General features: G+C 43.5%; 1 protein-coding gene and 1 pseudogene across 2 annotated transcripts; one reads left to right on the forward strand and one right to left on the reverse strand.

The window, feature by feature from the left end:
• Positions 1 to 34,518: 34,518 nt before the first annotated feature.
• On the forward strand, positions 34,519 to 415,943 carry LOC124555606 (liprin-alpha-2-like). Of its 2 annotated transcripts, none has more exons than XM_047129575.1 (2): positions 34,519 to 35,053; positions 415,654 to 415,943. In XM_047129575.1, exons 1-2 carry the CDS (start codon positions 34,805 to 34,807, stop codon positions 415,738 to 415,740), a joined length of 336 nt encoding a protein of 111 aa, XP_046985531.1. In that variant the 5' UTR covers positions 34,519 to 34,804; the 3' UTR covers positions 415,741 to 415,943. The 2 variants fall into 2 exon arrangements, with proteins under 2 accessions (XP_046985531.1, XP_046985532.1); XM_047129576.1 differs by lacking the exon at positions 415,654 to 415,943 and adding an exon at positions 176,879 to 177,279.
• A 138,762-nt stretch (positions 415,944 to 554,705) lies between these two features.
• LOC124557566 lies at positions 554,706 to 554,823 on the reverse strand (annotated as a pseudogene).
• Between the last annotated feature and the right edge of the window lie 21,893 nt (positions 554,824 to 576,716).

Raw genomic sequence — 576,716 nt, forward strand, 5'->3', positions numbered from 1 at the left:
GGGCCCAACAACAAGCCAAATGGACCACTCAGGATTGGCATCACGTTCACTTCACTGATGAGTGTCGCATATGCCTTCAGCCAGACAATCGCCGGAGACGTGTTTGGAGGCAACCCAATCAGGCTGAACGCCTTAGACACACTGTCCAGTGAGTGAAGCAAGGTGGAAGCTCCCTGCTGTTTTAGGCTGGCATTATGTGGGGGGAACGTATGCTGCTGGTGGTCATGGAAGGCGCTGTAATGGCTGTACGATACGTGAATGCCATCCTCCAACTGATAGTACAACCATATAAGCAGCAAATTGGTGAGGCATACATCTTCATGGATGACATTTCGAACCCCCATCGTGCACACCTCGTGATAATGGCATCGCTCGACTAGAGTGGCCAGCATCTTCTACAGACATTAACCCTATCAAACATGCCTGGGATAGATTGAAAAAGGCTATTTATGGACAACATGACCCACCAACCACACTGAGGGATCTACGCTGAATCATCACTGCAGAGTGGGACAATCTGGATCAACAGTGCCTTGATAAACTTGTGGATAGTATGCCATGACGAATACAGATATGCATCAATGCAAGAGGACATGCTACTGGGTATTAGAGGTACTGGTGTGTACAGCAATCTGGACCACCACCTCTGAAGGTCTCGCTGTATGGTGGTACAACATGCAATGTGTGGTTTTCATGAGCAATGAAAAGGGCGTAAATGATGTTTATGTTGATCTCTATTCCAATTTTCTGTACAGGTTCCAGAACTCTCGAAACCAAGGTGATGAAAAACTTTTTTTGATGTGTGTATATTGACAACTTTAGAACAAACTATTTTTTTAAACGTGAAAGAGATTGTAAAGTTTTGGATAAATGAGAAATTATGACATGATTTGGCAATTTTATCTTTGATAGGTGTAAAGAAAGGACAACATGCAAATGTAAAAGAACTTCAGGAGTCAGATGGTACAGGTATGTATATCCTGAGGACCACAAAGAACTATAAGAGATCTTTATTTGTCAAGCGTTGTAAGAGGGTTGATGAGGTATTAGGCAAAATGAAAGGAGAAAACTTAGCAAGTTAGCTGCTGTCAGAGAGCTTTTACATTGCTTTACAGTTGACCTGAAACGATCCTATAATCCTATTGAACATGTGACAATCAATAAAATGTTGAAGGGATTTAGAGGCCGCTGCTCCTGGATCCAATATATACCAACCAAACTTGATAAATACATGATAAAAATATTTTCCATGTGTGGTGCAAAGAGTTTTTACACCAGTAATATTGAAGCATGTGTGGGAAAGCAGCCAGATAGACCACTTCAAGTATCAAACAGCCCAGCAGAAATTGTAAAAAGTCTTGTCAGCGACATCGAAGGTACGCACAGAAATGTTACCATTGACAAATGGTACACAAGCTGCTTGTTAGCAGAAGACATGTTAGAGAAAAAAAATTTACCTTTTTTTTCTAGTAGGCACTCTTCACAAGAACAAAAGGGAGATCCCACCAGAATTTTTGGCTCTAAAAACCAGCCAATGGAGTTTTGAAATTGGGCTTTCAAGGTAACAAAATTCTTCGTTTCATACTCAACAAAAAGAAATCGTTCAGTGATACTCCTCTCCACAATGCATAATATGGACAATATCAACCCTAAAACACGAAAGCCAATCACCATCATTGATTACAATCACACTATAAGAATGAGTGGATACTGTGGACAAAATGACAGCAGGATATCCTGCTGGAGATAGTCTATGGTGTTATTTTATACTACGCTAAATATAGCTGGGATGAATTGTCATATTTTGCATTCACTTTCAAAACCAGAAGGAACCGTCAAAATTTGACAAATTTTTTTGAAGAATTTAGCATTTGCATTGATTAATGAACACTTCAAAAATAGATCGAAAATTGTATCACTGCCGAACGATGTTTCTGAATTTATAACAAGGAAATTCCCTTTAGAAAAAGTCATTGACATACTATAGTTCAATTCTTTTACCGTGGCGGCTCGCGCATGCCCGCCCAGACGCTGGAGATTGCTGCGTTGCCAGTTGCACACGACGCACGCGCCAATAGAAGCAGCGCCATAGTATAGCATAGTTCGCAAGCTTACGTTTAGGGGGGAGCGCGCAGTTCATGAAGTAAAGCCGCCACGGCCGCATTAACCCTTTCGCTGTTACAAAGACGTGCTCCCTGCATTCCGCGCTGTGGGCGATTTTGTCACTGCACTGCTCGCCTGTGCAGACACATTGTGTTCCGACTGCTTTGACACTCTTTATCATTCGATTCCACAAAAACTATTTGGCTCAAAAATTAGATTTTTACCTATCTTCTTGACTGATACCTTCCCCCCATAAATGACTTAATTTTGTTTCGATGTTCAACCCAGTTATTGTGCAGCATTAAATATAGTAAACCATTGCACGAAATTTTGAAGAGTTTGCAGAGGTTGCAGAGGTAAAAGTCCATAGAGTATACTTTCCGTATGGTCGATTTTAGTTGCCACAATGTTGAGAATGAAATGTGGACAAGATACCTATATATTTCATTTAATTTAAGTACCACATAAGTGTCGTATGTAATATTGAGAAATATTCCACCTTTCGCGACTGTAACAAAAGTTTTACTTACACTGGGCACGTTTGGCTTTATTTTAAAGCACTTCAATCAATCAATCAAAAGGAAGTAGACAAAATACATTAAACAAAACTGTGGACTTACAAAAACATTAGGACTTGAATATACCGTCTGTCAGTGAAGTGCTCAGAGCTATCTCAAATATAATTTTGTGTGTGGCACACACAAACAGCATTTATTTGCTAAAACACTGATGAGCCAACACAAACGTTGAATATTGTGCCACCGCAGCACAAAACTACGCAAGGTGACTTGACAATGGAGGACACAAAATACAGTCCTCTTATGATGCTTCAAAAGAGAGAAACGCGTCTGGTCTAAATAAGTCGCTTATTACAGTTGCAGAAGAGGGATATATTTCAATACCATTGGTAAAACTGCGACTGTGGAACAAAAACAAGAAACAGAACATGAATACCATTGTGTATGTGCCATACCTTTCATCGATGGAAGTGCTTTAAAATAAAGCCAAACGCGCCGTGTGTATATAAAACTTTTATTACAGTCGCGAAAGATGGAATATTTCTCTATATTACATACGACAGCTATGTGGTACTTAAATTAAATGAGATATTGTTATACAGTAAATATTATATGAAATTTAGGTATCTTGTCCACATTTCATTCACAACATTGTGGCAACTAAAGTCGACCATACGGAAAGTATACGCTATGGACTTTTACCTCTGCAAACTCTTCAAAATTTCGTGCAGTGGTTTACTACATTTAATGCTGCACATCAAAACAAAATTAAGTCGTTTATGGGGGGAAGGTATCAGGCAAAAAGACGTGTAAAAATCAAATTTTTTGGCCAAATAGTTTTTGTGAAATCGAATGATAAGTGTGTCAAAGCAGTGGGAACACCATGTGTCTGCACAGGCGAGAAGTGCAGTGATGACAAAATCGCGCACAGCGCGGAATGAGGGGAGCACGTGTCTGCAGCAGCGAAAAAGTTAATGAAGAGGCAAAGCACTAGAAATTTCCTTCAAACGAATAAAATTCGTGAAGTAAGGCACTCCAATATTGTTTTTAAATAAAGGAAATATTACGCACCGCACAAGGTTTGAACTCATAACCTTTCACTTGGTAGCCCAACACCTTAACCGATCCGCTACCTCAGCTCATCGAACAGTGTAACTCCATAAGCACTCCATAAGCATAACACCTCACACAACTACTTATAAACACTGTTGGTATGACTATGAATTACTCACGCTTCGTCGAAGTACAATAGGAAATAAACAATTACCGCTGTTCTTTATTGCGAAAAAGCAATTCGTGAGATTGAAACAAACACCTTTCCTTGCTATCGCCTGAATTAGGAGTCTTATTGCTTGTTTGGTTTAATTAATTAATAGAATATGAAGCAATTGGTATAAAGAATGCTTTTTCCAAACTTTCTGTAAAAGAAAGTCTGCTATCAAGACATTGCTTTTGTTTTATTACTTTATTTATGACTGAACGTCTCTAAAACTGAAGACACTCGTCCGTGCTCTGCACTGCTGTCGAGATCTGGCAACGTCGTTCTCTGTTCATTGGCTGACTGTGTTTTGTAACGTCAGATGTGCAGAATGAACCTTAACTCGGCCGCCAAGATATATGACGCGCACTTTAGGGCTATCAGAGAAGAGGAAGAAAGGGCCCTGCAATGTGTTTTGGAAAAAAAAGGACAATTCCACGAGGAAAGTTTGTGTGAAGTGCAATAAGATTGCTTGTCAAGCACATTTGATTACAGAGCCTACGTGTGTTACATGTCACCAAGAGGAGACTAATTGATACATAATTTATTATTTTTATGCAATCAATTTATTTTAGGTACAACCCAGATATCACAGTAAGCCGGTTTCAAACTTGTTTCCAGATGTAAAGTTCAAGTATATTAGCTTGATCAAAGCTGGAATATTCAGGCCTGTTAGTTGTATTGTATTACATTGTATTGTATTTTTATTGATCCAGGCAATCATAGTATTGTACAGCTGTACATATGATATTGGATAGGTCAAGAGAGCTATTTACAGTAATTTTTACAAATTGATGTTTACATTATTTTGTAGCAAGGAAATTATCTATCTTCAACAAAACAGTTAATACAAATCAAAGAGATGTAAGGTTTTACATACGATATTGGATAGGTCAAGGGAACATATTTGCAGGTAATATTTAATAAATTGATTTTACATTATTTTACAATGAGGAAGTTAGCTATCTTTAACAAAACAGTAAATGCAAATATTGTATGGTAAAATACAAACAGCCAATACAAATGAAATAGTAAAGTAGTCCAGTGTATTTCATAGACCTGCACAGTACATAATTTTCAGACCTACTTGAACGTTTATCATATTTTTTACATTTTTAACCCCTTTAAAAAAATTGATCAACTGCATAAAAGCAATGGTCCAAGAGATATTTTTTAACTTATGTGTGAAGGCTCTTGGGTTCTTTGTTGCTTTGATTTCATTGGGTAAATTATTAGACATTTTTATCCCAACATTTAAAAACACTTTTTTGGTAGCAGGTAGTTCTGGACTGAATCATATGTAGGTCAGATTGCTGCCTTGTTGCATAGTTATGAATATCTCCATTGAGTTTTAGTGTGCAGTCATTGTTTAACAGGTATGACTTGACAAATGAGACGATATTATAAATGTAAGCAGAGGGCAGTGTCATAATGCCATTTGTTTTGAAATGTTGTCTGCATGATTCGTTATGTCTTAGGTTACATATTATGCGGATTGCCATTTTTTGCATTTTGAAAATGGAAGTAAGCATAATATACATGTATGAGAACAGATTTTGTGACTGATTTTTTGAGTATCCTTAAAATGTAACACACAGTTGAGAGCTTTTTTGAGATGTAATTTGTGTGTGTCTCCCACTTAAGATTTTCTGCAAGCCATATGCCAAGAAACTTGACAGAGTCCACACACATAAGCTCTTGGTTATTTAGAATCACATCAGGCATTTCTTGTTTTTGGGATGAGAGTCTGAAGTTGATGTACGTTGTTTTCTGTATGTTTATAATCAGTTTGTTCTCGTTCAACCATTTGCTGAGTGACGACATAAGCGGTTTAATTTTTTGGTTGTGGTCCTCTGTATCAGTACCCGTTATTAGAATACTTGTGTCATCGGCAAATAGTGTGGTATGTCCTGTAGCAAGCTATGTGCTTATATCATCAATGTATAGCAGAAACAGTATGGGTCCCAGGATTGAGCCTTGTGGCACACCATATCTAATAGGCATTGTGTCAGAGGAGTGGACAGTAGATTGATGGGTGGTTGTATTCTTTTTTTCAAAATTAATTTCAACTTTTTGAAATCTGTTTCACAGGTAAGATTCTAACCATTTGTTTGCAATTCCTCTTATACCTTTATTTGCTAACTTCTTAAGGAGTATGGTATGGTCAATTACATCAAACGCTTTGGATAAATCTAAAAAGATACCAGTAGTGATTTCCTTATTATCCAGTGCATTTAAGATTTCGATGAGATACTCATAAATAGCTGTGGTAGTTGTCTTTTGCTTTCTAAAACCATGCTGGTGTTTTGTCAATAAGGATAGTTTACTAGTAAAGTCTTCCAATCTGGTGTAAAATAATTTTTCAAATATTTTTGAGAATGAGCTGAGTTGTGCTATGGGCCGGTAATTGGCTACATCATTTTTAGAGCCCTTTTTGTGAAGTGGGGTAATTTTAGAAGTCTTTAGTAGGTCAGGGAAAACTCCATTTGTAAAGGATGCATTTATTATGTGGGTTAGGGGTTCTACAATGGATTCTCCACATTTCTTTACAATTAAATCAGGAATATTGTCACTACCACTGGAGTACTTATTCTTTAGTCCTTTTATAACTGTAAGTACTTCAGGATTGGAAACTTTGTGAAGAAACATTGATGCCTGTACCGGTACGGTTTCTATTAGTGTTTGATGTTGAGTATTTGGCCTGTGGCAGTTGTTCTTTATCAGGTTTTCTGCTATTTTGCTAAAATAGTCATTAAAACCATTTACTATTTTTTGGGGATCTGATGTGAGTTCATCATTTAGGTTAATTTTTAATGTTTTGTTTGTAACATGCTGCTTACTGTTTGTTTCATTTTTTACAACTGTCCACTATCCTTTCATTTTATTGTTAGATTCCTTTATAAATTTATCATTGTATAATTTTTTTGCTTGTTGGATAACTTTCCTATAGATTGCAAAATAGGTCTTACAATATGACCTAAACTGATCATCGACGTCATGGTGTTTCAGGTGATTTTTTAAGTCACGCTTTTTTTGGTGGAAATCCTTATCCCTTTTGTTACCCATGAGTTTGTGTGTTTGTTTCCGATTTTCCTGGATTTCAGTGGAAATGCAGTATTGAAGTGGTGGAGAAATGTTTCATGGAAGGAATTAAATATGTAGTTTACATCATTTTCTTTATAGACCTCTGCCCAGTTTTCAGCCCTTAACAGATAGTTAAAAAGCCTTATATTATCATCATTAAATTGCCTTTGCATTTTAGTTATTGTGGGATATTGTCCTATGTAATTTAAAATCGCTGTTAGTATTTGGGCTTCATGGTCACTGTAACCTGTGCTGATGACTTCGATTGAGTGGTGCAGTTTGTCTGTGTTTATGAAAATCTGATCTAGAGCTGTTTTTGAATTTTTTATGATCCTGGTTGGTGTGTTTACAGTTGGGGATAGGTTGAATGAATTTGTAATATTCAACAATTCGTCTTTGTTTTTTCCAGGTGTGAGGAAGTCAATATTAAAGTATCCACCTATTAATAGATTTTTGTTTAGTGAGTGAATTTTTGTGAGTAGTGCTTTGAGGGAGTGTTTGAAGGTTTGTATGTTCCCATCAGGGGCTCTATATACATTCAGTATCAATAGGTTATAGTCTGTTAAGATAATTAAGGAGAATTCAAAGTCTGTTTCTATTTGCATATTATTGTACTTTGTGAGGCTTTTGTATCTTAAATATTTTTTGACATAGATTGCTGTACCACCTCCCTTACTTTTGTTCCGACAAGAATAACCAGCTAGAGTAAATTCGCCAAGTGGGTTTTTTTAAATTTTGTCTTCTGTTAACCAGTGTTCAGTAATACAGAGAACATCTAAGTGTGGCTTTGTTTTTAGGAAGAGATCTATTTCTAGTAACTTATTAAACATTGACTGCACATTATGGTGTAATATTTTAAAGGATAATAGTGACTGTTTTCCAATGGAATGATTTTTGACACCACTCACTGGGTTTTCATGTAGTTTTGGTTCATGAAAATTTTGCTCTGCACCTGTTTTCCTTTGGTTTGCTGCTAGCAGGGAGCTACTGGTGTTCTTGCCCATAAAAAATACTAGCTGTGGGCTGGAGGTCCGCGTTTTCGTGTTGAAGATCTTGTCACAGTTTCCAGTGGTACTGATTTGGAGTGTGGCTGCACATTTTTTGCTGTTTACACTTGGATGTCGTGGGCTGACTGATTTGTGGCACTTGACGAGATATTTGCATAGGATGTTGTTGGTGACTTAGTGCTGACTGTGGATACCTTCTTCTTTTCTAAAACTGTTTCTGTTGTTTTCCTTGATGACCCTGACTGCATGTTCACTTTTGTTGTTGTTACTGATGGCTCTTCAGCTCCTGGTGTTGCTGTTGGTTCAGCTGCAGTATTTCTCATTCTTCTGAGATTGTCCACCAAATTAGCTTCATTGGACCACGAATATGTTTGATGTCCTGGTGTAACACGTTTTATGGCACTTCTTGTTACCAGTGGACTTTTGATGGCATTCAGCAGATTAACACACAGTTTCTTTTTCCCATTTTTATGTAAGTGAAGCCCATACCTGGTGAAGTCTTTCCGTTGGAGGAAGCTATTTGCATCTAAAACTCTGATGTGTTCACTGTAAGATGCCTTCTGCATCAAGTAACTGTTCATTTGGTAGATTTTGCAGTTTTCATTTGGCATGTCATATCTATACGGTATTGTGCATAGAATTAGTTGTGTGTGCCTAGTTTTTTCGATCGTTTCATCTAGTGATGTCATAAAACCACGTTTTGATCCATTAATATCGTTTGCACCAGCTAAGACGACAACATAATCATTTTGTCCTAGACTAGACGTTTTGTTTTGTATATTGCATGTTGTTTCTTTGAATATAGCATTTGGCTTTATCAAAGATGTAAATTTATAGCTGGTTGTTGAAATTTCGTTGAGTACTTCTGCACAGTTCCTACCGTGACTATCCGAAAGTGACAGTACCCGTTTTTTGTTATTTGTAAGATGACTCATGTTCGTGTTTGCTTTCAACTTACTGCAGTCATTTTTCTTAACCATTTTTAAATTACACGAGAAGTGTTCAGAAGCACTTTGTAGGTTACCTTTATTTACTGTTTCACATTTTTCATCTTCACTCTTACCTTTGTTTACTGTTTCACATTTTTCATTTTCACTCTTCTTCAATGGAGCGTCATTTCTTTTGTTAGTACAAGTATTTAAAACGACATCACTGTACAAATTTCGAACTTTTTCCTTATGTGGCGGTTCAGAAAGGTTTTTGATCATGCTTTCCAGTAGCAGAGCATGTTGTCTTGTGGCTTGAAGTTCTTTCTGCAGTGTTTCTCATACATTGGTTTCGCGATTTTCACGATACATTCCAGTGGCATTTAGATAACCGTTGCACTTTGTTCCACAGGCACACGATATGTTTTCGAGATTTACTTTCGCAAAGCAGTGTGGATGATACCACATATGCATCACTGGGCAAGTTCTAATACCGCTTTTTACTATTTTATCACACGATATGCACTTTGTAGACGCTAAATACTCATAGTTTACCGAGCGATTTATTACTACATCAACGCGCGCCGCCATCTTTATTAGATTCAAGCTTGAAACAAACATCAAAGTTGGCAGATTTCAAGCTATATTTCAAGCTTGACTTATCAAGTTTGTCTCTAGCTGTATCTACACACGTGGAATACAGCCTGGTATTTACAGCTTGTTTTAAGCTACGTAATTATTAATCTGAATTTATTGAACCTAATTAATTAAATAAATATCATAATGGAAATGGTGTGAAAAAAATTATCAAGACATGTATGTTCAAAAAATTTTATTTTCAAAGTGTTTAAAATTGTTTTATTTTAAAATTTAATTATTCTGAAGCCCCTCCAGCCCCAGTACACAGACCAGAGCAGGATCAAATATCGCTGACTTCTGCTGGTATAATGATCCTGCAACAGGTAAAAGAAAATGTTAGCCATACCTAAACATAAAAAATGTAAAAAGTTGAAACTGATCAACCAAAATATAAGTTATGCCCCAGATTAGCAAAATAACTTCAAATTTGATGTAGTAAGAATCATTAACTAGTATAAACGTCACTGAGTAAGCAGCTGCTTCTGGTGACTTCATTCCAAAGAGTTTTTAAAGTAATTTGAAACAACTTTTTGTTTGAAATTTTGAAAGTAAAGATGACATTTGGGTAATTTTGCGATGACTTCATGAAGAAGCCACACATCACTATTTCTAACAGTTTCAGGGCCATTTAATCTGAATTATAAAGAAACAATTACTTGAAATCATATACACCTCATACCGTAAGCTTATAAGGAAACTACCGTTTAGAAAAATGTAGACGTTTTATTCTATCCACAATTATATTTTAGTGAGTAAAACTGAATCAAAATGAAATAAAAGATGAAATTGAAATGAATTTAAGAAATTACCAGTTCAGTGGAACTGTAATGTAAAAGAACAAAAAATGTTCTCCTTGTCATATTTTAATATTGCCTTTTATTAGATTTCAGCCACATTACAAATAACAATAAAAGTAAGATGTACCAGTAGGCCTTGCAGTATTATTTCCCCTAGGGAACAATAAAATTAAGAGCAATTGAAGACCAGTCAAAGCTACGTAAATAAAAAAGACTGACACCTATGTAGTGACTGGTTCTTGATGCACTTTTCACGTTCACCATGTCATCACTATTTGTATTAGCAAAGAAACTTTTCACACTTCACGATTATTCATTCATGGTGTGACACATGCGAGTATTTACAAGTAAACAGATGTAATAGGGCGATATATATAAAAAGACGAGATTTTAAAAAGGTAAAATAACATTAAGTTTTAATTTATTGGTGCCACGTACTAGAGAGCTAGTTTAAAATGACCTCTTTTTGCTGAACAACTTGTAATATGTTTTCTTAGCTGCTAATCCATTTCACTTTCATCCAGGTTCAATTTTTCTACGTAAAAGAATATGATATTTCTTTACGTTACGTAATAATATTTAACGTTTGTAATATTAACGTACCACTAGAGAAAAAATGCACCAGCGTACCTGTAATACACTATATATCTTCTTCAGGCCCGGTGTAGCAGTAAGGCAGGGGACGCCACACACTTTCCGAACTATTTTCCAGTATAAAACAAACTTCACAACAGTCAACAATCATTAACGCACGTCACAAAAATAAAATGGCCGTAAACCTAGCACAGTCAATGCAACTGCAAGGCTTATAAACGCTTGTGGCACTTCCCGTGGACGTCTATGAAAGCTATGCTGCGCGCGCATCTGCTGTACAGCCTTCCAGGGAAATTACAGTTTATTTCAAGCTTGGGAAAATTATTGTAATTAAAGCTAAATTTTTACAGCTTGATGTAAACTGTGTAACAGGTTGATTTTTCAGTCTTGAATTTTCAACTGAACCTAAACTCAATATCCACCTTGAAATAAGCTGTGTAACAGGTTGATTTTTCAATCTTGAATTTTCAACTGAACCTAAACTATCCACCTTGAAATAAGCTTGAGTGCTAGCTGGGAATATATTTGTATAGAGTTAACATAAAATAATTAAAATATATAGTCATCTTTATGTTACTTACAAGTTAATTGTCTCTCATATAAATTAAATGATGTATTTCTTCCCTTTGTTACATTTATTTATTTAGATTCCATAAATCCAATACATTGATAAATTCGCATGGTTGTAGGATGTGTTGGATTTTTGTAAATTATACAGAGCAAACACACAAAAATCCCTCTTGCAAGAGGAGGTATAGGTATAAGACAAAATACACATTAATAGGTACAGACCAAATTACACTTAAAAAAGTTAAAATAAAGGTAGATCTTAATAGCTACATAAAAAACATAGTAATGTTAACAATGATTCCAACTATTGTAATGCATAAGAGTAAATCAGATTTAATTAAAAGAAAAAATCAATTACAGTTAACACAATTGAAATATTCTTCAGCCAAATAAAATGAATTATCTATTAGATAGTGTTTGAACTGGTGTTTAAATTTGGAAAGCTCGTGGACAAGTGATTTCAGTGATAGTGGGAGAGCACTGAGCACCTTGTAGCTCATGTAATGGACTCCTTTTTGAACAATACTAAGGTTTTTTTGTTTTTTAATTCATAAGGGAGGTTGCCTTCCTCCTGGTATTGTGGATATGGTATGAATCACTGGTTTTTTATGGTTGCTCATTTTTACCAATGAAATGTAACAGGGAATAGATATATTGACATGCAACTGTCAGTATCCCTAGTTTTCTAAAAAGGTTTCTATGAGAATGTCTAGGCTGGACTCCGCTCATTATCCTAATAACTCTCTTTTGGGGAATTAACTTTTTTTTTGAAAGTGGTTGATTATCCTAGGAAACTATGCCATACAACAATAGTGCATGGAAGTAACTAAATGTTATGGCATAAAGTCAGCACTGGCATGCCAGTCGGGAACGACAGAGAAGAGATGGCTGTGAGAAGAGGTCAGCCAATCACACACTGACCGAACTCCCTCCAGGATGACAATGTGATAGCTGTGGCCCCTAGGTGTAGAGGACATAAGCGCAGTGCCCAGCTGGCGGCAGCCCACTTCGATAGCAGCTTCAACGTTAGTCACTTCATTAGCTGATGCATCGTAGCCTCTACCATTAGTACTCTCTACATTGTACAGACTTGTGTTTGTCTGTTCTGAAGAAGATTGTTATTTTGCATATCACCCTTTGCTTGCAACACATCCATCGAAGTTAAATATTTGTAATTGCCTTGTTATAATAAAACTTATTGACATGAGTTGTTTTATTGTTTGTCTAGCAAACTGAGTATGCAGGATTCCTAGACACAACACTAAGAGAAGCAGTTTTTGTGATGTCTTGGTCACAGACGGTGGAAATAATATGAATAGAGAATGTTGCTGAGCTGAGTTTTTTGAGAAGTTGTAAAATATGTTCAGACCATTTTAGGTTGCTGTCAACATGTACACCCAGGAATTTTGATGACTCAACCTGTAGTAACTCAATACCATTACATTTAATACTTAACTGTTTCTCCACTGTTTTACTTACTTGAAAATGAATAAACTGGGTCTTATCAACATTTAGTGGTAACCTATTATTTTCAAACCAGTTAAGTACTTCATTAAACAAAATATTGGCTGATACCTCAAGATTGTGGTTGGGAGCTTTGTCGATGAGGATGGAGGTGTTATCAGCGAAAAGAGTAAAATGAATTTTGAAACTAGTACACAAGGGAAGGTCACTGATAAAGATGAAGAAGATAATGGGGCCAAGTAGAGAGCCCTGAGGAACACAACAGCCAATAGAGCCCCGGCTGGATGACATATAATGCCCCTCAGAGTCCTTCAACATGACCTTCTGCTTTCTTTCAGTTAGGTAAGATTTAATCCATGAGCCAGGTGATCCACTTATGCCATACTATTTAACCTTTGCTAAGGGGATTTCATGGTTGACAATATCAAAGGCCTTAAAAAGGTCACAGAAGATACCAACAAGAGATAATTTATTATTAAAAGACACTAAGATTTGATGGGTGACGGAAAAATAGCTTGTTCTGATGATACACCCCATTGAAATCCAAACAGCTAGTGTTTAATACCTTATAATGAATGAGGTAGTCAAAAGTCTTTGTGAATCAATTTCTCGAGAATTTTAGATAAGGTTGTTAAAAAGGGAGATAGGTTGATAGCTGGTACCCATGAATTCCTTCATTCAGGTGCTGATTAAAGCTTTTGAATCAAATACATAAAAATGTCACTGAAAACTATAAATACTTAACTGATTCCTAAATAAATTACAGCTTATCAATAAGGTGTGGTGCTGAATATCCACAGTGATCACTCATGGAGAAAAAATGTCGAAGGTTGAGTTGTTCAAATCCACATGCCTTATTCATGATAAATGACATACTTCTTTGTGTTACCCACTAATCCTAACTTAACCACATGCAAATGTATGTTGTTTGAGCGATTACCGATACTAGCAGCAGCTACCAATTGTCAATAAATGCTGACATATCCTCAGCTGACTAATCTAAAGAAATAAGTCACTAGACTAGGTGCAATAGGATCCACAGAAAAAACCAGGTATACTGACTGAAACTTTTGCCTCCACCATTATAGCTTGTGCACACTCACTATCTGCCTTTAAAGTATCTACCTGCTTTTGTAATGCAGTATTCTCCTACAATAGTTCGACCATCTGTTTTGTCAAAATTTCAACTGCTTCTGTATAGTCATTGCTCATGTTTCTGGCATTTGTGCTACCTCCATCTAAAAAGACAATATAGTGAAAGTACACTAGAAGGCAAAAACATATAGCACAAATATTTGGATAAAGGTACAATGAAATGACACAAATTCTTGCAATGGATCATAGCCCATTGAGACTCTAAGCAGTGATATGCTTCATGCCCATAACATCAGCACATCCCATGTGTAGCTGCCAGGGCCTGCATACATGGTATTTCATGATTCATTAAATTACAATATAGACTCCTTACTGGCCACAAATAGTACTCTCCAAAGTTCCCCTACATTGTGAGAGGTCTGCAGGTCCCTCTGATTTCTCAAACCACACAATAAATTCCTGTGCACATCAGTCCTATCCACCAAGGCTGTTCACAAGAACAACACAATGGAGGCCACTAAAATATAAAGCCCACTCGCCAAACTGACACCACTGAGACCACAGTATAGAGCTGGTGATGATGTAACAGATGGAGTGTCCTCTCAATGAATGGCAGCAGCTGACGCAGTAAATACTTCTAACACCAGGTGTACAGGCTGAGGCTGTGACCTCTACTGTGACAGAGGAAACAGCTATGCAAAAGTCAGGAAGCAACGCCATCACCATCGCCAGGATGTGGGCTGATAGCAGTTGTGGTGACTGGATGTGAGTGGCAGATGGCTAGTAAGACATCCATGACTGAATTAGACTTTTATTCACGTTAGGTGTAAAGGTGCGGTTGGCACTGGCGGGACGATGTAGTGAGCCACAGAGCTCTGTGAGCTATTCTCAGTAGGTACACCTGGCCAGCTGCCTGCATAAGTAGTAGCACCAGCTGGAGCCAGCAGTTGACAGAGACTATGCACTGCAGCAAAGGTATGACAACCTAGTGGAGGTTGCTGGCCCCATCTCTGGCCGCAGAACACAGCACAGGTTATAACTGTACCCAAACCACAACCCTCAGCACAATCACTGCTGAAAGTGTGTGCATCTCCTGGGCAATGATCAGCCTCAATGATGGCCTTCAGAACCAGTGAACAGCAATAGAGTGAGTGGACCACCCAGCCCAGACTCAAACATTCATCGCGGTAGAAAGCTGGCTGCCAGCAAGAGATAGTCACCCAGAGGGAGACCCAGTGGTGTGAAGGCACTAAGTCATCTGCATATATACTGATCAACCAGAACATTATGACAACTGACCTACTATCAATATAACCCATCCAGGCAATAGCAGCATTACATGGTAAGGAATGACTGGTAGTCAGACACACGCACGGTGCATGTAGTATGAGTGAGTGTGCTGTCCGTGTGTATAATGGGGAAGGTGCGCAACCTGTCCGAGTTTCATTGGGGGCAGATTGTGATGGTCTGGGGGCTCAGCACAAGCATTTTGGATATTACATGACTAGTTGTGTGTTCAAGGAATGCTGTGGTGAGTGTCTTCAACATGTGGTGAAAACACGTCCAGATGTCACGGGGTTGGGCGGCTATCCCTCATTACAGATGTCGGACATCGTAGACTTGGCAGAATGGTAAAACAGGACAGCCAGCAAACTGTAATGGAACATCAGACTTCAATGCTGGGCAGAGGACAAGTGTGCCTGAACACACAGTCGACCAAACACTCCTAATGATAGGCCTCCGCAGCTAACGGCTCATGCATGTGCCGTTAACACTACGACATCGGCAACTATAACTGAAATGGGCACATGACCATCAGCACTGGATGTTCGCACAGTGGCAGAGCACTGCATGGTCTCATGAATCCAGATACCATCTTTATCATGCTGATGGGAGGGTGCGAATCCATTGCCTTCAGGGGAGCAGCTCCATGATAGCTGCACTGTGGGACAGAGACAAGCTGGTGGCGGCTCCATTATACTCTGGGGAACATTCATGTGACCATCGATGGGTCAACTGGGGCTATGCAAGGCACCATGATGGCTAAGGAGTATCACACACTAGTTGCAGATAATGTACATCCCTTCATGACGAGTCCGCAGCTCGTGGTCTCGCAATCACATTCTTGCTTCCCGAGCACGAGTTCGATCCCCGCCAGGGATTGTCACCTGCCTCGAGATGACTGGGTGTTTGTGTTGTTCTCACCATTTCATCATCATTATGAAAGTGGCAAGACTGGACTGAGCAAAGTTTGGGAATTTGTATGGGCGCTGATAACTGCACAGTTGAGTGCCCCACAAACCAAACATCATCACCACCTTCACGACGATAATGTTTCCCAATTGCAGTGGCATTTTTTGGCAAGATAATGCACTGTATCACAAGGCCAGGAGTGTGATGGAGTGGTTCAAGGAACACAGTGGTGAGTTCCAGTTGATGTGTTGGCCCCCAACTTACCAATCTGAATCTCATTGTACACATCTGGGATGTGATTGAGCATGGCATCAGAGCTCATTGGCCCCCTCCCCACAATTTACAGGAAGTAGGTGACTTGTGTGTGCAGATGTGGTGCCAATTTCCTCCAGCAACCTACTAAGACCTCGTTGATTCCCGGCCACGGTGTGTCGCCACTGATATCCATTCCAAAGGTGGACATACCAGTTATTAGGTAGATAGTCATAACGTTCTGGCTGAGCATTGTATGGTCCCCAGCACAGGTGGCTGTCTGCTGCCACTGGATATTCCCGTTCCTGTTCACTGTATTGTACTGAGTCTCTTTCTATGAGAAACAACTCCCACACTGATATAGTTCCTTGCTTTCCCCACTATAACAAGATGTGTACCACATCCTGAAACTAAGATGATTTTCAAAGGAGTGCTATTACCTTTGGCTGCACTGAAGAAATGGCACTGAGGAAAAGTATCTCACTGGAAATGGCTAAAGGTGGAACCAACACCAGCTTGTGCAAATTCACATGCAGGGCTCCCATGAGAAAATATTCACTATGACTTGGATTCAGTATGTAGTATGCATCTTGTTACAATGAGGAAAGCAAGGAACTATATCAATGTGGGAGTTGCTTCTCCAAGGCAGAGACCCAGAATGGCAGTTTGATGATGACTTAACAGTAGTCACTGAAAGTAAACAGTAACTGGAGGGCTCAATGAAACTGAATGTGTGCTAGCTGATAGCTGTAATATGAGTACAAACAAAGAGAGACCTAATGTAATGGTGAGTGTGCAGCAGATGGATATGCTGGATAGCTAAATGTTCAATCTGTACAAGTCTCTTGAAGAGGTGGGTAAATTACCTCAGAAGTAGCACAGACAAACATGAAAGATGCAAGAAAGACACAGAAGTAAGAATTTCACATGATGAGAGCTTACTACAAAAACAAACTGCTAACATAAAAAAATATTGACCTTCAGATCAGTAAAAGATGAACAAAAAGCTATGTTTGCAGCACAGTTGTATAAGGGTATAAAACATGCACAATGAGGAAGACAGAAATGAAACAGTTAGAAGCCGCTGAATGTGATATTACCCAAGACTGTTAAAGATTGTATGGATTATTGGATTAACAGAGTAAGGAATGAAGATGCCCTGCAGCAAACCAACAACAAAAAATTTCTAGTAAAGTACAGAATGCTTCAAAGAGGTGGAATGGTTTGGTGCTGTACATATTACCACATGAATTATTGATGAAAACTGTCGTTGAATGGATGGTGGAAGGAAAGAATCACTGAGTCAGGCCTAGATAGAGGTGTATAAGGCAGATCACCGATGATGCAGGGTGGATGAATTATGCTGGACTGATGAGGATAGCTGGCAAGTGAGATGAAAGAAGAACTGCATCAAATTTACCTTAGGATTGTTGAACAAAACTATTGCATGAGGTACTTCAGTTTCTCTCTTCAGTAAGCTTGGTGTCTTGAAATTGTAAGCAAGATGGTTAATTAAGGAATTAAGGTGTGATAGCAAGGACAAACAGGCTGTCTTTGAATCACTGGTCTCCTTATGAGATCTTCTGAAAGTTACAGATCTAGAACAAAGGAGCTCGTGAAACCACACTGCACAGTCATATATTCTGAGTGCAGTGAATGCTTCTGCACAACATGTGGTGGAGTAGAACCCCATATGCAACAGTTCTGTGCATTCATAGCACTGCACTGAGTAAAATGTGCCTTTTCTGTCCAAAGATTATTTCCCAGCCACATGTCACCGATTTCCATGCACACCAACAAACGATGTGCAAAGTCACAGCATTGTAGCCTATCTTGGGGCTTTGTTTGGTGCACATTCTGAGTCTTGTACGGATTCCAGAGCAAAATTTGGCACAACATCTTTTGTATTGTTGACCAGGGGAGACAAAATTCCTGCGGCACATCTCAAACACCGGCTGTAGAATTTGAGGCACATGCTGCACTGTCGGCTACAGCTACAGTAACTTCAACAACTGCCATGGGAAGGGGTTGCCTCCTTCTCCCTGCTGCAACACCTACTTCAATTTTTTCTGCAGATTTATTGATCATAGTCTTTGGCCCATTTATTGACATGGGCCCTCTTTTTACAGCTGTTTCTGTCAGTGATAGTCCGGCAGTGCAGTCCTGGTGCTGGTGCTGCTGTTCTGACAAAAGAGATTTAACAGCAGTGCACAGTCTTTCTTCTCAATAGTCATTGCATTTTGTACAGATAACTTCAACTTTCTTGATCCTTAACACCAGCAGTCACTTCACAAAAGAAATCAACATGCATTGCCAACCGACAAACAGCATACTGATGTCAAAACAGGAAACATTTCACATTCTGACTGCTTACAGGACCATATTTTCACCTGGTGGCAGAAGCTGGAACTATTATTTTTTTCAGCATGCTCCACAAGTGCGCAGATTAAAGAACATACCCACGATGTTTCAGAATCCTGCAATATATACAACCTGCACTAATGCATTCGGAACTCTGTCAATTAATTATAACCACTCAGTACTTCATGACTAGATTTGACCATTAGCTATTTTCAAGCAGTACATATACTGAAAGCACATTTCATGGCATTATATTTTGTACTTCTAGGTCTAATCCTTTCTGAAGGTCTACTGCTTTTACATGGCAATTCACAACAACTTTACTGAAATTAGGTGTTGCATCAGTTCAACTTTGACCAGATACTCCTCAAGCCTCTTGCTCTCTCTCTTTCTGACACTATACATTCCACTGTAAGGGCCAACCACAATCTCTGAAGTATGCATGGAGCTTACAGTAATAAAGAACTGACACTACTAACCACTGACACTATTAACCAAGCTGGAAGATGAAGCTTCCCACAGCCATAGTAATTCATGAATCGTACACATGAACACTATGTGATTCTAAATTGAGATTTCAGGAACCCCAGGTTTGCCATATTCAGTCTACATCTACATCTACATCTACATTTATAGTCCGCAAGCCACCCAACGGTGTGTGGCGGAGGGCACTTTACGTGCCACTGTCATTACCTCCCTTTTCTGTTTCAGTCGCGTATGGTTTGCGGGAAGAACGACTATCTGAAAGCCTCCGTGCATGCTCGAATCTCTCTAATTTTACATTTGTGATCTCCTTGGGAGGTATAAGTAGGGGAAGCAATATATTTGATACCTCATCCAGAAACGCACCCTCTCGAAACCTGGCGAGCAAGCTACACCGCGATGCAGAGCGCCTCTCTTGCAGAGTCTGCCACTTGAGTTTGCTAAATATCTCCATAACGCTATCACGGTTACCAAATAACCCTGTGACAAAATGCGCCACTCTTCTTTGGATCTTCTCTATCTCCTCCGTCAACCCTATCTGGTACGGATCCCACACTGATGAGAAATACTCGAGTATAGGTCGAACGAGTGTTTTGTAAGCCACCTCCTTTGTTGATGGACTACATTTTCTAAGGACTCTCCCAATGAATCTCAACCTGGTACCCGCCTTACCAACAATTAATTTTATGTGATCATTCCACTTCAAATCGTTCCGCAATCACAGCCAGGTAGGGCACATCATAAGGATTGAGATCTGCAAAGCAACCCATGGCCCCAAACATCAGGCGTAAATGGCAGCAGAGGTTGAACATTAGAAAGGAAACAAGATAGTGAGTCACTTGAAACATTTATTGGACATAATGAGTACACATGGTGTACAACATGAATACAGCTCTAGTGTTACAGGAGATACTCGACGTTTGCATCATCACATGCAAAACATGGCTCACTCCAATCAACCATTGACTGCCAGACACACTTGAACACGGCTGCACAGACAATTCTTGCAATGAGATCCACATGAGACTCCACAGGATCGTAATACATGAGAGATTTCATGGCTCTCCATAGAGAGATCTCAAAGCTCAATAAATTTGGTGAGTGTGGGAGCCAGTCCACAACACTAAAAATCACTGATGTGGAAATGACTTGTTCAAATGCCTGCCAACAGCCAATCCAAAATGAGCAGGTGGAACCACATGCTCCACCTCACACTTGATGGAACATCTTCAAGCAAGCCAGGAAAAACCTGTTCCAGAAAGGTCTGACAATTTGCAGTGACCACGCAGGATGATAAAAGGTAAGACTCAACTAAGCAGTCACCAACCAAACCTGCCCACACATTAACTGTGAAATGGTGTTATGCCACACACCATGCATGTCTTCTGGTTGCACAAATGCTCATTGTGGTGCATGAATACGACAACCCTAGTAAATGTGGCCTCCCAAGCCAGGAAACGCACATCTCAGCCACTTTGTTGGAGAAACCACTGTGTAAAATGCACTCATACAGGATGGACATCGTGGTGCAATAATGGCACCCTTCGAAGATGTGAGGCATGTAAGGACTCGATGTTCAAAACATGCTGGACACTGCTATGAGACATTCTTAGGTCAGAATTGACAGCATCTACAGTGGTGCCTGGATTAGTCTCCATGGCACCCAACACACTATCTTCCCTAATGACCAAATGCACCCGACTAAGCAGTAGTTGACAAAACATGTCCACACATTAACTGTGAACCGATGTTGTGCAGCATTGTGCCACATGCTGTGGGGGTTTCCTGGGGCCCGTAAATGCTCACTGTGGTGACTGAATATGCCATCTTTAGTGAATTTGACTTCATCAGTGAACAATACATAAGCTGGGAAATGTCAGTGAACACCACAGAAGTGCACGTCTTACTCACTCAGTGTAGGAACCATTGCGCAAAACACACTAGTGCAGGATGATCATTGGCTTGCAATAACTGCATCCTTTGAAGATGAAAGGCATGTATGGACTTGATGTTCAAAACACACTAGACACTGGTACAAGACATTCTTAAGACCGAGGTAATAGCACATATGCTGGTGCTTTGATAAGTCTCTACAGCATCCAACACACTTTCTTCCCTAATAACTGAACCCACCGATCATAGCCTGCCCTTACTAGCCCTGCCACTTCTTAATGATCCATACTAAGACAAATTTTGATGAGGGCATGCGAACAAACTGCAGTGTGGTTGATGTTTGTCTGGGAACTGTTCTTGATAAATGGATCCAGCGGCTCATTCACTGCACTCAGCGATTCCAAACATGAAGTGCATACCTGCAAGCTCACCATTTGTATACCATTCCAGGGTCCTTGTAGGCTGGCCTGGCTAGCAATCGAATGAGGAAATTGTCACATTCCTCCTACAGTAATCTCATGTACAGCACCATCTAGAAGTGTTCCCCTCCAATACTCTCATGTACAGCCCCACTTAGCAGCGTATGACGACATTTGCAGCCGTGGGTTGCTATGAAATTCTCAATTCTTTTGATGTGCCCCACCTCCCCTAGAAGTTTGCTGCAACATTTCTGGGACACCCTGTATATAAATTCATTTTTCTTTCGATCATGTCTCTACCACCATTTTACATTTACTTTCACATAATTCTCCTATGTCATATGGTAAATTGTTGAAAAATATTTTGCCAATAAGTGAAAATTTATTTTTGTCTTTACTAAATTGAGTCCATGGAAAGTTCAGTAAGTTCCTGTTTCTGGTTCCATATGAGTGCACATCTGATCTACTTTCATATATCTGGACATTCTTTTTGGCATGCATAAATATTTTGAGTATTTATAGGCTGGGGATTTGAGTACCTTGTGCACAACAAGGTATTGTCTCTGCTATATCCTACGTACTGTCTCTGCTATATCCTAGGTCTTAAGCTCTTCCATGGTACGGCTAGGTTGGCCAGATTGCATACCTTGTAGAGAACAACAGTACGATGACATCATGTTTGTGGTCAGTTTCGCAGAAGGCGGAACTCGCATAGGCAGCGCCAAAATCACTGCAATGTTTGTTTACACTGCTCACATACACAAGAATAGAGTGGGACGAGAATTCATCCGCTCAGCTGCCATTTAGGAGGCCACACACCCCCAAGCCAGCTGCTCTGTTTGCAGAGCCAGTTGAACTGTGACTCCAGTGAAGTTAAGTGATCAGCTGTTACCTCCTAGTTCTACAAGCAGTTGTCCATGAGTTGTCTAGAAATGGTCATCAAGTAAAGTTTGAGTAAGCCAGGTTTCTACTCTGGCTTATTAATATGTACACACTGGACTACAACCAACAGCCAGCTAGTCTGGATTAGACTTTGAATTAGGAAAGTATAACTTATCCACTTTGGACTTTTCTTCTAAGTGACCCTTAATGAACTTATGTATTTTATCCAGTCTCCTCATATGATTCCAACCGTATATATTGCACATAAAATAAATGTTGTGACTTTTATTAATACTGACATTTCTAGTTACATAGCCACCTTGAAAAAACTGACATCATTTTGGCGTGAAACACAAGACTCAATGACTGAGTGGTTACAGACACCAAACAATGAATGTCATCATTCACTCAATGACTGCCATCACAAAAGTCTGCAAGGAGGAGAGGTAAGTTAAGTTAATTCAGCAAAAAAATTTTAACTGAAAAAAAATCTCTCTCAGTACTGGTATCCTTTTGACCACCCAAAATTGCTACCTATAGCCACCTATAGCCATATGGTGGCAAAAGCAAACTTTCATTCTCTGTGTAGTTCAGTAGAGCACAATGTGTCCCTTATCATAAACGGGACTTCTATAAAGGCAATATGCCCTCAAAACTAGTGGAGATCACCCCAGGTTGTTCAACAGATTGAGATCTGTTACAGATGGGACAAAATGGCTTATGTACACTGTTTAGTCAGTCAAGATGCATCACATAATCATTTCAAGCTTATGCCATGTGTGCTATGTCACTTCACATAAAGAAGGGTTGTTGGCAAGAAGTTTCCCAGTGGATTGGTGTACATCACAGTGGCATTATTTGAACATTGAGCCGATACAGTGACACACAAAACAATGAACATCTACCTCATTGTGGTTGCCTGCAGTCAATAATATGTGTTGACGAATGCTACCTAGAAATTATGGCTCTTATTTACTCCAAGAAGAATGTAAAATAACTTCATGCTGTCTTTTTGGAGGTAACTGGGCGAGCTGTATCGGTCCCAGACAGTATACAACTATCTCCACACAATCAATTTAGCCTCTAGCTGTCCATTATGAACAACAGTACAATTCCCCCCCCCCCCTCCTCCTTCTGCACTATAGTACTCAAAGAAGGTGGGTAAAGGAACACATAGAATGGAACCTCAATCTGTGGTATGAAGTTCCCTTCATAGACGAAAAAAGGATCTGCCTTGTGCATGACAATTATAATAAAAGTATCTGAAATTGTGCTAGTGCCAGTGCAGTTCTCAGGCATGCAGTTTCATGGGTTCAATAAGATACTGGATCAATAATGTTACGGTTAGTATCATATACAGATTTTGGGCACCTCGAATTACTACCGACTGTAATTTGACAGCTACAGAGAACCGAGTCAGGATCCTCTAAACTACTGTCCAGTCCTAGTAAATATTTCAGCAGTGGACTTGTATTTGAAATCACTAATAATTAACACACTGCATTCATCTTGTGCTCATCTTCCCCTAGGAGACAGGAATCAACTGAACAGAATTGTCTATAGTATCTGCTGACAAACCAATTTCAGCATGCTCTGGACCTGTTGAAAACTGCTGTGTGCCATTGTATGAACTAACCTCACAGAACAAATGACCTCAGGATTGCTGTCATCCAAGGGTGGAGGCAAGTTAAAGCAGCAACATCTCAACCATTTAGTTAACAGTATGACAAGGATTCAAGCATGTTATAGGGTGGAGGAACATGGTACTGAAAGCAGCAGGTAATTGATTTCACGGATGTCCATTTTCAGACAGACTACATTTATTTTAGTTATTATGTATCCAAATTGAGACACATTTATATAAATGCAAGTGGTGCAAGACTCTTTTCGAGCACCTTATATGTAAGAAAACAACTGCACCTCATCAACCTTTTTGTTGACTCTCACATACAATATTACTACAACCAAGTACAAATTAAAATATATGGGGAACCCAACAAGTAAGTTTCCCTATTTTACAAAAAAAATTACACACAATTTATCATGTTGAAATAATTTAATTCACATTGTACAATGCTTCTGTTACTTTTCTATATGACCACCATGTTTTTCCAAGCATTTTTGTTAATCTGACACAAGGTGTTCCAAACCAGCATTGTACCAGGTTCGATCCTTTGCTCAAAACAAGCTGGTCATTATTGATGTGACTTCATCATTGGTGTTGAAGTGCTTACCTCCAAGGTGACCTTTGAGTTGAGGAAATATGTGAAAATCACATGGGGGGGGGGGGGGGGTCATCTGGTGAAAATGGAGGAGGCAGGAACACTTCTAGTTGAATCTTCCAAGCTCCACCTGGGCCATTTGAACTGTGTGGGGCTGAGCATTGTCATGAAGGAAGAGATATTTGTGAGACAAAAGTTCAGGACATTTTCTTTTGATGGTAGCTCGCAGATTCCTCAAAACATCACACTATCCCTCTGGATTCACTATGGTGTTGTAAGGCAGGTAGGGAAGAAGCAAAACCCCTGGACAGTCCCAAAAGATGGTTGCCATAACTTTCCTGCTGAACATGTGACTTTGCATTTTTTAAGGCACTTTTGCTGGGTTTCTTCCTCCCTGACGTCTGCACTCAGGAGTTGAATCATGGACCCAGGTCTCACCCCAGTGACAAGCCATTTGAAGAGCAGGTCTCCCACTCTCTCATGGATTTCCAGAAACATTCTGGCTGAGTCCATCCATTGCTGATTTTGGTGATCACTCACCAAATGTGGCACCAATCTTCACTTTGCAGTAGTGTAGATGGCCAGTCAGTATCTTTGCATCCAATTGCAGACCCAGAGGGTAGGCGCACGACGATTATGTCAATGGTAACTTGATGATCTTCAACCACCACAGTGTGAACTGCAATAATGGCATCATCAAAAGTCACTGCAGTGGGCTTTCCTGTGCGCTATTCATCACACACATCTTCAAGCCCTTCCACAAAGCATACACACCAACACTGAACCATTTGAATGCACATACAGCCTTTCCCATAGACAGAAGCTCACTCCAGCAGATAGTTGTTTTGTTGTGAGAAAATGAATGACAGCACAGCTGGTAGTGTGCTGGCAAGATGCTACGGTATGCATCATAAGTTAGTGTGAGCATTGTCAACACATACTAAGTGAACTCGACAGCCCTCACAAGTCACAGGCGCAGGTTATTTCTCAAATTCTCATTTTCAACAGCAATTTTAACACAACCCAGTTAACAAGCTGGGAAAAAGACAGTTCTTCCTCACTGTGAGCACAGAAACTATGTCATTGCACAAGCATGTATACCTACAATGCTTTATCTTTATACATGTGAAAGGATTAGAACATAAGATTTTAGGTGCTTTCAAAAATAATTAAGGTAAAGATACTTATGGAATATTCTGTTGGTACTTGGAGGAATACCAACCTATTAAACATTGCAGCATGTAGCGCTGCTCGTCCGCAATAATATTTATTTCCTTTTGGCTTCCTAGACCATGCTCAGACAACTTAAGACTATATGATGGATAATTGAGGTATGTTAGAACATCTGATAACATCTATGGAATATTCTGTCAGTACTTCAAAGAACACTGATATTCTGCTTTTAATATTTCAATATCTCTTCAAGTACCAGCAGAAAATTCCATAATGTTTATCAAATGTGCTAATGAAGCTCAGATATCTATCATATAGTCTTAAGTTGTCTGAGAAAGGCATACAAAACAGAAAGAAAATAAATATTATTGTGAAACACCAAAACAGTGCATTTCAGTTTTCAACAAAGATATTTGTTTCCATATGATATCTCAGTTCTGTGCACCAGATTGCACAAATCTTTAAAAGAGTATCTGTCTGCAATATTGTACAAAATGATCAAAGGATGAGGAAATATTGTTAAACAAATGGAGAGGTGAAACCACATTCCATGGTACTTAAGAAGAAGGTGCAAATACAGTGTTTTCAAGGCATCTTTAATATCCTACTGATCAAGAGTTCTTTAATGGTGTTATACTTCTTGTTTACTAAATGTATGTCTATGAGTTTTCCTAACAAAGTCTGTTTAGCATGTAATCTCTTTCAGAAGTACCAGCTGAGTGTCTTTTTTTCACTCCGAAGATGTTCATGGTGATTTACTGCAGAGGTATCATCAGAGAATTTAGTGAAGTAAGCATCTTTAGAGCTTCCAGTTTTATTTATATAGCTCTTCCTGATCACAGCTTCTACATTCGGTGTGAATGACTAGACTGAAGAATGTAATGAACAGCAACTGAGTGAAATTGATTTATTGTCTATGAGCAACACAATATCTGTATAGAACCAGTGCAACAGAATGAAACTAGTGAGAAATGCAACTGAGGGTAGAGCATGCAGATGTTGAGAAATACAGAATGAATGTACAAGCTAGGACCCTGCAGGTGAGAGAAGGCATCAAAAACCGGGGAGTCAGATGCGTAATATATCACCATCAGTGACAATGAACTCTTGGACAAGGTTCATTGTGTCTCATCTAAGTGAGTCACATTATTAGTAAACATTGAAGTTCCAAGGGAAACAATATCCAAGGATGATGACACAACATATCAGAAAGTATGGGGCACTGTGCCATGCTATAAATGAAAATGACTGAGAAGGGCATGAAATCTGGCAGTAAACTGTAACATATGATGAAACAAGATGGCACGCATCTCTGCTGCAAGGCACTGACTAGAAGCCATTCTCTCAAACCACTTGCTGAACACAATATGATGTGATGTCTTTATAAGGTTCTTCAAGTGTGATCGCTTTATAAGTTTGTTCAAGAACACTTCACAGACACAGCACTTCTGGGGACATAATACAGAACTCTCAGATTTTTTTTCTTTCACTTTCAGGAAAAGAAAAGAATTGCATGGAGTCAGATCTGGCCAGTATGGTATATGTGGAGTTGTCTAGATTTCAAATTACTGAGAGAAAGCTTTGTGCTTTTATTGCCCAGTGAGCAGATGTGTCATTGTGATGGAATAAATTCCATTCAGGCTTGCCTTTCGCTGCTTCTGTTAAAAGTTTTCAAAAAATTTAGAAAGCTGTACTCCAGCAAACCAACATTCAATATGTGTCCCGCATTATTCAAATGTTAGTAATTTTACAGAAAAAAAATAAAGAAAGGAAGAAAAAATAGGACACCTGGAAAGATGACATTGCTTTTCATCCAATGATGGCACATTCCACCTGGGGGATAATAGATGTACTGATAATAGTTTTAATGTTGTCCACCAACAGAGAGCATAGTGGCATGGCTACCAGAAAGCCATCTGCGTCTACCCTTTAACAGTGAATGCTCAAGTCAGAAGGCTCAGTGTGGTGCAAATGTGTGAAGGAAACATGCAGCCGTGTCATGGAGACACACTAGTGCTTCCTACAGCAACTGAGCGAATTTGAAAGACGTCAAATCATGTGGCCTTCCAATTGGCAGGATGCTCCTTTTGGAGAATAGAAACACAAGTTGGATGTGCTGTGTCAGTTGCGCAGTTATACTGGTATGAGTGATCACATGAACATTCTCACACCAGTAGACAAGGTTCTAGATGTCCACACAGCACACATGCCTCACAGGATCACCATATTTTAAGAGCAGCAGTGGCAGAGCGTACAGCTAACACAGCACAGATAAGAGGGCTTGGGAGACCAGAAGTGTCAACAAGAACTGTTGCAAACTGGTTAATAGCAGTGAGACTATGGGCACAAACACCTCCAGCCTGTATTCCACTCAGGCTACCAGGATAAACATGCACAGCTTGACTGGTCCCATCAGAGGTATACTTGGAAGATGGAATGGTGTGCCATGGTCTCCAGTGATGAAAGCAGATTCGGCCTGCACGTAAGTGACGGTCGTTTGCAGGTACGTCGTAGACCTGGTGAGCAGTCTCGTAGAATGCATTCATCCAAAACACACTGGCCCCACCCTAGGCCTTATGGTCTGGAGTGCGATAAGCTGCAACTCTCGTTCACCTTTGTTGTTGGACCCATTTTTAAATCAACAGGAAGGCAATGTGTTGTTCCAACAGGATAATGTTCACCCACACTCTGCCTGTGAGACTTAATGTACTGTGCAAGGCATGTAGCAGCTTCCCTGGTGATCACGATATCCGGACCTGTCTCCAATCAAGCACGTGTGGTATGTGATGGGACGAGAAGTGACTTGCGTGACTCGTCAGCCAACAACTCTTACGGAACTTCATGAACAGGTCAAGCAGGTGTGGAGTAATGTATCCCAGGACAGTAGTCACCTTCTGTACAATTGATCAGATGTAAGAATCACCACCTGCATTGCTGCCTGTGGAGGCAACACCACATACTAATATGGGTGTTATAGCACGAGTCAATACCTGGTACCTTAGAACTGCTTGTGCTATTGATCTGTAAATGTAATCATTTCATTTACTCCATTTGCACTGTAGGAACAATAAATCTTGTGTGAATTGGAAACCTCTAAAAGGCTGTACTAATTTTTTTTTTTTTTTTTTTTTTCAGTGTATAATGAAGAAAGAGCATCCACACATATAGCAGTTTAGAAAGGTATATCCCAGTACACAAATCTGCAGTTGTTATTGTATCTTTTTCAAGTGTGAGTTTGACGATATATAGACTTATAATGAAGAGTGGGAACCATCATGCACAACTGTTACTTCAGCTTCATATCAAATTTTTACAGTAAGATGCTGCAAACAGTTACTCCATTGGCCACTGGTTTTGACCTTCCAGAATTAAAACCATCAAACATCTGTTGTCTGCATTTGAATCAATGAAACGCTGATACTGGGTTAGATATTGTGATAGCTGCTGTCTCCCTCGCATGAAGACTGCTATGTAAAATCTTAGGGACAGTTTCAATTAAATTCCAAAGGAAGAATTGATGTTGTTGTGTGTGCAATTATTACATGAACACTAAACATGTTTCATTTTGTGGTGGCACCTGCACACACTTTCATCTCAGAGCTCACACAGAAAAATTTAGGTGCTCATTTTTATTCCACGTGTTACTCAAGAGTGGAACGTTTAAGAAATAGTCTGAAAGTGGTTCTATGAACCCTCTTCCAAGCACTTAAGTATGAATTACAGAGCAGTCATGTAGATGTACATGAAAATGGATTTATCGCATGTTTGAATTACTTGAACCAACAAAAAGCATGGCCATGGATGGAGATTATGCCCAAATGGTAAATGCCGTTGCTCATTGTGTGAATGTCTACTATATGCACCCTGAAATCACAACTACAGTTGCAGGAACAACAAAGTCACAACAGAGGTTTCACACTGTGACTGTTATGGAATATTGTGGGGCACTCCAATGATGGTATCTCCAAAACTTCAAAGATTTTACCTCTAACTCTAATGATGATGTCATCAACAGAATATTAAACCCTAAACTTTCTTATGCAGTATGCCACACACTCAGAATGCAAGCTGTGAACACGTCTTTCTAAGGTATGATACACAACTCTTGCAATTTCACTTTTTCACAACATAGAGAAAAATGTGCCGTTTTACTTGATGTTGCAGCTATGAGACTATACTTGATTTAAACACACTAAGATGCATGATTCCAGTCTCTTTACAAATAACTAAAAATACTTGTTGCTTTCTAATTGTCTACTGCCACCCTTTCTTCTTTATAATCAATCAACCTACCTGGCCAATGCACATGTTCAATTGCTTGAGAATCTTGTGTCAACCACAACCACCGATTCATGATGTCTGCTTTGTCCTGTGACTTAAAGACGTAGCATGTTACAGCACACGTGTACAAACAGGAAGAGAACAGAATGCAGACTACATTCTTCACTTTTTTTTTTTTTTTTTTTTTTTTTTTTTTTTTTTTTTTTTTTTTTTTTTTTTTTTTTTTTTTGTGATGTATGTTGTGGTTAACAACTGTAGTGTAGCTCATGGTACAGGTTTTGCTTTGTATCCCCAGAAATGCCGTTCTATGAAGTGTTCTTAAACAACATGATAAAGCCATCACACTACAGTTTGTTCAGCAAGTGGTTTGAAAGAATGAATTCTAGTCAATCCCTTGCAGCAGAGATATGAATCATCTTGCAGTGTCATCATAGGTTATATTTTACTGCTAGACTTCATATTCTTCTTAGTCATTTTCTTTTGTAACATACCACAGTGTCCCATATGTTCTGATATGCTGTTTTGTCATCTACCTTCAAGATTGCTTCCATTGTTTGGTTGAGAGTTGGCAAAGGCAATGAATGTAAATATGAAATCTTAGTTGTGGTGACCTACTGATCTACAGGGCAGACCAAAGTTTAGGTTAGGTTGAAATGTGACAGTTTGGTTGAGAGCTGGCCATTGAAGGTGTCAGGTAAACCAAAATATTTAATCCTTTAAGATCTGAGGGGACTTTTGAGTCCCACTTTAAAAAGAAAATGAGCACAAAATATTCTCTTTTGCTAGCAACCTGACAGGACTGCTGCACATTGTTTAATTTTAGTTTGGTACATTGTTAACTTATAGCAGAACTTTCACAGATGTTTTATCTGTGGTTCCAAATCGGTTTGAATACCAGCACGTGCAGTCCTCGGACTATTCAGTTAAGTGGAGCCGGATATGGCCTAATTTGTGCTCGGTTTTGACTGCTTGCAGTGGTAATCTGGTATTCAAATTTTTCCCCAATTTTGTGGTTAAAATATTTATACTAATAACTGTTTAGAACCCCACAATATTGAAGATTTTTAGAAAACTTTCGTTTTCTGCATTTGTAAGTCCTGTCAGGAGCTTCATATTTTTGTATGACAGTCCAAGCAAAAGTTACTCAAACAGCCAAAGAAATTAAAAACTGGAGAAAAATAATAAAGTGATGCATGAAAATTGAAAGATAAGCAAAAAATGGAGTTACACTAGAAGTTTTCATCATCTGATATTGATACACCAATTTGGCAAAGTAGTCATTCTGAAACAAAACACATTATTGAATAATGTGAACTCACCAATTTACAGACCGCACAAACAATAAATGACACCACGCAAATTGTCATCATTAGCAGAATGTCTCCACCTATTCTCCAGAAGCTGAAGAAATTCAATTTGAAGACTGCAGTGATACCAGGAAATATCTCCCAATTACTTTCAGCTTTATTTTTGCATAATTTAAGAATTAAGACTCACTCTATCTTATTAGTTTGTGGCAGCTGTGTATCATGTTACTGTCCTCATAAATTTGTGTGAAATTTGTGTGTACTTACAGGCACAAACAAAGTTTTGAATATCTAGCTTGTTATGAAACAACAGTTTATAAAGATTACACACAACCTCAACATGCCGCTAACACTCAATAAAGGTCAGTGAGACTGCAAACTGCTGATGAGTTGACAATGAGACTGACAGAGACCACTAGCAGATCATCTACAGCATCTGAAAGTGAAGGTGTCAGTTGGTAGGAGCTTAATTCCTTGAAACAGGAGATTAAGCATGTTTTTGTACTCAGCTGGAAGAATACTACCTGCATAGGTAAGTGATGAGGTAAGTGTTTTACCTAGGCTATAAGTTAAAATGTTCAAAAATTCAAAATTTGATTTTAATAACTAGCTCTTCTTTGGGAAAAAGGGTGTAAGTCCAATTTCTACAGTAAACAGGAGACACTTACATCCTTCTGCCTGTACATATTTCTATTTGTGCATGTTGCCTCTAAATGGAAAAAAAAGAAAATTTCAGGGTTAAAGTATTCAAAATACTTATCCCCTACTGCTCAAATAATGTTGTCACTATTTCCTGTAAGAGTCATGTCATCTCTGTTTTGTTCCTATTGCCTGAAGAAGAAGCAAATTTTCCTCAACACTTATCTTTTCAAATCGTAAACTATAAATATGCATTTTAATAACAGTCATCATAGCAAATATCACAGATTTTGTCATTCAGTACAATGGAGAACCGAAATTATTTGTTATGTTGTTTTACAGCTTGCTCTTACTAATCTTTAATTGGGTCAGCCTAAGCTGTCACATACATACAGCCCTTAGTGACATTTAACAGAACCTGCTGCTTTCATTGAATGAATGAATGAAATTTTATTGTCGTTTAGCTATTACAGCAATTGACAAAGTCAAGTTACATATATACAAGTTATACAGCATATATACATGGGTTAAAGATCAATATGTGACATAGGTTTTACATAAAATACAATATTTAAAATGAAATAATATGAAAGCATTGCATCATAACTGATTCAGTTGAAGAAATTACGCTGCACTCTCCAAATCGGTACCACTATGATATTTTACAGTCGTAAAATTCCTGAAGTGAGTAGTATGGATTTGCAGCTAACCAACTGAACAATTTGTCTTTAAATAAATCAACTGGAGCTTCTACTCATTCTAGTGGCAAATTATTAAACATCTTCATACCCACCACTTCGTAGCTCTTCAATGACTTGGATAATCTGTAGTAAGGTATGTCAAGATTGTTACTATTTCTGGTTCCATGAGAGTGTACATCTCTTCTACGCTGGTATTCTGATAAAGTTGCTCTTTATATGCAGTAGGGCAGTGTAAATATACACGTTTATCACAGTTAATATTTTTAAGTTGATACACAGTGGTTTGCAGTGGGCCAGTTTATCACTGTTTGTGATAATTCGAATTACTTTCTTCTGAAGTACCAAAATGTCCTGAAGGTGTGAGCTATTGCCCCATATTAAAAGCCCATAAGATATAATACTTTGAAAAAAAAGCAAAGTAGGCTGATCTTACATAGGCCGCAGGTACATGGTTTATTAAATTCTTTAACAAATACACCACTCTAGACAGCCTTGCACTAATGTGTTTAATATGTGGCCCCCAAGTCAGTTTAGTATCTATAACAATACCTAAGAACTTAACACTATTCCATTGCTGATGTATACTATGCAGAGGCAGAAACTTGGTTCATCCAACTTTTTTTAATGAGACTTGGAAAGAAAGTCTCTTAGTTTGTGGTAACTCCTATGTAAAGATTGCTGCATACTCATTGCACAAGGTGCGACTGAAAATATGTCCTGATAGCTCGGTGGTGGTGGAATTTTGGGTACCTCATGTTCCTGGGTTACTGTACGACAGGTGTAGTACAATATGGAGGGATAAGACTGTGAAATTCACTGAATGATTTCACCCTAGGTAAGAAAACACAAAACTAATGTGATTTTTTAAGTTACATTCCAGGCTCCATATGAAGTTCCACACAATATTTTTTGAGCAGCAACGCAGAGACGAAGTAACCTTAATCATTAGTACGATTTGTATCACATATCTTCAAGCACGAGTCAGTAGCTGACACATTGATACACAAGAAGTGAAGAAAACAGCTCCAATGTTGAGATGTGTGTGCAATGTGGATACTGGCAATCTTCATGTGTACAGTATATCAATAAATTATGAAAGAAGTGCCTGTTCGTGCGCTAACAAGTTTTGAAATGTGTTATATGCGAGATAACCCTTGTTCAAATTCGCCTTAAATAAGCACATTGAAATACCGTATGCTATTATAACCTTAATGCACTAGGGCCTGTTTCAATTTCACGCCAATGCATCTAAAAGTAACATTAATATTTCAAATGTTAATATAATGTTACTATCCACGTCTATTACAAGACACATCATGGCTATTTTCTTGCGTATTATAACGATTAACATTTATTGGCTGTCCTGGTGTGTTTGTTTTTGCTGTACTACTATTAAACTTGTAAAGGTTTATGCAATTGACTTATCCGTCGCAAACGAGTTTATTTAGATCTTTAATTGTAAAAAAAAAAAAAAAAAACCACAAAACGCCTGAATTTTATGACAATACTAGCCACACATCACACTTCTTATGGCGCGATACCAAGCAAAGACTATTCGCATTGCGTCGACTTCTTTCAGTCATGATGCTCGAGTCCCGTGACCTCTCGGCGTCTGTCATTTGTGACGTCATGTTTCAATATGGCCGCGTGGGTTAAGAAGTGTAGTTGTAGTAATGGGGTGGTAGGAGACTGAACGTAGGTGTGTCACGCTAGTGGTTCGGCAATAATGCCGATGAAGTACTGCCGCTTCGATTGTTGTGTGTATGATCGTATCTGCAATGAAGCGTTAACAGCCCCGTGTGTCAGTTCTAGATAATATAAATAGCTGCATGTTCTGTAAAATATAGATATTCATTCCCTTAGTGTTGTAGTCCGAAACTGCTCAGTTTCTTGTTTTCCGCTAATATTTACCACTCTTTGCCGGTGCTTCCGAATAAGCAACCATGTGGAATATGATGTGTGATGTGATGCCGACAATTTCGGAGGACAGTATCAGTCAGAGAAGTTCGCAATTCTCTGGAGAAGATGCGAACTTCGAACAGCTTATGGTTTCAATGTTGGATGAACGGGACAAGCTTATGGACAGTCTACGAGAAGCTCAAGAAAGGCTGTGTGAAACAGAAGCAAAACTTCAAGAAGTAGAAAAAGAGCGGGACTCTCTTCAGCGACAGATCTCAGCAAACCTTCCTCAGGTGAGTGCCATCCTAGTGCATGGGGCTATGGAACATGATATGTGAGTCTATTGATTGTCCGTTCAAAAGTCGTGACCGCCATTGTCAATGGCCATACAGGGAAATACAAACTGCAGCTTATATTAGTGAACGAGTTTCATGAAATCATACTTTTCATCAGCTGTTGGCTTGTCGGTAAAGTGGTGTAGTTGCTGCCTCTTTGTGGTGCACAATCGCTGAATTTTTATAACGAGCAAAACATAGTGTGATGGGTTGCAATTAAAGTGCCATTGGCGGTTGCAAATATGTATTTTCGTTTGTATTGGCTGCATGGGAGTTCACGGAATTTGAGGTTAGGATCGAACAGTTATTGTGAGTACAGTATCGCCCTAGTTTGCTGCTGCTGTCTACTGAGAGAAATTGTTATTGCTTCAACAACCTAGATTATTTCCAACATCATTTACGCATCACTCATTGATATTAGAGTTTATAATTTTTGTGTTTTGCAATATCAACACCATCTTCGCGCCTTTCCGATATATTGCTTTCTATCCTTTAATGTATGTGAGAAATTGCAATGTTTTAAGTTCATTTGTAGAGCATTTCATTTGGCACATGATGTAGCTCAGATTCTAATGTGTAGTTGACAAATTCGTAATGCGTCTTTACTATTTGTCAGCCATATGAATTTAAATGTTTTAGTCATGTGGCTGCTATTTCAAGACAGGATCTGTAAATATAATAAATGCACTAGTTTTGAAAGCGAGGCCTATTAATGAAAATGTATTATGGAATGGCCTGGCTGTCATGGCTTCTTCATTGGACAGATTGTATTTACCGCGGAAACTTCGTGCGCATGAGGATGCTTACGCCTGAACCTACAGCTCTCTCTCTCTCTCTCTCTCTCTCTCTCTCTCTCTTTTACGTGCCACTGGGAGATTTGTTCTTCTGAACTGGCGAGCGAGAGCGACAAGTGTTCTTTTCATGTCCAACAGTGAATATAATCATGTAGTATTCTTTTCCTGTGTGTATCAACAAGATTCCCAGTGAAATATGCTGTTCTTTGTAACACAGGAATAATTATATGCTCCATCTTTTTTTCGAAGTAGTTTGTTTATGTAGTCTTTAAATCATCGGTACCTTTTTATGTCTTCCTGTAAATATTTTGTTTTGTGGCGCTGACAACTGAAATTTTTAACCTTATTGTTCTAAAAAGTATATATTACTCGCTGGACTTTCATGCACAGCGTGAAAAGATTTTCATTTTGTAGTTATCGTATTTTAGTACCGTATGTATGTATGTATGTGTGTATGTGTGTGATTCGCTGCTGAGCATTTTGCTGATAATTCATGTAGCTAGACAAACTGAACATTGCCGAAACTGGTTTGTTTTGCTTGTTCGAGTTACTAAAAAATATTCCTCAGAAAGATGAAACTTTCGTGGGAGTACTCAAATTTCTGTCACGCTGGACCGAGTAATTTCTCTTGTACGATGTATACTTTCGTATGCCCTCGTCTGAGCTCTTCCTTCAGTTGGCGTCGGCAGTGTTAACAACCATCCATCCGCATATGTATTTCTAAATTTCTGGTCATCTGTATGCAAGTGACAGCATGGGTACCTAATACATTCCAAAACGCCGCCCATTAAAACGCGATTTTCGGTATTCACAACTCGGGTGACTTTGATAGAAGGGTAGTTCCAAGTGTTTTGGATAGCCCATGGACTAGGGACTGCTTGTATATGCAACAGATGAATGGTGTCACTAGCCTACAGTACAGGGCCAGAGTATGAATATTATACACTTCCTCCTGCTTAGGCAGATGGAGCAAATAGTTTGGTTCTTTTTTGCATTTTGATGTGGTGTACAGTGGGCTTGATGGGACTTACGGAGGCACCATTAATTCACGGGCGTTCCTCGGATTTTTTCACCATATTTTGATGTCACCAAAACCGAGCAAAAGATTCGAAGACTGCCATGCACAGCAGATGGCTGAAATTTATACGATATTTTCCGAAGATCCAATCTAAAACAACCTTGCAAATTTTCTTCGTATCTTTATCCGTTTCCTAGATACAAGGGTCATAGTTACCCGACTTGTTCATGCAAAATGTGCTCGTAAAATCCGTTGTGAGGAAAAAACGTAGTTTATAAAGGGACGTAGCACGGAGAAATATGCTGTAAAGTGTCTCCGTTGTCTGGAAACCCCATGCTGTAGCACTGAAGCGCATGCTAAATCCAATCTCTGGTGTAACGTTAGTTTTGCGTTATTTCAATTTCACATAAGTAAACTATCTAAATTTTACTTACCAATTATTTCTTTTTATATGAGTTACATGCCTTGCTGCAACAGGGAAAAAGGAGGAAACCAGCAGAAAAATGCTCCTATTGGAGCACAAAATTTGCGAATATGCTCCTGTTCATTTAAAATATTCTGACTGTAAAGCGGGAACCACCTGCGTCATTCTACATTCCTCAGATTATTTTTAAAAAAATCCAAAAATTTTGACATATGATCATAGTCACGCTTTTTTATGCTGAGAGAGAAGACAGTGGAAGTGGCAGAAATACAGGAAAGTAATAATTACTGGGAGATAGTGGTTATGTTACAGATAGTGAGAGAGACAATAGTAGTGCGAGAGGGGGGGGGGGGGGCACGGTGACACTGGAACGTAGTTGACAGTGACAGAACAGCACTAGGAAGAGTGTAGAGGAGACAGTGCCAGGGGGAGAGGAGAAGGGAGGATAAAGACAGTGGAAGTGGGTGAGAGCTAATGACAGTGAGAGAGAATATGTGACAATGAGGAAGAGAGAGAGGTGGGAGGTGGGAAGAGACAGCAGCAGTGGAAAAGGAAGGAACGAGATTTTAGCAGTAAAAGAGAGCAAGGAGGAAGTAGTGGCAATGAAATGTGACTTTATTGTAGGACAGAGCAGAGAGGACTGTGGCCGTGACACAGGAGACAATGACGGAGAGAGACACTGACAGTATGTTGGAATGAATGAGTGAGAAAGGGCAACTGGGAGTGGTGGGTATGAGTAATTTACATTGATGGACCAGTGGATTTGAGTTAGGGAAGCTTATAGGAGTTTGAGGAGAACCCTCTGCCAGGCACTGAAATGTGGTTTGCAGAGTATCGATGTAAATGTAGAGTTCATGTTACAAATAAGTGTGAATATGTTCACATGCCAAAATGTTTAAAGATGCTGAGGAAGGGAGAATGAGGCAGCTGGTACCCCAATTTTCAGTCAGACTTTTAAATAAACAGAAACATATTCGTCCTATTTTGTGCTTCTAAGGAGCATTTTTCCACTGGTTTACACACACTTTTACCGTCAACGTTTGAAATTAATGTACGGCGCGACTGATGATTTTTGGGGTCGACAGAAGCGTCCGATCCCACGGGTCGGCTTTGACCCGTGACGTAAGGGTGTTGTGTGTGACGTCATGACGGCGCGGAGTTTGGTTTGAGTGTGGCTGTCTCCAGTTCTGTTTTATCTTATCTTATTTTATTTACTTTTCTGATCTGTTCGTTCTATCTCGTGAGATTTTTTTAAATTTAAAGACACTTATTACTTATTTTAATTATCTGTTTCCTCGAATTTCTGTTTTAGTTTATTATATTTATCTTTCTGATCTGTTCGTTCTATCCCGTGAGATTTTTTTTAAAAAGACAAAAAACACTAATCAGCTACTGAAGCATCTTTATCTTCTATGGGTTGCAGGGGTTACGACCCCTGGGGAGGTGGGTGGGTATTCATTCATGGCTGTCTTCACTTACACGTTGTAGCTACGCAAGCCGTCTAAATTTGTTTATATTTAGTTTGCCCCACCCAAAACACCCCATTTCCTGCGCTTGTCCCGTTAGTGTCCTTAGGCTTCTTGTGGAAAGTGTGTGTGTTTGTTTTGGTTCCGCCAAATTTGTGACGTCATGGGTCAAAGCAGACGGGTGGTATCGGACGCTTCCGTATTTCCGATTTTTGAAATCTTAGTGTTAATGTTGAGTTTCTTTTTTTTGTTCCCGAGACGGCGCAACAGAAGTTGCAGTGCTGGGTAGCGATTCCAAGTTATTCCGGCTGTATCTCCCATTACAGTATCAACTCTTCCAGTAAGAATTTCTGATTTCCTTACAAACCAATGTTTATCAACAGGCATGTGATTAAAAAACTAGTGCAGTAAATTAAGTGCAGGCATCGCTGTTACCATCTATCAGTCGTAGGCAATAAAGTGCTCCGTATCCCGTGCTGAGTAAGGTGTGTTTTGACATCGTACGAATGAGGCCGAAGGTAATACTTGAATATGGCCCGAAAAAAATTGTTAAAATTTTGCATTTGTTTGTGATTATTAGTGGTAATGTTTTAGTTTTGACGTTTTATTTTATTTTATTTTATTTTATTTTTTTTGAGACTGTGAAGCGGCTCTCATTAAATAGGTTAGTTTTTAACACCACAGAGATCAACTAGGCACGGTGCTATGGAACATGACGTGCACTGTTTTTTTCTTATATGAGAGCTGGTTTACGTCGTCAGTTTTAAGGACATAATTCAGTCCTACCATGCCATAAAATGCCAACTGTAAAGTTATGTTTCGTGTAAACACATTAGGATGAACTCAACTCGAGAATCTGTTAAATAATTTATGTGGGTGACTACGAAATACTGGCAAAGATTCTAGGAAGGAGTACGGGCTCTTCGGGCTAGCGGATTTGACCAGAGTTGCGGAACTGCTAACGATCGATTGCGCTGTAACGACCACCTTTGATAGCGAAAGCATTTAGCTTGTAATTTGACGGCAAACCACTTCGCGATGTGCAGTGTGTTCTATCTTCGAGAGACCAGTACAGTAATACCGTGAGGCATCTGAATGCTGATATCCGACTGAGCGCCACTAAATATCAGTGTACAAACAATGTTTTAGGTAGAGTTCAGCTGCGCCATTTTTTTTCCTAAAAATGTTAATGCTATGGATATAACGATTTGTGGCCTTTCGGATGGAGATCTCAGTAGATGCGCACAACGAGAAAGGAGAAAACTATTAAGTTGCTGGACATTAGGCGCGATTTCTCTTACGTCGGATGGAAATTAGTTGTCAGTTCGATAATTTTGTCTTGGAACTCTTCCATTGGTCCGCGTTCGCATATAAAAAAAACAATATGGGAATTGTAGGTCCGCCTTCATGCAAAATACTTTATTTATTTATTCATTCAATCATTCTCGAAATTAGTTTTAGCGACAAATGTCGCCATCATCAGTGGGTTCTTTAACTCCAAAACATTGCATAGTTATAAAACATCGTAAACCTTATTATTACATATGTGCTGTTGTTTTTTAAATATTGTTTTCTGTGAATATTTTTATAATACCTTATTTACTATGTCACAGCATGGTTTTAAGATTGTCACTGTGTGCGGCGTATTTTCTGTGTTTTTCGGTTGCCGTTTTCCTCGGCATTCACCATGTCATCTGCAGCTGTATGAGCGGCTGTTAGTAAACAAATACAAAAACGTGAGCTCGTGTGTGTGTGTGTGTGTGTGTGTGTGTGTGTGTGTGTGTGTGTCAGCGTTATACAGTTGCGATTGTTTTATAACGACACCATTTCTGAATGTTGTAGAATTGGAACAACACACTGATGTAGGTGATATTTGTCCCTAAACTGGTATGGTAAATGAATGAATGAATAAATAAATAAATGTTTTGCATCAAGGCGGACCCAAAATTCCCATATTATTGTTGTTGCACGATGATATCTGCGAATATGTAAAAATAACGAAAGATTACTAGCTTCGTCTCTGAGTCTAGTGATACTGGTGTGCTCAACGGGGTCCACTGTTAACTGTCGACAGCGTGCGCCAACTCCTCCCGGGAAATGACACGACGGGCTATTGTCGCTATGAAAACCGCTGTTTGAGCGTAAGCTATGGTCGCGTGTAAGGCGCTTGATAGCCACATCGATAAAATGCTTCCTTTATGACGGCTCGACAGCTGTTGCATCTGTAGAGGCGACAAACATTGGTATAGGACGCAATTTTAGTCTGCATGTTCGTACTTCAATTGGTAGCTAATACATACATCAGCTTGGTGTCGTTTCTTATGCATACTTTGTAACCACTTTTGGCACACACACGAGAGCGTGCTGAAAACTAACGCCTCCGAACTTTTTATGTAAAAACTCATGAAGATTTTAAAATAAAACAAACTTTATTAACATTCTACATCTGTTCTTCGTGTTTACCTATTTGCAGCCCTCTGCCTCTAGAGGGCACCGAATTGTAGCGTGTAACATGGCGATGTTAACGTAACTACGTCGGCTTGAGAAAGGGCGTGCTCTATTCGGGTTCTGAGTCAGAACAGTTCGTCCACACATGGAGCACCCTCTCCATCAGCGTGACAATGCCAGACCACACATGAGCGCTGTGACACCTGCAACAATCCGACACCCTGGGTTCACTGTCTTCGATCATACTCCATACACTCCCAACTTGACCGCATCTGATTTTCATCTGTTTCCAAAACATAAAGAACACCTTCGAGGACTTCACTTGGATAGTGATGTAGCGGTGCAACCAGAGGTGAGGTTGTGGCTCCGTCGGCAAAGTCAAACATTCTACAGTGTAGGTATCAGCAAGCTGATCTCTCTTCACGAGAAATGTTCGTCGTCAGGGTGACTGCGTCGGGAAATAAATATGTAGACGTGAAGAATAAAGATTTAGAATGTTAAACCGTTTGTTTATTTAAAAAGCTGGTAAGAGTGTTCACATATAAAATTTGGTGGCATTACTTTTCAGCACGCCCGCATATATTATGCGTTATCACTTTTCCGATGAAAACAGAAGGAAAGGCGATTAGATGTGTCGCAGAGCTGACACATGAAGCTACAATCGCTAGATAACTGTTCTTGACTGAGACTAGAGGAGGGGTAGCAATTACTTGGTGATCAAAGCGAGTAGTTGCGATTAATATTAGACTGAGAAGCTGATTTTTCACAAGAATCTTGAAGCTTGTTTCGTATGAATTTTCAGTACAAATTTAAATATAATGTGTAAGGTATCCATACAAAAGCCGTCTCGGTATCAGTAAGATAACCGATGTTCTGACGAAACTACCTCAGTCTTTAAGAGAACTTTCCGCAAAAGGCAAGTCTCCGGGTTCCGGTCCGGTACACAGTTCCAAGCTGTCAGGAAGTTTCGAAAGTTGCTTGCTCCCTTCTTTAAAATATGGAAAACAATGCTGTTGATTGCGTCAGGTCAGCTCAGCTCATAATGATAGCGTACTTTCGCAATTGCTATGTTATTAACTTTATTCGCTCTTAATTCTTGGTGTGATCAGATTTTTCAGTTAGCTAGTTACTTTCGGAAAATGATGGATTATTTATCAGTGAACATTAGGTAGTGAACAATAAATAAGTATATAAAGATGATTTAAAAGCACTCGTAAAAACCACGTATGACAATTCTAAGATTACAATGTACTTTGTATGATTTTGTCGTATACTTTAGTGTTCAGTCGCAACATGCGTATTCTCGGCATTACATCATATTTTTTGTTTGTACTGTCAGAGGTTTGGTACTGGAAACGTTGAGGTTTCTTAGCCAGCTGGAAATTATCAAAATGTACCTTTGCTGCAAGAGTGGGGGAGCAATCAGGTAGTCTGGTGTTACTACCCAGAAAGGGGTGCCATCTAGCAGTCGTCCAACACAATCATTCGTCAGTTGCTGAGAAACCCCTCTCGATTTAGTGGTGTGAAACTTGTTGCTAACACGAAAGTTATTGCTCTTGATAAGTACCAAGGAAAGATGATTAGGATTTAACGTCATGCCGACGACGAGGACCGTAGAGCTGGAGCGCGAGCAAGAGCAAGGGATGGATGGAATCCGATATGGGCCGCCTCAAGTAAATTAGGGAAATGACGGAAACCTAAACCTGATTGGCCGGAAGGAGAATTGAACAGCAGTCCTTCCTAATGCGAATCCATTGCCTTAACCGTTGCACTACGGCCCTCGGTAAGTGCGAAAGATAATTGGCGCTTCATGATTTTTCCACAAAGAAGTCAACATCAACAATGTCGTATAACACTGAGCATCCTATTGAGGTTTAATCTGTTAAATAGCCACATAAGTAATTAGAAACTACCGGCAGATATAGCGCAGTTTTTACTACACTAGACTCCATTTTGTCGGAGTTCAGTGATATTTCTCGTTTACTACTCATTCCGTGATTTCTCTCAACCACTTAGTCAGCGCGAGTTGCCTTTTTAACAATGCCACACCTCTTTCTTATCTCATCCTGTTAAAAGAATGAATAACTAGTTTTTTTATGCAGAGAGACATAAAATTGTGCACGTGACGAAAAAACACTGTTGACAACAACTTTAACAAGGTGCAGCAGGGGTCAGTCATGTCAAATACCGACTACAACAAGAATTGCCCAGGATTCTGAGATAATGCAATGAGTCCACAGAAGATATAATTTTGAAAACACTTACACAGCTTCTCAGATGTGCTAGACCCAGATGAAATCGGATTAACTAGCGATACCGCGAGAGATTACAACGACAGGCAGCGCAGTCTCAGACTGGAATGGCAGAAATGTATAAAAGGAACGCTGCAAAATTAGAATTCACAGGCACTTACGAACAACAGTTTTGCGACACTTGGAAAATAGTAGGAAATTGTCTTTGGAGCATAATCTACTTAATTTTCCAACACACTGCTTTCATAGGGACCGTGAAGGTGAATAGTCGATATAGAGCGCACAAACAACAGACACTTCTCACGCTTCATCCGTTAATTGAAGTGGAGAAAACCGAAATATAGGGTGTGACACGAAGTCGCCTTCGCTACGCACTTGTGCGATTTGCAGAGTATAGATAGAAATCTAGTGTTTGGCAGCTAATGATGCCACTAGTCATCACGTGCAAATACTTCAAAACCCCAAATTACAAACATTTGTGCACCATCGAGGATGGTTCACTACGGAGCAAATAGAGTCCGCTACCGAAATGTAAAGAAGTCGACCACGGAGTGAGAGCTCTGCAGGCGAAAGTAAATGAGAGCACCCTCTAGACAGTGAATGTCACTGCTCAATATTTCCTAGTGTTCAGTAATATTGAACGTTCTGTCTCGGAATTTCAACAGTAAACTTCTCCTTGGTACGCTACTACTCTCGTGTAGCGTATGCCGCTAGATTTTATAGAGCATCTCCGTTACGCTCTCGCGCCCCCTAAACACTCCCTTGACGAACCGCGTCGCTCATCGTTGGTTCTTCTTTCTCTCCCTCTCCTGTTAATCAGTCTGGTAAGGTAAGGTTCCCAGACTGATGAGCAATACTCAACAATCGATCGACCAAGTGGCTTATAAGCCACTTCTATCGCGGATGAGTTACATTGCCGGCCGAAGTGGCCGTGCGGTTAAAGGCGCTGCAGTGTGGAACCACAAGACCGCTACGGTCGCAGGTTCGAATCCTGCCTCGGGCATGGATGTTTGTGATGTCCTTAGGTTAGTTAGGTTTAACTAGTTCTAAGTTCTAGGGGACTAATGACCTCAGCAGTTGAGTCCCATAGTGCTCAGAGCCATTTTGAGTTACATTTCCTTAACATTCTGCCAGTGGCTCTCAGCCTAGCATCTGCTTTTCTAACAGTTTGTTTCATGTAGTCATTCGACTTAAGGTCGACCCGGATGGTTACTGCCAGATATTTTACAGTAGTTACTGTTTCTAACATTTTGTCACCTAGTGGAATTGAACATTAGTGGATTTGTTCTCCTATGTATGCGAAATATATTACATTCGTTTACGTTCAGGGTCAGCTGTCAAGGCCCTGCACCGGTTATGAGTCTCTGCAGATCTTCCTGCAAGTCGCTACAGTCATCTTGCATTGCTATCTTCTTATAGACAGCTGCATCACCCGCGAACAGTTTCATGGGGCTTCCGACGTTATCCACGAGCTGCATATATAGTAAACAGGAAATGCCTTATATCATTTTCTTGGGGTACTCCGGAAGTTACCATTACATGTCGATTTTGCTCCGTTAGGAACGACGTGTTCAATTTTGTCTGCACACACACACACACACACACACACACACACACACACACACACACACACACACACACACACACACACACACACACACACACGCGCGCGCGCGCGCGCGCGCGCGCGCGCGCGCGCGCGCGCGCCCGAGGGAGAACTCGAACCTCCGTCGGGAGGGGCCGCGCAGTCCGTGACGTGACGCCTCAAACCGCGCGGCCACTCATTATGTATTTCAGCGGAAATGGTTACCTGGCGATCAGGCACCATATCGCACCTCGACTGGCCCGCAAGTCACTCGTCTTAACCCCACAAAAATTGCCTGGAAATGTTTGCAAAAGCGGACGAAACGTAGCACTAAACATCCCTGCAGATAGGTAGCTCTACGAGATGTAATCAGCCTTGAGTGGCTTCAGCTTGATGTGACCCACGTGAAGTAACTAGTATTCTTTCATCATCATCGAATTGAGGCCATTATTAAGGCTAAAGGTGATGCTAAGCGGTATTATCCTAATTTTTCCTTGGGGACGACTAATTTTTTTGTCCTATGTGCTTACATTGGAGGAGATACTTTCTAACACAGCTGTATGCACTGGATTATGTTCATGTAGGTGCTTTGAAATTGTTGCCAACACGACACAAAACATTACAAAACAAGTTGTGTCCCGGTTGAGTTGCTCAAACAGCTGTTTCTTCAATGAAATTATTGAACAGTACCTGCTCGACAGTGTAGCGCTCCTCAGGAAGAGTAGACTCAATCTCAGTGGCAGTCGTCGATCCCAGTATGTCGTTTAAGCAAACAGACCTCGGGTACAAATTGACAGGCAGTGGAATAACGACTTCGTAGTGGAACATATCCTTCACGATGCGAGTTCAACGGAGAATAGTCAAGCCGTCTAATAGGAAGGAGCCACTACTAACGCCAGAATCCATCGTATAGAACAAACTACTTCAAAATTTTGCCCCCGATGCTGTGAGCTGTCAGAGAACAGGAAGAAGATCAGGTCTTTGTGGCTCATCGACGATGATGTCATTAGAGACGGAGTTCCAAAGTTATTGGGAAGCGAATCAAATGGCTCTGAGCACTATGGGGCTTAACATCTGTGGTCATCAGTCCCCTAGAACTTAGAACTACTTAAACCTAACTAACCTAAGGACATCACATACATCCATGCCCGAGGCAGGATTCGAACCTGCGACCGTAGCAGTCGCGCGGTTCCGGACTGAGCGCCTAGAACCGCTAGACCACCGCGGCCGGCGAGGCGAATCGGCCGTGTCCTCTCCAGAGGAAACATCGGATCATTTGGCTTAATCGATTTAGGGCAGCCACGGGAAAACTATGTGTGGATAGCCGGACAGGGATTTGAAATGTCGTCCTCCCGAATGGGAGCTATCAAAGAACAGCTTTATATAACGGGCTGCTTCTTTCCATTAATTTCTTTCCATTAATGCTGATTATTGTGTACACCCCCTGTTCGCCGCTATTGTGCCTGTATGTTTCACATTCTAATGTGTTGTCTTCAACACACTCGCGGGGAGTGAATTCGCCGCTTTTCATCTTGATACTAAATCGCGACTCTTTATAGGACATAATCGGCACAGGTGATTGTATCCCCATTTAGGGCTTTAGGGTCGCATTAAAGGGCCCATGTGCGCAACAGCTATCTTAACGCAGACCACTGTGAACTGTATGGATTAGTATTGTGTGGTCTGATGGGTGATTGCAAGTCTCGCTGTTGCCGAGATGTAAACTGAGAGCAAGAGATTTTTTGGCTTTAACAAAAAATGGTTCAAATGACTCTGAGCACTATGGGACTTAACATCTGAGGTCATCAGTCCCCTAGAACTTAGAACTACTTAAACCTAACTAACCTAAGGACATCACACACATCCATGCCCGAGGCAGGATTCGAACCTGCGACCGTATCGGTCGCGCGGTTCCAGACTGAAGCGCCTAGAACCTCTCGGCCACACTGGCCGGCTGGTTTTAACAGCTCATATGTCCGTGGCCAATAACGCAGCGAAGTTTTCATCCTGAACTCTTACGTTATTGAATGAATGTTATCCGAAACTAAGAGCATAGTCTTCACATGCTTCGAATGTGTTTTTTCTCGCACACAGTGAAGAAGACTAGACAATCCACAGTTACACTCAAAGGTTTAGGGGACAGACTGTGATACTGATGTTAATATTGTTTACTATTGTATGATAGCACTCTTTGCCGACATTTGACCTGTTGAAGTTAATTGATCATTAAAGGAGTCGCCGTTGGTGCGCTGTATCTGTAATAAGAAAGATTGCAATTTTCGAGCGGCGTTTTCGTTGCAAACAAGCAAACAGACTGTCGTAAGAAAAGTAAGGGCGGTAAAGGTGGTGTTACATACTGTAACTTACAGATAGATCTTGCGTCCACCTGTGGCAGAACAGCACTCTTGGTTACCACGTGACACAGTGGAACAGGTCGTCAAGTAAGATAGCGAACTCTAGCGCAAGGGACCTCCTTGAGCTTATAGTCTAAGGTGCCCACTTATATAGATCTTCACTCATCGATTTTCCTAATAAAATCTCTATTTACTATAATCTGTAAATAAACAAAGCATTTTAGGGTTGTCACCCCATATCCGTGCACAGCCATTTTTAATCAAAATTGTTTGATTAAAGTTTTTTCGGTAGTTAGTTTTATGAAGTTTCTTAGAGTTAACATAAATCAAGAGTAAAATGTGTCAATAAAAGGCCGAACTAAGTTTACCTTTTTCCAGACAACGATGAAAGGTTGCCAGGTGCAAACAGATAAGCCTGTAGGAGTAAATTGCCTCATCGAATTTTCATATACAATCATATAGAAAATGTAGATAACTTTATTGCGAACACGTTGGTATAGGGTTGCTTTAGCAAAAGTAGGCCTATCTGAGTGTTGTCGCGATTTTACGTTTCAGTAACTGCGAACGAGTACATGGCTCGGCGGAGGAAGACTGGCTGTAAAAACCTATGCGGTAGAGAAAGACGTAGAATAACAGCTGCAACTGAAACAGTTGCTAAGTAAAAGAGTGGGGCGTGCTCATTTCTTCGTGTAATAAAGACAAATGAACGTTTCCGAAACTGCTGCTATCTCACAAGCGCAGTGCGAGCGAAACTTCATTGTTCGCGTGACTTCCGCGCAGTAGGGCCTATTTAGTGTTTGCTAAGCTTTACTTGTGTATTTTGCTGAAAATTAGCAATAAAAGATTTATTTCTTCTGTGATGTAAGTGATAACGAAATACTTGATTTCGACATTGAAACATTTAAGTCATTTTTTAAACTTATTATTCCGAAAAGAAAATGTGTTTTACGTATCACGATATTCAGTTAACCAAAGAGTCAGTTAAATCCTTAGGTTAGTCAGACCTACCGATTTGTCGGGAAGTTGTAAGGATTATAGTGTTACGGAGGTTTTGGTGAAGTTCTTAGCCGGTTATTGGGAGAATGACCACCCTGGTTTCAAAAATGCAAACTAAGAAAGTCTTCATAATCTTTGGAAGTCAGTGTTACTCATACAAGTAAAGGGAAGTCCTGTCTTAAAAACTGAAAATTGTTTATGGATGTCAACATGAAGACATAAAGTAAAATAAATAAATAAAAAGGGACAAGCGAATTAAGTTTCATGGTATTAAAGTGCCACCAACTTCAAAAATTCTGGTAAAATCCTCATATTAATTTTCTGGCCAATGTCCATAAAGTTTCTGGATATGTAATTTGGCTGACTGGTTCAGCAACTAAGATAAGAAATAATAGTCTTTAACTGCATCAGTTGTACAGAATTAGCATTGAAGTTGGTATCCTCATTGTCTACCAGCATTCCACACATTTGCATGCGGCGATTATACCGCTGTTTTTTTACAATAAAGTAAAAAATCAGATCGTTTCAAATTTTTACAAAAAAAACGGAACGTACAAAAAAAACCTTTTACATCATTAACAGGTGACCCCAAAGTTTTCATTAACGAAAAACTTAGGTGGTTCATTAGTTTACTGTTCTTATGTATGGCATAAAGCATGACAAAAACGGCAGTTACACAAGATTCCGTATTTTCCAAACGAATTATTAAGCCAAAAAGGATTATGAGCAATTAATGGAAAAATTAAAAGCTTCATTCTGTATATGAGTCCTCCATGCTGGAAATCGTTAAAACAAATAATTCCACGCACAATATATGTGAATTTTATGTGGCTTAATGTTACCGACCCTTGTGTAAAATTTGAGCCTGAATCTTGCGAGTGGTACATGGCAGGCTGTTCAAAGCTAATGAGGTTAGTGGGACAGCAACCCTAGCACGTTTTTTAAATTTATACATTGTGTAGTACAAAATGTACGGTATATAGTATAAATATACATTATATTAGGAAACTCAATCAGGAACGATCGATGTAAGTCGTGATCTTTTACTACTACGTTCTGCATGCAAATTGTTTTATTTCTCAAACCGCTTCTCCCTAGTGGCACGAATGCAACGCCGATTAATATTTGGAATTGTAGGGGTACGTTTACAGACCCCGATGAAAATTAAAGTCAAGAATGTTTTCCTGTTATAGTTTAATATAGCGTACTTTACTTTGTGCCTCGTTTGACTGGCACACGAACCTTACGATCTTTACTATTTGCCTTGTAAGATTTTTGTCTTTATACTAGGAGTGATTGCACAGTATTTACGACACTGGAGCCGTATCATATCAGCTTCGTGCTAACGAAGTTTTAAGTGGTTTCGCTAATTTTGTTTAGTCGAATTCGCGAATTAGCCCAAGAAACTCAGTCGAAATTCGGGAGAGAATGCTTCAAATCAACGTACGGTCATCCAGATTTAAGTATTCCGTAGTTACCTTAAATAGATTAAGCTGAAATCGGGTTTGCTTCCTTTGGAAAGTACAAGGTAGATTTCATTAATCTCTCTTACAACCTCGTTTAGGTTGTGCCTATATTTTAGTTTTCAAATTTAATACCACTACGCTCTTGAAGCTTTCATGGATAAAAATCAAAGCTCCTGAACTATATTTTACCATCCGAGGAGACGGTTTTAAGTAGACGATTTTAACGTATTACTGTTGTATACCTTATTGTATTAGTCTGCTCAGAACTCAACTTATCGGCGTTTTCACCGCAATAGCAGATTCCGGCCGCGTTACCTTTCAACGCCAGCATTAACGATCATTGTATCGCTGTATTAGTCTTTTGGAGCTTTAGAGTGCTTTTAAAAAGTGTATCGTTCTATTTAAAAAAAATTGTTCGTATCAATCACGTGAGTTCTACCTAGTGTCATTTGCCGAAAATCCCGTTACGTTATTTCGAACCGGCCACAAAATAAACTGGGGTAACTTTATTGTGTGGGTTCGCTGATGGAAATTTTTCTCTTCCACAACCCTCATGTACTCGTATTAGCTGCAGAGAGGATGCCCTATGCGTTACAGGTTATTTTTGAGTACTTTGCAGTCCTGAACGGTCTCTTGCTTCATTAATAGTTGAAATATGAAGGTCTATGAGAAAATCTCGCTTGAGCCACTTCCATACTTTTGCACTCTATTTCATACCTTTATTTACGATTACAGTATACTGTGTGCATGGCTACAGATGGAGAAGTTGCTTATACCTAACACACAAAATGTATGAACAATTGGTCTACGGCACAGCTTTCGCTGATTCTTTAATGGCTTTCATTGGACATGTGAAAGGTCATAATACTTCTAATTTGCGTGCAAATTTCCCACGGATAGAGATAGAGAAGTGACTGGGCTCACCTGTAGGAGGAGCTAACTCGAAACCACCATGTGGTCATCCAAATGTTGTTTTCCGGTGTTTCACTAATTTAAGGTGAATGCCGGGCTAGTTACATCTAAAGGTCACAGCCGATTACCTCCCCCCTCCTTGTCCGTTAGCAGCTTGCACGAGATCATTGTCCCATCATCACAGAGACATTGAATTGTAATCTTCTTTCGAAATATTCCCGGTGTCTCCTTTTCGCTGCAAATCTGATGCTCTAAAGCGTAGATAAGGCTTGAAAGCTACTGTGTTGCAGAAATCAACAAAAGGTGCATAAAAATTATTTATTCACAAATAACCTGCTCTGGTGTTGGGCCAGATACCCATCTCCATCAGAAAATAGCTGTCTTCTGTAATACGAAATTGCAGTCGCTGTGTTTTTCAGAATTACGATGCAGTGAATCACAGTGCTTCGTGATTCTGAACAACACAGGCACTGCAATATAGTATTTATTCGCCGACACCGAACATGCGACTTTCAATGTCCCCTGTGCGGAAATATGCATAGAAATGTATGAGTGCAGGTTGTTGACACGTGTTTAACATGTGGAAGTTTGGGTCTGGCCGCGGAGCGTGCTCGGATGCCTAATGGAAAGCGACCGCCCGCGATAAGCGGGAAATCCGGATCCCAGTCCCGGTCCGACACAAATTTTCATTGTCAGCTGACGGTTGTTCATATTCGCAATTGCGAATACATTTCATGTATATTCTGTAACCTTTTACATTTTATGGTAACCACACGGCCAAAGCATTAGTTACCCAACTACTATCAGGTGGTCGTGTTACCCGCCTGAATAGCCGTACATGTTCGAACGCCCGCTTCTGCGTAGGGGTCGGGGTACTGGACCCGGTTCGAATTCGCTCGGCGGATTAACGACGAATACCGGTGTGCTGGCCAGCCTGGATGTGGTTTTTTAGGCGGTTTCCCACATCCCACTAGGTGAATACCGAACTGGCATCCACCTCCTGCCTCAGACACAGGTTACGCAAACATTTAGAAAACTTCCTCAGACGTGCACATAGAACTTTTTCTGGACCAGGGATTCCCAGACGTACCGTCTGGCGGAATACTTCGAGAAACCTGATACTTTCATGGAACACCTTGTTTATTTTAAAGGTTAATAAAAATCAACAAAATTTAAAAAAAATAAGATACTTATTTTATTCAGTGATTACTTATATTTCAAATTATAACTGGTAACATAGAACATCATATTTCAGACGTATTTAGTAATTAAGTTTTTTCGTTAACACATAACAACAAAGTGGAATAAAGTTTTCAGTGGCTTCGGTAATTTTGGGCCATTAAACTACAAATATTCTTGGCATACAATAGTAGAAAGTTGAATTAAAGTATCTGGTGCGGTGTCAAGCCTGTTCCTGAACTTCGCCGACGTTGCAGCATAAAAAAATCTACTTCACATACATATGCAGTGATAAACAAAAGTAAAACAGTTGTAGCTTGTTATCGTAAATTCAGATATTATTCCTTAAAATTGGTCAGAAATTACATAATGGCTGCTATTTGTGCATTTGCTTTAAATCAGTTACTTATTAAGTCCAGTAGTTTTACATAGTGTCTTGCATTTAAGCCTGCTGGCTGAGCTGTTACAAAAAATGGATTTCGAACCCAGGAATTACCTTCACTAATCTTAGGAAAATATTGTAAAAGATTTTTTTCTAAGTCATGTAAGTTCTTCATAAATAGCTTCAAAACTGATTTTTGAACTGACGAAATCCAAATTTTTAATGTTCTCTAAAATGGTGCAATTTTATCTCTTGTATTAAAAATTCTAACATTATTTCCTTCCAATGATTACTTAACTCCGATGCACTGTTTAAAATGTCTGCCAGCTTTGGGAGTTTCAACGACCGTAAAGACTTCTTAAAACTTCAGTAAAATTTTGTACTGAATGATTTTGCGCATTAAAATCAATAAGTCATTAGTAGTTCCTAAAGCCTCAGTAGTAATTTTCCTCTGGACAGCCCTCTTACTTCTGTATGTAGTAAAAGGGTGTTGTGTTCAGTACCCATCCTGTCGCACAAAATTTGAAACAATCTGGACTGCAGTGGTCGAGATTTTACACAGTGTATCATTTTGACTGCTTCATTCATAAGACATTTGAAATCAGTAGGCGTTTGTTATTAGAGCTTGCCTGTGCAAAATACAATGACTGCTGTTGGCTGTTGTAACTTCCTGCTGTATATGTGTTGTGCAGGTCCCTTGGTTTTTCCTATCATGGCTGTATGTAGCACCATCTGCGCTCGAAACGCGTTATGGGATGAAACAAAAAGAGTGACTGGACTTTTATTAATATTTGGGGTCTGTTGTAACTGAATTACTCCGTAGTTAGAAGAGGGATATGTTTTGAATATCTATTTAACATGCAGGCAGGCAGGCAACGTGTAACAAACATCGTTATAATGTGAGATAGCATAGTTTCTCAGTTGTTCCAACAACTACTTTCAACTCCTTCTCAGCATTATTAGTAAGAGAAAGCGACCACGTTAATGGCGGCAGCCAATATAGGCTAGTTTCATAAAGAATTTAAACTGGAAGAAATGCGTAATGTTACTGGTAAACAGACGCACGCGACGTTCTGTGGCGTCAGTGGCGGTCAGTTATGAAATTTGCATCCGTTAAATTAGTATCATCAAAATGTCGGAAAAAAGGCAGTGGTATTAATATAATGGACTACCAAAAGTTTGCGTTCTAAGACCGTACAGTGCGCAATCGGTCTGTCAATCAGGCAAAATCGCCGTGACCATTTAGGCTATCATCCCACCGACGCGCCAGGTTGAAGATTTCCGTTTGGTAAATCACAGTACCCTGCTGCGTGAAGAAGTCTGTAACAGGAATATTTTACACTTCAAGGACTTCTTTTTTTTTTTAAAAAAAAAGGGGGGGAGAACTAAAGGCATTATAAGCGCATGGGGAGAGACCAGGACTATAGGGCGGGTGCTTGAGTGTCTCCCACTTGAGCTGGCGTAACTTGGGCGTTACATTTGCGATATGAGGGACATGCATTACCATGAAACAGCAGCACCCAGCACGCAACAGTGGTGGTTTCGACTGACATGTGTTCCATACAGTTCTCCATTCTTCGATGGATGTCTACCGGTGTTTGGCCTTCGGCAGCCAAGGAAAGAATAGCTGCACAGTGGTCCTTTCTGAGCGCAATTTTAATATCGTCGCCAGAGCTCATGTTCAAAACAAATGGCTCTGAGCACTATGAGACTTAAGATCTGAGGTTATCAATCCCCTAGAACGTAGAACTACTTAAACCTAACTAACCTAAGGACATCACACACATTCATGCCAGAGGCAGGATACGAACCTGCGACCGTAGCGGTCGCGCGGTTCCAGACTGAAGCGCCTAGAACCGCTCGGCCACACCGGCCGGCAGAGCTCACGTAGCCGTATATAACGCATGTCGAAAGGACACGAAAGCCACGTTATCCCCCCCCCCCCCCCTCCCCCTGGGTATCTGGGGGTTAAGAATAGGCCCGAGACATTCCTGCCTGTCGTAAGAGGCGACTAAAAGGAGGAGTCTCACGTTTCGGCCTTTATTTGATGGTCCCCTGTAGGGTTTGACCTCAATTTTTCAAAATTTTCCCGAAGAGCGAGCCAATTGGGGAAGAGCGCCTTACGTGTTGCATCGTGTCCATCATGCATTGAAATCTTTAGCCCACTTTCTCGTCGTCGCTTTGCAGTCCCACCTATTCTCCATCTCTTGGGCGAGGACACCTTCCTCTGTGCGTTTTCCGCCATGAACTATGCAGTGTCGCTTTCTGTGCCAACGATGACAATGGAATTCTTTGCACTTTATATCCAGCACGGTAGCCAGTCCGTTGTGGTGGGGCTGCCATGTACCCTGTTGGCTGTACCCCCTGACAACACAGGGATCACTCTGCTGATGCCTGCGCCGTTAACTCCCCACGTATGCCAAGGAGTAGATGCCCGTCACCCTGCCAGGTGGCCTTTGCTGCGACTGGGTGGCGCCCGTGGGGAGGTCCCCTGGTCGGAGTGGGTGGCATCAGGGCAGATGACACGCCATGAAGCGTAGTACGTCATCTCTTGCTGGTGGTCCGCGGCCAGCAGTCTCTAAGCGGGCAAAGTCTAACTTTAATGCTAAGAAATATGACCCCCAAGTCGTTCCCCTCCCTGGCCTCACCATGGGAGGAACGCCAGACTAAGGATGGCAGTGAAGCTTATGCGCATCGGTACCTCGTACGTACGAGTGTTAATGAATCTTTCGTGTCCATGAAGCCTCAGTTTTTTTGTGGAGCATGTGGAGGACAAGTTTGGGCAGGTGGAGCGCTTGTCCAAAATGCACTCTGGGTCAGTTTTGATAAAAACGGCATCCTCTTCCCAGTCACGGGCATTACTCGCTTGTGGCAAGTTGGGGGATGTTTCTGTTACCATCACGCCTCATAAGAGCTTAAATATGATCCAGCGTATTATATTTCACAGTGACCTTCTTTTCAGTCTGACTACGAGCTGCGCGCCAATGTAGATTGGCGAGGTGTTAGTTTTGTCCGTCGCGTCCATCGGGGTCCGAAGGATAACTAGGTTGCCACCGGTGCCTTCATCTTGGCCATTGAGGGTGACACATTGCCCGAGAAGGCGAAGGTGATAGTCTACCGCTGTGACCTCAAGCCATATATCCCTCCCCCGATGCGGTGATTTAAGTGCTGGAAGTTCGGCCTTATGTCTTCCCACTGTACCTCCAGCCCCACCTGTCGAGATTGTGGACGCCCATCGCATCCCAATTTTACAGAAAGAGAGGAAAGTCGTGGAATATAAGACTCTGGAGCGACTGACCTACACTGAAGCTAAGAGGAAAATTGAACGCCTACATCCTGTGGCTATGACCACCTCATACACTGCCGCTACGAGAACAGTTCTCGTCCCATCAGTTCTTAGAATTCCTGTCTTCTCTCAGAACTGGGAGACTACACCTGCCCCCTTGATGGTGGGGGAGCACTTCCCCTCCTTGTTGCTCCCGCACCACATACTTTGGAATCAACACCCCCCCCCCCCCCAACCATCGGGGATTTCAGTCCCCACTTCTGAGCCAGAGAAGAGTAAGGCTTCTTTGGCTCCTCTCACTAGGATGGGATCCCTTGGGTCACTCCCTTCCCAGGCTTCTGCTAGTGGGAAAGATAACACCCGCCAGCGGCTGAAGAGCCCAAAAGCAGCTAGTCGTAGGGCTTCACGCTAATCCTCAGTCCTGGAGACTGATTCAGTGAAGTCCTCCCAGCCAGGGAAACCCAAGGAATAGTGCGAGAAATCGAAAAAGAAGACCCCTAAGAACAAGGAACTTGCGGTGGCACCCACACCACCGCTACCTACAAGTTCTGTGTCTGAGGATGCGGTGTAGATTCTGGCGTCCGCTGAGGACCTAGATCTCGCCGGACTCCCAGACACAATGGATATAGACTGCTCAGGCCAAAAGTCGGTGGCAGCAGGTGACCTTGAGGTGTAAACTGCCTCATGCCTTCCCAGTCTCACGATGACGTCATCCTCCAGTGAAATTGCGGCTGTTTTTTCCACCTCCTGGCTGAGCTACAGCAACTGTTAAGCTTTTTACCTGGCTTTCTGCATTGCCCTCCAGAAAACCTGGTTCCTGGCAATGTGGACCCCTACCCTCTGCAGCTATAAGGGATATTACAGGAACCGTAGCGACTATAATCGAGTGTCAGCTGGAGTTTGTGTCTATGTCCTAAACTCAGTCTGTAGTGAAACTGTGCCCCTTCAAACCCCTCCTGAAGCTGTGGCTGTCAGAATACGGACGACACAGGAAATAACTGTCTGCAATGTATATCTTCCTCCAGACGGTGCAGTACCCCTGAATGTATAAGCTGCACTGATTGATCAACTCCCTAAACCTTTCCTCCTTTTGGGAGATTTTAACGCCCACAACCCGTTGTAGGGTGACACCATGCTTACTGGCCAAGGCAAAGATGTCAAAATTTTACTGTCTCAGTTCGACCTCTGCCTCTTAAATACTGGGGCCACCACACATTTCATTGTGGCTCGAGGTAGTTACTCTGTCATTGATTTATCTATTTGCGGCGCAGGACTTCTCCCATCTATCAAACGGAGAGCACATGACGGCATGTGTGGTAGTGACCGCTTCCCCATCTTCCTGTCACTGCCCAGGCGTCAGGCCCACGGATACCTGCCCAGATTGGCTTTAAACAAGGTGGACTGGGAAAATTTCGCTTCTGATATCACCGAGCGAGGTGGCGCAGTGGTTAGACACTGGACTCGCATTCGAGAGGACGACGGTTCAATCCCGCGTCCGGCCATCCTGATTTAGGTTTTCCGTGATTTCCCTAAATCACTCCAGGCAAATGCCGGGATGGTTCCTCTGAAAGGGCACGGCCGACTTCCTTCCCCATCCTTCCCTAATCCGATGAGACCGATGACCACGCTGTCTGGTCTCCTTCCCCAAACAACCAACCAACCAACCAACCAACTTCTGATGTCACCATTGACTCTGCCCCACAAGGTAACATGGATGTGATGGTTGAGCAGGTGACTACTACAATCGTTTCTTCAGCAGAAAACGCGATCCCTCGCTCTTTAGGGTGCTCCTGGCGAAAGAAAGTCCCTTGGTGGTCGCTGGAAGTCGCTGAGGCAATCGTCGTCGAGCTCTACAGCGACATAAGCGACACCCTTCCCTAGAGCATCTGATAGCCTTAACTGGGTCCGTGCCCATGTACATCAGCTTATAAAACGACGGAACAGGAGTGTTGGGAGAGGTACGTGTCGACCATTGGGTGCCATACGTCCCCTTCCCAAGTCTGGATGAATATCAGACGTCTTTTTGGGTACCAGACCCCAGCAGGTGTCCCTGGCGTTACCATCAGTGGCGCGCTATGTACCGACGCAAACGCGATTGATGACCTCTTTGCTTAGCACTACGCTAGAGCCCCTGCGTCGGAGAACTACTCCCCAGCCTTTCGCACCCACAAACGGCGGATGGAAAGAAAAGTTCTCTCGTTCACTACACGCCACAGTGAACCCTACAACGTCCCATTTACGAAGTGGGAGGGAGCTCCTCGGCGCACTTCCACATTGCCCCAACACAGCTCCTGGGCTGGATCGTATCCACAGTCACATGATTAAACATCTCTCGTCTGACTACAAGCGCCATCTCCTCGTCATCTTCAACCGGAAATGGTGCGATGGCGTCTTTCCATCGCAGTGGCGGGAGAGCACCATCGTCCCGGTGCTCAAACCCGGCAAAAACCCGCTTGATGTGGATAGCTATCGGCCCATCAGCCTCACAAACGCTGTTTGTAAGCTGCTGGAACGTATGGTGTGTCGGCGGTTGGGTTGGGTCCTGCAGTCACGTGGCATACTGACTCCATGTCAGGGTGGCTTCCGCCAGGGTCGCTCTATCACTGATAATCTTGTGTCCCTCGAGTCTGCCATCCGAACAGCCTTTTCCAGACGCCACATGGCGACATCACATCCTTGCCATATACGAATGGGGTCTCCGAGGCCTGCTCCCAATTTTTATCCAGAATTTCCTGTCGGCCATGTTCAAGTGCCTCCCATAGTTCACCCCATATGCAGGAGAATGGGGTTCCACAGGGCTCTGTATTGAGTGTATCTCTTTTTATTGGCCATTAACGGTCTAGCAGCAGCTGTAGGGCCGTCCGTCTCACCCCCTCCGTATGCAGACGACTTCTGCATTTCGTACTGCTCCACCAGCACTGGTGTTGCTGAGAGGCGCCTTCACGGACCCATCCACAAGACACAGTCATGGGCTCTCGCCCACGGCTTCCAGTTTTCGGCCTTTAAGTCGTGTGTCATACACTTCTGTCGGCGTCGTACCGTTCATCCGGAACCAGAACTTCACCTTCATGACGATCCACTCACTGTAGTGGAGACATATCGATTCTTAGGAAATGTTTTCGACGCACGATTGACTTGGCTACGTCACCTTCGTCAGCTTAAGCGGATGTGCTGGCAGCACCTCAGTGCCCTCGGCTGCCTGAGCAACACCAACTCGGGTGCACATCGCTCTACTCTGCTGCAGCTCTACAAAGCCCTTGTTCAATCCCGCCTTGACTATGGGAGTCTGAGTTATGGTTCGGCGGCGCCCTCAGCGGTGCGTGTACTCGACCCAGTGCATGACTTTGGCGTTCGCCTAGCGACAGGAGCTTTTAGGACGAGTCCAGCGGCGAGAGCCCTTGTGGAGGCCGGAGTCCTTCCATTGCAGATCCGACGTGCACAACTGCTCGCAAGTTACGTTGCACACATTTGTAGTTCTCCTGGGCATCCGAATTACAGCCTCCTTTTTTCCACCCGCGGCAGTTCATCTCCCGCATCGACGGCCCAGTTCAGGGCTAACGACTGCGGTTCGCGTGCGATCCCTTCTATCTGAACTGGAGTCCTTCCCTTTACCACCTCCCATCCAGGTCCGTCCGCATACACCTCCATGGTGTACACCAGGGCCGCAGATTCGTCTGGACCTTTCGCATGACCCTAAGGACTCAGTTACTCCTCCCGCTCTCCACTGTCACTTCCTCTCGTTTCTTGACGAGTTCCGGGGCTCTGAAGCGGTTTACACCGATGGCTCGATGCCTGATGGTCATGTTGCCTTCGCCTACGTCCACAGAGGCCATTTTGAAAGCATTCCTTGCCCAATGGGTGCAGTGTATTCACTGCAGAGCTGGTGGCCATCTCTCGTGCACTTCAGTATATCCGTTCATGCCCCGGGGAATCGTTTCTTCTGTGTACTGACTCCTTGATCAGCCTACAAGCTATCGACCAGTGCTACCCTCGCCATCGTCTGGTAGAGTCCATCCAGGAGTCCATCTATGCCGTGGACCGGTCCCGTCGTTCAGTGGTGTTTGTGTGGACCCCAGGAAACGTCGGCATCCCAGGCAACTAACTTGCCGACAGGCTGGCCAAACAGGCTACGCGGAAACCGCTTCTGGAGATGGCCATCTCTGAACCTGACCTGCGTTCTGACTTACGCCGTAGGGATTTTTGGCTTAGGGAGACGGAATGGCATAACAGCACACACAACAAATTGCGTGTCATTAACGAGACTACGAATGTGTGGAAGTCTTCCATGCGGGCCTCTCGCAGGGAATCAGTTGTCCTCTGCCGGCTCCGCATGGGTCACACGCTTGGGCGATCCACGGCTACCTCCTGCGCCGTGAAGACGCGCCTCAGTGTCGGTGTAGCGCCCGGTTGACAGTGGCCCATATATCTTTGATACGTTTTATTCGTGAGGGTGGGTTTTATCATGTGATCTAAGTTTTAGCGCATGTCCGTTGTCCTTCTGTGTCCTTCCACCCCAGTGCTTCTGGGGTGGAGGTTTTAATGTGTTGCAAAGTGGCTGGCTTCTCCTTTTTCATTCTCATGGTCAGCCAGCCATGGTAATCTGCCTTGTTGTTTTAATCTCTTCATCCCGTTTCTTGCATTTCTGTGGTTTTCTTGTCTTTTGTTCATTTACATGTTTGTTGCTCTTCATCGTTCTTGTCATTTTTCCTTTCATTCCGTCTTGAGCTGTCAGTCTCGTTTGTTTTATTCTCACACTTGTGGCATTGTTTTATTCGGATCAAAGGACTGATGACATGGTAGTTTGGTCCCTTTCTCCCTCTTCTAATCCAATCAACCATATTAATCCCTTGCCTACATGTCGGTGCTTGTACACCCACATCGGAACCTAGCTACGTAGTACATACGCCGCAGCAGCGCCCTCAAATAAAACTGTTTGGTCGCCCCGTAGGCTGTGCTCACTCGACGGAAATTTGACGCTCGTTTTCAAGTCGCGCGTTTAAACATCTAACGTTAACTTATAACCAATCATACAATCGCGCGGTAAAACGCCGATGCGCGTTTATTGCAAAAGCTCTCCAGACGCGGACAAATGCGCGTTTCCATCGTAACTAGACGTACTTTCTGTGTCTTTCCGTTACTGTTATTTGTATGACGTCGTGAAAAATGAGTGAAACGCAAGGTGAGAATATTGACGTAGAGGTACTAATCGACGAAGTAGAAAAAGGCCAGCAATTTGGAATATAACGTCAGAGTGGTATAAAAATAATTTTTTTGATGTGGGCTTGGGAAGAATTGGTTTTGATTACTGTAAGGGAAATGACTGTCAAAAAGAAGAATATAGGTAAGAAAAACGTAACTGTTGTCCAGTACGCTTTCGTTCATATGACATGATCTGTACGTTCAAATTTACCTTCACTGACAATACTAACTAAATATAGCCGGAATGTTATCCGCTGACGAAGTGGGACCTCCATTGTGCGTAGCGTCTATATACTTACAAAATTTCCCCCTAAGATGTCTTAGTGTTTTAATAGCTCTCACATTCGAACATAGTTATGAAACACTGTAGTATCTTTTACGTTGTGTTCTGCGCAATGCGCCCTGACATCTATTGGGCATTGTAGTATTCTCCACTTATTCCACATTATAGGCCTACCAAAAATACACTAAACATACCTACGTGGTAAAGTTAGTCTATGGTTAAGTATCATTTTTACATAAGCCAGGTGCTTGCCACCGCCGGGTGTCATTAAATTTTCTATTAGCCCAAATGGTTCATCGCCTACGATCGCGTAAGGAAGTGTCATGTGTTTTTCTGATAAAGGTGGTCTTGGCTTCCAAATATGCAAACATTTTAGTGTGTCGCTATTTTGTCAAAGGCGACATGTTGAGAAACGTGGCTGTTGTACTTAAGGTTTATAATTTATATAAAAAACAGCTACCAGCCACATGTATGGTTTAAAAAGGTTTATTCTCTTCAGACCATGACCGGTTTCGGATTTTTCTTTACAAATCCATCTTCAGATGGCAGATTACAAGCATTCTTGGTTGGACCTAGTTTTGTTTGTGTTATTCGTTTGCTGCACTAGGAAAGAAAAGAAATATTTTTGTTGTCATATCGGTATTGGTATTACTACGAAAGATTTACCTCTTTTACAAAATCTAATTGCTCATGAGATGGTTTTTGTAAACATTAGTAAACTTGCAGGGTTAGTGTACTTACGAGCTGTGTAGTTCTGTCTGACGAAATATTCGTGCATTAATGTTTTCGATCGCCAGCTTAATACACTTTTCAATATGCACTATGTAAGTGCTATTCCAGTCAATGGACGTCACTTTAAACCTCATCATCTTAATTACACACGCAGCACACATGAATAACGTTTACAAAACGTGGCCCAGCTTCACATTACAAACGAAAACAATATTTGCAAAGAGCTTACAGTCATAACGATGTTAACTTACAGATGCTGCATAGTCGATATGGGCACAGTAAAATATCTCTTTGCAATTATATGAAATTAATCTAAAACGGAATAAATAAAATTACATACAGATAAGATTACAAAAATTATATGTAGTACAGAATTACTGTGTTACTAATTAGTTGTTACAATAGTAAGAGATAAATTCTAATATATGACATAATATGCAATGCATATGTTTTCATTATGCAATTTTTCAGTGACATATAAGCAGTTTTTGGGGCCTGTATACTGAATGTTTTTGATGGAATATTGGACTTAAGTTAATTTAAAAAAAGTAAAAACATCTTCAAAGTTATTTAAGAAGGGGGTGTTAACTGACTCTGTCTGTTCATTCAAAATGAGATCAGGGAACCTGTTTTTATGTGTATGAATCTCAATCTCCTCTAGGAGATTCAATGTGAAACCTTTGTCTTTGAGGTGTAATATCTGCAGGTTGTTTTCCATATTCTCAACTGTATGATTGTTTTCTGCAAGATGGGTGGCAAAAGCAGATTTGCTTAGGTTTTCCAGACGTAGGGCATCAAGGTGTTCCTTGAATCTTGTTTCAAAAGCTCTACCTGTTTGGCCAATGTAGAATTTAGGACAGTTGTTACACTTGAGTTTATAAATTCCAGATCTTTTATGGGGTATGCTATTGTGTGGGAGTGAGTGTATGACTCTTTGTTGGAGTTTGTTATTGGTAGAGAAACTGATTTTGACATTCTTCTTCTTGAATAAGTTGGAAATTTTATATGAAAGTGGGCCTATATATGGTAGGGCTACATATTTTACTGATTTTTTTGTCTTTCATAGTTATTGTGGCTGTTGCTTGGTGCAAAGACTTATTGTTAGCAATTTTTACTTTTGTTTTTTGAGAGAGTGTGTCTATGATTGAAGCATCATAGCCATTATTTTGGGCAATTGATTTGATTATGCTGATTTCTTTGTGCTGTTCAGTGGGGGTGAGGGGGACTTCATGCATACGATGTAGCATTGACCGGAAATTAGCCATCTTATGTTGGTTCGGGTGGCAGGATGTGTTACTGATGGTAACATCTGTGGTTGTTGGTTTTCGAAAGATACCAGAATGGTGTTTGTTATTTATGTTTGATATTTTGAGATCCAGAAAATTGATGCTATTATTTATTTCATGCTCCACTGTAAATTTGATGTTGTTGTGTAATTTGCTCAGATCTTCAGCTAAGGCATCAATTTCGCTGCTGTTACCATCAAAAAGTAATAGCGTGTCATCTACGTATCTCTTGTAGTAAATTATTTTATTGTTCATTTGGTTATTGGATGAGAAGAACTTTTGCTCAAGATGGTTAATGTAAATATCGGCTAATAATCCAGCAAGACTGCTACCCATTGCAAGGCCTTCATTTTGTTTATAGACTTTATTATTGAAGGTGAAGTAATTATTAGACAAAATGAGTGAGAGGATCTCTATTAACTCATATTTCTGGTAGATTGATCTTTTTGTGTTTTAAAAGGTTACTTTTTATTATGTTAATTGTTTCCTCTACTGGGATGTTAGTGTATAGGTTTACAATATCTAGTGAGGCAAATCTAGCTGTTGGTGGTATGTGGATGTCTTTGATATGTTCTATAAGGTCCACTGTGTTTTTAACTGTATAACTACACTCCTGGAAATTGAAATAAGAACACCGTGAATTCATTGTCCCAGGAAGGGGAAACTTTATTGACACATTCCTGGGGTCAGATACATCACATGATCACACTGACAGAACCACAGGCACATAGACACAGGCAACAGAGCATGCACAATGTCGGCACTAGTACAGTGTATATCCACCTTTCGCAGCAATGCAGGCTGCTATTCTCCCATGGAGACGATCGTAGAGATGCTGGATGTAGTCCTGTGGAACGGCTTGCCATGCCATTTCCACCTGGCGCCTCAGTTGGACCAGCGTTCGTGCTGGATGTGCAGACCGCGTGAGACGACGCTTCATCCAGTCCCAAACATGCTCAATGGGGGACAGATCCGGAGATCTTGCTGGCCAGGGTAGTTGACTTACACCTTCTAGAGCACGTTGGGTGGCACGGGATACATGCGAACGTGCATTGTCCTGTTGGAACTGCAAGTCCCCTTGCCGGTCTAGGAATGGTAGAACGATGGGTTCGATGACGGTTTGGATGTACCGTGCACTATTCAGTGTCCCCTCGACGATCACCAGTGGTGTACGGCCAGTGTAAGAGATCGCTCCCCACACCATGATGCCGGGTGTTGGCCCTGTGTGCCTCGGTCGTATGCAGTCCTGATTGTGGCGCTCACCTGCACGGCGCCAAACACGCATACGACCATCATTGGCACCAAGGCAGAAGCGACTCTCATCGCTGAAGACGACACGTCTCCATTCGTCCCTCCATTCACGCCTGTCGCGACACCACTGGAGGCGGGCTGCACGAAGTTGGGGCGTGAGCGGAAGACGGCCTAACGGTGTGCGGGACCGTAGCCCAGCTTCATGGAGACGGTTGCGAATGGTCCTCGCCGATACCCCAGGAGCAACAGTGTCCCTAATTTGCTGGGAAGTGGCGGTGCGGTCCCCTACGGCACTGCGTAGGATCCTACGGTCTTTGCGTGCATCCGTGCGTCGCTGCGGTCCGGTCCCAGGTCGACGGGCACGTGCACCTTCCGCCGACCACTGGCGACAACATCGATGTACTGTGGAGACCTCACGCCCCACGTGTTGAGCAATTCGGCGGTACGTCCACCCGGCCTCCCGCATGCCCACTATACGCCCTCGCTCAAAGTCCGTCAACTGCACATACGGTTCACGTCCACGCTGTCGCGGCATGCTACCAGTGTTAAAGACTGCGATGGAGCTCCGTATGCCACGGCAAACTGGCTGACACTGACGGCGGCGGTGCACAAATGCTGCGCAGCTAGCGCCATTCGACGGCCAACGCCGCGGTTCCTGGTGTGTCCGCTGTGCCGTGCGTGTGATCATTGCTTGTACAGCCCTCTCGCAGTGTCCGGAGCAAGTATGGTGGGTCTGACACACCGGTGTCAATGTGTTCTTTTTTCCATTTCCAGGAGTGTATGTTCGAACATGTAGTAAGTGGTAAGGAGATCCTTCAGTTTTCTGCTTATGTAGTATGCTGGGCTGTTTCTTGAGTTCACAACAGGGCGTATGGGGGAATTTTCTTTGTGGATCTTAGGCTGTGACCGAAGTTTCGGTGCAGTTGGATTCATGATAATGCAGTCCCGAATTTCATATTTATTTAAAAGGGAGTCAAAACTATTGAGTAATTTACGAAGTTTGGCTTGAAATTTTGCTGTGGGGTCTGATTCTAGTTCTGCGAAATTATTGGACTGAAAAAATTCAAAAGTTTTTTCAATGTATTCTGATTCATACAAAACAACAACTGAATTTCCTTTATCAGCCTTTACCATGAGAGCTTTGTTAGCAGTAAGTTTATCATTGATATCAGACCCCACACCAATAACAAACTCCAACAAAGAGTCATACACTCACTCCCACACAATAGCATACCCCATAAAAGATCTGGAATTTATAAACTCAAGTGTAACAACTGTCCTAAATTCTACATTGGCCAAACAGGTAGAGCTTTTGAAACAAGATTCAAGGAACACCTTGATGCCCTACGTCTGGAAAACCTAAGCAAATCTGCTTTTGCCACCCATCTTGCAGAAAACAATCATACAGTTGAGAATATGGAAAACAACCTGCAGATATTACACCTCAAAGACAAAGGTTTCACATTGAATCTCCTAGAGGAGATTGAGATTCATACACATAAAAACAGGTTCCCTGATCTCATTTTGAATGAACAGACAGAGTCAGTTAACACCCCCTTCTTAAATAACTTTGAAGATGTTTTTACTTTTTTTAAATTAACTTAAGTCCAATATTCCATCAAAAACATTCAGTATACAGGCCCCAAAAACTGCTTATATGTCACTGAAAAATTGCATAATGAAAACATATGCATTGCATATTATGTCATATATTAGAATTTATCTCTTACTATTGTAACAACTAATTAGTAACACAGTAATTCTGTACTACATATAATTTTTGTAATCTTATCTGTATGTAATTTTATTTATTCCGTTTTAGATTAATTTCATATAATTGCAAAGAGATATTTTACTGTGCCCATATCGACTATGCAGCATCTGTAAGTTAACATCGTTATGACTGTAAGCTCTTTGCAAATATTGTTTTCGTTTGTAATGTGAAGCTGGGCCACGTTTTGTAAACGTTATTCATGTGTGCTGCGTGTGTAATTAAGATGATGAGGTTTAAAGTGACGTCCATTGACTGGAATAGCACTTACATAGTGCATATTGAAAAGTGTATTAAGCTGGCGATCGAAAACATTAATGCACGAATATTTCGTCAGACAGAACTACACAGCTCGTAAGTACACTAACCCTGCAAGTTTACTAATGTTTATAAAAACCATCTCATGAGCAATTAGATTTTGTAAGAGAAGTAAATCTTTCGTAGTAATACCATTACCGATATGACAACAAAAATATTTCTTTTCTTTCCTAGTGCAGCAAACGAATAACACAAACAAAACTAGGTCCAACCAAGAATGCTTGTAATCTGCCATCTGAAGATGGATTTGTAAAGAAAAATCCGAAACCGGTCATGGTCTGAAGAGAATAAACCTTTTTAAACCATACATGTGGCTGGTAGCTGTTTTTTATATAAATTATAAACCTTAATTTTAGTGTGTGTCTTCGATATACCACGTAAGATCTGAAAGTTTCTGAGTCGCTGTCTTTCTCATAATCGCCTGTGTGTACCCAGATAAAGCGATAGTGAGAATCACATAACGTCAACAGCACTAGAAAAAAATGTTTATAATTGAAGTATAAGGAACCTGAACGTTCTGGATTCTGATATGTTTATCGTCGAGAGCTCCGATTCAATGCGGAAACTTCGCGTAGTGTTTAAATCCTTGAGATATTTCAATCCGTTTTTATTCATTTAATTTCATTCAGATAACTTTGCATAGTTAATGAGTTATCCCATATGCAGTTTATTTCCCAGTTTTATATGTATAGTGCAGCTCTGCCACTGAACAACCGCTTCCAAGATATCTTTAATGAATAATATCGTTTAGTATTTACTCTTTACAGCTGCCCGCTGCTTTGACACAAAAGAAATGGAAAACACGAAGGACAGTTTCATTAAAGTGACGAAGAAAGGAAAATCTGGACCTGGTGCGTGCAAGAACTGTCACATTTTCAACAGTTTTACTGTTCCTAAAATCTGCCGTACTAACTAAAGAAATACAAGTAATAGTGCGAAGACTAATGATGATCCACCTTCGTAGCTGACAAAAGAAATTCAACCCATTTTGAGTTCACCAAGTTAACAAAGGTGATTTGATAGACTTTCTGAAGTAATTAAAACATTTAAGTTCATTGTCCCTCAGTTGCAGATACAATTTGGTAAATAAACTGGCTGATCCCAGTGTGCGCGTTTTCATTGTTTCTTACAATACAGCTACAAAATTACACCTTATTCAGCATCTATTTTCTGGGCTCCATCGAACACACAGCGAGAGTGAGATCCGGAGAGAGTAACTGCAGCGACTAGCGCGCTCTGCCACTCCACGTAAACTCTCCGGGAATTCGATCGCGCGTCAACGCGCTTTACATCTGAAATTAATAGTTTTCCGCGGAGTAGTTATTCACTTGCCACGGAGCACCAGCGTTCCGCCGAACACAGTTTGGGAAACCCTTGTCTAGGAGACAGATTGGTGTACACTGATTCCGTCCTGGGGAGACTGATGACCTTGGATGTTTAGTCTTCTTAAAACCCATAGCCGTCAGCAATAGCGGTTATCACCCTCTGCCGCTAACGTAAGTCGTGACATGGAAGTGATGGGTATGTGCCGGCCGGTTGTATAGAACACGAATTGGTCGGCGTAGAAACGTAACAGAGTGGCAGGAAGAACCTGTCACCTTTGGACGTGCATATGATTAAAATGTAAAGGAAGTCCCGTGATTTGTTTTATGTATCATCGCGGGCTGTCGAACGTGTATAAGAGAAATGGTGTACCTCTAGCAGCCACGTAACATTTCCTAAGAACAGTGGTTCTAAAAAGATCCTAACCGACTTGGAGGGGATGTGGGTGTACAGCCTCGTCAGTGATAATATGTTTAAAATCCGACAAGAATTTCACATGTCAATAAATAAGTGAATGAAAGCCCATCTCAACCAGTTTCCGAACGAACATTGCGAAGTAAGCTCTAGAAAGTGTCTGGGACTACTGGAACAGCAGGTGAAATGTAGCCATCAGCACCCCCACAGAGTGGTAGCTCAATGGGATCTAATCATCAATAAGCAGTTTCAGCTTGATAAGGCGTATCCGGAGAAGCTTGTGCACTCTCTTCCTCTACTAATTGAGCCCATTATCAAGGCTACAGGTTGTGTTACAGTGTATTAGCGTCATGCCACTGAGATTGACTAATTTTTTGTTCGGTGTGGTTAACGTACACTATCTCAATTTGATCAGGTGGCCAGAATTACAGCATCGTGAACGGTGTCACAGCTTCACCTGTATATGCAGTCACGGGCCTAAACGCATGTTATCGCTGTAGTCACATAAAAAAGGTAAAGCTGTCGTCAACGTGAAAGTTATGTGCATACCTAAAGTTCCCCAGTGTATTAATTCAGTATACTCTTCTCTAGTATGCAGCCAGGTGTCCGGCTGCAGATCCGAGAGTGCTTTATGAGGCGTGGTTCTATTGGAGGTGCTGTGCCCTTGCTACCATCCGACCTTCGAACTCACGTATCCAGAGTCATGGGGAAATCTGTACTACACTCATGCTCATAAATTACGGGTAATGCTGATACATGGTGAAATAACGCTCTGGTGGTCGGTTTTGCGGGTTTAAATCACCTCGGGGTATGACCATGCGGTACATTTGACCTGCGGTCGTCACACGGTGGCGCTGGCAGCAGTTCACACACGCAGAGGTGTGGCTCAAATGGTTCAAATGGCTCTGAGCACTATGGGACTTACAGCTATGGTCATCAGTCCCCCGCAGAGGTGTGTTGGTGCATGTCAGAGTATGGTGCAGCGAGTAAATGTGCAGACGTTTTCAAACGTGCTGATGGTGACTGTGTGTTGAAAATAGCTCAAAGACGACGTATTGGTGACGTTATGAGGGGTAGAATACTGGGGCGACTGGAGAATGGTCAAACACAGCAGGTCGTAGCACGGGCCCTCCGTGTGCCACAAAGTGTGATCTCAAGATTATGGCAATGATTTCAGCAGACAGGAAACGTGTCCAGGCGCTACATTACGGGACGTCCACAGCGAACACAACAACACCACACCACACCATCAGTCCCCCCTGGTGCACACTGCGCAGTACGCTGACGATACAGCCTTCTACACGAGAAATGCGAACAAGGACCTGGTCTTCCGTAGGCTACAAAAGGTTTTAGATGACAAAGAAACTTGGGCCCGTCGCTGGCGCATCACGATCAACTCCGAGAAGACGCAGGCAATGCTGATTACCCGCAGGCTCGGAAGACGCGAACCTCCTCAACGTCCCCCCCTCCACCTTCTCCTAAATGGAATCCAACTCCCCTGGCGCAGAACCGCCAAGTACCTTGGCGTAACCTTGGACTCTCGTCTTACGTGGAAACCCCACATAGACGAGGTCCACAGGAAGGTCTGCGCCAGAATGTCCATCCTATACCCTATCCTGAACACAAACAGCTCCCTTCCCTGCCCAGTAGCAGTAAATGTTTACCAGGCCCTGATCCGGCCAGTAATGGAGTATGCGTGCCCCGTCTGGGGATACGCGGCAAAGCAGCACCTGGACAAACTCTAGAGGCTGCAGAACCGCGCCCTCAGAAGGCCACTGCACCCACCTCTTGGATTCCCCACAGACGACTTGCACGCCGCAGCCGAAATCCCACTCCTGAGAGAGCGTTTCCAGGATCTGGCAAGGGCCTTCTTTGAGGGTTCTTCCAGATCCGGAAACGCGCTCATCCACTCCCTAGGTCGGTACGACATGTCCCGCGATGAGCATAAGCGCCCTATGACGATCTTCGACGATTAAGTCGAAGAGAAAATCCCAATACCCAATCCCTAATCCAGTTCCTTCCCATATAACACCAATCTTTTCGCCTACCTCAGGCAAGTACTAGACTCACTCACAACAAACATCACAAATCACAGACACCAAAAAACTATAGAAAAATCACACACACACGTTCACAGGGGAGTAAAAGCCGAAAGGCTACAAACTCCCCCACACACACTTCCCCAAAGAGGGGAAAGTAACAGATGTGAGCAGCAACACCATCAGTGCCCGCAGACGGCCACGGAGTACTGCAGGTAGCCTTGCTCGGTACCTTACCGCAGCCACTGGAACAGTTGTCTCCAGACACACAGTCTTCGACTGAACACACATGGTTTATTCGCCCGGAGACCTGCAAGGTGCGTTACACTGACCCCTGGTCACAGGAGAGCCCGTAAAGCCTGGTGTCAAGAAGACAGTACATGGTCATTGGAACAGTGGTCCCAGATTAAGTTCACAGACGAGTCCAAGTATAGTCTGAACAGTGATTCTCGCCGGGTTTTCATCTGGAGTGACCCAGGAAACAGATACCAGCCTCTTAATATCCTTGAAAGGAACCTGTGTGGCGGTCGTGGTTTGATGGTATGGGGTGGGATTATGATTGGTGCACGTACACCCCTGCATGTCTTTGACAGAAGAACTGCAAGAGGTCAGGTGTATCGGGACGTCATTTTGCACCAGTATGTCCGCCTTTTCAGGGGTGCAGTGGGTCCACCTTCCTCCTGATGGATGATAACGCTCGGCCCCACCGAGCTGCCATCGTAGAGGAGTACCTTGAAACAGAAGATATCAGGCAAATGGAGTGGCCTGCCTGTTCTCCAGACCTAAAACCCATCGAACACGTCTGGGATGCTCTCGGTCGACGTATCGCTGCACGTCTTCAAACCCCTACGACACTTCAGGAGCTCTGAAAGGCACTGGTGCAAGAATGGGAGGCTATACCCCAGCAGCTGCTCGACCACCTGATCCAGAGTATGCCAACCCGTTGTGCAGCCTGCGTACGTGTGCACGGTGATCATATCCCATATTGATGCCGTCGTACATGCACAGGAAACAGTGGCGTTTTGTAGCACATGTGTTTCGGGACGGTTTTCTCAGCTTATCACCAATACCGAGGACTAACAGATCTATTTCGTGTGTGTTCCCTATGTGCCTATGCTATTAGCGCCAGTTTTTTGTAGTGCCACGTTGTGTGGCACTACATTCTTCTATTATCCTTAATTTATGAGCATCAGCGTATACTGTATAACGTGAACCACGGTGCAACTCTACATTTTTTATATTAGCATTACCAAATGCGAAAGAAGCGATAAGTGACACAAAAAAATCCTTGGACTGACTAAGGTTGACTAAGGTAGTCTAGCACTTTACCACGGAGCTACCTATAAAGTTATATTACATATGCCACGTAATAGCCGAACGAGATAGATGACGGTAGCAACAATTTCAGCTATATTAAGAACTTAACAGTTGTTAATTAATGTGTTGCAGTGTTTCTCTAAGTGTAAATTTCTGTCACTATAGTACTTTATATTCGGCATTTTGGAATTCGTTTCGGTACCACATGACGATTATAAATTGACATTGTGCTGGATACGTAAAAGTTGCAAATTTTTCACCTACGTGAACAACTTCATTGTAAAGAGATTTCGGCGCTACGTAACAGATTCCAACAGCGGAAATGCATCAAATCAAGAGAAACTTATAAAAGTCGAAAATGTATTTTTATAGCTAATGCCAGTACCTCCTCACCCCCTTCCCCTCCCCAAACCTCGTACCTTCTACACTCTTAATTGATCCGCGAATGAAAGGCGTAGAGCCTCATCTGTAGCGCTCAGTACACTGTTCTGTGTATTTCTACATAATATTTGATACCATGGGGTCATCACAGAATCGAGAAACTCCACGTAAAATAGTCTGATTGTTAAGAATAGCATGACACCAACGAGCGAGAAGTAATTCTTAAGCAACTGAAGAATCAACGTCTTTTCACCAAATATAGAGAGATAAATGCAGAATTACTGAAAGCATTTCTAAAGAGAATTGAAGTTAACTTCCAAGGAAACGATGAGGTACGCAGCCGCTGACAAAATACATTGTTTCCAGTACTTAGGCCCAATTAAACAAAATATCTTAGCCGTTCAGTCCTGTAACCAAAACAAATTATGGGAAACGTCTCCATCACTTTTCAGGCTCAGAAACAGAAGAGAGTTCATTTATTATGACGAGAAGCAAACACATCATTAGTTACGTTATTAAATTCTGGCAACTTTGTCGTGCGGCTCTCATTATCTTGACTTGGAGTGTACACATTTGCATTAAGGTGTCATCTGCGACTGGTGTTGACATTTATTTGTGTAGCAAACTCTGAGTTCAAGCTCAGAGATTCAGGCGACAAGCAGACCAAATACTGACTTTAAATATTATGTGGAATGAAAGAAAAGGAACGAGACGCTGGTTCCTCATGAAAAACATCCAAGGATTTATCGCATGGTCCTGGAACAAAGTGTGACCGAAATTACTGGAAGTCTGTGTCAGTGCACGCGTGAGGCACCTATGAAGAATTACGGTGCAGACGTCCAAAGCTACGAGCATGACAGTTATTTGGTTGGGTCATCAAACAACCTGTGGTTGAATGTGGTTGCGTTCCTAGAGTATAAATTGTATCTGTATTACAACTATTATAAAAATGTAGCACTCTACCGACATTAAGTTCTAACTTTTTTCCTCTCTCTTTTGCCACCGTATCTGCCTATGAAATGTGACTGTCGAGAACGTAAGGCACCATACTGTATGCTAAAAAAGCGCAACATAATAGTCGCGGCGAAGCTGTCGCTATGGCCGCTATGGAATCCACTAATGAACTTTGCCGGCAGTCGTGTCAGAGGCGACTAGCGAAGGCAGGCAGTGCGGTGTCTGCATGCCGACCGCGTAGGCAGACGGCGGTGGTGCGTGCCAGGAAAGACGGGAACGTGCCCATCTGCACACCTGCTGTCGCGTCCACCTCTAACACCTCACTGCATTGTGTTCGCAGTTAAACTAGACAATCATCCGGGTGTTCTGTAGAGAAACTAGACATTTCTTTCACCGCTCTGCTCCCGGTTTGTAATCCACTGGTCAACGTCAGCGACTCTTCGCTCGATCAACTGCATTTTACCTATGAGCTTGAAAGTGCACTGTTGTCAGACTTTATTTCAGAAACGAATCTGCGTGATTTGAGAAACTGCAAGGAACCTTTTCCGCTCCGTCTTTCTGTCGGTCTCTTCCGCTCTTTTGTAGACCAGATCTTCAAAACTCAGATCTTGTTTGAATCGCTTAGATGATGTTTCTTATCCTAACCAAAAAGTGCAGTACCGTTTATCGGCCAGGAATTGTACCAAAAGTCATATAGTAATCACGAAATTTTTGTGGGAGTGAGGCTAGCGCCTATCCTTGGGCATTTGTTAACTAGTAATTGATATCGAATTAATTTGTGAGAGGAAATGGATTTCTAGTTAACGATCTGAAATCTGAACCACGAAACGTCTCATCCCTACCTTCCCTTCCTTTCCCTCGCAACGCGAGTAGAAACACGTTTGGTTAGCCAATACTCTTTCCAAGGTTGTGGACGTGAAACCGAACCAACACCTTTAAAAGCAAAAATGCAGTCGTTTGAAAAGATTTTGTTTTGAGTAAGCCCAATATTTTGCCTCTGTTTTCACAGATGTGATAAAGTATCTGTTTATTGTAGTGGACTTGCTTCCTCGCTCTACGACTTTTTTACCTGGTATGTTAAAATGATTAACAGCGCTACGAATGATTGTGTGTTGTTGCCTTTTTCGGTTTAAAATAGATTGTAACCAAAAAACGCAATTAATCATTTTTCCCGTCTAAATAAGCAGCATACAGTTTTCTACGCATCTGTCGCAAACTGGTATACTTTGTCAGAACGCTTACTGAAGAAAAATTGTAGAATTTCGGATTTATTGATGAAAAACAGTAGCAGGATCCTCCTCGTCTTGGATATTTAGAGAGAAAGCACTTACATGGACAGGACTTTGGGTTGGAGAGATTATTGTCTCTATTTTTACACTAATTATTCGGGTTTTCCTTCAGCTGTCAAGTGGATTGGTCGGAGAGTCACCTAGTTTTTAAAAGTAAAATCCCTAGTAGGTACTCCGATGCACAGCTGCTTGGGTGGCAGACTGTGATGTATAGTACACATCTGACACATTTATGGGAACTCTAGATTTGACATCCTGATGGCAAAAGTCTAGAAAGTCGAAGCCTAGCTTTTAGCAGAACCTTCGAAGTCTCTGATTCAGGTCTTCTACTTGACTCAAAACCTTAGTTTTAGGGGGAACGATCAGTTCTGGGGATAATGCGGAAGCTTCAGTTTCGTCGCAGTTCCACATGCAATGCTGAAGCTACTTGAAATTTTTTTTCGAAGTTACGATCACCAGCAAACTCGGGTAATAAACTCGGATACGGTGGGAATGTTTGACAAATTCGAACTACAGACACTCTTGTTGAAAGGGAAAGCTAAAATTACATGATATGATAGAATATACGTTATAGTAAATAAATTACAAACGACGATTTACTACAAATATGCTATACATGACACAACTTCCGTAACACGTAGCTTCTGAAAATTCTCAAAAAAATGTTTATTCTGTTAGAAATACACTAAAATTTGGGACGGACAGTTTTTAAAAGAGGACGACAGCTAAAATTGTGTGAAGCACACTTGCACGAGTTTCGTTATAGTCAACACGAAAAGAACGTTTAAATTTTATGTGAAGTGTTACGATCTAGAATTCGAAGTGAATTCATATCACACACGTCATTTTAGTCGGACACAAAAGAAATACCGAAAACCGATTTATGTACGTAAATATATGTACATAAAAGTGCTAAAAGATTGTTTCGTGGCACCATCTACACTAGCGTGCAAAAGGCATAAGCTACATGTCTATCGGTACATCTAAGTAAACGTGAATCAGCTATGAGGAGAAGTGCCTTAGCCCAAACGGACACATGTAACACTGCATCTGTTAGAAAAATCCACAGCCAATTCGAAATCTATTGTCAGCTAAAGAGATCCATTACTCACTGACAAAGATGGTATCTCCACAGTTGCAGGTAGAGGTAAACCAAAGCCTAAGTAAATAGAGCGAAATATATCTGATCAAAACACTCCAAAATATCCAGTATAGGCGAGGAGGTATGGACGTAGATACTATAGTAACAGACCCATGTATTCCTCCTCCTGTTTGAGTCGTCACTACGACGAATGGAGAAGATAAAGAAAAAACCTCTCTGGAAGTTGTCATCAATACTTGAGTGGAATTTGAATTGTTGTAAGACGCACATACAGGAGGCAAAACCTGTCTGCATTTATTTACAAGCCACACACTTTACGCCCCTTGATTCCTTTATTCTGTGAGAATACGAACGTTATAAGTAGACGACCTCAGTAGTGAAGGGGGTAAATTAGACTTGGCTCTGTTTGTCAGTGAATTTTACCAGTGCTCAGATCAGCACTCCGTCTGCAAGGCGAAGTCGAGTGGGGCCCTTCGTTTCCCATAACTCTTTATCCTCGCAACTTGGCCTCAAGCGTGTCCAGCCTGCGCATACAGCAAATTCGCCGCCTGTGCCCAAACGAGTGAGATTCCAGTGGCCATTAAGCAATGTAGTATAATCGGTCATCTTCCTCAATTTCCCACAAGCTAAGTTTATTCTCTCTCTCTCTCTCTCTCTCTCTCTCTCTCTCTCTCTCTCTCTCTCTCTCTCTCTCTCTCTCTCACACACACACACACACACCGCAGCCGAGGGAAGACATTCGAATTGGCCACGCATGTGCACTGCTTTGCTCCTCTCCCATCTCCTTTAGCACTCGAGTAAAAGCTGTTCATTTTACATATATAATAAATACGCCTTCACGGAAACGCCTTGGCAGTCAAGTACTCACAGACCTCTTTCAAGAACTTTCCCCGTAGTTGTTCTCCTTGGAAACGTCAGTGCACACAATGTCCTGAGGGGTTCCTTCAACGCCACCTCCACACAGAATCAAGTTTTAGAGGATCTGCTTGTATTAGAAAACTTCTCTCCTGAATAACACGTCTCGGGATCACACCGGGCTCATTCTCCGCTATAAATTTCATGATTTGATTTGCTCACCTGTCAGTTGGTTGATGTGGGGGAGGGGACCAAACAGCGAGGTAAAGGGTGAAGGAAGTTGGTCGTGCCCTTTCAAAGGAACCATTCTCGCATTTAGGGAAATCAACGAAAACCTTAATCAGGATGGGCGGACGCGCGTTTGAGCCGTCGTCCTTCCGAATGCGAGTCCAGTGTGCTGACCACTGCACCACGTCTCTCGGTGCGTACCTGTCCTTACAGATAATCTTGAATGGGAATAGAGTTTTAGAGGATCTGCTCCTATTAAAAGACTTCTCTCCTAAATAACAACGCGCTTGGACAGCCGGTAGGTACCGACTCCTGCAGTATTACAAGGCATGTGTTCGGTCCCTACTTGTAAACAATTCCACTTCGCATGGATCTGCAAGTTCTCAAATTATGTCCAAATGAAGAGATTAGGCTAAGGACCATGGCGTAGTAAGTCACCTCGAACTCCAGCATATGTGACGAGGCTGGGTACCCACCACTCTCAACATGGTGACAGCTTCTCCTTGGGAAAATCTACTGAAAGTCCTATTGTTAACATGCTATAAAGTTTGATGATCCTTCTTTTGAGCGGCCCGTTGCAAACCTAAATCATAGTACAAAATAAATTGGGATACGAGAACGATAATGCCTTGGGAAATTTGAAGTGACAGATGGTATGAACATGGGCTGGAACAGATAATCACCCTGGTTAATTAAAAGACTCCTATGAAATTTCAGAAACGACACAACGCTAAAAGCCGCGTACTTGTAATAATGTTTTAACCGTAGTTTTAAGTAAGGGTTATGATTGAATGTTTTATACATTGGTCCTGCTCTGTTATTCTTTCACATAAGACCTTAAAGTTCCGTGTCCCTAATATGTGTAGCGGATATGGTGCGGAAGTTTACGCTATCCAAAAGGCTTTTGACAGGATAAAAAATCATCCTAGCAGGAAGTTTTTTTTTTATCTGCTCTGGTTCTCAGTACCCCCAGATATAGTGGAAATGTGCCAAACGGGCAAAATGATTCAGTACATTCAAGATATTGTCCTGAACATTCCGAACAGAGAGAGAGAGAGAGAGAAGTACATTTTTGTTGGGCGCCAGGATATGTGGAAATTAGGGGCAACGACATAGCGGACGCGCCTGTAAGAATAGTTCCGTGCAAGATGATCCTCTTCCCCAACATACCCTTTCCTCGGCAACGAAAACAGAAATTACTAGTCACGTCAGGAAGAATGCTCGAAGGGAATGAACAATAAATAGTAATCAACAAAGACTGCGGTTTACGTCGTCCTAGCCACAAGGATACAAGGATGGAAGTACTGCGCAGCAGACACAAAATAGGGAATCTCTCCCCCCCCCCCCCCCCCCCCCCCCCTGCGGGTCCGGGGGTAAGAATTGGCCCGCGGTATTCCTGCCTGTCGTAAGAGGCGACTAAAAGGAGTCTCAAACGTTTCGGCCTTCTGTGATGCTCACCTCTTGGGTCTGACCTTTTTTTTCCAAATTTCCGTTGTTAGTGCGTGCCATTTGGGGAAGGACGCCTTACGTGGTGTTTTTCTATTGGTCCATCACGCACCACCATCTTGCATGCTACCTATTGTCGTGTGGCGGGATTTACACCCAATGTCTTCTGGGTTGCCTCCTTCTCGTCTTGTGCGCAATCTCCTTCTTAGCGCCCCCGACAACTGTGGACCCTTTCAACACCTAAAATCCAGCACGGTAGCCAGTCCGTTGTGGTGGGGTCGTCATGTACCCTCTTGGTGGTAGCCCCCTGACCACGCAGGGATCGCACTACAGATGCCAGAGCTGTTTCCTCCCCATGCATGCCAAGGAGTATGTGCCCATCTTGTCTGGGGCACGGGGACTCCGGGCAACGGGATATCGGCCAGGTACCTGTTGCTTTGGCTGGGTGGCGCCCTTGGGGAGAGCCCTCGTTCGGAGTAGGTGGCATCTGCGCGGATGTGGCGCAATGAAGCGCAATAAATCACACCAAGCTGGTGGTCGCACGGCCACCAGCGTCTCTAAGCGAGGCAGAGTAGACTTTGATGCTGCGCAATATGACCCTCAGTCGTTCCCCTCGTTGGCTGCGCCATGGGAGGGACGTAGATCTAGTACCAAGCGGGAGCCTTACATACCACAATACCTTGTCTGCAGCAGGACTGATGGTGACTCCTTTCTTACGACGAAGCCTCTGTTTTTTGTGGAACACCTGGAGGATAAGTTTGGGGAAGTGGCGGGGTTGTCTAAAATGAGGAATGGGTCCATCCTCCTCAAGACGTCCTCCCCAGCCCAGTCACGAGCGTTGCTCTTGTGTGATAAGCTGGGTGACGTCCCTGTTACCGTCATTCCCCACAGTAGCTTAAATATGGTCCAAAGGATTATTTACCATCGTGACCTCTTGTTACAATCCGATGACGAGCTGAGAGCCGACTTGGAACGACGTGGTGTCCATTTTGTCCGTCGTGTACATAGAGGACCCAAGACTAACAGGGTGGCCACCGGTGCCTTTATCTTGGCATTCGAGGGTGATGTCTTGCCCGAGAAGGTCAAGGTAATGGTTTACCGTTGTGATGTCAAGCCCTACGTCCCTCCCCCGATGCGGTGCTTCCAGTGCTGGAAGTTTGGCCACATGTCCTCCCGTTGCTCATCCAGCGCTACATCCGTTACGCTCCCGTCTACAGCTATCGCCTGATCTATCGTCGATTTTAGCAGATGACACGCGCTCAGCCGACCGCGTTCTCAAGTTTATTAGTGGCAGTGAAATGACGTCAGTCATTTGAAGTTTTTTTGGGGACAACCAACCCCTTTCTGTAGTGGATTTTTAAGCCTTCCTTCTGCTTTTAGTTTCTCCAATTTTATGACTTTCGTTCCCATTGCTGCTGGTTTTCAATTTCGGCTTTTTACTGTTTCCTAAGTCACGGACCGGGCGCTAATGACCATAGAAGTTTTGCGCCCTAAAACCAAAACAAAACAAAAAAGGGCCCTTGTGCAGTCCCGGCTTGATTATGGGAGCCTGGCCTATGGGTCTGCATCACCCTCAGTGTTGACGTTGTTAGACCCCATACACCACTGTGGGGTTCGGCTTGCAACTGGCGCTTTTCGTACGAGCCCCGTGGATAGTCTACTGGTGGAGGCCGGGGTTCCCCCGCTGCGGATTCGCCGCCATCGACTACTCGCCGACTGTGCTGTCCACGTGCATTGCTCGCCGGGCCATCCCAATCGTCGCCTGCTTTTTCCTGCAATGGTCCTCCATCTGCCCGAAAGGCGACCTCAGTCTGGGCTTTCCATAGCTGTACGCGTCCAGTCCCTGCTGTCGGAGCTAGGGTCATTCCCTCTTCTGCCTCCCTTCCGGGTCCGTGCACCTACGCCTCCCTGGTGTTTGCCCCAGCCGTCCGTCCGTCTGGACTTGGCACAGGGACCCAAGGACTCGGTTCCGCCTGTGGCCCTCCGTCGCCGTTTTCTTGCGCTCCTCGCCTCATTTTCGGGCTGTGAGACTGTCTACACTGATGGTTCCCTGGTTGATGGTCGCACTGCCTACGCTTTTGCTCACGCTGCCCATGTTGAGCAGCGCTCCTTGCCGGCTGGCTGCAGTATTTTTACTGCAGAGCTGGTGGCCATATTGCGCGCTCTTGAGCATATGCGTTCCTGCTTAGGTACGTCTATCGTCATCTGCAGTGACTCCCTGAGCAACCTCCAGGCCATCGACTGCTGCTATACCTCCTCTCCTCTGGTGTCCTCTATCCAGGAGTCTGTTTCCGTCATTACCCGTTCTGGTCGTTCGGTGGTCTTTGTTTGGACGCCAGGTCACGTTGGCATCCCGGGGAACGAACGTGTTGACAGGCTGGCCAAAGGGGCGATCGATGCCCCAGCTTTGGAGACCGGCCTCACGGCCCGCGATCAGCAGCTGGTGTTGCGCCGTAAGGTGCTTGGGATGTGGACTGCTGAGTGGCGTGGCATGACATCCCCGAATAAACTGCGGGCTGTCAAGGAGACGACCGATGTGTGGCGCTCCTCCCTGCGGGCTTCTCGCAGGGACTCTGTCATCCTGTGTCGGCTCCGCATCGGCCATACCTACCTGACGCACGGCCATCTTTTGCGTTAGGAGGACCCCCCCCCCCCCCCCCCCCCTGTGTCTGTGTGGGTCCCGGCTGACGGTCGCCCACATTTTGTTGGAGTGTCCCCGACTGCGCACCCTCCGGCAGTCTTTTAATCTCAGGGGCACTTTGCCTTTGGTTTTATGCGACGATGCCTCCATGGCTGACAACGTTTTAAATTTTATCCATGGTAGTCCTTTTTATGGTTCTATTTAGGGAGGTCCAGCACGTTTCCCTTTCTGTGTCTTTTGTCCTCGCGTCTCTCAATATTTGTTGCTGTTTTGGTGTGTCGTCAGATGGTTGACTCTTTCCATTTTTTGTGTTCTCATGGTCAGTCAACCAGTCTCCGGCCATCTTCTTTTCTTCTGTTTCTTTCTGTCTGGTGTTCATCTGTACTCTTCTTGTCTGTAGTGTTTGTTGCTGCTTTTGTGTTCTTTTAGTGCCTGGGGGGGAGTCTCCTCCCCCCTTTGGTTTTTACCTGCTCCGCCGATTTTCGGCTCGCCTATTTTTGGAATGGGTGACTGATGACCTTAGCTGTTTAGTCCCCCTTAAACATCCCAACAACCACCACCACCACCACCACCTCTCCACAACCCACAAAGAGCGAGGTATCGCAGTGGTAAGACACTGGACTCGCATTCGGGAGGACTTGTGTTCAAATTCCCCCTGCGATCATCCACCTCTTCGTCGTCGGAACACTGGATCCCAATCTTCCTTACTTCAATGATTCACAGCTACCTTTTCGGACAGAGAACCCACCAGTATGTAGTAGCTGCAAGATAACCTATTCTATATACCATGTTTTAGCTGCATGCGTTTTATTTGCTAACAAGGAGGAAACTCTCGAATTTCTTAAGGTTTTACTGACTGTTTTGTCTGGCAACCCCACAGTGTTGGAGAAGTATTAAATTTTGGGTAGAGTCGAGGCGCCTCCTAAAATGTTAGGTCGATTTTAATGTGTAACAGTATGACTAACCCATACGTTTCTCCCAAGCGGTTAACCAGTCACATTCTGCTGTTCTGCTTTATCTTTCATGTCGTGTTAACATCAATTTCTTTTAGTGTGGATTTTATTTTTTGCTTATGCGTGAAACCAAAATTTTTAATAATAGCTTTTAATTTTTTGTGAGCAGCAAAACCACACAATCTGGTTATAATTTTAATCACTTTGGTAAAGACTTGATCTTTTATGCTGGTTTAATGGAGAAGACGTGTTTATTCATCCATCAGTAATACACACGGTTTCGTTATTTTCCCTTCTTGTGGCATCGTACCCTGTTAGAATGATCCTAATTCATAACAGCATTCTTCCTTTGAGGCTAGATTCCTAACGTTAAAAGGGAATGCTGTGGAGCGATTCCAAGCTGTTACAGTAATAGAAAACTCCGGGACGGCATTGGCAAAGGAAGGAAAAAGGGGGGGGGGGAGGAGGGAGGCAGACGGCTCTCTGCAGCTTTGCCAGACTTTTGAAGAAGATGGAAAGAAAATAAAAGGTCGCTAATTTGAGAGACATATCACAGTAATACTACTTGTGAATTACGACGGTTCGTGTTACAAAATTGATATATATTACTCGACAAGGCGAATTGTTACATTTCCAGGATGGTAGCACTATCGTGTGTAGGTTCGAGAAGCAGGGAGGGGAGGCAGTGAGAGCGTACTGTGTAAGTGGTGAGCTACCACACGCTACCCGTCTGTGCGGACCACTAAATGAAGTGCCATTTAGGACAAGCACAGGAGCAAGACGTACAGTATATCTCACCTTGCCCGCTCTCGATGCTTTGTTGGCCAAATCCGTAAACCTATCTTCCCCGCTGATGTCGCTATTTTCCTCAGTTGTGCATGTTGATTAATCGTCCGCTGTTTCAGTCGCGAGTCTTGATTCAAATCCACGCTGAATGATTTATGCTGTCGTCCGTCAGAGTATCTTCTCCAATATTCATCACACACTTTTTTGGCGATACCCACGACCTTTCTAGTTTTCTAATGTTACAACATCAAAAGGAAACTATTTGCATCGTCTTGTGGTTAGCGGTTTCAGCTAGTAATGCATAGGCCCTGGGTTCTATTTCTAGTGACCACCTTCAGTTTTTCTCTTGTAGAAAGTTGTGAAAGGAGGTCTCCTCAGCCTAGTGAGACCATATGAAAAGTTACTCAAATACAAAAGACGCGAACTTGACGCGCTGTTCGCCGAAGAAGGGTTTTACATGGAAAGGCTTAACCCAGGCTAGATGACACACGATGTGTAGTTATTAGCAGCAAAAGTTCCAGCTGTTATTTTTTAGGGTTAGAGAGCGAGGTGTATGACGTATTACAGATGCAGATCTTATTCATTGCAAGTTTCCAGACCTATTATACAGGTTTTAGGTGTAGATTGTATGGAGGAAGTAGGAAGGGAACCATTTTCTTGCAAAATTTTGCCAGTGGGATAAACCGGAGAGGGTTGGCGTTCGTTAATTAATGCTAAAAGTTTGACTTTCCTTGCTTCTACGTATTTTTAGTTTTTCTCTCCATTTTTACATAGGTCTCACGTATTCCTGTTCGTCGTAGAGTTGAAAACGAAACAAAACTCTGCATTCACAACAATGAAACGTTGATCGACACTGTCGATTGACTTAGTACACTGTCAATCTGCGATATTTTTGCAGTGTAATATGTGTTAATCAACGGTTCATCTACGAGGGCATGCTAAAAGTGATGCTTCCTAATTTTTTATGCGAAAGCTCTTAAAGCTTATCGAATAAAACAAACATTATTAACATTCGACATTTATATTCTTTATATCTACATATTTGCAGCCCTCTGCCGCCAGAGGGCTCCGAACTGTAGCGTGTAACATGGCAGTGTGTAACGTAACTATGTCGGTGCGTGAGAAACAGCGTGCTGTAACCGAGTTCCGAATTCGAAGAGTTCAGCAGGACAGTGCCAGACCACACACGAGCGCTGCAACAATCCGACAACGCCTTGGGTTCACTGTCATCGATCATCTTCCATACAATCCCAACTTGGCCCCATGTGATTTTCGTCTGTTTCCGAAATGTAAAGAACACTTTCGAGGACTTCGTTGATAGTGATGAAGCGGTGCGAGCACAGGTGAGTTTGTGGCTCCGTCAACGAATTCGAACATTTTATAGTGGCGATATCAACAAATTGGTGTCTCGTTGGTAGAAATGTTTGTCACCAAGGTGTGTATGTTGAGACGTAAATATGTAGACATGAAGAATAAAGATGTAGAATGCTAATAACATGTGTTTATTTAAAAAGTTGTAAGAGTTTGCACATAAAAAAATTTGGAGGCGTTACTTCTCATGACACCGTCCTAAATAAACTACTGGCCACTTTAATTCCGGTGCTTCATTTTTCGTAAGTATATTCTTTCGTGTGAACATAATGAATGGTTCACTCTGGGATTCCAGTTCTGTGCAACAAAAGCTGTGATTTTTTTTTTAAAGATGGTATTTTCCTGTATTGTTCATAACATGGCGGAAATTTGTCTAGTAATATATCATCAATAAAATATTCATTGTGTGCATGTTATTTATTCTGCTTTGGGGCAATATTTGAAGCCTGCTCCACTCGGCATCTTCTAAAACACACAGTTGTTAAGTTAAAAGCTCTGTTCCATTTAATAGTGCGGTGGTGGTAAAGGCTGTGCCCGAGTGGCCGCTGACAGACGGAAATGTTGATAGCGAACCCAGCAAAAGTTTGGCTAGAAGTAACTTGTGTGTCTCAGGAGTACTCCTCTGTATGCTAGTGACGGTGGCATCATATGCCCGAATTATCTTACAGGCGATATTGCCTTCGACATACAATGCAAATTTTAACTAAAACTTCAAACAAAGAGAAGTAGAACCTACGGCTCTACAAGGGTAGTTTGTGTGGCTCATAGTAATAAAATGGATGTAGATACACTTAAGCAAGGTAAATATCTGCCTCGCACCGCAGTTTTTCCTTGTCAGTAATAAATCGGGTTTTATCTATACTGTTACGGTAAAAGATTACCGTAACAACGCTTCCTGAAGCGTCCGACAGGACTCCGACAAAGAAGCCGATTGTGGCGTACTTCCATCTAGTCAGGCGAAACGAGGTATTTTAGCTCAGTTCGTATAAGGCACTGTTCTTCAACTCAGGGCTTTTTCCTGCGACATGAAGAGCGTCCAAAATGCGACGCATGTGGCATCCTTATAACTCTGCGCCATATTGTAACTGAATGTTCTTTGTATGCCCATCAGAGAGCATTAAACTGATTGGCTGGATGTGCTCTCTATTTTGAGTTTCTTCGATTTTAAAATTTTGTGAGGAATCAGGACTCATGTTCAATTCTATAGGGAGCAGATCTTAACAATTGATTGGCTGGCTGGCTCCCTCTTGGATTTTATATACATTAAAAAATAATCTGTGGTCAACCAGCCGCATGTATTTGGGAAAGTTTGCGTCCAGCAAATCTTTGTATCACGAAGTAATGTTGTATGTAAGACTACTACAATTTTATTTAACTGCGAGGACAATAGCTTGAGCGCGTTTGTTGACATGTACACAATCATTCATATTTTTGTACTTCCTTTTAATATGCTTAGTTTAAATTATAAATAATTTTAATAAAAAATTAACCTTTTACGCGTTTTAAAATCACTCGTACAATACTGTTTTCAAGCGTAGACAGTATGGAACGGAAATGTTGTCATTGGTGGGTATCTTCTCTCCCCCGTGATCTTAAATGAACGGGGAGTCATTCACAATGTCCCAAACACTGACATTATACATATTGTCAAAAAACTAGTAATATATTTAAACTTTTCTGAGGAAAGACTTCTTTGCGACATTCACAAATTGCATACATTCATATTCAGCAACGCCCCTAAAACAAGTAAACAGCAGCAGCATACTTATAATCTTGGTCAAATAATTCCACGTTAACTGGGTGATTATAGCTAATGACCATTGAGGAAAATAGAGGTAGGACGAAATAATATGAATATCCACCTAATGATACTGTAAGGCCAATTTTAACATATAAAACGATCTTATGTTTTTGGATACCGACGCTCAGTGAATCCTGAATGGTTTATTTTCACTGGTCGGGTCAGGAGAAGATGTACGATTTGTAAAAATGAAACTGTCAAAATGTGCGCACATGTAACGTGAATTTACACGACAAAAGCTTTACAAAGTCTCATGCATAATGATATATTTTATGTTCCTTGCCTACCTAATATCATTACTTAATATTTCACAACTTGCGATAATAAAGACTAATTATCAAATTTCTGATAATAGACAATGATCAACGTAAATATGTTTTCTTTTGATTATTCCTGTTCCACGGTAGAGTAGGAGCTTACGTGCCCATGGGATCGTTGTCGATCCGCCGAGAAAACCTTTCAGAACTTAGAGCGACAAACTACTATTACAGCTGTTGCATGTGGTCAAATGACTAGTGTGAAAGTCAGAAAACTCCGTGTAAAAAAAAAAAGTGGATATATATATTACACACAGGGTGAGTCACCTGACATTACCGCTGGATATATTTCGTAAACCACATCAAATACTGACGAATCGATTCCACAGACCGAACGTGAGGAGAGGGGCTAGTGTAATTGGTTAATACAAACCACAAAAAAATGCACGGAAGTAGGTTTTTTAACACAAACCTGCGTTTTTTTAAATGGAACCCCGTTAGTTTTGTTAGCACATCTGAACATATAAACAAATACGTAATCAGTGCCGTTTGTTGCATTGTAAAATGTTAATTACATCCGGAGATATTGTAACCTAAAGTTGACGCTTGAAACCTCCGACGTTCAGTTGAGTGTTGTAACAAACACGGCCCACGGTCGGAGTGGAATAGTGTGTGTCCCGACATGTCAGGCCAATAGATGTTCAATGTGGTGGCCATCATTTGCTGCACACAATTGCAATCTCTGGCGTAATGAATGTCGTACACGCCGCAGTACATCTGGTGTAATGTCGCCGCGCCGGCCGAAGTGGCCGTGCGGTTAAAGGCGCTGCAGTCTGGAACCGCAAGACCGCTACGGTCGCAGGTTCGAATCCTGCCTCGGGCATGGATGTTTGTGATGTCCTTAGGTTAGTTAGGTTTAACTAGTTCTAAGTTCTAGGGGACTAATGACCTCAGCAGTTGAGTCCCATAGTGGTCAGAGCCATTTGAACCATTTTTTTAATGTCGCCGCAGGCTGCCGCAATGCGTTGTTTCATATCCTCTGGGGCTGTAGGCACATCACGGTACACATTCTCCTTTAACGTACCCCACAGAAAGAAGTCCAGAGGTGTAAGATCAGGAGAACGGGCTGGCCAATTTATGCGTCCTCCACGTCCTATGAAATGCCCGTCGAACATCCTGTCGAGGGTCAGACTAGTGTTAATTGCGGAATTTGCAGGTGCACCATCATGCTAATACCATATACGTCGACGCGTTTCCAGTGGGACATTTTCGAGCAACGTTGGCAGATCATTCTGTAGAAACGCGATGTATGGTGCAGCTATTTGGGCCCCTGCAATGAAGTGAGGACCAATGACGTGGTCGCCAATGATTCCGCACCATACATTTACAGTCCACGGTCGCTGTCGCTCTACCTGTCTGAGCCAGCGAGGATTCTCCACGAACCAGTAATGCATGTTCCGTAGATTCACTGCCCCGTGGTTTGTGAAACCCACTTCATCGGTAAACAGGTAGAACTGCAACGCATCCTCTGTTAATGCCCATTGACAGAATTGCACTCGATGATTAAAGTCATCACCATGTAATTGCTGATGTAGCGACACATGAAACGGGTGAAAGCGGTGACGATGCAGTATGCGCATGACACTACTTTGACGCAGTCCACCGGCTCTCGCAATGTCCCGTGTACTCATGTGTGGATTCATGGCAACAGCAGCTAACACACCAACTGCACCCGCTTCTCCTGTGACGGGCCTGTTACGGACCCGTCTGCGTGCTACGACCATACCTGTTGCATACAGTTGGCGGTAGATGTTTTGCAATGTGCGGCACGTTGGATGCTCTCTGTCCGGGTACCGTTCTGCATACACCCTGCAGGCTTCAGCTGCATTTCGTCGACACTCGCAGTAGATGAGTATCATCTCCGCCTTTTCAGAGTTCGAATACACCATGGTCACAGTTTCTACAACACTACACTATCACAGACGTCTGGTAACACGGTGTACTACAGTTGGCCTGCGTGCGGAGACGAATGCAGAATAACAATAGCAGCAAGGGCTACATGCGGACACTGCGACAGCTAGACTAAACCACAACAGTGCACTACAGCCACACTCGTAAACAAGGTCGTCATCGTAAACATGTCCCTGCAATGCTGCTCGCCGACCGTGGCCCGTGTTTGTTACAACACGCAACTGAACGTCGGAGGTTTCAAGCGTCAACTTTAGGTTACAATATCTCCGGATGTAATTAACATTTTACAATGCAACAAACGGCACTGGTTACGTATTTGTCTATATGTTCAGATGTGCTAACAAAACTAACGTGGTTCCATTTTAAAAAAAACGTAGGTTTGTGTTAAAAAACATACTTCCGTGCATTTTTGTATGGTTTGTATTAAACAATTACACTAGCCCCTCTCCTCACGTTCGGTCTGTGGAATCGGTTCGTCAGTATTTGATGTGGTTTACGAAATATATCCAGCGGTAACGTTAGGTGACTCACCCTGTATATGGCTTAAAGTGCTGGAAGAGGGTGGCGTCTCCTTACTTGTATTTCCAATTCGGATATCCAAATCTGTACGTTGCAGAGAGCCATGTGAAGTGAGTTTTCTTCTTTGAGCTCAAACCAATCTCGGAAATTTCCTCTGCTGTTGACAGTGACAAGGTCGTCTTGGAATATGATATCCCTTGCTAATAACACCATCTCCACCATTTAATGATCATCATCGCCTAGAATGGTTTCTTACTTTTCAGTAATCGTCTCAATTCAAGTTTTATTTCCCTCAAACCTTTAGTAATAGGCCTTATATGAACTTCAAGTAGATCATAGCACTTTATTCCAAAAATATGGTTGTACTTCAGAATATATTTCTTCTCACGGTTCTCACACACTGATGTTACAGAAGAACTTAACAATGTTTGTCTAACTTCATCAAAGTCATTGACATTTTTCAAGTTTTCTGAAACTGAACCGTAAACGGTTTTGTGACACACTTCACTTGCTACCTGCCCAACAGAGCACTGTACATCTGTTATTGCATTCCAGTTAATATCTTAAAATTAATTACAAATTACACACAGAACAAGGCACAAAACACATTATACACTCTCAAAGTATGTACATCCACTCTAACAGAGGTTTCAGAACAGACTGACAGCAAAAATGCCACACCCAGCAATAATGTACTTCTTTATTGGCAATAAACCTAAATGTAAATGGGCATTTTTTTTTACTACCATAGAACAAAAGCGAAAGCTCCTATTGTTTAATATTGCATTATTAAAAACAAATAAACTAAATGAATATTGGGTGACAGTGTTAACTAAATGTATGTCACAAATTTCATTACAATGAAACAATAAACCATTTTAATAGGCCCACAAAATCAATTGTAGAGCGATGTGAATTATTTCCTCATTTTCAATCATTCATATCTTTGTTCACAGTCCGATATCGATGTTGAAATTTTTTCAATACGTTGCTATCATATAGGTATACAAACTGTGCAAAAATTGTATTTTTATATTCAGTCCCACCTGAGATAATTAACCCCAAACTTTACAAAAAATCAAAATTTTCAAATTTCAAAAATTCATAAAAAATTAAGGAAACATTTGTGGTGTTGCTCTATATGAGGGTAGTAGTGTATGGTATCTAACTATAGGAAAAAATACTCTCATAAATCACTCCTTGTTTGTTATTATTGGGCCTAAAAAGTGGATTTTTGAAAATTCTGATACCAAACTTTGGAGGTCATTTTGACTGATTATTTTTGGATTTAGGGTATTTTGTGTAATAGACAATGTTGTAGAGGATACTTTTCTAAAAACAATCATGTCAGTTGCAATGTTGTAACTTAACCCAGTGCAGAGATATTCATATTTTTGTTAACGTCTCTAACCTGAAACATCGTCGCGCGCCTACAAACTAAGATGGCCGCCATTCAGTATAATGGAAAGCTAAAATTTTTTAAAAACTGTTTTGATCTTCTCAATTATAGGGTAATCACATAAAAAATTAAAATATTTAAAAATGGTCAGGCAACCAATTTAATTTTTATTGGACCACTTTATTTGAATTGACCCAAAATTACTTGCGAAAGGCAGAAAACCCGTCACATTTTCCACTGTAACTCGACACATACCGCATATCAATATATTAACTGGTTCTAGGTATAAGGGAAACTGGGGGAGTAGTGTGCACTTGCGCAAAACTTGACACACTCATAAGTAACCTAAAACCAACTGTAAGAAAGATTGCTATATTTACTCTACTTTTACTATAATAAATCAATTTAAACGTAAAAAATGCTTAAATGAAGTTTAATTGCAATATAACAAATATGCGATTGCGTGCGATTCTCCATCCTACGGGATAATTATCTACAGGGGGTTGGGAATAACGCGCTTGGGAAAGCAAACTTATATTAAGTATACGTCCAGCCAGAGGGATAAATACAGAGTGAACATAAAGTCCGGGACACTTTCAATTATTTATTGCACAAGAACCAAACATTGTACAGATATCATACATGTCATTTTCAAGAGAAACCCTGAAAGTTTTTTTCCAGTATACCGCCACAGCGTGGTTTGGTAATTTGCCGATAGAGCGAGCTTTCTCTGTGTTGGAGTTCGACAAAAACAAGTATGCTACAGCTGTTCAGCGAATGTTTAGAACGAAGTACGGTAAGAAGCCACCAACAAGGAAGGCCATTTACCACTAACACAACAAATTAGTTACGACAGGTTGTTTGTTCCCGGCAAAGAGAAGCGGACGTCCCAGTGTGAGTGAAGTGAATCTGGAGCGCGTAGCTCGAAATGGCTCCATTGACAGTGTGGAAAGTCCTGCGACAGAAGCTGTGTATGAAACCACTCAAATTGGACCTAGTGCAGAAACTCAATGACGACAAAGTCAAGCGTTTTGAGCCCTGTTGGCTGTAGCAACAATTGAAAACAATTGAATGAGGATGGGGATGGCATTGTTGATCGCTTATTTTTTTGCGACGAAGCCACTTTTCACACTAATGGGAATGTGAACAGGCATAATTGTTGAATCTGGGGTACAAAGCATCCACACGAATGCATTGAATTTCAGCGTGATTCCCTAAAGGTAATTTTTTTTTCACGTCTTAAACTGTACAGGTCATTCTTCTTCGATGAGAGCACTGTCACTGGATTTTCCTACTTGGACAGCAACGAATGATGCCTCAAATGCAATCGGGCTCTCCGTTTATGTTTCAGCAGGATGGGACTCAGCTCCATTTTCATCGTGAAGTTCGTGGATATCTGAACATAGAGCTGCCGCATCGATGGAACGGTCGTGCTACAGAAGGGGACAGCTGTTTCATGAAATGGCCTCCCCGATCACCAGATAGCACTCTGTGTGACTTCTATCTGTGGGGACACATTGAAGATCTGGTGTGTGTACTGCCTCTACCGCCCGATGTAGCAGAGCTCCGGGAGAGAATACGGGAAGTGACTGTCACAGTCGACGATGTCACGCTGGGACGGGTATGGCAAGAATTCGATTACCGTATTGACGTATGCCAGGTCGCTCGTGGTTCGCGTGTCGAATGTTTGTAAAAAAATATATATATAAAAAAAATTAAAAAAACTTTGAGAGTTTCTCTTCAAAATGCAATATTTATAACATCTGTACAGTGTTCAATTCTTGTACAATAAATAATTGAAAGTGTTCCCGGACTTTATGTACACCATGTATAAGCTTCACAATGCATGGTAAGTCTCTTGACATATGTGACACTGCAGTCCTTCTACACAAGAGTCGTTAATTATTGTGAATAGGATCTCGAAATTTCTCGACATTACCTGACGTACTGGTAGTTCTTGGAAGGAACCTGTGTGTAGTGATAGAGACGAATTCCTGCTAGTGACAACAAAACTTAGGTCTCCATATAACTATGATATAGTATCGCTGCTGAACTATCTACCCATTACCTTCAGTATCTACCGGTAGCACTTTAATATCCGATTACATCCCGTAATAATTCATTATGCAACAAACAGTTATAGACTTCCTTGCCCCTGATGACAGTAACTAAACGTGTTTAAAGAATTAACCGGCTTGAAGAGAGACGCCAGTTACGAAATTCGTTTTTGTGTTTGGTCGAACATTATGATTAGTATAATTCATTTTTTCATCTGACTTCATATTCTCTGTTGTTTATTTCTAAAGTAATGAAAAATAAATCGTAAATTATGGTACGAGGGTTTCAGAATGCACTTGGTTAGCTTTGCAGCGACGTGTTTAGTTAAAAAAAGGAAACAAAAGCTTAGCTTACAGCTGCTGCTGCAGGCTTGGGGTGACGTATTAGGTGATGGAACGCAGCTTGTCAGATGAATGGAACGTGGTTTCCATTAAACTAATAGCGCTTTTAGTCCTGATATGTGCGAAATGCGCCCTGTAAAGTTTTTGTGTACCAGGATTATGGGGGAAGCTGTAAAAGCGTTCAAATGAGCACCGTTGTTAATGTGTCCAGGATAAAAGTTTGTACGATCAGCGAGGAAAGTATGCAACAGCTAGTTTCGTATGAGTTACTTAACTTTCAAATCGCGTTTAGAGAAACTTGCTTTATAATTAATACCCGATTATAACCGTAGACTGTTAAAATTATAAAGGTGATTTTTTAATTTGCGTGTATGCCTCGAAGGCTACATGGGTGTCAGGTTATAAATCCGTAAGTTCAGGATTCTGTTCCTCGTCGGACCTAGATCTCTTCCTCTGATCTCTTCCTTCACCTCTGTCGATGATTTGTCTGTAAAGTGAAGTAAAGCCAAGTTGTTCTGTCGTTCGGGATATTAGGGCAGCCCTCGGTCTCACTGGAGAGCTGCCCACCATCCTCGCAGATACCGATACCAGTGTTAACAGAGTGATGAAATTTTGTGAACTGTCAGGCCTCATCCCTAAACTGGTAGGGAAGGGCGACAGAATTTAGTACGATGTAAACTGCTCTGCATGTGTGAATAGACTTCGTCCCCACCCATGAGATTTCATGTTAACTTTTCGTCAGGGCGCTGATGACCATGATGTCGAGTGCCCCCCCCCCCCTCAACTAAATCATCATCATCATCATCTGTCATTCGGAGGCCACGTTAAACTGGTTATGTATTGTAGTTTGATGTGGGGTATAGAGAAACCTGTTAAGCCACAGAAACAACCGCCACAGACCGAACAGCCGTGTACTAGAAGAGAAAACAACACTTTGTGGAGCGTCGGTGAGAGAGATCATAACTTCTTTCAACACTCCGCTTTCTCTAGGGGTCATTGTAGATGTGGGAGTACTCTGTCATTCCCACGGCTCCTTGGACGATGTTGGAAGCCGTTGACCTCAACTGAAAGGCCCATTCCTCTTTCTCGCTGTTTTGTTGCCACTGCTGATGTTGCTGTCGAAAGGTGACATCGCTTTGTCCATAATATTCTTGTCAAGAAGTGCCTGCTATTTGACTTCTTGTAGTGTACGTTTTAGCCAATTACGACATTGATTTCCATACCTTACAACGATGAATTGTGATTTTGCACTTTCAGAAATTTCTGAAGGCTTTCTGTGTAGCTGGATGGTTGGGGGCAGAAAACATACGTCTCTGAAGCAACGTAATGTGATACCTGTCGTCCACTATCATTTTTCAACGTTAGATAGCGCTCAGTCCTACATGTGCCATAAAAAAAGTTAGAAACAGACATCGAAATAAGCAACCCATATAAGCTAGAGTAGGTCACCTGGGTGTATCTGCAGTCATGATTTAAACAACTGATGATGTAGCTGATTGTTATAAACTTTTTTTCTACAAACGACGCTGGAATGCATGTAAAGAACGGCGACGGAAGCTGGTTTCCTGTGAATAAATACACACTACAGCAGCTCTTCCCGGTCTCATAATGTCGTTCTTTACATAATATAATACTCTTAATATAGAACTGTTAATGGCTGCGGGAATATTGGACGTCAGTGCAGTCATCTTGTGTATGTACCACCTAAACGGGAGAAGCGCAGTTAAACAGCAAACAAGACTGTGCAGTGTAGTAGTATGAAAGGAATGGTCCTGTCAAAGAAATTGATAAAATATTTACCATTTCTGTTTTACAGTTTTCAATGTTGTGAAGTTCACCAACAGCCGTATACTTGAAGATATTTTATTTTGAAAGCAACCAGTTTCGGCATTTCATTTTGCCACCTTTAGGCCCCATACCCTTTTATCCAAATAAACGAACTTGTCGTACAGCGCCATAAATCACTGTCTATCGTAAATTCCAATCGTTATACAATTGCAATTGTATGAAGAAATTGTATAATGGCCATGATGGACCAACAGAGATTTCTATTTTAGTCCAATCGGTGTTTTTTTTTTGTGCACTGTGTGAACTATTCGAACTAATAAGTTTCCAGTCGTAACGGACTGTCATGAAGTAAGTCGGCGAATATATCAAACGATTTTCACAATATAATATGTAGAACTAATATAATATGTAGAACTTTATTTTCAGCCTCGCTGTACACACTATTGTGAGCAGTAACGGCTGAGGTCGCTGAAAGGTATTTTCCGTGGCTATCGTATACCTGTAGGGCTTTTTCACGTCCATCGTGCGAAATCGGCGCACCTACCCCGAGAGCGGAATTTCAAAGCGGCTGCACGGGTGCAGGTAGTACACGAGAAGTGAGCTAGACCAATTAGTTTTGTTAGCGGAGTCGCAAGTTAACGGCCTCCACGCATGCAACAGTTAGTTCGTAGACGGTCATTTCACGTCCACTCTCGGCAGCGCGAAAACATAAAGGATGATCTGAATTGGTACAAAGATGCACCACGCCTGGTACTTAAATCTTAAAAGCTAACAGCGGCTGTAAAGGGTGCCGATGAATATCCATGAAAATGAGTTCGTTCCGAGTCGGAGCCTCAACATAGCGCATGTGGGAGGGGGAGGGAGAGGGGGAGTTAGGCTGGCCAAACTTGATCCCGCTAGGCACACCGTATTAAAAATTGTTTAGTTCCTATAATCAGGGTGTTACATTGTGTAGAGATATCTCGTAGATGGCAATTAAAACCCTTTAAGTGAATTTTCCATCACTGATTAGTGAACACAATAAAGTTAAATAGGAAACCCTTCTTAATATTCAGCAAAATTATGTTCATTTGGTCACTAACGGGCTTTTAGCTTGTTAAGCCACCGTCAGGTGAAAACCCAATTTCCTTGCCTACATTTTTTGGTAATGCCAAAGTAAGATAGCATACGAAATTGTCGGATCGACTGACGACGAGGGCAAGGGTTGCAAGATTTTTTTTTCCTGTTGTTTTGAGTAATTAGAAATATTTGTTTCTTGTTTAGAGCAAGCAAAAGGCGTGATTCGAAGTCGGAAGAACACGGATTTTGTGTGTGCATTTACACTAGTTCGACTGAGTAGAATGTCTCCAAACTGTTTCTGCCCTGTTCCAATACTTGTAAGTGATCATGTCAAGTAAATTACACCTGCTTTTTGTATAAACTGTCCGGCAATTTATGACGGAAGTTCTGGTTCTTTAAGTAATTTATTAATTTTGTAAGCAAAGTCGACTTCGAGAATATTGTGTGGTGTCCAAGTTGATGTAAATTGTGTCTTACTACGATCGAAAGAAGAAACTACGATTATGCTTCCAAGGGCACGTTAATTGAATGCTTGATAGAACACGATACTAACAATTTTCTAATTTTCTGCAACAGTTTTTAAAATTATTGCGGAACACCAAATTTTTTTTTCTTTTTGTGCTTTATGCAAAAGGAGAACGCCAATGGTCGTTGCATTATGACAGATATCTTCTTGTTAAAGAATAAACATGAACAGTCACAACCGAAAGAAACGTCTTTTATATGAGTTTACCAGTGTTGGTCTGTTTTAGACCATCTTCAGACCTACCACTGAAATATGTACATAAAATAGAATTAGAGGGATACAGTAATATGTAACATACATCTTACATAACAAATAATAAAAGAAGAAATTATATCGTGATGGTAGACGGTGGCGGTGAAAGGAGCAGGCGCTGTCTCCACCAACGCCAACTGCTAAGGAGAGCAATGCAGCTGTTGCTTAAATACACGATGCTCCGCCCACTGCATACCGAATTACATCAGCGGTAGCCAGTCAGGCATTCAGGACGTAAAATAGTTGTTACAATAAAGTATATCCAGAATAGGTACACGAAAACTAATAACAGATAAAGAAACTGGTGCTTTGTATTACATAAAATAACTGCTAGAAACAGCATTAGGTCAGACAGTGATAAAAATATATATAACAGAGATAACCAATCATAATCTGTTGTGAAAACAACAGTAGCCATCTATGGGGATTTATTGCAAACTTTTAGATTGTATGGCAGTAAACATGGCGGTTAAGCGACGCTAATGGTTCCCGTGAAGATGACGTCGTCATATCCATATGCGCCATTCAGCAGAAGAGGATCTGAGAGGTTCAGCATCGGCTGGATGTCGAATACGTACCGGCATGCAAGTCGACATGTAGAAATGCATGCAAGTGATTGCGTAATGCTTTTAGACAGTAGTGCCAGTGAAAGTACAGCTTGACTGGCGCCGTTATTTATCATGTGAGCGGCGTGGAGGTGACGATGTACAAGTTGCGGCAGCGACTAGTTTTTATCAGCTATTGGCATGCAAGTAAGGCGACTGTAGTAGTATATGTCGGATTCCCCAGATGACATTAACCACGGAACTAACAAACATAACTAGTAGAGTATAATACCTAGAGCATAGAATGGAAAAAAAGTGGGTTACGTCAAACGCAGTATGGCCCAAAATCTCATTGTCCCATCGAGGTAGAAAAAGACATAAAACAATGAGCATAAGAAAACTGAAGTTATAGAACTGTGAACGTAGTAGGAATTACCGTAAACAACTACGTTCACGGTTTTGTTTTTTATGTTCATTGTTTTATGTCTTTGTCTACCTCGAGGGGTCAATGAGATTTTGGGCCATATTTCATTTAATGTAACTTGCGTATTTTTTTCCTTTCTATGCTCTAGATATCGTACTATACTAATTATCTTCGTTAGTTACTTGGTTAGTGTCATCTGGGGGATCCTACACACATTACGACAGTCGCCTGTCTTGCATGCCAATAGTTGATAACAACTAATCGCTGTCGCAACTTCGAAATCGGCTCCTGTGAAACGTGTACATCGTAACCTCCACGCCGCTTCCATGATAACAGCGTCGGTCAAGCTGTATTTTCACTGGCGCTACGATATGAGAGCAATATTCAATCACTTGCATACATTTCTACATGTCGACTTGCATGCCAGTACATATTCGACATCCAGCCAATGTTGCAGCTCTCAGATCCTCTTCTTTTGGATGCCGCATGTCGATATGACCACGCTGTCTCCATGGGAACCATTAACGTCGTAATACAAAGCACCTATTTGTTTGTGTTGTTTTCGTGTAACCATTCTGGATATACTTTATTGTCCAGAATGCCTGATTGGCTATCGCTAATGTAACTCGGTGTGCAGTGGGCGGAGCGTCGCATATTTTAGCAACAGCTGCATTGCTCTCCTTAGTAGTTAGCGTTGGTGGAGACATAGCGCCTGCTCCTTTCACCGCCACCGTCTACCATCACGGGTGTAATTTCTTCTTTTATTATTTATTAATGAAGATGTATGTTATATATTACTATATCCCTCTCATACTATTGTATGTACATATTTCAGTGGTAGTTCTGAAGATGGTCTAAAACAGACCAAAACCGGTAACCTCATAAAAGTAGTAGTTTCTTGCAGTTGTGACTGTTCACGGTCATTCTTAAGTAAAGAAAACCGCTTTAACCAAGAGACATGTTCCCAAAAATTACTGATTCTTGTTAAAGGATTGATTGCTTGCTTGCTCACTCGCTCTTCTCGCGAGGTTCGAACAGGACGTAGGGAATGAAATAACGATATAACCTATGCGCAAATTAGTGCTGAAATTGGAGTGAGTTTATAATAAAAGACGCAGATAGTTGTAAAAATCGCCTCTAAAGGTGCTATAGTCGAGGGTTTGTAAGTACAGTAAACCAATAGTATTCGGCAACCATTCTATTAACGAGTTTCCTCTACCATTGATTGCAAAGTTGTAGTTGCAGACGAATATGTAACCATGAAGCGTGATAGAGTGTAGGCTGGGCAAGTGCGCCTGGAGGTGTGGGGTACGGATATCCGGTTCTGTATAAGGCAAGCACTTGTGCCACGCTTGCTGCCGGCGCATTCAGTGTCGCTGCACGAGCCCACACTTCCGTACAATAGTTTTTAGATAGCTAATGTGCGATCCATACTAAAATTTGACCACAGGGTTGGGCAGTTCGCTTGGCACGCACAGTAATTTTAAGGGATCGTGGACTTCGCTCCAGACCCCAGCTACCAACATCACTACCTTCTCTGGTTACTGTTATTAAGGAAGAATGGGCTGCCATTCCTTTAAACATTCGGACACTTCATTGAAAAGTCTCCAAAAGAGTTCAAGCCGTTACAAAAGCGAAGGGTGAACACACCGCATATTAATGTCCGCTAATAGGTGTCCGAATACTTTTTTATAAGAGTGTAAGTGGTCATCAGCTCAGTTGGAATTTTTAAAGTAGGTATACGATGTGTGACTATAAAAAATTATGAATAAATTGTTCAAAGTATTCATTTGCAGTTAAGTTACTCCATGAAATCGTTTTGTTGGGAAACCACACAGATCGTTCCAGTCAACGAAGAGGTCATTATAACTAAGCCGAAATTGCTTTCATCCGGTCGGTTGCACTTTTTGTGTGTTGTAGATACTTATTGGAGAATTCTTTTTCTTAATTTTCAGAAAAAAACGTTCAGGTTACGTAGCTCTATGTTAGTATAGCAGAGTTAAGAGTCACTTTATTGACACAGGAAACTGGTTCTTCGCTGAGAGAATGCGCCGGGGTTTTCCTGTGATGGATTTCTACGATATAAATGTCAGTTATCATCGAAAATGTGTCAGTAGTCACCATTGTATTTGTCGTACAGACCTTCTCGAAGAGAGGTTTTCAGATTTTTTCCGACGATATCGCTTGTCTATTCATAATGCTTTCGTTACAGAGATAGTGTTATTTGTGTGTATTTCTGTGGCCGGGTACCCCTCCCAGCGTGATCGTCACAGTCACATTGACATGGGGGAAAAAGTACTGTACGAGAATTTTCTGTCTTGAAAACTGTGCTAACTTCTGTAAGCTATATTTGACTCCGAAGTATTTATTTATTTATTTACACGTCAAGTTCCATAGGACCAAATTGAGGAGCAAATCTCCAAGGTCATGGAACGTTTCGGTACATGAAATTAAAACATATATATGTTGTAACAGATTAAAATATGTTTATGAACCCGAAAAAAGTCAAGCCATAAGTTTAAGTAAACGGAGTCAACAATACAACAAGAATCAGTTTAATTTTTCAAGGAACTCCTCGACAGAATAGAAGGAGTAAGTAGCCCATGAGGGAACTTTCCAGTTTCGATTTGAAAGCGCATGGATTACTGCTAAGATTTTTGAATTCTTGTGGTAGCTTATTGAAAATGGATGCAGCAGTATACTGCACACCTTTCTGCACAAGAGTTAAGGAAGTTCGATCCAAATGCAGGTTTGATTTCTGCCGAGTATTACCTGAGTGAAACCTGCTTATTCTTAGGACTAAACTAATATTGTTAACAAGAAATGACAGTAAGGAATATAGTGAGAGGCCAATGTCAAAATACCCAGACACGTGAACAGAGATCGACAAAAGGTTCGCGAACTTACACCACTTACTGCTCGAACCGTGCGTTTCTGAGCCAAAAATATCTTTTTAGAATGGGAAGAGTCACCCCAAAATATAATACCATACGAAATAAGCGAATGAAAATAAGCAATGTAGACTAATTTTCGCATCTAACGTTCACTTACTTCAGATACCGTTCGAACAGTAAAAATGGCAGCATTAAGTCTTTGAACAAGATCCTGAACGTGGGCTTTCCATGACAGTTTAGTATCTACCTGAACACACAGAAATTTGAGCTGTTCAGTTTCACTAATCATATACCCATTCTGTGAAATCAAAACTTCGGGTTTTGTTGTTTGTGTGTTAGAAATTGTAAAAACTGAGCCTTACTGTGATTTAGCGTAAGTTTATTTTCTATAAGCCATGAACTTATGTCATGAACTGCACTATTTGAAACCACACAACATCCCTTACTAATAAGCTAGTGTCATCAGCAGACGGAAATATTTTATAGTTACCCGAATACTAGAGGGGCCCCAACACTGATCCCTGGGGCAACCCCCCCCCCCCCCCCCATTTGTGTGTACCCGACTCAGACCCCACTTCACAGCCATTCTCAACACTGTGAATAATGACCTTTTGCTGTCTGTTGCTAAAGTAGAGGTGGACCAATTGTGAGCTACTCCCCGTATTCCGTAATGGTCCAACTTCTGGAGCAATGTTTTGTGTTCAACACAATCAGACGCCTTAGTTAAATCAAAAAATATGCCTAGCGTTGGAAACCTTTTGTTTAACACATCCAGTATCTCACAGAGAAAAGATAATATAGCATTTTCAGTTGTTAAACGACTTCTAAAGCCGAACTGTACATTTGATATAAAATGATCAATTAACCTTACATACACAGTCTTTTCAATAACTTTAGCAAACACTGATGGCGTAGAGATAGGGAATAATGTAGCCAATTTTAGGCCTTTCTCCCTTTTTTATAACGCGCCTTTACTACTGAGTACTTTACGTATATCTTTATCAGTAACAGAAATATTTTTACTACGAACTGACTTTATATCGTCGACCTTGTGCTGCTGCCCAGACACTTCCTTCACAACTGACCATATGGTTTTTATTTTATCCTGTGAATTAGCTATTCTACTTGCGTACCACATACTTTTTGCCTTCCTAATAACATTTTTGAGCACTTTACAATACTGTTTGTAATGGGCTACTGTAGCTTAATTGTGACCTCTTCTAACATTTTGATATAATTCCCGCTTTGTTCTATTTGATATCCTCATCCCACTAGTGAGCCACCCAGGCTGCCTTTGGCTGCTAGTACCCTGTTTAAAACGTACTAATGGAAGGTAACTCTCAAAGAGCATGAGAAACATGTTAAGGAAAGCATTATATTTGTCATCTATGTTATCGGCACTGTAAGCATCCTGCCACTCTTTTTCCTTGATGAGGTTTAAAAACACACTATTGTTGTTGGATTAACTTTCCTACGTAGTTTGTAATTATATGTGACATTTGTTTGTATGGAGTGGGAATCCCCACAAATTTATACTTCTGATACAGATGCACAACTGACTAGAAATAGTAAATAAGCGTTAACGGAATCCGGGTCTCGTTCAGTCCTTTCCTAAGGCATCGCTTCAGACGTCTCTACCCCCAAGACATGCTGACATGCTATATCACACAGCCTGTAGATTCAGACATTTCAGTTTTGTGAGCTTGCTTCCGTATTCTGAATGTTACTTTTCAGGCTTCCAAATGTTTGCATGACAATGTTTATTCATTATTGATGTGATACAGCATTCAAACTTGCAGGATAGTGCTGAAACCAACAAGTAAGATTAACACTGTCAATCGTCGAAGCTGGCTTTCGAAACAATAGCACTTTCTTTCTACTTCTTTGACGTAATCCACACGGGCGTAGAGCTAAGTTTTTTGTATATTAAGCCTCTTAGATAACTGAGTCAAGGAGACTGACGATCAATCCTTTGAGTCCCAACAATATAAAAAAATAATTGGAAAATTCGTCACAAAATAAACTATTATTATCATAGTAAACAATGAATAGAAGAAGAAATTGGCAAGAAGTAAACAACCATTTGTTTTAAAGTTTTGGTTTCACTTTGGAAAGTTCGGGACGTACAGTTTTCAACCACCCACCATTTCTTGAAATATTTAAAGCAGTTTCGCATTTTCCCAAGACACAATCCCACATCTTGAAACTTCCATGAACTCATAATGCTGAAACAAACTATAATACTAAACAACAAACAAAATGAACCTAAAATTTAATAAATTTACCTGAAAAGTGCATTCTGCTCGAGTGGTGTCATTTTGAATCCACTCAACAGCAGTAGTACAAACTTAGATTTACATTACAGTAACTTTAGATATGATTGCTTTCACTGTCAATGAACTCTTCACTGTGATAACAAAAAAATGACAATCTCAGAATCTCCGCGCCGACTGTTGCTTTGAACGGCGTGTCTGCTACGATGCACTCACTACATTTGTAGAATACCTCAGTGTACCACTACATATCTGTACCTTACAATAGCGAAGTTCGTTCCACGCGAAAGGCAATGGCACTTAAAAAAAATAATAATAAAATAGTAGTATCAGGTAGAAGCCACTGGTACTTAAAGGGTTTCACAATCTCTTCAAAGGCCGTCTTAAGATGCTTTGGGCGGCATTCATAACGCATGAAAACTTGTTCATAAAATGCCACCCATAGCGTCTGAAGATGACCTTTGGAGGCTGAAACCGGTTATGATTGTGTCAAAAATAGAAAAATTCGATTTCGGAATGTGTTTCCTGCTCCTCAAATTCTGAAAGTCTTGAATAATACTTCGCTTACGCGCAGCATAAGAAGTTATAAACGCCATTACTTACGCTGTGCAAATAATTACGATCATATTAAATGATGGATCGTGAGTATGTTTCTTACTTCCACTTCGATGGTATTTTTGCCGATGTAATACTTACAGTTTGACTTTAATTTCAGGATGATCCAAGTGTGTTCGTTTTCGAACAGACATTGAAGGCATCTTGCTAGCACTCTATTGTACTTTCAATATGAAAACAACAAGAGCCACAGTAATTTGGTTTAGATCTCCTACTTTCAACTAGAGCATGTTTTTCACTAACGCTCGTACTCATAACAGTACTGTAATTTTCCGCCTCAGACTGTCACTTTCTTTTGAGTGGAAACTCAACCTGTTGCTATACTTCAGATATCATTTTCTCTAGCAACCTTGTTCTCAATAACCGGCTGATTGTTCCGCCGGCTCGTTGCAACAAGTATTGCGGTGCAAATTTTAAGTCGTTTGAAAGTAACACATCCACAACTACAAGGTTTGTGAATTCTTAAATTTTGCAGTACGGTTCTTAACACCTTTCGCGTAGATAAAGCGGTAATTCACTAAACAGCAACAAGCAATTTCGAAACACGCCGTAAGCGGAAACTCGCACACGTAAAAGGGACGAAATAACAGAGGCGCAAACACCAGATCATAATATAATAAATTCACGCAACGGGATTAAGACTCTACAATGTTAAATGCTTCAGCTCAGTTGCCCGCTGGTAAAAAGTGAACCAGACGAATTAAGTACGTCAACAGGCGATGAGAAGACAATGCAAGCCAGGGAGCGGCACCAAGCAGCTTTCGCTCTCCGTTTAAGCAGCTTAAAACTAGCACTCCATTTCTCTGCGCCTGTTTGAGTATGTGCTTCTTGTTGATTACGTTTCTTCAGTTATGACTTCTCTTTAATCCCTAATTTATAGCGTCCGAGATAGCATAACATTCTTCGTAAGAAACGAGGAAAACACACGTTTATAAGTACAAGCTAGCCAGCGTCACAATACAATGCTCAGATGCTGATAAACCACCCAACAAGGGAATTCGATGGAGACAAAAGCTCTTCCTAGAAAGGCTTTTGGCAGATGACCGTGTCCTTTTGGTGATTAACTGTAGAGAAGGCTTAATCTACAGTTACGAAATTGAGAAACAAATCGTTGCAAATGACCACAGTTTCATCACCAAGCCGATTTATGTACCATGACAAGTTTCTGCCTGAATCCCATCTTCGGGCAGTAGCAGACATTTCTTGCGTTTATTACATGTTTGTGACAGAGAGAAATATACCCATTGATCTGTTAACGGGTTTGGGGGTGAAACTTGTTATACTCGCAGATAATCAAAATATTGAAGTCAGTGTTATTGTGGTAGGGTGCTATTGTTATGATCGTTGCGAGTATACATTATTGACGGAAATTGTAGCACGACTGAAACGAACTGCATATGGTATCTGACGAGGATTGGTTAATAGTCAGGAATATGACAGGAACCATCATTCAAAGCAAGAAGTCTAGTAAACATGGGCAATGAAGTTCATACCTCAAGAGCTATGAGCGCTTGTTCATCTTCGCTACAGCGATACAAGTCTCTTTTACTGAAAAAGTGCTCGTAGGCCTTGAGGTGTACAAATGGCTCTGAGCACTATGGGACTTAACAACTGAGGTCATCAGTCCCCTAGAACTTAGAACTACTTAAACCTAACTAACCTAAGGACATCACACACATCCATGCCCAAAGCAGGATTCGAACCTGCGACCGCGACTGAAGCGCCTAGAACTACTCGGCCACTCCGGTCGGCTTGAGGTGTACATTGTGGGAGTCCATGTTTACTAGACTTTCTTGGTTCGAATGATCGCTCCTATCATATCCCTGAATACGGACCATTCCGCCTTGACGCCCTGTATAGGACAGTTAAGGTATATGGGTGACTATGATTACGAAACTATACGTTATCTCTGACTTCCTAATATTCATGGTATAGACTCAGAAGCTCTGGGTATGTTTTTGTGGAGAATTTCTCTGCACCTGGTTTCTATACAGGGCCACAAAGCATCAGTAGTGGTTGCATGAGGACCGTGACGAGTAAGAACATGGGTGGACTGCGTGTCAGGCGAACACGCAGCTCCGGTAAGCAGTGGTGCAATTCATTCTTCTATTAAGACTCTTTTATACTTTCCACTGCCCTGCTGAGAAATGGCAGGTGGAGGGTCTGTATTTTAGGCCATGAAACCACCATTATGTAGATGATACTGCTCCTCTTTACCTTAATTTGTAGAACTCGAAATCACGTGGTGCATCCAGTGGAGCCCCAGAAACTCACAGTGCGCTTTGCCTGCAATATAGCACATTAATGCTGGTTGTCACAGTGTAGTCACAATGACAGCTACTGAAAGTATAGAAGTTAAAGTGTAGATCGTCTGAAAATATATTTTACCGCGACCAAGTGCCTATTGCAGTCATTTTTGATTTTTGGACAGTGGAAATCTACGCAGTGACACTCGAAACTCCGAAGACTAGTCAGTAGAATACCCCGTCCAACCATCGAAAACACTGTGCACGAAGGTACAACCACAGGAACAATATGGTAGTAATTAGCGGCAGTTGCACATTATCCGATCTAATATCAGCTCGTCTCTGGGTATAAACCTATTCCACTTGCTGCTTTTGCAGAGGCGTCATTGTCTTAGCGGTATGTTCAGCACGAGCCGAAGTGTCATGGTATGACGACCATACACCGTTGAACCAAAACATTACAACTGCCCACCGCAAGATTGAATGCCGCCTGGTGACATTGTGGGCACTAGACGTGCCAAGGATATAATATAAGCGGAGCGGAAACGAATGGGGACTCATTTTAGCGACCATTGGGGGGAAATACACCGACATAAGGACTTTGACGAGGGTAGATTGTTATGCCCCGCAGCTTGATATCGAGCATCTCGGAGACATCGAAGCTGCTCGGCATTTCGTCTGCTACTATTGGGAGCATATAAGAAAAGTGGTTGAATGACAGTGAGATCACGTGTATGCTGCGACAAAGTATTGGGTATCGATGCCTCATTACAAAACATTGAGTTCGGAAGTTTGCCCGCTCTCTACAGACTAGGCGCCGATCTGAGACAGATCAGACAGGGAGAATGGTGGTGCAAATATTTCGGAGCACACTCTTCAGTGCACATTGTTGAATATGAATATGGGGCTCAGCAGGAGATGACCCCTCGGTGTTCCCATGTTGACCCAACGATATCGTCAGATACGATTGCAGTGGCCACCGTATCGTCAGGATTGGACTGTGGATCAATGGAAATGAGTGGTCTGGCTTGGTTACTCATGCTTTTTGTCACACCAGCTCGGTGTTAGTGTCGGATACGGCATCATCCAGACGAACAACTGCTCGAAACATGCACCGCGCTATCGACGCTGGAGTGGGAGCAGTGTTACACTGTGGGGACGATCGGCCTGGGCTCCCGTGGGACTTGTGATTGTAATAAAGGTACCGTGACAAATGTGGACCACGTGAACGTTATTGCGAACGAGCTAAATCTCTTCATGCTTGATGCCTTTCCCGACGGTGATGGCACCTTCCTGCAGAACAAATATCCGTGTCAGGAAACCAGAATCATGCTATCGAGCACGAGTTCCTCAACCGCAAACCGCTGTCACATAATTTACGGGATTTGTGTCTCCTGTAGGTAGATATCTGGTGTTACATAATCCGGAAATCTATCATGGACTTATCGAATCCATGCCACGCAGAATCGCTGCTGTATTGTGTTCCAAAAATACGCCATCGCGCTGCCAAGCAGGTGGTCATGAATGTTTTGGTTCACTTTTGTATATATAGCTACAGCTTCGACTTCGTCGAAGACTTCTCGCATTGCTCTACTTGCGTTCGTTGTGGTCTTTTTCAGTTTTCGTTCATCAATAAGGCTTTGGATTTTGTTGAATCTGTAGTGAATTTTGTGCCCTGTCCCATTATTTCATGTTTCGTTTGAAATATGTGTTTCGTATAGAAATAAGATACATAAGTAAATTGATTTTGTTTGATGTAACATACAAAATATTGTGTTTACATGAAGGCATTGAATATGATAACGTAATATTCTGTGATTGAGGTATCACAATAATCTTGAGGAAATAATGAAGGTTTATTTAAACCTTTTGACTGTATTTTCAGCATTTATGAAAACCTTTTCTACAGAAGGAAATGGTATATATACTGGGTTACATGTTGTGGCAGACGTACATTACAATGTAGTCTAAAGGTGTCAGTAGAATATAAAATTTCACCTCCGTAATAATTAAAACATGCACAACATGGTGATTTTTATATAGCCTCAACAATGTACAGCTAATGCACTAGCGTCGCGTACGTAATGCTTGAGCTAACGAAAGCTTCCAGCAAGACAAGGCACTACTAGTATCCGCGAGGAGGGTGCGCGATAGTGAATGAACATTATTCTGTTAAACTTACTTAAACCCGGCCGGGGTGGCCGATCGGTTCTAGGCGCTACAGTCCCGAACCGCGCGACCGCTACGGTCGCAGGTTCGAATCCTGCCCCGGGCATGGATGTGTGTGATGTCCTTAGGTTAGTCAGGTTTAAGTAGTTCTAAGTTCTAGGGGACTGATGACCTCAGAAGTTAAGTCCCATAGTGCTCAGAGCCATTTGAACAATTTTTGTAGTGTGTGGACATATAAGGTGAGAATGTGGGACTCGCGGGAGGCGTGCGCGAGATGGTCCCTGCAGTCGTACTATCCTCGGTGGGCACGCGGTTAAAGGCGCTTCAGTCTGGAACCGCGCGACCGCTACGTCGCAGGTTCGAATCCTGCCTCGGGCATGGATGTGTGTGATGTCCTTAGGTTAGTTAGGTTTAAGTAGTTCTAAGTTCTAGGGGACTTATGACCACAGCAGTTGAGTCCCATAGTGCTCAGAGCCATTTTGACCATTTTTGAACTTTGTGGTATCAAAATAGATTCCGTTTTTCAGCAACATGTTCATTAGATTAAGTGTGGTGAAAAAATTATGAAATACAGCAATTCCTTCATCTAGAAGTAGGCTGGATGTTTAGTACGATCAGTACATTTTGTGCGGTACGCTGAAAGTTTTCGCACGATAGTAGTGGATGCATAATCATGTGAGACTTTTTAATGCTATAGCCATGCAACACTGGAGTTTGATTCTAGCATACTTTCGTAGGATCTGTAGGTCACAAATGACAACGAAACAACACTTAAGATTGCGGAGGTGCTTGAATAATTTTTATAGACTGCTTCCTAAAATTGGAAACATGTGGACCAAATGTTTTGTTGAACAAAAATATTTATCTAAATTTGGGAAACAGTACCTGTGCCGCTATAAATGTGTGTTTAGCTAGTGCACTGTGTTTTTCCTTTTCTTTATCGATAGCTTTGTCCATTCGGCAATCTGTAGCAGTGTCTCATATGGGGCCAATCTGCTTAAATTCCTAGAAAAAGACATCGTGTACAGCGCCGTTGTTTCGTGTATATTTATACTCTGTAAGCCACCTGACGGTGTGTGGCGGAGGATAATTTGTGTACCAATGACTTTTCCCACATTCCATTTTGCAGTCGAGAATCGGTCGCGGGAAAAACGTTTGTTAGTAAACTTCCGTGTGACCTGGAATATCTCTAATTTTACCTTCATGGCCCTTCCGCGAGTTACTCGTAGGAGGGAGCAATATATTGGTTGACTCTTCTAGTAATGTACGCTCTCAGAATTTTAACAGTAAACCACACTGTGATGCACAACGTCCTTCTTGTAGCGTCTGTCACAGTAGTTGGATGAGCGTTTCCATGGCGCTTTCGCGCTTACTTGGGACGAAATACAGTGCTTTTCAGTTCCTGTATCAATCTTATTTGGTGAGAGTGGGATCAGTAATATTCAAGTATTGGTCGAATGAGCGTTTGCTACCTCGTGAAAAGGTGAAACAGTGGCCCCAGCTTCATGGCCTGAAAACAAATACCTACTACCTTCCTCTCTGTACAGACCGGGCCTAAGCCATCGAAATGAGCTCTTCCTGCCGGCCGCGGTGGCCGTGCGGTTCTAGGCACTTCAGTCCGGAACCGCGCGACTGCTACGGTCGCAGGTTCGAATCGTGCCTCGGGCATGGATGTGTGTGATGTCCTTAGGTTAGTTAGGTTTAAGTAGTTCTATGTTCTAGGGGACTGATGACCACAACAGTTAAGTCCCATAGTGCTCAGAGCCATTTGAACCATTCAAGCTCTTCCTACACTTGTGATTAGATCTTGTCTTCATGATTGTAAGAGAGAGAAGATCCGAAGCGATGATAAATTAAAGATAGAAGTAAGGTGAGTGTAACACAGCGCTACTAAAATAAGTCTGTTGCCGACTGTTTTATAATTTGTAAGAAAAACCACAATCAAAGTAACAAAAGATTTCGTACAACATAAAAAGGCACCCAAATTGGTGGAAAAATTGCCTGGCTTAAAGATAGTGCTTACTAGACTGAGAGACAAAGATCCTTCAGTGAAGAAAAACTGCACATACAGATTACTAAAAGAGATGGGCGAAAGAGAGAGATAAAGAAACATAACTGAGAGTAAGCGAAAGTGAGACGACCTAATGATTGCACACGGCAGTAGAACGAATCAGTTTACCTTAGTGTTTGCATGGGGACATCGATGATCCGGCTGTGGTTGCAATTAAGAGTGGCCACCCAAATTTCAGATGGTCAGATTTTCGCAACTAGCGGTCAACAATACCATGAGTTCATCCTCCGAACAGCCAGTAGTAATAAATCCAACTCATAATAACCGTAGCACTAAAACTATTTTCCACGTGACACCTTCACGTGATCGAACTTGTCGAATGTTTTTTGCTCTTGGCTCTTCAGGCAGTTTCCATTGGGACGATTGGGCCTTGGTTTCGACTTCATATCCATATACCCATGTTTCATTACCTATTATGTCCGCCCCCGGTAGCTGAGTGGTCAGCGCGACGGACTGTCAATCCTAAGGGCCCGGGTTCGATTTCCGACTGGGTCGTAGATTTTCTCCGCTCAGGGACTGGGTGTTGTGTTGTCCTAATCATTTCATCCCCATCGACGCGGAAGTCGCCGAAGTGGCGTCAAATCGAAAGACTTGCACCAGGCGAGCGGTCTACCCGACGGGAGTCACACGTCATTATTATTATTATTACCTTTTATAACCTTGTGTAGAAGTTCTGGTGTGTTGTTGACTTCATTCATCAATCCCCGAGCAGTATATACGCGACGTGGTTTTTGGTCGAAGTTCAACAATTTCGGGACAAACTTTTCTGTTTCACGTTTCATGCCCAAAACATACGAAAAAATTTCTTGTCATGAGCCAAAGGATATGCTGTCAACAGCCCCTCTGACGGAGATTCGGTGATTTTCCGGGACCATTCTCTTTACTATTTCCACACTGTCGTCAGTAACTGATGTGCTAGGGCTTCCAGGGCTGGCATCGTCTTAAATGTCTTCTCGACCCTCTTTGAAACATTTGAACCACTCGTGAACTCGTGTCTTCAGCATAGCAGATTCGCCAAAAGCCACAGTCAGTGTTTCGAATGTGGTGCTGCACTTTGTTCCATTTTTCAATCAAAATTTAATGCAAATTCTTAGATCCGCCTCTTTCGAAAATAAATATGCACAGAGTACTCGAAAACACGTATAACCCTTCCGAATATCAACAATAAACTAAATATTCAAAATACCTGAAAATGCAAACATACATTAGGAACATGGGTACTAACGAGATGATTTTTTTTTAAAATTGGATATTCGAAATTAAAAAAATCCCGCTAGTTTTTGATCTCGTCTCGTTTTAATATATTGTGAAAAGTAATGGTGGTATAACGCTCCGTTGGGATACACGCGAAGTTTCTTCTACGTCTGAAGATTTCTCTTCGTTGAGACTTTCATGCTGTGTTCTGTATGCGAGAAACTTTTCAAATGAATTCCATAGCTGGTCATCAGTTCGAAGACTGGTTTGATGCAGTCCTCCACGCTAGTGTCTCCTCTGTTAAGCCTTTTCATATCTGCATAGCTACTGCAACGCACGCCTATTTTAAACGGTTCGCTGTATTCGAAGCTTGGTCTCCCTCTACAATCTTTAGCCCACACATCTCGCTCCATGACTCATTTGAAGCCTTAGGATGTGTTCTTTGAACTGATCCCTTCTTTTTGTCAATTTGTGGCGTAAATTTCCCTTTTCGCTAGTGCGATTCAGTACCCTCTCGTTAGTTGCTCGGTCTACCCATCCAAGGCTTAGCATTTTTCTGTAGCGCTTCTATTGTCTTCTTGTTGGAGCCGTGTATCGTCCACGTTTCACTCCCGTACAAGGTGTACAGCGTATGTATAATGAAAAAAGAGGGTAGGTGAATGCTAATAGTACTGGATAATTGTCTATGTACTGGTCGAGTCATGCAACTGCTCTGGTACAGCGTTAGCGTGGCGTGTAGCAGAGGAGCGGCGCGGCGTCGTCGGAAATGCGACCGCAGGCCCTGACCGACCGGATCCGTGAATAGCATCACGCTGACCTGCCCCGCCGCTACCGCGCTTCCTCGCCCCGCCACGAATATGGCGAAACACCGTGGGGAGCGTATGCGTAAGCTGGGGCCTGGGGCAGGAATAGCCCGTAATGGCTCATGATTGGTCGAGCGCCCACCACTGTTCCCAGGAAATTGCAGAATTACTCGAGCTTCCGTGAGCCTATTGGATGGGCGACCACACTGTATACGCAGGGCGCCTCTGCTCGCTTCTCCCGGTGCGTTCAGTTTGCCGTTGCTTTTGGAATCTGGCCGTTTTCGACCAAATATCCCTGCGGAAGCCCTGTTTTTGCCTTCTAATATGTACAGGGAATACAGCTATAATCACCTGGATAGTATTCAACAGGTCGTAATCTTCCAATATCTACCTTATCACGCTAGAGGATGAGAAGTTTCGCTTTTGTCAGTACTTGTACATTTCCTCAGATATTGAGTAATATATATTGTGTGTGTTGGTACATAGGTTCGTAGCGTTTCTCCGTAAGTTTACCAAACACAACAGATACCCATAACAAAGATTTCGGTCGTCAATAATATATGCTCCTTCACTATTTACGGTAGACTTCCAACGCCGGGCTAACTTCTCGATTCCGCGACTGTAGAAATCACGTGGTTCCGAGGAGGAGAAGTCGTCGAGCCATGTTCGGAGTACATTTTCATCCAGAAAGGAGGCTCCTTTATGGCAGTTAGATAGAGCGCGGAAAAAGCGAAAATCTGAGGACACAAAATAGGTGAATAAGGTGGGTGGGGAACAACTTCCCAACCCAATTCCTATATAGAGCTTTTTGTCACTCTAGCAGAATGCGGGCGGGCGTTATCGTGCAGTAGCGTCACTTCACGCAGTCTTATTGGTTGTTATTCTTGGACTGCGCTTGCAAGACGTCTCAGTTGTTGACCGTAAATGTCAGCGGTGATGGTTACACCTCTGCGCAGCAATTCGTGGTACACCATACCGTCGCTGTTCCACCAGACGCGCGACATGACGTTTTATACAGCGAGTTGCCGCTTTGTTTGGACATAGCCATCCTTCCTTTTCCTTATGCATGAAGACAGCATTTCTCTTCACCAGTAACGATACAGGATAGGAATAGTCGGTGTTATTCACGAGCCAATTGATAACGAGCAGGCAGAGATGTGCATATGGCCATCCGCAGATTTTTTGTGTTTGGCTTAGAGCTTGCGGCATCCATACACCCGATTTTTGAACCTTCCTCAATACATGCAAATGTCGCATGATGGTGAAATGATCCCAATTCACATTTGCCAGTTCTCGAGTACTCTGACGTGGTCAGTGCATTTAAACGATCGTCATCAAACTCCTAACGTCTTCCTGAACGTGGAGAGTTACTGATGTCAAACCGAGCCTCCTTAAAACGAGGAAAACCATTTTCTTACCGTGCTCTGTCCAATGGCATTATCCTCATATAAGGCGCAAATTTTTCTGGCTGCCTCCGTTGCTGTCACCCCTCTGCTGAACTCAAACAGAAGAATATGTGGGAAATGTTTCGATTTCTCAACTTAGCACTCCATTTTATGGCGTCCACAGCACTATTCACTATCTCCAAATGATGATATTTTTTTTTTGGTCATCAGTCTACTGACTGGTTTGATGCGGCCCGCCACGAATTCCGTTCCTGTGCTAACCTCTTCATCTCAGAGTAGCACTTGCAACCTACGTCCTCAGTTATTTGCTTGACGTACTCCAATCCCTGTCTTCCTCTACAGTTTTTGCCCTCTACAGCTCCCTCTACTACCATGGAAGTCATTCCCTCATGTCTTAGCAGATGTCCTATCATCCTGTCCCTTCTCCTTATCAGTGTTTTCCACATATTCCTTTCCTCTCCGATTCTGCATAGAACCTCCTCATTCCTTACCTTATCAGTCCACCTAATTTTCAACATTCGTCTATAGCACCACATCTCAAATGCTTCGATTCTCTTCTGTTCCGGTTTTCCCACAGTCCATGTTTCACTACCATACAATGCTGTACTCCAGACGTACATCCTCAGAAATTTCTTCCTCAAATTAAGGCCGGTATTTGATATTAGTAGGCTTCTCTTGGCCAGAAATGCCTTTTTTTTGCCATAGCGAGTCTGCTTTTGATGTCCTCCTTGCTCCGTCCGTCATTGGTTATTTTACTGCCTAGGTAGCAGAATTCCTTAACTTCATTGACTTCGTGACCATCAATCCTGATGTTAAGTTTCTCGCTGTTCTCATTTCTACTACTTCTCATTGCCTTCGTCTTTCTTCGATTTACTTTCAAGCCATACTCTGTACTCATTAGACTGTTCATTCCGTTCAGCAGATCATTTAATTCTTCTTCACTTTCACTCAGGATAGCAATGTCATCAGCGAATCGTATCATTGATATCCTTTCACCTTGTATTTTAATTCCACTCCTGAACCTTTCTTTTATTTCCATCATTGCTTCCTCGATGTGGAGATTGATGAGTAGGGGCGAAAGGCTACAGCCTTGTCTTACACCCTTCTTAATACGAGCACTTCGTTCTTGATCGTCCACTCCTATTATTCCCCCTTGGCTGTTGTACGTATTGTATATGACCCGTCTCTCACTATAGCTTACCCCTACTTTTTTCAGAATCTCGAACAGCTTGCACCATTTTATATTGTCGAACGCTTTTTCCGGGTCGACAAATCCTATGAAAGTGTCTTGATTTTTCTTTAGCCTTGCTTCCATTATTAGCCGTAACGTCAGAATTGCCTCTCTCGTCCCTTTACTTTTCCTAAAGACAAACTGATCGTCACCTAGCGCATTCTAAATTTTCTTTGCCATTCTTCTGTATATTATTCTTGTAAGCAGCTTCGATGCATGAGCTGTTAAGCTGATTGTGCGATAATTCTCGCACTTGTCAGCTCTTGCCGTCTTCGGAATTGTCTGGATGATGCTTTTCTGAAAGTCAGATGGTATATCGCCAGACTCATATATTCTACACACCAACGTAAAAAGTCGTTTTGTTGCCACTTCCCCCAATGATTTTAGAAATTCTGATGGAATATTATCTATCCCTTCTGCCTTATTTGACCGTAAGTCCTCCAAAGCTCTTTTAAATTCCGATTCTAATACTGGATCCCCTATCTCTTCTAAATCGACTCCTGTTTCTTCTTCTATCACAACAGACAAATCTTCAGCCTCATAGAGGCTTTCAATGTATTCTTTCCACCTGTCTGCTCTCTCCTCTGCATATAACAGTGGAATTCCCATTGCACTCTTATGTTACCACCGTTGCTTTTAATGTCACCAAGTATTTCTTCTGTTACCCATTGTTTCTTCGCAGCTACCTTCTTTGTACCTATGTTTTCCTTCCCAACTTCTGTGATGGCCCTTTTTAGAGATGTCCATTCCTCTTCAACTGTACTGCCTACTGCGCTATTCCTTATTGCTGTATCTATAGCGTTAGAGAACTTCAAACGTATCTCGTCATTCCTTAGTACTTCCGTATCCCACTTCTTCGCGTATTGATTCTTCCTGACTAATGTCTTGAACTTCAGCCTACTCTTCATCACTACTATATTGTGGTCTGAGTCTATATCTGCTCCTGGGTACGCCTTACAATCCAGTATCTGATTTCGGAATCTCTGTCTGACCATGATGTAATCTAATTGAAATCTTCCTGTATCTCCCGGCCTTTTCCAAGTATACCTCCTCCTCTTGTGATTCTTGAACAGGGTATTCGCTATTACTAGCTGAAACTTGTTACAGAACTCAATTAGTCTTCTCCTCTTTCATTCCTTGTCCCAAGCACATATTCTCACCTTTTCTTCTACTCCTTCCCCTACAACTGCATTCCAGTTGCCCATGACTATTAGATTTTCGTCCCCCTTTACATACTGCATTACCCTTTCAATATCCTCATACACTTTCTCTATCTGCTCATCTTCAGCTTGCGACGTCGGCATGTATACCTGAACTATCGTTGTCGGTGTTGGTTTGCTGTCGATTCTGATTAGAACAACCTGGTCACTGAACTGTTCACAGTAACACACCCTCTGCCCTACCTTCCTATTCATAACAAATCCTACACCTGTTATACCATTTTCTGCTGCTGTTGATATTACCCGATACTCATCTGACCAGAAATCCTTGTCTTCCTTCTACTTCACTTCACTGGCCCCTACTATATCTAGATTGAGCCTTTGCATTTCCCTTTTCAGATTTTCTAGTTTCCCTACCACGTTCAAGCTTCTGACATTCCACGCCCGACACGTAGAACGTTATCCTTTCGTTATGATATGTAAAATCAAAAAACAACAATGAACTACAAAAAAGTGACAATCGATAAATAAATCCATAGTAACCGGAATACCAACATGCTAAGCAAAAACGCTACAAACTGAGGCTAAACTTCATGCATATGTAATGGTGTTCGGAAATTCGCGTTACAAAATTTTAGGACTTACAGAGGGTATCGAGTACATAATATTTTGAATAGGGACCAATGTTCAGAAACGTACCGTTTCCGTTCTACGACTGTTTGAATTCATATGTTTAACTTACCCACTTCTGCTTGAGGAATTGAATTATTCGTGGCGTATTACAGTTATTAGGTGACAATTTAAAAGGATTCGATCATTAAGTTGCAGCCAATGTATAACATTGACTTAGATACATGATCATGCTTGAAAGCATAACGTCTTTTGCAAATATGGGTTATGTGAAGACTGTTTTATGGATATTTAATGATTGCTCGGTTTGTGGTCATTGTGTCTAATTACGGCGTTTTTCACTGCATGCAAGTGCCCGTGAATGGTCTGTTGTTTGACAGAAAATAGTGAATTCAATAAAGGGACATAAAGATATTGTACCAAATCAGGATAAAAAAGGATGTGTGCCCCTGCTCCATACTACCATGTTCGAAACAATTAGCTCTCATGTCCCATAGCATGCTAAGATGGTTTTAAAAGTAGTTCTTCCACACGATATATAACGGAACGGAGTGATTAGAACAGGTGACTCGTATTGTGTTCAAATCTTCATCCCTCTTCTCTATTCATTTAGTGCACAGGGGGAAGGGCTGAGACACTTGTGTTCAACCTAAAACGGAGGACTCTAAGATATTTTGGCTCAATACCCTCCCGTTTCTGAGAAAATCATCCCTAAAGGTTATGACGTGCAATCGACTCGGAGGGGGGGGGGGGTTGAGCCAAAATATCTTAGTCCTTCGTTTTAGGTTGAACACAGGTGGCCTGCCAAATCTGACCCGAATAAGTTGGCCGTGTTTGAGGGCTTCCCCTTGTTGGATGTGTTGGTTATGCGTATTCATAATTGCAACTTTAAGCATCCGACTGCTATAGCTTTAAGAAATAAAACTTTAATAATTCGGAAGATTAGCTGGATTATTGCGAGTAGTTTTTAGCCATGGTCCTAATCGAGGCAGTACGCCCATCCCTTCCTCCTGTGTGAGAGGCGTTCTCATCCAGCCGACTGACGCGAAGGTGTCTACAGTTTAATGCCCAACTGAGCCACATGCATCTGTTTTCGCGGACAGAATATCAACAAGAGGGTGTGTGTGTGTGTGTGTGTGTGTGTGTGTGTGTGTGTGTGTGTGTGTGTGGAGGGGGGGTGAGCTGTTAACTGTCCAAGATCCAAGGACAAACTGGCAATTGATTGCTGGTCAATTAATGTTCCTACACCTGCGAAGACACCGAAACTTTATATTCTCCCAAAATGACTGTTCGGAATAATATGCAGGTCGAACAAATAGATGTAGAATTTGAAGTTGTGTTAAGGAGAAAAAAATGGTTCAAATGGCTCTGAGCACTATGGGACTTAACATCTGAGGTCATCAGTCCCCTAGAACTTAGAACTACTTAAACCTAACTAACCTAAGGACATCACACACATCTATGCCCGACGCAGGATTCGAACCTGCGACCGTAGCGCCTAGAATCGCTCGGTCACTCCGGCCGGCTGTTAAGGAGTTCCAATAATAGTATTAACTAAAATTACTGTTTTTCTGTGTTTACATGGAACACTGTATAATTTATCTGTGAAAGAAATAATAATTTTATATTGTCGTGCTCCCAGGTATTCAACGGAAAGATCTCTCTAAATACTTTTAGGTGGAAAACTACTCAGTCGATTGTGATCAAATAGTAAAATTTATTTACTTATTTCATCTAGAATGCTCCGCGTTGTGGACATCCCGCTGTTGTTATCAGTGTGATCAACTGAAAGCTCCAGTTGTATAAAAATTTATCAATTTTGTTACCCTTCTTGGCACACGGACCAGTTTCTAGTTAGAAATTAGCTGTCACATACACAGTCATGTTGTAAGTCCTTGAGTGGTCAAACACCCGTGGAATTAAAGGACGATTCTGTTTGTAATAACAAATTGATCACTTGGAAACGGAATAGCGGCTGGAACCGGTCGTGACTATAAATATGTTATTCTGTATTACGAGCTAGTATTTAATGAAACTTAACTTTTTTGTGTGTTTAAATTTAAAGTCGTATCAAATGAGATTATCCCGATAATGTCTGAATCGCTATTAAAGTAGAAGGCGGCAGTTTCTGTAAAGTCCGCTTTGATGCTAAAGACAAGAGAGTGGACGATTCCTCGTGCTTAGTCGAACAGTGGGTAGCGAGAGAATGCCTGGTGCTCAATGCAGAAGTCTGGCAGATTCCGGCGGGCAAGTTTCCGGACTTGTTTGTTTGCGGCTGTGCGTCAGGGTCGCAGTTCTGCCAGATGCGGTCGCTGCAGGCCTACTTCACTTCCTGTCCCCGCCTAGTAACTTACGCGAGGAATTCCGAATATTCCAGCATTTGGTAGATAGACATTTTGAATGATTTTTAGACGTCCAAATAGCAACAGATGTACTAATCGGAATAACATGCAGTCACCTTAGCGTGTTCTTACACCATGTGACTCCAACACTGGTGACCAAAACGTTATGACCACTTGCTTAATGGCGTTTCGATCCACATTTGGAACCCAATACAGCAACCGTTATGCGTGGTATGGATTCGACAAGTCCGTGGTAGGTTTCCGGAAGTATATGGCGCGAGATGTTTTCGTGGAGGTCATGCAGTACCCGTAAATTATGGGCCACTGGTTCTTGGGATCGAAGTTGCTCAATAGCACCCCAGATCTATTCCATCGGGTTGACATTACGCGAGTTTGATGGCAAAACAGCAATGTGAGTTCACTATGATGTTTCTCAGATTTCTGTAGCAAGATTCTGGCCATGCGACATGGGCAGTTGCCCTGTTGGAAGATGCCATTAACATGAGGGAAGACATGAAGCATGAAGGGATGTAGGTGGTCCGCAGTAATGTTCACGTACTCCATATGTCGTGGTGCATTCGATTACTACCACAGTTCCCGTCGTGAATACCCTCCACAGCATAATACACTCCTGGAAATTGAAATAAGAACACCGTGAATTCATTGTCCCAGGAAGGGGAAACTTTATTGACACATTCCTGGGGTCAGTTACATCACATGATCACACTGACAGAACCACAGGCACATAGACACAGGCAACAGAGCATGCACAATGTCGGCACTAGTACAGTGTATATCCACATTTCGCAGCAATGCAGGCTGCTATTCTCCCATGGAGACGATCGTAGAGATGCTGGATGTAGTCCTGTGGAACGGCTTGCCATGCCATTTCCACCTGGCGCCTCAGTTGGACCAGCGTTCGTGCTGGACGTGCAGACCGCGTGAGACGACGCTTCATCCAGTCCCAAACATGCTCAATGGGGGACAGATCCGGAGATCTTGCTGGCCAGGGTAGTTCACTTACACCTTCTAGAGCACGTTGGGTGGCACGGGATACATGCGGACGTGCATTGTCCTGTTGGAACAGCAAGTTCCCTTGCCGGTCTAGGAATGGTAGAACGATGGGTTCGATGACGGTTTGGATGTACCGTGCACTATTCAGTGTCCCCTCGACGATCACCAGTGGTGTACGGCCAGTGTAGGAGATCGCTCCCCACACCATGATGCCGGGTGTTGGCCCTGTGTGCCTCGGTCGTATGCAGTCCTGATTGTGGCGCTCACCTGCACGGCGCCAAACACGCATACGACCATCATTGGCACCAAGGCAGAAGCGACTCTCATCGCTGAAGACGACACGTCTCCATTCGTCCCTCCACTCACGCCTGTCGCGACACCACTGGAGGCGGGCTGCACGATGTTGGGGCGTGAGCGGAAGACGGCCTAACGGTGTGCAGGACCGTAGCCCAGCTTCATGGAGATGGTTGCGAATGGTCCTCGCCGATACCCCAGGAGCAACAGTGTCCCTAATTTGCTGGGAAGTGGCGGTGCGGTCCCCTACGGCACTGCGTAGGATCCTACGGTCTTGGCGTGCATCCGAGCGTCGCTGCGGTCCGGTCCCAGGTCGACGGGCACGTGCACCTTCCGCCGACCACTGGCGACAACATCGATGTACTGTGGAGACCTCACGCCCCACGTGTTGAGCAATTCGGCGGTACGTCCACCCGGCCTCCCGCATGCCCACTATACGCCCTCGCTCAAAGTCCGTCAACTGCACATACGGTTCACGTCCACGCTGTCGCGGCATGCTACCAGTGTTAAAGACTGCGATGGAGCTCCGTATGCCACGGCAAACTGGCTGACACTGACGGCGGCGGTGCACAAATGCTGCGCAGCTAGCGCCATTCGACGGCCAACACCGCGGTTCCTGGTGTGTCCGCTGTGCCGTGCGTGTGATCATTGCTTGTACAGCCCTCTCGCAGTGTCCGGAGCAAGTATGGTGGGTCTGACACACCGGTGTCAATGTGTTCTTTTTTCCATTTCCAGGAGTGTATTTACCGTCACCAACCCGCTTCCACGGTGCCGTGCATGTTTCGAGTAGTAGCTGTCGGCGTATACGGCACCAACGTCGTCCTTGTGTAGTAAGAAATGTGATTATACCGACCATGGGACACTTTTCCATTGATATACAGTCCAGTCTCGATCGTAACTGTCGATGTGATTGGGTCAACATGGGAACTCGTAAGTACGATATCAGTAGGCATTCTGGCCGTTTTAACGATCTTGTATGGTCACTGATAGGGACTTCCGATGTCAGCTTACAAACTTTGGCGACTTACATCATGGTCACCCACCACTCCCCTCCCCTTAGGGAATCACCAGGACATATATGTGCAGGGCACACCACACACACTTCAGGCAATTGAGCGAGTAATTTACGAGTCATCCAGGTAACCCCTGCCCTACCCATACACCTAACGCGATACTGGTAAAGCCGTGCGTGATTAGCCGAGCGGTCTAAGACGCTGCAGTCATGGACTGTGCGGCTGGTCCCGGCGGAGGTTCGAGTCCTCCCTCGGGCATGGGTGTGTGTGTTTGTGGTTAGGCTAATTTAGGTAAAGTAGTGTGTAAGCTTAGGGACTGATGACCTTAGCAGTTAAGTCCCATAAGATTTCACACACATTTGAACATTTCGATACTGGTAACATATATTATTGACGGGGATCCCATGGACCAATGGTAGCACATTAAAAAGCGGGAAACAACAAGGACCAACAAGATTCAATCTCCCCCTTATCATCCTTTGCTACTACAGCAACTGTGTAGGCCTCTTCATTCGAGGTCTTAGCATCATGGGGGAGAGGTTCTGGTTTTAATAAACAAATTAATTCTACATTCGCAGGATATGGAAATAATAAGTTATATCACAAATGAACTAATAGTTTATTATGAACATTCTCTTTTCGCAGCGTGTTACTTACAACTTATTTTTCTTTTTACAGGGCTATTTGTTGCTCAGTTTCTTTATTTACAGTAATGTGTTATTCACATAGTGATTTTTACAAAGCTTTTTATACATACAATAATTTTAAATTTTTTTTGGTGTATATACACACAGGACTTACTTACAAAATAAGTTGTTTCCTGAAAACTTAGTTATCAGGTGCAAGTTGAACAATCGAAATACTGCGTTTCACATTGCCTGTCTATTTAAATTTTCTTTCTGATCGGTTTATCATCATTTAAGCTCTGATGGTTCAATTCACGTATACATCCTGGACGTTGATGATAGGAAGCCAGAAGAGGGGGAACAAAGAGCACGATGTGCAGAACAAAGAAGTTAAGCAGAAAGTAGTTGCACCTCGTACTTTTCAAAATTAGCCAGTCAGTTCCCAAACATAGATTTGTTGCTAACGGGGGGGGGGGGTGGTAAGTATGGTTCAAAAACATGCTCCGCCTACTTTTCTCCCAGATGAGCATAAAATAACATCAACACAATAGGAAGAGTTGGTATAAAAAAGGCACCCCACTGACTGCTCGAGCCAGGAAGCTATATATGTGGAAACGCCTATCGACGATAAAAAGTTCTTAAAGAACGCCAATCACCAGGAGCGATGTCTGTTCGTCATATGCAACGATTTCGAGTGCCTCCTAGCTCCTGTGACACATTGTGAAGACGACACCTGTACCTCCCTTACTACCTTCACAGAAAGTCACTTCTTGTATGTGCCAGCGTATGAACCACTATGAACGTATGACTCCAGCTACTTCGGGGATAATCCTGCGAGATGATTGCTCACAGAGTTCGAAAATATTGCCTGGAAAGTTGATGGGATTTATTGCAACAATGTTTATATGACCGACTCGCAGGAGAATGATGCCTTGTACGAGCAAGCAGCTGAATCATATTTGTGGACTGCCATTGGATAGGTACGCAGACAGTTCACATAGATACCATTGTCATCTAACGGGGAAGTTGCCCAGCTCACAATGCAAGCAACTATTGAAGTACCAACAGCTACCACACACATCCATCTTCTTCCACAATCTGAGCGGGTATAGTGCTCACTTTATCGGTCACCCGTGGGTGATTTCAGGTTGAAGGGTGAAAATATCTGTCAATCCTGATACCGTTGAAAAGTAAGTTTCTTTTCGTGGAGAATCATTTCAAGAATATCGCTCGATTCATGGATTTGCTTCACTTCACGCAAGCATCTCTTCAGAAACTTGTTCGGATGTTGGATCAGGACGACATACGTATTAACAGAGCCGCATATCCTGATGATGCAATCTTTCAGCCTGTGACGAAGGAGGGAGTCTTTCCATACGAATACCTAGATTCGATGCACTGACTCCAAGAAATCACATTGTGTGACATAACCACATTCTTCAGTAAACTAAGTGGCACTGCCATAACTGATATGAAGTATGAGCACGCTATGAATATTTGGCAAGAGTTCGGCATCCCTAATTCAGGGAATATTTTTGGGAAGTTCTGGATGTACGAATGTACCCATACTATCTGATTCTCATGTCCATTTCATCATGCCAGTGCTTTTATGAGACGCAGTGTTAAGAACAACATGTGTCAGCAGTGAGCTGTTAACTGATGTTGCCATGCTGCTCTTATTTGAATGCGGAATTCGTAGAGTGACTCTGTGCGTACACAAGTACGCCAAGGCGAATAAACCGTGAGTGAATGAGTAGTAGTACAGGCAATTTGAAGATTTAAGTGACATCTGTTACCTGAACGTAAACAACTTCTATGGGTGCACCATTCAACCAAGTCCACACTTTGAAGGGTTCCAGTGGACGAGCAAAGGGGAAATTGATAGATGGAAGGAAAAGATCCATGATGTCGATGTGGCTGTGAGTGAGATGTCCTGGAGGCAGAACTGGCATATCTCACCCATTTTCACGCCAAGCACAGCAACTTGCTGTCTGGAGTGCATAGCCTCCCGAAACGGTTCCAAGTTAATGAACAATTCGGTTTTCGAAAAAACCATGGCGAGCGTTAGAGAATACCGAGAAATTCATTAGTCCACCGGTGGGATGGATGTTACGTCACAAGAGATTACATTGCCAGGTCAAATTTCAAACGGGCCACCATCTTCAATGAAGGACTGGTCAGTATGGAGATGGCCGAGGTTCAGTGCAGTTCACGAATCCTGTGTATATCGGTATCATGTTCTGGACCTCTCCAAACATATGTACCTCTCTCACGGTGAGTTTGTAATGCCAAACTTTGATCCCAAGTTAACTTCATATGGACACAGTCAGTTTCATCTACTGGGTGAAAGACTACCATCCATAGGAAGTAATTAGGTACAATGATGAATTCAACGCTTCTGGATAACCCTTTTAGAATAATATCACAGGACAAGAAGGTTTCGCCCTGATAAAAGATCAGGCTAATGGTTCGCAGATTATGGAGTTAGTAGAGCTCAGGGCGCAAATGTAAACATACCGCATAGATGCAAGTGCCACCCAGAGGCTTCATCTCGGTAGACGATTACAAGATGTGCCTACCCGAGGGTGTTGGCGATACTCCACATATGGTGAGCAAGTAAGTTTTTCTACCGAGAGGTAGGTGCATAGCAGCTAGAAGCAGGGCTGTTGTATCATGATGCCAAATGATTCATCATTCAACCATGTGAATACTTGTGGTTTCACCATTCCTCAACCACTTTGCATATATGTTAATTGCATTAGGACGTGAACAGCCGAGCCGGCCGTGTGGCCGTGCGGTTCTAAGCGCGTCAGTTTGGAACCGCGTGACCGCTACGGTCGCAGTTTCGAATCCTGCCTCGGGCATGGATGTGTGTGATGTACTTAGGTTAGTTAGGTTTAAGTAGTTCTAAGTTCTAGGGGACTGATGACCTCAGTAGTTAAGTCCCATAGTGCTCAGAGTCATTTGAACCATTTTTTGAACAGCCGACCTGCGTCTCCGTTTCCTAATGCTTGTTTCCAGGCGGCGGGCCTTGATAATCTACACTATGTCAAAGTCGCCTTTTTTTTCAGTGGATTTCCGGTTTTGCTCCCCTTGCCGTCGTTAGAATGATGACCCACTATTCTCTGCCTGTCCTATATAGGTGTACTTTCCGTGCCGTGTTACGTGCTCGCAACTCCACCAGGCAGTATTCAATCTCGCGGTGTGCAGTGCTCATGATGTTTTGATTCATCAGTGTATTGTACCCCTTTTCTTTTCAGAAGAGTGTCTAAGTGAGTAATGCTGACAGTTTCCCCATACTAAAATTATTAGATATAAAAAGGCATCATTGCTGAAGGTAATCTCGCCCCCTTACGTTTTAGCTTATTAACTGTATGGACTTTGCAGTGATTTGTTGGCGTGAAAAATTCCAAGTTGAACAGTGGTGTTGAGCCGATGTTAAATTATATGTCCTCCTAGAACTAACTGAATAAGTGTCATTTCGAAATAAGGCAATGCCGTACCACCTACAGCAGGGCACTGTGGGATAAATCACTATGATGTTCAAACCAGACTTTGTGTTGATTACAACTTTACCTATAACTTGCTCGGTATTCTGATACCTTTCCTGAGATTTTCGATTCTTCCTAACCCCACATAAGTAGTCTATGCGAAAAATTCTCCTTAGAATTTTTCTGCCTTGCTTTTCTATGTCTTGAATTGATGATCTCTGTCTGTAGTCGTTGCAGTGTCTTAGTTATGCATCCAGTGTGTTAATTTTCATTGATATTACTCCCGTTGATTATGATGACTACGTTACTGAAATCCTGTTTCCTTAGTGTAGAGCGGGAATATGTGGATATCGCCGCCCCTCCACTACCCTGCCCCACAATCACAGCCTACAGAGAACATCACCCGCACCACTGTCATTGCTGTAACCATTGGTGGATACATTTCAACAAAAATACGATAGATCTTTTTGTAAAAGGTTTGCGTGTTACTTGTAACGCTGTCGTCAAATCAAAGTTTATTTTGAACTCCACATAGCTTTACAAGACACACCTGTATTAGAGGTGATATGTCCTTGCATTTCTCCGAGATTTAAATAGACTTACCTGGGTATTTACTGGGGGACCTAAAGCTTAATGTAGACTGCGAACCGCCATACAACTCGGCAGTTTTCATATTAACAAACATTGCCAGAGCTGAAAAAAGTGGTCAGCGAGCAATAAAAATCCCATGAATTAAATTTGATTCTTAGTCTGGCACTTAACTACTGAGCCTTCAAGCCATACGGGGTTACCTGATATTTACATAAATGGTGTACACTATAATTTGAGCTTGTGCTCGATTTGATTAATGACGACAGCAAGGGAAGGGTGACTGGCCGGTGGTGGTTGGCGGCCTCACCCAGTCGCCCATCCACAATTGCTTCCCAAGGCCGGCTGCCTCCTTGATTGCCTCTCTTGTTGCCAGCGGTCCCCGTTTTCTGTGACGGTACTGATCACGGTGAAGACGGACTTACGGCACGGAAATTGCTATTTCGGACTGAAGATCGACCGTCAAGAAGGTTTCGTTCGCTGCTACGCCATACGGCTTCGTGAGACGGACAGTCTTCCCAGCAAACTGGACGATTAGCTCCAGAATTCGTGGATAACAATATCATGTGCGCCATATTTGCTGTTGGACATTTGCTTAACATTTCCTGCAGACAGTAAATGGAACAGCTGTGCAAGAGCATTACCCGAAACTATGCCATTACTGAATCTCATTCGGCGTAATGAGTATCGAGTGTATCGGTGTAGAAATAAGCGATAACAGTATTCTGTAAAGTCTTAATAGAATGATCTCAAAATCGTGCTCCAGTATATAAGCAATGGGTGATTACTTCCTCTCATAAAATGCTTGCTTCAAATTTAACCCCTCTGTTGGGAGTTAAATCACGTAGGACATTTTTTCGCGTTACGTCGCCCCTTCTCTCTCATCGGATGCAGTGCATTGTGGAACTCATTTTCTGAGGACTTAGATATATGCTGCTACATATATGCTCATTACTCTGCTAGGTACTCTATATTGCAATTACATACGAGTAGTCTGAGAAAACTGGTTTTGAGTAACACAAAGTTCATGTTCCGCGAAAGGAGCGTTTTCTAAAGAATTGGCGAACGGCATCGCACGCACAGAATGAAGTATCTGACAGTGACTACTAACTATTTAACTTAAAACTTAGTGTCTTACAATGGAGGCTGCGTTTGGAATGAGTTCAAATGGCTCTGAGCACTATGGGACTTAACATCTGAGGTCATCAGTCCCCTAGAACTTAGAACTACTTAAACCTAACTAACCTAAGGACATTACACACATCCGTGCCCGAGGCAGGATTCGAACATGCGACCGTAGCGGTCGCGCGGTTCCAGACTGAAGCGCCTAGAACCCCTCGGGCAAACCGGCCGCCTTGGAATGAGTGAAAACATAGATAACGTAATAGTTTTAGGACTTTAATTTCACCTTTAGCAACAAATCAGTTAATTAAACTGATAAGCGTTTATACATATAAATAACTGTTTAAACGACGTGTTATTAATTCATGTTGGATAAGTGTGTTGTTCACGTTTGTATTATACATGGAGCGTCTGAAAAGTTCGGTGAATTGTTTCTTTTATTTGCTGAGACCAGAGTCACAAACAGAACACCTCGACAGGCCTTAAAGGTAATCACCACTAGCTACAGCACACTTCAGACATCGATTGTGAAACTCGCCGGCCGCGGTGGTCTAGCGGTTCTAGGCGCGCAGTCCGGAACCGCGTGACTGCTACGGTCGCAGGTTCGAATCCTGCCTCGGGCATGGATGTGTGTGATGTCCTTAGGTTAGTTAGGTTTAATTAGTTCTAAGTTCTAGGGGACTGATGACCACAGATGTTAAGTCCCATAGTGCTCAGAGCCATTTGAACCATTTGATTGTGAAACTGTTGGGAACTGTCAGCAAACACTTCTTGTGGAACGAATAGCTCGGTCATGCGGTATTGGATATCCGCATCGTTACGGGAGATGATATCTGCTGTTACCAGTACGATCTGGAGATCAAGCGACAGTGACACGGTGTTAGACTTTTTAGCCGCTCTCCGTTCTGTCGAAAAAGGCGATCAACATCGTCTTAATCTTCGATTTTGTTTAGTCAATATTGTTGGAAGGCGGTAAAAACGAACACCATGCTCTTGACTGTCGCTTGGTCTACGTATTGTCTTGGTAACACCACGCCACGTCTCATCTCCTATACTGATGTGGACATCCAACAACGCGCGACCACAGTGCTTCCAGCAATTGACAAAAGAAGTGTTTACTGACGGTTTCCAACAGCTACATAGCCGATCTCAGAAGTCCGTTGTAGCTAATGGTAACTATACTGAAGGCCAGTAAAGGTATTTTGTTTGTAACTCTTGTTTTCTAAATTTTTTGAGACCATTCGCCGAACTTTACAGACGTACCTTGTAAGTTATTTATTTATTTAGTGAACCGAATGTCACTAGATCACATTACTAAAACATGCCCATATAAGTGCCCCTCCCCGCAAAAAACGGACTTTTCTTTAAGCTGAATGCTTTATTACCCATATTTAACATTAATACTTTGAGATTTATTCTCATCATTGCTGTAACACTTAGGTGGTTGTAGTATCTGGACTGAAAAGAAAATACATTTCTCGTATTACTAAGGAAGTCATCTGCTGTTGCGCGTTTGTTTTCCAAATTTGAACTGTATCCTTACTTTGTGACAAATTCCATCAAAATCTATCTATGCGGTGACAGTAGAGGGGCGGTTTATTGCATATCATTTCTTGCACTTTCCCGGAAGACAGAAACGGCGGAGCGTCAAAGAATCCACAGCAAATGACATGCAGAGTAGGGGAAGGTGCGAATACGTATTAAAATAGGCCGTACTTTGAAGGCAACTGCCATTAATTCAACCTCGTGGGTAAATGCACTCATGTTCAGAAAAAACAGAACACCTTGAACGACTAGAGATAGGGCGTTCATATTCACAGGACATGTACATTAGTATGTTAAGCAGAAATAATCAGCATTTGAACCATGTCGGACCGCGGGTTGAGGTCAACATAAATAACGCGGCGCAACATCACCTAGCAGTAAAATATGCCTGCGGCTCTCGTTGTCGCTGTAAACCGAAAGTAATGGATCAGTGTGTCCTGAGCAGACGTGCAGGATGCCTCGCAGACGTTTGCGCGAACCGTAGCGTCGAATCAGTGAGCTTGAAAGAGGGCGCATTATTAGTATGAGAGAATGTGATGCATCCATCCGGAAAATTGCTGCTCGTGTGGGACGAAGTGGTTTGGCGATGCAACGGGTGTATGCAGAGTGGTTCAAGGAAGATCGTAGAACATAACGAGATGGATCGGGTCGCACCACCCAGATCACCCCCCACCCCCTCGAGAAGATCGGCACCTCACCCGAATGGCATTGCAGAACAGATCTGCGTCCTACTCGGCTCTGGCGCACCAGTGGATTACATCGTACACTATCAGAGTTGACAGTCCGTCGGCGTTTATTACGGCATGGGTTACGTGCGTGTCGTCCACTTCTCTGCTCACCTTTGACGAATATGCAGAAACATGCTAGACGGCAATGGTGTGTGGAACGAAGTCACTGGGGACAGGAATGGCATCAGATAGTGTTTTCGGACGAATCTAAGTTCTGTTTGTCTGAAAATGATAGTTGCATTTTGGTTCGCCATAGATAGGGGGAGCGGCATCACAGTGACTGCATTCGCACAAGACGTACAGCGCCAACTCGAGGCCTTCTGGTTCGGGGTGCTATTGAGTGCAACCACAAATTACAGTTGGTGCGTGTCCAGGGCACTATGACCAGTGTGACCTACGTGAATGACGTCCTGCAAGCCGTATCCACACCCTTTCTGCACAATACCCCAGACGCCATTTTTCAGCAAAACAGTGCTGCACGAACACTTGCCTTCTTGGTATCACAGGATGTCAGCTTTTTGCCCTGGCCCGCCAGAGCACCAGACTTGTCGCCAATCGAAAACGTGTGGGATATGATGAAACGACGGGTGCAGCGCTGCGACTTAGTGCCAACCACCACAGATGAACCAGGTGAATGCAGCAAGGATGGCTATACCACAGGACGCCATTCGCGCCTTATACCCGTCGATGCCATCAAGCGTGGAACAAGTTATCAGGGCCCGTGGATGACCCTGTGCCTACTAAGTAACAGGACACATGCTGAACCGAGGTGACTGAAATGCTAATCATGTCTGCATAACATAGTAATGCACATGTCCTGTGAATATGAACTTCCTATCTCTAGTCGTTCTGTGTTTTCTGAACATGAGTGTACAAAAAATTTATAGCATCAGACTTGTTCCTGTTGTGTTGGACCTCGTACAACAAATTTTTCAGGATTCTCATCCACTGCCTCTGAGTCCTCGATACTGCTGAAACAAGTCACAGCGTAATAACACAAAGTTTCGAAATAAAGTCGTACACTAATATGTCGTTGTTGTTACGAACAGTTTCGACTATTTTATCTCGAAGTATGTATATTCTTGTTTATTTATCTCGTAGTAACATATTTAGTAATAAAATCATAAAAAATACATACTTCCACTGGTCGTAACCTACCGCTCTGTCAGTTACTGTTAGTAACATGGAAAATAATACTGTTTCCTTTTCAGTCTCTTCCATTTACTCAGAAATTATCATGTGCTTTGGTAGATATTCTGCAACTGATATAATATATTGTTTGTGTTGGTGACTGCTATGATTACGTTCAGTATCTCAGAGAACTTGGTTGACTGAACATTTTTGACATGTTAAATACACGTGCCGGGCCGTTTCACACTTTCACGGTTGACAAACAGCGTCTTGTGCACGGCTGTCGAGGTATGCAACGTACCTCCCTTCAACCGTGTACAGGTGGATGATTGTGAATAGGCCCTTATTGTCCTACCCATACACACCTCACTGACCGATCTAGTGTTAACTTCAAAGTCGAAAGAAGTTGTCCAATTAGGCAATCTTCCGTGACCGACGAATACAGCAAGTGGAAGCTCAGCTGTCTCCGAATTCTCTCTCTCTCTCTCTCTCTCTCTCTCTCTCTCTCAAGTCTCCATTTTAATGGCTTCCCTAAATCACTTAGGCAAATGACGGGATCTTTCGAAAACTACATGGACGATGTCGTTCCATAATTTTAGCTTTGTGCAGCGTCGTCCGTCCTTCCTTCCCGCAAAGGCTAGAAACATTACGTCTCACTGCCAATCGTTAAATGTACTCTAAAATGAAAATGAAAGTAAATAATTCATTGTCGTGGAATGTGAGGTACACAAACTTTACACAGGTCGTATCTGAAACAGTTTTGTCATAGTGCTACTATATAATGTATGTATCGTCATGTTGTTCTTCAGTAGTGATCAGTCTGGGAATTGGTTGGCAGTACTTAAGTTGTCATCAACTCTCCACGCCTTCCAGACTTCATTTCTACTAAGTCACATTCCGCATCTTTCATAATTTGGTCTTTATACCTTAGACGTTGTCTTCCTTTGGGTCTCTTTCCACTAACCTACCCCCATATTATTGTGTTGAGGCAACCCTTGTGTCTCATTAAATGGCCAGTAAGCTGTATTTTTTTTTTTTACTGACTTCCACAAGTTTCTCCTCTCACCCACTCTTTTAAGGACGTCTTCGTTTGTAATCATGTCAGTCCACTTCATTTTGAGTATTCGCCTATAACACCATACCTCCAAAGAATTTAGTTTCTTCTCTTTCTCAGTCCCCGGTGTACACGCTAAAGGACAGTTATACCACCAGTAGGTGAAAAGTTCTTTGACGTTCACGCATCATCACAGAACGGGGTGTCGGAGGATCGTCTGCTCTGTAAAGCAGGATAAGCGGCGATCTGTGCATATGTTGACAGAGTAAAATACTGGTGCAGTCACAAGTTTTTCGGAGCACACCGTTCAGCACACATTGAACATTAGCCTCCACAGCAGACAACCCCTACATTTTGACCCAGTAGCACCAATTAAGATCGCCGTGGGCGTGGGATCATGGAGTCTGGACTTCTGGACTGGTCGGGTGAATAAAGTTTCTGGTTACATCAGGTCGATCTTCTTGACCGAATATGTCGTCATCCAGGCAAAGGGCTGCGGCCAGACGCATGCCGGCTGGAGGAGTGCAAGGCTGTGGAAAATATGACCAGGGCTGTGGTGCTAATAAAGGCACCAGAAGAGGCGTGGACTACGTGAGCATTATTGACGACCACGTGCCGCTCTTCGTACTCTTTGTCTTCCCAGACGGCAATGGCATGTTCCAACAGGATAACTGTCCGCTTCAAAAGCCTGGCAGTGAAGTCACGTTGATGTTATGGCCAACAAATTCACCTGATTTGAGCCCGACGGAACAGATCTGCGACGCTAACGGGCATGAGATCTGCGCTCACAAACCACCGGTCCGTAATTTACGTGAATAGCGTGACCCTTTTGGCAAGGGTGGGCATCTGAGTAGTACCGAAGTTTACTAATGACACCCCAGGCTTAGAGGTGGTGTTCCTAATGTTACCAAGATAAAGAGGCTGCTGCAGCCTCCTGCAAGTCACTTTCCTCGGACGGTTTCGTAAAGCCAGATTTTTACTCATCTGGCAAAGGTACGACTCTTCACATTGATGATGATGATGATGATGATGATGATGATGATGATGTCGCGTAAAGCGCATTCTTGTGACGCAGTCGATCGATAAGTCGAATCGAATTTATCTGACTCATGAACTGAATATTTAAGGAATTCTAACAGATGCGATAACCAAACATTTGTTAGTATCCCGCACAACATGCCTTCTGTTCTCGGGGAGAGGGAGAGGGAGAGGGGGAGGGGGAGGGGGAGAGAGAGAGAGAGAGAGAGAGAGAGAGAGAGAGAGAGAGAGGGGGGGGGGGGGAGAGAGAATGAATGTGTAGCACGCTAGTCTCTACTAACAGTTATTGAATACTGTAATTTTCACGTGATAGACGTGACGGAAGATCTTGAGAAGTTTTGGTCTTAGATGAAAGCAGTAGAAGAATCGAAGTCGTCTGTCGACAGATTCTGTGCCCATAATTGCATTGAAACGGAGGACGACACAGAAAAGGCCGAAATCTAAACGTCTTATTTCAAATCTGTTTCTCGGAGGAGGATAACACTGTAGTACCTCTTTTAAATCATCGTACAAATGACAAAATGGCCGACACCGAAATATGTGAGTGTGGAATAGAGAACAGCATCTCGGTGTTACATCCTCCCAGTCCGGGAACAAGTCATCGGTCCTGCATACTTCGACTCCCGATGACTGATGTTCGCCCTGGCGGTGATATAACAACTTCCTTGCTGCTACGTTCTTAGTTACCTTTCCGCTTGTTGCCTGTCGCTGCAGCTTCGAATTTACACTGGGTTGCAGGAACCTTATAGGGCTTCATTCGAAGGACGTGGACCGTATCTCTGATCTTTCGTCGTCTTGAGTCGGGGTCGAAATCTTCAACTTCGTAAGTAACAACAAACAACTGTCTTACAACCTTATAAGGTCCAAAGTAGCGCCTGAGGAGCTTCTCAGAGAGAACAACCTTCCGAACAGGAGTGAAGATCGAGACGAGGCCACCAGGCTGGTAGACAACAGGGCGGTGGTCGCGTCATACCTTTGGCGATCGTTTACTTGAGCCTGCAGCGTGCGGAGTCGAGCTAACTGCCGAGCTTCCTCAGCTCTGTAGTCGTCGTCCACGTCATCGGGATGTAACGGAAACACAGTGTCCACCGTCGTCGTCGCCTCACGCCCATACACCAAGAAAAATGGCGTAAATCCTGAGGTGTCTTGTTTATCGGTGTAGTAGGCAAACGTCACGAAAGGTAGCACCTCATCCCAGTCGCTCTGCTCAACACTGACGAACATTGATAGCTTGTCAGCCAAGGTCTTACTAAGGCGTTCAGTAAAACCGTTAGTTTGCGGATGGTAGGCAGTCGTCATGTGATGAGTAATGTTGCACCGACGGTTTATCTCTGTCACAAGATTCGATTGAAAAACTTTCCCTCGATCCGTAATTAACGACCTTGGGGCACCGTGTTTTAATACAATGTCTTCTAAGATGAATTAAGCTACCTCGACTACTTCGGCTGTTTTCACGGCTTTTGTAATGGCATAGCGCGTCAGATAATCGGTGCAAACAATAATCGATCTATTGCCACTAGCAGACGCTGGAAATCGTCCGAGGAGGTCAATCTCAACACGCTGGAAAGGCGTTTCGGATGGTGGAATTGGTATGAGTCGGCCAGGTGGTTTCTGAGGAACTGCCTTTCTTCTCTGGCACTCTCGACAGTGCGACACATAGTGACGAACACTCCTAAATAAACCTGGCCTCTTGTGGATCCTATCCTATGTCTTCATAAATCCTAAATGTCCGACTTCAGGTGTGTCTTGCAATTTCTGTAGAACATCTAAACGCATGTGTGTAGGAATCACTGGTAACCATCTCTTTCCAAACGGATCAAAGTTGTTCTCGCAAAGTAATCCATTAACTACCTTAAATTGTCCTTTCACACCCTCTGACCGATTTAAGGCAAGCATAATTAAAGAGATAGCTTGGCGTCCTTCTTCTGCTCAGCAGAGAGATCCTGAAGTGCAGCGAGACAGTCACTATCTTCATCAAAGTCTTGATGGTCTTGCAGGGGGTTTCTTGAGAGACAGTCGGCATCCTGGTGTTTTCTTCTACTTTTGTACACTATGGTAATGTCATACTCTTAAAGACGTAGTGCTCACCTGGCCAGTCGTCCTGTTGGATCCTTAAGACCTGTCAACCAACAAAGTGAATGATGGTCTGTAACAGCTGTGAATGGCGTTCCATAGAGATACTGTCGAAATTTGCACATGGCCCAGATCACAGCAAGACATTCTCTTTCTGTAGTTGAGTAGTTTCTCTCGGCTTTTGTAAGTGTCCTAGAAGCACAGGCTATAACCTTCTATTTCCCATCCGAAATCTGCACCAGAACATCACCGATCCCTTACCCACTGGCATCTGTAGGTGCTCTGTCATCATAGGGACCGAGTACAGGGTCAGTCGGCAGAGCTTTTCGCAGCACATCCAAATAATCTTGTTGAGCACCACCCCCACATTAGTTTGGGATCGGATTGTAACAACTCTTGGAGTGGCCCGGCTTTGATACAAAAGTCTTAGATAAAACGACGGTAATAAGAACACAATCCGAGTAAACTTCTCACATCTCTCATAGTTTTAGGAATAGGAAATTCCGTTATAGCTCTCACCTTTTCTGGGTCTGGCCGCATACCTTCGTTTGACACAAGGTGCCCAAATATTTTGATTTATTTTACTCCAAAGACACACTTTCTTGGATTAAGTTCCAGTCCGGCTTGTTGGAGGCACTTAGAACGGCCCTCAGTCTTTTTGTGTGTTCATCAAATGTCTCGAACACTACAATTTCATCTAAATAACAAAGACACATCGTCCACTTGAGAAGACTTAGAAGATTATCCATCATTCGTCCATAAGTTGCTTGTGCAATACACAAACCTAGCGGCATTACCTTAAACTCATACAGGCCTTCAGGGATGATGAATGCAGTTTTCTCACGATCAGCCTCATCTACTTCGATTTGCCAGTATCTCGAGTACATATCCATGGTTGAGAAAAACTTAGCCTCCTTCAGACAATGTAGTGTATCGCCAATTCGTGGAAGAGGGTAAACATCCTTTTTAGTTCTCTTGTTAAGCATCCTGCAATCAACACAAAAGCGCCAACTGCCATCCTTCTTCCTGACGAGAACCACTGGTGACGACCGTGGGCTCTGCGAAGGCCGAATGATGTCATTCATCATCATTTTCTCTACCTCGTCGCGAATTATTCGACGTTCCGTTGCTGACACACGATATGTTCTCTGGCTTATTGGTTGATGGTCTCTAGTGCTAATCCGGTGCTTCAACGTCGATTTGTCTGATTTGCTCTTCACCTGTGGATTGAAGCATTCAGAGAACTCCTGAAGAATTGCAAATAGTTTCTTCTGTTGTTCCTTGGTGAGATCTGGTGATAGTCGAGCTAGAAGATCTTGTCCCGTTGTGGTAGCGCTAATTTCGCCCGCAGACTCGGCATGGGAGGTTTCTGTGACGCTCAGCTGTTCTCCAATTAACGGCTCAGCGTTTGCTACGCACATGCTTTTTATAAGGATTTGCGGTTTTCGGCGACGGTCAACTATCCAATTCACCGAATCCGCTCTGAAACGAGACGATAGAGGCTGGTATGACCAAGTTATTCTTCAGTGGTATGCTTCTCTTACATTCCACTAAAAGATCGACGGGTTGCTGCATGGCATGACACATGACAGCTACTTTTCTAGCGCTGACTGCAGGAATGATCACTTCATCCAGCACACAGTGTCCACACACTCGGATGCCCATCTTCCTGTCCACAGTATCTCATCTTGTCTAGCATAATCTTCGAGCGACCACAATCCGAGAATGACGTCATGACCTCACTCTTGTAAGACGATGAATTCTAAAAAAAAATGGTTCAAATGGCTCTGAGCACTATGGGACTTAACTGCTGAGGTCATCAGTCCCCTAGAACGTAGAACTACTTAAACCTAACTGACCTAAGGACATCACACACATCCATGCCCGAGGCAGGATTCGAACCTGCGACCGTAGCGGTCGCGGGGTTCCGGACTGAAGCGCCTAGAACTGCTCGGCCACTTCGGCCGGCGATGAATTCTGAGGGCTGTTTGTAGCCACTTATACCCACACGAGTGACACATCTTTCTGTAGGTTTTACATATCTCCCATTTGCCACCTTCCGGCCAGTGTGGCCTTGCGGTTCTAGGCGCTTCAGTCTGGAACCGCGTGACCGCTACGGTCGCAGGTTCGAATCCTGCCTCGGGCATGGATGTGTGTGATGTCCTTAGGTTAGTTAGGTTTAAGTAGTTCTACGTTCTAGGGGACTGATGACCACAGCAGTTAAGTCCCATAGTGCTCAGAGGCATTTGAACCATTTTTTTGCCACCTTCAGCAGAGATGTTTTGCTGTCGACGAATACGGTTTTCTGCAACTGGCGACGGTACTTCTCCGAAATGACTGAATGTGATGCTCCAGAGTCCACAAGTGCTTGGACTGGTCGGCCATCCAGGATATCGACGTAGTTTCGTATGATTTTTGTAGTGATCGACGGCGGAGGATTTTTCTCTTCGGCGGCCTCACCTCCAAGGAAGGTCGCACCCCTTAGTTTTCCAGGTTGCGGCGGCTAGGTGATCGGCTGGAGCTTCTAAACGGCGATGGAGACCTTGATCGGCGTGTTGAGGAGCGTCCTCTACAGCGACTAGCTTGCGGCAATGGTGACCTACGCCGTCCTGCACCCACGTCTTCTTGTTCATCTTCGTCGTCCCGGAGTTGGCGTCGGCTAAGAGCGGTCTCCTTTCTTGTGGCGCGGACGTCATCAAATATCCGCCGCCTTTTACGACTATAGCGCACCACATGTCCCGGTCGTCCGCAGTGGAAACATACTGGTTGGTTATCGTGGGTCCTCCAGACGTCAGTCGTCCGTGGTGCCCAAACAGATTTCCCATGCGACACTGTAGGAACGTAACTGCGCCTGGGTCTCGACTTTTTTACCGTTTGAAAGGGAAATGAAGGGCGAGAGATTGGGTTCAATGTCTGTTCCACTTCCTCCCTTATGACCTCTTGAAGCGTCTCGGTTTTTTGTTCGCCGTGCATTCCAAGTGCCTTCTGAACTTCCTCTCTCACTATCTGGTCTGACGAAGAACACTTGTGAACCCAGTTTGTTCCTCCGTCACAGACATCGATACGACGTTTGGAAGCCATTCAAACTTCTTGCGTGTAATTCTTTTTTGATGAATTGTCTCGATATACTGGCACCATTTTATGAAGTCGTCTGCTGTCGAAACCTCCTTCAGGAGTAGGGCTTGATACATGTCCTCAGCAACACCCTTGATCAAATGTGGAACCTTATCTTCGTCCTTCATTGTAGGATCCACTATTTTACACAGCTCCAATACGTCTTGAATGTAGGATGCTGTAGATTCTCCTGGACGTTGTGCCATGCACTTGAATTTATCTTCAGCGTTGCACTTCCGTCGTTGTGTGTCGCCGAAATACTTGAGCAGTTCCGCCTGGAATACTTCCCAGATCGTGAACTTTACCATTGCTTGGTAGTGCCCTCCAAGTAGAATAATACGCGTCTGTAGCACGTCATCTTCGTGGTGTTGCAATTTTAATGGCCAGTAGTGTAGGTTAGCCAAACACACGGTGTCATCCCATTTGTTAAATTTGGCTATACGCTCATATACCTTCAGCCATTTGTTTGGGTCTTGGCCATCGTCACTAGAGAACCGGAAGGATGTCTCATGTGGTGGCACACAGTAGCTGTCATCGTGTCGTCGTCGTCGTCGTCGTCGTCGTCTTCTTCCGTCTCTGATAGATTGCGATCTGTTGAATATGGCTCTAACTCGGGTTTCTCTCCTCGTAAACAGTGGCTCTGTCGTGGCCTGGTGGGAGCTGCTGTGTTGTCGATAATGTGCGGTATCACAAGTTCCAATAGCCAGCGCCTCCACCAGAATAATGTCACGTAGAGGATGGTGTAAGTAGATGAATGACGAACACTAACTTCACTTACCGAAGGTTTATTCAGCACTTGCACATATAAGAGCGCGGAGCGAACTGCCTCTGTCCAGAACAAACACGGTATATATACAGCTACAGAACATTCCAGTACAACGATTCTTGCCATTTGTGGATACTTCTAGAATGTACTCGAACCGAATATAGAAATTAAAATGTTTCAGTTAAGGTGAGTTTTGAACTCACGACCCTCAATGCAACCATCCAGTATGATAACCACTATACTACGGCGAGTGCGCTGCTGGGCTTCTTCTGCGACATTGTAAAATTAGATACTCGAGCTCACACAGATGCTTGCCGACAATCAATGTTCCCGCGAACAGTTTGCAACTGGAACAGGAAAGGAGGGAAATGACACTAGTTCACAAAGCGCCCTGTGCAACACACCTCAAGGTGTCATGCAGAGGAGAGATGTAGACGTAGAAATCATTCGTAGAGATGAATAGCACTTCTGAACCTTAATTGTAGAGTCAGGATGGGGTCTGCCCGAAGGGAAGGTTAAACCCAGATCGAGACCGTAAGAGTTCGCGGCAACCGCAGACCCATGCCATCCTGCGTCAAATTCTTGAGCAAACTGCTTTGAGCTATAAATTGTTTTACTGTTGTCCAGTGCTGAGGGATTTTTTTTAACTGGCTGCCATTATACGGGGGAAGGCGGCAGAAGACTTTTCTGTACAGCATGTTCGAACAACTTGGATCACAAATCATTGCCGAAAGGAACAGAGGAGCTCCTTTTCTTGTTGCAAAGGACTGGGCTATGCGGTGAAACTCACCGCATATGCAGTTAAGCTGATGGAGGGACATACAGAACAAAATAGTGAAGCTAATTTCTCCCGTCATTCTTATTTGTTCCTGTTGCGTAATTACTACGATAGACAATGCAGACATTCGGGATTCTGTAGCTACCCTGATAAAAATAGTTTTCTGCCTTCAAGGGCGTCAGCAAACGAATAGGCAATGTGCTTCGTCTCGGCATGGGTGTGTATGTTGTCCTTAGCGTGAGTGAGTTTAAGTTAGAATAAGTAGGGTGTAAGCCTAGGGACCGATGACCTCAGCAGTTTGATCCCATAGGAACTTACCACAAAATCAATTTCCTGTTGGAGGCTACAATATATGCTAGGTCTCCCAATTCGGCGGGCGTGTACGATCAGTGTGAGGCACCGCCAACATAGTGGACACGGCAGTGCATGTTAGTAACGTATAGCAGAACGCGCACGCTGTGTTCAATTGGGGTTGCACAGTAAATAAGAGCACCATCTCTGCTGCGAACAGCCTATAAAGATCCAAGAGACACGAGTGGGTGTGAGGCAGCCGTGGATGCGCTACTGTAAAATAAGAGACGACTGCTACTGGCTCCTAACGCGCGGTACGACGGGTCACGAATGGTCGCAGGGAGTCTGTGTTTCCAGCGTTCTGTGCTAGTCCAGTTGTGCACTACCAGAGACTGATACAGTGATAGCAGCTAGTTGAGCAACAAAGGGAGAAACTGAAATGCTGAAATATTAAATGGTCACATTTTCATCTAACTAACGCATTATGACTTGTTGTTATACGTGATACTAAGTGCAGAAATCGAACTGGAACAGCAATATGTGGGTCTGTGTTGTCGGTTTGAAGAACACTATTTGGTGTTCGTAGACGAGAGAGTGAAAGGCAACTTAAATTATAATCGCAATACACAGGTCGTGTTAAAATAAATGTAGTTTGTGTACTTTAAAAAATGGCCCCTTTCATGTCCTGTGAATGTTGTAAGTAAATCAGAATCGATAAACATTGTTTGTCCACATGAAGTAGACAGACGATCGATCATTCGAGGGCAGTGTGGAGGGCTACTAAACAGAATAATTGAAAATGTGCGTGTGGAGGACGGTTATGGGTGAGTCGCGAGGGGGAATTAGGTAAAAAATTGCTCTAGTTGAAGAAAAATAAAGAAGAGAACCTGAAATCAGTGTGTGCCGCCAGATCTCAAATGCGTATCAGCTGAAAGTGGCATTATCGGAAGACGCAGACAGTTATGTTACAAGGGAGATTGTAGCATATGTTTTGAGGTATACAAAAATAAAAATAAAAGCCGTGAGTGACATTGATCAAAACTGAAAGTAGAGATAAAGTTTCTGCTTCGTGTGCTCCAATTGTGGCTTATATTGTTATAAGCCTTCAAATTTGTAGTGATATACGGCGCGTGTACGTGCCGGAAGCAACAGCGGCACGAAGCACTCGTCGCTCTGTTCAGTGCCGTGTTCCGGATCCAACTACTGACGCCGCTCCTATTAGATAAGATAAGCGCCGATAGTCGCCTCGCCATTGCATCTGCCTCTCACATCTGGAGGCAGTCGTAGTGTACTGCTCACTTAATACACTGCATACTTGCCTTCTAGATTCTTAACAAGAAGTGCGCATTAGCTCGAGGGAAGGAGAGAGCTTTAAAGTCCCAGTGATTTAGATACACCGCAGAAGCTCGGGTCGGCCAAATTTCTATTCAAAGGACCAGCCCTAAAGTCATTCACGAAAACCACGGAATACCTAAAACTGTATTTTCGAACAGAGGTTTGAATCCCGCGCAATTCGGGTAAGAGTTCAGGGTCCTTCCTGTCATTAGTGTGTACGTGAATGTTGTTGGGTTTTCTTTCGGGCCTTCTGTACTTCCTAATGAAACGTCCAATGTAGAGCAAATAGAGGAGCCAAGATCCACAACAAACGAATTTCAAAATTTATGATTCCTGACGACTATGACTGTTTGATATGAAAAATGGAAAAAAACTGTACCCAGCGAGACTTTTCAATTCCGAAAACTTTTGTTTCAACGCGGTCCTCATATTAGTTTACGCAACCCCTTGGGGTTTTGCAACCCTCAGTTCTAGAAGCACTGCTATAAGTTATTACAGCGTGCTACTGGGCCAGATATCCGTATGTTCCGATTTCTCCTGTACGTGTAAAAATGTCAGATGCACCCACTGCTTTGATCTCGCTGTACTCGACAGGAAGTCAAAGTTTTAATTATCAGTTCGAAAAAATTGAAATTCCCGCACCACAATACTGTAGCACATTGTCTGAGGAACAGAAACAAATTGGCGAAGCCAGTAATAGGGTGAAGCAGCGTGCGATAGTTTGCTTTTGCCGCTGCGAAGTGTTGCAGCTGTCGGGCTAACCCAGGCAGATAGAAGAAGTCACCTCGATTCGCCTCACGCAGCTGCTGCCGCACATTAACTGCCACACGAGCCACTATCTCGAAATTTATGAGAAAATCCAAACAGACTCTGATTGTAAATCTACCAGCACCAAGTCACTATCGATGTCTTCAATGTGCGTTAGCATTGATGATGTTACCGACCATAGTTCCGTGAAAGCAAAGTTACTGAACTCCCCAAGAAAACGATCTATTTATTAAGCTTATCCATTACGGATGTTTAAGAACTCGCGACTGTTTATGTAGTATAAATACAGAAAGCTGCAACCAGTCACTTTTTTGGAATAGTTATTTATTCCACGGACCGGTTTTCGAATCTTTTCAGGCTCATCTTCATTCAGATGGTGCACAGGAGGTTACATAGCTACTTCAAAGCGTAATGCTGAATGCTGGCTATGTCACAAGCAAATGGAACGTGCTTTAATGCATCGCCATGTCGCGCGGAGTGGTCGCGCAGTTAGAGGCGCCATGTCACGCATTACGCGGTCCCTCCCGCTGGAGGTTAGAGTCCTCCCTCGGTCATTTTGTGTGTGTGTGTGTGTGTGTGTGTGTGTGTGTGTGTGTTCTTAGCATAAGTTAAAGTAGTGTGTAAGTCTAGGGACCGATGACCTCAGCAGTTTGGTCCCTTAGGAATTCACACACATTTGAACATAATTTGAATGCATCGCCATGAGTATCGTTTATATGCCGGATTGGATCCAAAATTTAATTTTGTGCTTACTGCGACAATGTAGGCGGCTTTGTTATTAATATATCCATCTACCCGCTTCCGTTGTGAAGGACAGTTCGTAGCACATCACTCACTCGAACAGAATATATACGTATATACACCATAGTAGCGAAACTCTACCAGCATTTAGCATGTGCTGTCCAGCTGTTGCTTGTTACAAAGGTCTTCTTACGAAGATACAGGATACTTCGTTCAGAAGTATTATTTGTTTTGTTTGCATATATTACAGCTGATGTACGGGCAAATACTTTAATCAAAACTGGCATTAACTGGAATGCCCAGGAATAAAATAATGTACAGTATTTGCAATGAACTGCTGCTCTTTGTATGACCATGAACTATATACTGAAAAACAAGAAGAGCAAAACTTCAAATGAACTGCTGACTTACTTCTGTTCAAATAAATCAATAGTTTTCTACATTTTACCTTCAGCTGAAATAAACACAATCTGCCTTCACTGATATTCCAGATCATGTTAATGTAAGAACAGAAATAAGTCAGCAGTTCATTTGAAGTTTTGTGCTTGTTGTTTTTTAAATATAAAGTTCATGGTCCCTTTAAAAAGCTGGGCATTCACGTTAACGCCAGATTTGATTAAAGTATTTGCCCATATATCGACCCTCATTTATGCAAAGAATAACAAATATTATATATATATATATATATATATATATATATATATATATATATATAATCTGAGCAAAGTAGGCCTTTGTTATATCTTCGTATTAACATCTTTGTAACAAGCAACAGTTTTACAGCACATGCTAAATGCTGGCAAAGTTTATATACTATGGTGTATATACATGAATATTCTGTAGGTGAGCGATGTGTTACGAGCTGTCCTTCTCGGTAGAAGCACATAGATAAATATTAACAAAAAAAAACAGCCGCTCACACTGTCGCAATAAGTACAAAATTAAATTTTGGATCCAAATAGGCATATAAACAATGCCCATGGCGATGCATTACAGCATGTTCCATCTGCTTGTGACACAGTCGGTTTCATCATCTTAAAGTTTGTCACCATAGTGAGTGGGATAGAAAACTTGCAGGTTGAATCTATGTCAGATGTTGGACATACATGCCCTGCATTAGAATATCAAGATCGTTGCACTCCGCATCACTAATATTTTGGAAACCACATAGCTTTAATATTATAGCGTGTTTAAATGCAGAACAGTGTAGCCTTAGAAGTGCGAGTTTTTATGTTCTGCGATCATTTCTCTTGCCAATACCTTCTTGGTACTCACCCCAGACACACTCACACAAAAAAATAAATACTTCAGAATTGATAGTGCAGTTGATTTGCGTAAAATGCTTCACACTCCATTCTTGTGGAGCTCCATCGTGCGTAAACCACACATTTCTTCTTACCTGTCTGTGACAACACAATACACTCATCTCTACTATACACTGATAAGGGGTGCTAACCTCCTCGACCTGCTTGCATCTGGAGAGATCTTGTGCACTTGGATGGATGCCGTGAGAGAGACTGGTGTGGAACAGTCTTCGCTGAGCAGTAGTTATGGACTCGACTTGCTCTGTACCTTCATGAGACGTGGAATGTAATGGGTATGGTACCTTTCTATGTTTGGTCAGCTGCAAATTAAGTCGGCAACAGTGTTTTAGGGAGGGTTGGTCAAAAACAATGTGACAAGACCCTAAGAATGCTTCTCGACTCCCATCCACATACAGAAAGATGGGCAATCCTAAAGTATGCACTACAATCGAAGTGCTAGAAATATGAAGATAACCTAACTGCATCGGATAGGGTTCTGTCTGGCATACTTTTGTGTATATGTTCTAGAATTAACCGTGATTAAATGTACTACGATCATGTATCTAGGGGTGGTTTATCAGTGATTCAGAAATTGGGAAGCATGGTGTCGTGTCATTGGTTGACGTTGAAATTACGGAAAAAATTGCTAAGATTGATTACACTATCAACTGTGATGCATATTGCAGTACATCGTCCCATATCGGCAGAGTCTTCTTCATCTCATCCGTCCACTGGTATGCTGTTGATTACCATATAATGATGGACTGACACCACTTCTACGTACAATCAGCAGAAGTTCTGTCTTTTGTTTTCTCAATAAGTAAGAGGCGACATTCTTGCGTGATATTTGTGTGTCCATAAATGGACAGTGAGACATGTTCGTAGGCAGACTAAAGTTACATCTACACCGATATGCATACATCGCAAGCCGCCATATGGTGCGTGGCGGAGGGTACCTTTACCACTACTAGCCATTTCCTTCCCTATTCCACTCACAAGTAGAGCTACGGAGAAAAGACTGTCTACATGTCAAAACCTAGCTCAGCAGACTAGCACACGTTTGGGGTGTGGCAGTCAGTAGACAGGTATTTTATTACTGCTCACTACTTCAGCCTTTTCCGGGATATTTCGAAAACACATCTCAGAACGTTTCTGTTTGCAGGAGGATGAGGCAAAGCATATTGTTCAACTTCCTGGTATTTACCCCAGCGACGTTTATGCGCCCAGTCCTCCTGGTAACGATAGGACAACTTTTGCGAGTGTGAAATCATAACAGCTGTCTGGCACGGCGGGTGGTGGGTTGTCTGCTTGGAGAGGTACAGCCCTGACGTGTGGGCGGAGAGTCACGACCTGGTGGCGGCAGTGGTAACTATTCACATGCGATCGAGTGACAGAGGCGTCGTCGGGGTGGAGAAGAGTGTGTAACGCCGTACTGCTCCCCGTAGACATACAGGTCTCAGCAGGATTAGTTTGGGGGCAGTGTACCAGAATTCTAAGTGAATTACTTCCACCAACGTGACAAGACAAATAGTGTTGGATGTCTTCAGGTATTTGACAATGGTTACCACTCATTTTGGTATCAGAGGAAATGACTACCTAGCATTTGGGAATCCTCTGGAGAAGTCACAGAAACGTCTGTAACGGTTATCTAGCGAGTATAATCCGTCTGCAGGAAAAATTACTCAGCATGCAAAAGGACTCCGATCAGTTGAATTAATTAGGCTGTCAGTTTGGGGGGAGCGAGGGCGAGAGTACCATAAAAATGGTTCAAATGCCTCTGAACACTATGGGACTTAACATCTGAGGTCATCAGTCCCCTAGAACTTAGAACTACTTCAATCTTACTAACCTAAGAACATCACACACATCCATGCCCGAGGCAGGATTCGAACCTGCGACGTAGCGGTCGCGCGGTTCCAGACTGAAGCGCCTAGAACCACAGGTATGATTCATAATGGATTTCAATCTCCCATCATAATAGGTAGAGATGATTATCGTAATAAAATTGGCTGCATTATCGAATTTATATAAAGTGATACATAGTACAAATCTGATACTTAAGACTTCCCTGTACTGTTACCTTGAGATACTTCATATGTGATGAGACATTTGTTTACATTAAGAGAGTTCGAAAGTGAGGAAGCATCCGGTACACAGGTAGAGCATAGTCTTAGCACTCAATCATGAGCCGAAAATGAGCTTAATATTCTGATCCTGTAATGCAGGACATAGCAGATACTAAGCAGATAAGGGCAGATTTTTCTATGTGATGAGAGGATACTTAGAGAAAATATAGCCAATGCCATAAAGTTGTACAGGATTTTCACAACAAGCAACGATATTTTAGCGATGTGGGAACACGTGTGGAAGCATTTCTTCTGTCTTCGAAAATAACACGTGTAAAAGAGAGGAATCTACATTTCGCGTGAGAAATTCGAGGTGTATTGACAAAACATCCCCGTTTCGCATTTTTTAAACTGAGGTGTCTGTCAGGAGTGGAGCTGCAGTGCCACGGTCAGCGGCTGGAGTGGTCACGAGGATGTTGGGCGACCGGAAATCGAGGCTTACGGCCGGTGTTGCTCACAGCTGTTCCGGCAGGCCGAATTTTCAGGACGCAATACACCCGGTAGATGACAGTGGACTTAGCTGAAGGTGACTGGTCAGTTCTATTTATCGTCTTGAGAGATCGTGTTCTGGTAAGATATCGAGCACTACATATTTAAAAAAAAATATCTTATGATATATTTCCCATGTTTCTGTTGGGGTAGGATGCGCCTTGCAATTCGTAAGTAGTTATAAGTGTGCTTCATTCCCAAATGATGCTGCTACAGAAGTCCTATGTATAAAGGCAGGGCATTACAGCCACAGTGGGACAGTGAGTCGCTGTTCTATTATTATTACCCATCATTATGTTTCTCCCAGCAGCAGCTATTCACTTGGAGATCGGCAGGAGGCTACTCCCCTGTACTTAAGTGATAGATTGCTGCCTTATCATTATTAACTACCATCCTACCGATCTAGGAGTATTGGCTAGACTGGCTGGAGGAACTATCTAGTACTAGACTAATAGCAAAAGTATCCTCTCTACATCCCGCAGTTATTGGCGAAACAGGATAGAGCTACTGTCTAGTGCTTGATCAATGGCGACTCAAATTGTTTAAATAAACAATAATCTGCACTGCGTCTATCCTGTCAGACAGCCTAGCACAGACTCAGTCCTCTTTCCTGGTCAACTGGTCTCTGAACCGTGAGGTGAACACGCATCATTTGATATTTCCGCAGTGATGACTGGGTGTTGTGCGATGTCCTTACGTTAGTTACGTTTAAGTAGTTCTAAGTTCTAGGGGACTGAAGTCCCATAGTGCTCAGAGCCATTTGAATTTTGATATTTCCGCCAAAATTTCAGTTTCCTACCATTTACAAGGAGTGGGGGACGGAGAAGGGACCCACGTGCCGGCTGCGGAAAACCCATGTCGTCATCAGAGGATGGGGTAATTAATTTCATACCAATTTGATATCAAAAGTACGCTGGTTCTCGCTTTGCCCTACAACTAATGGAAGGTCTCTAGCTACATCGAACAACCTAAAGATATAGCAAATAAGAAGGCATGTGTTAATGTCGAATGTAAAGAGGATCATGCTTGTTTTGCATGGTCGGTCCTGATCTGTGAGAGAAATTACAAGAAAGATGCAGAGCGTACAGGTAAATATGACGTGCGTAAAGATACTATTCACACAGGGTATAACTTTGATAGTATCGAGTTCCCCGTTTAACTCCAGGATATATCTAAATTTCAGTCTCCGAATACTGATATATTGTTCATGTTTATGGCCTGGCGAAACGCAAGTCGAAAGGGCAGAATGAGCATATAGTCGTTGGACTCCTCTGTTTCTCAAAATTTACAGGTGAACGTAAGCTGCATGTAAACATACTGCTACTCTCCGAAGAGAAAAATAAGGAGGAAGAGAGTTATCGTTATGTATAGATCAGAGCCATGTCTTGACTTATTTCCTTTCAATTGTCAAAAAGTATACGTGTAAAGCATATTTGCTTAAGGCGTCTGAATTATTTTTCGATAAGCGAGTGATGCCCGTTCATGGTGTCTGCCAACTTTGAACGCCTCTTCGCTCCTGTCCCACCGTGAAGGTGACCCCACAGGCTCCCATACAACCTTCCCAGAAAAACACGTACCATATGTGGCAGCGTACCAAATTGTATTGTCCTTAACTGCTACGAATTTTATGTTGGGGATAATCCTGCGGTTTGGCTTCTCACTGAGCTTGTAAAACTTTCGTGGGAGTTTGATAAGCTTTACAGCAACAACATTCTCATGACCAAATCCGAAAGAGAATGAAGATTTGTGTGTGCAATAATGCAGTTGGCTGCCATGTTTGTGGGCTGTCGTTAGATAGAAAAGTGTAAACTCCTCGTAGGGACCACTGTCATCTTGTGGGGAAGTTCCGTGGCGCAGCTGATAATACGTGAAATTTGAAGTATCAGCTACCCAGGCACAAATACGTTTTCTTCTATAATTTAAGCGGGTATGACGCTCACTTTCTTGTTGAGCACTAGGCTGATTTCGGTATGGAGAAAAGTCAGATCTTTGTCCTGCCTCAAAGCGTTGAGAAATATATTTCATTTTCCAAACGAATGACACCAAGAGTTACGCTCCACTTCCTCGACTCACTCTGTTTTATGCAGGCAACACTCCAGAAACTCGTTGAAACTCCGCTTCGGAAGGATATGCACATTACTCGAACTGCATTTCCCGACGAAGAAAAGTTTCAGCTTGTGACTAGCAGGTTTTTTTTTCATACAAGTATCTGAATAGTACTGAAAAACTCAACGAAACCAGGCTTCCTGACGTAACTGCATTCTCCAGCAACATTACAGGCGATGCCGTAACGGATGCAGAGTATGAGCACGCTGTGGATGTCTGGCGGGAATTCAACATCTCTACTTTAGGAGAGTGCGGACGGCTTTACGTGGACACAGATGTGCACTTGCTTGCAGATGTTTTCGAGAAATTCTGGAGTCTATGCATGACCACATATTCTCTGGATCCTGCCTTTTGTTACACGGCACCTGGGTTGTCTTGGGACGCAATGCTTAATAAAACGAAGTGCAGCATCGACTGATACTGCCATGCTTCTTTCCTTAGAGCAAGAAATCCGTGGGGGACTTTGGCAGTGTTTCCATAGGCACGCCAAGGCAAATAACCCACGAATGGGTGACAGGGTCACTGCATCCCTTGATTCGAGTTATGTCATGTTCTTCAATATAAATAACTTACACAGGTATGCCATACAGCAATGACTGCCGATTGGGGAGTTTCAATGGGTGCCAGACCCGAATCCAAGGGATTAGGTGGAAAAATCGAGGGTATGTCGGATAATCCTGATGCGGGGTATGTGGTGAAAGCAGAAATCACACACCCTATTAGTTTGCAGTGTGCGCACTCCGATTTTCCTCTGCGTCCTGAGCAACTAGTTAAGCGACGAGGCTCCATCCCAAAACTGATAACGCTGCTTACTAAGCGGAGATACATTATTCGCTGTTCTAATCTCCAGCACTGTCTCAGATTGGGGATGAAGCTGGTTAGGCTCACCGGGTGTCTCCTTCAAGCAATCCCCTTCGTTGAAGGAGTATATTGATTTGAATACGAAACTGAGGGCTCCTGCAACATGTGGCTTTGAGATAGATATCTCTAAATTAATGATTAATTCAGTGTTCGGTAAAACAACGGAGCATTTGAAGGAACGTGAAATTTTGATTAGAACCGAGTGGGATGGCCGTTGGGACGTGAGAAAATGCATCGCCAGACCAAATTGTAAATGGGTCACAATATTTAATGAGAACTTCGTTGCTGTGAAGATGCCAAAGGTTGCAGTAAAGTCACGAAACCTATCTCGTACGTGGGAATGTGCATACTAGAGCTGTCCAAATTCCACATGTACCGCTTTCATTACAGGTTTGCGAAAAAGCATTTTTGCTGATCCTAAGTTACTCTATATGGATACAGATAGCTTTATCTATTGGGTGAAGAACTGCGATCCATATGAAGTACACACGTACCACTGTAATGAATTCGACACGTCCTCATACATGGCTGATTAATCCTTATGGTATTGTTACACAGAAAACAAGAAGGTTATTGGCCTTACGAAAGACGAGGCGAATGTATTGCTTATTGTGGAGTTTGTAAATCTGCGATAGAAAATGTATGCGTATCTTACATTGGAAGGTGCCACCCAGAGGAGGGGTAAGGGATAAGGGAGGCCTCAAAAAGTGGTTCTCCTGTAGAATAAATAAAATCTAAATTTTGACATGCTTCGTTTCTTATCACCTCTAATTGCCACTAAACAAACGGAGATGGAAGAAGCTGTTGTTCATACTGATGAGGCAAATGATTCTGATGTTCAGGATGGAGCTGCCTCCAATTCTCGTAAGAGACAAAGGATAACAGGAGGAGGAGAAATTGTTTCAGGTACTTGCACAAACGCAAGGGGCGAAAATTCATCAAAGCCTGAAGCAGACGCCTCTGGCAAGCATTTTGTATTGTTATTATTAGATTGTTTGAAATCTGTGCCACAGCATTTGAATATGGACGACATCGGAGCATTACTGTTGAACCTACCTAAAAAATAAATTTATATATAAAGTAAGCGTTTTGTTTACGTTAAAGTAACCATTTAGTCTTGGCTCTGGGGATATATTCCTCGGCCTGGAATCTCATTGATTGGTGTAGGATTGTCTTCAGGTATCAGTGTCACATCGAACTGAGCCCCGATGACAAGTGAAGATGTGGCTGGAGACGCTCCTGGCAGCGATGGGATACCAGCCTGACTGTCGTCCGCCATACGACACGACAACGAGGATTGATGGTCTGAGGTGCCATTTCATTTCATAGCAGAACTCCTTTAGTTGTCATTCGTGGCACCGTTACAGCACAGCGCTATATAGACGATGTTTTGTCGTCAACCTAACCAAACCAACGTGGACTAACATTTCAGCGTTAATGCCTGCCCACTCCCGACGAGTTTCTTGTCTTCGAGTTTGCCAAACCCTACCTTGGCCTGCAAGGTCGCCGGATCTCTCCCCAATTGAGAATGTTTTGAGCATTTTGGACAGGACCCTCCATTCAGCTCGGAATTTTAACGCTCTAACGCGCCAGTTGGGCAGAATTTGGGATGATAATACTCAGAAGGACGTTCGATAACACTCTCAATCACTGCCAAGCCGAATGACTGCCTGCATGAGGCCCAGAGGTGGACCAACACATTATCGACTTGCTCAATTTGTGAACATCTTTCTCTTGGATAAATCATCCAATTTTTTTTCTGAAATTTAAGTCATTTGTTTGTCTGCACATGTACATCACATCCACCGATTTCTATCGCATTCGGACAATTCCTTCGTGGTGCTTGTTTTTTTTTATTTTTGTTTCCTTAGAGTGTAAATTATTCCAGGGCAAACCGTTAAAAAATTTATTCCTTTCTTGTCAGAAGCAAGCACATTAAAAACTTGCCTTTGATCGAAACGATTACCACCTTCCGCATTACATCCTGCAAAAATACCGAACTTGTGCCATGGCCACTATTAGCTCTCCTTTGCACACAGAAAGAGAAAATTAAGGCATTGGCATTTCCCCTCCGTATCTCCTGTGCCGATTAGGTGATCCATTTACGAAACCTTCGTTTGATAAGAGTGTGTATGACACTTCTCTCTCGTCGTAAGATTATCACGTAATGTGTTAGTAAAGAATGAATCACATCTGATAAGCAGTCTGAAGAACTGTCTGATAATGTTGAGTCGTGTTAATTCCAGCAACACGTGTTCCCCGAGGGAAGCAGACAAGAAGCAAATGTTCTCAGAACGCAAAGGTGGAGAAGATATTTAATCTGCTAATCTGCTACATATAAGGGACAGTTAACTGAAAACGAGACAGATGGGAAAAAAGTAAGTAAACTGTTTATTATTTCAAAAGTAGTCGTTATAAATATTAATAACGTAAATTTATTCCGCTGTCAGACAAGGCGGTCCGTTCCTTTATGGCAAAATGTTCGCTGTTGCCTTCGGATGATTGTACCCAGGCGTGCACCTCTTTGTACAAAGCAAGAAACGGCCACGAATGTCTTCCTTCAGGGCTCCAAAAATATGGAAATCGCATGGGAAGGGATCGGGGCTGTATGGAGGACGTGTAAAGGTTTCCCAGTGAAACTTCAGCAGCGTCTTAGAAGTAACCTTGGTAACAAGAGGGTGGGCATTATGTTGCAATAGAATGATTCCTGGGCGTTTGGACTTCAGGACGCGCTTCGGTGTTTGCAAGGTGTCCATGTACCGCTGTACGTGAATTGTGGCGCTGTGTTGCAGAAAGCCAACGAGCAGCGTGCAATTGCGATAAAAGAAAGTCGTCATGCCTTTCCTGCAGCTGGCGTGCCTGTTGTTTCGACTACACAATAGAAGTTTCGCTGGGAAGGCCTTACACATCCTCCATACAGTCCTGATCTCTCTCCATGTGATTTCCATGTTTTTGGAGGTCATGAAGAAAGACTTTGGTGATCGTAAATTTTCTTCACACGAAGAGGTGCACGCCTGTGTACAGCAACCGCAAACATTTTTTCATGAAGGCATTGATCGTCTTCTCTCACAGTGGGATAAATGAACAAACAGTTATGGCGATTGCTTTTGAAATAATAAACAGTTTACTTCCTTTTTTCCATCTGTCTCTTTTTCATTTGACTGTCCGTTACATATTAATGTGGGAACATAGCAGAGGATCACTATGAATGTATGTCGACTGTCAACCGCTCTCACAATTACTAGTTTTTGTTTAAAAGTGTTCCAGGAACTTTGAAAGTAGTAATTGAATGGATCGCTGGTATAAGCATACGACAGGGACCCAGAGCAACGATTTTCGTCTTTACTTGTGTAAGATTTGTAGTATTTATAGTTCTGTTGACTTTATACTAAAGAAATAAAAGTGAAATTACAGTTTACCCTAATATAAATTGCTACAATTAACAAAACACTCTCCGAGTAAAGCGCATCTGTAATACCATTCGTATTTTATTGGACATTTTACCTATCCTGTCCTTGAGAGAAAGTGCAGGTAATACTTTAAATAAGTCCCGATAATGTGTTTTGGATTAAGTATTGTTTTGTGACACTCCGGTGCTGCGTTACCCCATATCATTATTATATTCGTCGGTATCGCTACATTGAAGTACTTCGGTCATTTATAGTTAGCATGTGCCAGACAAGCACATATTCATGTGTGTGATGAAACAGAGCTATCGTGTTAGTTCAATTTAATGTGATAACATAAACTTCTTTATATGTGCCGTATGTGATTTTGCTGATACCGATGTGGCAGCCAGTTATGGTCCATTTCTGGAAAAGAAAACGAACGATTTGGTTTCCATCCTACATACTTTGCACACGAAATGAAATGGAAAAATATGTGACTTGATCACGGTAGACCTTGGAACACTAAATCTCTCTTTCCTCCCGTACTCTCTCTCTCTCTCTCTCTCTCTCTCTCTCTCTCTCTCTCTCTCTCTCTCTCTCTCTCTTTTTTTTTTCCGGACTGTCTCCTCTAGGACGAATGCTGTCATTTTATCGACCTATTAACTACCCCGTTATGCAAACGAGATTTTATTATTCATACCTGCGTAAATACAGAGTGACAATTATTGGACTTTATGAAATAAAACGGTTTGCGTTAGGACGTTCAAAATGAACGGTTGGCTGCGGGGCATGATGGGAATTAGTATGGTTTGGTATACCGACGAAGCCCGAAGCCTACTTTCATTTGGATGGGTTCGTCAGTAAGCAAAATTGGCGCATTTGGGGGACTGAGAATCCGCATTTCGCGATCGAGAAGTCTCGTCACCCTCAACGGGTGACTCTGTGGTGTGCAGTGTCCAGTCACGGAATAATCGGTGCGATATTCCTTGATGGCACGCTGACTACCGAACCGTACGTGAAGGTTTTCGAAGATGGTTTCATCCCCATTATCCAAAGGGACCCTGACTTCGGCAATATGCGGTTCTTGCAAGACGGAACTCGACCCCATCGAGATAGGAGAATGTTTGATGTCCTGGAGGAGCACTTTCGGGGACCGCATTCTGGCTCTGGGATACCCATAGGCCACTGGCATGGGCCGCGGTGGGCCGCCATATTCTCTGGATCTGAACACATGCGACTTCTTTCTGGGGGGCTAAATTAAAGACAAGGTGTACAGCAATAACCCAAAAATCATTGCTGAGCTAAAAACAGCCATGCAGGAGGCCATCGACAGCATCGATGTTTCGACACTTCCGCGGTTCATGCAGAATTTCGCTATTCGTATACGCCACATCATCGCCAGTGATGGCAGGCATATCGAACGTGTCATACCCTAAACCTGAGTATCTGTAGTGACGTGTAAATGTTGAATAAAGTGTGTGCACGCTGTAGTTGGTAACTAATATACGTTTTTTCATATAGTTCAATAATTATCACCGTATATATAGTACAACTTATTTTGGAACGCCGCTTCAATGCTTCACCAGGGAATGCCGGAGTGCAACACTTACTGTTGAAACAAGAGAGCCGACATTAAAGACCGGGAGAGAAATGTGCTAACAACACGGTCCTCCAGTTCTGCGATCTCGTGACGCCTCAAGGTGAGGATGAAATAGTCGGTTAGCATCGCACTGTCACTAGAACTTGCTTGAGGATTTTGTGACCCTGGATATATGCAATGCTCTTTGATGAAAGTTAGGGTTAAGGGGAGTGAACGTCATTGATACTGACCCTTTCGCGTTATTAGAGTTTAGTTTTACTGTGACCCATGACACTCGGAACAACGTAACTTTTTCTGCTTTAAACTCTATCATGGACCTATCATTTATAAACCCTATCATGGGCCGTTCATTTTATTTCATTTGTTGGCCGCTTCGCCTGTAGACTGTTTCGTTCTGCACTAGCCTTCTGCTTCATGTCTCATTATAAGTGATTTATGGTTAACATTTTTTTCTGTCTGTTAATTAACTGTACCGATACTGCTGGTAATGCTCTTAATTAGCTATGGAAGCGGCAAGCGTCTTTGGCGCCGTATTTTTTCATTACGATGAACAGTTGCTATGTTTTACTTGTCAGCTTTAGAGGCTTGGTAACATCCGAAGCTTTCGCACGATGGAATCAGAACTAGAAATCATCGTACGATATTAATTCTTTTTTTTTACTACTTTCTTCCAGTTCTTGTATGAAAGGAATCTTGGGCATTGCGTAACGAGGAGACAGATAATAGTTAATCCCAACTGGTCTATCGTGAGCAGTAGATCTGCACTGAGTAGAGGCGTTCGCCGTCGATAGCAAACACTGTGACAAATAATTCTCCTTAGACTACAGTTAATACATAACGAACTTAATTTATTATATAAATTGCATCAGAGACCGTTCCAGCTACGAACCAGCCAATCGCTTTATCATGCCATACGAGGGTTGTTCAATGAATGATGCCCCAATATTTTTTTAAACGTATTACATATTATATAGGAATAGTCCCTTTAGAGGCTTTAAACTTCATGTTTAAGCAACATGTTTCGAACAATTTCGACAAATAGCAGTGCCTTAGTGAAATATCCAAACGTCATATACGCAATGCTCACGTTATGAACAGCGTGCTATAATTGAATTGTAGATTGCGGAAAATGAAACCTTGGTGAACATCCATAAAAATTTGACTGCGATTTATGGTAGTGATACAACTGACACAACTGTTGGGCGATAGGGAAATAGTGTTAAAGCGTCAGGAAGTGCAGAAACTGAGCTCCATGATAGATCACGTTCGAGACGTCGTGTCAGAGTCACTGCTGCCGACAGGGTGAATCGTGCGGATGCCACTGATCTTGCAAACCGGTGCCATCAGTACTCCACAAATACTTCACTAGAATCGGCGAACATTGGAAGGGAGAGTGTAATGATTAAAACTGTTGGATAACCAAACGTGTGCACAAGATGAGTTCCATGAATGCTCACAACAGGCGACAACATTCAGAGAAAAACCATATCATATGAACTGTTGGAGCAGTATGAAGCAGTGGAGACCTCCCTGTCACGAATCGTAACACGTGACGAAACCTGGGTGCATCATTTTCAGCTGGAAACAAAAAGGCAGGCATTGGAGTGGCATGACCTGCAGTCACCAAGAAAGAAGAAATTCAATGCAGCTCCCTGTACGACAGTCATGATGACTGTCTTTTGGGACAGGGATGGTGTCGTTCTCATGGATGTGTTGCCAAAAGTGTCAACCATCAATTCAGAAGTATATGTGAAGAATCTGAACAAACTTAAGATTCTTTTCCGATGTGTTCGGCCTGACAAGAATACAAAAAGAAATCTTGCTTCAACATAAGAGTGCATACTCACTCAAGAGTCTCAGAACTGGAGCACACTTCGCCAAATTGGGTTGGAGACCTTTGCCTCATCCGCCCTATAGTGCAGACCGTGCATCCTCGGATTTCCATCTGTTTGGGCCACTTCAGGTTTCTCAATGTTGGACGCATTTCGAAAAGAATAAATATGTGGGGCATTATTTATTGAATGATCCTCATAAAACTGTCTGTTGATAGGCGAAATGAGCTGAGAGGCGATTTTTGTAAAGAGCTGGTAACCACTGAGCTCTGTAGTAGATAGTTGCAGCGCCTCCCAGACTCCTGTGGCCCTGGAACGGTTTGTAAACAAAAAGTCTTTCGTGGCTAACGCCCGTGAATTTTCACACTGTATTCGTAATAATAAATGCAAACACAGAATGAAGCTTGCCAAATATATTGTCTTCAACTTTAAAGTGAAAATCTTGTCTGGCAGTACAAAAGAAATAAAATATAGAAATGTTTCCAACTCTTATAGCCGGGATGGTGCAGCAACCAGTGATTCACGATAAAGGATCAAACAGTCTTGGTTACAGGGCTGTAAGTATTATTTATTCACTAATGACGCATTCTGCCTGTGTCAGGCATATTCAGATTGGCTGATACTAGATGATGTTATTCTCATGGGATACTGAGCATATGAGACTTTCCAGCAAATAATTGGCCTTGTCAAATATTCGGAATCATTGCTCTGTGTTGTTGTTGATGCATGCAACATAGTTCAGTGGATACAAAACAGGATAAGGCCTACACAGATACGTCACTGTGTAAGCATATTGGAGGTGTAGTTGCTCATATTCATACTGGTTGGTTGGTTGTTTGATTGGTTGGTTTTGTTTTTGATAAAAATGGGGAAAGAGCCCTGTGTACACACACAACTTGAGCAGTGAAGCTCTAGTGTCAAAGATTAGCTGTGTAATTCTTACCATGGTAGTGGGGCAGTTACGGTAATTCAGATTGTAGCTGACAAGCCTACATTCTGTTTCAACTTTTGACATGCATGCGGAGTGGGTTCGAGTCCAGTGTTCAGGGTTGCATACGTTAGAAATCAAGACGTCGGTCTTAGGTGAGTGTTATACCCTTCTCCACTGTGGTTCTGCGCGTATGACAAGTATGACGGGTCTGAGGACGGTGGTACTGCGGTCAAACCAACTCGTTGACTCATTCCCTCTTACTGGAGCGTACAGGAGCGCAAGGCTAATCGTGAGTTTGTATGGAAGTTGAGAACACAGTCTTCTGTTATAATGTAAAGCTGACTGGAAAATGGCCGAATCTCATGATCAGATGGCCTCTGAGAAGCTGTAGTTGAGATGATGGATGGTGTAAAAGGAAAAGTGATGCAATGTATACAAATACCTGTTTATATATACAAACACACACACACACACACACACACACACACACACACACACACACACACACACATATATATATATATATATATATATATATATATATATATATATATATATATATTGATAATTACGTCTTGTCAAGTTGGCATACACTGCGGTGTCAAACAAAACAGACACAATAATTAAACTAGTGAATTGTTGAAAGCGTGAACGAGCTTACGGCTGTAGGTTTCCGAGTTGTCTTGATGTTAACGAAAGAAGGAAGTATTTTCGAATTAAAAGCACGGTATAAAAAATTGGTGCTACTGCAGTTGTTAATAAATGGGGAAGACACTGCAGATCATAACCATCGTCTAGTCAAACAGTGTACGCCATACGAGATAGATATGAAGAACATGGATTTGTTATGCATGCACGAACAACCGTCACAACTGAGGAAAATTAATTAGTATGTTTAGCTCTGACCCATTGTCCGTAAAAATCAACCAGACGATTAGCAACTAAGCTGGATTTATTGGGAAGGTCAGTGACATTACATTAAATTGATACTTGTTCCATAGATCAAGAATTCGACATTTTGTAATGATGTGAAATACGTTAGTTTAATGTAAGTTTTCTTTACGCACTGTAATTAATTTCTTTTACAGTTACTACTTCACATATAAAAATTCACCTATTGAGTAGGAGTTGTTATCATTCAGAAACTCTTTTAATTTGTTTTTAAATGTTGGTTGGCTATCTGTCACACTTTTAATGCTATTTGGCAAATGACCGAAGATTTTTGTGGCAGCGTTATACACGCCTTTCTGCGCGAAGTCAGATTTAACCCAGAATATTGAAGATCATCCTTTCTTCTAGTGTTGTAACTATGCACTTCGCTATAATTTTTTAATTCGGACGGGTTTCTAATAACAAATTTCATAGGGAAATATATGTATTGCGAAGGTACTGTGAATATACCGAGTTCCTTAAATAAACGTGTGCAAGGTGATCTTGGGTGGGCTCCAGCTATTATTCTGTTTACATACTTCTGTGCAATGAATACTTTTTCTCTTAATGATGAATTAGCCCAAAATATGATGCCATATGAAAGCAGTGAATGAAGTAGGCATAGTAGGCTAATTTACTGATATGTTTATCACCAAAATTTGCAATAACCCTAATAGCATAAGTAGCTGAGCGTAATCATTTTAGCAGATATTCAACGTGTTTCTTCCAAATCAATTTTTCATCCGTGCACACACTCAGAAATTTTGAGTATTCTGCCTTAGCAACAAACTTCTGTTCAAAGTCTATATTTATCAATGGTGTTGCGACATTTACTGTACAGAATTGTATATACTGTGTTTTCTCGAAATTTAGCGAGAGTCCATGCGCATAGAACTACTTAATAATTTTCTGAAATAAATTATTTACAATTTCCTCAGCTGATTCTGGTTTGTTGGCTGTGATTATTATGCTTCTATTATTGGCAGAATGAACTAGCTTCGCATTTTCATGTGTATAGAGTGGCAAGTCATAAATAAATATTAAGAACGATGAGGGACACAAGACTGAGCCCTGTGGGACTCCAGTTTTGAAACCCCCCCCCCCCCCCACTTAGAGGACTCTGCTAATTTTTGCAAGCTATCTGTACTGTTAATTTCAACCTTCTGCATCATTCCAGTTAAATATGAATTAAACCATTTCTGCACTGCCCCACTCATACCACAATACAAGAGTTTATGTAAAAGGATTTCATAATTCAGAGTCAAAAGCCTTTGAGAGATCACAAAATATCCCAGTGGGGATGTTCGGTTATTCAAAGCATTTAATATTTGAACAATGAAACCGTATATATCATTTTCTGTTTAAAAGCCTTTCTGAAAACCAAAATTGACATTTTGTTAGTACTTCATTCTTAACAAATATGTGATGCTACTATTGAAGACATGACTTTTTCCCCCAGAATTTTGGATAAAGCTGTCAGAAGTGAGATCGGGTGGTAGTCCTTAGCTATAGACCTATCCCCTTTTTTATGCAATGGTTTGACAATAGCATATTTCAGTCTATCTGGAAAAATGTCCTGTTTCATTGAGCTGCTACATGTGTGGCTAAGAATCCTACTTATCTGTTGGGAACAAGCTTTTATTACTCTGTTGCAAAAGCCATCAATTCCATGCGAGCTTTTCCTTTTGAGTGAATTTATTATTTTCCTAATTTCAGTAGGAGAGGTGGGTTGAATTCCAGTTTTATCAAATTGCATAGGTATTGCTTTTTCCGTATTACTGCCTTGTATTTTCTAATGAGTAGCTGGATCCTATTTACTCTACGATACTTGAAAGGTGATGATTAAAAATTTTTTGTACTTCTGACTTTTTGTTAACAAACTTCTCATTAAGTTTGATAGAAATTCAGTTCTCCTGTGCGTTCGGTTGCCCTGTTCCCGTTTTAATAATATTGCAAATTGTTTTAATTTTATTATCAGATGCGCTTATCCCAGACGTAGTGGCCATACTTCTGGACTTTTTAATAACTTTTCTTGATACAGTGCAGTAGATTTTATTATATTTCACTGTTTCTGGGTCATTACTCCTTCTAGCTATGAGATACATTTCCCTTTTCTGTTTACAAGATATGTTTATCCCTTTAGTTAGCCATGGCTAAGGTATCATGAAATTAGGTAACTTTCAATTTAGCATCAGGTTCTCTAAAATTTTAAATCGTTAATTGAACGCACTTGTACTCGATGCAAAGAATGTTACACAAACAGAAGTCTAAAGTTTACATTCCACATTTACGAAAGGTGTTACTTGAAGATGATACAAGTCGACGTTTTCAGTTATGTGAATTGATGTTTGAACAACAGAAATATGATCCTAACCTGTTCAATAAAGTTGTGTGGTCTGACGAGGCCAATTTGAAGTTAAAGCGGACAAGTTAACAGACATAACTGCACTTACTGGTATAGCGACAATCAACCTGATCTGAGTGTTTGGTGGGCAGTATCATTATTCGGCGTACTTGGACTATATTGTTTCGAAGGAACAGTGACAAGAGTTAACTATTTGGATATGCATCAGAATTGCATGGTACCAAAACTTACTACATGTGCTGAAAACTATCATGAAATTTACTTTCAACACGATGGTGCTCCGCTACATTATACCACTATCGTCCGCGATTTTTTAAACAAAACCTTCCAAAGAAAAGTGATTGGTCGAAGGGCAGATATTGTCATACTTCCACGTTCACCAGATATCACGCCCGTGGATTTTTTCGTATGAAGTGTCGTCAAGGACTCTGCTTGTTCTCAAAAGCCACAGACCATTGCTGAACTAAAAACTACATACACGACTCATTTCATGATTTGGACGGTATACCACACTGTGCCATAGAGTATGTAACAGTGTTCCAAAAAGATTTCAAAGATGTATTAATGAAGGCAGAAAACAGTTTGTACATAAAAAATAATTGAAAGTATTTTTTTTATCTGTAATGAAACATAAATTCAATCTTTTGTTTCAGTCTGTGCCCAGAGACCAGTGACTTTTGGCGCCACCCTGTATACACACACATATATGTGCATGTATACATACATACAAACGTGCATACATATATAAATGCAAATAAACGTATAAACAGAACAATATTCACTGCTAAGAGATTAGTCAATGCACTAGTAAATAATAAGTCATACCCAAAAGTTGTGTATGTAGCGGATGCCAGGAGTCATCGGTTGTACCTGTGAACTCTTGGACTCGCTCTCGTTTCTACGCTCGTATCATCTACTTGTACCCAGCAATAGACCCAACTGACGAGCTACCACTTAAATGGGCAGCGGTGGACACTTGCGTATCGAGTGGCCGAGCATGCGGAGACGGCGAGTTCCCAGATGACGTAGCAGTACCCCGCTGGCGACTGACGCACAACGCAAGGTGCCGCTTGCCATGCAGGTAGAACGATCGAGTACTCATAAAGGAAGAGATTTCGCCGAAAATAGGACGACCGTGGTGGCGTTTAGCTCCTGATCAACAAGCTTTGAGCCCATTCCTTGATTAAGTTCCAAATTTTTCAGAAGTATCTCATAGTGTGAGGGGATATTATGCTGTTGATAGTAACTCATTTGCCGAATAGGGACGTTATGCACGCGGGCAGGCACAGGATTTTACGCTCTCGGTCCCTTTAATTCATATTGTAATACCTTGGAGATGGGATACAATGATCCAGACCTGTGAAGCTCTGGAAGGAATTGTATGATTGTTTTGTCAACAGTTGTGACGATATTAATTAATTGAGAAGGTGGGGTTGGTTGGTTGGTTTGGGGAAGGAGACCAGACAGCGTGGTCATCGGTCTCATCGGATTAGGGAAGGATGGGGAAGGAAGTCGGCCGTGCCCTTTCAGAGGAACCATCCCGGCATTTGCCTGGAGTGATTTAGGGAAATCACGGAAAACCTAAATCAGGATGGCCGGACGCGGGATTGAACCGTCGTCCTTCCGAATGCGAGTCCAGTGTCTAACCACTGCGCCACCTCGCTCGGTCGAGAAGGTGGGGTACGATCGATCACAAAGGTAGCGGCAACTCTTCACTCCTTCCCGCAACTTTAAAGGTAAATTAAAGCTTATCTGCAAAATTGTATGCTCACTTGACCGTTCGGCGTTGGTGATTGCAATCTATAGCAAGTGCTTCAGTTGTGGCGTTGGAATTATTTAGGGGCGGGGGGAAGAGTTACTGACGTGTAACGGAGATGCTTTAGTTAAATTCAATATATAGCTCTTTAAGAAACACGGGAGGAAGCGAATCAGGCTCGTAATGTGGGAAAAGCCGTGAATCCATAATTATGGGTTGCTGTTGTCAGAAGCATGCTAACCACGGAGAAAGAATACATAGATTACACGAGAAAATAACGGCGAGAGTATTGCAGTTTTATTAGCTCGGTAGTGACTCAATGGAGTGACCACATTGGAAAAAAAGGGCCAGTTTTTCCCGAAGAGAGGCTTCGCTGACCCCCTCCTGCGGCTTCTGAAGCGGAGGAACTGGCGAGACCACCAGCGTTTAGGTTGGACACCGTGCGGTGGCGCCACACAAGCTGTCGCGCAAGAAACAATGTCTTCCTGTGCGGAATCGTGTCTGCGATACGAGTTTGGTTCAAATGGCTCTGAGCACCATGGGACTTAACATCTGAGGTCATCAGTGTCCTAGAACTTAGAGCTACTTATACCTAACTAACCTAAGGACATCACACACATCCATGTCCGATTCAAGATACGAACCTGCGACCGTAGTGGTCGCGCGGTTCCAGAATAAAGCGCCTAGAACCGCTCGGCCACACCGGCGGGCGATACGAGTTTGAACTGTGAGGCTTTGTCGTCTTATTGGACAGACACACCAGCCTGGGTTACTTTACTAAATTGACTCCAGGAATCTAACAGTTATGTGGAGCTTCTCGTCCGATGGTCCTTTTTCTTGCCAATACGTTGGTCTGTTAGAAATCGCTGTGAAAGCTACTTTTGAGGGTGAAATTTCCGTATGGATTTAGCCAGCTCATTAGTTCACATCCCCTTTTTTGTAAGGCTGAACGAAACGGTTGTTGGGAACACTCTACGTGGATCCGTGTGTACTAGAAGAGTCTCCCATTTACACTATCAGTACATACACAAAACAATATATACAAAGCACTGACCACATTCACTCAGTTATACCCTTGACATGGGTCGAAGTAAGGCAACAGCAAGACACCACCTGTAGGACCTTGCCCACGATGGCAAGGTGCTGTTCCCCGTGTGCCCCCGAGACTGAGCTTACAGTGTGTGATCAAAAGTATTCGGATGCCTGGCTGAAAATGACTTACAGATTCTTGACGCCCTCCATCGGTAAAGCTGGAATTCAGTATGGTGTTGGCCCACCCTTAGCCTTGGTGACAGCTTCCACTGTTGCAGACATACGTTCAGTCAGGTGCTGAAAGGTTTCTTGGGGAATGACATCCAATTCTTCACGGAGTGCTGCACTGAGGAGAGGTATCGATGTCGGTCGGTGAGGCCTGGCACGAAGTCTGCATTCCAAAACATCTCGATGGTGTTGTATAGGATTCAGGTCAGGCCAGTCCATTACAGGGATGTCATTGTCTTGTAACCACTCCACCACAAGCCGCGCATTATGAGCAAGTGCTCGATCGTGTTGAAAGATGCAATCGCCATCCCTGAATTGATCTTCAACAGTGGCAAGCAAGAAGGTGCTTAAAACATCAATGTAGGCCTGTGCTGTAATAGTTCCACGCAAAACCACAAGGGAAGCAAGCGCCCCCCCCCCCCCCCCCCCCCCATGAAAAACACAACCACATCATAACATCACCGCCTCCGAATGTTACTGTTGGCATTACACACACTGACAGATGACATTCACTGGGCATTCGCCATACCCACATCCTGCCATCGGATCGCCACGTTGTGTACCGTGATTCGTCACTCCCCACAAAATTTTTCCACTGTTCAATCATCCAATGTTTACGCTCCTTACACCAAGCGAGGCGTCGTTTCGCATTTACCGACGTGATGTGTGGCTTAAGAGCAGCCGCTAGAACATGAAATCCAAGTTTTCTCACCTCCCGCCTAACTGCCATAGTACTTGCAGTGGATTCTGATGCAGTTTGGAATTCTTGTGTGACGGTCAGGATACATGTCTGCCTGTTACACATTGCGACCCTCTTCAACTGTCGGCCGTCTCTGTCAGTCAACAGACGAGGTCGCCCTATACGCTTTTGTGCTGTACGTGTCCCTTTACGTTTCCACTTCACAATCACATCGGAAACAGTGGACCTAGGGATGTTTAGGAGTGTGGAAATCTCGCGGACAGACGTATGATACAAGTGACTCCCAATCACCTGACCACGTTCGAAGTCCGTGAGTTCTGCGGAGCGTCCCACTCTGCTCTCTCACGATGTCTAATGACTACTGAGGTCGCTGATACAGAGTACCTGGCAGTAGGGCAGCGCAATGCACCTAATAAGAAGAAACGTATGTTTTTTGGGGTGTCTGGATACTTTTGATCACATACTGTAAGTACTCCAGTACATCCATAAAATACTAGTGGTATGATGGATGAGTAGTTTTCTAGACAGCAGCTGCCATGCCTTTCATTGTGAAGTCCGGTAATGTAACCAACTTTGTGCGTTTGAATTATAATTTGTGTGGTTTGATGAATTTTTGTACTCTGATCAATGTATGACGATTTTTATGGGCTGCAATAGTGCAAACCTTTAAAAAATGGCTACGCAGCCGAAACTGTGCAGTGAACGAAACAAAATTATGTTTTAATTCACGCAGATACTTTCAACATTATAAAATTTTACCATTCTGGCGAGCTACAGTCCACACTCTACAAGGATTGCTTCCACCCTGCAAACACAGACAAAAAAGACACGGTTTCATTCTTAAGAGTATAGATTCGGAAGAGGTGCTTTATTGCGGTTCGTAACAACGGCAAGAGATACCACTTTGTTGGGGCGACTAGCGTGTAATATGCTGGTAGATCAATGATTGAACTCGTCTGAGCGACAGCAACGTTTGGTTCGAATACCATTTTATATAAATTTTATCCTGATCGTGCTGATGCATTTTTTCTATAGCGAATATTGAATTCAGGCCTTGAAAGTGTTTGAAAGGCAGAATTTGGGATTTTATTTTTATTGTATCTACTACTGCAGTACCAGGATGCTCATTCATTGGCGGAAGAGATGATTTCTACTCGTAAACTGACAGTACAAAGAACCAAAAACTTCCTGTGAGTATTTGATAATCCAAAAGATAAAATTTTGCCTTAAAATTGTTTGAATAAATACCCGATACGTATCTTTCCGCTTGACGTTGCATCGGGCAGATTTTGATTGTAAGCTATTTATTTTGAGCGTGCCTGTTCAGTATCTTTAACCATAGGTTATCAACATTCCCATTTACATGGTTGAATGTGTTCTAGTTCAAGCATATTTTTATTGTTCTTCCCTTAGTAACAGTTCAACGAAAGCAGTCACTGCCTGTATATGAGAATTGTCGCCTGCCACTACTCCGGTACCAAAATAGAGTGGCGAAGTTCTAGCTTGTTTGTTAGCGAGAGATATTGGCAATTCTCAATTCTGCGACTTGTCTAGCTGCTCGATAATTGTAAAAACGTACTTTGTACCATCTAGCACGAATCTCACTTTTTCTGCCGTCTGTACAATCACGTGCAAGTCTCAACCAGTTGCTGACAAACTAAAATTGCCCGCTGTTGGCATGTCATATTAGAATAGTGTATGCACAAAGTCAACTTATTTTCATTGCAGTTTCTCATTTCGATACTTACGGTATGTGGCTGCTGGACGCAATCAGGAATTATTTTCATCCTTAATTCTCATAATTAATTCATACAGAGAATTTGCCATTCTGATTCCGTATTTATTTCACAGTTTATAATGGATCATTTAACAGTAGTAAGTACATCTCCTTTTTGAAATCCCATCCATACTAAAATGAAGGAAAGTTGATATATATAGAAAGGATAGCACTAAATTAAAGAACTGCGAAAATATAGTAAAATGTACCATCAATGAATGAATGATTGAGAGGGCGTAAACTTCCCCGTGGCAGCGCTCTCTCTTATATTACCGAAAAAGTAAATCGTCCCCATGAAGAGCCGGCAATCGATGTATGAACTGATAGTATAATTTTTTGTCGCCAAAGGGCACAGTATCAGTAAAATCAGCATGTGAAGTCGAACGGTCTTCTGGGAATGGAACAGTGAGCATGCGCTGTACGACGCAACGCGACCATCGCACAAGGTGACCGTACACTTTCGTTCTACATTTGCTCGGCGCTACAGCAGTCCAATGGATTACGTCGAGTCCGCGTAGACTGTTCAACCTGGACGCATGCCATGCCGTCGGATTACATTGTCCAGAAAACACAAAAACCTTACAGTACATTAGGCATTTAGAGCTGTCGTTGGTGTGACTAGTGGCAAAACGTAGCATTTTCAGGTGAATCTCGCTGTAATCTCAATGTGTCGACTTGAATGGTCTAATTGATCATGTTATTGCTTGGTAAGGATGGCTGTGGCCAGACGAGATTCGTGGCGACACTACTCTGTCAACTTAGTCGGCTGCTCAAAATATGAAGGCTACCTGGTTACATGTAAGAGAGAGTCTATAATTTTGCTAGGATAAATTAATCAGTAAATAAAAATTTTTGAGGCACAGCTGTGAAACCCCTGTGGTTTGGGGACCTTATTAGATATAACACGGTTTTTTCTACTCTAATATTCTGAACAAATAGCGAACAAAAGGTAATGACTGTCTTTGAGATAACGGCACGTGGCGTTTTTCAACAGGAAAGTCAGCCATTGATTTCACAGCCTGCCGCAGGTTTCAAGTCTGTTATTACATTGTCGGCAGTGAGACTGGCCGAGCAGCTGTAGCTGCTTCTTAATGTTTCTTCTTCTCTGTTAATAGATGGCATGACATGTTATATACCACTGGGAAGCTGAGACACTGATCGTTTTAGTGGTGTTACAACACACTCGATTCCTTTCTATATTTTGTGAGTTTAAGCAATCTTTCTCAGGTTTTGTAAGGTTTATCCCCTTCCCAATCCCATCAAGAAAACACCCTCCAGAAATCGATTAGTGTGCAAACAAGGAAGAAGAAAACTTATACACGGAATTGAGTTTCAGAAATGTCTAGTCGCGTTGCACGTTCCTGTATTTTTTCTGGTATACCATACCAACGAAACTTGTAAAACAGTATTATCTTCACTCCTCCTCACTCCAATAAATCAGTAAATAGTAAGGATAGATTTACAAGGAATACCTGTGAAAAGTATTATATTATATTGAGGAAAGTATGTAAAACAAAATATAGGGTCGAATATGGGGAAAATATAAGTAAGGCAGTAGGTTAATGTGCAAGAATGACTTCCATAACAACTGTCAAGACGTAGCAACGTTTTTGCAGCGAGTGAATTTTTCGACTTTGCGAGTCATCGATCCCGAAGGAATGCAGCTCTAATGACTTTCCGTCTTTTGTATCAGTTTATCTCTCATTTAATATTGACTACCATTATAAAAAAAAAATCAGCTCTACAGTGCGCCGTGGCTGTGAAATCCTTTTTCGATGGGAACTTAACAAGTCAGTCTCATTTTAAGTGTTTCGTTGCGATGATAATTACTTATCGAAGGATCATAGCTGATGCGATCAAATGTATCTTTTGACGCGAGTGGGAGGGAGGGAGGGGGGGGGGGACAGAAAAAGAGAGAGAGAGAGAGAGAGAGAGAGAGAGAGAGAGACTACCGGTAGTGCGCTCAGGTTAAAGCTGGGAAGGGCTGTCAGTACCGGAAACGAAGACCTCTGCACATATGTGCTACAGCTGTTGAGATACGCACTGTGTGAAAATGTGCCGCAGCTGTTGCAGGAAGCGAGACACCGGCGTTCAGTTCGTGGCAGGCGGACCGTGTGCGGTAGACGAGTCATCCTAGCAGTCATTTTGCTATTAGCTTTGTCTGCTACATTACTTTTATACTCCACTAGCCATAATGGCCTTGTAAGAAAGCACAGAGGAGACGTTGGCATGTACATGGCGCCAATACGGATTTGCAGTGATATACAAGGTGGTCCGAAATAGTCTGGAAAGCTTGTAAGGGTGTTGCAGGGGAGGCTGTGCTGAGAAAGAATTGTTAAGAAAAAAAATTCGACACTTTACGCCTTTTCCGAGTTCTTTAGCATTGAAATTACCCAACCAGATCGTCGCGCGAAAAATTCAATCACTTGCACGCGCTGAAATGCTCTAATGCACATATCACCTGTGGGTCCGTGAATTACGACTTGTTCAGATGCTCATTACCAGTTAAAATGTGCCTGTTGCGGGTGTGATAAATAGAAGCTAGGTTAGAAAAACTTTAGTTTTTTAGGTTTGAGGAAACCAAACGGAGGCCAAGTTTGGCGACACTGTCTTCAAAAAAATGGTTCAAATTCCTCTGAGGACTATGGGACTTAACAGCTGTAGTTATCAGTCCCCTAGAACTTAGAACTACTTAAACGTAACTAACCTAAGGACATCACACACATCCATGCCCGAGGCAGGATTCGAACCTGCGACCGTAGCAGACACTGTCTTCGGTAGGCTGCTGGAAGCTGCGCGCAAGACTACCCGATTGGCTAACTTTACTGCTAGATAAACTGGAGACGGCGCAACGTATCGAATTTTCTTCTTAGCTGTTGTTTCTCAGAACAGTCTCCCTTGCAACACCCTTAAAAACTTTTCAGACGAAAGTCTTACAATGCTGTATAGACAATTGCAAAAGACACACATATCATAGTTAGAATAAACTGAAATACGTTATCGGAAAGTAACTTTTCTAGTACACTTCCGACATCGTCAGCGTAGGGGGCGATCTCAAGTATTATGAACACTTGATAAATTTTTTAAGTGCCCAGATAGCTCAAATCATTTATTCATATAGATTACTGGTTTCGGCAATTTACTGTTGCCATCTTCGGATCTACCACATGTTTACGTTATTACACAGCCTTCTCCCTCAGTACAGTAAGTACATGTATGTTACAGTGCCGATTACAAGTGCTCACTTTCATCACCACTTTACAACATGGCCAGAGAGAATTGCCGAAACCAGTAAGATATGAATGAATGACTTTAGCGATCTTTCCAGTTGAAAAATTTATTCAATTTTCACTTTTTCCATTTTTTAATTTTTTAAAAGACAGTCCTGACCTGAATTATTCCAGGTGGATATAACAACTAATTTCTTCTCACCAACATGAACCACTCCTCTCTGTCTAGCCCGAGGCTTGCCTGTCGATACAGCTGTATTTAATGTGAAGTAAAAAGGTAACTAAAGTACATAACCTCCTTCGTAAACGACCAGAAATAACAGAACTGAAAAATGTGCGTGTACATAAAACCAGTTCTGGAACGGAACGGATCTATGCATCTTTAAATCCAACCTGACGTTTTTGCATGAGTGTGACAGTGCTCATCCTTCGTGCGTACCACAGTACACGGGTACAAGGATGTACCTAATACGTAACTGTAGGATCCAATGTCGCCTTATTAAAAGACATTTAAAGTTAAAGACTTTAGCAAGAATAAATAAGTGTTTCCTGTAGACAATATCTACACTGTGCTCATTTAACTTAAGTGAATATGCGAGTAGTTGTGGCCTGGAGAGTTACGTGCCCAGTAAGTAGATAAAGTACGGAAAAGACCCACCATGGTTTAATAACGAAATTTTCAAAATCCTGAGGAAGTAGAGGCTGTTGGACTCTAGGTTTAAAAGAGAACCTACAAACGACGACAAGCGAAGGTTTGTAGTGATTCGTGCGTCTGCGATAAGATCTATGCGGTATACAACAGCTACCACCGTCCTACATTAGTAAAAGATTTGGCAGAGAACCCTAGAAAATTCTGGTCTTGTGTATAATCGCTAAGTGGAGCTAAGCCTTCCATCCATTCTCTTGTTGACCAGTTTGGTGTGGCGGTTGAAGATAGCAGAACGAAAGTCCAAGTTTAAAATTTCTCGTTAGAGAAATCGTTCAAGCAGGAGCATCGTACAAACATACCGTCATTTGACAATCGGACAGAATCTCGTATGGACGACATAGTAATAAGCATTCCTGTCGCAGAGAAACGACTGAAAGATTTGAAAGCAAATGAGTTAGCAGGTCTGGGTGGAATCCCAATCCACTTTCGCAAAGAGTACTCTACGGCATTCGCCCCGTACTTAGCTTGCATTATCGCGAACCTCTCGCCCAGCGCAAAGTTCCAAAGCGTAAAAGAACGGACCTGCAACATAACAGACCAATATCCCTTCGTTAATTTCCACGAGTCAGTATGGTTTTAGAAAACATTGCTGGTGTGAAACTCGGCTTGCCCTTTTCTCACGTGATATAAACTGCGAACAACGGATGTAAGGCAGTAGGCAGATCACATGTTTCTAGATTTCCGGAAAGCTTTTGACACGGTGCCCCATTGCAGCCTGTTAAGGAAGGTACGAGCATACGTAATAGGTTTCCAGATATGTAAGTGGTTCGAAGACGTCTTCAGTAACAGAATCTAGTATTTTGTCCTCGACGGCGAGTGTTCATAAAAGACAAGGGTATCGTCAGGAGTGCCCCAGGGCAGTGTGGTTCAAATGGCCCTGAGCAATATGGGACTTAACTTCTAAGGTCATCAGTCCCCTAGAACTTAGAACTACTTAAACGTAACTAACGTAAGGACATGACACACATCCATGCCCGAGACAGGATTCGAACCTGCGACCGTAGCGGTCGCGCGGTTCTTGACTGTAGCGCCTAGAACCGCTCGGCCACCCCGGTCGGCCAGGGCAGTGTGATACGACCGCTATTGTGCTGTATACACACAAATGATTTGGCAAAGAAGGTGGGCAGCAATCTGCGGTTATTTGATGATGTCGTATGACTAGGGCCTCCCGTCGGATAGACTGTTCGCCTGGTACAAGTCTTTCGATCCGACGCCACTTCGGCGACTTGCGCGTCGATGGAGATGAAATGATTATGATTAGGCCAACACAACACCCAGTCCCTGAGGGGAGAAAATCTTCGACCCATCCGGGAATCGAACCCGGGCCCTTAGGATTGACATTCTGTCGCGCTGACCACTCAGCTACTGGGGGCGGACTATTTGTTGTTGATACTGTGGTATACGTTAAGATGTCTGAGTTGAGTGACTATAGGGAGATACAAGATGACTTAAACAAATTTTCTAGTTAGTGTGATGAATGGCAGCTAGCTCTAAATGTGGAAGAACGTAAGTTAATGCGGATAAGTAGGAAAAACAAACCCGTAATGTTCGATTGCAGCATTAGTAATGTGCTGCTTGTGACAGTCACATCAATTAAATATCTACTCATAACGCTGCAAAGCGATATGAAATGGAACGAGAATGTAAGGACTGTAGTAGGGAAGCCGAAAGGTCCGACTCCTGTGTATTGGGTGAATTTCAGGAATGTTTGGTTCGGGGTCCGCGTAAGGTCGGATTACAGGAAGACTACGAAACTACACTCCTGGAAATTGAAATAAGAACACCGTGAATTCATTGTCCCAGGAAGGGGAAACTTTATTGACACATTCCTGGGGTCAGATACATCACATGATCACACTGACAGAACCACAGGCACATAGACACAGGCAACAGAGCATGCACAATGTCGGCACTAGTACAGTGTATATCCACCTTTCGCAGCAATGCAGGCTGCTATTCTCCCATGGAGACGATCGTAGAGATGCTGGATGTAGTCCTGTGGAACGGCTTGCCATGCCATTTCCACCTGGCGCCTCAGTTGGACCAGCGTTCGTGCTGGATGTGCAGACCGCGTGAGACGACGCTTCATCCAGTCCCAAACATGCTCAATGGGGGACAGATCCGGAGATCTTGCTGGCCAGGGTAGTTGACTTACACCTTCTAGAGCACGTTGGGTGGCACGGGATACATGCGAACGTGCATTGTCCTGTTGGAACTGCAAGTCCCCTTGCCGGTCTAGGAATGGTAGAACGATGGGTTCGATGACGGTTTGGATGTACCGTGCACTATTCAGTGTCCCCTCGACGATCACCAGTGGTGTACGGCCAGTGTAGGAGATCGCTCCCCACACCATGATGCCGGGTGTTGGCCCTGTGTGCCTCGGTCGTATGCAGTCCTGATTGTGGCGCTCACCTGCACGGCGCCAAACACGCATACGACCATCATTGGCACCAAGGCAGAAGCGACTCTCATCGCTGAAGACGACACGTCTCCATTCGTCCCTCCATTCACGCCTGTCGCGACACCACTGGAGGCGGGCTGCACGAAGTTGGGGCGTGAGCGGAAGACGGCCTAACGGTGTGCGGGACCGTAGCCCAGCTTCATGGAGACGGTTGCGAATGGTCCTCGCCGATACCCCAGGAGCAACAGTGTCCCTAATTTGCTGGGAAGTGGCGGTGCGGTCCCCTACGGCACTGCGTAGGATCCTACGGTCTTGGCGTGCATCCGTGCGTCGCTGCGGTCCGGTCCCAGGTCGACGGGCACGTGCACCTTCCGCCGACCACTGGCGACAACATCGATGTACTGTGGAGACCTCACGCCCCACGTGTTGAGCAATCCGGCGGTACGTCCACCCGGCCTCCCGCATGCCCACTATACGCTCTCGCTCAAAGTCCGTCAACTGCACATACGGTTCACGTCCACGCTGTCGCGGCATGCTACTAGTGTTAAAGACTGCGATGGAGCTCCGTATGCCACGGCAAACTGGCTGACACTGACGGCGGCGGCGCACAAATGCTGCGCAGCTAGCGCCATTCGACGGCCAACACCGCGGTTCCTGGTGTGTCCGCTGTGCCGTGCGTGTGATCATTGCTTGTACAGCCCTCTCGCAGTGTCCGGAGCAAGTATGGTGGGTCTGACACACCGGTGTCAATGTGTTCTTTTTTCCATTTCCAGGAGTGTATTCAGAGGCGGGCTGCTAGATTTGTTACCGATATGTTCGAACATCACTAAAGTATTACAGAGGTGCTGCGGCAACTCAGTGGGAATCCCTTGACGGAAGGCGGCGTTCTTTTCGACGATTACCATTGAGAAAATTTAGAGAAGCGGCATTTGAAGCTGGCTACAGAACAATTCTACTGCCGCCAACTTACATTTCGCCTAAGGACCACGAACATAAGTAAAGAGAAATTAGGGCTCGTACAGAGACATGTAGAAAGTCGTTTTTCCCTCGCTCTATTTGCGAGTGGAAGAGGAAAGGAAAAGACTAGTAGTGGTACAGGGTACCCTCCGCCACGCGCTGCACGGTAGCTTGCGGAATATCGATGTGAATGTAGAAGCAATATCTCCCTCCTGGTGTCAAGAAACAGGACCGAATGCCGAAAATATGAAATTCATGCCAGTAAGGTGTAGCTGCACACTAAATCTTGATGCCATGTGTGCTGAGGCAGGTATTCTGCTGGTAGAACGAAATGTGTGGGAATAATGGCGGTTTCGATGGTAGGGAGTCAGCTATCGCGGCCCAGCGGATCAGTGGTGCAAAGGTCCCCACGTTTCCGATAAGGATGTTGACTCGTGCTGCTGTACCAGATAAGATGTCTTTTTGTAATTACACGAAAGGACCGTTCGGTGTTCGCATTCTGAGTACGAATTATGACAATGACAAATTCTGACATGCAGTTCACAAATAGAGGGCAGTAACATAATACATTACGGTGTAATTTAGATTCGTAATATGGGCGTCGTATCTTACCTGTCTAATTTTTTAAATATTTTTACTACTCGCTATTGTTACTTATAGCTATCGTACATTATCTGATGGATCATCAGAGGTAATCTTGCTCTTACTTCCTTTTCACACAAACTCTGTGAGAAACGGGAGAAAGCGTTGAAGTTTAGATCTGATGTAGCGATGATACTGCACTGTGTGGGGTGGGTGTTATCTCACACGGAAACAACTGAACGTGCCTTCGGCTGAATCGCCATAACTTCGGGGATGACTCTAAAGTCAAACCAGCATGTGAAGACTGAGATACCAACCTAGGTTATCCTGTTGGCTATTACTGTCTGCGGTGATGCCGGACAGGTCGACAGACCTTACAACACCACTAAAGGGTAACGTGATTACAGATGAACAGAACGCCGCAGCGCACCCACGTCGCATCCAGGGTGAATTGGCTTCACACCCGTTCTTGCCATCCAGATTCAAGTTTCCTGTGTTGGCCATATATCGATTGAGGAGAATACCAGACTCGTTTCTTAGAAAAGAGCATGGCCGATTTCCTTCTTCAAACTTTCCCAATCCTAGTTTGTCGTCGATGGAACATTAAACCCAAATCTTCCTTCCCTTTCATGCCTCTTAGAACAATAATTCGTTTTGTTGGCAAGTCACACATTAGTCTCTGGCTCAACTTTCGTTGACCATATCGCATTTTTTCAGTGACGGGAAGTTATAAAACAGGGGTACAAACATTCTCTCGAGACATTATCAGAAGTTTATCAGGTAAATAAACAGAAAAAAGGCATGCAAACGCCTAATCGGCAGCAAATCGAAACATCCGCACCGGGCTGGGAGCCACAAGCGGTTCTAGGCGCTTCAGGCTGGAACCGCGCGACCGCTACGGTCGCAGGTTCGAATCCTGCCTCGGGCATGGATGTGTGTGATGTCCTCAGTTTATTTAGGTTTAAGTAGTTCTAAGTTCTAGGGGACTGATGACCTCAGATGTTGAGCCCCATAGTGCTCAGAGCCATTTGAACATGACTAATAAAAAGGAAATCACATATTCGCAAATCTAATAGGGTTGTAGTATTATCCTCACGATCTAAAGGGGTCGCCAGCCTTTAGAGCAATTGAATTGAGATCGAGAAAATTGGAATTCTAGAACTAATTGCAGTTTTTGAATGTACTTACTTTGTTGGCATTTGGCTACGCAGTCATCAGCCAGCCGAATTTCTTATTAATGTCTGACTAATGTCAGTGGTAAAGCTCAATGCTCGTTATTAACTGGTAAACAACAGATGGACGCGCGTACACTACCATCCACAACCCACAGTCCACAAAAGACAGCGTTCCGGTATATGATCAACAGAACAGCCCAACTAGCAGTCTCTGAAGTCAAATACAAGTAAGGATTGGAAATAATAAAACAAACAGCCATTGAAAGTAGCTACAGCCGACCCATTGAAGCACTCAGTAATATCGAAACAGTTACAGCACAAAAAACACTCGGAGAATAAGTTCTTCCACACAATCTCGTTTCTCGGTAACACCTCGTATCGGGTGGAGTGTCTCAGAACAGAAGGACATCAACATATTTTTCATCATTGACTAAAAGATTAGCACAAATTACCTCATAACAGCAGCACAAGAAACCCACTAGACCGTACACGTGTACACAAACTTGTTTGGGCTGTTTTTCTGTGAGGGCGTCCTGAGAAGTAATGCCTCTGAATTTTTTATGTGAAAGCTCTTAAAGCTTTTTAACCAAAACAAACGTTATTAACATACGACGCCTCTGTTCTTGTCTACATATTTAAAGCCATCTGCCGCTTGAGAGCTCTGAATTGTAGCGTTTAACATTGCGGTGCATAAAGTCAATACGTCGGTGCGCGAGAAACAGCGTGCTGTAATTGAGTTTCCAATTCGAAGAGTTCGTCGACACATGGAACACCCTGTCTTTCAGCGTGACAATTCGAAACCACAAACAAGTGTTTCAACATATGCAACAATCGGAGACCTTGACTGTCGATCATACAGTCCCAACTTGGTCCCATCCGATTTTCGTCTATTTCTGAAACTTAAACAACACGTTCGAGGAGTTCTCTTTAGTAGCAATGAAGCGGTTCAAGCAGAGATGAGGTTCTGTCTCCATCAAAATTCTACAGTGACGGTATCAACAAACTGGTCTCTCGTTGGGAGAAATGTGTTTGTCAGCACGGTGACTATGTTGAGAAGTAAACATGCAGACGTGAAGAATAGAGGTGTAGACTGTTACTAAAGTTTCTTTGATTTGAAAAGCTTTAAGATTTTCCACATAAAAAATTCGGAGGCATTACATTTCCGTTCACCCTTGTAGGCTGTTGAGATCGGTAGATCGTTTGAGATTAGATTGAAGTAATACATATAAGCACTAGGGAAAAAAAACAAAAAAAAACACAGATTGGCAGTAGCCACTCACATGCCTAAAACAAAACATGTTAATAAGACAGATATCAACATTCTACATACCCAACCTAAAGTCACAAAAGTAGGCACCCTTTAAACGCTCCAAATATACAAACACCGAAGAAAACAGCCGGAGTCTATCCTAAGTGACAAAAGTAACAATTTTTACGCCAGTGTAATCTCTGTTTTTATCAGCAGCCTACTTTATTAAATTGGCATACTGACACATGAACAATAGTGGCCTGACTCACAAAACACAACAGATTCACCCACACACAAACATTTTGTACACTCTATCAGCTTGGCAGTATATACATCTTTTTATATTATTAAGAGTGTATCTATATGCGTATAATAATCGTATCATAATCCAAGTGTTCTCTCTCACTGTCTCTCATCCCCCCCCTCCCTCCACCCACTCGCTGGCCCACTCCCCCCCCCCCTCTATTCCCCCCCCCCCTCCCCCGCCTTACGAAACGCATCTTGGAAATAATTAAATTGTGACTGGTAGCAGTAAAACATGTTTCATTCGAAAGCATTTCTGAAAATAGAAATTTGTTAACGTGTAATACAAATTGCAGTGTTATGAAGTCTTTCTTCGAGGTATTTGTGTGAACTATAGCCTTGTACGGAAGTGAAACGTGGACGGTGAGGAGTTCAGACAAGAAGGGAAGATCAGATTAGTTAATCGAATAACGAATGAGGTGGCATAAAATCGGATTTGGGAGAAAAGGGAACGATTTGTAAGACTTATCCTGAGCCAACTTTGATTCCATAGGGAACCGTTGTCTAAAGCGACCATAGACTATACGGAGAGGTTCACAACAAGCAGTCGCAGTCCCATTGGTTTCTATTATTCTTGCAAATCTAGGTTTCAGCTATAAATAGCCATCTCCAGTGCTTTTGAGATACAATTCAAAAGACTCCCGGCAGTGTGTCACCATATGTTCTTAAAAGTGTACAGGCAGAAGGCAAATGAGGTGGTTGTTTACAACAAGTATAACAGCCTTAGTTGATGTCAACTAAAGCTGTTTCACATGCTGCAAACAACCTCATTAGTTTCCTTCTGCCTGTACAGCTGTAAGAACGTAGGCTGACACACTGCCGCGAGTCTTTTGAATTGTAACTCAAATGAAATGAAGATGGCTATTTACAACCGAAATCTAGAGTTGCAAGAATGATAAAAACTAATTGGATTGCGATTGATTGCTGAGTGCCTCTCGCTTCCTCATTCTTAGCCTTCAAGGAATAGTCCGTTTAGTGATTAAGAGAAACGGGGGGAGGGGGGCGGCAAAAATTGTACACAGGATCAAATGGATGTAGGTTGCAGTTGTTATCGAAAAACTTGGTATCCAAAGGCTTGCACGGGGTAGACTAGTGTGATAGCTGCAGCAAACTAGTCTTCTGACTACAACGAAAACAATAACGACGGCGTAGTGAGTATGGATGACTCACAAAACTTTCTGCTTACAGTCAGTGACATTTATTTTGTTAAAACGAAAACTTCCTCAGAGCTCATATCGTAGTCATGTTCGTTGATTGACGCATTTCTTTCATACCTAGTGCATTGTATAGGAGCCGGCTGTCCACGGACTGAATATAGTATTCTTCTTTGTCAGTGCAGAGTTATTATCAGGTGTTTCTTCTTGGCCCGTCTATAGACATAGACAATGCACTTAAGAGATCACATGTCTTCTCCATGATAGAGAGAGAGAGAGAGAGAGAGAGAGAGAGAGAGAGAGAGAGAGGGGGGGGGGGGGGGGGGGGAGCTTTCCACATTTATTTTTCATTTTTATTTTGCCTGTAAGCGTATGAAGTAAGCTAATTGCTGGGAATTTAAGAATGTGTGTTTGAGCATTCCAATTTTGAGATGTCGAAAAATACTACCGTTGTCTGATTTAAACTGTGTGCAGATTAGTGTTGTGTGTTTACGTACATTCTTCGCTGATGACAAGGCACTAAAATCAGCGAAAGAAGGGTAAAAATCATCCTTTTCTTTCCTGATGAATGTCATGATAACGTAACCGAACATCTTACGTCTTCTGTTTCAGGTGAGTTTCGTGTCATAGTCGTCAGTGCTGGACCGACAACTGCTGTGAAGGCTGTAGGTTTATTGAGGTGAGAGAGCGCGCTGTCCACCGAAGTAGCTGTTCACAACGAGGAGAAGGCTGTTCCCATCAACCAAGTAATGGCTGTCTAGTTGAATAGGCAACAAGTAACGAGAAAATGTCGATGTGCCATCGATAGAATGCACACGAAGAAGAACAAAACTGTAGTTATAAAATTTAGCAGTTTTTAATGCACTATTGGCTGAAAAGAAGTTGGTTGTTTTAGACCATTAGTTGTGTTTATAAAATCATGAGATCGTAAATTTGAACTAATAATGATTAGAAAATTCGCTATGCATAATTTATATAATGTTAATTATGATACTTTTCTTAAAAATAACAGCCACAAGAAAGCTAGTGCGTTACAGATTATTGTAATTCTGTAAACTGATGGTATTAATCAGAAAGCACTTCAGAATTGTTACCTAAATCAGTAGTATTTATCATGTCATTTTCAGAGTGATTTGGTGTTGGGTAAATAATAAAATTTGCCAAGCTTTGTGTCTTCATAAATAAATTTTCTATTCAGTAAGATTGATGTCATTGGTAAATATAAAATCCACCAAGACTGAAACAATTCAGATAAAATGGAGTTAGTTAAGAAGAAAGTTCCTTTTGAAGCAAGAACAACGAATGTGAAAATATCATCTTGGGCTTGATATTCGATGCAAATACGGTCTCATCTAGTTAATGAGAACACACTTACAATCTTCTGAAATGTTATAGATGAACTTCGTTAGTCAATTCTGTGAATAAACCAGCGACCCGGAAGTGAACTGATTATCACTGCAAATGTGGAATAAAATAAAACTGTAAAAAGAATGTGCTGTTTCCAGCAATGTAAATATCTAAATTCACCAATTCATGAAATTATGTTCTACTTTGAAGCAGTTCATCGTAGGAGTCTACAGCTTTATGTGGACAGTCTCTTGTCGTCTGGGAAGACATTAACATATAATGTTTCTATGACGTTTTAGAAAGTAAGACCGAGAGTCACGTAAACAAAAAACATATTGATGCAATAAGAAGGTAAATGCCTACTAAGTACGGCATAAAACGGAATATTTCAGTCGGAAGTGACATCATTCTTGAAGAATTGGAAATTCCATCATTGAGGAAGAATTTTTCATTGTCTGCTATTTTTGAGAAGTTCCTTCGATTTGGTGGTACTGCTAACCACGGATGAACTACACGAAGCCATAGTCCTCTTTTATTTTTGAAGGTTGCCTAGCCTTATGAAGAAATGAAAAAAAATGCAAGATTTGTGTTCCCATCCTTTTTCTAAAATCTTTTTTATTGTAGTACAGAAGACCGCTGTACAAAATTCAGTTTCAAGTTACACGGAAATGAAATAAGTTGCACAAAAGTGGGGATCTCATGATTATTTTTAGCTATCGTGATCGTTTGCTAATTCAGACATAATTACGTGAAGTAGTGAAGCTAGTGAGAGAATGCATTGAAATGTAAGTTCTGACACATTTGAGAGATGACGATTATTTTCCTTGGACGTCTGGACCCAAAATGTTCAACCAGTCCTGTGGTCTCAAGGTGTGATGATTAAAACTGTTAAACATGAACATTACATATCATCTAAAGAAAGGAGGAAGAACATAAGAAACTGATGAACATTATTTCTATTGCAATATTAGGAAGGCTTACTTTTTTCTTTCGTGAATCTGGGAATTTGTCAGAAATTATAGCAGTCGAAGCCTCTGGCCGAGTTTTCTCGCCAAACGTTTAATGCATTAAAGCATTACATTAAAGCCTATCTTCAGTTTTGCAACAAACAGGCAGTAGACCCCATGTGGGGTTGTTCGGCCGTCTGTCGCAATTCTTTCATTTGACACCACTCGGACGACTTGGGCATCTTTGTGATGAAGGTGAGATGAAGTGATTGGGATAATACAAACACCTACTCTCCGATCGAAGAAAATCACCGACCCTGCCGGGAATCGACCCCCAGGACCCTGTGATGTAGAGACTGCGACGCTGCCTACTAGAGCTCGATCTGCGGACAACGTGGTACCAGCAAGACAACAATAATGGCGCGTAGGTATTGAACTAATCGAAGAAAACTACAAATTTCTGCTTGCAATCATGTTGTACATTAACACTTTTATCATGAAATGTTTTTCAAAGAACCGAAGGAAGGATATAAACTCCTGTTGGGCAGTGATGAGTAAAATCGAACATTTCATTTTCAAAGGAACCAACTGGACTTTGGCCTTAATCTGTTCAAGGAAATAACAGAAAAACCGACATATGGATAGCTTGATAGCCATCCATATGGATAGCTATCCATATGGATAGCTGTCCTCAGACTGCTGCATCACGTAGCTTATTGGCTGACTATCCTGATGAGGTGGGCATAAATATATGCTACGGAGAAAATGGATTAAAATTTGGAAGACAAAGTAAGTACATTATTGAACACAGAGGTCGAAGAAGATTCTCGTATCAGTGATCGTCTTACTCTTAGCGTATCCATTAGTTGGCGTTTAAACCTGTGATGTAAGTATAAACTTGCGTCGAAGATTAAGGCACAGAAAGTGAAGCTAGGGTTGATCTAAGATATTTGTACTGCTTCGCCACTTTCGGTGGTAGGTTCAGGAAGTGCCGTAGACTTACCACCCAGAAAAATAAAATTTTGAAGTTAATCGGGAACAGTGCTCACATGTATTGTACTGAAGTCTTAAAATAATTCATATATCATTGATACAAGTATTATGTGTGTGTAAGGAAAAAAATAGCTGTCTGTGTATGCTTAGTGAGACTCATCACTTAGAAAGAGGTTTGATGTTCAGATTATAGTATTAAAAGAAGGAAAAAGACACTTCAGGAAATATTGCGGAAGAATTAACGGATGTAGTAAAACTTAAAATCAACATTTCAATAGGTATATGATTCATTTTTTATAACTTAATCATGAAAGGAGCAATATAGCGAAGTCAGGTATCATTGACTTCACGAGTAATGTCAGTAATTACGAGAGTCGGGTACGATATATTTCGTACATAAAGTGCTTCCAAAAAGTCCGTGGCAATGCAGGTGTGAGGTTGTTGTAAAATGATTGGTTTGGCATGATACACACCATTTATAATGGTAGTTGATCAGTTAATTGAAAGTGAGAATTCAATAGAGGCAAAATACAAATAACACCGGACAAGGAACAGTTAGACGACAGGGGAGAAAGTAAAGCTCTTCCTTATTCTCTCATTCAAAAACGGAATACATACCACCACTGGCCAATGTGTTGAACCCTTGTAGTACTGGAGCTCTCGGACACACAGCAGCTGGAACAATCTTGGACGTCAGAATGGTGCAAACTAACGGTACTGCGTAGCATGTAAAAAGACTGACATTGTACAACAGGCAAAGAGAATGTGGTGCATCTGGAAGGATGACAGCTTCTTAAGATGCGAACATGACTGAGGAAACTGCTCACCTGTGTCATAGAGATAAGTCGTATGTGGCAGGTGAACAGTGTGAGATCATCCCAGTAATAATTAGTCATGTTACTTCAATACAGAACAAACGCACATTTTAGGAAGCAGTAAAGAGATACTTACAGAACACAGTATTGCTTGGAACAGCTTATATCCCGGGAAAGAATTTTATAAAATCGTATAAATCAACGTACTACTACTACTGGAAGCAACCTGAAGGGGACCTCAAACGCAAAAAAATTAAATCATCTGATGATAACTATAGAGCTACAGATTGATTTCACGATATACCAGGTCGTAAATGACCAACTATAATAGTTTCATGTCGTATAAAAATCTAGGATATACAAGCTAGCATATCACAAACTGCGCAACGACGTGTATTTTCAAAGAGTTTGTTGGACAGATTCTAAAGCTCAAACTCGTTGCACACAATTACTGTGTGTACTACCTAGAATGTGCAGAACATTGACTCAACCTTCGCAAACTATTTTGCCGCGTCTAATCAGTAGAGATGTTAACATACAAACCTGATAATCATTGCGAGTTTGATGTAGACAGAGGTTACAACGTATGTCGTAATTATAGTTGTTCAATGATTAGTATGTTGTTGGACTGAAAACGTTGAGTACATCTGGTGGTTGCATTGTTCAGTTTGAGGTGTGTATGTGATTAGGCCAATGGTAAAGGCGCTCTTGAATGTTTTGGATACTGATGGAACAACACGTTGTCAGTTGCTTAATACGGACGAAAAAATTATTGATAACATTTGTGTGATGATGTTGTGGTTCGTTACATAGAAAAACCGACGCCGTTGTGCAGCAAATCGGTGTGAACAAAAAATTTCATTAATGTAACATTTACATGTGTGAAAATCTACTGCACATTCAGATAATTAGCCATTGTTATTGACTTCCTGGGTGAAACTGATGGTACCACGACAAGAAGTTCAAAACTTTTCTTTCGTATCTCTTGCTTTCGCTGCGAGTAATAGTAATGGGTAAAAGCAGACAGCGACATTAGTTGAACCATTTCCAAGGAAACGTGCCCGCATCTCTGTCGTGATGACACGACGGACCAGACTTCAGATTTCAGGAATGTTTGTTGTTTCTATTATGGCATGATGATTTAATATGACGTTTTGGTTAACGATAAAACTCAAACCAAATGAAGTGAAGTACGAGTGGTCACCTACGAAGAAACCTATGAAATGAGCACCCTATGAACTGAAAGTGGTGGAAGATTTATTGATTAATTACTATAAAGAGCAAGGATATATTTGATTTGTGGCATAATGATTCAGACTAAGTGAGACTGAAACCAACATAGTTGTCAAACGTGACGATTTTAAGGAGTTGCTGAAAAAAGAAGAGAATGAGAGTTGTTTATATTCAGACTGAAAGAAACGTCGTACGCTGACTGGGACGTCTATAAGAAATGCCCATTCGGGATACTCCCACACTAAAAAAAAGAGCGAAATCCTGTAACTGCCTCGTCAGTGTAGATTTCGCCGTGTACGGAATGTCACATTAAACACACCGCATTTTTATGTAGATATAAGTGGAAGCAAGAAGGAGAAAAAGTAGTCGTGGATCTGTAAACTTATAATGGATGAATCCTGTTGTAAATATTTACACAAATTTTGACTGTGTACAGCATTTGGTGCGGACTTCTCTCCTGGATTTTAAAACCGAGAAAACATTTTCCTCGATATCAATTGTATGAAGCGAGTTAATAGTGTGTCAAAAGCTGAATCAAATGGACGTTGGAAGCGAAGTATTTGTGTCTAATCGTGCAGTACCATGCCGACGGAAGTCATTAGCTCCATCCTTCAGCTATTGTTATGGCTAGTTGGGTTTCTGCAGAAGGGTACGGACAGTCTATTAGATTGTTAATGTGCGACAACTAACCATTTTTAAAGCAATACAAAACTTGGCAATATTTTTGGGAGGGGCTAAGAAGAGAGATTATTTTGGAGACAAAAAAATTTTAATTGCCTCGTGGGTAAAGGAGCTACATGAAGTCTAGTCGTGAACAAAGAAATCTTCTGTGCGCTCCCCTAGATGCAAAACCAGAAGGTAAAGCAGCAGCGCAGGAGGTCTGTAAGGCCTCGTCTACACCGTGTTTTCATTATCTGGTGAGTTGTCTGATGACTGTTGAGTAGATATTGACGACCAGTGGTCGCTCGACGTTTCAACTTGGGTGATAAAATTGTGTATATATTATATGTGTTCACACGACTTTCTCAGCCTTCAAGCCTGTTGAGTACAACAGTCGATTCGAATTAACAAACTTTCAGAATCACTAAATTTCTCGTACAAATTGCCGTTGAACGAGACTTTGCAGCTTAGAGAAGTTAACTGGAGTAATGCATTTTCATTTCTTCAAGAAAATGATTCCATAGAACCATTGACTGTAAGGTAGCATGGCTCACTAGGTTTTGATCCTGCAAACAACTAAAAAATACAAACTGTTGCACTTGAAAGCAGTGGTTGACCGGTATCTGGAAAACACGAAATTACAAATTACGTTCATATGAACTTTCAGCATTCAGGCTCATCAGATATTGGGAATAGCATTAAAAAACATGAGAGTATACTTTACAAGTGAGTGAGTGCATTTCTGTACTGTTCATTTTATTTTACTTCTTCGTTATGCCAATTTTCTTCGAAATCGATATTTGCGATTGTGGCTGACAAATACTTTGCTGCCTGATTCATACAAAAAAAACGAGAAAAAATAGATATACTATAAACGTTTTTATTTCGCCAACAGAACAGTTGAAAAGGTACATTCATCGTAAGATGGTGGTAACTGTAACAAGATTTCAGTCACTTTGGTCAGTTCTCGGCGTTTTCAGATTTTGTAACTATAAAGAGTGAGAGAGATTCGTAGTCACAGCTACGTTGTCGATGATACGCTGTTTCATAGCTAGATGAAAGAATTAGCTACCTCAAAATGAGCTAGTGCAGGTAAACTGCATCTGTGTTCAGTCTTCGTCGTGGACTGAATTTAAAATTGGTAATACCATGTCATGTGAGGAGATAATTGTCGTCTTTCCTTGCCTCGGGGGATAATGCTAGATCTAGAATGATGATCTAAACTGCAAAAGGAAGTAGAAACCACAGTTTCTTGCCCAGTGATGATTCGAAAGCAACGAGCACTGCATTCCTACCCATAATCATGAAATGCAATTCCGATCTTTATATACTTACGTCGTGTTCTCCAGAAACTTTTGAAACACTTTGTGTGTGAAAATGCCCACAAACCAGACTGACTGTCATCCAGCACGTATGTTTTGCGTCGAAGACTTCATTAAAGAAGAAAATACATTCCTGTGGACCTACACTGTCTCTCTGGACCCCTTATAAGAGTACCTGCTGTGTCTCGCCGTCGGCCTCCATCTGACATTCGTCGAATCCTACAACAATAGAGAGAGGTAAGAAAACAGCTGTACCCAATGTTACCTCTGGCTATTCTTTAGCTTTTTATCTAGGGAATAGCTCATAATAATCGAAGTTTCATATCTTGTCATATTCATTGTAAATGCTTCACTGAAATATGGTACATGACCATGTGTGTTCCGTGTCATCTGTACGGTATATTAACTGTTTGTTTTAGAATTAACGACAGTAGGGGGACAAAGCAGGAGCGAGTGCATTTTGTTAGTGCGGGTTACCTGCATCAGGGGCAGGTATGCACTCAAGGGCGAACCTATTGTTCTCCTTGCAATGACAGGTACTTAACCTATTGTTCTGTTATATGGTTTTCCATGTCACCCCCATTTCCTTTTGATTTACAGGCATTTATGTTATTGCCCCCCGGCACCCCCTCCCCGTCACCCAAGCCCCCTCCCCCCCTCACTGCTTCAGGTACACTTTCAGGTCTGAGTTATTGGAATAGCTCCTCTCACACTTATCAATTTGATTGCCTACTTAATTAAATTGATAAATTAATTAACCTCTCCGTCTATGGTATACCCCCCTCCCCTCCCATCCTCTTCTCCTGGAAATTGGCGGGAAGAAGACTCAATTGATCGGCCATTTTGAGGGAAATCGATTGCTGTGTGTGGAATATTGTTTATTTCAACAATTTAGAGGATTCTAGGCAGTTTACAGAGTATATGGTAATTGGCAGAGAGGTAGGATCTCATAACAGGAAATTCAGGGGTGTATTGTTTATTTATAAAAAATTCAGTTTGTGGGGGTTGGGTTTCTCTTGCTCGTCATTCTCTGCTCTTTAGAAACATGTAGTCTTGTAAGAAGTAATTACATGGAGCAAACATGTGCATAACCTAATGTTTGGCACTGTACTCCGGGTGTCTTAACCAAATGTTCGACCCTTTGTCGGCACTTAACCTATTGTACTGCGTTTGATACCAAACTAAGTAATTAGTGACGTCCTCCCACCATTTTCTGGTACACTTTTTGAATTTCACATGCTTTTAAACGCCATTTCCGGCACATTCATCGTCACCCAACCCCCTTAAACTATTGTACTGCGTTTTACATAAAAATTATGCAAATGTACCTACTGTTACGCACATCATCTGTTGTTCTGCTCCATGTCACCCACTTCCACACACCCTTCCCGTAACTATTGTACCCCTAACACCACGTTGACGTAAAAAAATTTATGCGAATTAATTAAATCGATATTCTTCACATGTATGGGGTAGATCTTTTTGATTCGCGGCACCCTATTGGTCGGTCAAATCGATCGAATATAGTTTAAACAAAAGATTGCTAATAGAAAAACACATCCCGCCACTGCATGCCCGACGCCGCCGACTCTGCACGCGTCCCCAGGAGTCGGGATGCATCGGCAGTCCCCGCGAAGTGATGACGTGGCCGTCAGCTGCCAAACCACGCATAGGTGTCAGTTTGGGTCCCACCAGGATGAGGCGGCGGCATCCCTTTCATGCTTGACACCTGAGAAATTCCTCTCAAAATAGTGTTCACCTAGGCACTTTATTAGATTGGTACATCATGTAACTAATGAGGAAGTACTGAATAGAATTGGGGAGAAGAGGAATTTGTGGCACAACTTGTCTAGAAGGGGTCGGTTGGTAGGAGATGTTCTGAGGCATCAAGGGATCACCAATTTAGTACTGGAGGGCCGTGTGGAGGGTAAAAATCGTAGAGGGAGACCAAGAGACGAATACACCAAGCAGATTCAGAAGGATGTGTAGGATGCAGTAGTTACTTGGAAATGAAGAAGCTTGTACAGGATAAAGTAGCACAGAGAGCTGCATCAAACCAGTCTCCAGACTGAAGACGACAACGGCAACAACAACAACAACAACAAAGCGGAAATCATAGTGATAAAAGTATATGGCACGATAACAAAAATTATCAGCTGTACTATAGAAAGGAGTGTGCCATTATGTCGTACAAAATAGTAATCCTTTCTAAATATGTATGTCAAAACGTGTCTTGCCAGGCTGGTTGGGATTGTGGCATTTTTCTTTTAATCTTCAGTTTGTGCATATTTTATAAGCATGACTATTTTATGCGCCATTATGAATCACTCCTTTCTTTGGAACAGCTGACAATTCTTGTTAACGTTGCATATACTTTTTTCACTTTAATTTCTCCTGCACAGTTGCAAATAAGACATTTAATGCAATTTTTACTGGTGCAACTGGCCATTTTCCTTTTTTGTTAACTGCATCTTGCAAGATTATGGTTTACAACATGGTTCACTCTCAATGAAACGTACAGTTATATACTGTCCTAGTCTTATTGGCCCATAATATGAATGCGTGTCATTGCATGTCTGTAGCTAATGATGATCTTCTTCAATGCACATTAAACTCGGTTTTTACTGTTTGAAGGAGCTGAAGATGGTTGTAGAAAGCAACCGGAACTAGACATCATGCTTTAATTGTGTAATGAAATTTGCGTTCTAGGCATAATACATTTTTGCATAAAAAATGTTCAATTAATTGCGTTAAGACCGGTGTCTCCTTCCTGGCAATGTCATGCTTCACTAATAACTACAGCTATTAGGAAACCCTTTTCCTCGGGTAATTTAGCGATGTACGGTACATAAGTACAGCATAGAGCTCTAGGCTGCTGTAATTGGATCCATCATTTCCAGTTCTGTCAAGAAATTGCCTTGTCGAATTACTTTCGTAGTGCGACACACACACACACACACACACACACACACACACACACACACACACACACACACACACACTGCTCCACACGCTTCCTGATAATATTTTACCAGTGAGGCTCTTCGCTTTAAGTAAGACATCGAAACATTCGTAGACGATAGTTTTATACACTTCTTGAAAAATTATATTATATGTATCTTGTGTCATTGGGAAGGTATTGGCTCTGACCGCGTGTTCTGTAAACTTCGTTCGGAATATAGGAAAACTAAGGTTCAAATGGCTCTGAGCACTATGGGACTCAACAGCTGAGGTCATCAGTCCCCTAGGACTTAGAACTACTTACAACTAACTAACCTAAGGACATCACACACATCGATGCCCGAGGCAGGATTCGAACCTGCGACCGTAGCGGTCGCGCGGAAAAACTAAGGCTATGTCACTAGTGAATATATACAGTAGTATTACTGCTGCGAAGTCTTCTAGTTTTGGAAGACAGCGTTATTGATTTGCAGTACACCTGCATTTCATATTATACTGTGGGCTGCTGCTGTTAAATAATTTAGCAACATGTATTTTCTGAGTGTTTGTGGCCTTCACCAATAAATTAATTGCATTAATTCCACAGCTCTCTGACAGAATGTAAAAAACATGTATAATAGTTAATGAATATCAATTTTTTTCGCATGGAACACATTCTCGATTTATAAGATTATTTCCTACATTAGCATATATTTCAGAGTTTAAAGTTCAAAAATCCGTTTACCAACTTGTGGATTAAGCGAATTTCGAAGAGTGATACTCCATTTTTTTCCGTCTCTTTTAGAATTACAGTACTAGTTGCAGAAATTATTATAGTTCAGTTTGAAACAGCGAAGTTGATACCGATATATCTATAATTAATATAGCTTCTTAAACGTCGTTCGGTGAGGACTTTCGAATACGTTCATTAAATCTGTAAAGAATATGAAGGAGAATGAATTGCTATTGGTTCTGGAAATAAACGTTCTACAGCTACACAGTTTTATTTATTTGTTTTTAATTCTTGCTACTAGTTTCCGGATGGAGTGCTATTTTCGACCAATAAGACAAGCCAACAGTCACCTCTTGTTATAGCTAGAAGTGGTGTGTCTGGTGAGTGTGCAGGCTATTTTGTGTTTCCCAACGATTCCAAAATATTCTGCCAAGAAACTCTATAACTATCTGTGCGAAACTTACGGGGAATCTTTCGTATTTGTACCACATGCTTTGCTTCTTATCCAGTTACATTCTTAGTTAAGTGTATGAGAGAATAACAGCGGCATCATGTCTGTTAGGAATTGTAAAGACTTGTTGCTATTGATAGTCCCGTCAATAAAACAGAGAACAGTGATGCGATTCGTGCAAATCCAGCACCACACATTAACAGACCATGGACGTTGTTTATCCACTTTTTTCAGCCTGCGTAGATTTTCAAGTGTCCAGTAAGGGATATTGAGAAGGTTGACTAGTTCGTGGTTTGCGAACAATGCTACATCCACAGACAAAATCTTGTGTATAAACACTGCATCAGTTAGTAGTTTTAGACATCCTTGGAAGAACTGTAGCAGATTTAGAAATCCATTGACATGAGGCTGTTGGCGGAAAGAAACGCAGGAAGTATAAAATGCGTCGGAATATAATACTCGCAAAACACCCCTGTGGCTGGTTCCGCACACACATTCAAGCTGCCTCGTTATAATGTGTGTGTTGTATGTTACCGCTACTTAAATGTTGGTTTCATTCGTTACTCGACCGTTTCTCCCAAACCGTCCGGTAAATGATGTTCAATACGGAATAGCAAGAAAAATCAAATCGGAATAATAAATCCGCACCAATAAGTGGAATATGTATCAGTACCAGTGATTGCCAGTACTTAACTAACGTAAATTAAAATTTCCATTATTAAAATGCATGTTCATCTAAATAAGTAGCTTCCATCAAAGCATCTTGCACTTATCCGTTAGTGAACGAACAGGCCGTAGGTCATAAAAGCCAGCCGGGAGACCGCTTCAGGAGAAATCGCCAAAGGCACTCGGACACCTGTAAGGGACAACACCAGGCAGACTGACTGCTCGTGCCTTGAGGCTTACCGGTAGCCACGCCTGGGCGCCGCATGCTAAAGTCACAATACAGATAGTATCTCAAACGTTGAGCCGACACAAAGGAGTCTGTATTTAATGAGCTGTGTGTGATAAGGGGATATGTGATCTTTTTGGCAGCGTCCCGGAAGAGCTATTACAGAAAGAGTGGTGGAAAGCGAGAATCCGTCGAAATACGTAGACCGCTAAAGATAACATCTGAGAATGGAATGGGAAACGGAAGTTTAGGACGCCTCTGAAGAGTGTGACACACCCCCACCGAACTCAGGCCCTACAAGGCAAAATGTTGAACGAAATGTGGCAAACAGGTACTTTTTGGTAAACTAATTAACTTGAAAGCGGAAGACAGAAACACGACTCTGCATACAGAGGGTCACCCTCATTATCAGACACTCGAACGTAGACATAGAGAGATAGAAGGACTGAGTTTTGGCAGCGCCAAGCATTAAGACAGTTGCTATTGGTTAATGGCCTGAAATGAGAGGAAGGGAAGGAGACTAGCGTCTTGTAAGACAGCTTCTTACTGGTCGGCACTCGACGTAGGAGGAACGTTCAATAAGTAATGCAATACATTTCTTTTTCTCGGCCAATTTCGATTGAAAAAATGCAGAATTTGTTGTGGGACGTCGTGGAATATTGTCGCTTCAGACCCTGTAGTTTGATGAAGTTTCGTTACGTGACGGTGGTATATGTAGCCTCAAAATGGCGTCTGTAACGGAGAAGCGTGTCAAGCAGAGAGCTATCACTGAGTTTCTTTCAGCTGAAAACCAGAGCGTCTCAGGTATTCATAGGCACTTCAGAATTTTTATGGGGACCTGGCACTGAACAAGGGCACTGTGAGTCGTCGGGCGAGGCGTCTGTGATCATCGCAACAAGGTCACACAAACCTGTCGGATCGCACTTGTGCTGGCCGGCCGCACACAACTGTGACTCCTCCAGTGTTGGAATATGTGGACACTCTCATCCGAGGTGATCGACAGATCACAATCACACTAATAACTGCTTAGCTGAACGTCTATGTTGTTAGTGCCGACACACTGCTCCACTAGTTGGGGTGCTCAAAGGTGCATGCACGCTGGGTTCCTCGCCGCACAACTCAGTGCCATAAAGAGCAGCGAAGGACCACCTGTGCGTGATTGCTTGCGCGTTACGAGACTGGGTTATTCAGTTTGATGTCCTGCCTCATGGTGCAATGATCAATTCTGAAGTGTTTTGTGCTACCCTCAGGAAACAGAAGAATAGACTTCAGCATGTTCGTCGCCTCAAAAATGCAAACTATCTTCTCCTTCTCCATGACAACGAAAGGTCTCACACAAATCTGCGCGCCCGAGAGAAATTCACAAAACTTCATTGGACTGTTTTTTCCTCATCCATCCTACAGCTCGGATCTCGCACTTTCCGACGTCTATCTGTTTGGCCCAATGAAGGATGCACTCCGCGGGAAGCAGTACGTGAAGGATAGGTAGATTATTGGCGCAGCAAGGCGTTTGCTCCCACGTCGACCATTAGAGTGGTATCATGCAGGCATGCAGGCTGTCCCACTAAGATGGCGCAACGCCGTCTCATTGAACCGAGACGACGTTGAAAAACAGGGTTTTGTAGCCGAAAGAGTGGGGAATAATATGATGTATTGAAATCCTGAATAAAACCAACCTGCTTTAAGAAAAAATTTTGAGTTACTTATTAAACGCCAGAAAAACCGCAGACACACTAGTCTTTGTAAGATGCAGATGGTCAAAAGTTATTCTACAACCAGTTGTCTTGACAAAGGGATCCACGTTGGACAGACTTGATGAACGGGCGCGGTCTCTGGCAGACATCAGTTATGCATGTAGCCAGCTGATGTGAACTTAGATGCAGACGCAAGTTGCTGGGATAGAGCCAGTGATTGATTTTTCAGCCACCACCAGCCGATTAATATGGTGAGAATTAGCCGCAATGGCGAGGCGAGCTGTAGTGAAAATAGTTATTTTACCAAGATCCAGTAATTGCAGTCTTCATTCTGAAGACTTGTTTGCCGTTAAAGATTCACAATGCTTTAAACTCCGCCTATAGATGCAAATACGTACCCTTTTGTAGCGCTTTCTGACTTTAAACATTAACCCTTCGGAAATCACGGTCCGAATTAGACAAATATAACTGCTAATCCAGATAGGCATTCATTGAATCACATTCCAGATCCCTTGGCCAGGCTTGCTAAGGCATTAGCTTATCATTGTCAGTAATTGTCCAATTATTTCTCTTGCATTTTTATGTAATAAACTAAGTTCATTGTGATTCTTGTTTAATTTCGTGGGTAACAATCGTTGATAATTCTTTTGGAGGGCAAAGTTCTGAATTATGTCAGATATGTTAGGCCATTTTTACATATTCAGTTAACATTGCAAGCAGAAGCACCCCTCTCCCGACCCCCACCCCAGTCACCCCTTACACACATATCTCACGTCACTATTCTTTTTCGTGACGTATTCTACTTTTCACAATTTGAGTTCCCTACAAACACTCTTATCGTGAGGATTTGGTACGATACCTTTGAGCATACACAGCCGCACTGCTGATGCAACAGTTACGCGACTTTCGCAGCAAACGAACGCCATATCCGCTTTTTCGTCCGTCATATTCAATGTGAATATAAAAGCAAAACACGGACGTATGGGCTTAACCGTTTCATACCTGATTTTTTTTGTGGAGGAAGGCAAATTTTTCTTTATGTTGATGCTCTTAGGTGATTTTTTAATGATTTTAGACGCAAGATTTATACAACAATATGTAGCCGTTTTCGAAACATACTTTGTACACTTGGCTTCATTTTATGGACTAAAATAATTACGTACGAAATATTCTCTATTGTAATAAATAGTAAAATGATCGTTCATTGCCGCGCGGGATTAGCCGAGCGGTCTAAGGGACTGCAGTTATGGACTGTGCGGCTGGTCCCGGCGGAGGTTCGAGTCCTCCCTCCGGCATGGGTGTGTGTGTTCGTCCTTAGGATAATTTAGGTTAAGTAGTGTGTAAGCTTAGGGACTGATGACCTTAGCAGTTAACTCCCATAAGATTTCACACACATTTGAACATTTTTTTTTTGATCGTTCATTTATTAAAAAGCAAAATAACAGTATCAATATCCAATTATACGGTGGACCAACCACATCCTAGTATTATGATGGTCACGAGCTGCTGGTCACTGCTCCATTGACTTGTTGCTATTTTAATAGTGATGCCCAGCAATTTGTAAAGCATGACGAAATGTGTACCTCAGTTTCCAGTGGGGAAAAAATACTTCTGTTGCAGCTAAGACACAGTAAAAGTTAACGTACACAATTGTTCCAGAAGATGTGGAAGAGTTAAAGCGCACAGGCAAACACGAGAACTGTGCTTGAGTTACTTGGTTGCTTACATTTGGTAAACGACGTCGTTTCCTGACGATGGGACGTTGGTGTGCGGAGCTGTTTTGTTGCTTCTTGATCGAGGTCTGACGTGTTTCGAGGCTTTTCCATTGCCACAGAAAAAGTCTGTAGTTCCATAAATAATGTGTCAGTGTAACTATTTGGCAGTCATAAACGTTAAAAGTTCCTCAGAAAATAAGTCATATTGTATTACACACACACACACACACACACACACAGACACACACACACACACACACACACACACACACACACACACACACACACAGAGAGGGAAAGAGAGAGAGAGAGAGAGAGAGAGAGAGAGAAGGGGAGGGGGGGGGGGGTAGGTGGATAGATTTGTTCGGTGTACAGCAGCACCCACATCGGAAATATCCGGTCCAGTTCTCACACCCGTTAATTCTGCTCAGCACCAATTCTGTGACTCGCATCTGCTGTTTCCGATACACAGTGCTATGAACGATTGCACGTGTTCCGCTTGTTCCTTGGAGAACTTTTTTGTTTATTTACCACCACACCGGTGTCCTTGAATGTGAATGCTAGAGAGCCCCGGCTCTCCCCCCACCGCCTCCTGCCGCTCCAAATATTTCGCTTTGTTTCTTTTTATCGTGCAGGCACGCGCTGTGTGTACATCTGCCTAAATGCGTCAGTACGAATAAACTTCTGTAATTATCACGGCTGCTGCAAAACCACTGTGAAAACTAGCGTCCCACTAGGCGCTTTAGATTTTTCGCACATAGTGTACTTCCAGTTGTTCCAGTAGTAAGGTAGGTAATTTGGAAAGGTAATTTCATTACTGAATCGCGACAACTTTGAGGCGCAACTTGCGTTTTTCGCTGTCGATAAAAGCCATTTTCATTTAATCGTAGGGCCTAAGTTAGTCGTTAATTCTATTTTACACACATCATTCATAAGATCTCTGTCGTATTAGTCGAAAGAGACATGTTAAAACAACGTGTACGTGTTTTGTGTGTGTGTGTGTGTGTGTGTGTGTGTGTGTGTGTGTGTGTGTGTGTGTGTTTCGGCTACACATAGGCCGTTTACAGAGTACTGCATACGACGTAATAAATTAAATAAGAAAAATCTATGTGCATTTGTTGCGACACGTGGTGGTGATGGTCGTCTTCTGTAGTCTAATTACTGGTTTGATGCAGTTCTCCACGCTCGACTATCCTGGACAAGAGCCTCTTAATGTCTGCGTAACTACTGCAGCATACACCCTTCTGAACCTGATTACTGGAGTCATTCCTTGTCTAAATTGCGTGCTGTCTACGTTTCACTTCGATACAGGGCTACACTGAAGGCATATACCTTCAGAAAAGACTTCCTAAAATTGAAATTTATGTTAGAGGTAACAAATTTTTGGTGTTCAGGAATAATTTTGTTGCTGTTACCAGTCTGCCTTTCTGCATCACCCATTATTACCTTTAGTGTCTCACTTCCTAATCTAATTCCGTCAGGATCGCCAGATTTGATTAGAATACGTTTTATCATCCTTTTTTTACGGCTGTTAATGTTAATCCTCTTTTCAATGCATTATCCGTTCCGATCAAATGATCTTCAAAGTCTTTTACTGTCGCTGTGTCATCGGAAAATTCCATTTCCAAACTTCTCCCTGGTTTCCTTCACTGTTTGCTCAATACACAGAATGAATAACAACGTGGATAGGCTGCAAACCCTGTCACTCACTCCTCGACTAAGACTTCCCCTTTCATGTAGTTTGACTATTACAAGCGCAGTCTCATTTCTGTGCTAGTTGTAGATAACCATTCGGCCCATGTGCCTTATCCCTGCTACCTTCCGAATTTGTCAACACTTTCAAAAACGTACTCTAAATGTACTAATCCTATAAAAGTATCTTTACCTTTCTTCAGTCTCATTTGTGAGATAGGTCGTTGGTTCAGTATTGGTTTGCGTCAGTGATTGTGTGTTGTTTTTCGTCTTACGCGTACCACAGTTTGAGTATTTTACATCAGACGCATTTCGCTTTTATTTGTAAAGCATCGTCAGTGGGCGTTTATTGCTCTTTTTTACACGTTCGGAAGTCAAGTTTCTTTCTCTTTGTTGGAATTAGGGACGGCGGTTGTCGGTGAAACAACCGGTTTTTGGTTATATCTGATTTTTTCCACGCCAGTTTAACCTGATACTTAAAGCCGTTTAGCTTCACCGGTTTCTGAAGTAACCGATTTTCGGTTTTAATTCCTATCATTCCTGTAAGAAACCTAGAACTCGAACAAAGACTGAAAAATTTTGAGTCCTTCAGTTGCAAGTTACATAGAATGAAAATTTTAAATTACGTATGAAAAGAAAACTTAACCCATCCACCGTTCGCTGCTTTTCTCGAAAAGTGGTAAGTGGTTGAATACTACAAAAAAAACCAGTATTCTCCTATCGATTGTAATTTTTTGAAACTCTGCTCAAAAATCATGTTTAAATCGGGGATCATACCAGTATTTGGGCCAATGGTAAAGGATGAAAACGGAGGTTGAAGAAGAACTGTGTTTTTCCTGTTAATTTGTCCGTTTTCGAGGGCTGCAAGCAGATGAAGACATATTACGTATGCACAGGCAGCAGATCAGCTACTATCTATTTTTATTGTTATTTAGTTTTTAATTTATTACTGTCACTATAATTTCCTTCCTTTTTTTTATTATTTCATAGAAATGGCAGACAAACCTTTAATCTTTTAAAGCGAATGAAGCATTGTACTTCATTGCTAAGTAACTTGCACACTGTACGTACACACGAACTTCAAACCACGACGCACGGCCACAGGGACATTATTGTCCGAGCAATGTTGTAGCGATTCTTAGGCCATGTGTTTGTTGCTCATTTCTGTCAGCACTGTTATTAAAATAGCACTGATCGTTTTTCCCAGTTTCTGTAATAACGCAATATTTCATAGCAATGCAGATGGTCCTAATAAAAATTATTACTTTTTTAATAAAATAATTATTCAAAAACAAAAGGATTTAACATAACTGCTGTGGCTAATCGATATTTCGGTATTTTACTCAATTATGACAATTTTTTTTTAAAAAAACACGTGTTATAACCGAAATCAAATACCGAAAAACACCGGCTATTCAGAACTAAAGTACTGATATCGGTTTTAACCAGTCGGTTTTTTCCCATCCCTAGTGTCCACAGGCTGACATCGAAGAAAGGTAGTTGCACTTTCACCCTTAGCGATTTTTCGGCTTTTATAACCCGCTTTTTCTTTTGCAGCATTTACATTTTTTGCACTTCAATTTTGTGACCGATGACGGTGTGCCCTAGTATTTTCCAGGTAAACAACCTGCTTCTCTTTCCAACGCTTAAACCCAGTGTTCGTAATGATTACATAGTGCTCTGTGCAAAATTCTGACAGATGGCTTTCTCTTTCACTCTTTTCCCCCAAGTTCATATTCTCATAGTGTTTTTTTTCTCTCTATGTCTTTCTTTCGGCTCTAAATCTCCATTTCAATTAAATTTTCGTTTCTTCTGACTAAATGAGTAATGTCTTTTATCTCCTCATAGATTCTTTCAGTTTCATCTGCAGAACTGGTTGGCATTATAAAACTTGTGCTACTGTGATGAGTGTTGGCTTCGTGTGTATCTCGGCTACAGTAATGCGTTCACTATGCTTTCCTTTTTTCATATAAATCATTAGGCCTACTCCTGCATTACCCCTATTTGTTTCTGTATTTATAACCCTGTACTCAGCTGGCCAGAAGTTGTGTTCATCCTTCCACATGACTTCATTATGTCCCACTATGTATGACTTCAGCCTGTCTATTTCCCTTTTTAGATTTTCCAACCTACCACGCTCCGATTCGTAAAACGCAATGTTTGTTTCTCCTGATGACGACAGCCTCCTGAGTAGTCCCCACCCGGAGATCTGAATGGCGGACGATTAAACCTCCGTATAATATCTTATACAAGAGGACTTCATCATCATTTAACCATGTAGTAGAGCAGATGCCCTCGAAAAAAAGTAACAGCTATAGTTTCCTATTGACTTCAGCCGTTCGCAGTTCAAAAAATGGTTCAAATGGCTCTGAGCACTATGGGACTTAACATCTATGGTCATCAGTCCCCTAGAACTTAGAACTACTTAAACCTAACTAACCTAAGGACAGCACACAACACCCAGCCATCACGAGGCAGAGAAAATCCCTGACCCCGCCGGGAATCGAACCCGGGAACCCGGGCGTGGGAAGCGAGAACGCTACCGCACGACCACGAGATGCGGGCTTCGCAGTTCCGATATAGCAAGGCCACGTTAGCTAAAGTACAAAGGCAAGATTAGTCAATCATCCAGGCTGTTGCTCCTCTTCAGGAAATAGATGTTTGTCCTCTTAACAGATACTCCTCCATTGTAGTTGTATCTGCGCTGTGGCTATCCTTAGCTTCATCGTTATGGCACACAAGGTACAGGTTTCGTGTTGGGTCTATACATGCTGCTCAAAAAGCTACACTACTGGCCATTAAAATTGTTACGTTACGAAGATGACGTGCTACAGACACGAAATTTAACCGACAGGAAGAAGATGCTGTGATATGCAAATGATTAGCTTTTCAGAGCATTCACACAAGGTTGGCGCCGGTGGCGACACCTACAACGTGCTGACATGAGGAAAGTTTCCAGCCGATTTCTCATACTCAAACAGCAGTTGACCGGCGTTGCCTGGTGAAGCGTTGTTGTGATGCCTCGTGTAAGGAGGAGAAATGCGTACCATCACGTTTCCGACTTTGAGAAAGGTCGGATTGTAGCCTATCGCGATTGCGGTTTATCGTATCCCGACATTGCTGCTCGCGTTGGTCGAGATCCAATGACTGTTAGCAGAATGTGGAGTCGGTGGGTTCAGGAGGGAAATACGGAGCGCCGTTCTGGATTCCAACGGCCTCGTATCACTAGCAGTCGACATGACAGGCATCTTATCCACATGGCTGTAACGGATTGTGCAGCCACGTATCGATCCCTGAGTCAACAGATGGGGACGTTTTTCAAGACAACAACCATCTGCCGAAAAGTTCAACGTCGTTTGCAGCAGCATGGACTATCAGTTCGGAGACCATGGGTGCGGTTACCCTTGACGCTGCGTCACAGACAGGAGCGCCTGCGATGGTGTACTCAACGACGAACCTGGGTGCACGAATGGCAAAACGTCATTTTTTTCAGATGAATCTAGGTTCTGTTTACAGCATCATGATGGCCGCATCCGTGTTTGGCGACATCGCGGTGAACGCACATTGGAAGCGTGTATTCGTCATCGCCATACTGGCGTATCACCCGGCGTGATGGTGTGGGGTGCCATTGCTTACACGTCTCGGTCACCTCTTGTTCGCATTGACGGCACTTTGAACAGTGGACGTTACATTTCAGATGTGTTACGACCCGTGGCTCTACCCTTCATTCGATTTCTACGAAACCCTACATTTCAACAGAATAGTGCACGACCGCATGTTGCAGGTCCTGTACGGGCCTCTCTGGGTACAGAAAATGTTTGACTGCTGCCCTGGTCAGCACATTCTCCAGATCTCTCACCAACTGAAAACGTCTGGTCAATGGTGACCAAACAACTGACTCGTCACAATAGGCCAGTCACTACTCTTGATGAACTGTGGTATCGTGTTGAAACTGCATGGGCAGATGTACCTGTACACGCCATCCAAGCTCTGTTTGACTCAATGCCCAGGCGTATCAAGGCCGTTATTACGGCCAGAGATGGTTGTTCTGGATACTGATTTCGAAGGATCTATGCTCCCAAGTTGTGTGAAAATGTAATCACATGTCGGTTCTAGTATAATATATTTGTCCAACGAATACCCGTTTATCATCTGCATTTCTTCTTGGTGTAACAATTTTAATGGCCAGTAGTGTATGTAATGAAATGGTAATAGACAGTATTGTGAAGTAGTACTGAACACATTTTCTCCAGTGGAAATATTTTAGACATTGAAGCTACAAACAGTCGTGACCTTCCAGAATGAGATTTTCACTCTGCAGCGGAGTGTGCGCTGATATGAAACTTCCTGGCAGATTAAAATTGTGTGCCGGACCGAGACTCGAAATCGGGACCTTTGCCTTTCGCGGGCAAGTGCTCTACCACCGGAGTTACCCAAGGACGACTCACGCCCCGTCCTCACAGCTTTACTTCTGCCAGTACCTCGTCTCCTACCTTCCAAACTTCACAGAAGCTCTCCTGCGAACCTTATCGATGCTGTCAGGTTTCAGACAGGGATTTAGTGATGGTGATGTCGTCGTAGCGACGATAGTTATCCAAGTTAATGAATCCAGCGAGGAAGCTGGAAGAGCTATTATGCTGGAAAGATAAGCAAGTGTTAGCATGCTACTCATACGAGTGGATATCATGTAATTCCAGTATGATAGATAGAGAGGAATAATGGGCAAAGCTGAAAGATACTGTAATCACATTTTCAAGAAGTATGTGCCGAATTAAGTGGTTTGAGGAAATATACCCACCATGATTTAATAACAAAATTCCGAAAGTGCTGAGGAGTAGGATTGTTTCACAATTGGCTCGAGAAAGAACGCGGAAATTTCGACGTACGAAAGTTAATACAAATCCGTTCGTCTGTTAACAGATCGATGCGCGAAGCACATAAAGACTTCTTCCGTCGTACGTTAGCAATAAATTTTGGCGAAACCGGAGAAAATTCTGGTTATGCGAAAAATCAGTTAAAGGGTCGACGGCTTCTATTCAGCCTCTCATCGATCAGTCTGGTGTGGCAGTAGAAGACAGCAGAAGGAAAGCTGAAGTTCTAAATTTCGAGTTCAAAAAATCATTTGACGGTCGCACAGACTCCCGTAGGGAGGACACAGAAATGTGCATCACTATCGTTGAGAAACAACTGTGAAACAGTTGAAAACAAATGAGTCGCCAAGTACGGATGGAATCCCAGTTCTATTCTACAAAGAGTAGTATTCGACTTTGAACCCTTATTTGGCTTGCATTCATCGCAAACTTCTTGCTCAACGCAAAGTCCGAAACGATCGGTAAAAAGCGCAGGCGAATCCTGAGTACAAGACGTATAAAACAACGGACCCGCCAAATAACAGGCTAATATCCTTAACATCGGTTTACTGCAGAATTGTTGAGCATGTTATTTGTTCGCATATAGTAAATTTGAGACAGAACGGCTTCTGTCCACAAATGAGCGCGGATTTACACTGTCCAATCACATTAATGTAATCACCTGTCAAAAGTCTGAGTAACCAGCGTTTGCAGCGCGAAACGTGCCTGAAATGTGTCAGTGGGGTTCTGGGAGGTGCCGACAGGGATTTGGAGCCATGCCGCCTCCAGTCCTGTGGCTATCTTTGCTAGGTTCCTCGGTTGAGGATCCATGGGGCGAACAGTCCGATCGAGGTGCTCCCACAGGTTCTAGATTGTTAAAGTCCGGGGAGATGGATGGTCAGGGAATTACTGTAAACTCATCCTAGTGCTCTTCGAATCATGCGCATGCACTACGAGGTGTGCAACACGTTACATTGCCCTGCTGGTATATGGCATGCAGAGTAAAAACAAACTGCGTGTGGGAGTGGACGTGGTCCCCAAAGATAGGTGCATACTTCTGTTGATGCATTGTGTCGTCCAGAATAACGAGATCACCCAGGGAATGCCACGAAAACATTCCCCAGACCATAACGCTCCCTTTCTCTTGCTTTCAGACGTTTCGCGCCGTACAGGGCAACGGCCATCAGTTCAATGGAGCAAAAACGTGTTTTATATGAAATGGCCACCTCTCGCCACTCAGTGGACGTGCAGTTGCGGCACTGGCGTGCAAATACCATCCTTCGTCGCTGATGGACAGCAGTGAGCATGGTTGCATAGACGAGGCGCCTGCTGCCGAGGCCCACACGCAACAACGTCGCTGAAGTGTCGTTGACGAGACACTTTTCGTAGTTCCTTGTCGCCTGTGCGGTCAGTTGCTCAGCAGGTGCACGCGTTTTCTCCCGTGCAGATATGTGAGACGTTGTTCACGTCTGTCATCTATCTCCCGTGGTGCACCACAGTGTTCATGAGAACAAGGGCATCATCAGGAGTGCCCAAGGAAAGTGTGATAGGACCACTATTGTTCTCTGTATACGTAAATTATCTGACGGATAGGATGAACGGCAGTCAGCGTCTGCTGAAGACGCTGTTGTATACGGGAAGGGATCTTCATTAAGAGACTGTAGGAAGATTACCGGATGATGTAGATAGAATTTCTATTTGGTGTGATGAATGGCAGCTTCGTCTAAATGTAGAAAAATACGAGCTAATGTAGAGGAGTTGGAAAAACAATCCTGTAATGTTCGAATAAGGTGTTAGTGGTTTGCTGTTTGAGACAGTCACGTCGAATAAATGTCTAGTCGTAACGTTGGAAAGCAATATGAAATGGAACGAGCACATTGGATAGATAATAGGGAAGACGAATGGTCGACCTCGGTTTATTGGGAGAATTCTAGGAAAGTTTAGCTCATCTTTAAGGACACCGCGTACGGATCCATTCTGGAGTACCACTGGAGTGTTTGGAATCCCAGCCACATCGAATTAAAGTAAGACATAGAAGTAATTCAGAAGCGTGCTGCTAGATTTGTTACCGGTAGGTTCGATCGACACGCGAGTATATGGGAATGGTGCGTGAATTGAAATAGGGATCTTTGGACGGAAAAAGGCGTTCTTATCGTGAAACATAATTGAGAAAACTTTGTCTATCACTATAGAAAAATTCTACTGCCACCAACGTTCATCTCGCGTAATGAGCTCTTTCTCATGGCTCGTATGGCTCCATATAGACAGTCGTTTTCCCCTCGCTCCATTTGCGAGTGGAACGGGAAAGGAAATGACTCGCAGTTGTACAGGGTGTCGCTCACCGTATAATGGTTGTCGGAGCTTTATGTAGATGCAGAAAATAAACACAGGCTTGCATCAGCCATTTATGAGAAGAATCAGGTTGGTTTTTTTTACGGGGACAAAAGTGACATTGCTATTCTTCATCCGACACAGTCTAAAGGAAGCAGTTCAGGATTTTTGTCGGACTGTTAATCTACTTTTACTGTTTGCAGCAAAAGTCATTAACGGCAAATTATTTTGCTTTACCATTCCTTTAGTTCTTCGATGGACCTTCAAAAAGTAATTTACACGTTATCATGGCAAGCCAAGCAATTTTTATTGAAAGCTGCACTATTCAAAGTGACACAGATACAGCACACTATTTCTCAAAATGGTAACCTACTACCTGTCAACAAAAGTCGGAACGTTCTGCTAGTCATTCAGCTCCTCGACGATAGAAATTAGCTCCTTGATCACGGAGCCGTACTAGAACTGCCATGTGCGCATCTTCATCGTTGAAAAATCTCTTCCCCCGCCCCCGCCGATGTTCTTTCAGTTTGCCAAAAAGATACAGATCGCTTGGTGCAAGATCGGGACTGTATGGCGGGTCGGCATCACCCACGTCTGTGTGGCCCTGGTCAAAAATTTTGGCACCATTTCACTACAGCCGGACGGGACATTGCATTGGTCCATATACAGCCAAATTTTCACGATGAATCTGTGTACAATTTAGACATTTTCCCGAGAAGAATCGTACTGTCAGTGTGTTTCTGCTTTGGAGTAGGTTTCGAGTTGCAGCATCAGTTCAGTCGCACGGTGTGATGTACCTGTTACCTGTACTGCAGCAGAATTGTGTCTGCAGGACACCTGGAACACGTGCTCTCTTTTGACACTGCGCCATCGTTGTTGCGTAATGGTCTTAGCTTGGGAATACGTGTGTACCTTACTTTCCGAAATCCCTACGTAAACTCACTTGTCATGATGAGCTAAGTATAAAACATAGTTCTCTTTGACAATGAGCTGGGGAATTTAAACTCGATTCATCTCTGACATCTCTGATACTGCCAGGGCCCTAAACATCAAAGAAATCGAATAACAAGAAAATGAAAGACGAAAGTGTGTAGAAGACTGCTCTGTTCATACCTGACCTACAAACAGAGAAATAACTGACATCCCATTAGACCATTAGATGAGTGGCACAGGGATGAAGGCACTGCAACGCATGCTTGATTGTCTATCAACATCAGTAGAATGGGATATAACTCGTCAGTATTACTGCCCGTGGGAGTAGGGGCTCCTTGGTCGGCGTTTCGCGAGTTTTTACCGTGATATTTCACGGAAACACGCTGAACAACTTGATAGTAAATGCAGGACTCTCTTGAAATAATGCACAGTTCGATGCACTTTCCTGAGTCACCACTGTAATTTTTTATTGTAATGTCACGGCGTGTTTCCGATGACGGTCATGCGAGGGAAAGTGCAATAATATGGTCGGCTAGTATCTGTCTTTGTTGTGGAGAACATTTAAGGAAACGTTGAAGTGAAGTGTAATATTGTTGTTTACACGTCTTACAGAGCACGGCAAGAAACACACTTATAGGATGCGGATTTAATATCCCATGGTCACTTACTCTCAAATCCATAAAATCTTTATTGCTGTCTTCGAGAAAAGTAAACCATTGTCAGAACTCTAATTTTGTGTTGTTACACTGCTAAAATCTCGTCCATTTGGACTGTAAACAACCCGACCTCATGTAGATCTTAAGTTCACGGATGTTTTCTGTGTAACAAAGAGATAGAAACAACACTGGAATGAAAGTCCACACAAGAACACCGACCTGATTCAAATCCCAATGCAAAGCGTCACACAGATTGATCTTGCATGCTGCGAATGGTACAAGCTCAGTCGAATCCGAACAGGACAAAGGAGTGGGGGTCACATCTTGAAGTGGGGTTACTGTGAAAGTGCTGCACCAGTGTGTGATGCAGAAGGACAGACAAGAAGATGTATTGTGAAGACTTCAAATGTGAACATTTTTGGCTAGGCTTCACCGTGACTTATTGACATCGGAAGAAATAAATTTAAATAATCAGTGACTGGCAAAAGTAAACTTGTTCCATTGGATATTCTGAAGAACTGCAGTATCTGCTTTTTAAAGGTGCCCTGAAAAAGTTACATGAAGCGACTGACACCCAGTACTGCGATCTGGTTGCCATATGCGAACATACGTCGTGTATGTACATGTTCGGTAATGCAATTCGATTGTAGTGAAGATGATGATAACGATAATAATAACGCCCAAGTTAAGTTGCAGATGCGGTGAGATTATAGATAAGTTGGATTGTTTAAAAGTGCACATCGTGAGAATCGTTCATCGCGGCACCCATAGAATTGTCTCAGTAACATGACAGAGTCATTGTGAACGGCAGAGCGCCATCGTGTGGTCTTCAACTAATGAGAGGATACTGGTAGCTGTGGGATGAATTAGATATTTCTAACATAAAATAATCTACACTAATTTCTCCTTGTAGATAGATCTCTGTGGTTTTTTAGAAAACAACTTAGGACTTGGACCAAATTTATACTTGATGTAATGAATGGAAGTTGTTACATTTGTATACATGTGATTTAATGCCTATATCCAAGAGACAGTAAACGATAGCATCCAATTGCAGGACTAGTGGTGAACGTTTTGAGAACGTCAAATCGGGTAAGTATTGACGGGCAATAGTAGGAAACGATATGAAATAAAACCTTCACGTAAAATCAGTGTTAGGTAATGCGAATGGAAGACAGATTAGTTGGCATGGTTTTGTGGGAAATGCAGTGCACTTGTAAAGGAAATCGCACTACAAGACAGTAGTGCGAGAATTATTATTAAGAAGGCACGACAACAGACGAATGAATTCAGAGACGCGCTTCTAGGATCGTAACAGGTCGACTATAGCCCATACGTAAGTGTAACAGAAGTACCTGGGGAATTTAAATGGCAATCTTTGGAAGAAAGACGACGTAGTTTCCGCGAAATCCTGTTGAGTGAATTTGAAACAACATGTATTGGAAGAAGTATGCGCGACCATCGTATATATCACATAGGGACCAGCAGAATAAGATACGAGAGAAGAGGGCACGTGCAGAGCCAGTAACTTCCCTCGCTCATTATGCAAGTTGAGTAGGTCGGAAAATCGAGAGCGATTGTACGAAGTACCCTCAGACGTAAATTGTCCGGTGGCTTGCCAAGCTTGCCAACTATGTATGCTGATGGCTTCGTGCTCCGGATCTGTGAATTCGAATTCAGCTTCGTTGCGCTATTTCGAGAGAACTTATTTTCATAAGTAAAATTTTCTTTTCTCACATAAGCCATGTTTCGATATTTATTAGTAGTACCCTCTTTCACCACTCGCACGTCTGACTGGCTCTCCAGTTAGTTATAGATGTTTGGACTTAGGCGTCACAGAAAATGGCTCTATCGATTGTTGAAAATCTACGGAAGTTCGAGCTGGCCGGCCGGAGTGGCCGTGCGGTTCTAGGCGCTACAGTCTGGAACCGAGCGACCGCTACGGTCGCAGGCTCGAATCCTGCCTCGGGCATGGATGTGTGTGATGTCCTTAGGTTAGTTAGGTTTAATTAGTTCTGAGTCTAGGCGACTGATGACCTCAGAAGTTAAGTTGCATAGTGCTCAGAGCCATTTGAACCAGTTCGAGCTGAAAAACGAGATCAATCTTAATTATTATTTTATTCTAATGTCGAAAAATCCATGAATCACAGCTGAAGGCTTCCATTTGTAAGCAAACTTTAACCCCTGATGAATATAAGGTATGGTTATTGAGAAATAGAAAAACTTCACGCCGTCTCAAATACTGACAGAATAATAACTACTGAGGGAGTTACGGCTCTGACCAGTGTATTCTGGTCACTGTCTATGTGTTCAACAATTATCAGCACGATGGATGCCCTGAAACTATGTGTTTACATAGTGTGTGTGTGTGTGTGTGTGTGTGTGTGTGTGTGTGTGTTTAAGAATCAGGTACAGCTCGTATATAGCGTAATGGGAGAATAGGAAAACTGTTAAAAACTGTACTACTATAAAAGGCGAAAAATAAGAAAAGTTATATTCGCTGGTTTCTGTTGATTGCTCCTTCACCAGTAGTTAGTTGTGCCGTAATGGACAGACCTAACTTTGTCGTCACTGTTGAGAGCTCCCCCAGGGAAGTGTTTAACCAACACCAAAAGAGTATGGTGGCATCACTTTCGCCCGCGAAACAAATCAATGTATGGTATGTAAACTAGTGTAGTATGATCTTTTGCTGAGGCCGCGTCTCGCTCTTTCTTTAGCAGAACAGGAGATTTTTCCATTCGATCATATAGAAAATGTTCCATTGGTCCGCCGAAGAATACTCAGTCGTTCTGACAATGTAGTGAACTACCGTGAGTTTTCAGGCAACTAAACGCTGTCCTTGAAGACTATACGGCTTCCTCCATTAGCTCGACGCTCGCTTTACTCGCGACAGTGGCAGCCTCAGCCTGGTACCTAAATACATTCACAAAGAAAGTTAAGCACATGAGAGGAATGGTTCGATGTTAACGCAGTTACGCACACATACATATACAGGGTGTTACAAAAAGGTACGGCCAAACTTTCAGGAAACATTCCTCACACACAAACAAAGAAAAAATGTTATGTGGACATGTGTCCGGAAACGCTTAATTTCCATGTTAGAGCTCATTTTGGTTTCGTCAGTCACCTACGCTCAATGGAGCACGTTATCATGATTTCATACGGGATACTCTACCTGTGCTGCTAGAACATGTGCCTTTACAAGTACGACACAACATGTGGTTCATGCACGATGGAGCTCCTGCACATTTCAGTCGAAGTGTTCGTACGCTTCTCAACAACAGATTCGGTGACCGATGGATTGGTAGAGGCGGACCAATTCCATGGCCTCCACGCTCTCCTGACCTCAACCCTCTTGACTTTCATTTATGGGGGCATTTGAAAGCTCTTGTCTACGCAACCCCGGTACCAAATGTAGAGATTCTTCGTGCTCGTATTGTGGACGGCTGTGATACAATACGCCATTCTCCAAGGCTGCATCAGGGATTCCATGCGACGGAGGGTGGATGCATGTATCCTCGCTAACGGAGGACATTTTGAACATTTCCTGTAACAAAGTGAAGTCACGCTGGTACGTTCTGTTGCTGTGTGTTTCCATTCCATGATTAATGTGATTTGAAGAGAAGTAATAAAATGAGCTCTAACATGGAAAGTAGGCGTTTACGGACACATGTCCACATAACATATTTTCTTCCTTTGTGATTGAGGAATGTTTCCTGAAAGTTTGGCCATACCTTTTTGTAACACCCTGTATACATACATACGTAAATATATGTCAGCGGATCTGTACGAGCAAATGATAAGGTATACGATATGTGACGGCCCTCAGAGTACATTAGTGTTACCACCACTTTGCCATTTGATTTGGTCTGACGGAGTATATAACGAGTGTGCTATGAGTTACGGGATTACTGAGCATTGTGAAGGCGCCACATAATGGAGCGTACGTCAGTGTGACAACGTTACCGTCGGCTGAAAGAGTTTGAAACGAGCGTCACTGAGAGTCTGCATACGGCTGGCTGCTCAAATTGTGCAAGATCCTGTCATTATTGGCGTTTGGATTTTACCGGTCTCAAGTCTGGACTAGATAGAACATCAAGGAAACCAAAAGCGTCGGCAGTGTTCTGGTGACCACGTCTAATCTTACCAAAGGAGGCGTGCCCTACTATCCACAAAGCATATCGTAAACCACCCCTTGCCGATTAGCAGAAACTGGGCTATAAAATACTCATCTAATGAGTAGGGTGCCATTAACACTACAACGCAGCGAGATGCTTTTGGATTGGTGCCGTGCTTGAGAAGAATGGACTGCCAACGAATAGCGTTGCATCATTTTCCTCTTCTCTGAATGTTTCGGAGAAACCCTGGTGACTGTATACGGGTACCATCTTTCAACAGAACGACGCTTGTCTTCCCACGGCACATGTGTCTATGAACTTAATACGAGATATTTGCCAGGAAGATCCCCCGATCTGTCACCAATAACTTGTGTGTGGCCTGCTCGGCCGGCCGTCAACCCCGTCCCAGTGCCAGTATCCAGGATATCGAGGAGTAGTTAGAACAGATGTGGGACACAAAGGCTGGCTGATATTTTCCCAATCAAATCATTGCGCGCGTGCAGACCCTAGGGGTGCAACATCTGAACCAGCAGTGCCGTCGTGCTGCCAATTTTGTTGTTCGTTTGATTTCATCACTAAAATAAAACCACCTAGCTTGTCAACGCGTCAACTTCATTTCACTTTCTTCCTGTAAGTTATTAACTTTTTTTGTCAGTGAGTGTATACGTCTCCTGAGAACATGTCATTAATGCTGACTCTATTTATTCTGTTCCTACAGAGTATTTACAGTTGTTACCAGCGCATGAGGCGATACTAAGACGAAAGTTGATAATAACCCAAAAGTTAGGTAAAATTTGTCACTTCTAAAATATTTCGCAGATTGTGAGGCAATTCACAAATACGTCTTAGCTGCAAAAATCAAGGAATAAAACAGTTTATTGTAATGTATTAATAATGAGGTGGCGTAATTTTTGTTACGCATTGTTCCATTGAGCCATTTATGCGTCTGGCCAGTATTGCGGTCGATCTACTTATTGTGTTGGAGTGGACAGAAGTGAGACGGTATTAGAGTATTTGCGGTGTGACTACTGGAGTGTAGAATAAGAGGCGCGCCGCGGCCGGTGTAATGAGACTGCAGTTGGGGCGTGCTCCCCGCGGGCATCTCCGGCTGAGAGGCGCAGCGGGATGCGGGATGCGACTCACTGAATCAATAGCCGCCCTCTCCCCTTCTTCGCCGTTGCAAAACCGCCGCGGTCCCAAAATGTGCCCGCGCCTTTGCCAAACACTTTGTTGGTTACTCAGTGGACCAGTATTGATCCCACATATGTCTATTTCCATATTTATCACTCTTCGTCATTTTTTATTCTTAATAAGGTATCTCGTATTATTACTCTTTTATGAAAGTACGATCTCAAAAGAGAGATGTGGGAATTTGTAGGCAAACGCTTCTCTAGAATGCTGTCCACGCGGTTGCATCGTAGGAAGGCACAGAACAGACAAATTTGTGCAATGATGTCTTCAATTGTGGATAAACATACTGGTGTGCGTATCTTACGGACCATTGTTCCAAAAAGTACGTACTGGGAACCAGTTCGTCTTTCTTACTCAGAACTAGTTTGAATCACACTTTTAAAAAATGCAAAAAGTTACGCTGAATAATTCCAACAGTGGTGACGATAAGAAAAAAAAATTAGTGACTGGGGAGAAAACACAGTGTCCCATAAGGTTCTGTTTGGGCCCACTGCTAATCTAAGTCATAACACCCCTTGTATCTCCCCAACCGTAATAGATACAAAGATGCCGTTTGTAAAGTGAATTGCAGGGACAGGGGCTACTTGAATACACCGCATTTCATGTTTGTGCTATTTTTCATTACAGATATGAGGCCATCTTTGTTTTTTTTTAAATGGACCCCTATGTTAAATTTTAGCGTAACATGATCGGTTTAAAAAGACTGTTTCAAATATGTGTATATCATAATATTTAGGCGAATAGTTTTTGAGACACAGATATGTTCTCGTATCGTGTTCGTCCTTCGAAGCGGCGTTGTCCAATGCGACCTTTCCTGTTGACTACCGAGGAACTTAACAGGGAAGGCGTTGTTTTCATGCTTCTCGATAACGCCGCAGGATGACGCACGAGGTAGCTGGAGAGAAGAGTATAAGAGTGCTGCTGGGGTAATGAGACATCGCATTTCCGTCACAGTTTCTTGGAGCAGAAGAAATGCTGTTAGAGCAACAAAGCGATGCGGAGAGCTGTATCCTGATCGTGAGCATCCTACGCGCCAGCTTCTTGCACGTATTTGCAAGAAACTATCTGAATCGGGACCATCGAACGCCATACGGAGGACGAGGCAGAAAACTGCAACTGGCGAGGTACATGAAGAGGGCATTCTAGCGTTGGCGCATAACGACCCTATTGTTTCGTCGCGACGTATCGCCTCGGAATGTGGTATAAGTCAGAGAAGTGTCCTACGCGTATTGCACCGACATAAATTTCATCCGTTTCAACTCTCATTATATCAAACACTCTCCGGTGTGTATTCCGAACGGCGCCAGGAATTTTGCCGGTTTGCTCTGTAGCGCCTACAAGATGATCCAAAGTGTTTTCAACGGGTGCTTTTTACTGATGAAGCAAATTTCACCAGCCACGGTAATGTGAATTTGCATAATATGCGTTACTGGTCAATAGAGAACCCTCATTGGCTTCGACAGGTAAAGCATCAGCAACCGTGGAGTGTTATCGTGTGGTGCGGCATCGTCGGAAATGTCATTGTGGGGCGGCACGTCTATCCGGGTATACTAAATGGCAATAACTCTGTACAGTTCCTGCGAAACGTTCTGCCCATTTTACTGGAAGAGGTACCACTAACCACGCATCAGTGCATGTGGTTCCAACATGACGGCTGTCCTGTTCGCTCTTCCTGTGTGGCTACAGAGCTTTTAAATGAAAAATTCGCGGATTGTTGGATAGGACGACGTGCTGAAGAGGCCAGCCCGGTCTCCTTATTTGACCCCTCTTGATTTTTTTTCTGTGAGGACCAATAAAACAAAGTGTATGCTCAAATACCAGCTACGCCAGACGATATGAAGCAACGTATCATCGAAGCGTGTGCTGATACCTCACGCGACACCCTCGCAGCCGTTCACAAATCATTCGAACGGCGACTACAAATGTGCATTGCAGCAGAGGGGAAGCATTTTGAGCACATGCTTCAGTAAAGTTTTGTATCATGTAACGTATGTATTTGCATCTTTGTGTGTATTTGCTTCGTATTGTGATCAATAGTAAATATTTTCAAATAAAAAACATATACGTACGAAATAATTGTGACCAATAAGGGCCTCCTCATTTACATTAGTATTTCTGCTACTTAAAATGTATTAACATCTTGCAGTATTTTAATACTGTATGTTGTCTACTATTTTGGTATCACAGTTGCCAAATAACAGAATAATATTTGCGCGACATCATCATTTAATTTTTGCGCAAAATATCGCAGTAAATATTACTATTGTCGGGTAAATGGGCGTGTTTGTGTAAGGACGGACTCGCGACATTTACCATGTACTCTACACAACAAGAAAGGTCGCATTGGACGACGCCGCTTCGAAGGACTAACACGATACGAGAACATATCTGTGTCTCAAAAACTATTCGCTTAAATATTATGATATACACATATTTGAAACCGTCTTTTTGAGCCCATCATGTGACACTAACTTTTGATCTAGGGTTCCATTTTAAAAAAACCAAAGATGGCCTCATATCTGTGTAATAAAAAATAGCACGAACATTAAAGGTAATGTATTCAAGTAACCCCTGTCCCTGCAATGCACTTTCCAAACGGCATCGTTGTATCTATTACGGTTCGGGACATACAAGAGGTGTTATGACTTACCTGCCTCACCCTGTATATGTATATAATATGATTGAATTTCCACTTGACATCCACCAAGCAGAATTGGTACTTTTTGCAGACGATACTAGTGTTATAATAAATCCCACTTGAGAATGTTAATGACCTTTTTCAGAGAATTATTAAATGGTTCTCTGAAAATGGACTCCCACAAAATGTTAAGGAAACATGCTGTATTCAGCTCTGCATAACAGTCGCACAAAAAGTTGATGTAGCACATGGAGTCGGTAAGCAGGATAGATGGCTCCATATTCTTTGGTGTACATATCAATGGAAGAAGCATGGTACCGATCTTCTCAGACAGTTAAGTTGAGCTACTTTTACTCTTCGTAGAATTGCTAACATCAGAAAGAAACGAATCAACTTGCTGAAATATTTGGCATATTTCATTTCTGCAGTGTCTTACGGAATAGTTTTCTGGTGTCACTCATCCCTTAGAAAGAAGGTATTAATTGCACAAAAATGAGCAGCAGGGTGGTATGTGGTGTTCATCAGCGGTCGTCATGTAGGCATCCCTTGAAGGACCCAGGCATTTTAACTGCGCCATCTCAATACAATTCATCGTAAAGAGTCCGTCACAATTTGAGCAGAATTGTTATGCTCATACCTACAACATTAGAGAAAAAAGTCCTTTATTACCCATTATTAAATCTCTCAGTAGCTCAGAAAGAAGTTTAATTTTTGATGATTTGCCCGATAATGTAAAATGGCTGACAGGTAGCAACGCAAATTCCAAATCTGACCTAAAATAATTTCTCCTGGACAATTCCTCCTACTTAATGGACGACTTTTCTATTTAAAAACTAGTGGCTAAAAAAACTAGCGTATAAATGTAGTTGTATAAGTAGGACTAAAAATATGTTCAGTAGTGTTCACAATAATCACGTATACATATCCAGTAAACCGACTCATTCCACATCTGAGTCTGTTTACGTTACACGAACATCCTCAGACAATGTGCCGGCGTTACACACATCATTTCGATAAAAGACTCTTTCAGATGATCTGTGGAATAGGTAAATAAGTAATCTAACGATATTTGGGAAAAAGTGGTCAGCTATTTCGCAATTATAGAACGACGTATTAGCATTTTTTCTGAAAATTCATCTTGCATAGTGGAGCGGAGCGTTTATTGTTGCGACAGTCCCTTATAGGTTAAAACTGTGTGCCGAAGCCGAATCCTTGCCATTCGTGGGCAGTGCTGTTACTAACTGAGCTACCCCCACTGGCGCCAATTTCAAGTACTTGCCAAATTCTAGAGAAGTTCTCCTGCTCACGTTGTTGCTGCGATACTGCTGGGAGAAAGAATATGGCGGAGGAAGGCTAATCACAGCCTGAGGGTTGTTACTAGCCCATCAACGTATGCACGAGAGATTTTGTGCAGGTCGGAAAGTAAGAGACAGCTGATGGCACATTTAAGTCTTTGGCCTGCCTGCTACCTCGATTGGTAAGAATATTACCCGCTAAAGGCAAGTACCGAACGAGATGGGTCAGTAGTAAGACACTGGATTCGCAGTTTGGAGAACGGTGGTTCAGATCCATGTCTGGGCATCTACATTCACATTTTCCGTGTTCCTCTAAATCATTTCAAACAAATTCCGAGGAAGTTCCTTTGCAACGGACACGTTAGACTTACTTCTACATGCTTTCCCAATCCAAGCTTCTCTCCGTCTCCAATGACCTCTTTCTGAACAGGACGTTGTATGCCGTTATTCCAACCTCCGGCCAAAAGTAAAGACATTGTTCCGAAAACTGTACGACACACGGTTTTTATCTGATCAGGAGTTTTTCTTCTGCTCTTTAACCAGAAAAGAAGCAAGCAGCTAAACATCAAGAAAATACTAATATTCCGTCCGTTTAATAGATCTCAGTTTCAGTTGTAGCTAGGTGCAAAAAGCAATGTCAGATGCGAATTTGATAAATTCGTGATTAACCAAAAACTTGGTTACACATTCGACAGGTCCAATGTATATGTGTTTGAGTACCTGACGCGCGAGGAGAAGATTGGCTTTTGCATCATGCAGTTTGCTTTGACATTTCAAATTCGAAGGAATATTTACGTGATAATAACGATATAAGTAAAAGTAAAATGTTTCTAACATGTTTCCTTGGAGTTGTTTTATTTTCAGAAAGCTGTGGATTACACGCATCTCCAACAGATTTCGGTAGTTTTTTAAGGGGTATATCGATTCCATACAAATGATGTTATTAAGACAGACGAAGACTGGCTCCAGATTGAATATTCACGCCGTGTCTTGTCCTTCCGAGTGTCACGCTGCTGATCATCTGGGGCTATGGTGAATGGGATATATCACATACAGCGGAAATGAAGCATAGCCTGATCTATTCGTAATAACGAAAAATCACAATTACCTTGTTGTTACGGGCCAGTTAGCATCCTACCCGCTATATCCAAAGTCATGGAATTTATTGTTCGCGAACAACTGACTAAATACACTCCTGGAAATTGAAATAAGAACACCGTGAATTCATTGTCCCAGGAAGGGGAAACTTTATTGACACATTCCTGGGGTCAGATACATCACATGATCACACTGACAGAACCACAGGCACATAGACACAGGCAACAGAGCATGCACAATGTCGGCACTAGTACAGTGTATATCCACCTTTCGCAGCAATGCAGGCTGCTATTCTCCCATGGAGACGATCGTAGAGATGCTGGATGTAGTCCTGTGGAACGGCTTGCCATGCCATTTCCACCTGGCGCCTCAGTTGGACCAGCGTTCGTGCTGGACGTGCAGACCCCGTGAGACGACGCTTCATTCAGTCCCAAACATGCTCAATGGGGGACAGATCCGGAGATCTTGCTGGCCAGGGTAGTTGACTTACACCTTCTAGAGCGCGTTGGGTGGCACGGGGTACATGCGGACGTGCATTGTCCTGTTGGAACAGCACGTTCCCTTGCCGGTCTAGGAATGGTAGAACGATGGGTTCGATGACGGTTTGGATGTACCGTGCACTATTCAGTGTCCCCTCGACAATCACCAGTGGTGTACGGCCAGTGTAGGAGATCGCTCCCCACACCATGATGCCGGGTGTTGGCCCTGTGTGCCTCGGTCGTATACAGTCCTGATTGTGGCGCTCACCTGCACGGCGCCAAACACGCATACGACCATCATTGGCACCAAGGCAGAAGCGACTCTCATCGCTGAAGATGACACGTCTCCATTCGTCCCCCCATTCACGCCTGTCGCGACACCACTGGAGGCGGGCTGCACGATGTTGGGGCGTGAGCGGAAGACGGCCTAACGGTGTGCGGGACCGTAGCCCAGCTTCATGGAGACGGTTGCGAATGGTCCTCGCCGATACCCCAGGAGCAACAGTGTCCCTAATTTGCTGGGAAGTGGCAGTGCGGTCCCCTACGGCACTGCGTAGGATCCTACGGTCTTGGCGTGCATCCGTGCGTCGCTGCGGTCCGGTCCCAGGTCGACGGGCACGTGCACCTTCCGCCGACCACTGGCGACAACATCGATGTACTGTGGAGACCTCACGCCCCACGTGTTGAGCAATTCGGCGGTACGTCCACCCGGCCTCCCGCATGCCCACTATACGCTCTCGCTCAAAGTCCGTCAACTGCACATACGGTTCACGTCCACGCTGTCGCGGCATGCTACCAGTGTTAAAGACTGCGATGGAGCTCCGTATGCCACGGCAAACTGGCTGACACTGACGGCGGCGGTGCACAAATGCTGCGCAGCTAGCGCCATTCGACGGCCAACACCGCGGTTCCTGGTGTGTCCGCTGTGCCGTGCGTGTGATCATTGCTTGTACAGCCCTCTCGCAGTGTCCGGAGCAAGTATGGTGGGTCTGACACACCGGTGTCAATGTGTTCTTTTTTCCATTTCCAGGAGTGTATGTAAGAAAATTAAAATTGTATGGCAAATACTTCGTAAATATCATAACTTTAACAATGCCCCAAAGTAATTGATAACCTGAAATACGCCACGGACAAACGTGAGGCCACAGTATTGACAATACTAGACTTCAAAAGAATTTGATACCGTCAACTTCGACATAATTCTAAAAAAGTTACAACAGCGGAAACTTTCAAATTGTGTGCTGAAGTGGCGGTGTAGGCTACTTCAATAACAGACCAGAACATATTGTCTGTGGGAAATAAATCGTCCGGGGCCCATGTTCTTTCAGGAGAACGACGGGGTTCAGTTCTGGTCCCACCATTGTTGTCAATTATATTCGTCAGTGCTATCCTCTAAATATTTGTACGCCGATGTAAGTGTCAAACATGAAGATTTCAATATTGCCTTCGCCCGGATGTATGACGATCTGTCGCCATTTGTCACATGCGCTCAAAGCGTGGGAAGTAAACTTCAGTACGATGGAGACACCAAGTAATTTTAGTATACCAACGTAAATTTATTAGTTCGGAAATCCGCGAACAATTATCACCTATTCTTCTCGACAGTATCCCAAAGCCAAATCTGAAAAGCGAAGAACTTCTTTATTACTTCGGACGAGCACACCAGGTCTGCAGAAAATACTGTCGCCACACACAGGAATACTTCTGCTTGTCTGTATGCCCTCCAGTAGTTCTGGAACATATCTGAACGGGTTATGAAATGTAAACTTGTGCAACTGTAAACGGTTAGAAGAACCGTGAATCTTTGTGCTCGTTACATCTGCAACGTCCGTCTGTTTGAGTGTGTCAATATTTCATGCTACCTGCTATGATGGTTGCGCTCAGACTACACTGCGCCTACTTCGTCTGTTCCTCAGTTCACATTAATCCCAGTACCTCGTATGAGAGATCAAATACCTCTCATCTCATAATAACCGCAACACAAGGTTTCCCTTATCTAGTATCCTAACTGTGCACATCCATTGAACAAAAACCATTTGCAGACACATCGTCTGTTTCTGTCCGTCTGTGGACGCTCGGTGTCATTTTCGGTGATGTTTAATGTTTCCCAGTGTGCCTCCATATTTCGCCGTATGTAAAAACTCGTGTGCGGAATATGGGGTGACAGCACACACAGCTGTTTCAGACATATGAGGCTGTGTTTCTTCGCTAATTCATTCCTGGACACACTATACAGAGTGATTTTTTCCACCGTGTACAAACTCTAGGAATTGATCGATGAGAGGATACGGAACAAAAAAGGTCTAATGAACTTACGTCCGGAAATGGAGGGTTTCCATGCTAGACACCATTTATTCAATTATGCAGTGTTACAGAGACTGCAGTCTAAAACGCGCTGTGCCATGCAGCAACAGCTACAGTATGTGTTGAAAATGGTTCCCATGTGCCTCAATATGTGAGTGTACGCTTTCTCTCATGTTCACATTGGCAGTGTCAAAGGCAGCATGAATACGTCACTCCATTGTCTCCACAGCTGGAATCGACTCTGCATACACGATACTTTTGAGATATCCCCATAACCAACAATCACACGGGTTGAGATCCTGTAAACAAGCAGTAAGCAGGCTATGCAACTGCAACCCTTCGTCCGATCCATCGACCAGGGAAGACACGATTGAAATGCGTCCGGACGTTTACGACCAAGTGGGCTGGAGCACTATCATGTAGCAGTCACATAACCCCTCGAATCACCAGTTGCACCTCTTCCAGCGGGGCAGGCAGTCAGTCACCCGCAAGAAACGCTAATAGTTCCGGCCTTTTGGGCAACTTGGAAGGAACACTGATCTCAAAATCTGGTCGCGAGTTATCCCGACCCACACATTCCGGCTGCACCGATGCTGATTATTCACTGTCACCATACCATGGGGATTCTGCTTACTATCACACAGATGACTGCTATGAAATATGGAGATACCACTCCATGTATCTGTGAATAGGATGGGTGACACATATCCAGGAATCATGGTTGCCTAGTGAAGAAATCAGTGACAGAACCGCTCGCGATGTGGAAAGTCTGTCGCTTGCTGGCCATGCCCACGCTGTAAGTGCTACGGGTAATAACAATTGTCATGGAGCATGTTCCACACGGTCGTCAGGCTCATTCTGTATTGGCGGGCCAACTGCCTGGTACTGACAGGGTGGTCGCCTTTCACAGTGTTAATCACATTTTCCTCCAGGTCTGGTGCCTGAACATTTCGGATACGTCCTTCTTGATTTCCTGCTTTCTGAAAAGAACCTAACTGAGACAAACGGCGAATCTCGTTGCAAACATTGAATGCTGCAGTTGTCGGCGGGGATGGGTCTCCTGATACAACCTTGCTGCCCACCGCCCGTTGCCATTTGCCTTTCTGTAAGTAAACACCATGTCTGCAAACTCTCGATTCGAATACGGAATGTACAATGCTGTACTACATCCATCACAATGTGAGTCAGCAAGAGAAGTGAATCGGACATAACATTACCAATTACTATGGCAGAAGAGGGCGCTAGGGCATGACGTACGAGGACCAGTACCTGATGCACGAGGAACAGTACCACCCTCTAGGAGGATACCATGCATACTGTAACTGTGGGCTGTGTGTTACAGTGCGTATTAGACTGCAGTCTCTGTAACAAAGTGTGATTGAATAAATGGTCTCTAGTATGAAAACCATGCATTACCGGACGTAAGTTCATTAGACCTTTTAGGTTCCGTATCCTCTCATCGATCAATCCGTAGAGTTTGTACACGGTGGAAAAAAATCACCCTGTATAGTACTTACATTAGCTGGATACATTTGTACGGAGTTTACCTTATTGTTGATAGCTGCAAGTTTCATAATCTGAGGCCTTCGTTGCTGCAGAGAGACTTACTAATTGTGAAGAATTTGTTAAAATAGCAGTTGAAATCGAAACACTCGTCAGCGCATCCCATATTACGATCTTTTTGTGGTAAGTGGCCTTAGATAATCGATCCCGTTCGCCGCTGCTGTTGGACGGTCGAACATAACGCATCTGCGAATGGTTTTAAGTGCCGCTGAAGTTTGAGCAGACGGTAGTACCGCAGATTTTCGTTCGACATTTTCATACAGGTGTCAGTTGTTGCAACAGCTGTATTCTTGTCAGTATTCATTTTATAAATGTATAATAATTGAAATCATATGGAATGGGAAACAGCATCTTGATTTACGTACTGGCTACATACATGTTCCAAAAACCTATAGGAGGAGATATGTTCTAATCTGATGCAAAAGATTACGGCGGAACCCAAATTGTAAAGTGGTCGCCAAAGGAGAGATATTTAATTGACTCGGATGTCGTTATATAATTTAGAAAAGGGAATGTCTGTTAGGACTACATGAAGCAGATTCGCAATGAGTCCCATGTTACTTTCTGTCTCAGGAAGAACGGAGCAGAAGGTCCTCCACAGTACGCTTTTCTTGGTCCAATTGAAAACTAAAATTTTAAGATCTTCAGTCTGGGTCGCATTGTGTGCGAATTTAAGTATTATGTTAGTGCAAGGCATTCAGATCCTCGATGGCGTTCAGTGGTGTGACTGATGCTCGCAACAAGGACGTAGCCAAGGGGGTTGCCGATCCCCTCCCCCCTCACCCCAATCACCTGAATGAAATTAGGGACCACATAGTTGCTGTGTAGTGAAGTGGAAAGATTTTTTAATTTTCAGTCATACGACGAAAAAAGGATGTCCACTGTGGATAGTTAACAAGGCCATCGATAGATTTGAACTATCATAACACTATCGGCTATCGCTCATTCGTACTTCTGCTAAGATCAACTACTGCACATTGTTGGCCTTACTTGAGCTCAGTTGTTGTTTTAGTTACACAATTCAGTTCTTACTTGCAGTAGAATTTAGTGAGAGTGCCGTCGTTTATTGCTTTTGTTCTATATGCTGTTGTGATACTTTCTGATTATGTATTAGTTTGTAACAAAGGAAGAAGAGGAAAACCGATTTTGATTCGTTCACTAGCGTTCGGGAAGATAAAAATACGAACACACAACTATAATAACCTAATTACCTACTTATAGTAGTTTAATATGAACACTGGAGTCGTTATTTGAGGACTGGTACAACTTTTGGGTTGCAATGTTTCAGTATTTCAATAGGCGGCGGAGCGGTGAACATCATTTACAAATAACATTATGTTAAAATCAGTGTGTACAAGTACGACTGGATTTGCCTGTGTTACTTAAAATTACGTCGATCAACAAAAAAATTCGTCTAAACGGCGATGGTTACATTTCTTTACCAAAAAAAAGGAAAATGCTCAGTTCTATCATTAGTAGCCCAAATGATATCTCCTAATCTAGTCACACAGGCGGTACTCAGTTATGGAAGCCAGTTCCGATAACGAACGATGCGATAGGGTTTATGGAGAACGGAAGGGATATGTTTGTGATGACAACACATTCTATAGTTCGTTCGTTTCTAAAAGGGTTTTTCAGGGAGGTGCTTGAATTCGTCCGAGCTGACTGCGCCCTGAATCCCCGTTCCTCTCTCCAAAAAAATGTGTGTGAAATCTTATGGGACTTAACTACTAAGGTCATGAGTCCCTAATCTTACACACTACTTAACCTTAATTATCCTAAGGACAAACACACACACACACACACACACACACACACACACACACACACACACGCCCAAGGGAGGACTCTAACCTCCGCCGGGACCAGCCGCACAAGGCCATCCTCTCTCCACCCCCACTCTTTTGTCCAGAATATATTTACGCTCTTGTAGTACTATCGTAACTGAAGCTTTTTCAAATGTTATTTGATAACCTTCAAACTGTAATAGTCTTAAATTGTAGCAACAATGTGATAAAAATAATTTTTTGTTTACTTCGGTAACATTACCGCTGCTCCCCTTGATTTGAGGAGTAGTTATTTATTTCTTGGGCGGACAGTACTTAATTTTAACGTTAGTCTGCTTAAGATGTCGACAGTATGTGTAGTTCAGCGATATTTACGTTGGAAGGCGGCTAGAGATACATTGCCACAAGAACGATGTTCTATTGTGCAATGTCTTTTTCTTAATATCCTTGGAATAGTGTGTCCAACCGTCACAAATTCAATGTAGTTGTAAATAAATGTCATATAAACGACAACGTATGTTGTTAGTCATAGATGATTTTGATAACATCAAGTACTCTATAACCATATAATCACGGATAAATACAGACTTCTTTGTGAGGTCGCATACATTGGAAATATAGTTGAAATCAGTGTGTGAATCAGTGTTGAGATCCCAAAACTGTAGCTCATAGTGTTTGTGTATTCAGTTTTGTTTTATAGATAAAATCGGTTGCTATAGCTTCAAGTTGACTGTCAAAATAATAATTTTCAAGGAAGTTATTGATTACTTAATGAAATGAAATAAACTAATTAAATTTGAGACTGAACTGAGGAAATGAGGATGCTTTTATGTGCTGAAGGAATTATGACTTGGTTTCAGATAAGTCGTAAATATAAACATAATATTGTAGTAGGAGGAAGATAGCTGTTGTCAAGAGGTTTGAACCTGTTTAACTTCATAAGTCAATCAAACCAACGTTAAGATCTTCTGCTCTGCTATTGTCAACCTTATGTTAGAACACTGAGCTGAGTTTTTATTAGAAACAGCCAACACATATTTGAATTTTCGTTCGTTTGGCAATGAAGTGAAGTTGTCATATTGCCAAATAAAGAAATAATTAAGTGCAGTTGGGTATTGCTCGTATACTGTCTATACACTGTCCAGTCACATTGCCTAAAGAAGCACATTTTGCAGCAAGGACCGCTGCGAGACGCGCAGGAAGAGAGTCAATGAGGTTCTGGAAGGGATTTGTAGCCATGCCAACTCTAGTGCCGTGGTGTTGAGGATCCGTGGTGCACAGAGCCCAATTGATGTGGTCCCACAGATTCTCGATTGGGTTTAAATCCGAGGAGTTTGGTGACTAGGGGAGTACGATAAACTAATCCTGGTTCTCTTCGAACCACGCACGTACACTGCGAGTTTGAGTGACAAGCTGCACTGTCATGCTGGTGGATGTCATGGTGCTGAGGAAAAACAAACAGCATGCGGGATTGGACATGGTAACCAAGGATAGATGCTACTTGTGTGCGTTCCAGAATGATGAGATCACCCAGAGAATACCACGAAGGTACTCCACAGACCATAACGCTTCCTCCTCCGGCCTGGAACCTTCCGACGATTTTGCAGGGTCATTGCCTTCAGATGTTTCACGCCGTCCACGCCAAAGGCCATGTGTCATCTGCAAAGGCTACCCTTCGTCACTCAATGGGCATCCATTTGCGGTTTTGGCGTGTAAATTGAAGCCTTCGTCGCCGATGAACAACAGTCATGATGGTTGCATGAGCCATGCATCTGCTGCGGAGGCCCGTACGCAGTAACGTTCGCTGAACGGTCGTTAAGGAGACGCTGTTGGTAGCTCCCTTGGTTCATCTGAGTGATTAGTTGCTAAACAGTTGCACACCTATTCGCCTGTACACATCTCCCCAGCCATTGTTCACCCCTGTTGTCTACAGCCCGTGGTGCACCACAGTTGCCTCAGCGCTGGTTTTGCATAGCGCCATATTGCCATGTACCGTATACTTCAACTATGGTGGCACACGAATATGTTACAGACTTAGCCGTTTCTGAAATGCTTCCACACTTGGCCCGAAAGCCACTGATTATGCCCTTATGGACGTCTGGAAAATCACTGTTTCCGCATTACGACAATGACTAGACTGTTTTTCCGCTTCCCCCGACACGCACTGCAAGTGCTGCCACCTGCCGTCTGTGAGAGGTTACTGCACGTTGACGTTTAATGTAGACGGTGGTCACATTAATGTGGCTGACCTGTCTGTATATACTTTTTTAAGAAAAACTTTTTTTGCTTATAGACGAAATGCTATTTGTAAGAGGGCCTCCTGAAAGTAAATGATGGGCATAAAATTAAAAACTAATAAATAAATAATCCAAGAAAATGCTTTGGAAAAATTTGCATTAGAGGAAAGGTTGCATAAAATGGGTAGAGCATATGATATCACCAAAGACCTCTACAATAAAAAATGCCCATCCAAAAATGCAAAAATAAGGCATTACAACATAGTAGTGAAGCCAGAATGTCTACACGCAAGCGAATGCCTGGCATTAAATTATAATTTAGATAAATTAGAAGTACTAGAAAGGCGAATTACAAGGAAATTTTAGTACCACAAAACACAGCAGAAAGTTGGAAATTACGAAGTAATGCTTAAATACACCAAAATATAGGAAATATTTCGAACTTAATGAGGAAAAGAAGACTCATGGTTTTTGGATATCTATTTCGAATGCAAGACAGTAGATTTCACACATTTGTGGGGTAAGAACTCTACAAGAAGATGGGTCAACGAAGTAAAAAAGGATTTTGAAAGAAACAATATAAAAATAGAAGATATAAACAACACAGAAGCCTTTCTGGAAAAAAGTATTGAAAATGGAATGATTCCAAGGGTAAACAGACTGGTTCAACAGATGAAAGCTTACTGGAAGAAAAGAAGAAAGAACGAAGAATTGGAATTGGTACGTGGTCCTCATATGGCCTATTCACAGTAAAAAATGAGATTAAATGAAAAAGCATGAGCCCTGTAAGATCCTCTTCGACAGTTTGAACTCCCCACCCCTCCCTCTCCCGTTTGACAAATTCTGGCTACGTCATTTCTCACAACATAAGCTTTTAAAACATCCATAGGTGGTCACTTCTACATTTTTTGTTCCATAATATTCAGGGCGAACTGGCGCATGTCAGTATCTTGCTTCCACAATATGTCGACGCTGAGTCTTCTGGCTAACTTCCAGTATGTACTGGAGACAACACTGAACTCCCATATTTAAAACCTCATCGACGCATGCATGGGGTACCCAGTTGTTGCTGTGCATGTACGGATTGAGCGGATGCGCTTCTGCTGCAAAGCTTTTGCGCTTCTGAGAACAGCTCGCCTCATCAATGTCATATTGATCGTCTTAACATCTACGTAGAGCACGAAGTTTTTCTATTACAAGATTCCATGCAGAGTCTAGCTGGAAACCGCTGTTACGATTGATACGATCCTCAGTCAGCCTTATTTCCACTGATTCGATGATACTGGAGTTCCAGTAGTTTCAAGTATGGCCTACAATTATTGTTGCGTTGTATTTCGTCAAATGATCGGCAGAAATACAGTGTTCTGCGATAACGGATTTGCTGACTTGGAGGAGGCGAGTCTGCCGCTGGTGGTGAAAAATGCTCTCCTGAATAATGGGCGTCGATTGCTCAACAGTTGGTATGATTTGCCGCACACGCACTCAGTCGTGTTAACACCTGCCTTACTTTGAATCGTCTTTGACCGATCCCAGAATCGCCGACATTTTTAAAGAAGGACGGAAGATAACGTTAACCATATATTTTTCAAGTACTCTGCCTACTTTCGCGGGAACATATGTTATGTGGTAGGTTGGTTGACGTCTTGAAGGCCCCATCCTCTTTCTTATTCTTCCGTTTACACGTCTGTTGTGCTCTCCATATCTGTTGAAATGAGTACCCAATTTTCAGGAACACAGTGTGGTGTTCCAGTTCCGCTTGCAGGTCATCGGTATCTGAAATGGCGTGGGCTCAGTGACTCAAGGTATTCAGAACTCTCATTGTTAGTGCCGGATGATGGCAAATAGTTGCTTGTAAAGGCAGGTGTATATGATAGGGCTTTCGACTAATACATTGTCCCTGTGTAACATCGCTCTTACGTCGCACTAACAAGCTACAAACAACATTCTTTTTCCATCTCCATAGCAAATTTTATGTTTCCATGTATGGAAGTGAGATGTTAGAGGAAATCTCGCAGATTGTCCAAACCACTAGACGAAACTATTACAGTATAATCAACGTATTGCCAAGATACTATTGGTTTTAAAACTGCCGAGTCGAGTGATCACTCCTCAAAATCTTTCATAAAAAGATTGGTTACCACACCATCAGATTGTCCATAATACTCTCTGTTAAATAAAACGTATGTAGGGGAGAGAGTGTGTTCAAACAACGCTGTTAGGTCAGTCCCAAACCTTTTGTTGATGAGATGTAGCTATCCCACCACAGACACTTCTATGAAAAGGGAGCCAACGTCAAAACTGACGAATATGTCGTTGCTTTTCAGCTCATACAACCAGCAGAACTTATATGTGGACACTTGCTTATCATGATCTGAATAAAGAAGATATGTACTTGGCAAAATCATGCGTGCCTGCTCCAGTATGGCTCACAATAGGTCGTAGAGGCACACCTTTATAGATCTTTAACAGTCAATGCAGCCTAATAAGAAATGAACTGTGTAGTCTGTCTCTTAATGATCTTCTTTGGTAAAGAACTGGAACTCAAAGTTCAGATATACATTTTGTCACTATACATTGATATGTGGATTGTATGGTCTATGGATTTAATAGGCTGTTAATGTGGAGAACAAGTAAATGAAATAAATGTCATGATAGGGTCGATGGACATGAAGAAGGAAGAGGAAGATTTCGGTTTAATGACCCATCGACGCCGAAGTCAGTGTTTGAAGATGTAGCGGAGTATGATAGGGAAAGAAGTCTGTCATGTCCTCATCAAATAAGGAGTGCTGGTATTCGCCGTAGTCAGTTTAGGGGAATCACGGAATTTCAACCTTGCGCGTCCAGTCTGCAAACAAATACGCCACCAATCTCGGCCTAGAAAACAAGCTTGTCTGATCGTCTTATGTTGTGTTGGTCGAGTGTCGGTTTCTTGCACGTCTGGATGGTGGGCTAGGATCGTACGGGAGTTGACGAACTGATAGATCACCTACTCTGTGCATCACTGGGGTTTTCCTAAAGCAGCGAATTTGTTCGTTCCATCATGTTCACACTGCTACCAAAGTCGGTAAACTGTGTACTCACGAAGGCCCATCAGATGTGAAGTCACGGATATGATTATAGAGATTCGCGTTACCTGTAGATACGGTCTCCTTCAAATGCTCCAAGTTTATCAGAAAAATACCTTACTTACTCTTAGTCGTGAGGGTCAACAGTTCCAGAGGAACACGGGCGCTCCGGATGGCCTATCTATGCGGAAAATTATCAGAAAAATTAAGGCAATAATACAACCAAAAGAACACGCAGCAGAGTATATTCTCTCAATTTTTGCAGTTCTTTCCAACAAGATCTTTGGTGCCATGTTTTTCCCAATTGAAGATTTACTTAAGCGTTCTTAACAAGCTAATTTGTTATGTTGTTTGTGAAAGATTCTAGTGTCTACCTAACTATTATACCTATTAGTGCCTAACTATTATACCTATTAGTGCCTATTTTGGCGTGTAACTGGGCCGCGTTTATCTACAACTTGATATCATTTCCCACAAAATTTATCGAACTGTAACAAGAAAACTCGCTGAACAACTGAAATACGTTTTTATTATTATGTGTCTAAGCTATTAAATGTAAGAGCGTATATTTTCTCGTGTGTATTCTGCTTCTTCAGTTTATTTGTTGATCCATTAAAACACCTTGCAATAATCTGTTGTATCTATTCACAACACCTGGCGGGAAAAATAGTAGATAATAATCTGGAAACACGATTCGTGGATAATCGTGGATACATAGAACACAGTTGCCATTGATCGAGCCTTGGGAGGTGAATGGGGAGAGGGTGGCTCCCACGTTTCTGCAGTGTGTCGACGCGTGGGACGATATTGCAGAGCGGCAATCGATGCACAGAGGTGGCGGGCGAGCGAGCTGCAACCACGGGGTCACGATGTCACAGTCACCGCCGATATACCCTGCCGTGGCATCTGGACACGCGCCTGACCGTTCACTTCAGAAACTAAGGTATGGTAGCGGCCGTTAACCGCCCAAAATCACTCACCTATACCACTGAATGACGCACATTACCTCAGGCAGGTCTGCCTCCTTCAAGAACTCAACATAAAAGTGTCCATAATAGCTCTCTTGAGCTCAGCACTCGACATTCCCAGTATCAACTCCAGCAATGTTCCGTCACTGTCCAGCCCACCCCTACCAAAAATACATCGGCCTTCAGCTCTACAGGCATGATTTTATTCAAGCTGACCACTTCTCGGTCTAAACTAATGTATTACAGCAATATTTAAATAAAGAAATGTCATAAACATGGTTACACTCAAATCATTTACAATAATTATAAATAAAGGTTGTGGAGGTGCACTCACTATAAATGACAACAGATTGTCGTTATATATTATTTAGACAATTATTTATGCGTTCTTAACGGAAGCATCTTTTGGTTCTCTCTTCAACTGTGGTGCTAACACATGCGCTTAACCAGCTTTTAATAGCACATGCAGTCAACATTTAAAGAAAGTTACTCGCAAAATAGTAAACTGTTCATTAAATAAAAACACAAGTATGGCAAAATGTGAGGTGTTGATTCTGTGTTCATTTGCTGTGTAAATGTGGAGAATACGATTTTCTGCCGAACATTTGCATAATGAAAGAGATATAAAAGGCGTCATAAATCAATAGATGCAGTTACGTAGATTTCGGGGATGATAGCTATAGTGTGATGCTATCATCTGAGATAATGTTTGTTCCAATCACATGGAGCGGTTAAAAGTTAATTCAGAGAGGCATTGTGAAAATGTGTACTCGCTGTGGAGTATTAACTTTAGTAGTTCTCAAAGTACTGGATTATTTTTGTGTCGTTGGATGTGCCTGATCTCTCTAAGATCCCCGATGTATTCAGATTTGTATTAATGTGTAACTGTGATTTATTGTCGAAGTTCAGAGAGTTGTAACTTAGCCACCTTTAAGATTGTCTGACACCCTGAGATTTCATGTAGCATTGTCTATCCTCCTAAACAACCGTTCGTCGCCAAAATTCCCGGTACTGGGATGAACCCACATCCGATCCTTGCTCTGATGCTCTTGCACCTGCCTGCGGAGTCCGCCGTGAGCCCGTGGCCAGCTAGCTTTAGCCATATAACAAATGCACCTTACCTCATAGCAGTTCTAGGCTGCGAATTAGCTCGCCTACGTAAGCTAACGTTGCAGATTTTTGGAATATACTACAAGCTTCTACATTTTGTTTCCATAGGCATCGTGAGGACAAATAATTACGGCAAGCACAGAGACATGTAACAGTCATTCTTCCCATGCTCCGTACGAGAATGGAGCGGGAAAAAAACCCTAATAACTAGTACACTCGGACGAACCCTCTGCCATGCACTTCAGTTGTTTGCAGAGTATAGAAGTAGATCTTGTAACTTATTTCTCATGCAAACGGTACATTTCCGGACTGGGTTCCTCATCAGAACTTCATCTACTGAGTCCCCTCTAAAACACCTAGAAGCCTTTAATAGGGTTTGTGTAAACATCAGTGTGTTCTACACAATAAGTTTAATCAGATAGTAAAACTGCTGATCCAAAGCAAACGAACTTTTTCAGTAATGGAAAGCGAAGCAGCAAAGACAGTGATTCAGTGAGTCACGCTATAGACTGAGTGAGTAGGAACGACATATAAGCATGAAAGAGTTACGACGATAGTTGCATCTGACCTTCTGACAGAATGATCTATTGTTTCGAGCATCGTACTGAATTAGCATACATTTTTGGTACGTAAGGTCTCTTCGAAGAACACAGTTCTTACAATGTGAGTTTTAGCGAGATGGTGTGACAGGCTGGATGGGCAGCAGAACTATCCAACTCGGTGGTCGTGAAGTGCCGTCATGTCCAAGAAAGTTATCACACTTCTGGTCCTTACTCCTAATGGCGGCGGCATACAGATTCACACGTGGAAATCCATATCAGATGAGCAGCCATTGTTGATTGCTCACCAACCGCAGCACAGATTAAGAAAATTCTGCACCCAGTGTGTCGGCTTTGACCATTGCATCCTGAGGATAGGCTGGGCTTCGAGTAACGATGCCACTCCGCATCCACTCAGACCTCATTACCGCGCAGCCGAACTTGGATGATCGTGTATTAGAAGGTGGTACTGGAAGAAGGGAGGACTGGGACAGCGGTATGTTTAGCAGTGGGAGATGATTTACCTTTGCGTCGGTGATGCTTTGTTGGCGTAGTAACGATCAGCAAGTGGGCGACTGCCGGAGCGTTAAGGCAACGACACCTAGGACCGTCAGCGTGCATCCTGGTGTGAGGGGTCGTAGCCTACAATTACCGCACTTAGACTGGTCGTATAACTGTTTTGCGCCAAGCCAATGTATCGAAAGGCGTGTAACCGTATGAATATGATCATACATAACTGTATAAGGTAAAAATAAAACGTCATTCATGTTGGTCCTTTCTTCCAAGAATCATCCTCCAGTAGCGAAGAATATTTCTGAGAGTCCTGTGAATGTGAAAGTTTATTTTCGTGCATCCGTCATACTTTTTATTATATTCCTCGCTCCACGTAAGTTTCTGCCACGTGAAGCTGTTCATTTATGTTAAGCTAACTACTTCGTTTGACTTCTCATTTGTATTTACTGTGTGTTTCCTGTATAAATTGCATTAGATGTAGATATTGTTCCCGGTCGTCTCAGCTGCGATGTGGCTGAGTTTTAAACTCTTATGGCAAGAAGATTGGATTTGAATTATTTCTGCGTTATATGATAGGCTTCTACTGAACTTTTCCCTTGCCAAATTAGTGGGATATACATCCGGCACTCTCCAGTACACTAATGCCAGTCGAAGATTTTACTGCCTTGTCGATTGCAAAACCAGTTGCTCATATAGCGTATAACCGTCCATTCTTGGGTAGACTACTATAACTTCATGTATACATGCATGCACTTCTGGTGAATATCGTTAATATATTGCATTTACAACACAAAACAAAAAAAGTCTTACGTTCTGAGAGTTCCGGAACTTGTACAGAAAATTGGAATAGAGATCAATATAAACATCATTTCCGCCCTTTTTATTGCTCATGAAAACCACACATTGCATGTTGTACCACCATACAGCGAGACCTTCAGTGGTGGTGGCCAGATTGCTATACACACCGGTACCTCTTAATACCCAGTAGCACGTTCTCTTGCATTGATGCGTACCTGTATTCGTCGTGGCATACTATCCCCAAGTTAATCAAGGCACTGTTGATCCAGATTGTCCCTCCTCAACGGCGATTCGGCGTAGATCCCTCAGAGTGGTTGGTGGGTCACGTTGTCCATAAACAGCCCTTTTCAATCTATCCCAGTAGTGTTCGATAGGGTTAATGTCTGGAGAAGATGCAGGCCACTACAGTCGAGCGATGTAGTTATCCTGAAGGAAGTCATTCACAAGATGTGTACGATGGGGTGCGAATTATCGTCCATGAAGACGAATGCCTCGGCAATAAGCTGCCGATATCATTGCACTATCGCTCGGAGGATGGCATTCACGCATCGTACAGCCGTTACAAAATGGTTCAAATGGCTCTGAGCACTATGGGACTCAACTGCTGAGGTCATTAGTCCCCTAGAACTTAGAACTAGTTAAACCTAACTAACCTAAGGACATCACAAACATCCGTGCCCGAGGGAGGATTCGAACCTGCGACCGTAGCGGTCTTGCTGTTCCAGACTGCAGCGCCTTTAACCGCACGGCCACTTCGGCCGGCACAGCCGTTACAGCGCCTTCCATAATCACCAGCGGCGTACGTCGGCCCCACATAATGCCACCCCAAAACAGAAGGGAACATCCACCTTGCTGCACACGCTGGACTGTGTGTCTAAGGCGTTCAGCCTGACCGCGTTGGCTCCAAACACGTCTCCGACTATTGTCTGGTGAAGAGAACGTGATGCCAATCCTGAGCGGTCCATTTGGCATGTTGTTGGGCTCATCTGTACCGCGCTGCGTGGTGTCGTGGTTGTAAAGATGGACTTCGTCATGGACGTCGGGAGTGAAGTTGCGCATCATGCAGCCTATTGCGCACAGTTTGTGTCGTAACATGACGTCCTGTGGCTGCACGAAAAGCATTATTCAACATGGTGGCGTTGCTGTCAGTGTTACTCCGAGCCATAATTCGTAGGTAGTGCCCATCCTCTGCAGTAGTAGCCCTTGGGCGTCCTGAGCGTGGCATGTCATCGACAGTTCATGTCTCTATCTCCTCTATGTCCGAACAACATCGCTTTGGTTCACACCGAGACGCCTGGACACTTCCCTTGTTGAGAGCCCTTCCTGGCACAAAGTATCAATGCGGACGCGATCGAACCGCGGTACTGACCGTCCAGGCATGGTTGAACTACCTACATCACGAGCCGTGTACCTCCTTCCTGGTGGAATGACTGGAACTGATCGGCTGTCGGACCCCCTCCGTCTAATAGGCGCTGCTCATGCATGGTTGTTTGCATCTTTGGATAGGTTTAGTGACATATCTGGACGGTGAAAGGGACTGTGTCTGTGATACAATATCCACAGTCAACGTCTATCGTCAGGAGTTCTGGGAACCGGGGTGATGCAAATCTGTTTTTGATGTGTGTATGTAATATTCCAAAGTGGATGTTATATTATTGCATATCTTAATCTAGCGTCTAGGTGAAAATTACAGATAACAGTCTTCATCAGGTTCATCCGGAGTTTCTGGTATAAGCGACTGAAGCAGTTAGTCGAGATTTAACTCTGACATTTTCATTTCGACAAATTCTCATCACAAGATAAAGTTACATCAAAACGTGCGGTAGCTTAGGAACCGATGACCTTAGCAGTTTGGTCCGATAAGACATTACCATAAATTTCCTGTTTTTTCACACGTTTTGATCACATGAAGATCTTTTCACAAAATCACAACACAAAAATTTTAATCACATGAGACACTTGCGTAATACTTTTTTTAAAGTCATTATATATGCACAGTACAAGTTCTTACAGATAGCAGCTTGAGTTGACCAGCTTAGTGTGTTAAAAAGGAGTGTGTGCTTTGGTGCGCATTTCGAAGCATATACGAAACAGTATTGCTTCCAGAATGTTCTAGAAGTTTCAGTGCACAAAATTACTAAATTGTACAATTTCCGCTTTTGGGAAATTGTTTTTTGACGGCAAAATTCACAGAAATATAATAGAAACAAAAGGTATCTCTATAGTACGAAAAAAAAGTTCAATAATTTTCAAAATATGTCACAGGGTTTGCTTATATTTGGTTTTACATCAAGATAATTTGTTTGTGAAGATGTTAAGTCTGTTTGATGAATAATTAAGTTCTTTTTATCATTACGTGAATTGTTGTTGTTGTGGTCTTCAGTCCTGAGACTGGTTTGATGCAGCTCTCCATGCTACTCTATCCTGTGCAAGCTTTTTCATCTCCCAGTACCTACTGCAACCTACATCCTTCTGAATCTGCTTAGTGTATTCATCTCTTGGTCTCCCCCTACGATTTTTACCCTCCACGCTGCCCTCCAATACTAAATTGGTGATCCCTTGATGCCTCAGAACATGTCCTACCAACCGATCCCTTCTTCTGGTCAAGTTGTGCCACAAACTTCTCTTCTCCCCAATCCTATTCAATACTTCCTCATTAGTTATGTGATCTACCCATCTAATCTTCAGCATTCTTCTGTAGCACCACATTTCGAAAGCTTTTATTCTCTTCTTGTCCAGACTATTTATCGTCCATGTTTCACTTCCATACATGGCTACACTCCATACGAATACTTTCAGAAATGACTTCCTGACACTTAAATCAATACTGGATGTTAACAAATTTCTCTTCTTCAGAAACGCTTTCCTTGCCATTGCCAGCCTACATTTTATATCCTCTCTACTTCGACCATCATCAGTTATTTTGCTCCCCAAATAGCAAAACTCCATTACTACTTTAAGTGCCTCATTTCCTAATCTAATTCCCTCAGCATCACCCGACGTAATTAGACTACATTCCATTATCCTTGTTTTGCTTTTGTTGATGTTCATCTTATATCCTCCTTTCAAGACACTGTCCATTCCATTCAACTGCTCTTCCAAGTCCTTTGCTGTCTCTGACAGAATTACAATGTCATCGGCGAACCTCAAAGTTTTTATTTCTTCTCCATGAATTTTAATACCTACTCCGAATTTTTCTTTTGTTTCCTTTACTGCTTGCTCAATATACAGATTGAACAACATCGGGGACAGGCTACAACCCTGTCTTACTCCCTTCCCAACCACTGCTTCCCTTTCATGTCCCTCGACTCTTATAACTGCCATCTGGTTTCTGTACAAATTGTAAATAGCCTTTCGCTCCCTGTATTTTACCCCTGCCACCTTTAGAATTTGAAAGAGAGTATTCCAGTCAACATTGTCAAAAGCTTTCTCTAAGTCTACAAATGCTAGAAACGTAGGTTTGCCCTTCCTTAATCTTTCTTCTAAGATAAGTCGTAAGGTCAGTATTGCCTCACGTGTTCCAGTGTTTCTACGGAATCCAAACTGATCTTCCCCGAGGTTGGCTTCTACTAGTTTTTCCATTCGTCTGCAAAGAATTCGTGTTAGTATTTTGCAGCTGTGACTTATTAAGCTGATAGTTCGGTAATTTTCACATCTGTCAACACCTGCTTTCTTTGGGATTGGAATTATTATATTCTTCTTGAAGTCTGAGGGTATTTCGCCTGTCTCATACATCTTGCTCACCAGATGGTAGAGTTTTGTCAGGACTGGCTCTCCCACGGCCGTCAGTAGTTCCAATGGAATATTGTCTACTCCGGGGGCCTTGTTTCGACTCAGGTCTTTCAGTGCTCTGTCAAACTCTTCACGCAGTATCGTATCTCCCATTTCATCTTCATCTACATCCTCTTCCATTTCCATAATATTGTCCTCAAGTACATCGCCCTTGTATAGACCCTCTATATACTCCTTCCACCTTTCTGCTTTCCCTTCTTTGCTTAGAACTGGGTTTCCATCTGAGCTCTTGATATTCATACAAGTCGTTCTCTTATCTCCAAAGGTCTCTTTAATTTTCCTGTAGGCGGTATCTATCTTACCCCTAGTGAGATAGGCCTCTACATCCTTACATTTGTCCTCTACCCATCCCTGCTTAGCCATTTTGCACTTCCTGTCGATCTCATTTTTGAGACGTTTGTATTCCTTTTTGCCTGCTTCACTTACTGCATTTTTATATTTTCTCCTTTCATCAATTAAATTCAATATTTCTTCTGTTACCCAAGGATTTCTACTAGCCCTCGTCTTTTTACCTACTTGATCCTCTGCTGCCTTCACTACTTCATCCCTCAAAGCTACCCATTCTTCTTCTACTGTATTTATTTCCCCCATTCCTGTCAATTGCTCCCTCATGCTCTCCCTGAATCTCTGTACAACCTCTGGTTCTTTTAGTTTATCCAGGTCCCATCTCCTTAAATTCCCACCTTTTTGCAGTTTCTTCAGTTTTAATCTACAGGTCATAACCAATAGATTGTGGTCAGAGTCCACATCTGCCCTTGGAAATGTCTTACAATTTAAAACCTGGTTCCTAAATCTCTGTCTTACCATTATATAATCTATCTGATACCTTTTAGTATCTCCAGGGTTCTTCCATGTATACAACCTTCTTTCATGATTCTTAAACCAAGTGTTAGTTATGATTATGTTGTGCTCTGTGCAAAATTCTACCAGGCGGCTTCCTCTTTCATTTCTGTCCCCCAATCCATATTCACCTACTATGTTTCCTTCTCTCCCTTTTCCTACACTCGAATTCCAGTCACCCATGACTATTAAATTTTCGTCTCCCTTCACAATCTGAATAATTTCTTTTATTTCATCATACATTTCTTCAATTTCTTCGTCATCTGCAGAGCTAGTTGGCATATAAACTTGTACTACTGTAGTAGGTGTGGGCTTCGTATCTATCTTGGCCACAATAATGCGTTCACTATGCTGTTTGTAGTAGCTTACCCGCATTCCTATTTTCCTATTCATTATTAAACCTACTCCTGCATTACCCCTATTTGATTTTGTGTTTATAACCCTGTAGTCACCTGACCAGAAGTCTTGTTCCTCTTGCCACCGAACTTCACTAATTCCCACTATATCTAACTTCAACCTATCCATTTCCCTTTTTAAATTTTCTAACCTACCTGCCCGATTAAGGGATCTGACATTCCACGCTCCGATCCGTAGAACGTCAGTTTTCTTTCTCCTGATAATGACATCCTCTTGAGTAGTCCCCGCCCGGAGATCCGAATGGGGGACTATTTTACCTCCGGAATATTTTACCCAAGAGGACGCCATCATCATGTAATCATACAGTAAAGCTGCATGCCCTCGGGAAAAATTACGGCTGTAGTTTCCCCTTGCTTTCAGCCGTTCGCAGTACCAGCACAGCAAGGCCGTTTTGGTTATTGTTACAAGGCCAGATCAGTCAATCATCCAGACTGTTGCCCTTGCAACTACTGAAAAGGCTGCTGCCCCTCTTCAGGAACCACACGTTTGTCTGGCCTCTCAACAGATACCCCTCCGTTGTGGTTGCACCTACGGTACGGCTATCTGTATCGCTGAGGCACGCAAGCCTCCCCACCAACGGCAAGGTCCATGGTTCATGGGGGGGTACGTGAATTAAATTGTAAAATAATCATGTCTACGTGGCATTAGTTATAAATGTTTCGCATTAGTTATGGACAAATTTGGAATGGAATAAAATTTTGTAAATGCGGCATTGTGTTGCGCAATTAGGTGAAAAACATGAATCTCATGTTTCCAGAATGAAATTTTCACTCTGCAGCGGAGTGTGCGCTGATATGAAACTTCGTGGCAGATTAAAACACACAGTCGGCACACAGTTTTAATCTGCCAGGAAGTTTCATGAACCTCATGCTTTATAGCCGAGAATCGGAATAAACAGTACCGAAAAGAAGGCGAGGTAGCAACCTTCGGTTGACCCAGAAGTTGCCGTAAATCTAAGGTCCACATTTTTCTTGTCGAAATTCGCTCTAGTTGTGATAAAGATGTTCAAATCTGTCCACTTTGCCTTTCAGTTTTGCTTTTGAGGTAACAACTAAGTGAGCTGATGCAGACAGACGTGATACAGCGCTACCGTTCGTATTGTTAAGGCTGACTGTGGAATGAAATGGAGATGGTGAAACCAGCTGGTAGCACATAGCCTAGTCTCCTCGAAATAGATTAGGTTTATTGAGTATGTCCTACCTTGCAGCCAACAAATAATTGTTGATGAAATAGAAATTTTGATATCGGTCGTTGAAATGAATTCACTGACCAGTGAAAATTTGTGCCGGACCGTGACTCGAACCCGCTTTACGCGAGAGATAGCCTTAACGGCTTGGGCTGTCCGAGCACGTTTCCCGTCCAACCCAAATTTCCAACTTTGCATACTACTTTTACATAAAAATATTTACGTGCCCATCCGGTGGACATATTCTCCTATAGTGCCACGTGTCCTCAGTCCAGGAGACATTGACGCATGGTGTGTTTACGAGCATTACACGACGACCATGAAAATTTCTTTCACTCATCGTACGGGTTTGTTTCAATTAGCAAACGTTGTTGACATTTGGGTAAAAGATGAGTGCCTTTCACTGTTAAAATCGCGTAAATATTTGAAGTTCACTTTTTCCTCTCGCAATAGGATGGTTACCCAAGACGAAATTCAGCGACCATAATGTTGCAAACAGTGCGTGTCACGAAAAGCCTGGGGAACGAAGACCAAATAAACGGCGAATAGGGGAAAATACGTTTGTATTGTTTGTGGGAAAGGTATTGGGTTGGTAAATTTAGAACTTTCCGCTGTGTATCGTTGACAGCATATTGTAAGGTCCTGTAATTGTGTTGTCGCTTGGTCGTGTGTTAAACTGTGATCAGAAAGTTGAATGTTGCTGCACATCTCTCACCATTAATTCTGTTCCTGGTAGACTGTACAAACCTCTTCCATTCAGGAATTGTTGTACTTGTAGTGTGGGCTGCGCTGAGTGGAGCCGGAAGTTTTACACCGTCGGGCGTGCCCAGTACTTGGATGGGTGACCGTCCGTTTGCGTCATTTACTGATGACAATTTTCCTTTCGTCTTTACGGCAGAAGGTACAGGAGGGGTGGCGTAGTATCCCATGAAGTTAGGACATGATACACTGTTGACGGGAAAAACCTCTGTCGGATGGTGACGTTAAGCTCGGCGGGCCCCTTGATGCTCTACGAGGGAAGTAGGCTATTTGCCGGCACCGGGTTTCATCATCGCGCTCACATGCAGTTACAGTCATACACACTTAACAGGTACAGTTACACCAACAGTTCTCACACTTCGCGAAGGGAAGGTGCCTGCGGGCGCGGACCTTTCCTGTTAGGTGACTGGATCTGCTGCCCATCTGTGTCTTCCGGCCATTCGTACCATACTGCTTCACATTACTTTAGTGGAGCCACTTACACACGTCTACAGTGTATCTTCCAAGGTGGGTGTGATTATGTCTGATGGAATGAGACTGATCATAGTTGAGTTTAGACCAGTAATCTGTTGTAATGGATTGCTGCTTGAGTTACGTTTAAGTATATGAAGTTCCACAACACATAGGTGATCTACTGCTGTTGCAGAGGGAGAAAACTTGTCTCTTGGCCTCTTACAGATGTTGGGAGAACAATGCATAGAGATTTACGTAGAATATGTCAGTACGCGTTTCTTGCGTTATAATTACTAGTAACTCAATCTGCATTCCCAGTAGTGTTAACACAGTTTGTGGAAATTATATATATATATATATATATATATATATATATATATATATATATATATATATATATATATATAAAATGGGGGGGTTAAGAACCTTTGTGATCTTCAGTTTGCAGACCTATGAAGGAGGGAAGTGCATAAATACAATCCGGCGAAATCATCTTCATGTTTCAACACATATCCTTTACTGAACAGTGTGCTCATAGCTCTTAAGGTATGCATTTTAGAGCTCATGTTCACTAGACACTAGACTTCTTTTGCTGCGAATGATCGTTCCTGTCGTGTCCCTGAATACTGGCCATTCCTCATGACACTGTATAATATCAGTGAATAGTTTTTTTTCCCGCGGCGATTTGAACTTCGGTAAACGCACTCTCATTCTGAAACACCCAGAACTCACTCACAGAAAGGGGGAAAACCGCTGTACGTCACACCATGAGACGGCAGCAATTTTGTCGGATGATGGTTTTCATATTCATCTAGTGTTCCTGAAATTTTTTTTAGAGCAAACTTAGTGCACACTGGACAGTGCATACGATGGTGTTCAGCAAACCGGAGAAAATGTTAATCGCCTACGGAGTCAACACGCCAAAAAGCCTGTACAATCGCCTTTAGCCTTAATACTGACATGAGTTTGACGAGGAGGAGACTCAACAAGTTTCTTCAGGTATCCCATATCCAGGCAAAGCCTTTCATTAATGATAAGATCCCCCAAAACTACTTCGGTCTCAGCAATAGCCAGACCGACCGGTATAAGGAAGCCTTTTAAGCGATTTACACGAATTACTTCCCTTTAGATTGCAGTAACGTTCTGACAACTCGACGAGAATTCGCATAAGGGAACAAACGCCATAACTGCGGCTAGACAAAAACTTAGAAGATGTACAAATAGCCATGAATGAAACTAACTAGCCGTACTAGATACATACAGAACAGTCCCTTTGATTGGCAGGTACAGGAGAGGCCAGCATTCCTGTCATTCATTGTTTTTCCACGTGGACTCCGTAGGCGATCTGCAACATCAAAGCGAACGCATAATTACCTCAGTCCTCGTCGTCGGCCATACAACAGTAAAATACGGCAACAGTGAACTAGAGAACTACGTAAATATGGTGGGACATAATATTACCCAAATAAGAACACTTCCCTCTGCCAAGATCTCCATCTTCCCTCCCTGGAGCGTGCTTGCCGAGTTTTCTCGTGCACTCTGACTTGGATGGTGCTGAGGTCGCGGTTTAGGGCCGTTCTCTCCCAAGGACCTAAAGTCTGTCGCCCCTTTCGGTGTCTGTTACGTCCACTTCTTCAAAAGTTCCGCCAGCTTTTACACCGACGGCCGTTAGCAGAGCCCTCCATTTTATTAAACGGGATTCTCTTGATCGTGCTTATAATATGTGATGACTCAATGAGCAGTCTCCAGGCTACTGACCGATGCTGTTCTTGCCACCCTGTGGTCTCTGCTATCCATGACCTTTTCGGTGACCTTCGTTATGCTGCCTGGTTAGTTGTCTTTCTGTGGGTTGAATTGGCCAACCGTTTGGCTAGAGGACCATTTACTCGCTCTCCGTTTGCTTTGCCGATCCAGGGTACAGATTTGCAGATCCACACGAGATTTTTGCTCGCTTGGAAGTAGAATAACATCTTGTGGGTTACTGCACTGTGTAACTCCGCACTATCAAGAAGACTTGCAGCATGGCTCTCTTCCATCCGCTTCTCCTGGAAGGAATCCACAGTCCTACTTCGTCTCCGCATCGGTCATACCAGGTTAACCCACCGTTTTCTTTTGTGTAACGAGCCATCTACATATTGTGGTTGTGAAGCCTTACAGACAATAGCTCATATCTTTATGGAATGCCTCCCTCCCCCCCCCCTTTTTTTTTCTTTTGGCTCTCCATGTTACATGCTATGTATGGAGTTCCGGATTCATCGGCTCTAATGCTGGCAGACGATTCACTGATGGCTGACGTGGTTCCCAGTTATCTCCGTGCAAAGTTAGATGTTTTTAATCTACCTTCGGAGCAGGGTCAGGGTGATTGAGGATGGGGGCCCTCCTGCTGTGTGCTAAGTTGGGGATTTCCCGACCCTACCTCCTTGACCAGGCTACTGTTTCATCCCTATTTTTCTCTACGTTAATCGCTTTTAGATTGGGTTTGTCTCCTTTCTGCCCCACCCAATTTTCTGTTCTAGGTGTCCCACGCTGCTGAATGGTGGGCATCTTGACTTCAGTGGCTCAGGGGTGGGACAGCTGTCGCTGTCGCTTACAGAGCCCCAAGGACGCCTGCTTGCGCCCTTCCCTATTTCCTTCAGCTCTCTCTTATTATTGGCGGTACAAAATACGTCCATTACGTTTTTAGCCTTCTCGCTTTTATTGTTGTCAATCTCCTGACGAGATCAAAAAGCGTTCTCGGTGTACGTCTCTATTCCTGGAGGCATCACTCTTGGATCGAGATACTGATGACCTTGTTGTTTGATCCCTTAAGCCCCCCCCCCTTCCCCCCACCCCCCTCGTTAACCAACCAACCGACACAAAGAACGAGGAAAGAATATTGGCGCTTAACGTACATGTCAAAGTTATTAGAGACTAAGGTCCAGCTGTGTAGCTCGAGGCATACACTTAAACTACGGAATCACCAAATACAGTTAATATACGGGAGTTTTAATCCTACTCCTGCCGAATCTGGCTCCAGACTCACAACTGCTACGTGTCTCTCCGATTAACCAAAAATAACGGATAATCTTCGCAAGTATTGTCCATTTTTAACACGACAATCGAATGGGAGGTTGAGGATCCTAACCTTAACCCATCTGAACATCTCTGGGACGAGTTTCAGCCAATGGCACAACGGCAATACAACCCAGAGAGCCACAGTTCTGTTAAGCGTGCTCGCGAACACAAATGAATATGTCTGTTTCGTGTAGAGAACATATAGAAATTCAGTAGAAAATAGTATCAGTTGTTGTTATCGATAAGCAGTGGCGCCATGTAACGTAATACATTGTGTTCGCTTATTGTACGGCTTCAGACGAATGGTAGAACATTGGTCCGGAACAGCGATGCCTCAAGTTATAAGAACACCGTTGATATTTCAGCAGTGTCTGGGGAATTTAGTGTAACTGTGGTGCTCTTATACGTAGTAGGTTTCTGCTAACGTTCTCGGATTAATTAATAAAAACAACCACTATAGATTTATTTTCACTGTTCGCGTGCTAGCCACACCAGAAAAGAAGCGGATTAAGGCTTAATTCTCAATGACAATTTCACATGTGGCGAACTGAACTGGAAGGTTCACTGGTGTACAGTAAACAGCAGCGTGCAGCTGCAAGTGGCCTTTTATTGGCATATTGAGGGTCTTTGATCCGACGTAAAATTGTAGCTTAAACCGAAATCGCAGCGGTCCACACTGCTGGCGCTGTGTGCCGTATTGATGCAAGCAATCACAAGCACGACCGCATTCTGGCGTTGGACTGAATAGAAAGCGAAAAGCTATCTACGAATGCGGAGTTGGGCCGTTAATTCTACGCTTTTGACTCTGCGCTCCCATTGTTGCCTCTGCCTGTCCACTACTAATCGGTTGCGAATCCAATAGCTGTCACGTAGGACTCGACACCATTCACGACAATATGAAACGGGAACAGTCTCAGAGAAATGACCGAAACGATACTTTTAAAAAAATGTGCACATGCAAAAAGGAACATTTACGATAAATAACTGTAGATTAATCTGTGTTTGTCATTCGAGAAAATTACTTAGAACTGGCACAGAGCGTTACTCTGAGCCTCGTACCAAGGTATTCCTGAAATTCCTTAAAATATACCGACACTGTAGCCTTTACTTACGCAGAAATTTTGTATAAAAAACATGACAAGTGCATACCTCACAGTGAAAGTGTGATAATGTCAAAATAGGCAGAATTTTCTAAGCAATACTATCAAATAACCAACTTGGTACTTTGTGGGGTCAGCGTGAACTGTGCAGATAACTCTTATACGTAACATCATCCAAACAAAAGGCGCTACGTATCTCCCAAAGATAGTCCCTGACGGGTTGCTTCGTTTCAGATCCACGTTTGAATTGAGGAGCCTGCTGAAGGGCAACCAGTTACCGCATCAGTACGTACCACATGGTCACTCGGCAACATTTATAGCAGAGCAGGGAAGATACGTTACCTGTTTTGTACTAAAACCGCCGTGGACATTTCATGTAACATCTTGGGTGGACGTTGCTGAATTACAGTGCCAGATGTATAATGATGGAAGACGTGACTTTGAAATTTGTCTTCCGTGAGAAAGCGACTGGAGTCCAGTAACAGTCGAGGCTGCCTGTGACGGCTAACAGTACTAAGTATCACTGTGCTCGTCGTTCGCCCGCAATAGGTCTCCACTAGGTAAGTTGAGTAGTGGTCGTCAAACTTTTATGCTTAAGAGCCAATATTGACATAGTAGGGCGACACCACAGGCCGCATCGAAAGGAAGGGGGGGGGGGGAGGAATGTGTTGTGGCCACTCAGATTGATTCAGTTTTCATGAATATAATATTATTGATAGAAGCTTAGCACTTACACATTTTGAGCGTACATGGTACGAGGTGTCACAGTAAATTTTTAAGTGAAACTACATGCATTTTTCTGAAGGCTTACATAGTGACTACTTCTCCGTACCTAAATGAACACAATGTCCAGTGCTATTGCAGAAAGAGCCCATGTTTCTTGTTTCGATTTCCTGGCACATATTCCAGGTATCTTCACGTCATACTATTTGAAAGAATACAAAGCAACTGCAGCACAAAGTTTTGAATCGAACTTTGGTATTAGGTGAGATATAACAGAACAGAGATGGTTTTAAATAATATAACTTCATTAATTCAGAATTGTCACAAAGGGATAGAATGGCAAATGATAGCCTTGCGTATATAAAAGGATGTAAAAGACAGTCTGATCTGTAATATTTTGGGCCAGCCGCGGTAGCCGAGCGCTTCTAGGCGCTTCAGTTCGGAACCGCGCAACTGCTACGGTCGCAGGTTCGAATCCTGCCTCGGGCATGGATGTGTGTGATGTCCTTAGGTTAGTTAGGTTTAACTAGTTCTAAGTTCTAGGGGACTAATGACCTCAGCAGTTCAGTCCCATAGTGCTCTGAGCCATTTGAACCTTTTTTTTGTAATATTTTGCGTGATGTTTGCAAGTAACTCACTCCTATTGGGGTGAACACTTCGGTCACTTTTCCAGATCGGACGCCATGTAGGCATTAGTGATCCACAGAAGACACAATCAAACTTAAATAAATAACAAGGAACTACATTTGTAGTTCAAAAGACGTTTTCGAAACCTTAATGTAGTTCAAATTATTGCTCTTCATACAAGTGAGGTAACAAGACTAATATAAATGACTTACCTTACGTCAGGCGACTCAAAAACAGAGATGTTACTAAAAAATAACGGAAGAAGCTTCACTTTCAGTCTCACTGACAACAATGACGATTTATACATATAAGATCTTGTCTAACCACTTCTCAGCAAGCAGCAGCGCTGTTGAGATCAAAAGATATTCAACTGCCACTTTTCCCGTCCTGGCCACTTCACCACACCTTCCCCTACCGATCTTACTATTAACTGGTAATTTACGTAAATTAGTGCTTCATATTAATTAATAAAGTAATTGCAATATGGAACACGATCACAAATGTTTACTAAATGTTTTGAATGCCATTTTTCTTTTACTCCTTGCATTGTACTGCAACAGCCTTAATTTTATTTCATATTTTTTGTAACAAATATGTGCCGTATATGAGCATCTGTATAATGCGCATTCCGAATCCGTATTACTTCCGTTTGACATTTATACCACAGAATCTGATTGGTGCTATTTGCATGCTGATAACGCTCATGGGTTTGGAAGACAAACAGTAAATTATTCCCCATCTCATTTCTATTAACCCTACAGTGACCGCGCTACATACCAATCTGCCCCTGATGCAAGTTCACAGCCAAATTCACCAATGTCAATTAAAATTAAGCACCTCTTAAAATATTGCTGTCTCTGTAAGTATTTTTGTTTGTTGTTGAAGAAAAATACACTCGTGAAAAGCTGTTAACGTTATATGACGTTTTTGATTCCATTATTCGTTTCCAGAACCATGTTATTCTAAAATACGACTGACAACCGCGGGCCGCACGAACACTTGACGACCACTGTTGTAGAGCAACCACCAACGGTCCACACCCAATGCACGGATTAACATACGTAATTGCATGAGTACGAGCAGCAGCCTGTTTTCTAAGGAGAACTTGGTTTCATTCGGAGCCGTTATCAACACGGAGTCTCAGTAAATACAAGGAATGGAGTACCACTCGTAGTCATCTAACATGGCGTAGGAACAGTGGTCGCACAAAGACCCTAACTGATCGGGATCGGAGACGAATATTATGCGTTGTCAAAGACAATCGTTTTCAAACTCTACAGGAATTGCTGCTGTCAATGAATTCATGTCTGCCTCAGTCAATTTTCGAGCGAACTTAGCTGAAGGAACTGCACGAAATGGACATTCGTTGTCGGATACGTCGTAAAAGCCCATAGCACACAGCAGCAAATAAATCTGCAGTGAGCCAAACAACACACAACCTGGACAGTAGCTAGCTGACTGTGACTGTAGACGCGTGATGTTGTCAGGCGAGTCGCGAATTTTAGCATCTTTCCCAGTGAAGTAAGTTGTCGAGTTCACCAGTGGCCCAATGAGGCGTTTAGTCGCAGTGTGTGGAGGCTGTAGCTGAGGCCAGAGGCAGTTCCGTGTCGTTTTGGGGATTTCTTTTTTCATATCACGACTTGTTGACATTTCAACATTCTCTGTGGGCAATCTGCCCTTTGCTTTACATGCGCTACATTTTCGTGACGGGGATGCTGTCGATATTCCCGCCACCAAAGACAACAGCCTCGTTCACGCCCACTTTCCTGGTTTGACGGACGCAAAGGCATCCTGTAGCATCTCCATTGGCCCTCAGTATCTTTAAGAATAGCAAACAACATCCCCACAATTTGGCATTTCTATGGCACCTACTCATCAGTAGGTGGCATCAGCTGTAGATGACACATCTGAAGAAACTTGTGGACTCTCGTCCTCGTTAAATTGAAGCAATGATCAAGGATAAAGGTGGTGGTGCGCGGTATTATGGTGGCTGTCCTGGGGTGAGTAACTTTTTGTCCGTCACGGTTATGTGCCTTCCGTATCACCTACAGGGTAATACATGCAACTCCTGTGACTGAAATTGTTACTGATTCCTGTTTTAATCGAGTGACGGTGCCTACTGAGCGTGCCAGTCTCTTGGATCTCCATTATCGATCCTTGGATGTTTCTTATCTTTGCTTGCCTTGTTGTTTTCCGCATTCGCGGGGCGAGGGGCAGTTGACGTTTGCTCTGGCTACCTGCTGAGACGCCGCGAGGTACGAGGTGGGAAGCAACCACGTATATGTGGAGTTGGTTGTACGCGGTCTGCCGGTTCAAGATGGAGGATGTGTGTTGGCTGCCTGCCTGCCTGCCTGCCTGCTTGTCTGCTCTCCTGATTTTGCTCTTCGTGCCTTGCGACCACCTAGCTTGGGTTGCTACCTGGTGTATCCTACACGAGCCATATCGGACGTACAGCAGAAGTTAAGCAGCCTTGTGTTTCTTTTAAAGAAAAGGAGCAAATGTATAAGACTTTTTGTAACCAATTTTGGTGGCCTCTTAAGTGTGGCTTCGCGTTTACGCTGCCTTTTAGGAGAGCTAATTCTTTTAAATTTAAATGGGGTTCCCTGTCCTTTATAATCTTCTGGGGGTTTTATTTGAATTTTCTCTTTGGAGTTCCTTCCTTGTGCTTGGTTAAATGTTTAATTGTATAGCGGGAAGTGACTCCTGGTTAAAACTCGGAGGTGTTCGATGTTACTGCCGCCTCCGGCATTCGTCTTTTCAATTAAGTGTTGTCATCCCTTCGAGCGACCTGGTGTCACTCCTCGTTAATTAATGCTGGTTTATGTGTACTTAATTTTGAATTGGCCATTTGAATTAATATTTTGGAGCGCAGTATAGCATTAGGCCACGTCATTGTATACTACCTTGTGCCCCGGTCTAGTACCTTAATTTTCAGTGGCACGAGTTAGCTCCACTACCGGTTTTACTGATGTGCTCCCTTCAAAACCTTGTCTTGTATAAGTTTGCCCCATGTGTGTTTGGGAACACAGAGATGAACTTTAGTTGGTTCAGTGCTAGTCAGTTAATGGAATCTTCATTTTGGCTTGGCCTTCACTGAAGAGTTTGTGTGGAGCGTAGTGTGTTCGATTTGTTATTCATTTAATTACTGTAAGTTTGTTTATTTAATGGGGAGCAAGACATTTAAAGACTGTTGGTATTAACTCCCCTAGTTGCTGGGTGTTGCTAATTCGTTCCAAGTGGCCTATTACATATTCAGTGGCAAGGCTGTTGATTAGTTGGTTACTGTGAGTACAAATTCACGCTATTTATTCGTTGCCGAAATTGTTAAAGTGTCTGTGTCGTGATTCAATCACTCGCTACGTGTTTGAGCTAAAATGATATAAACCTTACATTGCCTCCTTAAAATTTGTTGCCATCAGAAACCCTTAAGAGAACTAAATTTTGTCACTGCTTATGTTAAACTTCACTGGGAGCAATATTTCATGTACTTAAATTTTGTCTTAAAATGTGTGTTTCTCTGATGTAATAAACGAGTGATAAATGAAAAAAGTAAAGGGGCCTGGTCCTTCCTATTGTGTCTGGTTTGTAACATGTATCACCTACAAAGTTGCTAAGATACAGCTAGGTAACCTACAATTAACCATGTGATAGATTCATAGGAGCACTGATATGTGTCAACAGGAGTGATGCTTAAGGTCCCAATTCCAAAGATTCATTTTTATTTTATTAGTATCATTCTTGTTCTCAGGACCTTGGTCCTGCTTCAACGTGGGATCGGCCGTGTTGTTATTGATTTGGCAGTGTTAGTTGCAGAGGTTGGCCAGATGCCCTTCCTACCGCTACCCCGAACCCCCCCCCCCCCCCCCCTCCAGGAAAGAATTAGTGTACCCCAGCTGTCTGCGTCTAGTGTAAGCCATGTAATAGTGCGAACGTTTTCAAATGTCTGCGAGTGGTGTAACTGAGGCGGAACGTGGGGACCAGCCCGGTATTCACCTAGCGGGATGTGGAAAACCGCGTAAAAACCACATCCACGCTGGCCGGCTTACCAGCCGTCGTCTTAATCCGCTAGGCGGCTGCGGTCCGGGGCCGGCGCGCCTGCCCGAGTCCAGGAAGCAGCGCATTAGCGCTCTCGGGTACTCTGGCGGGTCATTTTTATTTTATTAGTAGATATGTTACTAATTATCTCATTTACAAATATTAGTCACTTTTTCACATAAATCTTTTTCTAAGAAAGAGGCGTTTAGTGTGCATACGTGAGTAATTTTTTGTAGTGGTTTCTTGAAACAATATACTTATATTTCGTTCTCCTTCCTTGCAGACGGACGAATGTTCCGGCAGTACATGCTAATCCTCAGCTTACAGCTTAAACCTACCCACCGACTAGTATTACAAAACGAAAATAATAAAAAGGAGGGAATGGATTGAAAATGACGGTAATTGTCCGCTCCTCTATATATTTCGAGGATTGTGATATCTTACATTGTTAAAAAATGTCAATTTCTGATTTCGGTTGTCGGTGGTAATGGTATCCTTGAACCAGTTTATCTTTCGTCCTCATGGATCCGAAGGTAAGTCGGCACTGTACTGAAGTGCTTTTGACACCTCGACACCATTCACAAACACATGGAGTTCAGCATGAACGTGAAATGAAATTGATCTGCTATTCCTGGACGTACCGCTGAAGTGGAGTCCGGGTGGTTCGCTGGGATGTTCTACTTGTGGGATGAAAACAGGCACCTGTACAGGAACGTCAGGTGTTTACAGTGCGCTGCCTTCTGCTACGAGGAGAGCCCTTCTGCCGAACTACGGAACCTTCGCGAAACCTTCTGCATGAACGGCTACTCGGAGACACACAAAATGTGCTGCACCCACGAGCCATGAATGTTGTCGTTGTGGTGGTGGTGGTGGTGGTGGTGGTGGTGGTAGAGGAGGAGGAAACAAAAGAAGACATCTACGTAATGTTTTTCCCATCCTTAGTGAACGCTGGCCCGCCAAGATTGCTAGGGCACTGGACGGTTATAAAACCAACTTGCAAGTTTAAGGAATCCGGCTGCGTCTAAGAGTCACTAGGACTAAGGACGCCACAGGAGTTCCCGCTTGTATATTGGCCAAACGCAGTGAGAAGATTGTAAAAAGTATTTTCAGCAAGGCAGCATGGAGGTCACATGTTTAACGTTGTACAGACGTAGGTTGTGTGTGGTAACAGTGCTTTCTGGCACTGTTTGATTGCGTAGGCGGCGGATATTAGGGTGAATAAATTTAGACTTTGCCCAATTGTCCGAGGATGCGTTGTCGCAAATTAACTAAGAACGCTCCCGGCTGGTTGTGGCGTAGGCAGCGGACCATACGGATTGACAGCTTTGGAACTCGTCTATCGGTCTCAGCACCACCTCGTGCTCCATCACCGGACGAGACACTTAGTGATTCGCTCGATGCTCTGTTGGGTAGAGAATAGTGCATCCAATACTGTATAGAAGTTGACTTCTCTCAGAATCTCGGTGCTTCCCCTGCAGAAAACGAATAGATAGGTTATCGAATCGTTACTTTAAGGTGACATTTGTGCCGCTGATGACTCAAACAATTTTGTCATTGGAGTATTTCGCTATATGCATATTAGATCTCTGCATCAAGTCTTCATTTCAGACTCGCCTTTGTATCCGAAGATAGGTTGACGATTTACTGGTGCCTTTTTCCATACTTACGTTTGAATTTTAGTTTGTACTACATTATCGAACTGTTCCACTTTTCCAGTCAACAAATGGAACCTCGTACTCAAACCACGCATTGCTTGACAGCAGGCTCTTCTTCGACTGTCTCTGGAAACATCTGAGTGGCAAGGGTGTGGCTCCGTGGTTCAGGTGCTAAGTGCTACACTGCAGTTCCAAAGGTGTAGGTTTCGATTCATAGTCGGACCTGGCATTTTTCTCTCACTTACCGCTGTCCTCTGGAAACGACTTGTTACTGTGAAAAATGCAGAGTTTCTCAACGGTAAAGTCTAGGTCTCCCTATAACTAAGTCAGTTCAAAGGTCTAAAGAAGACAATGGCATAACTCCTACAATAAGACTATGACTAATACAACACTGCGTCGTTGAAGTCGACCGCCGTATTAAGGATAGCTTTTATTCACGTGTGTGAACAGATCTTGTACTTTCTAGTTAGAAATGAAGCGGCAGAAATGTGGAGCCACTCGTACCAGTTAAAACGCTTCGGCTATTTTGTGAGCGGTGCTAAACTTATTTATACGAGAATTAATAGTAGAATCGTGTCACGCTTAACGCAGTAAACGTTAATTTTGTGGCCAGCAGAGTAGAATTAGCCTCTAAGTGAAGTTAGCGCTTTTAGTTTATTGTGGTGGATATTTCTGGAAGGGCGAGTAATGAGCACGGCGGTGTGGGTGCGATCAGTTTTTGACGGCAGAGCGGGCAGCGTGAGCCGCGCCGGGAGCAGGAGCGGCGCGCCGTATCGACCCGCCGCCGCCGCCGCCGCTCGCTGCCTCCGCCTGGCCCGCCTCCGCCTCTGCCCCGCCGGCCGCGCTTTACTTCATTATGCCCACAAGCTAACCCAATTCTGCCGCCACACACGTTTTTACCCCCACTCTATAATTACGGCTAGGTGTTGATGTGACATTGATCACGCCTCAGCCGGGGACGTCTATTTTATTTTTAAATTTAGATTGTGGCCCTTTAGCCCCATTAGTCGAGCTCAGTGCGCGAAACTCGAAAGTGTACACGTTTCGAGTTCCGCTGTCGGCATATTTGAAATAGTGGCCTGCGTATTCGTCATACGGATACTGTTGCCACCTCCTTTACTGGAACTGCATCACATTCACCTGATCCTTTTGAGTCCTAGTCATATTAAAAAATTAATTCTAAAATTTTTCGCAACATTGACTACTATCAAAGCAAGCTACAGGTATGAGAAGAAATTGGCAAAAAGTAAACGTTCATTTCTTTTAATGTTGTGGTTTCACTTTGGAACCACTAGGACTTATAGTTTTTAACCTCATGTCGTTTCATGATATATTTGAAAGCAATTTCGTATTTTTCCTAGACGTAGTCGCACATCCCGAAACTTCCATTAACTCCTAAAACAAGTTACAGTCCTAAAATTTAATAAATTTATATCAAAAATACGTACTGCTTAGTTGTTTCATTTGGAAACCACCCATAACAGCAGTAGTAAAAACTCAAATTTACGTTAAAAGAACTTCAGATGTACTTACTTTAACTGTCAATGATCCCCTCAACATGATAACTATAAAAAAACACACATCACAATCTAGTACAATCACATATCACAATCTCTGCACCGACTGTTGGTTTGAACGCTGTTTACTGCTACAGTGCACTGCATTCGTAGAAGCACCTCTGTGTACCACTACATGTCTGTTTCTAGCAATAGCGTAGTTGATTTGATGCGAAAGGCACTGGTACGTAAAAAGAAAACAATAAAATGGTGGTTTCAGGCAGAAACCACTGGGACTCGACTCAGCTCTGCTGTCCCGTCCCCAGCAGTTCTATCTTCTACACAAACTGTTGCTTCGGTTGTATTATTTCTTCTCTTGTACGGAAGAGGCATTTTCACTTGCTTATGTGTCTTGTAGGCTAGGGCTACGCGGAAAGTAATGTCCCATCGACCGCGTACTGTAGATCACTGTGAAAATGAAGAGTAGTTAACGATACATTACAACTACTTATCTACATGGTCGCCGATCCGACTTAGCCATTTATCGTAGCGTTGTAAAAAATTTTCTAATACTCTGTCATAGAAGGCAGCCAACAGTGTTTTCTGTCAATTCTCTAAGCTGGTCTACAGCGCATTGTGTGCGCCAAAACGTTGTCTTCATAGCCAGCGGTTCATATGAACACAGGTGACATCCAGGGGGGGGAGGGGGGGGGGCATTTACGGGGTGTATTGTGGTGATCAAACACTTTCCATCGCTAACGCTGCATGCGCATCTTCAGTGCCCCTGAAAAATGCGGCTGAGAATTGTCTTGAAGGAGGATGTTATGTGGGCTGCATAGCTTCAGACGGTATTTCTCACCAGACCTTCGAACTTGGCGGGAGACGGTATTTTCTGGGCATCTTTACGTGCTCATTGTTCGCTCAGAACAGAAAATAGCGACGTGACGCGATCGACGGGGAATACTAGACACAGCCCAACACATCTGGGCAAAGCTTTATTGGATTTTCACAGTGGTTTCCACTTCGCGACCGATCGGACCTTACTTCCCGAATACCCTCGTAAGAATGCCGTGTACAATTTTCTCAACTTATAGAAATTTCGAAAATAAACTGATCAATAAATATTTTGCACCACCTACATTATACACTTCAACAGTCCATTAGGCAACATAATGTGAAGCAGTAAGGCGCTCTCAAGAAAATCACAAGAGAAGTTTTAGGCGTCAGTGATATGCCGGTGAGTAACGACCATCAGCACAAGCTGGCAGTAGCCGGCCGCTGTGGCACAGTGGTGCTAGGCGCTTCAGTCCGGAACGGCGCTGCTGCTACAGTCGCAGGTTCGAATCCTGCCTCGGGCATGGATGTGTGTGATATACTTAGGTCAGTTAGGTTTAAGTAGTTCTAAGTCTAGGAGACTGATGACCTCAGATGTTGAGTCCCTTAGTGCTTAGAGCCATTTGAACCAAGCCACGTAATCGATGTATCGAGTCCCACTCATCTTTCTTTAATTTATATCTTTTTCAGTACCCGTCATATTATTTCGTACATATAACAATTGAAAGGTAACATGAAAAAAAGGCGCATATACGAGGGCTATTCGGATAGTAAGGAACGATAGGCCGCGAAATGGAAACCACAGTGAAAATCAAAACTGTTTTATTTGCAACGGTTAGCTACAACTTCCTGCTACTTCTCTACGCAGTCGCCGCTCAGACTTACACATCTGTCTTAGCGCTGTACCTACTTTTCAATTCCCTCGGTATAGAAGACAGCCGCCAGTGCTTTTCGACAATTTTCTACTCTGGACTGCAGCTCGTTGTCTGTGTCAGAATATTGTCTTCATAGCCAACGGTTCATGTGAGCAGAGATGAACCTCAGGGGTAGCGAATTACTTGCTGCACTGTGGGTATCAAACACTTCCCATCGAAAACGCTGCAGGAGCATCTTCATTGCCCCTGCAGAGTGCGGCCGAGAATTGTCGTGTAGAACGAACCGCATGACAGTTTTGTTATGTGATTAGCATAGCTTCAGGTGAAATCTTTCGCCAGGCCCTCATACTTGGTGGGAGACTCTAATTTCTAGCCATCTTTACGTTCTCACTGTGAGCTCAGAACTGAAAAGAGCGACATGATGCGATCGACGGACGTACTAGACACAGTGCACAACGTATGTGTGCGAAGCTTCATCAGATTTTCACTGTATTTTCCATTTCGTGACCTATCGTTCCTTACTTTCCGAATAACCCTCGTATTTACGTCAACTTTATTGACTTTGCAATGTTATTTCGCTGTTTACTAATTTTTGTTACTACAACAAATATTATGCGACGTGTATTCCTATAGGCAAGTTAAAATCTTTATGAAGTTCCTCCAGACTAGTTCATATTTGATTGACAACGAGCGAGAAATTACTTCCCCTGAAGATCCTATTAAAATACATTCAGTCGTACATTGCCAAGTTTCGGCACCGGTATATAGTATACGAAAATGTTGCTTTACCCATGTTTGCATCCAGATGAACGCAAGAAAGACAAATATTTTAAAATTTCACCGAAATTTGTGTTTCCTTAGAAACTCTTAAGAGTCCATGTGCATGCGGGAAAATTGCATTCATTTGATGTAATAGATGCCATTTTAATTGATGTTTTCCGTGTCTATATGAAAAAATCATCCTGAAACTTGTAATGTCGAAAGCACATTCGACGATTGGTCGTGCATTTGCTTCATATTCTGGCATATTGTAACTCAGTGTATTATTGAATAGTTATTCACACCTTTATTTACCGATGTTTGACTTCGGCGTTCCAAGCCTGTCCCTCGTCCGTGAAACCTGTTTCTGCAGATCGAAGCGTCCAGATGCGAAGCAGTTCTCGGTACCTTGCCCGACTGCAGATATAAGGCATTTCGGAAATCACGATAGCCATACATATTCAGGAAAACTTTATGCGCTTGCTCGTTCACATGTCGATATTATAAATATTATAATTATCGCGATGATAAAAATTAGCATACAACGGAATAACATTGGGAATTCAATGAAAGTTCAAATGGCTCTGAGCGCTATGGGACTAAACTTCTGAGGTCATTAGTCCCCTAGAACTTAGAACTACTTAAACCTAACTAACCTAAGGATATCACACACATCCATGCCCGAGGCATGATTCGAACCTGCGACCGCATCGGTCGTCCGGTTCCAGACTGTAGCGCCTAGAACCGCTCGGCCACTCCGGCCGGCAATGAAAGTTCATGCAAGTACACAAGTCTTTTCATAATATTACCTTTCAAATGTAACATGATTGAAATAAAATGGCTAGTGTTGAAAAAATATAAATTAAAACAAGAAAACACCACCGAGATTCGATCCAGCGATCCTCCGATTACGGATCTCGAACACTGACCACATAACCGCCGCCATCTCGTGCTCAGGGTTGCAACGCACCGGTACATCACTGGCGCATGAATCTCCTCTTGCGATTTTCTCGAAGTCGCCTGAATAGTACGTCTAACAAGCTACAAGTTGTGTTGTCATCATGGACCACTAAAAGTGTACAAAGGTTAAAGTAAATCCGTGATCCGAACGTCGTGGGCTCCCGTTGTTAGATTCGAACGAAGAAAAGCCTCTGAAACTAAAAATTAACTTTAGTGTGAGATAGAAGCAAAATAATCGAAATAAAGGCAGTCCTTCCATGTGTTTGCGCACCAGCAAGATGGAAATTGGATGCCGAATAACATGTAATACCGCGTTTGCTCATCCCTTTGCATTGTGACTTCTTGGATCCTGCTTGCTGCGCTGTCCACGACGTGCTAGAATCGTTGTTGGCCGAGCTTGCCTCACGCTCGGACGGTTGTCCTCATGAGCCCATTTAGTTTTTTGAGGAAGCTACTTGGGAAGACGCGCTGCACGTTTCAGCTCATCCCGAGCGTTCTTAATGTGATGCATTCAACAGATGCCTTTTTCAGGAAGGTGTTCAAGCAGTGCGTTCCTTCAGTGCCGAAATAACGACTGAAGGGCTTGACAACGAGTTAACTGGACAGAATATTTGTCACCCCCCCCTCCCTTAAAAGAGGACTTCGATTACGTAGAACAGTTACTAAGCGGTCAGTTGACCCTCCCATGTCCCAGTCGATTCTATGGAATCAGCGCAGTAAGACGTTAAGATGTGAGAGAATGACAGAAAGGAGCTATCATCTTCGGATTTGCCTATGACCACCTAGTGAATGAAGTTGCAAAATTTGCAGGTGCATCAGTGCGGACAGTCCAACGTGTCTACAAGGAATGGTGTTCCACTTGCAGTCATCTAATACAGCGTAAGAGCAGTGATCATAAAAGATCCTAAACAACAGGAAGAGGAGACTAGTGTTAGGCCTTCTCAACAGCAATCGGTTTCAAACCCGAAAACGATTGTTGCTGATAGTGAATGCAGGTTCACCGCACCTAATTAATTAAGGGAGATCCGCTTCAGTTGTACTCACATTTATTTAAGCCACGTCTGGTTCCGAAATTTTTAAGTCCCATATTCAGATGTACAAAATTATAGTATTTCGTTATACATGCGGTCGGGCCAGTCAGTGCAAGAATTCCAATCACTGCGTGTTGGCGGAAACCGTCCGCCGCTGGGCAGCCGCACAGTACGAACGTCAACCACTATAGTGGCTAAATGGCTCTGAGCACTATGGGACTTAACATCTATGGTCATCAGTCCCCTAGAACTTAGAACTACTTAAACCTAACTAACCTAAGGACATCACACAACACCCAGTCATCACGAGGCAGAGAAAATCCCTGACCCCGCCGGGAATCGAACCCGGGAACCCGGGCGTGGGAAGCGAGAACGCTACCGCACGACCACGAGCTGCGGACACTATAGTGGTTAGTGTTCCTCCCGTGCTGCCCAGCGGCGGACGGTTTCCGCTAACATGCAGTGATCGGAACTGGCCCGACCGCATGTTACATGTTATTAAATACAATAATTTCGTGCACCTGAAAATGGTATTTTAAAATCTAGAAACCGGTCGTGATTTAAGTAAATATTGGTACAACTGAAGCGGATCTCGTTAAATTATCATGCCTCTCACTTGCGGATGTGCTACGTACCAAATTATCGCATGTAATTTCCCAACGATTGTTGCGAAGGGAACTGCCATTATCAGTGAGACATTTCCTGATCCTCTGCCTCTACTTTACCCACTTATGTCTCAGGTTCGGGCTGCCGCCCGTCTTGTCGGACATTTTAGCGAATGACGTGCGAGCTGTGGCTCGCATTTTAAGTTTTTAAAAAGCAGTAAAGTGACAAGAGATTTGATTTCTAACTGGTGACTCCGGTGTCTTGTGGACGTCTTTTAGATACTCTTCCGTAACTTCTTGACGTTTTAGATTTGTTTTTTCTTCCTTTATGCATTGGACCTCGAAACGGTTCTTACATCCTCGCGGTCCCAGCATTCTATGGTTCTATACTGGGCGCTTATGACCTTAGATGTTTTGCGCCCTAAAATCCCCCCCCCCCTTCCCCCAAAACAAAATGTAGCTCCCAGGTCTAAAAATTTCCATTACTCAAGACAGTTTTCGGGAAACGTCTTCAAATGTTCTACGCAAGACTGCCTATATGTACACCCCCCCCCCCCCCCCCCTGCGATGCATCCATAGACGTCACAGTCTATACTCCGTAGGTTAAAGTCGCTTCGAACTAATATTTCATGGTGTGGGTACCTCGGCGCTTCTGACCGTAGACGTCGTTTGAGTGACTCTAGAACTTTCAGGGCGGAATCGGGTGGCCGGTAAAAACATCAAACAATTAACTTGGTGTCACCTAGACGTGTTAAACGCGACCAGATAACTTCACTGTCACACTCGCATTCGACCTCTGCAGAGACAACATTTTTGTCAACTGCAATGAAAACTCACCCTTCCATGTATACGTTTCTGTAAACGTTCCGTGACTCGGTAAATATCTCAGGCTTTAGCCAGCTCTTGGCCTCGTGAATAATTTGAGTGCGAGAAATTACCAGGAGGGTAGTAAATTCAGGAACTATGGTACGAATACTTAGACAGGTAACCGTTAAAGTTTTACCAGTCGAAGTGTCATGACTCTGAACGTCGTTTGATTTCGCTGCCTGCTTGTTTCTAGTGAGTATTCTCGGAGTACCTCAATCTACAGCCTAGCATAAAACAAGCCCTATATGCAATCCACAAGTACCCCGCGACCTAAGTGGGTGGTTGATTCGTGTAGTGCGCCCCTGACCTATGAAATAGTCCTATAATTCCCCTACCATATAATGCAAGTCCAGAAATCTAAAGGCAAGACCGTCAGTCGACGAAACCTTTGGTTGAGACTCTACTGGGCCCCAAACCAAAGGACACCGAACAACTGTAGGAGCGATGCTGCAAATTGCGACCTGCGCTTGCACCCTGTGCACGATGCGAGCAGCCTTGCTCACTACTTTCAGCCGCCTGTATCAACTGAGGATGGCATCAGAACCCACGCGACAGGTGCCGTTGGTGCCAAATTGAGCCACAACTTGTACGAGACTGCACCCTGCGCGTTCTATAGCCGCATGCACATTGGCTTTCTTTCCGGACCTGAATGCTATTTTCGTAAGGGCTCCATAACGCACCTAACGTTGAAGCTCCCAACAACTAGCAAACCACTGCCCCTGCGTGCTTGGACCCTGCTGAAGGAACGCCCAGCTGTCCACTCACAGGGCGAATAGGCGAGGTCAGACCAACAGCCTCCACACCGGCCCTCGGCATCGAGGGACGCGAACGCATCGCCGCCCGCCATTCATCCTGCGGTGAGGGCGGATCCACCGCGTCGGGTACAGCCAGCAGAGCCCGCGAACGAAACAATGTATATGTGAGGTGCTCCATACGACGCGCCAGATTCTCCACTACCGCCAGACCGTGAGGCAGGGCCTGAAGACAGCTGACCGTAGCAACGGCCGTTCGCGAGCTGAGGCCAGCTCCTCCTAAGTCCGCACATAGCACGCACACATTCTTCCTATCCTAGCATGGCTAACTGTAGGAGTAAGCGCAGACAGAAATCTAGATATGCAACTTGCTCCCCTCTGTTCAGAAGGACTGACAACTGTGATGCAGACTGCCTGACTCTGCACTTTATAGTTACAAAAAGGCGAGATTACACCTCTTAAATAGAAAAACACGTACCTAATGTAAGAAATATAGTACTAAAAAAAAGTGAAAAAGCTAAGTACATAACTTGGCGCTCTGTAGGTGTGTACCAGCGACTGTCGGAGCCTGACTGACACTTACTAGACTGAAACGAACAGTCCCTGGCTCTTCAGAACAAACAAATGAATAACCAGTACGCTACAGACTGCCTGAAATTACACTTCAGTTACAAAAAGGCGAGAGTACAAGTCTTAAATGGAAACCGAGGCCACTGTCAAGCCTTCTTTCGGTGTTATATGGGATTAGCGTAATGTGTCGTGACTAATTATGTCTGACGCACTTACTTTTGCCTAAATTTGTAAACGATTTACACCCTATTTTTGAGGACTGTATTTGTTTGCAGTGTTGTAATCCAAAAATCTCAAAGTATTCATTGTTAGTTGCAGATACACGTGTATTTCTTATTCACCTTGAAAGACATTAGAAAACTTAGCTAGTCGTGGACTGACCGATGTTTTTTGTGCAGAAGTACATCACAGTTAAGAGATTCTCACCATTTATATGTTTTGGGGGACGTACTGTGTACGTTGACCGTAGCGGTTAAATACGAACGAGTAAACTAAAACTTATATTTCTCCGTGAGCGAGCGTTCAGCGTACCTGACCAGAATTACATTCCTGGAACCACCAGAGACGACTGGTACGGAGCCCATTCCGAACACCGAGAGGGCTAGTGAGAATATACTGGAAGAAATCGCGGATAATGACTCGTAAAGCAGCTCCGATGAACGGTGGATGTACCATTTCAGCACTACCGTTGAATGGTGTACATTGTGGATAATGAAGTAGTTGTCGGTCAACCCGCCGAGAACGTGGTCTTTAGCTCCAAGCAGTTCAGCTTTTTTTGTATATCTGTGACTGCGGTTTCAGGAAATTGCCACCGTTAAATCCTTAAAATTGTAGCCACCTTCCTATTTTGTTCGTTTATTTTTCTGTAAAAGTTTCGACCTATCAATCGATGACTATTGATGTTCTCTACACGCAAATGTATTCAGTATGTATTGTGAGACAACAGTGATAATGGAGAATAAGGACTCCGCAGTACATGTAAAATTGCTGTAATCATGTATTTCAGAAAGCAACAACAAATAATGGAACGTAAAATATATAGAACTCTCAAAATATCGCAACATGGCAGGGGGAAGCTACAGGCTCCTGCCGCATGCCTACCATATTGCGTAGCGCAATGGTAAATGTACATTTGCACGTTGGGCAACTGCGTTCGCATTCACGAAAACGACGGAAAAAAAATGTCACTCGCGGCTGGTACGGTGTGAGATTTAAATCATTAGTGTGTCAGTAACACACAAAACTATATGTGGCAAGTCGCTGCAATATATCAACAATGTTTCAGGCAGATGTCAGTTATCACATTAAAAATCCGATAAAGGAATAAGAGCACGACGTGAAGGGGCTTCTGAAAGTCGCAATCAGCGGTACAGGCAACCGTCGCCCGGAAGATCCTTGTAAATTGGCCGAAACGTTGGTTTTGTTTCATTACGTAAAATTATGCGGTATTGCGTACACACAGTTACGTTAATGCGTCTTACCAACTGATAACTATATATGTTTTAAGTAACCTGCAGTCTGACTACAGCGTCACTCGCTTTGTAACTACATCAACATTGGGCTTGCCGGTGTCATGATAGATGATAATTCCATCGTGTGATTGATTAGCACTTACTCTTCGGTACCTGTTTTCACTTCGCTTCAGTAAAAGGCTAGCAGAATACGGCGACAGTTGTCAGCCAATTACGTGGAAGCACATTACGCAAGATTAGTCCATCCATACACAGTCATAAAATCATGTCCTCAAAAATATTTCTCGTTTTGCATAATTGTATTACTTATTTGGCTATTTAATTGTTCTTACTGCAAAAATGGTACTCGAGCGCTTAATCGACTTCACAGAGTATAAAAAGAAAGGAATACTTATGATTCACAATCGTAGCTTCAGAGGCAGATTGATGTTGGAGCGACTTTCTTTGCATTGAATCGCAGGTTCATTATGCATCAATAAGAACTTGCGGATGCGATACCCCATACAAATAATGTTTTCTGTAGGTGTCGGCACGCATCGTGGCGAATACTGTGCGATTCCTTTTTAAGCTGTTAAAATTGTCATTTCAGAAAAACTCACATTTTTGTTACGGGTACACGTTTCCTCCAAAACATCGAGAACAGTAATTTCGAAATGGGCGAGACATAAAGCGATGAACGGAGACGTTACGTGCTGTTGTTTCCGTCCGCACGTCACTATAACTATTACGTCCAAAAATGTGTGCGTGTTGCGCCTTATTGTCTAAATATATTTAGACAGCTGCCTGTTTTCTAATTAGGGATGTTAATATGTGTGGAACGAAGGATACTGTCTGTTCAGAATTCATTGTATTGTAAGAGCAGTCACATAACCTTGAAAAGTGTTAGGGTGAAAGCCGGCAGTGCAACTGACAGGTATAGCCAGAGAAAAGTTGGCCGTACGTTAGCTGTCGCTCCGTTGGCGCAGCTTTTAATCTCGCACATTGCCCATCAGATTTAATTTGCACGCTGTTCCGCGCTTATTAATCAGTGCGTGGGATACGTGTCGGTGCTTGGCTATTCGGGGCCGTAAATGCATATCGGCGCGCGCTGCTGATTACTGCCGTGCACGGCGTACTCGTATTAAGTGGCGGCAGGCGGTAGTTTTTCGCTCCGCTGCCCCTTTACTTCATCCTGTGCGACACGCTCGCACGGTCTTCGCCGCTCCCATCGAAAAGAGGCTATCCAGACCCTCTCACTACATCTCTTCACATGCAACAGTTGAGATGTCAGAGACTCTATTTCGGAGGAATGCCAATGTGCCACAAGTACTTATTTAATGTGCTTTTCATAAATCAAGGAAAAATCACAAAGAAACAGATAAATCAAGAAGTTTGGTATCGAATACGTCGAGACTGTGATAAAACATGGGACTTTGCAATTTTATAAACTTTAGACACACACTGTTCCAGTTCTGCATTGCACATGCAACCTAAAACAGGAGTCCGTCATCCTTAGCAGCAATACATTACGTACAAAAATTTGCGGTGGTGTTAGTGAAGATGCGGATATCTATGAGCTTCACAGCATGTGAATACCGCTCATGCACCGCGTCCGTAGATCCGTCACAGTCGTCTTTGCTGGTTCCAGGAAAGTAGCTCATCGCTCAAACGCCAAGCGCTGGTTCACCGACAGAGGAGTATAAGTTTTTGTTTACTCTGATCGTATTTAAACGCTAAGTTAAAGATACACAGTGTGTCCCAAAACACATAGGTGATCGAGAATCTCTTAACGATAGCGTAATTTTGCATAAAAATCATCGATCAGAGTGTGACCAGAAAGATTCTGAAATACCTTTGAAGGTGAACAAGAAATACAAGTGTGTCTGGAACTTTCTATTAATATTTTTTTTGTATTACAGTAGTATGAACGATACATAAATAAACCCCTGTATTTAGTGTCTAAATCTTTTCCAAATTTAGGAAAAAGGAGTACGATGGACAGAATTATTCACGCCGGATTTTATCCTCTCCCTTCCATCATCATAATAAGCATCATCATAACAACAGCAACAAAATAAATATCCACCACACTATATACACACACTCATTAGTCACCTAAAAGAGAGACTTCCTCTCCGTCCGAACTGGTCTCGGAAGGCCCAACGGTGCGCAGTGTCATCCTCAGCCGATAGACGTCAGTGGATGCGGATATGGAGGGGCTGTTGTCTGTTTCCGTGACCGGAGCCTCTACTTCTTTATCAAGTATCTCCTCAATTGGCCTCACAAGCGTTGAGTGTACACCGCTTGCCAACAGCGCTCGGCAGATCCGGACGGTCATCTATCCAAGTGCTAGCTAAACCCGACAGCGCTTAACTTGGCTGATCTGACGGGAACCGGTGTGACCACTGCGCAAGGCCGTTGGCTAAAACGGACAGCTGCACTTAAAACACGTAACATCCAAGCTAAGTGACGTCAATTACTAAGTCTTGCACACGATTTCGTTATTCCCCAGTTCTTCTTGTAGATCTGCATCCAGTGTGGCAGTGGTCAGGGGAGCACTTAGAGCGACACACCTCAATCCTTGCAAGAGCATTCCTGGCATTTGCTTGTGGGATTCAGGTCAGGAGATAAAGTTCTTCGCCCGCCCGCCCCCGCCCCCCCCCCCCATATCTATCTCTCTCTCTCTCTCTCTCTCTCTCTCCCTCTCCCTCCCTCTCTCCCCCTCCCCTCTCCTCTCTCCTCTCTCTCCCTCTCCCCTCTCCTCTCTCCTCTCTCCCCTCTCTCTCACGCACGCACACACGCGGTACGACGTCTTCGGAATCCATACAAGCAAATTCCGGTTATTGGCGCACTCCGTAGCTCTTACATTACACTACCGCCTGCACTCAAGAATTATTACACAGTGTACGCATACATTGGCTACCAGTTAACTACGTGTCCATTTTTTTCCGAATGTGACGTGCTGAAAAACTTGAAGGTTCGGTCAAATTTGGCCCTAGGTAAGCTGAGTCAACGCCATTAGACAGAGCTGAACATTCTAACTACCCGCCTATGTAGCGGAGGTCACTGACATTCTTGTTAGGTGGTAGTCGACTCCGATATAGCTGTTTAGAATCCTTCCAGTAAAGATAATTTTCAGTGCAAGTATTTGACCGGCATTGGAGGACGGGTGATGGTGTATGGTTGCTAATGAAAAGACTTGATGCCAATGTCTGGCGTTGTACCTCTCCGCAATATCTCGCGGTGTGAAGGCACGTTACAAGAGGTAGCGATGATGAGATCGGCGACCCCATTGCTGCTGTTGGATAGGAACTGTGGGTAATGTTGTTAATGGAAGGGACCTATGAGCTCCAAGGAATGTGCTCTTCAGAACAGACATGACACCAATCTTTCCATGCACTCACCAGTCACCTACTCTTACGACACAGCATTCACACATCGTGAAGTACCGGTACAGGTGTCATGGTGGACGAAGAAAGAAAACTTTTCTATTTAAGATGCTGAACTACCTCCAAGGGTCTCTCTGTCAACAATGCAGTAGGACTCCCTCTCTTATCTCCCTTTGCACCACCAACTGCCATCCTCGCCTTAAACATGTAATTGCTACCGTATATAGATGCGTACATTACCGAGTGGGATTTCAGCGACGCAGGTTTGCTTAGGCAGTGGTAATTTGGTAACATAGCTGTCAAAAGTGGTTATTCTGTGAATATCGATACGACCAGTATTGAAATAAGCGAATCAGTTAGATAGCGATGATTTCATATGCGGCTTGGTATTCGGGGTATTTTTATTTAGTGCCTAATTCAACGCTGTCTTGTTGATGACCTATTTTAAGCGTCGAGTCGTCAGTTCTTATCCTAATTAGGGAGATGATTTGAAAATAAAATGCCGTCAGATTTCTTCAAGTCCATGTGCTTCAGCACCATGCATACCGCGTAGTTAATATACGTAAATTGATACACTGACTGCGAAAATCTCACCGAAGTAGGGTAAGTATAGATTTTGTGATGTGCTAACAATACCGAACGAGGTGGTGTAGTGGTTAAAACACTACACTCGCATTCACTTCAAATCCCCGTCCGTCCACCCAGGTTTAGTTTTCCTGGGTGGCGCCCCCCCCCCCCTCCCCCCAAATTGCTTAATAAGAGTGTCGAGTAGTTCCTCTGTAAACGACATGGCCTATTTCTTTTGCATCATTTCTCATTTAAAACTTCTGCCACTTCCTTAATGAGCGCTCCGTCGATGGGGCGTTGAACACAAATTTTCCTAGCTTTCAAACACTAGTAAACAAAGATTCTCTACAGTAGCACCTACATCTATATTCTGCAAACCACCTTGACGTCCACGGAGAGTGTACTAACCGTTGTACCTCATACCGAACGCAGGAATGTTGGTTACGTAGACACCTCTGTGCGCTCTGTAATTACTCTAATGCTGATACATGTATCTGCCACCTTGTTTTTAGTTCAATTCATTGATTGGTGTCGATTGTAAAAGAAGCTCAAACCTCTGTCTTACAGTATGCAAAGGAGGGCTTTTGAGGTAGTAAGTAAAATTTATGGAGCCTATATAAGTGTAAAATTATGTAATTACAAAAGTTTTGTTAAGTTTTAGGGCGCAAAAGGTAAAATCTTTCGCAAAATATGCATCAAAAATTTTTTGTTATTATTATTATTTTTAGTTCACAAATGCAAAACTTGCAAAGATGTCACCACTACCATTTGACGATAGGTTCAGCCCCGAAACTAGTAATGGCATTATACAATCATTTCAAGAAAACTTGGGGCTGGTTCCTGTATTTCCTACAGTGTAATTTACGAAAAGAGCTGCAGTGTTCTCCAACCAAAATGGGTGAAACAATGCCGACAGGAATTGTTGCTGTCACTGAATGCAGATCCATCTCATCCAGTTTCTGAGCGACGTTGCGAAGCAGACGGCATGCGATGGACGTTAGGAATCGGATACCCTGCAAAAGGCCAATGCTTGCAGCGCCACATACAGCGGCATGTTTTCTTTGGGCCAAACAACACACAAACTAGATAGCAGTTGACTGAACCCGTATAGTGCTTCTCAGGGCAGTACTCAGATTAGCTGTATTGGTAACAAATTGGTTTCACGTTGTGGTGGCCAAATAAATTCCTTACAAGGGAACCTCTCCATCGCACCCCTCTCAGATTGAGTTATAAGTTGGCACAGTGGATAGGCCTTGAAAAACTGAACACAGATCAATCGAGAAAACTGGAAGAAGTTGTGTGGAACTATGAAAAAATAAGCAAAATATTTAAACTGAGTAGTCCATGTGAAAAATATGAAACATCAAGGATATCATGAGCTCGGGAGAGCCGTGGTTCCGTGGTTAGCGTGAATAGCTGCGGAACGATAGGTCCTTGGTTCAAGTCTTCCCTCGAGTAAAATTTTACTTTCTTTATTTTCGCAAAGTTATGATCTGTCCGTTCGTTCATTGACGTCTCTATTCATTGTAATAAGTTTAGTGTGTCTGTTTTGCGACCGCACCGCAAAACCGTGCGATTAGTAGACGAAAGGACGTGCCTCGCCAATGGGAACCGAAACATTTGATCGCAAGGTCATAGGTCAAGCGATTTCTCCACAGGAAAACACGTCTGATATATTCTATACGACACTGCTGACGGCATGTGTGTCACATGACAGGAATATGTTGTCGACCCACCTAACCTGTACACCTGGCGAATGGGTAAAAAGATTCGTCTACCTTGCCCGATTTAGGTTTTCTTGTGGATGTGATAATCTCTCCCAAAAAAGTGATGAAAACGTAAGAGTTTGTCACATAAACTGCAACAAATGAATGCAACAGTTTCACAGTCGCACAGTTTTCCCTGTGCTCTGTCAAAACATATGTTTTTAACGTTTTCAAATTTTTCCGTGTGTAGGCCGTCAAATCCTGCATATGTCCAGGCAAATCTGAACATGTCCTGGAATTTTAGAGAGGCAAGTTGATTATGTGTGAGTGCTTAAACTTTGATAATTGTCTGAAAATAAAAAATTAAACTTTTCACTCGAGGGAAGACTTGAACCAAGGACCTCTCGTTTCGCAACCGTGCACGCTAACCACGGGACCACGGCGCTCCTGAGCTCACAATAACCTTTATGTTGCATATCTTCGGCATGGACTACTCAGTTTATATATTTTGCTTATTTTTTTCGTAGTTCCACACATCTTCCTGTTTTCTCGATTGATCTGTGTTCAGTTTTTCAAGGCCTATCCACTGTGCCAACTTACAACTAAATCTGAGGGGGGTGCGATGGGGAGGTTCCCTTGTTAGTATCTATTAAAAAGTTCATGTCGAGCCCACACGTACACCTTAGAACTACAGTAGCCAACCAGAGCTATCGAAATGGCAATTAAAGGTCGAAAAGTAGAACTCAAAAGGAGCTGCAGCGTTCTCTAGGGGAACACAAAAACGATTTTCGTTTCGAAAACACTACCTTAAGCTTATTACAGAAAGGTGTGCACTATCTTGCGCGTACCCTTTACAGATTTCAGCAGAAGTAAAAAAAAAAAAAAAAAAAAAGTGAGAGATTAACTACGCAGTTCCAAATATAAGTTTTAAGTGTTCCATGTGGTACAATCCTTTTATACTGTACGGGAGTACCCACAAGTATTTCATAGACGGTCGTAGTAATGTATCCCATATTGTATATATACACTGTGGGACAAAAAAACGACATACACCATGCAGGAATTATCCGAATGGGACGGGTATCGGTAGATGTGATGTACGTATACAGAAAAACAAATGATTACAATTTCTAAAAAATTGGATAATATGTTCAAGGAAAAGAGCTTCACAAATTGAGCAAGTCAATAACGCGTTGGTCCACCTCTAGCCCTTATGCAAGCAGTTATTCTGCTTGGCATTGATTGATAGAGATCTTGTGTCTTCCTGAGGAATATCATGTCAAATTCTGTCCGATTGGCGCGTTAGATAGTCAAAACCCCGAGATGGTTGGAATGCCCTATCAATAATGCTCCAGACATTCTCAAATGCGGGCTAAAGTAGGATTTGGCAAGCACGAAGACAAGCGGTAGAAACTCTCGCCCTTTAGGGCGGGCATTATCTTGCTGAAATGAAAGCCCAGGATTGCTTGCCATGAAGGGCAGCAAAACCAGGTTTAGAATGTCGTCGACGTACCGTTGTGCTGTAATGGTGCCGTGGATGTCAACCAAAGAGGTCCTGCTATGAAATGAAATGGAACACCAGACAACCACTCCTGGCTCACGGGCCATAAGGCGGGAGACAGTCAGTTTGGTACTGCACTGCTGTTCAGGGCGCCTCCAGGCACGTCTCTGCTGGTCGACGGGCTCATTTTGAAACGGGACCCATCGCTGAAGACAACTGTACTTCAGTCAGATTCCATACAGAATGTGCTTGACACCACTGCAAACGGGATTGTTGGTGTACTGAGGTCAGTGGCAACTGCCGCAAGGGCTGCGTGAGCTCAACCCCTATTAATGGTCCTGGTGGTCACTGATGCGCCAATTGCACGTCGGATCAATGATAATGATGAATCCGGGGCTCTGAGTGCGTCTGACGATTGCACAGTCCTCTCGTTCTGTCGTTTCACTAAGTCGCGTTCGGACATGGTTTTCTCATTGCTACCAACATTGTCGAATATTGGCATCGCTCCTTTTCAAACATGGAGCGATTCGCCGATTACTCCGACCGGCTTCTTTGAGCCTAAGTACATGACTTCTTTCAAACGCTGACATCTGTGTATATGTTCACAGGCCTGTCAGCGAGGTATAGTAACGGCCCAACTGACAAAGGACACTGGATTAAATTCGCAGAATTTATCAACATATTCTCCTGTTTACTATATCTGACAGCAGCGCCGTATAATTGTACTGCAGCGTCAATCATCCATCGTCCGCCAAAGTTTACAACTTTGCGTCTTCCATAGATACCTGTATGATCAATAATTTGCGACCAATTGGCGTAACTCCTTCGTAGTGCGCCGTTTTTTAGCGTGTACTATCATACGCAGAGCCTTTGTTTTTGTTTTCAGATTTTGTATTTTTATCACATGTTTGAGAATTAATCAGTGACACGTCTCGTTACCGAACAGCGTTGGTTCATATTATCTCCAGGAATGTGAAGAAAAATTTAAAAAAATAAAATTCTTTTCTCGTCTTCCTGTGTATACTGTTTTCAGATATTACCCGGTGGAATCCCTGTCAGGTTCTGTACAGAATTTTCCTCTCATTTATACCCTCCTTTAATCCGTCAAGCAAAATAATTTACCATGCAATTAGAAGAAATCGCAGATCACACTCGTCTATGAGGAGGGTAGGAAACATGATCTACGAAACTACTGTCCACCATCCGTGACTCTTTTTGTTGTACAATGTTGGAAGACATTCTGATCTCAACTGTAGTGAGGTATCTCCAAGAGAAATACCTCTTCCGTGCGAAACAGCATGTATTCCGGAAACAGTGACCATGCGAAACACGACTAGAGCGCGTTTATCACGTGACATCCCCATACCCATGGATCAAGGCACTCAGATAGACACAGTATTTCTTGACTTACGAAAAGCGTTTGACTCGGTACCACCCTACAGTTTATTAAAGAAAGTGCGATCATTTGGAAGTATCGAATGAAGTTTGTGACTGGATTGAGGATTTCTTGATAGAGAGGACGATAATTCCGCTGGACACCACTTCCAGGTTTGATAATGGCCTCAGCTGGGCGAGTAAAGGGACCAGCAGAAGCCGCTCATTGACAATATTGATCGTTAAGTTTGTCTCGCTGTCCAAAATAGTCAGACATATTCTTTGGGTGATTTAGCAGACAGTTGAGGTGTTTTAGGGTGCTGGAGTGTTCGTCCTACCAGGAACGTGTGCCTGTAGCCCCGTAACCATGGCTGACACCATCTCGGAAGACGAGAGTCTAAAGCAGACCGCATTATGAAGATGTAGAAGAAAGGGCAACACTTCATCATGGAGAATGTGGAAGTGAACATCCTGCTTTATGTACACTGTAACCTGAATGAATGGGCCGAAGTCGTGGAACGAAAACACAGAATCATCTCTGTCCTGCACTACAGCCTACACACATTGCGGGGTAAACGTCTCATTGGGCCGTCTGTACATGCGGCGGCTTGCACATTGGAAAAGATGATGGTGAGACAACCAAGACTCGCAGCGTTATCCATATTCCACACAAAATTACAAATTGTTTACAATGACGCAAAATACTAGTCAATTTAGTCCCTTTGGGTGCAGTCTGTTTTGATTAACAAAAGAAAACATTACAGTTAAGTGCACAGTAAGAAAATTTGGAAAGTGTACTTCGTATGTTATTGATAATGTTTTCCCAAAATAATTGATATATGGAAAAAGTTACTGCCGTCAAGCCGGCTTGTCTATTCATTTCTCGCGAACAGTAAATACGGAATCCCCCGCTAGAATTAATTGTCGAGTTCGTATAATCTTATAAGTAGAGGTCCCCAGCAGTGCGGTCAACTGTTCGAAACTACCTATACGGTGATCTATGTTAAGATCCCAGGTATCACAAACTGCAGCCATTCACCCTGGTGGGCCCTCCTGGTTTGCCAGTAATTGACGAAAATACTTCGGAATTTTGTGTAATACTCAATAACGCTAAAAAACCTGCGTGTCATAGTCTGGTTGACTGCTGTAGTGGATAGGAGAACAGCTTCACATGCAGGAGGTTGGGGATGCGAATCTTGTCAGTTACACAAAATATTTTTTTAAATTTTTAAATCTTTGTCGAAATTACCTCGATCATTATTTTTATTCAGTTAATTGGTTTAAATGTAATTTTGCATTTCTATTCGTCTGTCACATCATTTTAATCTATGTATGAACTTTTTCGTTTCTTTCATTTTTTTCTTTATATCATTATTTTTCCTGTCTGTATTTTGGGAATATATATTTCGTTATACTTATCTATTATAATATGCAATTATTTGAAAATTCCGATGTGTCAGTTACAAACAAAGGACGAAATAATCTATTTGTGCAATGATGTGAAAAATGTATTTTTGTTAGCAGATGAGCAATTTTTTGCACGGTAATCGTCATACAGACATTTAAAACATAACCTAAATACCCAATGCACTATGAACATAATGACGTAGATGAAATTTTAAAGCAGGTCGTTGTGGCCGAGCGGTTCTAGGCGCTTCAGTCCGGAACCGCGCTGCTGCTACAGTCGCAGGTTCGAATCCTGCCTCGGGCATGGATGTGTGTGATGTCCTTAGGTTAGTTAGGTTTAAGTAGTTCTAAGTTCTAGGGGACTGATGACCTCAGATGTTAAAGTCTCATAGTGCTTAGAGCCATTTGCACCATTTTTTGAAAATTTAAATGAAAGACAGGCATGTAAGTAAAACGAAATCCAAGAAAAATAGATATTATGAATGCAATAATGTGGGCGACAAAACCGGGCGATAAAACAAAATAAATTAAATCGAAATTAATACATAAAAGTAACTACAAATACATGAACAAAGATTTGGAGTGGAGAAATAATGGTAGGAAGGAAAATGAGAACAAGTGAAGTTTTTACCATTAAAATTTTGTAACAAAGGAATGGAATTAAAAAATTACATTTAAATCAATTAACTGAATAAAAATTATGTTCAGAGTCATTTCGATAAAGATTTAAAAATAAAAAAAAAACGTACTGCGCCAGATGAAATTGGAACCGACAACCTCCTGCATGTGAAGCTGTTGTCCTATACATTACGCCAGGCAACCAGCCTTTGACACACAACTTTTTCCACGCTATCGAGTGTTACACAAAATTCAGAGTTCTCTGTTTTTCGTCAATTATTCGGCAGACGAGGGCCCATCGGGATGAATGGCAGCAGTATGTGATACCTGGAATCTTAACCTTCATTACCATATAGATAGCTTCAAAAATTCGATCGCACCGCTGGGGACCTCTCCTTGTTAGTGGTTAATATTTTGCGTTTCATGCTCCAAAATATAGGGTGTAAGAAAAAAAACTATGTACACAAAATTGTAGTGTGTTTAGAATAGTAAAAAGAAACTTTAAGGTATTGACTGTAGTGATGTACAGAGACGGTGTTCAAACTGCCGTATGCTGAATATTGCTCTAGAGATGTTGCTGAAAATGTCCGCATACATTAATGCACAACTGGCATCAGCGTGGTAGTCGTTGTCTAATGCATTGATAGAAGAACTGATTGCCGGTTTGATTGACACTGCCGCCATTGTCTGTGAAACAACTGGCTGTTTGGTGTATGTTACACCATCATTAGCACGGAGATGCTGTTTGTGCTTGAATGAAAACGCGCGAAATTTTCAGTAACCTCTCTAGAATAATACTTGTCACATGCACGAATATTTGAGCTCCGTCTCTGAACATCACTAGCGTATACCATTCGTGGATCCCAGAGGGAAAACATTACACCTGTGATAATGTCACGTGAAGAAAGTATTTCACGTTATCTCCCCTAAACTTTCAAAACCTTTATACATAGTTTCTTTCCACCCTGTGTAAGGTGTAAATCAGATAATCATCATCAATCACAGCTGCTGTTGAAAATTCTTTACTCGGATATTGGTTACGATCTCTCGATCATTAGGAGGTACGAGCATACCTTAATTTATTATACAAGAGGCTTGATAAAAATATGAAAACACCGCGAGAAATGCTTGCTTGAACATAAACGGGGCTGCTAGGCAATCCAGCATGTACGCTGTTGCATCTGACCACGAACGGCAACTGCACAATGGCCTAAATAAGTTGTAAGTGCCTGTCGTGGTCAGAACAGTGTTCTGTGCATTCTGTAGAAACTAACCAGGGGGTCCGCGCCTGCTTGTCATGACTGATTCCTTCCAAATTTATGGAATGGGGGAGAGTTGGTCAGAAATGGAAGCGACAAAAGTGGGCGCCCCAGATGGCCAAGCGTTTAGAACAAATAGCATCCTTAGAGAGATCCGTCGAGGCGCGCGCTGTTTGTGCTAGTGTAGTTTCCAGGCCGCTCTTGACGCAGAACGGTAATCTGAGGGTCGAATCCCTCTGTGGAAACTGTTTTATTCTCAATTTTTACGTTACTTATACTGCACATAAATCGAAATAATTTTCAATATACCGCGTTTATTGATATGTTTATAAAGTGCATGAAACATTTTTCGGCTGATGTGAAGGAGAACAAATTACTTCCGCTAAATGGTTGGTGGGGAGAACTAACAAATCCACAATTATACGAAGATATTTTTCAATATGGAGGAGGATTGACATCGTCCAGTATTATAAAGCGTTTCCCGCTAAATGCATTTCCCTGGTGCAACTCTGTGGCCTTTGTTGTTATCCTCAGAATTTGATGTAAAAGCTTCAAACTCCGCTTACCTCACCGATATAGAAAAAGAAATTACATCCAGAGAAGGGTGTTTCAAAATACATTCCATTGTACGTCACCAGCTATCCTCACCAATATTTGGCGAAATGATGCGTTACGCGTGGTTTTCTGTGAAAACGTGAGATGAGAGCCTGTCTTTCGTAAATGTAAACCATGTATGCATTTCTGTAGAAACTTTAAAACAAACGTGAAACTTTAAAGCAAACATGAAATTGTAAAAACGCGGCGTTTGTAACTTGTACAAGATGCCAAGATGCTTCCCCTGTTTTTATGATGAATATCACTTCAGCACGTGTAAATCATCAGCTGTAAAATAATAAAGATATCTTATTTTACAGACGAAGTTCTCGTGTACACTCTACAATCCCTTCCGGGAAATTTATTTTCAATCCCAAATTTTCCTTTACTTTTCACATCTTATATAAAAATAACAACAAATACAATGCATTGAGCGTTATAATGGTTTATTTTCAGTGCAATTAGCGTAAAAATTGAAAATTAAAATGAAAGAAGTTTCAAAAAAGGGAAACGATCCCATTACTCTCATATTATGGTTCTATTCTCTGTCCGGTGCGCTAACCGCTTCCTGTATACTGCGCGAACGTAAATAGTTCACGCGACGCTCGACTGGCACCAAAAATGCTATTTGTTCTAAGTGCTAGACCATCTTGAGTTTCCACTTCGGCACTTTAATTTTTGGCCAAGCCCTACATATAATATAAATCTGGACGAAATCGGTGATGACGAGTAGGTGCCGTCTACTCGCAAATGCATTCGGGCGTGGACGTATTGTTCCTGCCCGTATGCTTGATGCCTCCGTAATCAAGATAGCCGATGCGTTTGGTGTTTCAAGAGACAACTTACCGAGGAATTACATCACATGCACCCGGCGCGGCATCAAGTAAGTCCCAACACGGACGAAAGAGTGTGTTGAGTGATAGTGACAGACGGTCATTGAAGAGGATTGTGACAAAAACTATGAGGACGACAGCTGCAAAAGTCACTGCAGAATTGAACGTCGTTCTCACTAAACCTGTCAGCGCCAGAACAACGCGAAGGGAGCTCCAGTAAGCTGGGCAATGGTGGGCAATCCGGAATTACAAAAGCGTACTCAGCGATGCAAATGCCCGTGACAAGAAAACGTACAGCCGAAGCCATAAAACCTAGACAGTAAATCGATGATAGAAAGTTATTTGCTCGAATAAGTCTCTTTTTCACACTGTTTGCGGCTTCTGGCCGAGTTCACTTCCCAAGATTGAAACATGGCCGGGTTTCGCTGATGATTTGGGCAACCATACCGCGATATTCCATGGGCCCTATGGTTACTGTGAGATGTAGTCCGTCCCATGGTAGAAGATTTGTTCCCCAATGATGATGATGTGTTACAGGACGACAGGCCCCTGTTACCACAGCTCGCATCGTCCAGGTCTGCTTTTGTGAGCGCGAGGATGAATTGTCGCATCTCCCCTGGTCACCACGGTCACCAGATCTCAACATTATTGAGCGTTTGTGTGTACTTCGGAGAGAAGTGTGCGTCATCTCTATGCACCTCCATCATCGTTACCTCAACTTGCCATTATTTTTCTGGAAAAATGATATAATATTTCCTTGAAAACCGTACAGGACCTGTACAGATCCAGTTATTTAAATGCCAACGGTCTTCCTCCGCAGTATTAGATGTGGTAATGTGTTTTATTTTCATCCAATCGCTGCATACGTAAGTAACATAGGATATACCCTCCTGATGAATGAAAAGTCGTAACTACTAGGAGAATAAAGAATGATAAACACGTCATTTATACAATGACAGTATAGTGGCAAGTCCAGGTAACTATGATGGAGGTAGAAAGCGATCATGCACCGTTTTCTCCTAAGTTGACCACAAAGGTTCAATGTTACTGAGATGTGATGGCCGTGATGGCCAGGGGAAATTGGACAGCCGCGCGGGATTAGCCGAGCGGTCTTGGACGCTGCAGTCATGGACTGTGCGGTCGCTCCCGGCGGAGGTTCGAGTCCTCCCTCGGGCATGGGTGTGTGTATGTGTTTGTCCTTAGTATAATTTAGGTTAAGTAGTGTGTAAGCTTAGGGACTGATGACCTTAGCAGTTAAGTCCCATAAGATTTCACACACTTTTTTTATAATGGGACAGTTAATCGACGTGCTCACAAAACTAGTCCTGGACGCTGTAAGCAGTGCGAACAGTGGCCGTGTCATCTTGGTACAAAGCATCATTAAGGAAACCAGTTTTCTACCCTTGAATGTACTTTATAATCCAAATGGTCACAAATTCCGTGTCAGTAATGCGATCTTGCAGAGTTAACTATGGGGCCTGTGGAATACCACAGTATGGCTGCTCAAATCATCGCCGAAACACCGCCACGCTTCACTCTTGGCAGGAAGCAGTCTGAGTGGTAGGCCTGGTAGGCGTACGCCGGACGTAAACTCAGCCAGATGTTGGGAACAGTGAATTAAGACTCAGCTGACCAAATGACTTTCTTTCATTACTGCATAGTCCAAGTTTTATGCTTCGGTACAAAGTTTTTCTGTTACGGGCATTTGCATCACTGATGAGTGGTTCTGGAACTCCAGCTCGCCCTGCAGTTCACGGCTTATGCAGCTCCATCATGTTGTTTCTGTACTGACAAGTTTCGCGAGTGGGACACTCAGTTCTGCAGTGACGTCTGTAGCTGTCGTCCTCTTACTTCTCATCAAAATCCTCTTCAATGACACTCCTCCACGATCACTCAACACACACTTTCATCAGCATTGTGACTTAGCGGCTAATATTTTTCCGTTTTTCCTGTACGCGATATAAATGTTCGATATGGTGCTTCTTGGAATACCAAACTCCTCGGCTATCTTGGCTATTGAAGCATCCACGACACGAACGCCAACAATCTGCCAACGCTCTAATACACTGGACTCCGAAATAATGCAATCAAAACAGCATGTAACATTGTTCTGACCAGGACTAACACTTAAAACGTTTTGAGGACATTCCACAGATGCCGTTAGTGTTCGAACACAGTAGCGTCACCTGCAGGTGTGGCTAGCATATGCATTTATGTTAAAGCATGCGTTTTTCAAGGTGTTTGCAAATTTTTGTAGAACTCTTCGTCATCGTAATAGTAATAGATCGCACTTTTGTTCTTTGTATTGTCATCGATCGTATTTTAGAAACACCGTCGACGCGGAGTGCCTGCGTGATTTGAGGCGCCGTGTCACGAATAGCGCGGCCCCTCGCGCTGGAGGTTCGAGTCCACCCGCGCGCTCGCGTGTGTGTGTGTGTGTGTGTGTGTGTGTGTGTGTGTGTGTGTGTGTGGTCCTTAGCGTAAGTTAAACTTAGTTTTAAGTAGTGTTCAAGTCTAGGGACTGAGGACCTCAGCAGTATGTTCCCTTACGAATTCACACACTTTTGAACATCGTCGAACTGATCATACCTATAGAATATATTAGAAACCGTGTGCCCCATATGGCAAAAACGCAATTAAATCGCTACTGATAAATACCAACCATAGCGAGTGTGAGTAAACTTTAAATAAATGTATAGCCCTGCGTATTTTCGAGTGAAGGTATACTGCAATATTAGCTCTCTCTTCCGATTGGGGGAGAATCGATAGCGACTGGAAACTACTTAATTATGGCTGGTTGCTACAAATCTTTCCTCTGTAGTATGTGACACTTACGGTGTTCCTCAAACAAGCATGGTGAAGCATGGTTTGTTTTGCACCCGACAGTCTGAGTAGCGGTTGAGAGGAATCTAAAGCCTTTTTTCGCGGCTTACACCATGAGTCGTTCCGACTAAGCTGTTAGAGATCGGTCACATGAAAGAAATGCTGTGGTTCGCTGACTGTTGCTTCCGTTTCTCGGTATTTCTCGGTATTTCTCAGTATATAAATTGCGTCATTCTGACTAGTAGCTACCTCGCGGAAGGCGACAGACGTGTGAGGAACGTTTCATTAAATGTAGCGTTGCAGTGGTCACCCTCTGAGAGTTTGTAGGAATTATGACATGACTAAAAATATTTTTTTTTTTATCTTTAGTTCAGAAATTCAATCTTTGTGATCGCTTTAATCATGTGTTCCCGCGGATTCTTTGTGCCGAGAAACCTCGCAACTTAGAGCCTTCAAGGTGAACAGATGCTGCCCGCTAAACATAAGTGCGCGCTGCTTGCGTCTGCGCCTTGGCGAAACTCCCCCGTGTTCCTACGAGTCTACCCGCTGTAGCTATCGGTCTTACTTTAGACTGGCTCAGTGCACGGTGACAGCTGTATTTTCTATAAACCTTCAGCTACTGATAATGAACAAAAAACAAGAATCCGATAAAAGTACTGTGTTAAAAACGTATTCATATTTATTTAGCACGCATACCACGCTTAATGTCTTAGAAATGTATGAGTGGGTTTGAAGCAGTCCCATCATTTTCCCATCTGTTTTCGTGGTGACTTTATTTCACAAATCGTCGTCAATATAAGAATTTCTTTTTTAACATGATTCTAAAAAACCCGACCGGTCGCAAAAAGTAGTCATTAGATGTTAGTGGAACTCCTTTTTCATACAAAGACTTTCATTAACATCTATTGAATCTTTTTTGCGACTTATCAGCTTTCTTAGAATCATTGAAAAATCATTAAAAATCGTCGCACACCTCACCCACTACTTTGTCGTACTTGCAATAATGTATTCTCTCGGGCCAGTTCTTTGTTTACGGCGTGAAATTTTTCGTCATTTCGTTAACAGGAATTCTTACAGATAATTTTGTAAGCACCGTTACGTGCGTTTTACTTTCAGGTTTTAGGGTTTAGTTGTTTTTCAGGAATGAAGTCATTTGAGACAAGTCGAACAAAACTTGCCTGTAGTGACTCAAAGAAACTGCCTGTAAGTCAGTCAGTGTAGCCAACTAAAGATGTAAATCATTATTCTGGATACTAATCCAGGGTGCTGCCATTTCTCTGGCGCTCTCAGTATCGCGTACTACAGTATGTTTCGCTACGATGTTTTTGTGCTTCCTTTTTGCTAAGGTGGGAATTTGACCTTTTTGAAGTGGAATCTTCTTTATAACTTGGGTTTCGGGATGAGTGGTGTTTAGCGTTCACCATTATAGCGCGAGGAATTACTTTCAGGGATAACAGGAGGTACGAAGGTGGCCTAACAAGGTGTTTGTCACGAGCGCTGCGGCAGCGCCATACCACTGCTTTGTCAAAATCAATCTACTCATTTACTTAATTCCTGTTGTGTACGAATTGAAACATTGTACTCTTTTCTTTTTCTTTTTTCCGCAGGTATGTGACAGCTCGTGTTCATTTGCAACGCTGCCAATGGTATGTTTATACTCACCGACTTAACAGTACGTTTGCTAAAAACCAGTCTGTTTAAAGTTCATGCATTTAGTCATGCATTTTCACTATAGTTTGCAGTGATAAATAAAGTTTACTGTGTGAATTTTGGAGGGGGGCTCATTGAAATGAATAATATCACCATGATTTAGTTACTTTATATACAAAATATACAGTAGCTCACTGAAAACATAACATTTTGTCATTTGAGACTGTGATTATACCTATACCAGATGAAAAGAATGAAATTAATGACAAGAACATTTCACAATTTAACCGGTTTCAGCCACACAGTGGTCATATCCAGTCTCTGCAAGAGAGAAGTAGTAGAGAAATTAGCAAGAAAATTTGCGAAGTCTGAAACTTACAACACAATAAACATTAAACAGTGTCATACCTAACCACACACCACACATGTACTGACACCAGGTGCTCAGTTATTTGTCCTATTTTGTGATAAAATGATTAATATGACATTTTTTGAAGTCACATACTTAGCCTTCTACATATGTAGTTACCTTACGTTATTGCTCTATGAATAATGATTGCGTAACTTTAAAACGTACCCTATCAGCCATATTATTGACTTACTTAGTACTCGTAATGAGAGGGGTGGGCAGTTGGATTCCACTGTGTCACTGTAAGCGACATGTGTTGTTAAATACAACATTGTTTTGTTTCTTGTGTCGTAAAGTTCGAAACTTGCGGGTTTTGCTGTGTTGCTTCTTTATTATAGAGTATGAAGATCACCACTGTGCTGTTGGAACCGGTTAAATTGTAAAATATTCATATAATTGTGTTAACAAGAGAATAAAAAAAAACAGATCTCATTTTATTATATATTCTACAATTTCTTGTTTGTCAAGAGCAAGAATTACACCAGTAGACCACAAATTTTAGATGTAAAGACTGTCTTCGGTGTCGTCAGAAGATTAGGTAGTTAAATTAGGTCTAGAATTTAAATTCTGTACTTCGATGTTGGTCACGTTTCGAAATAAATTACACTACTGGCCATAAAAATTGCTACACCACGAAGATGACGTGCTACAGACGCGAAATTTAACCGACAGAAAGAACATGCTGTGACATGCAAATGATTAGATTTTCAGAGCATTCACGCAAGGTCGGCGCCGGTGGCGACACCTACAACGTGCCGACAGGAGGAAAGTTTCCAACCGATTTCTCATACACAAACAGCGGTTGACCGGCGTTGCCCGGTGAAACGTTGTTGTGATGCCTCGTGTAAGGAGGAGAAATGCGTACCATCCCGTTTCCGACTTTGATAAAGGTCGGATTGTAGCCTGTCGCGATTGCGGTTTATCGTATCCCGACATTGCTGCTCGCGTTGGTCGAGATCCAATGACTGTTAGCAGAATATGGAATCGGTGGGTTCAGGAGGGTAATACGGAACGGCGTGCTGGATCCCAACGGCCTCCTATCACTAGCAGTCGAGATGAGAGGCATCTTATTTGCATGGCTGTAACGGATCGTGCAGCCACGTCTCGATCCCTGACTCAACAGATGGGGACGTTTTTCAAGACAACAACCATCTGCCGAAAAGTTCAACGTCGTTTGCAGCAGCATGGACTGTCAGCTCAGAGACCATGGCTGCGGTTACCCTTGACGCTGCATCACAGACAGGAGCGCATGCGATGGTGTACTCAACGACGAACTTGGGTGCACGAATGGCAAAACGTCATTTTTTTCGGATGAATCTAGGTTCCCTTTACAGCATCATGATGGCCTCATCCGTGTTTGGCGACATCGCGGTGAACGCACATTGGAAGCGTGTATTCGTCATCGCCATACTGGCGTATCACCCGGCGTGATGGTGTGGGGTGCCATTGGTTACACGTCTTGGTCACCTCTTGTTCGCATTGACGGAACTTTGAACAGTGGACGTTACATTTCAGATGTGTTACGACCCGTGGCTGTACCCTTCATTCGATCCCTACGAAACCCGCCGGCCGCGGTGGTCTAGCGGTTCTGGCGCTGCCAAAAGTATCGGAATTATTTATGATTGCTGAGCCACCACTTCATTATTTGTCTGGGGGGGGGGGGGGGGGGAAGAGAGAGAGAGAGAGAGAGAGAGAGAGAGAGAGAGAGAGAGATATGACATGGATTTTTATTCTACCGGGGATCTCTGGCTGATCAAGACTCACGTCGCCCATGCATAAGCACTAGATTGAAAAGCTTCATTATGATCGGTCCATAGAGAGAAGGGAGGGAGGTGAGTGCCTGCAATCCAACCCACCTGTTTTTTCCACCGACATGTTGGCACGTGTTTGCCGTTACTACCATGGGCTGGATGGCCCTCATCGAGTGTATGCTTTCGTACCAGTGATTTGCGCCAACAACTAGGTCGGAGATGATTACACCTAAATTACTGCAAATTTCTTGGCTGTTGCTAGCGTGGTGTTCACGGTCGCGGCTATACTCCACACATACACGTTAGAGGAGTTGTCTACCCCGCAGGTGGTGGTTGCAGATACTAGTCGGCTCTCTCTAGGTGCGTGTTTTATAGCGCGGTGCTAGTTCTCATACACGCAGTATCGTTGGTTTAAAATGGGTAAATCTTAGAATTTTGCTGTAACGTCATAAATTTACCCTGGCGTCCTATGAAGTGGTGGTTTAGCAATGATAAATAATTCCATTACTTTTGGGCACATGCTGCTGCATTGCGATTGCCCGAGAGCACGACGACGTCGACATGTCGAGAGCAGTGACACGGTACTCACGTTATGTGTGTACAATTCTGGTAAAGATTTAAAAACAGTAAGAAATGTGTGAAAATATGGAAAATTGTGCAAAATTAAAAAAACTAAAAAATATTGAATTATAGTAAAACTGAGGAAAATATGAAAAATAATGGAAAAATGAGAGAACTTACACATTTGCCTGCTGGTGTCTCAAATGACGAAAATCGCATAATATTAAATTTAATATCTTGTTAACAAATACACCTCAACTGATGTGACTTAATATAACTAAATTATTTGTTACTAACAACTACATACCCACTGGTGCCCAGCTCCAGAGTGAAGCCACCCACTCAAGTGGCCCATTTATAAATCATGATGATGGGGAGGGGTGTTTGAATCTCATTGCTTTGGGTGGGAGAAGAGGGGTGGTCCCCTGGATAACCTCTATCCATTCCTTGGGGATGGAGGGAGGGGGAAGGGGAGTGGGGCTGACCTTGATTATAAGTCGCCCTAGTCTGTAACCAGTCATTAGAAGCCCTTATCAATCACTAGAGGAAAGATCGTTGTCTCCCCCCCTGTGGGTTCAGGGTAAGAATAGGCCCGAGGTATTCCTGCCTGTAGTAAGAGGCGACTAAAAGGAGTCCGTCCCCCTCAAGGGGGTAGTTAGCGCCTGCGTCCGGAGACGGACGGTTCCACGACCTCTATTTGCGGTCATTTTGCTTTTTCACTTCTCGTTTCTTCCTTCCTTTGGTTGGTTCCTTTCTTTGCTCTTCTCCATCTCACTGTCTTCCTTACTCTTTCCCTTGTCTTCTTCTCCTTGCCTTCTCATTGCCTTCTTCTCCTTGCCTTCGCTGGTCTCCGCCTCGGCGTTTGAGACAGTCTGTCCTCTCTCTCCCTCTCTCTCTTCTTTTTCCTCTTCTTCCTTCCTCCCTGTGCGCGCCTGAAGGCCGACCCACGCTTTCGCACGCGTAGCTGGTGACGGGGTAACGCGTAATTCCCCGCCCTGGGTAGACAAGTAAGGCACGCACGCACCCCCTGGTAAAGGCCAGGCCCGGGGAGGGGTGATTGCCTGAGCTGATACCTTCTGAACATGCCGATTGATCCCTCCGTCTGTTTCTCGGGAGGTGTGACCTGAGGTGTAAACATTCACCTAAGGCGGGAGTGCCCTCTGACAGGGTCCCCACAAGGAAGGAGCGCGCCATCGGAGACGCTGGCAATCATGGGGGATTCCTCCGCAATGGATTTCTCTCCATCTCTCTCGACTTCAGCCCAAAAACGGAAACTTGACCAGCCACCAGTGACAAAAGTACTACCGCCTGCCCCACAGTTCCTCGTCGTTTCTCGATCTGAGGACGGAAAGGATTTTTCCTCTGTCAACCCTTTCGTTATCCAGAAGGGCGTAGATGCCATTGCCGGATCTGTCAAGTCGTGTACCAGGTTGCGTAATGGTACCTTGTTACTCGAAACTGAGAGCGCCTTTCAGGCACAAAAACTACTTCGGGCCACACTCCTGTACACGTTCACTGTCCGGGTGGAGGCTCACCGCACTTTGAATTCGTCTCGTGGTGTGGTCTATACTCGATCACTTGACGGATTGACTGACGAGGAGATTCAGTCTTTCCTCGCTGAGCAGGGCGTGACGGCTGTCCATAGGGTCATGAAAAAGGTCAACAATGACCTTGTACCGACCCGGACACTTTTCTTGACCTTTGACAGTGTTCAGCTGCCGTCGCGTATCAAAGCGGGCTACGAGGTTATTTCTGTTCGCCCCTATGTCCCGACACCTACGCGCTGCTACCAGTGTCAGCGTTTTAATCACACTCGCCATTCTTGTTCCAATGCGGCTAAATGTGTCACTTGTGGCAGGGATGCCCATGAGGGTGAGGGTGACTGTCCACCTCCGTCTCCTCGTGTGAACTGTCGGGGTGACCATGCAGCGTCCTCTCGCGACTGTCCCATCTACAAGGAAAAACGCTATATCCAAGAAATTCGGGTCAAAGAGAAAGTGTCCACCTCGGCTGCTCGCAAGCTATTTGCTAGTAGGAAGCCCGCGCTGCTCCCAGCGGCAAAGTACAGTACTCTCGCCTCTCCTCGGACTACCAGAGAGGTGGCGACGCAGACATGCGATCTGACCTTCGGCACCACGGTCGTCCGTTCGGCCAGTGCTAAGATCGCGCGGTCGACGTCTCCTCTTCCTCCCGTCACCCCTCCAACACAAGCACCTTCATCAGCTTCTGCCAAGACGAAGACCCAGAAATCAGATGCACGGGCCTTCAAGAAGGAACCGTCCCGTGCAGACTTCCTACGTACCTCGCACTCCCAGCTGTCGACCAGTACTTCCACTAAAAGACCTTCCAAGAAGGCTCATAGGAAGCACAGTTCTCCTTCTCCTCCACGGCGCATTTCTTCTCCTGCGCCACCCAGCGGTTGCCGCCCCAGGCCGTCATCCGTTTCGCCTGGCCGCACCGCTGGTAGCCGAACATCTGGCCGTCCACCGGCCATCTTAACGAGATGGCCGATGAACCTATAGAACCAATGGACGATGGCTGTCCGCCTACTGATAGCGGCGGCAGTACTCGCTCGAAGCCAGGCCCTCAGCGGCCATCGAGGTGACCCCTTTTTTTCATCTTCCTTTTCTTCTCACGATGGCACTTATTCACTGGAATATTCGCAGCATTCGCTCCAACCGAGATGACTTGAAGTTGTTGCTCCGCTTGCACCGTCCGCTCGTCGTAGCCCTCCAGGAAACGAAGCTCCGCCCATGCGATCACATTGCCTTGGCACACTACACTTCTGTGCGTTTTGACCTACCCCCTGTGGTAGGTATTCCGGCTCATGGAGGGGTTATGTTGCTGGTCCGGGATGATATTTACTACGATCCCATCACATTGCACACCGGCCTGCAGGCAGTTGCCGTCAGAATTACTCTCCCCACTTTTACATTTTCTATTTGTACCGTTTACACTCCATCGTCGTCTGCCGTTACCAGGGCAGACATGATTCAACTTATTGCTCAGCTACCTGCACCATTTTTGTTAACTGGAGACTTCAATGCCCACCATCCCCTTTGGGGCTCTCCAGCATCCTGCCCGAGGGGCTCACTGTTAGCAGACCTTTTCAACCAGCTCAATCTTGTCTGCCTCAATACTGGCGCCCCTACTTTTCTTTCGGACACATCTCACACCTATTCCCATTTAGACCTCTCTATATGTACTACCCAACTTGCACGCCGGTTTGAGTGGTATGCCCTTTCCGATACATATTCGAGCGACCACTTCCCGTGTGTTATCCATCTCCTGCATCATACCCCCTCTCCGTGCTCAGCTAGTTGGAACATCTCCAAAGCCGACTGGGGGCTCTTCTCTTCCGGGGCGACCTTTCAGGATCAAACCTTCACAAGCTGCGATCGTCAGGTCGCACACCTCACGGAAGTCATTCTCACTGCTGCTGAATATTCCATCCCTCACACCCCTTCTTCTCCACGTCGCGTACCGGTCCCCTGGTGGACCGCAGCATGTAGAGACGCTTTACGTGCTCGTCGACGTGCTTTACGCACCTTTAAACGCCACCCTACAGTGGCGCATTGTATCACTTATAAACGATTACGTGCGCAGTGCCGTCGTATTATTAAAGAAAGCAAGAAAGCCAGCTGGGCTGCTTTCACAAGCACCTTCAACAGTTTTACTCCTTCTTCTGTTATCTGGGGTAGCCTGCGCCGTCGATCTGGCACTAAGGTCCACGCACCAGTTTCTGGCTTGACGGTCGCGAATGACGTCCTTGTGGCCCCTGAGGATATCTCCAATGCCTTCGGCCGCTTTTTCGCAGAGGTTTCGAGCCCCGCTCATTACCACCCTGCTTTCCTCCCCCGAAAACAGGCAGTGGAGGCTAGGCCACCTAACTTCCGCTCCTCGAATCGTGAAAGTTATAATGCCCCTTTCACCATGCGGGAACTCGAAAATGCACTTGCCCGGTCACGGTCCTCCGCTCCAGGGCCTGATTCTATTCATATTCAGATGCTGAAGAACCTTTCTCCTGCGGGTAAAGGTTTTCTTCTTCGTAATTACAATCGCATCTGGATTGAGAGACATGTTCCCGCATGCTGGCGCGAATCTATTGTTGTACCGATTCCTAAGCCGGGGAAGGACAAGCACTTGCCTTCCAGTTATCGACCCATCTCGCTTACCAGCTGTGTCTGTAAAGTGATGGAGCGAATGGTTAACTCTCGTTTGGTTTGGCTGCTCGAGTCTCGACGCCTACTTACCAATGTACAATGTGGATTTCGTAGGCGCCGCTCTGCTGTTGACCATCTGGTTACCTTGTCGACCTTCATTATGAATAACTTCTTGCGGAAGCGCCCGACCGCGGCTGTGTTCTTTGATTTGGAGAAGGCTTGCGACACCTGTTGGAGGGCGGGCATTCTCCGCACCATGCATACAAGGGGCCTTCGCAGTCGCCTTCCTCTTTTTATTCGTTCCTTTTTAATGGATCGACAGTTCAGGGTACGTGTGGGTTCTGTCCTGTCGGACACCTTTCGCCAGGAGAATGGGGTGCCACAGGGCTCAGTTTTGAGCGTCGCTCTCTTCGCCATAGCAATCACTCCAATAATGGATTGCCTCCCAGCTGATGTATCAGGCTCCCTTTTCGTGGACGATTTTACCATCTATTGCAGCGCGCAGCGTACATGTTTCCTGGAGCGCTGTCTTCAGCGTTCTCTTGACCATCTTTACTCCTGGAGTGTCGCCAATGGCTTCCGTTTCTCTGCCGAGAAAACGGTTTGTATTAACTTCTGGCGCTACAAAGAGTTTCTCCCACCGTCCTTACGACTCGGTCCCGTTGCTCTCCCATTCGTGGAGACAACAAAATTTTTAGGTCTTACATTTGACAGGAAACTTAGCTGGTCTCCACATGTGTCTTATTTGGCTGCCCGTTGTACCCGTTCACTAAATGTGCTCCGTGTTCTCAGTGGTATGTCGTGGGGAGCGGATCGAACCGTCCTACTTCGTCTATATCGGTCGATCGTCCGCTCAAAGCTGGATTATGGGAGCTTCGTATACTCCTCTGCACGGCTGTCCATCTTACGCCGCCTCAACTCCATACAACATCGGGGTTTACGTCTTGCGATCGGAGCATTTTATACCAGTCCCGTAGAGAGTCTTCATGCTGAAGCCGGTGAATTGCCACTGCCCTACCGGCGCGATATACTGCTTTGTCGGTATGCCTGTCGGCTACTGTCAATGCCCGACCACCCGTCTTATCGTTCCTTTTTTGACGACTCCCTCGATCGTCAATACGGGTTGTATGTCTCTGCCCTGCTACCCCCTGGAGTTCGCTTTCGTCGCCTCCTTCAACACCTTGATTTTTCACTCCCTGCAACCCTTAGAGTGGGCGAGAGCCACACTCCACCTTGGCTCCAGGCTCAGGTTCGCGTTCACCTTGACCTCAGCTCGCTCCCAAAGGAGGTTACCCCCGGTTCGGTATACCGCTTCCGTTTTGTCGAACTTCGTTCGAAGTTCATTAATATGACCTTCATTTATACAGATGGCTCTAAGACCAATGACGGGGTCGGTTGTTCTTTTATTGTCGGGGCACAAAGTTTCAACTACCGGCTCCATGGCCATTGTTCGGTCTTCACAGCTGAGCTCTTTGCCCTCTACCAGGCTGTTCTTTACATCTGCCGCCACCGACATTCTGCTTATGTCATCTGCTCTGATTCCCTGAGCGCCATCCAGACCCTCAGTGATCCGTATCCAGTTCACCCTTTCGTGCACTGGATCCAACGCTCTCTTCAGCAGCTGGTGGACGACGGTTCTCCGGTTAGTTTTATGTGGGTTCCTGGCCATGTCGGTATCCCTGGGAACGAAGCTGCAGATGCCGCGGCCAAGGCTGCGGTCCTCCAGCCTCGGACAGCTTTTTGTTGTGTCCCTTTATCAGATTGTAGCAGGGTCATTTGTCGGCGCATTTTATCGCTGTGGCATGCCGATTGGGCTGCACTTACGGACAACAAGCTTCGGGCCTTGAAACCTCTTCCCGCGGCTTGGACGTCCTCCTCACGCCCCTCTCGGCGGGAGGAGGTAGTTTTGGCCCGGTTACGAATTGGACACTGCCGGTTCAGCCATCGCCATCTGCTGACGGCTGCGCCGACGCCGTTCTGCCCATGTGGGCACTTGTTGACGGTCCGCCATATTTTAACGTCCTGTCCGGATTTTACTACACTGCGTCTTGATCTTGGCCTGCCATGTAGTCTCGATGCCATTTTAGCAGATGACCCAGGAGCAGCTGCTCGCGTTCTTCGTTTTATCAAATTGACCAACCTGTCTAAGGACATTTAATTATGCTGTTTTTTTTAAATCCTATGCCTGTCGATCTTTTATCGTGTTTTCCCTTTGTCTCGGCTCATTCTCTTGGTGATAACCTACTGCTTATCAATTACGGCGTTACCATTTCACCGGTAGCGATTCGTCACGCGGTGTTTTTGTGTCTTAAAACCCTTCTCACAATGACGGTGGTGGTCATCCCCTACTTTGGTCACAGGGCATGGTCCGCCCGTTGCAGCGTGCGACCTTCTGTCCACTGGTTTGTCATTCACAGCGTGCAGTGATAGCATCTGCTGTGGCAATATTTTTTTTGCGTTAATCTGAAAACGCGCACTTTGTAGGTACGTCATTATGACTCCAAACCCTTGAATTGACGTTTGTGTAAATTTTACATCATAATATTGCGAATTTTAACGGCGTAAAACTAGCAATTTATTTTTTTCTGGCCTGCTTACTATGAAACAATTGTTCTTGTAAGGGATAAATATAGACCGAATTTTAAATATAATTAATTTTTACACAGCTTTTACAGTAGTCTTTTTTTCTGTCACTATCAGCACAGAAAAGTTTACGTCAGTAATATAAACGAACTAGCCGACTAAGCCGGTGACGTAAGAGAGTGAGAGGACATTGAAAATACACTCCAAGGGGGAAAAGAAGAGCCATGCACCACGAAGGAGTTAAGCAAATTGGTGACAAATTGACATTCATACAGGTATCGACGGAAAATGCAAAATTGTAAACGTCAGCGGCAGATGGATGTATGTATGACGCTGTAGCGCAGTTTTACCGCGCAGCTGCAAGAATAGTAAAAACAGGGGACTTGTCGATAGAAGAACATGAAGTCTCTGCGAACTTCACTCCTTGTACTCAGTTCGACAGTAACAAAGCCTCACAAACAGGCGCGTGAACAATATATGCAGATGTGCTCATTTGAGAGAGGATGTGCAGTGGGGCTCAAAGAAGTCGGCTGGATTAATCGGAGAATCTCTCGACATTTGAATATGAGCGATGCTACTGTTTGACGATGTTGGCAGGACTTCATGAACCATGGCCGAACACAGCATCAAGAAGGAAGTGATCAACCTAGATAGAGACGACAGAACGTGAGGACCGAGAAATCGTATGCGAGGCAGTCAGAACCCCAGGCATTATCATCGATCCGACGTGCAACTGGTACTTCAGTGACCACAAGGATCATTAATAGACAGCTCACAGAAATAGTACTTAGCTCACGGCGACCCTTGCTCCTACTAACATCGACCTCTGTACACCAACAAGCCCGTTTGCAGTGATGTCGGGCACATTCAGCCTGGAATCTGTCTGGAGCAGAATTGTCTTCAGTGATGAGTCCTGCTTCGAAGTGAGCCTCGATGACCAGCGAAGACGTCTGGAAACGCCCCGGACAACGGTGGGATACCAACCAGACTGTCGCCCGCCTTACGGCCCGACAGCCAGGAGTGATGGTCTGGAGTGCCATTTCATTACAGAATCCCTTTGGTTGTCATCCGTGGCACCTATACAGCACAACGGTATGCCGACGGTATACTACGCCCCGTTTTGTTGCCCTTCATGGCAAGCCATCCTGGGCTTTCATTTCAGCAAGATAATGCCCGCCCTTACACGGCGAGGGTTTCTACCGCTTGCCTTCGAGCTACACAACCCTGCCATTTCAGAAGGTCTGGAGCATTATTGACAGGGCCCTCCAACCATCTCGGGAGTTTGACGATGTAATTTGGCACCATATCCCTCAGGACGACATAAGACAGTTCTGTCAATCAGTGTCAAGCCGAATAACTGCTCCCATAAGGACCAGAGGTGGATCAACGCGTTATCGACTGACTCAATTTGTGAATTCTTTCTCTTGAATATTTCTTGCAATTTTTTCCGAAATTGGAATAATTTGTTCTCCTGTACATATACTAGGGTTGGAACTTAAATAGTGGAAACTATTTATTCACAACCGATAAAAAAAGAGTTACACGTTTGCACCTGTTAGTGTCCTTCAAAGTAGTCATCAGCGTTGTGTAGAACCCGTTGCCAGCGATATGGAAGGCGTAGTATACCATTAGCAGAGCCTGTTATGTTGATGGTGCGAATGGGGCGGTCTACTGCCTATCGAATCTCTGGAACATTTCTGAAGCGAATGTCACGAAGCGGTTCCTTCATCTTCGGAATCAAATCAAAGTCTCAAGGACTTAAGTCGTATTAATGTTCGTTTTTGGAACATCACGCGCGACCAGCTTCGCGAAAGAAGCGGCGACACTTTCTGTGCAACCCACCCATCATTTTGCACGACAATGCGCGAGCGCATACAGCGCAAGCTGTGGCTGCTCTGTTCACTCGATAGGACGGGGAAGTAATGTGCCATCCACCGTACTCACCGGAATTAAGCCCTTACTTCCCGTACACCACTGTGGTACGTTGTTAATAGTCAACCTTTGCACTCTGTATGTGTAATTGATCTGTGATTGCGGTCATATGATTTGCAATTTCATCAGCTGTCGTAATGTGTGATCTGAGTTTGTGTGATTTTATGAAAGGCTCTTTCTTTCTGTGGTCAGGATGTAATGGTTGTCCTTGTCTTAAGAGACGATGGCTTCGGGCACTCATCGTGCACGCGACTGCCACGATGGCGGTCACAACGAGGTCAGACTGACAACATGCCTCACTCGGAGCTGTGCCGTTCCCCCGTGCCGAAAGGAACGCGCTCTCTCCGACACAGCAGCTGTTTTTAATTCAGTTGATTCTTCCCTCTACTGCATGTCGTTTTGTCAGCACGACAACACCCGTTTTTCATACATCAGAAAAAGGAATGACGACTGGGTTTAACTTCCCTTCGACATCGGGGTCATTAGAGACGGAGCAAAAGCTCGAATTGTGTCGAGGATGGGGAAGGAAATGGCAATGATCTTTCAAGGAACCATCCCAGCATTTGCCTGGAGCGATTTGGGGGAATCTAGAAAAACTTAAATCTGAATGACAGGACGCTGGTTTGAACCGTCGTCTTTCCGAATGCGAGTCCAGTGTCCTAACCACTTCGCCACCTCGCTCGGTCTACATACGCCAGGAGGATTTGTATTCTCTCCTGTATATTCGGGCATCCGACGACTGTGATTCGCTGTTAAAAATGAACAGTGGGAGGTGCGAAATTGTTGAAGCCTTCGTCATAATCAATGCAAGTGAAACTTTTGTTTTAAGACGGCAGTAAAATTAGACAATGTGTAGTGTAGTTTTTCCGCAGTTTAATATACGTCTTCACATTAAAACGAAACAGAAGTGGTACGTTCCTGACGAAGTACGTAGCATCCGTGAAGAGTGGGATGTTGTGGATCTAAAAATGACGGGACGTTCGGCAATAGCACTGCACAGTAGAAGCCAGTTCGAAGCATGTAGTCGTGCACCCTGACATATCAATCAATAACCGAGCAGATACGGCGTTCACTGAAACTTATACACGGTGCCGTGGTTTTTGATTGACCCTTTACTGGTGATAAATCTGGCATTGACGTACCTGCAAAAGCCATGTTTTAACTGGTTTTGTGGTTTTTCTGAGGCAGAAATGAGTAACCAGTGTACTACGTGCTGTGACTGAGTGGAAATACGGTATATAGGCAACCTAAGAGTATTGTCATTTTGCCTGAAATACCTTGTTAACTTATAAATTACAGTACATACTGACATAGTGAAAGGGATTTGTGTTCGCTCTGTAGGCATCACGTGTAGCTCTTACCAGTTAACATTCCAAGCCAACAGGCAAGATTCAAAACACGTGGATATAGGTCGACGTAGATACAGATATCGGCAATTAATAGTACTTCATGGTTAAAATTAAAATGACAGTTTCAGTATTACGATTTTTCTGTCTGTACTACATAAATCGATGATGATAATTACTTTCAAGTAACTGATAGTACCGCTTACGGAACGGAGTGCATGTTTTGATTTCAGTCTGCAATTCCGTGGAGATAGTAATGCGTTGCTAACATCTGCAAGGGCTAAATATGGCAACACGTCCCTCTTGCTGGATTTGTGCACGATTACACGTGCATACTATTCTTTCGTACTAGCAGCTGGCGTGCGTCTGAGTGATTCCTATTTCGTTTATAGTAAAAGACCGCTTATGCAATTATCAAAAGCTGTCACTAAGCTAACTAAAGGCTTTTTTAGGATACTCTGTCCATTGGAACCTTCGCTTCGAGGCCTGACGCGCGTATGTATTTCACAAAATACACAAATAATGTTCGGTGTAGTATCCGTATATAACCCTTAGACATTTAGTGAACGGAAACACCACATGGCGAAACCATAAAGACTGCCCTTTCCATAATCAGAAATCAAAGAGACAGAGTGAAATAAAATTAATCCAGAATATCTTATTATAGATTAACGCTGCTTTCCAGATGACAGTTTGAGTATCAAAACTCATTTTCCCCGACCAACAAACACCACAGATGTTATGCTGGTATGACGTACTATTGGCCGAAGGGAGCCAACCATTTTTCCCGTTAACCATTCAACCAGTATTAAAATTGCTTAAGATGGCGAATTTTCTTAAAATTGAAGCCGTTACTTTCGAACTAACTAGAGGGCACGCTGTCGCGTAGGGACACCAGTTGTCCACTAGATTCGAAGAATTGGCTCCCAGACAGGTCCGGCAACCTAAACTTCAAAGGCTGAGCCGCTCCGCCGGTCGGGGCCACAGAAATCATTAGCACCTCTCCACGGGTTATGTTGGCATCGGGCAGCTCTTGGCCTCCCGCGGAAGCGTACTGTGGGAAGGCGCCTGAGGTAACAAAAGCTTGTAGACCTGGATCTCCCAACCTTTGTATGCGGTCGCTTAAAGATGTAGCACGTGTGCCTCCATGATTAGCCACAACGTGAAAGTTACTGCCTTCTTTGAACACGAAAGTGTCTCCATCACTTGGAAGTAGCAACGTATTTCAAGCAGTGCCTTTGCTAACATCACGTCGTTGCCTGCAGCACCTCTATTGGGCTCGTGACATCGATTGGACACTAGACGACTGGAAAATCGTGGCCTGGTGAGCCAAGTTGTCAACAATGCTCTGTGCAAGCTGATTGTGGCTCCATAATGGTGTGGTGTGTGTTCACATGGAATGGACTCGGCTCTCTGGCCCAGCTGAACCTATCATTGACTGGAAATGATTACATTCGGCCGCTTGGAGACCATTTGTTGCAGCCATTCGTGGACTAAATGTTCTCAGACAACGATGGAATGTTTATGGATGACAGTGCGCCAGGTCATCGGACTGCAGTTGTCCGCGATTGGTTTTAAGAACATTTTGCGCAGTTCGAGACAGCCTCTACATGAAGTTAATGCGGAAGTATTGGCTTGCTTGGGAATTCGTCGCATCGTGCCGATTCGACAGCTGTCGACGCCCACTCACTCACGCAGAGGCCCACGAGAATGGGCCTCGGCACACGCAATGTGACGTCAGCTGTCCCCACCAACACTCCCGAGTCGGCGGAAACGAGCCTCGGTCACGGCGAGGAGCGAGCAGGACTGACGGGCGCTTTGCTGTAAACCCTTCTCAAAGGACATCGTGGGGCAGCAACACCATTGAACGTGATCTGACCCCTTCGGAATGTAGTGCGACCGCAATTTTTGCTCTGGTGTACAGGGTGGAACCACTCGGGACCATTCAAAACCATTCGACGAAATTTGAACGTGATCAAAAGCAGCAAAGAGTGCTTACGATTTTTGGCACCCGCGATTGTCTTAGTGAAGGGTTGAAGCATCCGGGAGGTGTCAGCTGTGTCAAAGATTGTCAAGAACGTCGTTCTGTCGTCGCAGTGCGAACTGTCGTTTTCGACCGTGAAATGCATGGGATTCAACGCCCCAAGGGAAGGATTGGTTTCATTGACGCCCTTGATGCCGCTTTTAAGTATCGATTCCTCGGCCACTGATAAGAAACCCCGTGATTTTACCGTTAGGCGTCGCAGTTTTGACCTCCATTGCAGAGGCGTGAAAAAAGGGCTGAAATACGGGTAAGGGAGGCTGTGACGACCTTCGGATCGTGTGACATATCCACAGCGTCGTTTGACAGAATTGGGATGCAGTTCGGTGTCAATGTGACATCATCAACCCATCTTACACCTCACGTTAACTTATGAGCTTTGGCCTTCTTTCGCGCGTGCCGACATCTTGCTGTTTGAAGCGTCGGCGAGCTCGAGGATGATTTCACAGAGCGCCACACTTTTGCACCGATACAGAGGAAGGTTGCAGGCACCTATGAACGAAAATTCAAACTTGTGTGTCGTAATGGGAGACAATTACGGCGTTTCGAAAATGGGGTCCTTTAATTGTGTTGCGCAGTGTGTATACAGTATATTATTCAAAAGTATTGAAGGAAAACGTGTTATAACATCCGGTGTATTAAATCTTATTTTGATACAGGCTGCATCTGTGGGGTCCTTGCGTAGCTTGAGATTTTAGCTTTTAATGTACGCAACAGCTAATGTTATCCGCGTCAATCGGCTGTGGCATGCATTGTAGTATTAGGTGGTTCCTCAGGAGAAAGTGAGTACCGGTGTCAGTGTTCCCAAGTGAGGTGGACGTTGTATTCAGACAAGCACATCCATTGCGATATTTTAGCGCAGTGCAAGTTTCAGGTGCGGATTGTTTTATCCAAGAATGATGGACTTGCCATCGTGTTGTATCACTTTCCATTATTTCTCCATCTGTCAGGTCAGTACTCAGAGCTAGTTGGATAAGACCGCCGACAATTAAAACCCCCACGTGAACACTGATATCTGGCCATCTCTGCGTTGCGGCTTCGTACAGCTACCGAAAGAGCACTGCAAGACAACATGAGACTGGCTACTTGAGCCACTAAGTCTGATCACGCTGTAAGGAACAGGTTAAGAGAGACCTTTACGACCCAGACGTCCTATTCCAATACCCTGTTTGACACGACATCATCTCACTGCCCGCGTTCAGTTCTGCTGTTTAAGTGTCAAAGTTTCAACTGGCACCTTCGTCACTGGCGAAACGTTTTATTCACAGGCGAGTTCAGATTTCCTCTGATGCAAAGTGATAGTCTTGTTATTGTGTGGAGATGCCGTGGTGAGCGGTACTTGCCAAATGTTCTTCGGAAATCACCAGATACAGCCAAGGTTCTGTGGTGGTGTGGGGAGGCATCAGCGTTGACAGCCGTAAGGAGCTTGTCGTTGTCCATGGTCGCCTTACCGCTGGACACTGCATCGAACAGATATTGTTGGACCATTCAGAGGATGCTACATCCTGTGGTGGCCCTGAATTGCTTCGCACGCACGATAATGACAGGGCTTTTTAGGTGGGCGTCATCGGGAATGTCTTGTGAAGCCTGGTCATTGCAGTAATGGAATGCTAGCAGCGAGTACCAACCTAAGCCCCATCGAGCATGTAGGAGACATGCTTGACAGACATATTCATGGTCGTCCTGTTCCACCACAGACTCTCCACGAGCTCACTGAAGAAAGTGAAAGCTATTATGTATGACTAGTGCCACATGAAATAACATTTGTGGGATAACTTAGTAAACGTGTCGAAACAGGATGACACATTGATATGCGACAAGCTGTACTTCGTGTTTTAGATGTTGTCAGATGACTCTTACGAAACTTTGCCCGCTGTAATTCCATGTAGCTCCTGTCACTATTTCATGGTCGTGGAAACTTCGGTAACTAAGTAACTAACTGCTAACTCTCCGCGCATTTACTGTCAGCTAAATAATTTCATTACATGCCGCTCAAACCAATAACAGCAGTGCAGCTAGCAACTGCGAACTGCCTATCTGAGGTAATCTTCTTCCAGCTTTTTTGTTTTTGTCCTCTGGAGGGTACAAAACACACTTCGCTTTCTATTTCGTTTCTTTAAATTGATGATTGTCCTGTCAATCACACTTTTGAAACAAATACAATGCTAATGGGATTTAATAAATTGCTGAAATATCTCATAATCTCACGGTAATTCGATGAGCAAATTACATTTAGAGATTCGTGATAGTCTTCTTATGAAGGATACAATACGCTTCTTTATGAGTAAATGAAAATAATGAAATAATGTTGCTTAAAATGCTTACTATTTACGGTACAAGTTGGTGAGCTAGAGCCTCTTCGCCACACTTGCTGATTTAGGGTGACCGTTTGATATCATGCTGGGAGGGCCTATGTTATTTTCGTCAGCAGCAACACAAGCAATTTGGGAGAAAAAGACATACCACAAACCACTACTTCGGATTTGAAACTGTAAATAAGCAGACAGTAGCTGTAAATTTAGGATAGTCAGTTTACCTTTTGATGGCACGAGGTGGCCTGCCAAATCATAGTATCCTCGTCACGCGATTGCCGTAACACAGAGGAAGTGTCCAAGTAAAGGTAAACCTGCCCTCAACACTAAGTTTATTTTAAACACCACAGTGCTTTTCTCGGCGCGCTAGTATAGGAGGTGGTGTGCCCTTGCCTTCATCCTTCCACCCACCTCTGGACTGACTGACACAGCCATTTGTAGGGGGACCTACAGTTCAACGTGGACTTAGAAGCAAAGTGCATCTTGTGATATTTCGCATTAAATCATTATCAGTGATAAAAGAAGTGATAAGAGACCTGGGATCGAACCCTGCATTATTGGATTTGTAGCCCGCCGCTTACCCACTGAGCAACCGAGACACACTAGTATAAAAGAAAGGAATGAATTTAAAGAGATACTTGTAGTCACATTTGTGCACTCATACAGTTTCGCGTCTTAACTGCTACGAAGTGGAGTAATAAAGCGACTTTTGTAGTGAAAGATCCAAATTCCCTATTGAACGTCAGTGGGAAGATCAAAGTTCTTCCTAGAAGACAGAACTTAAAGAATATTTGAATGAGCCGTCGGGGAGTATTGGCCGTCTGGGATCCTAGTCAAGAAATTCATGACGTATGCTTGATTATCATAATAATTTTTTTACAATGAACAATAATAAAATAGAAGTGGATTACGTGCATGGATACTGTCGAAAGTCACTGATTATTCTAAGAATAGAATGTAACCATTTGAATTTTTAATATGAAAACTCTTGAAGCTTTTTAAATATAAAAAACATCATTTTTACGTCCATATTCTTCATGCTACGTACTTGCAGCCCCCTGCCGTTAGAGGGCTCCGAAATGTAGCGTGTAACATTGCGGTGTATAACGTAACGATGTCGGTGCGTTAGAAACAGCGAGCTGCAATCGAGTTTAGAATTCGAAGAGTTCGTCCACACATGGAGCACCCTCTCCTTTAGCGTGACAATGCCAGGCCACACACGAGCGCTGTGACATCTGCAACAATCCGACGCCTTGAATTCACTGTCATCGATCAACCTTCATAGAGTCCTAACTTGGCCCCATCCGATTTTTAGCTGTTTCCAAAACTTAAAGAAAACTTTGAGAAGTTCACTTCGATATTGATGAAGCGGTGCAAGCAGAGGTGAGAGTGTGGTTACCTCAATTAAGTCAAACAGTCTATAGTGACGGTATCAGCAAACTGGCCTCTCGTAGGGAGAAATGTGTTCGTCCCCAGGGTCACTATGTTCAGAAATAAATATGTAGTCATGAAGAATAAAGATGTAGAATGTTAATGAAGTTTCTTTATTTAAAAAGCTTTAAGAACTTTCTCATAAATTCGAAGGTATTACTTCTCAGCACGCCGTCGTATATACCGAGATGTCTTAATGGTGAAATGCAAGTAATTACGACATACTAGATAGTAGACTGGCAGTCGCTTTTCTAGCGCAGTTTGGAGGGAGGGGGGACGGGTAAATGCTTGCCGTGTCTGTGGTATTTCCGATAAAACCACACGTGTTATCCGGTTCGTTCGAAATGGCGATCACCTCATGGAGCTTAGCCTTAGTTGCTGGGTAAGGACTTGGCGAACCAGGGTTTCGTGAGTGGGGGGTTGGTGAACACTTCCAGACTTGTGTAACCTGAAGTTCTAGTCTTGCTTCAGCGACTACAGTGCGGCGCGGGGGTAGAATGCTGTGTGTCACAGGGAACGGGGATCTTGGCTGTGCCGGCCGTATTGCGAGGATGAAAAAAAACCTCAGTCTCAAGTTGTGTTACGTGTCGAAGAGACTCATGGCAGTTAAGGCAGAACAGTCGTTAGTGGGAAACGTCTGGGGAACTTGCTGCACCTCAGTTGTATAAGTTTTGCCAGGCAGCTGGGGCTCTGTCTGTGTGGACCTATGCACCCCAACCTGCTCGTGAGACCACCATGGCGAATCCACTACACAACACTACGCCCAACGCAGATTTTACACGTGTGGGAGATTTCACACTCTCTCATTCAAAATACTGAGGGAATCTAGCCCTCTGGATGATAATCTCACTGAAATTAAGTAAAGGGGCTCAAGATGTGTTTCAAATGGTTCAAATGGCTCTGAGCACTATGGGACTTAACATCTATGGTCATCAGTCCCCTAGAACTTAGAACTACTTAAACCTAACTAACCTAAGGACATCACACAACACCCAGTCATCACGAGGCAGAGAAAATCCCTGACCCCGCCGGGAATCTAACCCGGGAACCCGGGCGCGGGAAGCGAGAACGCTACCGCACGACCACGAGCTGCGGACCAAGATGTGTTTCTAGTGATCAATAGGAAAGAGGGGACATTTGGAAAAGTGCGCCCCTCTATATTCACTTGCGTCACAGAAATTAGTCGATGTGATACAAAGAAATAATGGAGAAACAGAGAAGACCTTCACTGTGGCCTTCAGTTCTCCATGGCTACCTGAGTGTATCGCGGCAGCGTTCCTCCTACTTACGTACCTAACATGATGAGCTGTTACAAATGCCAGCGATTTGGTCACACGACACTGAGATGCGGAAGTGGAGCAACTATATGGAAAATGCAGTAAGTCAGCCCATGAATCTGGCACTGACAGCTCGCCTGCACCAAATGCTCTCGGAGCCACTCAGTCTGGAAGCGAGACTATACAGTATTCGCTGAAGACCGAGAAACTGAAGAAATAAAAGCGACAAAGCATGTATCTTATGAGAAGCCGAGAAATAATATGACGAACCTCGATCTTCGCCACTTACTATGATTCCTTAGCGAAGAAGCACGTCACTAAGGCTGATGTTTCGACGCAGATGAAGTCGTGCGAAATAGAACCCACCATCAGCCCCTGTATCTGCAGTTGTACCACCAAAAGCAGACAGGGTAAACACATAGCAAACCAGACAGCCGCGACACGAGAGAAGAAACACTTGAGTGTAGAGAAGAAGGCACCCCAAAAACAGAGTGCCTGTCAACTTCCCCTTTACTCACCAGCCTCGAAAGGAAAAGAGCTAGGGAAAGGAGCAAGACATTATAGTCAAAAGCTGTCCCAGACGCTGTCCGATGTCTTGCTTGCACGTCTGACTGATGAGAAGGGCATCATGGAATTAGATGCCTTGTTACCATACCTGGAAAGCTCACCTCACCTCAACTATTGAGCGAGGTGGCGCAGTGGTTAGCAGACTGGGCTCGCATTCGAGAGGGCGACGATTCAATCCCATGTCTTATTTAGGGTCTCCGCGATTTCCCTAATAAATCGCATCAGGCAAATGCCGGGATGGTTCCTTTGAAAGGACACGGCGATTTCCGTCCCCAGCCTTCGCTCATCCGATGGGACCGATGACCTTGCCGTTTGGTCCCCTCCCCCAAATTAACCAACCATCACCTGTACTCTTTCATTGCCTTCCTGCACCTGCACAAAGGTACGGTTAAATGAAAAATCACAATGGTAAAATGGCTTCTATACTTCATTGGAATATGAATGGATACAGGAAACATGTGGAGAAATTTAGACTCCTTGTACAGGGCAGATTTTTCTGCCTGTGTCTCCAAGAGACTCATTTTAAAATTACTGACGCTCTTGTGGCTTAGCGTAGGTTCATTTGGTGTCCTACAGATGAGAATCTTGCAATCTTTCAGGTGGCGAGGGGAATAATTAGAGAGAGTATGAGGCGGTCATGGCAGAATTCATGAACTTCATCAATAGATCCACACGCACAAGTGAAATATGCGCAACCATTAGGATTTCCAGACGGCACCCTTGACCGCCAATATTAACTGTAGGAGGACATTCATCGCTATTAACTCCCTCGCCTGGACAAAGGCTGATGTGTATAAGAACATTACAGCCATGATTCAGCATTCCATCGCCATCAGACGACACAGGACAGTGTTGGTTGGGATTTTCATTCCACCAACGTGGAGAAAAGCAACCGGACTTCCTCTCTTTGAAACTTGGGTTCTGCATTGTCTGTAGCTTGTGCCACTTTGCCCGGTCATGAACTGATAAAGTAAAGCGTGTTAAAACAGTTGAATCAGCAATTGGATGAGATGGTCCTTCATCTTTTAATGAAATTTGGTTGACAGGAGTATTTCCGAACTTGCGGAATGAGTCTATTTTAATCCAGCTTTTAAAACCAGGGATGAATCGTGCTAATGCCAGTAGCTATGGTAGCATTAGCCTCACTGTTTTGCGTAGGAAAGACGTTTAGGTGTTTGGTTAAATGGCGTCTAGTGTGGGTTCTCGAAACCCGCTCACTATTAAGTCGCTCTCAGTGCGGGTGCAGCAGGTACCACTTCACATTCGATAATCTGCCATGCTAGAATCAGGAATTCAGCAAGCTTCTTGGATTTTGAAAAGACCTACGATACTACCTGGTGGCACAATATATTTTTACTGCGCAACTGTGATTCCCGTGGACGTCTCCCCACTTTCACAAATTCTTTCTGTCAGGTATGTTCTGTCGGTACGTTTTTAGCAGGTGAACAACGTCCCTCGATGGAGTATTCAAAGTATAACGACGCTCACCATCACGATAAACAATATTACATCAACTGTAAGGACTACCGTACAGCGTTCTTCATTTGTGGGCGACTTGTCCATCTTCCGAGTGTCTTCCAACCTTGCAACAGCTAGTCAGAAGTTGAATTTGACTACCAGGTGGTTGGAGGAATAGTCACACACTACAGGTTTTTAATTCTCTGTGGAGAAAACTGTTGATTTTAACCTCTCCAGATTTCTTTTTAATTTACCAATTTTAAAACTGGGGATACTGCTCCACTTTTAAGGAAAAGGTTAAATATCTAGATTTCACTTTTGATGAAAGGTTAACATGGCTGCCATAAATTAAAGACCTGAAATTAAGATGCCTTGAGGATTTAAATATTCTCAAACGCCTATAGCCAAGCCTCTTGTGTCTAAAATGGCTGGATTCCATTCAACGCATTTGACTATAAATGGGGGATTGTCGTACGGCCGCGCGGGATTAGCCGAGCGGTCTAAGGCGCTGCAGTCATGGACTGTGCGGTTGGTCCCGGCGGAGGTTCGAGTCCTCCCTCTGGCATGGGTGTGTGTGTGTTTGTCTTTAGGATAATTTAGGTTAAGTAATGTGTAAGCTTAGGGACTGATGACCTTAGAAGTTAAGTCCCTTAAGATTTCACACACATTATCGTACGAGTCCAGTTGCTAGGTTGTGTGCAGAGGCTGGCCAGCCTCCACTTTCTGTTCGATATCTTCTCCTATCTGTCCTGGTACGACAGGCACACAGGGCTCTGTCCATTCCAAAGTCGGCAGCATCCATCTCCGTGGCCCAGCCGCCGCTGTAACGTCTGTTCCATAACTGTCCGCGGGCAACGAGGTCTTTTGGGATCCGTGCGAGTGCCAGCCTTGCGATATTACAGGTGGGTCGAAAGCAAGGAGTGGATTAGGAGATCCCCATGGCTACTAAAGAGCCTCAGGTTAATTGGTGTGGGAAGAATGGTGCCCCAGGTTAAATTTTTAGAACTAAATTTTGCGAGATTCTAAGTTATCACCTGTATATTATTAGTGTTTACGCTGTTCTAAGCAGAGAATCTTCATCGGCTGCACCTTCGTATTCCCCGAATTTGTTCTTAGGATAGACTTCCCAGAGCAGTTTTCAGTTTACTATGCGGATTGTTTGCTGTCGTGAGGGCGATGGAATAGACGGGACGGCATCGTGGCAAGAAATTCCTCATATGGCATAATTCCGTAAGTGCCCTTCTTGTTATTGGTCTGCTTTACCCAGCGGATAGGATGGTGTAAAATATCCATGACTCTCTGCATCTCTTGAGAAGGCAGGATTCCAGGGCAAATAGGTATCCGGGGAAATGTGCTTGTTGATGCGGTTGCCAAAGAAACTTACTACCTTAAACCTCCTGCTCACTGTTCAGCCCCCCTGCGGGCAGTCGCCACATACGTGACCCAGAAGACCGTGTGTTGGTGGCAGGCTCAGTGGCTGGAAATGAAAAGCAATAAGCTGCGGACAGTGAACCCTCCGCTGCGAGCATGGCTTCCCTTATTCCGCCAACGACGAGGTGAGGTATAGCCGTTACAAGGCTCGTAGTAGGACACTGCACCTTCACACATGGCTTTAGCGGCGGGAGGGCCACGAATGTGTTAACAGTGTTGATATATCATATTTTAACACATTATGTTTCGTATGATGACCTGAGAGCAGACCTGGATCTTGCACAGGACCTGCCCTCTGTTTTAAATGACAGTGAGACGAGTGTGTTTCGTGTTTTAAGTTTGTGTGCTGTCGGGACAACTTCCCAAAATACTGGCTATGAGATTTTAGTGCGTCGTGAATGGCTTGATTACTCATCATGTCTAAGTAGTCACCCAGCCAAAGTAATCTGGCCTGTTATAAACGCATCTGTACATATATTTTATACTTGATTTTATCTAGTTATTCTGTTGTATTTTATGGATGAACTTCTATGACTCTAAATCGTTCTTTGATGTTTTTGTTTTAAAGTGTATTTCTTTTAGATTATCGCCATCTTGGTCTCGATTTATCTCGTGTCAGGTCATTCAACTAACTATAGCGCAACTTCCATGAATATCAATAGCGACAAATGGAACTAGTACGATCCTTCCACCACAATACATCTGCCCGTGGTTGAGGAATATAAACGAGGATGCTTGTACGCAGTAGTGAGAATTACATTGCAATTAAATGATTTTTGCTCGCCTTTCACTTGTAATGCGCTGTGTTGACTGTCTGGGGAGTGTACTGAACGACCCCATCATTCAGATGCACACACTTTCACTATCCGTGTACGCCCCTAGGTACGTGATTGATCATTCTTCATTTCAGTACCATAGTTCTGATCATTTAAGTTCTGTTTACTCACTTCTGGAGGAAATCAGACTGGTCAGGGACGGTCCTCGGGGCTGGAGTTACTCTCCTGAAACTAAGACATTTTGTGAACTTGCTAGAGGGAGGGTACAACGTTATCAGAGAACAGGAGAATTTCGTCGTATCGGTAAAATATTGTCAGCCACCTACAGTAACGCTAAGCAAGACCGTCTTGTTTCTTGCAATGCGATATCTACCGATGCTTAAGGATACACAGTTAAGACAACACTAAACGTTCGGTGTAGAGCTTCTGGCTACAGTCCATATATGAACACCGCCACATTGTGAAACTTCGTTAATACAGTTGATGTAACTAAGACTGGTGCCGTTGGTGGAACAAGGGCGTCGCAATCAGTCACGAGCGAAAAGTTTGCTGAGATAAGCACCTGTCGTTTTCTCGATTGGTATATTCACTGTAATGCAGGCTAACTTGGTTACTGGCGCTTTGAGAGCAAGCTGCCGCTCACGTAGCGGAACCCCTGTACCCACAAAGTACTCGCATCGATCGTCGAGGCAATCGACTCAGGCCCGTTAGAAGCCTGTCAAACGCACAATTAACTGGCCAAGTTTGTTCCGCTGCCTAACATGGGCGAACTTCACTGCCGAACGCGTTTCGGTGTTGTAACAGTAAAGAGCGATTTCATTCTTCAGTTCGCTAATTGGGCTTTTAGTTGCGAAAGACGTAACGAAATAATATAGCTGTTAATCTGTTGTGGCGCATTTTAGGCCCATGTATTACATTATTACGAAGTTTTCGGTGGCTCGCTTTGGTCAGGTATTTTGCACAAAGAACAGAAGCGTTTGAACCCCGTGCCAGATGTCCGTACCTCAGAAAAAAATCTGCAGTTTCAAGAATCGACTCGAACTCGAAGCCTTCTGCACCGAAGGCAGCGACGCTAACCACTCATCTGCGGAGCCAGTAAGTGGCGAGATATAAAGTGTTAATAAAAAAGATTAATTGAAAATCGGTAACTGCAGAAAAAAGGATATCGGAAAAGCACTGGTGCACCGTCGACGCACTGTTTCGAATTATTGTCGTTGTGCAGTAGCAAATCCAGACCGCAGTGTTTTGTGGTATCTACGACTCAATTGGAGAAGACTTTTTCACCTTCGATTATGCGAAACATCTAACTTCCGCTATCTGTGGGTGCTAGTTTCAACTCGTCAGGCACTTGGTGCAAAGCATACATGGTCCAATTTTCCGAGTCGGTAGCACAACGTGTGGGAGGTGGGATTGACATCGGCTGTATACATCGCTGTTGTTTCCATAGGAGGTTGCTTCTATCCCACCTCATTGCATCTCGCTGAAGTCTATTGAGGAAGAAAAAAAACCTTATTGCAACATCATGAAAATAGCTCGCAACAAGGTCAAGGCATAAAGAGTACCGCATTCTTGGATATGCAACTTATAAGCAATTCAGTGTAATCAACAAATTAAGTAGGATTGAAGCAGTCTGTATTCTGCATACAGGTTGTCCCATTTATCTTGAACACCCAAATTAGGGCCGGCCGGAGTGGCCGAGCGGTTAAAAGCGCTACAGTCTGGAACCGCACGACCGCTACGGTCGCAGGTTCGAATCCTGCCTCGGGCATGGATGTGTGTGATGTCCTTAGGTTAGTTAGGTTTAAGTAGTTCTAAGTTCTAGGGGATTTATGACCACAGCTGTTGAGTCCCATAGTGCTCAGAGCCATTTGAACCATTTGAACCCAAATTAGGTTTTGTTCAGAAACAAAATAAAAAATGTATGAAAGAAATTATGTTTAACTACCAGGGGGTCATAAACCAGCATGATTTTTTTAAAAATTTTGTGCGTTCCGAAGCTATGAACAATAGTCAACATCTCCTTTTTACCTAGCACCCTATAGTTTTTCGTCGGTAAACACTTCCTCTACTGAAGACCTGTTCAGAAACTATCAAAGCGTGCCATTCAGATAAATATGACGTTACGATAAAGTGAACCCAATATTGATGTCATATCTCATGTACTAGCGTCGTGTGCAAGTTCTTGGGTAACGTAACTCATCCACTTGCAGGAGTTGACAGTAAAGGAATAGAAACGCAAGGGAAATACACACTAGTCATTACTTTCGTACTAATTTACATTCTTTGTAGACAGATAGGATTTCTACCTTCCCTTAGTTGTCTTTCATTTTACTCAAACCAACCTTCAACTGAAGACAGTTGACTGAAAGACTGGTGTACATTTTCCATCTATTACCGTTCGTTTACTGGCAGCACCAGCAAGTGTACGAGTTCGGAGCACATTACCCCGAACACATGCACTGTGTGCTAGTACAGGAGAGACAAAATCAATTTTGTGTTCTGTTTTTAATAACGTCATGTTTATGTCGATGGTACGTCATGTTACGTTTGTGAACAGATCTTGAGAAATGGAAGGAGATTAACGAATTAAAAAATAGTGCTAATTAAAAAATAGCTACTGGTGTTCACATCTTCGTTACTAACAAAATTACAAGAAATGCAATCATGCTGATTAATATCACCCTGGTAGCTAAACAATATTTGCACGATATTTTTCTCAAAGTCAAAACGTCATTTGGGAGGGGAGGGGGCGCAAAATAAATTATTCACCCAATATAATGGAAGGTTATGCAGGAAGTTTCTCAGTGTGAATGTTCGTGAGAATTGCGTGTTATTCCTCGTGTGAGCACAAACGTCTTCCAGCACTTGTCGGGATTCGACAGTGGCAGAATCGTGGCGTATCGAGAACTACGGTTCACTATTTCGCGGAATTCTGTCGTGTGATTTGGAATCGGTGGGTTCAAGAGCGCTATACTCAGCACCATGCTAGATCTCAACTGCCCCACAGAACGATCTACTGTACGAGAGGAACACAGGAACAGGAACAGTGCGACGACGTTGGGAACACCAGGGACTGTCGGTACGGCGCCCGTTATTGCGGTAGCAGGACGACTGGACACAGAGGTGCTTCCACGTCGTCTATTCAGACAAGTACCGATTCTGTGAACGACATCGCAATGGATGTATCCATGTTTAAAGGCTCAGATGAGAAAACACATTGCCAGACTGTTGGTCATCGCGCGGATCTTAATGGAATGGGCTGCCGTTGGGTACACGACATGATCATATCTGTTTCGCACATTTGGTAATTTGCACAGCAGATGCTCCATTACAGACGTGTTACGGTTGGTGGCTGTACAATATTTTCGAGATCTCCGCGACGTTACCCTTTAACAAACAAAGGGAGACCGAATGTGTCCGGACCTACCTTGTTGCAGAGTGTGCTACTGTTGCCCCGGCCAACCCGTTATCCAGATCTCCCATCCAGATGTACCCATTTTCAAAAATTCGTATGTATTCAAGCACAAAGCTTTATACCAATGGAAAGAGGAAGTTACAAAGTGTTTGGCGGGCGGGCGGTAATGGTTTCAGAATAGACCGGTAGAGTTAGCGCGGCAATAGGGCCGTCCTTCCGTTTCACTGTCAGTTGTGAGTGAGATGGCGTCTGTGGAGCACAAAGTTTTCTGCGTTCTTGAGTTCGCGAAAAGTGAGTCACGTCGATGTTTGCCGTGCAGCCAACGGTGGCCACATTGAACACTTATCACATTTCTCATTATTAAATGATTATGAAAAACTAATTTATTACAAATTATTAAATTTATTAAATTGATATCAAGCATTATGATAAAAACTTTGAATCGTCCTCTTTTTATTGGTATAAAGCGTGTTCATTTTGCATTTGTGCTTGAATAGATACGAAGTTTTGAAAGTGGATCCATCATTTGGAATAACCACATTGTATGCACACAATAAGCAAAATATCTTTATTTGCTCTCCTTTCTGATGTTGCAGTTTTAATGGCCAGCAGTGTATTTGTTGGTAGGCTACAGTATTTCAATTTCTCTTAGAAATTTTGCAACGTTTCCGCATACAGAACGCTGCTGTTTACGATGGGATGCCCTAACGATGCAGAGGTGTTTGCCGTCCTTGTAGCGTGCTCGTTTCAGACCGCTTTTTTCTCACTGCGCTTCTGTACAGTGTGCTTGTTCATAAAGTCCATTCTTTTGCGAGCGATTTTGAAGATTCCGTTCAGTTACAGAAATTTATCGTATAGTCGTGCATTCCTGTTTGGCAATGAACTAGTTATCGTTAATCATACTTGGCATGATGCTTATAATTTGAGCAACCAATTCTACTTAATTTGTCAGTTGCGTCAGACGATCTTCAGGTGTGCAAGAGATGCCATTAACATCGAGAAATTATTTCTGAAGCTGAAAGAGTCATTGCTACAGGATACTGCACAATATTAGAGGCTTCTGTGGGCTGTAGATGGGTCTTAGCAGATAAAGTTTTGGTATTGAACCCATGCCCGTAAACATAACGGTTAGATGTAAAATAAGTTGAAAGATGTGATCACTTTCAAATCTCCTTCCTCACGGCGCGCACACAGCGGACACAATTAGCTCTGACCTGTGCGTCTCACAGGAGCTCATGACATGGGCACTGATTCGAGTACTTGCCCTCGGACTGTGTTTTACGAGACGAAGAATGTGCTCTTCAAAGTCGAGACTGCGCCGCGTGCGTGGAGCACCTCTGCTGGGGCAACCATCTTAATAGCTGCGAACGTACCAGTTTCTCGCAGTCATTGTAGTCTGAAAAAAATGGAATGTGATGGCACAGTTGCAAGAGGGACTGATCTTCAAACTTACTTTTGCATCCAGTTAGTACAGTCCCAGTTACGATTTCCTTATCAAAATTGTACCTAGTAAGTCCCCTCTACAATCTCGAGAAGCTTGAAACTCGAGTTGTGAAATACGGTACGTTAAACAGATTTCGTATGTTCGTGATATGCCAAGTCCCACTGCGCTCCAAGATGCAGGCTGACTGCAACCAGGACAAAAAACGTAGTTGGATATGCGATACTAGTATGAAGTTCGTAGCGTTCCTTTACAAGAGTTTTAATTTTTGCGATATCAGATTTAATCCTCCAGAGATACAAGAAAACTATTTGTGCTATTTACACATGTTCGAAGAAAGTCTTCTCAATCAACAGAAAACAAGAACTTTCTCGAATGTAGAACAACCGCACACATCTACTCAGTGTTGTCCAAACTGTCCATACCAATATATGAAAGGTAACCAACATGACTCAAAGCGCATATTCGTTTTCGAGCATGACATATTGTCTATATTGTCAGTCTCCACCCTGTCCTGGTGGTGGATCTCCGTAATGAAAATCAGGTATGTAAATCCTAGTTCCTAATTAGTGTTCAATAATTACATCTGCTGTACAATTAAATTAAACCACAGCAGAACAAACAGCAGCGCTTTCAAGCGTTTCAGTAGATAGAGGATTGGATGTCACAAGAAAACTGAGCCCGGTACACAGAAACTGGTTTAATTTTGCAGTTTCGGACCCATAAAGTATCTATGAAACCAGTCCACATTCTATCTCTTTGTCAATGTAGCGTAGTGTCGACCTTGTCAAATAATTTCACGATTCCGACTGAGTGAATGTGTACTAAGTCCTTAAGCACTGGTGCCGCCGCGACAAATTTCGCTCTGGTAACTCGGCATCTCCTCTACGGCAAATTTCTCCTGTGTCGGATAACGCATAACGCTTCGTCTCCCGTCTATCTCATTCATTCACGCCAGGCGAACTTATCTGTTGGAACTTACTTGCCATAGGACCAGAAGAATTCTCTCTGCTACAGGATTTAATTGTGTTGTTCCATCTAGCAGTGTAGTCGTCATATGCGAGAACAAGTACCAGATTGTGTCTGAGTGCGATAAATAAGCGCGGTGTTAGTAGTTGGTAGCGTTTGTGGCGAAGAGGCAATTCTATCAATGTCCTGTTCGGAAATCATTGTTGGCAAGGCGGTAGCTCCCGGAAAGTCCTTACAGTGCTTGCTTGGCCGCCGTTTTCTGTCATCACCGTATATTCTAACAGACACCTGTGTCCGTTGCAGATCTGATTGGAATGCTATTTTAGCTTCACTAAGCGCACCATTTATTTCACCCCTCTCCCCCGGTCGTCTTTATGGAAAGCGAGACTGGTTTTATTTGAAATTAAAGCACGCTGCAGATGAATCGGGTGCGGATTATCCGTAATTGGTTCAGAGATTTCTGACAAAAATAAGCGGAGCCTGAATTATTCTGTTGTAAATAGACAGAATATTTTCGTTTAGAATTCACTATAATACTGGTAACTCTCGTTTTATAACCGGAAGACTATGCAGGCCCCAATCTGACTGTCAAGCATCGCTGAAATGCAATTGTGGGCAAAACTTAAGAGTGAAAGTACCTTTCTCATGCTCTCGTCACTGCCAACTAACATAACTCGATGAATCTTGGACCATAACAGAAAGAACTGCTACGATATAGTACAGAAGGTAACTTAAAGAATTACGCAATGACGCGAACAGATGTGTCCTGGAAATTTTTTTACCATGTTGTTGCGACAATTAGATCGATGAAAGATAATCTGGCAGGTTAAGGGGGTGAACCGAGAAAATTGTAGCTCCGATAGATGATGATCTGATTCCATTCACCCATAGAAGAATGTGTCTGGAATAAATACTTTGAAACGATGCAGCTGGAGTGTTTGAAATTTGTCTTTAGTGGCATGTTTTCTTTACTGTTAATTACTCTTAGGGCACTGTACGTGTGTGTGTTTCTGGAGCGCACCTGTTGTGTTCATCTGCTGATGGGGAGCAGCAAGTCTTACGGTTCACAGCTGGTGGCGTTCGTACTGATAGGATCGTAACCTGAGAAGTAACTTACTATGGCAGAAATACTGTTTGTGGGCCAAGTGTGACGCCAATACAATGTTCACGAAAGTAGGGAACTTGGGTTTTCGTGATACCTATTTCCCTTTGTTTCCAGCATCATTCCTTGAGTAAGAGCACGCTCGATTTCCTGACAAAGTGCTCCATTTCAAACGACTTAGATTTCTACATACCTGCTTTCAGCTGTCTTTTCTTCGTCTGCGACCGAGGAATGACACTCTTTTTTGCTGTGCCATAGCCGATTAGGAAGCTCGATTCTTTACCACCTTGCAAATAACATTTCAACTAAAACAAGACGTACTGCGTATTAACGTAAGCTAGATTTAGTTGCCCTGATGTCTGGAGAGAAGCTGTGGGACCGTTAAGCTGTGGACAGCAAGTTTTCTACTCTGATTAATTATGGTATATCTTGCGAAATTCCAGTGGAATGCTACTAGTTTCGAGTATGCCGGTGAACGGCATCTATAGCCCTGACACGAAATTTGCAGATAGCAGGGTTAATGTTTAGTCCTGTTTCTCGCGGAGAAAACTTGCTCCCATTTTGGACCTGCTGGAAGTAACAATCTCACGAAAGAGAATCGCAGTGAATCACTTACTTATCATTGACATCTGTTCGTGATTGAGAAGTCTGTCTACGTAGGAGAACATTAGTTCAATAATGCATTGCTACATTGTGTGAAGTCTCGTTATTTCACGATGAAAAATCGTATTCGGTATAGACTACTAGTGTGTAGAGAATTGAACTGAATTGACATTGCGTTGGAGACAGTCCACGTTGCAGCAAATGACACAACAGTCATCGATGCCTGCTCTCGTGAAACTCTCGCACGAACAATTTTCTCCTATTGGTTATTAAAGGTTTCGCCACTTACAAAAGGACTGCACGTACTCCGTCGTCACCGATGTTTTGCAAATGTAGAGCATATGCAGCAATGAAAAGAAGTGGGAACTCCAGATGACCAAGTGTTCAGAAAAAAATAGTATTTTTGGCGCTGGTAGGACGAGGCATTTTCCATGTATGTCGGCGTAGTTTCAAGGCAGCGCTTGGCGCATCGGTAATTTTAGGGTGGTGGGATTCTACATCTAAATGGATACTCTGCAAATCACATTTAAGTGCCTGGGAGAGGGTTCATGGAACCACCTTCACAATTCTCTATTATTCCAATCTCGTATAGCTCGCGGAAAGAATGAACACCTATATATTTCCGTACGAGCTCTGATTTCCCTTATTTTATCGTTGTGATCGTTCCTGTCTATGTAGGTCGGTGTCAACAAAATATTTTCGTATTCGGAGGAGAAAGTTGGTGATTGGAATTTCGTGAGAAGATTCCGTCGCAACGAAAAACGCCTTTCTTTTAATGATGTCCAGCATAAATCCTGTATCATTTCTGTGACACTCTCTCCCATATTTCGCTATAATACAAAACGTGCTGCCTTTCTTTGAACGTTTTCGATGTACTCCGTCAGTCCGATCTGGTAAAGATCCCACACTGCGCAGCAGTATTCTAAAAAGAGGACGGACAAGCGTAGTGTAGGCAGTCTCCTTAGTAGGTCTGTTACATTTTCTAAGTGTCCTGCCATGCGATTTTCAATTTTTACGTTACTTATACTGGAAATAAATATATTGAATTTATTAATATTTTCGTAAAAGTCATTAAAAAGGAAAGGCAAAGGAAAATTTTTGACAGAGGATTAAAAAACCGGTGGATGAGTACACGGTAAAATGTAGGAGTGTCCTCATTACTTCATCAAAATCTGGGAAACATGAAACATCTTTATACAAAATTTTTGACTGATGTGACGAAGCCCTACGTCCGGGAGTACAAATGTATATCCTTAATTGACACGGAGCGAAGACAAACAAATCCACAATTGTAAGAGATTTTTTAAGATGGAGGAGGATTGCAGTCGAGCAATATTAACGTGGTTCCCCCCAGATATATTCCGGTAGTGCACCCCGAGATATGTGTTCTTATCGTCAGGTAAAGTAGTTTATCAAAAAGCTTCAAAACTGCTCTTATCTCATCAGGAGAGGAAAAAGAAGTCACATCCCGAGAAGAGTTCATCAAAATATATTCAAGAATATCTGCAATTAGTGAGGGTCCACTACAAAATTTAATAGAGTTTGCTTATTGTCATTCATTTCTGACATGGGGTATTGTATTCTGGTGTAACTCTCCTCATTCATAGAGGGTGTTTTTGGCCCAGAAAAGGGCAGTTCGAGCATTGTGTGGTGCAAGTTCGCATATCTCTTGTCGACGCATGTAAAGAAGTCTGGGAATTCTTACATAGTGTTTATTTTCTTTAATATCGTTTGTTGTTAACAGTATGAGCTTGTTCCCAGTAATTAGAAACTTTCACACAGTTAATACTAGGTAGAGATCGAATCTGCCTTTGGATCATGCCTACTTGACTCTTGGACAGAAAGGCGTGCAGTATTGTGCAGCATCCATTTGCAATAGGCTACCGCAGGAATAAAAAAATCTTAACAGTAATGCCCGCATGTTCAAGTCTAAACTGAAGCATTTCCTCATGGAACACGCCTTCTGTTCTGTCGTGGAGTTCATGGAAATATTAAGCTAATTCGTCTGTTATATTATTTAGCCGCAGCTTCTAATCTTCATAGGATTCATCTACATTTAATTTCATGTACTGATTCGTTCCATGACCATTCAGTTTGGTCTTTGGAACTGGATGTACAAAACAAAATAAAAATAAATAAAACGAACAGAATCAGTATTACACTATTCATCGGAATGAACGGTGTTGTGGAGCGGTGCTGAAAACTGTGTACAGGACCAGGACTCGACCCAGAATCCTTTCCGCGGGTTTATTCCTTCGCGATTTAGCTATCCAGATATGACTCATCCTCATAGTTTCATTTCGCCAGTACCTCTCTCCTACTTCAACTTCAGACGTTTTGCATTTTCATGTTTTCGTTCGCAATAACTGAGCCATTAAATCTCGGGAGTGGAGCAGCATGAACTTTATGTATTCTAACATTACGGGATTAAACCTTTCGGCCATCTTCAGAGTGAGCCGGCGGACTGAAGCTACAGGGCTCGTTCCTTTCTTTTAAACATGTGGACCGCGTTACTGCATATGCGGCCACACATATAAAGCGCTAGAGACGATAGGCGGCAACGAGCATGCATAAATGCAGTCTGCGGCTACGCGGCCGATTCGTGCCGGGATATTGATGTATTTATTATGAGGTTCTCTGTAGCGACATCTTTGCGAGTTTATTAAAGAAAATGCTGGATTCCATGATTTCTCCAGGACAGTGGTTTCAGCCTGAACATATCATGGAATCCAGCGCTGTCTTTAATAAACTCGCTAAGACGTCGCTACAGTGCACCTCATAATGATACATCAATATCCCAGCATGAACCGGCCGCATAGCCACAGACGGAATTTGTGCATACTCTAAGCCGCCTATCAATGTCTAGCGCTTAATGTATGTGGCCACATACGGAGTAACTTGGTCCACCTGTTTAAGAGGAAGGAGCGACAGCTGTAGCATCAGTCTGCCGTCTCACTTCGAAGATGGCTGAAAGGTTTAAGCTCATAATATTACAAGAAATAAAGTTTATGCGGCTGCACTCACGAAATTTAACGTTTCACAGACATTTTCCTCCACGGCACCAACAGAAACCATAGCGTAGAGAAATGGCTTAGCTCGAGTCTAGAGGTACTGAAAGGGGACAGATACTGCCGGAATTGAACCTGCGAAGACGGATCATGAATTGTGACTGGATGGCGTTGTTTGTAAGAGCATTAATTGATAGCGGAAAGCTGTTCCGGAACGGAGTCCCATTTTGACACAGAGGTACAGTCTGCTAGAAGTTCACCTTGGGAACCAGATGCCTTAACACCCAGACGAAGATTTCTGCAAATACGGCCAAAACAGCAACACAGCCCAGGCTGTGGCTAAGCCATGTCTCCGCAATATCCTTTCTTTCAGGAGTGCTAGTTCTGCAAGGTTCGCAGGAGAGCTTCTGTAAAGTTTGGAAGGTAGGAGACGAGGTACTGGCAGAAGTAAAGCTGTGAGTACCGGACGTGATTCGTGCTTCGGTAGCTCAGTTGGTAGAGCACTTGCCCGCGAAAGGCAAAGGTCCCGAGTTCGAGTCTCGGTCGGGCACACAGTTTTAATCTGCCAGGAAGTTTCATATCAGCGCACACTCCGCTGCAGAGTGAAAATCTCATTCTAGCAACACGTATGTTGTACAGAGTGTTTCCTATTACAGGTTTGTTTGTGTTGTAGAGGGGACTTTCTGATAAGCAACCCGTGTCCGTAAATGTGGCGTTTGGATGCAAACTAAGTTTCAAGGTGGAATCACTCCCGCTTCGCGGTACGCACACATCGGAGATAGTGATCTTTGACCTGTGCGCTCTACAAGAGGAGATAGAGCGGACAATGTTTCGGGCACTAGCCGTAGATTTTCTTTTATGTGGGGAGGAACGTCCCCTTCAAACTCGAGAGTGCAGCACGTCAGTGGAGTACCTCAGTCAACCCTCACAGTTGCGAACGTGCCAGTTTCTCGAAGCCTTTGTTGTAGTCGGACGAATAAGGTGTGACATGTCATAATTACAAGAACGGCTGAAGACTACACCCTCTTCTTAGTTAGTGTGCGTGCCGTGATGCGGGAGATGTTAAAGTGATCCGAACTCCACAACCCATAGAAGCCTGTAATAGGAATTGTGAAACTCCGTGTTTTTTATTTTACTGTATGATACGGCATGCACGGAGTTTCTTCGAGTTGAGAAGGGCAACAGAAGCTCACGCACTTATAGTTTATACATTTGACACAGCATTTTGATTTAAGCAGCGGAAACAGAGTGAGCCGGCGCAGCGGCTAAGACACTAGATCTTCATTCGGGAAGACGGCGGTTCAGATTCCCTCCTAGCCATCCTGATTCAGGTTTTCCGAGAGATTCCTGGCACCATTACGGAGAATGCTGGAATAGTTTCTTCGACAGCGACCCGGCCGACCTTCCTACTCAATGCGAGCCTGTTGTCAGTCATTATATAATTGATCGTCAACGGGACATGAAACTCTAAAGTTGAGTGCGATGCTACACGCAGGAGGTGAGATATAAGTAGCCGGCGGCGCGTCGATGCAGCTGCGTGAGGGAGAGGAACCGAGCCCAGCCGCCATCGAGCGCCCGTCCGCCACGCCCACCACCCACTTCACCGGTCTTTGCACGCTAAATAGTCTCACTCAGAATTCTGTACCGTCCTTTGCGATGTATAGAAGGAATGTGCTCTGGGCTCACAACTGCATTGGTCGTAGGAGGTGCTGAAGTTCGTGGATGTATTGTTCAGCTCTGGCCATAGCCGTCCGCAAGAAGGGGGTGGGGGGAGGGGTGGGGGAAACGGAAACACCCCCTCCCTTCCTCATCGGATAGATATCAGATTTAGAAAGTGATTTAACGGTTGCAAATGTTAACTGCAGAACTGGGATATAATTTTTTGTGTTCCGTATAAAATTTGTTTTTTGTGGCATGTAGCATCTCGACACTGATATAAGTGCCAATTTTGAAGCTTTAGGTGGCTAACTTTAAGAAAAGTGATAAGAATTTTTTTTTTAAATCTAACTATGATTGAATTTAGCTGAAAGTCTAAAGTACGTGTTCAAAATTTTACACGAGTATATCAGTCAGTCTTGATACTGTGCCTCGTTTTCTTTTACAATCTCATCGGGTAATATGGTAAGCGCATAGTAAGGGTGGCACGTGCAATACGAATAACAGTTTCTTTTCTTTTCTTCAGGTAACAGTGTCTAGATTAAGAAGAAAGCCGTGGAGAATGGCATAAAGGGAACATGCAAATTAGACATACTGTGTGATTTACTGCGTAAAATCTCAGTCTGGGCTTTGGCAGAACAATAAAAGGAACAAAGTATGAAGTCGTGTAGGAGGATCGCTGATGTAAATTGATGTTACACGTCATCTTGGTCACTCTGAACCAAATTCTGAGGAAATACTACATGAAAAAAAAGTGCAAGGTTAGGATCACCGAAAAAATTTCTTATGCTGGGCTGAAACTTTGATGAAAACTTGAAATAATGCTACAGGTTTAATGAGGGGAAGCAGATGTCTGGAAAAGAGTTTTTCTTGTCATTTATGAAAATTCACCCCAGACGGAAGCTACGGGAAACGGCAATCTGCCAGTTAAAGGTATTCTGTAGATTTCAGTAGTCATCAGTTTGATTTTTCATCCACGTCTGCGAATCCCAAGAAAAAGCTCGTTTTTATTAGTAAAAATGAAGACTGAATCGTATGTGGTGAGATTTTTTAGGAGATTTGGATCCACTGTTCCGTTTGGAAGGTCTGGCCACATGAACGTAGTGCCATAGGTCGATGATTCACGGTAATGCTACTGAGGTCGTGGTAAATTTTAGAATGATTAATTCACGTGAACGTTGTGAAACCCAGTGCAACGTTATAATCGTTACCAGTTACGGAATTAAAGTGTTTTATACGTGAATGGTAGGACATTAGGTAGGTGGGCATGAATATATTAAACGAACCAGAGATTATTGAGAGTTTCAAAGGTAGCATTACGCAGCTATTGACAGAAGAAAAAGGACAATAGAATACGAATGGATATCTTTGAGAGACTGTATAGCAAAGGCAGCAGAGGATCAAAAAATCAAAATAGAAGAGGCCCAGAAGAAATCATTGGATAATAGATAAGGTATTGAATTCAGTTGAAGAATAGAGAAGACACAAAAACGCAGCAAATGAAACAGGAAAAAGGGAATACATAGTTCCAAAATACGAGCCTGACATAAAGTCAAAATGGCAAAACAGGGATATCTCCTGTAGAAATGCAAACCTGTAAAAATATGCATGGCTATCGGAAAGATAGATGCGGCCTCTAGGATAATTAAAGAAACATTTGGGGAAAAGAGGTGCAGCTGTATGAATATCAAGAGTTCAGATGGCAAGCAAATGCTAAGCAAGGAAGAGAAAGGTGAGAGGTGGAAGGGATCTACAGGTGTCCATAATTAATGGTCCAGTTATAAACGCTGTAGACAAAGAACCACAGCTCACAATGACGTCAAATTTGAACACCATATTATTAACTCAGGGGAAGCGCCATGCGACAAAAAAATTGAACATTTTACCAATCGATGGTGCTGTAAGTATATTAACTTAAATTGGCAGGGTACAAATGACAGATGATTCGCAAAATTACAGCTATGGTTAGAGTTGCACATTACACCATCCGTATTGTTCACTGTGCATGACTGCACAAGTTCGGCAGTTAACAATTGTGGCACTGTTATGTAGGTAAGCCCGTCCACCACGGCTATGTCGTATCATATCGGATGGGAAGAATCTGTTTTTAATTGTACTGAGGCCAAAAACCGCATAAAAAGCAGAATGATATAATTTCCAACTGTCGTTAGACTGCCGCAAGTATGCTATCTGCCATTTTCTGTCGCAAGTTGAAATCGAGAGACAGCATGTCCCACAACAGATCGGAGGCTCTTGGGGCTAAAATTCAGACTCCGCACCTTCACAATGTGCTGCGCAATGCGTGCGTTCAATTCAGCAACTCCTCTGATTGGAGCACTGAACACAAGACCTTTTGGTAACCCCACAGCCAGAAGTCACACGGATTAAGATGAGGTGATGTAGACGTACAGGCTGTAGGGAGCTGACGGCAGATAATTCTAGCATTTCGGAAATGCCTCTGCAGCAGGCGCTTCGCTGACTGTGCAGTGTGCGCGAGAGCGCCATCTTGCATGAAACTGATCCTACCCACACATCCACGCTGTTCAAGGGTTGCAATGATGTTGGTGCGTAAGACTGTTTACCAGTGACGGTGCAGGTAACAGGATCCGTTGGACTCTTCCCTTCGAAAAAATACGGTCCAACGATGAACGATGCCGTCAACCCGTACACCATGGTCGCCTTTGCAGAATGAAGTGGTACTCGTTGAAGTACGTGTGGATTTTCCATTGCTCACATTCTAAAAACCTGCATGATCCTGGAGATGGAAATAGGCTTCTTTTGTCCTCAGAATGTTCCATGGATATTGGTTGTCCACTTCCATGTGAGCAAGATACACCAGAGAGAACGTTGGTCTTGCTGACAGGTCATCAGGAAGCAACTCTTGGGCTTGGGGATTTTGTATCGATAGCAACGCAGGATGTTTCGTGCTATTTTATGCACTGTGCTAGCAGGCATGTCCTACGTTCGGGCAATTCCCCGTGCACTGCATGCTGGCACATCACCACTCGACCCATCCCGCAATGTCGTGGTCACGTCTTTAACAGACGTCCGATCAACGGCTTTCTTCCCTCTGCCGCATTGCACTTCAAAAGAAGCTGTCTTTTCGAATTTTGTTAATATTTTATCCAGACCCGTAGCAGACATCGGACCAATGCCTTTTTTCATACCCTTGAGCGCTCGGAACTTTTGCAGGGCTGGTGGCGCACAGTCACCGTTCTTGTAAAATATATTTACCAACAGCATGCGATCCTTCATAGGGATAGTCATGTTGGGCGCCTCGGACGCAAACTGAGGAACGACTATGTGCCGCGCGTCCGTTGGTGTGCATATTCTTACGCTTACAGCGCCATCTGTTGGTCATATTTTCGCGAATTTTGTTGTTCCATTACGTTTCCCTCTGCGTCGGTAATATGCCGTTCAAATTTGACGTCATTCTGAGCAGTGATTCTCTTTATACAGCGTTTTGAAACTGGAACTTTAATTATGGACAACCTGTACAGACGGGCTGTACAATGGAAATGAAGTCAGGGTTACAGATAGGGAAGAGGAAATAGATGGTGAGATAAGATATACTGAAATATGACAGTGGAGAATATTTGTCAGCGCAGTAGAAACATAAGTGGAAACAAGACCATAGAAGTAGACGACTTTTACTTACATATATTGCGGTCTTTGGGAGAGTCGTGACCAAACAACTGGCTTTAGTGAGCGAGGTATTTGATACAGGTGAAAGGACCTTGGACTTCAAGAAGAATGTAGTAATAACAATATAAAAAAGGCAGATACTGACAAGTGTTACTATTACCTATCAGTTTAAGTTACGGTCGCAAAATACTGACACGAATTATTTACAGAAAACTCGAAAAACTGATAGGAGCCTGCCTCGGGAAATACCAGTTTGGGTTTCGGAGAAATATAGGAGCATGCGAGGCAATACTGACAACAGGAAGTTAAGTTAAAGAAAGGAAAACGTATTTTACAGCATTTGTAGATTTAGAGGAAACCTTGGCGACGTTGACTGGACGTCGTCCTTCGAAATTCAGAAGGTACCAGAGATAAAATGCAGGGGGGCAAAGGTTTTTCGCAACATGTAAATCAGGCAGACTGCCGTTACACGGATCTAGAAGCATGCAACGGAAGCAGTAGTTGTGAGGGGAGTGAGCAAGGTCGTAGCTTATCCTCGACGTCATTTAATCTGAGGATTGGACAAACTGTAAAGTAAACCAATGGGCAATTTGGTAAGAGAGATGAATTTCAGTGAGAAGAAGTGAAAACGTGGAGATTTCCTGACGTCATCGTAATTTTGTGAGACGACAAAGTATTCGAAAGAGCATTTGAACGTAATGGTTAGCTTCTCGAAAAGAGATCGAAAGATGAATATCGACAAAAATAAAACAAACGTTAGGGATTGTAACCAAATAGAATCAGATGTTGCTGAGAGAATTAGATGGGGAAACGACACACAGAAAAATAGATGAATTCTGCTATTTGAGCAACAAAATAACTGGTAATAGCCGAAGTAGAAGGTATATAAAATGCATGATACCCTTGGCACGAAACGCATTTCTGAAAAAAGGCAATTTGTTAGTATTTAATGTTGATAGGAACTTTAGGAAGTGTTTTGTAAAGGTATTTTTCTGGAATACAACCGTATATGGAAGTGAAAGTGAGCGATTAATAGTTCAGAAACGAAGATAAGCTGTAGAAGAATGCTGAGGATTAGATTGCCAAATTAAATAACCAGTGAGGAGGTACTGAATCGAACTGGAAAACGACGAACTTCGTGGCACAACCTGACTAAAAGGAGCAATTAGTTGATAGAACACATATAGGGACGTCAAGGAATCGGCAGTTTGGTAATGTAGGAAAATGTGTGGAGGTAAAAACTGTAGAGGGACACTAAGTTTTGCATACAGTAAGCAGGCTGCAGTAGTTACACGGAACTGGAGAGGTTAGAAGAGACTAGGTTGGAGAGATGCATCAAACCGCTTTTCGGTATGAAGGAGGAGGCCACGGCATGCGAAAAAAAGTTTCGTCTAGTACATTCTTCTGTAATGGGCCACACTGCCCGACCAGAAAAAGGAATTCGAATACAGAGTTAATTTTGAGATGCTAAAAATCGTTGTTTTCTTAATTAATGCATGTCGTTTTGTGTAGACGATAAAGCTATCGAATTAATCAGTTGTATTAGCTTGTTATAGCTCATTTGTACCATTTCGCCCGTAACTAAATACCAAGAGTATACGTTACATCGCAGTGAGATTTAATTTTTTATTGGCGACTTCCCGTTCAGAGTACGGATTGTATTGAGTTCCTGTACTCTGATTCATTTCTGTTTAAAAAAAGTAACTTTTATGTTTCTAAAGTAGGTATCAGTACCAGTGCGGACCAAGGCAAAGATCTCATCACTTCCGATGTCAGGTTACAGAATTGGTGACTGATATTCAAGGTCAAACCCCCCACCCCCACCCTGGAACCCATCGGAACTTGGACCATAGTCACTCAGGGGAACACTGTACCCTCCACTCCCCTTTACCGTGGACGAATAGCAAGGCTTGACCAATAGCATACAAGATCTCCGCACTCCTCCTCTTACGATACTATGGAACCAGCTGCCCGAGACCTCCCTCAATCGAAGTCTGATCGTCAGTGTGCAGCAGCAGCAGCAGGGACCAGCCAACACCCCCGCCTCCCAGGCATAAGAGGAATAAGACTTGATATGAAGGTAAGTATAGAAAAATGTTATAATTATTAATATTGTTATTGACAAATATACGAGGAAGTGCTGAAAAGTAATACCTGTGATTTTACGTAAAACTCTTAAAACCTTTTAAATAAAAAAAAACTTTATTAACGTTCTCCATCTTTATTCTTGTTACCTACATATTTATTTCTCAACATAGTCACCCTGGCGACAAACACATTTCTCCCGAGTGGCCAGTTTGTTGATACCATCGTTGTAGAATGTTTCGCTTTGTTGACGGAAACACAACCTTACCTCTGCTTGCACCCCTTCATCACTATCATAGTGAAGTCCTCGAAGGTGTTCAAGTTTTATGAAAATCGGATGGAACCAAGTTGGGACTGTATGGAGAATGATCAGTTACCGTGAACACAAGGTGTCGGATGATTGCAAATGTCACAGCGTTCGTGTGTGGCCTGGCATTGTCAAGCTGAAGGTGAGGGTGCTCCATTTGTGGGCGAACTCTTCGCATTCGAAACTCGATTAGAGCACTTTGTTTCTCATACGCTGACATAGTTACGTTAGACACCACCATGTTACTTGCTACGGTTCGAATCTCTCTAGCGGCAGTGTGTTGCATGTAAGTAGACATGAAGAAAATATATGTTGAATGTTAATAAAGTTCGTTTTATTCAAATAGCTCGAAGAGTTTTCAAATAAAAATTCGGAAGCATTCCTTTTCAAGACACCCTCATATATTAGAATATATACTTCCGGTTTGTTACGTTCCAGCAGCGCAACGCGCCCCTGATACAATGTTAACAGACCTGTTGGACGAGGACACCCGTACTGCCAAGGCAGACCACAGATTGGCTTCCTGATATATCGGACTGGTATCGTTCAACATACTGTACCACCACCGCAGCACCAGCCGTCACCCTTGGAGCTACCACAGCTCACAGAATCACTAGGAAATCCTCCATCAAGAGTACTACTGTTCCCTAGCACATAAACATTACTGCGTGTGGACCTAAACGAGTAAATGTGCTGATTGAGGTTGAAAACGTGCAGCGCATCTGTACGAGAGTTCAATATTCTGTCGCAAGTGGGAAGATATGTGTAATACGGTGGGTTGCATCAAAAATAAGATGACTGAGGAGTATGACCCATCCCACACATTTCTATGCTCGGCCGTAAAGTCGCAATAATTGATGCGTACGGCAGGGGCGTGTTAGGATTACCTATATTGGACACACGCTTGTACATAAAATATGAAAGTGTTGTGAATTTAGATCTATAAAATGCGTTAGTGATCGCCCCAGAAAGATTGTGAGGCTATGAGTTTGTAGACTATTTGAGCAAAACTTTTTTTTTTTTTAATGAACCAAGTGGATCAAAGTATTAATGCCTTTATATCCCCTGTGTCAAAGTATGTAAACGTAGAGCCAGTCATGTTAGTAGACTGCGTGTTCTGAGACATTCATATGTGCGTAATGGCACATATTGGCGTGAATGTCGTACAGGCCAAGTTTAAGGCCTACAGGCGGCAGCTATTTTCAACATTTTGTACTGTCACTACGCAGTGAAATTTTTGCATAAATAATCAATAAAGCACTCTGTGTTTCCTATTGTATAATTTCTTTCATGCACAGTCCCACCTATATCCTACCCAATAACAAATAAATACGTAGCCTCTTACCGGAGTCGGACCGCTCACACACCGCAGCCGCCAGTGCGCTGACAACCCGGCCATCTTTGGCGCTGTCTCCGACGTTGGTGCATCGAGCAGATGTGATGGACTGTCTGATTCGGAGCATGATTGAGCCCAGGGATCGCCGCTTCATCGGGCTCCGATTGTGACGGGCGCGCTAGCCCACGGTGCTCGTGTCTCTCAGTAGCGGATTGATGGAGCGAGGCTCAAGTGTGTCATGTGAAATACTATTTTGTGAAAAGATGTGACTCAGTCGGTAGCATATTACTTATTTGCTAAACCGCCGTGTATATGCACGCATATTATTACTTCCAAAATTACATTGAGTATAAATAAAATCATTTGTTACTTTCCATTTTACAACCAACACAACGCAGTTTAATAGGAGGAGGCCTATCAATATGGCATCGTGCATTCATGTCATAATGTTCATAATACGGCTATTACATAAAGCAGCACAATAATTTTAAACACTAGAAATATTAACTTAAATCAATGTGAAATATCACACATCAGAGTTATAAGCTGTTTAGGCAACAGGTAATAGTCTACAGTATTCAAACTCTTAACTCGTTCAGTAAGTTTCCTATAAATGTCCAAATATTTCGTGATGTCAGCTACTCGAACATGAAACACGCGGTGGTTACTTGCTCGACGTCATCTTGGAATTCAGTCCTCCGGAGAACCCTCGTAACATTCAGGAATATCCAGAACGTCTGGGTTAATTCGTTTCCCTGTATACACCGAAGTAGTGCAGTCGCTGCTCTCCATAAATACCGAGCTAATGGTCTATGCATCAGCGGACCTGACGTGCCATACACTCTCACTGCTCTCACTTCAGTTGACGAGGAACGCAGTCACTCCACAAATGACGCTGAACTGGCACTAAAGGCCAGCCTATTCGTCTTTCATACTCTAATGTTTTAAAGTTGCATGCACTGCTTCAAATAATGTATATAAACATCGACCGATAAATAGCTTATCCAGTTGTGAGAGAACTGGCAGTGGGCTAAGACGTTAAGGTTCATATTAATAGCGGCAGCTGAGGTGAAGAAGAAGAAGAAGAAGAAGAAGAAGCCGCCGCCACATGACGCCGTAATTATGTTGTTTGACGTTGGGTATAGTTCAACACAGCTCGTAAACCTGTCAGTGTCGGTATCATATCGGATTGGGAGTCCCACCTGGTGGTTGTATTACAAAATCAACGACTTTATGTTGCTGATGTGACATTGGCCGCACATCAATCGTATCTACTACTAGATACGACTCATGTCAGTAATGCCGGGGGATCATATTGTCACAGCAGAAGACTTCCCTGGAACAATTACAATATTTACCATCAGAGAGTGCATACATCTACAAGAACAGACATTTAAGACTCCAATGTACACAAGTTACTGTATAAAGTATGCTGGAGTAAGGAGCAATCGTATCTCAACCTGTTTTACGAGACGTTATGGAATAAAATCTAGGAATCTGCTTGCCAGACTCGGCGCTCGTCTGAAGAAACCATCACTAATATGTATGATGCATGTTGTGACGGAATGAAAGTAGAAATGTACGAGCTAATTGTACCAGAAACAGTCACAGAAATGCTATCGTATTTAAGTCTGGCATACATTTCTGTTCATAAACCCTGCAATAAGTGTTTATAAATAAAAAAAAGCTTAGGAGCTACATGCGTGTGTTTTCTATAATATACCTTGTATGCAAATGCGAGCGTGCGGTCCTCGTAATGATGGAGTGAACGAAACATCCCCTTCACAAGTGTCTTTCGGTAACAGACTGGTCCTGCAGCTGTTACGATGCTGGGAACCAGAGAAAGAAGAAAAATGGCTCATTACTTCCAGATAACATACATGATTTAATTACACTGAGGTGACAAAAGTCATGGGATAGCGACATGCACATATACAGATGGCAGTAGTATCGCGTACACAAGGTATAAAAGGGCAGTGCATTGGCGGAGCAGTCATCTGTAATCAGATAATTCATGAATGAGCGGACTTTGAAAGTGGAGTGACAGTTGGAACTAGATGCATGGGACATTCCATTTGGGAAATCGTTAGGGAATTGAATATTCCGAAATTCACTGTCTCACGAGTGTGCCGAGAATACTAAATTTCAGACATTACATCTCACCACGGACAACGCAGTGACCGACGGCCTTCACTCAACGACTGAGAGCAGCGGCTTTTAGAGTTGTTAGCACTAACAAACAAGCAACGCTGTATGAAATAACCGCAAAAATCAATGTGGGGCGTGAGACGAACGTATGCGTTAGGACAGTGCTCAGATGAGTCCCAATTTCAGCTGGTACGAGCTGATGGTAGGGTTCGAGTGTTGCGCAGATCTCTTGAAGCCATGGACCCAAGTTGTCGAGGAGGCACTGTATGAGCTGGTGGTGGCTCCATATTGGTGTAGAATGTGCTTACATAGAATGAACTGCGTCCTCTGGTCCAACATGAATCGATCATGGTTGTCTTCGGCTACTTGGAGACCATCTGCAGCCGCTTTTGGACTTCATATTCTCAAAAAAACGAAGGAATTGTTATGGGTAACAATGCGCCATGTCACCGGGCTACAACTGTTCACGATTGGTTTGAAAAACATGCTGAACAATTACAGCGAATGATTTGATCACGCAGATCGTTTGACATGAGTGTCATCGAACATTTATGGGACGTAATCGAGACGTCAGTTCGTGCATAACATCCAGCACTAGCAACACTTTCGTAATTATGGCCTGCTAAAGAGGCAGCATAACTCATTATTTCCGCAGGGGACTTCCAAAGACTTGGTGAGTCCATGGCACGTAGAGTTGCTGCACTATGCTGAACAAAAAGAGCTCCGACTCGATATTAAGAAGTATGCCATGACAATTGTCACCTCCAGTGTATAGGAACTTTAGATTGAGTGAAGACTGATCTTGTTCTAACACTGTTAACACATCCTCTTCTCCCCCCCCCACCCCCCACCCCCCGCCTCTACTTAGGTTCCCCTAAGCAGTTGGTCCGGGATAATACGAACCTTATTACAGCTTTTTAACAGAACAATCCGAATTTAAAAGCATATCTACCAAGCCCATGGAATCCGCGTGTCACTCAATGAAGTCATTACCATATGTGGGAACTGCTGCAATAACTCGCAGTATGGCTTTCCGGTTATTTAGAAAACTAGGGTCAATATATATGAATGTTCGATGAGATTCTGCATAAAATCAACGTTGAGACCATTGTCACCTAACAGGGAAGCTCCGATGCAGCTTACAATGCATGCAACTTGAAGTACCAAGTGCCACGGCACATAGGTGTGTTCTTTCACAATTTGAGCGGATATGATGCCGATTTTTTCACCACTTCGGTGAGTCGGAATTGAATGATAGTCACTGTCATCCCTGCCGCTGTTGAAGTACTTGTGGCATCTCTAGCTGACAGCTGGGAACCATCTGCATCTCTTTATGCTTGATATCCTCCCCGACGGCGATGTCATCTTTCAACAGCATTAGTTGTCCGTGTCTCCGAGCCAGAACCGTGTTACACTGGTTTGAGGAGTGTTACCGGAACTCACTTTAGTGTCTCGGCCACCAATTTCCCCTGATCTAAATTGTATGGAACGCCTGTGAGTCACCATCGCCACGTAGACAAATCAGCAGTCCATTATGTACGCGAATTAAATGACGTGTGCGTAGACATGTAATGCCACATATCTCGACAAAGCTACCAACAAACTGTCGGATCCTGCAGAATCAGTGATGTATTTTGTTCGAAAGATGAACAAACAAGCTATTAAGCATGTGCTTATAAAGTTTTGGGTCATCAGTATATATCTACTAGACGCGTCTGCTCAGCTAGCGATGAGGTAACGGTGATTCAACTAGCCATCATTTAAAAAACTTGCATCATTATTATCTGGCTTCCAAATAACGCTACTGCCCCGTCATAGCGCATAAACAGAATCCTTAAATAGATGTAGATTATACAACTCATTATTCAGCACCAGAAGTACAGTGTGTGATCTTAAGTATCCGGACATCCCCAGACATCTGTCCAGACCATCACACAGGAATACCATACTGCATCAGGATCCCCTGCAAGTACTATGACAGTTAGGTGGGAGGTGAGAAAACTTGGATTTCATGGTCGACCGTCTGCTCATAAGCTACACATCACGCCGGTAAATGCCAAACGAAGCCTCGCTTGGCATAGGGAGCGTAAACATTGGACGATTGAACAGTGGAAAAACGCTGTGTGGTACACAAAGTGGCGATCCGATTGCAGAGTGTGGGTACGACTAATATCCGGTGCACGTCATCTGCCAGCGTGTGTAGTGCCAACAGTAAAATTCGGAAGCGGTGGTGTTATGGTGTGGTCGTGTCTTTCATCGAAGGAGCTTGCACCCTTTGTTGTTTTGCGTGGTACTATCACAGCACAGGCCTACATTGATATTTTAAGCACCTTCTTGCTTCCCACTGTTGAAGAGCAATTAGGGGATGGCGATTGCATCTTTCAACACGATCGAGCACCTGTTGATAATGCACGGGCTGTGGCGGAGTGGTTACACGACAATAACATCCCCGTAATGGACTGGCCTGCACAGAGTCCTGACCTGAATCCTATAGAACACCATCGGGATACTTTGGAACGCCGTCTTCGTACCAGGCCTCACCGACCGACATCGATACCTCTCCTCAGTGTAGCACTCCGTGAACAATGGACTGCCATTCACCAAGAAACCTTCCAGCACCTGATTGAACCTATGCCAACGAGAGTGGAAGCTGTCATCATGGCTAAGGGTGGGCCAACACCATATTGAGTTCCAGCATTACCGATGGAGAGTGCCACGGACTTGTTAGTCATTTTTAGCCAGGTGTCCGGATACTTTTGATCACATACTGTATCTTCGCTTTAGTATGCTACTGCGTCTTGTCTACATTTTTCTTACAGTTCTAATCGCATTGCTTAAATCCGACTGAGGGCATGGAAAACTGTAGAGCACGTTTCCTATTGCAATGACAGTCATCATGGTTTGGAATTTTAGATTAAAATGTCCAAAAGTCTCACAGTCCAAAGAAATAAGTTTGATGCTTCTGTCCCGCATTGCTATAATAATGATTTATTTTATTTTTTCTTTGCTGCGTCTTTACATGAACACACACAATCGAAAAAAAATAGTCCGTGAGGAAGTACTAGAGGGTACCAGGCCCCCACGATTTAAAGGGTAAGCTTATACGAAGTGTTAATAAAGTATTTGCAAAGTTGCGTATTTTGTCTTTCGCAATTCAGTAGTCGTCGCAAGCGGCACGGCTACATACAGCATTTGCTTTACAAGCATTTGGCGTCCGCCGCTGAGCATGCTCTCGCGTACATGTACATGACGTAAGTGCACTCTGCGTATCTTCAGAACAAACATTCTCTGCTGTTATCTTCGTAGTAAACGTACTTTACGTATGAAAGGTAACAAAGAACGTCATAGTTACATCGGACAGAAAATGTGCACGAGGACACACTACGGTTGCTTCGCACGTCTGCCACGACCGATCACATGACTGTTTACGTTTCTGTAGCAATGCCTCAGTGTTGCCGTAGTTACAGATATTTCTGGCTTTCAGTGTTGCGGCAGCCTTTTGCGCTTCACGGCTGAAAGCTGGTAGTATCGCTGTCAGCTGTCGACTATCTTCTCTCGCCGAGCAGACTGTAGTCTCCAATCCAGAATTCGAACTGTGTCCTTTATTCGAATAACTATCTTAGCGTGCTGTTTGTGGTGTCGTCTGAAGAACGAAGAGCCGTTGCAAGGATGGTACCTTGCGACGGAACCACAACTAACCGTAGTCGCTGCCAGAAGCGACGAAGAATGACAGACGGAGCCGTAGACACGCCAGAGGAGTTTCCCTAAGTCACCGCATCATCTCGCTTGCTTACGTTTGAGCGTAGTTCCGCTCAGACCCAGTCAGCAATCATCGTCGAAGACGACAGCATCGTCAGTCCACCGAGCTAGCAGTGCGACAATTGTATTACACAGATCTCTGCATAAGAGGTTATCATCAACTGTACTCTTGTTAGAAGACTAGTATCTTGTCTGTATCAAGTGATATATAATGTTCAGTCGCAGTAATGAATACTCACAACTTTTCTGCGGACATGGATTGTGACAAAGTGAAGTATTTCGTATTGTATAAGTTGTAATAAAGTGATCTGGTATTGGATGTGTTGTACTATCAGATCGGCCCCCTTCAGGAGTAAAGCTAAGAACCCACCACTCTACCTACGACCCCCCCAGGGGGTCCACAACTCTTTTGTGGACACGTGCGTAGCGAGCACGGGACCCCGAGCTAATGTGGCCCTCCTTCCTTTCCGGGCTGCATACCTTCCTTTCCCTTTCCGCATCCCTCCCCGTCCCCCATCTTCGCCCCCCCCCCTCACCTCTGTCTCTTTCCTTCCCTTTCTCCCCCTCTGGGAGTATGGTTTGTGCCTACATCCGGAGACGGACGCTCGAAACTGTTCCAAATTCCTTGCTTTTACACTTGCAAGACCTCGTCCTTCCTCTGTCCTTCTCTTTTCCTTCCCTCTTCTCCTTGCCCTTTTCTCCGCTGCGGCGTTTGAGACCCCCTTTTCTTTCCTTTCCCTTTCTCTTTTTTCCTCCCTGTGCGTGTCTGAAGGCCGACCCACGCACTTCCATGCGTAGCCGGTGACGGGGTAACGCGTAATTCCCCGCCCCGGGTAGACAGGTAGGACACGTACGTACCCCCTGGTAACGGCCAGTCCCAGGGAGGGGTGATTACCCGAGCTGATACCTTCCGAAAGTGCCGATTGGTCCCTCCGTCCGTTTGTCGGGAGGTGTGACCTGAGGTGTGAACAATCACCTAAGGCGGGTGTGCCCTCATTGAGGGCCCCCACAAGGGAGGAGCGCGCCATCGGAGACGCCGGTAATCATGGGGGATTCTTCCGCAATGGTTTCCTCACCTTCCACTATGTCTGCTCACAAACGTAAGTTCACTGAGTCTCAGCCACAGTCAGTTCTTCCATCGTTGCCACAGTTCCTTGTTGTTTCTCGGTCTGACGAAGGTCACGACTTCTCCACAGTCAACCCTTTCATTATTCAGAAAGGTGTCGACGCAATTGCAGGTCCTGTAAAGTCTTGTTCCAGATTACGGAATGGTACCCTGTTGTTAGAAACACACAGTTCCCTCCAGGCTCAAAAATTGCTGCGTACTTCCCTGCTCCACACCTTCCCTGTCGGGGTGGAACCGCACCGTACCTTAAATTCCTCGCGTGGAGTCGTTTATACACGCTCCCTCGATGGATTGTCTGACGAAGAAATTCAGCACTACCTGTCTGACCAGGGCGTCACTGCTGTTCATCGGGTTATGAAAAGGGTTGACTCGAACATCATTCCAACCCGCACTGTCTTCTTGACATTTGACAAAGTTCAACTCCCATCAAAAATCAAAGCAGGCTATGAGATAATTTCCGTTCGCCCTTATGTCCCAAACCCTACGCGTTGCTATCGATGTCAGCGGTTCAATCACACCAGCCAGTCCTGTTCCAATCCGGCCAAATGTGTTACGTGTGGCAAGGATGCCCATGAGGGTGCTTGTCCACCTCCATCCCCTCACTGCATCAACTGTATGGGTGACCACGCTGCTTCCTCTCGAGATTGCCCCGTTTTTAAGGATGAAAAGCTCATCCAGGAAATAAGAGTGAAGGAAAAGGTGTCGACCTTTGCTGCTCGAAAGTTACTCGCCAGTCGACAGCCCACCGTGCCTCAGAAAGGAAAATACAGCACTGTCCTTGCTTCTCCTCGGCCAACAAAGGAGGCGGCCACGCAGACTTGCGACCTCACATTTAGTACCACGGTCGTCAGATCGGCCAGCGCAAAGATCGCCCGTTCAACCTCACCACTTTCGCCTGCCCACTCTATGGCTCACCCTTCGTCGGGTTCTGCTAAATCTCGAGCCCAAAAGTCAGACGCCAAGTCTTCGAAAAAAGAGCATTCTCGTGAAGAGTTTTTACGTACTGCAACTTCACAACCATCGGTTCCTCCTTCATCTAAACATCATACCTCCAAGAAGGCTACGAAGAAACACAGTTCCTCTCCTTCTCCGCCAAGGCGTGTCCCATCTACAGCACCACCTGGCGGAAATCGCCCTCGGCCATCTTCTGTGTCGCCGAGGCGCACTGCTGGTGGCCGGTCAACTGGCCGATCGTTGGTGGCAGGAGCTGCTCCTGACCAACCTATGGATCAGGATCTTCTGCCTTCGACTGAATGCCATTCCATGCTGTCGGTCGCAAGCTCTGAGCAGTCGTTGAGTTGACAGCGACCTTGGTCACAGTCCTCAATTTTCTGTTCACCCTATGTCCATTATCCACTGGAATATCCGCGGCATTCGCGCCAATCGGGATGAATTGTCGATCCTCTTACGATCCTACTCGCCGGTCATCTTCTGTCTTCAGGAAACAAAGCTGCGTCCCCATGACCGCTTTGTTCTCCCTCATTTTCAGTCCGTCCGATATGACCTCCCCTCAGTTGAAGGCACTCCAGCCCATGGAGGACTCATGATTCTGCTCCATGATACTCTCCATTATCACCCAATCCATTTAAACACTTCCTTCCAAGCTGTCGCAGTCCGTCTTTCCCTTTCCGGATACACGTTCTCTCTTTGTACGGTATACATTCCATCGTCTACACCACTGGCACGAGCTGATCTCCTTCATCTTCTTGATCAGCTTCCACCCCCCCTATTTGCTGGTTGGGGACTTCAATGCCCACCACCCGCTTTGGGGATCTCCACATCCTTGTCCACGTGGCTCACTATTGCTAGACGTCTTCCACCAAGCGGATCTAGTCTGCCTCAACACTGGGGTCCCCACATTTTTGTCTGCCTCCACGGCAAATTTATCTCATTTGGACCTTGCGGTCGGTACTGTTCCGCTAGCTCGGCGCTTCGAATGGTTCGCCCTTGATGATACACACTCGAGTGACCACTTTCCATATGTTCTTCGACTGCAGCCTCAACTGCCATATATGCGCTCGCGACGCTGGAAGTTTGCCCAAGCCGATTGGACACTTTTTTCGTCTCTAGCGACATTCGATGACCGTTGCTTTCCCAGCGTCGACGATGAGGTCACACATTTTACCGACGTTATTCTCACAGCTGCGGAACGTTCAATACCACGCACCTCCGAATTGCCCCGGCGCCCCCCAGTTCCTTGGTGGAACGAGGCATGCCGTGACGCAATACGTGAGCGGCGACGTGCTCTTCGCATTTTCCGTCACCATCCAACCTTGGCCAACTGTATCCGATATAAGCAGCTCCGTGCGCGATGCCGTCGCGTCATCCGCGATAGCAAGAAGGCAAGCTGGAAATTCTTTATTAGCTCATTTAACACCTTCACTCCCTCCTCGGAAGTTTGGAGTCGGCTTCGACGGTTCTCAGGCGCGCCTAGTTTCTCCCCGATCTCTGGGCTCACTGTCGCGCATGATACCTTAGTGGACCCCATCGCAATCTCTAACGCATTGGGTCAGCACTTTGCTGAGATTTCGAGCTCTTCAAATTACCCGCCAGCGTTTCTCCCGAAGAAACGTGCAGCGGAAGTGCGACATCTTGCTTTCTCCTCTCAAAATCGCGAAAGCTACAATACTGTTTTCTCCATGCGCGAACTCCAACATGCACTCTCTTCTTCTCGCTCCTCCGCCCCAGGACCGGATGGTATCCATGTCCAAATGTTGCTGCATTTCTCCACCCATAGCCTGCGTTACCTCCTTCGCCTTTATAATCGAATTTGGACCGACAGTACCTTTCCCAGACGATGGCGGGAAGCTATTGTCGTTCCCGTTCCGAAACCTGGAAAGGACAAACATCTCCCCTCTAGCTATCGCTCCATTTCTCTCACGAGTAGTGTCTGTAAGGTTTTGGAGCGTATGGTGAATTACCGTTTAGCTTGGTGGCTGGAATCCCGCAGTCTTCTAACACCTGCCCAATGCGGATTCCGACAGCATCGTTCTGCCGTTGACCATCTTGTTGCTCTCTCCACTTATATCATGAACAATTTCCTCCGGAAACGCCAAACGGTAGCAATATTTTTTGATCTGGAGAGAGCATACGATACCTGTTGGAGGACAGGCATCCTCCGCACACTGTTCTCTTGGGGCTTTCGAGGCCGGCTGCCCCTTTTCTTCGCGAATTTATGGCAGAGCGCACATTTAGGGTGCGGGTGAACACTACTCTCTCCCGTACTTTCTCCCAAGAAAACGGGGTACCCCAGGGCTCCGTGCTGAGTGTTGTACTGTTTGCCATCGCCATTAATCCAATTATGGATTGTCTCCTTCCTGATGTCTCGGGCTCCCTCTTTGTGGACGATTTTGCGATCTACTACAGCTCTCAACGGACCAGCGTTCTTGAACGACGTCTTCAAGGATGTCTCGATCGCCTCCACTCGTGGAGCATCGAAACCAGCTTCCGTTTCTCACCCAGTAAGACCGTTTGTGTTAATTTTTGGCGACGTAAGGAGTTTCTTCCGCCCTCCTTACATCTAGGTCCTGTCAACCTTCCGTTTTCCGACGTCGCTAAATTCTTGGGTCTTATGTTTGACAGAAAACTGTGCTGGTCCTCCCACGTTTCCTATCTTTCGGCTAGCTGTCTGCGTTCCCTTAACACCCTCCGTGTCCTGAATGGTACCTCTTGGGGAGCGGACCGAGTGGTCCTTCTCCGCCTCTATCGCGCCTTAGTGCGCTCGAAATTGGATTATGGAAGCATAGTCTACTCCTCTGCTCGGCCGTCTATTCTTCGGCGTCTCGACTCTATCCCCCACCGTGGATTACGTTTAGTGTCTGGAGCTTTTTACACCAGCCCTGTGGAAAGCCTTTATGCTGAGACTGCTGAACCTCCGCTGTCCAATCGGCGGGCAGTCCTTCTGAGTCGTTATGCTAGCCATCTGTCTTCCATGCCTGCTAATCCAGCCCATGACCTTTTTTTCGACGCCTCCTTTGATGTCGGGTATGCAGGCCGCCCCTCCTCCCTACTACCCCCGGGAGTCCGCTTCCGTCAACTGCTCCATTCTCTTTCCTTCCGCTTTCCTAAAACCTTCTTGACAACTTGGGGTACAGCACCGCCTTGGCTCCGTCCCCGGATCGACTTGCTCAGAAACCTATGTCAATTTCCCAAGGATGGTACCCCTACACTTGTTTACCGTCGGGCATTTGCTGCTCTATGTACACAAATGACGGAAGCCACATTTATTTACACCGATGGCTCGAAAACATCGTTAGGTGTAGGGAGTGCCTATATTGTTGGCGACACCCCAAATCACTTTCGGCTTCCCGACCAGTGTTCGGTTTATACTGCGGAGCTTTACGCTATTCTCCAGGCTGTCCACTACATCCGCCGCCATCAGCGGATACAGTACGTAATCTGCTCAGATTCTCTCAGCTCTCTCCTAAGTCTCCAAGCTCTTTACCCTGTGCACCCTCTGGTCCACCGGATTCAGGACTGTCTGCGCTTGCTCCACCTGGGGGGCGTCTCAGTGGCGTTCCTCTGGCTCCCGGGACACGCTGGTATCTGTGGAAATGAGGCGGCCGATATAGCGGCCAAGGCTGCAGTCTCTCTTCCTCGGCCAGCTATTCAGTCTCTTCCGTTTACCGATCTACGGAGCGGTTTATGTCGCCAAGTTGCTCATTTATGGCATGCGCATTGGTCAACACTTCCCCATAATAAATTGCGGGAAGTGAAAGCCCTTTCTTGCGCTTGGACCTCTTCCTCCCGAACGCGTCGTCGGGAGGAGGTAATTTTAGCTAGACTCCGGATAGGGCACTGTCTTTTTAGTCATCGACATCTTTTAAGCGGTGATCCTCCCCCACTCTGTCCCCACTGCTCTCAGCTGTGGACGGTCAGACACCTTTTAATTGAATGCCCCTATTTTAATCCGTTACGCTCCCGTCTACAGCTATCGCCTGATCTATCGTCGATTTTAGCAGATGACACGCGCTCAGCTGACCGCGTTCTACAGTTTATTAGTGACAGTGAAATGACGTCAGTCATTTGAGGCTTTTTTTTGGGGGACAACCAACCCCTTTCTATAGTGGATTTTTAAGCATTCCTTCTCCTTTATTTACTCAAATTTTATGACTTTGTTCCCATTGCTGCTGATTTTAAATTTCGTTTTTCTCCTGTTTTCTACGTCACGGGTTGGGCGCTAATGACCATAGAAGTTTTGCGCCCTAAAACCACAAACAAAAAAAAACAAACAAAAAAAAACTCTACCTACGAGTGTTATTTCGTCCAGGACAACAGTTTTTCACACCTTATTTGAAATTGTAAAACAAAGGAGCCAACGTAACTTAGATTTTGAGTGTAATTACCACGGACGAAACGGAGACGGATGTTAGATCCGAATACGAATTAATATCTTGATGGTGCAACCCTCAGCCAATGGGAAACGCCACGTGCAGTGTCATCTAATACGAGCCCGGCAGCAATGGCGTATATCGAGGCAGCTTCACAGTTGCTGGGCACACACTTGTGTCTCTTCTGATAGCCAGCTAAAAGAAAAGTGGTCCACAGCTAGGCTCCTGCTGGTCCACTTCAGCAACGCTCGCCGTCACCCACTCTCCATAAAATCGTAAATGCCAGACGGCTGTACATCACAAATGAAAAAAGCATAACTGAAAATAAATTACCAGCAATTGCATTATATAGCATAGGTAAGGAGCTCATAACTAACTGCACACTGTAGCACAACTGTATCACACTTCTAGCCTTGTATCGATGATTTCGAAAGTATGTATTTAGTAGCAATATGGACCAAGATAATGATCCTACCACTTCCTCTGTCAAGTTACATACTTCGGCAACTTATATTCAAGGTCACACCTAGTCCACTCGACATCTCCCCCCATCCCCCCTGGAACTGATCATCACACATAGGAACCCCTCCCACCGCGCGCGCGCGCGCGCGCGCGCGCGCGCGCGCACACACACACACACACACACACATACTACTACTACTCCTACTCCCCCCCCCCCCTTTACAACCATGTCAACTGTGTATGCCTCTACATTTAGCAGCATAGGGGAGAGATTCAGGTTTGTTATAAATAACAGCAAATGAAATTCTGGATTATTAATAACAATTTTCTCTCTCGCTAGTTCAATTGCGTTAGCCTAGTCAACTGTACTCCGTAGTGAAAGGGTCAAGTTCGTTTGTAAATATCACTGACATAAAAAGGAACCTAGAGTATTTTATTAACAATAATATTTTCTTAATTTGTGATTATTTAGAAAATATTTAATAGGTTATTTTACAATAAACTATTTCTTTTAATTTAAAAGACTGCTTATAGATACATGTACACATTTTTCTTTAAAAATAATACATAGATACTACTTGCACCCAAACTGGTAAGAAAGAAGAGTCCCCTGTGGACTACATTTCCCAGATCAACAGTAGTTTCTCATTTGTTTCATCATTTCTTTCTAGGTACGTTTAATCAGTGATTTCTGGTAAATTTTTGCTGTATGTATAGTATATACATGGGAAACACACACACACACACACACACACACACACACACACACACACACACACGATAGGCGATTCATCGACCTATGCCCCACACTTTCGCACATGCCCATCAACTATTTACAAATAAATACATAGCCCCACACTCAATCACTCCAACGAAAAAAGTGAGACTACGGACACCCTAAGTCCATCTGTGGGTGGCACCTGAATCTATACAATATGCGTACATCTTAGATATGAGCCTCACAAACTCCACAATCTGCGAACCATTCGCCTCGTCTTTCATCAGGCCGATAACCTATTTGATTGGAGGTGTTAGTCCGAAATGATTATCGGCGGCATATCCAGACGTAACGAATGTTTCTGGAATGTGCCTGAGTACTTCATATCGACCGCATCTTCACACCCAGTACATAAAACTGTCTCTATGCAAATAAAGTAGCTTGGGATCGGCGAAGTGTGGTTTTGCAAACTCTTAGTGGAAGCGTTGAATCAGTACATGGGGAGTTTGGAGAGGTCCAGAATACACACACCGCTACAGACAGGCTTCGTGAACTGCACTGAAACCTTCGCCATCTCCATAGTGACTAGTCCTTCATTGAAGATGGTAATCCGTTTCAAATTTGATTTCACGCTGTAATTTTTTGCGTCATAATGCCAATCCCACAGGTAAAATAAATGAATTTCTCGGTATTATGTAACGTTCTCCATGGTTTACCCGAAAACTGAATTGTTTATTAATTTGTAAAAATCTTTTTGAAAGTCACACGTCACAGAGCCCTCTGTTCGGTGTTAACATTAATGTACTCCTTCAACCAGCATTGCTGCTTGAAGGAGATTCTGTGGGCGTTACTAAGAAGGTCCATCTCCGACCCGGACATTGCTGGAGGTTTCTGTAGTGTAGAATATAATGTCGTTTGTCCCCCAGCATTGTCGACAGCTTCGGGATGGAACCATTTCGTAGGATTTGGCGCTGCGGACATTGTGGTAAGTCGCTGTGCTCCTGATGCAAATTGGTGGGATATGCCAGTTCGACCTGCGGGACATATACCTCACCAGCGGCTATCGGAACACTCTAAAGTCTAAATGGTAGGCACTGTTGCATGGCATATCTGTGGGATTTGTTTACATCCAAGTCAAGGATGTAAGATCGTCACATGGCCTCTCCTCCTCCTGACTCACATACGTGTTATTCGACTGGGCGTAACTCTGCACACACTGGCCAAGTCCACCGCGAATCCCGTGTTCGGAGAAGAGCGGCATGTTACCATCGGTAAACAGTTCGATGCTAACGCGTCTTCCTTAACATTGCGTCACAAAAAAGCCCTGTCGCGGAAATAGAATGCCGGATCCAGAGAGCATGTGTCTAGGCACACTCTCCGGAATTACTCAGAGATGTCCGAAGTCAAGTGTAGGTCTGTAGTCATATATAGTCTTGCATATTATCCTAAATAAAGGATACCGATCATATGCTCATACTCCGCATCCGTTACGGAACTGCCTGTAAGTTTACTGGAGAATACGTTTAAGTTCAGCAATGTGGTTTTGTGGCGTCTCTTCATTGAATCAGGGTATTCGTATGTAGAGACCCCCTTCTTTGTCAGAAGCTGAAACTTTGCGTCGTCGGAATATGCAGCTCTGAAGATATGTATGTAGTCCTGATGCATCATCTCGTAAAGTTTTTGAAGAGATGCGTGCCTGAAGCATAGTGAATCAAGTGGAGCGTTACTGTTGGCGTGATTGCAGAGAAGACAAGCCTCTGAACCCACGTTCTGTGAAGAGTCGTGGGCATCCAACCATTTAGCGCCTAGTGCCAGTTTCACTGTTTTACCTCTTTCTGTAGACGCTCACGACAGTAGCACGTGAACATTCCACCAGCTTCGCCGTTGTCGAGATACTCATTCACAGGCTCTGCATAATAATAATCTGCTCTTGCTCAAGAGTGGCTTATCTCACTGGTTTCCCCACTTGCAGCCCATTTCTTCGCTAGGGTGGTTCCCCGTCCGCGTCTGCTCCGCTTACATACTTTTATTACCAGCTCAAGTGCTTGCAACTCCACCATTCGACATCCAGCGTTGCGGTGGGCTGTGGCCATAATGTTTTGCTTATCAGTGTAGTGTTCCAGTGCCTCCACTTCCGCCAGTTAATTCAGTAAAATATCGGACCTGCCTGGTAGTAGAGCGGTAAAGATCGTACCTGGAAAGCGAGGGCGAGAGGTCATGGTATCGAATCCCTGTCGGTCCGCGGATTTTTTCAGTCTGCCTTTAATCTAGCTTTGATCTCTTAATTATGTGAAGATTTGCCAGGAACGAGACGTGTTTCAGATTCCACGTTAAAATGTAGGCCTCTTTCCCCAGTAGCATTAGTGGGATAGGTTAGTCGCCCAAGTGGCTTCAAGTAGAAAGAGTTGAATTAGACTGGTGAACCACACGAAACATTATTATTATTATTATTATTATTATTGTTGTTGTTGTTGTTGTTGTTGTTATTATTTGGTAAAATGAATTCTTATACAGCATCGATGTTAACCATATTAAAAAGTTATAATGAAAAGTTGCATCTCACGATTCGATGCATTAATGGGAAAACCGAATAAATGGTATTTAACTGATAACACACAGAAAACCACAAAAAATTATGTTCCCCTTACATTTTTTGGAGTTCGATGTGGTATGACATTAGTTAAGAGTAAGGCTACAATTTTTATGACTTAAAAAATCATTATAATAGGCACAGAAAATGTGCTTTTGTGACAAAAAAATTACGAAATATGCACAATAACATAAAAATATTATCTAATACTATTGAAAAAAGGTAAAATTTTTTGTTGTAAAATAAATTAGCAAGTCAGTTTGTGATAATGAACTATGTGCAAGCTAAACCATGGAATTTCATGTTGTATGTTTTTATTGACATTATCACAACGCAGTTAACCTATGGAATGCTTCCTTTGTACATCCTCATTTCTACTCCAGTTTTTTTTTTTTTGGGGGGGGGGGAGTGGACCAAACAGCGAGGTCATCAGTCCCATCGGATGGGGAAGGAAATCGACCGTGTTCTTTCAAAGGAATAATCCCGGCATTTGCCTGAAGCGATTTAGGGAAATCATGGAAAACCTAAATCAGTATGACCGTACGCTGGTTGAATCGTCGTCCTCCAGAGTGCGAGTCCAGTGTGCTTATCACTGCGCCACCTCGCTCGGTTTTACTTAATTTTGTAAGCTCTGGGTAGCAATATGCAATGAATACCTTGTGCAAGTTTTTGAATAAAAAAAGATTACGTATTGTCAGCCAACAATGCCTCGTACTTCAAAAAAACTGTCTTCTATTGCAGCTGACACAAGAGGAGCATATTTAAAACTAAGTTCAAACGATTAAGAGAGAGCTTTTCACCCAACAAAATCATTGAATTACAACACAGTGTATGGTACCTTTCGTTTCGTTCCAACACTTTCTTTGACACTTCTTTTCCCATTTTGCCACAGTCGGCTTCTAATTTACTCACATTTTTTTCACTTGTTCTTTCTGCTACACTTGTGGGCTTCCGACTATTCCAAAGCTATTACGACAGCAGAAATAAATCCAGAATTTGATTTTATATACGAATATTTCTCAGGTTTCAGCATTAGAATTAATTATTGGGCTAGAGCAATTGAAGCGTTTCACTGCTATAGAATGAATCTGTTGTACTTCCAAGTTCTGGCAGTAATAGTTGCAGGCATCAACCCAGGACCCTCATCTCGTCAAAATGGGAAATGGTGGTAAGGAAATGTCTGGAGCTAACAACTTACATACAGCAAACACGAGAAGGGTCTTTCAAAAATACCTTTTAGACATGTAAAATCAATAAGTATGTCAACATCACTGGATGTACTACGAATCTCCTCTGAAACTCTGTGTAAGCCATGAGCCAAGCAATTCACATGCACCATTTTACTGTATAATGCTTTTCGTGAATCGGCAATTTTCACCATATAAGGTGTAGCATCCGTTACAGAGAGTGGTATATCGCCATACATAACGCCATTGTGCCATATGGCACCCATGGATCTGTTGAACAGTTTACTAATGTAGAAAATTTTACTTTGTCTGAATGTTCAGTTCATTAGAAACTTGTCGCCTGGACCATCTCCTTCCAAAGTTCCAACAATGAGATTTGCAATCACCACGGCACGAATTTTACTTTGTGATATATTCCAATTATGAAGAATATCTAGGAGTGCTTTCGATATATATTCTGTTGTATGTTGGTTTATTTGGGAGAAGGGATCAAACAGCGAGGTCATCGATCCCATCAGCTGTGTGAATTTCGTTTAGTGCGCAAGTGTCAAAGTATTAGGCCGTTTTGTAGAAAATGGAGTGTCACACCTAAAAATAAAGATCTCGTACGTTCATTGTTTCAGTGCATATATCCAGTATGAGACAAATATTGTCGATTTTTGACAATGTAGAACTACCTGTAGCCACAGAAGCCTGATATTTTTCTCCAGTCATTTTTTTAAATATTTTACTGCATCTAATGTAAAATTCGGTTAGAGCTCCTTTATAAGACATAAAAACTATTATTAGTTTCTTTCATCAGGCTCAGTACCGAGCGAGGTGGCGCAGTGGCTAACACACTGGACTCGCATTCGGGAGGACGACGGTTCAATCCCGTGTCCGGCCATCCTGATTTAGGTTTTCCGTGATTTCCCTAAATCGCTCCAGGCAAATGCCGGGATGGTTCCTTCGAAAGGGCACGGCCGACTTCCTTTCCTAATCCGATGAGACCGATGACCTCGCTGTCTGGTCTCCTCCCCCAAAACAACCCCCCTCAGGCTCAGTGGCAATGCTGACTTTCTTTCGTTTTCCTTTTATATAAGTTCCGCGAGTACTGGCGTGTTTAAATAAAGTGGACGTATTACCACGAAACTTCAGTTTTAAAACATTGTTTGCACTTTGCCGTGGTGTCATTTATTTTAGTAAAATATGTCTATAGTTCAATTTTTGGAGGCGCTATGATACAATAAAAGCTAACAATCTTTTAACAACAAACACGAATTGCACAGTTGTAAACAGCAACAAACAGTATGACCGACAAACAGGCGTGGCGGACGATGGGCAGCGCGGGGGGCGGAAGGCAGTACCATACCATACATACAGATGCTCATTCACTCACTCCTAGGATAAGCGCGTAAAATCAATTCGATACAACTAATTTCCTTTCGATACCGAGTAAGTATCGAAAGAATGATTCAATTCTAAAAGTAGCCGGTATTGAAACAGAAGTATCGAATACTTACTTGTATTGTAACGTCACGAGTCCAGACTGTTTTAAACAACTACCTGCTCATAGAGTAACAGCGGGCTACACAGACTCACTGTAGTGAAATCCATATTGTCAGTTCCAACGAAATAGGGGAAATAAGTAGATATTTGACGCATTCCGAGAAGCAAAATGATATGCGCAATTCTGAGAAATGTAAGACGGAAGAAATAAATTGTATGAGAAACTTTCTTTACTTCTCGAAGAGTGAAATATAACAAATATGACTGAACAGATTACCGTAATTTATTTATATGTATTTAAGGCGCCCGCATCTCGTGGTCGTGCGGTAGCGTTCTCGCTTCCCACGCCCGGGTTCCCGGGTTCGATTCCCGGCGGGGTCAGGGATTTTCTCTGCCTCGTGATGGCTGGGTGTTGTGTGCTGTCCTTAGGTTAGTTAGGTTTAAGTAGTTCTAAGTTCTAGGGGACTGATGACCATAGCTGTTAAGTCCCATAGCGCTCAGAGCCATTTGAACCTTTTTTTGTATTTAAGGAAAATGTGTGTGTTACCGAAAAATATATGCTCATCATAAGCTTTATAAAAACTTTATAAGCACTTCTTTGCTTGGACCGCGCACGTGGAGCAGCGACAGTGAGAGGTACCCTTCGCCACAACTCTTGAAGTCCGAAGAGTTGCGGCGTGAGTGCGTCATGCCGGGGGCGGTGTTTGACAGGAGTCGCGCGCGCAGTCATACACAAGGCGCGCCGCAGGCGCAATCGCCTCCGCGAGTGCCATTCCACTCCAGCCGGAATGCAGCGTTGCCAGCTCGGCGGCTCCCACCCGGGCGCGCTCTCGTATGCTGCGTGGCGCGTGGCGCGCGGCAACGCGGCATCCACCCCTCGGCATAAGGCTGCGGGCTAGCTACCGTATCGGTCAATTCGCTAGCGGACGCGGTTTGCTTTGGCCGTGCACCATCACAGGCAATCAGTGTGTGCAACTGGCGCTTGCGACCGCGCATTAGCTTTTCACTGCCGACTGCAGAAAAGTGACGTTAAACCGTCACTACCTTCATTACGAAACCAGTTCGTGTTGATTTTTGCGATTATGACCTCCAGCAGTCCATCTGTTTAGGCAACTACATTGTAGATTGATATGTTTACAGTCAGTTTTCTGTATGTCGCTTTGGTCTTTCTTAATTCAATGTGATCAGTTTTATGTATTTATTTTTATTTACCTTTCATGTTCCATGGAACCGTGTGTTTCTCTCTGTTGGTAAGGGGACGAGTCTGTACAAAGTTTACCAAATTCTAATTAAAGAACTTATAAGCCAAAGAATTAATAATGTACAAAAAATTGTAAGAGTATATGAATAAATAACACATTCCTGACTAAAGTTCCCAATTACTGTGAGAGAGTCCTTTACAGAATAGGAGTGCACCACAAGGAAACTTTTCAAGTTGGATTTGAGTCCTTGCGGTTTATCATTAAATTTTTTTCAGTTCTGCTGGAAGGCTATTGAGAAATGAAGCCTACTGAGCAGGGCACACCTTTCTATATAATACGCCAGGAAGTTCATCCAAATGTCTGCCGCTTTTCCGTCTAGTGTTTACTGAATGAGTCAATATTGCCAACAATAAATCCCATGGTGGAATATGTGTACAGGAGATGGCAGGATCAGTATTCCGAGACACCTAACAACTGCCTTCACGAATTCCGCGAACTGACACTGCAGAGCACCCGAACGTCCCCTTTCCTGAGATAAGAAGGTACTTGGTTAATGCACAGAGTTGGTCTAAAATACACCACTATAAGAGATAATAGAGTGAGGGTAAGCAGTCCTTCGCGTTTTATGTCCTTGTAGACAGCGTCTTTCAGTTTTGCCACAGAAAAAACCCGGGGAACGGGCCGGCCAAGGTACAGGTCCTCAGCGTCCAATCCAAGGATTTGGAAACAATTCGTGAAGGCATGCTGCAGTACTTCGTGCACAATGGGCTGGTCAGCCATCATGTTGGTACCACAGGTTACCCCTAGCGTGCAGAGGACGTCTTTTGGCATCCGTGGAAGATGGTCTGTTAAGAAGCTGCGATACTTGTTTGCGTTCAGCGTTCAGTCTATGAAAAACGGGTCTATGAGCTGGTGGTTCACTGTCCCGCACAAGTCCATGGACGCTGACGTTCCATTTGACGAACCCAACGGGTACTGTAAACAGACCAGTAGCGCATGTTTCGATGGTTTAACTGGCCACGATTGTTGGATGGGGCTTCATCACTAAACAAGATACATGCTACTTCTGGAGTATCCTGCCTTACTGCCCATGTACAGAAGTTAACGCGTTTCTCAAATCGTTTGCTCTTGATGGATAGAGATGTGATATGGATGGAACCTATGCCAATGCAGAATGCTTAGGACACTTATCCGACTCATGCCACTTCCTCGTGCGATTGCGCGGGAGCTAACGTGCGTATCAACTGCAACAGCAGCAAAAACATCAATTTCCCCCTCTTATGTCATTTGTTTCCTTCTGTTATGTTGTGTAGGCGTTACACTAAGATTTTCACGTAACTGGGTGGAGAGGTTGATAAATAATTGCCGAGATGGTTGACGTCTATTGGTATATCTTGCCGCATACACCGTACAAGAACGAACTACATTCTTTCTACACTTTCCATACACCATGAGCATGTCGAATTTTTCTCCATTGCTAAATCCCATCGTCAACTCATGATCTACTGCTTGGACTGCCACACACTGACTGACTAACAAGTCACAATGCAGTCAAGGAAGAGACAAGCACACTGTAAGGAAACATAACAGCATCGTACGTAGCAACGACGCAGGTTGAATGACAGAAACAAATGTCGGTGTGGAACCTTTTCAAAATAGGGTATCTAGTAAACGGTTTTGCACTAGAATCCTGCAACAAACGCAACTGACGTTCTAATTTACCGTATTTTTAGTTTCTTAATGTCAATAGGCATTTTTCCATTTAAAATGTGTATTTTTGCACAAAAATACACTTTATAAGTATTATTACTGCCTGTTTATTGGCTAACAATACGAGCCCCTGACTATCAATATATTCTGTAGAAACGGCACAGTAGTACTACTTTCCATTTCCACAATATTCACCGTGCAAATTTTAGATGATTCATTATTGAGCTAATCCCATGATATTCCAACTTATGCAGAAGTCTAAAAAAAACGCCATTGTTTGGAGAGTGCGTACTTTTTTTCTTGTTGGTTCCGTTTTTTCTCTTCTTACTCATTTAAGCTCCCTTCTGTATCCTTCCTCTTCAAATTTGGCCTTTTTTTTTTTAAGTTGAAATAAAGGAAGTTGTCCCGTCGACGTCGAGGCCATTAGAGACGAAGCACAAGTTCGGAACGTTTCAAGGATGGGGAAGGAAGCCGACTGTGCTCTTTCAAAGGAACCAACTTTGCATTTGCCCGGAACCATGTATGGAAAACCTGAATCCTGACGGCCGGACACAGATTTGAAACGTCGTCCTCCCGCACGCGAGTTCATTGCGCTAACCATTGACAGTTCAAATAAGTCTTGCTCTGACAATAAATGGCAAACATATTGCACTCGTTATAAATTTTATTTGGGTTCATCATTTGAAATAAATAATTGATAGAAACTAGGAACCAGCGCTACAAAGAAACCAAACAAAAAAGTACATATAATCGGTTAATAAGCGAATGATAACAGACATTTCCTTCTTCTGGCATCAGTTGACCTTCATGCACCTGTGTGAGAGTCATTCAACTAATTTGCTTGTTGTGGTTCATTGTCTTCCCGTCTTGGACTTCACAGATGCATTTCCGTATCTTGCAGATGTATTGGGATATGGACATAGATTTCGGGCTGTCAAACACGGTTCGTAACACTTGCAGATAGGTAAATACTCAGTTGTCTGGCGTATCGGGGCGGTAGGTGATTCTGCCAGTTACGACTGACTCTCTTAAAACTATCATTCTATGTAGATGAGCTGGGTTAATACTCATGTCCGTTTCTTGGAGAGCGGACACGTTCAAGGATTTTTCGACCTAGAAAAAGCCCGCTACAGAACCAAATGTTACAAGGTACTCGAAATTCTCACGGAGATAGTTGTAAGCTACAGGGAAAGACGGGTACAGGGACCAAGATAGGAAAAATCAAGGATGGAAGACCGAGAACGAAGTTCTAGGATTAGAAAGGGTATGAGATAGGGATATAGTCTTTGGGCCATACTGTTCGTCTATACATCAAAGAAGCAATGACGGAAGTAACATAAAGATTAAGGAGTGGGATTGATATTCGGGGAGAAAGGATATCGATGATAAAAAGCATATCGATGATAAGATTCGCTGATGATATTGCAAGCCTCAGTGAAAAGGAATTTCAGGACCTTTTGCAATGAACAATCTAATGAGCACGCACCAGAGATTGAGAGTAAATAGAAGAAAGTGAAGGTTAATGAGGAGTAGCAGAAATAAGATCATCGGTAAACTCTTAATCGAAATTGGGAAAATCGAAATGGACTAGGTTAAGGAATTCTGATACTTCAAAAGCAAAATAAAAGACAATGGACGAAGCAAGAAAGAGGTAAAAAGTGGATTAGCCCAGGCAAATAGAGCATTCCTATCCAAAAGTAGTCTACTAGTGTCAAACGGTGGCCTTAATTTGACAAAGAAATTTCTGGGATTGTACATTTGGAGCACATCATTGTATGGAAATGAATCACGGAGTGTGTGAAAACCGGAAGAGAATCGAAGCAGTTGGGATGTGATGCTACAGAAATGTGTTGAAAATGAACTGACAAGACACGAGATGGTTCTACACGGCGATGAGATGAAAAAGTGGGAAACGTTGGCTAGAAGAAGGGACAGGATGATAGTCCAGATGTTAAGAGACGAATGAGTAACTTCCATAGTATTTGAGGGAGCTGTAGAGGGTAAAACTGTAAGAAAAGACAGATTTTTGGATATATCCAACAAACAGTTGAGGGCACTGAGTGCGAGGGCTGCTTTGAGAGGAATTAGTGACAAGCTGCATCTGACTAGTCAGAAGAATAATGAAGGGAGGGGAAAAAGAGAAGAAAAACCTTCTCCCTTATTGGTCAGTTTTTCACACGTCTGCTTTTCATTGACTGTTGGATGATTTGTACCTGCGAGAAGAGGAATTAATTCGGAGCACAGAAAATTTCTTAGTTTATATTACATACATTTACTTCTACAACTTTCCTCTTTGAATTGTGACAAATTGATTCCCTCAGTAACTTTCTTATTCTCCCCTGATGTTGATGTAACACCGTTAAACACAGCATTCTCTCTGAATTGCAACGTTGCTGCACAGTCTCCGTTACCTTATAAGAAGTTTTCGCAGAAAGGAGTGTGCTAACACTTTGATGGTTCATCCCTGTACCCGATTATGTTGTTAGTGTAACGTCAACAGTTGAATGTAGAATCTGAATCACTGTGGTTTTTAGTTGGTATCAGTCATTCAGCCGGTCATTGCCATGACTGGAAGTATCTTTAATGGCAGAAGAGATCCAACGATCTACATTGGTCCAACACCGTATTTTTAGCTTTTTTTAGTCTGACATCCACTTGAAGCACAAAGATAATATGAGAATACGAATCACATTGTTGAGACTTAAATTTGTAGCCCAAGAACGCAGGAATGTGCGTAACACCATCTCTCTCTCTCTCTCTCTCTCTCTCTCTCTCTCTCTCTCTCTCTCTCTGTGTGTGTGTGTGTGTGTGTGTGTGTGTGTGTGTGTGTTACCGACGAGCACAGTTTGGGGAAGCGCGCGATCAGAACATTTCATGGCGGCCACATCGTGGGTAACAATTGCATTGGACACTCAGTCGTAGGGATCATACAGGTATCGGGCTTTTTCCGTGCCACGGTGCCACAATGTCAAGGGTGTTCGGTGAGTACATCGACATGGGAAAGTCGCCGCCGCCACTTAACAGCAGCCACGGTCGTGCTACTGATGCTATCAGCCTACATCGACTGTGGTCATAGTATTGTTGCACCATTCGACACTTTAATGATGGGCAACAATAGCCTTGCTACCATCGCGCCGTGGGTTGCTGAAACCACTGCACCCTACAGCACGGGGCGCAGGAAAGAGTGCAAGTGCAGGATCACTACCACTGAACGCCAGAAACGTTACCACGCTGGTAGACAACCGTGGCTGTGGCACAAATACATGGAAAGGACGAGGCAGAGCAACCCGCTTGCAGACATGACACTGCCCTGGCAAGTGGTAAAACTGTTGACATGCGGGGGATGCATTCCTGTATGAAATTCCAACGTCTTGGGATCCTAAAATGGTTCAAATGGCTCTGAGCACTATGCGACTTAACTTCTGAGGTCATCAGTCGCCTAGAACTCAGAACTAATTAAACCTAACTAACCTAAGGACATCACACACATCTATGCCCGAGGCAGGATTCGAATCTGCGACCGTAGCAGTCCCGCGGTTCCGGACTGAGCGCCTAGAACCGCTAGACCACCGCGGCCGGCCTTGGGATCCTACTATCCGTCCATGTGTATTCGTCGTAAAGCACACCTCTCCACAGACATGAGGGAGTTTGCGTGGCCGTAGTGGTTTCTGTCGTCTTGTGGGGGATTCATTAGAGTATTTTTCATTCGTACCAGAACGCTTCGGATGACTAGTTTTCCTTCGCAGAACGTCTCATAACGTGTACCACAGTACAACTAATTATTTAAATAAAAACTAATTTTAATATACCACGTTTTTAAATAGACTATAAAGTACAAACCGATTTCTGCTAGACACACAGGGGTCCCTGCCCCGATACAGATAGTCCTGATAATATGTGATTTTGAGTTCTTAATAGCTATGAAAGCACTTGTAAGATTTAAAACGGAAAACGTGGAGCGCATGCAATAGACTGTACTAAGGAGGGGAAAAGTTCATGTATCAGTAAGTCGTGTAATAGTAAGGAGATGAGCTATACATGCATCGGTTACGTATTGTATGCATCCCACGTTTTTCTTTCAAATCTTTAAAACATTTTCATAGCTGTTCAAAAAAAGAAATTCACACTCACAAATTTTCAGGGCTGTCTGTGTAGGGTTAGGAATCTGTATGAGGCCATGAGAAATTGTTTTATACTTTTTAGTCTGATCTAAAAACATGCGAAATCTCCGCTTCGTTGGAAATTCTTCCAACCCAGAAAGCTAATTGCGGGCGTGCCACTACTTTAAGATCCATCCTATGAATTTAACGTGCACAGCTTCTAATGGAAAACGCCATTTTTAGGCCCTAGATATAGATTCTAAAGTGGGGGAATTACACAATAATTGAGTGTGACAGCAATGTGCCTGACGAAAACACTCTTTATTTTAAACACACTGACTTAGTCATTAAAACATAGATAACAACTCGCAAAAAGGAGGCAATCAAATAGCTGACTAATGCTGTATGTATGAAAATTCTGATTAGTGATCGTGTTACTCGACTGCGTGAGATATTATACCATGTTAACTCAGAAATGACGGTCTGTAACTCAGTTTCAGAACTCGTTGTTTCCCGACGGAAAACAGTGACTGAAAGCTTGGTGACTAATAGATTGATGACCAATTGAAAGATTCACGCATTCCACACATGTACGTTGTACATGATAGGCGTTCGTGTGTAATTCGATCAGTGCTGAATGATGACATAGCTCGCTGATGCTATTATGGATGCTCACCGTAATTCAATTGTCGCAGACGCCGCGCCGCTGTTGTGCAGGTTCTCTGGAGAAGAGTGCTCCCTGTTGCTACAACTGCAACACGGTTCCATGGACGTCTCCTGCCCCGAAAGTCGCTGTGCACAGCACCACGTCTCAGCCCGAAATGGGTGCGCTGTGTACGCAGCCTCCACCCGTCTCGACCAGGAGTACTTGATTTTCTCGGCTCTCTCTGTTACGGTCTGCTCACCTTTTTGCACGAAACAGTGCTGATTGGTCGCCAGTACCGAAAGTACAAAAACTGCGGCTCAATAACGAGGTTTTTCTGCAGCATAGAGAATCCCTCCCAAACGGTGCATCGCGATCAGACACCAATCATATAGCACATCTCTCCCCTACTAAGGAAGTCCACTCCAGCTCTGCACTCTCGACGCCACACTTTCGCCTATGGTCCTAGCCTCGCATCAGAGAGCCTCTGAAATTCTGAATGACCGCTCACGAGCGGTCGACGGCGATCCACAAAACACTAGGAAGCGGCCTCTGCCTACTGCTTGTGGCACCCCTGGCCCGGAAGGGCACTAGGTTGCGCAACGTTGTGAAGCTGAACGCCTGAGCAGCCCCAGTTGTGTGAAGTCCACCAGAGCCTCCAGTCTCTGCTCCCAGCGAAGTGCCGTTTTCCGTAGCGTTCTCTTTTTTCCCCCCCGTCTCAGTTCCAATGCACTGTCTCTTCTCACGCACACAAAAAGCGTTTAGGAACCGGAGAGTTCATAATCACATTAAAGAAGGGAAATGAAGTGACACACAGCACCGTTCAACCAGTCACAGTTGTCCAAAATCTTCAATAGAAACATTCACATTGCAATCTCCATTGTTATCATCCTCTAATTATACAACCAGTCTCAAAGTAAATGAAAAATGCATCCAAAACTCCCTGCTAACTTTCGGACGTAGCATATTAAAAATTGATTCTTATTTAATTCTTTTCTGTATTTTAGTCTTGCGTGTGTGTGAAATTGTTCAACCGATTTCAAACATTATGATGAGGTTACAACATAGAGATGTGGTAATTTTGAGGCTTATTTCAGTTTCTCTTCGCCTCATTCAACCAATATATTACTGATCGAACAGTCCACGGGTGTACTGCCGGTTCATAGTGTCCAACGGGCACATTATTTCGTCGATCAGACATGAGTGCCCATGGCCGACTAATATACTTTGTCCCCGCGGCGCGCGCCCACGGCCTCGCGTCGTCGTCAGCGGTCGCGGAGACACTAGAGTCGTCGCCTATGAAGGCGTCGATGTAAGTTCTCTGTCCGCTCTGGTCGCCATATCGTTTTGTTTGCTGAGAGTCTTCTTAATTAAAACTCGGTACTGGTTCCCAAACCTTGCTAAGAATATAGCTGCTATCTCGGTTGATGAGATCGTCCCTGGTACGAATTTCTATCTAACGACTCTGTCCCAATATATGGCGTACTTCGAGGAGGAAACCGTGGTATCATACAAATGAAAACCCACGTGTTTTTTCCGTTATGTGGATGACACGTTCGTCATCTGGCCTCATGGAAGGAACAAACTCCTTGACTTCCTGAGACATTTGAGCTCCATACATACCGACATCAAATTCACTATTAAGACCGAAACAAAAAGATTACCATTCCTGGAAGTCATGGTCAACAGAAGAGCTGATGGCACCCTGAATCACGGTGTGTACCGGAGGAAAACGCACACTGACCTGTATTTGCATGTAGATAGCCGCTATCACACTTCCCAGAGGAATGGGATACTCAAAACACTAGTACACTGGGCGCGTACTGTTTAAGACGCAGTGTCTGCCCAGGAGCTGGAACACCTCAGAACGGTATTTAAAAAAAAAAAAAAAAAAAACGGGTACCGAGAATGGCAGATTAGGCGCTCTCTCCAATCCACCCCAACAGTACAACCTGTGGAGACAGAAGAAGCCACAGAGAAAGAGGCAGCCACTGCCTTCATACCGTATACTGGCGCACTATCTGGAAAAATCGGACACATACTGAAGAAGCACCGAGTAAAAACTGTCTTTTGGCCGCCCAATAAAACACGAGCGTTATTTGAAAGCGTCAAAGATGATTTCGGTTTGCGCAAAAGCGGCGTGTACCAGGTTCCATGTCAATGTGGGAAAACGTACATTGGACAGACAGTGCGCATCGTCGAAGATCGTTGCTGAGAACACCAGAGGCAAACTCGACTGAGGTATCCCAACGAGTCAGCGGTCGCAGAGCACCGTTTGTTCGAGAATCATGTGATGGTGTGCGAACGTTCCAGAGTCTTGCCACTGACTTCCAAATACTGCGACATCGTTGTTAGAGGGGCCATGGAAATTCGTACCAGGGACGATATCATGAACCGAGATCGCGGCTATGATCTTAAGTAAGGTTTGGGAACCAGCAGTAAGTTTAATGAAGAAGACTCTCAGGAAACGAAACTAACTGGCGACCAGGGCGGATAGAAAACTGACATCAATGCCATTACAGACGCCGACACTACTGTCTCCGCAACCGCCGACGCCGACGTGCGGCCGCGGGCGCGGACCGCGAACGGAGCGGCTCGCGGAGGCAGGAGATGTTAGCCGGCCACGCGCACTCAGGAGCTCAGTTCGTCAGCGCACCTGACGATAGTGACTTGTCTGATCGCCGAAATATTGTGTTCGTTGGACACTATGAACCGGCAGTACACCCGTGGACTGTTCGATCAACAAATACACCAGGGGAAACTGAAGAATCACGGTGCATTGCTTCCTCGTACGTATATATGGTTAAAAGACCGTGGACATGAAAATGAGAGAGATTGGAGCTTACACAGAGGGTACCAGCAATCGTTCTTCCCACAAATTACTTGCATTTGGAAAAGCAAAAGAGGAAATGGCAGTGGTGCACAAAGTACCCTCGCCCAACTTCACACAGTGTGAGACAGCTAATTAATATTGCATTGTCGTCCAATTCTGAGCTATGTATCAAATTTCAAGTCTCTAGCTCATCGAGAAATTCGTTTAAAATCAGTTGCAGAATTTGCGCTGAACAGACTGACAGGAAAGTGGCCTAATAAAACTCTGGCAAAAAGAGAAGGCAGGAACTACAAATGTAGAAACTTTCTCATCAAACAGTTGTTATTTCTGGGAACTTTGTTATATGCAAAAATAGGCTTTTTGTTGAAATATGAGACCCACTACAATATTTATAGTTGCTGTCGTCGTGTGTTGTTGTGTGTAAAAGTGTTCGGAGAGGTTTGGTCTGAATACTAAGTGTGTGCCGTTTCCTCTACAGATGAGAGCACTTTCTTTATGTCTTCTTCCGTTTTCGTTCTACATCAAATGAGTATCACGGTGTGTCCGTTGGTTCAAAGCAATGTGAAAGTAGTGAGGTAATTTCATTTTCCTACAGACTGTAAGTGGGACACTTTCTTCCTTCGTTGGCTACTAGAAACAGCCTGATAGTTTTAAATGCTATCTGCGAGTTTATAATACATCTGCAGTATTAACGATTTTGTCTTTTACTTGCCAATATTACTGTTCATTTCGGCACCAGCTGTATTTTTTTGTATGATGTAACCTGACTGAAAAGTAAAACGTTCGTGAAAGTGCCTGCGATATGAAATGTTCTTGAGCACTGAGTTCCGTAGTTTTTATTATATATATATATATATATATTCAGTGACTTCTCATGATGTGACTTCATGATGTGTCCTCTAGACCAAACTAATAACGTGATCTGGAATTGCGATATGATAGTGAGCCCTGGTTGAGTGCCTCGCTCTGTCCATGATTTGTGGGAAAGTGATTAAATGAAAGAAGAGACCCATAATCAATCTTTAAAGTTTTAGATTATTATGTTCACTTTTTTGTGAACACCAACTAGTAATATACAAAACTGGTACCGACTTCACCAACAGTAATTAATTATGTTGTCTACATTTTCCTGTAAAAGAAAAATGGCTCTGAGCACTATGCGACTTAACTAACCTAAGGACATCACACACATCCATGCCCGAGGCAGGATTCGAACCTGCGACTGTAGCGGTCGCTCGGTTCCAGACTGTAGCGCCTGTAAAACATGTTCCATTATTTTATTTGCAGTACTCTGTCTTTCGCGCACCATCGATATTCTATCTTAAATGTTAATTTTTATCAATATTTTTGCACGCACCTCCACGTCATTCGTCGTTGTCCCTTTCACAGCTACTGTTCAACTCGTTCTGAGACACTGGTCTGGCGACCCTTCCGCTGGGCGCGTCCTCCTGCGTCACAAGCCGTGGGTACGTAAACAGCCCGCAGGGGTTGACAGTAACAAAACATGGGTTATTCTTGTGAACGTGAGAAAATCGTAATTCTCTTCTGGAGAACTGCCATTTATACGTTACTGGATAACCAAACAGCTACGTCAAAATGTTAAGTCCCATAGTGCTCAGAGCCAGAGCTACGTCAAAAGGACTTCTGAGTCCAGGGCCGAATTTAAAGTTTCGTTTACATATAAAGTATTTTAATTACACGTACATGTATGAAAACTTTCAGACATCTGAGGTCTCAGAGGATACGAGCACCTTACAATATTTCTTGCCACGAAACTTTGAGAGTCTAAGTTGCGTGAATCACATGTACTGTAACGAGCTCTTGAGATAGTGCAGCCATTACTAGCGGGCTTTATATTAGGGAGAAACGTAAACAACTATCCTCATTTGTTTTCCCCGCAGGATCCTAAAATACTTTCAGACCCCTCACAGAAGTAGAAAGATGCGTCTTATCCTGATCGGTAGCATTATGAATATGCGCTTGAGCTCTTTAACGGCATTGAATAGTTACCACTGTCGACACCGTCGTAAAAGGTGGCAACGTGTCAACCCTTTGGTAATAATGTACTAAAATGGCCTCAGTATTCGTATCAAGGCAGGCGTACCGAATTTGTACCAATTATACTAGCGATTACGGGATTAGAAACATCTTCTCATTTGCTCCAGTTCCGTGAGGTGTTCTTTCTTTTTTATGTCAGCTGTACAGTATTGAAATATCCCCAACATACGACTTTCCTAAACGTAACATTGTATCTGTCACAGTAAAATGTGGTTGCAACGATTTAATAGTACTGTTTTTTTTTTTTTTTAAGCTTTGTGCTCGTCTATTAGGTTGCGTCTTTCAGTAAGGCAGTTATGTTTCCATCCAGCCATTTAACTGTGCGTGTTTCGAGATTTTTTCGTGCTTTCATTACCAGCTAAGCAGATACATGTGCCAATAAAGATGTACATTATCTTCTCAGTTACAGTTATTTTCCTTGTCTATTTTTACGCAGATCCGCGGAAATTAGGACACTTGCACAGCGTGAATGTAATTTCAAAAATGCTTCCTTCGGTTTGCTTACTGAGACTTGAGAGTTCTTTGTGCTCCTCAAAGCACTTCTTGTTTTCGCATTGTTTTTCTTTTAATATATATATTTTAGCACTTCTGATTTATATCCTTTTCCACCCTCCGGCTAACATTAATGGTGCTGCTGTATAAACATAGACAGTTCTGTGCCGTAAGAGCAGGAGGTGTTTCTAATAAGCAGCTGGGCTGAAACTAAAGGGAAGTTTTATCTACTAAACCACACGGAAAAATTAGGCAAGCATTAATTGCCCAGAAGTTCCTACAACTCGCATACGTCTAAGCGTGCTAGTAAGTGGTTCAACTAACGATAATTTGCAATGACCGGCAGAGAAACTGCGAGCTATACCGCGACAATTTTTTCGATTTATTCACAGTTTCACCAACGATTACGCAATCATTAATGTAACACATTATTTTCTCTTCTGCCATTATCGACAAATAACTGTTTAGTAGGCCGTAAGCGAGAAGATAATCGTTACGTAGTGCACGACCTCACGTTTGACCCGAGTATCCCTGGTAAAGTATTTCGAGGAACTGTTTTGGGAAACCACGGAAAACATCCACCGAATGTCCCATTCGGAAACGTGTTCACGAGTAGGTGTTAGTTTGTTTCCCACTCTCCTGTTATACTTGGTCATTTATTTCCTTCCGCAACACGAGTAATTCTCAATATCCGATTGTTTAGCTGTAACGTTATTTGATACGCCGCGGAAACAAATCTGAGGTCGGCGATCCCTTTTATTGGCTGTGTCACATTTAATGTGCGTCTGCTAAACGAGCCGGCTGCGATAGCAGCGGATAAGTTGGCATCGCTGCAGGTTTCGCGGCCAGTGCGCAGTGGTACGGTAGTATGGGCGTGTGCAGCAGCACCAAACAATCTGTAGTTGGCGGCAGAACGTTTTTAATTAAATCACACTGGCCGCCATTTTACAGTAAGATACCTGTATGTCGTCATATATCTGCAAACCTGCGTTCTTCTCAAGAAAGTCGTTTACACTTTAAAAAAAAGGACCTTATAACTACACGAAACGTTGAAACTTCGATTAACCCAGCTCCATTAATACACAGGGCGAACCAGAAGGCCACCGACAAAATTTCTTAGTTTACTTAGGTGTATTGTGGTATAAGGGGCCTGTGGCCTCTGGTGGCTCGTTACAGAGTAACAGTATAATGATTTATTGGGCTTCGTTATCCTAATTATCTTTGTTTTTGTGGCAATACTTTCGCATCAGTGAAAATGCCTGTAATACCCTATCACTAAAACGTAGTAACACGGGAAGACCCGGTTACCCTTGGGTGCCTATGTACAGATGCAAATTGTTGTAATGCGTATGCCGTCGCTGCGTGGGGAAACAGCTGACTGTAACGTCGTCTTACCGCTTTTCCATAGCGTTCAAGAGACCCATGGACGATACGCACATCGTCAAATTCTTTATCAGAAAACCTATCCATACTGCTGTGTATCACTGTTAATGTACAACTAAGACTGTTGGAACAGCAAACCCGAGACAGAACCGCGAAGTACTGAACGCAAGCTTTAGGGCGAAGAGTAAAGAGGGCGTTACTGCTGTCAGTTCGAAGTACTGAGAGTGAATGGAACATGTCTGTTTCCAGACAGGACACGCAGCGCACACTGTCGGTATTTGCACCGTTGTACAGCTATTTCCGATGCAATACCGATCCAAGACGGTAATAAAACAAATGAAATTTAATTACTCTGTAACGGGCCAACGGAGACTAAGCGTCCATTGTTCCAAACTCTTCGGAAAAATCACCGAACAACCTCAAAAATTTTGTCGCTGGAGTTCTGGTTCACCCTATATAATTACACACATCAAAAAAAGTTTTGCATCACCCCTGTTCCCAGAACTCCTGATGATAGACGTTGACTGTGGATATTTTATCAGAGACGCAGTCCCTTTGACTGTTCAGAGATGCCACTAAACCCTCCCAAAGATGTAAAGAACCTTGCATGAGCAGCGCTTGTTAGACGCAGGGGGTCCGGCAGCCGATCAGTTCCAGTCATTCCACCAGGAAAGAGGTACACGGCTCGTGTTGTCGGTAGTTCAACCATGCCTTGACAGTCAATACCACGGTTCGATCGTGTCTGCATTGTTACTTTGTGCCAGGAAGGGATCTCAACAAGGGAAGTGCCTAGGCGTCTCAGAGTGAACCAAAGCGACGTTGTTCGGACATGAAGGAGATACAGAGAGACAGGAACTGTCGATGGCATGCCTCGGTTAGGCCGTGCAAGGGCTACTACTCCAGTAGAAGACCGCTACCTACGTATTATGGCTCAGAGTAACACTGACAGCAACGTTATCATGTTGAATAATGCTTTTCGTGTAGCCAGAAGACGTCATGTTACGACACAAACTGTGCGCAATAGGCTGCATGATGCGCAACTTCACTCCCGACGTCCATGACGAGGTCCATCTTTGCAACCACCATGCAGAGCGGTTCAGGTGGGCCCAACAACGTGCTGAATGGACCGCTCAGAATTGGCATCACGTTCTCTTCACCGATGAGTGTCACATATGCCTTCAGCCACACAGTCGTCGGAGAAGTGTTTGGCAGCAACCCGATCAGGCTGAACGCCTTAGACACACTGTCCAGTGAGTGCAGCAAGGTGGAGGTTCCCTGCTGTTTTGGGGTGGCATTATGTGGGACCGATGTACGCCGCTGGTGGTCATGGAAGGCGCCGTAACGGTTGTATGATACGTGAATGCCATCCTCTGACCGATAGTGCAGCGATATCGGCAGCATATTGGCGAGGCATTTGTCTTCATGGACGACAATTGGCGTCTCCATCGTGCACATCTTGTGAATGACGTCCTTCAGGATAACGACATCGCTCGACTAGAGTAGCCAGCATGTTCTCCATACATGAACCGTATCGATCATGCCTGGGATGGATTGAAAAGGGTCGTTTATGGACTACGTGACCCACCAACCGCTCTGAGGGATCTACGCCGAATCGCCGTTTAGGAGTGGGACACTCTGGACCAACAGTGCCTTGATGAACTTGGGGATAGTATGCCACGACGAATACAGGCATGCCTCAATGCAAGAGGGCCTGCTACTGGGTATTAGAGGTACCGGTGTGTACAGAAATCTGGACCACCACTTCTGTATGTCTTGCTGTATGGTGGTAAAACATGCAATGTGTGGTTTTCATGGACAATAAAAAGGGGCAGAAATGATGTTTATGTTGATCTCTGTTCCAATTTTCCGTACAGTTTCCGGACCTTTCTGAAACGAGATGATGCAAAACTTTTTGATGTGTGTGTATTGCTGTATGGCTTAGTGTTGAAATGGCTCTGACCACTATGGGACTTAACATCTGTGGTCATCAGTCCCCTAGAATTTAGAACTACTTAAACCTAACTAACCTAAGGACATCACACACATCCATGCCCGAGGCAGGATTCGAACCTGCGACCGTAGCGGTCGCGCGGTTCCAGACTGAAGTGCCTAGAACCGCACGGCCACACCGGTCGGCTGTATGGCTTTGTGACAGACGTAACTCGAAATGTTCGGGATTCAATCATCAGTTGGTCCTAGGATGTTACCTTCTCATTGTTGCTTCTGTCATTTCTGGCAATGATTCGTTAATGCGAAAAACGTCAAGCTACACCGCCATCGTTAAACTGCATGACCCCCCTATAACTCAGGTGCGTCAGTTCAAAGGTGAGAGAATAGCACTTACAGTAACAGCATGCTTATTACATTATTTTGCTATTCAAACCATCGTTTAAGTCGACAGTAGTTGTGATGTGTGATCGTTCAAACGCTTAAAGAGGAACGGTGTGCCTTGACATTCCTTGGCGTGAACAAAATTCGTACAAAGTTGATACAACTTTATAAAGAATCTGATTCGTTATTTTCAACGGTTAAGAAATGGGTGGCTGAAATTAAACGTGGGCGGAACACTCTTGTAGACAATTCACGTGACGAATGTCCCAAAATTGCCGTCACTGATGAAAATATCAAGAAAGTGCACAATATGTTGTTCGAAGATCGGTTCTTACAGATGCATGTAATTCCTACGTCATTAGTATGTTAGTGAAAGAAGTCAGTGCGGGAAGAAATCAGGGCGTTTTACGTGAGGAATTAAGTGTGAGAACTCGTCGTGCTAGATTGGTACCTGGCGTACTGAATGCAGACCAAAAGGAAATGTAGAAGCAAATTACTTGGCAATGTTAGGACCTTTTTTTTAAAAAGAAACAAACTGAAGTGCGCCGATTTCGTATTCAAAGCAGTAGAGGCAAGCCGGTGGCTGCGCACGGATAGAAACTGAAACCAAATGTATTTCATCTTCTGCAAAGTGTGTACAGCCATATAACGCGCAAAGAACAAAACACTAGCTGATGAATTCTGCGCAAGTCTTCTGGACGACCTGCGTGAAAAAATACGTGACAAGCAGCATGGCTTACAAAAAATAAAATTTCCGCCTGGAGAGTGCACTTGCCCAGAAAGGAGATTTTACAGTGGGGACACAACGATTTGAAGGAAGAGTTGTTGGGCCCCATTTAAAGGAATTAATGACAGTAAAACATTTTGAGTTCAATGAAAAGGTTCAGACCTTCCAAACTAATAGTTCAGGGAAAGAATCTACTCACAGGACTAACGTTGGACAAAGTATATAAATCTAGAGTAAAATAAATTCGAAACATACATACACTTCACCCGTTCTCTCTATTGTATTCATGTGTACTGCCGGTCTTTGCACGGTAGTTCCGTGTGTTTGTAGAGCAGTGAGACTTGCAATTACTGTATTTGTGAACAGTGAAGTTTTGTTGTGGTATACGTGGTTTTAACTTACATCTGACCCGATATGATTGAAGTTACTACAAATGAGAAAGTACGGAGCGCATAAAATATTGGGGAACAAAAAATGTCGGAGGAAACTTCAGTACAATCGTCATGGAAGCAGAAATGTTCAGGCCGTGTTCAGACTCGGCGATAATCGCGCGGTTACAGAATCGCGCGGTGCCCGCGCGGGTTTTATTTAGTTGAGTATTGTAACTGTTGACACGTAACAGCGCGGCTAGTCCAATCGCGCGGTAGCTGCATTTCAACCGCCGGAAAATAGAATCACGCGGCGCCCGCGCGATTCTATTTCTGTGGAATCCTATGAGAGCGTTTAGTTTCGTTGCGGGTACCACGCGATTCGGACGCCTCATTGCCACAAGCTTGCAGTGGATAGCTTCGACACTTGAGTTATTTATTGATGAAGTTGAGAAACGACCTGCATTATGGGATCTTCAGAGCGATGAATATTCTAATAAAACTGCGAAAAAAAAACCAAGCTTGGCAGGAGTTGGTGGATATATTTGGAAATTATAAAGATACGTTGGGAAAAAGAATATTTTTGGTAAGTAGGTGTTTACTGAACGAAAATGAACTTACATAGAATCATATTTTTGTACCTTGCCACCCAACACGCCCGTCACTCACAAAGAAATCGGTCAGTTTATCTCTAACATTCAAAGCTGAAGGTGTCCCTCTTCCTGCATGCAACGTATTTAGATTATCAATTGGTGCAGTATATAAAGTATCTTCATATTTTATACCATCTCTATTCCTCGCAGAGTTGTGCAGTACACAACAGGCTTCTATTATGTCTTCAGCAAAGTCTGTGTTTACATTTATTGGCCTATGAAAAATTCGCCACTAGTTTGACAATATGCCGAAAGTGCACTCTATGTAACGTCTGGCTCTCGAAGACCTATAGTTAAAAGTCCGTTTTTTTATATGGTACACATTTGTCTGCATAGGATCGCATTAAATTTTCCGCTAAGCCGAAAGTTTCATCTCCAACTATAAGATACGGAGATGTGTTGGATCTACATAAAATATTGGTTTTGGTGTATTCAATGATTCTTCTACAAGTCTTTTATAAAATTTGGAATTTTTAAATATACCGGAATCACTGCCCTTGCCATAAGCTCCGACGTCAACATAAGTAAAACAATAGTTTGAGCCACAGAGTGGTAAAAGCACAATTCAAAACAAATGTTTGTAGTTACGATACAACGATCCAGAATCCATAGACTTCATAACACGTATATGGTTGCCATCTATGGTGCCAATGAAATTTGGAAAATCTGCATATCTTTCAAAGTCTTCCGCTATTTTCTTCCACATATCTGCAGTCGGTTCAGGCACGACTTTATGCACCAACTTTTCCCACAATGTCTTACATACTTCGCGGACAGTTCCTGTTACCGTAGATTTTCCAAGGCCATGGTGGTAGCTAATGTCTCCAAATGAGCAAGCCTTCCTAAGATATCTGAAACAGTGAAATAGATAATGTATTATTTTCAGGTGTATCGCTACAAAAACATGGAAAGCGATGCGTGATTGCTATAATAAGGACCTAAAGAAAATCAAAACAGCTTCTTCAGGTTCAGGTACTCGTAAAGGATCACAGTATATGTATTTTTAAGGACATTCTGTTCATCAGAAAAATGTAGACATCAAAGAAAATGCTGCTAGTATGAAAAAGCACCAAGGCGAAAGAAAAGAAAGGCACATTGAAGTCAATAATGACGGCGGTGAAGTCGATAGTGAGATAAGTGCAGTTAACGCTACTAAACCCACTGAAATGCGTGTAACCAGACGAAAGAAAACCAAGATTACGATAAAATACCGAATCAGCGAATTAATACAAAAAAGTGTCCAGTCAAGAAAAAATTTGGAGAAAGAACTACAAGAAAATAGTATTTCGAAAAAAAATGACAAACTTTTTTGCTTGTCATTATACAATGAACTCAAGAAGGTATCAGAAAATAGACCTTCAGCAACCAAAATCAAATTGCTTCAGGAGATAAAAAAAGAGAAGGTTTCACCACACTCTCTTCTCAGCAATTCCCAACACATTATACCTGCCACAGCATTCTGGCATAATCAACAATATTCGAACGGACAGGGATATTTCACTGCACCAGAATCAGCCTCTACAGTCATAGTGCCAGCATCACCATGTCCTGCATCCCAATTTAGCTCTAGTTCGCATTCTTCTACGTTTTTAACAATGTATATGCTGATGGTGATGAAGCCCGCATCTCGTGGTCGTGCGGTAGCGTTCTCGCTTCCCACGCTCGGGTTCCCGGGTTCGATTCCCGGCGGGGTCAGGGATTTTCTCTGCCTCGTGATGGCTGGGTGTTGTGTGATGTCCTTAGGTTAGTTAGGTTTAAGTAGTTCTAAGTTCTAGGGGACTGATGACCATGGATGTTAAGTCCCATAGTGTTCAGAGCCATTTGAACCATTTTTGATGGTGATGAACACCAGTAAATAAATATCTTACCTCAAAGTTATTACGAGTTTTTCTTCAGGTGACGTGCTTCGTCTCATGTGTGTTTCAGAACTTGGAAATATCTTCCGTGACTAATTGAAGTAGCTTGTCAAAAGAATTTATTGACGTTCTCAAATAATCAAAGAACTTTTCTCCATAGATTCTTAATGTAGGATACAACCTTACGAATTGGCCATGTACGAGCCGATCACTTAGTATAGGATGCACCCAATACTGCCTTTTTCTTACTCTCACTTTTTTTTAGCAATCAGAGTCAACAATATTTCTTATCCGAATTCCATTTTGACACTGACAATTCCCGCTACACACTGCAAACTCCAACCGCTTACTAATCGCGGCCGGACAGCGCCTGTCTGAACACACAGGCCGTCATTGCGCGGTTTAAACTGCGCAATTCCTGCATGCCTGAACGCAGCCGTAATGTTACGATGTTTTCTTAAATCCGTGCAAAGTAACGGCGAGGCGGTTCTTTTTCCTCCCATCGTTATCGAACTGGAATGACCTCTGCATCGACGAGAAGTTAAGCCCTAACCTTCCAAAACATAGATGAGTTATGTGCACAGATGAGCAATGAAACGTTGCAGCTTTTATGGAAGCGTCAGATAACCCAGATTAAGATTAATTATTTACATCGGGTGGATGTCTCTCCATTTACATGCACATCTTTCTGATTCATAGTGAGCAGTACTGTTGAAGATAACGCCTTCCTCCGCTGTCACCTTGGTTTCAGCAAAGTATTTGCATCGTACTGAGAGAAATTGGAAGAAAACTGCCACACTAAGAACAGTTCAAATTACTTCAACCTGGTGCTCTCTCTGAAGATGGAACGAAACAAAGAACGTGGGTGGCAAGCATTGATTTTTAATATACCATTCCTCTGCTATAAAGACTTGTGCCTCATTAAACAGATCCTTTATTTCCTCTTTCCGTCCATCCGTTATTACTTCAGCCTAACTAAATTTTAGTCGATTTTAGTAGATTATATTAGGAGAAGGGGTATTGTTCTCTCCGTAATGACCCACACTGCCTTATGGAACGCGAGGCACTCACCGTGAAATGAAGTAGATACCAGGCATGTCGCGTAACACGTAATATCCGTGTCTTTGTCCCCAGCGAAGAATTTTCATTTGTGCATCATCATCATCATCATGTTATCATCGCATTGAAATTTCGATGTGGACATACCCGGAACGGATTGGTCAATAGGGAAACGTATGCGAAAATACAATTACGCTACTCATAAGTTACAAAATGGAATAAAACTTTTTTAAGGGGTGCAAATGTTTCTGTAGACAGTTTGCTAAGATTTACTGATCGTATTTGCTGTAGGCAAATTAATAGCGGAGTGTTTACTCACTCATATTTAGATATTTAACAATCGAAGGTAGAAATATGTTGCCCGGATTGATTGATTCTCGAACATCATTGCTAAATCCATGCATTAACTGACCTGTTACGCTACAGTCAATGGAGAAGTGACACTATATTCCGGTCCAGAATCCGAACACAGACCCTTGCTTTTCGGGTGCAATGTTCTTACCAGCTGAGCAGGCCAGGCACAACGTGCGTTTCCAGTAGTGTAATCAATCATAAAACCACTGTTGTCATTTTTAAGACATGTGCGTGGTATCAAAGCTAAGCAAAATATATGGTACATTTGGTATTTTTGCTAACTTTAGAATCTGGTAACATAGTGAATACTTTTTTAGGGAAGTTCTTAATTCATCAATTTTCTAACACACAGACAGGCAGTGCGCTGACTAATGGGCATTTTACTCACCACGTATACCTTTTTATGATTGCGAAAATTTTTCATGGCCTAATTTTTCTCAACATTGAAGAGAGATTGTGATATGTGCATTCCCCTCTGATCGTTATTTGTTTTATGTACGTATTCTGTACGAGAAGTTACCACGATGGCAGGTAACAGGATTCCAGCTCTATTAGATAAGGAACAGTTACTTGCTGAACTTGAGAATATTTTCGTGAATTCTGAGTTACGAAGAAAGTGGCTCTAGTACTTAAATGGAGTCAGAAGCGGAACTAAAACATGGGAAAAGTTCATACAAATCTGTTACGTACACTACGTACAAATTTCATCAAAATCGAAGATGGTCGAATGGGAACATCTTCCAGTTTGGCTCCCCTGCCACGGAATGACTTATCTGGAAACACACTAGACTGTGACAGACGTTTTCCGTAATATTTTTCTGCCAGGTGTTCTAGTTCATAACGGTAAGAGGAATTTGGAGTGTATGCAAGGTATACTAAGAAATGGAAGCTGTGAAATGGGTCGTAAGTGGTATTTTGGTAGCTTACATTGTAAAGGTAAGAGTCTAGGTTGCAGTAGTTTTCTCTCTGCTGCGGAGAGAAAGATTCGTTTAACGAAAAGTGCTGTGATGTCCAAAGCGCAGGTAATGAGGCATATGTAAATTGGATACGTGTCTACATATCGTCAAAAATCTTGATTACCTTGCTCAAATGCCACTGTAATCTCTCTCTCTTTCATTCATTAATACACACACACACACACACACACACACACACACACACACACACACACACACACACCCTACCTACCTACCAACCTACCTACCCACCCACCCACCCGCCCAACCGACACTGATACACATTTGACATTTCATAACATAGTACGAAGCCGGTGCAAACCGCGGCCACTATGATCTTGGCCTGGTAATGCGGGGATCAAACATTTACTGCCACCTCTAATTTCCTGATTATGGGACACATTTTTACTTTTTACTTTTTGCTTTATATTGAGTACATTATGACATGTTTTACATTCTTAACTTAAATTTAAATGTCGCGGAAATATCATACAACGGACATTCCACTTTCTTTTTTAAAGGTTTTAGTGTAATGAGTACAGATGTAGAACGCATCACTCACTGATTTCACTCACTTGGACACAAGTGAACCAGGTATGTTTTTCTTTCCTAGATTTTCTGGTCTTTCGACACCGCACCAACATCTCAGCTCAAACAAAAATAAGATCATGGGGACTATTGTTCTAAATACGTGATTTGGTGATCAAAATTTAGACTAACATAACTGAGTGTGTCACCCCGGAAGACAAGTGTTTTTTAGAAACCTGGCGCGATCCCTTGCGTACTAACACTAGAAAGTTTCGTCCCATGTATATTTCTGGTACAAAATGGACGTCATAGGAAGGCAGTTTCGCAGTACGGCAGTTACAAATACAAGTATCTTCTTTCAACACTGTGTTGCTATGATGTCCAGTTAGTTTTTTAAGTTAATGCTGGTAGTAGAGTTTTGCGGTAGAATACTAGAGTTCGCGAGTGTGATTCTAGGTCTAGGTGTCAATTTTTTAATTTCTTGATTTAAATGGTTCAAATGTGTCTAAGCACTATGGGACTTAACATCTGAGGTCACCAGTCCCCTCGGACATCACACACATCCATGCCCGAGGCAGGATTCGAACCTGCGAGCGTAGCAGCAGCCCGATTCCGGACTGAAGTGCCTAGAACCGATCGGCCACAGCAGCCGGCCTTCTTGATTTAATCTGCGTGATTCGATAACTGGCTTTGTAATTGTTATACATAAATTACAGCAGGTCTTACAGAAAACAAGCGCTAATATTTAGTACTATCGTTGAATGAGAGTACAGTCGTTTTTATTATTCTACTTTACAGTATTGTGGCTTTAAACATATAGGCCTACTGCATTCTTTCATGGACTACACCGTTAATTGCTTTCCAGTCCATTGTGTGCATCATTTCGCGCTTGCTCAGTCATATCCTTCTTGATCTGTTCCTGCTTCTTTTATTCAAGATAGTGCCCCTGCAACCATGAAAATCTCATAGCCACGTCGTCCAAGTGTACTGCTTCGTCCTCTTGCTTCAAGTGCATTCGAACCCAATTTCCGGTATAACTTCTGCCATTGGTACTATTGATTGGTCCCAACTGTCATTTCGTGTCTGTTACATTTCTTTAGGGTATTTCGCCGTCAGTACGGAGGACTGGTAATTACCAAACTTTGTTACTACTATCATCATCATAATCATTCTGTAATGACAAGTTAGGTCCTTCATCTTTCAGTTTATAAGTAATGGCTACATATGTATAAGTGTGTGTGTGTGTGTGTGTGTGTGTGTGTGTGTGTGTGTGTGTGTGTGTGTGTGTGTGTGTTAATGGCGCTCAACGACGAGGTTATCAGTCTGCGTAATTGGCCTCTTACACTCGGCCGGCCGTAGTGGCCGTGCAGTTCTAGGCGCTACAGTCTGGAACCGAGGGACCGCTACGGTCGCAGGTTCGAATCCTGCCTCGGGCATGGATGTGTGTGATGTCCTTAGGTTAGTTAGGTTTAATTAGTTCTGAGTTCTAGGCGACTGATGACCTCAGAAGTTAAGTCGCATTGTGCTCAGAGCCATTTGAACCATCTTTCACTCGTCATGAGCAGTAGTGCTGCGTTGAAAAAGCAGAACAATAGCTATGTTTCCACAAGTTGTGAAACACACTCCCAAAGTTACGAATATCTTCACATCGTTGGCTTTTAAAAAGTTCAATTTAAAAAAGTCTTATCGATGAGTACCCAAACTCCGTATGTAAAAATAGCACGAAAAACTACCTGCAGCAGGGTTGATGTGCCTTAAGGACACCAATACACTTCATCGAATGAATTATTAACATGTTCTTTTTCAGCAGATAGGGAGTGCGGGAGAACTGGTAGCTCGCTTCCATGCTGCTCCTGTGGATGCAGCTATGCTGCGAACCAATCAGCGAAATATGATCCAGCGAGTTGTGAAATCGAGATGTGTGAGTTCGCTAGGAGCATTTGCACTGAAGCCAATGTATGCTTTGTGTGAGAGAAGTGCTGTCATTGATAATTTACTTAAAATATCACAACAGGTCACTGTTACCGTATATAATAAATTGTTTAATGTCTCCATGTTGATAAGTTACGTTGTTACCTTTGTACTATAACTGTAATTGATTTTTAATTGATTACTACTCTTCATTAATATTTCTGATATGTCTGATCAATAAAAATTACATTCAAATCATATTTCTAGGTTAAAAAACTGTAGTTTGGAATACGCATCGTTCAAGAAACATTATATACTGCAGTTATATACTGCAGTATTATTTGGCAGAACAAATTTGGAAAATAAAAAGTACACCTACACCCGTAAGCGAAGTCGAGTACTCTAATACAATACTCTACCCACGGAAGTTGCTGGTTAACACAATAAAATAGTGCTGGATGAAGATTTACGTCACTCATTAACTTCCTCTGACGACCATATCCTACCAATAGTATGTATGGGACTTTGTAAGACGTACTTCTATACTGTTAATGTACAAGGAATCGTGCTGGGGCGTCAGAGCTCGCCAGTTTGGTTCACAGGGTACTTTCTTTGATGTTTCGGAAGATAGTTGCAGTTTCGTTTTTGCATTGCGTTGCTTGTCGGTTGGTTGATTTGGGGGAGGGGATCAAACAACAAAGTGATTGGTCCCGTCGGGTTAGGGAAGGGTAGGGAAGGAAGTCGGCCACGCCCTTTCAAAGGCACCATCCCAAAATTTTCCTGAAGTGATTTAGAGAAATTACGGAAAACATAAATCAGTATGGTCGGGCATGGGTTTGAATCGTCGCCCTCCCGAATGAGAGCCCAGTTGCTAACCACTGCGCCACCTCGCCCGGTGTGTAGCTTATGTTAGCAGAAACAAATATTGGTCATCACGTCTTGGCTGTGACCGCCCAGCGTCGATGGAAAGCGTATATTTTTCCCGTTTCAAACAAAACTATTTTTAAAGCGGAATTCTACGTGCCAATTAGTCCTAAATTAGTCTAGCGCGATATTCGTTTTATCGATTTGTATTAACAAGGACAGTTATGCAGTAAGAATAGCCAGCACTCCAGCAGCGACTGAGGAGCTCTGCTGCATGGCGGTAGCAGTCTACGCGGGCCATGGTAGTGCTGGTTTGCTGTGAATGAGTGAATGAGTGAAGGAAGGAAGGAAGGAAGGAAGATTGGCGTTTGACGACCCGTCGACAACAAGGTCATGAGAGACTGATCACAAGTTCGGGTTGTTTCGCGAAGAAAATCGGCCGTGCCCTTTCAAAGAAACCATCTCAGCATTTGCCCGGAGGGATTTAAGGAAATCGGGGAAAACGTAAAGCACGATGAGCGGACACTGATTTGGACTGTCGTCTCCCCATTGAGTGTCCAGTGTGCTAGACACCTCGCTCGGTAGGGCGGTGCTGTAGCTGCTGGAATACTGGATATTCTTCGTGTTTTACTGTCAAATTTAGTACATACCAATGAAACGAATATCGCTCTAATTTAAATCCGCTCTATCGAAGTGGCACGTAAAATTCCTCTTTAAAAATAATTTTCTTTATAATGGGGAAACAAACCGATGCTATCCATTGACTGGGCGTCGCCTAAAGAAGTAGTCAGCAGTATTTTTTGGGCTGATACTAACTACACATTGCCAAAAAGAAATTGCAAATACGTGCCCAAACACCACAGAAAATGTCTCTGACGACTTTCAGGAGGGACGCTGTATATACAGGGTGGGGCAAATAAAAGTGGCCCGGACGAGTGGATGGGATTGGACGTGAATTTGTAGCAGCATACCTACAGTTATTTTCAGCAGGATGGAGTAACTGCCCATACAACCGACCGAACCTTGGAGCACATTTATTAAATATTCACGTCTGACAGAGTTGTTAGCAGAGGTCAGTCTGGTCGCCGCCCTAGCTTGCCGCCCAGGTGACCTGATCTGTCAGTGTGCGGTTACTTCGTGTGGGGAGTTCTCAAGTCGCAGCAACCCTCAGTCTTCAAGAACTGCAGCAGAACATTTGGGATGAGATTCCAGCAGTGCAGCTTCGAGCCGCCTTCAATTCGCTGACCAGGGCCCAAAAGTGCCAAGAAATGAGTGAATGGATGTCACTTCAAACGTCGTCTGCACAAGGATTGGGTGTTTGTGTTGTCGTCATCATTTCATCATCACCACCACCACCCATCATCATCATTCGTGACCGTGGCTAGATTGGACTCTGTAAAAATTGGACTGTGTAAAAAAATTGGGGCTTTGTACAGGGCTGATCACCGCGCAGTTGAGGGCCCCACAAACCAGTCGTCATCAAACTTTCAACATCTACATCTACATGGATACTACATTTGAATAGCTAGCAGAGGGTTTTTGAACCACCTTCACAATTATCTATTATTCCAATCTCGTATAGCGCGCAGAAAGAACGAACATCTATATCTTTCCGTGCGAGCTCTGATTTCCCTTATTTTATCATGGTGATTGTTTCTCCTTATGTAGGTCGGCGTCAACAAAATATTTTCGCATTCAGAGGAGAAAGTTGGTGATCGTAATTTCGTGAGAAGATTATTTCGCAACGAAAAACATCTTTGTTTTAGTGATGTCCATTCCAAATCCCGTATTATTTCGGTGACACTCTCCCCCCTATTTCGCGATAATACAAAACGTGCTGCCCTTCTTTGAACTTTTTCGATGTACTCCGTCAATCCTATCTAGTAAGGATCCCACATTGCGCAGCAGTATTCTAAAAGCGGACGGACGAGCGTAGTTTAGGCAATCTCCTTAGTAGACCTGTTACATTTTCTGAGTGTCCTGCCAACAAAACGCAGTCTTCGGTTAGCCTTCTCCACATTATTTTCTGTATGTTCCTTCCAATTTACATCTGCTATAGTCAGTTTAGTACTGTATTTCCTTTCCTATGCTGTGTTTCTTTGTTTCCTGAAACACTGTTCTCTGGGTTATTTTTATTTGCCCGTCCCGTATATAATCAGCATGTGTGTTTGACATACTACCATTAAGCTTATTTCGCAAAGTGCTGGCAATATACGTGCTTTTAAGAAAATTATTTTTAGATCGCAGCTTGTTTTACAGCAATTTTCTTACGTTTTGTATACAGTCACGTTTCGCATCCATTTTGCTCATGACAAGTGGATGGCTAAAGCTAACGTGGGAATTGCTCTCTAGAAATACCAGGCATTCCATAATTCATATTACAACTTTCTTGCGGTCGTAGTGGGGACGTAGAAGGTAACTTTTATTTAGGGAATTACATCTGGAAACGGTCCATTCCCCTCTCATAACGAAAAGCTCATTTTATTGACTTTCGCCCTGATGCTGCTGTTTCTTATTCAATTTACTACAAAAAGTGTTCAAGTCCACCTTTTTAACTGCACACATTACATCTGTGCAACAAGTTTTGATTATCTCTGTCAAAAATAGTTTGTGTACAAAGAATCTTTTGCGCCGTGCATCCAGTGTACCTAAGGTGGTAAAGGTGTAAAGTAAATATTAATACTCGCATAGCCTCCTCATGATAAAGTCTAAATGAGGCAAATCAAGGCACCCATTCATGTGGTCCTCCACGACCAGTGCACGTTTTCGCAGAAGCATCGAGATGGTCACAGGCGAAAACCGCAAAATGTGTGGTTTCAACACGAGTGCGCATCGGCATATCTTCGCAAATGTTCAGTGGCACGTCTTCCAAGAACATCACCAGTACGTCACAAAATAAAAAAAAAGAAGAAAAAGGCACCGCTGACTCGTAAGGTGGGAGAATGACGTGCAGCCCAATCAAACCACCATAGGTGATACCGATCCCGTACGTTGATACCGAAGGTATTCTGAAAACAGTGAAAATAAATCTCCCTAGAGAGTTGGAAACACCCACACAGTGGTACAGGGAGCAATTACAAAAAATTACACAGGACACAAAATCTGCCAGGCTTGGGTCGTGCACTTTCTGGTGCTGTTCATGGCGAACGCACTACACTGTGTTGTGAAACACATCGATTTCATGATCGATGTCTCTAGTCCTCGCACTTGGGTCCTCTAGGACTCTATGAAATAGATCTTCGGCACACCACAGTTTGTCCTGGTGTCCTTGTCTCCTATAGCTGGTGTTGTACTCTATTGAATGAAACAGCTTTACGCCCTGTGGGTACTACTGTTGAGCTCATTTCCAATTACGTAGCACTTCACAGCAATTTAAGAACTAAACCTCCATCTACATGCATATCCACACTCGGCAACCCACTGTACAATTCGTGGTGGAGGGTATTTCGTTCTAATATTAGTGATTTTCTGTCATATTCCATTCACGCGATGAGTGAGGATAAAATGGTTGTCCCTGTGCAGCGGTATGCGTCTGATGTGTCTGATTTTATTTTAGTGATCCCTGCGCTGACTAGACGATGGAGGCAGTAGAATTGCAAGGCAGTCTTCCTCGAATACCGGTTCTCTAAATTTATCCAGCGGAGTTTCTTGAGTACAGCATTGTCTTTCTTCCGCTGATTCCCTGAGCATTAGTGTTACACTTTTATATACCGACCAGTTATTACCCTAAAAAGGCGTGTCTGAATTCTTTCGACGTCCCTTGTCATACCTACTTTATATGGACTCCAAAAAGTGGCCGCACTGCGTCTTGTACACGATAGAAATACCGCACTTTCCCAGAACTCTTCTAATAAATCCAAGTCTTCCATTCGCCTCCCTAACACCGATTTTGCGTTATCGTCCCGCTTCATATCACTTCTTAGTATTATCCCCAATTATTTATAGGATGTGCTCAAGATCCTTACAATTAATTTTGGAATAGCACACTAGCGGTATTTTTTTCTCAGTGTTACAGATCTTGTCTGGCGTATACCCACATTTAAAGACAGCTGCCAGTAATTATAAATTTTGTCAGGGTTTTTTTTCATATCCTTACGATCGTTCAGTGACGATACTACCTTGTACTTTATATCGTCGTCAGCGAACAATCTAATTTTTATGCTCTTGATGTCTGATTAATTGTTCATGTGTATTGAACGTTATAGGTCCTTTTACGCTTCTCCAGGCATACTAACTGCAGTAGTGAATCACATTCCTTGGCGACTGAATGGCAAGTGGCGTTTAAATCCGATGGGTTGGGTTGTTTGGGTTGTTTTTTGGGGAAGGAGATCAAACAGCGAGGTCATTGGTCTCATCGGATGAGGGAAGGACGGGGAAGGAAATCGGCCGTTGCCCTTTCAAAGGAACCATCCCGGCATGTGCCTGGAGCGATTTAGGGAAATCACGAAAAACTTAAATCAGGATGGGCGGAAGCGGGATTGAACCGTCGTCCTCCCGAATGCGAGTCCAGTGTGCTAGCCACTGCGCCACCTCGCTCGGTTCAAATCCGAAAAAGTGCTTTTAAACAGAGACACATTGTGGCAATGTGATCGTTGATATCTCGCGCGAGAATTAATTTTATTTTATGTAGTAATGTGGAAAAGGGAACGTTTTGATGACGTATATTCCAGTGTAAAGCTTTTATTATCTATTACCTTGCTCTTACATTTAATAAAACTTAAGGGACTCGCTGTATTAACAATTTCTCGGATAGCACGAACAGCAGTGCGTTTGCTCTCGTTGTTGATGTTACAGCGAGGTACAGGGATTGTAAAAAAATAACCCCCAGGTACGAAAATCTCCATATTTAGAGACTATTTTATGAATTACATGTAATTCACTAACGTTGTAGAGAGTCTAATCGAAAGTATTTGGACACGCGTATACAATGCCGAATTGAGCTCTAGATGTAAAGAGAGGCGGACCCACCGCAGATTACTGTGCTGTCACACAGCAGCCGGCCGGTGTGGCCGGGCGGTTCTAGGCGCTACAGTCTGGAGCCGAGCGACCACTACGGTCGCAGGTTCGAATCCTGCCTCAGACATGGATGTGTGTGATGTCCTTAGGTTAGTTAGGTTGAATTAGTTCTAAGTTCTAGGCGACTGATGACCTCAGAAGTTAAGTCGCATGGTGCTCAGAGCCATTTGAACCATTTTGTCACACAGCAACAGCAGAATGGGTCGGTGAGGAGAGCGCAGTGACTTGGAACGTGGACTAGGGATCGGATATCACCTAAGTAACGAACTCATCAGACGTGGACCCGTTAGTATAAAAGGGCGCGGGCAGTATTGCATTGTCAGTAGGGAAACAGCAAAAGTAGAACGGGTTTTGTTACGAAAGCTCAGTGACATCGGATGTGGACTAATCACTAGATGTCGCCGGAGTAGCGAACTCATCAGCGACATTTCAGTCCATATAAAGCTGTACAAGTCGACTGTTGTTCGTGAGTGTGAAGTGGAAACGCGAAGGAACAGCTGCAGCTTCACCAAGGCCCAGCAGCCCTTGTGTACTAACGAGCGGGAGACCGTCGACACTGCGGAGAGTGGTTGTAACAGGTCGCATGAGATCAGCGGAGAGTCTCACTCGTGAGTTCCAAAGTGCTACCAGCAGTCCAGTTGGCTCATTGACTGTACGTAAGGAGTTAAAAGAATGGGGTACAATGACCGAGCAGCTCTTTATAAGCCAAAAATTTGTTTAGTCAGTACTAAGCGAGGCTTGTGGGTGGATGGTTGCCTACATGTTCCATAGATCATTTCAACGATTCTTTTATCGAATTGATGTGGAACGGGTCAGTTTACAGGATACGTATACGTAATTCCCGTTAACATTAATGACCACAGAATTACTTTTAGTCCTACCCATGCAATTATGCAGTTTTTGTATTCCCTACTAGTTTTTAAGTAGAAATTCTTCAGTGGATTGTGAGGAGTTGTCCAGGAGAAATGATTTTAAAGTAGCTTTAAAACTTGCTTCGCCACCTGTCAGACATTTTATTTTATTGGGCAGATGATGATAAATTTTTGCAGCTCCATATTGAACTCCTTTCTGACCCACAGACTGCTTTAACGATGGGTAGTGAAGGTCATATTTACCTGTGGTGTTGCAGGTATTACATCACTGTTCTTCTCAAATTCTGATGGATTATTTATGCCTAGCCCCCTTGAAGAGGTATCCATGTCGTCCATGGGTGAACACCACATATTATTCTTACTGTTCGCTATTGTGCAATCATTGCCTTCTTTTGATGTGACGAGATTCCCTAGAAAATTATTCCGTAAGACAGTGTAGAGTAGAAATATTCAAAATATGTCAGGAGACTGATAGGTTTCCTTTTAAGATCAGCAGTTACACGAATAGCAAAAGTAGCTGAACTCAGTTGCTTCAAAAGCTCGTTCTTCCAGTTCAAATTTTCGTAAATACGTACACGCAAAAATTTTGAGCATTCTACCTTATTTACTCACTTCTACCCACGTGTTACATCAGTTGTTGGTGTGACTGTTTATTTTACAAAACTGAATGTAGTGTAATTTTCAAAATTTAGGGAGAGTGCGTTTTCAGAGAACCACTTAACACTTTGGAAAATATCACTTACCAACACTTCTGTTGCCTCCTCTCTAATGGGATTTATTATTAACCCTAGTAACGTCTGCAAAAAGTGCCAATTTTGCTTGTTGAATGTTAAGTTTGAGGTAATTGTAAGGAATAGGAGTGGATCCAAAATAGAACCGTGTGGAATTATCTTTGTGATTTTGTTTTTCCCTGTTTTCCTACATTCTCTGAATTATTCAGCACACTCTTTTGTATTCTGTTTGTTAATTAGAATTCAAACCAGCTGTGCACAAAGTCATTAAATTGCATAATATTTCTTCAAATTTAATGTACGGTTCATAAGTGATAAACTGCGCCTTAAAATATCTGTCCTACCATTATGTAATCTTACGTTGTCTTAAATTCCCTTCCACGTAAGCGAACTTCTTAAACCAAGTGTTACCAATGATTAAATTGTGTTCTGTGCAAAAGTTTAGCATATGGCTTTCCCCTTTCGTTCCTTTTCCGACACCCATGTTCTCTATGCTCTCTCACTTTTTTTTCTTCTTTTTCTTACAATCTAATTCCAGTCCCGTATCACAATTAAATTTTCGTCTCCCTTAACGATCTGAATAGTTACTTTTGTCCTATTCATTCTCCTAATCTCTTAATCATCTGCAGTCAGGAATGATCGTGAATAACCAAATTTTACATATGTTCCGTATACGTGGTGCGAAATATAGTACAAACAGCTCCCACCCTTGGCAGTACAAACGGCTCTAACCCTTCTAAGTACTGACTCGCAGTGAGCTTGGATAAGAGATGAGGGTACACCATTCCGTGCTGCTTCATCTCAGGCATACTGTTCATCAATAGTAATGGCTGGCGAATTTTCAATAAAGTCCCCATCTAATTGAGTTCAAATTTCACCCAAGGCCTACCTCTAACAAGAAAGAAAACCGTACATAAGCACGTTGGATTTTTCAGATCACTGTGCAGTTGTCATTGCATTTGGAGGCAATACTGCACTCATTTCATCAGAGAGTTTCGTATTCTTTCAAACAGCCTCGGATCATCTTGTAAATCTCGGCAAGACTGTTCACTTCACTGCCCCAGTCTTCAGCCGAATCAGTGGGAATGCGGTATTCTTCGCTTTTGAGATGTCCTATACAGAAAAGTCCGTAGAATTGAGTTCAGATGAGTTTGGCACTCAAGGCATAGCCTCTGTTGACTTCTCCATGCATGTACCTCAGTTCCCAACCTTGCGAAAGGTAAGGTAGGCCACGGGCGAAATTTGAGCCCAAATATATATGGCATTTTATAAGTTTAAATCAAATACATTTGTACTACGTAGGGCAGTATATTATACTGAAGTCATTAGCGGCTCGTAACCACGTATTGCAAGCGGCTCCTTTGCGGATCCATTTTTACTGGAACCTTTTTGCTTCTATTCTCGTATACTTTCACACGTGTCAGTTTTCTCAGATAACTGTTATCCATCTAGTATATACAAAACAAAACTTGTTTAATAATGTTCATAGATAAATAAATAATGTCGTGTGGCTCACAGCTTGATGCAAATTACTGTCGTCTGACACCATTTCAGTGAGGGGCGTATTTGTTTCGATGGGTGCTGTCAATAGTAACCAAATGCAGTTCCACTTCGTGAGAAGTGTGAAAGTCACCGTTCAGCTAAGGAGGGGGAGTATAACATTTATGGCATGAATAAAATGGTTCGGATAAGATTTGTGATTGGAATCTTAGGGCACTCTGAGTAGTAAATTGCAACTCCTCTTAACGGCAAAAAATCGAGTGCTTCGCCAGTGATCTGTGACGAGAAATAAACTGTTCACAGACACAGAATCACGCACCCTAGCCAGCTGTGGTGCCTCCCTCTTCTCCTTCCTCACTGCACAGCCAACAATGACATCCAAACAACGCAGTTTACGGTTGGCCTCTTGAGAGTGCTCTTGTTCCATTCCAGTACATTGTTCTCTTTCCCTTTTCCCACAACTCCATATTTTTACTGACCTTATAACGACGAATCAACTGACCAAAAATGTCTGGGAAAAAAGCATAGGCTATGAATTTTTTTTTTTTTTTTTTTTTTTTTTTTTTTTTTTTTTTTTTTTGCATTGCCTTCTACAAGCAGCGAAAAAGCGTGTAAAGATGTTTCTTCAAACAGAAATACTGTGACCATAAGTGATGACCTCCCTGCAGCTACAACTGTCTATTCTAGAGTTGAACGATTGCTGGTGCAGCTAAGAGCCTATTTTATTTACTTGTTGCCAAACATAGGTTATTGTTTCCAAAAAAATAACGAATTTTATACGAATAATTGAATTTTATTAGTTAATTCTTTACTGTTAGTTTTGCATTCAAAGATGTTAAAGTAATTTGATCTTAAAAAAAGAAGACGAACACAGTACAGTGTAGACTAACTCGCCCGCGAGAAAAGGTGCTGAAAGAGGAGAAGGGTAGGGACCAAACGATACGTCGCTTGTGTGGTAAATTTTCTCGAACCGGCCGTGACTGGTAGCCAGCGAATCTTTCGGCAGTCCGTGGTGGCAGGTGCTCGGCCGTGTGACTGATTACTGCAGTCTGGCAACGTTCCCTCCTTCCCTCCCTCCCTCTCGGAACTTCAACACAAGCATACAACCATCGTGATACAATACGAAGAACCTGATCACTGTGCGCCACATTTTATTAGACAATTGTAATTTCTTATCAGAGGGCATCAGCAGATTTGCCGACAGATCTACCCTCTAGCTTATGTAACGCTCACAAGAATGTGGAGAGCGTTTTAAGATTTTGTGTCATGTCCAACTTGTTTCCTAAAATTTTATGGAGGTGTTCTAAATGTGTTAACTGGGTGGCTGGCTAACCCACGTTGTTTGTAAGTGGTCAGCCAGTCACATTTCACTGTGCTTTTCTTTTAGCTCATCGTCGGTTTTACATGCGTTTTAATCACGGGTAAATCACCTTCAACCTTTCTCAGTTGTCTTCAGGCATGTGAGATGAGTGGCTCAACACGAGTGAGGTGGAAGTGAGTGAGTGTCATTTTATGGATTTCCTCCTCACTGTGTGCAACTGTTTTCTTCGTGGTCTTTACGTGAGTTGTACGTAGCTGTCAGTGAGGACCGTTCTGCAGTGTGCTGCAGATGCCGATTTACTAACAGCACTAAAGAAGAGGTCGCACAAGTGCTCTGTACGCAATCTCCTTTATACATGAGCTACCCGTTCGTGGAAGTATCCCAGTAAACGGAAGTCGATCATTCATCTTCTCCACAACGGACGTTACGTGCCCATTCCATTTCATGTCGCTTTGCAACTTAGCGACTAACCGTCCACTGAGGCACTAGTTACGTGGGACCGCTGAAATCTTGCATGGAGTAAGTATGACTATCATGAAGCAGCGGGTTACATATTCGCTTTACAATCGGAGGATACCGACGATCGCGATGACCCTATAGTTGTAAATGACTGTACTCGTACCTACTTCGTGCGGTTGCACTGAAATGGTTATCATTTGCTTATCCAAACATGGTAAGTTGTTTGTTGCATGCTGCATTCATAGTGTTCCAGTTTTAACGACCAGCGGTGTATTACATTAAAATTACCAATTTCAATAGGTAACAAGTTCAAAAAATCCTGTAAGCCGAAACTGCTTTATGATTCTATATTATAGGCAACAAGTTTTTAAAAAAAAAACTCGATAATGACTGATGATCGCGTACACATTATCACTGCAGACAGGCTACAGCACTATTCCAGTTAGTTCAGGATCCAGCGTACTTCTATAACATCCTTTCACATGACGTTTCACATTTTTCAATTCACATGGCATATAAACTTGTAATATGAGTCCAAACATTTCGCCGTTTCACTTAACGCTTTTCGCATTACAGTGTCAGGTAGTACCGTTACATGCTGTTGGCACCAACTGCTGTACTTTCGCCCGTTCGTGCTGGCGTCAGAGTCCCGCTCCGACAACGATTTGCATGCTAATCAGTGCCCTCGGAGCGCTATTTAAATGTTCATATAATGAGCAAGAGGGATTGACAATCCGTTCGCCTGGTGATGGTGCCGATAGTAATCGTTATACATACATAAACTCCGCATATTTAGTAATAGAGAATAAACAACGCTAGAAACTAGTCGCGATGGAAGTAAAGAGGTCAGCTGTGGTGGCGATATGGTTTCATCTCTGTCACAAGTCGTATCAGCAGCAGGACTCATCAGGCATATGCTATTTTTTTCAAAGCATACATAAAAAATTTGAAGCTCTCTTTTAGAGTGCTTGTTATTCAAGTAGTGATAATGTAGCAAAAGTGTAATAAACACCGCCGGCCGAAGTGGCCGTGCGGTTAAAGGCGCTGCAGTCTGGAACCGCAAGACCGCTACGGTCGCAGGTTCGAATCCTGCCTCGGGCATGGATGTTTGTGATGTCCTTAGGTTAGTTAGGTTTAACTAGTTCTAAGTTCTAGGGGACTAATGACCTCAGCTGTTGAGTCCCATAGTGCTCAGAGCCATTTGAACCATTTTTTTGTAATAAACACCTAATCTGAAAAACATTTTCTCGATCAGTTTAGGGAAACAAAAACTAAATCATTGTGCCTGGATCGTTACGTTCATGTTCTTCTAACATCGGTTATACCACTGTGCCAGCCAGTAGCCACAACTTATCCTATGTATTAGTAACGGAATGTTCATTAAAGGCTAATGTGATGGTTCAAATGGCTCTGAGCACTATGGGACTAAACATCTGAGGTCATCAGTCCCCTAGACTTAGAACTACTTAAGCCCAACTAACCTAAGGACATCACACACTTCCATGTCCGAGGCAGGATTCGAAAATGCGACCGTAGCGGTCGCGCGGTTCCAGACTGTAGCGCCTAATGTGAGCATTAGCTTAATTAGGACGATAAAAACTAATTCCCTTCCATTACCAAGAGGGAAGAAACTTGGCACTGGGCAAGCGACGAGGAACAGTGGCTAAAACTTCGTGCGGTCACCCAAATTTATATCTGCCATGGCTTCGCGCCGTCACTTTAGGTTAATGCCGGGATGGTTTGTGGAAAAGACCGCTGGCGATGTCCGATTCCATCGTCTCCCGTCCGAGGTAGTGCTCAGTCTCTTAACTTGCAAGAAGAAATCATATCTCACAGTAGATGGACCCCTGCATTTTACTGTCTGTGTTGACGATTTCTTTCGGCAAAGGAAATATATATTTCGCGTGTCTGTTAGGGTCATGAGCTTGGTTTCCTTCTTCGTCCTCAGTTACGCTCTAAAACTGTGACCGAGCAACGTGGCGCAGTGGTAAGTGAAGCGCAACCAGGAGGTAAAATAAAAGGAGAGAGAGAGAGAGAGAGCGAGAGAGCGAGCGAGAGCGCGCAGATTTTCAGATTTTTAAAATCTTAAACGCAGAGCAAAGTTATGGTGAGCTGCGCGAAAGTCAAGGAACTCATTTGTAAAGTTTGGAAGTGCTCACCATAGTTCCAGAGGCAAGACATACTGGAAACCATATCGCAGCTTCTATCACAAGTCGGCACAGAACCCGGTGGCATGCCCACAAGCCCAGTACCAGCAGACTTCCGCGCTTCTGTGTACGCTTCCGTCTCTCCTCGCGCTGTACTGTAGCAATGGGCGTTTACAGAAGACCGACCCCAAAGCTGGCCCTCCGCAGCGTTCGCTCGTTGACTTCGCCGGCCGCCTCTGTCTGTCACTCTTCAGGTCATGCTTGTAACTCCCTACTCGCCGCCGCGGCTCGCGCTATCTGGCCGGGAGCCACACATCAGTATCTTTGCCTGTCTCAATCGACCATGAGGCGAAATCGATGGACACGCATCAGTAAAACTCTGGATTCTCATTTGGGAGGACCGGGGTTCAACACTATGTAAAAATAATGATTTAGATTTTCGGTGGTTTCCCAAAATTGATGAAGGCAACTGCTGGACTGATTGCCAGTTTACATTCCTGTCCCTGTTCCTAACGAGATGGTGCTGTGTCCCTGATGGCGTTATCGTTGATCGTACGTTGTGTTTTACTCTTCCTTCGTTCCTTCCAAAATTCTAGAGGGAGATACTTGAATGGACCTCTCAAATGGACGCTGTCCTATCACTCACGCCCCTGACGAGCAAAAAACGCTTTTAAACACGATCAAGCTCCTTCAGGTTCAGAACAGTGGAATTACATTTACGCGCGCGCGCGCGCGCACACACACACACACACACACACACACACACACACACACACACACACACACACACACACACACACAAGTAGCAGCAGCAGAAAGAACATCTGAAACTGCCAATGACAGAGTGCTCACACTGGATAAATAACTATAGATCAGTACACTATAGAGAGACTGAATGACAGGAAGAATGAATCACCTGAGTACAAATGACAGCTCCCCCAGTGTACTGTCCTTTTATACCTTTTGTACGCGATATACTGCAATCTTTATATGTGCATATCGCTGTCCCATGACTTTCTTCACCTCAGTGTATGATCGCCGTATCTAATCAGCTAATGACAATGGCAGTGTATCTCGTCATTGTGCAAGACGATTTCTCACAATGGTTCCTGGAGTATATTGCCAAGTCTTTTTATCTACGGAAGACGATGATAAAAAATAAAAAAAATTTTATGGTCCTCAAGTAATACTGTTACTATTTGTATAACTTTTGTACACTTCTCATTTCTTAATGAGCGCGGAATTGAAGTACCATAGCGAAACTGTTTCTGTACAGATAATTGTCGATGAATTTTAAGAGTGGCAAAGGGGTTCCCAATTTGGAGTGAAAATAAAAAACTTGATGCATACTTATGTACGTAGGTAGTGCTTAGCTGACAGCTCCATTTGCGTGATAGTGTGTACCAATCACTTGGAGTGGGCTCACTTTCTCATAATGTGCTGTATTTTCAAAAAAAGAAAACCATCTGGAATAATACAGAAAATTGCACCTGAAAAAATAGGGATCATTTTCAGAAACGTATCATACAGATGACAAATAATTCTAGTTTTAGATCGTTCCGTATGGGTAATCTGAATTGTTTTGTGGCGGCTTGTTGTCAGTAGTCCAAGAACAGTTGTACATCAGATAACCCGTCGCTGAGCTGCTGGGGTGCATACATCGGCTGCGTTTGCTGATCCAAAATTACGGGTACGTGCTGTGACTTTTTTCTGTGACTTAGGATATTATCAGGCAACCCGTGTGCATGCTGCTGCGGTTCTTTTTTTCGCATGCCGTGGCTCAAATGGCTATGAGCACTATGGGACTTAACATCTGAGGTCATCAGGTCCGTAGAACTTGGAACTACACTACTGGCCATTAAAATTGCTACACCACGAAGATGACGTGCTACAGAAGCGAAATTTAACCCAGAAGAAGAACATGCTGTGATATGCAAATGATTAGCTTTTCAGAGCATTCACACAAGGCTGGCGCCGGTGGCGACACCTGCAACGTGCCGACAGGAGGAAAGTTTCCAACCGATTTCTCATACACAAACAGCAGTTGACCGGCGTTGTCTGGTGAAACGTTGTTGTGATGCCTCGTGTGAGGAGGAGAAATGCGTACCAACACGCTTCCGACTTTGATAAAGGTCGGATTGTAGCCTGTCGCGATTGCGGTTTATCGTATCCCGACATTGCTGCTCGCGTTGGTCGAGATCCAATGACTGTTAGCAGAATACGGAATCGGTGGGTTCAAGAGGGTAATACGGAACACCGTGCTGTATCCCAACGGCCTCGTATCGCTAGCAGTCGAGATGACAGGCATCTTATCCGCATGGCTGTAACGGATCGTGCAGCCACGTCTCAATCCCTGAGTCAACAACAACCTGCACAAACAGTTCGATGACGTTCGCAGCAGCATGGACTATCAGCTCGGAGATCATGGCTGCGGTTACCCTTGACGCTGCATCACAGACAGGAGCGCCTGCGATGGTGTACTCAACGACGAACCTGGGTGCACGAATGGCAAAACGTCATTTTTTCGGATGAATCCAGGTTCCCTTTACAGCATCATGATGGCCGCCTTCATGTTTGGCGACATCGCGGTTAACGCACATTGGAAACATGTATGTGCCATTGGTTACAAGTCTCGGTCACCTCTTGTTCGTATTGACGGCACTTCGAACAGTAGACGTTACATTTCAGATTTGTTACGACCAGTGGCTCTACACTTCATTCGATCCCTGCGAAACCCTACATTTCAGCAGGATAATGCACGACCACATGTTGCAGGTCCTGTACGGGCCTGTCTGGATACAGAAAATGTTCGAGTGCTGTCCAGGCCAGCACATTCTCCAGATCTCTCACCAGTTGAAAACGTCTGGTCGATGATGTCCGAGCAACTGGCTCGTCACAATACGCCAGTCAGTACTCTTGATGAACTGTGGTATCGTGTTGAAGCTGCATGGACAGCTGTACCTGTACATGCCATCCAAGCTGTGTTTGACTCAATGCCCAGGCGAATCAAGGCCGTTATTACGGCCAGAGGTGGTTGTTCTGGGTACTGATTTCTCAGGATCTATGCACCGAAATTGCGTGAAAATGTAATGACATGTCAGTTCTAAAGTGTGTGTCATATATATTGGCGGGCGAGTTTAGGTTCGTTCTGCGCATCTGACGTCACAAAACAGTCAGCCAGTGAACAGAGAACGACGTTGCCAGATCTCGACTGCAGAGCACAGACGAGTGTCTTCAGTTTTAGAAACGTTCAGTCATAAATAAAGTAATAGAACAAAAGCAATGTCTTGATAGCAGATATTCTTTTATAGAAAGTTTGGAAAAAGCATTCTTTATACCAATTGCTTCATATTCTATTAATTAATTAAACCAAATAAGGAATAAGACTCCTAATTCAGGCGATAGCAAGGAAAGGTGTTTGTATCAATCTCACGAGCCGCTTTTTCGCAATAAAGAACAGCAGTAATTGTTTATTTCCTATTGTACTTCGACGAAGTGTGAGTAATTCATAATCATACAAACAGTGTTTGTCAGTATTTTGTGTGACCAGTTAGATGCTTTGTGGTGTTACGTTTGGCACGAGTTGTGGTAGCGTAATGGTTAAGGCGATGGGTTAGTAAGCGAAAGGTGTAGAGTTCAAAACTTGTGCGGTGCTTATTATTTTCTTTGTTTAAAGACGATATCGAAGTGTCTTACTTCACGAATTTTATTCGTTTGAATACAATTTTTTTGAAATTTCTAGTGCTTTGTCTCTTCATTAACCCTTTCGCTGCTGCAGACACGTGCTCCCCGCATTCCGCGCTGTGCGCGATTTTGTCGTCACTGCACTGCTCGTCTGTGCACACACATGGTGTTCCCATTGCTTTGACACACTTATCATTCGATTTCACAAAAACTATTTGGCCCAAAAATTAGATTTTTACACATCTTCTTGACTGATACCTTCCCCCCATAAATGACTTAATTTTGTTTCGATGTTCAACCCAGTTATTGTGCAGCATTAAATATAGTAAACCATTGCACGAAATTTTGAAGAGTTTGCAGAGGTTGCAGAGGTAAAAAGTCCATAGAGTATACTTTCCGTATGGTCGATTTTAGTTGCCACAGTGTTGAGAATGAAATGTGGACAAGATACCTAAATTTCATATAAAATTTACTTTATAACAATATCTCATTTAATTTAAGTACCACATAGGTGTCGTATGTAATATTGAGAATATTCCGTCTTTCGCGACTGTAATAAAAGTTTTATTTACGCTGGGCGCGTTTGGCTTTATTTTAAAGCACTTCAATCAATGAAAGCTATGGCACACACGCAATGGTACTCATGTTCTCTTTCTTGTTTTTGTTCCACAGTCGCAATTTTACCAATGGTATTGAAATATATTCCTCTTCTGCAACTGTAATAAGCGACGTGTTTAGACCAGACACATTTCTCTCTTTTGAAGCATCTTCAGTGGCCAGTATTTTGTCTCCTCCATTGCCAAGCCACCTTTCGTAGTTTTGTGCTGCGATAACACAATATTCAACGTTTGTGTCGGCTGATCAGTGTTCTAGCAAATAAATGCTGTTTGTGTGTGCCACACACAAAAATTATATTTGACATAGCTCAGAGCACCTCACTGGTAGACGGTATATTCAAGTCCTAATGTTTTGTAAGTCCACAGCTTTGTTTAATGTATTTTGTCTACTTCCTTTTGGTTGATTGAAGTGCTTTAAAATAAAGCCAAATGTGCCTGGTGTAAATAAAACTTCTGTTACAGTCGCGAAAGACGGAATATTTCTCAATATTACATACGACACCTATGTGGTACTTAAATTAAATGAGATATTGTTATACAGTAAATTTTATATGAAATTTAGGTATCTTGTCCACATTTCATTCTCAACATTGTGGCAACTAAAATCGACCATACGGAAAGTATACTCTATGGACTTTTACCTCTGCAACCTCTGCAAAATTTCGTGCAATGGTTTACTATATTTAATGCTGCATAATAACTGCGTTGAACATCGAAACAAAATTAAGTCATTTATGGGGGGAAGGTATCAGTCAAGAAGATGTGTAAAAATCTAATTTTTGGGCCAACTAGTTTTTGTGGAATCGACTGACAAGAGTGTCAAAGCAGTCGGAACACCATGTGTCGGCACAGGCGTGCAGTGTAGTGACAAAATCGCGCACAGCGCGGAATGCGGGGAGCACGTCTGTGTAGCAGCGAGAGGGTTAATGCGGCCGTGGTGGCTTTACTTCATGAACTGCGTGCTACCCCCTAAACGTAAGCTTGTGAACTATGCTATACTATGGTGCTGCATCTCTTGGCGCGTGAGTCGTGTGCAACTGGCAACGCAGCAATCTCCCGCGTCTGGGCGGGCATGCACGAGCCGCCAAGATAAAAGAATTGAACTATAGTATAATATATTTGTCCAGTGAATACCCGTTTATCATCTGCATTTGTTCTTGGTGTAGCAATTTTAATGTCTAGTAGTATACATACCAATGCTACACATCTACGTGGGCAAGTCATATAATCTTCACCCCACTGCAGTTAGATTCTTTGTTAATTTTAGTTAAGTCTTTGTCGATTTTCTTTAACACGAGGTTAAGTAAAATAGGTGAAATGGCGCCCCTATTTCTCAGTCCAGTGTACACTACAAAATTTCAGTTTTCTCATGATGTAGGTGTCTTTATACGACGTACAGTTTTGTATATGCATATTTCAATTAATTTGATAAACTTAGCAGGTATTTCAAATATTGTGAAAACGAATAGTCCGATTAACTCCCTGTTGGTACACTCGAAGTTACACTGACGTCTGAAGATTTCTCTTAGTTTTGAATGACAACGTATGTTTTGTTGGCTTGGAAATCTTCACGCCCATCACAAAGCTGGTCTGATTTTCAGCACGCCGGTATCTTGTTCATTAGACGAGGATGCGATACTAACAGTTAAACAGCATTGCACCAACTGAGTGCCGGTATCTACTGTCCTCTGGGTCTCGCGTACGAACAGAGTAAACCTGTTTTCGCACGATCGTTGTTAGCTGAATTCATATTGATTACTACAGTGGACGGATATTCGAGAATAACTTAAGTTTTTTTCCAATCAGTGCTTCGTTCCTCCAGCAACCTACGTTACACTGCTGCCAGAAGAGAAATAGATCCTCGTACAGTTTTGTATATGCATATTTCAATTAATGAAATAGATATCCCATCAGGTTCGATAGACTTTCCTCAATTAAGCTGTTTCAGTTGATCTCTTGCCCTGCGGTCAGTTATGTCGATGTGTTATTTTAAAGTAGGTGCGACAACTGAACCGAGAAACCACAGTACGATCTTCCTATGTGAAACATTTTGAAACACTGAATTTAGTATTTCGTCCTTCGCTATGTCATCCTCAGTTTTGATGCTATTATTGTCGCAGAATTTCTGAGCACATGGCTCGGATCCGTTGACTGATTTAACATTAGACGACACATTCTTTGGGTTTTCTGTCAGATAAATAGATACAATTTTACTTCCGATTTCGGCGAACGCTTCACATTCGACTGTACGTACGCTAATTTTGGCTTTGTTCAGTATTTGTCTAGCTTTGGCTGCGTTTAAATCTACGTTGAAGCTCGCTTTGTTTTCGGAGCAGATTTCTAACCCGGCTGTCGAACACCTACGGATCTATCTCATACCTCATATTTTCGCTTGCGTCATACTCGTCTTAAGGCATACTGTACAGTACGTTGGATACTGACCGCTCAGGTAGTCTGAAAATACGCTTCTTGTTGCCTTTGCTATGTAGAAATTTCTTTCTACTTATCTTTATATTCGTATTTACAACCGTATTCAGTGGTGCTGCAATGGGCTTGTGATCACTGATTTTTTGGCTTGTGCTGATGAGAGGATGATCAAACCTGTTAACCACGGATTTTCCCTATGTTATTGAGGGACTTGTCCTGAGTACCTGGCTAGCGGCGATTCATGCGATTGACATTAGTATCCTATAAAATCGATGTTGAAGTTTTATGCGTACCTCCAATATCCTTAACGTGTAATACCTTTAGAGCGAGCGTAGTGCAGGGAGCTACGGTTTACAGGTGCCATGCTGGCTGTACGGGTTCAAACCCTGCCCGTGTACTTCTCTTCAGTTTCGTCGTACAGAATATCATGAATTAGTATATGTCATGCAAAATTATTCAAAAGTAGTAATTTTCGCCGTATTAATTTCGTTAGTAAATCAACACACACCCATGCCCGAGGGAGGACTCGAACCTCCGACGAGAGGTGCCGCGCAGTCCGTGACATGATGCCTCAAACCTCGCGGCCACTCCGCGCGGCAGCAGACTTTCTTCAGATGTGCATTCCGTTTGTTACTGAATAGTTCACAGAATCGTCTTACTCTCTATTGCTCCTATCGCGTGCTGTGGTAGGACAGATTTCGGGATTCGTCACACAAGCAACTGAAAAACAACTTCATAGAGTTTAATAAAAGGTAGTAGCTTGCAGAGGCATTTTTTCTTTTTTCAGAAGCGATACCGGAACATACAGTTCTTTTAAATTCAAAAATACTGTCCTTTTTTCGATCAACTTGGATTTGAACCACACGTTGGTCGTTACTGTGAAAGCAAGTGAACGATGGTGGTGGTGGTTGTTGGGATGTTTAAGGGGGGGACTAAACAGCGAAGGTCATCAGTCCCCCAAGTGAACGATGTCTGCCGTCCCCACGAATCAGTAATGTATAGAAATATTTCTTGTCCCATGTACGGAAAAATAAGATTTGAAAAGCTCTTCGTGCAGCACTTCCGTGAACTTAGCTCATTTCGCGCAGGTCACAAATACACCTTTTAATTTATAAGTCAATTCGTCAACTCTCTTTAGAACAGTCCGATCAAATCCTCCGGATCGTTCTTGCGTACGTAAGAATATCTCTTTCCTGACGCAATTATCGTATAATGTGCTGTGAAGGAATGACTAATTTTGTTCATATCGGTTTTTGCTCCTTGTTCAAATGGCTCTGAGCACTATGGGACTTAACATCTGTGGTCATCAGTCCCCTAGAACTTAGAACTACTTAAACCTAACTAACCTAAGGAAATCACACACATCCATGCCCGAGGCAGGATTCGAACCTGCGACCGTAGTAGTCGCGCGGTTCCGGACGGAGCGCCTGAACCGCTAGGCCACCGCGGCCGGCTTTTCTTCTTGTTACACAAGGGAGTGATGTGCATCGATTTGTACTGACAGCTGGTTTGATTGGTGTTCGGTATATAGTCAGAGGTCAAAATTTGAGAGGGTACTTTCGTCTGTATCTGAAATAAATCCCCATCCGCTAATACTTAGTCTATCGTTGCGAACTCTTCGGAGCTGTCCAAATACTTGGAATTTTAAGTATGAACCACAAACGGAATAAACATTTGAAGAAATTGCCGTAATGACTGATTCGTGAATGAAATTACTGCACTGAAAATGACTGTTTATGAATAATGTTGCATGACATGTACTATTTAATGATATGTGTTGCGAAATTGGAAAAAAAAAATCACAGGCAGGGTCTGGATCCGTACGGCCAGCGTCTTAACCGTGAACCTCAGGCACTGCACTGAACTGCGCTCACTCGGTCGAAACATGTTTAATGTTACGTGTATAGGAAGTATGGATAAAATTTCAACATCGATTTCTTCGGAGAGTAGATGCCGTTGCATGAAAAGCCGCTAGCTACGTACTTAGGACAGGCCCCTCTAACAACATACCTAAGACTCATCGAAATCCGTGACGAGAAGTTCTGATGGTTCCCCAGCGAGTCGAAAAGCTCAGATCTGTCGGTGACCAGGATATCTAGCATGTTGTTTTCACGAATCTGGTCTCTGATTAGATGCTAAAAAGATATTCTGGATAAGGCATTTAGAACTATTTCTCGCGAGTTGTTGGCCATACTATCCGCTCTAATCACTTGAGTCTCCTAGCTGGTAACTTCAAATGTCCATATAATACTGTAACTCGACCAAGAAATTAGTGCATAATCTTCTCAGAGTTTTCTCTCCAGTGTTCCAACACTACTGCTCCTCATAGTGAATGTCTAAAATAGCATATGATCACAAAATTTGACCATCATTTAACAGATATCGTCACCCAAATTATTTTGTACTCGAGAAGGTACTATGCTCACTAGATGTATTATTGATGGTTTCCGACTCCCGCCTTGGCAAATGCTGAGCTGGTTGCAGTCATCACAGCTGAAACACAGCACACCATCATCTGAAAGAAAGCCCACATCTCGTGGTCGTGCGGTAGCGTTCTCGCTTCCCACGCCCGGGTTCCCGGGTTCGATTCCCGGCGGGGTCAGGGATTTTCTCTGCCTCGTGATGGCTGGGTGTTGTGTGATGTCCTTAGGTTAGTTAGGTTTAAGTAGTTCTAAGTTCTAGGGGACTGATGACCTAAGATGTTAAGTCCCATAGTGCTCAGAGCAATTTGAACCATCTGAAAGAAGAAGAGACACAGTTTTCAACAGTCTCAGAAAAATGCCGTGCGCAACTTTTCTGCTAGGCATTAGGTTTAGCGAGAATTTAATGACAAATAGTGGCATCCGACCGTTAGAATGTTATGCTGGGTGTGTGTGTAAATCTGAGGTCGCTAAAACTTCGCGTCTCCTCATGATGTAACTGGTGCTGCTTATATGATTTTCCTTATTTGACTAGAAGCACAGCCGTTAAGGAGCGTAGCGGCTGGGCCGTGAAGTCGTTTCCGTTGCTACCAGGCCAGCAGCAGAAAAAACGAGAAGCGCACGTTCGTTTCTGTCGTAAAGACATATCCGCTGTTAGGGAGGCATCCCAAAAAAGTGTCTCGTAGAACTCGGTAGCGGCAGCGCCAGCGAACATTTGTCGTCTCCTTGAGTCTCCTATCAACTCGTGCTTAAAAGGCCGCTCTTACATACTTCTGCAATTTTTGTATACATTCTGGCGATACTCAGTGCCGACCCATTCGCCAAATCATGCCACTCTTTTCCATGCGTCTGTTTTCTGCATGTACATACATAATTTTCTACTGTCGTTTTACTGTTTATTGTCACAAACTATGTAAAGATTTTCCTGGATAGTAGTGCAAAATGGTTCCTCGTATTGCCATATCATGTTTTAAGTGTTGCACTCATTTTTTTTTTTTTTGCCTGTGTGTAGTTTAACATTTAAGAAACGAGTCACGCTAATTTATCTGTTAAATTACAGTTACTAATACAGCAAACTGTGTTAACTCTTGGCCGCGCGGGCTTAGCCGAGCAGTGTAGGGCGCTGCAGTCACGGACTGTGCGGCTGGTCCCGGCGGAGGTTCGAGTCCTCCCTCGGGCATGGGGGTGTGTGTTTGCCCTTAGGATAATTTAGGTTAAGTAGTGTGTAAGCTTAGGGACTGATGACCATAGCAGTTAAGTCCCATAAGATTTCACACACATTTGAACATTTGTTAACTCTTGCATAGGTGTATATAAAAGGACATACGACAGAAAGAGCAAACTTCACAAAGAGCACGTTCTTGGTTTGTTTGGACACAACCAAATGTTACTGTTTTTGTGGAGTAGGAGTATTCTACGCAATCAATTCATGCGGTTTCCTTATAACACGTCTGTTCAGGAAGTCGCTATGTTTTATTTGAGTTTTAATATTTCAAATTTTGTTTCGTTTCGAGACAATTTGTGGCATGCGAAATTTACTCATGTTGTAATACACTCCTGGAAATGGAAAAAAGAACACATTGACACCGGTGTGTCAGACCCACCATACTTGCTCCGGACACTGCGAGAGGGCTGTACAAGCAATGATCACATGCACGGCACAGCGGACACACCAGGAACCGTGGTGTTGGCCGTCGAATGGCGCTAGCTGCGCAGCATTTGTGCACCGCCGCCGTCAGTGTCAGCCAGTTTGCCGTGGCATACGGAGCTCCATCGCAGTCTTTAACACTGGTAGCATGCCGCAACAGCGTGGGCGTGAACCGTATGTGCAGTTGACGGACTTTGAGCGAGGGCGTATAGTGGGCATGCGGGAGGCCAGGTGGACGTACCGCCGAATTGCTCAACACGTGGGGCGTGAGGTCTCCACAGTACATCGATGTTGTCGCCAGTGGTCGGCGGAAGGTGCACGTGCCCGTCGACCTGGGACCGGACCGCAGCGACGCACGGATGCACGCCAAGACCGTAGGATCCTACGCAGTGCCGTAGGGGACCGCACCGCCACTTCCCAGCAAATTAGGGACACTGTTGCTCCTGGGGTATCGGCGAGGACCATTCGCAACCGTCTCCATGAAGCTGGGCTACGGTCCCGCACACCGTTAGGCCGTCTTCCGCTCACGCCCCAACATCGTGCAGCCCGCCTCCAGTGGTGTCGCGACAGGCGTGAATGGAGAGACGAATGGAGACGTGTCGTCTTCAGCGATGAGAGTCGCTTCTGCCTTGGTGCCAATGATGGTCGTATGCCTGTTTGGCGCCGTGCAGGTGAGCGCCACAATCAGGACTGCATACGACCGAGGCACACAGGGCCAACACCCGGCATCATGGTGTGGGGAGCGATCTCCTACACTGGCCGTACACCACTGGTGATCGTCGAGGGGACACTGAATAGTGCACGGTACATCCAAACCGTCATCGAACCCATCGTTCTACCATTCCTAGACCGGCAAGGTAACTTGCTGTTCCATCAGGACAATGCACGTCCGCATGTATCCCGTGCCACCCAACGTGCTCTAGAAGGTGTAAGTCAACTACCCTGGCCAGCAAGATCTCCGGATCTGTCCCCCATTGAGCATGTTTGGGACTGGATGAAGCGTCGTCTCACGCGGTCTGCACGTCCAGCACGAACGCTGGTCCAACTGAGGCGCCAGGTGGAAATGGCATGGCAAGCCGTTCCACAGGACTACATCCAGCATCTCTACGATCGTCTCCATGGGAGAATAGCAGCCTGCATTGCTGCGAAAGGTGGATATACACTGTACTAGTGCCGACATTGTGCATGCTCTGTTGCCTGTGTCTATGTGCCTGTGGGTCTGTCAGTGTGATCATGTGATGTATCTGACCCCAGGAATGTGTCAATAAAGTTTCCCCTTCCTGGGACAATGAATTCACGGTGTTCTTATTTCAATTTCCAGGAGTGTAGGTTTGTCATCTAATGGTAACTAGTAATTTTAATAAACGTCATATTTCCGCTTACCTTGTTAAAAAGAACGTAAATACATTTTAGTACACTAAAGAAGGGATCGGTTGATAGTATACATTCATCACGAAATAGTCAGTTTGGTAATTGTGTGTGTGTGTGTGTGTGTGTGTGTGTGTGTGTGTGTGTGTGTGTGTGTGTAGGGGGATCTTGTAGGGGCAAATAAAGTTCGAATATAGTTAGCAGTTGCAAATGGATGTGGATGACAGTAGTTACGCAGAGATGAAGAAACTTGCACAGGGTAGATTAGCATGGAGAAATGCAGACAACGACTACAGTAATAGAAATTGAAAAATGTTGTGTGTTATCTCGTTTCACAAGAGTGTTCTGTTGAGCTATAAAAATAAATTGGTTTAGGGTACTTCAAAAATACTGCCCAGTGTAAATTTTGATCGTTTTACTAAGATTGCAACGGACTCGCATTCCAGAGGATGAGGAGGAAAAGTAGTCAAATCCACGTCCGCTAATCCAGGTTTACGTTTTTCATGGTTCCTAAACCTGTCAAGGTCAGTGCTCGGATGTTCTGCTTAAAGAATAATACTACTGTTTTTCACCCCCATCGGAGATAATGCTCTGTCCCCATCGTCCACAAGACGCTTCTTCTTTTAGTATGATTATCATGCCCCTCTCCATCGAACCAACGATACAAAAGCAGGTCCAACAGACAGAGGAACATTCATAGGCCAATCCATACGATTACGGGTCGTTTCTCCTTTAATGTGTATACAGGCCTATTGCGGAGCTTGCGTGGTCTGCCAATACAGTAACGTTTTTGACAGCAGTGCGACATCTAGCGGTAACACGAAGTGACCGACATGTTGCTTGTGTACGGTAAAACGGATTGCAATGGTAAAGTTGCTTCAAGGTTGTATGCGGAAAGTTTTCCAAACAGACGTAACCCACATCATTCCACGTTCGTGGCCATCGAGACACACCCCAGAGAAGCCAGAGAGTTGCACGTAGGTATTTTCTGCGTGAAGTGTGTACACTATACTTCGTCCTCTGGTAGGGTTGTCCACTCTCGGCTCGAACAATAGAGTTGGACGAGGACGTGCTGACAGTGAACGAAGAGGACCCATCCACCAGCACTCGGCAGGTGGCACACGGGTAGAATGGCGTGTTGTCCATGAATAGCGGCTCCATCCATACTGTCTGCAAAAAGTCCAGGCATTACAGGAGGAGGACTACCCACGACGAGTACGGTTTTCGCAGTGATGTTTACAATAATGCATACTTCTCCCACTATTCTCGAGCTTGGTCCTATTCATGCATGAATGCTCGCTTACTGGAGATAGCATATTAAACTCGCACATGAATGTTTGGCCTGACGAAAATCCGAGTGCGCAGGTGATTCGGAATCACTAGCAGAGGGTCGGTATCAACATCTGGGCTGGGATATTGGTGACCATATCATTGGGTCATATTTGCTGCCAAACAGACCGACAGGACCGATCTACCTCACATTTATTAGAGGTGTTTTGCGTCCCCATTTCGATGGAGTGCCACTAAGTGTTCGATGGACATTTGGCTGCAACACGATGGAGCTCCAGCACAATTTCATGTCAATGTGCCGAATCACCTCAACGTCGCATGTCGGAATCAATGGATTGATAACGGTGGACTAGCTCCATGGCCAGCACAGCCGCCAGATCTGACATCTCTCTACTATTTTCTGTGGAGTAGTATGAAGCGTTTGGTGTACGGCACACGTATAACATCAGCGGAGGGCCTTTCTGCGCGAGTCTAAAAAGAGATTACAATTAAAGCGAACCGCACGTATTGGCTCATGTGCGTGAGGCTCAGCACCGCCGATGTAGACTGCACTGACGTAGGAGGTACTCGGTTCGTAATCGATCTACACAGCTATTCAGATTCCCCCTTCCCCATTCAACTGAGGCTGCTGCTTTTATTCTAGTGGCAAGTAACATCATTTCCATAGCGCCTGAGAAGCCCTACGTCAGAATTACGACGTGTCTTGTGATGCAAATTAAGTTTAATATACGTTTAAGTTATTTTGCTGGTCTACTATACATATAATTCGGTACGTCCGAATGACCCTTCGAGACTCTCGCAAGTTGCCGGTACTGACCGCATGCAAATTGTGTCTGTAATATATTGAGTCAACCGGGTTAAAAGGTGTTGGCAGGGCTAAATACATACAAAAATCCTAAGAACGTGTAAAAATAATCTACCCGAATATGTTGTGATATATATCAGTCGATTCGGTTTGATCAGAGGATTAAAAAACTGAAATCGCACTGTGTCTGGACGAAATATTACAAAGTTTGCCGATGTTTATTTATCGATCCTTTAATTAATTAATTAATTAATGGTAATTAAAATATCGTGTTTTAAGGGAAACTAGTTATCCGAATCGAAGTATTTTGACCTCTTGCGTTCGGTGAAATACATCAGTTGCTTCAGAAGGCTGTTTAGAAAAGTGTTCAGATTGAGATGTCCAGTGTTCTCGTTCTCTTCAGTGAAGATCTGTCACAACCACTCAGCACACACTATCGTCTGCGTATTGACTTAGCAGGGATTTTCTTCCGCTTTCCCCATAGTCAGTATAAATTTTTGACACTATGCCTCTTGAAACATGAAACACTTTGGCTACCTTGGTTACGGAAGCACACTCTATGTTAACACCAACTGTTCGCACCAATTCGAATTCACTTAGCTCCGACAAAATGTACTGACCACAACTGAAACTTGCAACGTATTGAGGACATTGCACAGGTGCCGTTCGTGGTCAAATACAACAGTGCAACATGCAAGCTCGGCTAGCATCTGCATTTATGTTCATGTATGCGTTTCTCGCGGTGTTTCCATATTTCTGGCCACCCTTGTATATGGACGAACAGGATATAGAAAATAGTCTCTCAGTCCGTACGGCCTGTTGTTTACATTGTTCTTTCAAATCAAATGGCTCTAAGCACAATGGGACTTAACATCTGAGGTCATCAGTCCTCTAGAGCTTAGAACTACTTAAACCTAACTAACCTAAGGACATCACACACATCCATGCCCGAGGCAGGATTCGCACCTGCGACCGTAGCAGCAGCGCCGTTCCGGACTGAAGCGCCTAGAACCGCTCGGCCACAGCGGCCGGCCATTCTTCTTTTCCAACGGTGTGTAGGTGAAACAAAATCATAGCAAATGTTCGTGCAACTAGGTTTTTTCGAAAGAGAACAGTAGGGTTGAAAGTCCAGTTGACGTTGGGGGATTTAGGCACGGGCAACAACGTCGCTTAGGACAGTTTAGGATAGGATAGGAAAGAAAATTGATACTGCCCTATTCAGAGGAGTCATTTTACTTAATCGATTTATGGAGATCACCGATAACCTGCTTAGTGTGGCTGGACAGGGATTTGAACGCCGCTCAAATGCGGTTTCAGTAATGCTAACCACTCCTCCAATTCACAGTGCGACGACATAACGGCAGAAGTCATGTTTAACTGCAGTTGTCTTCTTCGCAACGCAGTGAATTTTGCCTCCCTTTGTATGGAAAATTTCTTTTTTGTCGCATAAATTCGAGACCATAGAAGATTAAATCTCCGCGAATATTTCCAGTGCTGCCAGCTATAAAGAGACTCTGCTTCTTAGTGCTGTCTGTCTGCGTTTGAGCAGTTTATCGTGGGGTTGTTTACATGAAATGTATTCGCAGTTGCGAGTATGAACAACCATGAGCTGTATAATGGAATGACAACAATGAAAATTTGTGCCGGACCGGGACTGAAAGCAGGATTTCCCGCTTATCGCGAGCGGTTGCCTAACAATTTGGCTATCCGACCACGCACGACTCACGGCCAGACGCATGTCTGCAATCGGTACTCCTATATCTATTATGTACATTCCCGTACAGGGGGCCATTTTACTTGAAAGTCGCTCGCCCAGTGTCTGCGGTTAAGTACAATATTGTAGTGCCTGTGTTATTCTGAATTAAGATGTAATGTTACTTCGGACATGTATGCGTGTCCGAAGAAACAGGACCTGCGGTAACTACAACCGCTGTTAAACAGATGAAATGTGTTCGCACTTAGGAATATGGACAACCATCCGCTGTATAATAGAATGACGACAAAGAAAATTCGTGCCGAACTTTGATTCGAACCCGGATTTCCCGCTTAGCGCGAGCAGTCGCCTTAACATTTGGCTATCCGAACACGACTCAGGGCCATACCCGAACTTCCACATGTCGTCAACCATGTGTCTACAATCTTCAATCGTACATCCATCATGTATTATACATGCACATACATACACTGATCAGCCAGAACATAATGACCACTTACCTAATAGCCGGTATGTCCACCTTTAGCACGGATAACAGCGGCGACTCGTCGTGACGCACACACACGCACAAGGCACCTAACTCTCGTAAGCCGGCCGATGTAGCCTAGCGGTTCTGGGCGCTTCAGTCTGGAACCGCGTGACCGCTACGGTCGCAGGTTCGAATCCTGCCTCGGGCATGGATGTGTGTGGTGTCCTTTGGTTAGTTAGGTTTAAATAGTTCTAGGGGAATGATGACCTCAGATGTTAAGTCCCATAGTGCTCAGAGCCATTTGAACCATAACTCTCGTAAATTCCGGGGAGAGTGGCGATAAGCTCTGACGCCAAGTTCAATCAAATCTCCGATGTGCTCCATCGGGTTCATATCTGGCGAGTTGGGGGGGGCCCGCACATCAATTGGAACTTGCCACTGTGTTACTCGAACCACTCCATCATACTCCTGGCCTTGTGATATGGCGCATTATCTTGTTGAAAAATGCCTCTGCCGCCGAGAAACACGATCGTCATGAAGGGGTGTACGTGGTGTGCAACCAGTGTACGATACTCCCAGCTTGTCTCCGTCGCGTAGTACAGGTGTCAAGGAGCCGTTCTCCCGGAGGACGACGAATTTAGTGCCCTCCCATCGGCATGATGATGAAGGTATCGGGATTCATCAGACCATGCAACACTCTGTCACTGTGCCAAATTGCACTGCCGATTGTCGCGCACCCATTTCTGGCGTAGTTACCGACGCCGTGATGGCACATGCATGGGTCCTCGGCTGCGGAGACCCATCGTAAGGAGTGCTGGGTGCACTGTGTGTTCTCACTCACTTGTATTCTACTCAGCATTAATGTCTGTTGTTAGTTCCGCCACAGTTCGCCGCCTGTCTTGTTTTACCAGTCTGCCCAGCCTACTGCGTCGGACATACGTAATGAGGGGTAGCCGCCAAACCCTATGACGTCTGGACGTGGTTTCACCTCGATTGAAGACACGACAGCATTCCTCGAACAGCCGATAAATCGTGCAGTTTCCGAAATGCTCGAGCCGAGCTTCCGGCCCATCACAATCTGCCTTCAGAGACCCCTCGCCTTCTCCATTCTACACGTGGACAGCACCCTTACTGGTACTACATGCACCGTGGATGTGTCTGGTTAGCTGTCATTCCTCGTCAGGTGACGCCGCTTTCGCCTGGATGGGTTTATATCGATAGCAGGTCGGTGGTGATAATGGTCTGGCTGATGAGTGTATATCCATTATACATAATGGGTTACGAGTGCAGGTTGTAGAAACATGGTTGTCGAAATTTGGTAATTTTGGTCTGGCCGTGAGTCGTATTCGGTTAGCCAAATGGTAAGGCGATCACTCGCGATAAGCGGGAAATCGGGGTTCAAGTCCCGGTCCGTCGCAATTTTCATTGACGTCATTCCAAAAAATGGCTCTGAGCACTATGGGACTCAACTGCTGTGGTCATTAGTCCCCTAGAACTTAGAACTACTTAAACCTAACTAACCTATGGACATCACACACATCCATGCCCGAGGCAGGATTCGAACCTGCGACCGTAGCAGTCGCACGGTTCCGGACCGCGCGCCTAGAACCGCGAGACCACCGCGGCCGGCTGACGTCATTCCATTCTACTGGTGATGGTAGAATGGTCATGCATGCAAGTCCGAAGGAACATAGCATCTTAATTCGAAATATCACAAGCACTGCAATATCGTATCGTGTTTACAAGTTGATTTTCATATTGTATAGAATTTCCACAAACAGAACCGGAGAATTAGTACATTTTATTACAGTTAAGTCACTAAGCGTAATCGTTTCTGAAGGTGCAGTTGATAATGAAACGCTGCTCAGTTTTTGGTGATGACAGTGGTACTGCGTGTGCCAGTTTTCGAAATAACTATGTGAAGGTAATCCTCTTTTTTTATTTTTAAGGTAATGCTAATAACATGTCTGAATCTTTATATACACTCTGCAAACCACTGTGAAGTGCATGGCAGAGGCTACTTCCCATTGTACCACGTATTAGGATTTCTTCCATTTCCATTCGCGTATGGTGGGCGGGAGGAAATTCATATTGATTTTTTCCTTGAGATGACAATAGTATTCAAATGCTATTGATCATTATTAAATAATTATTTTTTTCTTTTCATATTGTGCGTCACGGAAAATTTCAATTGCTGCCGTCAAACTTAGTGTTGGTGTTTATCATGTCAATCTCTATTTTTCACTCACCATTCATAGAAAGAATAACATACACTCACTTTTTCCGAAGCCTGGATACCATCTGATACTAATCCATATAAACATTGTTTGGTGACCTATTATTACACACAAATATTTTCTTATAATGCCTTTGGTTTCGGCGCATAGCCGTTTATAACACACACACACACACACACACACACACACACACACACACACACACTCATCATCATCTTCTGCGCGTTGCCGTTAATTACATTTATTTCACGAAGCTCTGACAACTCTGCGGTCGATATTTCATTACACACGCTACTGTGAATTTTTTAACCACTTTTCACCTTATTCATAAATATGGCGATCTTTGGTATTGTGATTCCAGCGTGATTAACGCATAGGTGCCATCATCGCAGAACCTTGGATGCCATTTTTTTGCCTTGACTGGTACTCTGATTTTAACTTGGTCGTCAGGGCCTCGTCTTTTCCCGTGCTTCTATGTATCGGTCAGTACATTTACATTACATATAACAAATAAATATATGTAAACATACGTTCGAAAAAAAACACCCTAAATGACTAGAGATAGGACGTCCACACTTATAGGACGTGTACATTACTTTGTTCTGCAGAAATGATTAACATTTGAAACATTTCAACATCGATATCGAGGCGCAACACCACGTACCGGTAAAATGTGCCTGCGACTCTCTCGTTGTCGCTATAAATCGAAGATAATGTAACAGCGTGACTTGAGCAGAGGTGCAGGATGCCTCACCGACGTATGCGCGAACTGTACCGTCAAATCAGGGAGTTTGAAAGAGGGCGCATTATTGGTATGCGAGAATGTGATGAATCCATCCGGAAAATTGATGCTAGTGTTGACGAATGTGTAGAATCATTCTCGACGGCAATTGTATGTGAAACGACGTCACTGGGGACAGGTTTTGTTTGTTTGAAAATCATAGCCGCATTTTAGTTCGCCGTAGACCGGGGGAGCGGCATTACAGTGACAGCATTCGCATTATGCATACAGCACCAACTCAAAGCCTTATGGTGCGGGGTGCTATTCGGTACAACCATAAATCACAGTTGGTGCGTGTCCAGGACATTGTGACCAGCGTGATCTACGTTAATGACATCCTGCGAGCGATAGCCATACTCTTTCAGCACAACACTCCAGACGCCATTTTGCAGCAAGATAGTGCACGAACATGTGCTTTCTTGATGTCATAGGATGTCACCCTTTTGCCCTGGCCCGCCAGATCACCAGACTTTTCGCCAATCCAAAATGTATGGAGTGTGGTGAAACAACGGGTGCAGCACTGTAACCCAGTGCCAACCACCGCAGATGAATTTTGGAACCCGGTGAATGCAGCATGGATGGCTATACCACTTCGCGCCTTACGCTCGTCGATGCCATCAAGCGTTGAACAAGTTATCAGGACCCGTGGCTGACCCTGTGCCTACTAGGCAGCAGGACACATGCTGAACCGAGGTGCCTGAAATGCTACTCATTTGTGCAGAATATACTAATGTACATGTCCTGTGAATATGAACGTTCTGTCTCTAGTCGTTCGAGGTGTTCTGTTTTTTTTCCGTACGTGAGTGTATTTTAGATAATGTATTCAAAGTATATTTTACATTTGCCATAGCGCCTATAAATCTTACTAATTTTCCTTGTCCAAATGGCATATAAATTATGTTAAAATTCCCAGATTAATTACGTCATTCACTATCTTTGTACATTTAAATGATGATGATTAGTTAAACGATTTTGTAAGGAGACCATCTCATCACATTATAGTGTTATTATGTACATGCGCTGTTTACAAACATTTCATACTGTTACGCACTCATATTTACATCACCATGACATCCCTGTTTTCGTCAGCACTCGAACAGCTGGTTGGCGCATTCCAAAAGGCAATTAGCCGCGAGGCACACACCTGTCCACCGTCCTTTAAACGCCTCGCTAGTCCTGATACTCCGTCCTATTCATTCTTAATAAGGTGGCCATTGAGAACTGGCAGATGCAGTATTTCCAAACAGTAAACGAGAACATGCATTCTTTATCATAACTAGTTATTCATAATTTGTTGGCTTAGATCCTGTTACGTAACAGTATACTCTCACATCTACGTGATATTCCATTCTTAAACAACTCTTTATATTTGTCCACAGATGTGTTCTCTTCCAGTACATGGTATTAGTGTCGTTATAGCCAAGCGGTTTTCTGTTAGTTACTGCCACATCTTTTAATATCGGCTACCACGTTATATAATCATTTTAGTGACAGGGACATAGATTTGACACTTCTGTCTCATTTTGTTGAGGTACTCTACTTACTACACACAGGCCTTCAAAAATCTCGTAACATTTCGTCATCTTGTGATAGTTTCTCGTCGTCTTTCAAAAAGCCCGTTTCATTTGAAAATAAATTTTGGTACTTAAGAAGCAAATACTTTAACTCTCCTTTTACATCTTTTTTTGATTACTTTAATTTCCTTTATTTTCAACCCTTATTTCATTGTTTGATACTTCTGCAGCAATATTTTTTGATCACTCTTTCCTTGTGTTCATATAATTTCATTGCTGTAGGCTTCGCATTGAAAAACATCGCGTATTACTTTCAAGTAGCATCGATTGTATGCTTCTTTGTGAGGGCGCAGAATATTTGCAAAGTTATTCTTAATCATTGTATTATTTACCATCTCTGTCATACTGCGCCTTTCAAACTCTACAACAGACGAATTGCTTACTAAGAGATGTAATAAAACTGGTATACATAGATATGGTACCCCCAAGTCAATAAATTCCAGTTATTTGACCCCTTACTTTTGATAGTACTTGTTTCTTCATTGTTTTATTGTTACCTCGAACGGCACATACGATGTTAAAACCTTGTCCTGGAAATATTGGTACTGTCTATTTATTATTTGCTCATCGAGTCCTTCTGCAGTTGCTACCAGAGTCAGTGATCGTTACTGTTAGAGTACCCTTACCAAACGAGATGGCGCAGTGGTGAGCACACTGGACTCTCATTTGAGAAGACGACGGCTCAGATCCACATCCGGGCATCCTGATCTAAATTTGTCGTATTTTCTGTCATGGTCGAGAAAGCCACGCCAGTATACGTGCTCCATACAACAAGTATAAATGAACTTCATTTTCACTTATAAGGAGTAGTCAAATTAAACGAGGCAGATGGGAAAAAAGTAAGAAAACTATTTCAAAAGTAATCTCTGTAACTCACAGTACATTTACCCACTGTGAGACAAGGCGGTTAGTGCCTTCGTGGAAAAATGTTTGGTGTTGCCTACGGAACCATGAACCTCTTCGTCCTAAGCAATTCGGCGGGCACAGATGTCTTCTTCATGGTTCCAAAAGTATGGAATTCGTATGGAGAGAAATCCAAACTGTATGGTGGATGTGTAAGGGCCTCCCAGAAAAACGTCTGCTGCGTAGCCGAAACGACGTCGGCAGCATGTGGACGGGCATTATTCTGCAACAGAATGATGCCGTCCGTCAACATGTCTGGTCATTTCGCGCGCTGTCCACATATCGCTGTGCATTAATTGTAGCGCTATGTCCTAGAAAATCAGTAAACAACAATCCATTGTAGTCAAAGCGAAAGATCATCGTGACTTTCCCGGTGCTGGCGTGGACGGCTTTAGAATCTTTTCCATGGGAGTGAATCCATGTACGTACATTCTTGGCTCTGACGCTTGCTCTTCGGCTCAAAATGATGACACCATGTTTCGTCTCCCGCGACAATACGGGACTGGAAACTATATTCCTTACCGTGATAGCGTTCCAGCTGCTGCAGTGATGTCGACATTCTGTTAAGCTTCTGCTTCTCCGTCAGGCTGTGGGAAACCCACTGCGCCCAGATTTTCCGAAACTTCAGTTCATGATGACGTGAGCAGTATCGTGACGGATGCCCAACATCCACCGTCTTCCTGACGCCAGCATCCACCGCAGCAATGATAAGAGGAGTAATGACGTAATGAACCTGTCCTAGCGGACTGCTGCTTTTCAATGACACCCGACCTTTTCAAAATCGTTTATCTGCATCCCGACGTACTCCGCAAGCCAACATATGCTACGAGGCGGAGGGTACCCTGTACCACTACTAGTCATTTCTTTTCTCCTTTCCTGCTCCGCTCGCAAATAGGGGAGGGGGCAGACGACGACAACGACGACTGCTGTCTGTACGAGCCCTAATTTCTCGTATCTTATTTTCGTGGTCCGTAGGCGATGCGTATGTTGGCAGTAGCAGAATAGTTCTGCAGACAGCTTCAAGTACCGGTCCTCTACATTCTCTAAATAATGTTCCTCCAGGGATTCACTTTTCAATTTCCGAAGCATCTCCGTAATACTTAAGTGGTGTTCGAACGTACCAGTAACAAATGCAGCAACCCGCCTCTGAATTGCTTCGATGTCTACCTTCAGTCCTACCAGGTGCGGATCCCAAACACTTGAGCAGTACTCACGAATAAGTCGCACTACCGTCCTATATGGGTCTCCTTTACCGATGAAGCCCACTTTCCTAAAATTCTCCCAATAAACCGAAGTCCTCCCGCTGTCAAAAACTGCACTACACCTCGTTTTTGTTCTTTCCCGGCCTCCATAGTTTCAGTCGGTCGCACTCGTGACGCGTTGATCTTACGTCGAGCACGTCTCAAAGACAAATGGCACGACGGTGAACGTTCCCGCTGATCGTTCGTAATTACCAATAGAAGGCACTTCTATACACACAACTTACCAGTGCTGCAGACGATGTGGAGATACGAACTCCGTCGGTCGGGTTGCGGACGCGGCCGGCGTCGGGTTGAACGGGAAGAACTCGAACGCGACTCTCAGCGAAGGGCTACGCTGGGGCGAAGGAAGATACGATTGAGGGACAACTGGTTGAGATCGGCGCGTGGCCCGGAGCGATTCCCGATGCGGACTGCCTCTCATCGCCCGAGCGGCGTCCTTTATAACGCACAGACGGAGGAATATTACTATGATGAACAGTCGGCAAGTGACCGGCTGAGGAAGGATCGGTCACCGGGATGGCAGCGCCAACTGCAGCGATTCTCACGCCTCTTCGGGAGATGCGGTAGACAGCAAACGCGGTGTTCTTACGTCGTGGTAGTGTTGCTTATCCTGCATCTCCCGCGGTGGGGACGTATACGCGCGGTGACATCGTTTTCATACGGTTTTCTGGCACCGCGCGCCGCGGAATTTGAATCCCTACCAGACGTCATGAACGTCGAAGACCCCCATCGCGCCGTAAGCTGTGGCGGCGCGCGCCTCCTGGCCCGCATTTAGTGAGAGGGCGCCGCAGTGGAACACGTGGTTCCAGCGGCCAATAGCGGCGCCCCCGGTAGAGTATTTAAGCGCCTGCCTCTCGCTCAGCCAGGCCCGCCTTGTATGAGGTGCTGAAAATTACAATAAAGGAAAAAAAAAAAAAAAAAAAAAAAGCTCAGCCAGTCAGTCTGACCTTGCTTACGTCTCTGGATATATCGCCTCGCCTTAGACAGCTTATTTACATTCTTGTTCTGTGTACGAGTGGACGTGGTTGTTAGGTTTTCTTGCGAGTCCGTTGTTTCGATCTTGTTGTTGTTCGTTGATCGTGTCCGTCCTCCCCCGAGGTGGTGGTGTTCGCGGGCCGCTCCGCGGGTCCCGCCGCGTTTTCCGTCAGTTCAACTCCGCGACCGTTGCGGTCGCCATTACAGCAAGTTTCTTGTTCTTTGCAGTAATTTTTGAAACTCGGAATGACTCCTCAGTTGCTGCTTTATTCTTGTCTAATGGTTTTAAAAAAGTTGATCGTTGAGCGTTAAGTTCGGATTTTAACTGCGTTACCTCTCTTTCCTTACAGTAGAATCCAGTGGGAAATTCTTTTCAATGCATGAGTGTGCAGTCTTGAAGTAACGTTCGACGTTCCCTTTCTTCCCAATTGATACACTTGCATGGCGCAGAAAAAAAAAAACTTTCCTGGGTAAGGAAGTAACCTGTTTGCCATTCCAAATTAAAATGATACGTTTTTTTGCTTTAACACACCATCATTAGAACAAACCTAGCCTAGTATCAATGCAGAAAATGGAATTATCCAAGTTAGCAAATGTCTGACATACGAAAAACATGACGTGCACAACCTAAGGCAATTACAACTACTATGAAGCCGGCAATGTAGTATTCTTGACTGACAACCTCCCTCCGCCCCCCAGGGGCTCGCCACTCTTTGGCGGGTTCGTGCTTGGCTACCACGGGGACCCAGCCTTTCCAGCATTTTTTCACTTCCGTGCTGCATGTCTATCCTCTTGCTATTTTTTCCCCCTCCCTTGGATAACATGTCTGGGGTGTGACTGGGAATGTTATGCATTTTCTGTCGCTGACGTAAGAATAGTCTCACGATTGTTTTTCGCTCGCTTTTCATTTCTTTGTTTCCCTGCTCCTCTCGTTCCACCGCTTCGGCGTTTGAGGTTTCTCTTTTTCTTCTTCCTCACTGTGTACTCCTGAAGGCCGCCCCACGCGTCTGGCCCGTAACAGGTGACGGGGTAACGCATAAATCCCAAAAGCTGGTAGACAAGTAGAGTTCACACGTACTCCCTGTACAAGCCAGGCCCAGGGAGGAGTGATTGCCTGAGCTGCAACCTTCCCAAATTGCCGATTGGTATGTCTGTGAGGTGAGAACAGTCACCTAAGGCTGGTGCGCCCCCTTGTGAAGGAGGCCCCCAGTTGGGAGGAGCGCGCCATCGGAGATGCTGCTAATCACGGGGGATTTCCTCGCAATAAGTCAATCATCTTCACAGTCAACGTTTACGAAACTTAAACGTAATGAGGCTAATGATTCCAAGACCCTTCCCGCTGCACCACGGTTCCTCGTCGTCTCACGTACTGAAGACGTCAGTCCAGTCCTTCGCCACGGTAAATCCGTTTATTATTCAGAAAGGTGTTGACGCAATTGCCGGCCCTGTGAAATACTGCTCTAGTTTATGAAATGGCACTTTGCTTTTGGAGACTACTTCTGCTTCTCAACCACAACTGCTTGCCGCCTCGCTTCTCCACGGCTACCCTGTTTGTAGAGGCCCATAGAACTTCAAATTCTTCCCGTGGTGTCATTTACACTAAGCTGCTCGACGATCTAACCGAAGCCGAAATCCAGTTTTACCTCTCTGATTAGGGTGTCACAGCCGTCCATCGTGTAATGAAAAAGGTAGATTCCTCCTTAGTGCCCACCCGCACTCCTTTTCTCACCTTTGATAGAGTGGTGCTTCCGTCCAAGGTCAAAGCAGGCTATGAAACTATCACAATCCAGCCGTACATTCCGAACCCCTATGTGCTGCTACCAGTGTCATCGTTTCAACCACACTAGAACGTTTTGTTGATACCCAGCCAAATGTGTAATCTGTGGTAGGGATGCGCACGAAGGCGATTGTCCGCCTTCTTCTCCCCACTGTATCAACTGCAATGGCGGCCATGCCGCCGCCTCTCGGCGTTGTCGCAAACCCTGCGTTCTCCCGTCTGGCACCTATAGTTCTTTTCTTGTTAGCCCCCGCTTCATGAAGGGCATGGCCTTGCAGACATGCGACATCCAATTCAGCTCTGAGGTTGTGAAATCGCCCAGTCTACAGGTAGTATCTCCCCCCCCCCCCCCCCCTTCGTCCAGCTGTGCAGGCCATCAAACTCTCGCATCAAGGGGCGAAGCCACAAGCTACACAACCGGTAGGCCAGGAAGGACAGGAGGATACTCCTGTGAAGACTTTCTCCGTCCCCCCAGCCAGACAATACCCAAGTCTTCCTCTAACCGGAAAGGCTCGATGAAGTCCATCAAAGGCAAACGGTCTTCTCCTTTGCCAACTCGAAGATCCTCTTCGACGATGTCGCCACGTGATACCTTAACCCGGCCGGCCTCCATGTCGGCGGTGCGCACCACCAACAGTTTTTCAGTGTTGAACTCCACAGACCGACCGCACAAACAAGCCGATGCTTCTGTGGACTCCATAGAGAAGGATCCTCCTGCTTCGGTGCCGTCGTAGATAGAGATGCGTCGATCGCGAACTAACGGGTCCAAAGGAACGGTTCACCAAGGTGAACGGAAGGAGCGAGGATCGAATTTTAAGCAACGGTCTTTCACAGTTCGCTTCGGTCGCGGCTTTCTGCTCATAGTTCTTTGGAACAAGAAACGGTCGGTCTCGTTCCCGCAACGGCACGTCGGCCGATCTCGTACCCGACAGTGTCGGTCTCCCTCGGGCGGACTCGTCCTTCTTAGCGTTGCCACTCGCCGCAGTTCCACTGCCCACTGCTCCTAGTTAGTTCAGTATCGAGTTGTTTTTCGTTTCGTTCGCTGTGCGCGCCCATTCTAGATCTGTTGCAAACCTTTTTTTAACTCTGGACTTTGGTTCTTGTTGTATGAAATTCAGCTTCCACGACAGGTAATTAAAATGTACTTTATAATTACGTAAATTACATAAAAATTACGTGTACTTCACTATTTCGATAAATGGCAGAAGACATACTTACAAAAGGGCAAGGTTTTTTTGTTATTACACATGCAAAGGAAGTCGGCAGGGCACCTCATGAGTGGCCATTTTCCGTCTTTTTTTTTATCTAAGGTAAAACAGCATGTTCATTGTTATGGAAGGCAGACCGACTTACAACCGACTGAAGCCCGCGCTCTATAATCGAGTGTCTGGTGCCACATTTTGCGAAGAGAATACAATGTTATTTGAGTGGTACAGGGTGGCGCACGAAAAATCGGCCCGAATACTAGACTGCTCATTGTCGCCCACCAATCGTCATCTATTGTTTCGAAGTGTGCATTAGCTTTTTTCTTTTTACTGCCAAATTATTACGTGTTTATCTATTGTGCTCGTAGCGGTCAACAAGTCTTGCGTAATTGGCGAGCAGTCCTTACTCGGGGCCGGTTTTTCGTGCGCCGTCTTATATTATTTCACTGCGATCAGCCACATAACGCTACAGTTGGCAAAACGAGAGGTCCTGCACGATCACGAACATTGCTTCAAGTACTTTAAACATAGCTGCGCTACAGCAACGGTTCCACGTAAATCAGACTAAGAGCAGCCGACCAGTTACAAAGGATAAAGTAATCTTTACCTAGGTTTCAATAGATATAAATCTATCTTCTTCAGAAGACGGCCTGGGGACAATGAACATCGTAATATATATTAAGGTATGAAACATGAGTCAAGAATGAAGTTTAACATATATTAGGAAAATATTGTATTACAAGATGTGAGAAAGATTCTTGGTACTTACAGTATTATAACAACATGAAGTGATATGTCCTTATCGTTTAGGCAAACATCTGCATAGTTACATTAATCGTATAAAATATAGCCCTGAAAACAAGGTTTGTCAGACAAATAAAATAGGTACATAGAAGTTGCAGAGCGCCTAAGCGACTGAGTAAAATCGGCCAGCGTAGTAGCACAGCGGCCAGGGCAGGTGGCGCTCATGTCGCGAACTATGTGCCGATAGGCGTACTGAAGTAACATTTGAAACATCAATATTAAATGCGTTCTTAAATAGAGTGATAATAAATAAATTGGCAAGCATTTAACACTCCCGTTATGACATTGTGGGAGGTATAGGAACAATAACGTAGATAAAATGGTTCAAATGGCTCTGAGCACTATGGGACTCAACTGCTGTGGTCATTAGTCCCCTAGAACTTAGAACTACTTAAACCTAACTAACCTAAGGACATCACAAACATCCATGCCCGAGGCAGGATTCGAACCTGCGACCGTAGCAGTCGCACAGTTCCGGACTGCGCGCCTAGAACCGCGAGACCACCGCGGCCGGCAATAACGTAGATACATACACCAAAAAGACAGGTGGCGCTTCCGCCGTGAGTTACATGCAGTGGTCTATATAGCCAAAATATAAAGTTATATTACCATATTAGTGAAGCCCATAGAACGTATATAAGTCAAAACATCAAGAACAATCAGTAATGGCTTTTAAGAAAATTACGAGACCTGGTCTACAATCCAGTTACTACGTAATATAGAATAAGAGAAAATTACATGAGGGCCGCTGTAGTGGCAGCCATACATCGTGAGAAGAACACATTATATAAACGGTAGTAAACTGAAAGATTTGAAAGTGCATTATAGCTTCCTGAGGAAATAGACTACTGAGGTTACTAGCATTAATGTTATATATTAAACAGTACGGGTTTAAAGCCTTCGAAAAATTGTTTACATGCAAGGTTCAACTGATCATTCAGAATATTGCCGTCTTTGAGCTCTAGATGTTTAAAAATAAATAGCTCTTCCCACAGATCTAGTCTCCGTCCTTTGACCTGTCTATGTAGGATAACCGTGTCTTCTAACTGTTTAGGCGTATGGCCGGTTATCAAGAGGTGTTCAGCAAAGGTAGAGTTGCGAATATTCGTTCCTTTTTTACCTAAAAAATGTTCTTTATATCGTGTTTTCACAGCTCTGCCGGTTTGACCAATATAATAAGAGGGGCAGTTATTACAGGTTAGCTTGTAAATACCTGAATTAGAAAACCAATCGCTGGCAATCTCTACTGACTGTACAAGATTTCTTTTTAAACTGTTATCTGTAGAAAAGGAGACGTTACAGTTATATTTTTTATTTAGAAGACGTTTAATCCTATACGATAAGTTACCCAGGAAAGGGATGGAAATAAATTTTTTAGTTTCTGTGGTATCCGTGGGGAGAATATTTCTCAAAGTCGAACATTTTTGGGAGATTTTCTTATTGAGCAGGTAATCGATCATATTCTGGTTATACCCATTATTAACCGCAATCGCTTTGATGACATTCAATTCCTTTTTTTGATCCGCAGGTGATAAAGGAGTGGTTACCATTCGATGAATGGCGGAATGAAAAAATGCCAATTTATGAGCTTTTGGATGGGTTGAGTCAGCAGGAATGACATTATCAGAATATGTTTCCTTGCGGAAGATGTTAAAATGGAAGGAATTATCTTCTATAGAAATTGTTAAATCGAGAAAATTAAGTTCACGTTTATCATTTTGAAGTTCTTTTGTGAAGGAAATTTTTTCATGTAAACCGTTGAAAGTGTTAAAGAGATGCTCTAACTCATGATCAGTGCCATCAAAAGCAATGAAAATGTCATCAACGTACCGTGCATAATAGCGGGTTTTGTGGCGTAATTCTGAACTTGAATTGAAGAACGTTGTTTCCAGGGCGTTAATGAAAACCTCTGCTAGAATACCGGCGAGGGGGCTACCCATTGCTAGACCATCTGGCTGTACATACATTTTCCCGTTAAATGTGAAGTAATTGTATTTTAAAATGACCTTAAGCAAACCAATGAGTTCGACAATCTGAGTTTCACTTAATTTTTTATGTTTAAGAAGATTCTCTTTTACAAGGTCTATGGTTTCATCAACCGGAACATTTGTGTAAAGGCTGACGATGTCAAAGGACACCAGTCTAGTGTCAGGTGTACAACTTATAGATTGAATATTGTTAATTAATTCCTTACTGTTTTTTTACAGAAAAATTATTTTCAAATGTGAAAGCATCTTTAATTTTAAAATGGAGGCGCCTAGCAAGTGTGTGATGTGGACTGCCTATACCATTCACTATAGGGCGGATCGGGTGATTTTGTTCATGCAGTTTAAACTGACTTCTGAGCACTGGTGGTTTAGGGTTCATATTTATAAGCCCTTTCTTTTGGAACTTATTGAACAAGCTGACGGAATTCGTTAAAGTGCGCCGGATTTCATTTTGCAGTTCAGTAGTAGGATCTACAGTAACCTCAGTGATGTCGTTTTCCTCAAAAAACTTTACAGTCTTCTCTATATATTCATTTTTATAAGCCACGACCACGGTGTTCCCTTTGTCACTCTTAGTGACTAAGGCGTCGTGCTCTCTAAGTTTATGATTAATGCTTTTTATTATACTATATTCGCCCGATTGCTTATTAGGAGATAATTTAATTTCTTTTTCTATTATGTTGTTACATTCGTAGGCACATTTGACTTGCTCCGTTTTCTCTAATTTCAGAGATTCTAAACCGATTTTTAGATCTACAATGAGATTACAAATAACTGGATATTTATCGAGTTTAGCAGGCAAGTTATATTTAAGGCCTTTAACGAATTCCGTCAGCTTGTTCAATAAGTTCCAAAAGAAAGGGCTTATAAATATGAACCCTAAACCACCAGTGCTCAGAAGTCAGTTTAAACTGCATAAACAAAATCACCCGATCCGCCCTATAGTGAATGGTATAGGCAGTCCACATCACACACTTGCTAGGCGCCTCCATTTTAAAATTAAAGATGCTTTCACATTTGAAAATAATTTTTCTGTAAAATACAGTAAGGAATTAACTAACAATATTCAATCTATAAGTTGTACACCTGACACTAGACTGGTGTCCTTTGACATCGTCAGCCTTTACACAAACGTTCCGGTTGATGAAACCATAGACCTTGTAAAAGAGAATCTTCTTAAACATAAAAAATTAAGTGAAACTCAGATTGTCGAACTGATTGGTTTGCTTAAGGTCATTTTAAAATACAATTACTTCACATTTAACGGGAAAATGTATGTACAGCCAGATGGTCTAGCAATGGGTAGCCCCCTCGCCGGTATTCTAGCAGAGGTTTTCATTAACGCCCTGGAAACAACGTTCTTCAATTCAAGTTCAGAATTACGCCACAAAATCCGCTATTATGCACGGTATGTTGATGACATTTTCATTGCTTTTGATGGCACTGATCATGAGTTAGAGCATCTCTTTAACATTAATGCTAGTAACCTCAGTAGTCTATTTCCTCAGGAAGCTATAATGCACCTTCAAATCTTTCAGTTTACTACCGTTTATATAATGTGTTCTTCTCACGAGCCGGTCAGAGTGGCCGAGCGGTTAAAGGCGCTACAGTCTGGAACCGCACGACCGGTCCGGTCGCAGGTTCGAATCCTGCCTCGGGCATGGATGTGTGTGATATCCTTAGGTTAGTTAGGTTTAAGTAGTTCTAAGTTCTAGGGGACTTATGACCACAGCAGTTGAGTCCCATAGTGCTCAGAGCCATTTTTCTTCTCACGATGTATGGCTGCCACTACAGCGGCCCTCATGTAATTTTCTCTTATTCTATATTACGTAGTAACTGGATTGTAGACCAGGTCTCGTAATTTTCTTAAAAGCCATTACTGATTGTTCTTGATGTTTTGACTTATATACGTTCTATGGGCTTCACTAATATGGTAATATAACTTTATATTTTGGCTATATAGACCACTGCATGTAACTCACGGCGGAAGCGCCACCTGTCTTTTTGATGTATGTATCTACGTTATTGTTCCTATACCTCCCACAATGTCATAATGGGAGTGTTAAATGGTTGCCAATTTATTTATTATCACTCTATTTAAGAACGCATTTAATACTGATGATTCAAATGTTACTTCAGTACGCCTATCGGCACATAGTTCGCGACATGAGCGCCACCTGCCCTGGCCGCTGTGCTACTACGCTGGCCGATTTTACTCAGTCGCTTAGGCGCTCTGCAACTTCTATGTACCTATTTTATTTGTCTGACAAACCTTGTTTTCAGGGCTATATTTTACACGATTAATGTAACTATGCAGATGTTTGCCTAAACGATAAGGACATATCACTTCATGTTGTTATAATACTGTAAGTACCAAGAATCTTTCTCACATCTTGTAATACAATATTTTCCTAATATATGTTAAACTTCATTCTTGACTCATGTTTCATACCTTAATATATATTACGATGTTCATTGTCCCCAGGCCGTCTTCTGAAGAAGATAGATGTATATCTATTGAAACCTAGGTAAAGATTACTTTATCCTTTGCAACTGGTCGGCTGCTCTTAGTCTGATTTATTGCTTCAAGTGTGTGACAGTTCTGTAATGAATAGAAACTCTGTAGTAGAGAGGGGAAGCAGGTGCCCCCTCTTGGCGCCTTCCATCCTCATTCACCTATGCTACTAATTTTCAGTTTTTCATAAGAACCATTTATCACGGACATTGAACGGTGAACGAGTAAAAACGAACAGTTCCCAAAATGAGCAATCACCAGTGAACTAGTTGCTAAGGATGAAGCAGTTTTCCAATCTCTAGCCGTAGCGACTCTTCAGTCTGTCACTCGATAGCCACCTAGGTGACACCCCTAAACCTCTTCCTCATCATGACTCTCCTCCAATGGAACGTTCGCGGCCTTCGGTCCACAAAGAGGATTTACGGCTGCTTTTAGAATCGCAGCGTCTCCGTGTACTCTGCCTTCAGTAAACGAAATTGCGCCCTCATGACCACTTTGAGCTTTCACGTTTCTTACCGGTTCGTTTTGACCTTCCCCCTGAGGTCGGCATTCCATCTCCAGGGGGCGTCACGCTGCTCATACGGGAGAACTTCATTGTCAACCCATCTCCTTGACTACCCATCTTGAAGCTGTTGCAGTTAGCCTTTCCCTTCCCAACCTGACTTTTCCTTTCTGTGCTTTTTATGTCCCTCCGTCATTCGATGTCACCAGCGCAGACTTCTTTCAGCTTATTGGGCAGCTACCTCCCCCATTTTTACTACTCGGTGACTTTAATGTGCATCATCCTCTTTGGGGTTCTCTCAGGACCTGCCAGAGAGGCGCCCTCTTGGCTTACCTCCTTAACCTCTTCCACCTTAATAGTGGCGCCCCCACTTTCCTTTCTGACTCCTCGCACACCTATTCCCATTTGGACCTATCCTTTTGCACTGCCCAGCTTGCCCATCGTCTTGAGTGGTCCATTCTGTCTGACACCTACTCGAGCGACCATTTCCCATGTGCTCTACGTCTGGTGACTCCTACCCCCTCCACATGCATGCCCTAATGGCAGCTTACTAAGGCTGACTGGCAGCTTTACTCCTCCCTGGCGACTTTCGCAAAACAAGATTTCCTCAGTCGTGATGACCAGGTGGACTATCTCACAAACGTTATCCATACTGTTGCAGAACGTCCCATTCCTCCCACTCCCTCTTTACCTCGTCGTGTCCCAGTCCCTTGGTGGACTGAGGCATGCCCCGACGCAATTCGCGCATGGAGACGTGCTGTCCGCGTTTTTAACCGCCACCCTACGTTGGAAAACTGCATTCATTATAAAGAGATGCGTGCAAAGTGTCGCCGAGTTCTTCGGGATAGCAAAAGACCTAGCTGGATTTCGTTCACTAGTTCTTTTAATAGTTCCACACCTTCCTCTGCCGTGTGGGCCAACCTCCGACAGCTCTCTGGGACCAAGATCCATACCCCAATTTCCGGCCTGAGAGTAGCAGACGATGTCATCGTGCACCCTATTGCTATCTCCAACACCTTGGGCCGCCATTTTGCGGACATTTCGAGCTCTTCCCACTATCACCCTGCCTTCCTCCATTGGAAACGAACGGAGGAGGCTCGGGCGATACCCTTCTCTTCTCCGAATCGTGTGTGCTACAATGCCGCCTTTACTGTGAGGGAGCTAGATCATGCTCTGTTCATCTCGATCCTCTGCCCCAGGGGCAGACGCCGTCAACATTCAGTTGTTGCAGCACCTTTCTGTTGCAGACAAGCACTTTCTGCTTAACACGTACAACCGCATCTGGCCAGAGGGTACATTTCCCGGAAGTTGGCGTCAAGCCACCTTCATACCCATACCTAGACCCAGTAAGGACAAAAACCTCATCTCTCTTACCAGCTGCGTTTGCAAGGTCATGGAACGTATGTTTAGTGCCCGACTGGTATGGTGGCTCGAGTCTCAAAATCTGCTAGCGAATGCACAGTGTGGATTTCGAACGAGGTATTCTGCAGTTGACCATCTCGTTACTTTGACCACTTATGTCAACTGCGGAAATCCCAGACTGTGGCCTTGTTTTTCGATTTGGAGAAGGCCTACGAAAACTGCTGGAGATCTTTTATCCCCCGTGCTCTTTACACGTGGGGTTTCCGTGGCCGCCTGTCCTGTTTCCTTAAGAAATTTTTAAAAGACCAAGTTTTCAAGTTGCGTGTGGGTTGTGCCTTGTCGGACACCTTTATCCAGGAAAACGCTGTGCCTCAGGGTTCCGTCCTGAGCGTCGTTCTCTTTGTTATCGCCATTAACCCTATAATGGCCTGTCTCCCGCCGGGCGTCTCCAGCTCCCTTTTTGTTGACGATTTTGTCATATATTGCAGTTCTCCACGGACCTGTCTCACTGAGCGGCATCTTCAGCGCTGTCTTGATCGTCCTCACTCATGGAGCATCGCCAATGACTTTCGCTTTTCCACTGACAAAACCGTCTGTATGAATTTCTGGCGGCGCAAATGGTTTCTCCCACCATCTTTACATCTTGGGCCCGTTGCCTTTCCGTTCGTTGACACTACGAAATTCCTGGGGCTTATGCTCGACAGGAGACACTCTTGGTCCTCTCATGTGTATTAACCTGGCAGACTGCTGCAAGCAGTTCCTCAGTGTCCCAGGTGTCCTCAATAGTATTCCCTGGGATGCCGATCGCCGGCCGAAGTGGCCGTGCGGTTAAAGGCGCTGCAGTCTGGAACCGCAAGACCGCTACGGTCGCAGGTTCGAATCCTGCCTCGGGCATGGATGTTTGTGATGTCCTTAGGTTAGTTAGGTTTAAGTAGTTCTAAGTTCTAGGGGACTAATGACCTCAGCAGTTGAGTCCCATAGTGCTCAGAGCCATTTGATGCCGATCGAACCACCCTCCTCCTTTTGTACCGGTCCCTTGTCCGTCCGAAACTCGACTATGGGTGCTTTGTTCATGCGTCTGCACCACCATCGTGGCGAAGGCCATTTAATTTTTAATTTTGGACTTCCGTTTCTGTATGGTCTGGTTTGTAGCCCTTTCTCCACGTGCCCGTTTTAGCTGTCTTCTCTTATGTCAACTGGGACTGACATACAGTCCTTTTTTTAACTCCTGTCTGTCTTCGTGTTTTATAATTTTGACTTTGGCGCCTTTGACCCCAGTTGTTTTTTGCGCCCTAAAGCAAAGCAAAACAAAACAAAATTGACAACGACATTTGCGCTGTAGAAACAGGCTATTGTCGTTAGCACGGTCTAGGTTAGCCAACGTGAGCGTTACCACGATCTACCGAAAATTTCCTCGAGAGCAGCTAGCAGCTCGCGATCTCCAGTTTGCCGATCACTGATTCATATCATGGACTACTTTTGATCGGATTAGTCACGTTTCTTCTGACATCAGGTAGAGAGTCGTGTCCGGATGCGCCATCATCCAGCCGCAAGGCTGCTCGAAACATCGTCTAGGAGCCGCCAGGTGATGCACCGTTAGGCTACGTGGGACATTCAGCTGGGTTTACATGAGGCCAATGCTAGTGACTGGTGTGGATTGCTTGTAAATTATTGCGGGCCACCTTCATCACTTCAAGCTCGATGTCTTCCGGACGGCGATAGCATTTTCCACCAAGATAACTGTACGCGTCACGATACCACAATCGTACCACCGTGATTTATGAAGGATGATGGTGAACTATCGTTGATGTTCTAACTACCAAATTTGCCTGGTCTGAACCCGGTGGAGCTCGTTCAGGGCACTGTCGGGCTCCAGCTCCGTGGCAACAAGCCACGAGACAGTAATTTACAGAAATTACATGACTGTGTGTAGACATCTGGTTTAGTGTGTCCATTCGTCCCATTTTCCCCGCGACAGTCCCGTTTATTTCCAAAATTCCAGTGTCTCGAATCTTGTTTTGGAGTCCTCTCCTGAGATCATCTAGTGTGTAAAAGACTGATGACTCCCCCCCCCCCCCCTCCCAAAAAAAGAAAGAGAGAGAGAGAGAGAGAGAGAGAGAGAGAGAGAGAGAGAGAGAGAGAGAGAGAGAGAGAGAGTCCAATATCCATACGTATCAGCCCCAAACAGGACTGATCAACATCCGTGCTGAACGTGTAGAGCTGCATGTCTGAGACAGGCATTGTTCTGGCTGCCTCCACACTCGTCTTCGATGATCGTCAGGTGTCATACAAATTCTGCAGCCATCGGTGAAGAGAACCCGACGCCACTGATACAGCTTATATTCCAGGTGTTCCCATGCCCACCTCCTTCATGCACCACCTGGCTGGTGAGATTTTACTGTCGTTTCTAATAGACGCCTAGAGGCTACATTGATGGTGTGGGTCGACACAGCTCTCCTAGGTGGCTCCAAAAAGCCATAGTGGGTAGGTAGCGGTTTCAGCAGGCTGCCAGTGCGACGCACGTCTTCAGTGTTATGTGCCTCACGACAGCGTTTCAATGTTCGAAAAACATCGCTGTAGTGTATGCCAATTCCGCGGACAACTTCCCGTGCTGACCACCCCTCTTACAGTAAAGTAAAAATGGGCTGACGCTCTAAGACTGAATAGTATACGCCGGCCGCTGTGGCCGAGCGGTTCTAGACGCTTCAGTCTGGATCCGCGCGACCGCTACGGTCTCAGGTTCGAATCCTGCCTCGGGCATGGATGTGTGTGATGTCCTTAGGTTAGTTCGGTTTAAGTAGTTCTAAGTTCTAGGGGACTGATGACCACTGCATTTGAGTCCCATAGTGCTCAGAGCCATTTGAGCCATTTTTGAATAGTGTACACAAGCTGCGCAGCGCGCTCTTCTAAGTTGCACTGTGAATGCGTGTTTAATTGACCTCGATTACACAGATGATTCTACGTAGTGACTTCATGTAGCCATAAAAAAAAGTTATCTTACAGGTTAGTACGCTGTCTAATTCTTGCAGCGGCATGTTTCAAACCAGCAGTAACTATAGTGCGAAGAGTCCACAATTGTTTTCAAAACCCGTTAATAGTACGTTAGAATTATGGCTGTTAGAAACATTTTCCTCCCATGTTTGGTCAAATGCTTTGTGCGTTGCACATACACCCGATATGATACAGGACACTGACAGGCGGCGCTCACAAACTGGGGAGGCAAAAGCTGATTACTCGCTAAGTTTTTGGTAAAACTGCAAATAAAAGGAAATTTGATGTGTGTCTAGTTCTACACTACCACAACATTCTCCAACAGTATACAGTGAAAATCTGTTACACAATTTTTCTCTGCCTCTGTAATACCAAAAATGTCATCCTTGGAATTAAAAATAATCCTTCCATTAAATTATTTCCTGGAAATTTATCACGTCTTGTAATTTATAATTTTTGCTGCCATGTCCAGGCTCAAAATATTACTCCAAAATTTCAACGCTAATTTTGAAAATTACTCGTAGCATTTTCTTAGTGTAAAGCAGTGCAGTCTCCTGTTCTGAAAAAAAGTGTCTGTTTTGTCGCCAAAAAATATTAGTTTAATTTTTTTGTATTTTAAGTGAGGAGAGTTATTCACCATTAAATTTGATATCAGCGGCTTTCCATTTGGATGATTTTGCATTCTAGTAAATCACGAACTCACATTCATAATTGGTTGACAACTACTACGCACAAGTCATGTATTTTGATATAGTTAAAAATATGTAGTACTAGCTACAGTGGCCGCTTGGCTTAAAGCACTATGATTATAGATTAAAAACTACTGTGAGTTTGTTGTATTCCTCAGTGTTACCTTTAGCCAAAGTTTAACACAGCCTCAACGATTTTATTTTGTATATTGAATTGGAGTTGACTCTGTGGAAGTGAAACTTGTAATAAAACTCTTAATATTTTGCAGTTACGTTGTTACATAGGCTGGAGATTATCTCTTGATCTCACATACAACAAAAAATTGGAAGGAATCATTCCAAGAAGTGTATGTAAGTTAGATTATTTTCGTCAGTAAGAGGAAACACGCGTGTTTGAATCCACATGTATAGTTTTGGTGCCCCCCCCCCCCCCCCCCCCATTATTTCGAAATTTATGACAAAGATAACAAAAAATGAAATTGTCTCTGAGGCATGCGTACACATTCATTTGCAATGTATCCTCATCACCAAATAAAAAAGCATACATTTGTATTACGACAAAATCGTGTTTACTTTGGGGGGAGGGATGTTGATATCTCTCCTGTACAACGTCAGTTCGTGGTGGAACGTTCCCGTGAGTGAATGGATGTTCGAATCCGTCGTGGCATACCTTCGATGAAAACATCAAGCCAGCCCCGGTCCAAATTGCCCCACTCTTCCATGGCGATCCTACATAAGTCACAAGAGTACATTGTCGTTGCACATCTCGTTTAAATCTATCCCAAATATGTTTGGTTGGGTTTATGTCCGGGGAACAAGCAGGCCTCTCCATTCTGGTGATATAGCACGCCAAAGGAACGTGTTCGCGTGAACGACACGATCACGACGCGAATTATCGTCGATCAAGATGAAATTGTCAGGAAAGTGCCGACGATATGGTCACACTATTGTTTGCAGAATCTCGCCCCTGTATCGTAGAGCAGTGAGATTGCCCTCAGCAACCACGGAAGATAATTGGTTCCAATGGCTCTGAGCACTATGGAACTTACCATATGAGGTCATCAGTCCCCTAGAGCTTAGAACTAACCTAAGTACATCATACACATCCATGCCCGAGGCAGGATTCGAACCTGCGACCATAGCAGTCGCGCGGTTCCGAACTGAAGCGCCTAGAACCGCTCGGCCACATCGGCCGGCTAGATAATTGGTGACCTCTAGTAATGACACCCCAGAAGATCACTCCACCGCCTTGTTGCACATGCGGGGGACAGCGTTGAAGGCGTTCGATATTACCGGACTGTCCCCAAACACGTCTGCGAGCAACAGGACACTACAGATCATGGTGTCGTCCGTAAACAACACACGACACCAATCCTGGGGCGTCCATTGTGTGTGATTTCTTGCTCGTCTGTAATGGAGTGCATGGTGGTGTGGCGTACGACGTGGTGCTCGCCGTGATCGTTGGGAGCCGAGATTCGTATCATGCAATCGTATCCTAATTGATTAATGCGATACATGACGTCCTGTCGCCTCTTCGAACGCCAAATCCAGTTCTGGGTCACTCAGTCCTCGGTGACTCAAAAGTCGTTGATATCGATCATCATATGCACCTGTAGAACTTGGAAGGCCTGTGCAGTGTGTCATGACTCCACCTGACAATTTGAACCGATTCCATGTCCACACGATGTCACCTTGGCTCCGGTGCACACGTCGAGCAACTTCCCAGGTTGACAAACCTTCTGCACGTAATATGATACGTACCCAATAACTGGTTGCGATTGGCCATCGTTGCATGACGGATGTTCACACTATTGTTCCACGGACATATCTAATGTGTCCCTATTGGTGCTTTACTTTCAGCTGAAATGCTGCAATCTATTCGAATGCGGCGTTTTACCCATATGTAGCGCTCATGGTAACTGTTTGTAAGTTTGAAATCAACGTCGGGGGTGACCTTCCACTCGGTGCAGGGACAGTCGCAACGGCAACACACTTGCAGGACGTGTGTGTGTGTGTGTGTGTGTGTGTGTGTGTGTGTGTGTGTTTCTTTCTCAACGTTTTAATTTTCCTTACTCTTGTAAATGAACGTATTAGTAAGTTTATCAGTATTCAGAGACGGGATTAGTAATGAAGAAAAATACGGTAAAGTTTACCAACCAGGTCCATAAGCGGGAGCCACTTGACTTCAGAGTATAGCACGAACGACAAGAATTGAAATCCTGGTAAGAAAATGATCGAATGAACCGCTTGTTAGACAAAGTTCTTACAGATAACGTTTCTGGAGGAATAAGGCAAGTATTGTTCGAATCGTGTAACTTTATAGCTTTAGAACGTGGTTCCATAATTGACTCTGACCAGCAGATGTACTGTATGATGTCTGGCAGTCAGAATGAATATCATAAGGCTTTTTGTTTTTTGTTTCAGGTACGTAAGTGGAACGTATTGACTGCTACGCTAGTTCTGACTGCAATCGAGGATTTGCCATGTGCGGTAAGGGCACTTTTTATTTAATTCATTTCCACAACAAGCACATAATTTATGCCTGTCGTTCACAAATATTCTGGGTGGTGTAGCCCGCCATGTATAAAATACTTTAATTATAAACTTAAAACCGTTTCGACCGTATTACACAATGGCCTCCCTCAGGTCAGTATTAATCCATGGTTTCCTTGGCCACTGTAGTTCTCCTTCTTCTTCTTCTTCTTCTTCTTCTTCTTCTTTCGAATAAACCATTTGGAGGGTACGATGAATCAACCTTGGCTACTCTTCATTGTATTAGATTTCCTTAGTTTCCAAATTTCCTTCATCCTTTTAGAGGGTTGTTCCCTTTCTTCTTGAGGTCACTTTCGTCTAGTTGTTTTCTTTCTCTCCTGAAATTCTGCCTTTTGAACTGCCTTTCTGAAATGTGTTCTGTTTTTTATTGTGTCTACTGTAATTCCAGAGTTTTTCATGTCCTCTTCAGTCTCTATGAACCATGCTGGCTTGGATTTGTAGCTATTGAGTAATGTGAATATCCGCTTGGTTAGTCTGTTGTTATCCATTCTGAATATATGTCCAAGAAACTGTAGTCTCCTCTTCCTCATTACATCGGTTAGTTTTTCAGTTTTCAAGTATAGCTCTCCGTTTGGTCTTAACCTGTATTCAGCGTTATCGTTTCTTTTAGCTTCCACTATTTTCCTTCAAATTCTTTTTTCAACCTTCTCTAGTTTCTCAAGATCTCCATTTCTTGTTAGTTTAAGTGTTTCTGCCGCATACAGAGCTTCAGGTCTGGCCATTGTTTGGTAGTGTCTTAATTTCGTGTTCCAGGACAAGGGTTATTTGTTATAAACGTTTTTGGTCTTATGGAACACACTTTGCATTATGTGCACTCTAGTTTCTATAGCTATCTTTTCTTTTGCATTTTGTGTAATCCACTAACCTAGGTTCTTTTATTGTATTGTTGTCAACTGAAATATTTTGAGGAGCATCACACATCTTTGTCATGAACTTTATTTTTTCGAAGGATATTTGTAGTCCTACTTTGGCTGCTTGTTTTTGCAGTTCTCTTATTTGTTCTGGGGCATTATCTAGTGAATCTGTAATCAATGCCATGTCATCTGCGAAGGCTAAACAGTCGACAGTGATCTTGATTGGATACTACCTTTTGTAACACAAAATTGAAAAGCGGAGGTGACAATCAATCTCCCTGTCGAACACCTGACTTTATTTCAAACGATTTTGAGAGCTCTCCCGTAAATTTTACTTTCGATTTTGTATTTGTCAAGCTTTAATTTATTTCAGTTGTTTTAGTATCAAGTCCCAATTCTTTTAAGGTATCAGGCAGTGTATTTCTGTCAATTGAATCATAGGCTTTTTTAAAATCCGCAAAAGTAATTACATATTTAAAGTTCCTGATTTTCCTCATTTCTGTTCTTTAAGTTTACTATTTGTTCTGCACATGACCTTCCCTTCCTAAATCCAGCGTGATACTCTCCTAGCTGTTTGTCAAGTATTTCTTCTGGTCTTTTTAAAAGCGCGTTAGACAAGATCTTACAGGTCACTGGTAAGAGGGAGATACCCCTATAATTGCTAGGATCTGTTTTTTTTTCCTTTTTATTTAGTGGATGTATTAGTGCAGATGTCCAGTCTGGTGGTAAGCTGTGTGTTGTCCACATTTCTTTGAGTATTTCTGATAGACATTGTATCATGTTGTCACTAGAGTACTTTCATAGTTCAGCAACTATATATCCTCTCCAGGTGCTTTATTATTTTTTAAGGTCTTTTATGATTTCTTTCATTTCTTCTGTGGTTGGCGACTTTGAGTCCGGTGGTGTTGGGTTTACAATATCGAAATTAAATTTTTCTTTCGGTGGATAACAGTTATGTAGTTCTTCCAAGTATTCGGCAAGTATTCTACAGTTCTCTATGCTATTGTATGCAGTTTTCTGCGTTTTTGGGTCCGTGAAAATTAGACTAGGTGGAGTGTATTCCTATAAGTTACTTTTGAAAGTTTTGTAAAAGTCCCTAGCATTGTTCTGTTTGAAGTTGGAGTCTATTGATGCTGGTTGGTCTTTCATGTATTGTACTTTGATCTTTTTAAGCCCTTTTGATGCTTACTTCCAGGCTTCTTTTAGGGAGTTCGTATTTTTATCATTTTTATTTGCATCCCATATGTTCCAAGCTCGTTGTTAGGATTAGTTCGTCACACTCATCATTCCACCAGGCATGTTTCTATTTTTTGGTAAGGAGAATGGTTTCTTCTGCTGTCTGTACTATGTTTTTTTGAAGTTGTTCCCATGTTTTAGGTGTTCTGTTTTCCAAAAGTGTCCTGGAATTATCTTCCTTAGTTAATTTCTGAGTGTCAAACTTTTTTAGTTGATATTGGCGCTTTCTTTTATATATTGGCCTAATTTTGAATCTAACAATCGATAGATAGTGGTCTGAATCTAAACCTGCACTCCTAGCAACTTTTACATTGAGTATCTCTGATGTAGAGTGTCTGCTCACAGCAAAATGGCCAAGTTGTTTCTCCCCACAGACTGGATTCGGGGATACCCATGTAGTTTGTTTCCTAGGGAGTTTCTTGAAAAATGTAGACTTTAGAACTATGTCATGTTCTCTGCATAAACTAACAAGTTTTTCTCCATTTGCATTGGTTCTTTTATGTGCAGGGAATTTGCCTACTATGGATCGGTGATGACGTTCTCTAGCGATTTGAGCATTAAAATCTCCCAGCAATATTATTGTTTTGGGATGAAATCTGGTCTAAGGTGTTTGACAGTTCCTGCCAAAAAATTTGTTTGTTCTTTTTGTGTTCTGTTTTTCGCATTTGTTGGTGCATATGTGTTTACAATGGTATACAGTTTGTTTACTGATTTGAAGGTTAATGTAGAAAGTCTTCCATTGATAGATTCAAATTCTACTATCGAGTTTAATATGTTTTGGTTTACAATGAATACTGTTCCAAATTGGGGTACATTCTTCATAACTCTTTTTCCCAGCTTCCCTTTAAAGATTCTGAATCCCTCTGAATCAAATGAATGTTCATCAGTATACCTTGTTTCTTGGAGTGCTGTTATCATTATATGTTTTCGTTTTATAAAATTTATTAACGTTTTAACTTTTCCTGTTTTTAGAAGTGAGTTTACGTTGAAAGTTGCCAAGTAGTTTATATTTTTGTATTTAATTTTATTTGTTGCTTGCTTACGGCAAGTTTCAGGAAGCTCCGACTCATCCTTCGCAACCTGCTGTAGCCCCCCCCCCCCCGCCCCCCTCCCCGAATCCAAATGCCTACTTTTAATTTCCTTAGAAATTGAAGATTGGTTACTCCCTGGGATAAAATCTCTTACAAGGAGCGTATCCATTGTTGTTTGTTGGGTTAGGGGAACAAGTCCCCTAAGGATTCTACTCGAGGTTGTTAGCTCTGAGGAACGGTTTTCAGCCGCGTCACTGGTGGACAGACGCTGACCATTTAGCCGCTTGTTTCAAGACAGACGCCAAGTGGATTTTTTTTTTTCCTTTGGTTGCCTCTTCCGTTAGTTCCGCCGTACCGAGAACTATTCCCACCACCTTCACTACCGTTGAGGTCTTCACTGTAGTCCTAGCAAGGAGCCCTTACAACGTACTACCACCCTGGCCAGGTGAACCTTAGTTTCTTAACGAGTTTGTTACTCGTCCTCCTCCTTCCTCACCTCTTGTATGGTGAGGCCTCGGGCTTGGTACAGGCGCAGCGGAATTACTGTAGTTCTCTCTTGTATAAGGCTGCAAGTACAGAGCCGTTACAGATTATTGGGTCATTTTTAAGCCTATCTTTTTAGTAGCACTATCTGATCATGATCTGATCACCATATTACAGGGGGAAATTTGAAAGTTATACATCGACGACAGATGCATGCACCATCTGTAAAACGATACACGTCCAGGAGCTGATCTAGTACTTGCAAAACACGCTCAAGCAGGTCAGGTGCACTGTTTTAGACAACTTATCATTTATGGCAGTGTCACTGATGGTGGAGGCAGGTTGGTGAAGAAACTCCAATGGAAGAAATCACACAGCGAATCGAGTGAGGAATGTGACCGTATGCAGATGATACCTGCTTCTGATAAGCGACGAATCCATCCATCTGGCAAGTGAATATTTAGATACGCCCTGACATTCGTAGCCCGATATTGTGATTAAATGTTCATGGCTACGTGTCACTTTAATAAGAGAGGAAAAAAAACAAAAAACGGACATGGAAAAAATTACAGACTGTTGTCTTTAACGTCGGTTTGCTATAGAATTCAAATATAATACATAGGTACTTGCCTGCCTGGATGACCAGACATTAATGACGAAGAACAGCCGTCCGAAATTAATTTGAAATAAATTAGATGAATGTGAATATTTTCGCATCAGAAAGTCTTGCATCACCCCGGTTCCCATAACTCCTGAAGATCGACGTTGACAGTTCAGAGATGTCTCTAAATCCGCCCAAGGATGTGAACAACAATGCATGGAAATGGAAATGCTGTATGGCTAGGCCCTCCCGTCGGGTAGACCGTTCGCCTGGTGCAAGTCTTTAGAGTTGACGCCACTTCGGCGACTTGCGTGTCGATGAGGATGAAATGATGATGATAAGGACAACACAACACCCAGTCCCGGAGTGGAGAAACTCTCCGACCCAGCCGGGAATCGAACCCGGGCCGTTAGGTATGAGATTATGTCGCGCTGACCACTCAGCTACCAGGGGCGGACAACAACCATGCATGAGCAGCGCCTATTAGACGGAGGGGGTCCGAAAGCCGATACGTTCCAGTCATTCCATCAGGAAGGAGGTACACGGCTGGTGTTGTCTCTAGTTCAACCATGCATAGACGGTCAGTACGGAGGTTCGATCGTGTCCGCATTGTTACTTTGTGCCAGGAAGGGCTCTCAACAATGGAAGTGTCCAAGCGTCTCGGAGTGAACCATAGCGGTGTTGTTCGGACATGGAGGAGAGAGAGAGAGAGAGAGAGAGAGAGAGAGAGAGAGAGAGAGAGAGAGAGAGAGAGAGACATGAACTGTCGATGACATGCCTCACTTAGGCCGCCCAAGAGCTACTACTGCAGAGGATGACCGCTACCTACGGATTATGGCTCGGAAAAACCCTGACAGCAACGCCACCATGTTGAACAATGCTTTTCGTGCAGCCACAGGATGTCGTGTTACGACACAAACTGTGCACAATAGGCTGCATGATGCGCAACTTCACTCCCGTCGTCCATGGCGAAGTTCATATTTGCAACTACGACATTATGCAGCGCGGTTCAGGTGGGACCAACATGATGCTGAATGGTCCGATCTGGATTGGCATCACGTTCTCTTCACCGATGAGTGTCGCATATGCCTTCAGCCACACAATCGTCGGAGACTTGTTTGGAGGCAACCCAGTCAGGCTGAGCGCCTTAGACACACTGTCCAGCGAGTGCAGCAAGGTGGAGATTCCCTGCTGTTTTGGGGTGGCATTATGTGGGGCCGACGTACGCCACTGGTGGTCATGGAAGGCGCCGTAACGGTTGTATGATACGTGAATGGAATCATCTGACCGGTAGTGCAGCGATATCTGCAGCATATTGGCAAGGCATTCGTCTTCATGGACGAGAATTCGCGCCCCCATCGTGCACATCTTGTGAATGACGCCCTTCAGGATAAAGAAATTGCTCGACTAGAGTGGCCAGCATGTTCTCCAGACATGAACTCTATCGACCATGCCTGGGCTGGATTGAAAACTGCTGTTCATGGACGACATGACCCACCAACCACTCTGAGGGGTTTATACCGTATCGCCGTTGAGGAGTGGGACACTCTGAACCAACAGTGCCTTGATAAACTTCAGGATAGTATGCCACAACGAATACAGTATAAATGTTTCTAAAATCATTTCTCAAGTGTCATAAAGACACTGTAGATGCTGTCTTCTTTACTAGCATCTACTGTTGATTCATGAACGTTGAGATTCTGTAGGAATCTTATCGAAGCAGTTGCACAAATTATTAGTCTGAACTCTAGGCAGACAGACATAAACAAGGGCGAATCAGGAAGTTATTGGCCCGATTTTTTATTAGTCGAAATGAGGTGCCTACAGTTAATTCAAGAGGACGTGCTACTGGGTATTAGAGGTACCGGTGTCTTACAGCAATCTGGACCACCAGCTCTGAATCTCTCGCTGCATGATGGTACAACATGCAATGTGCGGTTTTCATGAACAATAAAACGAGCGGAAATGATGTCTATCCAGAATGAGCACCTGCCCGCGAAAGGCAAAGGTCCTGAGTTCGAGTCTCGGTCGGGCACACAGTTTTAATCTGCCAGGAAGTTTCAATGATGTCTATGTTAATCTCTCTTCCAATTTTCTGTACAGGTACCGGAACTCTAGAAACCGAGGTGATTCAAAAATTTTCTTGATGTGTGTATATTACTACCTATTTGTGACAGACCAGGTCTCGGACTCGAGTTTCCCGCTTACCGCAAGCTTTCGTCTTAACCATTTCGGTTATCCGTGCACGCCTACCGAAGCGATCCAAACTTCCGTATCTCACACTGTTTAAGTCCCTTTACCATAATCCCCTGCATTCATCACTTAATGCTCGCAGCTTTACTTTGTATTCCCTCTCCAGAGAGAACATGAATATGAGGAAACGAGACGCATGGTATTATCGTCTTGTGCCCACCTAGCGATGTAGTATATTATATGGGAAGATATACTGTAAAGATAAAAACCATCAGCTTTCCATTGGGGTAGTGGTGGGGATGATAGTGGGGTGATGGGCAGAGAAAGGGGGCTGGACGAGGAGGAGATGGACGGGGAGGAGAAGATGGAGGTGGACGGATACGGGGGAGGGGGGTATAGAGAGAGTGCCAGAGGGGGAGGAGGCAGGAAGGATATGGAGAGGGATAGTGACTGCTGGAAAAGATTGTGAGGAAGCAGGTGCGATACTTCAAGAGTATGAAGTGCATTCTGTCTCTTGGTGCTATTTATTGTGTAAAGAGACTGAGCATTACAGCAAGCCAATGTTTTTGTCAGTGTTTTACGGTTGAAAGTTCATTCAACACAGCTGAATACCAGAGATAAATTTAACATCCTCTCTAGAGTCGTATAGTATAATACAGCAGAGTGTCAGATATATATGTCTGTGCAACGTATATGACATACGCGTACTTGGGCAAAGCCTTAGTTGACGAAAAATCGAAACTTCCTCTGTAGATTTTCCGAACAATCACTGTTTTTGTAACACATTTCTATGCCAAAAGCACACTGTTTACCGTTCCACTGAACCATGACTATTAAACGGCGAAATCGTTTAGAAATCGTTTACAGCTCAGTGTACCAGTCCCGCGGTGCTGTCAACGGTATATGGCTGCCGCCACACGTTTGCCCGCTTGTCTGTGGCGCCCTGTATTTCGTGGAAATTGGATGAACTGCAGTTGCGCGACGCCTCTGATGTCCGGCTCGCATTGGTAGGCGGGTTGCGCTGAGTCCCGACATTCAGTTACATAACGTTGTTCTCTGAATTTTAATCATAACTCTATATACTGGTCCGTGAACAAAATTACCATTATGCTATCTAGATCTGTGGCCATAGATACATACTGTTACCCGTGCTAAGCCGGGAAATTCGCTGCAATAAAACTATGTGTATGTATGTACAGGGATATAAGCCCCGTGTGGTGCTGGACTGTGCGTGTTCAGTACGGATTAGGCATCAGTGCAGGTTGTTTACGAGTAGTGCACACTTCGTGTTTGCATTCAAAGGCCGCTGTCGACGTGCAATGAAACACCTAACAGAGTTACTAAGAGGGCAGATTGTGGGGGCCCGATTAGCTGGAGCATCAGTAACCAAGACAGCCAACTTACTGAAAGTTTCAAGAGCAACTGTTTCAACAGTCATGACAGGCGTACACAAAACATGGAAAGACATCATCGTGTAAACGTAATAGTGGGCACAAATCAAAACTAGATGACAGAGATGGTTGTACGCTAACACGAATAGTGTCACAAAAAAAAAAAACTACGGCGGCTAAAGTGACTGCACAGCTCAGTAGCCCCATCTTCGAGACCCCGTATCTATCGACACTGTCCACCGATAACTCCATAAGGCAAATGTTTATTGACGCAGTTTACGCGGTGTGGACGGCGTTGTGTTTCTCTTAGCCACCTACATGGACGAATTAGAAAGTTTTGGCCTGGGCATATCTGCCGGTATCTCCGCGGCGCAGAAGTTGAAGGTGGCGGTTGTGCTTCACATATCCACATCGTAGAGCAACGAAGTATGATTCGTCTTTTAGGGACGAAATTCTCAGGGAAATGTAGCCCCTGTACGGGGAAAAGTGTCTGGCTGTGAGAACTGTGAGGTTGTGGTGTTATGAGTTTGCAAGAGGCCATAAAAACGTGGGTAGCAATCAGCGTTCGGGGAGGCTGTGGTCGTTGCTGACTGACGACGCTTCCCGCGTGGATGCAATGGTGAAAGCGGATCGGCGTGTGCAACTCAAGGATATTTCCTGCGAGCTTTGAATTTCGTATGGGAGTCTTTACAATATCGTTTACGGGTCGTTAGGGTGCCGGAAGGCTTCTTGTCGGTGGGTGCCTAAGCTGTTAGGGCCAGCCTAGTGCCAGGGGGCCGCCCACTGGGATTAGCTCGGTGGGCAGGCCAGTCACCTGCTGGCATACTTGTAACGCTGCAGAGATTACAGCTTCTCTGTATACTTGTACAGTAGAACAGTTGCTAACACTAACCTTGTCCATAGTATTAGCCTTTAAAGAAAGTATGTAGCTGCAGTTGTTTATGTAGTAACTTAAGACCCACTAATTAGCTTAGGTAGTGAGTTATGATGTACTTAGAATAAAGATATATATATATATTTTTTTTTTTTTTTTTAAAAGGTGTTGGATGAAATGATGAAAGGCAAGTGAATTATTGCCTAACTGAATAATGTGCAGCTATATGCTGGGGAGGGTGACTGCACCATATTGTTACGGGCGATGAAACTTGGATAAGCATTTCAGACCGGAATCGAAGGAGCAGAGCATGGTGTGAAACATCCGGGTTCGTCTGTGACAAAAAAAAGGTCCATCCAGTGCCATCTGTTGGGAAAGTGATGTTAACAGCCTTCTGGTTTCGTAGTGGATCGCTCCTGCTGGGTTCCATGCCACGAGGAGCTACCATCAATGCTGACAGTTACTGTTCCACACTGTAACGTCTGCGGACTGCCATCAGGAAGAAGCGTCGAAGTATTCCCGTTGTGGACAGCGTCGTTATGGTTCACGACAACACTAGGCTACCAGTGGCAGTCAGAAATGCCGACAAGTTACGATCATTTCTCTGGGAGAGTCTGGACCACCCACCATATAGTCCAGACTTCGCTCCTGGTAATATCCACGTCTTTGGTGCGACCATGAAGCCAAGACAGCAGCCGACGGTGGTTGCAGTCAGCCGAAAAAATTCCACCAGAGGGACATCTCAAATATAGTGCTTGCACGGGACAAATGTTTGAACCGGTGTGGAAAAATAATGTAAGGTACATAGAATAGAACGTATACTTGTAATTAACTGTATGCACCTCGTTTCGACTAATAAAAAATCGGGGCAATGACTTCCTGATTCGCCCTTGTTTATGTCTGTCTGCTTAGAGTTCAGACTAATAATTTGTGCAACTGCTTCGATAAGATTCCTAGAGAATCTCAACGTTTATGAATCAACAGTAGATGTTAGTAAAGAAGACAGCATCTACAGTGTCTTTATGACACTTGAGAAATGATTTTAGAAACATTTATACTGTTGAGAAAGTCGGAGCTACTCTGTACAGTGAGTGGAAATTTAGCATTTCAACTGCGTTATATTATCAGTTAAAAAATGAAAAAAAAGTTGGCGCTGCCAAGTGCGGCCTTCACTACACAGTTCTACAAGATGTTAAATTGTTTTCCTCAGACAGCATTACCTTTTCATTCTTCACGTCCACGCTAACAAGCAGAGTTCACTTCATACCTACGAATTACCTGTCCGAAAATTATGGCTGCAAACATTCCAGAACCAAATGTAAGTTGCCTGCATCTCGTGGTCGTGCGGTAGCGTTCTCGCTTCCCACGCCCGGGTTCCCGGGTTCGATTCCCGGCGGGGTCAGGGATTTTCTCTGCCTCGTGATGGCTGGGTGTTGTGTGCTGTCCTTAGGTTAGTTAGGTTTAAGTAGTTCTAAGTTCTAGGGGACTGATGACCATAGATGTTAAGTCCCATAGTGCTCAGAGCCATTTGAACCTTTTTGAACCAAATGTAAGTTCACTGGCTATTCCGTCATAGTTATTGCTCGCAGTATTTTCCACTCTCCTTGTTACACAAAGTCTTCGTGATTCGTGAGCAAGTGTGTATAATCACGTTCTTCCCATACTTAGTCAACCATAGACCTCGCTATAATTAATTTTCGAATTCCGAAATTTAATACAAGAAAAAAATTAAATTAATAATCGAATGTCCTTATCCGCATTATATGAAGGAAAAGTCAAAATCCTTTCTTCTGTGTGGAAACTGGTTGTTCGGCATTTGCATCGGTTCCATCACTTACATCATCATTCCGTAATAAGTATTTCCACGCTTTCACACATGAAGTTATCAGTAAGTGCTTCATGTAACACTTTCATACACAATTCATTTGTTCTCTTATTCACTCCGACATCCGAAATAATACATTTACATGGTTAGTCTGCAATTCACACTTAAGTGCTTGGCAGAGGGTTCATCGAACCATTTTTCATACTACTTCTCTACCATTCCACTCTCGAATGGCGCGTTGGAAAAAGGAACACAAATTCAAGTAGCCCGCCAAAGGCGTGTCGCCAGAGGTGGTCTTCATTTGGTTAGCAGAAACGGAAAAAAGGGAAAGCATTGGACGGTAGCGAGAACCGAACCCATAGCCATTCACGCGGATGGGCCCACGTGATAATCTAGTACATAAAGATAATAGTACTGCAGAAAGTTTTTGCGTAGCGTAGTGGTTAAAGGACATTTGTAACTTGCAGAAGGTTGTGGGTTCGAATCTATCAGAGGATTTGAAGTATTTTTTTATAATTCGTTATCAGAATTACTTTGGTCATTATTTGTATGCAATTACTTTCTTTCAATGTAATGTTTTTTTTTAGTTTTATTCTTTGTAACGTCATGTTAATCTTCGTAGTAACGTTTCATGTATCATCAATTTTTCTTCCTTTCATTGTTTTACCTATTGGAATCTCTGTACGAATTACGTGCATTATTTTTATTCCTGTATCATAATACTGGAACATTTGAATTGGGCGATCTATCGGTTGAAAGCCAAAATGCGAAATAATCTATTGATGCTGACTGAGGAGTGGCGTCAAAATTTTTTTGTTACAATACGTGGATGTTGTAGACAGAAGTCGTCATACAGATATCTAAAACAAATTCTAGTTGTACTTTGGAAAAAATAACGCAGATGAAGTTGTAAACGAAAGAGATCCAACCACAATTAGGAATAGAAATAATGAATGCAGTAACATGTACGAAAACATGACATGTCAAAACGGACAAAATGAAATCGACGCTAATACATAAAAACAATCAAAATCACATGAACAATCGCAAGCGGAAAACGACTGATAGGAAGTAACAACGAGCGCAAATAAGGAAGTTCATATGATATTATAATGACATGCCAAAGTATATAAATAAAAAATGACATTTATGTCACGTATTTGAATAAACGTTATAATCAAAGTAAATTCGGTAAAGATTTAGAAATAAAAAATCTCAAACCACCCTATTAGGTTCGAACCCACAACATTCAGCACGTCGAACAATATCTATCAGTACGCTACGCCACCCTCCAGGTGTTTCCACAGGAAGAAAAAACCAAGGGATTTAGGTCAGGTGAATGCGGTGGCCATACAACTGGACCTCCTTGTCCGACCCATTTTCCTGGAAATGATCTGTCCAAATACTGACGCACATTAACTCCAGTGTGTGGAGGTGCACCATCATGTAGGAAACATATTCTCTGCCGAACATGTAGTGGAATATTTTCCAGCGCATCACGCAGATAGTTTGAGAGGAATGCACGATACCTTCTTACAGTCAACTGGTCAGGCAACATGTAGGGGCCTAAACACATGTCGTCCAATATTCTGGCCCAGACGTTGATAACAAATCGAACTAGATATCCACGGTCGCGGGTGACGTGCGACTTAACCTCACACCAATGGTGGGCATTGTGCGTATTGAAGACACACTCACGAGTGAATGCTGCTTCATCCGAATGTGCTGCAGTGTTCTCAGTGTCGTCATTGGCTTCCTGTTGTTGTTGGAACCATTCACAGAATTGCATCCACTGATGGCGATCTGCAGGATGCAGGTGTTGCGTGAAAGCATAATGATAAGGGTGAGGCCCATGCTCGTTCAGTACGTTAACGAGCATGCGTTGTGAGACACACAGCTGCCTTGATATGCTACGTGTACTTCGCTGAGTTTCTTGGTGAATGACCTCCAGAATAGCTTCCTCAGTAGCTGGAATACAGCGAGTCTGTGGACGACCTCTGTCACATGATGGTGGAAGGAGAGAGCCTGACTTCTGAAGGCGCAGCTCCAAATGACGGTACACATTTTTGTCTGGATGGAGTCGAAAAGGATATCTAGCTGCATGCTTACGAGTGGCAAATGCAGCCCGGTTATTAGATGCACCAAGGATCAGAAGCATATCCACATATTCATCGTTTGTGTATGCCATACGTCTGCCACACTGGTTTACACGTTTACAGTGAGAAAATTCGATACGTGTACACATGTACATTGGAGTCTGTAACGGGCGCGTTACTCCACTCGCAACTAGTCCCTGTCTGGTGGACAGCGCATGTAGTATAAACACGCCGTCAGTCCTGTGCGCTGTTCCACCTAACGTGCATTATCCCTCTGACAGATATTGTTGTGCATGATTCATCCAGACACCGCTAATTGCGGAATGTTCAGTTTAGAATTACACTGTTTGCCTAATGATAATAGATGTCGTGTTTCCACAATCCCATAGATAGCATAATAATAATAATAATAATTCCCGTGGAGGCCCGGGAAAAAATAGGCCTCCTGTATGTTCTGCCAGTCGTAAAAGGCGACGAAAAGAACAAACCACTAATAGGGCTAACCCCCCTTTTAGTGTGATTAGTTGGCTCAGGACAGAACTAAAGAAGCCTCGGACAAGCGCCGTCATGGTCGGGGACGACGCTTGAACCCTATGCCCGCCCACAATGGTAACGACACTGCTAGCCTACTGGAAAATGATTCAAATCCAAATAGAGGTGTTTTGCAGGATATGCTTCCTGCAACCACTCTAGAAGGAAAACAAAGACAGAGGATGAGATAGTCAGATGAAGTTAATCGACACCTCCTGTTCTGTTGTTATCAAGCAACAAACCTAGGAACCAACACAACTGGATACAGATCACAAGTATACACAACTTTATTACCAGATACCCAGAATTAAAATTTTTAACAGAACAATGACTAGCTGATCAGATCCGTGTAATAATCAAAAATAACAGGATACCCCAGTCAGAATTAGAAAACATCAAATAACAAGTACAACAAATACTGGAACAAAATGATGTGCAATCAGAAGAAGAAGAAAATACAGTAATGGACTCAAACATCCCAGAGCAAACAAACAAAGAACAACAATTAAACAATCAGAGGAAAACGAAATCTTAAGACAGCCACCAGAACAAGCACAAATAGAACACGAAGTGACACACATGTTAGATATAGAAGAAAAATTTCAGCTGACGTATATAGAATACAAAGACACAAATACAGACATTAGACCATTCTTGCATAGACCGCCAAATAACCCACAAGTCGAAACAACAATAAAAACTATCAACACAATCATACACAACAAAATAAATGAAAACACAACTATGGAAGAGTTACAACTACTGGTTTATATAGGAGCACTCACTACACTAAATATACACACTAGGCAGAGATCAGAACCAACCAGCACACAGAAGAAACCCACAAAACCAGCATGGCAACACAGGCTACAGATCAGAATAGAAAAACTGAGAAAAGACATCGGACAGCTAACACAATTTATAAGAAATGAAATGTCAGACAAAAAACGAAAAAGCTTAGGTAAAATCTCACAACAAGAAGTGATAGAGCAATTAGATGAAAAGAAGCAGAAATTACAAGCATTGGCCAAACGACTTAGAAGATACAAAAAAAGTGAAAATAGAAGGAAACAAAACCAAACATTCAACACAAACCACAAGAAATTTTACCAGACAATAGATAACACGCACATTATAGACAATCCACCAAACATAACAGACATGGAACACTTCTGGAGCAACATATGGTCAAACCCGGTACAACATAACAGGCATGCATGGTGGATACAAGCAGAAACAGATACATACAAGATGATACCACAAATGCCTGAAGTGATAATTTTGCAACATGAAGTCACCCAAGCAATTAATTCTACTCACAATTGGAAAGCCCCTGGAAAAGATAAAATAGCAAATTTCTGGCTAAAGAAATTCACCTCAACACATTCACATCTAGCTAAATTATTTAACAGTTACATTGCAGACCCATACGCATTCCCTGATACACTCACACATGGAATAACTTATCTGAAACCTAAAGATCAAGCAGACACAGCAAACCCAGCTAAATATCGCCCCATAACATGCCTGCCAACGATATACAAAATATTAACTTCAGTCATTACACAGAAATTAATGACACATACAACACAGAACAAAATTATAAATGAAGAACAAAAAGGCTGTTGCAAAGGAACACGAGGATGTAAAGAGCAACTGATAATAGATGCAGAGGTGACATATCAAGCCAAAACTAAACAAAGGTCGCTAGACTATGCATACATTGATTACCAAAAAGCTTTTGATAGTGTATCCCACTCATAGTTACTACAAATATTGGAAATATACAAAGTAGATCCTAAATTGATACAGTTCCTAAACATAGTAATGAAAAATTGGAAAACCACACTTAATATCCAAACAAATTCAAATAATATCACATCACAGCCAATACATATTAAGCGTGGAATATACCAAGGAGACTCATTAAGTCCTTTCTGGTTCTGCCTTGCTCTGAACCCACTATCCAACATGCTAAATAATACAAATTATGGATACAATAGTATTGGAACACACCCACACAAAATCACACATTTGCTATACATGGATGATCTAAAACTACTGGCAGCTACAAATCAACAACTCAACCAATTACTAAAGATAATAGAAGTATTCAACAATGATATAAATATGGGTTTTGGAACAGACAAATGTAAGAAAAATAGCGTAGCCAAGGGAAAACACACTAAACAAGAAGATTACATATTGGATAACCACAGCGACTGCATAGAAGGGATGGAAAGAACAGATGCCTATAAATATCTAGGATACAGACAAAAAATAGGAATAGATAATACAAATATTAAAGAAGAACTAAGAGAAAAATGTAGACAAAGACTAACAAAAATACTGAAAACCGAATTGACAGCAAGAAACAAGACAAAAGCTATAAATACTTATGCTATACCAATATTGACCTACTCATTTGGAGTATGGAAATGGAGTAACACAGACCTAGAAGCACTCAATACACTTAAACGCTCACAATGCCACAAATATGGAATACATCACATACATTCAGCAACAGAAAGATTCACGTTAAGCAGAAAGGAAGGAGGAAGGGGATTTATCGACATAAAAACCTACATTATGGACAGGTAGACAATTTAAGAAAATTCTTTCTAGAACGAGCAGAAACTAGCAAAATACACAAGGCAATCACTCATATAAATACATCGGCTACACCACTGCAATTTCATAACCACCTCTACAACCCTTTAGATCACATAACATCAACAGATACGAAGAAAGTAAATTGGAAAAGAAAACACTACATGGCAAGCACCCGTATCATCTAACACAACCACACATCGATCAAGACGCATCCAACACATGGCTAAGAAAAGGTAATATATACAGTGAGATGGAAGGATTCATGATTGCAATACAGGATCAAACAATAAACACCAGATATTACAGCAAGCATATTATTAAAGATCCCAATACCACAACAGATAAATGCAGACTTTGCAAACAACAAATAGAAACAGTAGATCACATCACAAGCGGATGTACAATACTAGCAAATACAGAATACCCCAGAAGACATGACAATGTAGCAAAAATAATATATTAACAGCTTGCCTTACAACAAACAAATAAAACAACATGTTCCCACATACAAGTATGCACCACAAAATGTACTGGAGAACGATGAATACAAATTCTACTGGAGCAGAACCATTATAACAGATAAAACAACACCACATAACAAACCTGACATCTTACTCACCAATAAAAAGAAGAAATTAACGCAACTAATCGAAATATCCATACCCAATACAACAAATATACAAAAGAAAACAGGAGAAAAAATTGAAAAATACATCCAACTGGCTGAGGAAGTCAAGGACATGTGGCATCAGGATAAAGTTGACATTATACCAATTATACTATCAACTGCAGGAATCATACCACACAATATCCACCAGTACATCAATGCAATACAGCTACATCCAAACTTATATATACAACTACAGAAATCCGTAATTATTGATACATGTTCAATCGCCCGAAAGTTCCTAAATGCAATATAACATATACCGTACAGTTAAAAGGAAGTCACGCTTGATCAAGGTCCGCGTCACTTTCCATTTTTGACCAGACATAACGTCTGAGAAAAGAAAGAAAGAATAATAATAATAATATAATAATAGTAATGCATTGAAATACATATTGAACACCATGCGCTTACCAGACTCAATGTTGAAAGGCATAATTAGTGGGACCATAGTGATAACACATACAAGTAGTAATAGAGTTTGGACGTTATTCGCAAAGCACCTTGCTAGGTCTACTGGTAATGTAATGGACCTGAACGAGGTAAGAATAATAGTTGGTGATAATCTATGGGACCACTGGAAGAGGGTTCAAAGAAAACAGGTTTCGCACCTAGTAGAGGAAGTGGTGCGAATAAATTCACTTTCACGACGTGGAAAGGGCTTCTTTCAAAGCCAGCCAGTCCTCCATTTCTACGATTGTATTATGTAAGTGCAAATGTTTTCTAGAGGACCCGTTGCAATCGCTGTTGACGATTAAGATGCCAGATGCTGTACCACCTGGACTACATTTACCAAATAAAAAAAATGCCTCAACCCAGGATCGAACCATCGACCTCCTGCATACTAACCCAAAACTCTATTAACTGTACCAACTGTACGGCACAACTAATATATATATATACATACAGGGTGAGTCACCTAACATAACCGCTGGATATATTTCGTAAACCACATCAAATACTGACGATCGATTCCACAGACCGAACGTGAGGAGAGGGGCTAGTGTAATTGGTTAATACAAACCATAAAAAAATGCACGGAAGTATGTTTTTTAACACATACCTACGTTTTTTAAATGGAACCCCGTTAGTTTTGTTAGCACATCTGAACATATAAACAAATACGTAATCAGTGCCGTTTGTTGCATTGTAAAATGTTAATTACATCCGGAGATATTGTAACCTAAAGTTGACGCTTGAGTACAACTCCTCCGCTGTTCGATCGTGTGTATCGGAGAGCACCGAATTACGTAGGGATCCAAAGGGAACGGTGATTGACCTTAGGTACAGAAGAGACTGGAACAGCACATCACGTCCACATGCTAACACCTTTTTATTGGTCTTTTTCACTGACGCTCATGTACATTACAATGAGGGGTGAGGTACACGTACACACGTGGTTTCCGTTTTCAATTACGGAGTGGAATAGAGTGTGTCCCGACATGTCAGGCCAATAGATGTTGAGTGTGGTGGCCATGATTTGCTGCACACAATTGCAATCTCTGGCGTAATGAATGTCGTACACGCCGCAGTACATCTGGTGTGATGTCGCCGCAGGCTGCCGCAATACGTTGTTTCATATCCTCTGGGGCTGTAGGCACATCACGGTACACATTCTCCTTTAACGTACCCCACAGAAAGAAGTCCAGAGGTGTAAGATCAGGAGAACGGGCTGGCCAATTTATGCGTCCTCCACGTCCTATGAAATGCCCGTCGGACATCCTGTCAAGGGTCAGCCTAGTGTTAATTGCGGAATGTGCAGGTGCACCAACATGCTGATACCACATACGTCGACGCGTTTCCAGTGGGACATTTTCTAGCAACGTTGGCAGATCATTCTGTAGAAACGCGATGTATGGTGCAGCTATTTGGGCCCCTGCAATGAAGTGAGGACCAATGACGTGGTCGCCAATGATTCCGCACCATACATTTACAGTCCACGGTCGCTGTCGCTCTACCTGTCTGAGCCAGCGAGGATTCTCCACGAACCAGTAATGCATGTTCCGTAGATTCACTGCCCCGTGGTTTGTGAAACCCACTTCATCGGTAAACAGGTAGAACTGCAACGCATTCTCTGTTAATGCCCATTGACAGAATTGCACTCGATGATTAAAGTCATCACCATGTAATTGCTGATGTAGCGACACATGAAACGGGTGAAAGCGGTGACGATGCAGTATGCGCATGACACTACTTTGACGCAGTCCACCGGCTCTCGCAATGTCCCGTGTACTCATGTGTGGATTCATGGCAACAGCAGCTAACACACCAACTGCACCCGCTTCTCCTGTGACGGGCCTGTTACGAACCCGTCTGCGTGCTACGACAATACCTGTTGCATACAGTTGGCGGTAGATGTTTTGCAATGTGCGGCACGTTGGATGCTCTCTGTCCGGGTACCGTTCTGCATACACCCTGCAAGCTTCAGCTGCATTTCGTCGACACTCACCGTAGATGAGTATCATCTCCGCCTTTTCAGTTCGAATATACCATGGTCACAGTTCCTACAACACTACACTATCACAGACGTCTGGTAACACGGTGTACTACAGTTGGTCTGCGTGCGGAGACGAATGCAGAATAACAATAGCAGCAAGCGCTACATGCGGACACTGCGACAGCTAGACTAAACCACAACAGTGCACTACAGCCACACTCGTAAACAAGGTCGTCATCGTAAACATGCCCCTGCAATGCTGCTCGCCGACCGTGGCCCGTGTTCGTTACAACACGCAACTGAACGTCGGAGGTTTCAAGCGTCAACTTTAGGTTACAATATCTCCGGATGTAATTAACATTCTACAATGCAACAAACGGCACTGGTTACGTATTTTATTTGTCTATATGTTCAGATGTGCTAACAAAACTAACGTGGTTCCATTTAAAAAAACGTAGGTTTGCGTTAAAAAACCTACTTCCGTGCATTTTTGTATGGTTTGTATTAAACAATTACACTAGCCCCTCTCCTCACGTTCGGTCTGTGGAATCGGTTCGTCAGTATTTGATGTGGTTTACGAAATATATCCAGCGGTAACGTTAGGTGACTCATATATACTGACAGAGTATATATACCTTACATGTGGTTACAGTGTTGCCAGATTACCACTCTTTAACGTCCTTTTGCTGCCGGATGTACTTGCCGGACGAAATTTTGTGAGAGATTTTTTTTTAATCACTAGCAATTGAGGAGTCGCACTGCGAAGCCCGAGTGCGCTAATTTCGCTTCACCCTGTACGTGTAGATACGGTGAGCACCCTAGCGGATAGTTTTCGAGCCAGTGTGTCTTACGAGTGAGAAATGCCTTGATGTCGCGTCATCTCGCGCTTTCTAGATATTTTCTTGTGAAAAGAATGAAGCTTTTGGGCGCAGCGGGAAGTGTTAATCTGGCGCGGCGGCAGTTACGGGTAGGGTTTTGCCGGCAGGCGCCCGGCTAATGAATGGAGTCCGGTGTCCGCGCCAGCTGCGCCGCGCCGTTCTTGCCTGTACCTTGCCTCATCAGCTCCTCCTCGCTCATCCGACGAGCACCTCCCACCACAAATACCTGCTTCTCATTGTAGGCACCTAGCTCTGATGGATACTTCAACATGGTGCGTTGAGGTATTTCCGTCTCGCTAGAAAAAAAGGAAAAAGAACTTTATTTTATATTATTTAAACTCACCAAACTTGCATATCGCCATATACTCGGCTGCATCGTACGTTGTTCACGTGTTCAGTTTTTCCTGAAGGTGGGTGGGACATGTAGCAAGGCGAATAGATGCTACACAGAACACGGAATTTCTTCATTGGATGCTTAAAATGTTAAGTCCCATAGTGCTCAAAGCCATTTTGATACTTAAAAATAGAAAAGGCCTAAATGACGATCTAATGGAAGGTGTGTACATGATTTCTGCACTGTCTGCACTGTGTGGGCAGTCCTCGGCTCCTGTTTCTTTACTGGTCACTGAGCGGCCCTATCCGTTTTGAACGTTCGCGAACGGAGATTCGCGGGCAGGGACATGGTGGGGAAATGAATTCAACCGTTGCCGCTAGCGGCACACACAGCGGGGATTCTGTGACACGTAGGAAGATTTACCGTTAACCAGTGTCCGCACGTGGAGGCCCTAGTGTTCTTTTTCAGGGCTAAGCGTTTCATTTACGCGGGGAGCGCTGTTGCGACCACATCTCTAAGCTATCTGGAGACTTGGGGTGGTCTCAGGAAACTAAAATGTTATCAGGTATGTGCAGGCCGTTTTCTCAGCAGTTATTGAGCCTGTGTTGTTAACAAGTTTCTTCCTCCTTGTGGAATCTTGTGTTAATGGGTGCGTCTTTGGAGAATCGACTTACCGACAGACAGTAGACGAAATATGCAACTCTCTCTCTAAGATCGCATTTTATGGTATAACGAGAGACGTGCCATGACCTGTGGGTCTATGAGTGTGTATATTTAAATAGTTTATTTTTGCTGCGCTGTGACCATTTTTCAATTGCAGTTGGGTGTTGAGGGTATATCTATACTTCGGATTATTACCATAGCTATTTTCGAGTTTTATAGACACATCACACACTCATATTGCGAGAGTTTAGTTCATGTTACATGTCTGTTTATTCTGCGTACGACCACTGACTGACAGAGAGTGACACCTCCCACGCATAAGCGCTAGTTATGAAAACAGGATTATGATTGGTCGTGATTGGTTGTGTGTGTGTGTGTGTGTGTGTGTGTGTGTGTGTGTGTGTGTGTGTGTAGGTCGGTGGCAGTTACACCTAAAAAAAGTTGCAAATTTCTCGGTCATTGCTGAACTGGCGCAATGTGTTCGTGAATATACTCCAAGCATTCATGTTAGAGGGGTGGGCTACCCTGCAGGCTGCATACTTTTCGCTGCGGATGGCTGCAGATATTGGTCAGCCCCCTTTAGATGTGTATTTTGTAGTGCTGTACTAATTCTTATACATATGCTGTCCTTGGTTTGAAGCATCAGAAGTTTGCTATGGCGTGACACAGTCTAGTAATGTAGTGGTGACAGCAAGGGTTTATTTATCGCGGTGTGGTATTTCCTATAAGTGATGTTGATGCGACGTCAGGAGCAGTGGGCTAGAAGTCGCATAATTGAATACATTTTTGGAAAAATAAGAAAAATATGGAAGATCCGTAAAATTGTGGAAGAAATTTGGGTACTTACATATCTGCCTGTATGTGGTCTCTGCTGCTGCCTTGAATGACGAAAATAGCGTAAATTTCATTTGTTATTAACAAATAAACTTCAAGGAAATGACTTAATGTAATTGCAATAATCTGTAATTACCAAATAATCATAGTCTAATCCTCTGCCGATGCTGTACAGCACCACAGGGAAACCTCCCCCACACTCAAATGCCCCAGTCGTAAAATATGATTGGGAGAGGGTGGTTGAATTTCATTGGTCCAGGGTGAATGGAGGTGACGGGTGGAGGAAGGAAGGAGAGAGTGAGGGATTTAGGTTTCCTTGGATGACTTCGATCAATTGTCGGGGCTCCCCAGCTACCTTGATTTTACGCACACTATATATAGAACCTGCACTGATGACCAATTGTAGTACACCTCCCCCCTCCCATTTTTTTAAAAAGAAAATGCGGAATGCGGAAGGATATAAACATTTTACAGCATTGCGTACAGTGTACGGTATAGGAACAGCTCAGAGACGACGGTTGACTGTATCAGCTTGACAATCCTTCCTGTCATAGAGTAGCATCTCTGAGTGCATGGACTGTGGGCATTAACATAAAAAGAGACTGGCCAGCCAAGAGTTCCGACCTGAACCCATTGTAACACTTCTGGGATGAGTTATGAGTAGGAACCAGACACCTGGTTTTCAGCCCTTAAAGGAAGAATGTGCTGCCATTCGTTCACGAACATTGACACTTCATTGAAAGTGTCCACAGCAGACTCAAGCCATCTTACACTGATCAGCCAAAGCATTATGACCACCTACCTAATAATTGGTGCGTCCACCTTTGGCACGGATAACAGCTGTGGCACATCGTGGCATGGAAACAATGAGGCCTTCGTAGGCCGCTGGAGAGTTGGCACCACACCTGCACACCCACATCACCTAATTTCCATACGAGTCACCTAATTCACGGAAATCTCGGGGAGGGGGGACAATGAGCGCTGACGCCACGTTCAGTCATATCCCAGGTGTGTTCGATCGAGTTCAAGTCTGGCGAGTTGGAGGCCAGCACATCAGCAAGAGCTCGCCATTGTGTTCCCCGTCACACTCCTGGCCTTGTGTCATGGCACATTACCCTGCTGAAAAATGCCACTGCCATCGAGAAACATAATCGTCATGAAAGAATGTACGTGGTCTGCTACCAATGTACAGGGTGATTCAAAAAGAATACCACAACTTTAAAAATGTGTATTTAATGAAAGAAACATAATATAACCTTCTGTAATACATCATTACAAAGAGTATTTAAAAAGGTTTTTTTTTTCACTCTAAAACAAGTTCAGAGATGTTCAATATGGCCCCCTCCAGACACTCGAGCAATATCAACCCGATACTCCAACTCGTTCCACACTCTCTGTAGCATATCAGGCGTAACAGTTTGGATAGCTGCTGTTATTTCTCGTTTCAAATCATCAATGGTGACTGGGAGAGGTGGCCGAAACACCATATCCTTAACATACCCCCATAAGAAAAAATCGCAGGGGGTTAGATCAGGGCTTCTTGGAGGCCAGTGATGAAGTGCTCTGTCACGGGCTGCCTGGCGGCCGATCCATCGCCTCGGGTAGTTGACGTTCAGGTAGTTACGGACAGATAAGTGCCAATGTGGTGGCGCTCCATCCTGCTGAAATATGAATTGTTGTGCTTCTTGTTCGAGCTGAGGGAACAGCCAATTCTCTAACATCTCCAGATACTGTAGTCCAGTTACAGTAGCACCTTCGAAGAAAAAGGGACCAAAAACTTTATTGGCTGAAATGGCACAGAAAACGTTCACCTTAGGCGAGTCACGTTCATACTGAGTTGTTTCCCGCGGATTCTCAGTGCCCCATATACAGACATTGTGACGGTTGACTTTCCCGTTAGTGTGGAAAGTTGCTTCATCACTAAACACAATCTTTGAAACGAAAGATTCATCTGTTTCCATTTGAGCAAGGATAAAATCACAGAAATCGAGGCCGGCCGCAGTGGCCGTGCGGTTAAAGGCGCTGCAGTCTGGAATCGCAAGGCCGCTACGGTCGCAGGTTCGAATCCTGCCTTGGGCATGGATGTTTGTGATGTCCTTAGGTTAGTTAGGTTTAACTAGTTCTGAGTTCTAGGGGACTAATGACCTCAGCAGTTGAGTCCCATAGTGCTCAGAGCCATTTGAACCACAGAAATCGATTCTTTTAATCTTATCAGCTGCAGACAGTGCTTGAACCAATTTCAGACGATAAGGTTTCATAACTAACCTTTTTCGTAGGACTCTCCATACAGTTGATTATGGAATTTGCAGCTTTCTGCTAGCTTTGCGAGTCGATTTTCCTGGGCTGCGAACAAATGCTTGCTGGATGCGTGCTACATTTTCGTCACTCGTTCTCGGCCGTCCAGAACTTTTCCCTTTGCACAAACACCCATTCTCTATAAACTGTTTATACCAACGTTTAATACACCACCTATCAGGAGGTTTAACACCATACTTCGTTCGAAATGCACGCTGAACAACTGTCGTCGATTCACTTCTGCCGTACTCAATAACATAAAAAGCTTTCTGTTGAGCCGTCGCCATCTTAGCATCAACTGACGCTGACGCCTAGTCAACAGCGCCTCAAGCGAACAAATGTACAACTAAATGAAACTTTATAGCTCCCTTAATTCGCCGACAGATAGTGCTTAGCTCTGCCTTTTGTCGTTGCAGAGTTTTAAATTCCTAAAGTTGTGGTATTCTTTTTGAATCACCCTGTACAATACTCCTTAGCCGTCATGGTGCCTTGCACGAACTCCACTGGACACGTGAATGCACACATGATTGATCCCCAGAGCATAATGGTGCCGCCGCAAGCTTGTCTCCGTCCCGCAGTACAGGTGTCATGGAGCTGTTCCCCTGGAAGACGACAGATTTGCGCCTTTCAATCAGCGTGATGACGATATCAGTATTGATTAGGCAATGCAATGGTCTGCCACTGCGCCAACGTCCAGTGCAGATGGTCACGTGCCCGTTTCATTCGTAGTTGTCGATGTCGTGGTGTTAACATTGGTACATGCGTGGGTCCTCGGCTGTGGAGGCCAATCGTTAGGAGTGTTCGCTGCACTGCGTGTTCACACACACTTGTGTTCTACCAGCTTTAAATTCTGATGTTAGTTCCATCACAGTTCGCCGCCTGTCCTGTTTTCCCAGTCTGCCTAGCCTACGGCGTCTGATATTTGTAATAAGGGGTGGCCGCCCAAACCCACGACGTCTGGACGTAGTTTCACCTTGGTTTCGCCACGTATTGAAGACACACATCCCAACACTCCTTGAACACGAGACAAGTCGTGGACTTCCCGAAATGCTCGTGTTGAGCCTCTGGGCCATCATAATATGCAGTTGGTCCAACTCAGATATATCGCGCGCTTTCCTCATTCTACACACGGATAGCAAGCTCAGTGATACTGCATGCTCCGCGCATGTGTCTGGCAACCATTCCTCGTCAAATGGCGCTGGTGGCGCTTGGACGGGATTATGTTGATAGTAGTTCGATGGTCGTAATGTTCTGGCTGATCACTGTGTCGTAGATACACTCCATGTTAATGTCCATTAATAGGTACCCGGTTGCATTTGATCACATCCCATATTTACAGTGCGCCATCTTAACTACGAAGCAATAGTGCCTGAAAGCGGACAGAGCATTCGTCGTCTCTTCAGGTTCCGGACGCAGTCGTTTTCGTTGCTGGGAATTTGACAAAGAGAGTACGTGATAGGGTGTCAGCAATGCTCGACGGGCCGTTACTCAAGAGTTAGGTCCCCTGGTCCCCTATTGAAGTGCGACGTTGTCTGAGATGTCTGCAGTGCCCCAAGAATATTTGTTCTCTGTTGGAGAGACGTCTCTCCGAGCAGTCCGAGCTCAAAAGAGTATTGACTTGGTATGCAGGCAGAGTTTCCCGCTAAGTGCTCGCGTGCCCTCAGAAGTAATTTGCACGCGGAATTCCCTTTATAATGTCGGAGAGAGCCACGGTTACTGGCTTCTCTTTCACAACAGCCAAGTCGTGGAACTTTTGTTCAAGAAGTTAGGCTCGGTAATTTCTGTCGTAGTGATACAACCGTTTCATTCACAAAACTACGAATTGTTCGGTGATAGTACCACGTAAGTGTTAACATGGGGCATAGAAAAATGTTTGATTAGTTCCTCGCGTGATATTCGTTCATTATTTAATTTTTAGCAAATAAGTGTTAGTAGTTCGTACTTGTCTCACATGAGCGTAGAGGGGGGAATGTGTTAATGAACATGTCGAAACAGCTCACGGCTGAGCGAAGCAGTGAGAAGACGTCCGTGCCATTGCCAGTGACCCTATAATACACTTGCGTGACCGGCGTAGTGCAAATTCGACGTGGCATGGACCCAACAAGACGCTAGAAGTCCCCTGCAGGAATGTTGAACCATACTGGCTCTATTGTTGTCCATAATTACGAAAGTGTTGCAGGTGCAGGATTTCCTGCACGAACTGACCTCCCAATAATGTCCCATAAATGATCGACGGGATTCATGTCAGGCGAACTGGGTGACCAGATCATTCGCTGTAATTGTTGAGAATGTTCATCAAACCAGTCACGAACAGTTGTAGCTCGGTGACATGGCGCATTGGTATCCGTAAAAATTCCATTTTTGTATGGAAACATGAGCGGCTGCAGATGGTCACCAAGTAGCCGAACACAGCTACACTCCTGGAAATGGAAAAAAGAACACATTGACACCGGTGTGTCAGACCCACCATACTTGTTCCGGACACTGCGAGAGGGCTGTACAAGCAATGATCACACGCACGGCACGGCGGACACACCAGGAACCGCGGTGTTGGCCGTCGAATGGCGCTAGCTGCGCAGCATTTGTGCACCGCCGCCGTCAGTGTCAGCCAGTTTGCCGTGGCATACGGAGCTCCATCGCAGTCTTTAACACTGGTAGCATGCCGCGACAGCGTGGACGTGAACCGTATGTGCAGTTGACGGACTTTGAGCGAGGGCGTATAGTGGGCATGCGGGAGGCCGGGTGGACGTACCGCCGAATTGCTCAACACGTGGGGCGTGAGGTCTCCACAGTACATCGATGTTGTCGCCAGTGGTCGGCGGAAGGTGCACGTGCCCGTCGACCTGGGACCGGACCGCAGCGACGCACGGATGCACGCCAAGGCCGTAGGATCCTACGCAGTGCCGTAGGGGACCGCACCGCCACTTCCCAGCAAATTAGGGACACTGTTGCTCCTGGGGTATCGGCGAGGACCATTCGCAACCGTCTCCATGAAGCTGGGCTACGGTCCCGCACACCGTTAGGCCGTCTTCCGCTCACGCCCCAACATCGTGCAGCCCGCCTCCAGTGGTGTCGCGACAGGCGTGAATGGAGGGACGAATGGAGACGTGTCGCCTTCAGCGATGAGAGTCGCTTCTGCCTTGGTGCCAATGATGGTCGTATGCGTGTTTGGCGCCGTGCAGGTGAGCGCCACAATCAGGACTGCATACGACCGAGGCACACAGGGCCAACACCCGGCATCATGGTGTGGGGAGCGATCTCCTACACTGGCCGTACACCACTGGTGATCGTCGAGGGGACACTGAATAGTGCACGGTACATCCAAACCGTCATCGAACCCATCGTTCTACCATTCCTAGACCGGCAAGGGAACTTGCTGTTCCAACAGGACAATGCACGTCCGCATGTATCCCGTGCCACCCAACGTGCTCTAGAAGGTGTAAGTAAGCTACCCTGGCCAGCAAGATCTCCGGATCTGTCCCCCATTGAGCATGTTTGGGACTGGATGAAGCGTCGTCTCACGCGGTCTGCACGTCCAGCACGAACGCTGGTCCAACTGAGGCGCCAGGTGGAAATGGCATGGCAAGCCGTTCCACAGGACTACATCCAGCATCTCTACGATCGTCTCCATGGGAGAATAGCAGCCTGCATTGCTGCGAAAGGTGGATATACACTGTACTAGTGCCGACATTGTGCATGCTCTGTTGCCTGTGTCTATGTGCCTGTGGTTCTGTCAGTGTGATCATGTGATGTATCTGACCCCAGGAATGTGTCAATAAAGTTTCTCCTTCCTGGGACAGTGAATTCACGGTGTTCTTATTTCAATTTCCAGGAGTGTATTTACAGTCAATTATCGGTTCAGTTGGACCAGAGGAGTCCATATCATCTAAACACAGCCCACACCATTATGGAAGTCCACACCATTATTGATCCACCACCTGCTGTCACAGTGCGTTGTTGGCAATTTGTGTCCGTGGCTTGGTGAGGTCTGCGCCACACTCGAACCCTACCATCAGCTCTTACCAAATAAAATCGGAATTCATTTGACCAGGTCACGTTTTCTAGTAGTCTACGGTCCAACCGCTACGGTCACGAGCCCAGGAGAAGCGCTGCAGGCGATGTGTTCTCCAAGCAAAGGCAATCGCGTCGATCGTCTGCTGCCATAGCCCATTAACGCGAAATTTCACCGCACTGTCCTAACGGATACGCTCGTCGTATGTCCCACATTCATCTCTGGGGTTATTTCACGCAGTGTTCCTTGTCTGTTAGCACTGACAACTATACGCAAAGGCCGCTGTTCGCAGTCGTTAAGTGAAGGCCGTCGGTCACTGCGTTGTCCTTGGGGTGAGGTAATGCCTAAAAATTGGTATTCTCGGCATCTCTTGGCGATGTGGATCTCGGAATATTGAATTGTCTGACGATTTCTGAAGTGGAATCTTCCATCGTTCGAAGTCCTTTGATTCCCGTCGCCGCGCGGGGTAGCCGCCTTGTCACGGTCCGCGCGACTCCCCCCGTCGGAGGTTTGAGTCCTCCCTCGGGCGCGTGCTTGTCCTTAGCGTAAGTTTAAGTTAGATAAGTAGTGGGTAAGTTTAGGGACCGATAACCTCAGCAGTTTTGTCCCATAAGACATTACCACAAATTTCCCAAAAAATTTCCGTCGTGCGGCCAAAATCGCATCGGAAACCTCACATGAATCACCTGAATGCAAATGATAGCTCCACCAATGCACTGCTCTTTTATACCTTGTATGCACTATACTGTCGCTATCTGTATATGTGCGTATTCCTACGCCATGACTTCTCACCTCAGTGTAGGTCGCTTCGACGCACATAATGGCGCTAAGCGACATGATTTCGCAACAGTCGGTGAAGAAACTGTTAGATGTCGAGTCCAGAAATACTTCCCACATATATGTGAAATGTGTGTGAATTCCGAAGGGATCAAACTGCTGAGGTCATTGGTCCCTAGATTTACACACTTCTTAAACTAACTTAGGCTAAGAACAAAACACACACACACGCACCCATACCAATGCCCGAGGGAGGACTCGGAGGGGCCGTGCAACCCATGACACTGCGCGTCTAACCGCGCGGCCACTCAGCGCGGCACCACATGTATGTTTCTGAGAAATTGTGTTTAGCCACAGGTCTCTAAACTTGCTTTGGTCCACGAGATGAAGTTAAAGAAGAGTCACAAGTCAAACGTCCAACGTAACTGATCACCGTTCTTTAGTAATCCGGCGGTACTCGCTGTTTCGACTACTGGACCGAAAAGGTTATGCCAACACTTTTCGTTTAATCTCGAACTGGCTGCCTGCACTGTCCTAGACAATCTCAGCATTCTAAAATCACAATCTCTGCACGTTCGTTTCCTTATCCTCCCGTTAACGTATAAACCCCTGATCCAATACCAAAACTTCCACTAAAAGACAACTGCCACGTAAACACTGCATTTGATGTGGCAACCCTCTACTAAGTGTGACCGTGACAGGTGCCTAAGCTAAACTGCGTCACGGTCTCTTCCGACCCGCATTTTTTTCCCCGTCGCGTTCTCAGCGCTACGGATGGGCAGACTCGTTCTTCTTTGGTAAGTAGTTCATCGGTGAACTGTCTTTTTTGGGGCCTGCCCATTGTAACTCGTTCACAGTTTTTATGTAATTATGTCTTTATCAAATTTTAATTTATTTTTATATGACCGGTTATTAAAAATATTTTTATTAAAATAGTATTTCAGTATTTGTTAATTATCATTTCCATTAGCTAATATGTATAGAATGAAAATAAAGGTAAAAATTTTTGCGAACACTAATACTTAAATGTTTCACACTATACACTTTTTTCAGTTGCAACTCGTAATGAAACAATTGTTATTTATGCTGTATACATTTCCCACTGCAACTTTGGATTGAAGTGGATCGGAAAACCATAATTACACTACTTCGATCACGTGCTACAACGAAGAGTGATATCTCAGGTTCATCAGTTTTCTGTCTTATTTCAAGTTCCTTGAGAAGCCTTCTTTGTCCTAACAACTTATGATTGTATATAAAACGTGCCACCCTTGTTTTTGTCGTGCACTCCAGCGAGACGCTCTTATCGTTTTTTGATCCGGATCCAGCTATGCGACGTTCAGTATCTGCTGAGCCGCCCGCAGCACTATTCCACTTCTCGCAGTGGCTGCAGCGCGACTGGTAGACTATGCAATGAAAGGTATCCGGACACCTGGCTGAAAATGACTTACAAGTTCGTGGCACCCTCCATCGGTAATGCTGGAATTCAATATGGTGTTGGCCCACCCTTAGCCTTTATGACAGCTTTTACTCTCGCAGCCATACGTTCAATCAGGTGCTGGAAGGTTTCTTGAGGAATGGCAGCCAGTTCTTCACGCAGTGCTGCACTGAGGATAGGTATCGATGTCGGTCGGTGAGGCCTGGCACGAAGTCGGCGTTCCAAAACATCCCAAAGGTGTTCTATGGAATTCCGGTCAGGACTCTGTGCAGGCCAGTCCATTACAGGGATGTTATTGTCGTGTAACCACTCCGCCACGGGCTGTGCATTATGAACAGGTGCTCGATCGTGTTGAAAGATGCAATCGACATCCCCGAATTGTTCTTCGACAGTGGCAAGCAAGAAAGTGCTTAAAACATCAATGTAGGCCTGTGCTGTGATAGTGCCACGCAAAACAACAAGGGTGCAAGCCCCCTCCATGAAAAACACGACCACACTATAACACCACCGCCTCCGAGTTTTACTGTTGGCACTACAGAAGCTGACAGATGACGTTCACCGGACATTCGTCATACCCACACCCTGCCATCGTATCGCCACATTGTGTACCGTGATTCGTCATTCCACACAACGTTTTTCCAGTGTTCAATCATCCAATTTTTACGCTCCTTAGACCAAGCGAGGCGTCGTTTGGCATTTACCGGCGTGATGTGTGGCTTAAGAGCAGCCGCTAGACCATGAAATCCAAGTTTTCTCACCTCTCGCCTAATTGTCATAGTACTTGCAGTGGATCTTGATGCTGTTTGGAATTCCTGTGTGACGGTCAGCATACATGTCTGCCTATTACACATAACGACCCTCTTCAATTGTAGGCGGTCTCTGTCAGTCAACAGACGAGGTCGGCCTGTACGCATTTGTGCTGTACGTGTCCCTTCATGTTTCCATTTCACTATCACAGTGAACCTAGGGATGTTTAGGAGTGTAGACCTCTTGCGTACATACGTATGACACAAATGACTCCCAATTACCTGACCACGTTCGAAGTCCGTGAGTTCCTCGGAGCGCCCCGTTCTGCTCTCTCTCTCTCTCTCTCTCTCTCGATATCTAATGACTACTGAGGTCGCTGATATGGAGTACCTGGTAGTAGGTGGCAGAACAATGCACCTAGTATGAAGAACGTATGTTTTTGGGAGTGTCCGATACTTTAGATCACATAGTGTATCTTCTTATTGCCGCCGCCTCTTCGCGCTGTTTTTTGACCAGCTGTGAATTCCTGTCGCAACGCCTTGGCGAATGCTCTTCATGTTACTTGCGTTCCGAGTATCACAACCTGAGTGATCTCTTTTGTCATCACTCTTTTGCACTGCTACGTATATAGGATTTTTCCCTTTTCTGAATACTTGCACATATATTACTGTCTGCACCGATCAACCGGCGATGAAGTCGTCATATGGAACTTCTTAACAGAGCTGTGCAGTATTCCAGACTTCAGAGCCGTTTTATTGAAATTTTTTTTTGAGGATTGTGTCGAATTGCTTTAGAAAATTGTCAGGGCACTGTCCTTCATATCTCAGAAGTATGAGAATTGACTTCATGTAGTCGGAGTTCCCTTCAGTTCCTTCAGAGGATTTCCAGTTGAGCCTCAGAAGCTGAAAGTGAAAATGATACTGGAAATTGTTGGGATATACTTAATTTAACAATTTTATCGTTCTAAATATTGCCATAGATAAATATTATTTGTAAGTGCTACATTGGAAATTAAGGGCACGACGCCAGACACCGTATGCGTGAGTTTGAGAACGGTTTGAAATTGCCCGAGTGAACTCCCGAAAACGAACGAGACCGACCATTGGAGACAGAGGTGGTAACGAGATCGACATGAACAATGGTGAACGATCATTCCTTAGAAGTCGATCCTCAGTCCTTCCATTCAGTTAGTTCAAATGGCTCCAAGCACTATGGGACTTAACATCTCAGGTCATCAGTCTCCTAGACTTAGAACTACTTAAACCTAACTAACCTAAGGACTTCGCACACATCCATGCCCGAGGCAGGATTCGAACCGGCGACCGTAGCGGTCGCGCGGTTCCAGACTGAAGCGCCTAGAACCGCTCGGCCACAGCGGCCGGCCCGTTCGGTTAGTGAACCGGTAATTTGGACCAGTTTCTTCGCGAAAGGCCAACCTCTGTAGAGCACTTCTCGAACGCTGATCGACATTGGAGGCCTTTTAGCAATCAGCGCTGTGGCTGCTTTTTTTTTTTTTTTTTTTTTTTTTTTCTTTTTTTTTCACCCTCCGTCCTCTGTTACATGCTGCCACTCGGTAGAGTCACTTGTCATGGATATTTCGCGAGGAAAGTTCCCTTGAAATCTCGAGGAAGCCCATGAACAGTATGTAGGCTGAGGGCTAGCCGAGGAATTCCAGGAAACTGTTCACTGTGAATTCATAGCTTTGCCAAGTGCCACTCTGTGTTCTGCAAATCCGATTCATCAATAGAAGGGTAGCGAGAAATGGAGAATCCCAGCTCCCTCTGATGTTGGTACGCGATTTGTGTTACATCAGTCTCTCGCGCCAAACTTAATGCATGGAAAATCCCTCTCCTGATCAAATAATAACTCCAGAGTCCGTAGCACACCCTTCGCTGCATTCTGGAAATTATCCGTGGGCTGTGGCTAAGACATTTCTTTGCTAACAAAACCTGCAGCATGCGGTGCAAGTGGAGGAAAGAAAAGAACGTAAAAGACCACTCTTTCAGCAGTCACGTGTTACTGAAAATCAGGCTATGCACAGTAGCAGTATGCTTCGAAAAATATGTTGATGTGCTAACTAAATTTCGCTGAATTGCTTAAGACAAATGACTGGACGATTCCCTTGTCAAGGACGAGGCCGATTTCCTTGCCTCTGAACCCGTTCTCCGTCTCTAATAGCATCATGCACGATGGGACGTTAAATCTCTATCTTCGTTCTTGACTGATCCAATATAGACGAGTTTTATCAGGCTACTCATACTCTGCGATACTGTACTTTTGTTACAGCGTAAGGTACAGTCGAAAGTGAGCACTAAGTATAAGCTGAGTACAGGAAATTATTGAAAAGAAACGGCCATTGAACGATACCAGAATTACACTGGTACCTGCGTTACTGCTATTTGAAAGGCTTTTTGCCCCTGTCCATAGTCACTCTAGCGCGTTTTCTTTTTTTTTTTCTTCCAGTGAGGAAATATCTTTCGAGTGATGTTGCTAATTGGAGAAGAATGTTAGGTTGCAATGTAAAATTGAAAGCCTCCAATATCAGTAACAAAGTCAAGCCTTCGAATTTTGCGTGTGAAAAGTCTTACACCTGTTTAAATAAAAAAAAACTATGTTAAAATTCCGCATATTTATTCATGTCTACATATTTGGTTCACATCGTAGTCACCCTGCCGACGAACACATTTCTCCAAAAGAGAGACCACTTTCTTGATATCGTCGCTGTAGAATGTTTGATTTTGTTGATGGGGCCATAACCTCACCTCTGCTTGCACCACTTCATCACTATCACAGCGTCGTCCCCGCGTTCTTTAAGCTTTGGAAACAGTTGAAAATCGGTTGGGGGCGAAGTCGGCACTGTATGGAGGATGATCGATGACAGTGAAACCAAGGCGTCGGATTGTTGCAGACGTCGCAGCGCTCTTGTGTGGCCTGGCACTGAAGGAGTGGGTGCTCCTTATGTGGACGAACTCTTCCATTTCGTGCTTTGTTTCCTGAGGGGTCTCGCACTGCACTGACATAGTTATATTACAGAGTGCCATATTATACGCTAAAAATCGGAGCCCTCTAGCGGCAGAGGGTTGTAACTTGCGTAAGCGCAGCAGGAAAGTAGACTAAGTATATGCGTGACATGTAATACCTCACCTGATCTTAAAGAATGGAATAAAAAATTCCGAGGCATTACTTTTTCAACACGCTCATATATATATATATATATATATATATATATATATATATATATATATATATATATATATACACTGGCACGTACTGTCAGAAATCAAGCACTAATACGCACACACTGTGTGTGTTCCACATCTCATGAACCCCTGTACCGATTTAAACCAAACTTGGTGCATACATTAGTTATTGTCTGCATATAAATTCTGTGGGGGTGGGGGTGGCAAAGTTGGTAATGCCAGATTTTTAGGCTGCTCTGCACAACTTGTGTGTTTTGTGGGTAATATAAGCATGTGTTCCATGGAGTGTACCTTCAGACGGGCATGGCTGGTCAGAGAAGGGGAGGAGACCTAGTGAGAGGGTGAAGGAGGAGGGAAGATGGACAGAGAGAAAGGGGGGGATAGGGAGGCATAGGAGGCACTTGGAAGATGGAGAGAGGAAGTGGGCAGATGGAAAGGGAAGTTGGTGTGAGGAGGTAGGTGGAAGTACTGTCGGTGTAAGATACCCTTAGGATGGGAATGTAAAGGGGTTGATAAGTAAAAATATCCTAAAATGACCCTTTAATATTCTTTGCTGAATTCAATTATCTTTAACAAGTATGATGTGCAATTTATCTATTGCTTACGTGCCCAGTGTGAAAACCAGGCACCGAGACTGTGCCAGAGCGTTTGTTGACGTGTTTAGGGACCATATATCATGCCACACAGCTGAATATCACTGATTTATTTAACGTCCTCTCTCGGATTCATGGTGCAAAACAGCAAAGAATCATACAAATGTATGTGGAATATACCTGACACACACGAATGCGAGTGAAGCCACAGGCAAAAGGCAAATATACATATAAAACCAGGAGAAGACTCACCCATCAGTCTCCTCCTGGTTTTATATCCCGACAGACCTGCGTTGACCAGACTTTGTAAGAAGTTACTTATACTACCGATTTTGTAATGATTGACACGGTCAGCTGTCTTAGATAGCAATGATATTGAAAGCATGCTTGGAAGATGCTTCCTAGTCAACCGAAATCGATTATAATGTAGTTTTCATCTAGATTTGTAGGATTGTATTGTGAACAAGACTATTAAAAATGGTAACGAGGGAAGGGAATGTAGCACGTCACGTCGACAGGGTTTACAATGCAGGTCTCCCCCCCCCCCCCCCCCCCCCACCCGCTCGCCACACTTTGGCGGGTTTGTGCTTAGCTACCACGAGGCTCCAGTCTGTGAAGCACTTTTTCCCTTCCATGTTGTATGTCTATCCTGTTGCTATTCTTTTTCCCCTTCCTTGGGGAACATGTCTGGGGTGGTATTGGGAATGTTCTGCATTCTGTCCCTGGCCTGTGAACAGTCTCAACTTTCATTTTGGTTTCCTTTTCGTTTCTTTGTTTCCCTTCTCCTCTCGTTCCTCCGCCTCAGCGTTTGAGGATCCTACTTTTTTCTTCTTCCTTCCTGCGCGCTCCTGAAGGCCGGCCCACGCGTCTGAACCGTAACAGGTGACTGGGTAACGCACAAATCCCAGCCCCAGGTAGACAAGTAGAGTTCACACGTACCCCCTGTACAGGCCAGGCCCAGGGAGGGGCTATTGCGTGAGCTGTAACCTTCCCAAATTGCCAGTTGGTCCCTCCATCAGATGTTCGGGAGGTGTGACCTGAGGTGTGAACAATCACCTAAGGCAGATGCGCCCCCTTGTGAAGGGGGCCCTCAATTGGAAGCAGCGCGCCATCGGAGACGCTGGCAATCATGGGGGGTTTCCTTGCGATGAGTCAATCATCCACTCCATCGACGAAACGTAAACGTAATGAGGCTACTGATTGGAAGACCGTTCCCGCTGCACCACGGTTCCTTGTCGTATCGTGTACTGAAGACAGCCAGTCCTTCGCCACAGTCTATCCATTTATTATTCAGAAAGGTGTTGATGCCATTGTTGACCCTGTGAAATCCTGCTCTCGTTTACGGAATGGCACTTTGCTTTTGGAGACGGCTTCTGATTTTCAAGCAGAACTACTACTTGTTGCCTCGCTTCTCCACGGCTACCCTATTTGTGTCGAGGCACATAGAACTTTAAATTCTTCCTATGATGTAATTTACACCAGGCTACTTGACAGTCTAACCGAGGCTGAAATACAATCTTACCTCTCTGATCAGGGTGTCATTGCCATCCATCGTGTAATGAAATAGGTCAATTCCTCCTTGGTGCCCACCTGCACTCTTTTCCTCATCTTTGATAGGGTAGTGCTGCCGTCCAAGATTAAAACAGGCTATGAAATCATCGCAGTCCGGCCATACATTCCGAATCCGATGCGCTGCTACCAGTGTCATCAGTTCAATCACACTAGAACGTCTTGTTGACACCTAGCCAAATGCACAACCTGTGGCAGGGATGCACACGAGGGCGAATGTCCGCCTTCTTCTTCCCGCTGTATCAACTGCAATGGCGGCCATGCCGCCTCCTCCAGGGATTGTCCCGTGTATCCAGATGAGCAGGCTGTTCAAGAGATTCGGGTAAACGAAAAAGTGCTTTACCCAGTAGCTCGCAAGTTACTGGCTAGTCGCAAACCCTGTGTTCCGTTTGGCCACGGGCGCCTTTTACACCAGCCTGGTTGAGTGTCTGTATGCTGAAGCTGCTGAACTACCACTGTCCTACCGCCGTGACTTTCTCCTCAGCAGGTATGCATGCCGTTTGTCTGCCATGCGTGGCCACCCCTCCTATGCCTCCTTCTTTGATGATTCCTTAGATCGCCAGTATGGGGCTCATCCCTCTTCTCTTTTACCTCCTGGAGTCAGCTTTCGCCGCTTGTTACGGCAGCTTAACTTCACGCTACCTGCAACTTTTCCACTGGGTGTGAACCCTTCACCACCTTGGCTTCGTGAAGCGGCCCTTCGCATGAAACTTAGCTATATTACCTTTGTATACACTGATGGCTCGAGGACTGACCGTGGGGTCGGGTGTGCCTTCGTCATTGGCACCCGTGTCTTTCGATATCGGCTTCCGGCACACTCTTCAGTATTTACGGCTGAGCTTTTCTCCTTGTATCAGGCCACGGAGATCATCCGGCGACACAGCCTTCCCAGTTGTGTCCTCTGCTCAGACTCACTCAGCGCTCTCCAAAGTCTCTGCGCGTTATACTGTGCTCATCCCGTAGTGCAGCGGGTCCAGGAAAACTGCCACTTGCTCACTCTTGGTGGAGCCAATCTCATGTTTCTGTGGGGCCCTAGACATGTCGGTCTGTCAGGAAACGAGGCTGCTGACACTGCTCCCAAGGCTGCAGTCCTTGTCCTTCAGCCCGCGAGTATCTCTATTCCCTCCGATGATCTCTGTGTTGTCGTCTGTCAGGAGGTGGTGTCCCTTTGGCATCGCCAATGGTCCTCCCTTCGCGGGAATAAGTTTCGTTTTATTAAGCCTCTCCCTGCGTCTTGGACGACCTCCTCTCGGCCCTCCCGCCGGGAGGAGATTATTTGAACTCGGCTGCGTATTGGGCACTGCCTTTTTAGCCATCCTCCTTAGCTCAGTGTCGCTGTCCCACCATGTTGTACACATTGCGCCCAAATTTTTACTGTCAGCCACTTTTTGCTGGAATGCCCTTTTTTTTACCAGTTTACATTCCAGCTTGGGTTTGCCATCTAATTTACAGCCGTTTTAGCGATTGACGCGCGGGCTGTCCACCCAAGCAAGATGGCGAAGGCAATTTAATTTTTAGTTTAGGACCTCCATTTTTGTATGGTGTTTTCTTAGGCCTCTTTCCCCGTGTCTTTTTTAGCTGTCTCCTATTCTGTCCATTGGGACTGACATATAGTCGTTTCCCTCGTCTCTGTGTTTGTGTTCTATAGTTTTGACTTGGGCCCTCATGACCCCAGTTGTTTTTTGCTCCCTAAAACAAAACAAATAAACAATGCAGGTCAGTGGAAGGAGCATAACCACATCCTGTGGGTGACCTTACGTGTCAAAAATCGCAGCTGTGTTCCCGACTGTGCAAATGGATCCAGAACACAGCTTTGAACAGTAACCATCCGAAACATTAAAAAATTAATTTATTTAACTTTTTAAATGTTACTAGTACTCTATTGTTACGTTGCACGGTTTTATTTTTAAGCAGTTCCTTGTCTGCCTCTCTACGTCATTCTTATTGTATTCTTCAATTCTCCTCCTTTCTTCCTTTTCTAGATTATTTTCATAAAAAAGCTTAGTAATAGGTAAACATAGTAATCTGGTGTTAGGTTTCAGTTCCGTTTAGCAAACTATCCATAAAAGTAGGAAAAAATGTGAATGTATTGTGGATGATGATGATGATAACTATGAAACAACCTGCAGTAGCTTCTAGTATGTTGCTCATGAGCAAAAAAAATCTAATAAATAAAAAACACATTCGGCTTATAGTCTGTAGAGTATGGCCACTGACGCTTCAGTGGTAAGTGGGTGGACGCAGTGCGGTGTTCAGCCAAGAAAAAGCAGTGCAACAACTGTGTGGGTGGACTGAGTTTGTGTTGGCCATTGCAATGCATGTGTTTGTTTGGCGTTGCCGTGTATGAGATGTGCATCTTAGTTAATACAGGAGTGTCTCTTGTCTTCGGGCCGTGTACGGCTCTGGCATCGGCGGTCGGTCGTTTTCGTACAACTGCATCAATCCGAATTTGACCCCGGTCACAATGGTGTGCTGTGTTCATACTTTTCTCGCCACAGCCTTCAAGACTTTAGTGTTGTAAGATCGGTACTGGATTTCCTATAACACCTCGATCATACTCTCTGGTCAAGGCGTGTGCTGCTATCTTCTGATCACACGGAGATGGATCACAACGCAGCACTTAACTTTTCAGTGTGTTCGACAAATCGTTCTCAGACCGTAATGTGATGGTCTCCATTCGTTATTTCATTATTAGGTAAATGAATTTTGTAATTCTCTGGGTTCCCCAACTGACCTTGCTCGTCGTCACTATGGCTCGCTTTTCCTGACGCCGCCTCAGGGAGGAGATGCCATCTTTCACTCTCCATCTACAGGACTACACTGCAAGCATTGTCAAGGACCTGGCGTATAATACAACATAATTGTATACAACACAATATACCACACAATTATGTTGTATTTTTGCTTGTCAGAATCTGCCTTGGAGTCCTTATTATGCTTTCGACAAAGGGGCATTGCCAGTGGATATATTTTGGTGTACGTGTTTTGCCTACGTGTCAACTTACCGTTCCCTTCCTACCTATTCCGTTAAAATACATACAGTGTATTTCATTTACAGAGAAATTTTATTGAACCGTCTCATTCACGTTAGAAAGAAACTATAACGAACTCTTTCTGTGTATTTAAATTCCACATTTTCTATCATTCCGAAGATATTAAATTCACTTATGTTTGAATCCACGATAGTTTGTATGAAGTTTTTGCACTTTTCAGTACCGTTTTTTCTTAGGCCAATACAGTAAAACCCTTTCTCATGTATGTAAGTGCAAGAAATATCCCATTAATTTCGGGACGCCTGTAAATGCGCTAAAGGGTCTACAACAGCGCACGAGTACTTGAATCTCACTATACTTCTCCGTACGAGTCATTACGTGAACTGAGATCCGAGAAATCGTTATCATCTGCACATGTGATTTACCCGTCGATATTAATGCTTTTACTGGAACTCCATGTATGGGTATCTTTTGGCGTGTCAGTTTATCCGTAAAACTTAGCTTACTGACGTGCAAATTAAGTCAGTTTTACGACGTCAGGAGGGAGACGGGGGTGCAGCTGTTGGGAAGCAAATTGTGTCTGGAGCCTGTCATTGCGAGCGATGCCAGAGGCGGACTTAGCGTCGGCTTTGTTGTACTTAGCGTGACGCCCCAGCTTAGGAGTTCCACTGCCCTCAGGGGAAAGCACCGGCCCCGGGCGCTGAAACAACCACTGCTGCGGTACAAATTCTGTAGTAAGCATCTGTTCACATTGTAACGCGTCAGAATACGTCACATCTACTGGAAACGGGAAAAGGCATTTACTGCAATGCAGTTCCGCATCAGAATTCGGATACTCAGCACTTTCACGTATTACGAGACGACCTGTGTGCAGCAGTAAACGTGTCGAAGATCCGCCGCATTGTTCAGTGGATATGACACAGCAGTATAAGAAGCACTAGGGAACTCCTACGATTGTGCCAAAGTAAATGACATTCGGATGTTTTGATATCTCAGTATCCAAATTTATCCTTCAGCAAAGTTATTCTGTCAGCAATGTATGTGTATGGAATTACATTTTCAGTCTGCAGCGTTTCATGAGCTGTTGTGAAACTTACAGACAGATTAAAACATTGTGTCGGGCCAGGACTGAAACACGGGATTTTTCTTCTGCGAGAAATGCTCTTACCGTCTGAGCTATCCAGGCGCAATTCACGACTCATCCTCATAGCTCGAGTTTGTCACTACCTTCTCTTCTACAGCAGTCCACTTACATACCTTGCTGCACTAGCACTCCTGGCGGAAAGGATATTGCGAAGAAATATCGGAGTACAAATCAGTACTCAGTGGGGCAGGTAGACGCACGTAAACGCACGTAAATGTGGTTGAAGGTGCATGTTTGTAGGTAACACATCATTTACGTGTACCTCTAGATACGTAATCTGCAGACCACAGTGAAGTTTACAATGAGGTGACAAAAGTCAGGGGGTAACTCCTAATATCGTGTCGGGCCTCCTTTTGTCGCACGAAGTGCTGTAACTCTACGTTGCATGGACATCCCCTTGCAGAAATATTGAGCCATGCTGCCTCTGTAGCTGTCCATAGTTGCGGAAGTTTCGCACGTGCAGGGTTTTGTGCACGAACTGACCTCTCGATTATATCCCACAGATGTTCTATGGGATTCATGTCGGGCTATCTGGGTAGCCAAATCATTCACTCGAAATGTCCAGAACATTCCTTAAACCAATCGCGGACAGCCATGGCCCAGCGATATCACATCGTTGTTTGGGAACATTAATCCATGAATGGCTGCAATGGTTTCCAAGTAGCCGAACATAACCATTTCCAGTCAGTGATCGGTTCAGTTGGACCAGAGGGCCCAGTCCATTCCATGTAACATAGCCGACACCGTACTGGAGCCACCAGCAGCTTGCACAGTGCCTTGTTGACAACTTGGGTCCATGGCTTCGCGGGGTCTCAGCCACACTTCAACCGTCCCATCAGGTCTTACCAACTGAAATCGGGGCTCATCTGAGCAGGCCAAGGTTTTTCAGGCGTCTATGGCCCAAGCAATACGGTCACGAGCCCAGGAGAGGCGCTGCAGTCGATGCTGTGCTGTCAGCTGCCAGAGCCCATTAACACTAAATTTCGTCGCACTGTCCTAACAGATGCGTGCTTCGTACGCTCCACATTGATTTTTGCGTTTATTTCACGCAGCGTTGCTTGTTTGTTAGTGCTGACAACTCTGCGCAAACGCCGCTACTCTCACTTGTTAACGCCGTCGGCCACCGCGTTACTCGTGGTGAGAAGTAATGCTTGAAATTTGGTATTCTCGGTACAGTCTTGACACCGTGAATCTCAGAATGTTGAATTCCCTAACGATTTCCGAATTGCAATGTCCTGTGCGTCTAGCTGCAACTACCGTTCCGCTTTCAAAGGCTGTTAATTCTGATTGTGCGGTCATAATCACGTCTGAAACCGTTTGAGATGAATCACCTGATCACAGATCACTGCTCCACCAATGTACTGTCCTTTTATAACTTGTGCACGAGATAATACCGCCATCTGTATATATAAATGTCGCTATTCCGTGACTTTTGTCACCACAATGTATGACAGAGTGCTTAGCATTCTCGATCCCTGACAGCATCAAAGCAACACGAAGGGGGCTCCATAAGCAGGGAATTACAGGACGAACGGGAATTCCAAAATCACTTATCATGCTAATGGTTGTTGTTGTTGTGGTCTTCAGTCCTGAGACTGGTTTCATGCAGCTCTCCATGCTACCCTATCTTGTACAAGTTTCTTCATCTCCCAGTACCTACTGCAACTTACATCATTCTGAATCTGCTTAGTGTATTCATCTCTTGGTCTCCCTCTACGATTTTTACCCTCCACGCTGCCCTCAAATGCTAAATTTGTGATCCCTTGATGCCTCAGAACATGTCATACCAACCGGTCCCTTCTTCTCTTCAAGTTGTGCCACAAACTCCTCTTCTCCCCAATTCTATTCAATACTTCCTCATAAGTTATGTGATCTACCCATCTAATCTTCAGCACTCTTCTGTAGCACCACATTTCGAATGCTTCTATTCTCTTCTTGTCTAAGCTATTTATCGTCCACGTTTCACTTCCATACATGGCTTCAATTCTCCTCCTGTCCGAACTATTTATCGTCCATGTTTCACTTCCGTACATGGCTACACTCCATACAAATTCTTTCACAAACGACTTCCTGACACTTAAATCTATACTCGATGTTAACAAATTTCTCTTCTTCGGAAACGCTTTCCTTGCCATTTCCAGTCTATATTTTATATCTTCTCTACTTCGACCATCATCAGTTATTTTGCTCCCCAAATAGCAAAACTATTTTACTACTTTAAGTGTCGCATTTCCTAATCTAATTCCCTCAGCATCACCCGACTTAATGCGACTACATTCCATTATCCTCGTTTTGCTTTTGTTGATGTTCATCATATATCCTCCTTTCAAGACACTGTCCATTCCGTTCAACTGCTCTTCCAAGTCCTTTGCTGTCTCTGACAGAATTACAATATCATCGGCGAACCTCAAAGTTTTTATTTCTTCTCCATGGATTTTAGTACCTACTCCGAATTTTTCTTTTGTTTCCTTCACTGCTTGCTCAATATACAGATTGAATAGCATCAGGGATAGGCTACAACCCTCTTTCACTCCCTTCCCAACCACTGCTTCCCTTTCATGTCCCTCGATTCTTGTAACTGCCATCTGGTTTCTGTACAAATTGTAAATAGCCTTTCGATCCCTGTATTTTACCCCTGCCACCTTTAGAATTTGGAAGAGAGTATTCCAATCAACATTGTCAAAAGCTTTTTCTAAGTATACAAATGCTAGAAACGTAGGTTTGCCTTTCCTTAATCTTTCTTCTAAGATAAGTCGTAAGGTCAGTATTGCTTCACGTGTTCCAATATTTCTACGGAATCCAAACTGATCTTCCCCGATGTCGGCTTCTACCAGTTTTTCCATTCGTCTGTAAAGAATTCGCGTTAGTATTTTGCAGCTGTGACTTATTAAACTGATAGTTCGGTAATTTTCACATCTGTCAACATCTGCTTTCTTTGGGATTGGAATTATTATATTCTTCTTGAAGTCTGAGGGTACTTCGCCTGTCTCATACATCTTCCTCACCAGATGTAGAGTTTTGTTAGGACTGGCTCTCCCAAGGCCGTCAGTAGTTCTAATGGAATGTTGCCTACTCCCGGGGCGTTCTTTCGGCTCAGGTCTTTCAGTGCTCTGTCAAACTCTTCACGCAGTATCGTATATCCCATTTCACCTTCATCTACATTCTCTTCCATATCTATAATATTGTCCTCAAGTACATCACCCTTGTATAGACCCTCTATATACTCCTTCCATCTTTGTGCTTTCCCTTCTTTGGTTAGAACTGGGTTTCCATCTGAGCTCTTGATATTCATACAAGTGGTTCTCTTTTCTCCAAAGGTCTCTTTAATGGTGGTACCAGGAAAACGTGGTGCCGAAGGCATAAAATCTGTGCTGTGGAGCAATGCAAAGAACTTCATGTGATCATATACGTCTTGTTTCACTCTGTTTCGAGCTCTGGCGGGTTAATGACTCAAGAGTGAAGTATGGCGGGTTTAGGTGGTTATTTGAGCAGCCATAACTTGGGATTCGATTTGCCTCGTGGGTACTTCTTCAATGTTACATTACTGCCAAACAAAGTGACCAGTTTGGCCCATAAGGTACATCACATGGTACAATGTTTGCTCTCAAATGGTGATGTCGTGTTGCAAGAGGACAGGGCCCCTGTTCGCCCAGCTGCCAAGACTGGTTTTGTGAGCACGAGGATGAATTGTCGCACTTCGAGAAAAGGGCGCCTGATTGCTGTCCACCTCTGTCATAGACACCTGAAATTGTCGCTGTTTTGCAGGAAGGATGGTATAAGATTCCCTTAGGCATTGAAATGTGTTGTGTTTATGGTGTTTCCATATTTTTGTCTAGCCCCTGTATATTCGGGATGTTTCACTTAATACTAGATCTTGAAACGTGGCAAGTAATATTTTGGTAGATGACAGGGGTCTCTCTTCAAACGGCAGCCAAATCAGGCGTTACGGCGTTTCCGTGATGCTCTCCAGTTCGGCAAACCAAGCTGTGACCATTTGTAGTGTCCTTCTCTGTACATGTTCAGCAGCCCCTGTTAGTCCTCTTTGGCCTGGATCCCACCCACGACCAATATTCTGAGACGGGGCGCACAAGTGTTCGGTAAGCAGTCTCTGTTCTAGACTAATTGCTTTATACCAATAGCCTGCCAGTGAACCGAAGTTTGCCACCGAATCCCAACGGTGTATTGGTCATTGTCAAACATGAACCTTGTTGATGGAAGAATCACGACTATATCTCGGAATTTGGCGTCAGCTACTTGTGTTTCATTGAATTAAAAGAACAAAAGAAGTTTGGCAATTTCACTCGAAAATAAGCTTGTGTCCACGTGTCCTAACAAATTAATGATAAAAGTTATAAACTTGTTTTTCCTAGTTAAATGGTTCAAATGGCTCTGAGCACTATGGGACTTAACATCTTAGGTCATCAGTCCCCTAGAACTTAGAACTACACTCCTGGAAATGGAAAAAGAACACATTGACACCGGTGTGTCAGACCCACCATACTTGCTCCGGACACTGCGAGAGGGCTGTACAAGCAATGATCACACGCACGGCACAGCGGACACACCAGGAACCGCGGTGTTGGCCGTCGAATGGCGCTAGCTGCGCAGCATTTGTGCACCGCCGCCGTCAGTGTCAGCCAGTTTGCCGTGGCATACGGAGCTCCATCGCAGTCTTTAACACTGGTAGCATGCCGCGACATGTATGTGTAGTTGACGGACTTTGAGCGAGGGCGTATAGTGGGCATGCGGGAGGCCGGGTGGACGTACCGCCGAATTGCTCAACACGTGGGGCGTGAGGTCTCCACAGTACATCGATGTTGTCGCCAGTGGTCGGCGGAAGGTGCACGTGCCCGTCGACCTGGGACCGGACCGCAGCGACGCACGGATGCACGCCAAGACCGTAGGATCCTACGCAGTGCCGTAGGGGACCGCACCGCCACTTCCCAGCAAATTAGGGACACTGTTGCTCCTGGGGTATCGGCGAGGACCATTCGCAACCGTCTCCATGAAGCTGGGCTACGGTCCCGCACACCGTTAGGCCGTCTTCCGCTCACGCCCCAACATCGTGCAGCCCGCCTCCAGTGGTGTCGCGACAGGCGTGAATGGAGGGACGAATGGAGACATGTCGCCTTCAGCGATGAGAGTCGCTTCTGCCTTGGTGCCAATGATGGTCGTATGCGTGTTTGGCGCCGTGCAGGTGAGCGCCACAATCAGGACTGCATACGACCGAGGCACACAGGGCCAACACCCGGCATCATGGTGTGGGGAGCGATCTCCTACACTGGCCGTACACCACTGGTGATCGTCGAGGGGACACTGAATAGTGCACGGTACATCCAAACCGTCATCGAACCCATCGTTCTACCATTCCTAGACCGGCAAGGGAACTTGCTGTTCCAACAGGACAATGCACGTCCGCATGTATCCCGTGCCACTCAACGTGCTCTAGAAGGTGTAAGTCAACTACCCTGGCCAGCAAGATCTCCGGATCTGTCCCCCATTGAGCATGTTTGGGACTGAATGAAGCGTCGTCTCACGGGGTCTGCACGTCCAGCACGAACGCTGGTCCAACTGAGGCGCCAGGTGGAAATGGCGTGGCAAGCCGTTCCACAGGACTACATCCAGCATCTCTACGATCGTCTCCATGGGAGAATAGCAGCCTGCATTGCTGCGAAAGGTGGATATACACTGTACTAGTGCCGACATTGTGCATGCTCTGTTGCCTGTGTCTATGTGCCTGTGGTTCTGTCAGTGTGATCATGTGATGTATCTGACCCCAGGAATGTGTCAATTAAGGTGCTCCTTCCTGGGACAATGAATTCACGGTGTTCTTATTTCAATTTCCAGGAGTGTACTTAAACCTAACTAACCTAAGGACATCACACACATCCATGCCCGTTTCAGGATTCGAACCTGCGACCGACCGTAGCAGTCCCGCGGTTCCGGACTGCAGCGCCTAGAACCGCACGGCCACCGCGGCCGGCTTTCCTAGTTACATTGACAAGTCTCTCTCTTTGCGGTTTCACTGAAACTCATAAGATGATTGTTACTATTTTTGTTGCAACTAGGTGGCCTGCAGTGAGCACTCCGTATCTAACGACCTTGACATTAGCGTGTCTTTAAATCCCAAGCTTCATTCTTAACAGCCGTGCTGTGTGAACTAAGAGTTACCGTACTTCATTTCCACACTGCGCGTGGGTCAGCAAATGTTAGACATCAGCCTGTAGAGAAGACACCAGTCATTGTTACGTGTTCTAGAATATCCATAGACAAGCCACTGCGTGTTACGGAGTCTCTGAATAAAATCTCTTGTTGTTTTTCCGTCGTAAGGTTGGTTTGATTCCGTCCTCAAGTCCAGTTGTTTGTCAGCAATCCTCTTCATTTTAGCACGATTGCTGCATCGTACATAATCAATGATCTGCCTTATACAGTCTTAAAAAAGAGGGTAGTAACCACCAAAACAAGAAAAAAATTTCCAGTAATTATGGGCTCTAAAATGCATACTGTAAGAGCTATGAGCACCTGTTCATCTCTTCTACTGAACAAATGTTCATCGCTCGTAAGGTATGGATCTTAAAGCCCTTGTTTACTGGAGATATTTTACTTGTTTAGATCCATTCTATCTTATCCCAAAATATGGAAACGAACGAGCTTGTAGTAGAGGAGATGTTCCACAGTGTCGAAGACGAAGTCATGCTTGTAGAGCTTAAGGTATGCATTTTAAAGATCATATTTACTAGACTTTTTCTTATGTTGGTGGATGCTACACTCTTAAAAACTTTCAACATTTTGTTTTAATTCCCTGTATACGCATGTCTGGAAGACCCTTTCCTTTCACGAATCCTTCACCTACAGTTTAGAGCGGAGGTCCCCAAATTTTCTTATCTCGTAGACTACGTGCCAGTTTTTTCTGTTTTAAGTAGACCCCTTACCTTTCGTGTACTGAATTTCAAATGTGTTTTTGACAGGTGGCACAGTGCTGCTCACTCTGATAGGTTCTATTGTAGAAGTGTAGAGAGAAAAACTTAAAAAATTATGTTATTATTTCAAACGTCAAATATCAAAATTAATATTTCAGTGATTTTAATTAGAGGCAGCATGCCAACACCGACAACGATATATACATGCCGGCGTCACAAGCTGAAGTTGCAGAGATTGAGAAAGTATATGAGGATATTGCAAGAGTAATACAGTACGTAAAGGAAGATGGAACTTCAAAGTCATGGGGGGGCTGGAATGCGGTTGTAGGGGAAGGAGTAGAAGGAAAGGGTACAGGCGAATATGGGCTTGGGGCATGGAGTGAGAGAAGAGAAAGACTAATTTCAGCTAGCAATTGCCAATACTCTGTTCAAGAATCACAAGAGGTGGTGGTGTACTCGGGAATGGCCTGGTGATACGGGAAGATTTCAGTTAGATTACATCATTGTCAAACAGATATTCCGAAATGAGATAGTGGATTGTAAGGCGTACTCAGGAGCAGATATACACTCAGAGCACAATGTAGTAGTGATGAAGAGTAGGCTGAAGTTTAAGAGATTAGTCAGGAAGAATCAATACGGAAAGAAGTGGGGTACGGAAGTACTAAAGGACTGACAAGATACGCTTGAAGTTCTCTAAGGCTATAGATACAGCAGTAAGGAATAGCTCCGTAGGAAGTACAGTTGAAGAGGAATGGACATCTCTAAAAAGGGCAATCACAGAAGTTGGAAGGAAAAACATAGATAAAACGAAGGCAACTGCGAAGAAATCATGGGTAACAGAAGAAAAACTTCATTTGATCGGTGAAAGAAGGAAATACAAAAATGTTCAGGGAAATTCAGGAATAAAGAAATAGAAGTCGCTGAGGAATGAAATAAATAGGAAGTGCAGGAAAGCGAAGGCGAAGTAGCTGCATGAAAAATGTGAAGAAATTCAAAAAGAAATTATCCTCGGAAGGACTGACTCAGCATATAGAAAAGTCATTACAACCTTTGGTGAAATTAAAAGCAAAGGTGGTGACATTAAGAGAGCAACGGGAATTCCACTGTTAAATGCAGAGGAGAGAGCGGATATGTGTAAAGAGTACATTGAAGGCCTCTATGACGGCGAAGATTAGTCTCATGTGATAGAAGAAGAAACAGGAGTCCATTTAGAAGAACAAGGGGATCCAGTGTTAGAATCAGAATTTAAGAGAGCTTTGGAGGACTTACTCTCAAATAAGGTAGAAGGGAAAGATAACATACCATCAGAATTTCTAAAATCATTGGGGGGAGTGGTACCAAAAAGACTATTCACGTCCGTGTATAGAATGTGGCGACATACCATCTGACTTTCGGAAAAATATAATCCACACAATACCGAAGACGGCAAGAGCTAACAAGAGCGAGAATTATCACACAAACAGCTTAACATCTCATGCGTCAAAGTTAGTTACAAGAACAATATACAGGAGAATGGAAAAGAAAATTTAGGATGTGTTTGATGATGATCAGTTTGATTTTAGTAAAGGTAAAGGCGCCCGAGAGGCAATTCAGACGTTGCGGTTGATAATGGAAGCAAGTTTAAAGAAAAGTCAAGACACGTTCATAGGTTTTGGCGACCTGGAAAAAGCGTTCGACAGTGTAAAATGGTATAACATGTTCGAAATTCTGAGAAAAATAGGGTTAGGCTTCAAAGAGAGACGGGTAATGTACAAGAGCCAAGAGGGGATAATAAGAGTGGACAACCAAGAACGAAGATCTCGGATTAAAGAGGGTGTAAGACAGGGATGTAGTCTTGGCCTTACTATTGAATCTGTACATCGAAGAAGCAATAATGGAAATAAAAGAAAGGTTCGGGAGTGGAATTAAAATTGAAGATGAAATGATATCAATGATACTACTCGCAGATGACATCGCTATCCTGAGGGAAAGTGAAGAAGAATTATATGATCTACTGAATGGAGTCAACAGTCTAATGAGTACAGAATTTGGATTGAGAGGAAATCGAAGAAAGACGAAAGTAATGAGGAGTAGCAGAAATGAGAACAGCGGGATTGATGCTCACGAGGTAGATGAAGTTAAGGAGTTCTGCTACCTAGGCAGCAAAATAGCCAAAGACGGACGGAGCAAGGAGAACGCCAATAGCAGACTAGCACTGGCAAAAAGGGCGTTCCTGGCCAAGATAAATCTACTAGTATCAAATATAGGAGTTAATTTGAGGAAGAAATTTCTGTGAATGTACATTTGGAGCACAGAATTGTAGTGTCGGTGTGAAAACCGGAACAGAAGAGAGTCGAAGCATTTGGGATATGGTGCTACAGATGAATGTTGAAAATTAGGTGGACTGATAAGGCAAGGAATGAGGGGGTTCTGCGCAGAATGGGAGTGGAAAACACTGACAAGGATAAGGGACAGGATGGTGGGACATCTATTAAGACATGAGGGGATAACTTCCACGATACTAGAGGGAGCTGTAGAGAGCAAAAACTGTAGAGGAAGACAGAGATTGGAATACATCCACCAAATAATTGACGACGTGGGGCCGGCCTGAGTGGCCGTGCGGTTCTAGGCGCTACGGTCTGGAACCGAGCGACCACTACGATTGCAGGTTCGAATCCTGCCTCGGGCATGGATGTGTGGGATGTCCTTAGGTTAGTTAGGTTTAATTAGTTCTAAGTTCTAGGCGACTGATGACCTCAGAAGTTAAGTCGCATAGTGCTCTGAGCCATTTTTGAGGACGTGGGTTGCAAGTGCTAATCTGGGATCAAGAAGTTGGCACAGGAGATCAATTCGTGGCGGGCTGCATCAAACTAGTCAAAAGACTGAGGACTCAAAAGAAAACACGAGAGAGATGAAACTGATGCTTTTTTAGCATATTTTCAGTATTTTGCTTAAGTTTATTTAGGTTAACCTTCAATATCCTCGGCCAGTGATTTTCAGTCTTTTATAATAATAATAATAATAATAATAATAATATTGGCAAGAGCGCAGAAACCGCTTCACTTGAGGTATGAAGATGGAAAAGCTATAGTGTTTCTCGCGATAGGCCATAATACAGGATAAGTAACAGGTGTGTCACTCTGATGCCAAAATTAATGATATCCTTTTCCAACCTGTACCTTAAGTGCTTGATTAGTGTTGTTTCGATCAGTTCTTCTTGTATCAGTTTCTTCAATATTATTGTATTGATTGATAATCCACTGCGATATTGCCATAATCAAAACATCCTCAATCCTAGTTTCAAAGTCTGTGTGTAGAGTATTTAAATGTTGGACGAAGTTGAACCGTTGTCATCCTGGCAGTTGGCCTGTAGGGAAACTGGGAAAATTCGCAGTGTCCCATATTTTGCTTCATTAGTTTAAGTCTGGCAAGAAAAACTGAAATGACGAAGTTTGTACCTATCAAATTAAGATTTTCACCTTGTAACTGCAGGCTAACGTCATTAAGTTTAGTAAACAAATTTGTTAAATAAGCAATGGCTTGTTTCCATTTCATAAAAATTTTCTTTTGAAGCCGAATGTTTAACATGTAAAAACTTTTTTAGAGTCTCAAAAATGAGAAAACTATTGTTCAATATGTGAAGTAGTAATCGATCTGAGTTCTCGACGTTTTCTTCTCATAACTGCAGAAATAACGTGGATAACTGCAGAAATAACGTGGAATTCAACAAGTTGCTTACTCATTTTGTTAGGAACAAATTTAAGGGAGTGGTGCAATCTAAAACTAAGATTTTTAGCAAGAAAATATTGTTGATGGATGACGCAGTGTACTGCAAACACACATTGTTTTAAATGACTTCTAAATCCACGATAGCGCCCAAACGCGTCAGGTGAGACGTCGGCTGCCACTGATATTATAATTGATTAGAGGATCGCTTTTCTGTGAGATTTTCTTTCAGTGATTCGCGCTTTTGCCAGAGTTCTAGCAAAGAACACTACTTCTTGGATATCTTGGTCCAAAACGGAACGAACATATGCTAGTAATAATATTATGTCGATACCACGTAATGTGGACTCATCCAGTTGCATGGAGAAATGGATTTTCTACGGATAATTACGCTAGGTACTTTCAGTATCATAATTCTTTTCATCAGTTTATCTCTGAACTGTGTTGTTGCCCAAAGTAAATCTTTTGAGATGATAATGCAGTGCTTGTGTTAAGAAGAGCGACGCAGTGTTCCTTCGGACATGCATACATGCTCAGATTTTACAGAACGTAGCCTGTCACTCGTTACGATATGTTGTGATGCCAGCAGCAAGTATTGCTATTATTGATGAAATATCTAGGAGTGTGACGTCTCAGGAGATTCAAAACAGCGGCCTCGCCTTCATAACTTGGGAAATACGAATATCGTCGGAGCGATTGGCAGGGGAAGTCTCGAATCGAGCTGTGGAACTTATTTGCCGAAGGCATCGGTTTTTCCCCTCCAGCGTTGGAGACAGTGAGCGATTGCTGTAGCTAAGCCTCGGGGGGCCGCACACAGAGACAGAGACGCCCTAGTCTTCTCCGCTGTGTCCAACATTTCTTTGTGAGACTTCTTTTCTCAAAAAAAAAAGTGAGCTGGACGAGGCGTGGCGCTCACATTGTATCTGCAATACACTTTTACTCCTGCCCACATTTTATACAGTGAGAGCACTTCACTCAGTGGCCAAGTGACACTTTTTCAAGTGCGTAGCAGGTTGCGATCCTGGCGAAGAAATAACTTGCCGCTCCAGAATGTAACACGAGGCGGAATGAAAATTGTAGCTACTGTTTATCATTATACCTGTGGCTGTGTCAGAGTTACGGTGAGAAACTTTATTCATGAGTGTAAAACGTTGACAGCTAATGATCAGTGGGGTTGTTAAGCCACACTGCCATACGGTGCTATTAAAGATATTTCGGTAATGGTCCGGCGCCGCGATTCACACTGAGATGTACGTACGTTTATTGGTAGTTTCATTAGTTTCTTTAACAGGTCTTACAACTCCACATATATATAAATAAGCACATTGCCCATCAAAAATTAAGGACGAACTAGATATAGTGACAACATATTAACCATTTGGTGGAATTGAAGGAAACCGCGGAAGCATTTGCTAGAGATCTCCTAGCCGTGCTCAGAAACTTGGACGTAACATTGTATGATGTGAACGTGACAATAGCGCCACATGTGGCTGGCCCTACAACACAAAGCAGTTCAAGGATCGGGAAAAGACTGTGTGCGCCAATCAGCGAGCAGTTGCGGTGCGCAGTGGTGCACTTCGTAGATTTGACAATATACACTGGTGTACAAAACTTTAGGACGAAAGTCACTTTTCGCATGATGTCACTGTCAAGTAACATAGCTCTATGAAACTTGGATCATACTTACAGTGAACTGCTGCAGTATAGTAGATTATAGTAGATAACTGAAAGAAATGCGCTATGATACGAATAGAACTGACACTTTTATTCAAAGACAATACTTACATCGACGTCACCACGATTCTTTATGGTAATCATGACGTTACAAAAGAAGGGACATAGTTGTTAATAGGGTGTGTCGTCACCACTGTCCAACGTGATCCCATACTGGTCACAAGATTGGGACGGAGTTGGGGCGTTTCATTCTTCCACCGCCACAACTGACAACTGCTGGATGGTCGTTGGTGTATATGGACTAGCTGCAATATGTGTCCCTAGCGCAACCCACACGTGCTAGATGGGTTTATATACGGGGAACGGGCAGGCCAGTCCACGTGCCGAATATTCTCTCGTTCCAGCAGCTCCTGTGACTACGCCGTTCGACGCGGTCGCGCCTTGTAACCATAAAAATGAAGTCAGGGCCGAATACACCCGTGAAAAGACGCACGTGGGGGAGGTGTTCAGTGTCACAATAACATTGGCTGGTGAGTGTATCGTGTCCAAAGATTTGGAGGTCAGTACGCTCATCCAATATTATACAACCCCACACCGTAACACTTGCACCACCAAAACGATCATAGTCGACTATGTTCCCAGTACATTATGTGTTCTCACTTCTCGCCACCACGTGAGAGTACGTGCAGAATCATTACTCAGACTAAATCTTCCCTTATCCGAGAAGAGCACTCGACCCCAATCGTCACTGGTCCAGTCCATATGCTCTTGGCACCATCTCAAACAGTGCAACCGATGTGCAGATGTCTGCAGAACACTACAATCTGGTCGTCGGGCAAAGAGTCCACCCCCACGCAGTCGCCGTGCCACAGTGGAGCGTGACATGGCCTTACAGTACTGGTTAATGTGGTTGCAGCTGCATCCGCTGTTTGACGTGGTTCCCATATTGCCTGTTGCACAATGTACCGGTCAGTGCTGCTGCGGTTGACCGTGGTCGACTACCTCCTCCTCTTCTTGTGACAGCACTGCTTGTGGCTCGGAATGCTCCTTATGCACGTGAAACCATGTTCTGAGAGATACCAAACTGCTTGGTTAGAAAATCCATCCTTCTTACAGTTCCCCGATGATTCTTCCCCGTTTAAAGTTATCGAAATGTTGTCTCCTGGCCATGTTGTAATGAAGATAATTTGGCTATGCGGCGGAATTCGTTATATCATCTTTGTTTAGTCTAGAGGTGCAGGTCCTAAGTTCTCTTAAGATTTGAGATTTGTTTCTTTGTATGGCGTACAAATTACGTAATAATCATTGCACTATTTGTATATGTGTTTACTTACTACGTCAAAACTAAACCAGATGCTATCATTGACAGTGAACACTAAAAACGGCTGAAATCAGTATTACCATTTTCGAAATTCAACTCACGCGCGCACGCTAAGATCACGACTCGGTTCGAGCGCGCCGTGTCTCAGTATTCAGCTGAGACAGATATTTACGTAATTGTGGCCAATGACGTCCAGCAAGCTATACCTCATAATGATGACACTCCTGCTTGTGCCAATTAATATTTGCTCTCTCATTACTTTAGGCTATTTAATTTCGTGAGCTCTTGCATAGTGTCGGTTCTGTATTTACGCAAATAATATTTTTAAGATAATGATTGATGTGGCTGCACATGACGACGTCGGTGCAAGAAAGAAAAAAGAATATCAAAATAAAATTAAATGGAATGTTCTCGTTATCCATGTCAAACGTTATCATCTGATCTGGGAAGTATGAATCTGCATTCGCCTCTTGCCTAGGCAGCCTGTATGAAAAGTAGTCAATATTATTTACAGCGATATTTTTTAATTTATTACATTCACTTAGTTACAACGTGTTGTGTGAGGATTCAAATGGTACAAATGGCTCTTAGCACTATCGGACTTAACTTATAGGGTCACCAGTCCCCTAGAACTTAGAACTACTTAAACCTAACTAACCTAAGGACATCACACACATCCATGCCCGAGGCAGGATTCGAACCTGCGACCGTAGCGGTCGTGCGGTTCCAGACTGTAGCGCCTAGGACCGCTCGGCCACCCCGGCCGGCTGTTGAGTGAGGAAACTAAGTGTCTGGACTTGAGGTATTTGGACTTCCCATGTCGAAAGAGAGAGCTCGGTTACGCGAAAGGCTCATTGTAAAAGCTAACTAAAGCAAATGGTGCAGTGCAATCGCGTAATAGGTTTGTTGAAATCAGCTCATGGGAACATATCATCAAAAACCTTTTATCCTCCTGTGAATAAGAGGTGATTCAGACAGTCATTATATGCGATCTAATTTTCGCGTGAACTCGAAAAAGGAAATAAGAACTGAAAACTTGATCCCTGTGCTTAATTCTATTTGAGTAAATACGTGCAAGCTAATTAGTATAGCAAGTAGTCATACTCTGTAGTCAAAAGTGTATGTTGCACTAAACCACAAAGTATTTTTATTGTGCGTTAATTTTAAGTTCGAAAACCTAAAGAGCTTTTAGTCCAAAGGAATTGGCCTCTTACAGGTCGTCTGCCTTCCGAGGTACTGTGTATGTATAAAGCGAAATATTAATCGAAATTATACAAGTATTAGAACTCTATCCGTTTCATTACTCTTTTATTGAAGGTTACAAACCTTCAACATAATTCTTCTGAACTTACAGAAACTGATTTGACAGCCATAAAAATGTTTGGAGGAAAACAAAAAAAAAATCGAATCTATCAAAAATTTCCTAAGAAGCAATGCAAAAGATTTTATAAGCAACAATTGACTTCACCATTTTGTACCAACTACTTCTGTGTGCTCTTCTAATACTGTATGTCTCTCAAGCAATGACTTGTCTGGCGTCGTGATAATAAATAGCGTGCACAAACCTTCCCCGTGAATCAGTCTGCCTATTAGTGCAAACCGTATCAGAATCCCTGCAGTAGTTCCTGAGATTAGCTTCCACATACAGACAGAAAAAAACGCTGCGGGTCTTTGTTATATAATATGTTTAGATTACTAGATACCCGTAGGGCGGACACCGAGGTAAAGACTGAAGATTGATCCGCAGAAGCTGCTGTGTTTTGTTTTTTGGGATTCATTTGTGACCATCTCCATCAGACCATAACATTTTCACGGTATCTTATAACATCGTTATTATACCGGATAAAATCGAGCTGTCATGACAACGCTTAATGTGATTCTTCTGGCTTTAGCTGGCATTAAAATGCTGCATAACAAACTTTTCACAGACATCGCGGCAATAATACGGTAATCAAACTACCTCTCGTTACGATTTGCGCCAGATATAACATTCCCAATGACTTTACTACGAAGTTATTTACGAGATTTCCGTGTCGCGCGGGCGCTGTTAAACTCTTCACTCGGTTATAAAATGTTTGCGCAAAAAACTGTGCGTCGCTGAGATCAAGCACACGACGGGAAAAGCACTTTCTACGTCACCAGCAGTGCGAAGGTGGCTCCGAAACAGCAGCCACTGCGCTACGGATCGTTCGCCGGAGTGTGCAGTATCGCCAGTTAACTGTTTGCACTACCACCCCACCTGTCTCTTTAGATAAAAAAGATGTACCTCTTGCGGGAAAATATAACATACAGCACCTACTGCTCGTAACGGAAACATTTTATATCGTACATTCCACCACGCCATATCGTCTCGTGCACTGAATGCGAACCCAACAAGCGACCCAACTTCACCCAAGTTGAGCCCAAATAAAGTTGGTACGAGTATAAGGAAACATTCCCCAGCACATAAAAAAGACATTACATTTACGTGCGTGCCAGCAGTAAATCTACAGTTAGCGTGGCTGAGTTATATGATCGGAAAAGGTTGTCAGAAGCCACCGTACCAGCTAACTGCTCGACATCAGCCAATCAATTTGAAAGAAAGTGCGTAGGGGAGTGAGAACGTTGAACCCAGTGTTTGCGTTGAGGAATGAAGACGTAAATTAAAATGCTAGTTATATTTTGGTGTGCACAGTTATCACTATGAATAAAAATCCGTTAGCAACAGTAGCGGAACAATGAAACATCGCTATACAGCTGTTATCAGTGAAATCACCACCTTCCGAATTTCATGTCATTAAAAAAACTGGGCTCTTTCTTTTACCTGGTGTAGAAAGGAAAAAACCAGACATCTGCCTCTGCTCGGGGCCACTAACAGATCACGAGGGTGGTGGTGTTGTTGTTGATGATGATGATGATGATGATGATGATGATGATTGGTTTGTGGGGCGATCAACTGCACGGTCATCAGCGCCCATACAAAGTCCAAATTTTTACACAGTCCAGCCTAGCCACTGCCACGAATGATGATGAAATGATGAGGACAACACAAACACCCTGTCCCCGGGCAGAGAAAATCCCCAACCCGGCCGGGAATCGAAACCGGGACCCCATGATCCAGAGGCAGCAACGCTAGCCATTAGACCACGAGCTGCGGACGCTAACTAACAGATCATGACTGTATTATACAAGGTGCTGGTCGATAATTTGTGTATAGTTGGCGATTTTTTATAAATTCAGTAAAGTTTTTTTTTAGTATGACTCGTAAACAACGCCTTTGTTTTATATTGATATCAAAACGTTACACGTGAATAAAAGTATATACCTGAATAATTGGGAGAGAATCGCTACGGTCGCAGGTTCGAATCCTGCCTCGGGCATGGATGTTTGTGATGTCCTTAGGTTAGTTAGGTTTAACTAGTTCTAAGTTCTAGGGGACTAATGACCTCAGCAGTTGAGTCCCATAGTGCTCAGAGCCAATTGGGAGAGAATACACAGCGTGGAAAGTACATTGCGTAACAAAAGTTTGGAATAATATCGTAAAAAGTGATCGAACATACTAGAGGTTTCATTGACTTAGGCACTTCATGTATTATCCAGTTAGAGCCCATATACTGGACAGTGTTTGCTTACTGGTATGCTTTGTGGCCGTTTCCCGGTCACGTAAACGTACCGTCGCCGCAGCGGCAGACCGCGAGCCGACCAGTATCAACAACAGCTTCATTCAGTTTGTATTCAGCACTGCAGTAACATGCCACGTAGAGGCATACAACACTTTGGTAGAGTCCTAATAGTACTTTTACTTTCAACAGTTCATACACAGCAAGACGTTACCGATCGTGTACATGTCACTCAAACTGGTGCGTCTAAGGTGTGGACTGAGCGAGGTGGCGCAGTGGTTAACACACTGAAGCCGGCCGCTGTGGCCGAGCGGTTGTAGGCGCTTCAGTCCGGAACCGCGCTGCTGCTGCGGTCGCAGGTTCGAATCCTACCTCGGGCATGGATGTGTGTGATGTCCTTAGGTTAGATAGGTTTAATTAATTCTAAATCTAGGAGACTGATGACCTCAGATGTTAAGTTCCATAGTGCTTAGCACACTGGACTCGCATTCGGGAGGACGACGGTTCAATCCCGCGTCCTGCCATCCTGATTTAGGTTTCCCGTGACTTCCCTAAAACGCTCCAGGCAAACGCCGGGACGGTTCCTTTGAAAGGGCACGGCCGTCTTCCGTCCCTAATCTGATGAGACCAGTGACCTCGTTGTTTGGTCTCCTCCCCCGAACAACCCCACCCTCTAAGGTGTGGAGAAAGTGCAGAGAGATGGGAAATGTGAACGATAGACATCGCAGTGGTCGTTCTCGTATGGCAGCGCCAATGCAGGATCGCTTCCTCCAAGTATCTGTTTGCAGGCGCCCAACATCAACTGCCAGAAATATTATGAATGACTTCTCCCGGGCGATGGGATGCGTATCTCAGACCGGACACTGCATAGAAGATTGCATCGTATTTATTCCAGAAGACCAATGAGAAGATTTGCACTGAACCAACGGAACCGGCCCAATCGAAGGACTTGGGCTCTTGCACATCTACATTAGAGCATTGCAGAATGGAGTAATGTTATGTTTACTGACGAGACCAGGACTGGTTTGCGACCGGTCATTAGACGTATTAGGGTTTGGAGAATCTCTAGACGACACCAGGAACACCGATACGTTCAGGAAGGCCATCCGTTTGCACGTGGAAGGGTAATGCTCTGGGTCCTAATAATGATGGGATGGCGACCCCCTCTAATTCCCATCTACGGCAAATTGACTGGTCCCCGATACCTCCAAGAGGTCCTACAAACGATTGTAAAGCCCTAGAGACGTGAAGTCGGTGACAACTTCACCTTAGTCGATGCAACGCAAGACCGCACGGTACTCCAGCAGTGTCTCCATATCTTTAAAGATGCAACATCAACCGAATGCATTGAGTTGCGCAGTCCTCAAACATGAATGCAATTGAGCATACATGGGAGCTCTTGAAGCTGGCCATTGCACAGCTTCTGAATTCACCTGACAATCTTCAGGACCTCACTGAAGCTGTCATTGTGGAGTTGGACCTTATACCCCAAGATTTACTTGATGGTCTCTTCCAGAGCATGTCTCGCAGAATGAAAGAACTTACCGTGTGCGTGGAGGACATACACACTACTAAAGACTGATAATCATCGTCATGAGTTAAAAGATTGTCACTGTTTTTGTTTTCAAGATGTACACTTAGGCTGGTTTATTTTGTAATAATTTTTGGTAACTAACTAAAATCGTTCTTGTTTTCAGAAGGAATTATGTTTATTTTGGAAATAAGGTTTTGTACAAACCTCAATGGGTATACTGTAAGATGTTAGTGTAGTAAACTCTTTTATATTCCAAACTTTTGTTGAGGTGTGTACGTTGGTGAATGTTGTGTGGCTTAACTGCACATTTGGCTGAGTATTTACAAGCTCTTGAATCGACTGCCGCTTCCCAAAGAATATTTTGTCATCCGCCTTGGTAGCTGCCCATTCAGTGCTGCAGATGTCTAACGGAAGAAGCCCGGGTTCGTTTCCCGGAGACTGCACTTGGAGACTAGATGCTATGTTGTCCTCACTTTCGTTTCGTCATAATTGACATTCCACTGTTGATATGGGTGTTTAGGTACATCCAAAAACCCAATAAATTAAAAAAAAAAATAACTTGTCAGGGCTGTTATGACGTGTGTAAGTGAATTTGGGCGAATCTGACTAGCTAATCTATATTGAGGATTCTACGATATTAGCGTCAGGACTCAGAGGCAGCCAGTCCATCGTTGTGTTGTTACTGTGTACAAACCATTCCTCAAGTGTTTGGTTTCAGGGCAGTTAGCAAGGAACAGAAATTTTATTGTACATCACGCAACGTTTAACAGCTCTACGAGAGGGATACGACGAATTTTTTCCGTGCATGAAACAAGGTGCAGTAAAACATCCTTCCTCATTTAAAGTTAAAATAAAAAACGGATGGGTCAAAATAAAGAAACTGTTCAAAAAATGTTCAAATGTGTGTGAAATCTTATGGGACTAAACTGCTAAGGTCATCAGTCTCTAAGCTTACACACTACTTAACCTAAATTATCCCAAGGACGAACACACACACCCATACCCGAGGGAGGACTCGAACCTCCGCCGGGACCAGCCGCACAGTCCATGACTGCAGCGCCTTAGGCCGCTCGTCTAATCCCGCGCAAAGAAACTGTATTAATACGAATGATACATATGCAGTTGGAAGTCTTTTTTTATATTTTTAAACAGTGTATCACGTAAGTTGTGTCCTCCACTATCATTACATTTTTGAATGCGACTTCAGAAATTTTGCATCATTCGAACGAGCATTTCTTGAGGAATAAGACCAGTTTCTTCCTGTATTGCATTTCTCAGTGCTTCAAAAGTCTTCGGCCAACGTTTGAACACCTCAGGCTTAAGTTGCTGCCATGGAAAAAATCGCAGGGTGAAGGGTCCTGAGATTGTTGGCCAAGGGATGTCGTCACGTGAACACATTAAGCGCACGGGAAACGGCTGTCTCAGCAGTTGGAGAGAAATCTGAGCTGTGAGAACGGTGACTTCGTCCTTCTTGTCTTGTCAATCTGCAGCGCGTTGAGTCTTGGTGCAAAACAAGTGTAGATCATGTGAGTGTATCGTGTGAAGTTTGCCACGGTAGCAGTCCGCCTCCGTAGCGTAGCGGTAGCGTTACCGCCGGCCACGCTAGGGGCCCGGGTTCGATTCCCGGCTGGGGACCGGGTGTTGTGTGTCCATCATCATTTTCATCGTCATTGACTCGCAAGTCGCCGATGTGGCGTCACCTAAATAGGACTTCCAATACGGCGGCCGAACTCCCCCGAAGGGGGCCTCCTGGCCAACAACACGTGATCATTTTTTTGTCACAGTAGCACCAGTCTGTGTAAAGCAGTAAGGACTAATTACCCCGAGTCTTCAAACCGCGCACCATAAAGTAACACGGCCGCTATATTGGGTTTGCATAAAGTTCGCTGTGGTTCTCTCCACTCCAGTATCGGACATTTTAACGATTAACGCATCCCGATAAGTGCGTATGTGTTTCATCACTACGAAGGATCACAGCATCTATATGCATGTTTTCAAGAATGTTTGCACACGACCTCACACGTTCGAACAAATGTCGGACAACGACCATCTTTTACACATGAAATCTAAAGTTCTGTTGTAAAATTTGATGCACACTCCGGTCAGATAACGGAAGAGCTTTAGCAAGAGACTTCTGAAATGAACGCGGTACTTCGTTAACGTTTTTTGGTGTTCCGAACGCTGCGTGGCCTCTTTTTTTTACCCCAAGTCACCACTTGCTTTAATGTCTGATACAGCAACGCATATAAACAAAACTTCCCACTCCATAGAAGTCTTTCATGTTAGTATTGTTTCTCTATTTTGATCGATTTTTTTTATTTGAAGTTTAATTTAGGCAGTATGTTTAGCTTCGTCCTTTACAGTCACTGTTTATTTTTTAATTTACTAACTAAGGAAAGGTATAGGACGTTCTATTGAGCGACTTCAGGTAGTACTGCTTATAAGATCGTCGTTGTAGATACCATCGGAACTGTACTGGATGCTGAATGATTACCATCTGTGGAGTTCGATGCGTACTCAAGTATTCTCTTCGATCCTTCTGTTTCTACCAGCGCCTTTCTGTGTTGTGTAAATGACTGCAGTAACAGTTGAAATGAATCTGAAGAATGAAGAACATTGAGTCTTTCGGTCCGGCTAGCCTTGCTTTCCATGAGAGGTGCTTAGTCTCCATATTACCGTACAGTATAACCTTTTCAAAGTGGCCTCTTTTTTTTTCAAATACTGTTTTTGTAGACGGTGATTCGTGCTGTATCCAGCACCTTGCTTCCTGTATTGGCGGCAGTAATTGGCGCTGTGGCTTCTCCCAGCCTCCTTAAATGAGTGTATTGAGAGACTCCAATATTAGATAGCTTAATCAATACATTTGATTTCTTTCCTTACTCACCAGATTTCGCTCCCTCTGATTTATGTATGGAAAACATGTGGTATCGTTTGAAGACCTTAAAGCAGCCGCAGTGATTTTTTTCAGACCATACGAAATGTTACCTACTCTCCAGAAAAACGCTTCACAAGCTATATTGACCTATGAAGGAATCACGTCGAAGAACTTCCACGAAAAAAGCTAGTATTCTGATAAAGACTCCTCTTTCATCTTACACTACCGTGTAGCAAGGAGCAAGAAACCTTAAACCAACTGCTCTGCACATGGTACCTATTGTTGAGACACGAATCAGCTGCCAAGCAACTGGCAAGTGTTTTGTGTGTGTGTGTGTGTGTGTGTGTGTGTGTGTGTGTCAGCCAACATTATTAACCGTCGAATACTCGATATGGCTGACGACATTAATGATCATTTGGGTGAAAAAGTCAGCGGTAATGGTAATTCCGCTATTTAGGTGGCTGAAGTTACAGACAGCCGCAATGATGGGCAATTTGTTACGTTCGGTTTCCGCATGACAACAAATTTATGATGATGTTATCTGCCGGAAAATAACTCCGGAGCGAACGCAGGAGACCTCTTTGAAATGCTACACATTTTTATGGAAGAAAACAACATTGAGAAAATTGTGTAGGTGTGTGTGCAGATTGAGGCTGTAGTATGGCTGTTTGTTATGCTGGGCTGCAAGCTCTGATCCGTAAAGAAGCCCCTTGTGCTATTTGGACACATTTCGTTTGATTCACTGAGAAGCACTGGCATAAAAACAGTAGGACGTATGCATGTTGAGGTTCTTAAATTAGTGGTCGCATTGGTAAACTTCACTAAAAGTCGGCCTCTTAAGTCGAGGTGTTATCAAAAAGTGTGTGCTGATATGAGGGCTGAGCACATTTCCTGATTTATTACAGTGATTCTGGCTGGGTTTCACGTGGAATATCTTGACAAGTGTGTATGAACTTAGAGATTAGCTTTACTGTCTCGTTACTCAAGGGAAGCATATAAGATCCGAAAATGTTGTTGGCACTGACTTTCTGAAGTTGTAGTATCTTAGTGACATGTTTGGAAAACTCAATTCATTGAATGTATCCCTGTAAGGGTATGAGATCAACATTTTTTGCAACTGTCAGACAAAATTTCAGAATTCAGAAAGAAACTAATTTTGTGGAAGAAATAGTTGGATGATAAAGATGTAAATTACATTTTCCTTGCTACTCACACGGTTATAATAGACAGAACACTTACCCCCCCAGGGGATCCACAACTCTTTTGTGGATACGTGCGTAGCGAGCACGGGACCCCGAGCTAATGTGGCCTTCCTTCCTTTCCGGGCTGCATACCTTCCCTTTCCGCATCCTTCCCCATCCCCCATCTTCGCCCCCCCCCCCCTCACCTCTGGCTCTTTCCTTCCCTTTCTCCCCCTCTGGGAGTATGGTTTGTGCCTACGTCCGGGGACGGACGCTTGTAAATGTATCGCCTTCTTCGCCTTCCTTGCTTGTATGTCTTCATCCTTCCTTTGTCCTTCTCTTTTCCTTACCTCTTTTCCTTACCTCTTCTCTTTACCCTTTTCTCCGCTGTGGCGTTTGAGACCTCTCTTCTTTCCTTTCCCTTTCTCTTTCTTCCTCCCTGTGCGTGTCTGAAGGCCGACCCACGCACTTCCATGCGTAGCCGGTGACGGGGTAAAGCGTAATTCCCCGCCCCGGGTAGACAGGTAGGACACGTACGTACCCCCTGGTAACGGCCAGGCCCAGGGAGGGGTGATTACCCGAGCTGATACCTTCCGAAAGTGCCGATTGGTCCCTCCGTCCGTTTGTCGGGAGGTGTGACCTGAGGTGTGAACAATCACCTAAGGCGGGAGTGCCCTCAGAGAAGGCCCCCACAAGGGAGGAGCGCGCCATCGGAGACGCCGGTAATCATGGGGGATTCTTCCGCAATGGTTTCCTCACCTTCCACTATGTCTGCTCACAAACGTAAGTTCACTGAGTCTCAGCCACAGTCAGTTCTTCCATCGTTGCCACAGTTCCTTGTTGTTTCTCGGTCTGACGAAGGTCACGACTTCTCCACAGTCAACCCTTTCATTATTCAGAAAGGTATCGACGCAATTGCAGGTCCTGTAAAGTCTTGTTCCAGATTACGGAATGGCACCCTGTTGTTAGAAACAGTCAGTGCCCTCCAGGCACAAAAATTGCTGCGTACCTCACTATTACACACCTTCCCTGTCCGGGTGGAACCGCACCGTACTTTAAATTCCTCGCGCGGAGTCGTTTATACACGCTCCCTCGATAGATTGTCTGACGAAGAAATTCAGCACTACCTGTCTGACCAGGGCGTAACGGCTGTTCATAGGAATATGAAAAGGGTTGACACGAACATCATTCCAACCCGCACTGTCATCTTGACATTTGACAAAGTTCAACTCCCATCGAAAATCAAAGCAGGCTATGAGATAATTTCCGTTCGCCCTTACGTCCCAAACCCTACGCGTTGCTATCGGTGTCAGCGGTTCAATCACACCAGCCAGTCCTGTTCCAATCCGGCCAAATGTGTTACATGTGGCAAGGATGCCCATGAGGGTGCTTGTCCACCTCCATCCCCTCGCTGCATCAACTGTATGGGTGACCACGCTGCTTCCTCTCGAGATTGTCCCGTTTTTAAGGACGAAAAGCTCATCCAGAAAATTAGAGTAAAGGAAAAGGTGTCGACCTTTGCTGCTCGAAAATTATTCGCCAGTCGACAGCCCACCGTGCCTCAGAAAGGAAAATACAGCACTGTCCTTGCTTCTCCTCGGCCAACAAAGGAGGCGGCCACGCAGACTTGTGACCTCACCTTTAGTGCCACGGTCGTCAGATCGGCCAGCGCATAGATCGCCCGTTCAACCTCACCACTTTCGCCTGCCCACTCTATGGCTCACCCTTCATCGGGTTCTGCTAAATCTCGAGCCCAAAAGTCAGACACCAAGACTTCGAAAGAAGAGCATACTCGTGAAGAGTTTTTGCGTACCCCAACTTCACAACCATCGGTTCCTCCTTCCTCTAAACATCATACTTCCAAGAAGGCTACAAAGAAACCCAGTTCCTCTCCTTCTCCGCCAAGGCGTGTCCCATCTACAGCACCACCTGGCGGAAATCGCCCTCGGCCGTCCTCTGTGTCGCCGAGGCGCACTGCTGGCGGCCGCTCAACCGGCCGATCGCTGGTGGCAAGAGCTGCTCCTGACCAACCTATGGATCAGGATCTTCTGCCTTCGGCTGAATGCCATTCCATGCTGTCGGTCGCAAGCTCTGAGCAGTCGTTGAGTTGACAGCGACCTTGGTCACATTCTTCCATTTTCTGTTCACCCTATGTCCATTATCCACTGGAATATCCGCGGCATTCGAGCCAATCGGGATGAAGTGTCGGTCCTCATACGATCCTACTCGCCGGTCATCTTCTGTCTTCAGGAAACAAAGCTGCGTCCCCATGACCGCTTTGTTCTCCCTCATTTTCAGTCCGTCCGATATGATCTCCCCTCTGTTGAAGGCACTCCAGCACATGGAGGACTCATGCTTCTTCTCCATGAAACTCTCCATTATCACCCAATCCATTTAAACACTTCCTTCCAAGCTGTCGCCGTCCGTCTTTTCCTTTTCGGATACACGTTCTCTCTTCGTACTGTATACATTCCATCGTCCACACCAATGGCACGAGCTGATCTCCTTCACCTTCTTGGTCAGCTTCCACCCCCATATTTGCTGGTTGGGGACTTCAATGCCCACCACCCGCTTTGGGGATCTCCACATCCTTGTCCACGTGGCTCACTATTGCTAGACGTCTTCCACCAAGCAGATCTAGTTTGCCTCAACACTGGGGTCCCTACATTTTTGTCTGCCTCCACGACAAATTTCTCTCATTTGGACCTTGCGGTCGGTACTGCTCCGCTAGCTCGGCGCTTCGAATGGTTCGCCCTTGATGATACACACTCGAGCGACCACTTTCCATGTGTCCTTAGACTGCAGCCTCAACTGCCCTACATGCGCCCGCGACGCTGGAAGTTTGCCCAAGCCGATTGGACACTTTTTTCGTCTCTAGCGACTTTCGATGACCGTCACTTTCCCAGCGTCGACGATGAGGTCACACATATTACCGACGTTATTCTTACAGCTGCGGAACATTCAATACCACGCACCTACAAATTGCCCCGGCGCCCCCCAGTTCCTTGGTGGAACGAGGCATGCCGTGATGCAATACGTGAGCGGCGACGTGCTCTCCGCGTTTTCCGCCACCATCCTACTTTGGCCAACTGTATCCGCTATAAGCAGCTCCGAGCGCGATGCCGTCGTGTCATCCGCGATAGCAAGAAGGCAAGCTGGAAATTCTTTATTAGCTCATTTAACACCTCCACTCCCTCCTCGGAAGTTTGGAGTTGGCTTCGACGGTTCTCAGGCGCGCCTAGTTTCTCCCCGGTCTCTGGGCTCACTGTCGCGCATGATACATTCGTGGACCCCGTCGCAATTTCTAACTCCTAGGGTAAACGCTTTGCTGAGATTTCGAGCTCTTCAAATTACCCGCCAGCGTTTCTTCCGAAGAAACGTGCAGCGGAAGTGCGATCTCTTGCTTTCTCCTCTCAAAATCGCGAAAGCTACAACACTGTTTTCTCCTTGCGGGAACTCCAACATGCACTCTATTCTTCTCGCTCCTCCGCCCCAGGACCGGATGGTATCCACGTCCAAATGTTGCTGCATTTATCAACCCATAGTCTGCGTTACCTCCTTCGCATTTATAATCGAATTTGGACCGACAGTACTTTTCCCAGACGATGGCGGGAAGCTATCGTCATTCCTGTTCCGAAACCTGGAAAGGACAAACATCTCCCCTCTAGCTATCGCTCCATTTCTCTCACGAGTAGTGTCTGTAAGGTTTTGGAGCGTATGGTGAATTACCGTTTAGCGTGGTGGCTGGAATCCCGCAGTCTTTTAACACCTGCCCAATGCGGATTCCGAAAGCATCGTTCTGCAGTTGACCATCTTGTTGCTCTCTCCGCTTATATCATGAACAATTTTCTCCGGAAACGCCAAACAGTAGCAATATTTTTTGATCTGGAGAGAGCATACGATACCTGTTGGAGGACAGGCATCCTCCGCACACTGTTCTCTTGGGGCTTTCGAGGTCGGCTACCCCTTTTTATTCGCGAATTTATGGCAGAGCGCACATTTAGGGTGCGGGTGAACACTACTCTCTCCCGTACTTTCTCCCAAGAAAACGGGGTACCGCAGGGCTCAGTGCTGAGTGTTGTACTGTTTGCCATTGCCATCAATCCAATTATGGATCGTCTCCTTCCTGATGTCTCGGGCTCCCTCTTTGTGGACGATTTTGCGATCTACTACAGCTCTCAACGGACCAGCGTTCTTGAACGACGTCTTCAAGGATGTCTCGATCGCCTCCACTCTCGGAGCATCGAAACCGGCTTCCGTTTTTCTCCCAGTAAGACCGTTTGTGTTAATTTTTGGCGACGTAAGGAGTTTCTTCCGCCCTCCTTACATCTAGGTCCTGTCAACCTTCCGTTTTCAGACGTCGCTAAATTCTTGGGTCTTATGTTTGACAGAAAACTGTGCTGGTCCTCCCACGTTTCCTATCTTTCGGCTCGCTGTCAGCGATCCCTCAACACCCTCCGTGTCCTGAATGGTACCTCCTGGGGAGCGGACCGAGTGGTCCTTCTCCGCCTCTATCGCGCCTTAGTGCGCTCGAAATTGGACTATGGAAGCATAGTTTACTCCTCTGCTCGGCCGTCTATCCTTCGGCGTCTCGACTCTATCCACCACCGTGGATTACGTTTAGTGTCTGGAGCTTTTTACACCAGCCCTGTGGAAAGCCTTTATGCCGAGACTGCTGAACCTCCGCTGTCCATTCGGCGAGCAGTCCTTCTGAGTAGTTATGCTAGCCATCTGTCTTCCATGCCTGCTAATCCAGCCCATGACCCTTTTTTCGACGCCTCCTTTGATGTAGGGTATGCAGGCCGCCTCTCCTCCCTACTACCACCGGGAGTCCGCTTCCGTCAACTGTTCCATTCTCTTTCCTTCCGCTTTCCTAAAACCTTCTTGACAACTTGGGGTACAGCACCGCCTTGGCTCCGTCCCCGGATCTGCCTGCTCCGTGACCTTTGTCAATTTCCCAAGGATGGTACCCCTTCACTTGTTTATCGTCGGGCATTTGCTGCTCTATGTGCAGAAATGACGGACGCCACATTTATTTACACCGACGGCTCGAAAACATCGTTAGGTGTAGGGAGTGCCTATATTGTTGGCGACACCCCAAATCACTTTCGGCTTCCCGACCAGTGTTCGGTTTATACTGCGGAGCTTTACGCTGTTCTCCAGGCTGTCCACTACATCCGCCGCCATCAGCGGATACAGTACGTAATCTGCTCAGATTCTCTCAGCTCTCTCCTCAGTCTCCAAGCTCTTTACCCTGTGCACCCTCTGGTCCACCGGATTCAGGACTGTCTGCGCTTGCTCCACCTGGGGGGCGTCTCGGTGGCGTTCCTCTGGCTCCCGGGACACGTTGGTATCGGTGGAAATGAGGCGGCGGATATTGCAGCCAAGGCTGCAGTCTCTCTTCCTCGGCCAGCTATTCAATCGATTCCCTTCGCCGACCTACGGAGCGTTCTATGTCGACGTGTTGTTCATTTATGGCACACGCATTGGTCGACACTTACCCATAATAAATTGCGGGACATGAAAGCTCTTCCTTGTGCTTGGACCTCTTCCTCCAGAACGCGTCGTCGGGAGGAGGTAATTTTAACTGGACTCCGGATAGGGCACTGTCTTGTTAGCCATCGACATCTTTTAAGCGGCGATCCTCCCCCACTCTGTCCCCACTGCTCTCAGCTGTGGACGGTTAGACACCTTTTAATTGAGTGCCCCTATTTTAATCCGTTACGCTCCCGTCTACAGCTATCGCCTGATATATCGTCGATTTTAGCAGATGACACGCGCTCAGCCGACCGCGTTCTCAAGTTTATTAGTGCCAGTGAAATGACGTCAGTCATTTGAAGTTTTTTTGGGGACAACCAACCCCTTTCTGTAGTGGATTTTTAAGCCTTCCTTCTGCTTTTAGTCTCTCCAATTTTATGACTTTCGTTCGCATTGCTGCTGGTTTTCAATTTCGGCTTTTTACTGATTCCTAAGTCACGGACCGGGCGCTAATGACCATAGAAGTTTTGCGCAAAAAAAAAAAAAAAAAAAACAGAACACTTACCATTGAATACCAAGAGAAATGTATTGATATTTCTGCAGACTCCACATTAAAATCTATGTTCATCTCCTCGTTACTGCTTGAGTTTTGGAGCTTGGCTAAGCAAGAATATTCGCAAATGGGTACAAAGACCGTACGACTTTTGGTAGCTTTGCAATATCATACTTACGTGAGGTAAGTCAGCAATCCGAAAATAGATTGTGAATAAATGTAGAGAAAGATATGAGAGTCACAATTTCCAATCATGTGCCGATATTTGAACTGATCAGGAAGAAGCAATCTTATCCTTCTCATTGCTTACGTTGCAAGAATTATAACAAAATTAGAAAATGATTTAAATGTGTTATGTCAACAATTAATAAATAAATAACTACCCATTTTTTCGAAACTTAAGTTTATTTACCTCACATCTCGAATCGGGTATTTGGTGCGGAAGGAGCCGCGGATGTTTATGTTTGGTTGAAGGATCCAGAAAGTTTGAAAACCACTATTCTGTACGTTGTGCTCTAAAGAGGGGACACATTGTAGAACACCTGAAGCATTAAAACCACCATCTTCATTTTCCTCAAAAGTTTTCGGGTAGGGGAGAGGAGGAGCCTGTATGACCACGAATAGACAATTGTTGTTATAGATACACGACTGCAATGTTTTTCATGCTGTCATAAACCCAATTGAAGGAAAAGGAAAGTGTTTGTTGGTACCTTCAGCAGGCAATGGTCTGTCCTTTTGTCCCTCCCTACAAACTTCAGTAGGTTGTGTGTCTAGTATAAACTTACATTAGGAGGAAATTAAGGTTCTACTTATTAAAAGTTTCTGATTTCCTGTCTTTTTCTACGTAGTGTTTTTGCATGCATCTTATAGGGCTGTCGACTGTTAAATTGACGGATTGTCGTCTTCTAGCAAATACTTTTTTAAGAAATGTGATGATTTAGAAATATCAACTAATTTACGATATTTACATTGCAAGCAGATTTTCCTAAATTCAAAATGATTCACCCCTATTACTGTCATGATTGTGGTCCCACCACCACGTACGCCAACAAAGGCTATATTGTGTGAAACACGGATTTCGACAACGGATTAATAGACCTTTACCTCAGTTTCCTAAATGTTGTCAGTGTTTAGAGACAGTCGAGGTTCGAATTTACTCCCCTTGTCCATCGTTTGTGAAATGAGTCAAGTACGAAGATATACATGGTGCAAAGTAAGATCATCTCGTAGACTTTCGACGACGGCAGATTGTTGTAGCGCAGTCGATCAGAGCATAGCATGCTGGTATGGTTCAAATGGCTCTGAGCACTATGGGACTTAACTACTGTGGTCATCAGTCCCCTAGAACTTAGAACTACTTAAACCTAACTAACCTAAGGACATCACACACATCCATGCCCGAGGCAGGATTCGAACCTGCGACCGTAGCAGTCGCGCGGTTCCGGACTGCGCGCCTAGAACCACTAGACCACCGCGGCTGGCATGCTGGTATACTAGCAGAGAATACTAGGGGCTATGATCAGATCAAGGTTTTCGAAGACGGTCATTCTTCCAGTGTTTTCTTGTCATTATCTTGGACGTAATGCAGCAAGAACGTACCCTTAATACCGAGCGAGCTGCACAGAGGTTAATACGCGACGCTCGCTTTAGGACAACAGAGCTAAATATCCCGTCCGGTCATCAGATTTAATTTTTTCCTTTTTTTAATGTCTTAAAGATTTCCTTCTCAGCTGAGCTTGTTCTTCATGTCTGACATCGCCTTCTACAAGATGTGAAAACCTTCCGTGTCATGGGTACAGCACGTGACCGTAGTGCAGCCTCTCTGTTTCCGTGCTACTTGTTTGGAGGTCCCAGTCTGTCCCTTTCTCAATCAGTTACATCACCAAGTCAACCAAATTTTTTCTCTGTAGATCCAGCGCCAGCACTAAGTGCCCCGTTTAAGTTTTTCACCTCAAATATTAAATGGTAAGTTCAATATTTTATTGAACTGTTTTTTCATCAAAATGAGTGTTCACAACGGTCTTGAAAGTGGTGGCTGAAGTGTTTTTCGTCCCGGCGGAGGTTCGAGTCCTCCCTCGGGCGTGTGTGTGTGTGTGTGTGTGTGTGTGTGTGTGTGTGTGTGTGTGTGTGTTTGTCCTTCGGATAATTTAGGTTAAGTAGTGTGTAAGCTTAGAGACTGATGACCTTAGGAGTTAAGTCCCATAACATTTCACACACATTTGAACATTTTTTAAAGTGTTTTTTTGTATTATTGTTAACCACAGACACCAGCTGTATTTATTTAAAATGGAACCGTTCTGGATTGGACGTGTTGAGTAATTGAATTGTATGTAGTTCGCGCTGTGCGTTGAATATGTCATTACTTCGAAGTTCATGCTACTCTTTATGGTAAATTGTTTCACCGAGGACGATACACAACTGAAATGTAGAGGATCCTGTGTCTACGAAGGTCAGTTTTGTTGATAGGTATGCCGAAATTCATGTACACGTGTTCCTCACTGTTTTATGAACCTAAGGCCGGCCGCTGTGGCCGAGCGGTTCTAGGCACTTCAGTCTGGAACCGCGCGACCGCTACGGTCGCAGTTTCGAATCCTGCCTCGGGCATGGATGTGTGTGATATCCTTAGGTTAGTTAGGTTTAAGTAGTTCTAAGTTCTAGGGGGCTGATGACCACAGATGTTAGGTCCCATAGTGCTCAGAGCCATTTGAACCATTATGAACCTAAGTGGAAACTGTTTTGTATGTGTCGTTTGTGGGTATGTATTCGGAAGTCGTATCCATTGAAGCCTCTCCCACGCGTAACTGTGAATGACCTTTTTTTTTTTAATATAAACTTATGAGGGTGGTGTATGCACGCCCATTTGTGCACTTGAAAATGAACGCGAACCTCGAAACCAACAAGTAGTGCTTAATAAAGTATTTACTTAAACTAATAGCATGGTGGAAAAGATTTTGTTTAGTTGAAGACAGTTCAGCAACCTTTTTCACGTGCCACAAAAGATTCTAGTTAAGAGGGAAGGGGGACACGTTGTATGCCTCTTGTATCACAAAACCTTCATTCCCTTCACGTAAGTTCGGTCACCATGGCTTGCTGACCTATGTAGGGCATATTATAAGTGAAATATTGCTAGGTACCGTCGCATTCTTGCTTAATGAGCCGCTGTAGTGTTGATGTTATGCTACTATAAAACGTACGACTATTTTCTTAGTTACAAGTTTAGTTAGTTTACGTCCAGAATCGTTAATCCACGTATCACGATCACCGTAATCGCTGCCATACTGATACAACGATTAGCGTTTCATCGCGACCGGAATACCTGCATAAATGCGGATTGATATTGCCTTCAATATGTAGCCCACAAACGCGTTAGTCTCACGCAACCAGTAACACTGTTTACTAAATTAATCGCACTAAACGTTACCGGCTGCCGGTGGCATGTCTGCTAGTAGAAATCGTCGTGCTGTCGCGAATTACAACTTTTCAGCCCGCTTCAATTATGGACCTGGGCTAAATTATAATTGAGTAATAGGTAACAGCTATTACGGGTATACGTATGACAGCTAAATGACTGCGTACGTAATTACGGAACAGCGCTGGCTGTGTGCGCCGTTACTATTTCAGGTCCTCCACCTACAATGGACGACTGATTTGTAATGGTGCAGTAACAGAATAACAATCTGGGAAAGGGGCATTATCATTTTGTGTTGCTGTCAGGCGACAAATACTTTAACGTCGATATTGTTTGTATGAAAAACACAACTGTTTGATTCTTTGCTATCCTCGAGCATTGATCCGATTCGGATGTTTCATCAGTTGATGATTGTAAGGTTGCAATTAATGGCCCTTTGCAGTCCTAACGTGGTAAAGTACAGTTACGCAAATGAAAACGAGGCAGATGGAAAAAAGTAAGTAAACTGTTTATTATTTCAAAAGTAATAGCCATAACTGTTAAAAACTTTATCACAGTGTGAGACACGACGATCAATACCTTCATGGAAAAATGTTTCTAACTGCCTACGGAATCTTAATTGTACCGCCGGCCGCGGTGGCCGAGCGGTTCTAGGCGCTTCAGTCCAGAACCGCGCGACTGCTACGGTCGCAGGTTCGAATCCTGCCTCGAGCATGGATGTGTGTGATGTCCTTAGGTTAGTTAGGTTTAAGTAGTTATAAGTGATGATGACCTCAGATGTTAAGTCCCGTAGTGCTCAGAGCCATTTGAACTTTTTTTTTTTTATTTTTTTTTTTTTTTAATTGTACCCAGGGATGCACCTCGTCGTCTGAATCAAATTGATGGCCACGAATGTCTTTTTGCAGGCCTCCAAAAATATGAAAATCGCACTGGGAAGGATCAGGACTTTATGGAGGACGTGTAACGGCCTCCCAGTGTAACTTCTGCAGCGTAGTCGAGTAACCTTGGCAACATTTGTGCGGGCGTTATCCTGCAGCAGAAGATGCCGTCAACATTCCTGGCACTTCGTCTTGATGGCGCGCTTCAATACTTGAAAAGTATTGGCGGGCCCGTATGTTGCCCAAGATTGCTTGGCTTCGAGCAATCTGCAGAAGTTTCGCTGGGAAGTTCTACGCACCCTCCGTACAGTCCCTATTTCTCCCCATTCGATTTCGTGGTTTTGGAGCCCCGATGACACTCTTGGCCGTCGACGAATATATGCACGGCTGTGTACAATCTAGGGTCCGTAGTCAACCGCAAACATTTTTCCATGAAGGCAGTGACCGTCCTGTCTCACAGTGGGATAAATGTGTTAATCCAGAATGAGATTTTCACTCTGCAGCGGAGTGTGCGCTGATATGAAACTTCCTGGCAGATTAAAACTGTGTGCCCGACCGAGACTCGAACTCGGGACCTTTGCCTTTCGCGGGCAAGTGCTCTACCAACTGAGCTACCGAAGCACGACTCACGCCCGGTACTCACAGCTTTACTTCTGGCAGTACCTCGTCTCCTACCTTCCAAACTTTACAGAAGCTCTCCTGCGAACCATGCAGAACTAGCACTCCTGAAAGAAAGGATATTGCGGAGACATGGCTTAGCCACAGCCTGGTTTTAATCTGCCAGGAAGTTTCATATCAGCGCACACTCCGCTGCAGAGTGAAAATCTCATTCTGGAAACATCCCCCAGGCTGTGGCTAAGCCATGTCCCCGCAATATCCTTTCTTTCAGGAGTGCTAGTTCTGCATGGTTCGCAGGAGAGCTTCTGTAAAGTTTGGAAGGTAGGAGACGAGGTACTGCCAGAAGTAAAGCTGTGAGTACCGGGCGTGAGTCGTGCTTCGGTAGCTCAGTTGGTAGAGCACTTGCCCGCGAAAGGCAAAGGTCCCGAGTTCGAGTCTCGGTCGGGCACACAGTTTTAATCTGCCAGGAAGTTTCAAATGTGTTAATGGTTATGGAGATTACTTTTCAAATATTAAACAGTCTACTTAATTCTATCTGTCTCGTTTTCATTTGACTACGCCTTGTAATGTGTAACAACACTGTCCTCGAAGAAAGGGCAACCGTTACGAGTAATAATAATTAAAAACAAAAACACCTCCGCGATAACGATGTCATTACCATATACACAGTTACGTCTAACCTCAAGGAAAGTGTGTTATCGGTAAACGGGCAGCTTCCGTGACTGTTATCATTATAGACATGAGTGATTTCATTTAAGCACTCTCTGATTGAAGTGTTGTATTTTCTGTAGTTGCTTCCATCACCACTACCATCTCATTTATGTCGGGGTGGCCGAGCGGTTCTAGGCGCTACAGTATGGAACTGCGCGACCGCTATGGTCGCAGGTTCGAATCCTGCCTCGGACATGGATGTGTGTGATGTCCTTAGGTTAGTTAGGCTTAATTAGTTCTATGTTGTAGGGGACACATGGCCTTAGAAGTTAAGTCCCATAGTGTTCAGAGCCATTTTTTGTCATTTATATCGCAGTATACGCTGTGAACAGGTATCTTAATACTGCAGTGCTTTTATGGGACCACCTTTCTTACACGTTGGCGATCCGAAAGAAATTCCTTTACGGGTGGAATGATTGTCAAAGCCCCGTCCGGCCATCGCTATTAGTGTTTTTTCTTGATTTCCAAAATAATTTGCAACATATGTAGACGTGATTGCTGCGATCGTCCTCTTCCAATTTAAACTTTTCTCCCGTATCTGATGAAATGGTCGTTAACTGGGCGCTAATATAGAATCTTCTTTCCTTACTTTGTCATTGTGGTTGTGAGAACTTTACGGGAAGGAACTGTTGAAGGTCGCAGCTTGTGTTCAATACTGTCTCGAAAACGATATTCAGCGTATTGTAGCTCTAGACACAGAGATGATGATGATGATGATGATGATGATGATGATGATGATGATGATGATTGGATTGTGGGGCGCTCACCTGCGCGGTAATCTGCGCCCGCACAAATTTCCAACCTTTTCTCAGTCCAATCTTGCCACTTGCATGAATGATGATGAAATTATGAGGACAACACAAACACCCAGTCATCTCGAGGCATAGATACAGAGAGAACTGCCAAAACTGTAGGCAAACAAGACCACCTGATGATAAATAGACAGCGCACATGTTCGCACTGTACATATGTTTCTGAAGAAATTTATCTAGGGATTTTTTCAGTTATTCTCTCTCCAGGATAGTTCGGAAAATTCATGATTCCAGGCGGTTTTTTAAGCACAACATTTTCTATAGGATACTTGCCTTATTTATCGCAGAACAGTATTAAAGACGCTGTCAGTGAATGTTTTACAGTATTTATGTTTCCTGGTCAAAGATTTTCGTCGCAGGAGGCAGTCACCTTAAGTGGTTTTGAAGATCCTTAAAATTTTCAGCTCTTCTGAATGCCCGTTGGGCAGTGTAAAGCATTACGTAATGCGCTGTGCGGGTATCTGCTGTACGTCTGTTATTTGTGGCGTTATCACACGGGTGGAGTTTACTGCTGCATTACAGCGTCCATCCGGCGGCAATGCCATTATATTTTTACACTCTTAAGTTATCCACCTATACGGTTCGTAAATAACGCTGTTCTGCAATTTGTTAATGTCCGGGAGACTTCCGTATCTTCAATATCACAAACGATTTTCGTTGTCGGAAGACAGAATTACTGTAACGTATTTTCCGAGACGCAATGAAATTTGATACTATGATAAGTGTATTTTGTATGTGAACATCTCGTGTCACTGACATTACTGTAAGGTAATCAGCTTGTTTTCAAATAACGGTTTGAAAGACCGGTGTCGGAGGAGAAGTGGCTGTACGGATGTTTCTGTCGCGTGTGGGTTCTTAGGTGGTGAGACGTGTGTGTCGTGTTGGGATGGGGTTTATGCTTTCAATCGTAAGGGTGCTCATATTTATGGCATTTGCCACCATGTATTACAATTGAAAACGAAATAAATGGTGCCGACTTTTCATGTATCTCTTACGTGAACATTTTAAGTTAGACTTTATCGTAACTGTTATGTACCTCAACTGAAGTTAGATTTTACTGTACCCAATCACAATTGGTTTTTTTCACTGCGCGTTTCGGAAGATTAAACACCATCATCAAGTGCTATATATGACTTTCGGGTAACCTGTGACACAGTATGGTTGCAGTAGACAAAAACAAAACGCTATTTTCGTACAGGGCTAAAAGTTTTGATGTCTTTGATTGTAAAGATGAACCGTGTATCCACTGGTGACAAGCCGCTGTTATTGCCATACTTAAATCACAGACGTCAAGACACACACTTTGTGTACACTGAAGTAAGCAAAGGTAGCGTATTTGAAGCTAATAAGAGGTAAGCATAGATGGCGTATTAGGAGCTGAGAAGAAGTGTTGTCGATGGTAGTGTGTGGTGTGGCGGGTCTCATAAATTTCAAACTGGTGTGTATTATTCATTGTTGTAACGATTAGGTCTAAGATGTTTATGCTCTTCGTCTACTTGCTGCTCTAAAGTGATCTTTAAATTTTCGTGGAAGCAGTTGAACAATTATTTTAACTAACTGATATCGTCTTCTTACACGGTTAGTAGGAAGTGTGTGTTACTTGAAATATATTTAATGTATTTTTGGAGTCTGGCTGTTGGGCCCTTAAGAATTTCTATTATATTGATGACTTGGAAGAAGTCTAAAAGTTTTCTTAGTGTATGTTGCTCTGTGTATGGTTACAGTTCTATTGCTCATGTCAGCTTTTACAATTATCGCAGTATTAGTATTTAATTTACTCTTTACATTACGCGAGAGGTCTTCTTCCCTTTGGTTGTGCGGATGGCGTGATTTTACGATCTCATTGTCTATAATTTCTTTACATAAATCAAGGGCGTCGGCTGAAATCTGCGCGATATCGACGATGAGATTTTCTCGGCTGTTGTGGCTAAGTGGGACTTGAATGTTGTGTTTGTCGGAGGTGTTGTGGAAAGAGGTGAAAAACGTGCGCTTCTTTCGCCTATGTTCATTCAGTTTGGGAGGTAATCGTCGTCTGGCGACATTAGCTTGGTTTCCATTTTCTACACAGAGGATTTAGTGCACTTTCTTTTTTGAGTAAAGGATTCACATTCTGGTCGGTGAAGCAACTTTCCTAATAGGGCAGTTGCACCAGCAGCGATCAACTAGGTAATTAGAATATATACTTCAAATCATTTTGTCTGCACTGAGCAGTCGGTTCCATTTTTCACAATACAAATATTTTTTGCTGCAATTATTGACGAGTCACGTGTACCGTTCACATAAAAATTAACTACTGTAATGTGGTATAGGGAGACGACTGCGAATCAAGCGGGGACAGCAGTTTGTACTTGATAGCAGCTGCTGCAACGAGGGAATGAATGTGGCGATTCATAGGTTCTCCTAGGCTCTTGCTGTGTCAAGAGAACGTACTTACTATGACGAAGCGGAAGCTGCTTGATAGCATATACAATTAACAAGCTGTATAGGGTAGGTATCGGTTTGTAGTGTGTTGAGTATTCGCCAATATGTGCAAGTGGTAATTGTGCCAGAGACTAACAGTCCTTGAAATATGTTGTGCTTGTTGTTCCGTGTAAAATGAATTCCCGGAAACCTACTGCTTACTCCACGAAACGTTTTCGTTTTTCAGTTAGTTGAAGATCTGGCATCGGAAGCCAACCACGACTCTTAAGTCGAAAAGTATGAAGTCTTTTCAGAAGTATTGCCTACGCCATCCAAGAACCATATTACATAGCTTATGAATTTGTTATCATTATAAACTGATTTCCTTTTTTCACATTCGAATATCAAGGCGACCTATCGTAAGTTTTAGTAAAACTGTCGAACAACATTGTCACATTGTGTTAATATGCATGACAACATTTCACGAGCTGAAGAAAAATTGTAACTTCTTTTCTCAGAACGTTAAACAGTAGCTTTAGATAATAGTGTGTAGTCTGTTGTGCAACAGGAAGATTGCGATGTAACCATTAAACAAAACGCACCCACGAGTGGCTGTTGTACAGTCAGCACCGGCGGTTCTAGGCGCTACAGTCTGGAGCCGCGCGACCGCTACGGTCGCAGGTTCGAATCCTGCCTCGGGCATGGATGTATGTGTTGTCCGTAGGTTAGTTAGGTTTAAGTAGTTGTAAGTTCTAGGGGACTGATGACCTCAGCAGTTAAGTCCCATAGTGCTCAGAGCCATTTGAACCATTTTTTTTGTACAGTCAGCAGTGCTGTTTTGATTTGTCTTCCGTACACGTACGTAAGGACATGGCGCAGTGCTCATGTTCGGGAGGAGCGTGATTCAGACTCCTCTACAGTCATCCTGTCCCAAATTAGTCAAGATGTATACTGGGATTGTTCCTTATAACAGGAAGCAACCGATTTCCCTGGTTAATCCGACCTTGTGCTCCGTCTCTAGTGACCTGGTCGTCAAAAGCTAATCGTCATTCTTTTTTTCGAATGTAATTGTGCGTAACAAACTGCTTAAAACATCAAAGTATTTCTGTAAAATTACAGTTATAATTACCTCTAAGAATCATCGAAATGTGGAAAAATTCTCAGCTATACCTTGCTAGAGTACGTAATTTTCCTTCAAATATGAATAAGTAAAATTAAACGTACTTAGGTATTGTTTAATCTTAGATTTTGCTATTTGATGAAAACTTTAATGGCTTAATGCAAAGACTGTTGCACATATCTAGCTCAACCTTAATGCCTGTCTCGGGTATTCAAGGACGTAAGTTCCTAACAACTTGCTTCGCTAGAAGCGCCCCCCCCCCCCCCCCTCCCTTCGCCACTCCGTGCATATTACACCGTTCTCACAACATAGCACAGTTACCGTCACCTGTTTCCGGGTCAGCTTTGCGGAAGATTTACCTTTCCTCGTTTCGGGCATTAAATTAAAGCTTCAGCTTTTTAACAGTAGACCGCACTCGATTTCCCAGCGTCGGTTCATTGCCGACAAAGTAATTTCCGCATCATTGTCTTTGTCAGAAACCTTTTGCGACGTGACTTCCCATTGTCTTCCCTCAATTAATCGACCGCATATCGGGAATATCAAGACGTTACTATGTGCTGATGGGCAGGGCTCGTGTTATTATGTACAGTAAATTCTGGTAAGAGCTGTACAGAACTGTCCATATCAGATCAAGAAAGTTGAGCAAAGCTTGTATGGCGTTTACGATAATCATACAAGGGATGTATAAGATAAAATTAGCATCGTTTTAATACTGTATAGGGCCAAGTTTGATATCGAAAAACGCTTTGAATACTCCTGGAGTAGTAGATTATAAATTTCATTGAAGGTCGACGGGATTGTATTACATTTCTTGGCTTTAAAAAAGTACTATTGTGTAGTTGTCAAAGATGCTGGAGACGTGTTCAGGTCCTTAATTGTTTTTCTAGTTTAGAGCACAAATATTGTGTAGAGCAAGTGGAAAACGTATTATTTCGTCCTTGTGCCAGTCAAATCAATGTTAGACATTGTAATCGTGTTGGAAAGATCGCTACTTTGATGAGAACTGTACCTGTGCTATAAATCAAAAAAGTTACTTAAAATGTCGACGTACCCCTTAACAGTTCCCTTGGCTTCCAGAGTAATCACAGGAATTCGCTGAGCAGAGCACTATGACACTAACTGTTACAGAACCTCCACCGTGCTTCGGAGTTGAAAGTGTGCTGCTCCAGGGAAACATCCTTTGCTATGGATAGTACGTGTCTAGCATATTATTTGCTTATATTGGTCGCTATCCAAATATGCTACCTAGTTAAAGAGAGGTTCGGTCTTAGCGCTTGTACCTCGTTTGTATTCAATTTTTTAAATGCAATTCCCGTCGCACAGTGTATTTTAGTTTTGCATTTTTTGCGTGGCGGTTATCTTAATAAGAGGTAACAAACATCCTTAATGGTCCATTTCTCTACGAGTAAGTTTATTTTTCCTTACGCCATTCCCTTCGTTTTGTGTTCTGACAGCACTGTAAACCATAAGTGTAGATATTTGTACTATTCCTGCGACTGTTACCGAATGTACTCCAACTGAGCGTGGGGAGGGGGGGCACCGAAAGTTTCCTCGCTGGAAATCTGAGATGTGACGTCATAGCGCCACTGCAATCATAGACCTACTGCCAGGTCTGAACACTTACGAACTGGTGTAGTTCAAGGGGAAGACAAACTAAAATGTCAGTATGTAACGGTAAGTCACAAAACGTATTTGGAAATTTTATTCTGTATTGCGTTACGATGATGTTGGTAAATTGTGAATATAGTAACTATTAATTCAGGACCAATATCGGCGGTAACAGAAAAGTTTTCCTAGTTGTAGTTCCGTAAAGGTGACTGATGGAACACTTGTTAATTAAATTGTTTGACAGAGCACATTATAACAGAAACGTAGCAATACTTTACGAATTAACACATATTTTTAAGAGCGTGTTACAGAGTGGTATCTACGTTTTGGTACAGTTTGATGGGCAGCACTTTGATGTCTTAAATCTAATACAATGAAGTATAAATAATTTTCTTGTCTCTAGGCAGTCTATGATATCGTCATTATAACTGATGAAAGTGACCGCAAAACTCTGGTTTGGACTATTACTCCGCAAATAGAGGTTGCTAACTCGTAATGTAGTCTTGCGGAGAACAGTATTGAGCTAGCTGCAGGCTCTGAGCTGAAGTGTCGTAACTGCTGGTTTGGAACTGCCAGTATGTCCGCAGCGCGCAGTGTTTTGTGCCTGTCTGCAGAAGAATTTCCATCCCTGCCAATACGAGACGGAAGCAATGTAGCCCACGGTTGACAGCGTTCCCTTTGTCGGCTGTCGACACTATCGGTGGTCGAGTGCGATGCGCAGGTAGACGTGGCGCGAGTGTAGAAAACGATCCGTATTTGTAAGCTGCTGCTAGGCACTGAGAGGCACCAGGCGAGTGGTTACGCCTGTGTACTGGCGGGTCTCTGGCATACAACAGTAACACTTGCAGTCCACTTACTAAATCAAATTACAAACACTTCTAAAAGAGTTGTCTCTTTCGGAGTACCCACCTGACAGGGGAAATACAGGGCTTTACTAGTCATTTACAGACCTTATGTGTTCTGGTTTTCATCAAATTCACGTAAGTGAACACTTAAGTCAAGCGCGTGAAACAAAATGTTAGGAAAACAAGAGATGTATTATGGGAGTTTCCTTTGTGCAGCCTACCTCTAACAAACACTAGTCTTTCACATTCACTGTGTTCTACAAAATTGGTAAATAACTTGTCTCAAGCGGCCGGGAACAACGGGAGTACATGTCTCCAGCGGCATAACTCTGCTGCCACTAAGAGTGTGACTTCACGGGAATGCATCCAAAACTAGGACACGGCAGTCACTTGTAGTATTTGTGCTGTTCATAGATTTCAGCTGCATAGTCCACACTGGACTACTGGTTTTTTATAGAATGGTTTTATAAAACTTATTCCCTCTCTGAAACAATCTTAGAGGAATGGGCAGCAGACCTTCGATGTTACCGTAGCTATGTTACCGACCGAATTAAGTTCACCGACGTGAAGTGGATGGATCCAATGCGGATGAACTCTCTGAAGATTCAGTGAAACGAATAAATCCTATGTGAAAGCCATTCGCAAATGCTGATTCCATATTGTAATGAATTTGTTGTTACAGTTAATTTAATTCAGTTGTTACGTATCGTATGGGATAAGCCATGGTCCTCTGTGAAATTCGTTCCCCGAGTGGTGCTGTTCCTACACATGCCGTGGGAGAATCTCTAGTTGTAGTGATCGGAAATAATAGCAGGAAAGCCGGCCGCGGTGGTCTAGCGGTTCTAGGCGCTCAGTCCGGAACCGCGCGACTGCTACGGTCGCAGGTTCGAATCCTGCCTCGGGCATGGGTGTGTGTGATGTCCTTAGGTTAGTTAGGTTTAAGTAGTTCTAAGTTCTAGGGGACTGATGACCACAGATGTTAAATCCCATACTGCTCAGAGCCATTTGAACCATAGCCAATAGCAGGAAATAGCGTGTCCTGTCACTTACTCGTTAAGCTAACTGCTCGCAATAAGTAGGAATGATTTGACCTCCAATCCTCCATAAATTTTCATTAATCCTTACTTATTCATAAGTGTGATACTTATTATGTAACTGAGGAAGCTGTAGCTGTAACACACAAATGCAAATACACGTGAGAGGAAGAGCTGTGTATACTTACTTTCCGCTACAACAGTACACTCTAAAACAAAATAAATAAGGGGCATATTCCACTTAGAAATTACGTCTGTGGTAGTTGAAACTGCAAAACGTCAAACCAGTTCCTTATTATACCTAGTTTATATGACAGCTATAATGATCATTTTTAATTAATATTCGTTACGATTCGAAAGTGTATATTAAAACTAGAAATGTCTGAAATGCTCAGGGAAGTGATCATTGCTATATTTAGGGACGAAATGCCTGCCTGGCTTTCAGTAACGTTTTGCGGATGAGCGATCGACATCCATTAACGGATTTACCCCCGGAGTACGCTGTTGCCGCGAGTCACATTCAGATTTCATTCGACAACGAAATGCACTCCGGAGTTCAGCCACGGTAGCAGTGATCGACGGCAGCCTAATTTTCTGGAGGCCTGTACCACAGAGGAACGCGTTGGCCCCTGAACTAAGCTAAGAATCGATAAACAAGTAGTAAGTTTACCACATCGTAACGGAGGGAGAATAAGATTTATTACTGCCCTGCGTGCCGCATAAGTAAATTCTTCGTTGCGTCTTGCTGACAGCAGCTGAGCTCTTTATGCTGTTGCAGCCGGCATTCCCCTGGAGCATCTGTTACCTTGCGATAGCGTACGCGAGATGAGCTGTCCCACTGCTGGTTCATTCATGAATTCGGAGCGCGCCAAGCATCTCGCCCAGTGGACGGGCCTGCCATCTATCAGCGATTGCCGCAGTGACGTACAGTGCGCAGCGCTACAGATCCGAGCGGCCAAACATGAAACTACGATGTGGCAATTTTCGACCGACGGAAGTGCTGGTTTCCACTGTAATTAATGGAATATTTGGTGACAATATGCAACTCTTCTTCTCAAGCGTTATCACTTGTTAGATTCAGGTGTGTTGCATAGCGTTACTGAACTTTGATTTTTCTCTAGAAGTTGTTGACTGAAATTATCCATATTATATTCATGAAAACCACACATTTATTTGAAAATACGATTGTTGTGAAATGTTGAACCTAACACTGAACACGCAGCAATGGATCCCCCGTTCATTAACGCACAAAGTTTAGTTGCAGAGCGAAAAACCTTCTATACTGAATAGTCTCAACACTGATACTTGCATTGGAGTTGTCCAGTGTGGCACATATTTTTTTGTCCGCACTATTGGACACTGCCTCTGCTAAAATCCTGTTCTAGCAATTGCTCTGACATATGAGTAAGGCTGTACAGTGCAATAATATATATAGTACAAGAAATTTGTCTGATTTTGTTATTTCACAACACTATTTCGTGCCACCCAGATCGAAGTAGTGTGCAAGAACTCTTGAAATAGGCCTACTCTAGAGCTGATCTGTGTGTCTTCTTCTTCTTCTTCTTCTTCTTCTTCTTTTTTAAAGCTGCGCAGATTTGGACACCAGAAAATTATTTTAGTGCCAGTTGTTCAATTCCAAGTGTGATTCTTTTTTTATTGTAATTATAAAAGCAGGGCACGGATAGTAAAAAGGTAACTAAGGTAGAATCATTAAATGAAATGGTTCAGGTTAAGTACAAATTTCTGGAATTTTCGCTTAATGTTTATTTCAGACATCATTAAGAAAGAGTCAGCGATAAAAGGAGGAAATAATGTATCTCCCTTTTGTTAGTGAACACTGGCAGATTGTGATGTTCCCGATGTTCCTCGACATAAGTTATGGCAGTTTTCAGTCTGGCTCCCCTCCTCCGAAAGACCCTCGCCCTACCGCCGTGAACGAACGCACGCCTACAATAGAGTGCAATTAGAACAGTATTTTTGTTGCTGAAGTGAACTGCTAAGTGAATGGACTGTCCATGAAGTCCGCTAAGTGCACGTAGACTAGAGCATGGTTTTATGCTTAACTAGGAGTGAAATGTGAACTGTAGCAATACCACCATACATTGCTCTTCCTAGAGCATAGTGAAGTCAAACTAGTTTTTCTAACTAATCAATGTATGTGTGCAACTGAATTGCTTCATCAGCGTTAAATCTTTACTGGAAACAGAGCCGAAACTTACTGTATGGCTCTGTGTAACTATACACGTTTCGTCGTCGACATTTTATGCAATCAACATCATCAATAAATAAATTGCTTTGAGTAAGGCTGTTCTCAACATGTTTCAAATTACAAGTGATCACAGAGTCTTGGGATTCAGAGTAAAGCTAGAAAGAAGCTTACACCAGTTCAGCATCTTAATAATGTAGGTTATACAGACATAGGCAAAAGGAACAGTCCCATAACAAAGATACTCGAGTGAAGGACACAGAAAGTGGCCACAGGAAGTGGCACAGATACGAAGAAAGCAAAAAGAAACTTAATGAGACGAAGTGGCTATTAAAGAGAAGAAACGGTGATATGGTCGTGTTGGAATATCCTGAATTAAACGAGACTATTTGTGGGCTGGCTCTGAGCACTATGGGACTTAACATCTGAGGTCATCAGTCCCCTAGAACTTAGAACCACTTTAACCTAACTAACCTAAGGACATCGCACACATCCATGCCAGAGGCAGGATTCGCGGTTCCAGACTGTAACGCCTAGAACCGCTCGGCCACCCCGGCCGGCAACTATTTGTGAATGTCTTACAGATGATGTGAGAAGATACAAAGAAAACTGGACGAGAGAAAAATGGAAACTGATGAAATAACAAAGAAAACGAAAACAAATTCGTTAGGGAGGTATCATATTTAATCGATTAGGTGGCAAATGACACAGTAACAACATAGATAAAGTTGTACAAGACTCAGAAGTCAGTTTAATGAAATTCTGGAATTAAAGCCAGATGTGGTATATAAAGTCATTAGAAAATGAAGTTAGGGAAGGAGCTGTGGAGATAATGGTGTTTCAGTAGAAATGGTGTAAACTGGAGTAAAAGTTACGCGAAAGAAGACAGCTTCCAAAAACTGGGTCAGTGCTGTAACAATTATTGTTCAAGTAAGGGGGACGCAGCTCTAAACGTATCAGCCGCCTTTCCGTAATGTTGCAAGGTATTCACTAAAGTTATCTCCAACCATATAGATAAAAATACCGGATTTTAATCAGGTAAAAGCAGAAGCAGGCTTTAAATGGAGTCTGGCACCGTTAATTATTTGCAAGACATGACCGAACAGTGAGTGTGTCTGGGGTTAAAAAGAGAAAAAAAAAGTTTACTGGCAGCTCTTGAGAAACAAGAGGCTGGTTCAACCTGTGTTAGTACACAGATACACACACACAAAAAAAAAATGGTTCAAATGGCTCTGAGCACTATGGGACTCAACTGCCGAGGTCATTAGTCCCCTAGAACTTAGAACTAGTTAAACCTAACTAACCTAAGGACATCACAAACATCCATGCCCGAGGCAGGATTCGAACCTGCGACCGTAGCGGTCTTGCGATTCCAGACTGCAGCGCCTTTAACCGCACGGCCACTTCGGCCGGCTACACACACACACACACACACACACACACACACACACACACACACACACACACGTCAGTGCTATACCTTCATCCGTCTAATGACAAATTCAGAATGGAAAGAGGAGTCTCGTAAGTTTCCACAGTCTTGAACGGAGAAAACGGAAGGGGAATATCTCTGGATCACCTTCGTTTTGCATATGGCATTGCACTGTTTGCCTCGTCAGCTGCTGATGGTAACACTGAATAGAGCGTGTTTCAAAGCAAGCTTGACAGTCGGTTACAATAAAGCCTTCAATTATAACCAAGCAATATATCGAGTAAAAATGGCTTGGAATGGTCCTGGTAAACTAAATAGGGTTTTGAAAACTAAGATTACGATTTGTCTGAACACGAAAGTTTACAATAATTGTGCATTATCAGTTCTGAGTTGAGGTCTCTGAGACATGGACTTCTAATAAGTACGCCATTCAAAATCTGAGCTTTGCTCAGTAAACAGCGGTGAGATGCATACTGGGAATTAGTAACAAAGAGAAACAAATGGATTACGAAAAAGACTGGAGTGAAAGGCGTGAAAGATGAAGGGGAATTATAAAACTTGCAGGAGCGGTGTGGATGTGATTAGCTGAAGACAATAAGGCGCGGAGAGGCTAGAAAAGGCCTTCAGTTAGCAGATGGCTTTGTTGGCAGCTGCATTACTATGCCGTTGTAGGGGAGGGTTTACCAGTACTGCAGAAGATTTTATTTTCTGACGGTTTACATGTTAGTCTCTTTATGCTGAGCCATAGTCGCGTTCCATTGCGTGGGGTATTGAAAAATCTTACGACATTGTCTGTCTACCATAACCAGAAACTGAGGGATGGGACGTACTTTCTTTCTCAAAAGAATCAGCCGGCTTCGTAATAGGCGGCGTACTGGTTCAGACACTGTCTGTGCTCTCGGGAGAGGTGATGCGCAGAATCTCGTCTGATTGTCCAGATTTAATTATCTGTGGCGTCTAAGTAACTTGAATAGTTTCTTTGAAATGGACACGGCATATTAACTTCCTCATCAGTATCAAATCGGAGCATTTTTTCAGTCCCTGATGACCACATTTTCGACGGAAATTTAAAAGTGAGTCTTTGTTGCTTCCTTAGGAATGAAACTATCATCTGATTAACCCCTCACTCAACTGCTAAATGGCAGAACGGGAATTCTACGAACGATGGTTAAAGTGTGAGTGTGCAGCTGGCGATACATCTCAGTTTTTCTGTGTGACTGGCGGAGTAGTCTTCGGTACACGCTTCTAAAGGGAAACAGATGTACTGGTGACACTACTTCGACCTAACAGACTTAAGTAGCAGACTAATTTCAATAAAATTACACTATTGCGCCGGCGAATGTCTCTTTCTGGGCTCCAAAATGGTTGCTGGCATTTAGGAAATATTCCGATTATATTGCACTGTGTTCCTGATGCTCGATGGTGTAACTCTGTTGCGAATTTAAGAAACGTCGTAAATTCTGATTTAGTTGAATTTGTGGGATAATGTGTAGACCTTTTGCTACTTTCATACTTCACTGCAGAATGGGAGAAGCCTAGGTCTGGTTAGAACACCTTCCAACCATTTCTACCACAGGTGTAAAAGTAATTAGTCTATTAAATTTTGCTTTCACATCCAGAAAATAATATCTTTCCAAACAGAATTTTTTATATTATTATTTTGATCGTAAAATCGAATCAGTGTTTCAGAAAATCTCTGTTCATCAACCACTGGATGACGCTAATACTGTGAGCCAAAGTATTCCTAGCGTACATTTATCTCTCGCATTTCACCCAGTACTTAACTAACATGTATAAATATTAATGATATTACAAGAACCACTGTTAACCGAAGTGAAGTTCATGTGTATCTCTGTGTCATGTAATATAACAAAGTATTCCATTAAATTGCTAATTGCGTTTTGATGAACAATAAAAAATATTTAATCAGTAACCAAGTCTGCTAAGATTGCGAATTACAGTTTATAATTTTATGTGACCTGAAATAGTGCACACTTTGTTAAAATTTCCAGTCAATATGTAGACGTGCGTACATGCATTTCATTTCATAATTAAAACTTGTAAACTGCAATTGTAACTATCAAGTTCGCAACACATTTCAGTAACTTTATCTTGGTACTCTTCCATTTCGTCCGTGTTTGCATAGAAAAGGAACAATATCAGAATTGAGTCCGCCTTGATTCAAAACACCTTGTTATTTTTTTCTTATTTATTTCCCAAACTAGTTTCGGCGACAAATATCACCATCAGCAGTGTTTTTTTAATTTTATTTATTGTATGTTATGGTATTTTTAGGAATTATTATCGCTGTTTGTGACATTTTGTGTGCTTTTTTTCTGTTGCCGTTTTTCCTCGGCGTACATCATGTCATCTGAAAATTCGTTGGACGGCATGTAGCTGATCGTATACACAGAAAAACAAAACTTTCGCACTTTGTTTATGGTCAAGAACATTGCGCCATCTTGCTGTTCGCGTCTGTCGAGCACTGCCCATCTCTCTCCGTACACATCGTTAAAATATTCCCATTCACAAATTGCTAACTGCGTCGACACCCATTCTTGTTGGAACATAATTCTGTGAATAAATCCGAAAAATTGCATTTGCGGTACAAACTAATTAGGTAGCTTCGTGAGATAGCCTAATTCACCGCCGAAGGGGCATAAATCTCGGGGTCTTAAAAGAGGATCCATCAGATTAATAGTGGCAGACATGACAATCCATATTATCGCATTGGAGATGGGTGGGAGGGATGATTAATTTCCAATTCCTCAAAGAAATGTCAATTTTCTCACACTAGAAATACAAATTTCTCTCTTTTGTGCTACGATAAGATGTGCATTACTTTGAGAACATCACCTGCTGGTAACCATGATTTGCGGTTTATATCTGTCCGTGTGTACCCCTGTGATGTCTGTAGTGAGACGTGCAACTCGTCTGCTCGCTTTCGTATTGGCATTTTCGATTTCCGTTTTCAAACAGAATCTCCTCACAACGTCATTGTCATAGGGTGGTCGGTGTAGACATGTTACATTTAATGTGGAAATAATATTTTACCTCTCAATGTTTTCACATTTTGTGGTCGTTTATGATCTCTGGACTCTGACTGCGATCGATTGCTCCAGGTTGTAACGATATTTATCGAAATGGTTTCACGGAACAGTAACACTTGCAACAGGAAAATGGCTTGAACATGAACTTAGTGCACAGATGGAGAGGGAGAGAATGTAGAAACAGAGGTGAGCGTCGATAAAACGTCCTGTGATCGCGCTGCGCGTTGTAAGCTGTCAGTGGGGGCGAACAGCACGGGGAGTGGAAGCCGCAGCGTGCGCATGCGCAAACGGAGCGCCCAAATCTTTGTTTAGTTTGGTAGGTGAGCCAGTGCTGATATGCCTGCAAGCTGCTTGGCGCGTCTCCGCGGCGCGTTCTGCAGATGATGCACGGCGCGCAACGCCGCCCAGCAACCTAAAAGATGACACGTTATCCATTCCAGAGTCTTCTCGAGAACGGGCACCACTTCCGGGAACACCACCTCCCATTTCATGTTACCTGAAAAACTAATGTCACAAACGGATGTAGCTTTTCTCCATTCACGTTTGTTTAGAGGCGTACCAGGTGACATGAAGTCCCGCGTTACAGATACAGCCACATCCGCCATCCGAGAACCGACAAATTTATGAGTGCATGCAGCTGGGTGTCGGAAGCATACGGTGCTCGTAGCTGGTGGGTTGTAGGGTAAACCTACCTAGATCCGTGACGTACTTTATTTCGTGATAGCAGACACCATCTCTGTCCGTAAGTAATGTAGGTCTTCTACACATAGTTCCAACCGTCGTCAGCAAATGCCAGGAATATCTTCATACGGAAAAGACACTCTGATGGGGGATGAACGCTGTGTGCGGAACAGGTAATTTATTGTTTGTTGTGCTGGCAGAAATAAGTTATTTGCTGCGCTGATTCTGTAAGACAAGATCATTAAGACAAATCGTACAAGTATTTTGTTCCCAGAATGAGATTTTTACTCTGCAGCGGAGTATTTTGTTTATTTCTTCATTTTGGCTTTGGGTTACGAGGACGATGCAGCCAAAACGATTATACATCGCTAAAGAAACGTATTTGCAAAAAAGCAGAATAGCACAAAATTACGAAGTTAACGTATAAACACACTCTGAAAGTAAAATAAAAACACAATTAGGCAAACACTAGACAGCCGATGGCAGTGGTGACATTTACGTTGGAGCAGAATGACGAACAGTACTATGCCGCAACATTATGAAAAACATACATATGTTCTATACAAAAGACAAAACATTAAAGGACAAACACCGTCCGTCATTCAATAAGTACAACAATAGCTGAAGAACGGAATTGCAAATAACATCATACAACAACGTGAGAATTGTAGCCCAGACATACGTACTGACAAACACAGTACAACGAATGGTACGTACAATAGTGCCAGTAGAATAGTGACATAAGAGAGCAATAATGAAAATGTACTGTACAAATAGAGGTTTGTACGTAAGTTGAAACACAAAATTACGCACCCGATTGCGAACCGGGCTGATGCCACGTGGAAATGAAGACCTTGCAACTCGTAAATTAGATGCCGATGGCTTTCAAATAGTCTGTGAGTAATTTATACTTACATTTATCAAAACGGTGGAGTAAATCAGGAACACAGGTAGGGAGAGGGGTAACCTCTCGCAACCAATTTATTATACAAGTCTGATTGTGCAGTCGTGTACTTGGAACACGCCAATATGATGTGTCCTTATCGCAGTGTCCAGACGTGATAATCTACGATCGATATAGGTGCGCAGATAAATATCTGTGACCCAGCCTCATGAAAATGATAGTCACATGAGGTCCACGAAGCTGCGCCGAGGCGAACCATGGTCGAGAAGAGATGATTGGTTGTATGCCCACCAGGTGGCCACCCTTAGTGCTGAGAGACATGCCATTCACAATTCCAAGCGTGGTAAGCAGCATTACGTATCGTCTATTTGAAATCCGTGTAAGGGATCGGCGTTGGGCGTAACTGGCCTTCTATAATACTCATCGTGGGAAGGCAGTCAACAGTTTCATTATGAAGAATGCCATGATGTCCCTTAATCCAGAGGAACTGAACGGCAATGCACAAGGTCTGCACGTCTCTTATAGCCGCCAAGATGTCAAGAACATACCTATTGGTCTGTTTATGAAACACGGAATGTTGCAATTCCTGCAGCACACTTTGAGAGTCCGTAAGTATCAAAACGAACCTGAATGTTCGGATACCATAACGAATAGCTTTCCTGACGGCCAGTAGCTCCGCCATATACATATAAGATTTAGATGGAAGCACAAACGTTAGGTAGGACCCACTAGAAGGCCAAAAGGAGGCGAATTCCCGCCGCTGATTTAGAACCGTCCGTATAGATATGAGCGTACTGCGGCCATTGTATGCTGATAAAATGCTCCATGTCGCGAGTGATGTTGATCTCCGTTCGGAAATCGGACGGCAGGTATGCCACTGGTACTGGAGTGAAGAAAAGACTAAACGAAAAACGAAAGCAGGGGAGTTTTGAGTCCTGTAGGACGAGTGGAAAGAGAGATCGCCATTTTAGTAGCTGCGAACTTGCAAAAGACATCTGGTCAGTCGTCGTCCATGAGGTGCTTGTGTGACTCTTCCGAATCGAGCTACCGCCTTAAGAAAGCCACAGTCAGATATGGAAGTTCAACTGAGGAGAAAAATATCAGACATCATCTGCCGTCTTATAGACAAAGGCATGACGGACACTTCCATTAGCAGGCCGTTGGTGGGCGTTGGTTTCATGGTTCCGAGGACAAGACGAATCACTCTGTAATGTATGACATCAAGCTTGCGCAGAGTTGATTGCGTTGTAGTGCTATCACATCTAAAGAAAGAACGGATCAAAACCTTATACAGAGTCAAAAGCTTCATCGGTTCCGCTCCGCAGCATACTCGGGCAAGCGTACGCAAGATATTCACAGTTTATCCACCTACTCAATGACGTACTTAGCACTTCGCGTCCACGTGAGTTTGCTGTCGAAGTAGACGCCAAGGAGCTTAGCATGTGCCCAACAGGAAATGCGTTATATTATCTCCATCTCCATCTACATCTACGTGATTACTCTGCTATTGACAGTAAAGTGACTGGCAGAGGGTTCAATGAACCACATCAAGCTGTCTCTCTACCGTTGCACTCTCGAACGGCGCGCGGGAAAAAAGAGCACTTACATTTTTCTTTGCGTGCCCTGATTTCTCTTATTTTATCGTGATGATCAGTTCTCCCTATGTAGGTGGGTGCCAACAATGTTTTCGCAATCGGAGGAGAAAACTGGTGGTTGAAATTTCATCAGAAGATCCCGCAACGAAGAACGCCTTTGTTTTAATGATTGCCACTCCAATTCAAGTTTCAAGCCTGTGCCACTATTTCCCCTGCTTCGCGATTATACAAAACGAGCTGTCCTTCTTTGTACTTTTTCTCTGTCATCCGTAAGTCCCATCTGTTGCGGATCCCACACCGCACATCAATATTCCAGAATAGGACGGACAAGCCTGGTGTAAGAAGTCTCTTTAGTAGACCTGTTGCACCTTCTGAGTGTTCTGCCAATGAATCGCAGTCTTTGGTTGGCTCTACACACAACATTATATATGTGATGTTTCCAATTTAGGATATTTGTGATTGTTATCCCTAAGTATTTAATTGAATTTACAGCCTTCAGATTTGTGTGACTTATCGCGTAATTGAAATTTAGCGGATTTCTCTTAGTATTCATGTGAATAATTTCACACTTTTCTTTATCCAGGGTCAATTACCACTTTTCGCACCATACAGATATCTAAATCATTTTGCAATTCGTTTTGGTCATCTGATGACTTTACAAGACGGTAAATGACAGCACCATCTGCAAACAATCTAAGACAGCTACTCAGATTGTCTCCTATGTCGTTAATATAGCTCAGGAACAACAGAGGGCCTATAACACTTCGTTGGTGAACGCCGGCTATTACTTTTGTTTTACTCGATGACTTTCCGTCTATTACTACGAACTGTGACCTTTCTGACAGGAAATCAGGAATCCAGTCCCACAACTGAGGCGATATTCCACAGGCATGTAGTTTGGTTAGAAGACGCTTGTGAGGAACGGTGTTGAAAGCCTTCTGGAAATCTAAAAATATGGAATCAATTTGACATCCCCTGTTCATAGCACTCATTACTTCACGAGTATCAAGAGCTAGTTGTGGTTCGCAAGAACGATATTTTCTGAATCCGTGCTGACTACGTGTCAGTAAACAGTTTTCTTCGAGGTAATCCACAATGTTCGAACACAGTAGATGTTGCAAAACCGTACTACAAACCGACGTTAGTGATATGGGCCTGTAGTTCAACGGATCACTCCTATTTCCGTTTTTTGGTATTGGTGTGACTTGAGCAATTTTCCAGTCTTTAGGTACGGATCATTCCATGAGCGAACAGTTGTATATATTTGCTAAATATGGAGCTATCGCACCAGCATACCCTGAGAGGAGCGTGACTGGTATACACCGTGGACCGGAAGCCTTGCTTTTATTAAGTGATTTAAGCTGCTTCATTACACCTAGGATATCTGCTTCTATGTTTCTCATCTTGGCAGATGTTCTTGATTGGAATTCAGGAATATTTACTTCGTCGTCTTTGGTGAAGGAGTTTCAGAAAACCGTGTTTAATAACTCTACTTTAGTGTGACTGTCATCAATGTCTTCACCGTTGTTATCGCGCAGTGGATGTATTGATTGCGTCTTGCCACTAGTGTCCTTTATGTATGACCAGAATCTCTTTGAGCTTTCTGCCAGATTTCGAGACAGAGTTTCGTTGTGGAAATTATTGAAAGCATCTTTCATTGAAGTACGCGCTATATTTCGAACTTCTGCAAAACTTTGCCAGTCTTGGGGATTTTGCGTGCTTTTTTTCTTTGCTTCTACAACAGCGATCTGACCAGTTTTGTGTACCATGGGCGATCACTACCGTCACTTATTAATATATGTGGAAAATATCTCTCAATTGCCGTCGATACTATCTCGTTGAAATCATTCCACATCTTTTCTACGCTTAAATGGTCATATAGGAAGGAGTGACAACTGTATCTTAAAAAGGCGTTAAGAGCATTTTCATCAGCTATTTTAAATAGATATACTTTGCGTTACTTTTTCATGGTTGTAGGAGTTGCGGTATTCAGCCTAGGAGCTACTGCCTTGTGGTCCCTAATCCCTGTATTCGTCACGATACTTACTATTTGTCCAGGATTATTTGTTGCTAAGAGGTCAAGTATGCTTTCGCAACCATTTACGCTTCGAGTGGGGTCATGAACAAATTGTTCCAAATAATATTCTGAGAAAGCATTCAGTATAATTTCGGATGACGTTTTATGTCTGCCTCCGGCTTTAAACGTATAATATTTCCAGCATATCGAGGGTAAATTAAAGTCACTACCGGCGATAATTGTATGAGTGAGGTACCTGTTTGAAATGAGACTCAAGTTCTCTTTGAACTGTTCAGCAACTATATTTTCTGAGTCGGGGTCAGTAAAACGACCCAATTAATAGTTTAGTCCGATTATCAAGTATAACTTCTACCCATATTATTTCGCAGGAACTATCTACTTCAATTTCACTACAAGGCAAACTACTTCTGACAGCAATAAATACTCCTATCCTCTCTGAACACTGTTAGATAGCTAGAAAAAATTTCTGCTGAACTTATTTCCGGCCTTAGCCAGCTTTCTGTACCTATAACTATTTGAACTTCAGTGCTTTCTATTACGGCTTGGAGCTCTGGTTCTTTCCCAACACAGCTACGACAGTGTACAACTACAATACAGATCGTTTCTACAACTAACTCACTGTATTTTACCTGCCCTCTTTTAGACGGACACCCTTTCTGTGGTTCCTTGAGGCCCTCTAACCTAAAAAGCCGCCCAGTCCCTTCCACATGGCCCCCGCTACCCAAAAAAAAAAAAAAAAATGGTTAAAATGGGTCTGAGCACTATGGGACTCAACATCTATGGTCATCAGTCCCCTAGAACTTATAACTACTTAAACCTAACTAACCTAAGGACATCACACAACGCCCAGTCATCACGAGGCAGAGCCCCTCTACCCGTGTAGCCGCTTCCTGTCTGTATTGGACTTCTGACCTATTAAGCAGAACCCGGAAACCCACCACCCGATGGCACAAGTCAAGGAGTCTGCAGCCTACACGATCACAGAACCGCCTGAGCCTCTGATTCAGACCCTGCACTCGGCTCTGCACCAAAGGACCACAGTCGGTTCTATCGACGATGCTGCAGATGGTGAGCTCCGCCTTAATCTAGCAAGCAATACTGGCGGTCTTTACCATTTCCGCTAGCCGCCCTAAACCAGAGAGAATCTCCTCCGATCCAAAGCGACATTTGTCATTGGGACCGACATGAGCCACCACCTGCAGTTGGCTTCACCCTGCACTGTTCATGGCATCCGGAAACAGCCTTTCCACATCCGGAATGACTCCCCCCGGTATGCACACTGAGTGCACACTGGCTTCCTTCCCCTCCTTGGCAGGCATGTACCTAAGGGGCCCCATTACGCGCCTAACGTTGGAGCTCCCAACTACCAGCAAACCCACCCTCTGTGGATGCCCACACCTTGCGGGCCGAGAAGCTCCCTCTGGAGCAGGGTGGGCGACTGCATCCAGCTCAGAGACATCGTCAGCTACAGATAACGCCCGAAACCTGTTCGTCAAACGAACCGGGGAGGCCCTACGATCGGCCCATCGGAAAGTTTTTCGCTGCCTGCCGGACTTTGGAATGATTTCCCACTCGACCACAGGTGAGGGGTCAACCTCAGTACAGGAAGTACCCGGGGCGGCCACAGCAGTGGACCGAACGGGAGACACGTGGGACGTGCTCGACGTCTCTCGCATCCCCGCATCCGACACCCCCCCCCCCCCCCCACACACACACACACACACACACACACACAGTGATGCACCTTGGCAGCAGCCTCAAGCTGTGTGACGGAAGCCAACGCAACCTGGAGCTGTGAACGAAGGGTCGCCAACTCAGCTCGCACTGTACACAGCTATCACAGTTCCTATCCATTACTGCAGTCGCTCCCGTTTGAAGCTCGTAAAAATATACAATAAACGAACGGTGTACCCGCCTTCTTAGCAGCAGGAACACGAGGTGCTCTATCACTGACAGTCTATCCGTCTATAACATTCAAACAACTGTTATGCCTTCATTGAATGAGTGAGCACATGTTCCAAAGGAGCAGCCCTATTGAAATCGAAAATTGATATTGGTAAACTATCCAAAAGCTGCGCTACTACGCCTTAATTGTCGCTTTGGCCTAGGAGACCGTATTCTGCTCCTGGCTTTCCAGGTCGGTTCTCCTGTTCTCCAAAACTTCGCACAAGATTTAAATACATGACCTCCTAAAAGCGTTTGTAAGGAGAAAAACTGTCTGGTAGTTAATGATACGTGTAGAGTCACACTTCTTATCGTGCATCCTAAGAACATCAAACTTGGGTACTCGTCATTCTACACGCCTAGCAGAGTGAAGTCGGGGGTCGAGCAGTCAAGACGTTAAACTACCAAACCACTGGTCCGTGTTAAATTTTTGTTCCTTAGTTTTTTTTTGTTTTTTTTTTACTCGATAATTTTTAGATGTGTCTGATAACATTCTAATATTCAGAATATTTTTCTTTGTATTTTGTGTCAATAAAATACTGGAAATAAAATACTTTATGTGTGATTAATAATCGAGTAGATATAAATAACGTATTGACAGTTGTTTTCATTGTGATACATAACGAGCTACTATAGGATTTCTGTAGATTCTGATGCTCAGCCGACGTGCACCGTGTAAGTGATACCTTTCTAGGTCGACCGTATGACGTTTACTTTTTCCAACAGGTAAAGATTTTCATCGCGCTACTTTAATATCATGCGACATCATAGCAGAGCAGAGAATTCAAAGACAGGGCGGATACTATCAAAATTCATGCGTTGGCCCATAACCAGTTGTCCTCTCCTGTCTTTCTAGATATGTGTTCATACGCTAGGTATGCATGCAGATTGATATATGATAGATCTGTTTGTAGCAGTGTGAATGAGATGTTTTCCAGGAATGATGTACTCGAAAGCATTTCAGCGCGACGAGATTGCGCTGATGTGCCGCGCACGGTGTGAAAAATATTTATGTTCTGTATGTTTCTATGATAAGTTTCACCCCACCGATTGGGAGAACGCTCACGAATAGACGATCAGTTAGAATTACAAAATACTTCACTTAAAAAAAAAAAAGTATTATGATTATCAGAATATTATCAGGCACAGAGAAAAACTATAGAATGAAAAAAAAGCGACGACCGAGAATCGAATTGGGACCACTGAGTTGGTTGTTTAATCGTCTTGACCGCTCGACCGCCGATCTCGCTCTGCTAGACGCGTAGACTGACGGGTACCAAAGTTATAGCATCAAAACACAAAAACGTTTACAACTCGAACATTATTAATTTCTGACCATCTCGTGTTACATTGTAAAATTTTTGTTTTTAGGCAATCTGTCTATGTATAGCACTGCTAATACGATTTTCTGTCATCACCTTTGACCTGGATTTCTCAAATGCAGGTATATAAGCACCGACATGAAGGCAAGGGCACAGTGTGGCATTCGTGTCTTTCCGACGTGCGTTTCGGTACGTGCGGCAGCATGAACTGTGGCGACGTTATTACTAAATGCGTCCAAACAGGACCAACTTGCTGTTGGCTGCCGTAGGACGAATACCGGTAGTCATCCATTGGAGAATGAAGAATGTGTGGGGCAGAATATCTGTCAAAAACCATCCCTTTTGAAGTGGTGCGCCAAGGCGTGCTGCTGTTTCATGATGACGCACGTTCCCATATCATAAATGTCGTCACGTAGAAGTTACACCACCTCAAGTGGGAGACAGTCCTGATCTCTCCTCATGCAATTATCATGCCTTCAGTTTCTTAAAAAAGTCCTTGAAGGGTTGACAGTTTCTGTCGGACGAGGATGTGCAGTGGGCAGTTCCGGACTTCTTCACGCAGCAGGACACGGTGTCTTACCAAATGGGTGTCTTCAACCTGGTGCGTCGGTGGGATGGTTGCCTCGATGCCCATGGTGATATTGCCTGATTGGCATACGGATTCTGAATCGTACGGCCTTCGAACCGAAACTTACTGATCGCTCCATGTATTAATTGTGCAAAATAAATTAGGTAGAAGTATGTATGGGGTTCACCGACGTACATCCAGGAGTCATGAAAAATATTCTGCACTGTCCTCTAATGAATCTAATTTTGAGACAGTAAGGTAATTAAATACTCAGTTATGAAACTCTGTGATAACCTATTCACTTGAATAAAATGCCAGATATTCAGAAGAAGAGTTTTTCAAAGGCAGACTTAAGCTCTTTCTCATTAACAGCTGCTTCTAGACTCTAGAATACTTAGATATACAAATATATTTTTAGTAAGTGTATACGGTCTGCATTCACTTGACACGCTCCACAGCTTAACGTTTACATGCAGCCGGATGCGTAAAGGCAGCCTGTCACTGCTCTTCTCCGGGCTGCTTTATGCCGCAGAATTGGTCATTTCAATTTAAAAAGGTAATTGAGACGTATACTATATTTCGAATGGCTCCCAAAATAAACTATTGTAAATGCTCATTGTTATTATTATTATTATTATTATTATTATTATTTGTTAGTTATGACTCATGTTAGAAATTTACAGCAGTCCATAATAAATTTTCAGCAGTTCTCAATAGTGTTACAGCATTTCGCGTTCAATTTTAAACCGTTCACAGTAAATTTTTCAAAATTCTCTCTGAGCTTCAGTGTAGTTTTGTGTTCTCAGGGGAACATACTTCTTTGGTTGCTTTATTGGGTCTCTAAGTTTCTTTAACGTGGGAGTCGTGTCCATGGGGCTACACAGCAGTTTATCGTGCGTAAGTACCTTTTTTCCGTCTCTTCATCGAAACACCCAAAAGTAACTTAACGGTTTTATATCTAGATATCTTGGCGACCAGATAATGTCAATAAGTGGGACGGTTTCAGTGATGATGAAAATGCCATTGAGATATTGCTTCGCACGTGCAATAGAATGGGGTGGAGTGACTTCATCGTGCTGCAAGTAAATTGCATTCCATATACCCATCGGAACGTTCTCTGGTTATTCATCGTAAAAGGGGCAAGTAATTGTGTTCTTCAGAATAATGGGACCCATGAAGGTAACAAAGATAATGCTGCACCACATATTGATAGAGAGAGGAATTTTGGAATTTGTTGCCATGGTAGTAAGTGGATTGTCCTGCGACCATATATGGTTATCACGCCGGTAAAAGCAGTTGCAGAAATTTCGCTCCTGTGCACTTGCAATCATTGAAAACTGTACAGTCGTAACAAATAAGTCAATTGCGAATTGAACGCCGCGGGTTTCGTGGCGGGAAAGTTATTCAGAGTGTACACGTTCGGGGCAAAGATGGTAGGTGGGTGCTACTAGCCAAGAAGAGTTTACAAGTGTTCCATCTCTGAATCAGTTCGATCTAAATCTCAACTTCATAAATCTATACTTTCTTAGTGTAAATGGCCATTTTTGTCATCTCTTGAATTATTTTCGTCGTGCTCTCCTGGGTCACACCATAGGCCTACATCGCCAAGGTGCAAACCCGGACATCTGTTACGGTTTCTCGCAGACGGAAAGGCGTCTAAGGCAATGGTTAAGACACTGGACTCGCCTTCGGGAGGAGCGTGGTTCAAATCCCCTTTCGGTCAATCAAGATTTACGTTTTCCGTGTTTCCCTCAAACAAGTTCAAGCGAATGCCGGATTGATTCCTCTGAACTGGACAAGGCCGATTTCCGTCCCCATCCTGGTGCAATCGGAGATTTTGCTCCGTCTCTAACGGCATCGCTTTTCATTTGATGTTAACCACTAATTTTCCTTCTTTCCAAGTGCCACGGTGACCCGGTGAACTATTCATTCGTTTGTGAACTGTAGGAAGAGTAATTTCAATTAGTTTCAGTGAGATTATAGAGCTGGTGATGGGTCGAGGTCTACTGAACGTTAAACCCTGCCCTTCTTAATGTTCCTTGTGTTAGAAAATATCTGCTATTACAGAATATCATTCTCATTTTCTGCCATATATTGTAGAACGGGGATGTGTGGTTAGATGCAGCAGCATCATGAAGCCGCTGGGCACGAGACTGGCATCAAGAGGGGGGAAGGCCCATTGTTTAGACATTTGTTTCCCTAGCGTTAAAGTAAACAAAGCGATAGGGCGTAGCGTCCATTCTGCTGCTGCGGTGAAGGTGGTTGCTACATCACAAAAATCTGTTGATAAGGCAAAGAGAGCTTTGTGTTTGCTGGAGCTGATTAGCAGTCACGTTAGAGCAGATTAGCAGTCACTAGCATTGTACATACGAAACAAAATTAGAATTTCCTTACATTCTTCAAGCATAAAGAAGTTATGGCGCAAGTTCGATTTCACTGTGCACTACGCTCCAGAGACGATAAGGGAATAAAACAGCTAGTTCACTACTAAATGAAGGCGGAATGAGTACCCGACGTTGCCCGGGCATGTATTTATTGCAGTTCTATTAGTCCATAACCTATCTCTCTCTCTCTCTCTGTGTGTGTGTGTGTGTGTGTGTGTGTGTGTGTGTGTGTGTGTGTGTGTGCGCGCGCGTGTCCATTTCCTGAGACCACGGCTGTGTGCAATTCCTTTTCCATCCTCTCTTTGTCTTTCTCTGTCCATCTCTTACTCCCCTCTTCTCTCTGCAAGTTATCACGCTCACCTCAATAAGAATTTCCTGGTTGTTGCCCCCATTATATTTCTTCCCAGATAATAAGAAAGATGTGTTCCAAGTCTGACTGAAATTGATACAGGGGTTTTGTACCTTTTTACCCCGCGGCTTCACTCGCTTACACACGTCTCTCAAATATTTCACACACATTTAATGTATTTCACACACATTTATAATTTGTGCACATATTTCACCTGTAACTCTAGCAAATTTCGCCCTGCAATTTGGTTTTCAGGCAGCTCCATGTTTCTGACATCGTATTTCGTGAACTACTTGTAGTACAGTAACATCATTTTGCAGGCACATTCAGTGATATATGCAAATACGGTCTGAAAAATGTGTCGTGAATACAGTTAGTAGTAAGGAAGTAATGAATTAAAACGTATTGCCTGCATAAACAGCGATAACACAGTAAGCGATGAACTTTTCCTCTTGCTCCATTTAGTGGGGGGTTGTCAGCGAGAAAAAGTCTAACAATGGTTTAAAATTGTGTGTAAAGTTTGTTGGAAGTCACTAAATACTCTCATATCAAATACTGGATGAATTAAGTCCGTGTATTCGCACTTCGTGGGCTACACGTCTTTTTCACACCCCTTTTATAAATCTGTGGTTCTTGCCCTACAGCGATTTTTTCCAGACAACAACTGATATGTGTACAAAGTTCGGTTGAGATCGGTCTGGTACTTTAGGAGGAGATGCGGATCATACATATATACTTTTTTGTAATACACTGAGGTGACAAAAAGTGATGGGATACCTTCTAATATCCTGTTGTACCTCCTTTTGCCAGTCGTAGTGCAGTAGCTCGACGTGGCATGGACTCAACAAGTTGTTGGAAGTCCCCTCCAGAAATATTGAGCCACGCTTCCTCTCTACCTGTCCATAATTGCGGAAGTGTTACTGGTACAGGATTTTGTGCACGAACTAACCTCTTGATTATTTTCCATAAATATTCGATGGGATTCAAGTCGAGCAAAGTGGGTCACCAGATCATTCGCTCGAATTGTCCAGAATGTACTTACAACCGGTCGCCACCAGCTATGGCCTAGTGACGTGTTTGGGAACGTGAAGAGCTGCAAATGGTCGCCGGAGATAACCTTTTCCAGCCAACGATCGCCCCAGTGTGACCAAAGGTCCCAATCCACTCTAGGTAAACACAGGTCACACCGCAGTGGAGCCACCACCAACTTGCTCAGTGTTGACAACTTGGGTCCGTGGCTTCGTAAGGTCTGCGCCGCATTCGAACCCTGCCATCAGCTCTTACCAACAAATCGGGGCTCATATGACCGGTCTACAGTTTCCAGTCGTCTAGGATCGAACCGATGTGGTCACGAGCCCAGAAGAGGTGCTGCAGGCGATTTTGTGCTGTTAGCAAAGCCACTCGCGTCGGTCGTCTCCTGCCATAGCCAAATTTCGCCGCACTGTCCTAACGGATACGTTCGTCGTACGTCCCACACTGATTTCTGCTGTTATTTCACGCAGTGTTGCTTGTCTGTTAGTACTGACAACTCCACGAAAACTCCGCTGCTCTCTGTCGTTAAGTGAGGGTCGTCGGCCTCTGCGTTGTCCGTGTTGAGAGGCCATGCCTGAAATGTGGTATTCGCGACATACTCTGGACATTGTAGATCTCAGAATATTTTGAATTCCCTGACGATCTCCGAAGTGGAATGTCCCATCCGTCTAGTTCAACTACCATTCCGCGTTCAGGGTCTGTTAATTTCAGTCGTGCAGCCATAATCACGTCGGAAAGCTTTTCAGACGAATCGTCTGAGTGTTACTGACACCTCCGCCAATGCATTGCCCTTTTACACTACGTGTACGCGATACTACCGCCATCTGTATATGTGCGTATCGCTGTTCTGCGTTTTCGTCACCTCAGTGTATATCTGGATTCTTGGAAATCAGTGATTGCTGAAGCATTGGTACGAATCAGACCGAGCGGTCAAAGTCACCTGCACAGATCGTACATCTCAAAGAAGAGCTATGCCATGCATCATATTCAGACATGAGCATGAAAGAGAGAACTCTGGTAGGCCACGCGAGGTGGAAAAGTAGGAAGAAAAGAGCGTAACGTTCCGTCGACGGTTTGTGACTTACAGAAAGGAAAGAACACCAAGCCAGGGACGTATGCTTGCAGCGCTGTGAAGGCTGTTGTCGTCATCGAGGAAAACACGAGCGTGTGCAGCAGCATACTCATCATGAAGATGTAGAAGAAAGGTAACACTTGGTCACAGGGAACGTTGAGGTGATCATTCTAGTTCATATTCGCTGTAGACTGAATGAGAGGGCCCAAGTCATGGTACAAAATACATAGACTAAATAGCTCAGAACTGCCTCTTCCTGAAGTATACCCTCCACACACTGTGGATTAAACGCCTCGTAGGCTTTGCGCTGCACTCGACGCCTTGCATCATTTGAAAAGGGCCCAGGGAGATATTTACGTACTAATCGTGTCAAATAATTATTAAATTGGATACAAACACTTCTACGTCTGTTGACGTGTCGTATTGCATGAGCTGTCAATTCACATTCCTTCAGAAATGCGGCGGTCTCTTCGTTCGAGCTTCAGCCTCTTAAAGTGAATATTATCAAAACATTATGCTATGACCGATCTAGCATTACAACATATTTGTAAATTTCTAATAGTTAAAAATGTTGTACATTGGCTGAGGTATGACGTTGGGTCATTTTTATGCAAATAAAGGAACTTTCATTTAGGAGCAAACAAAAAATTCTTATATGCTCGTAAAGTACTCGCTATTTGCTACACATACTGCCAGCAAAAATTCCTCATGTAAACAGTTGCTAGTAGGAAATGAAAAATGGGCATCTGTCACGACATGACATAAATACACAATATTTGCATTCGGCACTTAAGAGAGCGCAACGAAGTCAATGATTTAGAGTGCCGTACAGAGCAAGGCAGCACAATGGTTAAGACACTGCGTTGTCTTTGGGGGGGGGGGGGGCTATAGTTCAGATGCCCTTCTGACTATTTAAATCTTACGTGGTTTTGCTAAATCGCACTAGACAAATGCTGGGGGTAGTTCCTGTGAAAAAAGGGCGCGGCTGGTTCCTTCCCCTGTTGCAGAGTATGCTCCGTATCTAAAGATCTCGGTTAGCTGAGACCTTAAGTCCTTATCCTTCCTTCCAACCGGCGTACTGTGCATAAAGTAGAAACCACGTATTTATCGTGAAAACTGTATCCGTAACAACAGTACTGCTTCGGCACAAAATAAATGAGACTGTTCACGTTACTAGGGAACCCTTTACAGTGGTATATTAGCGCACAACTCGTAACTTTGTTGAAAATATCGGGAAGGTACGCTAGCTCAGCACACCAAACAATTTTTTTAGACATTCACTGTAACTTTCCACAGTGACAAGTTTTATGAAAGTGGATCGGCTCATCGGCAGTGGACCACCAGTTTGCGTGTTTTTTCGATCCGCCTGAAAAATCTCGCGTGCGAAATCTGACACAAATAAACCGAGAGTCGTGATACACGTACGTTTACTTAACAGTCACGTTCAGTCAGTAGTGTTCGCCATCCAAAGTAGGACCTATTTGACCCCACACACGTCTGCAGTCGTTCCTTCCAATATTCATAATATTTCTGCATGTCGTTTTCTGTGAGACCGTGTAGGAGATCCCCCAACTTTGCGTTGTTCGGTTGATTTGAACATCATTCTGGATGGGCTGAGCGGCGTGTAGGGGACCAGTCTTCAATTAACAGACTTTCTAGGAGTTCGTGTTGGAGGCCTGCGAACTGGCTAACACACTGAAGTGGCCACTGAGTGTGACTGTCGGTGTGGTCGGTAGCTGATCGCAGCATCAGATGAGCGCCAGTGCCGATAACCCGCTTTCCATTGCCAAAATTAGTTTATGTTTTGCATCATAGTGTTACACCGAGGAAGCTGACGTACGAGCACTGCAGTGCGACTCCGTCTTCCGCAATGGCGGCTTTGTCATCTTGTGTTCTGTGTGAGTGAGAATTATTTTATGGTGGCTCGAATTCTTGTCTGAAGACACAGACTCACATTGTTACATACTCTAATCACATCCCTAAACGACGCATGGTCGCCGTTCGCCACGCAGATGTGAAGTCACTCTCAGAACCAGAATCCTCATGACACAGCGCTGCACCAAACTGAACTACACGCAAACACATACAGATCTCAGTTTGTTTGTATGCTTTCAATTTTTTCACAAAAATGAAACACAATTATGAAATTATTCTAGGAATATAGCACGTATATGAGTGAAAAATAAGAGATGAACATCCAGGGGTATGAAATTTTATCCTCAAATATACATGTTGTACTTGGTGTGTGGTAATGATCATATGGTCATACAAGTACGAATAGTTTGTCTACGATACCAATTACCATATCTTGTATGGCTTCTTATAAATACGCTCCTGGAAATGGAAAAAAGAACACATTGACACCGGTGTGTCAGACCCTCCATACTTGCTCCGGACACTGCGAGAGGGCTGTACAAGCAATGATCACACGCACAGCACAGCGGACACACCAGGAACCGCGGTGTTGGCCATCGAATGGCGCTAGCTGCGCAGCATTTGTGCACCGCCGCCGTCAGTGTCAGCCAGTTTGCCGTGGCATACGGAGCTCCATCGCAGTCTTTAACACTGGTAGCATGCCGCGACAGCGTGGACGTGAACCTTATGTGCAGTTGACGGACTTTGAGCGAGGGCGTATAGTGGGCATGCGGGAGGCCGGGTGGACGTACCGCCGAATTGCTCAACACGTGGGGCGTGAGGTCTCCACAGTACATCGATGTTGTCGCCAGTGGTCGGCGGAAGGTGCACGTGCCCGTCGACCTGGGACCGGACCGCAGCGACGCACGGATGCACGCCAAGACCGTAGGATCCTACGCAGTGCCGTAGGGGACCGCACCGCCACTTCCCAGCAAATTAAGGACACTGTTGCTCCTGGGGTATCGGCGAGGACCATTCGCAACCGTCTCCATGAAGCTGGGCTACGGTCCCGCACACCGTTAGGCCGTCTTCTGCTCACGCCCCAACATCGTGCAGCCCGCCTCCAGTGGTGTCGCGACAGGCGTGAATGGAGGGACGAATGGAGACGTGTTGTCTTCAGCGATGAGAGTCGCTTATGCCTTGGTGCCAATGATGGTCGTATGCGTGTTTGGCGCCGTGCAGGTGAGCGCCACAATCAGGACTGCATACGACCGAGGCACACAGGGCCAACACCCGGCATCATGGTGTGGGGAGCGATCTCCTACACTGGCCGTACACCACTGGTGATCGTCGAGGGGACACTGAATAGTGCACGGTACATCCAAACCGTCATCGAACCCATAGTTCTACCATTCCTAGACCGGCAAGGGAACTTGCTGTTCCAACAGGACAATGCACGTCCGCATGTACCCCGTGCCACTCAACGTGCTCTAGAAGGTGTAAGTCAACTACCCTGGCCAGCAAGATCTCCGGATCTGTCCCCCATTGAGCATGTTTGGGACTGGATGTAGCGTCGTCTCACGCGGTCTGCACGTCCAGCACGAACGCTGGTCCAACTGAGGCGCCAGGTGGAAATGGCATGGCAAGCCGTTCCACAGGACTACATCCAGCATCTCTACGATCGTCTCCATGGGAGAATAGCAGCCTGCATTGCTGCGAAAGGTGGATATACACTGTACTAGTGCCGACATTGTGCATGCTCTGTTGCCTGTGTCTATGTGCCTGTGGTTCTGTCAGTGTGATCATGTGATGTATCTGACCCCAGGAATGTGTCAATAAAGTTTCCCCTTCCTGGGACAATGAATTCACGGTGTTCTTATTTCAATTTCCAGGAGTGTAGAATGCAGTCGTGCACAGAGACGATCATATACAAGTGTTAGACGCCATCTTCAGAGGTAATGTTCTTGCTACTTGTACTTGTTGCAGTAGGTGAGGTGGTGTTGGCGGGTAATGCAGACCGGACTAGATGCGGTTCCATAATTTGTCAGGTGTTGTTGTTGTTGTTGTTGGTGGTGGTGGTGTTGGTGGTGGTGGTGGTTGATGTGTCGACAGAAGTGCCGACACAGTGTTATTTTGAGGGGGCCGATATGCACGCTATAAGCTCACGCAGAATATAGTGAAGTCTGAAACAGGGCGCTCAATGAATGCTATAAAGAAAAGTACGTTGCTCTGGGAATACTTAACTTTAATCCATCCTTGTTGTATACATCGTTCTTGTTGAGACATGCTTTAGACGATAATTATCAGTTGCTATGTAAGGCTAATGGCGCCTTGCTAGGTCGTAGCCATGGACTTAGCTGAAGGCTATTCTAACTATCTGCTCGGCTAATGAGCGATGCTTCGTCAGTATAGTCGCTAGCAATGTCGTCCGTACAACTAGGGCGAGTGCTAGTCAGTCTCTCGAGACCTGCCTTGTGGTGGCGCTCGGTCTGCGATCACACAGTGGCGACACGCGGGTCCGAAATGTACTAATGGACCGCGGCCGATGTAAAGCTACCACCTAGCAAGTGTGGTGTCTGGCGGTGACACCACAGTGGTGGTGGTGGTGGTGGTGGTGGTGGTGGTGGGGGGCATTCGAGTTGACAACAGTTGGATAACGCCAGTAGTGCGAGGTCGAGAAGACTACATCTGCCTGATGTGGGTACGGCTTGTCTACTGTATTACTAGAGGTGGAAGCTGTGGATGTCCACCGCGATGCTCGGAGTTGGTCCTGTACTAATGTGTCGCTACCTGACAGTCATATAGCTGCCTCGTCCTGCTCGACTCCGTGCTCACAAACGACTATCAGTTACGCTAAGACTGAATCATGTCAACTTAAGAGCCATTTCTTCCTCTAGAGACGAGGGGAAAGGTTGGTGAGCGACCCAAATTACACCAGTAGAGTCCTGTAACTTGTCTGCAGACGCTGCATGAATCTGTCGTCTGATGTACAAAGACGATACCCCACGTCCCACGCTTTGGTTTAGATGGGATGGCCCTCCAGTATTCTTGGGCTTCACGGTAGGACCACATGAGATTTGGCTAATTGAAGGAATTGCGGCTATTGACGCCATCCTGGCGAGTCTACAGTGTTGACTATCGCAGTACGATGTTTGTAGCTAGACACACTTTTGTTACGAAGTCATATACAGTTTTTATAGGCACATGATTCTCATGATCAGTGCGTGGCTCTTACCACGTCCTCTGCGCGACGCTTGAAACCGTTCCTATACTGCCCCGTCACGGTCCTATCCAAATAGGACGTGTGTGTGTGTGTGTGTGTGTGTGTGTGTGTGTGTGTGTAAGGTTTCTATATACCGTAATATTTTCCACTCGGTGTAATATCAAATGAGCACTTAAATTGTAGTAACTGTGTTGCTCGATGTACATTCTCGCTTCACTTTATACAAACAGCTTTTTTCCCGGGGACATCGATAGGAAAATGATTCAGGGTTAGTGGTGTCCATTATAGATTATTGTGATATCATACAACGTCTAGGGAGCGAGAACTCCCTACGGTTCGACATGGTCCTTAATCACTGTGTAAGCTTTATTTCTGAAATACCACAGTATGATCACATTACCAATTCTTGCATAGTGTGACTCTGTTTACGACACGCCATGTTTATTTTTATTGACTCTTTCATAATCACAGTGCCAAATGTGTATCCTTAAATACAGCAAACGTCAGCAACATTCGAGAGACACCAAATATTTATGTTTGAAATTACCATGTCTCTTCTCTTATTAAGTTTGTGCCAAGTCTTACTCTGTAAACAACCTACTGTCCAGGTACACAAAAGAGGTTACAACTTTCCCAGTTCAAACACTAAACTGATGGTTAATGATTTTTCTGCTTTTCCTTGTTACCGTATCTGTAGGGTAAATAGAAGTTCGGCGCGTTTTAACTTCTTCCTCCCTTTTGTTCTTTCTCCTTTCCAATATTATTTAATTATTTCTGTGTAAGTTTTCTTGGTATTATAGCAGTTCTAATACAGGCAAAATAGTTACTACAATGTTAACCATTTCTGCATTTTCATGTATTTTCTTCGTTACTCAGCTACAAATATGTCTACTCTGTAAACAAGAGATGGGCAGACTCGAAAACTGTTAAGAGTGTAACCCAGTTCTGCATTTCTCAACTTTTTCTTTTGTGGCACATCAAAACACGTTTTGAACTTTCGCGACACCCCGACATGTAATGTTTTCCCTAGATGTAAAGAAGCAAACTCAGAACATAAAACATATTTTTTATTATGGAACGACTATGAGATACAGATTTTACGAATTTGTTACGTAAGACTCTTGAATAGGAGCAGATAAATATAAAAGAAATTTACGACTCGTAAGCAGGAACATAAAAATAAACATCATAAATATAAAAGACAAAATTTAAAACCAATGACATACTTTCGAAAATTAACAGATTCCACCAGGCTACGTTTTAATACTAATGACGTACATACCCCGGGCGATTTTTGCAAACTACATATTTGCGTGGACGAACTCTCGACACACACACACACACACACACACACACACACACACACACACACACACACGTCTCGCCATCCACATCAAGGAGGTGGGACCTGTAGTCACATTCTATATTGTTCAATGTATAGAATCCAACCTCGCACAAGTAGGATGTCGAGAAGAGCAGTAGAAGGGATTGTGCTTTCTTGGCGATATACGGATATTCAGTTGTGATTGAGATCCAGAAGACGTCGGGAGCATTTTCTTTAAATTTCGATGTCAGAACTGTATTCGACTATATTTCGGTGAGTTGCTCTTTTTTCTGAGCTGTTTAATTCTGCTTTGGACACATTTTCCTTGTCAGGTCCAATCGACCACTCCCAGCCAGTAGTAAAGAACGAGGGGAAGTATTTTTTAAATCCCTTCATGCATCTCATATAGATGCCCTTTTGTGTGTTTTTATCTGTTTTTTGCCCTTCTGTATTTAGCTCACGTGATGCCGTAACCGTAGGTGGAAAAGCGGGATCGTTATGGCCGAGATCCAAAGGGCGAGCTTTTTCGAAAATGCACTGGTTTTAACTTGATGAATGATAGTTTCAGACCGTACATGCGTACTTGAATCTAAAGGAGTAACTTTGTTGAAAATATCTGAAAGGTACGCTAGCTCAGCAGACCAAACGATTTTTTAAAGATATTCACGGTAGTCAAACTTATTGTGCCCATTAGTTTAAAAAAATGCAACTAGTTCGTCTTGAAGTTTTAGAACTCTGGAAATTATCTTTCCTTTGGAAAGCCAGTGGATTTTGCAGTTGATCTGCACCCATTTCTTTACAGAGTTTCTGAAACACTCGCTTTTTTTTTCAGGACAAGTTTTTACATAGTTCATCAGTGAAACAACTGTTCGAATGACATTACCCAAACGATTTCCGTACTCAGTCTTCACCATTAAAGTCTCTCTGTGTAAAAGGCAATGAGTAGTTAGTACTGATTGGTTCTTATCAGTATATATATTCTTAGAAATCCCTGTATACATCCTGTCATCACAGGAGCGCCATGAGCACAAGGTCGATGATATCAAGTCAGTTCGTAGTAATAACATTTCTGTTACTGATAAGTCAGATATATGTGTAGAATCTTACAATCGTTTTCTGAGCATAGCTGGTGAGTTAAATAAAAACTTAGTTTCTACAGGGAATCATTTAATTCTCTTGGTAAATGCCTTTCCAAGATTGATGTCTGAAATACTCAAGAGGGCCGGCCGCGGTGGTCTAGCGGTTCTGGCGCTGCAGTCCGGAACCGCGGGACTGCTACGGTCGCAGGTTCGAATCCTGCATCGGGCATGGATGTGTGTGATGTCCTTAGGTTAGTTAGGTTTAAGTAGTTCTAAGTTCTAGGGGACTTATGACCTCAGATGTTGAGTCCCATAGTGCTCAGAGCCATTTGAACCATTTACTCAAGAGGGCGATTGGGTCAATAATTAAATCAGAGGAGACTAAGGATTCTCATGGATATGATGGAGTGCCTAGCGGAATATTAAAGTACTGTGCTGCACATGTTAGCCCTGTACGTAGCCATATTTGTAATTTTTCCTTTAAGAATGGTCAGTTTCCTGAAAACGATTAAAGTACTCAGTAGTAAAGCCGCATTATAAGAAGAGAGAAAGGGATAATGCAGACAATTTTAGACCTATTTCTATGCCTTCAGTGGTTGCTAAAGTTATTGAGAAGACTGTGTATGTAAGGATAATTGTTTATTTTATATCACACGATTTGCTGTCAAATTTATGTCAAATTTACAGTCCAGCTTTAGAAGTGGTTTGACAATTGAAAATGCTGTATTCTCTTTTCTCTGTGAGTTACTGTACAGATTAAACAAAATTGGACCATTACGGAATACGGGGAGTAGCTCACAATTGGTTCACATCTTACTTTAACAACAGACAGCAAAAGGTCACTATTCGCAGTGTTGAGAATGGCCGTGATATGGGGTATGGTCAAATTGGGGGGGGGGGGGGGGGATTACCACAGGGATCAGTGTTGGGGCCACTCCTATTCCTTGCTTATATAAATGATATGCCCTCTAGTATTACAGATAATTATAAAGTATTTCTGTTTGCTGATGACACTAGTTCGGTACTAAAGGTTGTTGTGGGAACATTGGCTGTGTTTAAAATAGTACAGTTCATGACATAAAGTCATGGCTAGCAGAAAATAAAGTAACGCTAAATCATGGTAAGACTCAGTTTGTGACACACGATTCAAAAACCCTGACGTTTTAATTTCACAGAATGGGCATATGATTAGTGAAACTGAACAATTCAAATTTCTAGGTGTTCAGATATATAGTCTGTCTTTTTCAGAGACTTAATGCTGCCATTTTCACTGTTCGAACGGTATCTGAAGTAAGCTACAGTTCGACACGAAAATTAGTATAATTTGCTTATTTTCAGTCACTTATAACGTGTGGTATTATATTTTGGAGTAACTCTTACCGTTCTCAATAGATATTCTCAGAAACGGGAAGTTCGGTCAATAAATGGTGTAAGCTCGCGAATTAACAGCTTTCACTCAGTTACTACTAGGCAGAAATCCAGTCTGCATTTGGATCGCACTTCGTTAACTCTTGGGCAGAAAGGTGTGCAGTATGCTGCTGCATCCATTTTCAGTGAGCTACCACAATAATTCAAAAATCTTAGCTGTCATCCACGTGCTTTCAAACCGAAACTGAGGAGTTCCCTTGTGGGGTCGCTCCTATTCTACGCAGGAGTTTCTTGAACAATTAATCTGGTTCCTATGTTATGTTGTTGACTGTGTTTACTTGAACTTATGGTTTGACATTTTTTGGATTCACAAACATTTTATTTTATCTGTTACTACTTTTATGTTGTAATTTCATGTACTGACACGTTCCATGACGTTGGAGATTTGCCCCGCAATTTGGTTCTACGAAACTGGACGTGTAAGTAAATAAATAAATTAATACACATGTCAATGCAGTCCGTCTACTTGAGTCAGTTGTGTTGAAAGAGACTCTCAACGGTAGCAAATATCAGTTTTGTTGGGTGTTATTCCCTGTTCTCGACAAAATAAGTGTTACTGAATAATCTCACAAAAAATAATAATTGAGTTTTTCTGGAAATGTCAGACAATTGATCTAACTGCAGAACAAATTGCGTGTTTGTTAAGTTTTCTATAATATTACTTTGAGTATCAACTGACATGTTCATAATGCGCTGATCAGCTATCTCGTTGGGCAGAGGTACTTTTGAAATCTGTTCAGCTGCTTCTGGTCCCAACATAGTAGCGACAATTTCTTGACATGCCCGTAAAATAAACTCTTCGCCGAAGTTACGGGGTTCCTGTTTTTTAACAATCTATTCAGAAATTTTGAATGATGGAAAAAGGGCTTTTCCTGAGATCTTCATTCGTTTTTTCCGTCACGACAGAAGATAACAGACAGACGTTGAAAATACTGACGCGGGTTTTTGAGAGCCGCTGTGGTGGTTTTGTTCCAAATGCCTTTGCAGCTTGATATGTGCTACAGTCATTTGGAAACACTATGCCGCACACCAAACATTTCCGTGTACGCTTGCCCTTCTCGCTTGTCCACTTAAATCCGAAATGTATATATTCTTCTTTGACTGGTACGTTGGACCGTGCTTGATCCTTTGTTTTGCGAATATTAGTATCTTCCTGTACACTGTCCTCAAAGTCAGAAAAGCTGCCAGCCGCGGTGGCCGAGCGGTTCTAGGTTCTTCAGTCTGCTACTACGGTCGCAGGTTCGAATCCTGCCTCGGGCATGGATGTGTGAGATGTCCTTAGGTTAGTTAGGTTTAAGTAGTTATAAGTCTAGGGCGCTGATGACCTCAGATGTTAAGTCCCAAAGTGCTTAGAGCCCATCAGAAGAGCTGTCGACGTCCAATCTGTCCATCACGAAAAGAGCCCAATAGCAATTAACAAACGCACGAAACTCCTGGACTAGTCGAAAATTCTGCCGAGCAACGAGACAAAGTTCACACGACGACTTATTACCAAAAAATGAAATCCGAGAAAGTACGGGTAGGACTCGCGCACCGAGGGTCCGTGCAAACGTGGTTTTGTATATAGATAGTTCATCCATCTCAGAAATCGAGAATCTTGACAATTTTTGCCTGTTACCGATATTAATAAAGGCAAGATATACATACTCCTATGTCTACCCATTCGTGAGAAAAGGGGGTCTTAGTAGGATGGACAGACAGTCGGATAACAAATAACAAAAAAAAAATTCGTGTTTTATGACTACAAATTAACAATTTTCCTTTAGGTGCTCTGTGAAGCCTTGATTATTGCCAAATGATTATAGGTCAAACGGAAGTATGCTATTGATTTTGATGAGTGAGCTTGCGAGTATAAAGACGTAAGTGGCCCTATCTTTTGATCGCATCGACTTAGAGGCTTCGATTTCTTACACCGCCAAGGGATCATAGACCTTAATATGTGACATAAATTTTAACTCGATACGTCTACCTTTAACAGACCGACGGACAGAGGACAAGATAATGTTCCTGTTATAATGGCTCCTTTTTTACCGATTGAGGTATGTGCAACCCTAAAAACGACTCAGAAGTCGATGTCGGCCCTCTTATGGCCAACTGAAAGAGGATTATTATAGAATTTCCAGAAGTCCACTTTCAGTACCACTGACATTTTTTGCTGACACAGCCGACAATGCCTACAAAATGAATGATGACAGCGGCCGCGCCGACAAAAGATCAAAAGATTCTGCGTGCCGCAAAAATTGGACATTTTTGGTGAAGATTATTAATGGACTGAAAGATCGTTCGTTTCAGAGCTGAATGCAAAACATATAATTATTATAATACGATACATGTTTAGATGTTTACAATCACGTATCATGATGGGCGAATTCTTGCAAATTAGGCTACTCGAAGAAATGGTTTCGCGATATTTTTTTTATGTTCCAGATGTTTTATCTGTGGAAGATTAGAAGACATTACAGTTCTCACGATGCACCTGACATGAATTCGAGACACACACAAGTGTGTCGTGACACGATGATTGAGAAACGCTGCCATAGCTGTGAGGAGCACTGCATGTTTCAGCTACTGTACCACTAAGGCAATTGTTCTTTGTAAATGAAGCTGTTTCTGAAGTTAGTTTCTCCGATAGCGTTTTGCATTTTGTATAAAAACAAAATGACTGTTTTCGGATTACCATGCTTCCTAAACTGCGCAGTTTCCCTCGTACGATTTTAAGGAAACTATTCTGTGTAAAAATGGATTATTTCCATAATTATGATCTCACATTGGCGGTTTATTGTTTCGTTACTGATCGTCCTTTTCTTCGGCAAAACTGTGACGTAGTTTACGGAGGGCCCTATTGCAGCTAATGTTCACTTACAGGCATAAAGTATGAATAATCAAGTATTATTTTTAATACAGTTTTGAAGTAAAGTTCTATTTTATGCAATAAGCGGTCCTCTTAGAAAGAGGCAGTTGGCCAAAAAAAGCGATAACCTTTGTGAGAAGAAACAACAGCTTTTCTCAGCCTGGTCTCGAGTGCTGCAGACACTAGTTGGTCCTCAGGTCTTGAGCTCGTACATTACTTGACGTCGAAAGTACTTGTGTAGCGGGGGGTCCGGCGGAAAGACCTCTCGTATTTGGAGCGGGCGCTGTGAGAGCTGTGGTGGGGATGCTGATATGAAAGGGGTATCGATCGACAGCGGTACATGTGCCGTGGCCAGTAGTGTTTTTCTTGTGGAGTGTATTCGTAATGGTGGATCTCTGATTATTACTCAGCGAGCATTTCGCATTCGTTTCGAATTTTACTAACATGATTCTGTTCGTGACTGCAAAACTATTCGAGGTTGGGTATCAGACTTCATAGCTTCAGGTTCTGCACTGAAAAGAAAATCTACTGACCGACTTCGGACTGAAACAATGACAGAAAATGTGGTGCGTGTGGGAACGTCCGTCCAGCAATCTCCAAAGCGTTCAGCTCTTAACCGTGCAGCTACCCTGGCGTTGTCTGATATTATAGAAGTGTAAGAAGAATGCTGCACGGAGATATTCACATGCACCAGTATCAAATGATGGTTACCCAAGAATTGAGAGAGAGATCTTGAAACCCGCAGAGCTGTGTGTAAGGAAATTCTTTAGGCCATTTCCCCTAACGCTGTTTTGGTTTCGTCTGTTGACGCCCACTTCCACTTGTCCAGTAGTGTGAATAAACAAAATTTCCGCTTCTGAGTAGCAGAAAACCCTCAGGAACTTCACCAGCCACTACTTCTCAGCTATCGTACGGCAGTTTGGACCACCGTTGCTAAATTTGATGTTGAGATCCGAATTTTCCCGAAGAAGATAACCTTTATCGTTACGCTAATTTAAATCACTACTGTCTCATGACAGAGACCTCCCTCCGCCCTAAGTTAAACCAGTTTGTTGGGGAGAAATCTGGTTTCCAAAGAGACATTGCCTGGCCCTCAGACTCGCCCGATTTGTCACCTTGAAATTTTTTTCTGTGGGGGTACTTTAAAGGCTGAAGTGTGTAAACATCGCCTCAGAGAGAGAGAGAGAGAGAGAGAGAGAGAGAGAGAGAGAGAGAGAGAGAGATATGGTGATAGGGGGGGGGGGGGGGGGGGGAGAGGAGGCGCGACGAGTTCTGACGCGCTGCAATATTCACGCCGGCCACTCGGCCCTAATGGCATTCTCCTCCTCTACCCACTGGCTGTCTCTCAATTCCTTTCTGAGAATCCGGCTCACACTCTACGCTAAGTTTTGTCCTTCCCAGGTGAAAGCAGTAACGCCGGATCGTGTGCACTGTTTATCTCGATTGAGCAAATAAAAAAGTGAAAAGTAAGGAAAAAACCAGGACAAAAAGATGCGATTTGGAATGTCATTGTTCAGAAAAAGAAAAAAAACAAAAAGACCTACAGATGGTCATACCTGGCTTGACCGCTGGAGATGTTTAGGTGGTAATGCGATGAATTTTGAAGCATGAAGGAGGAAATAAATTGGCACAGTTTATAAGATTTTTACGCCGAGAGTTAGTCCTAAACAAAAAATGCGATCATAGTTCGTTTGCGGGACATGGGATAGGTTACAGTCACTCGTTTCTGAAATTATCTGTGGATAAATAAAACAATAACATCAGACATGTTAGCTTAATGCAACAATAAAACATCGTTAACAGTTAAAAGACATGTAAGTGTATGATTACTTACAGATTTAGTTTACACAAAACGAATGTTACGTTATTTATTTTAAACTAAGAGTCGCTACACACACGTTTCGGCTGACATAAGGACCATGATTATACTGTGCCTGTATGTTATATTAATTGTGCCTCCCCATTTCGCCGTCAAAAAAAAACTGACTCAGTCCTACATCACGAAGCAGCTGTTGCTCAGGAAGACCTTAAGTATAAAGTTTTCCAGTAACGTACATTATACTTTCAAAAGGAAGTTGTACAATGACAGGGATATTTAATTTTTAATTTCTATCATCCCTAACCAACCACTACGCTGTGTTGTTTAAGCAATCCTTCAACTTGTTCTATGTATTATGAAAGAGGGAAGCCTTAACCTTTTTTTTTTTTTACATGGTGGTTGTAGTTAACTTTTTCATTTCTCTCGGTAATTTATATTTAATTTTTTCACGGTCTGTGTGAGTTAATTACGTTAATTGTGGTTCATATTCCATGATCAGGAATAGAGCTGTTAGTATAGTAATTAAGGATGATGATCTTAATGTGCGTTATTGGTCAGTGTATTTACTCAGTTGGTAGGTCTATAGTTCTCAACTATTTGAATAGATTCTTATTAGAAACATAAATGTTGTTTTTAATTAACAGTACTTTTTCTTGTGTCCCTTATATGTTGTTGGGCATTGTGGCCATGTTTTGTACATTTGGTCTCCGAAAAATTATACTATAGCTAAGGACTGAGTGAGTGTATACAAAAATAGCCAACCTGCTACCGGTCAACATCATGGGATGCCCCATCCAATCGAGGAGAACCGCCAGATACCTCGGAGGTCACCTGGCTGCCGCCCAGTACCCTCTGTTAAACCGGCTATCGAAACTGCCTCCGCACCAAGGCATCATGCTCTATTTAGCTCTCCTCAGGCCAGTGCTCGAGTACGCAGCTGTGGTGTGGGAAAACGCCGCCGCCTGCCACATCGACAAGTTGCTGAGGGTACAAACTTGCCCTGCACCTTCCGCGGCTGTACTCCACGCGCCAACTGCATGAAGACATGGGAATCCCGCTAGTGGCAGACAGAATCCGGCATCGGCCCGTACCTTTCACGAAAAGGGGGGTCGATCCCATAACTGGCTCGGCAGGTAACTTGGCCACCAACCGCATCATAGGCCGACTACACATTTGGCCCGACCTGCTGAGGGAGTAGCGCTCCACTCAGCCACTGAGGACGACACCGAACACTTTTCCACCTGAGGCTAGTGCATGCAAAAGAGAATACAAGTTTTCCAATAGACAGGAGAAGCAGAAGTAGCAACAAATTGCTTAACACGTGGCACCCCCCTAGTCAAGGCAGTGCTCGTGAATTTCAGCGTCAGCTCCTGGGCAGCGTGATTATCGTGCACTCAACATCTACATCGCCTAACTTGTTGACGATCGATATGGATCACCGTCGCATCCGAGTCGTCAGGCCATCATCGAGTGCCACCTCCGTGCTGTCTGCTCGGCTTCGCCTCGGGCCCATCCTCCAGCTCGTCGCCGATCGTCCAGGTCTCCTGCTTCGCAGGAAATCATCTCAAGTTTTCTAGGGCTGCCGTCTCGCTGGACGTATAGTGCTACTCGTCCTCGAACGCCTGCCGCTCTCGACCGGCCCTGGCCACACACACCTCACCTGTGTTGTTGTGTTTCAGTTCATTAGTCTCAGTAAAGGTACATTTGTTCTCTGCTAACTGTATAAGTCATTTGCAGCATATCACACCCTCTGATCACAAATACAAAAGTCATCAATAATTTACAAGCGCCAGTCTTGGTCAGAACAGCGTTCTGTGTAGTTGTGGATGCATTATGTCGAAGGTAAGTGAATTCGAACGTGGGCAAATTGTTGGTGCTGGTATGGTGGGTGCTTCCGTAACCTAGGTAGCTGAAGTGTTTGGTGTTTCGGGAGAGGCCGTATCGAAATTTATACCGCATACGGGGAATGAAGGAAAGCACCATCCGCTAAGTCACCATGCGGCCATTGAAGAGGATTGTGGCGGAAAATAAGGGACTGAGAGCTGCAAAAGTTACTGGAAAACTCAATGTCGCACTTACGACCAATCTCAGCACCAAAACGACACGAAGGGAGCCCCATGAGCAGGGATTTCTAGGTAGAGTTGGAATTCCAAAATCACTCCTCAGTGATTAAAACGCCTGTGACAGGAAGAGGTGCAGCTGACGCAATAAAACCTGGACTATAGAGCAATAGAAGAAACGCGTTAGCTCGGGTGAAGCTTGTTTTCATCTGTTTCCAACTTACGGCCGAGTTTACGTCCCAAGAGTGAAACATGGCGGGTATTCGGTCATGATTCGCGCAGCCATATCGTGGTATTCCGTAGGCCCCATGCGGCTACTTGCAAGATCACATGACTCCCAAGGATTGTGTGACCAGTTTATCTATGCAGGTACATCTCATGGTACAATGTTTATCCCCCAAAGGTGATGGTGTGTTCCAAGACGACAGAGCCCTTGTTCACACAGCTCACATCGTTCAGGACTGATTTTGTGAGCACAAGGATGAATTGTCGCATCTCTCCTGGCCACCACAGTCATTAGATCTCAAAATTATTGAGGATTTGTGAGAGAGAGATTTGGAGAGAAAGGTGCGTGATCGCAACGCGCCTCCATCATCGTTACACGAAATTGCCAATATTTTGCAGGAAGAATGGTAGAAGATTCCCTTGAAAACCGTAGAGGACGTGTATATATACATTCCGTGACTACTGGAAGCTGTTTAGAGAGCCAACGGGTTTTCTACATCGTATTAAATATGATAATGTGTTGTGGTTTTTCTATGTTTTTGTCCACCCCCTGAATATTTCATATGACAGTATTATTTTCTCTCTTGAAACTGAAATTGCCTTTTCTTCCTTCACGTTGCAAGTTTATTGCTTATTGACCTATTGTAAAAGACCCTTAGTTTCATTTTTTTCCTGTCCTGGTTTTTGTCTGTAATTAAAAGGATGCTCTCTTCTGGAAAAATAATTTTTTACCGTTATTGAAGTTTAATCATAAGATGTTTGACATGTAACAGCGTCCAAAACATGTGACCAGGATGGTTCCTAAACCGAAGACAGCCTTCCTTTTTACCAGAGTACAAAAAGTGGAAACTCTCTTTCACCACAACAAAATAATATGGCGTATTGGTTATCCATAACTGCCCATTCTTGGCAGTAACGTTACACGATCTTTAGTGTGCCAGATGGGCCGTAGTTAGTATTCCCAATGCAACACAGATACGCGCTGAAGCAGTTCGTTCACGTGTTACTGAATGTTTGTTGCCCAAGTGCTACATATATTTGTGGAAGTACATGTCCTTTAGTGTGCAATAAATACGAACTATGCCACGCATCAAGAAATTCAATAAAAGGAAATTCCGTGGTAACCAGTTCAGAAACAAAGCAAGCCACACTGTTGAAAGTAACGTATGTATCAGTTCTTGGAGGAACGCCTCCTGGTGACTCAAATTTTTGTATTAACAATGACGCTGTTTGTAGTGGATTTGGTGTTGTTGTTGTGGGGATCTTATCTTCTTTGATAAAGCAAGTGGCGAAATTTAAACAATGTGATGGTGTACGCTGTCTTGAAATAACTGAACAACAAAGTTGCAGAAAGGTTCAAATGGCTCTGAGCACTATGGGACTTAACTTCTGAGGTCATCAGTCCCCTATAACTTAGAACTAGTTAAACCTAACTAACCTAGGGCTATCACACACATCCATGCCCGGGGCAGGATTCGAACCTGCGACCGTAGCGGTCGCGCGGTCCCAGACTGTAGCACCTAGAACCGCTCGGGTTGCAGGAAGGGCTTAGCGTCAAAATTAGTTGTTCTGTGTAGGTCGTGCAATAAATCTACCTCGAAAATGACTTCGAACATTGTGCATAATTCATATGATGTGAATTTGAAGTTAGTGGATGCAGTGCGTGCAATAGGAAAAGGGGAAAAAAGGCTGCTCAAACGTTTCGTGCTTTGATGGACCTTCCTCCTCCTCCCAGATTTCAGAGGTCGGTGCCCGTTTATAACGTTAGATATATGAAGCACCTAGGCCAGGGGGACTCTAAAGCTTTCAATAAAATTGAGTTCAATGTTTAAGGTGATACCTTGGTAACAAAACTGGAGTGTTGCGAACATGTGCAAAAGAGGATGGGTGCTAGATTGTGGAAGCTACGATGAGAAATGAAAGGAAAGTTGCTATCTGATGGAAAGTCTCTGTCTGGCCGAGGCAGATTGACAGAAACTGAAATAGACCTTCTTTAGAGTTATTATGGACTGGCCATTAGACGAACTGCACCTCTGAATGATGTTACAGCAATGAGAAAAGCTGTATGGACCACCTACTTCCATAATTTGTCCACAGATGATCACCCTGTTCACGGACTTTGCCCTAAAGGAGCAGATTCTTGGTGTGGTTACCAAAAACCAAAAGAAAGTGGCCAAATATACCATCATAAGCATTCCATTCCTGAGCCTGTTATGAATGAAATTCATAATTCAGTCAGGTTTCCTTCAGAATGTGCTGATATACAATTTAGGAGACAATTGAGAAGCACTCTTGGATTGTTTCCAGAAGAGGCTGGCATTTACTATCACCAGATGATTTAAACCAATTGCAAAATGATTTACACAAGATATATGTATGGTGCAATAAGTGGCAAATCACCATAAATAGTGAAAAGTGTGAAGTCATCCACATGAGTAATAAAAGGAATCCGCCAAATTTCGGTTATAGGGTTAAAACACACAAATCTAAAGGCTGTAAATTCAACTAAATACTTACAGATTACAGTTAAAAATAACTCAAATTGTAACGATCACATAGATAATGTTATGGGTGAAGCAAACCAAAGACTGTGATGTATTGGCAGAATACGTAGATAATGCAACAGCTCTACTAAAGAGAGTGTTTACATTACACTTGTCCACCCTCTTCTGGAGTATTGTTGTTCGATGTGGAACCCGCATCAGATAGAACTGACAGAAGACATCGAAAAAGTTCAAAGAAAGGCAGCTCGTTTTGTATTATCGTGAAATAGGGGCGAGTGTGCCACGAATATGATACGCGAATTGGAGTGACAGTCATTAAAATAAATGCGTTTTTCGTTGCGGCAGAACCTTCTCATAAAATTTGAATCACAGACTTTCTTCTCAGAGTGTGAAAATATTTTGTTAGCGCCCACTTACATAGGGAGCAATGATCATCATAGTAAAATAAATCGGAGCTCGCACGTAAAGATTTAAGAGTTCGCTTTTTCCGCGCGCTGTTCGAGAGTGAAACGGTAGAGAAGCGGCTTAAAGGCGATTCTAGGTACTTGATTTTGAATTGCATAGATTTCTGGCAGTGGTACATCGAGTTCAGAGCTTTGCATATCTGTTTCACATTTCGAAGCAAGTTATATCTGAAATAACACCTGAGTTTGTAGACCGGTATAATTATTTAAGAATTATGTAAAAGCGACTGAAAAAAATCCTTAAATATGTATTTTACCGAATTTTCATTAATTCGTCCACTCTGTTAATAAACTGCTTGTGAAACAAACTCAGTACTTGCAGGCGAAACAAACTCAGTACTTGCAGGCGAAATCATCACTGGAAGTATAAACATAAGGTGGCCCCGTGCAGCGGTGTTGGCAGTAGCTTCGCAGGAAACCTTTGATCGGCACCGACGCAACCTGCTGTAGTATCGTAGAGCTCGTCAGCAGATGGGTCTAAGCGGCGACTAACTCGCGGTTTGGGAGCTGTGCGTTTCCTCCGGTTGCCGAAGGAGGCGACGAGCAGTCCGAGCAGGCGCTCATCTCGCATTGTTACCGAGTGGTGCGTGGCAAAAATACCAGTGAAAATGCTCGCTCTGACCGAATGGACTTCGCACTGTATGTTGCAATATGCATAGAACATTTTTTTCTGTGACAATACTATTGGGTATGCAGTTTCGATATATATTATTACAACTGGCTTGGGCCTGTGGCTATGTGCCAAGTTTCAAATCTAGAGGTCTAGGGTTACATCCATGGGCTTTCTTTTCTGTCACGTATCACTTCTTTCGCTTCTGGGAAGGATATGTTAATGTGAAAAATGCATCGTGGTACGGAAATAGCGCTAATGTGGTCAAGTCATTTCTAAAGTTGAAAAAACGCAGTTGCCAACAGGACTATGGCCAGTGAAATACGCAGTGTTCAAACCGAGCTTCATGATAAGCGCAGCTTAACTTATTATGACCATATGAAGGCGAGAAGTTTAGCAGTGGTTTTAAAACGCGAAGAAAAGGCAAAGGTTTCTGTTACTATTCTTTCTGAAAATGACTTTTACACGGAGGTGACAAGAGTCATGGGATAGCGATACGCACATACACAGACGGTGGTTGTATGGCGTACACAAGGTGTAAAAGGACAGTGCACAGGCGGAGCATTCAGGTGAATACGTTTCCGACGTGATTTTGGCCGCACGACGAGAATTAAGACTTTGAACGCGGAATGGTAGTTGGAGCTAGACGCATGGGATATTCTATTTCGGAAATTGTTAGGGAATTCAATATTTCGAGATTCAATATTGTCGAGAATACCAAATTTCAGGCATTATCTCTCACCACGGACAACGCGGTGGCGACGGCCTCACTTAACTACCGAGAGCAGCGGCATTCGCGTAGAGTTGTCAGTGCTAACAGAAAAGCAACACTGCGTGAAAGAAATAACCTCCGAAATTAATGTGGGACGTACGACGAACATACCAGTTAGGACAGTGCGGCGAAATTTGGCTGTGGCAGCAGACGACCGACGCGCGTGCCTTTGCTAACAGCACGACGTCGCCTGCAGCGCCTCTCCTGAGATGGTGACCATATCGGTTGGACACTAGACGACTGGAAAACTGTGGCGTAGGCCGATGTATCCCGATTTCAGTTGGTAAGAGCCGATGATACGGTTCGAGTGTGGCGCAGACCTCAGGAAGTCGTGGACTGAAATTGCTAACAAGACACTGTGCAAGGTGGTGGTGGCTCCATAGTGGTGTGGGTTTTGTTTACATGGAATTGACTGAGTCCTCTGGCTCAACTGATCCGGTCATTGGCTTGAAATGTTTCGTTCGACCGCTTCGAGACCATTTTCAGCCATTTATAGACTTCAAACAACGATGGAATGTTTATGTATGATAATGTGCCATGTCACCGGGCCACATGATTCGTGTGAAGAACATTCTGGACAGTTGGTGCGAGTGATTTTGCCACCCATCGAAAATTTATGGGACATAATGGAGAGGTCAGTTTGTGCACAAAATCCTGCGCTGGCAACACTTTCACAGTATTTTTGCAGGGGAATTCCAACCAGTTGTTGAGTCCATACCACGTCGAGGTGCTATACTTTGTCAGGTAAAATGAGGTCTGACAAGAAATATCCCATGACTTTCGTCTCCTGAGTGTATTTATGAGTCGCTGCAAAATGAAACTAGCAATATTCCTTGTATTAGGGTTCAATCGTGGTCTTCAAACATCTCCATACTCTTCGAACAGTTTCCTTCTCTTAGAAAGCAAAATCCATTTTTATCCTATAAACAAGAAGGTAATTTTATACACAGTTCACTATTATAAATTTTGACTTCTCATTCCCATGCTTTTAAAGCGTAGTGTAGGTAAGAGAAAAGTCTTCTTTTATGCAGTGACACACACACATACACACACACACACACACACATACATATATATATTAGTTTTTGTATCGAAATTTATCAAACTTGTGACGAAAATATAACACAGTCAGCTCAGTCCAGCTTCTTCAACTGCCCGCGTTTCCTGTTGCGAGGATGTAGCAAGATTATGACTGGGTGTTGTGTGATGTCCTTAGGTTAGTTAGGTTTAAGTAGTTCTAAGTTCTAGGGGACTGATGACCCTAGCTGTTAAGTCCCATAGTGCTCAGAGCCATTTGAGCAGACTCACTCACGTTACTCCAGCCTACTTCAGTGAGTAGCCAAGGACTTGAGCGTAACAAGCGGATTTAGTTTTCAACTTTGAGGATCTCAAACGACGGACTGCCCTACCCAATTGACAGTCCTTTTTTACATAACTTTTTAACCATTTTTCCAAGGCCTTAGCTTGAAGGTTGTATACGTGGAAGAGACGTGGAGTCAGACAACGATTTGGGAACCAGATTTTAAACTGTAAGACATTCGCAAGGGCAGACGTGGACTCTGACCACAATTTATTGGTTATGAACTATAGATTAAAACAGAATAAATTGGAAAAAGATAGGAAATTAAAGAGATAGGACCTGGAGAAGTTGAAAGAACCGAAAGTTGTTGAAAGTTTTAGAGGGAGCATTAGGCAACGATGGACAAGAATAGGGGAAAGGAATACAATAGAAGACGAACGGGTAGCTTTGAGAAATGAAATAGTGAAAACAGCAGAGGATCAATTAGGTAAAAATACAAGGTCTAGTAGAAGTCCTTGGATAACACTAGAGATATTGCAGTTAATTGGTGAGAGGAGAAAATTTAAAGATGCAATAAATGAAGCAGGCGAAACTGGATATAAACGTTTAAAAAAGGAGATCGACAACAAGTGCAAAATCTCTAAGCAGGAATGGCTAGAGCTCAAACCTATGGATTGAGAAGCATATTTCATTAGGGGAAAGACAGACACCGCTTACGGGAAAATTAGAGAGACCTTTGGGGAAAAAAAGAGAAGCAGCTATATGAGTATCAAGAGCTCAGACGGTAAACCCGTCCTAAGCAAAGAAAAGAAAGCTGAAAAGTGGAAGGGGTAAATAGAGGATCTATACAAAGGAGATGAACTTGAAAGCAATATTATAAAAAGAGAAGCGGACGGAGATGAAGATGAGATGATAGATACACTATGTGATTAAAAGTATCCGGACACCTGACTGAAAATTACTTACTAGTTCGTGGCGCCCTCCATCGGTAATTCTGGAATTCAGTTGGCGTTGCCCCACCCTTAGCCTTGATGACAGCTTCCGCTCTCGCAGGCATACGTTCAATCAGGTGCTGGAAGGTTTCGGAATGGCAGCCCATCTTCACGGAGTGCTGCACTAAGGAGAGGTATCGATGTCGGTCAGTGAGGCCTGGCACGAAGTCGGCGTTCCAAAACATCCCGATGGTGTTGTATAGGATTCAGGTCAGGACTCTGTGCAGGTCAGTCCATTACAGGGATGTCATTGTTGTGTAACCACTCGACCACAAGCCGCGCATTATGAACAAGTGCTCGATCGTGTTCAAAGATGCAATCGCCATCCCCGAATTGATCTTCAACAATGGGGAGCAAGAAGGTGCTTAAAACATCAGTGTAGGCCTGTGCTGTGGTAGTGCCACGCAAAACAACAAGGGGTGCAAGCCACCTCCATACACGCTGTCAGATGACGTTCACCGGGCATTCGCCATACCCACACCCTGCCATCGGATCGCCACATTGTGTATCGTGATGCGTCACTCCTCACAACGTTTTTCCACTGTTCAATCATCCAATGTTTACGCTCCTTACACCAAGCCAGACGTCGTTCGGCAATTACCGGCGTGATGTGTAACTTATGAGCAGATGGTCTACCATGAAATCCAAGTTTTCTCACCTACCGCCTAACTGTCATAGTACTTGCAGGAGATCCTGATGGAGTTTGGAATTCCTGTGTGATGGTCTGGATAGATGTCTGCCTATTACACATTACGACCCTCTTCAATTGTCGGCAGTCTCTGTTAGTCAACTGACGAGGTCGCCCTGTACGCTTTTGTGCTGTATGTGTCCCTTCACGTTTCCATTTCACTTTCACATCGGAAACAGTGGACCTACGGATACTTAGGAGTGTGGAAATCTCGCGTACGGATGTATGACACAAGTGACAATCAATCACCTGACTATGTTCGAAGTCCGTGAGTTCCGTGGAGCGCCTCATTCTGCTCTCTCACGATTTGTAATGACTACTGAGGTCGCTGATGCGGAGTACCTGGCAGTAGGTGCCAGCACAATGCACCTAATATGAAAAACATATGTGTTTGGGGGTGTCCGGATACTTTTGATCATACAGTGTATGATACTGCGAGAAGAATCTGACAAAGCTCTGATAGATCTGAGTCGAAACAAGTCCTGGGAAGTTGACGATATTCCGCCAGAACTACTGATAGCCTTGGGAGAGCCAGCATAACAAACCTTCCGTCTGGTGTGCAAGATGTATGAGACAGGCGAAATGCCCTCAGACTTAAAGAAGAATGTAGTAATTCCAATTCCAAAGAAAGCAGGTGCTCACAGGTGTAAAAATTACGGAACTATCAGTTTAATACTAACACTAATTCTTTATAGAGGACTGGTAAAACTGGTAGAAACTGACGTCGGGGAAAATCAGTTTGGGTTCCGGAGAAATGTGGGAACACGCGAGGAAACATGACTCTACGACTTACCTTGGAGGATAGATTAAGGACAGGCAAACCTACATTTATAGCATTTGTTGACGTAGAGAAAGCTTTCGACAGTGTTGACTCGAATACTCTCGTAGAAATTGTAAAGGTAGCAGGGGTAAAATACAGGGAGCGAAAGGCTAGTTACAACTTTTCCAGAAACCAGACAACAGTTATAAGAGTCGAAGGGCACGAAAGGAAACAGTGGTTGTGAAGGGAGTGAGACAATGTTGTGGCCTATCCCCTATGTTATTCGGCCTGTACACTGACAAAGCAGAAAAGGAAACCAAAGAAAAATTTGGAGTAGGAATTAAAATCCCGGGAGAAGAAGTAAAAACCTTGAGGTTTGATATTGACATTGTAATTCTGTCAGACACAGCAAAGGACTTAGACGAGCAGTTGGATGGAATGGACAGCATCTTGAAAGTAGGATATAAGATGAACATGAACAAAAGCAAAACCAATATGATGGAATGTAGTCGAATTATATGAGGTGATTCTGAGGGAATTCGATTTGGAAATGAGACACTTGAAGTAGTAGATGGGTTTTGCTATTTGGGCAGGAAACAATTGACGATGGTCGAAGTAGAGAGGACATAAAATATAGACTGTTAGTGGCAAGAAAAGGATTTCTCAAGAAGAGAAATTTGTTAACATCGAGTATACACTCCTGGAAATGGAAAAAAAGAACACATTGACACCGGTGTGTCAGACCCACCATACTTGCTCCTGACACTGCGAGAGGGCTGTACAAGCAATGATCACACGCACGGCACAGCGGACACACCAGGAACCGCGGTGTTGGCCGTCGAATGGCGCTAGCTGCGCAGCATTTGTGCACCGCCGCCGTCAGTGTCAGCCAGTTTGCCGTGGCATACGGAGCTCCATCGCAGTCTTTAACACTGGTAGCATGCCGCGACAGCGTGGACGTGAACCGTATGTGCAGTTGACGGACTTTGAGCGAGGGCGTATAGTGGGCATGCGGGAGGCCGGGTGGACGTACCGCCGAATTGCTCAACACGTGGGGCGTGAGGTCTCCACAGTACATCGATGTTGTCGCCAGTGGTCGGCGGAAGGTGCACGTGCCCGTCGACCTGGGACCTGACCGCAGCGACGCACGGATGCACGCCAAGACCGTAGGATCCTACGCAGTGCCGTAGGGGACCGCACCGCCACTTCCCAGCAAATTAGGGACACTGTTGCTCCTGGGGTATCGGCGAGGACCATTCGCAACCGTCTCCATGAAGCTGGGCTACGGTCCCGCACACCGTTAGGCCGTCTTCCGCTCACGCCCCAACATCGTGCAGCCCGCCTCCAGTGGTGTCGCGACAGGCGTGAATGGAGGGACGAATGGAGACGTGTCGTCTTCAGCGATGAGAGTCGCTTCTGCCTTGGTGCCAATGATGGTCTTATGCGTGTTTGGCGCCGTGCAGGTGAGCGCCACAATCAGGACTGCATACGACCGAGGCACACAGGGCAACACCCGGCATCATGGTGTGGGGAGCGATCTCCTACACTGGCCGTACACCACTGGTGATCGTCGAGGGGACACTGAATAGTGCACGGTACATCCAAACCGTCATCGAACCCATCGTTCTACCATTCCTAGACCGGCAAGGGAACTTGCTGTTCCAACAGGACAATGCACGTCCGCATGTATCCCGTGCCACCCAACGTGCTCTAGAAGGTGTAAGTCAACTACCCTGGCCAGCAAGATCTCCGGATCTGTCCCCCATTGAGCATGTTTGGGACTGGATGAAGCGTTGTCTCACGCGGTCTGCACGTCCAGCACGAACGCTGGTCCATCTGAGGCGCCAGGTGGAAATGGCATGGCAAGCCGTTCCACAGGACTACATCCAGCATCTCTACGATCGTCTCCATGGGAGAATAGCAGCCTGCATTGCTGCGAAAGGTGGATATACACTGTACTAGTGCCGACATTGTGCATGCTCTGTTGCCTGTGTCTATGTGCCTGTGGTTCTGTCAGTGTGATCATGTGATGTATCTGACCCCAGGAATGTGTCAATAAAGTTTCCCCTTCCTGGGACAATGAATTCACGGTGTTCTTATTTCAATTTCCAGGAGTGTAGATTCAAGTCTCACGAAGTCTTTTCTGAAAGTATTTGTATGGAGTGTAGTCATTTATGGATGTGAAACGTGAACGATAAATAGTTTAGACAAGAAGAGAATAGAAGCTTTCGAAATGTGGTGCTACAGAAGAATGCTGAAGATTAGATGGCTGTTCACATAACTAATGAGGAGGTACTGAATAGAATTGTGGAGACAAGAAATTTGTGGCACAACTCGACCAAAAGAAGGGATAGGATGATAGGGCACATTGTGAGACGTTAAGGGATCACCAATTTAGTGTTGGAGGGATGTTTGGAAGGTAAAAATCGCAGAGGGAGACCAAGAGATGACTACAATAAGCAGATTCAGAAAGACGTAGGTTGCAATAGTTCGGAGATTAAGAGGGCTGCACAGGATAAACTAACATGAAGAGCTGCACCATACCAGTCTTGGAACTGAAGACCACAACAGCTTGAAGTACGGTATACTGTGGAACGACGTCGGGCGATAAGATCTCTCCGCTACACCTGTGGTGACGTCAGAGCATGTCACCGGGTTCTCAACCCGGCACAAAGCTCATCTAATACCTCAAACAGAAATTATGAACTACAAACAGAAACTTGATCTAGTACATATTGCATAAATACGTCACTTATTAACAAAACGAGATCCTTATTTAATAATAATTCGTATTACTTCAAAATTTCAATGTAGAACGTTTGCTCATTCATATTTAATGCTGAGTGTACAGACATTCCAAATCAAAGAAAATTATTCATGAGAAACATCCCATACACTGTCCAGCCGCAGCAAGTCGGAGTTTCCAAGTGAAATGGCGCGAAAGCTGCCGAGAGCCCCATCCGTGTGCAGCGCTGTTTTATAGCTCCTTGGCGAACGTTTCCCGAGTCTCGGAAACGCTACAAAAGCTTTGAGGCCTCACTTTGCAGTTGAATCTGCGGGCTGTGTTTGACCGACTACAGAATAATTTCCTGCGAAACAGGGTGCTGATGATCTCTCTGTGTTAACTTCAAAGCGATTACGCTCTGCTGATAACGAAAGCACAGACAAGGCAGACAGTGTGGGTTTCACGAGGTGTTTTCGCTATCTTTTGGATGAGGTATTACTCCTTTATAAAAGGTGAACCCGAACTGCACCGACAAGATTGCGGAGATGGTTTGTGAATGTTTTCTGAGGATTCTGGTATAAAGGATCCGGTGTCCCGTGTCTCGTTAGAGTGTGATTGAATCGCTCCATGCAGAATGGGCTACAGTCCATTATTTCTAGTTTTGGTTAAAACCTTTTTCGGCACAACAGTATGAGTTCAAAGCTAAGAGAAAAATCACTGTCGTCTGTCGACCGATTGCGAACGTCCTTACAGAGTTTCAACGAATTTGTAGTGTTTTAAATTAGAAAAAAAGGTTTTTTGGCGATGGATTTAGCTCCTTTCCGCATGCACCAAAATAGATTTTTACGTTTTTAATATTTTCTTGGCGAAAAGATTCATTTATTACTTTGAGGATATGCTTATAATTTAGGAATGTGAAAGGATCATGAGCATTAGACAAAGTAAAACAATTTCAGTCAATATTAATAAGAAGATTAAAAAAAGAAAAATATTCGGTACACCATTCAGAGTTTCTTTTGTCAACTTGCTCTTGTGTGTTAACAACTTCATTTGTGGGCCAACGTGTAAATTGGTGATAGAATTCTTGATGTTCGTCAGGTATATAAGTAAGTAATGTAGTAGTGCCCTTTATTTTTGTTGCTGTTACTGGAATTTTCCCCATAGAATTTGCCCAGTTCTATGGAAAAGTAAAATCACAGTACCATCAATAATCTGGGCTAATGTTATACATCCACAGATTTGGCTACGTACGGAAAGTGCAACATTGTGCTGGTGCCAAAATGCACTTTCTTGTCTCCTGGTACTGACTTCCGTACAGTTTCTTCTGATGTGTAGATTCTTTTCTAAAGCAGTGGCTTCCAATTCCTTAAATCCAGAATAACCTCTATTTTTAGTTCACATACTTCAAATTTCGCAGCTGTGCTACTTTCTGTATTCAATGTGGTTATTTCATGCACAGAGTACAGTCGATCATACTGCCTAATGGTGCATTTGATTGTAGCAAAATCCTTGTCGCTGGGCAGCAAAGAATGGCCTCTGACACAAAAGAATTAGCCGATTTTTAGAAAAAGCGGTCAGTGTCTGTTAAAAATAGAAGCATCCTTAATAAAGTAGGGTTCTTATTCTGTCCCGCACAGTTGTTTGAAAACAAATGTCCTCTGTAATTTCAGCAGGAATGTCCTGCACATAATTATACAAGGAAGAACACACCTCATTACATCCCTTCTTGGAAATTCTCTTGTGATAAACAGAGGTGGCACAGTGGTTAGCACACTGGATTCGCATTCGGGAGGAAGACGTTCAAATCCGTGTCCAGCCATTCAGATTTAGGTTTTCCGTGATTTCCCTAAGTCGTTCAAGGCATATGCCGGAATGGTTCGTTTAAAAGGTCACGGCCGATTTCCTCCTCCATCCTTGAAACAGTCAGAGCTTGCGCTCCCTATATAAAGACCTCGATGTCGACGGGACGCTAAACACTAAAATCGGTTCCCTTCCCTCGTATTAAATCTAGATTTTAGCTTCATTTTTCCCAATGTCATGAATGCAAAACACATTAGTAGTCAGCTGGCGCAAGTAAGATGTTTTCTGGACAGAGATTACTAGTAAGTGAATGTTCCGCACAAAATCTGTTGCCAGACTACATGGGGTTGATCTTTCATTAAAGTTTCAGCTCCAAGTTTCTTATAATATTTTCTTGGCCTTTCCCTTGTGCACCATCATCTCACCGAATGCTCACCATTTTGTTGCGACAATAACACGAGAATACCGAAACTTAACTTTTAATTCTTCACACAAACAGCATTTATCAATCTGAGGGTACCCAAATGGCAAGTAGTAGGTTTCATTGAAAAACGAAGCAGAAGTCTAGTAGCTACATTTAAAATCAGTATGTTTCTCCTTGGACATTTTATGAATTGATTTTCTATTGAGCCTTGCGTCAAACTACTAAGTTGTCCTCCCTGTCGTTCACTGTGTAGCTATTTGTGTGTTCTCTGACAGTTTCGAGTGACAAAGCGTTTACAGCGGGAGTTTTCCCTCTTCAGTCATGTGGATTCTGATCTGATATAGACAGCTTTCTCAGTCGTTTCACGCTCTTGTTAGTTACAGCTTGAAGAGCCAGAAATGCTTTGTAACATTTCTTCTTTTTGTTGTTACCCGCAATTACATGCTAAGTAAAAGCTCTGTCAACTTGTCGAACTAAATCCTCTTTTCTAGGTCGACATTGTTGGACGTCGTGTATAAGTGACGGGATCTTGTTTATCCTTAGAGGCGAGGTTTCGAAGTCGTACTAAAATACCTTTTTTTCATATGCACTAATGATTTGAAAGTAAGCAGTTAACACGATCATAATACTGTATATCATATACTAAAGCGCAAAAGAAACTGGTATAGGCATGCGAATTCATTTACAGAGACATGTAAGCAGGAGATTACGGCGCTACAGCCGGCAATGCCTACATAATACAACAAGTATCTGACGCAGTTGATAGATCGGTTACTGTTGCTACAATGGCAGGTTATCAAGATATAAGTGAGTTCGACCGTGGTCTTATAGTCGGCGCACGAGCGATGGGACACATCTCCGAGGTAGCGATGAAGTTCGCATTTTCCCGTACGACCGTTTCACGAGTATTCCGCGAATGTTAGGAACCTGGTAAAACATCAGATCTCCGACATCGCTGCGGCCGGAAAAAGATCCTGCAAGAACGGGACCAACGACGACTGACGTGACAGAAGTGCAACCCTTCCACAAAGTGCTGCCGATTTTATTGCTGGGCCATCAACAACTGTCAGCGTGCGAACCATTCAACGAAACATCATCGATGTGGCCTCTCGGAGCCGAAGGCCCACTTGTTTCCCCTTCATGGATGCGCAACACAAAGCTTTATGCCTAGCCTGGACCAGTCAACACTGACATTGGACTGTTGATGAATGGAAAAATGTTGCCTGGTCGGACGAGTCTCGTTTCAAATTGTATCGAGCGGATGGACGTTTACGGGTAAGGAGACAACCTCATGAATTTCAAGCTGGTGGAGGTTCTGTAATCGTGTGGGGCGTGTGCAGTTGGACTGATATGGGACCCCGGATATGTCTAGATACGTCTCCAACAGGTGACACGTACGTAAGCATCCTGTATGATCACATGCATACATTCACGTCCATTGTGCATTCCGACGAACTAGGGAAATTCCAGCAGGACAATGCGACACTCCACTTGTCCAAAATTGCTACAGAGTGGCTCCAGGAACACTCTTCTGAGTTTAAACACTTCCTTTGGCCACCAAACTCCCCAGACAGGAACATTGTTGAGCATATCTGAGATGCCTTGCAACGTGCTGTTGAAGACGATATCTCCACCCCCTCGTACTCCTACGGATTTATGGATAGCCCTGCAGGCTTCATTGTGTCAGTTCCCTCCAGCACTACGTCAGACATTAGTCAAGTCCATGCCACGTCGTGTTGCGGCACTTTTGCATGCTCGCAGGGAGCGCTACGCGATATTGGGCAGGTGTACCAGTTTCTTTGGCTTACAAGAGCGTTGAAGAAACTCATGAATTAAATAATGAAAGCGGCACCAGTTATTTATTTTTTCATGCTTCGCACAGTGTCTTATTCTTATTTTCAAGTGCATTTGTACATTTGTTTACATGAATATTTTTGGTAAGGTTGCATGTGGGATTTTCTGCCTCGTGCGTCTTTTTGAGGTTATACTGCTACCGTAAAATTATTTTCAAATGCTAATGTTAGAAATGGTATTTTTATTTGCTTACTTAAAGGTACTGTACCTCCTCCATAATACAGAATATCACACACACGCAAATTATCACTTATACTCTTTGCTACAAAGATATTACGTCACTGTGGTTTTTACAGGGAATGTGTACACATTCAGAGGTGTTACAATACTCAAAAATAATCGCACAAATGCACTTGAAAATCAGAGTAAATTCTCGTAACGTGTTGTGCTAATCATGAAAAAATAATTAACTGGTGCTCTTTTCGTATTTAAGTCGTGAATGACACAATTGCAGACTCCTGAAACATCGCATATGATGGACGTAGAAACTGTCAGGGACATCCAATATAGTTCAAAATTACCGGTAATCAGATCCTGTAATTTTAGCTGGTATGCGTTGTCCTTTATAGTCGATATGTTCTTTGCTGTTCTTGAAATATTTCTCTTCCATGTTAAATAGTTATTTTTCCGTTTGTTCCCTTGTGTACTTTCTTGTTGTTCTGATACAGTGGCCGCCTTCCATCTCTTTCGATAAGAAACTGGAAATATTATATGCAAAGGAAATGTGTAGGTCTACAGTGTACAGTATCAGCTGTTTCCCTCCAGTAAATAAATGGTTGAGGTTACCCAATATATTCTGCACATTGAAATTAACAGAATTTCCCTGTGAAACGTCCAACTTCCCTGATGAAACGCAGTTTCTTAACGAGAAGGGCTTCTGTCCTGGACCGAATTCCTTTTCAGTGTGTATATTTCCAAGCAACGGACTGAAAATCTTTTTGCTTAGAGTGATGGAAACACCCATAAAGATATGATTTTCATCAACATCTCATTTTGCATATTTTGTGAGTGAAGCAAATTATGCTAAGGACTGATTCAATTGAATTTCGTTTGTTTCATTAAGTCAATTTATCTTTGTCTGTATGGGACTGAAAATACCTGTACAGCGGTGCAAATGCCGGCGATATACGTTGTGCGTCTTGTTTGCAGACAAACTCGTTGCATTCACTCGCAGTACTTCGTGTTTACAACAGTAATACAGACGTGACTCATTGCCCTTCAGCTTCCATTCAGTGCTACTTGGTTCAATCTCGGATTTATTTCTTCTTCTTCCTTTCAGTGTTCATTGTTCGTTAATAGTAGTAAATAGGAGAATAGATAGAATTACTTATGACGAGTTGTCTCATGTAGACCTTCTGTATGGGTTCAGTGAATGCAATGGAAGATCGTCTCAACAGCGGTGTGCTAATCCGTTCCCGCTCCGTCGTCAACCTTGTCGCAGTACTTCCGACTCCAACTAGGAGCTGTGTTGTTAGGTGTTTCTTGTGTTGCAGGTTTTGCTGATTGCGTATTTCTGCTATTTTCACTGGTGTGGTGGCATTTTCAGAGAAACAAAGGTAATTGTAGTAAAAAGCCGAATAAATCATAGTTTCATTATTACTCTGGAAAGAGCCACTTGAGACAAGGGGTGTCCCCCACCAAAATATTTAGAAAATATCTCCGAACGACTGCCCAAATTTGTCGATGCAGTTCCGGTTCACCCTGTTCACAAGTAGAACAGTTTATGTTTTGGGGGAATAGCGCATTTTCTGTCTTTTGTTTGCATTTTTCCCAGTTGTGCTGAATTTGAGGATACTAGGATAGGGTGTGACTAAAATAAAAAAGATATTAAATGACAGTATCTCAAAAAGAGACTGGTCCTACAGCTAAGCATATACCTGTATCGAATGTTGCTTCAAACCTTGCATAAAATAGGCCTAATGGGGATGCCGGTGTTAGTGATTTAAAAATATCGTTTTGCAGTTCAAACGACAATCCTGGAGAATGACGCTATCTTCTGTAGCTGGCAACGGTTGTACTGCACCCCCTCCCACGGCCACCGCTCCTCCCTTGCTGCAAAAATGTGGAAGTTATTTGAGAAATACTGCTATAAGAGCCCGCTGTGTGTAGATGCCGCCTATGTTAGCTGATCGTGGTCAGTAGAAATTATTCGCATGAATAGACAATACCATCCGCATTTCCTTGTCATAAGAAAAAGGGTGGGTGATAATAGCGGTTTCCATAAGCGGCTGATCTAGCATGCATCCAAGTTTCATATTTTTTCGTTGTACAGAGTGCAGATGGCAATTTACAAGACTTCTCATCTTCATCTTTAACTATCCACCCAAATTTAATTTATTCCCAATAAACTGGTTTGGTTATTACTCGTGATTTCTCTGGTAGACGTTGCTGTGCCTAATTGTTTCTCATAGGAGGTAACATTAACACTGATTTTATACACAGTTTGATCAAAATTATGAGAAACAGGTTAATAAAGCAAGGATTTATACTGCGCAGTACTGTCACACTATTCGATAGGAAATAAAAGAAACGTGGTGTGAACTGAGCACCTCCATTGTTTGCAAAATTTCGTGGCGTAGTGTTGTAAGTCACGCTTGTACGATGGTGAACGACTCGGAGGCAAGGGAGGCCAGGTGGTGGCGTAACGTTCCTGCTCGCCAGACTCTACGTCCAAGTCCTGACTCCAGTTTCAAACTTCTCGGCAGTGTCTCGTGTGATGATGGGGACATTAAGCTCGGCGGGCAGGAGACGCCTATGTGCCAGCGCTGGGTTTCACCATCCCCCTTCTCTCTTCAGAAACACGACACGACACTATACGCACAATTATAGGTCACAAGACCATTTCAACACCTGCCGTGCTAGAGTGCCCCGCGAAGCCCACTTGACGTTAAACCTTTTCGTACCTTTGTACACCCTTAGGGAATGGACGAATTTATCGAAGTTCGACTTTGCCGCCCTCCGTGTGTGTCCGCCTCGTAAAGCGTGTGGCATGTTCTTATGTGACACTTCAAAACCTACGAGTGAATGCGTGGCTGGAAGCTAAAGGTCATATCATTAAGGTGAACAGCGCGAAGGTATGTTATCAAATACATAACGTCAGGACTCACTGACGAGTTTCCCCTCGTGTACGATGTTAAAATTGTAGCACTGTGCGAAAGTCTTCCTCGTTACCGGTACTTTGAAACAGTTTAGAATTTCAGTTTTTATGTTATTGGAGCTGATGGTGAGAAACTCAGATCTTTCAAATGGTTCAAATGGCTCTAAGCACTGTGGGACTTAACATCTGAGGTCATCAGTCCCCTAGACTTAGAACTACTTAAACCTAACTAACCTAAGGACATCACGCACATCCATGCCCGAGGCAGAATTCGAACCTGCGACCGCAGCAGCAGCGCGGTTCCGGACTGAAGCGCCTAGAACCGCTTGGTCACAGCGGCCGGCTCAAATCTTTCATATCACCGTCACGTATTGAAGATAGCACATATTCTTTATTTTTTTTCGGAAGTAGTTGTTACGGGGTTTGAAATTGCAAAGTGATTAAAATATTCTCAAAGAGATGTTTGTAGTTAATTTTCTTCGAAGCATACAGCTGCAAGTCTCTCACTGACCCAGAATGCTTGCTCAACAGTTGATGGCTCGTTTTAATGAATTGCGAAGGATGGATATCTAATCTGACATGTATTCATTTAACAAGTGTTGAACACGAATTGCTTACATGTGAGTGAAAGATATTGCTAACTTAATTACAATCTTTGCATGTTACATATGTTGCTTAAGATACGCTGCTCCACACACACCCAGAGAATTATGTAACTTGACACGTTCACTGATACATCATTAATGGTCTAGAAATGAAGGCCGTTACCGTGTTACAGTATGGGTGCTATTTTCCGGTGTCCATCTTTTCAAGACTTCTTAACCAGTTGAACAATCGAGTGGTTTTTAGAACACAGATAAGTCTATAATGTGAGTTGAAGTCGGACTACCAATCCAAAAGTTTTGGATTTCATTCTCAGTACGTCTTAGGCCTTTCTTCTGTCGGTGATCGCTTCTCTCACCTCTGGCAGAGATTTGTACATATATATGTAAAAGATTGCTAAGGGTACCGTGGTTCGGAGACTGTTAAACTGTAGATATCTGTGAAAGTCTGTTCAGAATGTAGAAGGAAAGCATTTTTTTGTTCAAAAAAATATTCGGGTTGAGAACAGCTGTATTTAACAATGTTTTATTGCATTGATCCGTTGACATTGCAATCGGTCACACTTTTCAACAATTTCTTGTAGTTTTGTACTCCGCGTGACACTGTTACGATAGTAAAAGTAATACACTGATAAGCCGAAACATTATGACCACTGCCCACCGTGACACTGGATGCCACATGGCGGCGGTAACTGAAGTATGCAGACGCAGCAGACACGGGCGGAAGAGCAGCCTCGCGAAGGTATGGTCTGCAAATGGTGAAGTTCATTGAGATGAGCGACGTTGACAAAGGGAAGGTCATTATTACGCAGAGCCGATGAACGAGTATCTCGAAAACGGCGAAGCTGGTCGAATGTTTATGTGCCACTGTCGTGAGAGCCGCACGGGGTAGCCGTGCGGTCTGAGGCGTGTTGCCATTGTTCGCGCGGGTCCCCCCGGCGAAGGTTAGAGTCCTCTCTCTCTCTCTCTCTCTCTCTCTCTCTCTCTGTGTGTGTGTGTGTGTGTGTGTGTGTGTGTGTGTGTGTGTGTTGTCCTTAGCGTAGGTCAGTTTAATTTAGATTAAGTAGTTTGTAAGCCTTAGCAGTTTGGTACCATAGAAGCAGCAGCATTCCGTCTTCAGGCCACAAGTGGCCCATCGGGACCATCCGACCGCCGTGTCATCCTCAGATGAGGATGCGAATAGGAAAGGCGTGTGGTCAGCACACCGCTCTCCCGGTCGTTGTGGTGGTTTTATTTCACCGGAACCGCTACTATTCGGTTGAGTAGCTCCTAAATTGACATCACGAGGCTGAGTGCACCCCGAAAAATGGCAACAGCGCATGGCAGCCCGGATGGCCACCCATCCAAGCGCCGGCCACGCCCGTCAGCGCTTAACTTCGGTGATCTGGCGGGAACCGGTGTATCCACTGCGGTAAGACCGTTGCCCTTGGTACCATAGAATTTACCACAAATTTCCAAATTTTTACTGTCGTGAGCATGTACGGAAAGAGGTAGGACAGTGAAACAACCACTAGGCGCAAAGTGGTTGGGCGTTCATGACTCTTTACACAGCGTGGGGTTCAAAGGCTTATTTGCTCTGTAAATTAGGATAGACGATGATCTGCGGCATATCTGGCGAAAGAGCACAGTGCTGGTGCACGTGGAAGTGTTTCGGAGCACACCGTTCATCGTAAATCGTTGAACATGGAGCTCCGCAGCAGACCACCCCTAGGATTTCACATGTTAATCCACCGACATCATCAATTACGGTTCTAGTGGGTACGGGACTATCAGGATTCGAAGGATTCGACCATAGATTAATGGAAACGTGTCGGGTCTTCGGGTGAATCATGTTTTTGCTACACTAGGTCGATGGTCGTCTCCACAAACGCCGTTATCGAGGTGGACGGTGGTTCGAAACCTGCAGCGCGTCACGGACACCGGCCGGTGGGCGAGGAATTAAGCTGCCCCTGCATGGAATCTGTGGTAGTAACTGAACACACGCTGACAGCTGCGAACCATCTGCATCCATTCATGCTTGATGTTTTTCCGGACGGCTGTGTCATCTTTCAGCAGTATGACTGTCCGTGTCTCCGAGCCAGAACCGTGCTACAGTGGTTTGAGGAGCGTTAAAGTGAACTCGCGTAAATGTCTCGGGGATCAAATTCGCCTGATATAAATCCTATGGAACCAATCTGGGTCGCTGTAGAGCGCCATAACCGCGTACGCAAATCAGCGGCCCATTATTTACGCATTATTTACATGCTCTGTGCGTAGATATCTAATGCCACATACCTCCATAAACCTACGAACGAACTGTCGGATCCCTGATACGCAGAATCAGTGGTGTATTTCGTTCCAAAGACGAACAAACCACGTGGTCATAGTGTTTTGGCTCATCAGTGTATGATAGCCGTGTAAGTGAAATTTCCTAATTATGTGTATGATTAGGCCACACGCTCGCGAAATGTGTTACAAATGAAGCACTTAGTTTGAACCACGGCTCGTAAGTGGAAGAGTGTTCGCCGGACGCAGACACTGCAACTGACAAAGCGCAAATTACTTTCTCCTTTTTTTACTTTTTTTAAAAAAAGCGGATTCATTTCGTAGATGAGTTCCTTGTCGTTCTACTTCTGGCGTTGGTTGTCTTTTTTTCACTGATGACACCATTGTTTTCGGCGGGCAGACTGATGAAAGCAGAATGTGAGCCTGGATGGGCTTGAATTTCAAGTAGGAAACGTCTTATCCGTAATTTAACTGCTGCTTCCGATTCAAAATAGCATTGCCACTGTTTTAAATCCAAATTGTTATAGCGCTTCACGGTGGAAGTACATGTACTACGTCATTACTGCTCTATATGACGATCGAAAAGTGTGTTTCTATAGAGGTTATAACGTAACATCGCCTTAAAGTTTAAACTTTTTCTAATATGTTTCATTAAGTTGAAAGTAGATGTTATGGTCAATCGATAATAACCAGACAAGAAAGATTGTAAAACTATGGTGCTATCTGTGGACACAGATATCTAACAAGGAGAGAGCCCCAGGGGTGGGATGTGGTTTTGAAACCACGTATACCGCGGTGTAGGTTAGAGTCCCAAATACCCTCCCCTGCAGCTTCCTTCCTGATTGGTTCTAGTTTGCGAGAAATTGACAAAAAAGAATTTTAGATTTATTGTGACTGACTAGAGCACTGAAAATTGAGCAGTTATCGAAGCGTAGCGGATAAGTTTATTGGCTGGCACACTGAAAATTGTGGGTTTGAATCTTGTCTGTTGGCATATATATTTTCTGTTTGCCATCTTTATCGAAGCAAATGCGATCATTATTTTGGCTCAGATTATTGGCTTAAACAAAATTTTTCTTATTTCTGATCTTCGTACTTCTTATTTGTGTTTATTTCTTCAAAAAAAATGGGGTTCAAATGGCTCTGAGCACTATGGGACTCAACTGCTGAGGTGATTAGTCCCCTAGAACTTAGAACTAGTTAAACCTAACTAACCTAAGGACATCACAAACATCCATACCCGAGGCAGGATTCGAACCTGCGACCGTAGCGGTCTTGCGGTTCCAGACTGCAGCGCCTTTAACCGCACGGCCACTTCGGCCGGTGTTTATTTCTTCGCTGGGCACTTTGTTCGTGTGATTTTAATTACCTCATGTATTTACTTTGATTTAATTTCTTCCTTTTTTATTTTCGTGTATGTTATTGCAATATTTTTGTTATTAATATAGCTCGAATTTTGTTTTATTTATAAAACCGTCTTTCGTTTAAATCTTCGACTGCAATTTGTGTCCACGGTGTGTGAAGAACTTGCTTTAAATGTTTATGTCACAATTACCACTCGAAAAATGTTTGTCTTGTAACGAACAGTCAATATAGAGATAGTTTTTGTCTTTTGTTTTTTAACCGATAATCAGTACCATCATATGAGTAAATATTACGTTAGATAAATAAAAATATTGAAAATGACATGGAGAAATATTCGAGATGAAAAATAAATAGAAAATGAGAGAAAATAAAAAATCAAATACGATGATCGAAGTGACGTAGCAAAGGATTAGAAGTGAAAAAAATTATATAAACCAGTTAACTGAATAGAAATAATAATCGCAGTCGTTTTGATAAAGATGTAAAAAGAAATATAATTGGCACCTGACGAGATACGAACGCAAACCGCGCTGTTTCCAATGCTGTAGACACAGCTAAAAGCGGAATTCTTTTCGTCGATTACTCATGAATGAAAGGCTAGCAGGATCAGTGGTTGCAGGGTGTGATACATGGTATCCTTTTCTACAACACAGTATAGGTGCTTGCAAAAAGCCGATCCCACCCCTTGGGTCCTCTTCCTGCAATGGTTTTAGTTGTGTACATGAGTTGTTCATTGAAAAGCGATACAAGATATATGTGATGATTTAATTGTTCAGTGGCTGTTCTGCTCACAGGGACACTATGTTATGTTGAATTCATGTTTGTAATAGCCGTTCACGTATATCCGGGAACCACAGTGGCTTTCCACTGGACGTGTTTTCTTTTTCACGAGCTTCGAGGCGGAGGGCAGAACTGAACAGAGGGATACTCGCTTGTAGGTGCTCATTATAGAGGCACCAAACTTTAGTAAGAAGGTCAGGAAAGTGGTGTGGCAATAATTTATACACTTATAAGTCGTCTCAATAAGTATTGTCTTGGATGCAGGATTTTCCGTACATAAATGATGGCGAAATAAATGCACCACAGGTACGTCAAGTACAATGGCTGTTGGAGGCGTCATGACGTCCACATTTGTCTGTATTAACTGACACACGAAGAATCTTTGTTGTTTTGTTCGTTGCCACAAATTAAGACTGCTGTTCTGCTCCAAGGCAAGAACTTTCAACTGATCTGGTATTTAGAATTTTATGGGGGGGAAAGTCGTATCTGAACGAATTTGAACGTCGATTTTTTTGAAAGAATAAAGTTTAATTCCGGATTAATTTTTTTTTTTTAATACGCTGGTGTACAAAACTTAAGGGGGAAAGTAGCTTTCGCATGATGAATCACTGCCAAGTAACATAGCTTGATGAAAGTTGCACTGTACGTAGACAGAACTGGTTCAGTATAGTGCAGAAGGTAAATGCAAGAAAAGCGCAATGTGACGAACATGAATGACACAAACTGAAGTTACCGATATTCGTGATGATCCCCTGCAAATTACAAAAGGCGGGACGTGGTCCTTAATAGGGTATGGGCCATCCAGCAATACGTCTCGCGAGCGCATCACACACGTGCGCGATGGGATTATAGTAGGGGGAACAGGTACGCCAGTTCATTATCCCAATATCTTCTCGTTCCCAGACCTGCTCCACCTGCGCTGTTCGATGCGCTCGCGCATTGTCATCCATGGAAATAAATCAGGGCCGAATGCACCCCCAAACTGACGCACATATGGAAGGATTACAGTGTCACAGTAATGTTGACCGGTGAGCGTACCGTGTTGAAAGACGTGGTCAGTTCGCCCATGCATCATACCTCCCTATACCATAAAACGTGGACTACCAAAACGATCACGTTCGACAATGTTCACTGGTGCGATACGAACCCTCTTGTGGTCAGAGATGGAAGCACGATTGTATCTCTTGCTCAATTCCTTTTACGACTATGACGGTATTCACCCAAATTTATAGATGACCCTTGAATATGAACGTTCCATAGTTCAAATTTGACGTGACTGCTCAGACGGAAATGTAGCCGACATAACCGTCTTGAGAGATTCAGCAGCTCTATTGACATTTAAGGTAATTCTCATTTATTGTTCCGTCTCAGTTGCACATTTTTAATTAAATTGCATGTTTCGATCAATCTGGATCATCTTCAGATATAAAATAAAGTAGAGCTAAATATGTACCATCTAAAATCCTACAATAAGTAGAAAAGAATTGTACATAAACTTAGAATTTATGTAAGTTGTTGCGTCAGCAAACCGTCTTGTCTATTCAGAACCACATATCAGCGTACTGTGTTTTGAAACTGCTGTCAGTGTTTTAAATACACTCCTGGAAATTGAAATAAGAACACCGTGAATTCATTGTCCCAGGAAGGGGAAACTTTATTGACACATTCCTGGGGTCAGATACATCACATGATCACACTGACAGAACCACAGGCACATAGACACAGGCAACAGAGCATGCACAATGTCGGCACTAGTACAGTGTATATCCACCTTTCGCAGCAATGCAGGCTGCTATTCTCCCATGGAGACGATCGTAGAGATGCTGGATGTAGTCCTGTGGAACGGCTTGCCATGCCATTTCCACCTGGCGCCTCAGATGGACCAGCGTTCGTGCTGGACGTGCAGACCGCGTGAGACAACGCTTCATCCAGTCCCAAACATGCTCAATGGGGGACAGATCCGGAGATCTTGCTGGCCAGGGTAGTTGACTTACACCTTCTAGAGCACGTTGGGTGGCACGGGATACATGCGGACGTGCATTGTCCTGTTGGAACAGCAAGTTCCCTTGCCGGTCTAGGAATGGTAGAACGATGGGTTCGATGACGGTTTGGATGTACCGTGCACTATTCAGTGTCCCCTCGACGATCACCAGTGGTGTACGGCCAGTGTAGGAGATCGCTCCCCACACCATGATGCCGGGTGTTGGCCCTGTGTGCCTCGGTCGTATGCAGTCCTGATTGTGGCGCTCACCTGCACGGCGCCAAACACGCATACGACCATCATTGGCACCAAGGCAGAAGCGACTCTCATCGCTGAAGACGACACGTCTCCATTCGTCCCTCCATTCGTCCCTCCATTCATGCCTGTCGCGACACCACTGGAGGCGGGCTGCACGATGTTGGGGCGTGAGCGGAAGACGGCCTAACGGTGTGCGGGACCGTGGCCCAGCTGCGTGGAGACGGTTGCGAATGGTCCTCGCCGATACCCCAGGAGCAACAGTGTCCCTAATTTGCTGGGAAGTGGCGGTGCGGTCCCCTACGGCACTGCGTAGGATCCTACGGTCTTGGCGTGCATCCGTGCGTCGCTGCGGTCCGGTCCCAGGTCGACGGGCACGTGCACCTTCCGCCGACCACTGGCGACAACATCGATGTACTGTGGAGACCTCACGCCCCACGTGTTGAGCAATTCGGCGGTACGTCCACCCGGCCTCCCACATGCCCACTATACGCCCTCGCTCAAAGTCCGTCAACTGCACCTACGGTTCACGTCCACGCTGTCGCGGCATGCTACCAGTGTTAAAGACTGCGATGGAGCTCCGTATGCCACGGCAAACTGGCTGACACTGACGGCGGCGGTGCACAAATGCTGCGCAGCTAGCGCCATTCGACGGCCAACACCGCGGTTCCTGGTGTGTCCGCTGTGCCGTGCGTGTGATCATTGCTTGTACAGCCCTCTCGCAGTGTCCGGAGCAAGTATGGTGGGTCTGACACACCGGTGTCAATGTGTTCTTTTTTCCATTTCCAGGAGTGTAGATACAAGTTGGAGGTAGGGGAGAAGGGGAAATGGAGCGAGGCTGATTGGGGGAGGGGAAAGGAAGCAGGGAGGGTTTGGTGGTGATGGCATGAGTTTAACACGAGGAGTCGTGCTAAAATTATAGAACTCATAATTATCTAAGAACTTTCGTTGAATCACTAATAGTGTAGAACAATGGGAATGTAAAATGTAAAAGGTATAAAATAGTGAAATTGTGAAATGGGGCGAGGTGGGATTGAGAGCAGGCAAAGAACGCAGGGGGGGGGGGGGGGGGGGGGGGGGCAGCGATACTTTGGATCGAACAAGATAGGGTCGTGTATTAAAATTGCAAGAAGTCTAGTGTGCAGAAAGCCTTTTGTTAAAACATCGGAAAGGTTGCATAAAACTGTAAAAGAAGGATAAAACAATAGTTTATAAAAGCGGAAATGCAGTAGCAAAAACTGAATTAGCATCTTAAGATCTCCAAAGTGTGAAACTTTTAATGTTTTATGCATCCATTCTGGTGTTTGAAGAAGTTCAACCCATAGCATCCCTGCCACAACCCAACCCCCCCACGCTTCATTTTATAATTTGACTATTGTATGCCGTTTACATTTTATATAACAATTGTTGTACGCTGTTAATGTATCAATGAGAATTTTCAGATAGGTATACGTTCTATAATTTTAGCACGACCCCTCGTGTTAAACTCATGACATCCCTTGCGCCCCCTCCCTGTTTCCTTTCCCCTCCCCTTCTTCCCTACCTCCAACATATACCTATTTAAAACAATGGCAACAGTTGTCAAACACAGTATTATATATCGTTCTGAGAAGAAGAGGAGGAGGAGATTAGTGTTTAACGTCCCATCGACAACGAGGCCATTAGAGACCGAGCACAAGCTCGGGTTAGGGAAGGATGAGGAAGGAAATCGGCCGTGCCCTTTCAAAGGAACCATCCCGGCATTTTCCTGAAGTGATATAGGGAAATCACGGAAAACCTAAGTCAGGATGGCCGGACGCGGGATTGAACCGTCGTCCTTCCGAATGCGAGTCCAGTGTGCTAACCACTGCGCCACCTCGCTCGGTCTGAGAGGAGTCGGGTTACTAACACAACTACTTAAGTAAATTCTACATGTACGTGCAATTCTTTTCTTTCCTACTTATTGTAAAATATTAGATGGTACATGTTTAGTTTCACTTCGTTTTAGATCTGAAGGTTATCCAGAGTGATTGGATCGTGTAATTTAGTTAATAATGTGCAGCTGAGGCCGAACAATAAATGAAAAAATATTAAAAACTAAAATATGTAAATTGCTTGAATAAGAAGAAAATAAATTGAGGACATTGTCGTATAATTCTGGTGCGTATCCGCGCTGGAGAATAAAATCGAAGCACTCCGTTGGCACAAGATGGGCACTTTCACTTTTCCTGTTTCGTATTGATAAATGTAACACTCAGGAAGCGGAGAATGGAAGTAGTAAACTCGCGTCTCTTGCTTTGTATCCAGCACCTTTCCATTTAAAACTGTTACGCAGGTGTAAACTATGTTTAAATGTATAATGTAAATTTTCAGTTTCCCTCCGATTCTAGTCTGAGGAGTTAAAGGTAAATAAAAAGCACATGCGTTCCGGCTACTAGCGGTAGGGACCTGTAGTTGAAGCGACATGCCGCCAAGCGGCAGCACTGTACGTGTTTCAGCCTTGTTTCCGTAGCGCTCCGATAGATGGCTTACGGACGTAAACCGTCGCCACTGCTTACCTGCCACCCTTCACAGCACTAAACCCAGCTAGCGATGTGTTCGCTTCGCAGTTGTTCATTAGTAGACACTAAAAACGGCAGTAACTTTAACCCATTCGTTCATGTGGGACACAATATAAGACAATATTTCGGGGTAAATGGAGAGAGAATTTGAAAATATAATGTTCGTCTTCACTGCTATACTCCTGAATCTTAACTAGCTCCTCTATACATGTGGTGCACATTTTATTTGTCTAATATTCCGGTTTTCAGTAACGTGATACAACCTCGTCTAATCTGCTTCGTTTTGTCAGTAATAATCTCTATATTCCAGTTTGTCATGTAATACGTAGATATAACAAAGGTTAATGAAAAACGGACATTCAGAAACAGTCTCAAATCAATAAAAAAATTTCGTGTGTTACATAGGATGTACATCATGTTGTTGTTGTTGTTGTTGTTGTTGTGGTCTTCAGTCCTGAGACTGGTTTGATGCAGCTCTCCATGCTCCTCTATCCTGTGCAAGCTGCTTCATCTCCCAGTACCTACTGCAACCTACATCCTTCTGAATCTGCTTAGTGTATTCATCTCTTGGTCTCCCTCTGCCGATGTAATAGTTAATCGAACAGTCCACAGGCGTACTGGCGATTGGACAAAACGAATTGGCAGAACACCTGTGGACTGTTCGATAACCTGTAGTTAGTAATCATAACGTTGTCTGATAAAGACCAGACTCTTCTATTGCACTCATGTTCTTGTACCCTATAACGAAATTGGCTTAATCTGTCGGGCTAAGTTTTTCTGGTAAATACTCCTGTATTTCCCTCAGCCCATCTAACTCTTCGAAAACAGTGCAATTTGTTTTTTTTTCTGCTGATGCTGAATTTAGTTATGCCAAGGACTTCGTTGACTCAGGATTACTTATGTTGTTGTTGTGGTCTTCAGTCCTGAGACTGGTTTGATGCAGCTCTCCATGTTACTCTATCCTGTGCAAGCTTCTTCATCTCCCGGTACCTACTGCAACCTACATCCTTCTGAATCTGTTTAGTGTATTCATCTCTTGGTCTCCCTCTACGATTTTTACCCTCCACGCTGCCCTCCAATACTAAATTGGTGATCCCTCGATGTCTCAGAACATGTCCTACCAACCGATCCCTTCTTCCGGAACCGCGGGACTGCTACGGTCGCAGGTTCGAATCCTGCCTCGGGCATGGGTGTGTGTGATGTCCTTAGGTTAGTTAGGTTTAAGTATTTCTAAGTTTTAGGGGACTTATGACCTAAGATGTTGAGTCCCATAGTGCTCAGAGCCATTTGAACCATTTTTTGATCCCTTCTTCTAGTCAAGTTGTGCCACAAGCTCCTCTTCTCCCTAATTCTCTTCAATACCTCCTCATTAGTTATGTGATCAACCCATCTAATCTTCAGCATTCTTCTGTAGCACCACATTTCGAAAGCCTCTATTCTCTTCTTGTCCAAACTATTTATCGTCCATGTTTCACTTTCATACATGGCTACGCTCCATACCAATACTTTGAGAAACGACTTCCTGACACTTAAATCAATACTCGATGTTAAAAAAGTTCTCTTTTTAAGAAACGCTTTCCTTGCCATTGCCAGTCTACATTTTTTATCCTCTCTACTTCGACCATCTTCGGTAATTTTGCTCCCCAAATAGCAAAACTCCTTTACTACTCACTTTAAGTGTCTCATTTCCTAATCTAATTCCCTCAGCATCACCCAACTTAATTCGACGACATTCCATTATCCTCGTTTTGCTTTTGTTGATGTTCATCTTATACCCTCCTTTCATGACACTGTCCATTCCGTTCAACTGCTCTTTCAAGTCCTTTGCTGTCTCTGACAGAATTACGTCATCGACAAACCGCAAAGTTTTTATTTCTTCTCCATGGATTTTAATACCTACTCTGAATTTTTCTTTTGTTTCCTTTACTGCTTGCTCAATATACAGATTGAATAGCATCGGGGAGATGCTACAACCCTGTCTCACTCCCTTCCCAACCACTGCTTCCCTTTCATGCCCCTCAACTCTTATAACTGCCATTTGGTTTCTGTACAAATTGTAAATAGCCTTTCGCTCTCTGCCACCTTCAGAATTTGAAAGAGAGTATTCCAGTCAACATTGTCAAAAGCTTCCTCTAAGTCTACAAATGCTAGAATCGTAGGTTTGCCTTTCCTTAATCTAGCTTCTAAGATAAGCCGTAGGGTCAGTATTGCCTCACGTGTTCCAATATTTCTACGGAATCCAAACTGATCTTCCCCAAGGTCGGCTTCTACTAGTTTTTCCATTCGTCTGTAAAGAATTCGCGTTAGTATTTTGCAGCTGTGACTTATTAAACTGATAGTTCGGTAATTTTCGCATCTGTCAACACCTGCTTTCTTTGGGATTGGAATTATTATATTCTTCTTGAAGTCTGAGGGTATTTCGCCTGTTTCATACATCTTGCTCACCAGATGGTAGAGTTTTGTCAAAACTGGCTCTCCTGATGCCGTCAGTAGTTCTAATGGAATGTTGTTTACTCCCGTGGCCTTGTTTCGACTCAGGTCTTTCAGTGCTCTGTCAAACTCTTCACGCAGTATCATATCTCTCATTTCATCTTCATCTACGTCCTCTTCCATTTCCATAATATTGCCCTCAAATACATCGCCCTTGTAATGACCCTCTATATACTCCTTCAACCTTTCTGCTTTCCCTTCTTTGCTTAGAACTGGGTTTCCATCTGAGCTCTTGATATTCATGCAAGTGGTTCTCTTTTCTCCAAAGGTCTCTTTAATTTTCCTGTAGGCAGTATCTATCTTACCCCTAGTGAGATAAGCCTCTACGTCCTTACATTTATCTTCTAGCCATCCATGCTTAGCCATTTTGCACTTCCTGTCGATCTCATTTTTGAGACGTTTGTATTCCTTTTTGCCTGCTTCATTTACTGCATTTTTATATTTTCTCATTTCATCAATTAAATTCAATATTTCTTCTGTTATCCAAGCATTTCTGCTAGCCCTCGACTTTCTACCTACTTGATCCTCTGCTGCCTTCGCAACTTCATCCCTCAAAGCTACCCATTCTTCTTCTACTGTATTTCTTTCCCCCATTCCTGCCATTTGTTCCCTTACGCTCTCCCTGAAACTCTGTACAACCTCTGTTTTAGTCCGTGTATCCAGGTCCCATCTCCTTAAATTCCCACCTTTTTGCAGTTTCTTCAGTTTTAATCTACAGTTCATAACCAATAGATTGTGGTCAGAGTCCACATCTGTCCCTGGAAATGTCTTACAATTTAAAACCTGGTTCCTAAATCTCTGTCTTACCATTATATAATGTATCTGATACCTTCTAGTAGCTCTAGGATTCTTCCATGTATACAACCTTCTTTTATGATTCTTCAGCCAAGTGTTAGCTATGATTAAGTTGTGCTCTGTGCAAAATTCTACCAGGCGGCTTCCTCTTTCATTTCGTAGCCCCAATCCATATTCACCTACTACGTTTCCTTCTCTCCCTTTTCCTACTACTGAATTCCAGTCACCCCTGACTATTAAATGTTCGTCTCCCTTCACTATCTGAATAATTTCTTTTATTTCATCATGCATTTCTTCAATTTCTTCGTCATCTGCAGAGCTAGTTGGCATATAAACTTGTACTACTGCAGTAGACGTGTGCTTCGTGTCTATCTTGGCCACAATAATGCGTTCACTATGCTGTTTGTTGTAGCTTACCCGCATTCCTATTTTTTATTCATTATTAAACCTACTCCTGCATTACTCCTATTTGACTTTGTATTTATAACCCTGTATTCGCCTGACCAAAAGTCTTGTTCCTCCTGCCACCGAACTTCACTAATTCCCAGTATATCTAACTTTAACCTATCCATTTCCCTTTTTAAATTTTCTAACCTACCTGCCCGATTAAGGGATCTGACATTCCACGCTCCGAACCGTAGAATGCCAGTTTTCTTTCACCTGATAACGACGTCCACTTGAGTAGTCCCCGCCCGGAGATCCGAATGGGGGACTATTTTACCTCCGGATTATTTTACCCAAGAGGACGTCATCATCATTTAACCATACAGTAGAGCTGCATGCCGTCGGGAAAAATTACGTCTGTAGTTTCCCCTTGCTTTCAACCGTTCGCAGTACCATCACAGCAAGGCCGTTTTGGTTAGTGTTACAAGGCCATCTGTCAATCATCCAGACTGTTGCCCCTGTAACTACTGAAAAGTCTGCTGCCCCTCTTCAGGAACCACGCGTTTGTCTGGCCTCTCAACAGATACCACTCCGTTGTGGTTGCACCTACGGTACGGGCATCTGTATCGCTGAGGCACGCAAGCCTCTCCACCAGCGGCAAGGTCCATGGTTCATGGGATCATACATGCTCGTATTCATAGCGAAACCGCATGCGGATAGATTGTCTTGGAGGACAATTCAGTATCTTGTACAGTAGCGTGTTCTAGATACAGTGCTTTCAGACGTAGTTGATTCCATATTTTTAGATTTCCAAAAGATCTTTGACACCGTTACCCACAAGCACCTTCCAGTCGAATGGCGGGTATGGAGTATTGTCTCAGGTATGCGAATGGATTCATGATTACCTGTCTGAAAAGCCACAGTTCATAATAAGTGGCGGGTAGTCATCTAGTGAAACAAAAGTGATATTTGGGGTGCCACAAGGACGCGTTATAGTCTACTTGCTGCTCATAATATGTACAAACGCTTTAGAAGATAATCTGAGTAACCCTCTTGGATGTTTGCAGACGATGCTGCTTTTTACCGTCTAGTAAAGTCTTTAGAGGAACAAAACCAACTGAAAAATGATTTAGACAAGATACCTACATGTTACGAAAAGTGGCAGTTGATCCTGAACAATAAATTGTGTGGTCCTCGCGCCGGCCGCGGTGGTCTAGCGGTTCAGGCGCTCAGTCCGGAACCGCGCGACTGCTACGGTCGCAGGTTCGAATCCTGCCTCGGGCATGGATGTGTGTGATGTCCTTAGGTTAGTTAGGTATAAGTAGTTCTAAGTTCTAGGGGACTGATGACCAGAGATGTTTAGTCCCATAGTGCTCAGAGCCATTTGAACCATTTTTGTGTGGTCCTCCACATGAATCGTGAAAGAATTGCGTACGATAAAGTACACAAATTTAAAGTTTGTCACTTTAACTAAATACCTAAGGATTACAGTTACTAACAACTTCAATTGGAACCATCCCATAAAAATGTTATGGGGAAGGCGATCCATAGTCCACATAAGATTGACATAACGCTTAGAAAAAAAATGGTTAAAATGGCTCTGAGCACTATGGGACTTTTTTTTTGTTTTGTAACCATATATATTTATTTAAATATTTTAACAACGATACATTTAAAAAAAGACATTTTATTCTATTAATCTATTATCCTAGTGATGGTTAATATTATTGTCATTTTATATGTTTTCGTTTTTCTCTTATTGTCTGTTCCTTAAACCCTTTTACATGGCCATTTGTCGTCTTTTTTTTGAGGGGGGTAGACATTGCAGGACAGGCATAACAGTTTATATTTGGCATCGTTGCATTGATTTGAGTTTATGTTTCTGTATGTGATGCACTTGTGATGACACAGGCACATTGTGTATCTTGGTTTGATCTCTTCCTCTAGTTACACTGTTTAGTGGGACAGTATGAAGGACCGTCACCATGATAGGTGGAGCAGAAGTGGAAGAAACTTTTTTTTTTTTTACATATACTACAGAATATACCTAATTGAAGAAGAGAGAAAATTTTGTCATATTACATAAGAGAAGCAGAAAGGATAGTGTGAGTAATCAATAGAATTTTATAGGCACAAAGTAAAGGAAATCAAAATATCTAATAATAATGAGTAGTAGGCACTTTCCACTAAGGAGCACTTTGTGTCACTGATTCCACTAGGAAGAAACACTTTATACTACTATACTTCACTATTTGATGCGAGAAGAGAAAGCTCTTTATCTTTTGTGTTGCACTTGTTCACTATCACTGCACACGTTATTCTTGTGGTTAGTGTGGTGAGGTGGCTGGTGGCGGTGCTGAGGGTCACAGGCTGGGGAGGACTCTGGCGATCGCTGTCTGCAGTGAAATCTGCAGGAAGTTTTTGAAGTTCTCGTGGTATCGCCTGTGCTGCTGGGCCGTCTTGTTCTCCTCCCAGAGGTCCATCAGGAAGGCCAGCCGGTCGGTCTGCCTCCGCGCTACGATGGCGTGTGCCGTCATGGCGAGGATCCAGAGAGTCGCCAGTCGCTTGGGTCGTGGAAATGGGTTGCAGTCTGGGGCGGTGATTGCTTCCACTGTGATGCTTCCCGGCGCCGTTCTGTTGATGTGGGCCACCATCTGCTGGCACGCTTCCCAGATGTTGATGGCATTCCCGCACGTGAATCGGTGTTCGAGGGTGTCAGTCATGCCACATACGTCACACTTGTCACTTGCGACGAGTTTTATCTCCGCCAGTCTTTGGTTGGTTGGTACCGTTCTGTTAATTATTTTGTACCATGTCTCCTTCGCATGTTTAGGTAGCACGTTTTCTGAGACGTTTCCCCATATTTGTTTCCAATTGTATTGCGGGAGTTTTTGTTCAGTTTTGTTTTTTGCCGGCTTCCCCCTGAGGGCCCAGTATATTCTCTTGGCTGTTCTGTGGCTGGGGTTCGCCACGGTGTCCAGAACGTAACTTTTGTTGGCGTAGTGCAGCCTGACGTGTCGCATTCTGCAGGGAATGTGTCTCGTGTCGACCGGCGCTTCTTGTGATGCGGGCTTGTATCTTCCAATTATCTTGGCTGTGACGCTGTCAGGGTTTTTGTCCTGGATGGCGAGCGTTCGTTTCAGTAGAAGGGCTGCGCATTTGGTCTTCATGTCAACTAGACCTAGTCCCCCTTCTTTTGTTGGCAGCGAGCACGTTGCTTGCGCCACTTTGAATATATTTCGACGCCACAACAGGTAGTACACTGCGCTCGTTAGTGCTCGCGCAATTTCTGTCGGGATGCTTAAGATTTGCGCCAGGTACCAAGCTTTCGACAGGATCGTCGTGTTTATCAGTTCTGTTTTCTGGTGGATTGTTAGCTTCCGGTTCGCGTGCTGTCTGGAGAGACCTCTTATGGTGTGTAGCACGTCCCTCCAGTTGTATGCGGCCATTCTAAGTGGACAAGACTGTATATATATTCCAAGAACTTTATGGCTTTCTGCTATTTTATACCATTGACTGTCTGGTTTGAGTCGTTGATTCCCTATCGGCAGTAGCACTGTTTTTCTGGGGTTGGTTTGGGCGCCTGACGCTTTTTGGAATGTATTCATGATGGTTTCTACTCTCCCAATATCTTCCTGGTCTTCAATAAAGATGCCTAGGTCGTCAGCGTAGGCTATACATGCTACTCAACATCTTAGATCATAAATCCCCTAGATCTTAGAACTACTTAAACCTAACTAACCTAAGGACATCACACATACCCATGCCCGAGGCAGGATTCGAACTTGCGACCGTAGCAGTCCCGCGGTTCCGGACTGCAGCGCCAGAACCGCACGGCCACCGCGGCCGGCAACGCTTAGAAGATACAACAGGTGTACTAAAGAGACTGCTTACACTACGCTTGTCTGCCTTCTTCTGGAGCATTGCTGCGTGATGTGGGATACTAACCTGGTAGAATCGACGGAGGACATCGAAAAAGTTCAAAGAGCAGCAGCTCGTTTCGTATTATTACGGAGTAGGGAAGTGTTATGGATGTTATAAGCGGGTTGCGGTGTCAATAATTAAAACAAAGTCGATTTTTGTTGCTGCGAGATCTTTTCACGAAATTACAATCACCAACTTTCTTCTCCGAATGCGAAAACCTTTTGCCACGTCTCACTTACATACGGATAAATGACCGTCGTAATATAATAAGAGAAATTAGAGCTCGCACTGGAAGATCTACCGTCTCTAATGACTTCGTTTCCGTCGGGACGTTAAACCCTGATCTCCCTTCCATCTACGAAAACATTTCCTAACGTGCTGTTCGGGAGTGGAACGGTAGAGGGCCCTATGAACCTTCCGACAGACACTTAACGCTTGAATTGCCGAGTAGCCATGTTCATGTAGCTCTTACAAGGGTTGGCCACATCGTACGACCCATCGATTTCAATGAACTTCACTATGCCGTTTGAAGGCCGTTACAAACCAAATGCTGTGAAACGGTTTTGGTCAATTTATGAGACAGGCTCTGTTACGGACCAAGTGGAATAACTAGAAATCCCAAAAACAAGGAAATTGTATTTTACATACTTAGGCCGTATGCAAATAATTTCCTAGGAATCGAAGAATTTGTGATTTCAAGCCGCTGTATATGTGTTTGAGGAAGAAAGCACTTCGAACGTTGGGCTGTGCCTAAGGGGTATAGGGGCTGCATTCAGATGAAAATGGCTCTGAGCACTATGGGACTTAACAGCGGAGGTCATAAGTCCCCAAGAACTTAGAACTACTTAAACCTAACGAACCTAAGGACGTCACACACATCCATGCCCGAGGCAGGATTCGAACCTGCGACCGTAGCGGTCGCGCGGTTCCAGACTGAAGCGCCTAGAACCGCTCGGCCACTCCGGCAGGCTGCATTCAGATGAAAAGCAGTCTTCTGTGCCCATGCGCTCGAGTCGCATTTGTGTAATATTTTTTGATTTTTGGCAAGATGATGTATGCTGTCGCGCCATCTATGTATTGTTTTAAATGTTATTGTGAACAAGGAAAAAGTTGTCGTCGTGTGTATGTGTGTGTGTGTGTGTGTGTGTGTGTGTGTGTGTGTGTGTGTGTCAAGGGATACGCCGCATCACCTCTCGTCAGATTTAATGGTAAAATGGCCCAGTGGGTAACCCTTCCAAACCCGAACTTAGATCAGTCATGAAAACAGGAAGAAGGTGTACTGAATTGTGAAAAAAGAAGCAAATAGAAACAGTGAACGCTCCAAGGTCATGATGTGCAACACCGAGTGCATTACTAGAACTCCGCCGTCGGGTTGTGTGGTGACAGTGTTGAACTGTAAAGCGGTAGGTCCGTGTTCGAACCAACCTCGTGCCTCTTTCTTTTTTTTTTTTCGCAAAATTATGAACTTCCTGCGCAGTCATTGACGCATCTGTTCTCCTTCTGTAGCCTCGGCAATTGTCATACTACCGGTATACATTGGTTATAGAGCATGAGTCATGTAGTAAGAATATAGTACCGTCGCAGGTAAATGCGATGAGTAGTGAGAGCAGGCGAGATGCCGCATAGACCTCTTACAGAAATGAAAACTACAAATAAACGAGTGTGAACTATGTTACAACAAATGAATTCAAAAGTTAAAACTTCCAAAACGGAACGCAAGAGGCGTAACATGTGGTACTTGCATAGAACAAATACGACGTCTGGAGGTCCCTTCCTTACACCTCGCTGTTGCAAACGGATGTTACACCACGACACAGACAAAATTTTGAATATAGCCAACAGACACGTAAATGACCGGACGGACAGTCCATAATTTTGTGGAAAAAAGGGTAACGAGTGAGATTTGAACACAGATCTTCCCCCTTGCAGTCCAACACCATTACCACGGAACCACAATTCCAAGGCTATTCAGATTCGCTCGATGTAACTTATATTGAGCTTAAACTGTTCACTGTTCCTAATTTGCTTCTTCTTTCGCAGTTCAGTACACCATCTTCCTGTTTTCGTGCTTGATCTGTGTTTAGTTTTTGACGGACTATTCACTGGGCCATATTGCCACTAAATATGAGGGAGTGCGATGGGGAGTTCCCTTGTAAGTACAAAGATGTTCTTCGTCACAGAGTGGATTTTAATGGGTTTTTCTCATGAGATAAAGTGTACAGTTTAGGCAATGTGCCAACAAACTATTTCTGCAATTATTGGCGTAACCTCTCACTCATTTTGTTTCTCGAAGACTCGGTTCTATTGTAAGCAGAGAAATCGTCTGCACCAATCGCAGTATATGAAGCCATTTAGCTGCACGCATATATTTTTCGCAAAGAAAAGAAAACTGTGATTACCTTTATTGAGACACTTATTTCGGCGGTTGATTTCGACGCCTGCTGTGCGTATGATAACTTTTTGTGAAATATTAATTCTGAGCCGGCCGCAGTAGCCGAGCGGTTCTGGGCGCTTCAGTCCGGAGCACGCGGCTGCTACGGTCGCAGGTTCGGATCCTGCCTCGGGCATGGATGTGTGTGATGTCCTTAGGTTAGTTAGGTTTAAGTAGTTCTAAGTTCTAGGGGACTGATGACCTCAGCTGTTAAATCCCATAGTGCTTAGAGCCATTTGAACCATTTATTAATTCTGATAACCGATAATTTACAAGGTTTCGAGGCTTCATGACATCAGTTGCATAACACAGTTCTCGAAATGGTATGCAACGGTTTCCCTTAATTTAGTAAATTTGTGTTAATACGGTGTCTTTTATCTGTTATGATCTCCGAAAAACGATCGTTAACACTCTATTCATTACGTAACACTTTTTTTTCACTTTTTCGTCGCCACATTGCCTAAAAATTCATAGTATTTTTACGACGAAAAATTCGTAAAGCATAAAATCTGCACAAAAGGTGTAACAACTATATGTAGTTCTCGCAACAGGTCCATTCTCTTGTCAAAGAGTAAAAATTTTGGAATAGGTGTGATTCGGACCCATACGCACAATGAGATTTCTGTGATCCAAATACAGTTTGTGAATAAAGTCCAGGAGCACTTTCAATTATTTATTGCACAATAACTAAACATTGTACAGATGTCATACATATTGCATTTTGAAGAGAAACTTTGAATTTTTTTTTTTTTTTTACAAACATTATTCGATATGCGAACCATGAGTGACCCGGCAGACGTCAGTACGGCAATCGAATTCTTGCCATACCCGTCCCAGCATGGCATCGTCGACTGTGGCAGTCGCTTCTCGTACTCTCTGCCGGAGCTCTGTTGCATCACGTGGTAGAGGCGATACATACACCAGATCTTTAATGTGTTCTCACAGAAGTAGTCACCCGGATCCGTCTGGTGAACGGGGAGGCCATTTCATGGAAACAGCTGTCCCCTTTCAGTAGCACGACTGAACCACGCTCCTTCAGTAGCACGACCGAACCACGCTTCTGTACTGGATCCAGTTCGAGTGGTTTCATAGACAACTTCTGTCGGAGGACTATCCAGCTGTCATTGGAGCCATTTCGAGTTCACGGGATGCACGACGCACCGATTTCTTTGGACTCCTTATGAATGTATCTTGTACGCGCTCCACATTCATTTCACTCACACTGGGACGTCGGTTTCTTCTTGCCGGGCACAGGCAACCCGTCGTAACGAATTTGTTGTGCCAGTGGTAAATTGCCTTCCTTGTTGGTGACTTCTTACCGTACTTGGCTCTAAACAGCCGTTGAACAACTGTAGCACACTTATTTTGTCGATCTCCAACACACAAAAAGCTCGCTCCACACCTGAACTCGTCATGTTTGCGACTAGCGCTGACTATCGGCAAATTACCAAACTACGCTGTGGCGGTATACATGAAAAAAAATCTTTCAGGGGTTCTCTTAAAAATGACATATGTATGATATCTGTATAATTTTTGGCCGTGCGGTTATAGGCGCTGCAGTCTGGAACCGCGAGACCGCTACGGTCGCAGGTTCGAATCCTGCCTCGGGCATGGATGTGTGTGATGTCCTTAGGTTAGTTAGTTTTGACTAGTTCTAAGTTCTAGGGGACTAATGACCTTAGAAGTTGAGTCCCATAGTGCTCGGAGCCATTTTTTGTATAATTTTTGTTCAATAAATAATTGAAACTGTTCCTGAACTTTCTGTAAACCCTGTAGAAGCGTTACGCCACGTCACCACCGCTCCATGTAGTACGGGGTTGACCCCCAAATATAGTTGCAGCGAATCGAATTAATTTATTCTTCGATTTCTCAGAAACTGTTAGCTTGCGAGCCTGAATAGTTTCGTTGCTTGGTTCCACAGCTTTGATACGTCGTAGAAATGACACGTGAAACTGCTAAATGATTTGTTTGGAATTGTACGACCGGCTCCAGTCAGAGAAATTTTCCAGTACGTTTGTATTAGTAAAAGGTGTCGCATATATCTCGTAAAACAGTTGTCAAAATGCAACATTTATGTAAAGGTAAGAGCATCTACCATTGGCTGAAACTTGTCGTACAATTAAAAATAAATTATTAAGCCACTTCACGTTCTATAATATGTCATTTCCGCGACGTAAAATAAAATTTCCTGATTTTCTAATGTCAAAACGATTCTACCTGACCCGAAACGAATATTTGCTCCTGACCTTTAAATTGATCATCTTCGGAAAGGAAGGGTTCGTTACGTAAACCAGTCACAGGAGCCACCGACTCGCAGAATGAAGTGCGTCAAAATTGTTGTTTGGTTAGTGTCTGGCGTTTCCTTGTTGAAACAATCGCGTCCAGCTTCAATGCGTCGCAGTTACCCTAACCTGCATAACTCAACACTTACGTCTATACATACTGATAAGCCAAAACGTTATGACTACTGCCCGCAACGATACGGAATGCCGCCTAGTGGTGCTGCAGTTACGTGAGGCGGCAAGGGATGAGTGTAAGCGAAGCAGAGACAAATGCGGAGTCGGTCTACCGACGATACGGGTCGCAGATGGGGAAGACAACTGACATAAGGTATTGTACGTCCACGCCTCGTCGCAATGGATGTCCGAGGCTAGCCCACTGTAAATCGGGAAAGAAGGCAACGTGTGACAGATCTGACTGCAGAAAACAGTGCTGCTGCAGGCACAGGTGTTTCGGAGCACGTTGTTGAACATGGTGCTCCGCAGCACGCCACTCTTACGTGCTCTCATTTTGACGGAAAGACATCGTCAATTGCGACTGCAGTGGGCATCGAGAGTGGAGCGTAGACCAATGGACACGATTCCTCTCAATGGACTCTCTCCTTACACCAGGCCGATGGTTGTGTCTGGATACGTCATTATCCAGGCGAAACGCTGCTCGAAACGTGCAGCAGTGGGGGCACAATTATGTTATTACGCCATGGGGGACATTGGGCTTATGGTATTAATGGAAGTCATACTGACAGCTGTGGTCGATGTGAACATTACTGCGGACCGGTATCAGCACTTGCTTGTCGTCTTCAGGTATGATTAATCCACTAACAGTTTCGTCAAGCTATGTAACAACTATAGTTATGCATTCTGAACTTTATGAAGTCTTACAATAAAATATGTCAGTGGATATATATCATATCGTCCAATATTAAAAGAGATTGAATTTAAAAAAATGCTGTGTGCTATTTATATAGGTATTATGGAAGAGAGGGTTGTAAGAAATGAGGGCGGGGTGAAAACTGAGGCCCTAGGTGAAGCGGGGCGGATAACAGCGCGCTCTATGCCCACTTATATTTCGTATGTGCATTTTGTAATTAATGCCTGAAAAGCACAAATTAAAAATAAAGAAAGTTATAAGATTTGTAATTCTTTTTAAAGGTGTCGGCCGCTGTGGCAGAGCGGTTCTAGGCGCTTCAGTCCGGAACCTCGCTGCTGCTGCTGCGGTCGCAGGTTCGAATCCTGCCTCGGGCATGGATGTGTGTGATGTCCTTAGGTTAGCTAGGTTTAAGTACTTCTAAGTTGTAGGGGACTGATGACCTCAGATGTTTAAGTCCCATAGTGCTTAGAGCCATTTGAACCATTTTTAAAGGTAGAAAATTTTAGAAAATAAGTAATACGAAAAATGTGCACACGTCAGCGGCTGTCACATTGCAAGATTATAACAAACGTAGACTATTTATGTCCAAGCTAAAATTCTCAGTGAAACCGTACATGGTGGACACAAACAGTCTGAGAAGCTTGTAAGAGTTTTGCAGGGTAGGGCGTACTGGCAAATAATTGTTAAGAAAAAATTCGATGCGTTGTGCCGTTTCAAAGTTAATTAGCATTAAAGTTAGCCAATCAGGTCGTTGCGAGCTCAAATTCAAGCGACCCGCCAGAGACGGTTTCCTAAAACCGAACGACAGTGATGCAAAAACTGGACATGAAACGGCAGTAAGGATAGAACCCGAGCCAAAGGCTAAGTAGTCTCGTGCGCAGTCATGGACGCTGTGACGACAACAACACACACTACTCGTATCTGGCAGGGCGCTTGAATTTGCGCGAGCAGCGATCTG

The sequence above is a fragment of the Schistocerca americana genome, chromosome X, assembly GCF_021461395.2.
Source record: "Schistocerca americana isolate TAMUIC-IGC-003095 chromosome X, iqSchAmer2.1, whole genome shotgun sequence".
Taxonomy (NCBI): domain Eukaryota; kingdom Metazoa; phylum Arthropoda; class Insecta; order Orthoptera; family Acrididae; genus Schistocerca; species Schistocerca americana.

Bases quoted from the DNA above. Each gene is read 5' to 3' on its own strand.
- LOC124555606 (XM_047129575.1), top strand. From the start codon at position 34,805: ATGTGGAATATGATGTGTGATGTGATGCCGACAATTTCGGAGGACAGT. The intron at 35,054-415,653 runs GTGAGTGCCATC...TTTTTGTTTCAG, and splicing joins TCTCAGCAAACCTTCCTCAG to GTACGTAAGTGGAACGTATT.